General features: G+C 42.2%; 9 protein-coding genes, 3 long non-coding RNA genes and 2 pseudogenes across 27 annotated transcripts; 5 read left to right on the forward strand and 9 right to left on the reverse strand.

The window, feature by feature from the left end:
* Positions 1-4,866: 4,866 nt before the first annotated feature.
* On the reverse strand, positions 4,867-5,512 carry LOC140614395 (ubiquitin-ribosomal protein eL40 fusion protein-like). The gene is made up of 2 exons (XM_072793643.1): positions 5,372-5,512; positions 4,867-5,085 (listed from the first exon to the last, which is right to left on the reverse strand). The coding sequence occupies exons 1-2, from the start codon at positions 5,510-5,512 to the stop codon at positions 4,867-4,869; spliced, it is 360 nt and encodes a 119-aa protein (XP_072649744.1).
* A 1,859-nt stretch (positions 5,513-7,371) lies between these two features.
* CCR4 (C-C motif chemokine receptor 4) lies at positions 7,372-12,331 on the forward strand. The gene is made up of 2 exons (XM_072793494.1): positions 7,372-7,519; positions 9,821-12,331. The coding sequence occupies exon 2, from the start codon at positions 9,868-9,870 to the stop codon at positions 10,948-10,950; it is 1,083 nt and encodes a 360-aa protein (XP_072649595.1). The 5' UTR covers positions 7,372-7,519; positions 9,821-9,867; the 3' UTR covers positions 10,951-12,331.
* A 5,567-nt stretch (positions 12,332-17,898) lies between these two features.
* On the reverse strand, positions 17,899-19,039 carry LOC140614512 (E3 ubiquitin-protein ligase RNF138-like; annotated as a pseudogene).
* An 11,217-nt stretch (positions 19,040-30,256) lies between these two features.
* Positions 30,257-35,170, reverse strand: LOC140614300 (uncharacterized). 4 transcript variants are annotated; one of them, XR_012015205.1, is made up of 4 exons: positions 34,099-35,170; positions 33,144-33,282; positions 30,960-32,140; positions 30,257-30,476 (listed from the first exon to the last, which is right to left on the reverse strand). It is a non-coding gene; the product is annotated as an uncharacterized lncRNA (long non-coding RNA). The 4 variants fall into 4 exon arrangements; XR_012015206.1 differs by lacking the exon at positions 30,257-30,476 and having other exon boundaries at positions 30,649-32,140; positions 34,099-34,405; positions 34,755-35,170; XR_012015207.1 differs by lacking the exon at positions 30,257-30,476 and having other exon boundaries at positions 30,716-32,140; positions 34,755-35,170.
* Positions 35,171-42,623: 7,453 nt separating this feature from the next.
* GLB1 (galactosidase beta 1) lies at positions 42,624-124,555 on the reverse strand. The gene is made up of 16 exons (XM_072793495.1): positions 124,425-124,555; positions 102,443-102,612; positions 100,815-100,965; positions 100,195-100,255; positions 98,124-98,218; positions 91,442-91,622; positions 88,771-88,829; positions 87,387-87,508; positions 87,265-87,305; positions 82,574-82,686; positions 68,961-69,035; positions 66,685-66,774; positions 63,290-63,403; positions 61,833-61,964; positions 60,433-60,687; positions 42,624-43,189 (listed from the first exon to the last, which is right to left on the reverse strand). Exons 1-16 carry the CDS (start codon positions 124,500-124,502, stop codon positions 42,920-42,922), a joined length of 2,007 nt encoding a protein of 668 aa, XP_072649596.1. The 5' UTR covers positions 124,503-124,555; the 3' UTR covers positions 42,624-42,919.
* LOC140614304 (uncharacterized) lies at positions 52,983-67,636 on the forward strand. The gene is made up of 3 exons (XR_012015208.1): positions 52,983-53,730; positions 61,527-61,645; positions 67,342-67,636. It is a non-coding gene; the product is annotated as an uncharacterized lncRNA (long non-coding RNA).
* On the reverse strand, positions 120,618-124,546 carry TMPPE (transmembrane protein with metallophosphoesterase domain). 3 transcript variants are annotated; one of them, XM_072793496.1, is made up of 2 exons: positions 124,425-124,546; positions 120,618-122,322 (listed from the first exon to the last, which is right to left on the reverse strand). In XM_072793496.1, the coding sequence occupies exon 2, from the start codon at positions 122,211-122,213 to the stop codon at positions 120,870-120,872; it is 1,344 nt and encodes a 447-aa protein (XP_072649597.1). In that variant the 5' UTR covers positions 122,214-122,322; positions 124,425-124,546; the 3' UTR covers positions 120,618-120,869. The 3 variants fall into 3 exon arrangements, with proteins under 3 accessions (XP_072649597.1, XP_072649598.1, XP_072649599.1); XM_072793497.1 differs by lacking the exon at positions 124,425-124,546 and adding an exon at positions 124,221-124,255; XM_072793498.1 differs by lacking the exon at positions 124,425-124,546 and adding an exon at positions 123,550-123,775.
* Positions 124,556-133,829: 9,274 nt separating the features above from the next.
* On the forward strand, positions 133,830-158,588 carry CRTAP (cartilage associated protein). The gene is made up of 7 exons (XM_072793499.1): positions 133,830-134,376; positions 136,624-136,773; positions 138,509-138,680; positions 143,423-143,551; positions 147,872-148,017; positions 149,377-149,460; positions 157,841-158,588. The coding sequence occupies exons 1-7, from the start codon at positions 133,855-133,857 to the stop codon at positions 157,892-157,894; spliced, it is 1,257 nt and encodes a 418-aa protein (XP_072649600.1). The 5' UTR covers positions 133,830-133,854; the 3' UTR covers positions 157,895-158,588.
* On the reverse strand, positions 158,179-215,976 carry SUSD5 (sushi domain containing 5). The gene is made up of 5 exons (XM_072793644.1): positions 215,886-215,976; positions 208,451-208,628; positions 204,864-204,982; positions 187,457-187,645; positions 158,179-168,792 (listed from the first exon to the last, which is right to left on the reverse strand). Exons 1-5 carry the CDS (start codon positions 215,974-215,976, stop codon positions 167,486-167,488), a joined length of 1,884 nt encoding a protein of 627 aa, XP_072649745.1. The 3' UTR covers positions 158,179-167,485.
* Positions 215,977-216,320: 344 nt separating this feature from the next.
* LOC140614309 (uncharacterized) lies at positions 216,321-223,228 on the forward strand. 2 transcript variants are annotated; one of them, XR_012015210.1, is made up of 3 exons: positions 216,321-216,574; positions 219,206-219,274; positions 219,695-223,228. It is a non-coding gene; the product is annotated as an uncharacterized lncRNA (long non-coding RNA). The 2 variants fall into 2 exon arrangements; XR_012015209.1 differs by lacking the exon at positions 216,321-216,574 and having other exon boundaries at positions 218,693-219,274.
* LOC140614306 (dynactin subunit 2 pseudogene) lies at positions 222,857-250,160 on the reverse strand (annotated as a pseudogene).
* Positions 237,432-246,647, reverse strand: LOC140614308 (aminoacyl tRNA synthase complex-interacting multifunctional protein 2-like). 2 transcript variants are annotated; one of them, XM_072793500.1, is made up of 2 exons: positions 246,506-246,647; positions 237,432-238,278 (listed from the first exon to the last, which is right to left on the reverse strand). In XM_072793500.1, exons 1-2 carry the CDS (start codon positions 246,506-246,508, stop codon positions 237,601-237,603), a joined length of 681 nt encoding a protein of 226 aa, XP_072649601.1. In that variant the 5' UTR covers positions 246,509-246,647; the 3' UTR covers positions 237,432-237,600. The 2 variants fall into 2 exon arrangements, with proteins under 2 accessions (XP_072649601.1, XP_072649602.1); XM_072793501.1 differs by having other exon boundaries at positions 237,432-238,184; positions 246,506-246,640.
* Positions 250,161-250,361: 201 nt separating the features above from the next.
* FBXL2 (F-box and leucine rich repeat protein 2) lies at positions 250,362-358,808 on the forward strand. Of its 6 annotated transcripts, XM_072793506.1 has the most exons (18): positions 250,362-250,512; positions 274,156-274,217; positions 274,357-274,450; positions 284,973-285,046; positions 317,391-317,445; positions 317,942-318,016; positions 321,041-321,088; positions 322,273-322,367; positions 329,526-329,594; positions 329,695-329,790; positions 330,011-330,137; positions 330,270-330,344; positions 332,059-332,189; positions 333,687-333,747; positions 334,515-334,559; positions 335,108-335,164; positions 356,976-357,188; positions 357,857-358,808. In XM_072793506.1, exons 1-18 carry the CDS (start codon positions 250,510-250,512, stop codon positions 357,962-357,964), a joined length of 1,488 nt encoding a protein of 495 aa, XP_072649607.1. In that variant the 5' UTR covers positions 250,362-250,509; the 3' UTR covers positions 357,965-358,808. The 6 variants fall into 6 exon arrangements, with proteins under 6 accessions (XP_072649607.1, XP_072649608.1, XP_072649609.1 ...); XM_072793507.1 differs by lacking the exon at positions 321,041-321,088; XM_072793508.1 differs by lacking the exons at positions 274,357-274,450; positions 284,973-285,046.
* A 15-nt stretch (positions 358,809-358,823) lies between these two features.
* UBP1 (upstream binding protein 1) lies at positions 358,824-411,472 on the reverse strand. Of its 4 annotated transcripts, none has more exons than XM_072793502.1 (16): positions 411,240-411,468; positions 397,191-397,342; positions 387,687-387,763; positions 381,856-381,961; positions 381,074-381,180; positions 379,381-379,533; positions 379,169-379,279; positions 378,627-378,734; positions 373,424-373,527; positions 371,460-371,514; positions 371,082-371,175; positions 368,194-368,284; positions 367,318-367,433; positions 365,312-365,454; positions 364,535-364,586; positions 358,824-361,874 (listed from the first exon to the last, which is right to left on the reverse strand). In XM_072793502.1, the coding sequence occupies exons 1-16, from the start codon at positions 411,350-411,352 to the stop codon at positions 361,837-361,839; spliced, it is 1,620 nt and encodes a 539-aa protein (XP_072649603.1). In that variant the 5' UTR covers positions 411,353-411,468; the 3' UTR covers positions 358,824-361,836. The 4 variants fall into 4 exon arrangements, with proteins under 4 accessions (XP_072649603.1, XP_072649605.1, XP_072649604.1 ...); XM_072793504.1 differs by lacking the exon at positions 411,240-411,468 and adding an exon at positions 409,991-410,155; XM_072793503.1 differs by lacking the exon at positions 378,627-378,734.
* Positions 411,473-433,047: the final 21,575 nt, after the last annotated feature.

Here is a 433,047-nt window from a genome sequence, read left to right on the forward strand (position 1 = left end):
TCTGCTATGTTTTCTTCTATGAATTTTATAATTTTAGCTTTTTTTTATAAAAAAAGATTTTATTTATTTATTCATGAGAGACACAGAGAGAGAAAGGCAAAGATACAGGCAGAGAGAGAAGCAGGCTCCATGCAGGGAGCCTGATGGGGGACTCGATCCCAGGACTCCAGGATCATGCCCTGAGCCAAATGCAGATGCTCAACTGCTGAGCCACCCAGGCGTCCCTATATTTAGGTCCTTAATCTATTTTGAGTTAATTTTTGAATATGGTGAAGGTAAAGATCCAGTTTTAATCTTCTGCAGGAGGATATCCAGTTTTCTCTAACACCATGTATTGAAAAGACTTGTCCTTTCTTTATTGAATGACCTTGGCACCCTTTTTGAAAATAATTTGACCATGTATGTAAGGATTTATTTTTCGGTTGTCTGTTCTAGTTCATTGCTTTATATGTTTGTCTTTATGCCAGTCATACTGTTTTGATTACTGTAACTTTCTAGTAAGTTTTAAAATCAGGAAGCGTGAAACCTCCACCTTTGTTCTTTTTCAAGATTGTTTGGCTGTGGGGTGCTTGGGTAGCTCAGTCGGTTAAGGGTTTGCTGTTGGATCAGGTCATGGTCCCATGGAGCCCTGCACCAGGCTCCTGGCTCAGTGGGGCGTCTGCTTCTCCCTCTGCTACTCCCTCTGCTTGTGTTCTCTCACTCTCTCTTTGTGAAATAAATAAATAAAATCTTAAAAAAAAAAGACTATTTGGCCATTTCAGGGACCCTTACATTCCATATGAATTTTAGGATGGATTTTTAAAAATAATATTAATTATCTATCTATCTATCTATCTATCTATCATCTATCTAATTAGGGGGGCAGAGGGAGAGTCAGAATCTTAAGCAGGCTTCACACCCAGACAGGGCCTGATGCAGGGCTCAATCTTACAACCCTGAGATCATGACCTGAGCTGAAATCAAGAGTCGGACACTTAACTAATTGAGCCACCCAGGTGCCCCAGGTTGGATTTTTTTTTTTTCTATTTCTGTAAAATACACTTTTGGAGTTTTGATAGGGATAGCATTAACTTTGTAGACTGACTTGGGTGTTCAACATCTTATTATTAAGTCTTTCAAGCCACAAACATGGGATGGCTTTCCATTTATTTATGTCTTCTTTAATTACTTTCAGCAACATTTTATAGCTTTTAGAATATAAGTCTGGCCTGCTAGATTGTTTATTCCCAGTATTTTATTCTTCTTGATGTTAATGTTAATGTTGTTTTTTTTTTTTTTTAATTTTTACTTATTTATGATAGTCACACACACAGAGAGAGAGAGAGAGGCGCAGAGACATAGGCAGAGGGAGAAGCAGGCTCCATGCACCAGGAGCCCGATATGGGATTCGATCCCGGGTCTCCAGGATCGCGCCCTGGGCCAAAAGCAGGCGCCAAACCACTGCGCCACCCAGGGATCCCTAATGTTAATGTTGTAAATGGAATTGTTTTCTTAATTTTTTTAGACTGTTCATTGTTAGTATATAGAAATGCAGCTGATTTTTGTGTATTGATTTTGTACCCTGCAACTTTGTTGAATTCATTATATCTTTTATTTAAAAATCTTGTCTTTTTCTATGAACTCTGATAGAACTGATGCTGGCGGTCATTCTAGTCACAGTCCTGATTTTAAAAGGAATGGCTTTTGCTATTTACAATTAAATGGGTCTTTTTGGGAGATTTTCTTTGCAGTTACCTTTATTGACTTAGATGTTCCCTTCTGTTCTTAATGTCGTATGGTGTGTTTTTTTCCAAATCGTGAATATCATTCTACTTATTCAATGCTCTTTCTGTGTCAGTGGATTTTCTCATTTATTTTGTTAATATGGTGATTTGCATTATAATAGTTTCCTTTTTTTTAAATTTTTATTTATTTATGATAGTCACAGAGAGAGAGAGAGAGAGGCAGAGACACAGGCAGAGGGAGAAGCAGGCTCCATGCACCGCGAGCCTGATGTGGGATTCGATCCCGGGTCTCCAGGATCACGCCCCGGGCCAAAGGCAGGCGCCAAACCACTGCGCCACCCAGGGATCCCTATAATAGGTTCTATAATATCAAACCAACTTTGCATTTCTGAAATGGACTTAATTTGGTCATTATGTACTTTTTCAATTTTAGTGTTTGGTTTACTAGTATTTTATATAGGATAGTTGCATCAACATACTTATGAGTGAACTTGAATAATTTAATTTTTTTCATACAGTTTGGTTATACTAACTTCATAAAATGAGTTCAGGAGTATTCCTTTTTTTGTAAGTCTGGGGAAAAATGCATGAGATTAGAATTATATGTACATTGCATGTTTCGTAGAATTTTCCTGTAAATTTATCTATCCTGACTATTTTTTTTACTTTGTTTTTATGCAAGGCATTTAAAGTAATGATTCAATTTTTAAAAAGATTATAATTTAAAAAATAAAAAGATTAGAAGTCAGATTTTGTATTCATTCATTCATTCATTCATTCAGGAGAGACCCAGAGAGAGAGAGAGAGAGAGGCAGAGACACGGGCAGAGGGAGAAGCAAGTTCCATGCAAGGAGCCCGATGTGGGGCTCAATCCCAGTCCCTGGGACCACGCCCTGAGATGCTCACCACTGAGCCACCCAGGATTCCCTTTCTATCTCTTTAAAAATCAATTTGTGATTGAATTGTCTGTAATTTCCTATTTCTTTACCAAAGTTCTGTGTATTCAGTCCTCCCCTGTAAAATGGCTTACGTACAGTCTTGATCTAGCTTGAGGCCCTGGCTAGAGGCCAATCAGTTACCCTTTTTGACCAGTCACTTCCTTATCAGCATCTCTGCTCTGGGGAACTGTCCACCAGCCCGAATCACCCTGGGACCAGATACCAGACAGCTAGGGCCAATTCCTTTGCACAATCTCAAATTATCCAAATTAGCCTATTAACAGAGAACCCATGAAAAGAAACTAACCTCACCCTGCTTGTCAAACATAAGCTGCCCCCTTGAGTCCCACCTTGCTGTCACTCTGTCCCTGGGTACAGTACCCTGTGTGGCCCTGCTTGGTAGCCTTCTCTCATTTTATTTTATTTATTTTTTAAAAGATTATATTTATTTATTCATCACACACACACACACACACACACACACACAGAGGCAGAGACATAGGCAGAGGGAGCAGGCACATGCAGGGAGCCTGATGTGGGACTTAATCCCTCAACCCCAGGATCACACCCTGAGCCAAAGGCTCAACCGCTGAGCCACCCAGGCATCCCGCCTTCTGTCATTTCAAATGTAACAGGTCTGACGCCAAATCTTTGATGCTTTTTTTACTTAAAGATTTTATTTGAGAGAGCATGAGCAGGGTGGGGGGCAGAGGGAGAGGGCGAAGCCGACTTCCCACTGAGCAGGGAGCTCACGGTGGGGGAGGGGGGCTCCATCCCAGGACCCTGAGACTGTGACCAGAGCTGAAGGCAGATGCTTAACCGACTGAACCACCCAGGCGCCTCCTAATCTTTGATGCTTTACTACCACTGCTCTGCAGCTGAGCTCCCATGGAGCTCCTCCCGAGGCCTTGGGAGTGGCTTCCAGTGTCAAATAGGCTGGTTCCTGGGGATTGGTATGTTCCGCGTGGCCTGGGGTATATACTTAATGTTTTTGGTGTTGAGATAAGGTTTGGTGCACTAGAGGGCGCTGTAGTCTTACATTAGTGCTTCCTTCCCCTGGGATGCTGATGCCACCCAGCACCTTGCCTTGGGGGAGGACTTGTTGGTCTGCTCCTCTCTGGTCAGGTTTGACGTTCTTAGCCCAGTGAAAGATGGTCTATGAACATGTCAAGAGTGTATGCATTAGCCCCAACTGTGTCTGGCCATGATGCCTTGAGTACACCCTGTCCCCTCTCTGGGTTCCTATTTCCCTGCTTATGACATAGACATTACCAACAATGTGATCCTTTTGGGGGGAGGTAAGAGTACTATTTAATTTTGAAGCCCCTATTGGAGGGAAAATCTACTTAGCGTTTTTCCAGGACAGTAACATTATGACTTGGTAAACCTGAAACTCACTTTTTCCAGGGTGATCACCTTTGCTTCGGAAACATGAAACCTGCTCTTCGCCTTAGCCCTAACTCGGAGATGAAGCGTGGCCCACTGAGTCAGAATCCAAATACCTCCCGGATTCCTCATTGTAGCTACAGGCCACATGCCAGGCTCAGCTCTTTCATGAGAGAAAGCTATTACTGTGCATTTTATCTATGCCCCTAATTTCCATGGCTGGTGCTACAGTGGAGCGCCTATGTCGGGCACCATGCCAACTGCTTGAGCTCGCCAGTCCTCTCAACAGTCCTCATGCAGTATCACCCCTTTTACAGATGAGAAGACTGAGGTTCACATAGCCATGAGGTGGTGGCACTGGGATCCAAAGCCAGATGGAGCAGGCCTCCAAGCCAGTGCTCTCAACCAACACAGACACTGGGACTCATGAGCTCCCTCCCTTGGACCTGGGATGCTTCCCATGAGGCCAGGTTCAGTCAGGGGAGCATTTACTGCCTTTCAAAGAGGTGTCTCCAGACCCACAATGACCAATGACAACACACAATCATCTGGACCTCTGGCTAGCACATGCTCTAGAACTAACACCCAAACACTCCTCCCCCAAGGCCAGGTCCGTGGAGGCTTAGGCGATGTGTTCAGATGGGCTTGCCCAGGGCTCTCATGGCTTTCCCACTGTGCCTCCAGCTCTCTACCTTGTCCTTCAAGGCCTGGGATTTCATGATAGAAGCTTACTCTGGCTCTACATTTCTAAAACTAGGGGGATATTTTTTTAATTGCTCCAGTCAATGAAAGGGAAACTTTACTGAAACCCCAGGGCCTTAGGGCTTAGGCAGGAGGCCACCCTGCTGGCGAAGGACCTTCTTGGGGCACAGGCTGTTGGTGTGGCTGCACTGCTTGTGGCAGGTGGCAGGGTGGGGGTGCAGGCGAGCATTGTGGTGGATCATCCTGTCACCCTTGTATTTCCGGGCCAGCTTACTGAGGGGAGGCTTGATGGTGTTGCCCCGCAGGGGAAGTACCAAGTGCAGGGCGGACTCTTTCTGGATGTTTTAGAGAGTGGCCATTTGCTTGCAAAAATCCAACACTGCTGGTCAGGCGGGATGCCGTCCTTGTCTTGGATTTTGGCTTTGACATTCTTTTTTTTTTTTTTTTTTTTTAAGATTTTATTTATTTATTCATGATAGTCACACAGAGAGAGACAGAGAGGCAGAGACACAGGCAGAGGGAGAAGCAGGCTCCATGCACCGGGAGCCCGATGTGGGATTCGATCCCGGGTCTCCAGGATCACGCCCCGGGCCAAAGGCAGGCGCCAAACCGCTGCGCCACCCAGGGATCCCTGGCTTTGACATTCTTGATGGTGCTGCTGGGCTCAACCTCAAGGACAATGGTCTTGTCCATCAGGGTCTTCAGGAAGATCTGCTTCTCTGTGTCTGCTGCAAGGCTGCCTCCGCCAAAGCACTTGGCCATCGTGTTGAAGAGAAAAGAGGGCAGCGGAACCTAAAAATATGCTTATTCTGTAAATTACCCTGTGTAATGGGCATAGTTTAACTGGTCAAATAGGGACTTTTTTATCCTTTTTTTTTTTTTTAAGATTTTTTTATTCATGAGAGACACACAGAGAGAGAGGCAGAGACACAGGCAGAGGGAGAAGCAGGCTCCATGCAGGGAGCCTGACATAGGACTCGATCCCAGGTCTCCAGGATCACGCCCCGGGCTGAAGGCGGCTCTAAACCCCTGAGCCACCCGGGCTGCCTGGGACTTTTTTATTCTACATCTACTTCCAGAGTTCACAATGATAATTGGCATTGGAAAGTCCCCAAGAAGTGCTGCAGTGTAGAGCTGTGTTTAGCCTGAACCCAAGCCCAGAGATCCCTGTACTAATTTGACCACAGAGCTTCATCTCTTTGTTTCAGGGTATCTGTGAATTTGGTCCCACAGTCATCCGCTGGGGATTGTTGCCCTAGCTCAGGTCCCTCAGCCTCAGCTCTGTTGACATCCTGGGCAGGAGAACTCTGTTGTGGAGGGCTATCTTCTGCCTTGTAGGATTTTAGCAGCATTCCTGGCCTTTTCCCATTAGAAGTCAGAAGCAGCTCTTCCCAACCCCAGACGAAGTGTCTCCAGATAGGCCCACGTGCGGGGGGGCCTAAGAACCCCTGGAACCCAACGCTCTACCTCATGCACGCTTGGTAAAGGCAGTATTGCCCTCAAAGAGGTGAACAAAAAACCCCCACTCTTTTTATGTATAACGCACTCATATACACGTATTACATCATAAACCATAGATACATGGTTTGTTTGTGGTGTTAACATTTCATGGGGAGGTGATTAAGAAAAAGTAACTGAGGAGACTCCTTGGGGAGAGGTAATAATGAACAAAGAAACGGTGATAAACATGGATCTGGCTCAATTTTTAAGTTCTTATTCATGCAACTTCCTTAGGAAAAATGACATTCCGTGGCTCTTTTAAGCCAAACCGAAGAGCTAAGCCACTGCAGACACGTAAAGGGAAAACATCTGGAACCTGCAGAAGCTGAGGCTGTGATAGACAAAGACTTAGGGCTGCTGTCAGCCCATTGGCTGTGACTGCCATGCCACCCTGGAGGGACTTGGCCAAGATCACCGGCAGTGGAAGCGCACTGGTTTGTAGGTAGAGGGGCGTGGGGACAGGTCTTCCTGTTGCAAGGGGGCTTGAAGCTATATTGCCGGATGCCATGTTACACGAGCTTGACGACACGCCTGAATGTGGGGGGCTCAAGCTCTCCAGTTCCTGGACACACACATGCGCAAACATGTTTCTCTCTTCTGGTGACTCTTGCATGTGTCTGGCCTCTCTGCTGACTTCCTTGGGTGCCCCCTGTTGGAGGATACCGCACATCATGGGTGCCTGGGGACAGGCAAATCACAAACAGCCCACTGATCCAGAGGGTACAGATTGTTTCTCCTGCATATAGCCGGCCAAAGGCAATTTTTTAAATTAAAAATCCACCAAATAGGGGCACCTGGGTGGCTCAGCGGTTGAGCGTCTGCCTTTGGCTCAGGGCGTGATCCAGGGGTCCTGAGATCCAGTGCTTGCTTCTCCCTCTGCCTATGACTCTGCCTCTCTCTGTGTCTCTCATGAATAAATAAATAAGATCTTAAAAAATAAAAATAAAAATCACAAATAAACATTTAAAAATTAAGAAATTTCTCTTTCAAAAGAAAACTTACTTCATTTCCCTCTTTAATCTCGCAGAGAGCAAACCTTCCTAGCTTTCAGTTTTGGGAAATGAGTGGCTCTTAGTCACTCATTTTCTGCTTCTTACTTCTATCAAAAAAACCCTCTTGAACTCAGCATAGATGGGTGAGGGACAGAGCTGGTGCTCACAGGAAGCCACGCGCCCTACAAAGGCACCTGCCGTTCTTAGCGCTGTGCTTCTCGAGCAAGCCTGGCACTGGCTCACGGATCCTCCTCAGAACCACTGTCAGGAGAGCGAGGTAAGTGGGGATGGGGCCACTTGCAGGGCCTCGGGCCATACACTGCTTTCTCAGTGGCTGTGTGGACTTCGGAAGAAGCTGAAAATTGCCCAGGGGCTCAACTAGTGCCAACACTCAGGCATCTCGGACACCCTGGGGCTCCCAGCTGGCTCTGACCTTGGCACCCACACGCCGTCTACTTGCACTCGCACCTTGGGGCCCTCATGGGACAGGTGTTCGCAGCCGCAGGGCTCTCTCCCTGCACACGTCGGACCCAAGTCCACATGCTCGGAATACACAGATACTTTTTATCAAACATACACACTTTTTTCTGCTTCTTGCTTCTGTGGAGATTCCCAGGTCAAGAAACACCAGGCAGATAAGGCTGATGGAATGATTCCTGAGATTTACCAGTTGTGTTTACCATTTTTGTTTTCCTGATAATTTCCTAACTCCTCAGCCTCTTCTATTCCATAAGCTTTCGCTGGTCAAACAGTGTAGGGAGACTGGGATTGTTACCTATTTAACTAGAACTAATATTCATTTGATGACATTTTTTGAGAGACCCAGCGATGCCCCGGGTCTTCAGCATCTGCAGGGGTAAACCAAAATCTCTCTCTTGAGAAACCAGACTGAGTTTGAGTGTTTGGGGGTATGGTGATGAGGGTGGGAGGTAGGGGGTAGATGGGAATTACCGATCACTGTGGAAAGAGCTGTAATAATGAGTACGGGGTGCCATTGAAAAGGAAGCAAGAGGAGGTAGCCCTGAGTCAGAAAGTACCTCCGGCCCCGCATCGCTCTGATTCACATGTGAACATGTGTGTGACTTTAAGAAGGTTTTAATGTCTTCACCTGCCAATTTAGGTAGGAAATGAGGGTGCTTGGGAGAAGGGTTACATTTCTGGCCATGATGTGCCTTTTCAAGATCCGTTGGGCTAATTTCCACTGTGATGGGATTCAGTGCATGGGACTATTTTTGCATGCAGTTTTTTTTTTTTTTTTTGCATGCAGTTTTGATAAAAAGACCCAAAAGTTCCCTCAAATTACCATCTGAGTACTGTGAAATTATCTAAGACCTGCCACCTTCAGAAAGGCCTGGAAAACACACTTGCTGCATTTGTATCAGACTAGCCCAGAAGCAGCTAGCCACCAGGCCTGGAAGGCCAGGCATGTTCCTGCCTAAGATGGTGTTCTAGAATGAACACGGGACTTAGTGTGTGCCAGAGACAACTTGCACCAACCCAAGACTGCTGAGATGAGGGAATTTTGTGAGGCAGTTAGTAGCTGGAATTTTGCCACGGTGGAAGTATTTGTACCACAGAAACCAGCAAACACCATAAATCAGAGTGCCTCACCTCACCTCCCCACACTGATTTCCCAGTGCATCACTGGGACTTGGGGCCCAAAGAAGAAGTTCTGCATATAGCCTTGTGGCCTCATTTAACTTCTCTGAACTTTTTATGACTCATCTACACTCTGGTCCAATATGCTTGCTTGACTTAGAGCCCTTGAATTTTTATTGGGAGGCTGGTAGGGGCCAGGAGCATGGGAGAGGATTAAATGCACAATACCAGGGAACATGCTTTGAAGTCCATGTGTCAAACTTGCAGGAGGGATTAGAATTTTTTTTTTAAAGATTTTATTTAATCATGAGAGACAGAGAGAGGCAGAGACACAGGCAGAGGGAGAAGCGGGTTCCTTGCGGGGAGCCCGAAGTGGGACTCATCCCAGGACCCTGGGATCATGCCCTGGGCCGAAGGCAGATGCTCAACCGCTGAGCCACCTAGCTGTCCTTGAATTTTTATATAAAGGCCGGTGACCAACCATTTAGCCTAGTGGTTAATGAAGCAACTACTGAATTTTTGGAGTTATAATCTGAAGGGGAACCATGAGTAGAGTTTTAATCTTTTTGTTTTGTTTTACTTTGCCTTAATGTCACAAAGGCAGCTCTGAGTACAGGACTGTTGGGAATCTCAAGTGGCCTGCAAATGATTCTGTTACCCAGACTATTGCTTAGAAACGCATCCTTGAAAACACCTCTTTGAGAAGGAGTTTGTACTGTCCCCACTTACAGAAGAGAGATCTGAAGCTCCCCTAGGAGGGGTAGGAAAGGGGCAGAGCTGGTACTTGGAATCTGCTAACTCCAAAGGGCAGAGTTCTACTGTTTGGCTGCACTGCCCTGCGGGGAATGGAGCCCTTGAACTTGGGAAGGTGGGGAAGGGCGGGTGATGGTCCAGGTAAGAAGCAGCTGTGCTCTGTATTCAGCACCATTTCGATTAGTTTTGTTCTTATGGAAATCTTGTTTGCTCTTCCCCTCACAAGCTTCTGCTTGGGCTCAGACCTGCGTGGAGGAGCCTGTAGATTTGAAAATGAATCCCACAGATATAGCAGACACCACCTTGGATGAAAGCATCTATAATAATTACTATCTCTACGAAAACATCCCTAAGCCTTGCACCAAAGAAGGCATCAAGGCATTTGGGGAGCTCTTCCTGCCCCCTCTCTACTCCTTGGTCTTCCTGTTTGGTCTCCTTGGAAACTCTGTGGTGGTTGTGGTCCTGTTCAAGTACAAGAGGCTCAAATCCATGACTGACGTGTACCTGCTCAACCTTGCCATCTCGGACCTGCTCTTCGTGCTCTCTCTCCCCTTCTGGGGCTACTATGCTGCAGACCAGTGGGTTTTTGGACTAGGTCTCTGCAAGATTATTTCCTGGATGTACCTGGTGGGCTTTTACAGTGGCATCTTCTTCATCATGCTCATGAGCATCGACAGATACCTGGCAATTGTGCATGCAGTGTTCTCCCTGAGGGCGAGGACCTTGACGTATGGGGTCATCACTAGCTTGGCCACGTGGTCTGTGGCTGTCCTGGCCTCTCTTCCAGGCCTTTTATTCAGCACCTGTTATACCGAGCGCAACCATACCTACTGCAAAACCAAGTACTCCCGCAACTCTACAAGGTGGAAGGTGCTGAGCTCCCTGGAGATCAACATTCTGGGATTGGTGATTCCCTTGGGCACCATGCTGTTCTGCTACTCCATGATCATCAGGACACTGCAGCACTGCAAAAATGAGAAGAAGAGCAAAGCAGTGAGGATGGTCTTTGCCGTGGTGGCCCTCTTTCTCGGGTTCTGGGCGCCTTACAATGTGGTGCTCTTCCTGGAGACTCTGGTGGAACTGGAGGTCCTTCAGGACTGCACCTTTGAAAGGCACCTGGACTACGCTATTCAGGCCACAGAGACCCTGGCTTTCGTTCACTGCTGCCTTAATCCCGTCATCTACTTTTTCCTCGGGGAGAAATTCCGCAAGTATCTCGTGCAGCTCTTCAAAACCTGCAGGGGCCCTTTCATGCTCTGCCAATACTGTAGGCTCCTCCAAATGTACTCCCCCGACACTCCCAGCTCGTCCTACACGCAGTCCACCGGGGATCACGATCTTCACGATGCTCTGTAAAGAATGAAGAGACAAACGATAGAGCTCAGTTTCCCAAATTAAGAGCTTAAAATTGTATTATAGTAAGAATTCCCGAGCAAGTGGCAGGAAGAAGCCTTACATCTACTGTAGACCACGGGCTTCTCCCCCGGCCGTCAGCTTTTCCTCTTGCCACCTGTGAGTTCAGCGCAGCAGGAGCTCAGCTGGACTGTGGCATCCCTCTTCTTCCCGGACTTGCCTGCAGGGATGAGTAAACAAAGAATTCTGAGCAGCATTTCAATGAGGTTATACCTAATACTGTAAGGGAAGGATCATTTGTTCCCTCCTGAGCTGATGGAGTTCTCCAGGAGGAACTGTCGAAGATTGACTGGTGGAATCAATTGCTATTTCTTGCTGTGAGAAATGGGCCCTTTAATCAACTTCTAGCTTTTGTGGAACAATATAAAAGATTTCGACATGCCGTCCTAGGGTTTTTCTAATAATATACCTGAAACATGATATATTGTCTAAAGCCAGATGTACGCAGAAACAAGTAGTGAAGTAATGAACCTGATCTTGATTCTTTTATTTTAAGGTTTTATTTGTTAATGGAAACCAAAATTTGATGCTGATTACAAGTATAAGGAGGTGAAGGCATTAGCGTGGTCTGATTTCCAAACATGAAACAAACATAAGGCATTAAAAAAATTCCAACACATTGGTGGAAATTCAAACACACTTTCATATGCTTGTGAGCATATTTTGTTTTAATGATAACAGATGAATATTCAAATTTCACAAATAGTATAGGTGCAGATACATTTACTTAAGGTCTTTTACCTGTGTACAAACAGAACCTTCAAAACTAAAAATAACAAGGCCTAATAAAGGATGACAATGCTTCCTTAATAAGTTTGAAATGGCTGCCATCAAGTGAGGCGAGAATCAACAATTAAAGGTTTACTGATGTGGCGTGAACAGGACCGTCACAAAATTATGAAGTTGTGAACAAGGTTATCGCCTCTTTTAAAATATTGTTCTCCTTTTTAACTTTTAGATGACTCAAAATTTCAGTCAGTCATATCTTACAAGTCATTTTAATCATGTAATTGTTTGACACCTTTAAAATAAATCTCTGTTCTTACAGCCTTAATTAATCAGAATTAAGTAAAGACTTTAATCAAGTTGGGAGAGACCTATAATCCCTCCCAAGACAAAAACCTATCTTGCAAACTATTAACTGAGTTATCTGTTTCAAATGCTTCTGTAAGTGTACATATTATTACATGTTCTCCATCTATAAAGGGTGCATTTCCAGAAAGTTGGTTTTCAGAGAAGTGATTTTAAAATGGTAGATTAATGTTGCCTTTATAGACAAAAGTAAAATAAACTTGTATATAGTGCCTTGGAGCCTTTTTCCTGATCCTGTTTGTGTTGCTTTTCTTGCTGGGTCCAGGGATCCGAGCTGATGGGGATGCGGTGCGCTGGGAAGAAACAGAGGGCTCTGGGTAGAGCCACCATGGCCATGGCCACATAGGAGAGGAGGGCAGAGCCACCTGCAGTAGCGCCTGCAAATCTTCGCTCTGCACTCCCATGTGAGCTGGAACACATCACTTTCGGCCTCAGTTTACTCTCATCTGGAAAGCCGAATATATTGCAGAGTGATTGAAAGAAAGGTGATTATTCCCTGGTAAAGCTTGTAATGGTGTTCATTTTATCACAGCCACAGGGAAATTTTAGGGCACCGACAGACCTGCCGCTAGGGTTTCCCTGTCATTTGGTTCCTCCACGCACACAATGGTAAACAAGGTGGGGTACGGTCTGGGCGCTGCTCTCCCTCCTCCTGAGGGTGGGATCATCTGTGGCCTCAGGTCACTCAGGCCTCCCCTTGCTCCAAAGCTGGGGAGGATTCCTTTAGGATGGGGGTTTGGAAGCTTCAGTGACACTCAAACATGACGCTCTCAGAACTCTGAAAATATCTTCCCGTTCAGCAACAGACACATGAAACACAAGCCAGCGTGATTTCTACACAGAGGTAGTAATACAAAGGTGAGTTTAACTCTACGTTCTCAGACACTCTGCACCCTTCTGGGGAGCACAGACTGGGTGCAATTTGTTTAAGGACAACAGACATGGTGGTTGCACAACACTGTGAATGTACTGTCACTGGATTGCACATTTTTATTTTTATTTAAAGATTTTATTTATTCATTTATGAGAGACAGAAAGAGAGAGAGGCAGAGACACAGGCAGAGGGAGAAGCAGGCTCCATGCAGGGAGCCCGATGCAGGACTTGATCCCGGGACTCCAGGATCATGTCCTGGGCTGAAGTTGGCGCTAAACCGCTGAGCCACTGCGGCTGCCCTTTATTTTTAAAAGATTTTATTTATTTATTCACGAGAGACACAGAAAGAGAGGCAGAGACATAGGCAGAGGGAGAAGTAGGCTCGCTGTGGGGATCCCAATACAGGACTCAATCCCAGGACCCTGTGATCATGACCTGAGCCAAAGGCGGACACTCAACCACTGAGCCATCCAGGTGCCCCTAAATTGCACATTTTTAAAAGATTACTTTTCTATTATGTGAATTTTACCTCAACAAGAGCGATAAGCAATAACCCTCTCAGGATCTGTCCCCTAGTAGGCACTAGAATAAATACATACCATTTTCTTCCTGTGAGAAGAAAAAATACACGGTGTTGGCAAAAGGTCTTCAGACCTTTGGGGAGCCTTTCCTTGAGAAACTCCTAACAGTTTGGAACATCTGTTCCAATTGCATCTGGATGTAATTAGTTTCAACTTGTTGAACATCTATTTTGTGCTAAGCACAGTGCTAGTTTATGGAGAGACTAACAGGATAAAGGAGAAAACTGCACTTGTGGAATTTATAATCTGATAAAGGGAAAACACCAGCACAAGATCAGGTCTCATGCCAGCAGGACAGATTTGACAACAGAGTAACAAACACAATGCTTTGAGACTTTAGAGGAAGGAGCAATGGATTTAATTTCCAATTTCATCATACAATTAGCTTTTGAAGTACACCCATAAAAGGACCATGGTTTTGATGAACAGAAGGGAGGAAGGACATTCTAGCCCAATGGAAAGGCAGGTGGTGTTAAGAGCATACTGTGTGATCAGGGAGTGGTGAGTGGTCCGGGTAGTTAGAATATGGGGGGTAGGGGTGGAGGGGTAGCAGCAAAGCAGGGAAAGATGAGACCAAAGGGAAATTAAAGACCTAAGGAGCAGCAGTTTTGAGGCTGCCTCCTGGGGGAGGAGCAAGATGGCGGAAGAGTAGGGTCTCCAAATCACCTGTCTCCACCAAATTACCTAGAGGCTGCCTCCTGCGCTAGGCTTGAGAAGTATAGTGGATTCTAGGGTGTGTTGTCCACACCCCCTGTTCAGGACTCAAGTGCTCACAGCTACCAGGAGCATTGACGGTCAACAGCTCTCAGCCAGTCTCCTTTGAGGACTGTCCTCACTGGGGCAGTTCATATCGAGTGTCTGGATAATGAAGAAGTATAAACACTGGCCCTCTTGCCTTCATTCGGGACCACTCTGACAGGCCGGTCCAATTCTGGAGCTCTCTGGAGCTCTCCATAAGATTAGCTGGGGCCTCTGTTGCAGCTACATTGCAATGCAATTTTTCCTGTTGACTAGTCTTGCTTCCTTCATGTTCTCAGAGGTTCTCTTGTTCCCAAGAGGACTCCCCATTAAATCCCCTGTCTGTTAGTCACAGAGTCACAGAGTCTGTTTTTAGGAACCCCAGTCTAAAACGATGATCATATAGGGGCATGTGAGCCCTTAATATAAGTGGAAATTGACCTCCCAGGTGTGGGGAAATGAGAAGGCATGATCTCTGCATCGGGATGTCCTTCCATCATTGCCCTTTGGCCATCAACCCCATCTGATCCTTGGTTCCTATGTTTCCATTTGTCACTTGCACCCTCGCTCCCGTAATTTGCCTGCCTCACTCCTAGAGGCATCTCCCTCTTCACTAGATGGTCATGGACCGTCTCTACCCTTGGTTGTACTACAGCCACCTGACCCGTCAGTGACTTCTGGTTCAAATGAACCAGATACAAGCTCCACCCAGTTTTGTGGTCACAATACTTTCCTCCTTAAAAGCTTATAATGGCTCCAAATTCCCCTTTCAGAAAAGCAGAAATCCACCAAAGGATTCATATATTGAAACTCAATTCAGCTTCATTGTAAAGTAGATAAGGTTGGGTTTACCCTAAGAAACTGAGGTTCTGGGGAAACAGTATTGTAATCATGCAGTAGACTAACTCCACCAACAGTAACCACCACCTAACTGCCTAGCAAAATGCCTAGCACAGGGTAATTGTTCAATTATTTTCTAGTGAATGAGTGAATTCCCTTATCTCTTCGTTAAGCCCAGTATAGATACTGGCAATTCAAGTTTCTATTTCACTACGCAAAGTTCAGCAGCCCTCTCTCCAAAATCCCCACTATGTTTCTAATAAAACTTTGGGTGACAGAGTTCAAGATTGATTGAATTGCCTCCTACTTCCAGAAATCAGTGGGTGTTCTTTGGGTCAAAGATTACTTCATTGAGACTTTTGCTATGAGCATAGTAGCAGAAGTCTGCATTTTCACCTTTTCTAGGACCTATACAATAACAGCAAGAAGAAGGAATTAAAAAAACCCCAAACTCCATTTTTAAAAATTCTTTTTAAGTAGGTTCCACACCCAGTGTGGGGCTCGAACTTGCCACCCTGAGATCAAGAATCACATGTCCTACCGACTGTGCCAGCAAGGTGCCCCACAAACTCTATGTTCAATCAAACTTGGAGAGAGAGAGACTTTTCAGACTTCAAAATATATGTAACGGCTACTAAAAGCGGCCACTACGAGGCAAGAATTATGTGGAGAAGGTGAAGAGAAGAACAGTCAGAGGGGCTGTGCCACAGACTTTAGAGAGCCTGCGAACACACATGTCCTGAGGGAGGGGCACATCATGAGGAGCAGGAGCTGAATACAAACATGCTTCCCAGTTCAGAGCTAGTCACTAAGAAAAGTAATACTGACTATAATCAGGATGGTATAGAAAGGTAGGAATATAATAATTTATTACCATCATTAAATATATCTGTCTCAGCTCAAAATGCTTCCTAGGGCACTCCAAGGTATTCCAGCTAAAAACGGAAGAGAAGAAAGGTGCTATCACTTCTACAAAACGTCACACTGAATATACTTGCTCCATGCTTAAGAGAAAGAAATCAGTGGTGTAAAGATTGGAAAAGACAAAATACCTAATGCCCTTCAAAACTGAATGTCATCAAAAACAAGGAAAGTCTAAGAAACTGTTACAGCTAAGGGGAGCCTAAAGAGAGAAGACAACTAAATGAATTAGTTCTGGAACAGAAATGGACATTAGCTAAAAACTAAGGAAATCTGAATAAGGTATGCGCATTAGTTAATAATAATGTACCCATATTGGGTCATTAAGCATAAAGTATCCTGCGGGGAAATTGCATGTGGGGTATATGGGAGGTCTCTGTACTTTCTTCACAATTTTTTGTAAACTTAAAACTGTTCTAAGATATAAAGTTTATTTTTTAAATTGGAAAAGAAAAGACAAAGTATCTCTAGTTGTAATGATAGTATTAAATAACTGGAAAGCTCAAGAGAATCATCAGAAAAATATGAGTAACAAGATAATTAGGTGAGTTAATAGGGGAAAGCGCTAATACATAAAACTTAATTGTATTTATATTTGCAAATAACCACTAGTTAGAAGATGTGATGGAAAAACAGACCTGCATTTTGAAAGAGATTAGAAAAAAAATCCTAATTAAGATACATATTATGTATCTGAAATATATAGGAAATAAATATATGAAAAAAAACCCTGCTTACAACACTGAACACCAAAATGATCTAGATGAAAAGGCTTAGATGCTCTTCTGCAAGAAGACTCAAAACATCAGATCTTCCTAAGTTAAGTGGTTAAGTTCAATGTTATTCTTCAAGACATATCAATGATTCTGTTTAAACTACATACCTTGATTTAAAATTTCCTGTGAAAAAATAAAATAAAATAAAATTTCCTGTGAAAATAAACAAAAAAAGAATATTCCGAACAGAAGAGCAATAAGGATATTGATACTATAAATTACTGTGTATATTAAATTAGTTAGTTAATTAAAATAGTATGGCAATGTGGAGTGGGACAGAATAGGAAATCTGGTATTAAAAAAAAAAAAAAAGGAAATCTGGTATTAGATCAAAACATATATGGGAACTTAGCACATTAAAGATGGTATTTTAAATTAAATGGGGATACAATAAATTTCTTATTTAAGGAGACAGGCAAATGGACTGTCATTTGAGAAAAAAAATTAAGCATGATTCTTTCATCACACACATGGTTAAACCTCAAAAAGATATTTAAATGTAAAAATTGGAACAAAAAAAGTTCTAATAAGAAAAACAGGAGAATTTCTTCATAATTTTCGCATAGGCAAGGCCTTTCTCAAAATTCAGAAGGCTTAAAGAAAAGATTAATAAATTCAACTATGTGAATATAAAAATATGCATAACACAAACATCACCAAAAAAGAAATCAGAAGACAAACAACAAACTGGGGAAAGTGTTTTCCCTAATAAGTAAGTGGCACATGCATGTTTATGGTACTTTTCTCAGTACTTTTGTATATGGTTGAAGTATTTAATGATAAAAAAATTAATTAATTAACTTGTGTCCATGCTATGGAATATGATGCTATTAAAAAGAATGCTTTCCAGCTAGATACTTACTATCATGCAGAAATGTTCATGATGTATTAACAGCACTTTATTTTATTTTTTAGACTGAATTGCTTTTATTAATAGACACAATGAATTACTGAAACAGTGATTTTATGTGGTTTTCCTCTTTTTTTTTTGGTTTTCCTCTTAAAGACAGTACTTACAGGTACGAAGATGCAGAGATGTCTATAACCTTCAGATGTCTACTTGAAAAGTTCAATATTGACTCTCCTCATCTGATGATTCACAAATTCTCCATAATCAGACTGATGTCTTTGATTTAGATGACTAATGAAATTTTAAACAAAAATTTTTAAAAATATTTATTTATTTATTTGAGAGAGAGAGTGGGAGCAGGGGTGGAAGGGTGGAGAGGGACAAGCAGATTCCTCGCTGACACAGAGGCAGCGACCCTGAGATCATGACCTGAGCTGAAATCAAGAGCTGGAAGCTTAACCAACTGAGACACCCAGGTGCCCCAACTCAGGAAATTTGTAGTAATCTGGCTAGAATCTCCCCCAGGAAGAGACACACAAAGAGGACACATCACAGGAACTATCTGAAACAGATGATAATAGTTACAATGATCCAAGTAAACGCTGTCTGGTAAGGTGTGATTCTTGACACAAGGGACACTTAAAGGTGGGATGCCCAGAAGAACTTGTATTCTTGGGGCGCCTGGGTGGCTCAGTCAGTTAAGTGTCCCACCCTCGATCTTGGCTCAGGTCTTGATCTCAGGGTCATGAGTTCAAGCCCTGAACTGGGCTTCACATGATGCCTGCTTAAAAAACAAAACAAAACAAACTCATTAGGGGTGGCTGCTTGGCTGACTCAGTCATTTGAGCATGCAACTCGATGTCAGGAGTCAGGAGTTCAAGGCCCAATGTTGAGCATGGAGCTTTTTTAAAACATTTTTTTGGGGGGCATGGAGCTTAATAAAAAAAGAAGAGCTTGTATTCTCTTGATAAGTTTTTGTGTTATCAGATGTAGATCTCTCACTTTTATTACTGTTCCCTACTGAATCTTGAGAGATCTGAAATTTTGGAATGCTAGAGGAAACATCAAATTCATCTTATAAGATTTGTAATGATGTATCATGTGATAGAATTTAATCTGTTTTGCAAAGCATCTGCAGCCACCAGAAAACTTCCTCTTGATAATTTCAAGGTCTAAGGCCAGTTCAGGACTCTCTCTCTTCTAGTCACATTTCTATGACAGAGGGGATGATGTATTCTGTTTTCTCTTATTGCAGTCAGGAAACATTTTCTACAGAAAACATGCCGACAAGCCAGGTCCAGTAGAAATCAGTAGAATCATCTTTGGTGTGGGATGTGGCCATGGAGAGCTCCTCAGCCATAGTGGTGGGGGTGTTGGAGGGAATCAAGGCAATGGTAGCACTAGATGCTCTACTCGAACTATTAACTGCATTTAGAAAACCTGGGCAGATAAACCTCAAACTTAATTCCTAAAATGTTAGTCATTACAGAGTTCTTTTTTCCAGATTTATCGAGCTATTATTGATGTTAGCTATTTCATAGAATGAAGAATTATGTTTTATACATTCCAGGCTTCTTTATTTCTTTAAACAAACATGGATTCCTTTCATAATCTGCCAAAAACAATAGAAATATTTCCATCTTAGAAAAAAGAAGATCGGGATCCCTGGGTGGCGCAGCGGTTTGGCGCCTGCCTTTGGCCCAGGGCGCGATCCTGGAGACCCGGGATCGAATCCCACGTCGGGCTCCCAGTGCATGGAGCCTGCTTCTCCCTCTGCCTGTGTCTCTGCCTCTCTCTCTCTCTCTCTCTCTGTGACTATCATAAATAAATAAAAAAATTTAAAAAAAAAAGAAAAAAGAAGATCTTTGTGATTATGGAAAGCTGACTAATGAACCAAAGAGAGATACCCTAAAAAGGGGGTCTCACAGGTGAGGTGTGCAGGTGGATGCTCATCCTGATATGACGCCCACCTACAGAGATGTCAGTGAGTTGAAGAAGATGCTGACGTCAGTCCCAGGGATGTAGCAGAGTTCATGGTGTGAGATATGTACAAGATAGCATTAGGAGCCTGCAGAATGTTAGCTTTTTTTGATCACACAGGAAGTAAATGAAACTATAATTGGAGCCCAACTAGGCAAGAAAAACATCTGTCATTACGCACTGTACAGCCTCCTATCCATAGTTATCTCGGTTAGAGGGATTCCTCCTAATTTTGATGACATCACCATGAAAACATCATATGCAAACAAAGTGAGCAGTGGTTCAGGTGATGCATTTTGTGGTCCAGCTGCGCTCCTCTTGGGAGAATAACTGAGGAGGAATTAGAGAAGGTTTGTGCAGTAGACAAAGAGTGAGTTTATGAGGGAACAGGTTCAAACTGCCCTGAAAACTTCTTGAGGGTCACAGAATTGCTGAGTCATTCACTGGGAAGACTTCTAATTAAGGTGCAGCAAAGTTCATTGTTTGCGGGTCTTCCTGTTTTCCAAAACTTACTGAGATGACAGATAACATGTAATAAGAGAAATTTGTTTTAAAGATTTTATTTATTTATTCATGAGAGATACAGAGAGAGAGAGGCAGAGACACAGGCAGAGGGAGGAGCAGGCTCCATGCAGGGAGCCCGATGTGGGACTTGATCCTGGGACTCCAGGATTATGCCCTGGGCTGAAGGCAGGCGCCCAGCTGCTGAACCACCCATGGATTCCCAATAAGAGAAATTTAAAAGATTGTTTTGTACAAAAGCCATTTTGGAAAGTAGATTGACAATTCTTTATAAAATTGAACGTATACCTACTCTGTGATCCAAGGATTCTACACTCAGGTATCAACTCAAGTAAAATGAAAACACCAGTCTATTAAGAGACTTATTCAAGAATGTTTATAACATCATGGTTAGTGGTGAAAGACTAAATGCCTTCTCCTTTGTAAGATCAAGAACAAGAACATCTGTTCTTGCCCCTTCCATTCATATTGTACAAGAGGTTCTTGGTAGAAAAAAAAAGGCAAGAAAAAGAAATAGAATGAATTTGGATTGGAAAGGAAGAAGTAAATCTATGTCTATAAGATGACATAATCTAAGGAATCCATAAAAAAGTATTAGAACAAATAAGTTCAGCAGATTATAGGATACACCATCAATATACAAAAATCAATTACATTCTGATACACTGATGATGAATAATTCAAACATGAAATTAGAAAACAATTCCATGTACAAGGACATAGATAAATTTGACAAAAAGAAAGTACAAGATACATGCATTGAAAGCTAGAAAACACTGTGGAAATAAATTAGAGAAGCCCTAAATTGATGGAAAGACATTCTGTGCTCATTGATTAGAAGATTTGGAATTTTAAAGATCTTTCAAAAATGTCAATGCTTTCTAAATTGATTTCTAGATTCAGTAAAATCCCTATCACAACCCAAGCTGGCTTTAAAAAAATTTTTTTTTGGTAGAAATTGACAAGCTGATTCGGCATAGCAATGAAGGGGATCCAGAAGTGCTAAACTGGCTTTGAAAGAAAATAAAGTTGGAACACTCACACTTCTCAATTTCAAAACTTACTAACAGGCTACAGCTACTGTGGTTAAGACAATGTAGTATAGCATAAGGATAGACATATAGATCAAGGGATTAGAGTTGAGAGTTGAGAAATAAACCATCATGTTTATGGTTCATTGATTGTTTGACATGGGTGTCAAGATAATTCAGTGGGGGGAAAGAATGGTTTCTTTCAACAACTGGTGTTGGCACAACCAGATATCCACTTCCAAAAGAATGAAGTTGGACCACTACCCCAGCTCCATACACAAAAAGTTAAAATAGACTCCAGATCAAAATGTAAGAGCTAAAACTGTAAAGTTTTAGAAGAAAACAAAGTTATAAATCTTCATGACCTCAGGTTAGGCAAATTTATAGAGACAAAAAGTCAATGAGTGGTTACCTAAGGCCAGGAGAAGAGGGAGATGGGGAGTGACCACTAATGGGTATGGATTTCTTTTTGGGGTGATGAAAAGCTTCAAAGTATAGATTGTAGAGATGGCTGCACAACTCTGTGAATATATTAAACATCATTGAATTGTGCATTTTGAATGATCTATTCATGCAACGGTATACCACCCAATAATGTAAATGAAAGAATAAGTCATTTACAGCATTGATATGCCTCAGAAACATTATGTTAAGCAAAAGAAGCCAAGCACAAAAAGACACATATTAAATGATTCTACATATATGAACAGGCAAAACTCATCTATGGAGAAAAAATTACAACAGTTGCCTTTGACATGTAGTAGAGTATCAGTTGTGAAAAGAGTACAGAATAAACTGGTGGTGAAGATTTCCTATATCTTATTGGGTACTGCTGACCTGGGTAAATACATTTATCAAGATTTATTGTACTATATACACTTTAAAATATGCATATTTTATGGCATGCAAATTATACATCAATTAAAAAATATTTTAAAATTATAGGATTAAGTGTCTGGAAGAACTGGGAAATGAAAGCAAAGTGGCAAGCAAAGCTGATACCTCAAGTCTGCTGGATCCTGGGACCTAAAGTTGGCAGTAGCTGCCAGAGTTCTGATCCTACAGAGTAACTCTGCTCCATACGATGGTGGGGAGGGTTTGAAGGCAGAGGCTATATTAGGGCAGGGCTACCTCACTTCTGAAAGAAGGTGGAAGAACTGCTGATTGGCAGCTGTAGGCCTTGTAACCTGGATGATAAATGCAAACGCACAACTAAGATTTGAATTTAAGCCCCAACCGATGATTCAAAGTGTGATAACCCCAGAACTGTAAGATTGGAGATTCAAACCACCAACATAAGACCTAGTTGTAGGGGGATCCCTGGGTGGCGCAGCAGTTTAGCGCCTGCCTTTGGCCCAGGGCGCGATCCTGGAGACCCGGGATCGAATCCCACGTCAGGCTCCCGGTGCATGGAGCCTGCTTCTGCCTCTGCCTGTGTCTCTGCCTCTCTCTCTCTCTGTGACTATCATAAATAAATTAAAAAAAAAAAAAAGACCTAGTTGTAGGCTGTAAATCTAACCTACTAACTGGTAGGAGTCTTAAGCTGAATTCTCTAGGAGTAGAGTCTTAGACAGGGGTTCCAGAGAAAGCAATTTACTAGGGGCATCTCTGTGGGGAAGGGAAGAAGGGAATATTATATGGAAGCCAAAGAAGGTAAGCAAGGATGTGTTCTGTAGTAGGGTTCTCCAGAGAACTAGAACCAATAGGAGAGGGACACCTGGGTGGCTCAGTGGTTGAGCATCTGCCTTCAGCACAGGGCATGATCCTGGGGTCCTGGGATTGAGTCCCACATCAAGTTTCCTGCATGGAGCCTGCTGCTCTCTCTGCCTGTGTCTCTGCCTCTCTCTCTCTGTGTCTCTCATGAATAAATAAATAAAATCATTAAAAAAAAAAAAGACCAATAAGAGATCTATCATCTATCTATCTATCTATCTATCTATCTATCTATCTATCCATCACCTATCTAGAGACTTTTCTAAGGAATTGGTTCATGTGTTTATGGAGGCTGACAAGACCCAAAGTCTGCAGGGTGAGAGCTGGAGACCTGGAAAAACTGAAGGTATAGTTCCAGGCAGAAGGCCTGCCAGGCTTGAAACTCAGGAAGAGCCAATGTTTCAGCTTGAGTCCAAAGGAAAAAAAAAAAAAAAAATCAATGGCTTATTTTGAAGGCACTCAGGCAGAAGGAATTTTGACTCTTTTATTCATGGGATGGTCAGCATTTTTGTTCTGTTTGGGTCTCCAACTGGTTGGATGAGACTCACCCATACTAGGGAGGACAATCTGCTTTTCCCAACCTAGAGATTCAAATTTTTTTTGTTTTGTTTTGTTGTTGTTGATGTTGTATAAAATTTAATTGAGGTGAGTTTTAGAGATTCAAATGTTGATCTCATCCAGATATCTTCACCAGAATGTTGATCAAATGCCTGGACACTCCATAGCCTAGTCAAGGTGACACATAAAATTAACCATCACAAGCTCCCTGCATTGGCTTGTTCCTAGAGGGCCCCTCAGACACAAATTGTGCCACAGAATTAATCCCACTTTGAGGCAAAGGGTCTGGTCTTTTGTGTCCCCATGTTAGTGAGGCATCTTCCTAATTAAGCCAAGAGTAGCTCTCTCGGGAAGGGAGCATCTAATGCTCATAGCAGATGGGGGGGGGCGTTGCACACTGGCAGGCAAAGGCTTCTGGGGGGGCACCAACAACATCCTGTACAGAGGTAACCTCAAAATTCCTATATAGGGATGGAGGAGCACAGAGAGACAGGCAGAAACAAATCTTTATAACAACCTAATGGGATCCCTGGGTGGCACAGCGGTTTGGTGCCTGCCTTTGGCCCAGGGCGCGATCCTGGAGACCTGGGATCGAATCCCACATTGGGCTCCCGGTGCATGGAGCCTGCTTCTCCCTCTGCCTGTGTCTCTGCCTCTCTCTCTCTCTGTGACTATCATAAAAAAAAAAAAAAAAAAAAAAAAAAAACCTATTTCCCGGTGAAAATGAGCATGCAAACCAAAATTCCATAGTCCAAGGAAAAAATATAATTCTAAAACAATGAACAAGATCAATAATCAAAACAAGAGTTCACTTGAGATGAACTCAGTATAATAGAATGGTATAGAAAATGCTTCTAAATAAATATGCTGATTTATATTTTTGAGGAAGTAATAACACCTACTAAAATAACAAAAGATTCTAAAACATTTACTGACACCAGGAAGGGCTGATCCTACCAGAAGTGTTAAAAGAGATACACATGGGTGTCAACAGTAAACTTCCTTTTAGAACTGAACTTCATTTCTATTTTGAGACCCCAGTTCTCCCAAAGCTGAAGACATAATCTTAGTCAATTCAGTGTCCCACCTACCCCTTCTTTCTTCAATGGCATGTGGCATCACAAGTTTGGGAAAGGTCCTCTGCTCTTCATTATCTTTTGGTGTCACTACCTGCAGCGGTGCACTTCATCCTGTCTGAGCCTCAAATATCAATCCATGAAGTGACTTGCTGAGCTGACCTGCCCTTGCATCCAGGACTTCTGCAGCCTATTTATCAGACCCTTTGACACTCTTCTTGTAACACAGGAAATATTCCACTTTCTCCTGCTTTACTCTGAGGCCTCCGGAGGCTTCGTGAGCCTGCCTAGACCTTCACTACTTCATGCTGCTCCAGCTGGCATGGGCAACTTTCTATTGCTCTCCACTCCATATCTGGCTCATGGGAACCCTTGGAGGTGATCTTGGTCCATGTGCAGATACTCATGCTGCCTCCACACCTGCACCCTGAGGGGAAGCTCAGGGATCTTGCTTCTTCCCCAAGCTGGGCTGTGGGAATGATGGCCTAAAAAGCCCCATTTGCTTAGATATCAAAGCCTTGGTGGGGATTGTATCACTCTGCCTAACCCCAACGGCTTGGGCGTCGGAGGTGGCAGTGCTAGGACTCTTCTCAGGACTCTGGGATCCTCACACAAATCTGACTGTTTTGATTTTCTTATGACTCTTTTCCTACTCTCTGTCAGCCCATCGAAGCCACTTGCCTCTGGGGCCTTTTCCAAAGAAGTTGGACCTGGGAGGGCAAAGGTGGGCATGTGTCATTTCAGGAATACAGACAGGACATGCTTATTTTAAAAATTATTAGAAATTCAGAGGTGGGAGTAAACAAAGAAGAGGAGAGAAGATAAAAGGATGGGCAAGCAATATGGATGGTGGGAGAATGTCCTATGAAGATTGAAATATCCAGGGGCACCTAGCTGGCTCCGTCGGAAGAGCATACAACTCTTGATCTCAAGGTTGTGAGTTCAAGCTTCACATTGGGTGTAGTGATTACTTAAAAAATAAGACCTTTAAAAAAACCCTGGAATATCTAATATTCAAAACTACTGAGCTTATGCTGTTGCAGTATAGACCGCCCCTTGCCCCCAATCTCTTCAAAGCTTCTATAAAGTTCTAAAGATAAAAAGGCCCGATGTGGGTGAGGTTTTTGTGAAACTCAAGGGACTCAGCTCCACATTTGAGTCAAGATACTGCAAAAGGGTGTGTGGGATGGTGAGATCGTTCACGAACTGAACTAATTCAGTAGAAGCAGAGGCAGAATGTCTAGCCAGAGGAAATTATGAGAAAATCAGCCCTCCAAGGGTTCACAGAAACTTGGGAAGGTTTTAAAGACAGATCTTATCTAAATTTTTCAAGAGAAGGACACCTGCCCTCACATCTGTGCTAGATATGCTGGAAGGAAAGCTGGAGCCATGTAGACACCCTCTTAATCTGTGGACAGAGTCATGGCCTCACTCTTTCACCCATGAAGTATTGATTGAGAACCTACAAGGGGCTAGATGTGCTGGACTGGGTACCAATGATACAAGAATGAAACCACATGGAACTTGCGTGAGGCTCTCTTAGCAGTAAACAAACATGTACACTATTATGGGCTACCTGCCATAGAGAGGGATGTAACTGGAGAAAGAATTAGCAGCCCCTGCACAAACCAGCTGCAGGAGAACCTAGCTCTGGGAGGACATGTGGGAGCTTCCTATCTACCCTGGGCATTTCCCCTTCAGGGCTCACAGAATGTTTTGCCAGCGTGGTACTAATCTGGAAGTCTGCACTTCTGACACTGTGTCCTGGATATTTATTCACAAGTCCTTTGCCTAATTAAACATGGGAAGTTTCTCGTCTTTGTTGGTTATTGTGATCATCATGAACTACTGCTTTGTGAGCACAGGGCTACCCTGCAGAAGCTCCATGATGACCACGTTCTGACACCAGGAGAGTACAGGTGAAGTATTAGGAACAGTATCGCCAAAACAGGAAATTGCCCATCATCTCAAAAACCTTTGGGGGAGATCACCGTCTTAGTGTCCAGAGTTAAGACCAAGAACAACAGGCTCTTTTTGGAGAGGGGCCTCAGTCCCAAAGAGACCGTGAGATTCTTGGCACATTTAGTGTGGAGATGCAGGGGTTTTCAGGGATTTTCTCCAAGTGGGAGTTGAAAAGAACAATTTTCCCCCACCATTTTCCATATTAACAGCAATCAAAATAAAATAAATGTTATAAGTTTCAGGAGTTAGGGAAGGAAATAAGCTCATCTATTGTAGATTCCTACAACAGAGGAATTCATGGGCTTCTGACACAGAAGGAATTTTTTTTAAAAAGATTTTATTTATTTATTCATGAGAGACAGAGAGAGAGAGAGAGAGAGAGGCCGAGACACAGGCAGAGGGAGAAACAGGTTCCATGCAGGGAGCCCGAAGTGGGACTCGATCCCGGGTCTCCAGGATCACGACCCGGGCGGAAGGCGGCGCTAAACCGCTGAGCTACCGGGCTGCCCACAAAAGGAGTTTTGTAACAAAAATTCCTGCAAAAAGTTTAGCTTTCTACTTCCCTTTTTTTTTAATGGGTGAACAAACCCAAGGCAAAATACTCTTGGAGACATCTCAGCAGAGAGAAGCAGCTCTGACCAGTGGAGGCCTTGCTTGTCCCACCAGAAGAAAAGGGAGAAGGCAGGGGAGAGGAGGGCAGGGAGGTTGGGCCTGAGCCCTGGCTTTTTCTGTGCTGTTGACTGGCTGTGTGACTTTGAGTCTGCATTTCCACTCTCTGGACTCAAAGTTTTTGGCCTTCGTGATACAGATTGAAATGTGGTTATTTGGGATGTCTGGGTGGCTCAGTTGGTTAAGCGTCTGCCTTCAGCTCATGTCATGATCCCAGGATGGGGAACCTGCTTCTCCTCCTCCCTTGGCTGTTGCCCCTGCTTGTGTTTTCTGACTCTCTCTTTCTCTGTCAAGTAAATTAATACAAAATCTTTTAAAAAAATTTCTTTTTAAATAATAAAATGTGGTTATTTATTTTTTTAAAGATTTTATTTATTTATTCATGAGAGACACAGAAAGAGAGAGGCAGAGACACAGGCAGAGGGAGAAGCAGGCTCCCCACGGGGAGCCCAATGCAGGACTCAATCCTGGGACCCTGGGATCATGCCCTGAGCCGAAGGCAGATGCTCAACCGCTGAACCCCCCAGGTGTTCCTAAAATGTGGTTATTTTATTTTGTAGTTCCCGAAGTTCTATTTAGTTCTTTTACAAATCTGTGATGTTTCATCATAGTTTCCTGTCCTACCAACATTGTTTATTGGTCTTTAAATATCATAGTTATTTTAAAATATATCTCATAATTTCAATATCTGAATCCTGTATGGACCTGTTTCTGCTGGTTCGAGTTTATATTGCTTTGTTTTTGTGTGTGTATTTGATTATATTTGACTGCTCTTTGACCCTGAAAATTACTTGGGGGATGGCCTAAGATGTGGGATGAAGGTGCCCTTATTCCAAAGATGATTTTGAGTTTGCTTCTGCCAGACACAAAGGGGGATTATCAGTATTGCACAGGACTTCGGCTCATAGCCCAATGTTTATTGGATAACCTCAGTGATGCAAGTTTAGACCCCAGATCTGCACAAGGGCTGGCCTGTGCTCACAACCTCAGGGAGAGGTTGGATTGGTTACTCCTGTCTTGCTCCAATCAAGGCGCTTGTCCCTACATCCCCTAGGACTCAGATAAGGGAAGATGATTTCCATTTGTTCCACTCATACTCTAAAGATCAGAGCCAGCCAGTGTAATGTGGGTCTGGCTCCTATGGGACCTCCCAGGCTTGAAGACCTCTGGGCCTCACGAAGCCACCCAAGACAGTTTCCAGTTTCTCCGTCGGCTTACTTTGGATCGCCAAATGCAAAAATGTCTCTGGATGATTTATTTATCTCTTTCTTACCATCCCATCAGCTTTTCAGGGCTCTATGATAAAAGACTGTTCACTTCTCTTTCTATATTTTATTTTATGCATACATGTTTAAGATTGGCATATCTCCTTGATGAAGAGTAATTTAATCATTTTTATGGTGACTTTCTGTTCTTAAAGATGCTTTCAGAATTAAAGTCTGGTTTTTGTTGTTGTTGTTTGTGGGGGGGCTGTCACTGCACTTTGGCAACTTTGAGAGGAATGCTCTGGCTGATGGCTGCTTTGTCAGCCTGGGTCCCAGCGTGAAAACAATGGGGAACTGAGAACCCTCCCCCCAACTAATTGACAAAGGATGTGTAGCAAGAATGAGAAATGATCTTGTTTTAAACTACCAGGATTTGGGTGTCGTTTGTTATGTAATATAACTTAGCCTATATTGACGGATACAGAAATATTCAGCTAATGCCTCAAAAATGTTATCCTCATTACACAATCATATGAGACACTTCACATCAGGTTCCCTGATACCTCTGCTGCACGCCATATGTTCTCAACATCATCCATCCCTATCACTCACATGTCTGGGATTGGCCTTGTTCTCTCGTGGCTCTGGCTATCTGGAAATACGGGCAACTCCACCCAGGACACTCTCTCCACCCTTCAGGCAGCCAAATCTCATCCTTCTGGTCTCAGTTTAGAGACCTGTAGCAGGGGCAGATGATGTCTGCCCAAAGCTCCATCGGGGACTGGTGTACCCACTCTCTAGCTTCTGCAAGCACTGGTTGCAACCTCACAGATGCTTTTCCCTCGTTCTTGGCTATTATTCATGAGTCCCCTAGAGCACAGCTAGTTCCTCTCCCCCATGACAGCCTGCAGCCAGTGGCTGGCTGACATGACATTGGATAATAAGTTTGGACCCCCTGACTCAGGGTGAGACCAACTTGGTGGTACAATGAATATGTGTGTTTCTCTGGAATTAGCAGCCTAAGCTGGCTTGCTGACCAACCTCAGACATAGGAGTGAGCCCATGCAACATCAGCAGAGCCTGGCCCAGATCGGAAGTACCCAGCAGGATTGTGAATTAAGGAAATAGTTGTTTTCTGCTGAAGTTAGTCTCTTGGCTTATCTTTTATTTCCCTGCCCATGTTTTCCCCTCACTCCCTCTCTCCTCAGAGCATCCTCTCTATAAACTGCAGGCACTGAAGCCCTTGTCTTGGGTCTTGCAGTATGACAGTGTCCCTGACTGCCTGCCTCTGCGCTGTGAACCCCTCCTGAGCGGCTCTACCCCTGTACTGTTCCGGTCGTGGTGCCTGTTTCAAGCATTCAATCCAGCATGCATTGGGTCAGTCTGTTTACTCACCTCTCCTACTAACTATATATATATATTTTAAAGATTTTATTTATTTATTCATGAGAGACACAGAGAGACAGAGAGGCAGAGACACAGGCAGAAGGAGAAGCAGGCTCCTTGCGGGGAGCCCGATGCGGGACTCGATCCCAGGTCCCAGGATCACACCCTGGGCCAAAGGCGGTGTTAAACCACTGAGCTGCCCGGGCTGCCCTCTCCTACTAACTGTAAACCTCATGAAGGCCTTGTTTTATTATTATTGCTATTAATAGTAATCTATGTTGTTAAAAGAAGATTGAGAGGGACAGTGGCTCTCACTGGGTGGCTCAGTGGTTGAGCGTCTGCCTTCACCTCAGATCGTGATCCTGGGGCCCTGGGATCGAGTCCCACACTGGGCTCCCCAGAGGGAGTCTGCTTCTCCCTCTGCTTGTGTCTCTGCCTCTCTCTGTGTCTCTCATGAATAAATAAATAATCTTAAAAAAAAAGATTGAGAGAGCGGGCAGTAAAGCAGTTACCATTTTATCCTCAACTCCGCGTATTCATTAGGTGCTCACTGATAGTTGAATGAATGAATGGAATGGCTGTTCTGGATTGAGCAAAGTGTTGCAGAGCACATTGGAGATTAGTAACATTCCTTTAGAGAGTGGACCTTGGAGACTTTTCTGGTGCAGAGACTAAGGACTTCAGTGATAGAATTTCTGAAAAGAAGAAGGAGTAAATTCAGTGTAGAAAAACATGGGAGCAGAAAATGGCAGAATTTTGTTACCAGGAGAAACAGGGACATTTGAGACTAAGATGATGTCGAAAGGTCCTACTCAGTGAGGAGGGGCTCAAAGTCTGGTTCACTACCACTGTGTGATGTGCACATTCTGCATATGCTATCTGTTACCACACAGGCACCAAGCACACTGAGCTTTTTAAAAAAATATACTTTATTTATAATTATTTGAGAGAGAGTGCACTTGTGTGAGCTGGTGGGGAAGGGGCAGAAGGAGAGGGAGAAGCATACTCCCCACTGAGCAGGGAGCCCGCCATGGGACTCTATCCCAGGACCCCGGGATCATGACTTGAGCCGAAGACAGATGCTTAACCTACTGAGCCACCCAGGTGCCCCTACCCTGAGCTTTTACACCAGGGTGGAGGAGGTGGTTATTCTCAAAAGCATGGCTCTGTTTGAATACCTGAGATGGGAGGGTCCTTCCTAGCTGGTAAGAGGTAAAATTCTGATGTGCAGAGTGGAAAAAATCAGATTGTCATCTCAGTTTCCTTTCTCCATCCTCCACTTCCGTCCTCCTGAACAATCAGAATTCCGTCTTCCACTGGGAGGTTTCTGTAGAGTTTGTAACAAGACTGACTTGAATCTGTAAACCTTAGGACAGGGTCTGGAAGATGGGTGTGTTCCAATAAACACCTGTCTATTACCAGCCGATCAGAAATCACAGAATCTTTTACTGGAAAGACAAAGCCAGTCCTGAACCCAACTATCTCTCATCTGGTTTTCTCCCTCTAGATCCTTAGTGCTGCAAAAATCCCATCTAGTGAAAAGATTTGGTGTGTCTCTTCTAGGCCATCTTGATTTCAGAGTACAAAACCATGAAAGATTCGTCAAGGTTGCTGAGGGCTCTGAGAGCAGCCTGGCCACCTGTGGTCCACTACAATGATCTCCTCAGTGTGCTTGCTTGAGTGCTTTACTGTCTTTGTTCTTTGCAAATGCATGTGCTAGTGTTTACTGAGGATGGCAGAGTGTGGACAGATGAGACCTGTCACCAACAAATAAAGTTCCGAGGTGTTTATCATCTCAAGGGCTCCAGCTGACGTCAGTGAGCAGCTTCTCTGGGCAGGTCCCCTCAGCCAGTGTCAACTCCAGGGAGTGCTCCCTCCAAAGAACCAGAGAAGCGACAGTCGCCATGAGAAGTGATAGTGGCCATCTGACTCTTCAGCTCCAACCCATGGCACGTCTCTCTGCTCACCTCTTTCAGAGAAACCTGCTGCTCATGGAACCTTTTGGCTCAGTTCCTGGGGGGATTTGCTGAGTGTGTCAAAGAATTAAGACCAGGCTCTATTGAGGAGGGAGGCCTGGCATGGAGAATTCCTCGATTCCTGACCTGTGTCCACCGGGATCCCATACGTGTGGGCCATCCTGCTTTCCACAAACACGTGCATGATGGTGGGTCATTGACCAAACCCTGAGGCCACAGCTCATACCTGGCCTCGTGGCAGCCCAGCAGCCTAGCTGAAGTAGTGTTCTGTGTTTTGAGTGTTCTCAAAGGGAATACAAAACTGTCTTCTTAAAAAAAAAACCAAAAAAAAAAAAACCAAAAAACTGTCTTCTTGCAGCCTGATCAAGCAAGGCGACCTGTCTCTGGAGAAAGAGTGGGGGGATGTGTAGGTCAGAGACTTGAATTTTAGTTTCAGTCCCCATAACTTGGGGCAAATGACAAGATTTCTTACTTCTCACTCTTCCTAAACTACAAATTGGGCTGCATATCACCTGGTTTATTTCTTCAAAAGGTTCTTTTAAAGATCCAGTGAGATACCGTATGCAAAATCAAACATTAAAATCTGTTATTCTTGTTGTTGTTTTATTACTATTATTAAAGTGCCATCAGAGTTTAGGGCAGGAGCCTAGAAAGGTCAGAGGATAACAGATATGCAGACAGTAAATTCAGGACACTGCCATCCGGGTGGCTCTAATTCGAGGGCTCTAATCCCTGCATCTCTCTCTAATCCAAACTCTAGTCGGACTGGAGAGTTGCACAGCATCGGTTTCTGGGATTCTTCATAATCTCTCCAGACTCTGGATCTCCACAGGTGCTGCTTCCCTTCTGGAAGCACCTTCCCCTGTCTTCATTTCTACCCCTTCTCCTCCTCTTACTCCCCACCTGGCTCAACTCCAGGAAGCCAGCAACCCACACTCTACATCCAGTCTATGAATAGATCCAGGTATCATGGCACTCCAGTCTTGTCCTGGCCATTACCCCCGGCACAATGTCACACTGCCCACTTACACATGTCTGTGCTCCCCGAGAGGCAAGGACATGTCCTGCTCAGTAGCACGGAGTTTGGAGTAAGTACTGAATAAACCCTGATTGCGTAAACGAAAAAAAAAAAAAAAAAAAAAAAAAGCCCGCTCTAAAGGTTAAAGCTGAGGAGCACCTGAAATAATCAGACCCCAAACCCTTGGATGCCAAAGGCCACAGAAAAGAGGACAGATGTGCCGTAGCAGCCTGAGCACACTGGGAAAAAGCTTCCATTGCTTGGTAAGAATTAAAGCAAAGTAGAAGTACATTGGCCACAGGGCACTTCTTGCTCAATCTAAATCATAAGAGGTGACCAAAGATAATAAAGGGGAAAACCAGACTGACCTTTAAGGGCAGTGCCCATCATCTCGCAGCAGCATCACTATGGCTGGTGTCTGCTTTACATAGTGGGTTTCTAGTCTGTGTTCAGAGTCACAATGTCACTTTGGTTAATACCTCATGGGACCACCAGAGGCCAGGTAACCTGCCAGAGAGAGGAATTCAATTCATTAAACACAGGGTAAATGTAGTTCCTGTGGACCAAGCACACTGCTCTGCCAGTGGGGGCTTGGGTGAAGGGTGAATAGGACTCAGCTCACACTCTGGGGGTTCTTAGATGTTTAGTGGAATGGACAGAAATGCACAAAGCTGGCTGTGCTACAACCCAGCACCGTATGTACTTGTGAGAGGGGTTTTTGTTTTGTTTTAATGGCCACACATTCATTGTCCTTCCTCCTATGGAGTGGTGGGATCTCTGTGCCCTCCCCTTGAATCTGGGTGTGCAGCAGAGCGCAGTGGAATGGTGTGACTCCCGAGTCTGGGTCTTATAGGGCCATGCAGCTTCCGCCTGGTTCTGCTGGAAAGCTTCCTCACCGGACACACCCTCTCAGAACCTGGCCGCCACCCTGAAGAAGCCAGAGCCACATGAGAAGGGCACACGTCGTTGCTTTAGTGATAGTCCCAACTGAGCTCAGACTTTGAGTCATCCCAGCCTAAATGCCAGATGTGAAGGAAGGAAACTCCAGATGATTCCAGTAGCCAGCAGAGGCCTCACCTATCACAGAGCAAAGACGGGCCAACTTACTGCCTCTGTCCAGATTCTTGATCCACAGAATCACATGCGTCACAAAATAGTCATTCTGTGCCACATAAAGAAACTTAATTGAAGTGCCTAATACACAATAACAGACCACAAGCAAAACAGTACACACGATGACAGGTGCCCTTTGGGCTAGGAATTCAATATATTTCCACTAGAAAGCTCCCCTCCCCCCTTCTTCTTCCGTATAGGTTTTATTACCACAGAGCTGGAGCAGGGGTTGAGTCCTTCTTCAGTCTTGGAAGCTTTCGTATGGTGACTAGGACATTACGCAGTGCCTCTTGCTTCTTTCCTGGTGTGGATGTGAGTCTGGACCTTTTCTTGATGACCTTGAGGGCCCACTTGTCCTTGAATGGCCCCACAGTGAGTTGCTCGTAGAGGGCAAAGCTGAACCCCTGCTGAATCATGTCCTGCACGAACTTGGGGTGCTCAGCGAGGAGCTGTGGGCCGCTGTGCCTCAGCTTGCTCACATTCTTGGCCATCTTGTGGCCCTTGTTGAGACCCGTGGCTGTGGGGTGGCACAGGGCTGTGGCCGCTACCTTTCAGTGGCTACTGTGGCTGAGGGGCCCTGCCTAGGTTTTGAGATTGGGAGTCTTTTCCGTGGGGGGACCGCCCTCCAGGCACTGTCCCACCCCTCCCCCCTCACTGCCATGTTAATGCTGGGGTGTCCTGACAGATGACACCCCTTTGCTTTCTGTGGGACCTCCTCTCCTGCCGCCAGTCTGTGTCCATGTTTTATGCTAGAGTGTCACCTTCCCCTTGGCATCCTTTGGCCAAGCACAGCGCCTGGTCAGGAGAACTAGGTTGAAAGGGCTCCAGGGGAAGGGTGGTGTGTCCCGGAGGGCCTCTCTTCTCACCTTGTCCTTCCGGCTTCCCGATGCTGGCTTCCCAGCTTCTGTGGAGGGCCGGCAGAGGAGAGGATCCAGCTGCCCTCCAGGAAGCCCCTACGACGTGGCAAGTGCCGTCTGAGGTGCTTCTACGATTCTTGCACTGGATTTAAAACCTCTGAGGTGGGGACTGGCACTTAGGATGTGGGGAAATTGAGGCCTCTAAGGGAACGGGTTGTCTGAGGCCACGCGGGTCGTACGTGACGCGGTGGGAACAGGAACCGGTGTCCCGTTTCAGCTGGGGACGCAGTGCTTGTCCTTGGGAATCTGGAGGACTGAGGCTCGTGGGTGGCTCCCGCACAAGCGGGGAACCCCGGGGGATGGAGGCAGAGTGCCTGTCTGAGGGGTCTGCGCCTGTCTGAGGGGTCCGCGCCTGTCTGAGGGGGTCTGCGTCTGTCTGAGGGGTCCGCGCCTGTCTGAGGGGTCTGCGCCTGTCTGAGGGGTCCGCGCCTGTCTGAGGGGGTCCGCGCCTGTCTGAGGGGGTCCGCGCCTGTCTGAGGGGGTCCGCGCCTGTCTGAGGGGGTGTGCGCCTGTCTGAGGGGTGTGCGCCTGTCTGAGGGGTCCGCGCCTGTCTGAGGGGGTCCGCGCCTGTCTGAGGGGGTCCGCGCCTGTCTGAGGGGGTCCGCGCCTGTCTGAGGGGGTCCGCGCCTGTCTGAGGGGTCCGCGCCTGTCTGAGGGGGTCCGCGCCTGTCTGAGGGGTCCGCGCCTGTCTGAGGGGTCCGCGCCTGTCTGAGGGGGTCTGCGCCTGTCTGAGGGGTCCGCGCCTGTCTGAGGGGTCCGCGCCTGTCTGAGGGGGTCCGCGCCTGTCTGAGGGGGTCCGCGCCTGTCTGAGGGGTCCGCGCCTGTCTGAGGGGGTCTGCGCCTGTCTGAGGGGGTCCGCGCCTGTCTGAGGGGGTCCGTGCCTGTCTGAGGGGTCCGCGCCTGTCTGAGGGGTCCGCGCCTGTCTGAGGGGGTCCGCGCCTGTCTGAGGGGTCCGCGCCTGTCTGAGGGGGTCCGCGCCTGTCTGAGGGGGTCTGCGCCTGTCTGAGGGGGTCCGCGCCTGTCTGAGGGGTCCGCGCCTGTCTGAGGGGTCCGCGCCTGTCTGAGGGGGTCCGCGCCTGTCTGAGGGGTCCGCGCCTGTCTGAGGGGGTCCGCGCCTGTCTGAGGGGTCCGCGCCTGTCTGAGGGGTCCGCGCCTGTCTGAGGGGGTCTGCGCCTGTCTGAGGGGTCTGCGCCTGTCTGAGGGGGTCTGTGCCTGTCTGAGGGGTCCGCGCCTGTCTGAGGGGGTCCGCGCCTGTCTGAGGGGTCCGCGCCTGTCTGAGGGGGTCCGCGCCTGTCTGAGGGGTCTGCGCCTGTCTGAGGGGTCCGCGCCTGTCTGAGGGGGTCCGCGCCTGTCTGAGGGGGTCCGCGCCTGTCTGAGGGGGTCTGCGCCTGTCTGAGGGGGTGTGCGCCTGTCTGAGGGGTGTGCGCCTGTCTGAGGGGTCCGCGCCTGTCTGAGGGGGTCCGCGCCTGTCTGAGGGGGTCCGCGCCTGTCTGAGGGGGTCCGCGCCTGTCTGAGGGGTCCGCGCCTGTCTGAGGGGGTCCGCGCCTGTCTGAGGGGTCCGCGCCTGTCTGAGGGGTCCGCGCCTGTCTGAGGGGGTCTGCGCCTGTCTGAGGGGTCCGCGCCTGTCTGAGGGGTCCGCGCCTGTCTGAGGGGGTCCGCGCCTGTCTGAGGGGGTCCGCGCCTGTCTGAGGGGTCCGCGCCTGTCTGAGGGGGTCTGCGCCTGTCTGAGGGGGTCCGCGCCTGTCTGAGGGGGTCCGTGCCTGTCTGAGGGGTCCGCGCCTGTCTGAGGGGTCCGCGCCTGTCTGAGGGGGTCCGCGCCTGTCTGAGGGGTCCGCGCCTGTCTGAGGGGGTCCGCGCCTGTCTGAGGGGGTCTGCGCCTGTCTGAGGGGGTCCGCGCCTGTCTGAGGGGTCCGCGCCTGTCTGAGGGGTCCGCGCCTGTCTGAGGGGGTCCGCGCCTGTCTGAGGGGTCCGCGCCTGTCTGAGGGGGTCCGCGCCTGTCTGAGGGGTCCGCGCCTGTCTGAGGGGTCCGCGCCTGTCTGAGGGGGTCTGCGCCTGTCTGAGGGGGTCCGCGCCTGTCTGAGGGGGTCTGTGCCTGTCTGAGGGGTCCGCGCCTGTCTGAGGGGTCCGCGCCTGTCTGAGGGGGTCCGCGCCTGTCTGAGGGGTCCGCGCCTGTCTGAGGGGTCTGCGCCTGTCTGAGGGGGTCCGCGCCTGTCTGAGGGGTCTGCGCCTGTCTGAGGGGGTCTGCGCCTGTCTGAGGGGGTCCGCGCCTGTCTGAGGGGTCCGCGCCTGTCTGAGGGGTCCGAGCCTGTCTGAGGGGGTCCGAGCCTGTCTGAGGGGGTCCGCGCCTGTCTGAGGGGTCTGCGCCTGTCTGAGGGGGTCCGCGCCTGTCTGAGGGGTCTGCGCCTGTCTGAGGGGGTCTGCGCCTGTCTGAGGGGGTCCGCGCCTGTCTGAGGGGGTCCGCGCCTGTCTGAGGGGTCCGCGCCTGTCTGAGGGGTCTGCGCCTGTCTGAGGGGGTCCGCGCCTGTCTGAGGGGTCCGCGCCTGTCTGAGGGGGTCCGCGCCTGTCTGAGGGGTCCGCGCCTGTCTGAGGGGGTCCGCGCCTGTCTGAGGGGGTCTGCGCCTGTCTGAGGGGTCCGCGCCTGTCTGAGGGGGTCCGCGCCTGTCTGAGGGGTCCGCGCCTGTCTGAGGGGTCCGCGCCTGTCTGAGGGGGTCTGCGCCTGTCTGAGGGGGTCCGCGCCTGTCTGAGGGGGTCTGTGCCTGTCTGAGGGGTCCGCGCCTGTCTGAGGGGTCCGCGCCTGTCTGAGGGGGTCTGCGCCTGTCTGAGGGGGTCCGCGCCTGTCTGAGGGGTCCGCGCCTGTCTGAGGGGTCCGCGCCTGTCTGAGGGGGTCCGAGCCTGTCTGAGGGGTCCGAGCCTGTCTGAGGGGGTCCGCGCCTGTCTGAGGGGTCCGCGCCTGTCTGAGGGGTCCGCGCCTGTCTGAGGGGGTCCGCGCCTGTCTGAGGGGTCCGCGCCTGTCTGAGGGGTCCGCGCCTGTCTGAGGGGGTCCGCGCCTGTCTGAGGGGGTCCGCGCCTGTCTGAGGGGGTCTGTGCCTGTCTGAGGGGTCCGCGCCTGTCTGAGGGGTCCGCGCCTGTCTGAGGGGGTCTGCGCCTGTCTGAGGGGGTCCGCGCCTGTCTGAGGGGTCCGCGCCTGTCTGAGGGGTCCGCGCCTGTCTGAGGGGGTCCGCGCCTGTCTGAGGGGTCCGCGCCTGTCTGAGGGGTCCGCGCCTGTCTGAGGGGGTCTGTGCCTGTCTGAGGGGGTCTGCGCCTGTCTGAGGGGGTCCGCGCCTGTCTGAGGGGTCCGCGCCTGTCTGAGGGGTCCGAGCCTGTCTGAGGGGGTCCGAGCCTGTCTGAGGGGGTCCGCGCCTGTCTGAGGGGTCCGCGCCTGTCTGAGGGGTCCGCGCCTGTCTGAGGGGGTCTGTGCCTGTCTGAGGGGTGTGCGCCTGTCTGAGGGGTCCGCGCCTGTCTGAGGGGGTCCGCGCCTGTCTGAGGGGTCCGTTCCGAGTCTGCACGGGCGTCCACGCGGCCGCTGTGTGTCCAGTTAACGAACAGCATCGCCGGAGGCGGGAGGGCGAGGGGCGAGCCGGGAGGAAAAGCTCGGCGAGCCTGGGCTCAGCAGGGCTCCGCCCGGGCCGCCCCCTCCCGACGTCTGGACCCGGACTGGACTTTCCTCGCGGCCCACGAGCTCGGGTTCGCGTCAGGCATCCACTGTGCCACGGGCCAGACCGCGTCCCTCCCGGTGACTAAGAGAGGGATTTCAGAAAATGACTTCTTTCCTCCCGAGGCAAGAGCAAAGACCACACGAGGCCATTTCCTATTTGTGTCATCTGACGGAGGCTACATTGCTCGGTGGGGAAACAATGAAAAAACCCAAGCTCAGATGAGCACTCAACAATCTCACTCTGAATAAACTGAGCCTGCTGAGAAGCGGAGGCTGCCGAGTCGACGGAGACCGAAGGAGACACGTGAAGGGGGCGGGGGCGGGGGCGGGGGGCGGGGGCCGAGGGCCGGGGCGGGGGGCGGGGGGCGAGGGCGAGGGCGGGGGCGGGGGGCGAGGGCGGGGGCGGGCAGCTCCGGGCCCGCCCCCCGCGCCTCGCTGGCCTCGAGGAGGCGCCCTGCAGTCGCCCGGCGGCTTCCGGGAAAGCTCTGCGCGCGGGACCCCGGGACTCCCACGGGGAAGTGGGAACACGGGAGCGCACGGAGAATGGCACGTGGAGTCCACAGCACCAGTGCTCGTGGCGGCCCCACCCGGGAAGCGACTCCGGTGCTCAGCGGCCGACGAACGGGCAGACGTCCCGGCCCCTGAGCGCGGGCGGGACGGGCGCCCCTCGAGCCCTCGCCGCCACGTGCGAGAAGGCAGGCCCCGAAGGCTGCGCGCTGCCGTCGCCGGCACAGGAAACCCCGGACGGGGCGGGCCGGAGGCGCAGCAAACGCAGCCGGTGCCTGGGGCGGCAGTGGGAGCGCAGGCTTCCCGCGCGACAGACCTGTGTGCGGTGCGGTGGCCCCAGCTGGACCGCGGCAACGGCTGCACAGCTGCAGACATTTAGTGAAACACATCACACCATACCTTCATATGGGCAAATTTTATGGTATGTAAATGGCTCCTCCATAAAGCTGTCTACTTAGTTTTTAAAAGGTTTTATTTATTTATTTATGAGAGAGAGAGAGAGAGAGAATGAGCATGAGCAGGGTGAGGGGCAGAGGGAGAGGGAGGCTCCCGGCTGAGCAGAGAGCCTGATGCGGGGCTTGATCCTGGGACCCTGGAATTGACCTGAGGTGAAGACAGATGCTTAACCTACTAAGCCACCTGGGTGCCACTATTTACCTATTTACGATTTTATTTATTTGAGGGAGGGAGGGAGAGAGAGAGAGAGAATGTGTGCACAAGGGTAGGGGGAGGGTCAGAGGGAGAAGCTGATTTCCCACCGAGTGGGGAGTTGGATGCATGGCTTGATCCCTGGATCCCTACATCATGACCTGAGTTGAAGTCAGATGCTTAACAGATTGAGCCACCCAGGCACCCCTGATAGAGCTATTTACTTTTTTCTTTTTTTAAAGATTTTATTTATTTGAGAGAGAGTGTGAGCACAAGTGGGGGGAGGGAAAGAGGGAGAGGGAGAAGTAGATTCCCTGCTGAGCAGGGAGCCCAATGTGAGGCTTGGTCCCAGGACCCTGGGATCATGACCTGAGCTGAAATCAAGAGTCAGATGTCTTTTTTTTTTTTTAATATTTTATTTATTTATTCATTAGAGACACACACCGAGAGAGGCAGAGACACAGGCAGAGGGAGAAGCAGGCTCCATGCAGGGAGCCCAGTGTGGGACTCGATCCCAGGACCCAGGATCATGCCGTGGGCCAAAGGCAGATGCTCAACCACTGAGCCACCCAGACGTCCCTCAAGAGTCAGACACTTAACCAACTGAGCTACCCAGGCACCCCCATACGTTTTTTTTTTTTAAAGATTTGTATTTCTTTGAGAGAGAGAAAGAGGGAGCACATACAAGTGTGAGCAGGGGGAGAGGCAGGGGGTGGAGGAAGAGGGAAAATTTCAACCACTCCCTGCTGAGTGCTGAGCGTAACATGAGGCTTGATCCCAGGACCCTGGGATCATGACCTGAGCTGAAACCAAGAGTCTGTTGCTTAACTGACTGAGCCATCCCGCTGCTCCAAGGTGCAATGGCATCACAGCTGGCACCTGCGTGGCTCAGTCAGTTGAGTGTCTGCCTTTGGCTCAGGTCTGATCCCAGGGCCTGGGATCTATCCCTATATCAGACTCCCTGCTCAGCAGAGAGTCTGCTTCTCCCTCTCCTTCTGCTCCTCCCACCCCCCACTTGTACTCAGGCTCTCTCTCTCTCAAATAAATAAAATCTTTTTTTTTATTAAGATTTTGTTTATTTATTCATGAGAGACATGGAGAGAAAGAGGCAGAGACACAGGCAGAGGGAGAAGCAGGCCCCACGCAGGGAGTCGGACGTGGGACTCGATCATCCGAGGTCTCTAGAACCACCCCTGGGCTGAAGGCAGTGCTAAACCGCTGAGCCACCAGGGCTGCCCTCAAATAAATAAAATCTTAAAAAAAAAAAAAAAAAAAGAATGGTATCATAGGTGAAATGTATGCCTCTCTGAGGTGGTCTGGAGAGCTGGATGGGACATGGAATCCAGGGTGGTACAATCTACGTTATCAAGAGCTGGTTTTCCAGAACACAACACCTTGGACAAGGGATGTCAGGGTGCTGTAGAAGGGATTCCCTCACACTGACCAAACACTCGCTTTGGATGGAGACAGACTCGACTGGAATCCAACCCCGCCTCTCATGAAATTTTCAATATTTTCATCTGTCAGATGGACTTGCTGCTGCCTGAGTGTGGTTCTGAAGATGGGGATAGAATGGAAGAACACATTCTCGCAAGGAAACCCCACTTCACCACCCTTGTCTTCTGGAGCCTTGACAGGCTGTGTCTGGGACAGTGGAGGCAATTGCCAACCCACATGATGTTTTATTAGGAACGATCTCACATTTCTTTCCAGAGCTTATAGCTGGGCACAGTCCTGGAGTATCATTTTATAAGTTGTTAGTAACTAGCAATGAAAGGAGGAGTAAAGTAATGAGAACATGAGTCCACGCAGACCCTCCTTCGCCCTGCGATATGCCTTAAACATCAAGTGCAGAACATCTAGACAAAAATGCTATGGAAAATGGTCCTAAATAAAGTTCTGGTCTCAGTTTGTCTCAACCCCGGGCGGCCTCCTACAGCTGGCTCAGTCAGCCAGAGCTTTGGTACTCCCTGGTGAGTCTCACATGTTTGTTATCAGTCTCAATGAGACAGGGAAAACAACTAGCATGAAAATATGTTGTAGATTAGTATCAAAAATCTTTCCTTTCTTCCTCCTTTAAAAACATTTACATCTTTTCTGTAAAGGATTTAAAACATGGGTGAGCAAAAAAGAAAAAGCAAACTCTCGAATGCTTACCACCCAGATACAATCAAGGAACACTTTGGTGTGTGTTGTTTCAGTCCTTTCCCGTGGGAACATAAGCATATATTGGTATTATGTGTGCAGTGTGTGCCTGGACGCCTGCACCAGACTACGTGGCTTCAAATCCTGTCTCCGCCATTTACAGCTGTGTGGCTGGGTAAATCAGGGAAGATGATGATGCATTTCCTCAGTTCTTGTGAGGGACCAGTAAATCAAACATATACTATGCTCAGAACCGGGCATGGTATCAGACAAGAGCTCAACAAATGAGAGCTACTGCCCCATGGCAGGACATGCATAGTCTGCAGTCACACGTCCTTATATATCCATGTATGTACCCTCACTCACGTGTAGGGGTGTCTACCAACATTCGTTCACACCTACGTTGTGTGGATAGGTGCAGTTCTTATGTCTAAACACAGAAAGCAGGACCGCATTTAAGTAATCTGCTTTTTTCACACAGCATATCATGAAAATATGACATATCTACATCATCAGTTTAGTGGCCACATAGTTGTCCCCCTGTGCAGAGGTGCCAGACTATGTACAGCCTCCAGGCTGGTCATTTAGGTTTTTGCATAATGGCTTTGAGTTGTATTTATGGGCCACCTAGTAGACATCACAGAAACACAAAAGGAAGTCAAATGAGGATCAGAGAAGTAGTAGTCCACTAGATCAAACCAAGACGATTTTCCATTCCTTTGAACCGCAGTTAGTGAAGTGGCTTATTCGACCCACTCAAGTCTAGTTATGATTTAAATCAGAGCCTATAATTTAATATCTGCTCAACATGCAAAACAGTATCATCATTTGAATACAAATTTTATTTAACAGAAAGACAACATGATTCCTCCAAAATAAAAATCAGGAACACCTTCAAAGCTTCCATTCCAAACTGTGTGCCACTGCCCTCATCATGCATTCATGGTGGCCCCTGCCAGTGGAGGCTTGGGCACTACCAGGCTGCCTGGAAACCTCAGGAGAAAATGCACACTCTAAATCTATTTTCCAGTTGAACTTTCCAGTGAGTGTTGGCATTACACAGGGGGATAGGTGAGGTACGTGCAAGGCTGAAACTCCAACGGGTCACAGTGTTTCATCATCAGACATAGTCCAGTCTCAAGTCTCGATGGGACAGGTCTGGAGGGGGATGACCAGGGGTTGGAGGGGCACCGATAACCGGCCTGTCCACAAACTCCACGGTGCACACTTCTGGGCCACTGTCACCACAGGGCGCGTGCTCCAGTTCCAGCACCATGATGGTGTTTGGGGTTGATGTCACCAGGATGTGCCGTGGCACAAACAAAGTCATCTGGGGGCCCCGTGCTGGCCAATATCGACCGAGGTTAAAGCCATTAATCCACACCTGACCCTGAGAGAGAGGGAGAGAGAAAACCATCAATCCCAGCTGTACTGACAGTCCTGAGGAGTCTGATGCACGGGGCAGGAGAGGCAGGAAATGCCCTCATCAAGGCACTCTCTGGCCACAGACCAGGCCTGACACCCAGGCTCCCACCAGTGTTGGTTCCTCTACCCTGCTGAGATGACTGGCCAAGTTGGGCAGGGGCTGGAAGGCAGAAAAAAACAAAAAGTTGCCCCAAATCCCTGTTCCTGCCTCAGGAGAATATATGTTCAGTTCTTCTGACTGGTCAATATTGTACAGTACTGGACGGCACTGTGGCAGTTTCACCAGGTTTCTGAATGCTGTCCTGGGTCCCGGGGGCCTGCTGCCCCCATATGCCAGCCCTTCACTGACTTCACACAGAGGAGAACTGCAGAGCTGTCCCCCAAGATGGTGAGCTTTCCTCCTTCGCTCCCCTTCCCAGAGGCAAGTTTTAACCATGTTGTCTGCATGCACGGGATGAGCACATGCCCATCTGCAGCAGCTTGGGAACATGGGTTCCAGGAGCCACTGTCAAACATGGTGGGAAGGCCATGCTTGCTACCAGGAGCAGACATGATCCTACATACTTCCAAGGCCATTTCTGCAAGTAGGAACTCCCTCCCTCATAAAACTGAGAGCTAAGAAACCCCTAAAGAATAGGGTCCCCGTTTGGGTTTGTCTACACAGCTTTCACTACACGGGCTAGGGTTTGCTCACAGGCAGGACTTAACAGTTGGATGAACAAGTTGCATATTCTATTACAAAGTGTGTGGGGAGGGATCACACATGAGAAAGACAGAAAATATGAATATATGGAGATGAAGGAAGGAAGGAAGGAATAGAGGTGAAGGAGGGAGAAGTAAAGAGACTGCTATCCACAGTGGCCTGAATATACTGGGGCTGCCCTGGAGGTGCAGCCATGGTGTCACCTGCTGAGCCCTGACATCACCGTCCCTCGGCATCCTTCATGATACAGCTGCAGTCACTCACCTAGAGTGACTCAGTTGCTCACCTTGAGTATTTTTCAGCCTCCAGATGTCCCTTTTAGTGTCACTCCCTTTGAATGTCCTCCCTGGGTTCAAATCTTAGTCCTGCTACTTCCTGGCTACCAGACCTCAGACAGGTCCCACCCACGCTGGGGACTGGGGCCAGGAGAAGGGGGCAGTGCTGTCCAGTGGGCCGCATAGTGGCTGGATCCGGCCAGGGCCCAGGGAGTAGCAGTGCTCCTCACATTAACATAAAAAAGATCTTGGCACTCAGAGGCCTAGAAAAGGAGGCCAGTGATTGAAAACCATCTGTCTGTTGAATTAAGTCATTTAGAGAAAGGATGACAGTTTCACGATTCTCAGAACTATTTTACTCTTGTTTTTACCGCGGGATATGCTATCTCAATCCTTCCTACAAGGCATCGGCAATGACAGCCTTATCAGGTTTTTATCAGCTGAAGATCTGCCGGCACCTTGTTTTTGCAGCCGAAGAGAAGAGCAGCACTTTACTTTCGAGGCCCAGGGGGAGATGAGTTCAAAGGGGGAGCAGTGGGGGGGGCTCTGAGCAGCGCACACGAGGGGTGGCCTGTGCACACATGCTTTCCCAAATGTCTTGACCAAAGCCAAGCCAACTCCCAACCCAAAGACCCAAAGACGAGGGAGATGATGTGGAGGACTGATCCCTTCTCTTGCTTAAAATTCCCTCTTTTGAGTAGCTAAGGGACTGTCCCTCACATCCCTTGTGCCAAACTGGAAAGCTCGGAACCATTTCCCTGAATCCCCTTTGCCAGAGGGTTTGGGGTTAAAGTTGGTCAAAAGAGGACCCTGCCTGAGATTGGGCATGTGGAAGGGAAGCTGAGGCCATTGCTCCTGGAGGGTTGTCTCAGACACATGGCTGATGGAACCAGGGGCATCTGAGCCTATCCTCGGTCCTCCGTGTCTGGTTCATCTTCCTAAATGCTGCCTTGCAGACATGCTGCCTCACCAGGCAATAGTGCCAAAGCCCTCCTTGTGAGCTCCCCAAAGTACCACTCTGGCAGCTAGACTTGCTTCTGAGAGCCCCCGGGCCAGCTTGACCAACATGGCAAGGCTGCTTAGTGATATAACTCTGGGATGGGGGAAAACTAGAGGGGGTGTGCAAGGTGAGATGCCCACATACTGGAGAACTATCTGGGTGGGCGAGGAGGCAGAGTTCATACAGGAGCAGAAGGCCCTCAGTAGGCCACAGGTGATCATTTGGGGTAGAAAAGAATAACTAGAGTAGGAGGTGCTGTGTCCGGAATTAAGGAAGCAGTTAGGAGAAAAATCCTATCCACCTTGATCAGCAATGAGGAGTGACGGTCTGGGGTCATGCCTGCCTGTCACAGTGCAGCCTGTGGAGATATGAGTATTCCCTAGTAGGAGTGAGACCTCACACAAATGTGCGATGAGCTACAAAAGTAGAAGTTGGAGAGAAGCTAGGGACTCAAAGGTAGACCACCTTGCTGCTGGGCAGAGCCTCGGTTCTAGAGTTTATCAAAGAAGTGTGGGGACCTGTGAGGAGGCTGCAGGAGTCTGAGACAGCATTGATCATGACTTTCTCTAGAAGACTAATAAAGCTATTAGATTTCTCTAATAGAGCTGTCAGGGCAGAGAGAATCGGAGACACTGTAGTCTGACAGTGTGGCCTTGGTTAATTCTAGAAAGCTATGAACTTCTTCAGGACAAAAATGTCTCTCCACTCCCAGCTCCTAACAGAATGGGCCTTAAGTGAAGTTTAAGGTGGCTTGGTTGCCCTTCCAGGACCGGAGAAAAGCATTTGTAAAGAACCTCCAAGGAATCTTGAAAGAATAGGTTACAGGCCCACAGCTCTGAAGCACTGCAGTTCAATAGAGCTTTTTGCAATGATGGAATGTTCCACATAGCCCAACGTGGCAGCTGTGTGCACATGGCAGTGGCTACCAAGGGCATGACATGTGGCTAATGTGAAGAGGAACTGAATTTTCACTTTTCATCAATTTATATTTAAACATCAACAGCCACGTGTGGCTAGCACAGCTGTGGAACGGCGAGGTACCTGGCATTTCATTGTCAGACCACAACATCTCTGCTGCAAAATGAAAATCAGACGATTTTTGTGCGATCTTGCCTCCGACCTCCTCCCCAGACCCCTGTGCCTACTTCCTTCCCATCCCGTCTGCGCTACCGTCCCCCTTGCCCACTCAGATCCCCACGGAACTCCTCCCTGTCACCTGGATGCATCACCTTCTCCCTCCTGCAGTAACTGTTCCCAGATCCCAAGCCTTCTGATCACAGAGATCTCAACCCCACCGTCACTTACTTCCTCAGGGAACAGGAGCCATGGTCATCCTCCTCAATCCTGTGCCTTTCTGTACAGGTCACACACTATCCCCTCAGGATCTTTTTTTCCTCCTACTTATTGTCATTGTTTGACATTTGTATCATTTGTTTGATTATTAGCTTATCTGCTCTTTCCAGCATAGAGTCTATGAAGGGAAAACTTTGTCCATCTTGTTCGCAATGAGACTCCCAGCACTCAGAAGAGTGATACTCAGTATATAATCTAATGGCACCTATTAGGGAAGACTGGCTGATAATTAATTCTGCCTGGGAAGAGATTCAAGGAAGGGGTGACTTGAAGTCCTACTGAAAGAATATTCCACGCTCTTCTGCTCCCACCTTAAGAACCTTAAGAATTTTAGAGAATCCTGTTCACTGGAAGAAAAATAAAATATTTGCATTCCTCCTTGATTAGCACTGTGATTTTTTAGTTGTAAAAAATTACTTTAAAAGAATCATGTTTAAAAAGATTCTATTAGGGATCCCTGGGTGGCGCAGCGGTTTGGCGCCTGCCTTTGGCCCAGGGCGCAGTCCTGGATATCCGGGATCGAATCCCATGTCAGGCTCCCGGTGCGTGGAGCCTGCTTCTCCCTCTGCCTGTGTCTCTGCCTCTCTCTCTCTCACTGTGTGCCTATCATAAATAAATAAAAGTTAAAAAAAAAAAAAAAGATTCTATTAACGGGGATCCCTGGGTGGCTCAGTGGTTTGGCGTCTGCCTTCAGCAGGGGGTGGGGGTGGGGGGGGGTGGGGGGGGTGGGAAGACACCTGATCCTGGAGTCCCGGGATCGAGTCCTGCATCGGGCTCCCTGCAGGGAGCCTGCTTCTCCCTCTGCCTGTGTCTCTGCCTCTCTCTCTCTCTCTCTCTCTCTCTGTGTCTCTCATAAATAAATAAAATCTTAAAAAAATTATATTAAAAATATACTCACTCTGATTATTGTTTCTATTTAAAAAGTTATGTTAAAGTTATTGGGGGTAGGAGGAGAGTGTGCACATGTTAGTAAATGTGATATAAAAGTAGACTCACTCTCAATACAGAGAGCCCCACTGGGGCCAAACATTTCTAGGGTGAATACCAATGGCTTCTGGGGCTTCCTGGGGCTGTCCCAATTAAAATAGTTCTATGACAAAGTCTGACTTTCTCTGACCATGGCTTGACCCCTGGTGGAGTCCCCACTCTGCTATTATCACCAAGGTGATAATAGATCCAATAAATGTTAGGTTCCTGGAAATGTGTGACCTGCTTCTTTGTTAATCAGACAAATGTGTGTCTGTCTGTTTTAAAAGTTCTCTAAACACAATTCTCTCCTAAGAACTTAAAGCAAAAATTTCAATGCTGTTTTAAAGTCACAGTTTAAAATTTTTCAAATTTGCTCCAGTGTTCCTTCAAAAACAACAAACTCTGATTGAATGCTGACTTTGTCAAACTCTGAAAGAAGTCAAAGACAATTTGAGGACTTAAAGTGGAACAGACCAAGGTCCATTTCTCAAGGTTAAAAGGCTCCCATTACACACGATAAATGAGTAATTGAGATGTTAATTTGGGAGAAAGAAAAGAAAAAGAATTTTTTTAAAAAAAGGTAAAATAGGGAAGGGCTTGCTTAGATAAGATGATTAAAGAGATCTCACCACACTGCACTGCACAGAGAAAAAATTAATTCTCCCCTTGTTTTAGATCCAAAAGGGTCTACAGCTGATGTAAACCACCCTCCCTGCTTCCTCCTTGGTCTTGGAGTAATAAATAACTGTATGATCTCTCTGTATCTTATGACAGATCCAACTAGAATTAAAGCAATGAAAACATAAAACATTAGCATAAAAGATGAATCACTTCTTCCTTTTTTCAAATCCCACACATAAATTCCTTTCCTTCTGAGGCCCCAAAGTTCTAGCCCTGCTTGACCTTTTTAGGAGCACCTCATTTAACAGTGGGCATCATGCAGTCTCATGTATCTGGAACAAAGCTAAGAAATGGTGAGCAAAACCTGATTCCAGGCAGCCTTATATGTGTTACAAAATAACATGTGCTAAAAATTGCAAAGAGAACCACCCCCTTCAACTCAGAGCTTCTTTATACCTAATTTGTTTGTTACTAAAGTTTGTCACTAAATTTTTGTTACTAAATTCTTAAAACATTTTAAAATTTTATTTATTTATTTTTAAAGTAAGCTCTCTGCCCAATCTGGCGCTTGAACTCATGACCTCAAGATCAAGAGTTGCATGCTCTATAGACTGAGCCAGCCAGGCACCCTACCCTGTTTTGGTGCTAAATTAATATATATTGGTGGAAAGAAGTTTGATGATCTAGTTTCCAAGCTTATGGGACTTATGACTAGGAAACAATGAATTAGATGGAAATAGAATTTGTAGGAGGTAAAAATAACCATAAATTGAATTAGGCCAAAAAAAGTTTAAAAAGCAAATCAGATTCAGAATGAAAGCAGGGTCAGCTGTGCTAAGACTTGTGGCAGTTTGCAGAAATGGCTACAGTTCTCTGCAGCTCCCCCTGTCAAGAGACAGAATCTGTTCCTCTATCCCCTGAACCTGGCTGGTCTAGTGACTTGCTCTGGCCAAACAACATGGGAGAAGTGACTTGTGATTTCCGACTTGGGCCCTAAGAAGCCTCGCATGCTGGCATTCTTCCTTTGAACACTGCCAGGTGCCATATGAACGAGTCTGGGACAGCTTGCTGGATGATGAGAGAGACATGGCCCGATCTCCTCTGTCACCTCAGTGGACAGATAGCTAACATCCAGGAACGCAGCCTCCGTGCTGACCAGAAGGGCATGCCCAGCTGAGACCAGCAGCAGAATGGCCCTGTTTGCCAATACCTGCAGTGATGAGCTGAATGAATGGCTGTGACTTTAAACCACTAAGGTGTGATGGTTTGTTATACAGCAAAAGCTAACTGATACATATCAAGGTGCATTAGCATGCTACTTTTCAGTAAAGGAAATGATGTTTATAAACCCAATTTAAAAACCATAGAGTCATTTTCCAGTATTCAGTTCCTCTTTTACTAATCAGTCACCAGATCCTGTCAGTGCTGCCTAGTGGTGTGTGTGCCCCTCTCAGGGTGGTTGTAAATGACTCAGTAGGAGGACACACGTGAGCACCCAGCACAGTGACATGCAGTAAACTCTCAATAAATGCAGCTGCTGGTGTTATTTCTCAAGGAGGAGCCCTTCCCGCCACCCCCATTGCTACACCAAAGTCCTAGCTTCATTCCTTTTCCAGGGGCCATGTCTCCAGCAGAAGAACAGATGTCAGGGCTAATGAGGAGGAAGAGGTCTGTTTTAGATGGAGCGAGTTGGAGATGCCTGTGAGAGTGCCAACGGCAGGCCCACACTGGTGGTTGGATGTGGGTCTCTGGGTCTCAAAAGTGCTTAGTTGGAGCTGGGAATTTGGTTGCTGGTACATCCATGAGGATCACATCCCCTGGAAGTGTGAGAAGGGAGTGCAGGATCAAGTCCTAGGACTGCAGCATAGAAGCTGACAGAGAAGCCTGGAAAGGAAACCCTGGAGGAATTTCACACAGAAGTTAGAAGAGTTTCCAGGAAGGGAGTGGTTACTCACGTCAGATGTTACTTGTCAAGATGTTAAGTAAGACGAGGCTTGAGAAATGGCTGGGGGACATATCAACATGTGGGTGCTGGTGGTGTTGGTGAGAACAGCTTTGGAGGAGCGTGGGAGCAGAAGGTAGTTCCTCCCCCATGGCAATCCACTCGGAGTTAGTCCTACCGGCTGAGTCCTTTCCCAACAGCTCCAAACCTGGGACAGGTACCTCACCTCTGCATTCCCATTACAAGCACTGAATATATATGCTCTTTTTTTTTTTTTTTTTTTTTTTTTAAAGATTGTATGTAGGGGATCCCTGGGTGGCTCAGTAGTTTAGTGCTGCCTTCAGCCCAGGGCATGATCCTGGAGACCCAGGATCGAGTCCCACATGGGGCTGCCTGCATGGAGCCTGCTTCTCCCTCTGCCTGTGTCTCTGCCTCTCTCTGTGTGTCGCTCATGAATAAATAAATAAAATCATAAAAAAATAAATATTGTATGTATGTATGTATTTAGAGGGAGCGTGAGCAGAGGGAGGGGCAGAGGGAGAGAGAGAATCTCAAGTAGACTCTGCACTGAGTGTGGGGCTCATTCTTACAACCCTGAGATCATAACCTGAGCCAAAATCAAGAGTCCAATGCTTAACTGAATGAGCCATCCCAGTGCCCCTGAATACATACTTTTAACTTGCATTGCAGCCCACCTCCCAATTTGTACAGGCTTCTATGTATAGACTCAAGACCCACAGGTCGTCTATAGGATGGCCATTAGGTCTGGCAACATAGAGGAAATTATTCCACTGCACTGAATGTAGCTTTACTTATTTATTTATTTTTGCTAAGTGCCAGACTTGATGGCCATTTCCTTTTCGATGATTAGAAAGTACTTGAGGCTGAACATGTCTAAAACAGAGCTTCTGATCCCCACCAGCACCCCGCCTGCCCTGCTCCAGCCTTCCTACCTCAGACACTCACCCCTCCCATTACATGTAGCCTCAAACTCTGGGGTCCTCCTTGATTGCTTTCTCTGGAACACCTTACAGGATGTTCAGCAAACTTTGCCTTTTCTTTTTGTTTTCTTTCTTTTCTTTTCTTTCTTTCTTTTAAGATTTTATTTATTTGAGAAACAGTGAGAGAGATAGAAGGAACAGGGGGAGAGGCAGAGGGAAAGGGAAAAGCAGACTCCCGGCTGAGCAGGGAACCTGGTGTGGGGCTTGATCCCACTGGGATCATAACCTGAGATGAAGGCAGATGCTTAACTAATTGAGTCACCCAGGCACCCTGCCTTTCCCCCCCCGCCCCCCCCCCCCCAGTTTGAATCTTGCACTTCACTTCATTAGTACCCAAGCAGTTTCTTTTTTTTTTTTTTTTCCCAAGCAGTTTCTTCTAGGATTGCTACAATAGCTTCCCACCAGGAATTCCTGAATCAAGTCTTGCCCTCCTATAATCCATTCCCACTGAGAAGTGAGCTTTTTTTTTTTTTTTTTAAAGATTTTATTTATTTATTCATGAGAAACACACAGAGAGAGAGAGGCAAAGACACAGGCAGAGGGAGAAGCAGGCTCCATGCAGGGAGCCCGACATGGGACTCGATCCCCGGTCTCCAGGATCATGGCCTGGGTTGAAGACGCCACTAAACCGCTGAGCCACCCAGGCTGCCCGAGAAGTGAGCTTTTAAAGTCAGCTCTTTCATTGCTTACTAGCCACCATTGGAGTGAGAAGCCAAATTCACCAGCCCTGACTTGGCCATCCCTTTCGCTAGCCCCTCTTCTCCCACACTCCCCCCATCACACATGGGATTTTTCTCTTTGTGGGCCTTTGCACTTGCTGCTCCCTGGCTCTGGAACAAGAGTTCTTCCTCTAGCTCCTCACATGGGTGACTGAGCACCATACTTCAGTTCTCAATGGTCACTTTCTCCTAGAGGCACCCTTGACCACTCCTTAGGTGATGGTTTCAAAATATGGCCATTCTTAACACTTCTCCCTTCAAAGGGCAGAATCTAATTCCTATCCCCAAAACAGGGACTGGACTCAATGACTCTCTTTTAACTAACTGAATGTGATGAATACTATGTGAGTTTCAAGGCTAGGTTATAAAAAAGGGTGATTTCTGCCTCTTTCTCTTTCCTGGATGGCTCTGTCTGGGAAAGCCAGTCGCCGCCATGTCATGAGGACACTCAAGCAACCTATGGAGAGGCCTGTGTAGAGAAGAACTAAGGCCTCCAGGCAACAGCCAGCACCAACCTGGCAGCCATGGGAGTGAGGCACCTTGGAAGTGGGTCTTCCTGAGCTAGTCAAGCCTTCAGACGCTGTAACCCTGTCTGACAGCTTGACTAGAACTTCACGAGAGAGCCTGCTCCAAAACCACCAGGCCAAGCTGGTCCCAAATCCCTGATCCACAGAAACTGTGAACTTAATAAGTGCTTATCATAGTTTTAAGCCACTAAATTTTAGGGTAAAATTTGTTACACAGCAATCGGTAACTATTATACCATATACCATAGCAACATCTTCACCTCTGTACCTTACTTCACATCACATCATCACATTTAATTTCTTCCTACTTGTTACCAATATCTGAAATTATAGCATTCAATTTTTTATTTTGATTGATTGATTTATTATTTTTTTTAATTTTTAAATAAATGCTCAACCACTGAGCCACCCAGGCGTCCCGTGAATTTATTTTTAATTCAAATTATAGCATTTAATTATGAAGTCTTTCCCCGTAGCAATGCCCATGCCTATCCTGCTCACATGGTGAATGAAACCACCTTTCCAATTGTACTTTCTACCACTCCCTTCCTGACTCCTTCTGGGATGTTATCTATGACACCAAGCGATTCTCTGGATACCAGCTGCAGGTCCAACAATTCAATTATGACATCATCTACCTAGAGCTGGGATCAGATCCCATAAGACTGCCCTTACTTCAGATGCCAGTTGCAAGTCTGGGGCACCTATACTTCTGAACTACCAGCTACAACTTGGGGGTTCCTGTAACCACCTCCTTGGGTTCAATAATTTGCTAGAATGGTACACAGAACTCAGGAAAGCATTTTACTTACATTTACCCTCTTCAGGTGTACCTTCCATCACCTGAATTTGTTCACTCACCCAGAAGTTCTAGAGTTTTTACAAAGCTCCATCTCCAGCCCCCACTCCCTACCCCAAGAAGTCAGAAGTTAGGGGGTGGAGCTGAAGAGTTGCAATCCTTTAACTACTTGGTGTTTCTGGTGACCAGGCCCCACTGGCACTAGAAAGAACAAATGATGAGGGTGCTGGAAATTTCAAAAGCAAGACACAGAAATAATTTTAATTTATGAAGGGATTTCTGCCAGCCCTTTGTTAGAAATTCTTTTCTTTCATGATTTTTTTTACATCTTGAAAGAAGGAATTTTTTTTCCTTTAAAAAATAAAATTACTTTTAGTCAGTATTCTATTTTGCTTCTTAGCTTTCAAAGAATAATTCTGGTTGAGGAGAGTGGGACATTACTCCAGCCCTCTCCTCATCATGCTCTGTTATGCACCCAACCCTACCACGAGTGGCCAACACATGCGGGAAGGCAGTGGATATTGATACGAGACTTATGTGCACCATATGGAAGAGAGATAAAGAACACAAATCCACTGCATTGGCAGAACATTTAAGGTATGGCACACATGACACAGCTAGAACTCCGCCTATCTGAGGGAGCTTGTGGGCAGATAAGAGTTCTGTGCAGACAAAATGCTGGCCTGTGTCTCTTGGAAAGAGCAAAATTTATGCCTGACCACTTCCCACTGAAATCCCAGTTTGATGGTTGGGCATTTAACCAGAAAGCCACATCCTAATCAGAAGTGATTTCCTTAATCTCATGAATCACCCTTATCAGTGACTTTGTTCACTAAATCAAGGCAGTCTCTATCAAACTGAAGAGCACCAGCGCAGAGGCTGGCACAGGGCCACGGAGGAGGGTGCAGGAGGGTCAGTGTGTCCAGAGGCAGGGTCTTAGGAATGGCTCCAGCTTCAGATGTCATTCTGTCCAACCCTACCCCTATCCCTCCACCTGCCAAAGTGCTCATTCTCCCAAAAGTCAGAACTCAGTGCTCTGTGGAGGATGAGTTCTCTTCGTTCCACATCTGCTGATTATTCAGAACCTCAGGAGCTGGCCTAGGTCTGTCCTCATTAACAGGGACCACAGTTGACCAGAAAATAATAGAAAACAGTATGCACTGTTTTATGTGTATGTCCTCTGACCTTCGGACCCATGCAACCCAGGTCTACAAATCCCGTGGATAGGCCCTCTTGTCTGCTTTATTGAGAAATACTTCACACACCATACAATTCACTCAAGTGTACAATTCAGTGGCTGTGAGAACACTATGGAGCTTTGCAACCATTACTGCAGTCAATTTTAGAATATCTTCATCACTCCAAACAGAAACCCTGCAGCCTTTAGTATTCATTCCCTATCCTCCCTCCCAACCTGCTCCTTTCCCTACTCTAGGCAACCACTGATTTTTCTGTGTCTATAGATTTGACTATTCTGGACATTTCATATAAATGGAATCTTCCACATGTTTGGTTTGTGATTGGTTCCTTTCATTTAACACACTTTCCAGGTTCATCCAGTTGTAACATATATAACTACTTCATTTCTTTTTACTGCCAAATAACTTTCCTTTACTATATATTAATAAACATTTTGTTTATTCATTCATCAGTGGATGGACATTTGAGCTTTTCCACCTTCTCGTTGATTTTGGATAATTTTGGATAATGTTGCTGTGAACATCTGTGTACTAGTTTTTGAGTGGACATGTGCATTAGATGGGCTTTTGGGGTTCTAAGCCTTCTGACATATTTGTAAATGGCGCATGTCTATGGACCTTCCAAACATGAAGGTGTAGAACACCCATCAAATTGACAAAATTGGTGCAGAGCCCCCGTCTGCACAAGTTCCTCATCGGCCTTGCAGGTCCTGCACCTTGCTGCCTGCCCTTCCACGTGGGCCTGCAAATTGGGCAGATGTGGGGCTCAGGGAGCGGTTCCACCACCTACTTCTGCTCCTCATGCAAGGTCCTTACATCTCTTGACCTGCTCACCTGCAAACTAGAAGTAATAACAGGACATCCCACTCCACCTGCTCTTTTGGTAATTACAGAGGTAGTGTCCTAAAGTGTTGAGCACAACGCCTGGGTCAGGCACTCTTGGGTGTGACACCTTTATGACCCTGGCCAAGGTGAAACCCCTCAGACTTCCAAAGATGTCTCATGCTTTTCCATTTCTGCACCTTTGCATCTATCATTCTTCCACTTGAGATTCCCTCCCTGAAAAACTCCCTCTGACTCTGGGGAAGGGCTGTCCACCTGTCAGGTCTGCTTCACTTGAGCCACCCCACTCTTTCATCAGGTTGTCTTTCTGCTTTGCATCTCCTGAAAGTTCTTTCTCTGAAAGCACTAAACTGATGCCGCCTGGTGAACAATGGCTTTCATCTGCCTTGGCCCTGTATCCACAGCCCCTTGCAAAGCCTCTCATCACCAACAGGGCTGCCTGAGGGCCTATACTCCTCCTACTTGCTTTTTTCCTGGGGTGGGGGTGGGGGGTTGCTCAGCAACACAGCCACCTGTGCACCCTTCCACCCGAGAGAATTTACAGAGCAACCAGGTCCTGGGAGGTGAGCAGGATGGTGAATAAGCTGAGCACTTTTAACAAATGCCCTTTCTGAAGCTGGGTGGGTGAAACCGTGGTGCCAGCCTAAGTGTGATGAGCTCGGGTGGGGCACTCAGGTGGGCGGGGATGGTTCTTTCCTGGACTAGAGTCTAGGAAGGTTTCTTAGAGGAGTTAATGCTGGTCTTGGCAGGTGAATATGTGTTGGGTAGTGTGAGAGAGTGAAAAAAGCATGAACAAAGGACACATGTGACCCAGCAGGATACCAAGAGGAACAAGGAGACAAGGAAACCTGGGAAAAAGGAGGGAGCAAGGGAAGAAGAACAAGCCTGCTGGCTAAAGTGCAAAGATCCAGAGAGGGTCTGACTTTGCTTCTGGGTCTCAGAGCACCCAGACGTCACTTCTTGGTGGGAACCTGGAAGGTGATAGAAAAGACTGAAAGGCTGCTAAAATGCAGGATCCGGGCCTGGAGGAAGAAGGTGTGGAGAGGATTCAGAGCTCTGACTTCCTCCTCTGGCCACTGGGCAGGAAGTGAGGGTACAGGCAGAGATAAGTCTGACAGGAAGCTGAGGGAACAAAGGAGTTACACTTGATAGCAGTCAAGGAGGGTGAGTGGGTGGGGAAGGAGGCTGGTGGCTTGGCTTAGGGGAGAGATGAAGGTTAGAAAGACCAGCTGGGGAAGGGGGTAGAGAGACCAAAGACTGCTAGGCCCATTGGGGGCCTCCAGGGCTGGAGAGTGCGGGGATCAGGGGCCCTGATGAGCACTCTAGAGAGCCCCCCACCTCCTGCAGTGCTCAGCCACTGGTGAAGGAGCACAGACCAATGGTGGACCCACTCAAAATAGAGAATGAAGGACGCCTGGGTGGCTTAGTGGTTAAGTGTCTGCCTTCAGCTCAGGGCATGATCCTGGGGTCCAGGGATCAAGTCCCACATCGGGCTCCCTACATGGAGCCTGCTTCTCCCTCTGCCTATGTCTCTGACTCTCTCTCTCTCTCTCTCTTTCTCTTTCTCTCTCTCTCTCTGTGTCTCTCATGAATAAATAAATAAAATCTTAAAAAAAATTAAAGGATGAAGAAGGAGACAGAGTGGAAGGTCAAGGGGGCCGGTTCTTTTTAAAAAAGAACAGGGATGATCTCTAGGCTGGATAGGGAAGAGTGGTGGCCTTAAGGGTAGAGAGTTTCAGGTCATCAGTAAGATCCAAGAACAAGCTGGGGAGGCATGAGAGTTTGGGGGATAGAAACACATAGCAAGAGACAGGATATCACAGCTCAAGATTCTGGAGGTATGTTCACCAAGATATACCATATGCTCGGTCATGAAACAAGTTTCAATAAATTTAAGAAGACTGTGGAATTGTGGTGACACAATTGAATTTTGGAACATTTCCAACACCCCAAAAAGAAACCTACTACTTGCAGTTATTCTCCATTCCTACCATCAGCCCCAGACAACCATGAAGCTACTTTTTGTCTCTACAGATTTGTCTTTACTGAACATTTGATATAAATAGAATCCTACAACATATGGTCTTTTATGCCTGGCTTCTTTTACTTAGTGTGTTTTTTCAGATTCATCCACACTGTAGCTTGTATCAGTAGTCTGTTCCTTTTTACTGTGGAACACTATTCCTTTGTATGGATATACCACCTTTTCTTTACCCATTCATCAGTTGATGGACATTTGAATTATATCCAGTTTGGGGTTATTATTATGCTCTGAATATTTGCATAGACGTCTTTAGGTAGATAAAGGTAGATTTCTCTTGGGTATACACCCAAAAGTGGAACTCCTAGTCCTATGGTAATTCTGTTTAACCTTTGAAAAAACCTCCAAAACCATGTTCCAAAGTGTTTGTGCCATTTTACATTCCCACAAGTGATGTAGGAGAGTTCTCATTTCTCCGTATCCTTGCCAACATTTGTTATTGTTCATCTTTTATTATTATAGCCATTCTAGTGGGCGTGAAGTAGTATTTCATTGAAGGTTCTGATTTATACTTTTCTGACAATTAATAATGTTGAGAGCATTATGCATCTTTTCAGGTACTTAGCCATGTGTATATCTCCTTTGGTGAAATTTGAACATTTTTTGATTGGGTTGTTTACCTTCCTATTATTGAGCTGTAAGAATTCTTGATGTATTCTAGAAACAAATTCTTTGCTAGACATATGATTTGAAAATATTTTCTCCCAGTCTGTGGCTTGAGTTTTCTTTTTCTTAATGATTTCTTTTGAAGAGCAAACATTTTTAATTTTGATGAAATCCAATTTATCACTTTTTCCTTAAGGATCATGCTTTAGGTGTCAATGTAACAAGTCTTTGCCTAATCAAAGGTCATTCAGGTTTTCTTCCTTTTAGAAAAGTTTTATAGAAGAATTAAATTAGAAATCAGTAAAAGTAAGATATGCTGAAAAAACCCTCACAAATATATGGAAATTAAATAACAATTATCTATGAGTTTTTTTTTTTTTTTTGAGAGAGAGTAAACACAAAAGTGGAGGGAGAGAGGGAGAGAGAGAATCTTAAGTAGGCTCCATGATCAGCACAGGACATGGGGCTCAATTCTAGGACCCTGAGATCATGACATGAGCCAAAGTCAAGATTCAGATGCTTAACTGACTGAACCACCCAGGCACCCCCAAAAGGGCACTTCTTAAGCAAATGTGTGCATCTTTTATCCTCTACTCTTCCAGCTATTTACCTGCTTTTCTCCTCTTCTTCAGAGTCAAAATTCTCAAAATGAATGTTTATATTCAGGTATTCAAATTTATGTTCACAAGTTTGTTTCTTTACCTTATACTCCTTGGGAGTATATAGTACAGCCTATGGATGCTTTGCTCCACTGGCATATACTTCCTGAGGGTCCCAGTGAGCTCCTTGTTACGAAATCCAGTAGAAGAGCTTCTGTCTTTCTCACATTCATCCCCTCAGCAGTACAAATGTCGGTTTTCCTTCTCACTCTCTGCCCACCATGTTTGTACCCCTTTTCTTTTTTTTCTGTATCCTTTCTCTTCAGAGGATCTCCTCCAACCCATGTCTTCAGTGACCATCCATACACAGATGATCTTATACATATATTCCCAGCTCAGATCCATCCTCTGGCTTCTCCCTCCACAGATATCACAGCCCTCTTCCAATATCTTCTCTCAGCTATTCTCAAAGGCCTCTCAAACTCAATCTATCCAAATCCAACTCACAATCTCCCCCCTCCTAGCACATGTCTTTTTCTGACATTTCTTCTTTCAATAAATGGTACCATCTTCTCAGCCACCAAGCTGGAATGTAAGAGTCATCCAGGATATGTCCTTCTCTTTAAATCCTGATATCCAATCCATCATTACAACTCACTGATTTAACTTCACACATCTCTTAGATAGTTGATATTATCTCCATCTTGTCTACCACCATCCTAGTCTCACACTGAGACTATGGTCCAGCTGCCTAGATAGCTTCCCAAAATCCACAGGTACTCTCACCCAACCCTATTCTGCACCCTGGTATCAGAGAAGCTTGTCCCATCACAATCACATCATGGCACTCTCCCGCTTCAAAGGCTCTCAACACAAAGACAAAACTTTAATGTAGTTTAATTGGCCTAGTCCAATCTCATCTCTACCAACTTTCTAGTCTCTTCTCTGAACCACACTCCACACCTAAACCCTATGTTTGGGTCCTTTACCAGTTCCTCATGCTCCTCATTCCCCCTCTAACCACATGGCCTTTGCACATGCTATCTTCTTTGCTTGGAACATGTTTCCCTTCCCCTTTTGCCATGTTAATTCCTTTTTTTTTTGTTAATTCTTTCTTATCCTTCATATCTTTGTCAAGCATGACTCTCACAGGGAAGGCTTCCCTGATCTCCCTGACAAGGTCAAATGCCCCAATTATTATCAACTCCTGTATTTCTTCTTAGCACGTATTGCAGCTGCAGTCTTGTCATTTAATTTGGGTGATTGTATGATATGGGTCTGTCTCCCCAACTAGTGTGTAAGTTCCATGAGGGCAAGTCCCATAGCTGGTTTGGTTCATCGTTGTATCCTTAGCACCCAGCACAAAGCTTGGGTACATAGTGGCCACTGAAAAATACTTGTTGAATGAATAACTGAGTCATGGTAAGGTCACCCTGGATGAAAATAGGACTGAAGTGAAGAAGACAACGGTGAAGGAAGACATGTGAACACCTTCAAAGAATAAAGGGAGGGAGGTGACCAGGCTGTAAAATGGCCAAGGAAGAGCTGAAGATCATGGAGACAGTGGTGGATGCCCCCAGGGTGCAGGGCTGTATGAAGGTGGGGTGTTGTGGAGTGTAGGGGGAGGCATGGACAAAAGAAAAATAAGTTCTCCCAGTGATTCATCCCTTTGCTTGGACCAAATTTTCTTCAAGATAAAGAGAAAGTGTCCCTCATAATCAGTGTCCAAAGGAGCTATGGTTTTTCTTAAAGGAAGGAGGAAAGTCATCATTTTCTCAAGGAAGTTGTCAGTCAGTGAAAATGGGGCAGATGCTATACATTCAAGCTGGCCATTGCATTCCTGAAGATCTGCCATGGTTCCACTACTGAGGAATGGGTAAACTAACACAGAAAGCCCCCACTCCCAAACTGTTACACAACATCTCATTAGCAGTTCTTTTTTATTCTTTATCAGAAGCTAAAAGCAGATGTTTGAGGCCTGAATTAAAACACTTTCCATGAAGACACGTACCTTGGTCCATCCAGGAAACTGGATAAAGGTGTCCTGGGGCAAGTCTGGGATCCCACTGGGAATAGAGAAGTTCCCCATATAAAAGGCCGGGAGCGTGTAGTTAGACGAGCGGTGGGCAAAGGTTTTATCATGGCGGCCATTGTTAGGGCCATGCCAGCCTCCCAGGTGGCTGCGTACTGCATCCTCAGTGTTCAACGGGAAGATCATCCAGTTTGTGAGGATACTGGACCCAAGGGTCAGGTTAGAAATAAGGCCCTGTAAAGGAGAAACTGAGCAATGAGCTAGGGTGGGAAGTAAAAGGCTTCAAGTGTCTTTGTGTCCCTACGCTGAATTCTTGAGAAGAGCAAACCAGGACATGAAACACCAAGAGTAAATGAGACTCAAATTGTGTGTGTACAATTTGAGTCTCATTTTTGAGCCTGAGGCCAGAGCTTTTGACCCCATGCCCCCAATCTTCAGTGTTCGGTTCAGAGTCATTGCTGGATGGAAGGAATGAGTGGATTCAGGAATACAGAAGAACATTTAGCCACTGTAGGAAGGGCTGGGGGGACAGACTCTGCCCCTTCATATAACCAGGAGCATGGCCATTCCATTGGAGTGTGATTGCCCTGCCTCTGAGTGGCACCAAGAGGGTCAGGAAATAACCCCACACATGGGTTTTGTCCTAGAGAGGGGGGTACCATCAATCTTTCCATGTGGGGGCCTTCTCTCCTCTAGGTGGTGAGCTACATGGGAGAAGCCTGTACCTCAACATCTTTCCATGCCTCAAAGTGCCTTGCAGAGCATCTTGCAGAGTATGACCTTACCAAACATTTGCTGAATAATGCTCTAAAAATGTTTTCCTCAGGCAAACATTTGGGCTGGGGCTAGACACCTGGACACAGGGTAACCAGAAGGGGTAAGAGAGACCGTGTACCAAGCGAAAAGCCTATTATTCAAGACTTCGTCCTGGATTGTCCACATCCAGAAAACAGAGCCAATCAAATACTAAGCTGGCTTTGTCAGCAACAGGGTACCTTTTGAAAGCTAGGTGGGTCTTTAAAGCAAGGGAGAAACAGGGTGCAGTAGCTTCCTCCTTCTGTTTCTTTCTACAGGGTGACTGAACCTGAACACAAGAGAAGGGTTCTCTTTGCAAAGCACAACTTTCTCATCACCTGCAGAGGAAAACAGGTCTTCAAAATAGCCCAACTTTGAAGTTGCAAAACAAATCACAGTAGGTTTACCCGCCAAACTTGGCAAAGTGTGCATGCTTTTAAAAATCGCTTCTATGTGAACAGGGCTGGAGGAGAAGAATGTATATATGAGAGTTTTTAAATGGGTTTGCAGAAACTTCCTTAGGTGGCACAGGCACGGCCCCATCAACCTTTGAACCTCACTCCTGACAGTGGGGCTGGTCCTACCTTAAAATCATTGATATATCTGCCATAGTTCACACGTCCCATGTTCTCCACCAGCAGGTCCAGAGTGGCTCCAGCCTTCCCGGTTATGTTCAGAGTGATGACATTACTTCGCTCCATGACTCCCTGGGGCACCTGTGGGGTTAGAGACCAGTGGGAATTAACTGGTGTGAGAAATGCAGCAGAACCCAGCTCCCTCAGCTGTCACACTCATTTTGCTGTCTTGAAGTGTCACTGGACTCCAGAGGCAATGCTCTGAAAGCCCCTTTGCCCAAATCACCAGCCAGGTGATCAAGTTCCTCTAAACACTGCTTCCTAAGCAGGCGACTCACCAGCTACGGCTCAGAACAAGGGAAGATCTAGGCTGGCTTCCTCTGCTTTGGGATGTTTTGCTGCACATCCATTTTTAATAGGAAAGGAATGGAGAAAATTCAAGGAAGGGATTCGATTCCTATCACAGGACCTGCTTTGTATTCTTACAGCACAAAAGGCAGTCATAAAAGGTGGCTTCTAAGCAACGTGGAGAAATGAGACAAAATCAGATAGATGAGATAAAATCAGAGAGTTAGGTGGAGTAGTCTCACCTCAAAATACCTGATAATGGTGCATTAACCATGTAAATTGTATAATAGAGTGAGAAAAAAGCCAGTTTTTTTTTTTTTTTTTTTTTTTTTAGCAGCAACATATTCCTAACTTTTTGAAAGGGGAAGGTTTTGTTTTGTTTCTTTCTTTAAAAAAAAAAAAGTTACATTGACTACAATTCAGTAAGATGATCCCTAAAATGGAATTCAAAAAAACAACTGCTAACACTATACACACGGGCAATATACATATAATGTCCTAGAAACTTGCTCCCACTGAAATGAAAGCCTTTGATCACAATAGAATGGAAATATTTTAATTTAAAATTTCCTGAACAAATTTCTGCAGTTAGAAAAATCTCTTCCTGTGTTTTTTCACATGATTATTTCAGTGGAAGGGATGGAAACCCTCCAGTGTACCTTTGCTGTGTTGGGAGATAAAGGTCTTTGTATATTGTAGCTATAATTATAATTCTCTAGAAGAGAATTTCTCATGCAGGATGAAGGCATAGGGTTAAAGGGATCCCTGCTCCAGCATGTACCACACAGACCCTGTCCTTAAAGAGCAAAGGCCACATGGCTGATGTTCTGTGACCAGGCGGAGAGGATGGCATGGACTAGGGAGACTAGGAAGGTTTAGGAGAAGAGAGGGTACTTGAGTGTACCCCTCCGGGTTCAGATGGGCGAGGGGGTGTGTTCCAGGTGGAGGGAGCATGGGTGAGGCCACATCAGCCAGCAAGGACCACAGCTGAAGGACACCAAGAGGAGCAGAGCCTGAGTTTGGAAAGGTAGTCAATAGCTTTGAATGCCACATTACCAAGCGCAGACCACACATTGCCCCACTGGGGCAGACAGGCACAGCTCAGTGACAATTCTTACCCCATCCACAGAGACATAGGCGCGGTCGTGGACTCCACTGAGGGGTGAAGACAGGGGTGTGGGGTCACTGCAGTCTTGAGGAAGTGTTGTTCGGTACATCACAAAACCGAAATACTGGTGAGAAAAAGATGTAAGAAAAACACATCACTCTTTGAAAGATAGCTTGGTTGCCTCGAATCTGTGTGAAAGCGGTGTTTCTAAACTCATAAAGAAAATGTTTCCTCAGCCTCTCACAAAAATTCAGTCTGAAAAAAGGGAACTGGCTTAAATTTTTGTATCATACTCTATCAGAGTAGTAAGAGCAAGGAACCTAGAAGAACACTGTATCAGCATCCCTTCCCTACGTGAGGAAACTGGACCTTGGAACATGTTAAATGATTTGCCCAGAATCACTCAGGTGGCTCCTATCATACATATCAGAAGGTCATGTTACCTCAAACATACAACACAACACAACAAAAAAAGACAAACATGGGCACTGGTTGGCTCAGGGGGTAGAGTGACTCTTGATCTCAGGTTCATGAAGTCAAGCCCCACACTGGGTGTGAAGATTACTTAAAAATAAAATCTTAAAAAAAAAAAAAAAAAGACAAACAACAACAAAGCCAAGAATGTTTGGTAAGACATTTTCCAGGTTCTTGGGCTAAATGTGCTTTCACATACAAAACAAGAGTCAATCAGAAACTGTTTAACGTGGAGGGCTGGGGGGTGGTGGGGACAGATATAGTGAGAGGTGGGGGTGTGACCTGTTGCTAAGTCAGAAAACAGTGGTATAGATACTGGTATCCCTGGTCTGAAAGGAAGGCCCCAGACTATCAGCCCCAGCAGCAACAGCACCCATGGCCTCAGCTGGTGATGTTCCCATTGTGGATACTAGCCAGGGTGAGTTGGATCAGACCTTGCCATACAAGAGCATCCAACAGACATCTGGCATGTTGGACAGAGAAAATGTTTCTCATATCTAGGGCCCAGAAAGCAAGGGAGTGCATCTCAGCAAATGCAAAGGTGATTTGGAGGAACTGAAACACACACACACACACACACACACACACACACACCAAATACGCCAACCCATGTTCCTGTATTGCAGGAAAGGGCTGAACTCAATAAATGTCACTGGGGTCACCACCCAAGGCTTCATACACAAGGGCGCCTCCCCTCCCAGATTTCCCAAATCTCCATCTCTTGTTTTTTTTTTTTTTCTTTTCCAAGTAATCAAAGTGGTAAGTCCCAACTCAGAGGCTGAGGGACACACTGTGAAGGGCTTCCTAGAGGGGAGTGGAAGCTGCAGACCTCCCCAAGAAGGTAGCTGAGGCTGTGAGGTGCGGGGTGGGGCGGGGAGAGGTGGGGCAGCTGCTGCAGAGGAACCCTACTCCCTGAGCCTTGCCCTTCATGGATTTCGCTGGAAATAAACATTCAGTGGTCTTGCCCCAGACTGAAACAGCCAGGGCCCAGGGAGGCCCCCAGTCCTAGAGCACTGCCATGGCCAGAGGTCACAAAGCAGAAGGGTCTGGCAAAGAACAATGAGTAACCTGGGACTTTACTTCCTAGGTTCCAACTGTCCCAGGGACCATGCCTTGTCCGTGGTGCTCCGCTGCTAGGTGGAGAAGGTGGTTGCATTTTCTAGATGAAGATACGGATACATAGCTGGTGTTGGCTGGAACTAGAGCAGGAATTCTACCCAGCGTTAATGAAAGGGGGGGTTTAATTACTCATTTTATTGACCACAGAGTTGTTGGAATAAACCAGAGTTGTTGGAATAAACCAGAGTTGTTAGAATAAAGTCACAAGTGTAAGCAGTCACCGGGGGCAAAATACACTAAACTAAGATTAGAGATGTTATTGTTTTATCACCTTATTGTTCAGACACCTTCCAGAAGGGGATCTCCACAGAGGATCAGTGAAGGGGGTCCAGATAAGTTTCTATTTCAAAAAATGGAGCTGAATTCCCAACTAAGGGTTCAAACTTAACCTCACAACAAAGGGACAAACTGACCTCATGGGCACCCTGGCACAGAGCTCTGAGAAGGACACATTGCCTTTGGCACGTTCATGCCAAAAACATGTTACTGCATCTAATCAGTGAGGGGCAGTCTACAAACAACTGACCCAAACTCCTCAGAAATGTCCACACCATGAGAAAGAGAGAGAGTAAAAATAAGACTTAGTAACAGTCACAAATGAAAGAAGACCAGACATTCTAAGTAGTTGCAATGTGTGATCATGAATTGGAAACTGGATTGAAAAATAGTTAGCTATAAAAGGACATTATTGGATACTTGACTAGAGAATGCATATTAATGTTAAAGTCCTTAAGTATGATCCTGTATTGTGACTATGAGACAGTGTCCTTTATCTCAAAAGATATATTCTGTTATATTTAGGGATGAAGTGTCAGGACATTGACAACAAAGTTGAATGGTTAAAAACAAGGCGATTGACTGCAAACATACACACAGAGGCAACTGCTAACACTTAGTGAATCCAGGTGAAAGCTGTGTGAGTGCAAATTATACTTTTCTTGCAACATTTTTAGATTTGAAAATTTCTGAAATAGAAAGTTGGGGAAAAAATTTTAAATAAATGCCTGGTTGGTTCAGTTGCTAGGACATGTGACTCCTGATCTCAGGGTCATGAGTTTTGGCCCCATGCTGGACATGGAGGCTACTTAAAAAAATAAAAAATAAAATAAATATGAGGCAGTGCCTGGGTTAACCACATGCACACATGCATACACACTGACACACACACGTGCTCTGCTCTCTGTTCTCTTCAACAGCAGGAAAGAGAACCTAATCTATTAAGAATACAGTTCCTATACCTTGGAGCTAACAAGAACAAATAATTTGACTTTTGCATATTAAAACAGTGGTTTTCCTCTAGTAATAAAGATTAACTATATTAGAAATGCACCCAGTTTATAGCTTGCACTACAGAATTACGTTGAATCAGGTTGGGTTACTACCTATTTGAGTGATAAGAAACAGGGAGGTGGGGAGATAGGAAAGATCAACTCACCATGCCATACTTTTTTTTTTTTTTTTAAGATTTTATTTATTTATTCATGACAGACACAGAGAGAGAGGCAGAGACATAGGTAGAGGGAGAAGCAGGTTCCCTGCAGGGAGCCCAATGTGGGACTGGATCCCAGGACCCAGGGATCACACTCTGAGCTAAAGGCAGACACTCAACCACTGAGCCACCCAGGCACCCCCCACTACACCATAGTTAAAGCTGAAGAGAGCCTGGGAATCTGTGGTGATTTCCCCTAGGGTCTGATTTATCTGCCTATGGTTCTGGTCCATGCACTCAGAACTGGCTCTGCGAGGCAGTGCAGAAAGCACATTTTTTTAAGTAGAGAAAGCAAGGGTGAAGCATCACCTTTGAAGGCCTACCTGTTTCACCTGGATAAACGTCAAGGGATAAAGGCTGTTTATGGGCCCAGGCGGACACAGAACATTCAGGGCCTCCTCCACCGTCTTTAACTGAAAAGAAACCAAAACATCATTCACTCGCTGTCACCCCTCCCTGGTAACCACAGTGGAGGGTAATGCCATTTGCAAATTATCAAAGCTATCAGTGGATTTGCCCAAATCCTTGACTAGACCTAATGGTTCAGATTCCACTCTTGCTGCCCCTACCCCAGGCACCCTCAATCATGCCTATCCATGAGTCAGGGGACACTTGATGAAAAGTAGCTGATGGTAATCGGAAGGTTTCAAGCATACCTATTTGCAAATACAACCTCCTTTGTATAAAAGGCCTTTAAAATGAATGAAAACCAAGGCTCAGAGGCTGCTCCCTTTGTAAGACCTTCCCCAGCATCCCCAAGGTAAGCAACCATGACTGTGCCTTCCTCTGAACTGATCTGGGATCTATTTACTATGTCTGCATCCATGACTAGTTGATTACCTTTACGTGCTTGCCAGACTGTCCGCTCCTTAAGGGCAGGGTCTGTAGGGTGCAGTGTCACCCAATACCCAGTCCATAGCAGAGACTCAATAAATGCTTAGTATATTCAGTCCAAATGACGGTGTATTCTTGTACTTCAGGATGCTTATTCTGATGCAGTAGCAAGAATGCTAACAGCTTCCAATCACTGAGTGCCTACCAAATGCCAGGTCAAAGCACACCTTGCTGAACCTTCGAGCCACCCAAGGAGGCTGCCCTCGTCCCCATGTTAGGGATGAGGAGACAGGTTTTCAGAGAGACTCACTGGAGCAATGGCAGAGTCAAGATTTGCAGTGAGGTTTGGCTCCGAACCCAGGACTTCCTGTGACATGATCCTGGTCAGTAATTTTTATAAATACTTCTCGGGGTTACCTGACCTTGCTGATGTGTGGCATCAAGGAAAGCAAAATCTTAAGCATAATTCTATCAATTTGGCTATTCAATGGATGTTTTTCTACCTGGACAGCTGAAGAAATTCAACTCATGGTACAAGGTTTAATCCTATAAAACCATGTCTGACATAAATTCAGTTATATGCTAATTTGCTACCTTAAATTGTATACATTTAGCTAATAATGAAAAGCTATTTCTGCTCACACAATTTTCCTTCATGGTAAACAGAATGTATTTTTGGTACTAAGCTCAGTTTTGTTTTCTTTCTCTCTCTCATTTTTTTTTTTGCTGTATTAAATATTTGCAGTTATTTTCTGTTGCATAAAAATAAATGTCTCTCAGCTCTAAAACCAACCAACCTTTTCCTTAAGTAGCAGCAGCAATGAAAAAGTAGAAGGTGCTCCCCCTTCTGAAGTGTGATTAAAGTCTGATTAAACTAAATAAAGATTCCTATCAGGCAGACAGACCACAGTCTTTGTAGAATGTAACACACGTATCTGACACTAGGTGGAAAATGTTACAAGAGCTCAACCAACCATAATATCAAAGGGCTTCAGGAACGGAAAAATTATACAATCATGTTTGGCATTTGGTTTAAAGATAAAAACTTACGCTATTTTAGAATATCAAGATTCTTAAGAAATATGTAACTGCTCGTGTTTTTTTTTTTTTTTTTTTTTTCTTGTGAGTTAACAGATGTAGGAGTTAGGGATTATAAAAGGGGAAATCCTGAAGACAAAGATGGTCAAAACAAATTTATTTTGGCTTACGTCACTCTCAACTATGAAATGAAATCTCCCTTTTCTCTTTCCTAGAATAAAATGTCTCTAATTCCTATTTATGATTAATTTTTAGCTTTTCCCCTCAATGTCCCATTTGCCATATAAACCACAGAGCACAAAAATTAGAATATGATTTTGAGATGGAGGGGAATATACTATCTATGAAAATGCCCGTGGTTTTGAGGACCCCCCCAAAAAAGTAAATTACAGGAAAGAGTCTTACCAGCCATAACAAGGTGCTATGTTTTTCCACAAAGGCTCCTGAAACTGCTTTGGATGACTGGTAATTAAACCAAAATTACCCGAATGCTCTAAGAATGCCCACCTACCCCTGCTCATGCCCCTGGGTGCTTGCCCTGACAACCTGAACACATAGCTGCTCACCTCTCACATACCCATTTCCCCAGAAACATCACCCACCCCGTCAGTCTCACAGAAAACGGATTCACAGAAAAACAGAACCAATTCCCCAGCGTAACACTTTCACTCACAACTGCTAACTTCCACTTCCCCACTCTCAACACCTTGTTTATTTGCTCTCTTACCTTCTTCAGAGCAACTTTTCCATATGCAAACTTGGGTGTAGACGGAGGGATAAAACCTTCTGGTACTTTTTCAAACTATAAACCGGAGTGGAAAAAAGAGAAGATAAAAAGCTGTTAAACCCTCAGAAATACTATATGCAATTCATTTTTCAAAAGGAAACTCAAAGACTCAAACAATGGTGCCAGTGATTTTTGGAAAGGCAAAGAAACAAGAGACTTTCTCCACAACAGGGTCTGGTAAAATTTTTACTTCTAAGTATATGCCTGTGTATTTATGTTTGCATTTTAAGCTCCAGGAATCATTTAAATAATTATAGAATAAAAGATTGCAAGACAGCAAAAACGAGAAGAATGAGGTGTTGGCAGAAAGCTGGAATGGGGGAGAAAAGGAAGAAGGCCCACAGCAAGGCAGAGTCTGAAGGGAGGGAGCTATAGTAGTAGGCAAAAGTGTTGCTTGCAGGTTAAATCTTATTGGTAGAGTCAAGTCTTGTATCAGTGTTAAACCTCCTGTGGTTACATAGAGCATATTTCTACCTATTCTTATAAAACACACACTGAAGTATTTAGGGGTAAAGGGTCATGACATATGCAACCCTCCAGTAATTTAAAAATCCAACGGGGTGATGAGGGGCAAATGATGAAGCACACGGGGTGTAATGTTGACACGGGTGAATCTGTGTGGGATACTCATGCTTTTTTTAGGACTTTTATTCTTAAACTCTTTTATAAGTTTGAAATCCTTTTTTTTAAAAAAAGATTTTACTTATTTATTTTTATTTATTTCAAAGATGACTTTTTAAAAAGATTTTACTTATTTATTCATGAGAGACAGAGAGAGAGAGAGAGAGAGAGAGAGAGAGAGAGGCAGAGACACAGGCAGAGAGAGAAGCAGGCTCCATGCAGGGAGCCTGATGTGGGACTTGATCCCAGGACTCCAGGATCAGGCCCTGGGCTGAAGGCGGTGCTAAACCGCTGAGCCACCCAGACTGCCCAATTTTACTTATTTATTCATGAGAGTCACAGAGAGAGGCAGAGACATAGGCAGAGGGAGGAGCAGGCTCCCTGTGGGGAACCCAATGCAGGACTTGATCTCAGGACCCTGGGATCATGACCTGAGACGAAGGCAGATGTTGAACCATTGAGCCACCCAGGAACCCCAGTTTGAAATTATTCTTAAATAAAAAACTGAAATAGAAATAAAACCTTGTTAAATGTTGAATATGAACACACACACATATTTACATTAGAGTCAGAAGATGTAAGTGCCAGGTCTTAAAAGTCTGTGTCCATCTCCAAGTAGGTTGTATTATGATCTCTCAGGATACTTGCATTTCTTTCCTCCTCCCTTCTTTTCTATCTCCCTTTCTCTTTTCCTTCCTTTTGGTTTCTCTTTTAAAAGTAATTTAAGAAGGAAGATAACAGACTGATATAATGAAAAGCAATAGTCTCCTGACTCAGTATTCTCTTAGTTCTATTCTTCAAAGGAAACCATTCTTTTAATTGTTCCATTTTTGTATCTTTTGATCTCTAAATAATATACTTATCTTCTATTTTTTATCTGATCTATTTAAAACATTATCATCTATTTCTTTAATATGTGAGAATTTAGCTCCATTGTAGTATTCTGGATATCCCCTCTTTCTTGCCAACATGGTTTTATATCGGCATTTTCAGTTTCTCCACTGGTTACCTTTATAGCTTGAAATAATATACCTTTGTTTCTTAGTTCCATCAATTAAGATTATCCTTTGTATTCATATAGTTTAAGGTAAGGCTATTTGCATCCTTCCCTGAGCTCTCTTTCCCTACTCCCACTCTCAGATCATTAGCTATACTTTTACATTGTCAAGGTTAAAACAGTCTGTCCTGTACCCATACACTTCCCTTCACCTGTATATTGACTTTAGATTCAAAATCAGTCAATAGTGCTTATGCTCACATGATTATACTTATATAAACATTACTCTCTGCAAAGTAGTATATACCACGATGGCATGTTCTGTCTTGCTTAGCTTTTTGTGTTCTTCTCCTTCCCCTGGGCTTTCTAACTGCCTTTTTTTTTTTCCTGTTTGCCTTTAGGTTAACACCTATAGGTTGTTCCGAATTTCCAAAGATTGTATTGAGTATCTCCAAACACCCTTTCCCTCCATAGGAAATTCCCTCTTGGAACTCTCAAGTCTTCTTGCTCCAAGGAACTGACTCTCCTCGAGGCTTGATATTCTGGGACTTCATTATTCTCCTGGTTTTAGCTTCTGTTTCTAGAATCTTATAACCACCTCATTTCACTGGAGCAATCACAAATAACTTATGAAGAACTAGTGTCTGGAAAGAAAAGTTTTTGAAACTTTGAATGTCTGAAAATGGCACATTTAGCTGATAATTTGGATGGCTATAGAATTCTATGTTGAAAATCATCTTTCCTCAGAAGGAACAATATGTCCTCCTTGTATCATCCAGTATGACACACACCAAGTTTATTGTTGTTTTTTCAAAGGTGACTGGCTTTTTCTCTCTAGAAGCTTGTAAGTGCTTTCTTCTGTTTTAAATTTTTCCAAGGATGTGTTTGGACATGCATGTTTTTACGTTTATTATTCTGGGCAACTCAAATATCCTTTTCTGTTTTGGAAAAAAATTCTTTGATATTTTCTTTTTCTCCATCTTTTTCCCTTAAAAGTAAATGAGACATCCTAGATTGTCCTGCTATATCTCTCACCTTTTCTCTATTTCCATTTCTGTCATCTGGTTCTAATTTCTAGGAGATTATTATTTACTTTGGGGAACTCTGTTTTGTTCCTTAATGGCTCCTTTTTCAAAGCATTCCATTTTTATATTGTAGAAAAAACATATTTTTTTCTTAAAGATTTATTTATTCATGAGAGACACACACACACACAGAGAGAGAGAGAGAGAGAGAGAGGCAGAGACACAGGCAGAGGGAGAAGCAGGCTCCATGCACGGAGCCTGATGTGGGACTTGATCCTGGGACTCCAGGATCAGGCCCTGGGCGGAAGGCAGGTGCTAAACCTCTGAGCCACCCAGGGATCCCCTCAAAAAACATCTTTTCAAATGTCTCTTAAAGTTATAAATTTGAGAGAGTGTGCTTTGCTTTGCTTAAGATCTTTCATTTCTGTCCCTGAATTCCCTGTTGTATTTTGGTTATTTTTCGTTTATTTCATTTTTGTCTTCCTTTTTCCCCTTTACAGGTTTTATGGATGTCCTCAAACATCTGACCACCTTTGGCTGTCCATTTATATTTAATGGTAATGCAAAAGACATACCAGCATTTGATAACCATCCTCTTTATGCCAGTCCTGCTCTGTGTACAGGCACAAGGCTTGTCCAGTGGGGAACCTTGTTTTGGGGTGATTTGGGAAGAAGTAACACAAAATATGTAGGGTCTCTTCCTTCAGGCTGTACACTTTTTTTTAAATTCTGATTTTCTGACTGTTGAAAAGATGTTTCCCTGATAGACAGTATATTTGTAAGAGGAGTGGTAGAGCGGAGGACCTGATGGGAATATGTAGTTTCATTAGCCTTCCCGTTTTCAGCTTGGTTTCATTCTGTCTCTTGTCACACATACATTTCCAGGACCCTGGCTGTCTGGGGTTCTTTAAGGGCAATCTACACTCTGTTACCTATTTCTATAACTCCCTTTCACACTCACTGGGGACCCAGAGTTCTCATGCTACTTCCTCAATCAGCCATGTTGAACAGGGAGTCCTTTATATTTCTAATATTCTATGAATTGATATTTCTGTAAAATTTTTAAAAGAGTACATTAAAATGATCTTCATGATTCATACTAAAGTGAATGTGAGGCCAAAGAGTTATTCCTGCTGATCTCAGACAGTTATAATGTGAGTTCTCTTCCAGCTTTGCCTTCAGTCCTAGAACACATTCATTCTCCTTTGGCAGTTTACCCACCTCTTCCTCCTCCATCTCACCTTCTGGTCAAGAAAAGCAGAAAACACAAATCCACAGAGGGGACCTGAGAGTCATCTGATTTGTTTCTGAGGTTCCCTATTCACCTGCACATAGCAGTGACCATATCGAACTCCGAAAGTCAAAGTGGATTCCAGTGTAACTAGCGCCTCAATGTTGTCTGACACATTGGAAGAAAAAGTCACTGCACAAACATTCTTCTTTAACCTTCATTCACCTAACATTGATGAAGTGCTTCTCTGCCTGTGTTGTCATCTCCTTTGCTACTCCCATAGGCCCTCAAAGCCAGTATTATATTTCCTTTTCAGAGGTGAGACTGAGAGAAACTTGCTCAAGATTATCACGAGAGTGAAGGAGTGAGCTGGGTTCCTCTCAGTGTACTGTTGTCTCTACAGCTTCATCTGACCTTTATCATATCATACAACAATAGTACAATAGAAAGTGTCTTCTAGGGGTGCCTGGGTGGCTCAGTCAGTTAAGTGTTTGCCTTCAGCTCGAGTCATGGTCTCAGGATCCTGGGATCAAGCCCTGCATCAGGCTACCTGCTTAGGCAGGAGCCTGCTCCTCCGTCTCCCTCTGCCCCTCCCTGTACTTGTGCTCTGTCTCTGTCTCTTTCTCTCAAATAAATAAAATCTTTTTTAAAAAGTCCTCTATTAATTAAACATAATTTCAAAGACAAAAACATCCCACAAATCCTTTTCTCTTCCAGTTTTCCTCCTGGACCCTCCCCTTATGCACATATACCATGTTAGGTTGGAGATAGTTTTGTAATTTGCTACTGCTACTTACCAAAAGTACTTCTGGTGTGACCAAATATCAACACTAATTTTATTTATTGCTTATTGTATTCAAATGGACATGACTATCCTTTCAATATTAGGAGTTAAATCATTTCTAATTTTTGATATTATGAATAATGTTGCAACGAACAACTTTATGTCTCTAGCATTACTTGCTTTAAAAAAAATCTTTTTAATAAAGCCCCAAGTGAAGAGTTACTAGGTCAAATGATAGGAGCATTTTATATGAGTCTTAATGTAGTATACACCAGGGGGCACTTGGGTGGCTCAGTCAGTTAAGCATCTGCCTTTGACTCAGGTCATGATCTCGGGGCTGGGATTGAGCCCCGCATCAGGGTCCCTGCTTAGGGGGGAGCCTGCTCTTCCCTCTCCCTCTGCCCCTCCTCCTGGCTCGTGTTCTCTGTCTCTTAAATAAAGAAAATCTTAAAAAAAAATAGCATATACCAAGGTTTCTACCAAATGTCTCTACTTGTTTATGCCTTCCACCCAACTGTCTGTTTGGATCTTGATTTTTTTAAGTCAGTGGTATGAGCTCATCATAATAATGGTAATAGGTCTCCATCTGTCTGTTCCAATCTTTGGTCTTTTCTTTTTAAATAAGTTTAGTGATTTTTTTCATTGGTTATCTTAGAGTAAAATCCTAATCTTCCATCCAACTAATTCAATGTTTCAGAAAATAGGTGAATATTTCAAAACACTGTATCTCAGAACATCTATTTCTCCATAATTTGTGCTTTAATCATAGCTTTCAAACCAATCTAAATATTGCTCCTTATCTTGTTTATTTAGCTGGACAAATTTAACACAGGAAGCTGCTCTTTTCCCAATCTCATCCAATAGATTCAATGGTGACCAACCTTTCTTTCCCCAAGATCTCTAATGTTTTCATTCATTCTCTTAACAAATTCTTATTAAGAAAGTACTTTGTGTCAGGTCCAATGTTTGGTACTGGGGATATAAACAGCTCTTAGTCCAGATCACGAGAAATGTGTGTGTAACAAATAGTATCAACACACTACTGGAAATAGAGTGTTAAAGATTTCCACACTGTAAGGCAGTGGAAGAAAACAAAATGTGACTAACTCTGCAGAGAGATAGATCAAAGACAACTCCCCCAGAGAAAGTAACTGAGGTATGTTCTCATGTTCCAGATGGATTACGGCAGAGGGAACATTACATGCAGCGGCCAGGAGGTATCAACAGTGCTGTCCCATTCATGGAATTTTATGTACCTTCATTTTAAGGCCAGAGAGTAGCATATAGGAAAGGGAGAATTGAAAAAAAAATGAGGTTTGAGGGAAATAGGAGACCAGGTCATGGAAGGCATCCTGATCAGACAGATGGGCATTTTAGAGAATTCACTCTGGAAGACAGACTAGAAAAGCCAACTATGCAGGGAAGGAAAAGACTAGTGCAACAAGAGTGCAGGCAATGTTTTAAAGTCTTACGTTTGTTACATTATATTCACTTTTTCCTCTTTAATTACCAGACATGAAACACTGTTTCCTCAAGCACCATGGATCAGCAAGAGACCACTTGCCTTTACTAACTGAGCTAATGTAATTCTATCCATAAACTAAGGACAATCAATTGGCCAGTGTAGTCTGGTCTTTGGTCAAGTTTCAAACTTCATTAAGCCTTTCTTTTAAGATTTATTTTATTTTTATTTATTTATTTGTTTGTTTGTTTATTTAGTGTGTGAGTGTAAATGTGAGTTGTGGGGATGGAGAGAAGGAGAGAGAATCTCAAGCAGGTTCCACAGTGAGAACGGAACACAATGTGGGGCTGGATCTCACCACAATCAGAGCTGAAATCAAGAGTCCAATGCTTAACCAAATGAGGCACCACCTTCCTTAAGCTTTGTAGTACTAAAGGTCACTGTGGCCATATTCACATCTCTAGTGCCCACCCAGCTCCAATGCCCCCCTCAGGAAATCCTAAGATTCACTCCAATTATCACAGTCCTCAACATACAACTTGGTTAATTTCTATAAAATGACCCATCTCCAAAAAGCCAGCTGGGCTTTTTATCCTTTTTTTTTTTTTTTAAAGATTTTATTTATTTATTCATGAGAGACACACAGAAAAGAGGCAGAGACATAGGCAGAGGGAGAAGCAGGCTCCCTGTGGGGAACCTGATGCAGGACTCGATCCCAGGACCCTGGGATCATGACCTGAGCCAAAGGCAGATGTTTAACCACTGAGCCACCCAGGTGCCCCAGAACTTTTTATCTTTGATAGAATTCCTGTGAAGAACTATAAAATACTCCTAAAAAACGGGTCTTAAATTCACTTGAAAGAATATAAAAATAAACTCACCACTGCCCCTCTCAGGAATTGGTAGGGAGGAGTAGGGTGCTGTCCTACAGTCTTATGGTTCATCCTCGAGGTCAAAGTGTTAACCATGCCTGGTTCAGTTTTACCCACACCAAAGAGAATATTTTAGAAAATGCAAATGTCATGAGCTTTGTCATGCTTTAAAGAATCACATGCAAAGGGCCACCTGCAGCCTTCATCACTGAGCACAGGTCTGTGTAGCTTAATGGGAAACTGTTATCCCTGGGAGCCCATGTCAGTGAAAGATATTGTCCACTGACACCCAACTTACTCTTGAAACAGATTAAAAAAGAGAGCCATTCCAACTTTTTAAGTTTTTGGTAAATAAAGAGGCAGGAAGGGGATCCCTGGGTGGCGCAGCGGTTTGGCGCCTGCCTTTGGCCCAGGGTGCGATCCTGGAGACCCAGGATCGAATCCCACGTCGGGCTCCCGGTGCATGGAGCCTGCTTCTCCCTCTGACTATGTCTCTGCCTCTCTCTCTCTCTATCTCTGTGTGACTATCATAAATAAATAAAAATTTAAAGAGGCAGGAAGAGCTATTTATGGGGCGTTTATGATCCCATTCCTTTCCTCAATGCAAGCAAATATTTCGAAAATTTTATTTACTTATTTATTTGAGAAAGAGAGTGAGCAAGCAGGGGGAAGGGCAGAGGGAGAAGCAGACTTTCTGCTGAACAGGAAGCCTGACAAAGGGCTCGATCCCAGGACCCTGAGATCATGACCTGACCTGAAGGCAGATGCTTAACTAACTGAGTCACCCAAGCACTGTGAAGCAAATTTTTTTAAGCAAATATTTTGAATATCATTTAATAAACCACATAACTGAACATCTACAAAGTCTCATAAGAAAGAGCCCACTTTTAAAGTTGTTCATTTCTCTCTCTCTCTCAAACCTAAAATACCAAAAAAGAGAAGGGAACATTTCTCAAGACTATTTCTGTTATGGGTTCATTTTATTGTGCTCATTGGTTAAACACTTGGGATCCCCTGGGTTTGTCTTTGCTTGGCTCGCTGCCCTTCTCACTCAGCTCTCCATGGGCAATCTGAGCCTTCCCTGGATTCCAGCCTCCACTTCCACTGATGACTTATCCTAATGAATTTTTCCTAGAGTTTCTCCCTCTTAAGTGAGGTGCTTGTTGGATAGATACCTTCATCCAGATGTTACCAAAGGCATCTGAAGCTGAATAAATCCAGAACAGAAGTTACTTCCCCTCTCCCTTCCCAGCCTGTGGCTTCTCTGTAATCCTCTATCTTGGCCACTGACCATAACACCCATCCAGTTACCCATCCTAGGCTGTAACCTGGACAAATCCACAACTCTTCATAGTTCCTCACATCCACAGGTAGTCAGTTGCTGAATTCTACTGATTTACTTCCTAAAGACTCTTCAAATCTCTGACTTCCTCTCCATTCCCTCCTGCCCCTGCCATCATTTCATTCCTTGGTTACAGCAGCAGCCTCCTAGCTCATGTTCTGCATCCAGAAATGTCCCAAGGGAGAGTCCTACCAGTGCATTCACATGGTCACAGATAAAATCTGCAGAAGTAATATAATAATTTAACCACAACAGGCTAACACCCTTGTCTCCTTCTGCTCCAGCTTCTCTGTATCACATAGCCCTCTTATGTCAGGAGACTTTGGAGCAGCTATAGGCATTCTTGGAATTCAACCAAAGGAGAGCTGGGGTGATTTATTTAATTTGGGTGTAGAATATATCTACATATTTCATTGTTATTTCTATGGATAGGTAAATTATTGGTAACAGATTATGCCTAATATCCAACATACTGACTCACTTGTATATCACTTGATGGTGCTCTGAGGCACCCAGTCTCAGAAGTATGGGGGTTCTTGAGGAGACACAAGGTTTCAAATGTATGTGGCCAGAATCTGTCTGTAGAAATTTCTTCTGAATACTGCAGCTCATGTATGAAGGAACTGGAGAGGGACTGCCCCAATTTTTATAACAATTCTAACCATTTTATAGCATTATCAGTAACAAACTGGGAAATTTTCTGTTTTCTAAACTTTTAATACATACTAAAAAACAAAGTTCAATCAGCCACACCAAAGAGAAAGATTTCTGTTCTCTTTAGAGAAAAAGATTACAAATATAACAGAGACAAAAAACAGCATTGAGCCAAAAGAATGCAAAAAAAGAGGGACAGCGGATATATTTCAGTTAATAAAGCCAAAATATGCTTTAAGCTTTGTGATGTTCATGATTACTTTAATCTTTAAAAATTTTAAATTTGCAATTTTTTTTTTTACCTCATTTAAATACACACCTGGGGGTGCCTGGCTGGCCCACCAGGGGAACATGTGACTCTTTTTTTTTTTTATAAATTTTTATTTATTTATGATAGTCACAGAGAGAGAGAGAGAGGCAGAGACACAGGCAGAGGGAGAAGCAGGCTCCATGCACCGGGAGCCTGATGTGGGATCCGATCCCGGGTCTCCAGGATCGCGCCCTGGGCCAAAGGCAGGCGCCAAACCGCTGCGCCACCCAGGGATCCCAACATGTGACTCTTGATCTTGGGGTTGTGAGACTAAGCCTCACACTGGGTGTAGAGATTACTAAAAACAATAAATACATATTCATTTTTGTTGCCTTATCCAACACCCTTTCTGAAATACATATCTGAATACATCACTTTCCTCACGTGGCTTAACAGGGCATATGGAATAGTATTAATGTTCTTGGTGAATGTTCTCTTAAGGTGAGACTATAACAGTGATTATTTTCATTGGAAAGAGATCAGGGAGCAAAACAGGCCCTGGGGACAGTTAAAGGTCTCTGGTAATCTAAGAGATGAATAAAACTAAATCCCTACCTCAGTCCCAACAGCAAAAACAGCAATTCTATGTACATCAATATTTCAGTGTAAAATATGAAATCACAACATTTTAGGCACTCCACAGGAATTTATTGACACTACTAGACTAGGGAAGCAGCCATGAAGGAGAAAAGTGATACATTTGACTACGTAGATTCAGGATTGTTTTTTACAGAAAAAAACAATGAAGAAACTCCTAAAACTGTTAAAAATGCCACAATAATAGAACTCTTGCAAATTACAGAGAAGACAAATAGGCAAACAGAAATTGTGAAAGACTCGGCATAAGTAGTTCATAGAAAAAGGAACATGAATGGACAATTTATACATGATAAAGTGTACAACTCTAGTACTCATCACTAAAGAAATGCAGTGCTTTCTTTTAAAATGATTCTTTATACCTATCAAATGGCAAGGTCAAAAAGTCTGATAATTCACAGTATCAGTAAAAGTGTGGGGAAAAGACTCAACCAATACAATTTCACTGAAGGGCCATTTGGTAACATCTATCAGAATGTCAGAGGTAAGCAACATTGACCAACTAGTTCCATTTCAAGAAAGTTTTCTACACCTATCCTTGAACTGCTCCAATCCTGTCTCACCTAAATGGTTGCAAAAGCCTTTTAATTGGTTTTCCTGTTCTATCCTTGTCTCCCAGAGTCTAGTCTCAACAGCAGGCTGAGTAATCCTTAACAGCTCTGTTCAACTCTACAGTGGATCTCCATTTCACTCAGTCAAAGCCAAAGTCTTCAATGGCCCATAAGGCCCTATGGGATCAGTTCCCCATTATCTCTCTGGCCTCATCTCCTACCACTTTCCCCTTTGCTTAGTAGGCTCCAGCCACACTTGCATCCTTATTATTTCTTTAAAATGCCATGCACATGCCCACCTTTCCACTGGTGACCTTCTGTTTGAATGCTCTTGCCCTGGATGTCCCATATGGCTGTCCTACCACCTTAAACTCTTCATTCCAGCTTCACCTTCTCAAGGAGGCCTTATATGTACCAAGCAGCTAAAACCATACCTGGCATATAGAAAGAACTTGCTAAATATTTATGGAATTACCCACGAATAAATAATGTGGTTCAAGTCAAATAGTTGGAAACAATTATAACAACACCTTGTAGAGATTTTTAAAGAAAGAATTGAAGTGCATGAACTCTAAACCTAAGAGAACTAAACTACATGACATTAATAACTTATGAATAAAAAAATAACATATGAATCAAGAGGGATGTAACTAGGGTTAATGTGAGATAAAGTTTTGTGTGGTTGTATTGATTAATTTTTAAATTATTATAAGTTAAAAAGGAATGTTAAAGTTTTTTGAGAGCTGGGCATAAAGGTGAGCATACTGTATGAACCCGTTTATATAAGCCAAAAAAACAAGCAAAACTAACTTATGGTGACAGAGGTCAGAATAGTGGTTACCTCTGGGGATAGAAGGTTCATGACTACAAAGGAACATGAGCATGGCTTCTGGGATGCTATATGTTGGTTGCAGGGGTGTTTTTACTTTGTATGAATTTACTGAGTAGGGTACTTCTGAGTTGTGCTTTTGGGGGGTACATATTTTATACTTTAGTAGGCAACTCCTAAAAGAACAGAAATAAAATGAATAACCTGTAAACTGGGAGGAGGATGCAGAGGGGACAGGGAGAGAAAAATAAGAAAAAAAAAAAAGACTCAGAATGTAATCAAGGGAAGACAAAATGGAAAAGGTGGACAAATAGATTATTATAAAATAAGATAGCTCAAATTAATTGATGTGTATATCAAGAATCATTATGAATGAGAATGAATGAATGCACCAGTTAGAAAATAAAAATGCTCAAACTAGATTTTTCAAAGATTGTTATATCTTGTTAACAAGGGATATGTTAAAATAAAAGATATTGAAAGATGGAAATTAAGGTATCGTAAAACATACACCAGGTAAATATTAACCAAAATAATGCAAGATAAGCTTTATTAGTATCAGACAAAAAAGACTTTAAGATAAAAAAACATTATTAGAGATACAGGGTTACCACATAATGACACTAAATCAATGACACTGAAGAATTTAATCCTCAGTTTGCATACCTAATAACAGGTCTCCAAACTGACACAACTAGGGGTGCCTGGGTGGCTCAGTCAGTTAGGTGTCTGCCTTTGGCTCAGGTTATATCTCCAGGTCCTGGGATCAAGCCCCGTGCTGGGCTCCCTACTCGGCGGACAGTCCCTCTGCTACCCCACCTGCTTATGTTCTCTCATTCTCTTTCTCTCAAATAAATAAAATCTTTTAAAAAAAACAACAGACACAACTATAGAGAAATATATAAACATGATTCTTTCGATAAATGACAGAATAAACTGACAAAAAGCCAGGAAGGTTATCAAAGATATCAACAGTACAAGTATCAACAGAATGAATAAGCTCAATCTAAGTATCACGTACATAGATTACAGCCAACAATTATAAAACACACAGCCTTTTCAAGAACGCACAGAACATTCATTCATTTTGATATATGCCAGGCTCGAGGACTGGGTTTGACACCTTTCAAGGGACTGGTATCATACAAAGCACATTCTCTACCCAGAAGGCAAATATGTTAGAGACCAGCAAACTAAAAAAATACTTAGGTTTAATAATCACTACTTTGTGCTACTTCAGAACATCTCTAGGCCAAAGAGATATCCAAATAGGTATTACTAGAAGCAAACTATAATAAATATATCAACGCTTAGGAGATGGAGTTATAGAGGTACTTAAATGCATAACCTTAACTAGTTACATTACGGAAGAAGAAAGGCTGGGTTACAAAGCTAAGTTTCAGATAAAGGAAGGAAACACCAAAGATAGGAACAGAGACCTTTGAAGCAGAACAAACATACAAGAGAGAACTTGGGAGTCATCACTAGAAATTAGATGAAACACATAGTAAATTTAAATGAAATGGACAACTGAGATGAAATGGACAAAATCTATGAGTAGTTATGTAGTGATCATATTTTTCAGTATTCTTAAAATATTTCATAATTTAACACTTGGGCTTAAATTGAGACTAAGGCATACTTAAAACAAAAAAATATCCATACCATTTATAGGCAGAAAAATCTTTGTTTTCTAACTTCAAAACTCAGGTGACTGAGCAGAAAAATTGTGGGTTGTTTTTTTTTCTTCACCCACAGCAGAGACAGGAAACCCCACCTGGTGCTGTAGATGCCTCAAAAGGTCACATTAGTAGGACTGAGCATTCTGCTTCCAGGCCAAAAGGAAACAGCAATTACTCGCCCCAAATAAAAAAATGAAATATTGCTGACAGCTCACCTTTGCACCATGGTTCTCAAAAGCCCATGGATTTTCTCTCCTACATACTTTAGCTATGTATGTGGACATGCATTTTCTTACCTTTATTAGAAATAATTGTAATGGCTACCACTTGCTGCACAATACATGTGCCAGTCTATACTGGATGCCTTATGGATATATTCTTCTTGATCCTTAAAATGCAATGAGGTGCTATGGTTCCAGTTTTACAATGAATAGACTAGTGGCTTTATCAGTGACGGCCAAGATTCAAGGCCAGGCCATCTGATGCCTCCCTTCAGTATGTCCTTTTAAACACCAAGGAGTCACTGACAGAGCACAACAGGTCCAAAGCAGGCTCTGTCCAAGACCAGCCCACTGCAGCCCATACCAAGCACCCACCTTCCGAATAACTTCTCGCAGAGCAAAATACTTCTCAGTGAGGTCCCCTGCCTCGCTCAGTGGGGCATCATAGTCGTAACTGGTGGGCTGTGCTTGGTAGGGCATGTTGGCCCCTAGAAGACAAAAACATGCCACGAGTGACTCCCGAAGGTCTTCCCCTGGGACAAGTTCTTTGGGATTTTCGGGCTTAGGGTTGTGGAGGGAGAAAATAAAAGACACATTAAGAAGCAATTGTCAGATGACACCAGAGGTGGCCCCGAGGAGTCAAGGTTTAGAGAGATGAGTTTCTTCCTGCAGGTGGCCCTCGCCAAGCACCTGACAGTCCATAAGGCACTGTCTCCACCCATTCGCTCAGCAAGAGCTCTTAGCTGGGACCCCAGCAGATATCACCACCACTGAACCAGCAGGGAAGCTGAAGCTCCCATGAAATCAGCTGTGTCTCACAACCAGTAGTGGCAGGGCTTCTGGTATGACCCATACCTCTGCCCAATAACCCCAAAGTCTGTGATCATTTTCATGTCCTCGGACCAAGGATCAGCAGAACACAACTGAGGAGTTATGGGAACACACAAAGCAGGAGATGGCTGCAGACACAGACTAAGGTCTCTGTAAGGTCTGCAGAATCAAGGGTGCTGTGGTGTCCTCTCGCATCCCTTCAGGAGCAAGTCATGCCCTCACCCCCCAGCTGCTGGGAGGGTTAACTGCTGATCCCTCTGCTTACAGAGCCTCTGCAGGGTGGCCTTGCCAAGGTTATGCCCTCCAGGGATAGCCCATATCCAATAACTGGCCAAGGGGTGCTCAAAAACCCAGTCCCTGGCTGTCCCAGCTACAGAGCTCTCTCTAGAACCAGCTGGGCCACCTTCAGAGCTGCCTCATTCCTCAACTTCTTCCTCTGCCTAGGGCTGTCTCCAACACTCTTTAAAGGTGCTGCTCCTGGGACTGGCCCCCATAAGCTTCCTGCTGGGTAATCTCAGTCTGTTTCCCAGGGAATGAAATCCACAACAGAGACTGATAAATAATGCCAGAAAAGACTTGAAAAGTAGATGACTTGACAATTATTGTTCAAGGGGCACAGTCTAGAGCAGAGGCCCCTTCCCCTGTCACAGATGACATTCACAGGTAGGAGACTGGGTGCAACAGCGGGCAGTGATCCTATGCTACTACTTAGAAAAGTCATCCATGCAACATGGAGAGTTTGTGCAGATTCCTAAGCCCCACGCCACCCAAGATTCTGAGCTGGCAGCTCTGTGGTGGGACCCGAGACTCTGCATTTCTAACGGGCTCCCAGGTAATGCTGGTGCTGCCCTCTGTGGACCAGCAAGGCTCTGCGCCAGCCATTTCTCTTGTACTCTAGAGAGCGTTTTACAATGCAAGGGGATGAGAATAAAGTTGCTTTAGGATTCTCTTATATCCAATCTAACTCTTAAGTATAATGAGGCACAAAATCTGATAGTTCACCTGTGATGTAGTAACAAGTTCCTTCGACTGATGGCCCAGGCCACCAATGGTAGAGCCACCTTGGGTGATCCCACTGGTGGTAGAGCTGATAGAGGAGTAAGGCTGCAGATCAGTTCATCCACCCTTCTCTGTTTCATTAGTTCTCTGCACAAATCCTACATTTCTGAAAGACCCGTACCACTCAAGCAGTTGAACTGACCCATTCCTATCACCTTTACCTTCTTGTTTACTAACAGGATGCAGCATCCTGCTAGCAGGTCCACCTGCCAGTGGGGGCACATACATTAAAGCACATCCTTTGCTGTGAAATGCAAAGAAAAATAAAACCACATCCCTTGTAGCAAAGAGCTCACCTCTTTTGTGGCCCTTTGTCTAGCTCTAATGTGGCAGTCATCTTGCCTCCCTCACCCCCCTTCCCATTTATATGCATGGTGCCACACTGGCTGCCTGCACTCTGGGGGTAGGTGCAGCCTCACTTCCCTGAGCTGAGCGCAATCAGCGGTTACCAAGTTGAACTGAACAATGGAACTCCCAGAAACAAAATCATAGGCCGAGGGAAGCCGGGCAGGGAAGCTGGCTGGTGGGTTAAAGGATGGACTGAGAAATAAAGAAGCCTTTGCTCCACTTCTACCAGCAGAATCTTTCCCTGGGCATCCTCAGACCAGCACGGGGGAGTATCATAGAGAAACAGGATGCTAACTGAGGCATCTAACACGTAGAGTGTGAGGTGGGAAGGCCAAAGACATGGTGAGGCTTACCATTCCTCAACTCTGCACATCGTGGTAGGAGAAGTCTAGGGTGGCCTGGATCCCTCCAGGAGGCCTCAAAGACTGGGATGCACACAGGCAGAGTGTGGTGTGCAAGACTGCATGAGCAGATACATCTACCATGGGCAGGCTGGGCAGGGAGCTCCCTGTCAGCGTTTTTTTGTTTTGTTTTGTTTTTTGTCTCATTGCTCTCCTCTTGGATCTGGCCCAAGGAGCAGCTGCTAAGAAGCACAGACTGGCCCTCCCCCATCTCCCCAAAGAGACCAAGCACTAGGGCAGGTCAGAGAGGCCCACAGGCACAGGAAGGGCCGGGGCAGGGGGCTTCAGGATGCAAGAGGTGATCCAAGGGCAGTGACCAGCCTTTCCAAGGCCCACGTTCCAGGCCAGCCCTGTCCCCTGCCAACTGAAAGGGAAATGTGGACTTTTTTGTTCTCTGCTTTTCTTATCTGTAAAATAGATCCATAATCTCTGGCACAGATGAGACTGCTATGAGGACGAAATGGGAAAACAGGCAGAAACGAGACTTTTACTGTTTATGGCACGGTCAGGAGCAAGGCAACGGACTAAGGACAACTGCCATTTTGAGTGCTTGTTTTTACATATCTAAATTTTTAAAAAGAAGAATGTTTTGTTTTAAGTAAAATTATGCAAGATAAAAAATTATATCATGAACTGTAAAGTTTCCCCCCGAAATGAGTCTTTATTCCTGGATCAGATGCTTGGCACAATTTCATGAATGGAAGGTAGGTAGAATCCTTATCTACAGAATGAAAAGAGCATCACAAAGTCTTAACTGTTTTTAATGAGAAGATGGACACACAGACATGATCTAAAACTTCAGAGAGCAGCCCTGACATACTATGATCTTTCAAGAAGCGACATTTGAGTTTTGCAATATCTCATTTCTTGGCTCTAATAATAGTGATAATATCAGTAATGCTTGTACCAAAGTCTTCTCCTCACCCATCCCATTCTGCACAAAAGAGAGCAGTTCATTAGAAGCTGGTAGTTTCCAATGACAGATCCTAGGAGACTCAGGCCCAAATTAAGTTCCCAAAACTCAGCATTGAGAACTGTCCTCAACGACTCAGAGAGAAAAATGTGGAGAGGGTGAGCAATGAGCCTGAGGAAAAAAACTAATATAGCACGATTGTCTGCAAAAATCAAGGGTCAGGAAGAGAATTTTGTCATAATTTTTCTTATTAAAAAAATAAAAAGAGAAAGGCCATATAGGAATTGAAAATGGTACAGTCATTTTGGGAAATACCACAGCAGTTCCTCAAATGCTAAACATAGGATTAGTTATACCATATGATCCAGCAATTTTGTTCTTAGGTATATACCCAAAAGAACTCAAATGAAGATTCAAATGATACTTATATGTTAGTGTTCATAGCAACATTATTTATAAGGGCCAAAAAGTGGAAGCAACTCAAATGTCCAGCAATTGACAAATGGATAAGAAAAATGTTATATATCCACACAATAGAATATTATTCATCAGTTAAAAAAAAAAAAAAAGTACTGACACATCCTATAGCGTGGATGGACCCAGAAAAGATTACACTAAATGACAGAAGCCAATCACAAAAGATCACATATAGTATGATTCTGTTTATAGGAAATGTCCAGAATAGGCAAATCCATAAAGACAGAGAATACAAACTAGTGGTTGCTAAGGGCTGGGAGGAGGGAAAGTGGGCAGTTTGTCTGGTAAGGGGTTTCTTTCTTTTTTTAAAAAAAATTTTATTTATTTATTCATGAGACACACACACACACACACAGGCAGAGACACAGGCGGAGGGAGAAACAGACTCCATGCAGGAAGCCTGACATGAGACTCTATCCCTGGCTGAAGGCAGTGCTAAACCGTTGAGCCACCCCAGCTGCCCCTGGTAAGGTCTTTCTTTTTGGGGTAGTGAAAATGCTCTGGAATTGGATGTTGGTAATGGTTGCACAACTTTGTGACCACTAAACCGTACACTTTAAAATTATGATTTTTGTAGTATGTGAATTATATCTCAACAAAACAAAATGTTAAAAAAAAAAGATCACAGCAGAATACATGAACAAGTAAGCTATCGCCAGAGACTATGGGACCTGCCCAGCTACCTGGTTTAAAACAATAAGGTTTCTGGGGTGCCTGGCTGGCTCAGTCAGAAGAGCGTGTGACTCTTGATCTTAGGGTTGTGAATTTAAGCCCCCCACTGGAGGTAGAGAGTACTAAAAAAAATTAAGCAAACCTTAAAAAAAATTTTTAAAAATTATGTTTCTAAGTGTACAAGTTATGTTCCTTAAAAAATCTTTTTTATGATATAAAAAATTATATGGGCAGTTTTTATAATACTAGGAAATTTAGGAGTAAACAAAAATAGAAAATAAAAATTGTCTATAGGTACTCTGTACCCCCAAGTCAAGCACCAGAAACATGCTAGCATATGCTTTCACATGTTAAATTGTTCTTACCATTCCAATAGGCAAAATTGGTCCCACCTATGAACATGTACCTACAAGGAAACAAGAGAACATATTTCACTGTGAGCCCACAGCTGTGGAGGGTACCCTCTGTTCTAGCAATTAGCACTCACAAGTTCACATTTGCCCCATGGGCAAGTATATCATGGAGGGAGGAAGCCACCACTTCAGTCCTCACTGTTGAGTGTGGCTGGCCCCAATGATCCAACCAGCCGGTATAGAATTCAGAATTCACCTAAAAAAGAGGAAAGGACATGGAGCTCAGGATGGATTTATGACCTTCCGAAGCTGCCACTTCCCTGTAACCATCACCTTACCAACTCTACTGAAGGAAGGATAGGTGGAGAGCGGAGTATCTGTACATTTACTGCCTAACCCAAAGCTGGAGGACCAATGAGAGATTCTAGTAACAGCACTGCCCAGAATCACTTTTTAGGCACCAACAATACAGGTATTCCTGAAAAGCTGTACCTGCCACAAAATTTTGTTAGCCAAATCCTACTTTAAATAAGGCAGGGAAGTTTGTTGGGCAAAAGAATTGGGTGGCAAAATATTTTAATGAAATGATCAGGTCTAAGTTCACCCTTTGTGTCAATCCAGATTTTCAGATCTCAGATTGGCTTAAAGTGAGGTGGACTGTCCAAGTACTCAGCAAAGCAGGCCTCAAGTACTTCATGTTTCTCTTGAGCATTATGTTGCCACAACCTTCATCGAGAGAAGGAAGAAGAAATCTGGACATGTTCTGGGGCCTTCTTGTCTCAGGGTCTCAAAAATAGCTCCATCCAGAGTCTGTGAATGCAGGTTCTGCACTGCCATCCAAGAAGAAAAGGCATGGACCTCAGCCCTCAAACTGTGCCAAGAAACAACAGGAGCAAGTATAGAGAAGGGAAGAACAGAGAGCAAAGGGCTGAATGACTATACAGATCTTCCTGGACTTTGTCATCATCTCCTCCTTCGGGCTGCCTGTCCAGCATGCCAGAGAGCCTGTGCTCACCTGGCTGCCTGTCAGAAATGCAGAACCTCAGGCCCCACCTTGGGCCTCGTAGGTCATAGTCTGCATTTTACCAAGATTCCCGTGGGATTCATAAGTGCAATAAAGATGGATAAGCTCTGTCACAAGGAGCTCTCAAGAAACACAGTGCTGAGCTCAGATCCTGGCACTGCTACTCACCAGCTGTGCCACCCTGGGTCAGTGACACATTCTCTGAGCCTTGGCGAAAATGGAGTCAATGATACTACCTGTGAGAGTTACCATCAAGACCAAAGGGGATGAAGCATGCAAGAGCACAGCCTGATTCATGGCAGGACTGTCACATTTGTCCCCATCTGTTCCACTCCAGCACAGGGCCGCAGTTTCCAGTAAGAGCATGGCTGTGTACAGAGGGCAATGCGCCCGCAATCCCATCAGCTGCTGACCCCACGGCTAGAAAAAGTAAGGACCTACCCCCTTAGTGCAAACAACCACACCTCAACCCACACTTCACCCCCAATTCTCACCAATGGTCCTTTGGGCTCACTCTTTCTCTGGATTTGGAAAGCAGCAGTGATGTTGGCACCTGGAAATTATGAGAGTGAGAAGAAAGGTCAGTCATGGGAATGATAAGAAGTAGAAGGAGTTCATAGATCTTCAGCCTGAAGCCCCACCTTCCTCCACATGCCCGTGGGGACACCTCTGAGCCAGCTGTCGGCTGCACCCTGGCCAGCCATCTGACGATGCATGGGGGCCATGGAGCACTGCTTCCTCCCTGAGCCATCTTCCTGGCCTCTCCTGACTGCACTGCCTCTCAGATCATGTCATAGGCTTGGCTCCACCAAGTTTCCCCACGGCCTGGACATGTGTTTTGTGTTCTCTTTTCACATGGACATTGGAGCTAGATGTTCCCTATAGGACGGGTTTGCTTTGAAGACACTTCTTTGCAGCCTGGGCCGCACCACATGCACAATACTGCCCAGTAATTAACAAAGCAAAGGGAAGGACATGGTCTAATGGTGTTGACACCTCAATAACAGCATATACTCTGATTTTGAATTTGTACATCATGAGCCATTCCAGGCTATGTGCCCTTTTTAAATAGTCATCAGGACGCCTGTGTGTGGGCTTGCTCCTGGTATCTTCTTTCTCCCCCTTCCCTTTCTAAAGGGGATGAACCTCTCCTCTCCTTCAGTGACAGAGCAACCATGGGTAGCGTTTCTCTGACCAGGGCAGGAGAGACCCTGGCCCCAAGCTTCACGATCCACTTCCCACAACAGGTACCCAGAGTGGAAATGATAGCAGCCAAGACCCCAAATAACCCCTTGCTCTCTGTAAGCCCAGATTTCAAGAGAGAACATGCTCATCAGGAGTGGAATCTCATTTATTTCATGGCTGTAAATGTCTCACTATTAAGCATCAGGTGGCATTCAGATCTCTCACCTCTGTTCTCATGGGCTTCCTCCCGTGACCTGACCCTGGGCACTGCCTCCCTCCCACATACATGAATGAAGCTGCCATGAGCCCCACCTGCCTCGAGTACATGGGCCTTCTAGAGCTCTATCCTTCAAGCCAGTGCTGTAGCCACTGTGCAATCACCCCACACTCACATAGTGCTGACAACAAACTCAGAATAACCTTCACAATGTTTCTCCCAACCAAAAAATACTGTGCTTCTTCATCACTGTGATGGGAAGCGTGCCAAAGCAGGAGGAAACCAGCATGCCACTTCCTTTGCTGCTCTTTGTAGACAAGTTATTTCATCACCTAATGCTCTCAGCAATGCACTATGTTTCTAGAAACACTCCATTCACTTAAATCCAGTTCTCTTCTTTTTTGCCAATGTAGAGGAATCTCTTTAAAAATGCAACTTCATGGGGTACCTGGGTAGCTCAGTTGGCTAAGCGTCTGCCTTTGGCTCAGGTCATGATTCCAGGGCCTGGGATCGAGTCCCACATTGGGCTCCCTGCTCTGCGGGGAGCCTGCTTCTCCCTCTCCCGCTCCCTCTCCTGCTCCCCTTGCTTGTGCTCGCTCGCTCTCTGGCAAATAAATGAATAAAATCCTTAAAAAACATAAATAAAAATGCAACTTCAGTTCTAGGTACATCCTCCTCAAGAAAAAGCCACTATTGGGTGTGCAATGTGGGTGGAGTGTCTCATACCTCAGCCAGGAAGGCATTGGGGTCTTTATGCTACTTGAAGAGTTAACATTTATTTTGAAATAATTTCAAACTTATAGAAGAGTTGTGAGAATAGGACAAAGAACTCATGCTCCTAAAAACCAAGATTCCCAAATTGTTAATATTATGCTATATTTGCTTTATCAGGTTCTCTCTCTGAATACACTTATTTTTTTCTGAACCATTTATGAGTAAGTTGCAGACATGATGACCCCTAAATATTCCAGTGCACATTCCCTATGTTTAAACAAACACAATTATATATTAAAAAAAAAAAACAGGAAATTAACATGGATACAATCCTATTACATAATCTACAGAATTGATTTAAAAAATTCTATTGTCCCAATAATGTCCTTCATAGCATGGAAAGGTAGAAAGCAAGCAAAAAAGTCCAATCTAGGATCCTTTACAGGAGCACATGCTGCCTGTAGGCATCATGTCCTTTATGAAAGCTGCTCTCAAAACATTTGTTACAGCTGGGAGCTTCCTGGCCATGCTGTCCACCCCCAGAACTTGTATGTGTGGAGCCTCTGCAGCATACACAGCACTAACCAGTCAGGGAAGACAACTTATGTGGCACCTACCAAACCACCTGCAGGCCGTCACGGTTCACAGTGTTGAGTTCCACAGAAAGAGAACGGAAGTGTAGGGAAGTTCCCTGCACTCCAGGACGGACAGGTCCACACTACCCGGCCAGCAGGTGACCTGAGGTGACAGCCCTGAAAGGCAACTGCTTCAGGCAGAGCTCCTGGCACCAGCCCTAGGAGACAGGGCTCCAGGCGAGCTCACCAGCGCTAAGAATGGAGCTCTTGCCTTAAAGGGTAGATCAGCTTAAATAAAATCACCTGTGCAGTGGAAGAGCACTTTATTCATGATTCCACTTTGTTACTTGGTAAAGTTTGAGAAATCTTGTTCAATTTACCCCCTTAAAACCCAGCTGCCCAGAGCGATTGACGGAGTTACCTGCCCATGTCTGCATGGCCTGAGTGGGGTTTTCTGTGATCACAAACACCAACCTGGTCCAAAGTCCACTGTGGCATAGAGGCCCTGCAGAGCCCCGCACTGCAGAAACTTTTCATTTGCCCCATCAGTGGTGAACAGAAGTACATCATTGCCCAGGTGGTGGTGGAAGAGCTTCTGCAGGAAACGCAGGTAGTCATAATCGCAGGTAAAGTAGCTGCCATATTCATTTTCAACCTGCAAATTAAAAAAGAGACAGGGAGATCAGGAGGGCCCAATATACTCATTCTCATGCAAGCTTTTGTTTGCAGACAATACCTGAGCATCTGTGGGACAAGGCCCAAAGATTGCCAAAAATATTTCCTACACTTGATCCTCAAGGCTCATTTTTCAAAGAGCAACTCAGCATAAAAATTTACTTTCTACTACTTCCCGCTCCACCAAAGTAGGAAAATCAAAACCCACCATGTCACCTTTGGGTTGCAATCTGTACTGAATCATAGATACTTTAAATGTCATGTAAATAAGAACTTCCCATGGTAAGATATTAGAAAATGGGGGGAAATGCAAAGAAAATAGGAAAATCGTGTGTTAATTCTATTACCCAGAAATAAGTGCTGTAAGCATTCTGGCTTAGTCTTTTTTTTTTTTTTTTAAGATTTTACTTATTTATTTGAGAGAGAGAGAGAGAGAGAGAATGAGAGAGAGCATGAGAAGGAGAAGCAGACTCCCCCTCCCCTGCCCGGGGAAGGAGCCAGATCCCAGGGCCCAATCCCAGGACCCTGAGATCATGACCTGAGCCAAAGGCAGACACTTAACCCACTGACCCACCCAGGTGCCCTCTGGCTTAGTCTTCCAGATTTACACACATACATACATTCTAAAGTCATTGTTCTCTGTTCTCAAAACTGGTATCATATTACTTGCACCAGGTATAGCATTAGTTTTGCACCTTGACACATTATGCAAAATGTCCACGGGAACAACGAGGGCAAATGCTGGATAAAGATTTACCATCATTTACTGATCTACTGTCAAACAGGGCGTTTCTCCTTTTGTACTTGATCACCAGTGTTCAGTCTGTGTTCAATAGCATCAGTGGTTTTCAACCAGGGGTTATTTTTCCCCCCAGGGAACATATGACAATGTCTGCGGATATTTTTGGTTGTCACAACCCCGGGCGGGGAGGGTGGGGAGGGTGTGCTGCTGGCACCCTAGTGGGTAGAGGGGCCAAGGGATGCTTCTAAACATCCTATTTGTCAGCCTCCACAACAAAGAATTATGGCAAAAGTCCTGAGGGTGGGAGACTGCTCTGAGGCATGCATTCTTGATGGGGGAGGACAGCAGGCCCAAGGAAGTGAAAATTGATTCTCTCTATTTTTTAAAGATTTTATTTATTTCTTCATTTGAGACACAAAGAGAGGCAGACACAGGCAGAGGGAGAAGCAGGCTCCATGCAGGGAGCCCAATGCGGGACTCAGTCCCAGGACCCCGGGATCACAACCCGAGCCAAAGGCAGACGCTCAACCGCTGAGACACCCAGGTGCCACAAAATGGATTCTTACAGGAGAAAAGAATAGCTTACTCTTTTTTATCTGTAAAGCAGAGACATACAGTAGGTGGGAGGTATCAAAATTTCGTGGGAAGACAGAAGAAAATGTCTAAAGAGGCTCTTTAGGGGTAACAATGAAATAGAGGTTAAGGAACATTCCTCTAATGCAACAAAACAAGGGACCTTCAACTCTACCTAATACATCAAGGAATCTCAGAGGTATAACATTGAGAGAAGGAAGCACTGCATTGAGAAATACAGCCAATGTTTCCCCCCATAGAAAATTCACAATAGTCACAACCAAACTATAAAGTCTGGGTACATTTACAGGTAGTAAAAATATAAACAAAATCAAGAAACTAACGGCCACAAAGGTCAGGACAGTGGGAAGAAGTCATGAAGGACACCTGGGAAACTTCCTGGGTTCTGGTCACATGCTATTTCCTATCTCACTTGGATGGTGGTCACGTGGGTGTTGTTATCCTAATGCATCATTATACTACACCTTTGTGTTATACTTCACAATCTTACAAAAATGAAAAAAAAAAAAAAAAAGCCCGGCCATAAAACTTCAACCTGCACATAATGCAAAATAAATTTTTCTGATCCTGGGGATCCAAAGTCATTAAACATAAGCACAAGAAATCATGAGCCACCCGCCCCCACGATCCCCACCCCCACCAAAAGAGGCACCTGGCCTGATGGTGACTGGGGGAGATGAGTGAGGAAGCTTCCCTGGAGGGGCTGCTCAAGGTAGCTCTAGAAGGAAAGGAAATGATTCAGGGAAGAGGACAGGCAGAGAGGACTCCTGCAACAGGTGGCCTGTTTCTCCTAAATGGCCAGTAGCTTTGTGTGGCCTGTGGACAGTCGGGGAACAGGCATGGGGCAGTGAAAGATGGAGATGAGCTAACTGCCACCATCATTCTCTGCATAGTACTGCTGCCCAAATAGTTTAATGAATGATGGTTTTCCCGGAGAGAGGGGATCCCTTTGATAATACTTTCATGTTACAGGTTCAAGAAGCAAAACAGACGGTAGCGAGTATGCCCAGCACCAAGAGCTTCACTGGGCATGAAACCACCTTGAAAAAGGAGCAGACTTTCTTACACTCACACAGAGCACAAAACTTCCCTGGAGCAACTGCTCCTGACACTTTGATTGGTCCCACAGGGGTCGCTGTGGGAATGATTGGAAGCAATGCTAAGAAAAGCTTTGCAAATACCGGCAAGATACTTTCCTCCTCATTTTCTTTTTTTCCCTTCTTTTCATAAGATCTACTTAAATGGCCATGTGTTCCTTTGTCATTTGGCCATCCAGAAGTTCAGAGCTAGTTCCAGGGCCAGTTCTAGCAAGTAGGTGGGCCTGGAGCCTCTGATCCTTGTGTTCCTTTCTGCCTACCACCACATCCCAACCCAAAGCTCATTTAGGGTCACTGATTTTTTTTGAGTTAACTACCCATTATCAGGATTATTATTACTACCCATTATCATGATTGTACCTTAAAATATACAGGCTTGCAATAAATGCATAAACACAATTGGGCTAGGTTTTTAGAAAAAAAGGTCCACATTTGCACGGCAGCTCAGAGCTGTGGTCACGGGCACAGGCTTCGGAAGCCCAACTGTCCACATGCAAGTGCCAGCTCTGCATTTCTCAACCATGGGGCTCCACCTATGAAACAGCTCCATCTGTGGGAGGCCCATGAGCTGCCCTCATTGGGCTGTTATGAGGATTAACTGAGTCAACCTGTGAATCCCTGGCACCCAGTAAGTGCCCCAAAAGCTAGCAACTCAGAGCACACTCACATTCTATGTTCAAGTCAGTTAGAGAGAAACAGAGGTGGTGCATAGACAGGGAAGGTGAGAGGAACAACACACAGATGAGAGCTTGGAGGACTCACAGACAAAGGCATAGTGAGATTCAGAGGAATGCTTGATTTTTCTAGAGTAAGGGGGGTCAGTCAACCTTTTCAGTAAAGGACCACAGAGTAAATATTTTAAGCTTTGTGGCCACATGTCTCTCTGCACTGCTGAACTCTGCTACTGATGTGCAAAAGCAGCCACAGATCACACATGAACGGCTGGACATGGCTAGGTGCCAACATCCCTTTATTTACAAAAACAGGCCGTTGGGGCACCTGGGTGGCTCAGTGGTTGAGCATCTACCTTCAGCTCACGGTGTGATCCTGGCATCCCCACAGGGAGCCTGCTTCTCCCTCTACGTCTCTGCCTCTCTCTGTGTGTCTCTCATGAACAAACAAATAAAATATTTAAAACAAAAAACAAAAAAACAGGCCGTCATGGGTCCTTGTTATAGAGTCACCATGCCATCCTGTAAGCTCCTTAATGAAGCAACAAGGCACTGTGGACTTTTAAAGTTGGTGATCTCACACAACATCAGGTAGAAGCAGGGCTGTTACCTCATGACAAATACCCTATAAATTGGATGAAGCAAAGTTGTGGGTGAAAGGTCCCCTCTTCTAATTATTGTCACCTTGGATATTAATAGGCATTTGTGGCTTTCCTTATTTTAGGTGTGGTCTTGGTAAAAATGGAGATAAATATCCACATAGGCAAAACAGCTTAGGTGGTGCTGGTTTAGCTAATCCTTCCAGAAGAGAAGACTTGCATATATGGCTGAATCACGGTCCAGGCTGGGCTCTCTGCACCTCTAAGATAGCAATCTCATTGGTACCCTGCCTGTGGACACATGGGCAGAGTCTCTTCAAACTCTCCAGGCACCCAGACAGAGCACCAACACTGTGAACAGAGTAAAGCCATCACTTAAATGAAGTGATGACAGAGACAGAAAGCTCTGCATACCAAAATATTGTCTACCAACACCAACTCTCTAACCTATCGGATTCTATTCCATCCCAGAACTGCTTGGTAAGCGTGTGAGGCATACCCATGTGTGGCGTGACCTTGTGGCTGCCAGACACACATATGGGGAGCAGAAGAGAAGGGAGACATCTGTGGTCAGAGGTGAAAGCAAACAGACTGCCCTAAGTACCTCACAAACGGAGGCACCAACAGAGGTTCTGAGAGTCACATGGATGCCAAGTACGCCAACTGGGAAGGCTTCCAGACAGAGTGCCTAAGTGGACTGCAACTTAAATGCCAAGAGGCCACCATGAATTTGGTGTACAGTACAAAGAATTTTTAATGATATGAAAAAATGCTTATGACATAAGACTAAAGTAAGAGAAATCAGATAAGGGATGCCTGGGTGGCTCAGTGGTTGAGCACCTTTGGGTCAGGGTGTGATCCCGGGGTTCTGGGATCAAATCCTGTATTGGGCTCCATGCAGGGAGGCTGCTTCTCTCTGCCTATGTCTCTGCCTCTGTCTATTGTGAATAAATAAATAAAATCTTTAAAAAAAAAGAAAAATCAGACAAGAAACTAGTCACGCAGTTTAAACTGACTCTATAAAAATAAATTTTTAAGGGGATTCCCGGGTGGCTCAGCAGTTTCGCGCCTGCCTTTGGCCCAGGGCACGATCCTGGAGTCCCAGGATCAGGTCCCGTGTCGGACTCCTGGCATGGAGCCTGCTTCTCCCTCTGCCTGTGTCTGCCTCTCTCTCTCTTTCTCTGCCTGTGTCTGCCTCTCTCTATATATATATCTATCTATCATAAACAAATAAAAATAAATCTTAAAAAAAAAAGAAATTTTTTAAAGTCATGGAAAAGAATTCAAAGAAATCTCTCCAAAATATAAAGAGCTTTGCTTCTGGCTCCTGACATTTAAGTGACAATTATGGTTTTTCTGTTTTCTTATATTTTTTTGTACTTCCCATACTTACTTGTTTATTTAGGAATCAAGGGGCAAATGGGCAAGCAGCTGGAGGTCTGAGAGGTGGAGGAGGAGAGGGAGGAGGAGGCTGAGTCCCCTGGGAGGACCCACAGTCAAGTTTAGGTCAGCCTAGGCTGTCAAGGATGCATACAAGAAACGCCCCCATTGCAGCCAACTTTGTACTCCTCTGTGGAGTTCATATCTGATTATACCTTTTGTGGCATTTCAAAAACCAAAAGGTAAGAAAAGTTGTGACCAAAATTAAAAGGGAGTTGGAAAGAAGCAGAGACTAAAAAATGAGAAAGACTAAAGAAAAGCTGAGGTTAAGAGAAAGGAAGAAGACCCAGTCATGCAAAGACACAGTCAAGTGGCAGCCTTGAAATCTTCGTACAGAAAAATGGGCTCCTCTGAGCTTAGCCAGTACAGATTCAAGACAGGTGGAGGAGCATTCAGCGCTACCTGGACATCCCTCAGGAGCAGCAACCTGGCCTCTCTTCCCCGTGCAGTGTCGGAATGGTCACTCTGGCCAGGACTGCCTTCTCCTTGCTTCATTCAACCTACAACTGCAGAGCAAGAAAGTGCCCATGCTCCCTTTCCACAGTGACCATGCTTATGACTGTCCATAACAGTGTTCATAAGAAGGAAATCTTGCCCACGCTTCTGTAGGGACTGCCACACTGCCACCCTTTGTTGTTTCAGGATGCAGCCAGTTTTACATGTATTCCTTGGCAAATGACTAGTGAGCATCATTTAATGTTTTACCTATGTAATTCGGCAAACACCACAAATTGTTGCATGTCAAGTGTCCCAATTTTTCATGTGGAAAATACTTGGCACATGATATACCCCACAATATACCAGTCTTTGCAGAGCAAAGAACAGATGGAAGAAGGAGAGTGGGGGCAGGAAGCAGGAGAGGAACCATCGTGGCCCCAATTCACCACATCCTCTTTCCTTCCTAGCATGAACTTACAGCCTAACCAGTGCAGACACCAAAGCATTTCAATCTGTTCTGCATCCCTGCAGCCAGAGACAACATGGTACTAGAGAAAGAAGACACAGGCCACAGGATCAGTGGACCTACAGTGCCATCCTGATTCTGCCATCTGCAGCTGGGTGTCCTTGGCCAAGTCACTCAACCTCTTTGAAGTTCTTCTTTTAAAAGAGACGGTGGTTGGAATAATTGAATAGCACCAATAGGGCAGTCAGCACATTCTGGTATACAGCAGGCATTCAAATGATAATGCCTCCCCAAAATGCAACTTAAATAAAATCACCAGCTGTGGCATTGCCTCGTAAAGAAACAGACTTATAAAGCTCATATCTGCATCACTCTTGGATATACTGAGGATGGATGAAAGCCTTCCCCTACCACCTGCTCATGTCTGAGGTTACCTGCATGGTTATAATCGGCCCTCCGTTCTGATAGAGGAGAGGCTTCATCTTGGGCAGGAGGACTCCCAACCATTTGTCCACAGCTGCAAGGTAATCTGCAAAACAAGACAGGTTTAACTCCATTCCACATCCTTCTGTACAAACAGACACAAGGCTGCCCTGGAGCTGGCAGCTGAGACCAGGATATGCTGGATTCAGCAACTACCTGAAATGCGGTAGCTGCATGCACTACAATCTGATAGAATTGTCCTGCAAAGAGCCATCTCCTCAATGAGCTCTCAGCGGACAAAGCAGTATGCACGCTATCTGTTCCCGCTACTATACACCAAGCCTGGAGCGCAGAAGGCATCCAGCCCATGTTTGTTGAATGAAGAAAAGAGTGCCTGAATGGTGTGTCTTTCTGTCATAGAAGGATGGGTTGTTTTTCCTTTTTATTTTATTTTATTAATTAATTAATTTATATTTAAATTCAATTTAGCTAACATATAGTGTATTATTAGTTTCAGAGGTAGAATTCAGTGAGTCATCAGTTGCATATAATACCTGGTGCTCATTATATCACATGCCCTCCTTAATGCCCATCACTAGTTACCCCATCCCATCATGCACTTCCACTTCAGCAATCCAGTTTGTTTCCTAGAATTAAGTTTTGTGGTTTGTCTCCCTCTCTGTTTTCATCTTATTTTTCCTTTCCTCCCCCTATGTTCATGTGTTTTGTTTCTTAAATTCCACATATGAGTTAAATCATGGGGTATTTGTCTTTCTCTGACTGACTTATTTCGCTTAGCCTAACACCCTCTGGTTCCATCCACATCATTGCAAATGGCAAGATTTCATCCTTTTTGATGAAAAGGATCAGTGTGTGTGTGTGTGTGTGTGTGTGTGTGTGTGTGTATACCACCTCTTCTTTATCCATTCATCTGTTGATGGACATCGGGGCTCTTTCCATAGTTTGGTATTGCAAACATAGCTGCTATAAACACTGGGGTGCATGTGCCCCTTTGGATCACTGTTTCTCTAAAGAAGACATGCAAATGGCTAATGGACACATGAAAAGATGTTCAACATCACTCGGCATCAGGAAAATATATGCCTAAACCACAATGAGATACCACTTCATACCAGTCAGAGTGGCTAAAATTAACCACTCAGGAAACAACAGATGATGGTGAGGATGTGGAGAAAGGGGAACCCTCCTACACTGTTGATGGGAATGCAAGCTGATGCCACCACTCAAGAACAGCATGAGGTTCCTCAAAAAGTTAAAAATAGAACTACCCTACGACCTAGCAATTGCACTACTAGGTATTTTTCCTTTTTATTTTTTTCTTTTTAAAATTAAGTTCTAATATATTATATATTTACATTGACAAATTATATATCTACATTGAAGTACATATTTTGTAAAGTTGCCATAAGAATGAAATGAGATAACACATGTGGAAACTTAATAATGTATTAAGAGTGGAAAACAGGAGGGTCATATCCTAAGAAGGAAGTATATGTAGAGCATAGTACACTAGCCATTTGCACAATAAATTTAATCAATGTTAGCTGCTCCTATGACCATGTCCAACACTAGCATCACCAAGAGAAACTGAAGTCTTCTGAAGACAGAAATGCAGCTAAATGAGATCTCTGATCAATCAGGGTTTATAGCCAAAATAACTTCCAGTTGTTTAAAAGGACAAGAAAAAGACATAATTTACAGATAACTCTGTAAAAGCAGACAAATGAATTGCCATTTTGATTAGCTAGATGCTATCACCAGCCATGTAATTTATTGAGAAAGTAGGAAGAGAAAGCATTAAAGTCAGTTGGTAAACCACAAACAGGGCCCAATGCCAGTTCAAAGGTACTGGTTTATCAGCAAGATCTGGTCAAATAGTTCAAGGGAGCCTTATTTCCTACATATTGAGTGTTTGCAGTGGACAGTGATTAATACTCACAGTTCCAGTAAGCTTTCAGAGGTGTTTGTACAGAAGCACCCCAGCATTCAAAATACCTGATGCTTCTGAATAAAATGTCAAAAGACATTATAAATTCTCTCAAGACATCTGTAACAACTTACCTGGATCAGAAGAACGGAGAATAATAGATTCTTTTAATAATAGCCAAGCAGGTAATCCTCCCTACAATGGGGGTGGTGGGCGAAAAGAAGAAGACAGGAGTCATTATAAGGTCTCAGGGTGGGGGTGGGGGAAAGGACTTACTCTCAGCAGTGAGGAAAAAGGAGGAAAGCTTCATGGAGGAGGGGTATTCGAACTGGGCTTTCTGGTTTATAACTTTCAAGGAGATAAGAAATTATAACACACTGAAAGTCAGATGACTTCACATGAATGCAATGTTTGAAGAATCAGAGCCTTTACAAAGATCATTCCAATTAACTTCACAACTACCCCATGAGGCAGACAGCCCATACCATGAACTGCTTTTTACAACGGGGAAAGTGAGCTATGTGAGTGAGCACAGAGAGAAGGACACAGGCCTTCTGACCCTCACCGGTTCCTCTCTGCTGAGGCACGTCCTAGGGTAAAGGTCACCTGTGCAGGCTACAGTCACAGGCTCAGTGTTATCTGGAATTAGAGACTTATTTAAACTGCTCTAGCTTACTGTCCCCCAGATCCCTGCCCATCAGCCCACCCCTGTCAGGGGCACCAGCCAGGTAGAGCCTGGCCCAGCCATACTCACCATGTCCCACTCTGCACAGATATAGGGTCCCGGCCTCAGGATGACCAGCAGTCCCAGCTCATGGGCCAGCTTAATAAAATATTCCACATCCTGCTCCCCAGAAAACTGGTACTGTCCCGGCTGGGGTTCGTGAAAGTTCCAGGGCACGTACCTGCCAAGACACACACAGTCCCTTCTTAGAAATAAGTAAAAAATCCAGATGTCCTGTGTGAATTTCTGAACTGGCAGAAGTGTCAACCCTCACACGGCTCCCTCTGGCAGGCCTCTGGGAAGCAGGCCTTGTCTCGAGTTTTCTCAGTGGTTATGAAAGTGAACCAAACTTGGTGGGGGACACTTTCAAGTTTACGACCCACCAAGAATGCCTATTCCTATTTAATGACTTAAAAAACCCACAGAATCACACAAACATGAATTACTACTACGTAAAGGTTATGTGTGCCTGTGGAAGGTCCAGGAAAATGAAAATATCTATGCTAAGGCAATAAGAGGGATACTTATTTTTTGGAAAATGTTTTTTTAAGAATAATTTTAAAAACTCCTAACCCCTGTGTCTTCCTGCAAAAGATTTTGTCAGGAGGTAAAGCAACAAAACACTTTTAACAGTTCTCCTGGCTGCCTTTAGCAGAGGCCAAAAATTGAAATAGGAAGCCACCCAGTGTGCCATCACAAAGGTCTCTTGGGTGACCCCACAGCTTTGGGGCTCTCTGGGACAGGCAGCCTCTGTTCAAACACAGGTGGGTCCTGGGTGCCCTTGGAATCTTCCTCTGCCTTCTCATCCCTTATCTTGAAGAGGCTATCAGCAATCCTCATCAGTAGTGCAAAAAACAGAGCAGCCAGCCACCCCAACTTTCCCCCCGCCCCAATTAGTCACCTCACAACAGCAGGAGAGATGAGGCAAGATAGTTATTGAGGTCATTCTGAAACTCCAGGCTAGAGTTACCCCACAGAACCACAAAGAGAAACTGGGTTTCGGGAATCTACCAAACGGGGCACATGCCCCCAAGAGCTGGGAGATGCCATGGCTGCCTACAAACTTTCAAATTCTAGAAAGACCTCTGGCCAAACACAGGCACTCGGGGAAATTTCAGCTTCACCAGCTGTAAACAGGAATGAAGAAACAGCATCCTTCGTGTAAAATGCCCTGTACACAGTAAATGCTCAATCACCAGTATTCCCCTTTGCCTTTTAAAAATGTATTTATTTATTTATTTGGATTATTTATTTATTTATTCATTCATTCATTCATTCATTCATGAGAGAGAGAGAGAGAGGCAGAGACACAGGCAGAGGGAGAAGCAGGCTCCTCGTGGGGAGCCTAATGCAGGACTCAATCCCGGGACCCTAGGCTCACGACCTGAGCTGAAGGCAGGTGCTCTACCACTGCGCCACCCGGTGTCCCTCTGCTTTGCCTTTTTAAGCTGATATTCATTTTATGATTTCCAGTGACAAAGTTCATGATCGGAAGATGGGCCAGCGGAACTCATGCCAAGCCCCTCCCAGAGCACCAGGTTACGCTGTGTCCCGCCCTGAGGAATGAGACAGCGAGCTGCACTGAGGGATCCAGCTGCTCTCTCTCTCCAGGTATGGGTGTCTAGGCCCAGGTGAGAGCCCAGCGCCCTCTTACTTACGTCTGGATGGCATTCAGCCCAGCCATCTTCATCTTCAGCAGCCGGTCCTTCCAGTAGAAGCGGGGCACGCGGGAATAGTGAATGCTTCCCGAAATGTAGCGGAAGGGCTGGCCGTCCTTCAGGAAGCGGTTGTGGCTGTAGTCAATTGTGAATGTCCTCTGGGAAGCATTCTGCAGAGCAAGGATGGGACCACATGAGAACTCCATCTTCTGCATTTCAGAAGCAGACTTCCTGACTAGGGCAAGTGGTTCCCTGCCTATTTCATTTGTGGAATATGCAGATGGAGTTAATGCCTGGCTTCAGGGCTATAAAACAAACCATGGCTTGGTCACTGGCTAATGCACTCAGACAACAGAAATCATTGGGGAGGACCATGTGCAGCAGGATTCCAAAGGGTTTGCATTCCAGAGGCCAGCACTAATCTGACCATGGGCAGCTGAGACACAGAACTTCTATTCCCAAAGAGAAAACCCTCCTTGAGGTGACTCCTTCCTTGGTACAGCAAAGCCCAGTGTGTTGGGAATAGAATATATACATACACACCCTCCCTCCCTGGCTGTGACTTGCTGGAGCATGGGATGTACCTCAATAGTAATGTCACTGGGCTGAAAGCAACCGATGAGAAGTCTGAAGTCCTGGCTGGCGCTCTAAATCCCGCAGTGACTAGGCACATACCTTCTCTAACCCTGTGTCTCTGCTTCCATAAAATGCAGGATGTCAGACTAAATGAACTTTAAGGCAGAACTTTAAGGCTGCATCCCAATTTGTGAATCACGAACCTCATTTAGGTGATGACTGGCACTTAAAAAGTTTTTTGATCAGCACTTTTTTACTATTTATTTTTGCTTATTTATTTTTGAAGATTTTATTTATTTACTCATGAGACACACAGAGAGAGAGGCAGATACACAGGCAGAGGGAGAAGCGGGCTCCATGCGGGGAGCTCAATGCAGGACCTGATCCCAGGACCCCAGGATCACGAGCTGGAGGCAGACGCTCAACTGCTGAGCCACCGAAATGCCCAGATCAGCACTTTCTTAAATGAAAGAGAATAGAAAATATCAGGGTCTTTTATTGTACACAGTAAAGACAAGTATTGATTAGTGAAACTTTTATATACATATATAAAATTGCATTTGATGTATGTCTCCCTGGGCTGCAATGAAAGGTATATTTCTAGCAAAATCAAAAAATCTAGACAAATCAAATTTCGAGAAACACTAGGGATCAGTTCAGAAGCTAAAATGCTAGGTTTTGAAAGGGAAGCCGATGGTTAGGTAGAATGGAACACTGCCCTCTAGTGCCAACAGGACCACAGCCTCAAAAAAAACCGATTAATTGCTGTCCTCCATTGTTGGTAAGATTCCTTGTGCAGCTTTACGCTTTTTTAAAAAAAGCTTTTTTCATAGCAGCACCACAGTCCATCACAGCTTTGGAGGCTTCCCTTGAAGCCATATCTGGAAGCAACTGTAAGATCATGAGTCCTAGATCACACTTGCCCTGAAATCCAATTAGGGAATTAAAGCACTGTGATGGAAAGTTCGACAACATAGAGTAGATTGCTCAGGGGAAAATGGAAAGCTTTACTGCATGTGAGCTCATCTCAATAAAGCTAATCAGAAAGCAAACAAGCAAGCAAGAATCATTTCCAAAAAAAGGCCAGAGTGTCAATCTAATATCACTTTGTTGTTCTAGTAAACAAGGCTTTAACTGCAATTCAAAGGCAAGAAACTCCTGAAGAAGCTCACAAAACATATAAAAGTTACTAATATCAGATAGCCCACTTGTCTAGAGGAGGGGGCACAGAGAAGCTGATGATGTTGCTGAGAAATGATCTTCGCAGACAATGGACTCTGGCCTTCATTCCACTCAGCAGAGCACCATACCTACATTCAAACAACCCCAGAATCCAGCCCAAATATCTCCCTACCGTCAAATATTACCAACCACCTACTATGTGCTGAATAATATTAGAGGGAGCCACACAGATGTGGCCACAGCCTACATGAAGCTTCCATATAGCTTGGAACAGACCAGGTGTCAACATCGTGAGGCCCAGATGGTAAAGTGAGGATAAGATCATCATGTTGCACACCTTTACGTAGTATTAGCTATCAATTATACCTCCATAAAGCTGGGGTCAGAGTTAGAGTGGAATGCTGCAGTGTGTAATAGGTGGCATGTAACCCGGGAGTAGGGCGTGAGGACAAATTTCCCAGAGGGAGGAACTCTGGCTCTCAACTTTGGCCACACATCAGAATCACTTGTGCAAACTTCTAAAAATAGCAAAGTCAGGCCTCACCCCCAGACATACAGATTTTAATTGATCTTGGGTGGAGGCATCAGCATTTCTTAAAACTGCCCAGAGGATGATGTAATGTACAGCCAGGGTTGGGAACTACTGGTTCCAGCTAAGCCCTAGGATGAGGAGGAGTTAGGCAAGAGGAAGGACACAGGCAGAGGAGACAGTGTGTGGGAAGCAGAGAAGGAACCCTGGAACCTCAGTACAGACAGTGCATGGCAGGGAGCTGAAGTGAAGATGGGCAGGGACCAGGCCAAATGAGTCCCGATGTCTACATTCATGGGCCTGGGCCAAGAGCCATGGGCCATGGAGAGCAACTCAGAAGACCACGTGAAAACATGTGTTTTTAAATGTTTGGCACTCTCGCCTTTTCCTGAAGTGGCAAAAAGGAAGGTGAGGCATGGACCATGGTGGCGGCAGTGAGGTGGGCAGTGGACAAGGAGGTGGAACCTACAGGACCAGGGGGTAGTTAGATGTAGGACACAGGTGCTAACCTCAACAAGCTCCCACTGGCCTCGCTGGAAAAATTGGGGGCATTTAAAAAAAAGAAAGAGGCTTAAAAGAAGTATCACCTAGGAGAAAATAAAGACTATGTGGATATTAACACCTGTGAGTTACACATACGTGATTCCTCTGCTCACTGTCAGCCTCTTAAAAACGGAACAGGCAGACATTATGTTCTTCATGTTGTGATTCAAAAGGAAGTACAGCCCCACCTAGAAGCAGTCCCCATTACCGAACAGGAACCTCAACTGAACCTTAACTACTGACAGCACAATGAAGCAAAATATGCCAAATTCAAAACGTGGGACATTCTAGAAGTCCAATGATAGAGTTGTTTCAAGAGATTGATGGCATTAAAATCAAACAAAATAAAGAGTATTGTCATAAAACAAAAGAGAACTTAAATGGTATATGACCTAATGCAACATGGGAACCTGGTTTGGATGCTGATTCTAATGAACTGCAAAAAACCCCAATGTTGAGACAGGGAAAATCTGAAAACAGAACAGGTATTATGTGGAATTAAAAGAATTACTGTTCATTCTGTTGGGTAAAACAATGGCATGGGGATTACACAAAAGAAGAAAAAAGTTCTCATCAGTTAAAGATACATACATGGCAATTTTTTAAAAAGATTTTATTTATTCATGAAAGACACAGAGAGGCAGAGATACAGGCAGAGGGAGAAGCAGGCTCCTTGTAGGGAGCCCCATCGGGGACTCGATCCCAGGATCACGACCTGAGCCAAAGGTAGACACTCAACCACTGAACCACCCAGGTGCCCCACATACATGGCTATTTATGGGTGGAATGACACAATCTCTGAGGTTACTACAGATGAAAAAGAAAAAGAGCAGACAAAAGAACAGAGGGCACATAAAGCAAAGGTGATCATTGTGGAAGCTGGGTATTCTCTCTTTGTTTGCTTGTGTGTTTGTTTTAATTGTAACACTGGTTAAACCAAATTGCACTTCAAAATAAAGCCTTTTTTTTTTTTTGGTTATAAGAAAAATATGTTCATGAAAAGAGTTGTAACAAATGTCTACAGCAGCTTTGTTCATAATTGCCTAAAACTGGAAGCAAGCAAATGTCAACAAGAGAAAGGATATGCAAACTTTGGCATGTTCATATAATGGAATACTTCTCAGCAATGAAACAGAACTACTCGTGCTGCCAATAATATGGAGAAATCTCAGAAAAATCATACTGAGTGAAAGAAGCCCTACACAAAAGGTCCATACTGTATGAGCCCATTTATATGAAGTTCTAGAACAGGCAAATCTAATCTATGGTGGGAAAAAAAAATCAGAGTAGTTGTTGCCTTTGGGAGGGGGAGGCAGAGATTGCTTGGTAAGGAACATAAGGGAACTTCCTAGGGTAATGGTAATCTAGGTGAATAAGAGTTTCGATTATACAAATATGTACATTTCTCAATTCTCATCAAATGGTACCCTTGAGATGTATAAATTTCATTTATGTAATATTTATCTTAAAAGGGGAAAAAGGGCTGTAAACAAATATTCACCTCTAATTAATGATATAGGACATGCTGAAATACTTGGAGGGGAAAGTACACTAATGCTTGCAACTTACTTTGGAATACATCCAAAAAACAAGATGAATTGATGGATGGATGGATGGATGGATGGATAGAGGGATAGATAGTAATATGCTAATGGTAGAATATGGATGGTGAGCATAAAATTCTTTCAACTCTATGTGTGAAAATTTTTCCTAATAAAATGTGGACACAAAAAAGTGGCGGGGGGGATTGGGGAAAGGTGTTCAAAGGTACAAACTTCCAGTTAAAAGATAAATAAGCACTAAAGATGAAATGTACACCATGGTGACTATAGTTAGCATTGCTACGTGATATACTGGAAAGTTGATAAGAAGGGTAAATCCTAGGGGTGCCTGGGTGGCTCAGTTGGCTGAGCATCCAACACTTGGTTTTGGCTTAGGTCTGATCTCAGGTCCAGGGATTGAGCCCTGAGTAAGGCTCGGCGCTCAGCACTGCTCCTTCCCCCCTTTCATATTTATTTAAATTTTCTAAAATATTTTATTTATTTATTCATGAGACACACAGAAAGAGGCAGAGACACAGGGAGAGGGAGAAGCGGGCTCCCTGCAGGGACCCTGACGCGCGGGACTCAATTCCCAGACTGGGATCAGGCCCTGAGCCGAAGGCAGATGCTCAACCACTGAGCCACCCAGGTGTCTCTATTTACTTATTTAAGAGAGAGAGAGAGAGAGAGAGAGAGAGAGAGCGCACATGTGCACGAGCAGGGGGAGAAGGAGAAGCAGACTCTCTGCTGAGCAGGGAGCCCGATGCAGGGCTCAATCTCAGGATCCTGAGATCATGAACTGAGCTGAAAGCAGCCCCTTAACTGACTGAGCCACCCAGGCACCCCTCATATATAAATAAAATTTTTAAAAAATGAAAAAAAAGAAGGTAAATTCTATAAGTTCTTATTGCAAAGAGAAAATTTTTTTCCTTTCTTCTTCTTTCCTTTCTTTCCTTTCCATTGTATCTATATGAGAAGATTGACTTTAGCTGAACATACTGTGGTGACCATTTCACAATATATGCAAATCAAAACATCATGCCATACACCTTAAATTCATACAATGATGAGAGTCATTTATCAGTAAAACTGGAAAAATAAATATAAATAAATAAAATTAAAAGGTGACTGATGAGGAGCATCTGGGTGGTGCAGTTGGTTGAGCAACAGACTCTTGATTTTGGCTCAGGTCATGATCTCAGGGTCATGAGACTGAGCCCTGCATCAGGCTCAGTGGGGAGTCTGCTTAAGATTCTCTCCCTCTCCCTCTGTTCCTTCCCCTGCTTGTGTGAGCACTCCCTCTCTAAAAATAAATAAATAAATCTTTTTTAAAAAGTGGACTGATGAAATAAATTATGGTCTCTATAGTAAGGGCAGTGTACATGAATGTATGTATACACACATGATGAAGTATTATGCAGCTTCTGAGACCAATGAGCTGCTCTTGTCCTTGCAGAAAGATCTTCAATACATAACGAGGAAAAAGAGAAGGCTGAGAAGTGTTTTTAAGGCATACCTCTGTGAGCTGCAGCCCTTGTGGACAGTCGTGTGTGAGCTCAGTATACTCTGTGCTGACAGCATCTTAGCTCAGACCCACACCTTGGGACTTTGCGCCTTTCTGTCCCTCTACAGGAGCCTGCTGACCCAGGGATCCAGGAGTGCTGGGGTGCCCATGCCCATGAGGGTGGATAATTGCATCTTTCCAGCAGACAATGCAGGAGATGTTCTGCGGACCTTCCAGGAGATCCTGGCAGAATTTTGGCCCTGCTGCCAGAGCAAGAACCATGATACATCCTTCTACAGACTTCTGCTTCTTTCCACCTGTCCCTTGTGCCTGCATTCTTAGATCACTTCTCAGATCCCTTGCACTCAAGCCCTTGTTTCATGTTTTGCTTCTAAAAGAACCCAAATAAAGACAATGGGTATCAGCAGATCCTCAGGATGTGAGCCTATACATGAATTTCTCATGTCTATCAAACAACAACAAGAACCCTATAATTGGTGTTAAGTGGGTGGTGACACTCTGCATTATGCAAATATGAATTCTAAGGTCCCTCCTGTGCTGGACTGGGAGGAGGTACAGGCAGAAGGGGATGAGTTGGCATCTGCATTAGCTCTACCCCTGGAATGGGGTGGGGTGGTAGTAGGTACTGGTAATTATAAGGATTGTGAGGCTGGCTGATCTTTAAAAATATTTTATTTATTAATTCATGAGAAACACAGAGAGAGAGGCAGAGACACAGGCAGAGGGAGAAGCAGGCTCCCTGCGAGGAGCCCAATGCAGGACTTGATCCCAGGACTCAAAGATCATGACTTGAGCCAAAGGCAGATGCTCAACCACTGAGCCACCCAGGTGCCCAGAGGTTGGCTGATTTTCATTAACAGCTTTGGAAGCTTGGAAGAAAGATTGCCTGATGTGCTCAAGTCAGCCATCCACTCCAGGCATTCTGTGATGCCAGAGGCTTTATGGCCATATCTAAAGAGATTATGTCAGCAGCTATGTCTCCCAGCTGCAGGCATCAGGGAGCTGCCTGATGTAAGGCTCAGTACTGGGCACACTGGGAGAGGACCCTGAGGGGCAGAAGGTAAGGCTGGATGGAGGGAAGTGTACTGACAATCTCCCGTGACCTGTGAGTTACCATCTTGATAAAGGTACCTTAACCTAGTTCCTAAGCTGTTGGAACCAGACATGATATTGGCCTACAGGAAACGAGGTGGAGATGCCAGGATGGGCTTCGCATCCTGTGGAACGTGTGAGATGTTTCAAAGAGATGGGAACACAAAAATGGTGACCAAACAACCCACCATCTGATGATATTCCCCAGCACAGGCCAGAGAACACTCCCTTCAGGAAGGAATGAACTGCTGAGGAGGGCTGTGGCATCCTTGAGAAGCCCAGTGAGGCTGTCCTCCATAGGCAAGGGATGACAGAAAATGCTGCTGTGGCACTGAGGATGACAAGACTCTGGGAGGGACCATATAATTCCCACAACGACCAGCTAGGCCAGAGGGCAACCGGGGTGTGTTGACCAGTGGTGATCTCAGGAAAAGGCTCATAAACCACAGCATTTCCAGTGGGTGGGATGATTGGGTAACCAGCAAGGGAGCTGCCTGATGTGTCCTAACAAGGAAAAAAAATCAAGAACTCATAAGCAAAAGGCTGATGCCAGCCGCTGCAATGGAAAATTGTGATTCCTTCTTCCAGTTCCCAGCTCTGGGGCAGCTTCCAACAGACGGCCAAGTGACTGAAGGGAGAGCTGGAAGGATCCCTTGAGGAAGAACCCTGTGATGCCACTCCAGTACATACAATGAATATTCCCCTAATGCTCCCCCAACAGGACTTGGGTACCTGCATCCTCGGAAAATGCTTAGACCTTCTGGGGATGGTTGGATATCCCTAAGCTGATATACCAGGGTATTTCAAAATGTGATGGCATTTACCACTCTTTAGGAGACTGGGAAGAAAGGGAGCCATGGCCCAGTCCTTCTACATAGGTCCAACAAGTCAGAGGGCCTATCCTATGGTGATTTCCCTGGCCCTGAGTGCAAATTGGGATGATTTTACCTATCAGCTCCCAGAACCCACACCCACACCATAAGTCAGAGGCATTATGGAGGGAAGAGAGCGAAGTGAAAACCATCGAAGTGCCCACTCCCCACCTCAACCCAAGATAAATCTGAAGCAAGACCACAATTCCTCCTGAAATGGCAGATCCTAGTATCCCCTCTACAAAGACTCACACAACATTCTCATCTTATCCTCATTCATTTAGCACATGTAAGTCCCTGCAAATAGCAGACAGATCATGGTGGACGATGGTGGACTACTAACTGAACCAAGCAGAAGCCCAAGTGGTACCTGCTGTGTGGGTGTAGTATTTCCGGTGCAGTCAGTGTGGCCTCTGGCATTTGGTCTGTGGCTAATGTTCTATTCTTTACAAAACCATCAGTAAAAAGGACCAAAAGCAGTTTGTTTGTAAATGGGCAGGATAGCAGTACACATTCCCTTCTTGTCCCAGGGCCCCCTTAACTGCCCCATCCTCTCCCATGAGAGACCGTGATCATCAGCACATCCCATGGGCTGTCACGGGATCTAATACATAAACAACATCATGGGATTTGGACATAGGGAGCAGTGATAAGTCTCTGAAATGGAAGCTTGGAAAAGCAGCACAGAGTGGTAGGGACAGCTGCAGAAGCAGCACCAGCTAAGAGAGAGCTTCCAAGTATGGCTGTCATGGCTAAGGTAAATGGAAAATCTGCTTCATACATCCAAATGGATCCCCCCCTTAACATTTAGGAATCTGAGAGGATGCAGCCTAAAAGAGTCAGCCTCCTGGCTGACAGAAGTAAGAAGTAAGGCAATGGAGAAACGTAGGGGGGAGAAGAGAGAAGCTGCCCTCAGAGCTTATTCCCACAAATACAAAAAACAAATCTGTGAGCAGATTCTACCTCTTCTGAATTAATTGGCACAGAAACAGAATACTGAAGAGCCACAGTTTTATTTCACATGTGCAGGATTGCGGTAGCATCAGTGTTTACAATGCATGAGGTCACAGAAAATTTATAAAAGAAAAAGCAATTGCAAGCAAGGCCAAGCATATGCCTTCCCAGGACCCCTGTGTACATATGCATATGATACTGGAGAAAAAAGACAGCAGTACAAACAAAATATCCTTGAACCAATTACACATCAGAGACCTAATACTATCCAATATAACATTTTTAAAGTTACGCATTCTATTTAGATGGTTCCAGTGGTATATAAGCATATCTTTAAAGTAAAAAACAAAACAAAAAAACCCCCCAAAAAACCAACTAAACATGATACCAATATTTCTGTCACCAGGTAAGGTGAACATTCCCCAGCTTTCCTAATATTCAGGACTAAAGATAATTTTATTTGCATTACTTTATGCACATTCCTCAACTACAACAAAGAAAAGCAGCTCAGTGACATTATGAGTTATGGGTCCTGTTGACCATGTAAAGACAATATACATCTTCAAGCTCTTCGGTATGACTCTGATAAAGCACCTATTCAGTGGATCTGTATCTCCAGCACCCTTTTGCCCTTTCACTCACCCCAGAGACCCAAGAGCCTGGAGAATTCCTGACATGAGCTGCTCAGCTCCAGAGTGGCAGAGACCCAACCCTTCTAGGCTGCTGGTGCTCCAGGGTTGAGGGACAAGGGATTAAGGAGAGCGGAGAAGATAGGGATGGAAGGGTGTTTATACATATGGACTTCCCAGATCCCTCAGCTCACAGAACATAAAGACAGAGGACTATTTCAGATGACTGTACGACAAACTTCAATTGTGCTAGAGCTAAGAGCCTTCAAACATCCAGTGTCATGGAAACACGAGGCATAGACAGCCGGAAGAGGCAAAACATCCACAGTGATTGCTGACAATCAATATGGATCTGGAGGAATTTGTGGATGACCTGCTATGGCTTAGGCATTCTATTCTTATCAGTTTTATTATTTATTTATGCCTGTCTTGTTCTAAAAAGACTTCTCTCCAGCATTCCAAAAGATGGTGGATGAAGAACATAAATTACAAGGGAAGAAGAAGGAAAGTGGCCAAATGGAGGAAACATGAACACAGCTTGGGACCAGCTCCCAATCTTCCAAGACTCGCAGGCAGTTACAGTTACAATTCTGCTTCCTCAGAGAAAGGGTAAGTACATAGTCTTAAAAAAAAACATGAGATAAGTTTTAAAATTATAAAATAATTCTTAAAAATTAAAATCAGCCCTAAGTTGCCACACAGAAAAGAATCATTTCAAGTGAATTTGAAATAGTATTTTGACAGTGTTTAGCCTGAGGATAAAAATACATCTTAAACCACATTCAGGTAAAACAAATGAACAAACAAAACTGCATCCAGTAGAGTTAATCCTGATATAATATGTTACTGCTATTTTGAATCCATAATATATATAAGTAGGATAAAGTAAATAAGTAATAACTGGTTGTTAGGAACCAAAATTTTCAGTGTAAAACAAACAAACACAAAACCAGAGAAAGTTAAGTAAAAACCTTTAATCAGGGTTCTGTGGGAAATCTCTGTACCCTCTATTCAATTTTGCTGTGAAACTAAAACTTCTCTAAAAAAATAGTCTGTTTTTTTTTTTAAAGTTCATGATTTGCCATTTAAATCGGAAATACTAGTATAACTTATAATTTTTTTCTTTCTAAAAAAATTATTTCCTAGCAATAGCCACTAAAACAACTTAGAAATGACACTAGCTGGTAGCACTTGGCTCCTCTAGCACTTAAATTATGGTCTCTAAATATTTCCCACTAAAGGGAAACCAGAGCTCCTTCAAGAAACTACTTAGCCCGTCTGGGGCACAATATGTACAAAATAAGCCAAAAACTATCAAAAACTACTATGGTCACAACAAAATGACACAGAAGCAATTTGGTTCCAACTGGCCAAAGGTGGGAGATTTTGAGCATTAAAAGGTTTATCACTTCAATGGACTGAAACACAGCAGATCTATGAAAAGAGCCAAGTTCATGATACTCCCTTCCACCCCAAGTAAGAGATTACTGGTCATCCTTGGAGTTTGCTGGGACATCAACTCTTTATTCTGACAACTGATGAATAAAGGGGAAGAGTCTAGAATCTGTCTTGCCTTTGATATAGCCCTTTTCAGAGTAACCAATTGATGAGGATAGAGTTTTTTTTGTAGAACAAACAGTTTGTAAATGCAGAAGAAACGATCACATTAAAAATCACCATTTTGGGGGCTGATGGCAGGATTATATTTCTGAGTATTCCAAAACTCCTTCCGAATTCAGAACAGAGGTAAAAGAAGTTTCCATTGTCTCTTGAATACATAAAAGCTAAGTAACCAACTATTCCTAGAAAGCCTTTTTAGTACTCTGGCCCACCATATTCTGTATTAAATGTACCAAACTGTAAAAAAAAAAAAAAAAAAAAAAAAAAAAAAAATCATGATTTTTGGAATCCCTAATGGAATAGTGACTTTAGGCAATAATCATCAATGACTACTGAAACATTAGGTGAAAAGATGATGAGGAAGTTTCTAGGGAAGGACCAAGCTGACAACACTGGACCTGTGGGTCAGTCTTAGATCATTTAAAGCAATGAAGTCTTCTTGCCCAAAAAAGAAAAAACATTGAACCTAAATCCATCCAGCCTCTAGTTGTAACTTTCCTAGATCTCTAGATTTATTAGTTCACAGACCATATGAGGGATAGTACGATACAGTAAACAGCACCACAATTCCAAAATGTAGGAAATACTAAGATGTAATATCCAGATAACTTGAACAAATAAATGACATAAAAGGGGAGAATGCTATATAGACTTACAGAGATTTAAGAAGTATATCACATATAGTATATGGCCTTGTTATTAGATCCTGATTCAAACAAAAGAACTGTAAAGAGACATAATTCCTCAAGAAACCAAAGAACAAACTAAACCCAAAGCTAGCAGAAAGAAAGAAATAGTAAAAATCAGAGCAGAGATGAGTGAAAGACAGAACAAACAAACAACCCCCCCCCCAAAAAAAAAAAAAACAAGAAAAAAAAATCAGTGAAACTGGGCACCTGGAAGGCTCAGTGGTTGAGCGTCTGCCTTTGGCTCAGGTCATGATCCTGGGGTCCTGGGATTGAGTCCCACATCAGGCTCCTGCAGGGAGCCTGCTTCTCCCTCTGCCTGTGTCTCTGGCCCTCTCTGCGTGTCTCTCACGAATAAATAAAAAATCTTAAAAAAAAAATCAGTGAGACTGAGAGTTTTTTTTTTTTAAGATCAACAAAATGGACAAATCTTTAGCTAGATTAACTAAGAAAGAGAGAAGACTCAAATAACTAAAATCAGAAATAAAAGAGGAGCTATTACAGCTGATGCCACAGAAATAAACAAGATTATAAAATATTAGTATGAACAACTGTATACCAACAAATTGGGTAATCTAGAACCTATGAAAAAATTCCTAGAAACATACAACCTACCAGGACTGAATCATGAAGAAATGGAAAATCTGAGATCAGTAACTAGAAAGAAAATTCAATCAGTAACTGAAAATCACAAAGAAAAACCCAGGACCAGATGGCTTTGCTAGAGAATTCTATCAAACATTTTAAAAAAATTTTTATTTATTTATGATAATCACACACACAGAGAGAGAGAGAGAGGCAGAGACACAGGCAGAGGGAGAAGCAGGCTCCATGCACTGGGAGCCCGATGTGGGATTCAATCCCGGGTCTCCAGGATTGCGCCCTGGGCCAAAGGCAGGCGCTAAACCGCTGCGCCACCCAGGGATCCCTCTATCAAACACTTAAAGAAGAATTAACACCAATTTTCTTGAAACTCTTCCAAAAAATCAAAGAGGAGAAACACTTGCTCATTCTATGAGGCTAACATTGCCTTAACACCTGAGCAAGACAAGATGTAACAAGAAAACTACAGACCAATATTTCTGATGAATATTGATGCAAATATCCTCAACAAAGTACCACCAAACTGAATTCAATGACACATTAAAGGGATTGTACACCATGACCAAGTGAGATTTATTTCTGTAATGCAAGGATGGTTCCACATATGAAAATCAATCACTGCAATACACCATGTCAACAGAATAAAGGGCGAAAACCACATGATCATCTTAATTGAAGCAGAAACAAGATGTTGTATTAACAAGATTCAACACCATTTCAACGACCAAAACACTCAACAAACTAGGAATAGAAGGAAATCACCTCAACATGATAAAGGCCATATATGAAAATCCACAGCTAATATTATACTCCGTGATGAAAGACCACAAGATTTTTTCTCTATGATCAGAAACAAGGCAAGAATGCCTGCTCTTGGGGATCCCTGGGTGGCTCAGCAGTTTGGCGCCTGCCTTTGGCCCAGGGTGTGATCCTAGAGTCCTGGGATTGAGTCCCACGTCCGGCTCCCTGCGTGGAGCCTGCTTCTCCCTCTGCCTGTGTCTCTGCCTCTCTCTATGTCTATCATGAATAAATAAATAAAAATCTTAAAAAAAAAAGATATCTATTCTACCCAATGAGATCTACAGATTCAATGCAATCTCTATTAAGATTCCACCATGTTTTTTTGCAGAAATAGAAAAATTCATCTTAAAATTCTTTTTTTTTTTTAATTTATTTATGACAGTCACACACAGAGAGAGAGAGAGAGAGAGAGAGAGAGGCAGAGACACAGGCAGAAGGAGAAGCAGGCTCCATGCACCGGGAGCCCGACGTGGGATTCGATCCCGGGTCTCCAGGATCGCGCCCTGGGCCAAAGGCAGGCGCCAAACCGCTGCGCCACCCAGGGATCCCTCATCTTAAAATTCTTATGGAATTTCAAGGAATCCCAAGTAGCCAAAACAATTTTGAAAAAGAACAAAGTTGGAAGACTCGTACTTCCTGATTCCAAAAAATATTACAAAGCTACAGTAATATACAGTAAAAGAGTGTGGTACTGGCATAAAAACAGACAAATACGAGTGCCTGGGTGGCTCAGTTAGTTAAGCATCTGCCTTTGGCTCAGGTCATAATCCCAGGGTCCTGGGATCAAATTTGATGTCAGGCTCCCTGCTCAGCAGGAGTCTGCTTCTCCTTCTGCCCTTCTCCTCACTTGTACTCTCTCTCTCTCTCAAATAAATAAATAAATAAATAAATAAAAATCTTTAAAATAAAAAAACAGACAAAGAGACCAAAAGAGTAGAGAGGCCAGAGATAAACCCTCACATATGTACTCAAATGGTCTTCAACAAGGACTCTCAGGCAATTCAACAGGGAATGGACAGACTCCTCAAGAAATAATGCTAGGAACACTGGATATCCACATGCAGCCTTAAAAAGGAAGTCTTGTCACATATTAAAATGTGGATGAACACTGAGGATGTTACAGTAAGCAAAATATGCCAGTCACAAAAAGACAAATAATGCTTGATTCCACTTATACAAGGCACCTGGAACAGTCAGACTCATAAAAACGGAAAGAATGGTGGTTGCCAGCTGAGTGGGGAAAAGGAGCTATTGTTTAATGGCTGGGGTTTCTGATTTGCAAGATGAATAAACCCTGGAGATCTGGTTCATGATGATTTAAATATACTTAACACTATTGAACTGCTCATCTAAAAATCATTAAGATGATCAATTTTACACTACATGTTTATCACAATAAAAAAAGACAATTGACATAATCAGGAAAAAACGAAACATGAATTCTCTACACAGTTAATTTCATTTAATCCTGCACTCAGACACAACTACTTAACCCTGAGGCAGTGGAAAAACTACAGAATTATTATATTGAGAGGTAGAAGACATGGCTTCCAGCCCCAGATCTCCTAATTGGGTATTAAATGATGTTAAAGAATTACTATTACCTTTATTAGGTACAGTGACATTATGGATGTACTTTTTAAAAACGTATTTTTTTTTATTTGAGAGAGAGAAGTTATGTTTTCCTTTTTTTCTAAAAGATTTTATTTATCTACCTATTTATTTGAGAGAGAGAGAGAGCGAGCGAGCATGTGCACACCACAGGGAAAGGCAGGGGGAGAAGGAGAAAGAATCTCACTCAGACTCCCTGCTGTGCATAGAGCCCAATGTGGGGCTTGATCTCACGACCCTGAGAACACAACCTGAGCTAAAATCAAGAACTAGATGCTCAACTGACTGAGCCACTCGGGTGCCTCTGAAGTTATGTTTTCTAAGATTTGCTTTAACATATTCTAGCCAAAAAAGAAAGAGTACTAGGCAGTGGTACATGAGAAAGTACAGCAAAATAGTCATAATTATTGAAGCGGCGTGATGAGTACCTGGGGATTCAGTATGCTATTCTCTCTGCTTTGTGAGCATGTTCATATTTACACAATAAAAAGTTTAAAACAAAATAAGGGGAGAAAAGGATGACATAGCATTAACATATTGAGATTTTATAACAATAGTATATTTCACATCCTATTGCTAATTTTTAAAAAGCACTATATTTCAACTTGCAGTAACCAAATTAAAAAAAAAAGAGAAGAAACTAAAAGGAAATTGAAAGAATTTTCAAGCTTCAAGCTTCAAGCTTCAAGTAAATGTTCCTCACCAACTCGTCCAGCCATAAGCAAACAAAACAAGGTTAAGTGAATGAGGAACAGGGAAAGAGGTGCAAAGAGTGCCATGGAGGGTGGCCCACCAGGACCACATCTGCACAATAATGGAGGAATTTCTGTGGGGAACAGTTCCATTACATCACAGGATACAATGGATGAGAAGGTGCTGCTGAGCATTCCTGAGACGCACGCACAAGATGGGCCTGTCTCATTTCTGGGAGTAGAAAGACATCAGTCAAGCAAAGACTTCGGAAGAGGGATGAAAGGTACGCAAGATTGCACTTGAGATGGCACTTGAGAAAGAAGAGACAAAGATGAAATATAAAAAATAAGGATGGAAGTGAATTTCACAAAGCTCAGAACGCTGATGTAAAAGATCTGAAATTCAGAGAGCAGTGAGATAAGTGGCATAGGAGGCAAGTCAACCACCACCAGCTGCGTCTAAGGGTGGAAGACAAATGGCATCAATTGACGTAGTCTGGTGAAATCCAGACAAAAGAGAACTGGAAAGTTAACTGGAATGATCCCCCCAAAAATGGGGTCAGGTTACAAGGAAGGGAGAGGGGTTGGAAGGGCAGTCATCCTGAGGCTGTAAGGGGTGGCCAGCCTAGGAGGGCGCCATGGAGAAGGCAGTGGGGACATGGGAGCTGGGTGGGGAGAAGTGCTTCACCTCTCCTGGAATCCCACTATCTGCAAAATATATGAAAAGAAAGGCCAGGGACCCTTCCTCAGCTCTGAATAAGTTGTTCTCCAAACTTACTCCTGGCTGCAAAGACGATTAAACACAAGGGGATAGAAAGTAGAGAAGCCACTGACATCTCAACTCAAAGACACATTTTAAATTTGCCTGGAAGTCTTGCTGTCCATACCTCGACTGCCTTGCAAACAAGAAAGGTGGTCTCCAGGGTCCCCTAGGACTCTGTCATACATCAGGAAGTCAGGGAGGAAAATGAAGACTTCCTCTGGCCAGGCCCAAGAGCATGCACAAGACCCCAGCATGCCCAGGCCAAGGAAGGCAAGCCCTCAGCAGTTGCTGCTTTGACCCATCACTGGACCCTGGCCACAGGCAGCACGCTACCCACATTCTCCCAGTTTGGCCCCCCCATAAATTCTCTGAGCACCCGTGCCTAACACAGTTCCTTAGCACACCTCATGTGATGTTTAAATATGAACACCATCCAGTGCTTCCTGTGTGACTGTGCCCCACGTACCTGACTTACACTGTGTCTTCATACCATCCCCGTGAAATAGTCATGAGGTAGATATCATTATCATTATAGGGTGAGGGAAACCGAGGCTCAGTGAGGTCGTCTGCAGACTTCTACCTGACTAATGAACAGCAGGGTGAGCTTCTCCAGGCAGAGTGGTGTTTGTGTTCCCTGCTGGAGAAAGCCGCTGGATCACAAAGAAGTCAACGCTGAGCCGAGGTCCCCGGGTTTCTCAGTGAGGCCTCTTCTGACAGGAGACCTTACTGATTGCTAACCTGAGGGTCGAAGGGTCTCTTGCCTCTGGCACAAGAGGCTTGGCCAACAGGGTGAGGTCACTCCAGAGGGCCCAGAACCCAGCAGCATGGCACTATGGTTCTATGGCCAGAGCCCCGGGACAACTCTGATGGGGTCAGGATGGGGTGAGGGATGGATAGGTGGCCGTAGAAGTGGAAGTTACCCAGCAGGGAAGACCGTCCCAGCATTCCAGGGCCCAGGGGGAGGGAAGGTCTCAAGACCTTGCTGGAGCACAAAGCCCCACCACCCCATGCACCCTCAACTTCCCCTGATAGAAAACGAACCTCAGTTTCTCACAAAACATAGACCCAAACCTGGGGGGTGGGGTGGGCTCCACTTTCTCAACTCTTCCAATGTTACAGACATCCTACACGGGAACTAGCCAGCCCCCTTCCAGGCCCTGGCCCCTGTAGTCACAGGCAAAGTGAAATCAGCCTCAAGCAAACCCCTCCAAGAGACAGACCATCAAGGTCTAGACCCTTGTTCATTCTCTTTGCACAGTTCAGTGCATCTGAGTCCTGCCCTCACTCGTCACAGATACTGCTCCTTAAGCACTGAACAGTGGAGAGGGAGGCAGAAGACCCAGCTTTTGGCCAAGAGTCTCTTATATACCCTGTCATGTTGCCAGTGCCCTATGTTCCTCTGCCTCAGTTTTCTTGCCTGCCTGTAAAGCAGCCTGTCCCTAACTACCTCGCCCAAGGGTTGTATAAAAGGAGACAAGTGAGACAAGCCCCCCTGAATTCCTAAGCAGCAGCACCATCACCAACACCTACCACTGTGCTCAGAGTTTCTTTCTGCCCCATCCCCGATCCCAAAGGCTCAGGAGCACAGGCAGTAAAATAGCATCACTGATGGCCTGGAACAGCCTGAGCCCTGTGTCCCCATGGGTTTGGCTAATGCCCTCAATAAAGGTGACTCTGACACAACCAAGAGGGAAAAGAAAACATTCTTCCCCAGCAGCTGGAGGGGCCTCCCTCTTGCCTGCTCTAGATCACCTAGCAACACTGCCCCTTCCCTAGAAAGCTATGGATCAGTGATCCTAGAGACTGCCTAAGTCCTAAAGAGGGTTTAAAAATGTCAGTGTTCCCCTGTGTTCTGATTTCTAGTGGCATCCCTTTTAGGCAAGCCCATGTTTCAGTCCAGCCTCATGAGCTCTGTGGAGGAGGAGGGCTTACTGCACATAATCTGGAAAACAGATGCTCATTCTTACATGGGTGGCTTTAGTGGCCCCACAGATACATACGAGGAAGTAACTGGCCATCTACAGAGTAAACCAGCCTGAACTTGCCAGGCAGCCCCAGCACATATCACTGTTCAAGCCAGGCCAAGCAGGTATTGGCAGGGCTGGGCAGGAGAGGCTGGAGGGGGTAAAGCAGGCAACCCGCTCTAAAGAGGGATGGATAGCGAAGGCAAGGGCACTGAAGAGGCAGCCAAGGTAGGCAAGGTCAGGTTCAAGGAGCCCGCTGCAGGATGAGCTCGGTGATCTCTGCCCTGCTACCCAATCTCATGGGTATTCCATAGTAGGCTGTGCCTGGGCTGACATACACAAATGTAGTCTGGGCCACTTGGTAGAGGCCAGCAAAGAAGGGGTTCAAGAGATAGGCTGCCACGTTCAAGGGGAAGATTTGCCCAGCATGTGTGTGCCCAGAAAGAATCAGGTTAATGTCTGGCCGGGCCTGCAGGGCTCTCTTGGCAGCCAGGGGCTGGTGCGCTAGCAAGATGGTGGTGTGGTGTGGGCTGCAGCCTCCCAGGGCCTTGACGAGGTCCATGCCATGGCCGTAGTAGTGCAGGATGTCTGCCTCAATATCGTCCACCCCGGCCAAGCAGATCCAGTCATCGCCCTCACCACCCCCGGGTTGGGCCCCTGTGGCTGAAATCTTCACATTCTCATTGTGCAGTGGCCTGACGTTCAGGGATTCCAGCAGCGCAAACCAGTTGCTGACATCTGACGTGTAGTACTCGTGATTCCCCGTGACGAAATAGGTGCCGAGGCGGGAGTGCAGCTGGCCCAAAGGAGCCACGGCCGTACGGAGGACAGAGGCTTCGGAATCACAGAGGTCACCCACGATCACCGTGACGTCTGGTTCCAGCCTATTCACCATCCTCACGAACATTTCCATCTTGGTCCTGCCCACCGTGGGGCCCAAGTGAATGTCTGAGAGAAGCGTGATCTTGAGGCCATCCATGGAGGCGGGCAGCTGATGGATGGGCACCCGCACGGTTTTCACAGCCGGGGGCCGGGCAGCGTTCAGGAGCCCAGCCACGCTGAGCACAGTGGTCACTGCCACTGCCAGGGCCGGCCTGACTGCCAGCCTCCTTGTCTTGTCGAGGCTGCCCACGACCCTACCGCTGCGCCAGGCCAACAGCTGGTAGGCCTGCTCCATGCCGCTGAGGGTACAGAGGAAGAAGACCATGATGACGTATGCCCCGAGGCAGGAGTAGGCTGCCAAGGAAAAGAGATATGGCTCCTCGGCCACTAAAAAGAGCATGGTGAAGAAACTGGAATGGGCCAGGGCCAGAAATGCCATGACAGCCATCTTCCAAAGCTGAAAACAGGCGGACTCTGCGGCTGGGGAGTGGCTGAGGTTGCTGACCGCGCTACGCCAGATGTAGAGGGAGCCAATGAGCATGAGTGAGTTGGCAAACAGGGCGAGCTGCAGGCGGAACAGCCACCGCCAGGCCCCGAGCTCAAGGCTCCCGGCCAGATAGGAGCGGGACACGATCATGGACACGAAGACGGTGCCGGCAGCCAGGGCAGCCTTTGCACCCAGAGACAGCTGCCTGAAGATCGCCATTTTCTCGGCTCCTAAGAGGGTCCCCTGCCAGTTCTGTGCGGGCGGGCTCTGGAAGGTGACTTCCTTAGAAAGGACAGAGGCCAAAGACAGGTTTCCAGGTCAGCTCCGCCTGCAACCAGGAACCGGCATCAGCTTTGTGGGATATTACAGCTTTTCTGTCCCCATTCAAAATCTGAAGGCCACTCACATCTTCCCAACCCACCCTGAATCCAGGCCACTCAAGTAACAGTTGGCTGCTACACTTTAGTATTAAAACACAGACACAGTGGACTGTAACATGGTGGGCAGTTCTCATTTTCTTACAGTTTTCTGAGAGTTTAAAAGTTTTTCCACAAACCATATGAGCTTTTTTTATATAATAAGAAAAACATTATTTCATGTTAGCGGTTCTCGAAGTGTGATCTGGGGAGACCCTTGCAGGAGGTTCATTTACTCAAAATTATGTTCATAATTATACTAAGCTATAACTGCCCTTTGCATTCTCATTCAGTCACGAGTGTGTAGTAGAGTTTTCCAGAGGCTCCATGACATGTGATGTGGCAAGACTGAATGTGCCGGGCAATCATCTATCATGGCAGGTGTGAAAGAGGTTTGTAAAAATGTAAAACAGTGCCACTCTTCCTCCCTGAAGTTTGAAGAAAAATACTGTTATTTTTCAAAAAACATAGTTTGTTACATATAATGATTTATTATTTCTTAAGTAAACTAACAAATATCTAAAATCTTTCTGTTTTAATTTCCAGGACAGTTGGTCTGAGAACCGCTGTTCTACATACATGTAAAGGAGAAAATAATGGAAAGCCAGGCTGCTGGTATCTTTCTGAAGCTCCAGGCCCAGCAAGGACACCTAGACACTGACATAAGAATTCCTGGGTTGAAACTGGCCTTCCTGTGTAGGCTCTGGGGGCGCACGCACACATGCACATGCATACACACACACACACACACACACACACACACACACACTGAATGATGCTGCACAATCATTTTCCAGGGGGCCACCCTTCCCACCCGCTCCTCATCCATAAACCCTGACCTCTCCCCTCCCACAACCCTCTCAGATATTGGTTAAGATCTGTCACCCCCTGTCTCCCCATTTTCTCTTCTCCTGGGGAAATGTTTCCTGGAACACTTCCCCAACTGCACCCTGGCCAGGGGTTCTCGCAGCTGGGTAGCTCTCACGCCAGGACTCCCGCAGGCCTTCTACAGACCCACACAGTGAGCAGGAAAACCACACACCAGGTAGGCAGAAGTTACCAAACACTCAATTTGAGGTGATTTTTCCTCAAGAACCCCAAATCAAACTATTTTCAGCAGCTACTTTTCAATTACTTACAATTTTCAACCTTCATTTTAGATAAATGCATGACTCTTCTGTGCTGAGGCACGTCATTGAAACCTTTTATCAAGGGATGCAATCTACAAGCGAACAGGCCCAATCCCCGCTCCTTCTACTGAGCACCCGGCCCAGCGCCAGCCCACCCAAACTCTGGGGCAACCGCGGTTGGTTAGCTGACGTGCAGAGGGGCAGGGCCCCCCGCCGCCCCAGGTCCCTCGGCTGCGACGCGGCCCTCCCCAGGCAGCGGTCTGCAGCTGCCCCCGCCCCCGCCCCCGCCCCCGCCCCCGCCCGGGCCGCAGCTCCCACTGCTTGACTGAGGCCGTCTTCCGCCCCGCGCCCCCGACCTGCCTGCGCCCCCGCGGGCTGCCACCTGCAGCCCGCCTCTTGCCCACCCTTGGCCTGCACCGCCCGACCCCGAGGATCGGGAGCACCAAGGCGGCCGGGAGCGGCGAGGAGAGGACGAGACGTCAGAGCAGAGAACCCCTTGGACGAGATCCCTCCGACGTCCCCTCGCGGGCCGCCCGGTCCCCGCGCTCTCCCCCCCCGCCCCCGAGCGCTCCGCCCCGCCCGACCGCGCCACCGCCCCGAGGCCCCGCCCGGCCCTGCGCTCCCCGCAGGCCCCTCCGGGAGACCGCAAAGCGGGAAAGGCCTGGCGCACCGCGGCTCACCCGGCCTCGCTCCGACCGGGAAGTGGGTCCCGCCCGCCCCGCCCCGCCCCGCCCCCGACGGCAGGGCCCGTCCGCCGCCTGCGCTTCCCCGCTGCCCGCCGCCCGCCCGCCGGCTACCCGGGCGCCCCGGGTCCGGCCCCGCCCTGCAGCCCCGCCGGCCGCCGCCCCCGGCAGCGCTGCCCTCCGCGGGCCCCGGGGACTCACCCGCAGGCCGCGCGCAGAGCCCAGCAGCAGCGGCAGCAGCAGCGCCCAGAGCACGCGAACCGCCGCGGGCCGCGCCATCGCCGTCGCCACGTCCCTCCCGGCTGCGCGGTCGGCGAGCGGGCCTGCCCGAGCCCCGGCACCCGGGGAGGCCCCGCGGCCTGGCCCCGCCCCGTCCGTCCCGTCCGCCCCGCCCCGCCCCGCCCCGCCCCGCCCCGCCCCGCCCCGCGGAGCCTCCGGGAGGGCCGGGGGGGCCCGGGAGGCGGCGCTGGGCGAGCTCCGGGGCCCCGGCAGCCGCGTGACTCCCGGCGCGGGTTCTCTGGGTTTTGCTGGCGGGCGCCGCGGGCCGGGCAGTCGGGCAGGGCAGGGCAGGGCAGTCCGAGGCCCGACTGCCCGCAGCCCGATAGCGCGCCCCGGGGCTGGGCCGCCCTGAGAGACCGGGAGGGGACGCGGAGAGCGGAGGAGGTGGACGGCCAGCCCTGCCTCGGCTGTTCCCAAACCTGCACCCGGGGGTCCGCAAAGCGCGGCCACTGGGCCGACTGTAGAGCTGGTGCTTCTCAGAAATTAAAGTTCCAGGGCATCATCCCAGAAACTCTCAACCAGAAACTCTAGGAGGGCTCCAGAAATCTGTGTTTTTACAGATTTTCCAGGTTATTCCAGTGCGTGCTGAAATTTGAGAACCACCGTGCAGGTGACTGATTCCTTTAGAGGTAAGGAAGGTTCAACTGCGACAAAATCAATTTAGAATACCAACCCGTGGGGCAGCCCCAGTGGCCCAGCGGTTTAGCGCTGCCTGAGGCCCGGGGTGTGATCCTGGAGTCCTGGGATAGAGACCCACGTCGGGCTCCCTGCCTGGAGTCTGCCTCTCTCTCTGTGTCTTTCAGGAATAAATAAATAAAATCTTAAAAAAAAAAAAAAAAAAACTCAAAGCACCCAGGTTTGCAGAGGTTTTACTTTGACTTCATGGTTGGATTTTGAGAGAGAAGAGAAGCGACATCTCCCACCTTTCAATTTTGCACTTGAGTCTCAGCATCTTTACAATGCAGGGAATCTGTCAAATGGGTGTGAAGTAGTATTACATCTTTTTACACTTGGGAAGAAAAAGCCTTTGCAGCCTCAGTTAACCTTTTGGAACGCCTGGGAGGCTCAGCGGTTGAGTGTCCGCCTTCACCTCAGGGCCTGATCCCATGATCTGAGATGGAGTCCCACATCGGGCTCCCTGCATGGAACCTGCTTCTCCCTCTGCCTGTCTCTGCCTGTCTCTGTGTGTCTCTCATGAATAAATAAATAAATATATATATATTTTTAAAGAACCTTTTCCTGATTGGTTCCTCAGGAACTCTGAAAAATCCCACTTCCCTTCACTGACACTATAAGAGTTTCAGCTTTAATGGAAACTGAGTTTTAGAGGGAAATCGCTTTCATTTTTTTTCCAGTTTATTTATTTAAAGTTTTTATTTTAATTTCAGTTGGCCAACATACAGTGTTATATTAGATTCAGGTGTACAATATAGTGATTCAACTCATCACTACAAGTGAGTTCCTAATCTCCATCACCGCTCTGGTAACCATCAGATCTCTAGAATTAAGAGTCGGTTTCTTGCTTTGTCTTTCTTATTTTCCCCCTTCACTTGTCTTTTTTTTGTTTATTTGTTTCTTAAATTCCACATATGAGTGAAATCATGATTTGTCTTTCTCTGACCTATTTTGCTTAGGATTATACTTTCTATCTCCATCCATGTCATTGCAAATGGCAAGATTTCATTATTATGGCTGAATAATATTCCATTAGATAGATAGATAGATAGATAGATACATACACACATACATACATAGCTACCACATCTTTATCCATTTATCAATCGATAGACTCGGGCTATTTCCATATCTTGGTTATTGTAAATAATGCTGCTATAAACATAGGGATGCATGTATCCCTTTGAATTAGTGTTCTTGTATTCTTGAGTAAATACCCAGTAGTAGTATTTGCTGGATCATAAGATACTTCTATTTATGTGTATGTGTGTGTGTATACATCATATATTTAATTTTTTCCAGCTTTATTAGTTATAATTGACAGCACTAAATTCATTTGTTTTAAATATTTTATTTTGTTAAATCCTTATTTTGAAAAATAAAATGTAACGTTAAATTATGATATTAACACATTCTCTCCCAGACCAAACTTTAGTTAGGATCCTCCTTTTTTTTTTTTTTTTTTTTTTTAGTTAGGCTCCTCCTATCCTTGCCTGACCTGCATTGCCTGATCTTAGCAAAGAATCCTGCTAAATCAGTTTAGGGAAGATTACCTGACTCTTGACATCTGATCAAGTTCCTCATTCCTTGCCTTTGACTTCTTAGTCCTTGACCTGCCCTTAGCAAGAATTTTCTGATATCCCCTGTTGTAAGTTTCTTCTTCCCACAAACCCCTCACCTCACTCTGGTGGTCAACTATAAATCCCCAGCTGTCTTTGCTCTACTTAGAATTGAAACCTAAAAAAAAAAAAAAAAAAAAGAAGAAGAATTGAAACCTATCTCTCTCCCCTATTACAACATCTTTTTTTTTTTTTTTTTAACTTATTTATGAAAGGGGAAGGGGCAGAGGGAGTAGCAGTCTCCCCACTGAGCAGGGAGCCTGATCCATGGGATTGATCCTGGGACCCCTGAGATCATGAGTGAGCCAAAGGCAGGCAGACTCTTTTTTTCTTTTTTTTTTAAGATTTTTTTATTTATTAGAGACACACAGAGAGGCAGAGACACAGGCAGAGGGAGAAGCAGGTTCCATGCAGGGAGCCTGATGCGGAACTCGATCCCAGGAGCCCAGGACCAGGCCGAAGGCAGACGCTCAACCTCTGAACCACCCAGGTATCACAATGCTGGCAGACTCTTAACCAACTGAGCCACTCAGGTGCCCCCTCCCATTACAACATCTTGAAGGGAGTCTTCCTTACCATCTTAACAGGTGTCAGAATAATTTTTTCTTTAACATTATTTTGCACAACTTTTGGATCCTTAAAAAACCTTAATCTGGTTTTTAAACACTGGGAGAAATGACTATAAAAGTCAAGAATAGTGGTTACTTATGGGGATGAGAAGCTGAGATAGAGACCCAACTCATGCAGGGATTTTTGGGGGTTTAGGAGGCAAGAGAGTTTTGTTTTTTGAACTGGAGGGCAGTTACAAGGGTTTTATCCATAATATAAATCATTATTTTTTTGTGTCACTTTCTGTATCTTTTTAAAATAAGTTAAAAACTTATATTTTACTTTTAAAAAGTGTTTCAGAAAAACCTTTTCTATTGTGTAACAAAATAGCTAAAGTTCCATTTGTTCACTCCTTTCTCTTTTCCCACTGGGCATTTCCTTGAGAAACTGAGAAATAATCACTGGCTTTCCCTTCTCAAGTTCTTCTCATGCCTAAAGCACCAACTGCTTCTCATTGTATCATGGAGTCCTTTTCAAATTCTGCAACCCTGGTCCAATACTGAGAGCAAGGCCTTTGGAAGTGGGCCCCTTTGAATTAAAATTCCAGCTATGCCTCTTAATATCTGTGTGACTGTGAGCAGGTTACTTACCTTCTCTCGACCCTTGTCCCTTCATTGGTAAAATAGGGATAATAATATCAGACTCAATGGGTAATTGGGGAAGTTAGCAGAGGTGATGACTACAAGACATTTGGCACCTATAGAATGTTAGTAGGACAATTGATGAAGTCAGAATTAGGCTTGTACGTTAATTTCTTGAGTTTGATAAGAGTACAAAATCTGAAGATTAATTAAATAATAGTTTTATATAAATCTATTGATTTTGATACACTGTGGTTATATAAGAGTGTCTTTGTTTTTTGTAACCAAGAGGTCATCACCTTTGCAACTCTCAAACAGTTCAGAAAAAAATGCATATATACATACATGCAGAACAATAAAGCAGATATGGTAAAATACCGACATTTGGGGAATCAAACAAGGAATCCTTTGTACTGTTTTTTCAACTTTTTTCTAAGTCTGAGTTATTGCAAAATGAAGTTCCAAAAAATTTTTAAGGCCTTAGCACACACACAAAAAGTCCTTAGCACAGGGGCACCTGGGTGGCTCAGTGGTTGAGTGTCTGCCTTTGGCTCAGGTCATGATCTCAGGGCTCTGGGATGGAGTCTGGCATCAGACTCCCTGCTTAGTGGGGAACCTGCTTCTCCCTCTCCCTTTACCCCTCTCCCTGCTTGTGCTCTCTTTCCCTCAAAGAAATAAATAAAAATAAAATCTATTAAAGAAAAAAAGATGTGAATTTTGTATGTCTATTTTTATATCCTTTCCTAGTTATTTATTTTTATTATATTTCTACTGTAGGATTAGTCCTTGAAACATGGAGAAAAGCACTGATAACCAGAGACAAAACTGATCCTTCACCAAAGGTCTTTTGAGAAGCACAGAGGCCTCATCGATAGCCTAAGAACAATGAAGGAGAGAGAGATGTGTGGCCCAATAACACAGATAAAAACCCTGTTTTTCTATGCTAACAGGGATTTTCCCACAAAGGCATCAATCTCAACCACTTTGACCAGGTTGGTTAGTTCCCCTTATGGTCCTAGCGAAGGTTCACTATTCAGCAAATTTCAAGTCCCAATGTCAGTTCTGACCTGTATTTCAGTGTAAAAATTTAACTTTACTTTTCTAGTATTTAGAAAATTCTATTAAAACAATTGTAATATAGGGTCACCTGAATGGCTCAGTCATTAAGCGTCTGCCTTGGGCTCAGATTATGATCCCGGGGTCCTGGGATGGAGCACCACATTAGGCTCCCTGCTCATCGGGGAGCCTGCTTCTCCTGCTCCCTCTGCTGTTCCACCCACTTGTGCTCTCTGGTTCTCTCTCTGTGTCAGATAAATAAATAAAATCTTAAAAAAAATTAATTGTAATTTGAGATAGGGTTTATATGAAATGATATATGTTAAAGACAAGGAAAAAACAAAGCCTCCACTAAAAAGACATGACACTTAAAAACAATGCATGATCTCAGACCAAGGGGGGAAAATAGATAAAAAAGACATTTTGGGGACAATTAAAGAAAGTTAAATATAGACTATGGGTTAAAAAATAGTGTTGTATCAGGGCACCTGGGTGGCTCAGTGGGTTAAATGTCTGCCTTCAGCTTAGGTCATGATCCCAGGATCCTGGGATGGAGCCCTGCATCAGATTCCCTGCTTCTCTCTCTCCTTTTGCCCCCCACCCCACTTGTGCTCCCTTTATTTCTCTCTCTCAAATAAATAAAATCTTTAAAAAATAATATTGTATCAATATTAAAAACTCTAATCTTTATAATGATACTGTGGCTATGTTCTTAGAAAATACACTGAAACATTTAGGGGTAAGTGGTAATAATAATATGTATCTAGGGCAGCCCAGGTGGCGCAGCGGTTTAGCGCCTCCTTCAGCCCGGCGTGATCCTGGAGACCCCGGATCAAGTCCCACATCGGGCTCCCTGCATGGAGCCTGCTTCTCCCTTTGCCTGTGCCTCTGCCTCTCTCTCTCTCTCTCTGTGTCTCTCATGAATAAATAAATAAAATCTTAAAAAAATAATATGTATCTATTTATATATATAATTATATACTAAACATAGTGTACACACATATTACATGTCTATGATGAGACAGCCAATTATGGAGCAAATAAGGCAAAATGTTAACTACTGATTAATTAGGTATAGGGCATCCAAGAATTCTTATGTCAAAATACAAAGTTACTAAAAAAAAAAAAAAAAAAAAAAAAAAAAAGGGGCATCTGAGTGGCTCAGTGGTTGAACCTCTGCCTTTGGCTCAAGGTGTGATCCCAGAGTCCTGGGAAAATACACTGAAACATTTAGGGGTAAGTGGTAATAATAATATGTATCTAGGGCAGCCCAGGTGGCTCAGCGGTTTAGCGCCGCCTTCAGCCCGGGGCGTGATCCTGGAGACCCCGGATCAAGTCCCACATGGGGCTCCCCACAGGGAGCCTGCTTCTCCCTCTGCCTATGTCTCCGCCTCTCTCTCTCTCTCTGTCTCTTATGAACAAATAAAATCTAAAAATAATAACAATTAAAAATATATATTAAAAAATGAAGTCTCCAGCCTACAGACATGGATAGTTAGTTCTGCTGAGTAGCAAATCCTTATCTTTCTCACAAGGACATGACATGCAAAGTCTTGAGACTTGTATTCCGGGGTTAGGTTGTGCAACCAACTGATGGGTATGGTCATGAAACAATAAAAAGGTAAAATTGTGAAATAATTGGCCAACAGTTTGTCCACAGTTCTAACAAAAGTCAGCAACTGTGTATCAGGACCTGGATCACACCATGTGGCAGTCATAAATGTGAGGATGTCCTTGTCCTCATGTCCTCAAAATCCCTTCCAGGAGCCTGAGATGTCTTGAAACATAAAATGTCCCAAGTGAGACCTGACTTAGGGGAAAACATTGATGAATTTGTTTCAAACACTCTATTCTATCTTCTTTCTGTTGCCTTACTGTCCAGAGCATCTGTTTCTCAGGATGTCTCCGCTGCACTTTGTGAGGTTGCTCCTTTCTCTCTCATATTTGGGCCTGTTGTTTCTCCTTCACCAGGGCCTGTAGAGTTAGCTCACCTTCTTTGTCTGTAGCCGTGGCTCACCTCTCCAAAAGATCAGTTGTTTGCTAGTTCAGTTGAAGGTTGCAACCAGCTATGGTCAGAATGGCTATGTGTTTTAAGGCCCGTGTTGGTCCAAAAGTGTCTTATATTTTATATAATTGCTAGAGCTGTCTGCATTTAATCAGGAGAGTTTATGTAATCTGGATTTCCAGTTTCTCTTCAAAGATCAGATCTCACAAGACCAGGCCCTCAGCCCCTTCAGGGTAACAGTAGTCAGCAGAAGGCCATCCTTTAGCCAGGGTTGGTCCCTCTAGTAGGTGACAATCTCCATCCATCTGGCCCACTTCATTTTGAACATAAGTAAATATCCCCGTGATATTTTTCATTTTGAGACTCCTAGGTCAGAGTATCAGTGGTAATGTGATCACAATACGTATAATTGCTGTATCAGAGCCATCTGAGTGATACCACAGATTTTTTTTTATTTTTATTTATTTATGATAGTCACAGAGAGAGAGAGAGAGAGGCAGAAACATAGGCAGAGGGAGAAGCAGTCTCCATGCACCGGGAGCCCGACGTGGGATTCAATCCCGGGTCTCCAGGATCGCACCCTGGGCCAAAGGCAGGCGCTAAACCGCTGCGCCACCCAGGGATCCCGATACCACAGATTCACTAATCACCTGTCTCCTGAGCCTTGGGCCGCTTGCTCCAGTCTAGATCAGTGCTATAGACTGAATGCCTGTGCCACCCCTAAAGTCATATGTTGGAAGCTAATCCACGTGATAGTATTTGATGGTCTTTGGGGTTTTTTACATAATTAGATCATGAGAATAGGGCTCTCATGAATGAGATTAGTGTCCTTATAGAAGAGACTTCAGAGAGCTCATACCATGCGAGGACACAGTGAGAAGACTGTGAATTCATGAACCAGAAAATAGTCTCTCACCAGAACTGAATCTGCTAGAACCTTAGTCTTGGATTTCTCAGCCCCTAGAACTATGAGAAATAAATTTCTGTGTTTATAAGCCACCCATTCTGTGGCATTCTGTGATAACAGAACAGTTTAAGATGGTTACCCAGCCCTCTTTGGGGCCCACATGGGACTCCATCCCTGTCATCATTCCAGTTCTAAGGGGAGGGTCATTGAAGGCTTACTTTTCTGGCTTCTCCCGACTTTGAGTTCCCTGAGGAAAAAGTTGATAATGATCCCTTTACTGCCTTCATAGTTTTTCTTTTTTTCCAGAAGGTCATACAGTTGGAAGGTCATACAGTTGGATGGAGAAGCCTCTTCATATTGGCTTCTTTCACTTAGTAAAATGCATTTATATTTCCTCCATGTCTGTTTGTGGCACAATAGCTCATTTCTTGTTAATGCTAAATAATGTTCCATTGCCTTGATAAATTACAGTTTCTTAATCCATTCACCTATTGAAGGACATCTTGTTTGCTTCCAAGTCTTGGTGGTTATGAATAAAGCTGCTGTCAACATTTGTGTGTAGGTCTTTGTGTGGACATAAATTTTCCACTCATTTCAGTAAATTCTAACAAATGCCATTAACTGCTGGATGGTGTGGTAATAGTATGTTTAGTCTGGTAAGAAACTGCCAAACTGTCTTCCATAGCGGCTGGACCATTTTGCATTCTTACCAGCAATGAATGAGAGTTCTTGCGGCTCCACATCCTTGTCAGCATTTTGTATTTTGTATTTTGGCCATTCTAATAGTTGTGTAGAGGCTCGCATTATTATTTTGGCCTGTATTATTGAAAAATGTCAATGGCAAAACGAGAAAAGTTGAAGAAAAGAAAAGCTAAAAGATTAGAGACCACTAAACTGCGAAGAGAGATACATTAATTACATGATCTTGAAAACGTGCATAAAAGACGTTATTAGGACAGTTGGCAAAACTGGAATAGGGAATATAGATTAAGTATTGGGAAATTTCCTAGATTTGATCATTGTCTTGTTTTTATGACCTACAAACTGAAAGATTAAGAATCAGGTGGGTTTAACGTATGCCACCTGCTCTCAAGTATATAGGTAAATATAAAGGAAATATGGCATAATACTAGCAATTTGTGAATGTGGGTCATGTGTACATAGGAGTTGTTTGTACTATCTTTGCAACTTTTCTGCAAATTATTTTATTTAAAAAATAAAAAAAGTTTAAAGAATTAGAAAAATAATAGTTCTGCCTTTAACATTGCATCCATATCTTTTGATGTGCACAGACGAGTTTCTCGGTCATATTTGGAAGAGTGGAATCCCAGACTCAAGGTGTGTGCATCTTCCTCTTGATCAGCTAAATAGTTTACAGAGTGCCCTGACACGCACATTTTTACTTTTTTCCTTCTCTCTCCCTAAAATGTCAGGTCCTTGGCAGTGTTACAGTTGTAGGCCTTGGGTCCTCAGCATCAGCCTCCCCCAGAATGCTAGTTAGCAGTGCAAGTCCTCAGACCCTCACCCCAGACTCGCGGAGTGAAACGCTCGGAGAGCGCGGCCTAGAGGTCTGCGTTTCCACGGGTCCTCTAGGGGATGGGAAAGTCAAAGCTGCGCTGTGATCCGCTCGGGCCGCTCGTGGCTTGCAGCCCGCCAGCTCCCCACCAGCGCGCCGCGGAGCCCGGGAGCCCGGGAGCCCGGGCGAGGCGGGGCAGAGCGCAGGGGCGGCGCGCACCCGGGGCAACCTCCTCGCGCCCGCAGCTTCGCCCCGACGGCCGCTGGGTGCGGAAGGGCGGCAGCGCGGGGCGGGCCGAGGCCGCTGTCCCCGCCTCCCGAGCCTGGCGCTCGCCGCGTCGCGCCGTCCTCCGCCTTCCTCCCTTCCTCTCGGCCGCGGGGCGCGATGGAGAGGGCGCGCGGGGCGGCGGGCGCGCTGCTGGTGCTGCTGTGCGCGGGCTGTGTGCCGCGCGGCGGGCGCGCCCAGTACGAGCGCTACAGCTTCCGCAGCTTCCCGCGGGACGAGCTGATGCCGCTCGAGTCGGCCTACCGCCACGCGCTGGACCAGTACGGCGGCGAGCGCTGGGCGGAGAGCGTGGGCTACCTGGAGATCAGCCTGCGGCTGCACCGCCTGCTCCGCGACAGCGAGGCCTTCTGCCACCGCAACTGCAGCGCGGTGCCCCCGGCCCCGGCCCCGGCCCCGGCCCCGGCCGAGCCCCAGCCCGAGCCCCAGCCCGAGCCCGAGCCCGCCGGCCTCGCCCGCTACCCCGAGCTGCGCCTCTTCCGGGGCCTGCTGCGCCGCGCGCACTGCCTCAAGCGCTGCAAGCAGGGCCTGCCCGCCTTCCGCCAGTCGCAGCCCAGCCGTGAAGTGCTGGCCGACTTCCAGCGCCGCGAGCCCTACAAGTTCCTGCAGTTCGCCTACTTCAAGGCAAGTCGGCCCGCCCCGCCCCGGCCCCGCCCCGGCCCCGCCCCCGCCCCGCCCCGGACCGGGCCCCGCCCCCAGGACCGGGCCCGCCCTCCGGGCCTGCGCCCCCGCCCCCTCCGTCCGGGGCGGCCTCGCACCGCCAGTCCCCATCCTGCCTGCCCCCAACTAGCCTTGTCAAAGACGCCTCCAAATCCTGTCCCCCCTCCTTCATCTTAAATAGGGATGAAAGTACTTTTATTCTGGGACAGAGAGGACGTTCGCGGAACTCCCAGGCACCCAACAAGGCCTGCTACGTTTTACCTGTTACTTGAAGCCAGACTCCTTAAAACTCCTTTTTCTCAAGGAAGTGGCGACTTTCAGTAGTAAGACGGGAAGAGGACCAGAGTTGCCGGCTAGCTCCGTCTAAGAGAAGGGGCCCGAGGCCGGGCCAGGGCGGGGCTCCTGGGAGCACACCCCCTGCCTGGAAGGGCCGGGCCGGGCACCGGGACTCCTCGGGGTTGGCGCTCTCCGCTCTCTCCTCTAGGATTTGACACGATTGTCTCTCTCCTTCCTTGTGGCTGCTTAAATTCTGTGACTGCTGGCTAAAAATAGCACAAATTGCAGTTCTTCATCCTTGGAGTCCTTTCTCCTGGGACCCGCAAGTTTTAAGAATGGGCTGAATTCCCTGTTAGTGGATGAAGTGACTTTAACTTGGCGGGTCTTCACCACGTCGTGCCAAGAAAGCCCTCTCAAAGTCCATTTTCTGTTTTATAACGATTTAAAAGGAATATACTGCATTTAGTTTAATGACTACAAAAATAGATTCATAAAAAAAAATTCATAGTATATTCCTGACTCTGGAGGTAGAAGTAGTTTTGTTTTTAAGCGTTTCTTTGAGTCTTGGGGCTGCAGGATCTGTGTTTCATATTTCTGAAACAGAGCCACCTCATGTTGCATTCATAAGAGCAATAAAATAGCACAAACCTCTAAGTAGGTGAAAAGCTGAGTTATTCCTGTGCTTACATTTTTATATAAAGTGTTGGCTTTGTGAATGTTTGTCCTGGCAATAAAAAAAAAATCTTAAAATAGAACCAGGGGATAAAATTAATAAGCTTTAGGACATTGAAAAAATGATGGCTGGCTCATAAAAGCACTATATTTTAGGCAAAAGAATGACTCATTTAATTTGTTGTGTAGCTTTTTGAGTCATATAATTAAGGGGGAAATGTTTTATTTTTAAAACTGGAGAATAGTAGAAGCTGATTTCTTTTATCTACAGATGAATTTGAAACAAGTGATATGGGGGGAGGGCAAGAGTATTTTCCTTTAATGCGACTAGAAGGTGAAGGTTTTCTCCTTCATTATGGTGTCTTCAAAGTTTAGGATGGTCACAGCTATTCTTCAAAACCTTTTATAGGTCTCATAACAATCACTTAAGTCAGTAAAACACCGTCTGTCTTGGTATTTTGAGATCTCTTAAAGGACAGGAAAGGTTAAGGATTTTTATTAGCAAGCCAGAATCTTCTCTTAGTTAGTCCAACTGAAAGTCACTGAAGAAGTGATCTTAGGTGATCTTAGGTGGTGTTACTGTATGTTTTTTTTTTTTTTTCCGATATTTCGATGTTTACATTTTCTCTTCCGATATTTCGATGTTTACATTTTCTTTTCTTTTTTAAAAAACACTTTATTTATTTATTCACAATAGCCACACAGAGAGAGGCAGAGACCTAGGCAGAGGGAGAAGCAGAGTCCTTGTGAGGAGCCAGATGCGGAACTTGATCCCTGGACCTGGGATCACACCCTGAGCCGAGCTCAGATGCTCAACCACTGAGCCACTCAGGCATCTGAAAGGTGGTTATTTACAAAGACTAGTTATGGTGGGTGTGACTCCCTACCCCTGGGCCAGAAAGAGCATGGAAGAGGACAGTTCCAGGAAACAGGAAGGAGGGAGACCTCACGAGGAGCTGTGACCGTTAGTCAAGGGGGCACTAGCAGCCCAAGGTGGCTGAAGGAAGGGAGGCAGAAGACTATGTAACCCAACTTTACCCCCTTGCTTCCCTTCAGGCTCCCACTGGGGCTTCTTACTTGTGAACCCCATCGGAAGCTGGAGAGCAACAGAGTGCAAGTCTTGATGGGCCATGGAAGTCACTGAGCCCTCAGCTGGAAGCACTGTGTTGAAATACAGGTTTATTTGAAGGACTGAGCATTCTTGTTTAGCAAAAATCGCAGCTCATCCTCCATTGAGTAGATCTCTTTCTTTGTTGTACTCAGACGAATAATCTTCCTAAAGCCATTGCTGCCGCTCATACCTTTCTACTGAAGCATCCTGATGACGAAATGATGAAGAGAAATATGGCGTATTACAAGAGCTTGCCTGATGCTGAGGACTACATTAAGGACCTGGAAACCAAGTCATACGAGGTACATCTGGGTTTTTACATAGCAGGTATTTGCAGTGTGAGTGGCTGAGAAAGCGGGTCTTGATGAACAGCTCTTGTCATCTTAGGCCAGTCTGGGAAGAGGTGAGGGGGCCTCACAGCTGAGCCAGAGACTTCACCTGCTTTTTGGTTCTTGGCCCTGTGCCTCAGCACCCACTCTGCTGTGTCTGATCCCTGATCCTCCAGCCCTCCATAGATAGAGGCTCTGGAATCAATCACCAGTTTCTGGTGAGGAGCAGTTTTGGGAGGTGGGATCCCTTGGGTGGACAGGTGGGTGTGCGAGGAAACACGGTGCTCCAACAGCCCTGTTCAGATTTTCAGCCCTGTTCTCTATTTCACGCCTAGCACCAGTCTCTGTGGTCACTAGTGCCTACAAAAGCTAACAGGTGTGTAGTGTGCGTGAGGGGTGTGTCACTTCCCCGCCAGACCCTCTTCTGTGATAATTTGGCTTTCTGTCCTTCCAAAAGTTGTTGCAATGTCTTGTCTGTTGCTTGTTCCTTTTCTGTTCTCCTGTGAAAAGGATTTCTGCCTTTTTACCTTTTTCACTGAGGTTTTCACTGGCTTGGGAAGCGGAGCTGAGAGCCCAAGGTCAGTGTGCTGTGCCTAACTGCATGTGGCTAGCCCATTCTCTCCCTCCTTGGAGTCCTGCTGGCTGTGGTGGGGCTGCCCTTCCACGTGCCCACGGGTTCCTTCTCCATGTGTGGTTTTCTTCCAGCTGCCTGCAGTGGCTGCTCGTTTACCCAGCCTCTAGGCCAGTAGTTCAGTTAGCTGCTTTCCTTATTTCCAGGGGCTGCCACCTGCTCAGGAATTTTAGGGAGATCACCCTCTTTACCTGACCCCTGAAGCCTGGTGAAAAGTTCAGGTCTGAGGGGTGGTCCTTAGACACCCTCATTTTGGAGCAACTGAAAAAACAACTCCAAATGGAATGTGCCATATTATGTGCCATATTTCCAGTCCTGCCCTGGACCTTCCATGTTTTCAGGGTCGCGCGTGTACCCAAGATCTCTGCTTATTTCTTGTGACACCAAGCAGCTTCCTCAGCCTTAGTTATTTCTCTCTCTGATCCTGTCAACAATTAGCAGAAATTCTCTGAAGTTTCTACCACCTGGCACATGGCCACCCTCCCCAGGTAACTAGTACTGATGCACAGCATGCCTATTTTATACTTAACCGTTGGGGAAAGAGTATCTGCCACCTGCTCTCAAGCGTCTATCTTTTCTCTGCTTCAATTTTAAAAATCAGCTTTATTGAGGTGTAACTTATTTAAAATTTATCTACCAATTTTAAGTGTATAATTTAATGAGTTTGGTCAAGGCATGCAATTGTGTAACTTCCACCATAATAACAATATAGAATATTTATATCTCACCTAAAATGTTCCCTTAGGCCCCTTTCCAGTCAAGCCTGTGTCCCAAGCACTGACCTCTGGCAGCTACTTCCCTGGTTTCTGGCACTATGGTTTTTGTTTTTTCTTGATTTGAGTTTAATTTTATTATCAAGCATCTCCTACTTTTTGAATTAAATAAGAAGCGTACCATTGTACATAGGATAGAAAAAGCTAGATGTGTCAGTTTCCCGCTTGGTTTCATATTTAATGAAGTGTCAGTATGGTTTTCTTGGAACTAATGAGAGTGGAACTGCATGATGGTCTGGCTCTTTTTGGTTGGACGGCCTGCCTGCTCATGTGTGAGCTTCACCCGCTTCTCCGTGCTTTCCAGAGCCTGTTCATCCGAGCAGTGCGAGCCTACAATGGTGAGAACTGGAGGACGTCTGTCACTGACATGGAGCTGGCCCTTCCCGATTTCTTCAAAGCCTTTTACGAGTGTCTCGCAGCCTGCGAGGGCTCCAGGGAGATCAAGGACTTCAAGGACTTCTACCTTTCCATCGCAGGTTGGTGGCATGTTGTGTTCTACGCATACATGGGACAGCTGCCCTGGGGCACCTGCATGCCTTCCCAGTGGCTTGGGTGACCTCCCAGGAACTTTTGAGCTTCAGTGTGAGTGGCTGGCTGGGTAGGTAATACGTACCCTTGACTCAGTAGGGCCTTCTGGCAAAATACCTGAGTACCATGTTCAAGCACAGGCCTGGAAGGGGGATCTACCAGATCAGCCCTGCTCGGTTATAGGCTTTTGGAAAAATAAAAATGGGTTGAAGAGCAACCCATGTTCAAGAGAACATGACTCATGTTCTATAAATCGTTACTGGTTTCGCCACCCTGAAGGGTGCAGTCCAGTGGTGTGTAGTACTTGTACATTGGTGTACAGCCATCACCACCATTCATCTCCACCACTCATCACTGCATCTTCCCCAACAGACATTCTGTACCCACTGAACACCAGCTCCCCATTCTTCCCGCAGCCCCTGACAACCACCACTCAACTTTCCATCTCTGTGAATTGGATTATTCCAGGTACCTTGGATAAGTAGAATCCTATAGTATTTGTCCTCTTGTGACTGACTTTTTCACTTAGCATGACGTCCTCAAGCCTCACAAATGTTGTAGCAAATTGATTGTCCCTTAAATCTCTTTTCATCCATAGAATTAGATCTGTTTTTTCCCCTGGCTATTGAAAAAATTGGATCATTTGCACTGTAGAGATTCCTATAGTCTGGATTTTGCTGATTGTATCCCTTCGTCCTCTGTTCTCTGTGTTTCTTATAACTTGGTAGCTGAATGTAGAGGCTTGATCAAGCTCAGGTTTGATTTTCTTTCTTTGTGGAGGTTGGGGCACAGGACTACTTCCTAGTTGGTGCTCAGTTCTGGTGTCAAGAGGCACAGGATGTCTGGTCATCTCTTTCTCTGTAATGTCGGCAGCTGCTGGTGCTAATGCTGGACCTCACATGGCCCCTGTTAGCCAGTGTTCTGCTGCTGAGAGGTCCTTCCTTCTAGCATCCCTTCTTGCCTATGTCAGGAAGTACTCCTTACACTCAGACTAAAGGAGGGGTACATAAAGGGTGCTTAGCTGGAGCTGAAGTGTTTTGACTATAGATAAAAGGCAGTTATTAGAAAAGGTAACATTTATTATGCTCTAACTAGATGCCAGGCCCTGTCCTATGCTTTTTATGGGTATTATCTCAATTTTACCATCCTGTGAGAAAGGTACTAGCTTTCTCCCCATTTTACAGCTTGGAAAGTTGAAGCTTAGAGAGCTTAAGTACTATGCTGATAGTCCTCAGGGGGAAGGGCCGGGATTTGAAACCGGGCAGTCTTGACCGTAGGCTCTTCCCTCTCACCTCCAGTGAAATAGTCTCTCCTCATGGATTACATTGGACTTAATCTCATCTTTTCTTTTCTTTTCTTTTCTTTTCTTTTCTTTTCTTTTCTTTTCTTTTCTTTTCTTTTCTTTTCAAATAGGTAACATATATGCACATAGTGAAAGACACAAAAGGATATTCTGTAAAAAATAAGTCAAGGTCCTGACTTGAAGATAGATGGTACACATACATGAAGATACCTCAAGATGGATTCATTTATAGAAATGTGGGTGAAGTTGAACCCCCAGGGGGCAAAATGGTACCCTGGGGCTACTAGTAGCTGAATTATTATCTTTTCTAGGCTGAAGGGGAGGAAGGAGTTGCAGGCAGTTAGAAGGAAGTCTTACTTCTATCCACATCTCTTTTACCCATTCCACTCACCCCAAAGATAACCATTTTTATTAGCTTCTGGCTTATATACCTCTAAAAGTTTTTTTTTTTGACATAAAATAAGCAAAGATCACTTTATCTTTGATATGCTTAAGATATGTATCTATAGCTGTATTTTTATATGTAGATAGATAATTTAGGAATCTATTTAATTTAAAATTTTTATTTTAAAATAATTTTTTATTTTAATTTTTTAAAAAAGATTTTATTTATTTATTCATGAAAGACACACAGAGAGAGGCAGAGACACAGGCAGAGGAAGAAGCAGGCTCCATGCAGGGATTCAATCCCAGGACCCTGGGATCATGACCTGAGCCAAAGATGATGCTCAACCACTGAGTCACCCAAGTGCCCCTTAATTTTTAATTTTTAAATAATTCCAAATGTATAGAGAGGCAGCAAGAGTAGTATAAAACTCTTATAAACTCATTACCCAGATTCACCAATTTTTCACACTGATTGTGCCACATTTACATTATCATTCTCTCTGTAACTGTGTGTATGATTATTATTTTTATTTCAAAACCACTTGAGAGTATGTTGCATACATCATGACCCTTTACCCCATAATAGTTCAGTATATTTCCTAAGAATAATAATATTTTGTATAATAACTGTAACTATAATAGTTATTAAATTAAGCAACTTAATATTGATGTAATACTTTTATCCAGTCTATAGTTTATATTCTAGTTTTGCCAATTATTCCAATAATGTCCTCTAGCAACTTTTTCTTTCTTAGTACAGTCCAGTCCAATACCACGTTTCCTATTTATTTGTCATTTTTCTTTAGTGTTCTTTAATCTCGAACAGTTCCTTGGCCTTTGTTTTTATGCCATTGATTTTTTTTTATGCCATTGATATTTTTTTAGAATATAGGCCTGTCACTTTCTAGAATATTCCTCAATTTGGGTTTTTATTACATTCAGGTTGTGCATCTTTGGCTGGAACACTACAGAAGTATGCTTCTCAGGGTATCCAGATGTGCATGGTGTCTGTTTGCCCCTTACCAGTGATGTTAATTTTTAGGCATTTGGTTAAGGTAATTTCCAGTTTCTAGCTTCTCTGCAATACTGTTTTTCCTTTTGATATTAATAAATAATTTGTGAAGAGATACTTGAAGACTAGGACAATTTGCTGTTCATCAAACTCTATCTCCACTCCTTCCCATACTACCACACACATATTGATTTAGCATATATTGAAGATTCTTGCCTGATTTTTTTTCCCTATAAAGGTGTGTGTGTGTGTGTATATATATATATATATATATATATATATATATATATAAAATATGTATTTATATAGTAAGACATAATATATGTCTATTTTTTCTGTATTTTTATGTTTGTTTCTTTCCTAGTAAATAGGTACCATACTTTATACACTGTTCTGTCTCTTGCTTTTTCCACTTAGCCATATATCCTAACTAGCACATAGAGATAGTCATTCTTTTTTATTGCTACTGAGTATTCCACTGAGGGGTGGGGAAAATGATGCAGCGCAGTTTATTCAACTCTTGGACATTTGGTTGGTGCCAGTCTTTTGCTATTACATGTAATACTGCAATCAGAAACTTTAGGCTTTTTTTTTTTTTTTTTAACTCAGTGGGGAGGTATGTTTTCAAAGTGGGATTGATATATAACATAAGTGGGATTGATTGTTCAAAGAGTAAATGTCTCTGTAAATTATTTAGTATTTTATTTTATTTAAGATTTTATTTATTTATTCTTGAGAGACAGAGAGAGAGGCAGAGACACAAGCAGAGGGAGAAGCAGGCTCCATGCTGGGAGCCTGACATGGACTCGATCCTGGGTCCCCAGGATCACACCCTGGGCCAAAGGTGGCACTAAACCGCTGAGCCACCTGGACTGCCCTATTTAGTATTTTAAATTACCATTTTGTATTCCTAGCAAAAATGTGTGAGAGTGCCTGTCCTCTACAGTTTTGCTGACAAAATGTATACCATCGTCTTGGAGCCTTTTGCTGTGAGCTGCATGAAGGGAGAAAAGGCAGGGGGCCAAGGATCATATGGGAGGATTTTAGGGACCAATCCCCAAAGTGGTAGAAGTAGCATTCATCTGTTGTTGCAGTCCACGTTTCATTGGCACAAATAGTTATATGGCGTCAGCCCCACTGCAAGGGAGGCTGGGAACTGAATGAAGCCTTTGACATCTTTCTCTATTTTGATATTTAGGCCTACCTATTCTCTTTTCAAGGTTGTACAGATTCTATTGTTTGTATGTACCATAATTGATTAATCAATATCCTGTTGATGGGCATTTAGGCTATTTCCAACTCTGTTTGGTGTTGCAAACAGTGCTCATGTGTGCCTGTGTCTAGAGAAAATTTCCTAGAAGTGCCAGAGGATATGTGCATTTTAACGTTTGATGCATTTTGCCAAATTGCTATCTAAAAAAAGTGTTCCTGTTTTGCTTCTTCCAACAGAATATGAGAGTATAAGTTTCACCATTTTCTTCTTAACACTGACTGTTATCAAATTTTAAAAATTTTGCTGATTTAAGTGGCAGGTGGTAGCTACACTTGTGGTGAGCATGGCATAACATATATACTCATGGAATCACTATGTTTTACACCTGAAACTAATGCAACGTGTGTGTCAAGCTACTTCAACAAAACAGGTTTTTTTTGTCTTTTTTTTTTTTTTTTTTTGCCAACTTAGCAGTTTAACATATTTTAAGTGGGATTGTGTTTCTTAATCACAAATGAGGTTTAACATCTTTTCACAATGTTTATTAGCCATTTTTACTGTTTCTTTTCTTTGTCCATCTTTATAATGGGTGTCTGTCTTTTTCTTACTGAATTTCAGTAACTTTGTATATTAAGGATTTTAGTCCTTTTATCATAAGAGTTGCAATATTTTACCTTTATCATCTTTGCCTTTTACCTGGATCATTGAGGGGGGCAGTAGTAGTATAAGAAACTAATCAATGCACTGCTCTGAAAATTTGTGTGTATTGTTTCAGATCATTATGTAGAAGTCCTGGAATGCAAAATACAGTGTGAAAAGAACCTCACCCCAGTTATAGGAGGCTATCCAGTGGAGAAATTCGTGGCTACCATGTATCATTATTTGCAGTTTGCTTATTATAAATGTAAGTAATTATCTTCTACAACATCTTGGGCAAGATCCTTAATCCTCGTAAGGCTCAGCTTCCCATCTGTAAAAAATAGGGATAATAACTCTTACCTCTGGTTGTTGAGAGAATCTGTCAAGGTTGTTTTGATAGCCCTCGTGCTGTGCTTTGCACAAAAAGGCAGCAAGGCCTGGTGATTCAGGGCACGAACCCTGGAGCCGGACTGCCTGGGTTTAAATTTCATCTTCATCACTTACTAACTGCTCCGTGCCTCAGTTTCCTCATCTGTAAATTAGACATAATTGTACTAACCTCATGAAATTGTCATGAGGATGAAGTGAGTTGATATGTGGGGAATGCTTAGGGTATTCATACCCCAGTACATGGCATTATCTCCTCCCTATCATTAGCCTTACCATCCAGACTGAGTTTTATTCCATTTGGTCCTCCTTGGACCTGAAATTCGAGTTAATGGATCAGAACATTCCAAGGAGTCAAAGGGAAACAAATGTTAAGAGAGAAAGTCATTCAGAGTTCAGACTTCAGAGTATATCTCTTTGCCTTTTCCTTCTCTTCCTATAAGTGACATTGCCAAGTGCCACTCGTCTGAGTGGCAGGTGCCTCAGTGCAGTGGTGAGTGCAGGAGGATCCTTCCCACTCAGGAGTGGGTGGTCCTGGGGATTCAGGGATGTGTAGTTGGGAGTGACTGGTTGACCTTGGCACCCACAGCCCTCCTTCCCCACTGTGGCTGTTTTGTTATGTGTTGAGTCCAACCTCTTACAATAGCCACCTGCCTTTTCCTCTCACCTCCCCTCTTCAGGATACACTGAAAGATTTGCCTGCTGAAGGTTAAAGAAGGGACAAAAAAGAAAAAATATTTTTTCTTCTCTATGTATATATTTTTATTTATTTAAAAAATTTTATTTATTTATTCAGTCATGAGAGACTGAGAGAGGCAGAGACATAGGCAGAGGGAGAAGCAGGCTCACCATGGGGAGTCTGATGTGGGACTTGATCCAAGGACCCTGAGATCTTGACCTGAGCCAAAGGCAGACACTCAACCACTGAGCCCCCCAGGGGCCCCTATATATATAATTTTAAATTTTGCTAATCAGGATTGTTTCTGAGAAGGCTCTGTAGCAGTCACTTACACCAGAGCTTAATGAGTGAAGGAACTTGCCTCTTTCAGCAGTGAATCTGTTATTGCAACAGTCTGAACCTCACCTAAGGATGCAATGAGATATCCTGCAATGAGATCAACAGGAGGGAGAGGTGTGTCTTCAACAGATGTCCTTCCTCTTGCACAGAGGGCAGGGGTGAATTTTTGTTTGCCACTGTAATCCTGGCACCAACTCTTAGGTAAAAGATTATTGAGCATAGAAGACAAGAAGCCTTCTCCTCCTCCAACTCCTCCTCCTCCTACTTCTTCTTTTTTTTTTTTTTGAGACAGAGAGGGAGTGAGCTGGGAGCTGGGTAGAGGGGCAGAGGAAGAGAGATACTCCCAAGCAGGCTCCATGCTGAGGCTCCTCTTCCTGTAAGTGACATTGCCAAGTGCCACTTGTTAATAAGCATGGAGCCTGACAGGGGGCTCAATCCTATCACCCCAAGATCATAACCTGAGCTAAAATCAAGAGTCAGATCCCCAGCGACTGAGCCACCTAGGTGCCCCAAGTCTTATTCTATACAATCTAGGAACACCCTTTCACATGAGACACACTAAGCTCATAGAGGGTCCCCAGCAAGTATTGATTTGGCTGCATTCTAGTGTCAAGGGGACAGGTCTCACTAGCAGTGTTTTTGCTTTTGAAGAGCCCTCCTTTTTATTTTTTACGTATGTATGTATGTATGTATTTTTATTGGAGTTCAATTTGCAAACATATACCATAACACCCAGTGCTCATCCCATCAAGTGCCCCCCTCAGTGCCCATCACCCAGTCACCCCCACCCCCCCGCCCACCTCCCTTTCTACCACCCCTTGTTTGTTTCCCAGAGTTAGGAGTCTCTCATGTTCTGTCTCCCTCTCTGATATTTCCCACTCATTTTCTCTCCTTTCCCCTTTATTCCCTTTCACTATTTTTTATATTCCTCAAATGAATGAGAACATATAATGTTTGTCCTTCTCCGACTGACTTATTTCACTCAGCATAATACCCTCCAGTTCCATCCCTGTCGAAGCAAATGATGGGTATTTGTCCTTTCTAATGGCTGAGGAATATTCCATTGTATACACAGACCACATCTTCTTTATCCATTCATCTTTCGATGGACACCAAGGCTCCTTCCACGGTTTGGCTGTTGTGGACATTGCTGCTAGAAACATCGGGGTGCAGGTGTCCCGGCGTTTCACTGCATCTGTATCTTTGGGGTAAATCCCCAGCAGTGCAATTGCTGGGTCGTAGAGCCCTCTTTTTTAGTATTAGTGATTGATTAGTGCTTTCTTTCAAAAAGACTTGTAGTACAAGCTTGTTACAGCAAACATTTCAGAGATATACAGAGAAACATCCAAAGCAAACCACCCATTTGCATCCCTCCCTTCCCCCAAATCCCAGTATTAACTATTTGCTTACATTCAGCCACACTTGGAAGAACCCTGTTTTAATGAGAATTACGGAAATTATGTACATTTAACAAACTTAATTCTGGAAATTCAAAAGTATACATTAGAGAGATGGTATAATAAATTGTAGTATGCCCAAACCGAACTTCAACTTTTATCAACACTTTGCCAATCTTGGATTCACATTTTAGAAGTTTTCTGTTGGGGCACCTGGGTGACTTAGTTGGTTAAGCATCTGCTTTTGGCTCAGGTCATGATCCCAGGGTCTTGGGATTGGGCTCCCTTCGGGGCTCCCTACTCGGTGAGGAGCCGGCTTCTCCCTTTTCCTCTGCCTTTCCACACCTCTCGCTTGTGCTCTGTTTCCTGCTCTCTCCACCTCCCTCTTTCAAATAAATAAAATCTCTAAGAAAAATTAAGTTTTCTGTGGATGAAAACATAAGCTAGTGTTGTTGTTGTTTTGAGTAAGCGGGTGTTTTTATCTCATTTTCACGAAAACCTGTGTTGGCACCTTCCTGAGCTAGGCCCCGTGTTGGACTCTGAAACTTGGGGAAGAATCCGTCAGGTGTTCTAGCCTTCTGAACTGCTTCTGTGTGCTCAAAGCCAGAACACTGGGAGTTTAGAGGTGTTTCAGATACTTCCAGGCTCTGGCAGCTTACTGGTCCTTGGAATCCTCACATACTCTGAAAATCGCCCTGCATATGGAGACTGTGGCAATGACTTAACACCAGTAGACCAAAACCTCTAGCTCTGCTGCCTGCTTCGCAGAAAATCTTTGCTTTCTGGGTTTTTAGGTAAACAGTATGAGTAATATTTACTTCTTGAAATTAGCTTCCTGCAAGTTGGGCCTGTTGTGAACTCTGTCTAGATTATCTACCACACTGAATTTTTTGAGGGCGAGGGCAGATGTTATTTATACTTGAACCCCAGCCTCATTGGCCTTGAAATAAGTACTTCCCCCTGCCTTGTAGACCTTGTGAATAACATGTGTCCTTAAGTGCTCGTTTTAAGATTGTGGTTACAGCAGACACCCACTGGGTGGCACAATGTATTCATGCCCACATTTTGGTCACCCTGGCCAACCAGACCTTTAGCAAAGGTAGTGGTTTGTAAATTGGAGTGTCCTATGCCAGCATATATACAGGGGCTTGTGGTTTATCACCTCTTTCCCCTTGCCCACTCCACCCCCAAAACAAATCCCAACCCCTGCAGATCCCCTATGCTGGAAGTGCCGCCATAGATGGGGCAACTCTAAGGAAGGATGCTACAAGTGGGAACCCCAGTTTCCAGGAGATGGCAACACCAAGTGACTTCAGATTTCTTCCAGCCCAGAAGGCCCACCATCTTTTAGGTCTTCTAGGTTTAGTTAGCTTTAGGCAGGCTGCCTGGATCTGGGGATTGTGGTGTCATCCAGGGGGGACCCAGGACATCCTCCCTACCTCCTTACCTCCCTACCTCCCTCAGCCCCAGGACAGTCCAGGCCTTGAGACCCAGTCTTCCCAGCTCAGGTCAGCGGAGCCTCAAGTAGAATATAGCAGACAATTCTGCAAAGGCATCTGCCCAATGAGGAACTTCTATGTTTCAAAACTGCTCCCGGGCTGCCGTGGAGACCCAGCCTGTGACCGGCTCACCCAGGCAGGCTTCTGGTGCATCACAGGCTTTCCCAACCAGGGGTGTGGAGAAGAGGCTTGCCCATGGATATTTCCTTTAGGAAGCTGTGTTGGCGATGGGAATTTCAGGGCACGGTTTGCTGATTCCTGTTCTCTTTTCTCCCCGGCCTCAGTGAACGACCTGAAGAACGCAGCCCCCTGTGCGGTCAGCTACCTGCTCTTTGACCACAATGACAAGGTCATGCAGCAGAACCTGGTGTATTACCAGTACCACAGGGACAAGTGGAGCCTCTCGGACGAGCATTTCCAGCCCAGACCAGTAGGTGCCTGGGCGCTGGGCATCATGTTTGTGGGCCTCCTCTTCATTCTCACTTTCAGGGGACTGTTTGGAATGCATGAAAGGAAATCCTTTTTTCTTTTCTGGGTTTTTGTTGTTTTTTGTTTTGTTTTTGTCTTTTAATATTTTACTGCTCTGTTCTGATTCCCAAATCAGTAAAAACTGCAAATTTCAAACATTACAAAAATGTTTTGCTAACAAAGTGAAATTCCTTCGAAATCCCAAACCTTTTCTTTACCCCTTGCCTTATAGCTATGTATTTGCTCATATATACAGCATGTATTTATTTATCTATATATCAGCATGTACAGAAACAGGGTCATACTTTACCTGCTGTTGTGCACCTTGTCCTCTCAACAATTCATCATGAACGTTTTTCATGTCACACTCATACACCTGCTTGTTTTTTAACACTCCAAGGTAGATTCGTTTATGGATGGGCCATCAGTTAATTCACTTGATGGACAAGCTCAGCTTTTCATGTGTTGTCACAGAATTCAGGGATTATGTATTACTTTTTTTTTTTTTTTTAAGATTTTATTTATCTATTCATGAGAGATACAGAGAGGCAGAGACAAAGGCAGAGGGAGAAGCAGGCTCCACGCAGAGAGCCCAACATGGTACTCGATCCCGGGACTCCAGGATCACGCCCTGGGCCAAAGGCAGGGGCTAAACCGCTGAGCCACCCAGGGATCCCTATGTATTACTTTTAAAAGACCTTTTCTAATTAGTCTTTGCCCTTAACTTGTATTTTCTTTCTATTTTTTTTTTTAAGATTTTATTTATTTATTCATGAGAGATACAGAGAGAGGCAGAGACATAGGCAGAGGGAGAAGCAGTCTCCCTGCAGGGAGCCTGATGCAGGACTCGATCCTAGGACCCTGGGATCATGACCTGAGCCAAAGGCAGATGCTCAGTCACTGAGCCACCCAGGCGTCCCTTAACTTGTATTTTCATTGGGATTTTTTATATGCTGCCCTAGTTTGCCATATATAGGTTTTCCTTCATACCTCATTCCCCTGCCAACACACACACACAATCTCTCTCTCTCTCTCTCTCTCTCTCTCTCCCTCTCTGTCTCTTTGTGTCTCACTCTTTCACTCACTTGGGGCTGGCCACTCTTTTTTAATTGAGATATGATCCACAGAGAGTAAAATTCATGCCTTTAAAATGTACAATTTATTGTTTCCAGTAGATTGACAGAGTTGTACAATCATGACCACCATCCAATTTTAAACATTTGCATCACCCCCTAAAGAAATCCATACCCTGTTTCCCCCTCCTCCCAGTTCTGACATCAAAGGGTTGGTCATAGAAACTGTTCTGTTTTTGTCTGAACAGGAAGCAGTTCAGTTCTTTAACGTGACTACACTCCAGAAAGAGTTGTATGACTTTGCTAAGGAAAATATAATGGATGATGATGAGGTAAGTTTTCATGTTTAGCACACGTCTGGCTAAGAGAAAATATTACTCACATCTTTGCAGAAATCACCTGAAGGCCAAGTCATCCCTGAAACAGAAGGGGACTTTGAGAAATACGGTTTCTGTAGGCATTTTAAGAAAAATCAGAGCACTGGCAGGGGGACACAGCTTTCTTTTTTTTTTTTTAATAATAAATTTATTTTTTATTGGTGTTCAATTTGCCAACATACAGAATAACACCCAGTGCTCATCCTGTCAAGTGCCCCCCCTCAGTGCCCGTCACCCATTCACCCCCACCCCCCGCCCTCCTCCCCTTCCACCACCCCTAGTTCGTTTCCCAGAGTTAGGAGTCTTTATGTTCTGCCTCCCTTTCTGATATTTCCTACCCATTTCTTCTCCCTTCCCTTCTATTCCCTTTCACTATTATTTATATTCCCCAAATGAATGAGACCATATAATGCTTGTCCTTCTCCGATTGACTTATTTCACTCAGCATAATACCCTCCAGTTCCATCCACGTTGAAGCAAATGGTGGGTATTTGTCATTTCTAATGGCTGAGTAATATTCCATTGTATACATAGACCACATCTTCTTTATCCATTCATCTTTCGATGGACACCGAGGCTCCTTCCACAGTTTGGCTATTGTGGCCATTGCTGCTAGAAACATCGGGGTGCAGGTGTCCCGGCGTTTCATTGCATCTGTATCTTTGGGGTAAATCCCCAACAGTGCAATTGCTGGGTCATAGGGCAGGTCTATTTTTAACTCTTTGAGGAACCTCCACACAGTTTTTCCAGAGTGGCTGCACCAGTTCACATTCCCACCAACAGTGTAAGAGGGTTCCCTTTTCTCCGCATCCTCTCCAACATTTGTGGTTTCCTGCTTTGTTAATTTTCCCCATTCTCACTGGTGTGAGGTGGGATCTCATTGTGGTTTGGATTTGTATTTCCCTGATGGCAAGTGATGCAGAGCATTTTCTCATGTGCTTGTGGGCCATGTCTATGTCTTCCTCTGTGAGATTTCTCTTCATGTCTTTTGCCCATTTCATGATTGGATTGTTTGTTTCTTTGGTGTTGAGTTTAATAAGTTCCTTATAGATCTTGGAAACTAGCCCTTTATCTGATACGTCATTTGCAAATATCTTCTCCCATTCTGTAGGTTGTCTTTTCGTTTTGTTGACTGTATCCTTTGCTGTGCAGAAGCTTCTTATCTTGATGAAGTCCCAATAGTTCATTTTTGCTTTTGTTTCTTTTGCCTTCGTGGATGTATCTTGCAAGAAGTTACTGTGGCCGAGTTCAAAAAGGGTGTTGCCTGTGTTCTCCTCTAGGATTTTGATGGAATCTTGTCTCACATTTAGATCTTTCATCCATTTTGAGTTTATCTTTGTGTATGGTGAAAGAGAGTGGTCTAGTTTCATTCTTCTGCACGTGGATGTCCAATTTTCCCAGCACCATCTATTGAAGAGACTGTCTTCCTTCCAGTGGATAGTCTTTCCTCCTTTATCGAATATTAGTTGACCATAAAGTTGAGGGTCCACTTCTGGGTTCTCTATTCTGTTCCATTGATCTATGTGTCTGTTTTTGTGCCAGTTCCACACTGTCTTGATGACCACAGCTTTGTAGTACAGCCTGAAATCTGGCATTGTGATGCCCCCAGATATGGTTTTCTTTTTTAAAATTCCCCTGGCTATTCGGGGTCTTTTCTGATTCCACACAAATCTTAAAATAATTTGTTCTAACTCTCTGAAGAAAGTCCATGGTATTTTGATAGGGATTGCATTAAACGGGGACACAGCTTTCTAGGAAACCCAGGTCATTAGCACCACATTTCCTGACAATATAGAGGAACCCATCATAGAAGTCATCCAGTGATCATTTTTTAACTTTATAAAGTCATAATGGATTTTCAATGACTCAGTGCCCTGAAAACACTTGGAAAGCCTCATTCATCCCAGGTTTTCTGGGATATTATTATCAATCTCTTTTTTTCTTTTTCTTTTTGTAAATTCGGTCCTTGCTCAGTCATTTTATCATTGTTTGAGATTGCTTGAAATTCCTGATTCCTACTCAGCTGTCTCTCTTTTTTTTTTTTTAAGTTTTTATTTAAGTAATCTCTACAGCCAGTGTGGGGCTTGATCTCATGACCCTGAGTCCAGTCACATGCTCCTCTTACTGAGCCAGCCGGGCTCCCCTCAGCTGATTCCTTTTCTGACAAAGACTCCACTGCTGTTGGAGCAGTCATTTTGGGGTGGGGCAGCCTAGTCACAGGATAGTCCTTCTTACGGGTAGTATTTAGAGAGATGTGTTTGAAACAAACCAGAACCTGCTTCCTAAGGCAGCTAGGGACTTGCCAGCTTTTAGAGCTTGTTCTGACCTGACCCCTTACTTCATAGATGAAGGGCCTGGGGGACAGGAAAGTTCTATGAGCTGCTAGACCAGACTTAGAGGCCCTGAGACTCCAGGTTTTCTCTTTCACTGCCCTGCTTTTTGGTGAAGGACTTCTAAATAAGATATTATCTTGGAAAAAAAAAAAGATATTATCTTGGAATTTGTTTTCCATGCTCAAATCTGCATGGGGTGGACTCATCACTAGCATGTGCTAAATTTCCCAGGGCTTTGGTTTTCTGCCTATAAAATGGAACTAATAATGTTGACCTCACTGGGTTGGGGAAATGAAGTACCATGTTGCATGTGGAAGTGCTTTATAGACTAAGAAGGGGTCATTGTGCTCATGAGTCTTAGGTTGTGTTAAGAAGCAGAGCCTGAGATAAAGTCACAAGGATGCTGCAAAGGAAGGAGTGCTGGCTACATACAAGTTTGGCTGCTCTCATTTGGAAAGTAGAGAAAAATGTATTTAAAAAAAGGAAGAGTTGAGTTCCTAATAATCCAGAGCAAGCCACTATTGCTATTTTGGTATACATACTTCCAATGTTTCCTGTACATCTTCCAAAATGTATTCATAATAAACCCATCTGTAATAGATACCATGGCTATTCCACTTAATATGGTAATATGAGAAAGTACCCTTGTTATGTTTTTCTAGAACAGATTTATTGAAATATTATTCACACACCATAAATTCTCCTTTTTAAAGTACACAATATAGTGGATTTTAGTATACTCACAAGTTGTGCATCCATCACTTCTAATTTTAGGGCATTTTTATCACCCCCAAAAGAAATTGCAAACCTGTTAGTAGTCATTCCCCATTCCTTCTTCTCTGCCAACCTCTCCCTCACTTCTGTCCCCACCCCCTGGCAACTACTAATCTACTTTCTGTCTCTGGATTTGTCTGTTCTGGGCATTTCATATAAGTGGAATCTTATGCTAAGTGGTTTTCTATGACTAGCTTCTTTCACTGAGCATAATGTTTCCAGGTTCAACTATGTTGTAATATATGTTATGTTACATGTAAAATTCCCTTTTATTGCTGAATAATATTCCACTGTACATATATATCACATTTTGTTTACCTGCTCCTCTGTTGATGGACATTTGTACTGGGTTATTTCCACTTTTTTGACTACTTTGAATAATGATGCTATATGAACATTTGTGTACATGTTTTTGTTTGGACAGAAGTTTTTAATTCTCTTAAATACCAAGAGAGTATATATGTGGAAATGGTCATACAATAGCTCTGCAGTTAACTTTTTGGGGAATTCCAGACTGTTTTCCAAACTGGCTGCACCATTTTGCATTCCCACAGTGATGTATGAAATTTCCAACTTGCCATATCTTTGTCTGCACTCATTGGTGTTTGTCTTTTTTATTTTAGCCATTCTAGTAGATGTGAAGTAGTATTTCATTGCAGTTTTGATTTTCATTTCCCTAATGACCAATGATGTCGAGTATTTTTTCATATGTTTAATAGCCATTTGTATATCATCTTTGGAGAGATGTCTAGTCTATTCAAATTCTTTATCCAGTTTTTTAAATTGGGTTTCTTGTCTTTATTGTTGAAGTGTAAGAGTTCCTTATGTATTCTGGTTATAAGTCCTCTGGCAGATATATGAATTGCAAATGTTTTCTTGCAATCTGTGGGTTGTCTTTTCATTTTCTTAATGGTGTCTTGAAGCATAGGAGTTTTAAATTTTGATGAGATCCAATGTATCTTTTTTTTTCTTTTTTGTTTGTGTTTTTGGTATCAATATCTAAGAAACTATCACTTACTCCAAGATCATGAAAATTTACTCCTACTTTTTAAGATTTCTATAATTTTAAGACTTTTTTTAAAAAGATTTTTTTTTTTGTTTGAGAGGGAGAGTGCACAAGCAAGGGAAAGGTAGAAGGAGAGAGAAGCAGACTCCCTGCTGAGCAAAGAGCGTGATGTAGGGCTCCATCCCAGGATCCTGGCATCATGACCTGAGCCAAAGGTAGATGCTTAACCAGCTGAGCCACCCAGGTGCCCCAATTTTAAGACTTTAGATCTACAATCTATTTTGACTTAATTTTACATATGATGTGAGGTAGAGGTTCAGTTTCATTCTTTTATATATTGATATCCAATTTCCCAGCACCATTTGTTGAAAAGATTTTCTTTTCCATTGAATTGTCTTGGCACTCTGTAGGAAATCAATTGACCATAAATGCGAGGGTTCATATCTAGACACTGAATTCTAACCCATTGATCCAGATTTCTATCCTGACGCCAGTACCACACTGTCTTGAATACTGTAGCTTTGTACTACATCTTGAAATTGAAAGTGCGAGTCTTCTAACTTCATTCTTCTTCTAGATTATTTTGGCTATTCTGGATCCCTTGCATTTCCATATAAACAATAGGATCAGTTTGCCAATTTCTACAAAAGGCTGCTGGGTTTTTTTATAGGAATTGTGCTAAATCTGAAGATCCTTTAGATAGTATTGACATCTTAACAGTATTAAGTCTTCTGATCCATTAACATGGGATATCTTTCTATTTCTTTAGGTTTTCTGTAATTTCCTTCAATAATGTTTTCTTAAATTTCATTATTCTTGATGCTGTTGCAAATGGAATTTTTTCATTTTTATTATTCAATTGTTCATTGCTAGAATATAGAAATACAATGGATTCTGTATATTGATATTGTAATTCTGCAAATTTGTTGAACTTGTTTATTCTAACAGTTGTTTGGGTATATGTGTATGTGTGTGTGAGTATGTGTGTCTATTGCTTAGGAGTTTCTATATGCAAGATCATGTTATTTATGAATAGAGGTGATTTTACTTCTCTTCCAATCTGGATGACATTTTTTTTTTCTAATTGCCCTGACTAAAACCTCCAGTAAAATGTCAAATAGAAATAGATAGACATTCTTGTTTTGTTCCCAATCTTGTTCAATTTTGTGTTAGCATTAAGAGTGATGCTAGCTGTGGAGTTTTTTTGTAGATGACCTTCGTCAAGTTGAGAAAGTTCCCCTTCTATTCCTAGTTTGTCAAATATTTTTATCATGAAGTGGTGTTGAATTTTGTCATTTGCTTTCTTCTGCATCTATTGAGAAGATTGTGTAGTTTTTGTTAACCTTGTTTGTTAATGTTTATTATAAAAATTATTTTTTAATGATTCCATGGTAGGGATCTTTTAAAGTAAAGTTTTTTGTTTTTATAGGTTTTTAGGTTGTTTCCAATTTTTTGCTTTCACAAATAACATCACTGTGACTAAATTGGTTACCTTTTTTCTGGTCATTTCCTTAGAATAAATTCCCATGGGTGGAATTCCTGGGTCTAAGACTATCAACATTTTTTTAAAAGATTTTATTTATTTATTGATGAGATACAGAGAGAGAGAGAGAGAGAGAGAAAGAGAGAGAGAGAGGCAGAGACGCAGGAGGAGGGAGAAACAGGCTCCATGCAGGGAGCCCGATATGGGACTCAATCCCGGATCTCCAGGATCACTCCCCAGGCCGAAGACGGCACTAAACCGCTGAGGGACCCAGGCTGCCCAAACTATCAACATTTTGAAGGCTTTTGATGTACAAAGACAATATGTTTAGAAAAAATCATAGATATTATTACAAGAGAACTTTTACTTATTTGGTAAGGCTTTGTCATGTCACAGATGAGGAAATAAATTCAGAAAGGTAGAGTGACTTGCTCAAAGTTAGCTAGTTAGTAATTATCCATTGAACACAGGCTTATTCTTGGCTTTTGTATTCTTGGACTTGACACTGTCAAGATAAAAAAAGGAGCCTGTTGGAAGTCGTGGAAGTAGTTAACTTATTAATCAAAGCTCTAAAATTGTGAAAGAATTAATCCATCTCTAAAGAACAAGCTATTTTCTTTCCTATATAATATCAAATTATGGCAAGTAATTATTTGAAACAAAGTATAATCAATATAATAAAGTTCTTAGTTTAATCTTTAAAATTTCCAAAGGACAAAATACTACATTGAAACAAAACAATATGATTTAGCTACTGAAGTTAGGGGCATTCTCCATCATTATCTTTCTGGGGTTGCAATGTGTTCTTAGAGCTCCTGAAAGTTTGCACAGTGATTAAAAATTTTGCAGATGGGATCCCTGGGTGGCGCAGCGGTTTGGCTCCTGCCTTTGGCCCAGGGCGCGATCCTGGAGACCCGGGATCGAATCCCACATCAGGCTCCCAGTGCATGGAGCCTGCTTCTCCCTCTGCCTATGTCTCTGCCTCTCTCTCTCTGTGACTATCATAAATAAATAAAAAATTTAAAAAAAAATAAAATAAAAAATAAGTAAAATGGAAAACCTTTAAAAAAAATTTTGCAGATGCTTATTATGATTTCAGAAACTTATGAAACAGACTGAAATAGATGCTTCAAGTTTTAGGTTCTGATGGTTTTCTTAGGGAAGGTCTGAAAAAATAGATTTAATTTGCAGGATTGATTTATTGAGGGAGTGCTGTCAGGTAGGACAGAAGTGAGGTTCAAGGGAAGGAGCCATGAATATATATGGTCTCAGCTGGAGTCAAGCTTAGCCTGATCCCATGGGACCTCTGGAGCATGAATTGTACCACAGAGCTCTGTGTGCATTTTGTAGGCAGCCTATCATTCTCTCCTTGGTTGTTGGCAGCCTAGAGAAGTTGGTGTGTAAACTTCCTGGTGGGGCTGCTCCTTTTGGTTAAGGTCAATTGTCCACAGAAGGGGCAGCTATCAGCCATCAGCAATTAACACCCCCAGCATCTGGGGGTAGATCTGAGAAGGTAGATCTGAGCTAGGCTGTCAGTGCCTCCACTATAACAGGCCACAGAGGGGATTATGTTTCTTTCCTCTGTATCACCTTGGGTACCTATTAGTGTGCTAAGAGCAAACAATACCATCATCCATGTCACAGCAGCCACATAGTAGGAAACAGTAACTCTGGGAACAGCTGTCATGGCCATACGTATAATCCCTTTACTGTATTTTCCTTTTGGAGTCCCGAAAGCAAGTGAAGAACATTGTTTTTTCAATCAGTAATCTTCCACTTACATAATCTCAGGGATGACATGATAGAATTATTTGATGAAAATAATAAGCCACCCCCTCTTTACATCTCATGTACTTGGGAGATTTCCCAACTATTCTCAGATGCTGAGATTTTATAACAGGAAGCATGTTAAAATATCAAAAAGAGCAAATAGACTCTTGGACTGTGATGGCGACCTCTGTGAAGGAAGCCAAGCTTTAGCAGGGGGCTGATTACTATCAGTGGGGCTGACCCTCATGGGAGTGTGACTTGGCCTCCTTGGTGATTCACTGATTTTTGGCAGTAAAGAGAATGGGTGTCATCAGGTGGGCCCAGCTGTGTTGTGAGAGAAAAGTCAATACAAAGAAGGAAATCAGAAAGTGTGTTGAATTATTTCAGGTTGAGGCTTAAGTCTGATTGCAGAAGGAGGGAGCAGGTGGGCTCCGGGTCCTGACAGTGGGCAAGTGGGTCCCACTCTACCCAAGAAAATGTCTTGTAAAGGGAGTACCTGCTTGAGCCACACTAGCACTATGCACATATACTATCAATCATTCTTCCTTTCACAGATTTCCCACGTTCTGCGTGCTAGGTCCTCAGGAAGAAAAGCAGCTTAGGTCTTGGTCCTTGAAAATCTCATGGTCTACTGATCAAGGCAGAAAGGGAACAGATAGAGTGTTCTTGTGGAATAACTGCTAAGGGGTGGGCGATGCCAGAAAAGGGGGCACTAAAAAGGTCTTTCAGAGGGTGGCTGGATTGCCCCCTTCCCTCAGGCCATCTGTGGGGGTTCCTGAGCACTTGACTCCATATTCACATGGAGTGGAAACCAGGTCCCTCCCAGGGGTGAGTCAGGTCCTCTGGGCCCAAGCGCAGTGGGGGGCAGCCCATTCAGGCAGTTGGCAGTGGCGCCTTAGAGATAGTCTCTGCTTACTAGCACTCTCAAAGTCAGCCCACTTAACAGAAGTGTCCTGTTGTCTCTTACAGGGAGAGGTTCTGGAATATGTGGATGATCTCTTGGAGCTGGAGGAGACTGGCTAGTCCACAGCAAAGATGTGTCCCTTGATGTTCAGGAGACCCAGATTGTTCGTCTTCCTTTCCCCAGCACCCCACGTGGTTGATACCTCAAAGCATTCTATTTACTCTGTGAAGTGAAAGAGAAGCCTCATCTCTTACTACATCCAATAAGGGGTGAGCCTGCCTTCTCCATGACTACACCTGCCTCCCCATGGTCTTCCCATGTTCACACCTGCCTTCTCCTCATTCACACCTGCCTTTCTCACCATTTTGGCTGGAAGGACAGATTTCCATTTTTCCCCCCAGAAAATCACTATCATTTTTTTAATAAGAAAAATACTCCTAAAATTAGCTCTTCCAGATTTTAGACCCCATTATCCCCATGCCCTGATCCAAGAAAAACTGTGGAAAACAAAGGCCAAACTTCTCCACACCTTACGACAGCCTATATGTGGTCTGACCTGCACCATTTCTGGCACCCACTGAAAGACCTCTGTCTTTCAAGTGTCTGTCTTACCCCTCCAAGTTGGGTAGATAGTGCAGACTACAGAAATATGGATTTTTGCCCAGCACTTCTACATCTCCAAAGTCTTAAAATGGTTGGTCGGTCCCCCTTGGGGACAATTGTCAGTTACAAGTCTCAGAGTTGGGAATGGAAGAAAGCAGAGGGAGTCTAGTTTCATTCATTTTTCAATAAATATTTATTGAGTACCTACTACTCACTGGAAATACCACACAGAATGACAGAAAAAAAAAAAAAAAACCCTTCCTCTGGAGCCTACATCCTATAAGGAGAGACAGACAACAAATAAATAAGAATAAATATATACAAACTATCAATAGTAATAATTGCTATGGAGAAAAATAAAGCAGGGAAGTGAGTATGGAAGCCTGAAGAGGAGCCTACAGTTTTAAATAGGATGGTCAGGGAAGACTTCACTGAGAAGGTGATATCAAAGTAGAGACTTTAGGGATGCAAATCTCAGGGAAAAGCATTCCAGGCAGAGGGAACCGCATAAGCAATGCTATACAGTGAGAACATGCTCAGTGTGGTGAGGGAATAGCAAAGAGGCCATGGAGATGAGTGGGCAAGGGGAAGAATGGAAGGAGATAAGGCTAGTGCAGTGTACGTACATGGGGTGGGAGAGAGAGCAGATGGCTTAGGCCGTGTAAGGGCTTTGGCTCCTTCTCTGAGTGAAATGGGAGCCTTTGGAAGGTTTGGGCAGAGGAATGCCTTGATTGACTGGATTCTTCCAGTTGCCATATTGTGAGCAAGGGCAGAGCAGGGATAGCAGGCAAAGGAAGTGTTGGCTTGAACCTGAGCCATCACAATGGAGATGGTGAGAAGTGGCCAAATGGTAGGCTTGTTTTGAAAGCAGAGCTAGTAGGATTTGGTGACAATTGGGTGTGGAGCATAAGAGAAAGGGGTTAATGGTGACCTCAAGGTTTTTGGCCAGAGTAGCTGGAAGGATGGAGTTGCCATTTTTTTTATTTTTTTATTTTTTTATTTTTTTATTTTTTTGGAGTTGCCATTTACTGAGTGTAGGGAAGTTGGTTGCGGGTGGTAGGTATTTGGTGTCAAGCAGGCTCCCTGAGGCCGGGATGGGAGGTTCAGGCTGCAAATAAAATTTGAGAGTATTCTCAGATCAAGTCTTCAACAGAGCCTGAAACAGGGATCCAAGTGTGGTTTATTGTGAGGGCACATTCAGAAGAAATCTGTGAAGGCCTCCATTAGTCAGCTAGTGATTGTCTGTCCCTTGGGGGGCAGGGGTGGACCTTGGAAGGCAAGTAGCTCGATAATTGAGGGCAGTTCTCCGGCAAAAGGACAGAAGGACTGTGGACCACTGGCAGGGGATAGACACAGTGAGGGACTGGGATGGGGATGTGGGTCTCAGTTCTGTGAAGGGGTCTGGGAGGGAATTCTACGTCATGTCTCTCCCCATCCCCTGCTGGATCATCAGCATGTACATTGTGTGTAAAGCCATGAGTCTGGATGGGGTCATGTAGATGGAATGTGTATTTTAAGAAGCAAGAGAAGAGGGTCAAGGTCAGAGCTCTGGGGCTCTCTGGGAAATGAGAAACCTACCAAAGAGACTAGAAGGAGCCACCGTTGAGGTTGGAGAAAACCCAGGAAAGTGGTGTTTTGGAATGTGAGTTCTCTTTTTTCAACCTTGTTCCCTCCTCCAATAAGCCACTTGGTCTGGGGAAGGAGGCTGAGGGGACTAGGACAGCCTTTGGGAGACAGGACTTCTCTTACAGGAGCCTTTGGGAGACAGGACTTCTCTTACATTCTCTTAAAGGAATGAAGGGAGATAGAATTTGGGGGTCATTAATATGATGGTGAGTAATTGGGGGTGGCAAACTCATATATTTTTGGTTTCCCAGGCTTCTTCCCCCTCCTCCCACTGCCCCATCTCACCAGTCTAAGCTCTGGGAATGCCCTTCTATTCCTGGGAACACCCTTCTGTTCCTCCTTCTGCACCATTCTGCTCCCCATCCCTTTCTCTTTAGAGCACCTCCTCTTTTACCTGCACAAGAATCCTCCTGTCATGTTCTCCTTCTGGGGCACTGACAATAAGCTACTACTGTCTTGCCCTACCTACGGAGCTTACTCTCTGGGTAGGCCATATGGCCAAGGCGTCAGTGTGATTGGCATTGTGGTGGCCACACTTGTGTCCACAGCAGCCCCCAGTCAGGGCATGACTCAGATCCTACTGGCTTCCACCCATGGTCATGGGATCCTCCTCCTTCCCTTGCCCTGCTCTCCGCTCCACCAGCAGGGAGGAGGGTCATAGGGCAGGTCTCTACAGTAGAGAGGAACCCAGTGAGTGGCCACCCTGGCCCAGATGCCCAAGTCCATGGAGATGGTACACCTGGCAGCCATTTAACTCAGCAGGGAGCTCCTGGCTACAGCTGTCCCTCCCGGTTGTGTGAGAACAGCCAAGGACACCAACATGGGACCAGGCTGGGTTGGGTAGTCTGATCCCCTCCAATTCTTTGTGCCCTGCAGACCTTCCATTTGGTCCTCTTCCTTGAGCCTGGGCTGAGCTCTTTGTGGATGATGTTGCTCCACACATGATTGAGTGGTGGTGGTGGTAGAAGGGGTCCTTATTTACTCACTGAACTTGACGCCTCTTTACAGGGGTGGCAGGGTGGTTGAAAAGCACCTCCGCCCCGATCCTGGCAATGCCCCTGAGGAAGAAGCCCTGGGAGCAGTATGGTCAACATTGTCAGCACTTTGCTTGGATTGGAAGCTATGGGACTGGGTTACTAATCTTTTTATTCCAAAGGAAACCAAACCAATCTTTAAAAAAAAAAAAAAAAGGTGGGCCAATTCCTCCAAACCTACCATGAAACCCAGTATGCAGACCACATTCAACAACCTCAACCCAGCACCTCCCTGAGTGTGTTTCTTGGAAGAGCCTAGAAGATTCCTGGATTGAGACTTCATGGGTTCAGCATTAGTTGGGCCTGTCTTTTGAAAAACAACAACAAAAAAATCCCCCACATTTTTAAGCTTTGCAGAAGTTTCCAGACCTAGCCTTAGGTGTCCTTCGACTCATTTCCATAGAGGGCAGCAGGGAGGTGACCCCCCACGGGGATGAGGCCATCTGTCCAGTCATCTTGCCATGTGGGTAGCCCAGGGAGGTGGCATCCTCTGGGAAGGGCTGCCCACCATGACCCCAGGAATGTTCAGTGTCTACACTAACTGGAGCGCTGAGGGAGGCCTGTATAGACACAGGTTTAAAAGAGACTAATTGAAATGTCTCTCATACCATATTCAACGATGTACCTTGACCTCTGAGCTTCGAGCCACTCTAATGATGGCCCTAACCTGTTATGCCCACCCCTGGGACCCAGGAGAGCTGCTGGGCATGCTGGCCACGAAGGCTGCCTTAGGAAATGAGGCTTTTAGGAGTTCTTACTCAGGGAATTTTAGGAGAACAAACATTTTATTGAACCAAACTCGGTGGCAAACAGAAATGATCTGTTAGATTGTCAATGGGGAAGGGTTTATTATGACTGCTGGTGGAATAAACAGTGGCTGGTTTCTGCCAACATTTATGGAAATAATGTTTTTAAGTTTTAAATGTGAGCTGTAAACCTAAGCTACTTCAGGGTTGTTGTTGTTGTTTTTTTTTTTTTAATTCAATACTGAAACTGTGGGGGGAAAGGTGGGTTGGTGCCAGAAAAAACATTCTCATTTAATAGTGTTTGCACATGGAACTGCTACCCAGTTTGTAGCGAGGCCCTGAGAAAAACCCACAACTAATCCTTCATCACAGCTGTCTGCGCTCTTGATCATCTGCCATCCTCCGAACAGCGACTTCTTTTTTCTGGTGACTGCAGGCTTGAATGACCTAGTGTGGAGAGTTTAAGCTATATACAAGGGGGGCGGGGGCGAGAAAGGAACCTCAAATAAGCCTCAGCCAAAGGTTTTGTGCATAGGACTTCCTGTGCCGGCAGCCAGGGGCAGGGCTGTTCCCCACCCTGTCCCTGCAGTGTCTCCCCGAGACGGAGGACATCGCAACAGCCAGCTTTGCCTTGTCTGACCCACTCCTGTCCCTGCACCGAGTCAGGAGCACTGTGGTTTTTTCCACACTTGGGTGCTTCTCCCTCCACCTCCAGGCCAGGTGTGGGAGCAGTTGACCCCCAGCACCAATCACTGCCCCCCAGGGGCCTCTCCCCAAATATCTGGCTTTGGTGGCTTGCTGAATGAACGTGTTGGCTTACTATTCTCTTGGAGCCAATGCAGTAGGATGCTGGTGGCCCACTTTATAAGAAAAGAATAAGAAGGAAATAAGCAATTTGGCCAAGAGGTACAGGATCACTTGGTTTTGAGGAGGCCAGACTATAAACACTGTTGCCAATGTCTCTCTGCCCTCCCCTCCCTCGGCCAGGGCAGTATGTAATCTCACTCTTACAGGAAATAAGAACTTGGAAAGTTATTGAAAACAAAGATTTTTTTTTTTTAAAGAAAATCACATTAAACGTTTTATTTTGCTTATTTTCTACTGTTTTGTCTACTGGGTGAACCTGAGCCACACCCAGTCATTTGAGGATGCCGTTGTAAGGAGCTCTGTTTTCTCAGGTCCCTGAGATTTCTAACAGCTGTCCAGCAAAGCAGAACCCTTATTCTGAGGACTCTGGGATCTTCCTCAGCAGAGGGGGATCCTTGCTAGCCTCACGGGCTGAGCACCTTTTCAGGAGATAGGGGCTCATTCCTCTTCCCAGGAATGTTCTCTTTTAGAGGAGATCTGGGATTCCACTTGGAAAAACATTTGGGATCCAGGGCTTACTTTTGATCTAAAGAGCTGGTTGGTCCCTTGCTGCCAACATCTGAGAAGTGATCAAACAAGGACCAAAACACCATCAAGGATGACCGCTAACAGCTTCCGTGCTCTGTGCATGTCACTGAAGGGCCAGAAAGGAGACAAAGAGCAGAGGAAGCAGGTGCAAGGAGTGAGGGAGCAGTGAGGGCAGGGAGGCGTGGAGAGTTCAAACAGCAGCCGTGTGAGGACAGGTAGGGGACACGGGCATGGTGTTGGAACTGGCCCAAGAATCCCCAGGATGCAGTGGAGAAGCATGGCATGAGGAGGCGTGGAGATGCAGGGGATCAGAGCTTTCGAAGCCTGGTGTGGGCATGAAATGCTCTGAATTGGGGTGTGAGGGAGACCAGCCTTAGCCTGATCCCATGGGAACTCAGGAGCACAGATTCTACCCAGAACTGTCCCACCCGGAGGCAGGGAGGCAGGCCTCGGGTATGCCCATGCCAGTCGTAGCTCCAGGCTGCCCTGGGGGGTACAGGTGGCTCTTACTCCTGGGTGAGGAACTCCCATGGGGCTGAAGGCTATCCTCTGGATGAGAAGGCATTTTTGAGCATTTTAGCAGCCACCATGCAGGGTAGCTGGAGGATGGGTTCACGTGCAGAGTGAAGGGGATCTGGGTGGGGCACAACTGTGTCCATGACATTGGGTAACGGGGGAGGCATGGACGGCCTCCTGGTGGTCACAGAAGTATAAGGGGACATCAGGCAGATGGGATCAGTGCTGATGTTCTCTGAGCTTGATTGCTCCATTTGTCTCTCCAGATTTCTTTTTCAGCCTGTCCTGGGCCCCAGGGGCTTGGCCCTTATGGTCGACACTGTCTGGGCTCCTTATCCTTTGGTTTTGGGGTTGCCACTGGGATGTGCTGGCAAGAGATCGCAGGGAGGACCCTGCTTCCTTCAGGCTACACTTGGATGGTGGCTGTGTTCTGCTTGAGGCCAGAGGTTTTTGTCGTGAAGCTCTCTTTCCGGTCCCCTAAGAGCCCTGCACCCCTCACTGTTTCTGTTAACCGTGCCCACACTTTTATGACTAGTCTCTACATCTCTCTTGAATCATCCCTCTGAGTGTCTGATCAGGAGGAGGATAATCAGCCCTGGGCTCTACCTCTTGCACGTCCCTGGCACACCCAGCACCCAGCACTCTATTAAAAGCAGAGTCTGAGTCAGCAGGTCTGGGAGGGGCCTGGGATTCTGCATTCCTAGCAAGCTGCCAAGTCCTGCCTGTGCCCCTGGCCCAGGAGCCACACTGACAATTGAACCTGGGCCTTTTGTCAGAGTGAAGCGTATGGTCTTTGGTTGAGGGGAGGAAGAAGGAGGGAGGCAGGAGGAGGGGCAGGAGCTCCGCAGACATCCCTGAAATCCTGCTGCAAGAGTGAACAGGGCTGAGACTCCGAGAGGGTGGTCTTGGAGCAAATATGAACGCACAATTTTTGAGATTACTAGAGAAACTTTTTTTTTTTTAAACCATCATGATGTAACCCAGATACAAGATACATTTAGCAACTGTTTGGGGAAATAATTATTTATTTTAAAGATCTCAGAAGCTTTGTGTTAATGGACCACACGACCCTCAATTTTCATTAACATTAAACGTTTACCAGTCTCAAGACACGCATAATGACATATAATTTAGGTTTACAATGTTTTAATCATTCCCCTTCCATATGCATTTTTAGATCCTATAACATTAATTTAGATGGAAGCAAACCAATAAAAACTTAAAAACTGATGTGTTGGGTTTGTTTTCATGTAGTTCATATCTATGAAATAATACATGTATTAATGCATCTGTAATAAATTTATTAATACATTTGTATTATCATTACCTATTTTTGTATTGGTATTAAGTCAGTGTTCTTGGATTATTACATAATAATAGTCGAGTAACACAATCCCAATGTTGAGATGGAGGTTATTTTATATAGTTAAAGATAGAAAAGTTATCTTGTAATAGATTAGAAAAGAATCTAATTTATAAATATATAGTCTCTGGCACTTATTCTGTAGTGTTTTGCTTTGGCTACATGCAGAAAGTGTTTCAGTCTTATTCTAGATTTCATCTGACCCACAGATATTCCATCTGGTAGCTTCAGGCCTTCATTTTACCCCATAATGGGAGTAGGGTCTTTGATTTTGCTGCACTGCCTTTATAGCTACTAAGCCTATGATTTTTCCAAAGCTTGTACCAAGAAGAGGTGGCAGGGTGGAAAACGTGTTGTGCGAATTCCTTTTTCCTTAGGTAAAACACCATTACCAGTTTTTCAGTTGTGAAGATCAGGATCTCTCTCATGCCCCATAAAACCACTTTAGACACTTTGTGTCTTAAAATCAATGTACGGGCTTCATCACTTTTTACCACTGAAGACTACTTCGAAGAAGATGACTCATATTATAAAAATAATCATGTGTTTCATTTCTGTGCCAATGCATATGAGGCCAGTGGAGATGGCACTTCGGCAGCTTCCGGTGCTGCCACAGGTGCGTGTAGCGATGCCTGACTTGGTGCAAGGCAAGCCACAGGTGTTACTCATCATCTTCTGTGCCTCTAGGGCCTCCGCTGGTTCAAAGCTCACAGTTTATATTACATTTATATTATAAAGTGTGCTTTGGAATCACCTGGAGGACTCCTTAAAACACGGATGGCTCAGCCCTGCCCCCAGGACTTCTGCTTCATGGTGAGTTGATTGCTGGTCTGAGGACCATGCTCTGAGAACCACGGCTGTAAACAGTGCATGCTGAGCCATCATAAGAGGATCCAGATGCTATGAGATGGGTTGCTCAGTAGTCAGGAGGAGTCCATCCTGAATTCATGCTGTTTCCATGGAGCTCCCAGTTGCCACAAGAGTACAGAAGAGGTCAGCACATAGCATTTCATATTCCTTTTTAATTCCTCTGCTTTCTCATTGAATAGGTGCCCATACTTGATATCCCAGTCCTTGGCCCTCCTACAACTTTATTTTCCTCCCATGTCATTCCCTCTTACTTGGGTTCAAAAAAATGATTAATCATGAAAGAGGAAACCAAGTACTGAGTTTTGTTAGTTTAACAAAAAAATTCTATGACATTGTTAGGCACAGACTGGTCAAGGACAAGTAGCCCACTGCTTCTAAAAGAAAATGCTGCTTACTGGTACAAAACTAACCATGTTTTAAATTTATTTTTTAAAAGATTTATTTATTCATTTGGGAGAGAGAGTGAGCGAGCATGTGCTTATTTATTCTTTTGAGAGGAAGAGAGATAATAATCCTTAAGCAGACCCGCTGCCGAACATGGAACCCGATGTGATATGGGGCTCGATCCCAGGACCCTGAGACCATGACTTGAGCCGAAATCAAGAGTCAGATGCTCAACTGACTGAGACACTTAGACACCCCCAAAACTAACCGCATGTTTTTAGAAAAACAATAGTCTGTCCTACAAAATGGAGGGAACAAAGATGGATATGTCCTGCTACTCCTCACCTCCCCCCCCCCAACAAAACATCAGTCCTAAATTCTTTCCAATTTATTTTTTTTCCCCTCCAATTTTAACTATTAAAAAGAAACCTCAAGGGTCACTGGGTGGCTCAGTCAATTGAACGTCTGCCTTTGGCTTAGGTCATGATCTCAGGGTCCTGGGATTGAGTCCCATGTCGGGCTCTCTGCTCAGTGGGGAGCCTGCTTCTCCCTCTCCCTCTCCCTCTCCCTCTCTCAAAAAAATAAATAAATAAATAAAATCTTTAAAAAAATAAAAAGGAAATAAAAAGAAATTCCAAAGCTTCTAGATTATGCCCTGGTTCTTGGTTCATTTGCCCTTACAACATCACAACATTAAAAGGAAATAACCCCTTATTTTGCTGTGTCCCACCCCCAACAATTAAATATCTACATCCTAAATAACACTGCTCTCAAATGCTCAGTTTATCACACTTTTTCTAAAAATTTCAGGTCGTGGAGTCATTCTTTTTTTTTTTTTTTTCTTAAAACAAGGAAAAGAAGATGAAGTGAGAGGTGAGTTTTGAACTCACACTGGAATGAGGGCCTGAGCACAGGTCTGGGATTAGCACAATACAGTCCAGAGCAGTTGGTTAAGGAGATATTGATGTGTGTGATGATGCCACCAAAGCCTTCTTATCCTACTGGGTGCCTCCAGAGACACTTCTTGGCCTATAGAACAAAGACCTGAGAAAAATAAAGACAAGCCCTACTCCACCTGTTTCATGCTCTAGTGAATTATCAGTGTTTATCAATGAGACATGGCACAGTTTATTTCCTCCTAAGTGGCTTTGGGAGAGCCTGCTCTGAAGGTGGCTAGACCTTCTCCATTTCAATCTGCTGGTGGTAGTGCCGAGCCTGCCGCTGGCCAATGTTCAGCTTGTACACAGAGCTCTTGTGCTGGCACTTACGGTGGCCCCACACTGCCCCCACACCTGCCAGGAGCAGCAGCAGACACAGGACGGTGACAATGGCAGCAATGACAGGGCCTCTGCTGAGGCTGGGACACCTATCCCCTATACATGGTTCCACAGTTGGAAGAAGCTCCTCATTTGCACCTGGGCCAGGGCTTTCCTGTCCCAAGAAGTCCTCAGACAGCAGGTATGGGAAACTATCCTGGACCTCAGGAGCAACGGTTTCCACTGGAGTTTGCGTGGCCGCCATGACAGTTGAGGGAATGTGATTCAGCATCTGCTGGACAGCAGTTGTTACTGTCTCCAGGGTAGCGCTGGTGAGTTCATAGGGTAGGGTGGCCATAGGAGACTTCTCTGTGGCAAACCTCCAAGCCACGGTTGACTGGTACTTGGTCAAGTCATCATCTCCCTTGCTGGGACTCTCAGTCTCAGATACATTTTTTGGTCTGAGAGCCAAAGCTTCCATATCTAGTGTTTGAGATGGAAGAACTGAACTACGGGTCATGTCCTCACTTGGTGTGAAGGTGGTATTCCTGGGCTTCTTAACTTCTACAGGAATGGGCTGATTAGTAGAAGTAACTAGAACCATTTCTTCCACCCCTACTGACCCATCTCCCTTATCCCCATCTTCTTCCTCTTCCTCTTCTTCTGCCTCTATCTTCCTCCAAGCCCCATCGGTCACAGGGTAGCCATCTAACCAGGACTCATCACTGCTGCTCACCATTGGGTCCCCTCTCCTGCTGGCAGTCCTGCCCACCAATGGCCCCGTGTGACCATCAGTGCTGCTATAGATCACCTTGGCTTCAGGTCCACTTGGAGCCAGTGTTAGGCTACTGTGGTTATCTCTAGCTGGAAACTGCTTTTTGGTGCCATCATTCATCTCCTTCTCCTGCTCAGGCTTGTGGAAGTTCTCAGGAGGAAACCAGAGCAAGTATTTCTGGTTTAGTTGGGATCCTGACACATCTGTGGGGACACTGCTTCCTGCGATGGACAAGCCTGTAGTTGGCACAAAGGCTGTATCCTGGGCTATGTTTTTTCTCCCCACAGAAATGGAGACCAGATGGTCCTGTTTTGGAGCGTCCTCAGATGCGTCTCCTGGACCTTTGTCCTCCTCTGCCTTTGTCTGGGAGTCCTCCGTGAGCTCTCTGAATGACACAGATCGGTCATCAGGGAAATTATCTTCATAGTCAATATGTGCCTCAGCCACATCTGGAAGGAGAGAAGGAAAAACCTCATTAGGTCCGAGGTCACAGAGCCAGCAGGGTAGAATATAAGAAAAGGAAATAAAGAGCATCAGGACTGGAAAAGATGACATAAAGCTGTCATTTATAGAAGATATGACTGTATCACAGACAAACCCAAAGAATAAAAACTGTTACAATTAATATATGGGTTTCTCAAGGACACTGGATCTTTCATCGATGTAAAATATCAACTGTATTTCTATATACCAGCAATACACAGATATAAAAATTTTAAAAGACACCATTTGCCATAGCGTTAAAAAAAGTCAAACACCTAGGAATAAAGCTTACAAAAGATATGCAAGATTTGAACATGGAATGATACAAAATACTGCCAAGCAAAATTAAAGACCTCACTAAATGAAGGGATACACATGGTCATGTAATGGAAGGCTCACAACTGTTAAGCTGTCAACAGCTGTCAACTCTGTACAAACTGACCTACACAGATTTAAAACAACCTTAATAAAAATCTAAGGCATTGACAAACTGATGCTAAAATTTATGGAAATGCAAAGAACCAAGAAGATTTCTTGAAATCTAAAAAATTTCAAGATTTATTCTAAAACCGAGTTACTTTTAAGACTGTGGTAATGACACAAGGATACATAATTGGATTACATTAACTTTAGGAACTTCTGTTTATCAAAAGCTACCATAAAGAGAGTTAAAATGCAAGCCACAGACTTGAAGATGTTTGTGACACAATCTCCAAAGGCTCTATATCCAGAATTTATAAAGAACTCCTACAAATCAATACTAAATAAGCAGACAAGCCATCGAAAAGTTGGCAAGATACTTGAAATTGGCACATCACAAAAAAGACATCTAAGCGGTCATTAAACAGGAGTATAGGTACTCAACATCCTTAGTAATAGAGAAATGCTAACTACAGCCATAAAAACATGTCATGCCATCATACCACAATGGCTAAAATTAAGCCATTAATTAGTGTTAACTGATGTTATCAGTTAACTGATGACAAGACCTAATGTTAACTGATGATATCTAGTATTTGGGCACCAAAGGACATGCACAGAATGTTCATAATAATCAAAACCTGGAAATGATTCAAATGTTCGTTAACTGCAGAACTGACATAAATCACAGCATATTTGTATAAGGAAAACCTGTACATTAATGAAAATGAACCACTCATTGCTTCTGACAAGGATAGCAACACATCTCACAGCCATAATGTTGAGCAAAAGAAGCCAGACATAAAAGAACACACTTTGTGTGATTCTATTTACATAAAGCGCAAAACTAGGCAAAGCTAATCTATGATGTTAAAGGTCAGGTTGGTGGATAGAGAGAAGGGGTAATGACTAAGTCTGGGGACAAGCAGAGCTTTGGAGATCCTGCCAACATTCTACTTGACCTGTGTGGTGGCCAATTTCTTTGTTTCTTAAATGATAATTAATTGATCTATTCCCTTATGATGTATATGTATGTCACGTTTATTTTTTTTTTAATTTTTATTTATTTATGATAGTCACAGAGAGAGAGAGAGAGAGGCAGAGACACAGGCAGAGGGAGAAGCAGGCTCCATGCACCGGGAGCCTGATGTGGGATTCGATCCCGGGTCTCCAGGATCGCGCCCTGGGCCAAAGGCAGGCGCCAAACCGCTGCGCCATCCAGGGATCCCCTGTATGTCACGTTTAATTAAAAATGCATCTTTTAGGGGTTCCTGGGTGGCTCAGTCGGTTAAGCCTCTGCCTTTGGCTCAGGTCATGATCCCAAGGTCCTAGGATCAAGCCCTACCTTGGGTTCCCTGATCAGCAGAGAGCCTGGTTCTCCCTCTCCCTCTGCTACCCCCCGCCCCCCCCCCCCCCCCGCTTGTGCTAGCTCCCTCTCTGTCCTTGTCAAAAAAAAAAAAAAGAAAAGAAAAAAGTATCTTTTGAAACAGATTTGCTCTTTGTAAGATAGCTTGAGACTATGCTGTGAAATGTCCTAAATCCTGCTGAGTGAGAATAAACAAAGAGCCCCACAGTTAGGACACCAAAATTTAAAGACAGTAGGTCAGGAAGGCTCAAGGAGCTGTGTTCTGGGAAAAGAGCAGTCCCACTGGGATTTCCCCATTCTCAATGGATGGAAGTCATACTTAATTATTAAAATAGAAAGCCTCCCTAGGGCTTTGATATAAGAAATAAGAAATATATGTTTAGTCTTTGCCTCTGGTTCCTGGTACAGAGCTCCTAAAACCATTGGAATTTCCTAAGCACTAGGAGTGATAAGAATATCTTTTGTTATTCGTAACAAACTCCTTTCAGCCTTACCTGAATTTATGCTAATCATGTGACCCCCTAGACAGCATCCAGATGGTTGGCTGCCAGAGGAACTAATCAATTGATCAGCCCCAGACTCTGACCTCGGAGGAGGGAGAAGGAGGTTGGAGGGAGAGTCAATCACCAAAGGCCACGGTTGAATCAATCGTGCCTCAATAACAAAATCTCCATAAACCCCCTAAACTACAGGGTTCAAAGAGCTTCTAGGTTGATGAATGCATCCATGTGCTGGGAGAGGAGCTCACCCCAATTTCATGGGACAGTTGCTCTTGTACTTGGGATCCTTCCAGACTTGCCCTTTATATCTCTATATCCAATTGTTCATCTGTACTCTTCATAATATCCTCTATAATAAATTGGTAAATGTAAGTTAAGTGCTCTCCTGAGTTCTGTGAGTCTTTCTAGCAAATTACTGAGTCTGAGAGGATGGTTGTGAGAGTCCCCAATTTAGAGCTAGTTGATCAGAATTATAGGAGGCTCAGGATGTAGAACTGGGGTCTGAAGTGGGGGCAGTCTGTGGGGCTGAGTGCTTAATCTATGGGGTCTGCACTAACTGAGTAGTTACTGTTAGCATTGAATTAAATGACAGGACACCCAGCTGGTGTCCAGAGATGGAGAATTGGCTGTTGGTGTGAGAAGTGTTCTGTGGGAAGAAATAGATCTTAGCAGTCTTTTCCCATTTCTCTTTGCAACTTGAAAAGCATAAATGCAAGGAGCTCCAGAACTAAGGTCTAGATGGAATGTGGAGAGGGCATGTGGTACATTCCTGGGCTCTGAAACTGGATTAGTGGGCATTTGGCTTATTTCTTACAAGACTCCAGATTTTGCTTCCTTAATGACTTGAGAGTTACAAATACATTTAAAAGTTCTTTCTGACCTGTTCCTAATATTTAAGCCCATTCACTTTACTTGTGTCTTCAGTCAAAAATGCAAAACGGCAGATAACAAACGGACATCTCTGATAAATGTAAAATGCATGTCATATTTTACACTTCGAAAATGATAGCCAAGGGGCACCTGGCTGGCTCAGTCAATAGAGCATGTGACTCTTGATCTCACGGTTGTGAGTTTGAGCCTCACGTTGGGTGTAGAGGTTACCTAAAAATTAAAACTTAGGGATGCTTGGGTGGCTCAGTGGTTGAGCGTTTGCCTTCGGCTCAGGGCGTGATCCTGGAGTCTGGGATTGAGTCCCACATCGGGCTTCCTGCGGGGAGTCTGCTTCTCCCTCTGCCTATGTCTCTGCCTCTCTCTGTGTGTCTCTCATGAATAAACAAATAAAACCTTAAAAAAAATTAAATCTTAAAAAAAAAAGAAAGAAGGAAAAAGATAGCCTAGTGATTATTTCAGGAGACCCTTCCACCCCCTATGATGTCCCGTTCACAATCCCTAGACAGAAACCACATCGGTGGGGACCATTCTTAGGAGCATTACAGAATTCCGACACAGGCCCCTAGGGTTTGGGCAGGCTGGCCCACTCACTTTTGTGTCGTAATGCCTCATTCTCTGTTGCACTGCCATTCCAAGTAGTGCAGTCACCTACTCCACCACTCCACGGGCTTCACGGAGTGCACTGACTATTTATCTGACACTGCAAGGGCTCTGAGTCACTGTGGAACGGGACACGCAGTTCCTGCCCTCATGGAGCATAGGGGGCAGAATTCCAAGGTCTTGAGACTTTCCAGGTTTCATGGCAAAGCTTTTGTATGCACACATTCTCACCCATCCTGCCGGATAAAGACTGGGTTTTGCATTTAAGTACCATCTTTTCTTAAAAACACAACAAAATGAAACAAAAGCCACTAGCTAGGACAAAATGTTTCTCTAAAATTTACCCAAACAAGTCATATGGGATCCAGCTGGACATTTAAGAAAGCCATGACTTAAATCTCTGACCTCCCTGCAGTTCTACTGTTGGCTTGAACGTGTATGTATGTACTGACTGCCGTGGAAAGGTGATCACAAAAACCACAATTCTCCATCTTTCCTGCATAAAGGCCTTCTGCAATGTGATTGTGTAGCTCTTCCCTTCGAGAAGGGTGCCTCTTTTTCCAGCTCTCAGATTGGGACTGGCCTATACTTGCTTTGGCCCAGAGTACAGTGAAAACCTTGCATGTGCACTCTCACTCGCTCTCTCTTTCTCTGCACCCTGCCAGCTGCCAGCAGAACAAGCCTGGGATAGCCTACTGAGGGATAAGAGGCCATGTGGAGGAGAGGCAAACTGTCCCAACTGAACCCATGCTAAACCAGCCAGCTCCCGTCAGCCTGGGAGCTGACCACATTCATCCGAGTGAGCCCAGCCAAGGCCAGAAGGACGAGCTGGCTAAGCCCAACCCAAACTGCTTACACGAAAGCTGCACCCAAATAAATGAGGGTTGTTTAAGCCATTCCGTTTCGGGGGGTAGTTCATTATACAGAAAAACCGAATACACTAGCCATGAGCTGGCTCAAGGACAGGGACCCCTGGAGCAGAACAGCAGCCAGCCCGTAATGAGTATTCTTGTAGGTATTCTTGAGTGAGTGAAAGATTAACTGGCCCTGGGAGAAACAGGGAGGAACATCTACTCAGACCTTAGGAATCTCGGGATCCCTGCCTCACAACTGCTCAGAGCTAAGATCTAGTTCAGGGGCACAGTGCCCAAAACACAAGGGGACTTTGGGCTCATTTCCGATTTCTGAGGAATTAATTACATATATTCATAGACTCTTATAACACCTCTGAGAGATGCCACCATTGAAGCAATACTTGAATACAGACATATACACGGGAGTGTGACACACACACACACACACACACACATCTTGCACTCACAGATGAGCCAGCCAGTCCGCAGCCCAGCCTATGAGAACACCTATTCTCCTCCCAGCCTCCCCTTGGTATCCCTGCCCTGACTGCAGTAAGAGAATGCCCTAGGAAAACTCCCTCCCCACTGCTAGCAGATTCATCTTCATGAGGCAGGGAAGTGAGCCCTCTCCACCAAAAGTTAGTCCTAATGCAAAGAAACTCAGCATAGCACACAGCTGACAGGTCATTTTTTGCCTCAAATCTGCTGTACCCAACTTGTTTTTTATTTTTTTTAATAGAATGTATTTTATGGCATTGCGGAAAAAATTAATATGTTTGTAAAACAATATACATATGCCAGTTGTCTCCCAGAGGTTCTGCTGTTGGGGATGAATACGCCTGTGTTCTCAGCTAGAACACAGCCCCCTTTCATGATGGGGAAAGGCAGGAAGCAGGTCTCTCCAAGACCATTTCTCCTCAAGAAGCTTTCCCCCACTTGAAATCACAGCCTATTACCTCATGCACGATCTGCAATGGAGGGCCTCTTACCACACATTATTTTACTAGGGAGTATTTCTTTGTTGCTTCATTGCAGCCCTAAGACACCAAACTGTTGAGAGCCCACAAATGGTTCTGTTTCATTCCATGGAAGTTCTTATCATTTCTGGTTAAATTCTGGCACTGCATTTATTTTCTGTCTTTCATCAGCTGTTGCTCACTGACCATTGTGTGTAAGGGCTAAAGGAACCAATATTTGCAGAGTTTTGCCAGAGTGGCAGCTGGCAGAGGCCAGCGTGAAGGCAGGTAGTAGGGTGGGAGTGTTCTCTCATGGTTCTCACGGCCATCTCCTTACAGCCCCAGCAGAGGCCAAGACTGATGTGGCCCATGGGTAAGCAGAACTCAACCCAAACAGGCAGCAGCTAAAAAGTATGAGTGAGGGATTCTCAAAATCTTCCAGTACCTCAGAGTATTTTTTTCTTTCTTTTTTTTCTTTGAAAGATTTTATTTATTTATTCATGAGAGACACACAGAGAGAGGCCGGGACATAGGCAGAGGGAGAAGCCCAATGCAGAACTCGATTTCAGGACCCCAGGATCAGGACCTGAGCTGAAGGCACACAACCACTGAGCCACCCAAGTGTGCCCAGTGTATTTCTTCTACCTCATTGCTCACACTCCACTTAAGTATATCACCAGGGGCATAAACAAAGATTACTTTTTTACTAGGGTGGATTATATGCCAGGCTTTAAAATATTCAAGTGGCCCAGCTGAAACAGCATCACATATTTTCTCTTCCCTATACCTTTCAAAATGAGGAAACACCACAACACATTTTTTAAAGTATGTGTGTGGGTGTGTGCATGCACGCCATACACACACATACAACTGGGCTTGATGAATATGAATTTTTTTAAATGCAGAAACTGTATTAAACATCAGGAAAAGTTTTTACAAATAACCACCATGCATGGTAAAGGACATAATATTTTGCAACAAGTTTCAAAATCTCGTTATCAGAGGAGAAACAGAAGATTCTGGAGCAGAGTAGAGAAGGGCAGATTAGAGACGGGTAGCCGTCCTCACCCTCCAAAAACTGTACTGAAGAGTCAGCAAATCTCAGGCAGAAGCCAAGCAGATGGCGAGAAACAGACCAGTAACCAGCAGGGCTGATGGTTCTTGATGGAATCCAAAACGCTGGGACTTCTTCACCTTGTGCAGGTGAAATAAATCTCAACATAGGGCATTTAACCTTTCTGAAGACAAAGCAGAGCCCAGATATTTTAAAGCAAACAGAAAAACAAAAGTAAAACTACATATGCCTTCAGCTGAGTCATCCCCTTCTAGCGACCATTCCCTCTTCTGGATGAAAGGAAGATGCATGTAAAAGGCAAAGAACCTAACTTAGAAGAAAGAATTTACAGAACAGGGGCACCTGGTTGCTCAGTTGTTGAGTGTTTGCCTTCAGCTCAAGTCATGATCCTAGGGTTCTGGGATCGAGCGTCACATCACGCTCCCCACTGAGGAGCCTGTTTTTCCCTCTGCCTATGTCTCTGCCTCTCTATCTCTCTCATGAATGGATGAATAAAACTTTAAAAAATAATAAAAAATAAAAAAGATTTTATTTGAGAGAGTGTGTGAGCATGAGCAGGGGGAAGAAGGGAAGGGGAGGGGCAGAAGGAGAGGGAGAAGCAGACTCACCACTGAGCCCAAAGTGAGGCTCAATCCCAGGACCCCAAGATCATGATCTGAGCCAAAGGCAGACACCAAACTGAGCCACCTAGGTGTCCCAAGAGATATACTTTAAATAGAACCATATAGGGAGGTGAAAGTAAAAGTAATGAAAAATATATACTATGGAAAGACAAACCAGCAAAGAAGACTTTAAGCCAAAAAAGCAATACTAGAGATAAGGAAGGTCATTTCATAAAGATAAATGTTTCAATTACCAGGAAGATATTAACTTTTAAATATGTACTTAACAGAGCTTCAGAATACATGAACCTAAAAATATGTGAACTAAAAAAACCCCCACATAAATCCATGATCATAGTATCCTAAATCATAGATCATAAATACCTCTATCACTAACAATAAGAGCAAGCAGACAAACAGCTAAGAATATATATCTGGAAAACATGCTTAACTAATAAATGTGGTCTACTTGAAATATATAGATTACATCCATTCTTTTCAAATAAACATAGAATACTTTTACAAAGTTGAACATAAATACAATGTCAACAAACTTTAAAGGATTAAGTTCTCTAGCCATAGTGAAATTAGACAAAAAATTACTAGAAAATGCCTGTATTGCATAGATATTAAACAAAATATTTATAAATAACTCATGGGTCAAAGGAGAAATTACAATGGAAATTAAAAAATATTCTAACTGAATGATAATGAAAAGTGACATACCTAAACTTGTAGGAAGTAGCAAACACTGTGCTAACAGGGGAAGTTATAGTTTTATATCTATGTTAAAAAAGAAAAGACTAAATATCACATTGATTTCAGAAAGCCGGGTAAGGAAGAATAAGTTAAACACAAAGAAAGTAAAGGAAGGAGGGCCCCCTAGATGGCTCAGTCAGTTAAGCCCCAATTCTTGATCTCATTTCAGGTCTTAATCTCAGGGTTGTGAGTTCAAATCCTGTGCTGGGCTCCACACCAGGCATGGAGCCTACTCAAATAAGTAAGTAAGTAAGTAAGTAAGTAAATAAATAAATAAATAAATAAATGGAGATTATAAAAGAACAGATATTAATAAAATAAAAACCAAACATGCAATAAAGGATCAATGTAGCCAAAATCTCGTTCTTGGAAAAGAACTACTGATTGATAGATCAAAACATTGATAAGACCCTAGCAAGACTACTTCAGAAACATTTAGAGAGGACACAAATGAAAACATCAGGAATAAAGAGAAGCATCCCCAAAGATCTTTCAGATATTTGGAGAGATTATAACAAATTTATGCCCCCCCAAATTCTTTTTTTAAGTTTATTTTATTTTTTTAAGTTTATTTACTTTCTTTTAGTAATATCTATACCCAACATGGAGGTCAAATTCATGACCCTGAGATCAAGAGTCACATGCTCCTCTGATGGAGCCAGCCAGGTGGCCCAAATAAAAAATTCTGATGAAATAGATAAAATCCTAGAAGAAGCTCATCAGAAATGCCACAAGAATAGAAACATTTTATATGCCATTAACTATTCATGAAATTGAATCTCACTACACACAGAAAACTAGGCACAGGTGACTTTGTCAGTGAATTCTATCAAATATTCAGGAATATAATTCCAATCTTACACAAACTCTTCCCAGAGAGCAGAAAAAGAGGAAATGCTTCCCAACTTATTTTATACATCTGCTGTAACCATGGTACCAAACCCTGGCAAGGACATGACAAGAAAGTAGTTTTGCAGACCATTCTCACTAAACATAGATGCAAAAATCATAAATAAAATATTGACAAATAGAAACTAGTAATATATTTGTATTGATAGGCTGAATAATTAAGCATTATATTAAAAGGATAATATATCACATCAAGTTAGGTTTATCCCAGGAATTCATGATTTGTTTATTTATTTATTAAATTAGTGTAATTAATAATAGCCCTAAACCTGAGACAACAAAAATGTTCATCAACAGTAGCATGGAATATTCCACAGCAAGGAAGAAGAATGAACTACAGCTTCATGGAACAACATGGGTGTGTCTCACAGACATAATGTTGGACAAAGGATGCCATACATAAGAGTACATCCTTCAGGCTTCCACTGAATAAAGTTTAAATAGGGAAAACATAGCTTATGGTCATGAAGTCTGGATATTCTTAGGAAAGCAATGACTGGAAGGTAACACTAGGAGTGTTTTCCATATAAATCAACAATATTACACGTTGTTAGGTTGTCACTCAACATAAATACAGTAGGCATTCATTCTTCTTAAGATGCTGGTACTTTGAAATATTTGAGAAAACATTGTTTGATGTTACGCATGTGTCACTTACATTAAGCTGTAAACCAGTTGCTGCTGACATTCCAACTAAGAATTCATAGTCCAGGAGTGTACAGTTAGCATTCTCATTGGGAAACTCACCCTCTAGATGTGCCTACTGTAAGTACCTCTATTATCTGTGTCTTGCTCAAAATCACAGGTAGCCTAATTAGTGCCCTGGATATCTGAAACGGCTATTGGCAAAATTAGTGGCCTAGTAACTATGATGGTACATATTAGAAATGGGCTCTCATTGGTAAAATGGAAGGTATTTATGAATGGGGATTGGCTAGGGATATTTGGGAGACACTTCTCATCCTAACATGGACAGGGTAACTCCAATGTATACCTTGATGGTGCTTGAGACTTAAACCTTAAATGATCTTGTTTGGGAATCATGTGTTATGCACGGGAATGACGGCAGCAGCATGCATCCATGCACTGGGTACAACCACCCTACTCTTACAGCACAGCATGTCAAGCCCCTCCCAGCCCATGAACCCTGAGAACAAGGAACTCTGCCTTTGCATACCCTGCACACATCATGCTGCCTGGCACCTAGCAGACACTCTCTAAACATTTGCTGAGTGTACAAATGAGTCAGTGACAAGGTGAATTAGTGAATGGTAGGAGCCCATTCTGAGAAAGCTTGACTCGGTCTGGAAGTCCATCAAGCAGGGCATTATTTGATTAGTGACAGTAGCAGAGAATAGGGAAGGAGCTCCTAGTTCCAGCACTGGGCATAATCAATGTCTGCTGCATTCCTTTTCTTATATAATCTACCCCATGAGCTTAATTAAATATATCATGAGGTCAACAAGCACATAGAATATGGGCAGTACCCAAGCCATGTCTTCTCCCCTCACCCCACTCCTCTCCTTGTCTCGCAGGAATCACAAGTCTCATGTAGAATGTTAGAGCTAAGGATTTGGGAAAGGTCAGTCCACTGTGGCTGTGGGTAGACCTCCCTTGACTGGACCCTTATGATCAGTGTGACAGTATGAGGTGTGTGTATGTGTGTGTGTGTATGTGTGTGTGTGTGTGTGTAGGTTCTGCCTTCAGAGTCCCCTGAGCCTAGAGCATCTCTGGGCAGCCTGAGGCCTCAGACCAAGTGCTTCCTGTCTCCCCAGGTTCTCAGGCCAATATCCCAACTCAGAAACAGGTTTTCACCATGTCACAGTTTTCCCAAACCTGTGAAATAGGGACAAGAACACCAACTGTTTACCAATAGTCTACCCCTGGAACATTATCCCACGCCTGTTTTTCTTCTCATGAGTTAAGAGTAAAGTTTGTTATTCATTGAATTTCAACCCCACATTAAGTTCTGCCCACAAGCTCAAAATGCCCAGCTCTGTGCCTGCTAAGGTGCTGGTTCTCTCACCTCCCCTCTGCTTTCCTGTGTCCACACCCTCCTTAATCATCCAGCCCTCCTTCTTGGCTTCTCCCCTCTCCCACGCTCTCTCTGAGATCTGTGCTAACACAACACGGGGCCTTCTGATGAAACCAACAAGTCCAGAAAATGTAAACTTCATGGGGAAAAAATCAGGTCATCCCCGGGTGTTTATTTTTCACTGTTACTTCAGGAAAACGGAAGAGCACAGATGGAGAGGACTCCAGTAAAAGGAGGAGGCTTGCCACTTTCCATCTCCTTCCACATTGTTGCATTTCCAGAAGTCCACACATACCTTTTCCCTCTAGTCTTGGCTACATAGTCTTTAAAAATAGTAATTCTGAAAAAGACAACCAGAGGAGCCAGAAATAACCACTGGTTCAATGAACCTCTGAACAAATATGGCAATACTGACAAGGAAATTCTAAATCACTTGCAGTTCTCATGCTTTATTCTGTGAAGGAAGTTCAATCCAAAACACGAAGACAAACAGAAATTGATGTTAACTTAAGAAAACAAAGAGAGGGCTTTAGAAGTGAGATAAAAGAGCAAAGGAACACTGAGAGAACAACTAGTTCATGGGGGTCTTGCACTGCCCCATTGCTTTGCTCTCCTTGGGCTTCACAGGCCCCTGGAGGAAGCACACAGAAGAAACAGATGTTGGAACGAGACAGCAAAAGTGCCTGCTTTTATATTCTGGCCCTGCTGCCTCTTGGCTCTGTGACACAGGTGAGTTACTGAACTTCTCTCTACCTCTGTTTTCCTATCTACAATTTAAAGCTAGGCATTTCTGCCCTCAGCTTGGTGCAGATTAAAGGAGACAGTATGTGTCAAACACCTCTCATGGAAATGTTCTCTATTTTGGTTGTGGTGGTGGTTTCATGGTTGTTTAAACCTGTGACAACTCAGAGATTTTTGTAGTTGCAAGGGGCACTTCACTGTACGCAAAGTAGACCTCAATCAAGTTGTTGAAGAAAGTAGACAAAAGCAACAAAAAAAATTGCTCTCAGGACAGAGATGGCATGGAGCAAGTGTTTGGTTTTCTGACAGCTCAGTGCCTAACTTGTTTCTACAGCTGTGTCAGGCCGGGGAAGGGAAGAAGAGAAGCTGTCTATTTGTTGTCAGACTCAGAGGTAGGAGGGTGGGGGCTGGTAGGGTGAGGTCAAACTGGGTATCACTCACTTTCCTGACATTATAGACCAGAAAGTATAAATAGAACCCACGGAGCGTGGGGTGGAAAGTCTTAAAGTCTTTCCGAGCCTATCTCAACACTTGGCGGATGCCCTTTGTCAGGGCAAGTTTTAAAGGAGAGACAAGGGCCAAATCACAGAGGAAGTCTACGAGTCTTTCATTTCCTGGGTCATCTGCCCTATGTTCCTCTGCAGCAGCTGTTCTCTCCCAAGCCAACCACAAAGATGGGATGAACAGCTGTGCCTGGCACTGCGGCAGAGGCCACTGACCGCTGAGTGCTGACATCAGGAGCACGCACAGGTGGTGAAGGCAGCGTGTGGCCAGGGCAGTGAGTGTGCCCAGGGAGCCAGAGGCTCCTTGGGAAAGCCACAAGGGAGGCTCCATGGGTACCATCACTGGGGGCACATGGCCAGGAGTGGCCTCTTGGAGGGCTGGGAGGTCGAGACTGTTTGTAGAATACAGGTGACCAGAGAGAAAACATAGTCTTGAAGATGGACATGGGACTCGGCATACTAACAAGCTCAAAGGAAAGCAAACCTAGCATGTTAGTCTGCTGCATACATACTTAGGGAGCAAAGCTTCCAGATTTTTCTGTAATTAGGGCAACAACCAATTATAGCTAGATACTGAGAACATTAGAGAGGTATGACAGATATTTTCTGCTGCCTAGTGGGAAGAGAAACCAAAATGTGTGGTTTTGGGCAATAGAATGGAGGGCTGAATGGCTGGATCCAGACCTGGTCTCTAGAAACCAAAGCTAGAGAGATACAACATGCAGAGGGAAAATATGGAAGTCAAATAAGTCCTCACCCATTTAAGTTAATGGTCAAGGACAAACTCACTGTACTTAGGGGAGAGAGCTTGCTACCACCACTTGAGGCTGGATCTTAACTGCAGTGAACACACAAGCTAGGCAGCATGTGAGCCAGGCACCTTCCTGCATCACCCAACTCCACCCACCCAGGTGTACATGCCCCTAGGGTTCATTCACTCATTCATTCATTAGAGAGAGAGAGGGAGAAAACCCATACATGAGCAGAAGGGAGGGGCAGAGGGAGAAGCACACTCCCTGCTGAGCAAAGAGCCAGACTCAGGGCTCAATCCCAGGACCCTGAGATCATGACCTGAAGCCAAAGGGAGATGCCTAACTGATTGAGCCACCCAGGCACCCCAAGGGTTCATTCTTGCTCATCATTACAACTTTTAAATTTCAGCAAGCTCATCCAGGCCAGTCCCTAACTTACTAATGGATTAAAAAACAACTGCTGCTCTCCAGAATTGGTCTACTAAAGAACTGTGTTCTCCACTGGAGTAGTGGGTGCTGTTTATGTCCTCTCTGTGTCCCCTTTCCCAGGCCATTGCACCCCTCCCCCAGCTGCTGTAAGCATTGGCAGCCAATGGTGCCAATGGTGTCTGCTATCCCCTTCTCGGGAGAGGTGCCTTTGGTAGAATGGGAGCCTCACTTGGGTGCCACATGCACACCCTGCCACTTAAGCCCCACTAACCAATGACAGATGCATATGGAGGAACTCAGGGCTGGCCTCTTTGCTTCCAAGTGGGACCCACCCTGTGGCACAATTCATGAGATCAGGCAAAGGGAGAATGCCACTGAGGTCACAGCCTATCCTCCCCTCACCTATTCTGTTTCCCTATCTGCTTCTTCCCTCAATAAACCACATCTGAATACCATCTGAATAAGCTCTGCTTCTAGAGAATCTGACCGAATATGTTCAGCCAATCTTCAAATATCTATACAATGCCAACTTTGAATAGGATAGTCCTCATAGTAGTCTTGACACCTCTAAGCCTCCAGAATCTCAGATACCAAACTCATCAGATCCCGGAGTTCTTTTAAGTCTTAACTTCCAAGGAACCCATGCCTTGAGGCTCTCTGGGCCTGCAGAGGTCAAGAGGGGAAATTAGGGACAGGGACCCTGTCATGACCTCAGCAGAGGAGCTCCTGAGGCAAGATGTAGGGGCAGGTTCTACCAGGGGGTTTGGAGTGGGCACCAGTAGCTCACAAGGAAATGAAAAAATATTGTGCAGTAAGGGTAGGGAAGTCCCACATCCTGAGGGCCTGAGGGAAGGAGGGTGAGTAGCCAGGCCCCAGTACAGAGAGTCAAGCAATCCCTGGAGGAGTAAGGCAGCTGTGACTCCAGCTTCTGGTCTCCAGAACCTGTGACATCTGCTGGCAAAGACCAACTTCTCACTCAAGGAACAGAGAGTTATAAGTCAGAGAGTGCCTTTGGTTACTTGTTGTAATAGGCACTAGAGTCAACAACCGACAAGGAAGCAGGGAGGGAGACAGAGTCATGCACAGAGCCCCTTAGATCCCATCAACGAGGGGGCCTGAATGCCCTCCTAGACCAGAATGAAGGTAAAAGGGAAAGAATAACACTCCTTGAGCCCATTCATGTCACAGGTCCCATCCTACATGAGGCACCTGCAGGAAGCCCACAGTGGAATTCGTGAAACTAGTATCCATGGTTTCATATGAGCCAAGTAAGACTCAGGGAAGTCAAGAAAATAGTTCATTTTCCCTTCTTTTCTGAAGCCTTCCCATTGTTGCTTTACATAGACTGAAGTCTCTCCCACCTTCAGATAACAAGAGCAAGCAAGCAAACAAAACGAAGCCACACAATCTCTGTGGTCCCCTGATCCTCTTCCAGCTGCGTCCTATGTCTCTGCCTAGTCTTCTTCATGAGCCCCAGAGATTTGAGAATGAATTGTCTGCTCCCCACCCTCTTCCTCGTTTCAACACATTCCTCTACTCACAGCACTCCACTCCCCATGTTCACACTGAAAATACAAGGCCACCAGAACCTTCGCATGCTGTGAAGCCAAGGCAGATGTCTGCAGCCTTTCATATGATTGAGCATTCCCACCAACTGGAAATGCACGCTTCCTTTAAAATTTCACCTTGCTTCCGGGAACCCTGGGTGGCGCAGCGGTTTGGCGCCTGCCTTTGGCCCAGGGCGCGATCCTGGAGACCCGGGATCGAATCCCACGTCGGGCTCCCGGTGCATGGAGCCTGCTTCTCCCTCTGCCTGTGTCTCTGCCTCTCTCTCTCTCTCTCTGTGACTATCATAAATAAATAAAAATTTAAAATTTCACCTTGCTTCCCAGCCATTCCTTCCACTGCATCATCTACTGCTTCTGTCTCCTTTGAGGCACCTGGTTTATAGAGTTGCCATTGGTGTTTGGGGCAGTTTTGCTCCAGTTTGTACACATAGCACCTGGGTCCTGCCATAGAAAGGCATGTGGAGTGGCCAATCAGCCCCAAGGAAGAGCTGTTATCCAAACCCACCTGGGGCCAGCTCCAAACCCTTCTGTGGCCCACTCTCCCAAGATGACTCTTCTCCAATGGAAGCAGTTCCCTCATCACAAAAGTGGATGTTCACTATAAAAATAAATGTGCAGGGACACTTGGGTGGCTGAGTGGTTGAGCATCTGCCTTTGGCTCAGGGTGTGACCTGGGGTCCCAGGATCTAGTCCCACATCAGGCTCCCTTCAGGCTCTCCCTCTGCCTGTGTCTCTCTGCCTCTCTCTGTGTGTCTGCTATGAATAAATAAATAAGATCTTTTAATAAAATGTGCAAAAGGGAATAAAATCCCAGGTGAAGACAGTCTTGTAACACATACACACTCCTTATAATGACACAGCTAGTTTAAATGTTTAATCTACAGGGCATCGAATACGGTAACCGTTTGTATACTCAGCCAAGTCCAGAAACCAGAATTCCTGTCCAAGAGCTGAAAGCTCTAACAGCTCTGCCTTTCCCTGAGAAAATAAACACCATTGCAGACACACAAAACCTGCATTTAGTTCTCATTAGACTGGGGCCTGTAAACAGCCCATTTGGCTGGTGGGCGTGGCTCCTGAGATGGCCAGGCTTGAAGTTCACCAGAAATAAAGCCAGCTCGTTATCAATCTCAGGGTGGGCATGGGTCTGTTTTGAGGTGACATACTTAACAAACAGCAAGCTCGGGTCTTATGCCTGATTTCCCCCTGCAGGTGAGTGATCAGTATTGGCAAGGAGCTCCTGCCTGCCACAAAACAACAGCGATGTTATAATGATGAGGAAAAGTGCTAGAAGATTGCTCAATAAATACTTCTAGCACTTGTCCACTTGTAACTTTTGTTGTTAGTCTGCAACAAGACACGTAGATACACTGAGAGGATGTTTTTAGAAGTTTTCACAATAATTTGGTGGGGAATTTTATGTTTATTTAATTTAACAAAACTAGTATTTGTATTTGAAATATCTTTATTTTAGCTTTTTAAATAAGATTTTATTTATTTATTTATTTATTTATTTATTTATTTATTTATTTATTTGAGAGAGAGAAAGAGACCATGTGTGAGAGAGACAGAGAGAGAGAGCATGAGCCCAGGGAGGGGCAGAGGAAGAAGCAGACTCCCGCTGAGTAGGGAGCCTGATTTGGGGCTCCATCCCAGGGGATGCGGGGCTTGATCCCAGGACCTTGGGATCATGACCTGAGTAAAAGGCAGATGCTTGACTAACTGAGCCACCCAGGCGCCCTGAGGGAGAGAGTCTTAAGGAGACTCCTCATTGGGAGTGGAACCCAAGTCAGGGCTCCATCTCAAGACCTGAAGGTCATGATCTGAGCTAAAACCAAGAGTCAGGTGTTTAACCGACTAAGCCACACAGATACCCCTATTTTAGCTTTATATTAATTGATTTTTACTGTATTTTGCTAAAGTATCAGTCTGCTAATACTAGAAAACAACTTTTAATGGTCCACAGAGAGTTTGAGAAGTAGTGAAATAAACAATTAAAAAAAAACCCTATTCATTAAAAGATCCTCCAAGAGGAGAAAGATAAGCCACAGAATGAGAGAAAATATTTGCAACATATTATGAAAGTTTATGTAAAAAGAAATCCTACATTATGTAAATAACTTGAATCATTTAGAAAAATGGGCAGAAGACTTGGATAGACATTTTACAGAGGAAATGCAAGTGCCTGTTTAACATGTGGCAAGTGCTCAACCAGACAAATGAGTATTACAACTAAGTCAACAAAGGATAGTCACCAGATTGGCAAAAAGGTACCAGTCTCCCAATTCCGAAGGCTGGTGAGGATGCTGAACAACAAGAACTCTCAGGCAAGAGAGTAAAGTGGTTGGAACACTTTAGAAAACTCTCTAGCAGAATCTGCTCATGCTGAAGACACACCTACCCCACAGGCAGTGAATCCACTCCCAGGAACCAGCAGAAAGATGTTCACATGTGAACTCAACGACTTGGATGAGAACAATCATGGCAGTGTAGCTTGTGATGACCACCAAATGAAAACAAGCCAAACGTCCACCAGCATGTTGGAGAAATAAATGGTGCTGTATTCACATTTAGTAAATAGCAGTGAAGACAACAAACCGCAGCTTAGGTGACGACATGAATAAGTTTCTCAGACAAGACAGCACCCTACTCTTGTCATGGTTCCCCTGTGGGATCTGCAGGACGTTCCAGGGACTGACTGTCCAATAAATTCACTCACACTGTGGTGCTGGAGTCATTGCCCTCCATGGAGCCAACCTCTGCTTGGTCCCCAGATATCACGGGGGTGGTGGTCAGGAAGTGGTCTCTGAAGGAGTCTTGGGGTAAGAGCAGCCCTGTGAGGTCAGGGAACAATTCAGAGTCTGGCATGAAGCCATAAGCCCACGTCAGGAATGGGGAGGCCAGGTCAGGCTGTGGCTGAGGACAGTGATTTCTGCTACTGGGAAAATCCCCAAGAGACTGGGCTGAGGTAGGATGAAGAAGCCTGTGACTTCCAGGTATGACAATAATGGAGTGAGGACATCTAGGGGAAGAAGATCAGGTTTCTGATGCTCAATGCTCACCTGGAGTCTTTTTAGTCTCAACTAAATATCTAGGTTCACGTGACTGGCAGGAGCTGTAGGCCAGGAACAAGAGCAAGGCATCAGGGCAGCAACAGGCAGCTCTGGTCAGCAGAGCCAGGCCACACAGCAGTCTTAGAGTCTTCTCCTTGCCTCAGGGGCCAGGGAGCAGGACTTACTCGTGTTGTTGTGGGCACACCCTGGTTTCCAAGCCTGGTCCCACCCCCACCCCCCACCCCCAGAGCCAAAAGCTCCTGTCACATACCATAGCGAAGCCAGTGAGGTCCCTGCAAGGGTTATGCCCTGTGACAAGATTCACCATACAGGGAAGCCCAGATTGCATCCCATGTTCATGACCAGTCCTCCTGGCCCTGTCTACCAATCTGGGGTCATTTTTTACCACAGGCATTATTTCGTGGTACCACATCTTGATCAGATTTCTAACTTATTTAGAAAGTTAACCTCAAGTCAAGTGGAGATGTTGCCAGGTCCAGAACTCAGGGGAAAGGTCTAAAAGCCTCTTTCAAAGGGATCCCTGTGGAGAAGAGCCCACCCCAACCCATCCAGCACACAGTGTGTGGGCACCAGGCCGAGCCCGGCGGGCAGCTTACCTTTCCCGCAGGCCTGCACCAGGCCGTACCACTCCCCACAGCTGTTGCACAGCAGGGTGAAGGCGGTTTCGTGGTGGCCCGTGACCTGGCCCGGGGCGCACACATACAGCAGCTCGTCTCCCATCTCCAGGCCTGTGCGGCCCTGCAGGATGGTGTGTGGGAACGAAGGTGGGTCTCCACACGGCTTATCTGAGGAAAAGGAGTCACAGTGAGCTTTCCCAAACTATGGAGGAACTTTTGCAGCCTGGGAGAAAATAAGGTTAAAAGCAATTCTCCCCTCCCTGGGTCCTGCCTATACCCTGAGCTGGGATCACAGGGGCTATTTCCTCTTCACTCTGGCATCCCCAGAGCCTGGACAAATGCCCGGCACAAAGGAGGCACTCAGAAAGATACTGGCTGAATGAATACATGTGCTACAAAGTGCTACAACTTTGTATTTTGAAATTGCCGGGCAACATTAGCCTCTAATGTCTCCTTGAAAGGAAGACCCAGAAACATATGCCTAGCAACAAGCTCCTTTTTGTCTTACTTACCTAAGTGAACAGGTACTCTGTCAAAAAGCTAAATGTGGGACACCTTGGTGGTTCAGCGGTTGAACATCTGCCTTCAGCTCAGGTCATGATCCCGGGTCCTGGGATCAAGTCCCGCATCAGGCTCCTTGCAGGAAGCCTGCTTCTCCCTCTGCCTGTGTCTCTGCCTCTTTCTCTGTTTCTTTCATGAATAGATAAATAAAATCTTTAAACATATTTTTTAAAAAGCTAAAATGCTACAGATTGTAAAGTGCAGCAAAAGGTGCCTCGCCCTTCCCCCCCACACCCCCCCGGCCACAATTCTGACAGTGACACTGTTACCAGTTTGGTCTATACAAGTAAATACAGATATAGGTATAGACAGACACTAACATACATGCACAGTTAGGTAGGCATAGACAGGTATGAATATGACATGATCTTATTTATGTTAAAAACCACATACACAGGTATTACTGATACCTGCTTTTTAAAAAACCTAGTTTTTAGAGCAGTTCATAGCACAATTGAGTAGAAAGTACAGAGAGTTCCTATACATCCCCTGTCCCCATACATGCACAGTCTGTCCAATTAGCAACATTTCACACCACATTGGCACCTCTGTCACAATCTTCAAACCTACATTGACACCTCATTATCACCCCAAGTCTGCAGTTTACATTTGGGCTCCCTCTGTGGGTGAGTGCCATGCTTAGATGTGAAGATGGAGAAGAGCCTGTGCCTAATCCCTGGAACCTCTGTCAATGCTTTGCCCTCACGCTGGCCCCAAGAGTCACTTTTGGGGCCCAGGTTTCCTTTTAGCGCCCCTGTTCTTTTATTTATTTATTTATTTATTTATTTATTTATTTATTTATTCATTCATGAAAGTCACACAGAGGAGGCAGAGACACAGGCAAAGGGAGAAGCAGGCTCCCTGTAGGGATCCTGATGCGGGACTCGATTCCAGGACCCGGGAACATGACCGGAGCTGAAGGCAGATGCTCAACCACTGAGCCACCCAGATGTCCTGTTAAGTTCTAGTTCTCCTATGAGAATGTTTTTTACTGGTACATATTTTTATTTATTTGCTGGAAATGAGCCTTTTAGGAATGAATGTAGACTGGTTTGTATTAAGACTAAATAAATAAATAAATAAATAGTAAACTTGCAAATTGCTTACGAAAGACCCAAGACTTCAGTCAGCAAGGGAGCCCCTAAGGTGAGGGGGGAGGGAATCCAAGCTTTCCTGCTTCTGCATTGATTAGGAGCCCTGGGGTGTAGTTCATGTGAGACCCTTGGATTCAGAGCTCTGTGGGGCTGACCCTAACACAGAGCCCAGGCATGCGGAGTAACACTCTCACTGGTATTAGCTGGGGGAAGAGGTTAATGGTCACAGAGCTAGGGCCTGAGCCAAAGGTCAGACTTGCGCCTCAAGGTGGGCAGTGGACGCTCCGGCTGTGGCCTGAAGCGCCTCCCTACTGCATCCTCTCAGGTAGTGACCTAAATGTATACCATTTAAAGTATACATATCTTAGTGGGAAAGCTTCAAATGTCCCACCATTAAGTTCGACGCTAGCTGCAGGTTTCTGGTAGATGTTCTTTACACAGTTAAAGAACTCTGGGGTCTTCTGTTCCTAGTTTGCTAAGTTTGATCATGAACGAACATTGTTTTTTTTTCAAATGTTTTTCTGCATCTATCAATATGATCACATGCTTTTTCTTCTTTAGCCTATTGATGCCATGGGTTATATTCATTAATTTTTGAATATCTGGGCTAAATCCCACTCAGTTCTGATGTATAATTCTTTTTCATGTATTACTATTTTCAAATTGCTAATGTTTTATTGAGGATTTTTACATTTATATTTATTAGATATTGGTCTGTAGTTTTATTTGTAGTGACTTGTCTCATTTTGGTATGAGGGTAATGCTGGCCTCACAGAATGTGTTAGGGAGTATTCCCTCTGCTTCTAACTTCTAGAAGAGATTGTCTTAACAACTGGTATAATTTCTTCCTTAAATGTTTGGTAGAATCTCTAGTGAACTCATCTGGGTTTGGTGTTTGGCAAGGTTATTAATTATTGATTTAATTTCTTTCCTTACACACTGGGCTAAAAACTAGAAGTCTGTTTCCCCCCAATGTTCTAGAGCTTTTTCTACATTAGTACCATTTTTTACAAAAATTTTTATTTATTTATGATAGTCACACAGAGAGAGAGAGGCAGAGACACAGGCAGAGGGAGAAGCAGGCTCCATGCCAGGAGCCCGATGTGGGATTCGATCCCGGGTCTCCAGGATCACGCCCTGGGCCAAAGGCAGGCGCCAAACCGCTGCGCCACACAGGGATCCCTAGTACCATTTTTTGAAAGGCTATTCCATAGCACATTATTTAGTCATTACGTAGACATTTTGCTGATTCTAAGGTTTCACTATGATAAACAATTCTACAAAATGAACGGCTCTGTGTACATTTTGGTACATACTTTATTAAGATAAACTCCTAGAAGTGGAATTGCTGCATTAAAGTGATGTGGTGATGCTTTTTATTTTATTTTTTAAATAAAGGAGATAGTTTTTATTTTGAATTTCCTCTTCTAGTTTTATGTTGGAAAGGAAAGCTTTTAGTCCGTATGCAGTCAAATCACCTAAGAAGCATATCACTTAAGCAAGAAAAGATGAAGACAGAAGACAGAACTTGTGTTTTAAGCCACCCTGAGTGGCCTGTCAGCTTGTAATTTTGGTAGCACTTTCTCAACGAGAGTCATTGCTATGCATGTTCTTTAAGAGAACAAGAGATTTGGAATGAAAATGGTGTGGTTGCCTTTTAAGGATGCTGGCACAGAGTGCTGCATTTTAACCCAAACTGTCTTGGCTGTGTTGCCCAGGAGATCAAGTGTTTGTTTCATCTATGGGGCAAGTAGGGCCAGGCAGCCATCTGAAAGTTGCCACAAATCCAGGGGTCCCCCCGCTGAGCAGAGACTCATCATCACTCAGTCTGAGCAGGGCATCCTGAAAAGAATGGACCAACTCCTCAGTCAAGCAAGGCTGGCCTGAGTTTCAGCTAGCACCTAGGGGCAACGGCCTCCATCTCTCTCTCCATCTTCCTTGGCTGGCTAGGACTCGTGCTGGACACCCCAATTTCTGTCCTCTTACCAGGACCTAATTCTAGGAAACTGGAGGCTCTTCATCAAACATTCACTATCAAAGGACCAGTAAATACTATCAGTCTCACACAGCTCTATCTGTAGGACACAATACCAACTCCTTGCAATGAAAATCCAGGAGCAGAGTAACTGTTCTCAGAGAGCATAAAGGGGAACTTCAGGCCAAATTCACATCCTACCAGATTCATGGGATCTTCTCCCTCGGAGTTAATTTCTAGAATGGTACAGGCTAGAATCTAGCTTGGGAAAACCACAATCATACTCCTGAGAGTCTGCGTACACAGACCATATAGTTCTGAATTTCCCACAAATGTTCAAGACAGGAAACACGCTGCTTCTTAGGTGGTGTGATTTCAGAAACTCTAGGACAACAGTTGTATGTGTTAACACAACCAAGTGCATGCCAAAAGCACCACTTATGTCCAGGCCCAACTTGAATTAATTCCTTTCATTAACCTTCCCATCTTAAACCTCACAAGGGAGCTCTGAAAAAAAGCTGGCTATATACCTAGATCCTATTCTCTTTAGAATAGGATGTAAGTTTAGAAACTTACATTTGGGCAGCCTTTACTGCTACTTCTCAATTATTCTGCAGCTAGGAACTGTGGTTTGGGAATTTCTCAGAACCTAAAGCTGGGTTTCAGCCATTTGAACATAAAGAGCAATTTCTATTATTTTCCCTTCAAAGAAAAGAGATTTTATAAAAGATCTTGTCTATAAAATAGTATTGATAAACAACTCATTTGCCAACCACAGCTTCTGATAACCAGTTTCCACAGGATTTAGAACTCATATAAAAGTTGATGCTTTTCTTTTGAAAAATCTTAAACTTATAGCCTCTCACAATTTGCAAAACCAAGATGCAGAAATCCTGACACAAATGCTTGACCTTGCTTCCTTCCTTTTGGTGTTTTCTAAGCTATGTGAAGAAGCTGTCTTTAGTGTCCACCTGCCCAGCTCCCTACAACCCTACTCACCCCATATACAATTGGCACTGCCCTCTCTCTTCTGTCCAACTTTATTGTTAGTTCCCAGGCTTTCCATATCAGTGTTCCTCAAACTTGAACATGATCAGAATTACCCAAAGGCTTGTAACACATACACACCCCTTCTCACAGAGACTGCTGTGTTTTTGAGTTTCTAACTCAGTAGTTGGTCATGGTTAGGGCCCAAGAATTTGCATTTATAACAAGTTCCCAGGTGATGTTAACACTACTTGTCCAGGGACCATTCTTGGAGAACTAGTGCTCTAGATAAAAACCTACCCTCAAAAACAGGCAAAACTGATATATGGTGATGGGAATCAGAACAGAGATTGCTTTGGCTCTGCTGGAATAAGGAGGGGCAGTGAATCTTTGGAAATAGGCTCCAGGGAACTTTATGGGGTGAAGGAAATGTTCTGTATCTTGACTTGGTGTTGATTACACAGGTGTAGACATTTGTCAAAACTTATCAATCATAAGGTCTGTGCATTTTGTTGGTATAAATCATACTCCACAAAATAAGTTAATTTAAACAATATCTCCCCTTCAGAAAAACTGCAACTTATTCAGCATGAAGTATAAATGAGTAAAAATTATTCACAACCTCTCCCAAGGGGAACTGAATTTGACAAGGACCGGTGCCTTAGGGGAGTGGTTTCTAACTTGCAGACTTTCTAAGCGGGGAGTACTGCAAGTGTGTGGGCAAGTTTATATGCAGTTAAATTCTATATCAATCGATACATTTAAATCAATTACTGTCACATGGAATCTATGTGATATCAGTTCCTGAGTTTCCCCTGGTAGAAAATAATTTTTAAATGTTCTAGAATAAAATGAGATTTGTGATATCCAGCATTTGCTTTAAAATATCTCAATAGAAAAAAATCTCAGTGGGGAAAAACACTGGAGAAAATAGATAAAGTCAAATTGGCAAAATATTGACCTTGAAGCTGTGTGGCAGCCAGATAAGGATTTGTGATACTATTCTTGCTACTTTTGTGGTTGTTTGGAAATTTTCATGGTTAAAGTTTTAAAATTATCCATATAGGTATTTCTTACATAAGCCAGAAAACTTGAAAAACTCACAGGGAAAAGAATACCACAGGAAAAATAAAAATTCTCCTTGAATTTCACCAATGATAACCATTGTTAATATGGGTTTTGTTTTCAGTTTTGCGCACACATGGTATTTTGCCACGTGATGATATAACTGTTTTCTTTTGTAGCTTTTAATTTAACATAATATTATGATATTTTTCCCCATCAACAAATATTTGTACTATTTATTGTTGTTATTTTTAGAAAGGAAGAGCGAGGATCTTAATCAGGCTCCGTGCCCAGCACAGAGCCGACACAGAGCTCCATTTCACAGCCCTAAGATCATGACCTGAGCTGAAATCAAGAGTTAGACATTTAACCGACTAAGCCACCACCCAGGCACCCCAAATATTTGTATTACTTGAATTTACTTGTAAATGACTATATATTATTCCATTTGTATGGACTTAACCATATGGACTCTCCTATTAGATATTAACATTGTTTCCAATTTCCCTTACTAAGTAATGAACACCTTAGTAACATACTTTTGTACTTACCCATGATAATTTCCTTAGAATAAAATACTCAAAATAGAATTGATGGGTGAAAGGGCATATGTATTTTTGAAGCTTCTGATAGGTTGTGCCAAGTTGAATATGAGTGTTTTAACAGTCTATACCCTTCAGTGGTATATAAACTTGCCCATTTCTTCTCAGTACACCGGGGACTACCATCTTTGTAAACTTTGACAATTTTATGAACCAAAAAGTGATTTCTTATACTAACATGCATATCTTTGAATTGGTAAAAAGAGTTGAATATTTATTGACCATTGTATTTCTTAAAAGTATTTCTCTATTATGGTCTTTACCTTATCAATCTACAGGAGATTTCCATATATCAGTACAAGAGTGAATTGCTTAGCTTCCCAAATTCCTAACCAATCACAGTACTATCAATCTACCCAACCTTCTCCCACTGACTGGAAGTCTCACCACCTCACTACAGACTTATACTTAGGCACACTGGGTCTGTTTTGGTGCTTCCAGCCTTTCATATTGACATGTTTATCTATTTGTGTTTCTCTACAGTGCCAAATGATTTTATTTATTATAGCTTTAAAATGTGTTTTGATATCAAATATGTTTGATATCATTCCTCCTGAGTTGAGGAATGGCAAGAAGTTAGTAAAACTGAAGTATAAAGTACAAGGTAGGCAGGCAGGGATGAGTTTATGGAAGGCCTTTGTGAACCAGGAAGTCTGGAATTTGTCCAGTGGAGAAGGGGGTACAATTAAAAACAGGAAATAACACAATCCCCTTGGCACCTTACAAGGAGCACTGCTGCAGGGTAGAGAACGGATTGAGGAAATATCCTGGAAACTGAAGAGCCAGTCAGGAGGCCATTTGAGATATCCAGGAGAGTAGGGCAGGAACTGAAGTGAGGCACAGATGGCAAGACCCAGATGGATCTGGGAGACGCTGAGAAGGAAAGTTTTTGCAGAATTTACCACTGAAAAGTTCTGGGAGTAAAGGAGAGGATGGGGTGAGTGTGTGTGTGGGGGGGCGGGGTGGTAAGCAGGATAAGGGGGATGAGCACAGGGCAGGACCAGTGGAGTTTGAAGTTCTAAGAGAAGCACCCATAAGCAGTTGCATGTATGGAATCTGGGGCTTAGTGGAGAGGTCTAGGCTTAAGAGAATGATCTGGGATTAATGAGCATTTAGATGAGAATTGAAGCTACTGAAATGTTGAGTAAGTAGAGATGAGGCCCAGGTGAGAACCCAGGAGGTGAGCAGAGAATGAAGAGTTTACCAGGGTTACCACTCAGCCAGACAGATACAAAGAAAACCCAAAGGAAGTCAAGGGAAAACATGCTTCAAGGAGCAAGGCATGGTCAGGTACTTAAGGCTGCAGAAAGAGCAAGCAAAATGCAGGCTGAGACGCAGCCTCTACAGTCATCCACAGGGAAGCTACCAGTACCCTTGGTGAGAACGGTGTCACTTCCGTGATAGGACAGAAGCCAGGAAGCAGTGGGCAGAGTGATGGGAAGTGAGATCATGAAGACGATGAACATAGAGGAATTTAGGGCCATGAAGGAGAGGAGAAAGATGGGATGGTACCTAAAGGGATATGGAGGAGCTGCTCAATGAGAATATGAATTATTTTCTAAACAGTTTCAAACTGTTTCATTTGCTCTGACAGCTTAAAGTAATTCCCTCTCTTTTGACATGTTGACATTTTTTGTCTTTCTTGGTCATTCTTTCCTGCTTGCTTATTCCCCCAGCTGACCAGTGGTGTGCTGGTAAATTCTAGCAACAGGCTCGTGGCTGGGGGATGGTTCTGTTGAAGGAAGGGGGAGGAGACTGTTGTTGTGTAGGCAGTTGACCATGTCTGATGCGGCACAAGGTCTTAGCAGACAAGGTCTTAGTGCAATTTCTGACACACAGTTCTCAATAAATTATAACTATAAAAAGAGCCTGAAATAATTAAAGATGGGCAGAGAAACTGATGTATGAGGATGTTCAATCATGGTATAATAAATAATACTGAAATGAAAACCAGAGAACTACCAAAATGTCTAATGAAAGGAAAATGTCTAATTTATGGTGTGTTCATATAATGCATTGTCATAACAGCCATTAAAAAGTCATCCTTTGGGGCATATGCAGTGTCATGGGAAGATGTATATTAATGAGTGAAAAACAAACAAACACAGACCTATATATTGTCCAGAAAATCCCAATTTGGTGAACTAAATAAAAATGCAGGGTAACCAGGGCTGATGCTTAAGTACTTATCTCAGGGTAGACTGATTATAAATGATGTGAATTTTCTTTAGACTTTCTATGACAGTGACCACCTATTCATGTTTATAATTAGAGAATATATTAAAAATGCACATGGACCTAGTGACACCCATTTCCTATGGTTTTTAACAGAATTAAATGACCTCATGTCTTGCCTAGTTCCACTACATGCCTGGAACTTACTGGGGACATAAATAAAAATGAGTTCCAGGGGTGACTGGGTGGCTCAGTCAAGCATCTCCCTTCAGCTCAGATTATGATCCTGGGATCCTGGGATCAAGCCCCACATCAGGCTCCCTGCTCAGCAGGGAGTCTGCCTCTCCTGTTCCATCTGCCTCTCCCCCCACTCATGCTCTTTATTGCTGTGGGACCCAAGGAATTTAACAAAAACCCCCTACCCCTGGACAAGCAGAGCAGGACTAACTCCATTTTGTTCTGCACCAGCCACCTCCTGTATCACCCCCACATGACCTGCTTATTGCTCAAGGCACTCCCCCACCTTAGTCAAGCCACTGAGCACACCCTTACTGGAAACCCGCTCATATAGGAATGGGGAACCCCTAACCGCCAAAGAATAAGTGGGAAATATCAGAAAGGGAGACAGAACATGAAAGACTCCTAACTCTGGGAAACGAACTAGGGGTGGTGGAAGGGGAGGTGGGCGGGGGGTAGGGGTGACTGGGTGATGGGCACTGAGGTGGGCACTTGACGGGATGAGCACTGGGTGTTATTCTATATGCTGGCAAATTGAACACCAATAAAAAATAAATTTATAAAAAATAAAATAAGAATAACAATAGTACTTCCTGCGGGGTTGTTATGTTAGAGTGAACTCAGGTAACACAGTGGGTGTTAAATGGGTGTTAGCTCTTAATATTCTCTTCCTGAGGTCAAAATTTGGAGGCATATGCCAAGTCCTGATTAGAGTTGCAACCTCAGGCTAAATGGTGGAGATGGATGTATCAGGCTAGACTGGCTCTTGGGACCTGCTGCACAGAGGAGCTTGGAAGAACAGGGATAGGAGTATGCTTGGGTAAGAGCTCCTGTATGCACCTCCTAGGAGCTGTGTGACCAAAGACAATGGCCAAATCTCTCTGTTCTTCAGTTGCATCACCTGAATAAATAGAATAATACCCTCCCTACAGTACTGCTTTGAGAATTAAGTGAGATACTATATGCAGGACGCTCTGGAAGAAAGAATTTTGGAATTCTAAAGCTATTCAGTATTTTTTCTTGTTCTCTTTTTTGTTTTATTAAGTATTATTTACATAAATAAAACTTGCCAATGGGCACCTGGGTAGCTCAGTGGTTGAGTGTCTGCCTTTGGCTTAGGGTGTGAGCCCGGGTTCCTGGGATCAAGGCCCCCCGCGGGAAGCCTGCTTCTTCCTCTGCCTGTGTCTCTGCCTCTGTGTGTCTCTCATGAATAAATAAAATCTTTAAAAAAAATAAAATAAAACTTGGCAATTCTAAGTGTACAGCTTAATAATTTTTGGTAAATGTATACAACTGTGTAAGCACCACCACAATTAAGGTATAGGATAGCTCTCCCAAACATTTCCTCCTTACTCCTGGCCTTGGACACCCTCTGAAACCCCAAACCAAGCAACCACTGTTCTATATTCTTTCACTGGTAGTTTTGCCTTTTCTAGAATTTCATTCAAATGGAATAATATAGTATATAACATTTTATGTTTGGCTTTTTAGGTTAGCTTAATGTTAGTCATCCATGTTTTACCTGTCCTAATATTTCATTCTTTTCATCGCCAACTAATAACCCATGATATGGATACACCATAATTTTTTTATCCATTCCCCAGTTGATGGACATTTGGGTTGCTTCCGGTTTTTGGCTTTTATGATAAAGCTGCTAGGCATATTTGTATACTCATTTTCTGTGTGGTCATGTTTCTCTTGGGTCAATAGCTCAGCATGGAATTGCTTGGCTATATGGCATATGCATATTAAATTTTGCTCAGTGTTTCCAAAAGAAATTATGGGTTCCTTTATTGGAAATAGTGTGACATCAAGGTGAAGAAACCATGCACTATCACACTGTACTGTTAGAGTTTGTGTGCAGCTAGCTACAAGACAGTCACGGCTTGTACTTGCTAGGTTTTACTCTGTGCCAGGCTCTGGGATAAGTGATGTACTTGCTTGGCCTATTCTGTCCTCTTGACATCTCTATGTCATGAGTTCTTATATTATTCCCAAGGCAGTTAAATGATTGAGCCAAGATTTGAACCCAGGGATCTGGGTACAGTCTAACCACTGTGCACCACCATGCTCAATGTGCTGTCTCCCTTGAATACAAAATGGTTTAGCTTTGTGCTCAATTAACTTTCTTGTCATAAACAGAGGGCTCAGAGCACTTTGTACAGTTTGAAGGTTCCCGATCTCCTGTTGGACTGCATACTAGCAGCCAAAACAATCTTCAGAAATTTTTGCTCCCAGCTGAAAACCTTGCAATGGTTTCCCATTTCCCCTTAAAACTCAGCCCAATGTTCTTACCCTTGCATAGCCAGCTCTTTTCCCCACCTCTCTAGCCCTGACCTCTGTCACTTGAACAATATAGGTACACTGTTCCTCAAACACACTAAGTGCTTTCCTGCACAAAGTATATATATATTTTTTTAACAACATAGATTAGGTCACACTATACGTATTCTGAGACCTGTGTAATATGTATTGGAAGATTTTCCATGTCAGAGGTCTCACTCCATTCTATCTGCTATTTCTTCCTTCCCTTCTCCCTCTCCCACCTACTTTTCCCCTTCCTTCCTCCTCTCTCTCTCTTGTGATAGATCACTCAGTACAGTAGTGTTGAAAGTAGATAGTGAAAACATCTCTTCCCCTAGATCAGCACTTTCCACTGCTGCAAGGCGATCACATTCACAATTTGGGTATAAGAGGTAGTTCAGGCAGTTCTGACTCTGCTCCAAGGCCTGTGTGGCCCCCCAGCTACCCACCCCCTCCTTGGCACAGCTGTGTCAAACCAGTCCCTCCTAAGTGTGAAGTCATGCATGAGTGCTGCTCCTTCCATTAAACACTTTTTTCTACAAGCGCCAGGCTGGCTCGGTCTGTGGAGTGTACAACTCTCTATCTTGGGGCTGTAAGTTTAAGCCCCACATCAGGTATAGATATTACTTAAAAATAATTTTTAAAGTATTTTTTAAAATTTAAAAACCGAAACATTTTTACCTGTAAAGTACACCTGAAACTCTTAGCCTCTACCAACAGAGGGGAATGCTCATGTGTGCCTTATTGAAGGGAAGTGTTAAGAGGAAAAGTCCAAATGTGTGTAAGTTGATGAGTTACCCAAAAGTCACACTTGGAGAGCTAGGTGTGTGGATTTGAGTCCCCACATCTGGGAAGGCAGGCCTTTAAATGATCTTACTATTGAGTAAACCAAGGCAGGGCAGGCCTTGATGCACAAAGGGAGGTGCCCAGGAGAAAGAAGAAAGCAGCTCTGCAACCACATTGCATGTGAATCAGAAATCCTGGTGGCTTTGATTACAGGTTCCCAAGGAGGGAATGTACTTGAGTCAAAACTCTCCATCACAGTCAATGGGATCCTGGCTGCACTGAGGGGCAGCCCAGGCCCACCTCCCCTGAGCCAACCCGGTAGCCCTGCATGTTCCCTTGGGCACACAGGATCCTCGCCCTGCCCCGAAGTTTCTCTCCGCTCTTCCTCACTAATGAAAGATGAGACATGAAGGGCAGGGAATCTACATTATTCATCCTTTTCAAGCATAAACAGAAGTGCAACTGGAAATCAGAGACCCCAACCAAACATTAGACAGAGATCTGGTTCCAGGAGGAGGGCTGCCCACCTACTGCTGCTCCTCAATGCCATGCTGGCTGCCTGGGCAGCATCTGCCCCTGTGGAAGGCCAAAGAAGTTGCTAGTTCCTGTGTATACTGGGTGACAGAGCAGAAAACTTGGGCTTTGGAGTAAGAAAGACCTGCATTCGAATCACTGCTAACTATGGCTTAGGTGGTTTGTCACTGTGTAGGCCTGTACAAGCTGCTGGAGGATTGAGAGACGTATTATAAACCCTTCTGATGATATCCTATAAGTGTTCATGTAGCCTTTGCTCCCCTTGGAGTACACCTTGCTCTAGGTTCTCTTTCTCCAGAACTTTCTCCAGGACACTCTGGGAGAGCTAATGACAGATGGTCACTAAGTGACTCTGACTGGTCTAGAGGCTGCTGTGGAACAGTGCACAGTTAAGTGCCTCCAAGAACCCCTAGTGCAAAGTTGCCACTGGAGTGCTCAGCTCTGGGAGCTCACGTGTGTGTCTGTGAGGCAAGACTTTGGGCTCCTCCTCACAATGCATATAGGCACAGTCTCCCTACATGCACCAATGGGTTCTGAGTGCAGCTGCAGCTCTTCTGAGTAGCAAGGAAGCAGAGAAGTCTGTCAGATTGCTGGTGCCTATAGCCCCAGGTCACAAAGATCACAGTTATCTACCCCAGGGGTTAAGAACCCACTGGCACAATTTCTCTGGCTGCCCAGACACCTACCATCCCTGGGAACTGGCATCAGGACTGTTCTAGCCTAAGTTTTTGGAATGGAAGACCTCAGTCTTGGGAAAGCAAGACCTGATGCTGTCTAGGTCTGGAGATGTGCGTGGCAGAGGAGGGGGCATCACTGCTTACCTGCTGTGGGGACCTCAGTCCTGCCCTGCTGCTACTTGGGCCCCCAGGGGTGTACTGAACCCAATTCACTCCCTGAAGCACTAGTACAATGGCTCTCCCAGAGCTAGTCTCCCTGGAACCACTGGGACCTATGCTTCAAGCTGTTGCCCCACCTGTTCTCTCTGTCTGCAATGTCTTCTCTTCCCTTCCCTAACTGTTATCCCTTCAAAATAGACTCCTTTCAATTCTACCTCAACGGTCCCCACCTCAGGAATCTCCCTAATTACCCTCCTTCCTTTGTGTCATGGGAACACATTCATTTTTCACTTATTCATATATATCATCATCAATTCCTTGAGGGTGGTCATGGGTCCTTCCTCTCTCCCTCTCTCAAGCACCCACAAGTCTTTTTGCTCTCAAAAAGGTGAGCATCCGGCTCTCTAGTTGATGACACAAAGAAGGAATAATTCCTTTTCCGTTTTTAGGGAAATACAGGCAACAGTAAAGTATGCAGGGGAAGTGGCACTCAGGTGAGGTGGGCTGGTGGGAAGCGCAGTCAGGCCCAAGGAGGAACAGAAGCATACTTGACATGGAGCCTTGGGGGTGCCACAGGGAGAAGGCAAGAGGAGACTCCAGACCCCATGCAGTTGACCCCACAGACAAGCCACCAAGAGAAGCAAAGCCAGAGAACACAAGTGGAGGCAACTTATTTCATCAGCATCTAGTTGGTTAAAAATAACTTCACTTATTAGTTTAAGTGAGATCACCACAGGGCTGGAAATTCACTGTCAGTGAAACAAAAATACTGGAAGGAAAATGAGAAAAGTCTACATTCGTGATGAGCTTTATTTCAAAAGAGAAACACAGGAAGGAAGCTGCCTGGATATTCCACAGGCTCTGTTTTCCTTCTGGGCTCTTTACGAGGCACAAGCCTGCCATTTTTGGAGTTAACACGCTACATTCTTCCCATCTTGCCAAAGAGAAGCAGCAGTACAGAGTTCAGGCGACCTGAGGAGATGATCCTGCACAGGCACGCACGCTGAGCCACACTTCACCTACACCTTCCTTCAGCACACAGATGTCCCTTGTTGACGGTGCTGTCAACAAAGGCTCCACTGAGGAAAAGCAACGCTCCTCTGAGGTGGGCGGAGGGCTGTATGGGAGTGGTTTACAAGCTCTTTCCAAAGGATGAAAGGCAGCACTGAACAGGGACTGACTCTCTCTGAGTGACTTTGGGGAATCCATCTTGCTTTTCCAGAATGTTCGAGAGAGAACAGCCCTCCAACCCAAATCTCCTCTCGATATGCATACCTGAGTCCTCTTCATGGCTCATCTGAAGCCTCCTCATAAATCAGGCCTGTAGGACCAAGATTCCAGTCTTCCCCATATGAACTCATCCCCATTGAGGTGGAGGTGAGGGGAGGCCACTGGAGGCTCACACAAGCTGCTCTTGGAGGCAGGGCTCTGGAGCACTTTGACTCTAATGAGCCACACATGGTGGCACTGCTCCTCATATAGGTGAGCAGCTGTCATGAACTGGCTTCCCATGTTGGTTCCCACGATTCAGACTGTTTTTGTTTTTCCTATTGTTGTTTTTGGAGCAGTACATAGACCGTTCTTTGTTGGAAGTTTTTCATTTTTACATAATTTCAAAATTTCAGAAAGGTTGTGAGAATAAGGATTTCCCATAAAACCATTTATCCAGATTCACCAATGTGTTTTCATTTTGCCCATTTGCTTTATCACTCATCTCTCTCTCTCTCTCTCTCTCGATAGATGGATAATATAGATATCTATTTATACAGAGACAAATATGTATACACCTATATCTATACCTGTAATTCTTTTCTGAACCATTCGATAGTGAGTTGTAGATACAATGTCTCCTCATCCCTAAAACCTTGGTACACATTTCCAAGAACAAAGATAATTTCTTATAGGCCTGTAGTACAGTTATTACACTATTATCTAATTCATAATCCACATTCAGATTTTATCAACTATTGCTATTTTTTTTCTGGTTGGGGATACAATCCCCAATCATGAATCATATTTTGTATTTTATTATCAAGTCTTTTTGGTCTATTTTAATCTAGAAGAGTCACTTTGCCTTTCTCATCCTAGATATTTTTTAAAGCCATTTTGTAGAATGTTTCTCAAATTGAGTTTGGCTCATATTTCCCCCTGAGTAGATTCAAGTTATGCATTTTTGGCAGAAGTACCACTGAATTGAAGTTGAGTTTCTCTGAGTGCAGTATATCAGAAGGCACATTATATAAGTTTTGCAAAAACTCAATTTTGGAGTTGCTATCATGGCTTTGAGCTTGGTGCCCTATAGAATATGAATAAATGTTTCCAACCTCTGGCTTCATGCACTATAATTGAGGGCAAAAGGGGCACACACTTGTGTGGACATAACCTGTCTCAAGGCCTGTGAGGTGAAAAGCCCAGGCTATCTTGTTGGATGATGATAAACATATAGCTCGGTGACCCTCGGCACCCTGGCCAATAGCCACCAACTCCCAGAAGCAAGGCCACCTAGACAGCAGCTGCCTATAGACTCTGTAATGAGTCCAGCCAAGACCAGCAGAAAAACACAAACTGCTGATCCAAAAAAAGTGAACTAAATAAACAGTTGTTTTAAGCCACTATGTTACATATGTTACATGGCGAAAGCTAACTGATACCTCTTGTTTATCAGGGAAAATGAAGACTCAGAAACCCCACATATTCATTGAAATCACTGAAGAAATAAGATCATGTTCTTTTCCCTCTGGCTCTGTCCTTTCTCTCTCAGGTCTGAATTTTGCCTATGTCTGGGACTCAAAGGATCATTTTAATTAACTTACGTGGTTTTAGAAAACAAACCATGGATATTATTCTCCCAAAGCCTTACAGAGCAAGGCCACATCATTCAGTAGCTTGACAGGGTAGATACCAGGAGACTTTCTCAACACACTCTTCCATAGCAATGAGAAAATGAAGCCTTTCTGGAGGAAAACGCCACAGGAACAGAGAAGCCTGTCACTGATAAGCATCTAACAAGCACCAGCCAAGGCCTTGGGCTTCACCAGACTCCCTCATTTCCCAACTCTTCTGACCTCTTCCCCAGAGATTAGGATTGGATGCCTCTAGGATACAGCCTGAGGGTATTTCTTACAAGTTCATTTGGTATTTCTCATCATCAGAGAGGTTTGGGAAACTCTACATTAAAAAGTAGTTTTCAAACTGGGCTATGTGTTAAGATCACTAATGAGCTTTAAAAAACCCTAATGCAAAAACAAACAAACAAACAAACAAACAAACAAAAACCTAATGCCCAGAACATTTATATCTGAATCTTTAGGACTGGCACCCAGGAATCAGTATTTCTTAAAACTTCCCAGAAGAGACCAGTATACAGCCAAGGAGTACTTATGCTGATTTCTAGGCCTGAAGAGTAAGTAGCTGGCTTTCTTTCCATTTGTATGGACATTCCCTTTCAACAGCATGTGTTTCTGATGAGGACGGTATACTGATTTCAATGCATATGAAATGCTGACCTGGAGACTCCTTTATGGCTTTCTTCTTGCCACTGGGCTGATTTACCAGAGGGAAGCTGAATTCCCCTTCCTAGGAGAAGTTTCTTAAATCCTGTAAGTTTCCTTTTGGGGAAAAATGATTTTTTCCCCCTTGTTAATGTGCCACCCACCATGAAGAAAGACTGCAGGACAGGCTGTATCAGCAACTGTAGGAGATGCTGTCAAGGGTTTGCCCCATATTGCCTAGATACCTTTGCCATTTCCATGCACAGGGGTTCCTGGTAGGTGTCTGTGCATCTTTGTTGGAGGGTGGCACTCAGGCTACTGGAATCCTTTGCCAGCACACATAAACCAGAAGTGCCTGGGAATATACATCTCCCTGACATTGGCCCCTAATCAATGACTAACAGTGCAGTGGTGTAAATACCCCTGCTCTCTCACCTCTGGACAGAAAAACTGGTGGCCTACACTGTCTCCAAAGATCTCCTGTAGGACTGAGCCAAGATTTGTCCTCACTGTCACTGTGGACTTCGTTTAGAACTGCACCACCTCACCGTCACTGTGGACTTTGCTTAGTACTGCACCACCACTCAGTCTGCTTCCTTTCTCTGCCCACTACCCCACTGCCCTATTGGCTTTTCTTTGGAAGATCTCCTCATTCCAAGGTCTGTCTCTGGGGAATGCAACCTAAGACGGGGCCACCATGCGCAACCTCCAGAACCTTTGCAAAGGCTCTGGCACTAACCTTCATCCTTAATACAAAGTGCATTGTATGTGCCACCGGGAACTGGGTTGCCTTCAATTCTCACATCAACGGCTCTCGTGATTTGCTGTTCATCACTCTCCTTGCTACACACGGTTGTCCTGAAACAGACAAAGAAAACACTGTGCTAGGAGGACCAATGGAAGATAGGAAAGAACAGTTCTTTTCTGCTGTCAGTTCTGAGTCAGCAGAGATTTTCCTGAGTTAGGATCTTTGGCTGAAAGCATCCATAGGGAAGTACTCTCCCCAAACAGAGCCCTATAATCAGGAAGACACAGATGATGCTTCAGTTGAGGCCACACATATCAGTTCAAGAGGTAGAAGCAGTGCATTGTTGACCTTTTCCAGTGTGTGTTTATTTCACAAAATGCTGCTCTTCTTATCAGTTCCTTTCTTCTTGCAGGGGTCTATTTTTTTCTGTTCTTTTTAATATTTGTAAAAAGATTTTACTTATTTATTTATTCATGAGACACAGAGATAGTGGCAGAGACATAGGCAGAGGGAGAAGCAGGCTCCTTGCGGAGAACCTGATGCAGGACTCGATCCCAGGACCCTGGGATCATGACCTGAGCAGAATGGCAGATGCTCAACTGCTGAGCCACCCAGGCGCCCCATGTTCTTTTTTATATTTCTGAAAATGGATCATTACTTAGTTCAGAAACCTTTAGCCTTTTCTCTTTTCTATCACCAGCACCTAAATGTCTGTCTTACATTTCCCTCTAGGTTCAGCTTTAGCAGCATCTTATGAGTTTGAGTATGTTATAGTTTTAATGTCATTCAGTTCTACATCCGTGCTACTTAACAAACCATAACTTATGTTTGTCCCATAACTTATTTAGGGCTATCTTTGGCAAACTGCAAGTAGTAGGATTTTTTTTAAATTATTGTTTTCTAAAGGGAGCATCTTATTTATTTTAATCTAATTTAACCATAGCTCTTTGAATTAAAATCCGCCGTCTTTCTATTAGTTCTGCACATCCTTTCTTTCTCTCTTGTCTTTCCCCTCTTTTGATTGTTTGAATTCTTTTTTTTTTCTTTTTTGGCATTCTCTTTTTCATATTGGTCTGGAAGTTATATATTCTCTTACTATTCTTTTAGTGGTTATGACTTATTAATATTTAATATTACTTTTACCCTCTTCAACAGTACAACTTAAAAATACTTAAAATACTATGTATTAACATACTTAAAATGCATTTTTAAAAATATTTTTAAAAGATTAGATCCATCCATTATCCTCTTAATTTTAGTTATTATATGTTTCACTTCTAGAGTTTCCATACAGTTTTTTCATAGTTTCAGTCTTTGGCCAAAATTCTCCTTATTGTCTTCTGTATCTTTGAACATTTGAAAAAGTTAAAGTCTGCCAATGCTGATATTTAGAGTTTCTATCTGCTATCTTTATTCTGGTTGTCTTATTTCCCTGTGTTATTGGTTATTTTGTATTGTGTGACAAATCCTCTCTTTTCTAAAAGTTTTTTTGTGGAAATAAATTGCCTAGGATAATATTATCCTCTTCTAGAGAGTATTTTAATAATCAGTTCTGAAGCTATCTGGAACACAGGAGCTCCAGTATCATCTCAATCCACATTCATGGGTCCTGAGGATTTTAAGCTATGCTACAGCTCCTATGAGGGCCTATATACTTCTAGTTTACTCTCACTCCTGGGCTATAGCCCTGTAACGTCCCAGCCCAAAGCAAAGGACTCTGCAGGCCGTGTGTAGGTTTTGCCTACACAAAACCTGAATTCAAATCTCTGTCCTAGTCCTATTAGGCTATCTATATTGCTTCTGTTTTTTCAGTCATTCTTTAGGGAATCGCAAAAGCTTCTAGAAGGCAAGTGGCTCCCAATTCTGTATTTACACTCTAGGCCTCCATCCTTCTCTGGATTTTTGTGTACACTCAACATAAATTCATAGACATATAGATCAGATCTACTATATGTTTACTATGCCATCAATTGCAAGATGTACCATTCATATAATAATTGATTTTCACTGTGGAGGGGGGATGGCTGTGTAAGAAAGACCCACAATGAAATGTATATAGTGATGATCAGATACTTCTTGGTTCCAGAAATATTAAAATAGTTTTATTTTTAATATGTTGTGTGGTAAATATATCAAATAAGGATGTTTGCTACAATGAATATCATCTCAGCAATGTAGACATCTACTAATATGTCCTAACACTTTACAGCAAACCCAGAGAGGGTGGGCCTTTCTGAAGACCTGAGAGACAGAAGCCTGGCCCCAAGCTGACTCTTCCAAATTCCTGAATACCCTGGTTACCTGATGCAATTATAATAACAGAGTTATGAGAAGTATCCACGTTTGACTACACTGTGTGCATAGGACTATTTTGTCCGTTCAGGAACCTGGTCGTAAAATGTCAGGCAGAGAGGGTCATGGTTCCAGAGTCACTGAAAATCTTCAGATGTAGCCTGGTTGTCTTCTTTATTCAGCTGCTGCTTCACATGTGGCAACACTGGAGATGGAAGTAAGCCTGGTTGTGTGTGTTTTCTATGGCCATTGGCCAGTCCATCTTCAGGGTTATTATCAGCCAAAGTGGTTGGAGCCCATTTTGCTCTTTCACATTCCTGTGGCATGAAGGAGACAGTGGAATGGCTCCTGCCTTTTCTGAGTATGACTAAAGAAACAGCAGAACTAATGGGTAGTTTTCTCCCAGCTGGCCAAGAATCACTTCTCTACAAGAATTCCTTAGGTCAGGAACTCAGGGCGCAGTGTGTATGGCTGGTCTCTACTCTCTGATGTCTAGGGCCTGAGTTGGGAAGACTCATAGGCTGGTGAGAACTCAACATCTGGGGGCGAGAATCATGTACAGGCACCTTCACTCACATTTCTAGCAGCTAATGCTGGCTATGCCCTGGGATGCCGGTGGGGGCTATTGGTAGGGACACCCTTGCAGGGCAACTCCCCATGGCCTGAGCTTCCTCATGCCATGGCCTGCTCAGGATAGACAGATGTCTTACATGATATCTCAAAAGTAAGTGTCCCAGAAATCTGGGCATGGATTTTTCCAATCTAACCCCAGAAGATACATGGTATCAGGCCTGCTGTGTTCTACTGGCCAAGGCAATAGGAAGCTATCCCTAATTCACAGAGAGAGGATACAGACCCCACCTTTCAATGGGAGTAATGTGAAAGAATCTGTGGCCATACCATTCTCCTAGTCATATGGATGTAGCTGAATATCCACAGAGAAAAAAGAGATAAAGAATATGTACTAGCTGAGGTGGGGGAAGAGAGAGAAACTCACTTTCAGCTTTATATGTATCTGCATTATTTGAAAATTTTTTACAAGCATGTATTATTTTTGTAACTTAAAAAGGAAATTCAAAATAACAAAGGGGAGAAAAACTGTGACAGAACTCCACAAAAATGTTTTTATTTGAGAACTCAAAACACGAATGTGCTGGAAGCCACTGCCTATTGCACTCTGCTGATGCTGGCACCTCAATAATACAATTACTGAGCTCCCTTAGGAGCCCTGGTGGGGTCGCAGGGGCAAATGGGAAGAAGAACTTTCCCCAGCACACCTGACTTACCCCAGGGTGCCATCCGCCAACCAGCCCGTTGTGCACACTGCAAAGGCACAATCCTGGACCACCCTCCGCAGCTCTTCCGCAGACACCAGGTGAGCTCCCCTGCTCCTGCAGGAAAGCCGAGCCACCTCCAGTTCTAGGCCATGAGAGCCATTCTGAGACTCCAGCACAAACAGCTTCCCTGTGTGGGGACAAGCATGAACACAGGCTTACTCCAGGGGCCATGGGAATTTAACCTCACTGTCTGGTGGCAGATACCTGTCAGAACAGGAGTTTCCCGCTTGCCTGAAGATCTGAGCTCAGCACATACCCCACTGCACTCATCCCTGGGACTAGAGGATGACAATAACTTTGGTGTTTTAATCTGTGTTTTGCTCCTGCCTTCTTTTTAAAAAAAATTTACCATCTGCCCTGGCATGTTTATCTGGATAAGCCCTTCAAATCTTCCTTTCTCAAAGCTATTTTACAAGCATCATGTGGTAAGGCTCAGTGTCCTAGGCTCCCCTGAGTTGGGTCAGTTGGTGTCTGGGGCACTGACTTACGTCTCAGCTCTCCCTTCTTCTGCCTGCCTCAGCCCTAGAGTGACCCCACACATAGCTCTCCTCCATTCCCTTCTCTCTGTCCTATTGTCTCAGGACGTTATCAGGCCCTTCCCACAATGAGTTCATTTGTGCCTGCTGCCATTTCTCCTGGATGGGGCGAGATAGTGAGGCCATGTCGGGTGCACCGTGGCTTCCTGCAGTACATCAATATATGGGCATGTAGCGGGCCTCAAAAAATGTGTGACAGATGAGTGGAATGGGAACATGAATTCAGGCAGCAGTGGAAGCTGAGGCTGAAAGCAAAAGAAAGCTTTAGGTAAGAAAATCACAGTGGAGGAGGGGAGCACCGTGGTCCCTAGCAGCCTCCTGTAGAGATGAAGTAATGCCTTAGATAACCTGACCAAGTTTAAGGTAAAAGCAGGGGAGAAAAAAACCCAGTCAGAATGAGATACTTCATTTCTGTCCAGTAGCAAAATTATCATAATATAATAATTTAATTAGAATCATGTCAACTGCTATCAACTGCAAAATACTTCAACTGTTTATTAACTGCAAAATAGCTATAAGAAATATAACAATTCCTCAGCCTCGCAACCAAAGTTACAAGAAAAACACAAAAATGTTCCACAACGAACAGCTCTGTAGGTGAATGGTCCTCCCTTAGACTTGGTGCCAATGTTCAGTACACAACCTGAACAATAGTACTTGATGGCCTTGCCTGGAGAAGCGTATGCCCCAAGACACTTTTGTATTAATAGCATTGGCCTATCTGGAAAAAATATATTATGAAATTTAACTAAGGTATTGACGGCCAAGCTCCTGAGCAAGAGGGATAAAAATGAAAGCCCAAGGCTTAAGAGGTAGGGAATGTGATAGACCTCTCCTGCCCCCTCCACCACCACTGCATGCACACATAAACACACAAAGCTTGGACCCTGAAGGGTTAAACTCTCAGAATAAGCAAGAACAAGGATAAACAATATTCCCTCCCCTCATTCACAAGGGATTGTTGGAAGAGTTATCTTGGTGCTAGGAACCCAAGTGTTAATCCTCATTGGGAATGGCAGTCCTAACAAAAACTGGCCTCAAAAATACTGTAAGCCATGAATTTAGCTTAAAGCGGCTTGAGATTGACATTTATCTAAGACACCTGGTAGGAACAAACATAAATCTTGTCTGGAGAAAAAAACAATCTTCATCTTACGCTTCAGGAGATCCCACGCAAATATTTTTTCAAAGGCGATGACGGGGTGGCTCAGTCAGTTAAGCCTCTGCCTTTGGCTCAGGTCATGATACCGAGGTCCTGGGATCGAGCCTGTGTCAGGTTCCCTGCTCAGCAGGGAATTGGCTTCTCCCTCTCCCTCTACATCTCCTCCCTGCTTGTGCTCTTTCTGTCTCAAATAATTTTTTTTAGAAAAAGGATCTGAATAGACATCTTTAAAGAAATGGCCAATGAGCACATGAAAAGATGTTCAACATTATTACCCAACAGAAAAATGTAAATCAAAACCACAATGGGATATTACTTCATATCCACTAGGATGGCTACCATCAAAAAGACATATTTTGACATAAGTGATGGGAAGGATGTGGAGAAAATGGAACCCTCAAACACAGCTGGTAGAAATGTAAAAGAATGTAGCTGCCTTGGAAAACCATTTAGCAGTTTCTCAGTTAATAGCAGTTTCTCATAGAGTTATTATATGACCCAGCAATCACACTCTTAGGTGAATACCCAAGAGAACTGAAAATATATGTTTATATAAAAACTTCTGTATGAATATTCATAGCAGCATTTGTTTGTAATAAATAACTTAAGTTCATAATTGTAAAATTGTGTTTATAATGGTCAAAAAGTAGAATCCACCCAATGACCATCAACTGATGAATGGGTCAACAAAGTATGATATGAATATTCATACAGTGGAATGTTATTTGGCAGTGAAATGAAATGAAGTGCGGATACATGCTGCAAATGGATAAAAACATTATGCTAAGTGAAAGAAGCCAGTCTCAAAAGCCCACACACTGTATGATTCCATTTACATGAAATGTCCAAAACAGGAAAATTCATAGAGACAGAATGTAGTTGTCGAGGGCTTGTGGGGTTGAGGAGAAACAAGGAGTAAATGCTAACGGGCATAGGGTTTATTTTGGGGCAAAAAGATGTTCTAAAATTGTACATAGTGATTCATAACTCTGTGAGTATGCTAAAGACCAATGAATCACACACTTTAAATAGGCGAATTGTACGGCGTATGAATCATATTTCAATAAAGCTGTTATTAAAAAAGGCATAACTAGAGAAGGACAGGTTCTGTTATGATGATAGTTATTTCATGAGTAATATAAAAAAAATTTAAACACTTAAATAAACAACTCTAGACTGTAAGAAGGCAATATTAACAAAACTATAGGGAGAATTGGAAAAAATCCACAGTGCTGATAATAATTTCAAGCACTATCCTTCTCAGTAATTGATAAAACAGAAAAAAATAGGAAAGAATATAGAGGATTTAAGCAACAAAATTAACACACTTGACATAAGGACCAATGCACAGTATTTGCAAACTATAGAATACATATTCATTTTTTAAAAGATTTATTTATTTATTTATGCTAGACATAGAGAGAGAGAGAGAGGCAGAGACACAGGAGGAGGGAGCAGGCTCCATTCCAGGAGCTTGATGTGGGACTCGATCCCGGGACTCCAGGATCGCGCCCTGGGCCAAAGGCAGGCGCTAAACCGCTGAGCCACCCAGGGATCCCCTACATATTCATTTTAAACACACACAGGACATTTGTAAAATTCATCAAATACAAGACAAATCAAAAAAACATTTGAAGACTCAAATCATACAAAGCATATTTTTAAGCCACAATGCAACTTAAAATCACTTGATTTATTTATCAAATACTTATACAGTGTTTACCCATAGGCCAGGTATTATTTAAATTGCTTTACAAATAATATTCATTAAATCAGTTCTTATAACAACTCTACGATGTAGGTTATCCCTATAAGTTATCCCTATGTTATAGTTAAGATTTAGTATTAGTGATTTGTCTAAGATCACACAGCTGGGATATAAAACCAGGCACTGATCCTAACCACTGTATAATGCTGCTCTCAACAGCAAAGTAATAATTAGGAAAAGCCCCTTGTGCATGGAAATTACAAAATATACTTCTAAATAAAGCATGGGTTCAAAGAAGAAACCACAATTGAAATAAAACATTTTTATGTGAATGACAAAAGCTGGTAGAGAAACTAAATTAGTATTTAAGGGACATTTATAGCCTCAAATGCTCATATTACAAAAGAAGAATGGTTGATAATCAATGATCTAATTTTCTATCTTAAAAACACAGAAAGAAGAACATAAAATTAAGGCTTCTAAAGAAGTAGAAGGAAGGAAATAACAAAGATAGAATAGAAATTAATGAAATGGATAACAGATATACAATAGAGAAAATAAAGCCAAAGTTGCTTCTTTCTAAAGAATGATAAAGTTGATAAATACCTAGCAAAATTGATCAAGACAAAAAGAGAGAAAATACAAATTACCAATATCAAGAATGAAAAGGGACATCACTACAGACCCCATGGACACTGAAAAGATAACAGATTTTATGTTACATCTGCCAGTACCTATGACAACTTAGATGAAATGGACGAACTTCATAAAAAGCAAACTTAGCAAAACCGACCCAAAATAAATATGAAAATCTGAATATCTCTTTATCTACTGAAGAAATTATATTCATCATTTAAAATCTACCCAAGAGAAAAACTTCAAACACATATGACCTCATTACCAAACACTAAACGAAACAAAGCAAAACAGCTCACCTTGCAGTAACCTTTTCAGAGAAACAGTTGAGACGGTCTCCTCCTATCCCTCCCCCTGCCCTCTCTCTCTAAAATAAATAAACAAATCTTAAAAAAGAAAGAAGAAATGATCACAATCCTGATGTCAATATCTGAGAAGAATATTATAATAAACGAAAATTATAGGCCAATATGTCTCATGGACACAGTCAGTAACCCATAATCCTAAATCTGTTTCCTTCACTCCAGGCTCAGTTCTAGGTCATCTCTTCTCACCGTGAAACCTTTCCCTAGGATTCTAGACATGCATAAGGTTTCAAAGACTATACTTAGTCTTGTGATTGCTCACATTTTTCTCTTCAGTCCAGACCCTTTGCATTCACCCCATCCACCTCTATACCTCTGCCATCTCTCATCCACACAACTAAAATGGCATCCTATATGGTCTCTCTACATCTAGTCTTGCCCAGGTCCCATCCATTCTCCCTACATCACAATCAGGGTGATCTTTTCAAAATGCAAATATTATCAGTCACTCTATAACCAGAAATCATCCAACGGTTTCCTTCTCTTTTCTGGATTAAAACAAAACTTTTGTCTATGAGGACCCACCTCATTGCACCCACCCTAATTTCTCTAGCATAATTTCAAACCATTTCCACGTCAGACTCTTGGCTCCAGCCACTCTGTCTCTTATCATATGGCTCATTTTCCTTGCTCACAGTTTTTTTGTATATGCTATTCTCTACACAGACACTCACTTTTCCTCCTCAGATCCTCCTAACCAAATCAAAATTTCCTAGCATATGCTCTCATAGTACCTCTGTCCTTTAATCTCATCATCTATCAAAATTGCAACTTCACGTTTCATTCATGTAACGATTTGCCTACTGACTCTCTAACCTATTGGATTTTAAGCTCCCTGTTGGCAAGAACTTATTTCTCCTCACCATTCTATCCCCAATAGCAAGGCCTGCACCTAGCTTACAATAAATGCTCAATAAATTATCTGTTGAATTAACAAATCCTTTCCTGTAACACAGTTAATCTGCATTCAGTTAATGTGAACATTTTTGTTTCAAAAGTATTTTAAAGATACAGTAGAAAAAATACAGTAGATCTCCTTTACATACGAGATGCATATCTTATTAACCAAACATAAGCTAAATGTTCTTCATTTGAATTTATCTCATTGACTTATTTTTTAATAGGTCCATAGAGTTTTTAATAACTCCAAGTCTCTCTTCAAACATCTATAACACATCACAGTTTAGCGGAACATTTCTTCTTCTTCCTTCCATCACTGTAGAATGTAGGTAACTAAATATGGAAAGTGATGGTAGTTAAACATATATTTGGAAAAGAAAAGAATCCTTTCATACTATAGGTTCTAATTCTTCAATGGCTCTATTATACAACTTGGAACTTAGCAAATGGAGTTTCTTGAAAGCAAGTGTACCCATAATTGGGGAACGGGAGAGAAGGAAAGAAAGGAGAAAGGAGAAATGGAGGCATTTCTGGCAAGGGGCAATAAGAAAACAAGCTCTGGTGCCACTGTTACTCTTTCCTTCTCCAGTGATATTTCTGCCTCCATTTTTCTATGACCCGCATCAAGCCAGATAGGTGCAAAATATTGATCCATATCCATTTGGCATTCCATTTAAGCGGTTACAGTAGGGTAAAACTCGAAAGCCTCATGGATTGCAGAGATATATCTTTAAAAGGAATTAAGTTGGTACAATACTATTCATTGTTCAAAAGTTAATACTAGCTCCAATTTATTCTACTTGTATTCTTTAAATCAGCTCAATTTTCATGATTCAATGTCAGGCAAAAAAAAATACTACAGTAAAATATGAACAGCAGATTAACTGCTAATAGGTATGGGATTTCATTTCGGAGATAGAAATTTTCAGGAGTTAGATTGTGGTGATGGCTGAACAACATAATGAATATACTAAAATACTAAAACCACTGAATTGTAAATTTTTAAATGGCAAATTTTATGAATCACATCTCAATTAAGATATGAACAGTTATCACAAGGAGCCTTCAAAGTTAAGAATGTTTTCTTTTCTAACACTCTGAAGATATTTATCCTTAATTAGGAGCAAAGAGTTTTTCAAGCGGCATTTAGGATAAAAAGCACCAAAAACTCTAAGATAGTACCTGGAAGTTTTTGTCTTACTTTCCCCCTTTCCCTAACCAACATGCTTCTTTTTGTGGAGTCTTCTGATTTCATCTGACATTACTTACTAAAAATCAATGATACTTAAAAATATACAAAGCATCCCAAATCAGGTGAGGGTTTTTCTCCTTCATCAATTTAGTTTGTCCTAAGCTTGGATTTTCTAGAAACTGCTCACGGATGTGAGAACTGCTGGTTTCTTTTCTTTCAGATCCTTCTCCACTAAGTCAACGGGGTTTTGTTGAATACAGCTGAATTGGCTTTTTGAAACTTAGCGGATACAAGGCTCTGCTTCTGCCAACGTAAGGGACGTACTGAAAGCTGAATTCAGGTTCAAGAAACAAAAGACGCACAAAAAAGCAGGTCAATTCTCATCACCTGGAATCATCTGTTTCTTATCTCCTTCTCCAGCCTTTTGCCTTACACTCTCACTAGAGTGGTTCCAGCCACTCTATCGTTTATCCCATTTTCCCTGCCACTCCCAGGGCCTTTGCACATGCTCTTTCCTCCCCACAAGACACTGCTCTCCCCTTTGCCTCGTTGACTTCCACTCCTCTTTCAGATATTTTTGGCCCGAGCCAGACCCCCGAGGCAGTCGTCTCTGCCTTGCCGCCAGGAGTACGCTCAATACACGTGGAGAGTGGCGTCTGCAGAGGAGGTTCTGGGCCACCCCGGACGTGACTTGACCGTGAAGACCTTTCGCGAGGACCGCGGGGAGCCAGCGGCGGGCTGCTCCGGGGCTCGGGGGACGCGCTCAGGGGCCGGCGGAGACGCGGTGGGTCGGGCGAGGGCCGGGCTAGCCGCCGGGGGCCCCCGCGGGCGCCGCCGTCCCTACCCGCAGCCCGCGCGCCAGCCCCGGCCCCCGCGCACACTCACCGTCCGCCCGCACCGGGCCGCGCGGCAGAGCGAGCAGGAGCAGCGCCGCCGCCCACAGCTGGGCGCGGGGTCCGCGGCTCCCGGCAGCCATGGTCGCGGCGCGGGCTCGGGCTCGGGCTCGGGCTCGGGCTCGGGCTCGGGCGGCGGGCGCGGCTCCCCGGCCGCAGCCCTGGGCGGTGCGCCCTAGCCGTGCGCCCTGCGCTCTGCCCCGCCGGACCGAGCCGCGCGCGCCGCTCCCGAGGCCGGGCGCCTGGAGCCGCCTGGAGCCGCCTGGAGCCGCCCGGGGGCCCCGAGCTCGCGGGGGTCTCGTTCGCGGCGCCGGGGAGGCGGCTGGACGCGGCTCCGCCCTCGCGCCGGGCACCTGGAGGCCTCGGGGCGCCGCCGGGGCGGAGGGGGGCGCTCGGGGGGCGGGCAGGGGAGGGGAGAGCGAGCAGAGCCGCCGCCGGAGCCGCCGCCGGAGCCCCCGCCGGCCCAGGGAGGACAGTTCCCAGCCGAGGCCTCCCGTCCGCTGCCTCCTGACCGTGCAGTTGGCGTCCTCCCACGGGGAGGAACGCGGTTGAGAACCGGAGGACTCTAACTTGCCGACCTCACTCGACGAGTGCGACGCGCGGCCCACCCAACTCCGAGAGGTGTGGCCCGAGAGTCCCGGGGAAGGGGCATCTGCAGGAGCTTCCGTCGCGACCCCCCAGGTACGCGCGTGGTTCCCGACACCCGCAGCGCCGACGTGGGCTTGTCGCCGTTTCAGACCTCCCCAGTCAGGCTCCCTGGACCTGGAGACCGCCTGAAATTCGGATTCTGTCGGTCTGGGCTGGGAATCCACCTCCTAAAGTGTCCCACTGAATCCTGCCGCAGGAGCCCCTGCTCTGAATCGGTTCCTTTTCTCAGCTCACCTCACCCCTGCCCGGTCCGTAGCAGTGGCGTAGTTCAGGAGGGAAGGTGCGTGTGCAGTCTTCACTGCTGGAGGCATAAAGATCAGTATCATAACTGGGGTGCTGGTAACATCGTACAGGTTTGTTTGTTTGTGTGTTTGTTTGTTTTATAAGAAATGGGGCTTTTATTGTTCCTGAGGGTTTTGTTTGCTTTTTTTTTTTTAATAATTATTTTTTACTGGTGTTCAATTTGCCAACATACAGAATAACACCCAGTGCTCATACCGTCAAGTGCCCCCCTCAGTGCCCATCACCCAGTCACCCCCACCCTCCGCCCTCCTCCCCCTCCATCACCCCTAGTTGTTTCCCAGAGTTAGGAGTCTTCATGTTCTGTCTCCGTTTCTGATATTTCCCACACATTTCTTCTCCCTTCCCTTCTATTCCCTTTCACTATTATTTATATTCCCCAAATGAATGAGAACATATAACGTTTGTCCTTCTCCGACTGACTTACTTCACTCAGCATAATACCCTCCAGCTCCATCCACGTTGAAGCAAATGGTGGGTATTTGTCGTTTCTAATGGCTGAGGAATATTCCATTGTATACATAGACCACATCTTCTTTATCCATTTCATCTTTCGATGGACACCGAGGCTCCTTCCACAGTTTGGCTATCGTGGACATTGCTGCTAGAAACATCGGGGTGCAGGTGTCTCGGCGTTTCATTGCATCTGAATCATCGGGGTAAATCCCCAACAGTGCAATTGCTGGGTCGTAGGGCAGGTCTATTTTTAACTCTTTGAGGAACCTCCACACAGTTTTCCAGAGTGGCTACATCATACAGTTTATAAGCCCCTTCCACCTTCACATACTGGTCAGCAGATCCGTAGTGAGTGCCTGACCCTGTGGGGGGCTGCCACAAACAGGCTCAAACTTAAGACACATACTTAAGGAAGAAGAACAAGTGATTGATGCTAAAATAAAAGGAACAAACACTTGTCCCCAAGACAATGAACTAGGACACAGACAGGAAAAGACTACCTACTTTCTTTTTTAAGGTAAAAGCTGGAATTTGAACCCACATCCGATATACTATAGGTCTCATTTTTCAGCTTATAAAGTTTTTGAAGTGTACTGAAAAGATATCTCCTTTCCTTGTTCCAAATGTCAATGACAAGGCTATAGCCTTGGAATTATTATTCCAAAGTGATTAATCCCTTTGTGAATTAAAACTTTGCTTTTAGGGGCATCTGGGTGGTCATTCCGTTAAGTATCAGACTTCTGATTTCAGTTTGGGTCATGATCTCAGGGTTGTGAGATTGAGCCCTGCCTTGGGCTCTGTGTTGAGCATAATCTGCTTAAGATTCCCTCTCTCTCTCTCTCTCTCTCTCTCTCTCTCTCACACACACACACACACACACACACACACACACAGTCTCCCTCTGCCCCATCCTACCCATACCTTAAAACAAACAAACCGCTTTACTTTTAAAATACAAATACTCTGGGGCATTAAAGTGCAGTGAGGCATGACAACCATTCACATGTAAGTGTAAATTAATTTTCTTATCTACTTCTCTTCTAACAGCTAGCTGGCAGCCTAGGGAGTGAGACTTCACATGTCTGGGTTGGAGGGGACCTTTTAAAGTCTGATTATTGCTGAGAAGGAAGGGGAGGGGCAGGAGGCACCTGCAGGATCTACTGACTCACTCCCTCACAGTCTGTGCCACTGTATTTAAAATATAGCCAATTGACTATTACTGTCTAATCCTAATGACATTTAATTTTTTTTAATTTTTATTTATTTATGATAGTCACACAGAGACAGAGAGGCAGAGACATAGGCAGAGGGAGAAGCAGGCTCCATGCACCGGGAGCCCGACGTGGGATTCGATCCCGGGTCTCCAGGATCGCGCCCTGGGCCAAAGGCAGGCACTAAACCGCTGTGCCACCCAGGGTTCCCCCTAATGACATTTTAAAGTTTGTCTTTCTTCGTATCTGTCTTGGCCTGTCCTAATTAGAGATGGCATGCTCTAAAGGTTTGGGACAGCCGATTTAGAAAACTGCTTGGCACTTTCATATAAAGTTAAACCTACATCTCTCCTATGATAGAGGATTCCACTTCTACATGTATATCCAAAAGAAATAAAACTCACCTCCAAAACAAGATTTGTATGCAAATTTCATAGCAGCTTTAGTCACAATAGTTAAAATTGGAAGCAACCCAAACATCATCCACAGAACAGAAACACAAACTGTGTCATAGTCACACAATGGAATGCTATTTAGCAATCAAAGGAATGAACTACTGATACACTCAATAATGTGGTTGCCGAGTGAAAGAAGCCTTATACAAAAGAGTTTATACTTTATGATTCCATTCATATGAAGCTCCACAGGGGCAAAACTAATCTGTGGTGACAGTAAATACTATGCTTACCTTTGACAGGGCAGAAACACAAAGGAACTTCTGACGTAATGGGAATGTTCTATGTTTTGATGAGAATGGTGATCACATGTGAGTATACATTCGTTAGACCCCACTGAACTTATGCTTCAAATCTGTGCATTCCTTTGAATGTTATTTATGCCTTAATAAATAGCAAATACTTCAGAATTTGCCCTAAAGAATAAATTGGCTTAATAGAAGAAAGCTCAATAAAAAGACCACATATAGAGATGTGGGCAGGGTTGAGAGAACCAATAAGAAACAGTAAAGGTCTTGGGACTGTCAACAGTAGGAAGCCATCACAACTTGAGGTCTGAAGGTAGGAGGGAAGGTGAGGTGTTACCAAAACTCAGCAAGAGCCACAGACAGGAAAGAAGTTTCCTGAAAGGAATGTTAGTTATACATAAAGGAACAAAAATCGCTGCTGCTTATCCAGTAGGAAGGGAATGGGGAAGAAATACCCTAACATCTTTTCCTTTGACTCCTCAGATTCCTCCTTATGCCTCCTATTGGCTGAGCCATTTGATAGCTGCAAGGCAAAGGAGCACAGGTGCCAGAGTCCTTAGAGATCATCCCCTCAAGGTACAGAGTTGGTCAGAGAAGGGCAGGAAATGGAGCTGGAAAGACCATTGGAAAACAACCACATAGTCCATCTATTCTTTCTTTCACATGATGAAGAGAATTCAAAACAAAACGGGGGAAACATAAAGTCCTATCAGGTTCTGTATGTTGATTCAATCATATTCTCACTTGGAGCTTAACTGTAATACTAACCACCATCAGTGGTTATTTTCACATGAGTGCTATTTCACACAAAAGGCAAAGGGAAGAAGTAAGTAACAATAAAACATGCATGCTAGAGGCCCATTTCCATAACTGGTCATGAGGCCTTATTCGATAATCATGGCAATGTTCCCCCTTCCATTCTATGAGCATCTTGACCTACATGACGTTTTTTTTTTTTTTTTAACTGGTGGGAAACTTTAACTCATACTAAGAATCTATCTTTTTTAGTTTGCCATGGTTTCTTGCTGATTATTGTCACTGGACATGGGCGTCCCCTGGGATCTGGACATTGTCATCCATACCTTATTATGTAGCAGCTACCCAATTTTCCTTGGTAATCAGGATCAATCACCAGCCAGTACGGTGACCTTCTCTGTTTGCTGGAGAGCAATCTTTGCTTCCAAGTTACTAGCATATGGCTGTGTATTTACTGGTGAAAGTAGGTCTCCTTTGCCCTTTGCCCACCCAAACCTTTCAGTTCACCAATCTAAAGATTGTGGGGATGGTATCCAAAACTTTGGGAGGTGGGTTATTAGGTAAAATGGAAAGGAGGTCATTCCCACTTCTGCTCCTTGGTTTTTAGGCAGTGGATTCTGTCTATAAGAGAAATGACACCATGTATTGGCTGCTGGTTTAAGACACATCTGTATGCTGGGTAAATGCCCTAAGCTCTCAAAGTGTTGTCACCAGGTGTGACCTCACCTATCAAGCCACCTGCTTCTGGGTAATAAGGCATGCAGTAAAACTCTACTGCCCTACTGCCTTTGCTGCAAAATCAGTTTCTTGGTTCCAGATGATGTAATGCATGATTCTATGGCAATTGATGAAACATTCTATGAGTCCATGGTAGTCATGCTAGTAGAAGCAAAGAAGGCAAGGAAGGTAATATATCTAGAATAAGGATCTATTACAATGAGAACAAATAACTGTGACTGTGAAAAAAGGATCCAATACAAATAACCTTTCCCCACATACCCAACAGGAGGGGTCTACTAGGAAATGATGCTGTATGGGGACTCTTGGTGGCTTCTGCTGTTGGCACATTGGACACTCAGCAGTGGTGGTAATCAGATCAAATCTAAGAAGATGTTTGTATTATTCCACTATTGCATGGCCTCCATCTCTGCTGCCATCATCCCTACATATCTGCTTCCATTATAGAAGTACAGATGTGGCTGGAGAAGAGGTACCTGACAACTAGAGTGTGGGTCCCATTCTCCAAGTGTCCACCTGATTATTAAGGGCATCCTCTCCACTGAATGCCTCTGGGGGGCATGGGCTGCATATATCACAGGCTTCTAATTCCAAGAGGTCCGTGCTGATAACATTGTTATCAGTCTTCCAGTCTTGAACTTTTCAAGTCTCTGACCAATTATTTTAGGCATTATCCATAGATCTGTGCAGATTCATGAACAAGGCCATGAAAACCAAAGTTCTATCCATTGGGAGAATTTCCTTTTGCTACTTTTTTCTTCATTGTGGTAAAATATACTTAACACAAAACCTATCACTTTAATCATTATTGTAAGTATAATCTGTGACATTTGGTACATTCATGTTGTTGTACAACCATCACCGCCATTCATCTCCAGAAATTTTTCAGCATCCCTAACAGAAGCTTTGTACCCATTAAACAATAAATCCCATTTCTTCAGCCTCCCAGCCCCTGGTAACCACTGTTCTACTTCTAGTCTCTCCAAATGAACCATTTACTCGGCTAATAACTACCAAACAGGTACGAAAGCCTGTGTTGGTTTATTCTAGTAATGACAACATTCCAAGAAGAACAGGTATCAACACTTGTTTATCTTGAAGATGAGCCACTAATATTTTCCAAACTCTTCTGGCTTTTGCTCTGGCAAATGGGAAACACTGAATGACCAGACATACTGGTTCATACCTGTTGTTTACAGCTGTTGTCCCAGTATCCCATCCAATTTCATATTTGACCCAGATTTCTCATTTTCTGAAGAAATATTTTTTTTTGTTCTGAAGAAATATTATTAATAGTAGAATTAACATTAAGTCAGAATGGTAGTCCTCGATCCTGTACTTCTTCTGGTTTGTGAATGTTCTCATCTAATAGTGTGTGAGATGCATGTGTAGTTCTCACTTGAAAAATGATTAAACATGAAAGCTATCTAGTGAACTATCTCATTTTCCCTGATCTTCTCCTAATGCCATGTAACCAACTTCTCACTTTTAAGGACAGTATGCAAACCAATCAATTATATAATCAAGTATGCTCAGTCCCAAGTGGCTTGGGACAACTCACTCCTTAGAGCCTGTGATTATGATAGGAAAAGTATTCAAACCTCCTGTCAGCCACTTAATTAGGTGATTTTCAGTGACCTGAGATGCATGAGGCCACCAGTCAGAAGGTCAGTAGGAAAAGTGAGACATGATAGGTTAGATTTATGTGAAATATGTGCACAAAATAGGGACTGGATAATTTGAACCTGGAGCAGTTAGTGTATACTTTGAATGCTCTTACTACTTAGAATGATCATTTATTGTACAGTGTAAATCTAGTTATTAGTTATTAGTTATTTTTAGTAACTATTTTGCAGTAAATCCTTTTGGTAACAATGAATTAAGAAAGGAAATGCATATTTAGTGAAAAATCAAGTACTGTATTTCCATTTATCAAGGCAGTTAGTAACGAACATGTTAAGTCGCCCAACATATTTGTCAGTATTTACCACTCATCATGGACCCGAGGAATATCTCTGACAACATGAAAATCAGAATATGTGAATCTACTAAAGAGGCATCAGCAATCATTCTAAAAGTTTGAGGGCAGCATTTAACATGTATAATATCCATTTACATATCATTCCATGAAACATGATTTTTCAATTCAAATGACTTTTAAATTAATTTCATTTTATTTCAAGTTTTCTTGTGCACGTACATTGATTCCATCAATGGTTAAATAATGCCAGCTTCACACAGTGTTATCAGGTACTTTAAGTAGAAAATCAGTCTACTCCAATTTTTTTTTATCAACTGTATACATGAAATCAATATAAACTTTTTGGAGGCTCATTCTGTCAAAGGAAAAACATTTGACATTATTTAAAGGCTATAATTTTTATTTTTTTCTAGTGATTATATACAAATTCTGGTGATAAAAATATCTACACTAAATTAAGAAACCTCTGGATGTTTCTAGAATTCTTGAATACATTATGATGCCTGTATGATCCATAATTTCACACAAGCTATGATATCCTATAGGCCTGAAAAACTTGCTCGGATTATTTATTTATTCACTATTGAATATATTTGACATATATATTTGTATATATGTAATTTGTATAAATTTAAGATGTACAAAATGTCATTTTGATACATTTATACATTGTAATATTATTGCCTTTGTATTCAATCACATTCCATAATTATGGCACAATATTGTTGTCTATATTATTTATAAAGTGCATTAGATCACTGTGGCTTATTCACTACTTGTTGCAAGTTTATACCCTTAAACAACATCAGTCTTATCTCCATCCCTAACTTGTATTATCTTATTATCTATTTGATGTTTCTTCCCTCTGTCGGATTTCTTCTTTTGGATTTCCTACATTTAACATTCTGGGTCTCCTGGATTCATTATCTAATTTTCTTGTTTTTTCCCTCTGGGGTTATGAGGATGGTCAAACACATGACACCCAACACTAGACAGATTAGACTGACAGCAGTTTAGTAGTCACTTATACTCACAGGGTAGGGAAGAAGGACACTGCATGCCATTTAGGGCCACATAGGGGTTGGCACGGGAACAGAGTGAGCAAGTAGGGGCTAAGTGACATAGGCTTTATTTATTTATTTATTTATTTATTTATTTATTTATTTTTTAATTTATTTTTTATTGGTGTTCAATTTACTAACATACAGAATAACCCCCAGTGCCCGTGACATAGGCTTTAAATAACAAGAATGTCAGGTGACCTCTGGTTCCTCTGGGAGGATGTGATTGTCCTGTTTGAATAATTTCCTCAGGCTGGTGGAGACCTGGAGCCTGCTACTCAGTGAAAAGCAGAAACTATGACTGGTCCCCGTGAGAAGGAGGGTTGTTTGGCTAGGGGACTTTATCCTAGGAATCACAATGAGAAGAAGAAATTGAGGTTAGCCATGTGAGGGCCTCCTGATTTTACCAGATGTCATGACCTAGGAGAGATAATTTAAGTGCTGGGTTTCATATCCTTGTTTGTTAAATGGGGATAATCATACCAATGCCTTATGGTTCTCACTATGATTAAATGAGATGTCCTATCACACTGTAAATGCAGCAAAGTAATTGGCTAAGCAATAGGTCTATAATTCTTCCTCTTCATTACCTGGGAGACACAAGGAAAGAAAGAAAGTGAGCCACTTAAATAGCTTTATAAACATTTAATGACAGACCTCCTAGCAAACAAATTGATGGTGTTGCTAGTGGGAGAGTCTTATCCTTGGAATGCTTTTAGAAGGATATACCCGGTTGTCTAGGATTGCCTATGTTAAACAAACTTATAATCTATGGATTCCTGGGGCATGTGTGCCTGGAGATATCATGTAAGTTATGGGACCATCTAAATAGAAAACAGAGTTGTCGGGGATCCCTGGGTGGCTCAGCGGTTTAGCGCCTGCCTTTGGCCCAGGGTGCGATCCTGGAGTCCGGGGATGGAGTTCCACATCGGGCTTCTGGCATGGAACCTGCTTCTCCCTCCTCCTGTGTCTCTGCCTCTCTCTCTCTCTATGTCTATCATAAATAAATAAATAAATCTTTAAAAAAAAAAACAGAGTTGTGTCATGACTTAGATGGGTCCTTGCGTGTAGGTGTCATAGCACACATCCCTTGATAACCTCATCTGTTGGAAGGTGGACAATGCAGGATCACTTTGTACCTGACGAAAACCTGTAAGATGATAGAGGCCTAAAGAAATGAGAAATAAGAACAAAAAACTCGGAAAAGATAGAAACAATGCGGGGAAAAGAAAACTTCAACACAATAACCTTACTGCTCTCGTGGAGATTATACAGCGTTAAAAAAATGTTGAACGGGCATTGTACCCTGTTGAAAAGAAGGCCACAGGCCCCAAATGGCATCACTTAAGTCACCAAATCTGCACTTAATACCTAATTGCAGTTTCAACTTCCTCCAAAATGTAGTCTCAATTGGTCAATCAGGAATTTTCTGATCAGCATCTATGAGGAATCTATCACGGGCACTCTCTCCATCCCCTCAAAAGAAGATGAGGTAATCCACCTTAGAAGACCCATTGTCTTTCCCCTAAGGAAAGGTGACCTAGCCTGAAACAATCCTTTCTTTTCTTTTGCTATTAACTTCTTGCCCCATCCTTCTTCCTATAATAACCTTCCATTTTGTACAACTCCTGAGAGTTCCTCAATGGGGTAAGATGCTGCCTATCTAGTTCATGAATCATTTATGAATCATTTAATAAAGCCAATTAGATCTTTATGCATTTACTTGGCTAGATTTTCTTTTTAGCAACCCCTCCCCTTCAAAAGGAATATTTAGAGGAAAAAAAAAAGATTTCTTAGGAATTAAAGTTTAAGATCAGAAATGGAAAACTCAATAGATGGGTTTGAAGATTAAACTGAGAAATCTCCCAATAACTATAGTGAAAAGACAGAGATAGTAAATATGGGAGAAAAATAACCCCCAGAATGCTCTTCCCCTGCACTCCCTTCATCTTTCTACATGCCCCCTTGAGGCACACCAAATACCTATTCCGCAAGTAATAAACTTAACACATGTTCATTTAACAAAGGCAAGTTTCTGTGAAAAGTCCAAAGTCCACCCAAAGGTTTCGAAAATTTCTGAGACCTGGGTTTTGAATTCCTGCCCCCACTTCTGGTTCTACTGTGACTGCCCTTTTATTTCCACCTAGTATCGACTCAAATGTGGACTTCATGTTGGTATACCTTTTTCTTTACATTTACCAAAACTATTCACTTAAGGCTTTACCTACCAGTCTTTGATCAAAAGATTTAGAAAAGTGAAAGTGTATTTTTGTGTAAATGCAAACAACTTAAAATGGAGTATTAGACTTCCCTATTCTTTTTTTTCCCCCTGAAATCCACTTTTATTCATATAAAAAAAATTCCCAAAGGATAGAGAAAGCATGTGACCCCCTATTTCCCAGAGCTCAAAGTCTCTGCCAGTGTTCCCTGGGGAAGTGAGGGAGAGCTCCCACTCTGGGGCAGGGGTCTTATGGGGGTAAAAGCCTTGTGGCCCGTAGTGGCCAAGTGCCTTCCTCAGGACCAAAGACAGGAAGGAAGGCCTGGGGACTCCTGCCCCCAGGAGGGTGAAGGGAGGGAGTTAGTGTGGGGTGTTTGCCCCAGTTTAAAAAAATCGAATTTCTAAAGATAAAAAGTTTAAAAAAAAAAACAAAAACCATTAGTGTCTTAGCTTCCTGCCCTCCCAGCACTCATCCTGTGGCCACCTCTTGCTCAGAGCTTTTTTTTTTTTTGAGATTAAACAGGCAGGTTTTTATTATCAAATGTAACAATTCTACGAAAACTCAGTGGTATTGTGGTAAAGTATTACTTCCTATCTTAAAGTCTTTCAGAGCTTTGGGCAGACAGCATCTTAAAGCATCTGGTATAAACAACTCTTTTTCTGATCTTAAGTGCCAGTTGTCACCAATCTTCACGCAAAATGGTTTTCTGGTGTTTTTTTCCTACTGCAGTTAAAGGGCTATTGCTGGTCAGATGAAGAGGGAACGTTTGGCTCTCCATTCAAGATGTTAAAGTAATGCAAAGTAAATAAAAATAGCAGCCACATAAATCTGCAGGGCATTGCATCCAAACACTAAGGACAGCAGGAGGAACTTAAGAAACGCATGTACATTTAATCAAATCATATTTTCCTCTTTGGAGTTACGCGAGGCAGCAGGACTAGCTAGCCAGTGTCTAATATTGCACTTTTGTAGCTAAACATATAGTGCTAAACACTGACAGCATCAATAGCTGCTCTAACCGCTTCAGTGTTTACCTCTCAGTCCAGCATGCTGACTATAATCCTATGCTTTTAAAAGTTTTAATTATTTGATAGTTAAGGCATTAGAGAGAAAGGTTTAAGGCTCTAAATATATACAAGCATTCACTTCAGTTAGTATATTGCTTTCTAGAATACACTGTTCAAATAGTCTGATTTTACAATATTAAAAATGGGATTTCTCTTATTAAAGTCCAAATCATCAGTAATGGGAAAAGTACAATATAAAATAATACTTACGGGATCCCTGGGTGGCGCAGCGGTTTAGTGCCTGTCTTTGGCCCAGGGCGCGATCCTGGAGACCCGGGATCGAATCCCACATCGGGCTCCCGGTGCATGGAGCCTGCTCCTCCCTCTGCCTGTGTCTCTGACTCTCTCTCTCTCTCTCTCTCTCTGTGTGACTATCGTAAATAAAAAAAAAAAAAAAAAAAAAAAAAATTAAAATAATACTTACGAAGCCACAATGTTCCTTACAGTTTAAACTAGAAATGAGGGATCCCTGGGTGGCTCATTGGTTTGGCGCTTGCCTTTGGCCCAGGGCGTGATCCTGGAGTCCGGGGATTGAATCCCACGTCGGGCCCCCTGCATGGAGCCTGCTTCTCCCTCTGCCTGTGTCTCTGCCTCTCTGTGTGTCTCTCATGAATAACTAAATAAAAATATTAAAAAAAAATAAACTAGAAATGACCAACTACACATAGCTGCCTCATTTTTGTTTTCGCATTTTGGCCCCTAGTTCATTCTTATTTACAAACTGGTACATGCTGAAGAAAAAGATGCAACTTTTAAGCTATGAATGTTTGGTGGTGGGTGTGCAAGATCTTCTGATTTATCCCAAAGTGTGTTAAAAGTCAAGTTTCATTGGCTTAACTGCAAAACATCATGAGGGCCAAGGCAGTGGGAAAATATTCATTTTATTTCTTAAGTTTTTGACTTAAAGATACCAAGACCTTATTCTTGAATGACTTATTTTATTTTAAAGATTTTATTTATTTATTCATGACAGACACACAGAGAGAGAGAGGCAGAGACACAGGCACAGGGACAAGCAGGCTCCATGCAGGGAGCCTGACGTGGGACTCCATCCCAGGTCTCCAGGATCACACCCGGGCCAAAGGTGGCGCTAAACTACTGGGCCACCGGGGCTGCCCTCTTGAATTCAAGACTTAGTAAGAGGGCACACTTGTGCAGAAGACCGAGAGATGGAGAACGAACAATGGAAACACACAAAGGAAGATTCCACGACAGAGTTCCTAATGGAGATGGTAGACACTAATATTTTTTGTCCAAGACTTAAAACTTAGGAAACATGCATGATGCCATGTTAGCTGGAAGTAATGGCATCCACCTGATTTCAAATTCACATTTTAAATGCCTGTCTGCAACCAGCAAGGAGCCAGGCATGCTGCTTGCTACAAGGATTTGGCTTTACTGGCTCAAATTTTTTACTCTACCCAAAGATAGGGCAAAAGCCCACTGTCCAATCATGTTTGCTGAAAATACTGCAGTCTGAGTGTAGACAAACTTCCTCTGACGTTGCTAGAAGTTGTCATATCTGACAGTTTCAGGATCACCACACATCTTTCAAACACTTCTTTTCTGAGGATGGTCTAACTGCTGGGGCCCTTAAATACAAACCCATTCTTTGGGTAGAGTCCTGGCCTGGTCATTTGTGTGTACAAGTCCATCACTGGCTGCATACTGGTAACCTTGAAGAAGTTAAGAATTTCCTTAACTCCAGTATTGTAGGCCAGGCCCTGCATTCTGACCACTGTGCCAGGCTGTGGAGGGACACCGCTAAGATTAGCAGCTGTAGGGAAGTAGCCAAGACTAGTGGGCAAACCTGGGGAGCTGGGATAGCACGCAGTGTAGTTCATGAATAGCTGGGTGCCCGCTGGGGAGTACACGGTGGAGGGCTGTAGCGCCCAAAGATTCAAAAGCACGGAGGGCTGATAAATGGCAGCTTCCATAGGAATGACTGCTGCAGGAGCTGGAAATGTGGAGGAGGGAGGAAACAGGCATGGTAACTTACATGGCGGTGGGGATAGCCATTTCGATTTAAAGCGCCCCCCTTTAATACAAAGTTCATCTCAGCTGAACACTGAAAGACTTCAACATATCTGTCCTTCATGGTTTTTTTAATGACACTTCTGTGCAGCCATAAATGCTCTGTCTGCAAACTTCATCTGGATAAAGGCATCTCCTGATGGGCGGCCCTGGTGATTCAATACCACGTGCACCCCATGCGTTCAAATACCCGTAGAAAACTCCCCAGGACGTCCAGGATGTCCTCAATGGTGGCCACATAGGGAAGGCCACAAAGGCATATACAGTCTCTTAACATTCGTAGGGGGCACGAATTGCTTAGGTAATATTGGAATAACGGTGGGGGGGGGGGTTGGAAGTGGAATAAGAGGGGCCAAAGAGAATCGGTTCAGCACTTGCTGGACTTTAGCTGCTGTGCTCCTGAAGAGTTCAATGTATCTTTTACCCAACAAGTCTTATGCTTCCTCAATGCATTCTGTGTATATTCTTCACAGGCAAAGAGGACAAAGGCACCCCCTGTTGGCCTACCATCTGGATAGGTAACAAAGAGGATGTCTTCCTTCCCCCCAGTGATGGGGCAGTGCTGTCCGAAGAAGGCCACCACGTCATCTGCCGTGGCCGTAAACAGGAGCCCCGCATGCAAACAATGACTTGATTTTCCTTGGAGAGAAACTGGGCTACCTCATTAGATGTACCACCAGCAATTTTTTTTTAAAGATTTTATTTATTTATTCATGAGAGACCCAGAGAGAGAGAGGCAGAGACACAGGCAGAGGGAGAAGCAGGCTCCATGCAGGAAGCCTGACGTGGGACTCGACCCCAGGACTCCAGCAGCATGCCCTGGGCCAAAGGCAGGCACCAAACCGCTGATCCACCCAGGGATCCACTACCACCAGCAATTTTTTTTCCATGTTATCCATGTTTATTATTTATTTATTTATATAAATTTATTTTTTATTGGTGTTCAATTTGCCAACATATAGAATAACACCCAGTGCTCATCCCAGCAAGTGCCCCCCTCAGTGCCCATCACCCAGTCACCTCCACCCCCCGCCCACCTCCCCTTCCATCACCCCTAGTTCGTTTCCCAGAGTTAGGAGTCTCTCATTTTCTGTAACCCTCCCTGATATTTCCCACTCATTTTTTTCTCCTTTCCCCTTTATTCCCTTTCACTATTTTTTATATTCCCCAAATGAATGAGACCATATAATGTTTGTCCTTCTCTGATTGACTCATTTCACTCAACATAATACCCTCCAGTTCCATCCACGTCAAAGCAAATGGTGGGTATTTGTTGTTTCTAATGGCTGAGTAATATTCCTACCACCAGCAATTTAAAGAAAATCTTCACCTGTTGCTTTGTAAACTTCAATGTACCGGGTCCCCATGTGATATTTGTGCCTCTGTAATGCTAGGTCCCTGTGTTCCTCACTTACAAACCTCACCAGAGCTTCTCTGTTCCTTTGACCCTGGGCATTCAAAGTGCTGCACCTCCCTTGGCAATATTGAGTCCTTTGAAGAATCTTGCAATATCTTGATCTGAAGACTGCTACGGTAGACCTCGCGCCCAGACTATGGTGTTGTTATCAATAAATTCCATCTTGCTGCAAGTGCCACTTTATACTTTGTAATTTACTCTCTCTGGATCTGAAAACATGTGATTATAAGGCTCTGAAATCATTGCTAAAATTATATTCCCCAAATCTTCAACCTGAAAGGCTCCATACCAGGAGACCAAACTATTCTTCTCAAAGTTTAAACACTCTGTCATTGCTGCAACATCCAGTTTATCAAAGTCAGGTGAGCCAGGGCAACACTTCTTGAATTCTTTTTGAAGGTCAAAAAAGGAATAGAAGCATTCAGGCAATAATACATTCTTCTTGGAAGCCTCAGGATGCAGGATTTGCCGGACATGAAGCTGTCCATCAGTACAGAGACAGAAGGAGGTTCCAACCCCAATATTCAGTTTGTTGCTTACTGACTGGTTAAACTGTCAGAGGGCTTGGTCCAGCTGCGGGGAGGAGGACAGACTTTCTGCATTGATCTTGGTCTCATCTTTATAGTCCTCCATCAGCTCCAACTGATCCGGTCTGACTAGTACTTTGTGCAACTGTCCCACCTACTTTTTGGCCAGATCCACGACTTTCCATAAGAGCAAGATCAGCTCTTTCTCATCCAAGCCCAGCTTGGCCCCGGTCGCCCCAGCAGTGATCCCAAAAAGCACCACCAAGTAATCCGGAGATGCCTTGACGATAGGTGGGGAGGGGGAGAAGGAGTTTGGGAGACGGTGAGGTGGTCCTATTGGTCACTCTGCCATCTTCTGTGGTCACCTTGTTTTGTTCTTCTTTCTCCCCCCCCCCCCCCGGTCTCCTCAACTCTCTCCTACCCCCAAACCCATCCCCTTTTCAGATTCCCTCCTCCCCTAGTTTCCTACCATTACATACACACACACTACTCATAAACATTCTGTGGTCATTAAATTTGTATTTAAGAAATGGAGTGAGCTTAGGCCCTCCCTGAGAGTCTCATTGTTTCTATTCAAAATATTTTGCTTTGGTTCATTTCAGATTCATGCATTAAAAAAAAAATGCCTGGCTATGCTCAAATCCCTAGATAATCCATAGACTAGTCTATACTGTCTATACTGTCCAACTTGTTATCTAATGGTTGTAGGGGAAGTTGTTTTTCTGTTTAAAAATCTGACCAAGTACTCTAATGGCCTACATCATTCAACAGGATCTCTTGGAATAACCACTAAAGATTTTAAAATTTAATTAGCTTACCGGCGTCATTTATATCTTGTTATGTCCAGGTTTCTCCTGGGCAGATAGAGTCAGAAGGCCAAATATTGATCATAGTTTTCTTAACAGTGAAGTAATGAGTAATGATTGTCCTAAATAAACTTAGTGTATCCCTTTGGTACTGGAAATTCATTTCTCAATGTTATACGTGCACTAAGAAGTAATTGCCTTTTATTGATCACCTATGATAACCAAGCATTGTAATGCATGTGTTATCTCTAATCCTTATAAGAACTCTATAGTCAGGTTGCAAATGAGAACATATTCGCTTTTTTCTATGTAGGTTATGCAAATTACCCAAGGTCATACAGCTAGCTTGTCAAAACTGTATATTTGATTCTCAAATCTCTACTCTTACCTTTTATAAACCCTGTAAGCATTTCTTCTTATTAAATTAGGATTATGTTCTAGAAAGTCAGACTCTAATGTAGACAGTCTAATGACAACAGTCTAATGTTGTCCAGATGTGAGAAGGAAACCATAAGTAACCTCATGAACACCTTGTAACTGTAACAGCTTAGGTCACTGTGCTGTAATTATGTATTGATGGGTCTATCCCTTTCTCTGGAGAATAAGTTTCCAGGGGGTCTTACCATCCTCTTTATCACCAGTGTCTAGTACGGCCCCAATTCCATGCCTGCCACATAAAGGTGCTCAATAAACGTCTGGTAAAAGAATGAGTGAGGTACTTTCCATGGTATTGGGGACACTCCGTTTCCCATGGTCCACCTGGATGAACACCTGCTCATCTTTCTTGATTCATTACCAGCAACACCGCCTTTGTGAAGTCCACTTTGTAACTTAGTCCAGTCTTTCCATTGATGACTCTCTCCTTTGTGCTTCCACTGTAGCCTGAACAGTTGTCTCTTAGTAATTATGGCTCTTTAATGCAACAATTATTTGGCAGATCTCTCTCTCCAGTCTGAGGACTAGTCTATGCCTTTTCTGTGTTGTTATCTCTGCTGCCTTGAGAAGTACCGGGTTCATAGTAGTTTCTCAGGTTCATAGTAGTTTCTCAATCTATGTTTGATGATGTTATGTGTGTGATGTTAATCATAAACAGCAATCTGTTGTTAACTCATCAAAGGATCCCAAGAAGAGAGCACGGCAAGTGTTACGGGAATGCTCTCAGTATAATAAGGAACTTGCCAGGGGATTACATGGGTCTCTTCTTAGCATCTTCTCTTTAGGGCAATGACCATGGCCTTTTATGTCTCCCTATCTCTGGTAGCTAATACAGTGCCTAGCACAGTAGGCATTTAATTAACCTTTGAAGAATGGAAGGATGAATGAATGAGCTTCAAAAGCAATAGATACCAGCAAATGTAAAATTTCAAGTGTGATGGATCTGAAGCAGTCTCACAAATCATCTACCACCAGCCTGAAGCCACATAATAAAAAAATCACTGCACAATGTAGCATTTACATGCAGGCTGCCTTTAGGGCTATGGAGGTTGTGGGCTGGTCCTGAATAAACACAGGCTGCACTGAAGAGCCATTGTGGGCACTAGTAGTTCTTTCAAGTGCCTCTGGGGTCTGAAGTTGATTTGTAGCTGAAGCCAAGTCCCTGCCAAGCCCCTCTTTTTTTTTCTTTCTTTCTTTTTTTTTTTTTTTGCAATTGAATTATTAACTAAAAGAAAATCATCCAGAGTAGCTGTTAGCAGTGGGCTACTGGTGCTAGAGAATTTTTATTTTGTTTACTCAGAGTGTTTGCACCTAATCTAATGAAAGGTAGGAATGAACCTGCAGAAAGCAATTCAGAAGCCTTGGCCCCAGAGGAAGGCAGGCTTTGGACTTGACAGGAAGGCCATTCGGGGCAGCCAAGGATTGGGGCTGCAGTACTACCCCTTAGAATAAGGCTTACTTCTGGGGACATGTCACAAGTTACTGCTGTGCTGGCTTGTCATGGGCCGCTGGTGGGGGGCGGGGGGCTGTGCTCCAGTCTCCCAAATATCTCCAAAAGTCCCTGGTTTGAGTCCTGCAGTTTTCATGGAACACTTTGATCCTTGTTGAAATACAGATGCTACTGAGAGGGACGACTTTGGAGTCAGCAGAACTGAGTTTAAATTTGACTTTTGCAACTTAATATCCATCATGGAGACATAACTTTGCATCTCTGGTCTCAGTTTCTTTACCTATAAAATGGAGGTGATAATGCTACCTCACATTTAGGGTTTTTGAAATTGGAATTACTTGATAAATCACAAATCTTTCTACACATAAAATGACTACCCATAATAATTTCTACATGCATGGTACCTTAGCATATTGCCTTGCTCTGTAAACTACTTAAGGGCAAAGGCTGTGTCTTCCTTTACATCTGCAGCTTCCAGCTCAGTACATGGCACAGAATAGGTGCCCAATAAAAGGTAGGTGAATTGAGCAAGGACAACTTGTGGCAACAGGAAGGATAAGTACATTCCAGTCTTTTACCGTGTCTAATGTCAAGATCCTTACTTCCTTTAAGATAACAGAGGAACTGCTGAACTACATCCTTTTGCTCTGGGAAAACAGAGTACATCCTACTCAATTTCCAGTGCAACTCTCAGCCATTAAACAAGATGACTACTAATCTGGGAATTGTTCATTCCTAGATCTCCTTTAGATAATAGAGTCCTGTTGTACCCATTAATATAAATGTCATTGTCAAGCTATGCACCCAAATCTTTAATTCCAGAAGAATGGTCATCATATACATGAAACATGGTGACAAGACAGGGAAAATCTGGCCTAATGGTGTGACATGTTAAATATCTCTAGTCTTAGACCATATGTTGATTTTGGCTTTTTACCGAAGTTTAGCAAAGGCATACATATTTTAACACTACCTTCAAGAAATAGCATTGATAGAAGGGCCCAAGATGCCTGGCCATCAGAAAACTAGATCCCCCTCATAGACTGTCATCAAACCTATTGTTAGGTTAATTATTCTGTTGCTCACCATTTGTTGCTCTATAAGCCCCAATAATGGAGAGGTGCCTGCTAAGCAGAATTCCATTATTTTATTTGGGTCCAATACCTCTTTCCTTATACATAGTTGTTCTTTGTGTTTAGAATGCTTCCTGTTGGGCAGCCCCGGTGGTGCAGTGGTTTAGCGCCGCCTGCAGCCCGGGGTGTGATCCTGGAGACCCAGGATCGAGTCCCATGTTGGGCTCCCTGCATGGAACCTGCTTCTCCCTCTGCCTGGGTCTCTGCCTCTCTCTCTCTCTCTCTCTCTGTGTCTCTCATAAATGAAATGAAATGAAATGAAATGAAATGAAATGAAATGAAATGAAATGAAATGAAATGAAATAAATAAAATAAAATAAAATAAAATAAAAAAAAAATAAAAATAAAAATAAAAGAATGCTTCTTGTTGGCCAAGCTGGGGGCTCTACCTCCACACTTCCAAAAGTTGTCAAGCTTGGGACCAAATGTGGGCCCTGATGGAAAGAGTCTGCATAGGGTTGTTTTGGTCCTATCATACAAGGCTATCTGGTAAGGCAAAGATACTTCAAAAGGAAGACAGAGGTTTCTGTGAACATCCAAAGACTGAGAAAAGAGCTGTAAGAGATCCCAAAACAGATACATCCACAGGGACATGGGAACCCAAATAGGTGGAAACTTAATGCCAAGCAAAGCTGTGCATTTCTTTAAGTGTCTAGTGCCAATTTCTTAAAAAAACAAACCTGTATTTGTAAATGTAAGTGGTGGTGGGACTTTACTTTAAAGTGGAAAATACAGAAGACCAGCTAGACGGACAACTTCCAGGAGAAGCCAAGGGACTTAAAGTACACAGAATTAAAGTGGAAAATAAGCCATGGACCCACTGGGAGTTGAGGGACAGGGATGAATATCTTCCTTAAATAATGTTCAAAGGAATAGTGGGAGGTAAAAATAAACATGTGCGTTCATCACAATCCACCTATTACCTTTGTTCAAAATACCAACTCATCTACTTTAAATATTTTTTATTCATTCTGGAGCTTCAGTTTACTGTCTAAAGATATGTATCAAGCTTTGTGCAAATATTTTCTTTCTAATATGTATTGGAACATAAAGCCACTCATTGCTGAGTTAATCAGCAATAATTAGGTTAAGTCATCCATAAATAACAGTATAGACTTTTTTTTTTTAAAGTAGGCTCCATGCCCAATGCGGGGCTTGAACTCACAACTTTGAAATCAAGAGTCACATGCTCTACTGACCGAGCCCGCCAGGCACCACTACAGGAAAATACACAAGACAATTTTCCAGGCACTTAGCTAGAATTGACTTGGACCCAGACAGATAGTCAGCAAAAGGAGGCAGATTAATTTTGTATTTCTCTTTTGTTTACTACAGTGGATAGCAGAGAAACAAAAGGGTTCTGCCACTTGGAAATACTGTGACTGTGAGCAATATGCTTAGCTTTGTTCATCCATTCACTCATTCATTCACTTATTCAATAAACAAGTGATGGGGAAACAAGAAGTCAAGAAGCAGTCTCAAGGGACCTGTGAGTTGGAGAAAGTTGATAGCCAAAGTCTAGGGATGAAGCTGGATTGGGATCAAGAGAGGGTAGCCAGAGCCCATAGGAGATGCTATATAGGCATATAGCCCCACCAGACATTGAATTAATGTCTGATTAAACCCTGCAGAAAAACATCCCTGCCCTGAGAAGACTTGCATAATCTGCATTGTGGATTGCTAGTCACATCCTGTTTACTTTCTATGCCATCATAAAAGGGTGGCCAACCTTGCCTTAATTTATTAAAAAGGGTAGGAATAGTCTTGGAAGAATAATTAAAAGCCCACTGTTTTTTCATTATATTGACAGCATATTTTCTTGTCTACTGACTTTTAATAGGGCCCTGCAAATAGTCTGTGTATGAGTAAATGAAAAAATAAAAGAATTGTTCTGTAGCTATTTGGACTTGGTTTTTAAGGAACTTCATTCATCTGAAAAATTAAAAAAAAAAAAAACTTTCAACTTCAGCTTCCAGGTCCCATAAAAATGCACAATGTGTGCCTACAGAAGCCAAAGAGAAAAATGGATGGAAAGAATACCTCCATATTCAGAGGAAGATTCTGTTCTCAGTGAACAGATTATATGGCTTGACTGGCTGGTGATATTGACCAAATTACTGAGAAAAAATGGAGGAATAGGATCTTCTGAAATGCTACAGAGTAAAAGTTACTATAAACACAGTGTGTTAGGGGTGCCTTGGCTGGCTCAATTGTTGGAGCATGCACCAATTTTTTTCCTATATTTAAGGTCTATTTATTATTTATTTTTACAAGTCCTTCTGTTTTTTTCCAGCTTAATATACATGGATATAAAAAGCTATTGATTTCATGCTGCCTCCCACCCCAACCGGAGTGGGGTACAGGAAGTTGTGAGCTCAGAGCAGCCTCCTGACGCCAAGGTGGTTTCCTCTTTACCTCGGACTTAACTCTGCGCTCTAATCAGTCATCCTCTTGCTGATTTCTTTTCAGTTTAAGAAAATCTATGAGTTTGTGAGCATCCTCCCCAGTAGACAGGTCTACAAAGTCCTTGGGAAGTCGGTAACTCAGATGGGGACTGGGTTGAACTGTCACTTCACTTCACTTCACTTCACTTCACATTTATTTATTTATTTATTTATTTATTTATTTATTTATTTATTTATTCGATGCCTTTATTGATTCTAGGCAACTGGCCCAGACAGACCGATTTTAGTACAAGTTCCTTTACCCACAATACACGTGAAACAGCACCATTCTCGAAGTCAACCTTTTACAGTTATTAAACTTCACTTAAGGAGCTTGAGGGCAGTGTTGAAAGGGGCCAGGTTCTCACATGCCCTCATCCACTTCTGCACATTGGCTGGCACTGTCACGTTGCAGCCTCCCGTCTGCTGGAGCACAGACCATAACACAACATCTGCCACAGTGAGTTCATTCCCAACAAGCCAGGGGCTCTTCCCAAGAGCAGAGTTCATGGGGCAGAACACAGCAGCTTTTTCTTTACTGCTTCCCTCTTCCAGCTGAAAGATAGCTATATCTACCCAGCTATCTATGAGGGTCAAATTTACAGCATTCTGCTTCTGGCCAAACAGAGAGAACAAAAAACGTGCAATATTCCCTTCTCCTTCGATGGGACACATTGTTTGGACACTGAACTTCATCTGAGTCTTCGGCACATTTTTCCAAATCAGAGTAAAACCCAGCTGATATTCGTGACGGGGCTGGTTTTTAGTCTGCTCGCCAAAGCACTTGAGGAGGTTTTCTGGCACGCTCTTGACTGCAGAGTGTGTGTGCGCCTCATTCCCTCCATTCCAGGGCTTCAGACCTCTGCCTGGTGTGGCTCCGTCCTTTGTCCCCTTTGCCAAACCCTCTTCAAGGGAGGACAGTAAGAGGACTGGGTCAGCTGAGTCACTCCTCCCAGCAGGGTGGATGGAGAAGGGGGTGCTGATTAAGATACACTCCCCCTGAGAAGGGGAAGGGGGAGTGTGAGACATCCCTTCCATGTTCAAGTGAAAATAAATCATGTACCCTGCAGCCCTTTCCCCTTTGCTTTCTTCTGGCTTGGGCAAAGGGCATCACAGGTAAATGTGAAGTCATTCAGTATCACCTCCTATCTGCTCTTTCCTTCCCCATTCTCTGCCCCACTCCCACTCCCAAGCTTCCGAGCATGGGGCTGGGACATGCACTGAGTGTTGCACTTTTATTCACTGCAGGAACTGTGGGGAGGCCTGGGGCCTGCAGATGATCTACAAGTCAGTGAAGCTGCCGGCGCTCAAAGTCCGCAGCATGCTTCTAGAGACACCCCAAGGGAGAGTCCAGGCCAAGAAGTGGTCCCGTGTGCCCTTCCCCGTGCCTGACGTCGACTACCTGCAGCACTGTGCCCAGAACCTGGCGGACCTCTCCCTGGACTGAGCACCTCGTCACTGCAGTGCCCACCTCAGGCTGCAGGGGGCGGGACAATCCACAACAGCCACCACCTTGGGGGGGGGGCGGGGCCAAGTCCCTCCTGCCTGAGTCACCAGTTGGGGCACCATGCTGACCAGCCACAGAGGAAACCGGGGCGTCCAGGCTGGCTCAGACTGTCATGCTGCGGAAGCACCTTGAGGGCCACAGCTTAGCCCCGGAGCTCCCCTCATACCACAGACATTCAAAGACACTAGATGGAGGTGGGGGGTGGGGGGTATTGGGAGGGAAACTGAGGCAGGATGCTGGCCACACTCTACTAGCAACTACCAAATTTCCCTTGACCCCTTGACATTCCTTCCTTAATAAGGCCAATTCTGTTTTTTTTTTTTTTTTTTTTTTTCAGAGTACAACAGCATTTAATGGTCAGAAACAGTTGTACAGTAGTACATCCAGCCACAGGAGCTGTGCTGGAGGACAGGACCCAGTCCTTCCCCACCCCAGGCAAAGCAGTACTGGACAGGAGCTGCCCTGTGGCTGGGCCCACGTCCCCAGGGCCTGAGGGGAGACCACCATCTAAAGTCCCCCAGCTACCACTCTGTATTCGTCGGAGGAGGGGTGTAAACCCCACATGCAAGAAGAACCCCTTGACCCCAGTGTCAAATGGGATGGGGGTGCGAGAGTTATAATGAAGGGGGAGCCCTATGTAAGCTGTTAACAGAGTTCAAAGGGGCAGGGATTACCCCTGTTCTCCATCTCCTAAAGGTGCTCACTTTCCCAGCTGCTTCATCCGCTCATCAATGTTGGCAAAATTCCCCTCAATTGTGGACAGGTTCTCACGCATGGTTGTCTGCACTTGGGTCAGGAGGGCGGTGTTGTCCTTGAGGGAGCTAGCAATCATCTGCTGTGTGGTATCCAAGTGTGTCAGGAGCTGACCGAACTGCATGGCTTGCTCATGCAGCTGCTTGATGGTGACAAGTCTCTGCACCAGCTCAGGCAGGGTGGAGGCGATGGGGCTCTAGCGCGGTATGGTTTCATAGAGCTGGTGCACCTTGCTTTGTGTATCTGCATCCTCTACAGAAGCTTTATGCTTGGCAATCTCGTTCACCTTGCCCAGGACACTCTGTAGCCGAGCCTCCACTTGGTCCAGAACTGCGAGGTCCAGGGCGTTCACCTTTGCTTGCAACAGTTCTACAGTCTCCATAAGACAGGCTCCCTGTAGACCTGCTGAAAGGGGATTCTGAGCGTCCTGATCACAGCGTACAGTGGCTTCCAGCTCTGTCAGGCGCTTCTCAAGTTCTGCAACTTTGGCAGCTTGAGAGAACTTGTCCTGTTCAGGCCGAGAATGTAGTTCGTAAGTGACAAGGTTACTATCTACGGGAGTCCCACCGGTGGTCTTTCCCCCTGAACCAGTTCCTTTGCTGTTTTTTGTTGCTTCCAGCTGCAGCAGCAGGCGCTTAGCCAGAGCTCCATCAGGGTCAGTAAGGTTGATAGCTGCATCTGGTCCCAGCAGCTTCTCCAGGTGGGAAGCAACCAGCTGCTGCTTCAAGGCTGCCAGCTGCTTAGCCAAAACCACTGGGGTCAGCTTCTCTTCAGTGGCTGACTCCTTCACCGATGTCTTGATTTTCTCAACTTCAGTTGTCAGCTCTTGGACCTCATGCAGTAGTCGCTGGTACTTTTGCTGGGGTGTCTCCTTCACTCCTAGACCCTCTCCAAGTATCTCATATTCTCCAGATTCATATCCTGTTCTCTTGGTTTTTCCAATACGATCTGAGAAATCAAGTCCCTTTGTCCCCACTCTCTTGTCTTTGAACTTGTCATAGGCAGCATTGGGATTGACAATGATGTGCTCCACACTTGTGCTCGTCAGCTCCTCCGCATCAAACTCTGCTTGATCATCTTCAGGTAGGTCGCTGGTTTCATAAACATCTGGCTCGTTCCTGGCAATGCCGGGAAGGTCGGCGTATTTGGGGTCTGCCATGGCGGCGGCGAGGCGGGGTTGGGGGACCGGGGCCTCGGTGGAGCCGGGGCCGGTGTTCGGGTAGGGGAGAGGCTGGGTCCGAGTCCCGGGCTAAGGCGGCGGCAAAAGCCCAATTCTGTTTTTTGAGGTTCCTCATAAATTGAAAATAGTGGAAAATTGGTAGAGAGAAGGTATGGTGGGGCGCCTGGGTGGCTCAGCGGTTGAGTGTGTGCATTGGGATCAGATCATGATCCCGGGGTCCTGGCATTGAGTCCCACATCGGGCTCCTGCAGGGAGCCTGCTTCTCCTTCTACCTATGTATTTGCCTCTCTCTGTGTGTCTCTCATGAATAAATAAAATCTTTAAAAAATGATTTGGTCTCATGATTGTAAATTCAACCCCCACAATGGGTGTAGAGATTACTTTTAAAAAATTAACACACTATGCTAAAAATAATCCCAAATGCCAAAGAAGTTGTCTGGCAAAGTGACACTCTCTTACCTAAAGGTTTTCTGTTCTTACTCCAAAATGCCTTTTTAACCAATATAACACTCATGTTTCAAATGTTTGATTATGCAACTCAAAACAAATTCATTCACATAATAAGAAAATCAAAATGTTATATAAAATCCAAAGTACCCTTGGGCTACTAACCATATAAAAAAGCAAACCCTTACCCTAACCCTACCTACCCATCATTCTGAGTTTGGTGGTATTATTCAAAAAAGAATGAGGAAGAACTGTATGTTCTAATATAGGAGCCCAAGACATAATTGTTGAGAAAACAAACCTGATTGCACATTACGATATCATTCATGTAAAAAACTGAAATACATTCTAGACAATATTAATAATACCTATGCCTATTTATTTGGGGTGATGTTAACATTGATTGTTTGGTTAAGGTTATTAGAAGTGAAAATTCCCTTAAATATTTCCTGTTTATGTCTCAGAGATAGAGACAAAAATAGATATCAGAGGCATAAATATAGATAGGTAGGTATGTTATAGATAAAGAACTTCTGGTAATGGTGAAATAAATTAGATAAGTCTCTTTCTGAAAATAGGGACAATTTAAAAATTTGCATAAAATTTGGTAATGTCTACTTAAAGGCATCAAATGGCTAATAATAGCAAATAATTAAATTGAATAAATAAACTGAGAAGGGACAACTCTTTCTTACCAACACCACCTTAACCAAATGATCAATGTTAATATCACCCCAAATAAGACTTCCAGACATGTGTACTCTCTTGTGCCATGCACTGAGGAGGAATAGCCTCTGTTATATTCTTCCCCCAAATCTGTGGCCTTAATCTAATCATAAGAAAGTATCAAACACAAATCAAGGAATGTTCTGAAAAACACCTGATCAGTACCCTTCAAAAGGTATTAAGGTCATAAGGGGCACCTGAGTGGCTTAGTTGTTTGGGTGACCAACTCTTGGTTTTGGCTCAGGTCATGATCTCCACGTCAGGAGGTCCAGCCCCACCTAAGGCTCTGCACTTAGCAGGGAGTCTGCTTCCCCTGCTATCCCTGCCTCCCTCTCATCCCACCCCACTCCCCATAGGTACTTGCACTCACGCAAGTCTTTCCCTCTGAAATAAAATCTGAAAGACTAGAGAGGACTGAGGAACTGACACTGACAATGCAGAACAACTAAATTCAATGTCAGTTCCTGGATTTGATGCTGGAACAGAAAAAAGACATTAATGGAAAACTGGTGAAATCTGAATAAAGTTGCAATTCAGTTAATAGTATGGTAGAGGTAATAATTTCTTAGTTTTGATAATTGCACCATGGTTATGTAAGATGGCAGCATTATTAAAGGGAAAGATAACAACTCTGTCCTATCTTTGCAACCCTTCAATAAGTCTAAAAATCATTCCAAAATAAAACATTTCTTAAATCATTATGCAATATGAATAGTCAGCTGTGAGAAAAAAACTAAAAAAGATTTTGAATATACAACACATATTTTCAAAATATGAAAATGCAAACACAAATCTGTTGGAATTTGTAAAAATCCAAATAGATGGGTTGAATAAAAGATTGGACGTGGCCAGAGAGTAATTAGAGAACTAAACATCAAACTGAGAATATCTCTTGGCACACAGCACAATAAGATAAAAGGTAGAAAATAGAATGGGAGAAAGACAAATCATTTATAGACTCCTATGGAGACTAGACTGAGAAGTCCCACTATGTGTGTAATAGGAATCCCAGAAAGAGATGATGGAGAGTGACATCTGAACTGTGTTGGAATAGGAGTTTCTATTATCTTCCCCCAAAGAACATAAATTTGGCTATCAGCCACAGATGAGAGTGCCTCTATGGATGTCCAGGAGTCCAGCACTGCTGGAGAAAAAAAAAAAGTTAATGCATTGAAGAGGTAAGAGGAACAGCTTCACTTTACCTGTATCATTCACACCTCCCCCAAGGTGGCACAGCTCAGTGCCAAGAGAAACCTGCTCAGCAGGTGATTTCTCCCATGGCACAGAGTGAGAACATGTGAGTGAGCACTTGGCTTTCTCAGCTTATGGGAGGCTGCTAAAGAGATCCATTCCTTTCTTGCTCCTTCCGGAATGCAGAGGTATGCTCCACAACTTGGTGAGGTGGGGAACAAGGAAGGGCTAGCAGAACAGCAGCCAGGGCACTCCACAGCATCAAAGAGACACAGATCCTCCTGGCTGCTTTGTGGACTCCACTAGGAAGCCTCCCCACAAATTGCTGGGGATGACTTGCTTGTGGATCCCCCCAACTGGCCTGTGGGTATCCTCCCTTTCCCCTACCCCCATCTCCATGTACCTCCCCCCTCCACACCATCACCCCATGGCTATCTCTCTATGTGCACCCCTGAGGGCAGTGAGCATAAGCCTTTTGCAAATGGCTAGTGAGCATGTGCAGAAAGCCAGCCAAATCATTTTTGCATTCTGTGATGAAAGCTTGATTATCATTAGTGATTTATTACTTTGCTGGAATTGATGTGCTAATATTAATATTGAGGATTTTCACATCAATGTGTGTGAGATTGCCTTCTGTTTAGTTGTTATTATTTTGCTGTCTATCCATGTCTAATTTTTGTGACAAGATTATTCCAAAGTCACAAAATTAGTTTTCATGTTTTCTGCACTCTGGAATCTTTCATGTAAGAGCATTTTTCTGTTCCCTAAAGTTTTTACAAAACTTGTTTGCAACATTGTTTGATACATTTGGGAAGTTTCCCAGAGCTTTCCATTTCTCATGTGATTAGTTGTCTTTTTATGTTTTCTATAGTTCCTTTACTTTTTTTTTTGACATACTATTTATTTTTGAAATTTACAACTTTATAGAAAAATGACTATTTTCATCTGAGGTTTCAAATTTATTGGTGCAAAATTATTCTTAGTATTATGTATTGTTTTTCCCATACAATGTCCTTAATGTTTTTACATGTACCTTCTCCCTTTTTGACTTGATCAGTATTATCAGGAGTTATCTGTTTTACTAATCTTCTCAAAAACCACATTCTGGTTCTATTCAACTCTATTTATCTCACTGTGATAAATTTCTGCTTTTATAGTTTTTTTTTTCAAATTAATAGGCATTTTTTAGAGCTGATTTAGATTTACAGAAAAATTAAGGGTCGCCTGGGCGGCTCAGTCAGCTAAGCATCTGACTCGATTTCAGCTCAGGCCATGATCTCAGGGTTGTGGGTTCGAGCCCCATATCTGGCTCTAAGCTGGGCATGGAGTCTGCTTGGGATCCTCTCTCCCTTTCCTTCTACCCCCGTCACCCCTCTCCCTCTCGAAAGAAAGAAAGAAAGAAAGAAAGAAAGAAAGAAAGAAAGAAAGAAGAAAGAAAGAAAGAAAGAAAGAAAGAAAGAAAAAAAGAAAGAAAAAGTTGAACAGATAGTACAGAGTTTGCATATATCCTGTCTGCCCCCACCCGACTCCATGCTATCCCCTCAGTTTCCATTATTAACATCCTGTGTTACTGTGGTACATTTGTTATGCCTGGTGACCCAATACATTATTAGCTAAAGTCTGTAGTTTACATTAGAGTTCAGTCTTTTGTTTTTTGTTTTTTTTTTAAAGTAGGCTCCATGCCCAGTGTGGAGCCCAATGCAAGGCTTGAACTCACAACCCTGAGATGAAGACCTGAGCTGAGATCAAGAGTCCCATGCTTAATGGACTGAGCCACCCAGGTGCCCCAAGCCTTTTTTTTTTAATGGATGTAGAGTTGACACACAATGTTACATTAGTTTCAGGTGTGCAATATAGAGATTGGACACGTCTGTGCTATTCTTGCCACAAGTGTGGCTACCATCTCTCGTCATACAATGCTATTACAGTGTCTGTTGATGGAGAAATGGATAAGCACAAAGTGGTATATCCATTCAGTGGAATGTTACTTGGCCATAAAAAGGAATGAAGTACTGATACATGGTACAACTTGGATGAATCTTGAAAATGTACCAAATTGAAGAAGCTAGTCACAAAAACCCATTTACATATAAATACATTCATACTTTTAGGCTAGGAAAATCTATATACATCACACAATGGAGCATTATTTGGTCTTTAAAAAGAAGGAAATCTTTGAGTACCTGGGTGGCTTAGTCAGCTGAGGCATCCAACTCTTGATTTCATCTCAGAGTCATGAAATTGAGTCTTGTGTTGGGCTCAGTATGTAGTCTGCTTGGGATTGTCTCCCTCTGCCCCTTCCCCCATTCATGCTCTCTGTCTCTGCCTCTACATAAATAAATAAGTAGATCTTAACAAATAAAAAATAAATAAAAAGAAGGAAATCTTGCCATTTATGAAAATGTGGATTAACCTGGAGGGCACTGTGCTAATAAAAAGAAACCAGATGCAGAAAAACAAATACTGTATGATCTCACTTGTATGTGGAATACATAAATACTCAAACATATAAAGGCAGAAAGTAGAATGATGGTTAGCAGGGGCTGGGGTAGAGGGAAATAGACAGATATTGGTCAAGGGGTACAAGGTTTCAGTTTCTCAAGATGAATAAGTTATGGAGATCTAATGTACAACAATGTGATTATAGTTAACAGTAATATATACTTAAAATTTGCTAAGAGGGAAGATCTTAAGTGTTCTCAACATACACATACACACACACAGAAAAGAAAATGGTAGCTATGTGAGGTGATGCATATGTTAATTTACTTGAGTGTGATGATTCCTTCACAGTGTATACATGTACCAAATCTTAAAGTTGTACATCTTAAATATATTTTATGTTTACACAATACAATACATCAATAAAGTACAAGCAAAAAGTAAAGGGGATTCAAAGGGAAAAGTTCAGGACCAAAAGAGATATTTCATATTGACACAAAGATAAATTAACCAAGAATATATTAGAGTTAAGAATGTGTACAAGCCAACAAGAGAGCTTAAAAAATCTTTTTTTGAGATACATTCACATACCATGCATTTCACTAATTTAAACTGTACAAGTAAATGGTTTTTAGTATAATCACAGATGTGTGCAACTATCACCACTTTTTTAGAACATTTTCATCACTTCAAAATGAAACCTCATACCCTTTGGGTATCATCTTTTTTTTTTTAAGATTTTATTTATTTATTCATGAGACACACACACACACACACACACACACAGAGGCAAAGACACAGGCAGAGGGAGGAGAGCAGGCTCCACAAAGGGAACCTGACGTGGGACTCGATCCTGGGTCTCCAGGATAATGCCCTGGACTGAAGGCAGCGCTAAACCACTGAGCCACCAGGGCTGCCCTGGGTATCATCTTTGTACCGTGCACATTCCTCCTCTAGTTCTAAACAACAAACATACTCACCATCTCTATAGATTCTCTCCCTCTCCGTAGGGCTTTCTGGTGTTGATTGTTGAAGGTTGCAATTGTCCATTTCCAAACTACTTTTGCAAAGATTGTAATCCTTGTCCTGTATGCTCACTGAAGCTTCTGTTCTGTTATCTCAACAGTCAGCTAGGGAACAGAATATATTTCCTTAAATGCCTGGAAACAAAATGAAAAAAGAAACAAACAAACCCTTGGTCTTTACATACTGGCTCTGGGCTAGTGTACTCCTTCAATCCTAAGCCAAGCTGACTACAACTCTACCTTAACCTTCACTTCCTACTTAAGTGGCACCCAAAGATCAGCCAGAGATGAAAGGTCCTTTCAGGCCTTTTCTGAGTATGTGTCTGCCCCCAGGGAATGCACATTGCATTCCAGATCCTCAGTGTACATGGTAGTCCTTCACTGCTCTTGTTCCTTTAAGAATCTTCCTCCTCAGCCTCCTCATACCCTGCTTTTGGGCCTGTCTGCTATTTGCCTCATCCTTAATTCCTTGCCCTAGGCAGCAATGGATAGCATATATCTTTAATGCTTCCATCAGGTGCCACTCAGAAAGCCACTCTAACCTGAGGCAGGCAAAATAAAGTTCAGTCTCTGCTATGGTTCCTCAAGGAGCCACTAGACAAGTCAAATGCATGACTACAGTTTTTGAGAATAAGGCCCATATTGCTTTCCCTGGTGCCAATACATTGTGCCAGGGATGGGCCATTGTCCACAAGGCTGCTGTTGATTTGGGGAATAAAGGATGGTAGGCAGGTAAGCAAAAACCACACAATGTCTCCTACCAAAACTCAGTTGCATCTTTCCTCATTAAGCACTCACTGGTTGACACAGGTATTTGACTAGGTTCCAGAGTTCTAAAAAAGTTGATTGTGTCTGTTTATGCTAGCAGAATTCTTGCTGGGAAGACCAGTTTTGCAAGGGACCCATTCTTGGAGCTCTCTATTCTATTAATTCCATGTCACTTCTCTTGCAAGCATTTTGGAAAACAGTTTGGCACTATGTGGTAAATCTAAAGATACAAACCAGGAATTCTATTGCTTGTTATTTACCACAGATCAGTGATTCTCAACTGGGGCAATTTTGCTTCTCCAGTAACATATAGAAATGCCCGGAGACATTTTTGGTTTTCACAACTGAAGCCATGCCAACTAGCAGCTGGTGGGTAAAGTAATGGATGCTGCTAAGCACCCTACAAAATATAAAATACTTCCCCCTTGCCCTGTTCCCTCACCACCTACAACAAAATTTTCTGTCCCTAAATATCAAAATTTCCATGAAACCCTCATCCAGAGAAATGAGTACTCACATGCACAAGAAGAATGCTCACAACTGCATTGTTTTATAATGATGCAAACAACCCAAATGCCCATCAGCAGTGGAATGGATATATTCTTGTGTATACATTCAATGGAATACTTTATAAAAATGAAAAATTAATGAATTATAAAAATTATATTAAAAAGAGCAAAAGTGGTTTTTTTTTTTTTTTTTTTTTTTTTTTTTATAATTTTTTTTTTTTATTTATTTGTGATAGTCACAGAGAGAGAGAGAGAGAATGAGGCAGAGACACAGGCAGAGGGAGAAGCAGGCTCCATGCACCGGGAGCCCGACGTGGGATTCGATCCCGGGTCTCCAGGATCACGCCCTGGGCCAAAGGCAGGCGCCAAACCGCTGCGCCACCCAGGGATCCCCGCAAAAGTGGTTTTAATAATTATCAACGTAGTGGTCACTTGGAAAAGGGGGGGTTAATATTGGGAAAGGACCCATGAATTCTTCAGGGTTTTTGGCAATGTTCTATTTCTTGAACTAGGTAGTATTTACTACATAGGTGTTCACTTTTTAAAAACTGTACATTTATATTTTACTATTTACATGTGTATTTCATATTAAAATAGATAAAACTTGTCAGTAGCTTTTCTTCTATCACACTCATGCTTTGACATTTTTTTTTAAAGATTTTATTTATGTATTTGACACAGAGAGAGAGAGCACAAACAGGTGGAGTGGCAGGCAGAGGGAGAGGGAGAAGCAGGCTCCTCACAGAGCAGGGAGCCCGATGTGGGGCTCAACCCCAGGACCTGGGATCATGACCTGAGCTGAAGGCAGACACCTAACTGATTGAGCCACCAGTCGCCCAACAGGTTACATATTCTTATATTTGTGTCTTCAGATTGACCATCCAGGCTGAGAACATATGTTCTTTTATTCAATCAATCATCAGTATTGAACATCCCACTATAACCAGGAACTGTTCTAAACAGTAGGAACGCAGAGAGGGAACAAGAGAGATAACTTGCATTCCAGGGTGAAGAGGCAGGCGGTAATTAATATATCAAAAAATTGTAAAAGATAATTTCAAGAGGTATTAGGCATTTGAAAACAGGACAGTTATAAGAGAAGTTATAAAGACTGTGGTGAGAAAGAGTAACTGGGGTGAGATATTTCAAATTGAATGATCAGTAGGAAGGCCACATCTGAGGAGATAAGTGGCCTATTTCAAGTGAAGAAATGGGCAGTATGAAGTTCCGGAAGAAAGGCATTCTAAAAAAAGGAAGCAGTTGTTGTGGAGGCTCTTAAGTAGGAAAGTGTTCAACATGTATGAGGAACCTCAGGAAATACAGCATGGTTAGTGTGTAGGATGAGGGAAGAAAGGTGGGAGATGAAGTCAGTGCGGCAGACAAGACCTCTGTCGGGGGGGGGGGGGGGGGCCTGGGTCTTTTTCCTAAGTGCCATAAGAAGCCACTGAAATACTGCTGCTGTGTAGTCTATAGGAGAGAAGACAGGTGGCATGGAGACTAACTTGGGCAAGAGATAATGGTGACTGTGAGGTGGAGACGGTGACAAAAGGATAGAGACTCAAGGATGATTCCTAGGTTTTTGTCCTGAACAGGCAAGGAGAAAGTGGGAACGTTTGCTGCGATGAGGAAAACTGGAGAGTGAGGATGACATTTAAATCAAAATGGGATTTGATTTTAGGGAGCCTGGGTTGCTCAGTCGTTGAAGGTCTGCCTTCGGCTTAGGCTGTGGTCCCGGGGGCTCGAGGTCGAGTCCTGCATCGGGGTCCCCGCAGGGAGCCTGCTTCTCCCTCTGCCCATGTCACTGTTTCTTTCTGTGTCTCTCATAAATAAGTAAATAACATCTCAAAAAAAATCAAAAGTCTTATTTGGGCTACGTTACGTTTGAGATACCTGTTAGACATTCAAAGGGAGATGTCAGAGTGGCTGTGGGACAAGTCTCTGCAGGTGCAACGGGCTGGGTTTGAGCACATTTAAGTTCCCTTCAGCCATATTAAACCCACCCAACTCCTTGCCAACTGATTCAACCAACTGGAACACACACACACACACACACACACGCTGCTCTTCCGTGCACTGGCAGGCAGGATAATTTTTTATTGTAAGGCCATAAAAGCGCGTGTGGCTTGCTTCCGCTAATACAATGTACTGTGACACAGACTTCGCTGAGAGACGCTAAATTATAAGCTGTGGTTACCTGTGCTGGGATTTCGTGTGGCCTTATTCTTCTTGATTCTTGCTATGGTTGGTTTGAAACCTCTTTAACGACCCTGTATTACCTATGTAGATCCACAAAGGCCCCTCTTTCGGCTGAGCGGCGCGTGGCTGGGTCCCCCGCAGGTGCGCGACGTCGAGGTGCAGCGTGAGGTGACGAAGGTCCGCAGGCCGCGGGCGCGAGGAGCAGGCCCCGCCCGGCAGCCGGCCCGGGGAGGGGGGGGGGGGCGGGGCGCCGGGGGCGGCGGCGCGCGGGGGGCGGCGGCGCGCGGGGGGCGGGGCGCGGGGGGCGGCGGCGCGGGGGGCGGCCCCGGCGGCACCGCCCTGGCGTCACGTGCTCGCCGCCGCCAATGGCCGGCTCCGAGCCCACCTTGGGAACGGGGCGGGGCGCCCCGCTGGCGTCACCAGGACAACGGGCGTAGCCGGCGCCGTGTGACTCGGGGCTGTGGGCGCGCGGGCGGCTCTACGGCCATGGTGAGTCGGGGGCCCGCGCGGGTCGGGTCGGGTCGGGCCGGGCCGCGCCGCCCCGCCCCGCCCTGCCCCGCCCGGCCCCGCCCGGCCCCGCCCGGCCGAGCCCCGCAGGCCGCTGCTGGGTGGCGGCTGGCGGCCCCGGGGTCGCGGAGAGGCCGGGCCGCGGCCTGCGGGGCTGCGGGCTGCGGGCTGCGGGCTGCGGGCTGCGGGGCGGGGCGGGCCCGGGGGTGGTGGGAGCCCCGCGGGACCCCGAGCCCGCGACGCGGGTCGTCCGCCGTGAGGCTCTGGGCCTCGGCCGGGACCCCGCTGGGGCCGCCGGGCGGCGTGACGCCAGCCAGGGAAGCCGCCCGGGGAGGGTGTGGTGTTTCCTATTTGTTTTTTAAAGGGCTCCGTGAGTTTTACCTATTCCTGTGGACACTCTTGCCGTCTGTGTACTGTCTTGTTGCTACGTAATTACGTATAAATGACATAATACATAATATGTATTTCTTTAAAATTCATCGTACCGACAGGGGACATTTAAATATGCAATTGTGCATTTTCCCTCTTTAGAAAGGGGGCTTTAAGCTGGAGGTGTTGACCTGTGCGCGACCCCTCAGGGCGTGACGAGTAACCGGCCGTGGTTACTCGCCTTCCATCGCGACTTCCACTCCGTAAACTCGGGAGCGACGAGGCGTCCCTCCCGCCCCTTTGAGCCCGTAAGGAGAACCTGCCTGGAAGCCTCAGCTGAGGGAGGAGGTGTGGGCTTGCCCGGACGGATGCGGGCAGGGGTTAACCAGAGGGCTTGCCCGAGGCCTGCAGGGGTGCAGAGGGAGAGCGGCGCGGGGCTCCGTCCTGGGCACACACCTCTGTGTGACCCGGGCTTGGCGAGGGCAGGAAGGACCTGCCTGGGTTCACGAGGCAGTTCGAACCATCAGTAGTTGTATCTACAGGGCTAGTGGGGGTGCTGGTAAGCTGGCAGGCAGGGGGCTGCCCCGTGCCGCTTGGCCGGCGGGAAAAACCGAGCACTGGGAGCCCTGACGGACTCTAACAACCAGGGAGAGGCAGGTAAGAGACAGGGTGGCCGGCTGGTCTGTATCTGTCATTGGCTCTGAAAAAACAGCTGCCAGATGCGTGGCCTTTTGACAGTAGGGGGAAGAAAACATTACCCACAAATAACAGAAGTGTGGTCTTTATCTCGTGTGTGTTACTTTTTAATTCTGAATGCCTTTTCAGTGACAAATTAGTGGAACCAGCAAGAGTTTCAGAAAATGAATTTTACAAAAGTCTGAGTGTCGTGAATATGGCAATGCCTTTTATATGTTATATGTGAAAGAAGCTCTGACAATTACAGCAAGGAGAAAGGAAGAATTCTTGGGAATTAAATTTTCACAGCTCTCTGAAATCCTCCTGTTGCCCATTTTCCTTTTCTTCTCCCCTTCCATCCTGACCATCCTGACCCATGGTCCATCTTGATTCACTTTGGGCATTTTAGAGTTTTATTTAGTTTAAAAGCATTCTGCTATGCTTGTGTACTGGTAGGTGCTTTGCTAAACTTAGAAACTTTTTTTGCATTTTGTCTAGTTTTAAGCATTAAGGATTTCACTCATGGAAGGGTTTGATTTTATGATGAGCTGATGGCTGGGCTCCAAAGGTGGGGGGAATGGTTGATATGGGAGGGGCAGTGAGGAAGCTGCCTGTGTAAATCCCCAGAACTGTATTTGAGATTGCAACATTACCATTCATTAAATGCTTGAATCTAAACATACAGCTTTAGCAGTTGATATGAATGACTTTGCACATGGATTTGGAACTCTGCTTAACTATTTCTCAATGAAAATTTCTTCAATTAAGCCACTTGTTTCTATTGCTTCTAAAATGACAGCCGGCATTTATTATGTACATTCTGAGATGTATTATGTACATTCCAAGCACCTTTTGTGTCTTATTTAACCATCACAACAACCCTATGAGGAAGATGCCATTTCCCCATTTTAGAGATGAGAAAATTGAGGCACAGAAGGGTAGAATAACTTGCCCAGGTCACCCCAGTTGATAAATTAAGCAAGATTTCAAAACCACGCAGATTGTCTCAAAACCTGCTTACGCTGGATTATACTCTAATGTATAGTGTATCAGTATATGTTCTCCAATATATATGCCAGGTATATATTAGGAAATTTGTTCTCTTGGATTTTAGTATTTTTGAGCACTTATGAATACTTGTATTTTACTTTTATTCCTGGCACTGAGCTAGATGCTACAGAACAGAGTAGGCATGCCTAGCTTTCTCTCCTACCATTTTTCACAAAGATGAAACGAAGAGGAATTAATGAAGACAGATTATTGGATTGGGGCTCACATTCATGGCTGTGATAGCATTGAAAGTTTCTCCTGTCCTTTCACTTTGCATTTAGGAATTGACACATGCTTTTTGTCAATCACAAATAGTGCTTTACATAAAGCCATTTAGACTTGGAGGATGAATATATTTTAAAAAATAAAATTATATTTTCTAAGATTTTTCCTAGTAGTAATTTTTACATATATTTTAGTTGCATATTCTAAAATTGTTTCAAAAAGACAGCAATTGGATTCATATGGTTAAAAATATACATTAGGGGGATCCCTGGGTGGCGCATTGGTTTGGCGCCTGCCTTTGGCCCAGGGCGTGATCCCGGAGACCCAGGATCGAATCCCACATTGGGCTCCCGGTGCATGGAGCCTGCTTCTCCCTCTGCCTGTGTCTCTGCCTCCCTCTCTCTCTGTAACTATCATAAATAAAAAAAAAAAAAAAAAAAAAAAAGAAAAAAAATATACATTAGGATACCTGGTGTCATGTTTTTGCTATTGCCTAATACTTTAGCTTGTGAGGCAGTTTTTTTCCCCCTTGAAAAGAAAACAGTGTGTCATTACTGTTTTCCCACTTGAATTCATTCACTTGGACTTTGCTCTTATTTTGACACTTCTCTTTCTGCGTTTATCCCTGGTTAGGACTTCTCAGAGGTGTTGGGAAGCACAAGGTGGGGGAAAACTTTAAAATAAAATATACCCAAGATTTACAGACAGTTTTGGTCTCTTTGCCATCCCATGGTATAGTAAGAGAGCTAATATGCTTATATAACGAGATCTATGTTAATAGATAATGAAAAGAATGCATTTTCCTTCTATTACCAATATCGGTCTCCCTCTGGTTTGCACTGGGGTGGGGATGGAGCATAATTTGTAGTAACTGTAACAGTAACTTTTTCATAGAGCCCTTCTACAGTGTCCAGTTTTAGGCTGATTATTTTACATTTATCTCATTTAATACTTTCACATACCTCTGAGAGTGACATTATTATACCCATTCAGCAGGTCTAGATTGATGAGGTAATCTGTCCAGGGTCACATAGTGAGTGGCAGAGCCAGGATTTGAACTCAAGCAGTCTGTCTCTAAAGTCTGGCATCTTAGCCATCATTATATTACGGCTTCTTTCCAAACTAAAGATTGTTCCCAGTGCTTGGCATGAATGTACTTTGCCAAGATTAAGAGTCTCAGTGTTTTATCAGCTGAGCCAGTAAGCTTTTTTATTTTATAACAGACTCTCTGTTATGATGTTGTTTAATGACATCCTGCAGGATTTACTTGGCTTCCTCCCCCATCTCCTTAACTGTGCAGACAGCCAAAGCTCAGATATGGCCAGCCGTGCTACACTTTCACCTTTGCCTTCCCTGCCTCACGTTATGTGTCACCTCTACCCTGTGTGGGGTCTGCTCCTCCCACCTCCAGCACTGGGGTGGCTATGAAAGGGATCTAAAAGCGTAATAGGGCAGTTGTTGGGAAAGTTTTTGTGGAGTCAGAATCGAGGTTCAAATCCGGCTTTTTGAGTTCTCAGTGCTGCCCCTATAATTGTCTAATTGTCTTTCCATTAAATTTTCTTTCTTTCTTTCTTCTTTCTTTCTTTCTTTCTTTCTTTCTTTCTTTCTTTCTTTCTTTCTTTCTTTCTCTTCTTTCTCTTCTTTCTCTTCTTTCTTTCTTTCTTTTTCTTTCTTTTCCTTCCTTCCTTCCTTCCTTCCTTCCTTCCTTCCTTCCTTCCTTCCTTCCTTCCTTCCAGATTTATTTATTAATGAAAGAGACAGAGGCAGAGATACAGTCAGAGGGAGAAGCAGGCTCTCTGTGGGAGCCTGATGCTGGACTTGATCCTGGATCCCAGGATCATACCCTGAGCCAAAGGCAGGCTTAACCACTGACTTACCCAGGCTTCCCTCCACTAAATTTTCTGTCCTATGATTTTTCTATCCAGCAAATATTTATTGTGTGCTACTATGTGCTAGTCACTATTGTGGGCAGTGGGTATCCAGCAATGACACAGGCAAGGCTCTGTCGTCATGGAGCTTACATTGTGGTGACAGGAAGACATAATAAACATACAGATATGGTTGTGAAAGTGCTTTGGAGAAAAGTAAAGCTGAGTGAGAGAGAAAAGAAGTTCTAGGGCAGGATGGGAGAGTGAATGAGAGGAGGAAGCAGTTACTTTTTATATAGAGTGGCAGGGAAAGTCTCTCTGATATGACATTTGAGAAGAGGCTATTTCAGGAGAGGACCCAAATGCAAAGGTCCAGAAGCAAGATCATGCCTAGTGTGTTGGAGGAACAGCAAGGAAACCAGTGTAGTTGGAGTGTAGTAAGACGGGTGCATAGTAGGAGGTAAGATCAAAGTAGGCCAAATCACAAAGGATTTATAAGCCATTTAAAAGACTTTGTCTTTCCCTTTGTGGGAGGGGGAAGTGATTAGCAGGGTTTAAGAAGAAGAATGACATAATAAGACTTTTAAAAAGACCATTCTATCTTTTCTGTGGAAAATGCATTTAGGCTAAGAGTGAGGGGAGAGAGGACAGGAGGATTCCAGGTAAGACATTATTGCAGTAATCCATAGGATTAGTTGATCGATTCATTGTGGAATAGAAAAGGAAATCAAGGATGGTTTCCATGATTTGAGCCTGATTTGATAGGAAGGAGTTGTCATCTACTGTGATGAAGACTAGGGGAGGGAGCACCTGAATGGCTCAGTTGGATAAAGTGTCTGCCTTTGGCTCAGGTCATGATCCCAAGGATCTTAGTTAGGATTGGGCTCCCAGCTCAGTAGGGAGTCTGCTTCTCCCTCTCCCTGCTGCTTATGCAATCTCTCTCTCTCAAATAAAAATTAAAAAAAAAAAAAAAAAAAAAAAAAGACCAGAGGAGCAGTAAGTTTAGCATACAGATAAAGCAGGAGTTAGTTTTGAATTTGATAAATTTGTGATGCTCATTAGACATGTAAAAATCTAAAGACACAATTAGGCTTTCAGAAACTGTGGTAGTGTATATTTTAGAAACAAACTTCATTGTATCTTGAAGTATTAGATTTAAAGGAGATTTCTGAGTTTCTCTAGCACAATTTCTTCAGTTTACAAACGAGAAATACCAAGAGGATAAATGACTTGTACAAATAGCGTTTTTACTACCTGTTGTGCAGTACAAAGAACCCTAGACTTGGAGTCAGGAAATATAAGTATAAATTACACTTTTTATGTTTTTTTTTAATTCTAAACCTTGTACAAGTTATTTATCTGCTTTAAGTCTGTTTTCTATCATCAAAAAGGATAAGAAAGACTCCCACTTTCTGTGAGAATGTTGAAAGTTGCAAAAGTTAGTTGTTGTTTCCACTGTTATCAAAGAGAAAAGCGGAGAAACTACAAAATGTTAGTTCTCTAAAACTAGAGAACCAAAGGCACAAAGCAGTCTAAATGAAATAAATTCCAGAACATAATGAGCATTCCCAGAAAAAAGGAGACAGATAGATACTTCAATCCGTGGTGGGACAGCAGGAGGAAGAAGAATCTGCTATAGACCAGGAAAGAGAAACCAGCCAAACTTTTATTGACTACATGTGGGCTGGCATGACTATTTGGAATTTTGAAGAGTCCCAGCCACAGAATAAAGCTGCACCCACCTGCCACCTCTTTCCCATGGGCCTTCACTGAGTTTAAGGATAGAGTATGCTGGAGACTGGGGTCAGGGAAAGAGAGCTAAGAATGATCCTGAGGTGGGTGGAGTCTGCTAAAGGCTAGAGGCAGGGCGGGATAGTTAACAAAAATCTCTCTGAGGCTCTAGGGGCTTTTACCAAGTATAAAGTAGGGCTACCAAGGCTGAGGGCGTGGCAGGAGAGCTGGTGAATGTCCCTCCATGGCTCCAGGTTTTCATTGAGGACAAGGCAACAGCCTTTCAGAAGGTGGAGTCAGAGCAGCAGAGGAGAGAGATCTTAAGGCACAAGCAGTGGAGGGTTCTAGTATACTGGGGAGCAAAAATAGTTCCCTAGCTGGCAGCAAGAATGCAAAATAAAGAAAAATCTCTTGAGTTCAGAAAGCAAGCAGCTAAGAGAGCTGTTAAGTTTCCCCACTATTCAGATCCTGACTTCTCCTGAAGGTTCTGATCTTACCCTAAAATGATTTTAACCCAATCTTGAACTGAATCTAATAAATGCTAAAACAAACCTCAAACTCATCTCAACCATAGATTAAAAGGGTTCAATCCCCTTTACCTCCCCATCTGTACCCTAAGCAAACTAATTAAAGAAGGAACTGCCCTTTGTGAAGGTAAATTACTGTTTTTTTTTTTTAATTCAAGTATTGATATATAGCATTGTTAGTTCCAGGTGTATAACATAATGATTCAGAAACACTGACTATATATGTATATGTATATATGAGAAATGACCACAATAGGCGTAGTTAATATCTATTGCCATACAAGTTATACATTTTCTTTTTGTGATCAGAACTTTTAAGATCTATTCTGTTAACAACTTTTAAATATATGCAGTACAGTATTACTATAGTCACTGTGTTACATCCCACGACTTATTTTCTAACTGAAAATAAGTACCTTTTGACCCCTTTCACCTACTTTGCCCACCCCCACACCCACACCCCCAGTAACCATAAGCTGTTCACTATATCTGTGAGCTCAGGTGTTTGGGTTTTTTTAAATTTCACATATACATGAGATCATAGGATATTTGTTTTTCTCTATGTGACTTATTTCACTTAGTGTAAATAGCAGGATTTATACCCTCTAGATTCATGTTGTTACAAATGGCAAGACTCCCTTTTATGGCTTTCATCATAAATATACCATAATTTCTTTATCCATTCATCCATTAGATTTTTCCATATCTTGGCTATTATAAGTAATGCTGCAGTGAACATAGGAGTGCAGCTATCTTTTCAAGTTATGTTTTTGTTTTCTTCAGATAAATGTAGAATCTGCATCATAGGGTAGTTCTATTTTGAAGAACCTCCATATTGTTTTCTATAGTGGCTGCACCAGTTTGCATTCTCACCAACAGCATACAAGGTTCCCTTTTCTCCACATCTTTGCCAACAATTGTTACTCTTTGTTTTTTTTTTTTGTTTTGTATTTTTGTGTGTGTGTGTTTTTGTGTTTTTTTTTTGTTTTTTTGTTTTTTTGATAATAGCCATTCTGACAGGTGTGAGGTGATCTCATCATGATTTTGACTTGTATTTTCCTGATGATTACTAATGTTGATTACCTTTTCATGTACATGTTGGCCATCTATGTGTCTTCTTTGGAAAAATGTTTATTTAGATCTTCTGCCCACTTTTTTAAGTTAGATTTTTTGTTATTGAGTTGTATGGGTTTATTGTATTTTTAAAGATATTAACCTATAATCAGATAGATGATTTGCAAATATTTTCTACCCTATAGTAGGTTCATTTTAGTGATGATTTCCTTTGGTGTGCAGCAGCTTTTTTTTTTTTTTTTTTTTTTTTTGTAGTTTGATATAGTTCCACTGTTTATTTTTGCATTTGTTGCTTTTGTTTTTGGTGTCAAACCCAACAAATTGTCTCCAAGCTATCGTCAGGGAGCTTACTGCCTGTTTTGTAGGAGTGTTATGGTTTCAGGTCTTACATTCAAGTCTTTAATCCATTTTCAGTTAATTTTTGTGACTGGTGTAAAATAATGGTCCAGTTTCATTCTTTTGAACATGGCTGTGCAGTTTTACCAACATCACCTATTGAAGAGACTGTCCTATCCTCATTGTATATTCTCTGCTCCTTTGTCATGGATTAATTGATCAGATATGTGTGAGTTTATTTCTAAGCTCCCTAGTCTGTCCTATTGATCTATGTGTTTGTTTTTGTGCCAGTACCATAGTGTTTTGATTACTTTATCTGTAGCATAGTTTGAAAGCTGGGATTGTAATATCTGCAGTTTTGTTCTTCTTTCTCAAGATTACTTTGGCTCTTTGGACCCTTTCACTTCTGTCTTAACAGTTTTCAGAATATAGGTCTTTAACCTCCTTGGTAAATGTATTCCTAGGTATTTTATTATCTTTGATGTAGTTGTAAATGGGATTTTTTTTCTTCTCCTTTTGCTAGTTGTTATTAGTAATATAGAAACACAACTGATTTCTGGATTGATTTTGTATCCTTTACCAGATTGAAACTTTATTGAATTCATTTATTCTAATGGTGTTTTGGTGGAATCTTTAGGGTTTTCTATGTATAGTACAATGTCATCTGCAAATAGGGACAGTTTTACTTCTTTTTTTCCAATTCGGATGTCTTTTATTTTTTGTCTCCAGTACTACGTTGAATAAAAGCGGTGAAAGTTGACTTTGTTGTCTTGTTTCTGATCTTAAAGGAAAAGCTTTCAGCTTTTCACTATTGAGTAAGATATTAGCTCTGGGTGTGTCATATATGATCTTTGTTATGTTTGTGTTCCCTCTAAACTTACTTTGTTGAGAGTTTTTATCATGAATTGATGTTGAATTTTGTCACATGCTTTTCCTGCATCTATTGAGATGATCATATGACTTTATGCTTTATTTTGTTAGTATGGTGTTTCACATTGATTTGCAGATATTGAACCATCCTTGAATCTCTGGAATAAACTCCACTTGATTATGGTATATGATCCTTGTGGTGTATTTTTAAATTCAGTTTGCAGATATTTTGTTGAAGACTATTATATCTGTGTTCATCAGAACATTATATCAAATTTCATCATACTTTTTTGTTGTGTTTTTGGTATCAGTGTAGAATGGCTTTGTAGAATGAATTGGCTTTGTAGAATGAATTAAGAAGCATTCCTTCCTCTGATGCTTTTTGAAATAGTTTGAAAAAAATAAGTAATAACTATTATTTAAGTATTTGGTAGGAAAAAAAAAAGTATTTGGTAGAATTCACCTGGGAAGCCATCTGGTCCTGGGCTTTGGTTTGTTGGAGGTTTTTTGATTATTGATTCAATTTCATTACTGGTAATTATTCTGTTCATATTTTTTATTTCTTCCTGATTTAGTCTCGAAAGTTTGTATATTTCTAGAAATTTATTCATTTTTTATAAGTTTTCAAGTTTGTTGACATGTAACTTTTTATAGTTTCTCACAGTCTTCTCTCATAGTTCTTCGTAGTTGTGAGGTGTGGGTTGTAACTTTTCTTCTTTCATTTTTGATGTAGTTTACTGGTTCCTCTTTCTCATTGATATGTCTGATTAAAGGTTTATCGAACTTATCTTTTCAAAGAATCAGCTCTGAGTTTCCTTGATTTTTTTTCTATTTTTAAAAATCTGTTTCATTTATTTCTGTTCCGATCTTTATTATTTCCTTCTTTCTACTAACTTTGGGCTATGTTCTTTTTCTAGTTTCTTTAGGTATAAGGTTAGATTTTTTGGAGATTTTTCTTGTTTCTTCAGGCAGGCCTATATCACTATAAGAGCTTTCTTCTTAATAACTGCTTTTGTTGCATCTCTAAGGTTTTTTTTTTTTTTTTTTTTATCTCTAAGGTTTTGAACCACTGATATCTATCTTTTGTTTGTCTTTATATATATATTTTTTATTTCCTCTTTGATTCATTTTTGACCTAGTGATTGTTTGGTAGTATGTTGCTTAGCCTCCAAGTATTTGCATTTTTTCCTTTTTTTTTTCTTTTCTAGTTTCATACCACTGTGACTGGAAAGGATGCTTGACATGATTTTATTTAAAAACATTTTTTAAGATTTTATTTATTTATTCATGAGAGAGGCAGAGACATAGGCAGAGGGAGAAGCAGATTCTTCTCAGGGAGCCCGATGAGGGACTCAATCCCCGGACCCCAGGATCACACCCTGAACAAAAGGCAGACACTCAACCACTGAGCCACCAGGCAACCCTGGCATGTAGTTTTTTTTTTTTTTTAAGTTTTTATTTATTCATGAGAGATACACACAGAGAGAGAGAGAGAGGAACAGACACAGGCAGAGGGAGAAGCAGGCTCCATGCAGGGAGCCTGATGTGGGACTTGATCCCGGGTCTCCAGGATCACACCCTGGGCTGAAGGTGGCACTAAACCACTGAGCCACCTGGGCTGCCCTGGCATGTAGTTTTTTTTTTTTAATAATAAATTTATTTTTTATTGGTGTTCAATTTGCCAACATACAGAATAACACCCAGTGCTCATCCCGTCAAGTGCCCCCCTCAGTGCCCATCACCCATTCACCCCCTCCCCCCCGCCCTCTTCCCCTTCCACCACCCCTAGTTCGTTTCCCAGAGTTAGGAGTCTTCATGTTCTATCTCCCTTTCTGATATTTCCTACCCATTTCTTCTCCCTTCCCTTCTATTCCCTTTCACTATTTTTTATAGTCCCCAAATGAATGAGACCATATAATGTTTGTCCTTCTCCGATTGACTTATTTCACTCAGCATAATACCCTTCAGTTCCATCCACGTTGAAGCAAATGGTGGGTATTTGTCATTTCTAATGGCTGAGTAATATTCCATTGCATACATAAACCACATCTTCTTTATCCATTCATCTTTCGATGGACATCGAGGCTCCTTAGTTTTTAATAGTAGTCTCATATTTCTTTGTATTTCCGTGGTATCAGTTGCAACATCTTTCATTTCTGATTTTATTTGCATCCTTTTTTTTTCCCTTGAGTGTGACTAAAATATCTCCCAACAAACATAAGTCCAGGACCAGATGGCTTCATTGGTGAATTCTATCTGATATTAAATAATTAATATCAATCCTTCTTACGTTCTGCTAAAAAATAGAAGAGAGAACATTTCTAAACTCATTTTACAAAGCCAGAGTTACCCTGATACCAAAACCAGACAAGGACATCACAAGAAAATTACAAGCTGGCATGCCTGGGGTGGCTCAGTGGTTGAGCATCTGCCTTTGGCTCAGGTCATGATCCCAAGGTCCTGGGATCGAGTTCTGCATCAGGCTCACTACAGGGAGCCTGCTTCTCCCTCTGCCTATGTCTCTGCCTCTCTCTGTGTCTCTCATGAATAAATAAATAAAATCTTTAAAAAAAAGAAAATTACAAGCCAAAATCCCTGGTGAACATTTAGGCATTATTTATTTTTTCAAAGAAATAACTCTTAGTTTCATCGAACTTTGTAAATAAATGTTCTTTACACACAGTGTCTGACATGAGATAATAAATTTTGAAGTATGCATAGAAACAAATTTTTACATGTGATAAAAGAAACAGAGTCAGTGATGGTCTAGATGTTGAACATGGTGAACAGAAGATATTAATTAGCAGGAAGATGGAAAACTATAAAAAGAACCAGTTTAGAATGCTAGAAATGAAAAATATATCAGAAATTAAGTATTCATTCGATGGGCTTAACAATAGACTGAACACCAAACCCAAGCCAGATGAATATAAAGAAGTCTAAACTTAGGCAAGTCATAGTCAAATTGCTGGAAATCAAAGATTTTTATAAAGGAGGTAGAAAAGAAAAATAAAGTAAAGAAAGTTTGTCTATAGCAGACCTATACAATAAGAAACATTAAAAGAAGTATTTTGGTGCTGAAGGGAAGTGATAATAAAAGTAACTCAGATCTGAAGGAAGAAATGAATTATACTAGGAAAATTAGAGGATTAAAATATAAGATCAAAAGATTATGGCTGTGTAAAGCAAAAAAATAACAATGTATTATCGGATACTTAGTATAGGAAGTAGAATATATGACTATGAATGCAAAACAAAAAGAAATTAAGTTTGTGATAAGTTAAAGATGCACTCTGTAATCACTAGAGCAAATGTTAAAAAAGAATACAAATAGCCACAGCTATAAGGTCATTAAAGGAAATTGAATAATATTGCTTTATCAAAAATAAGTTATAAAAGCAGGAACAAAGAAAGAATAGACAGGACAAATGGTAGATAATATCAAGATGGTAGACAAAATGAATCATATCAAGAATTACATTTAAATATAAGTAGGAAAAAATATAAGTAGAGCATACACTCCAGTTAAAAGTTAGCAATTGTCAAACTGTATAAAATAGCATGGCCCAACTATGTGCTGTCTATAAAAAACACTTTAAATATAAAGGCACACCAAGTGTCCATCAATAGATGAATGGATAAAAAAGATGTGATATGTATCTTACATAGTGGAATATTATTCAGCCATAAGAAGAGTGAAATCTTGCCATTTGCAGCAACATGGATGGAATTAGAGAGTATTATGCTAAGCAAAATAAGGCTTATTTTGCCTTATTTTAAGATAAATACCACAGATGTTTTAAAGATAAATACCACATGATGATTTTACTCAAGTGGAATTTAAGAAACAAATGAACAAAGGAGAAAAGAGAGACAAGCAAGAAACAGACTCTTTAAAAAAAAAAAAAGATTTTGTTTATTTGAGAGTGAGAAAGCATAATGAGGGGGAGGGGCAGAGGGAGAGGGACAAACAGACTCCCCACAGAGCAGGGAACCTGACATAGGGCTCAGTCCTAAAACCCTGAGTTCATGATGAGCAGGAAGTCAGATGCTTAACTGACTGAGCCACCCAGGCACCCTAAGAAACAGACTCTTAACTATAGAAAACAAAACGATGGTTACCAGAGGGAAGATAGATGGGGGCTGAGTGAAATAGGTGATGGGAATTCAAGAGTACACTTTACATGATGAGCACTAAGTAATGTATGGAATTATTGAACCACTAAGTTGTACAGCTGAAACTAATACAGAAACACTGGAACTAAAATATTAAACAATAAGGATGTGATATATGTATATGTATGAATATGTGTGTGTATTTGTAACTACAGTATATATAATTACATTAAAGTTAACTACACTTATTGTGGTAAGCTTTTGTAAGTAATTGCCAAATCACTACATTTTACACCTGAAACTAATATTTGTTTAAAAGACAAGAATACTTTTTCTTTAAGAGTTATTTTTAGGGGGCAGCCCTGGTGGCTCAGCGGTTTAGCGCCGCCTGCAGCCCAGGGCGTGATCCTGGAGACCCAGGATCGAGACCCACATCGGGCTTCCTGCATGATGCCTGCTTCTCCCTCCGCCTGTGTGTCTGCCTCTCTCTCTCTCTCTGAATAAATTAAAAAAATAAAAATAAAAAAAAAAAGAGTTATTTTTAGGGATGCCTGGGTGGCTCCGTGGTTGTGTGTGCCTGTGTCTCAGGTAGTGATCCCGGGGTCCTGGGATCAAGTCCCGCATTGGACTCACAGCAGGGAGCCTGCTTCTCTCTGACCTCTGTGTGTGTGTGTGTGTGTGTGTGTGTGTCTCTCATGAATGCGTAAATAAATTCTTAAAAAAAAAAAAAGACTTTTTTTAAATTGAATGCTATGACTCTTAAATATTACTGAGAAGGGTCAAAGATGGCAGTAGGACCCTAGGCTTGTCTTGTCCCATGAACCCAGCTAGGTAACTATCAAATTGTCCTAAATACCCCAGAAATTGGCCCGAAGACTGACAGAACAAACTCCACAACTAAAAGAAGAGAAGAGGCCATGCCACATCAAAGAAAATAGGAAGTACAGATACATGGTTTAAGGGAGAAGTGGATCACAGGTACTGTGGAGGGCAGGGAGCTGTGGTCTTAGAGAAGGATAAGAAAGAGAGGAACATACAGGGGAATGCACAAGGAGAACATTTCCCCAAGGGCACTGGCCTGGAAAATGAGAGCAGCTGAATTTAGTGAGTTCTTGCAACCAACAGGGTTTAAAGCCTGGAGTTTTAAAGGTCAGTGGGCTTGCCTGGAATAAGCAGTGTGGGCACTGCCTTGCTCCAGGAGAGAAGGCAGGCAAACAACCTGGAGACAGACAGTGTGGAAATAGTGATCTGAAGAACACCTGGGGTACACAGAGGGGAGATTATTCACTTATCTTAGAGAATGTTCCTGGGAGGCAACATTCACAGAGATTCCTCTCCAGAAACAGGGGAGCTGGCTGGCATCATTTCCCTCCCCGCACCTCATAAACATAGAGCATGAACAGGGTCACCAGCAGTGCCATCACTGGCTGACTAACTTACTTACACCAAGCCCCATCCCCACCCTCAACCCCAGAACCCCGGCAGGACTACCCTTCTCATTCAAGCTTGCCTCAATCCCAGCATGGCAGATCCCTCCCCCAGAAGACCAGTACAAACCCCTACCCATACCACATCTCCACCAGAGAGTTCTGCATGGCTTCAGTTGAAGTAGAAGTAGCATCAGGTCTCATTTAACAAGCAGACCAGAGCACACCTAGTTAAAGCTTACCACATTCAGGCCAGGGACCAAACACTGCCTAGAGCAGGCAAGGAGAGCCTCTGCAGACAACTGGCCTGAAGGACAGAGCAGCCAAAACACAACAGCAGATACTTGCTGAAGTGCCAGGCCCTGAACAGTATATGACCTCTTCTTTGTAAAGCCATTACTTTCAGGAGAGGATAAAATGGACTTTTCCAACAGAAGAAGGCAGAGATTTATACGAAATGCCACGATGGGAGGGATTTATCCTAAAGGAAAGAAAAAGATAAGGCATCTGCCAGAGAAATCAGCAAAACTGATATAAATAACATGCCTGATGGAGAATTTAAAGCAACAATCATAAGGATACTCACTGGGCTTAAGGAAGGAATAGAAGACATTAGTTAGACCTTATGGAAACTACAGAGATAAAAGAGTTAACAAAGAATTCAAGATAAAGAATGCAATAAATGAGATTGGGAACAGGTTTGATGCAATCAACAGCAGCCTGGAAGAAGCAAGAGGAATGAACTAGTGACCTAGAGAACACAATAATGGAAAGTAATGAAGCTGAACAAAAGAGAGAAAGAATTATGCAAAACAAGAATAGAGAACTTAGTGACTCCATCAAATGTGTTAACAGTCATACTATAGGAGTCCCAGAACTGGCCCATTCAGTGAAGCATGTGACTTTTTTTTTTTTTTTTGTATTTTAAAGATTTTATTTACTTTTTGACAGAGAGAGAGTGAGCACACAAGCAGAAGGAGCAGCAGACAGAGGAAGAAAGAAGCAGGCTCCCATGGAGCAGGGAGCCTGATGCAGGGCTCGAACCCAGGACCTTGGGATCATGACCTGAGCCAAAGGCAGTTGCTTAACTGAGTGAACCACCCAGGAGCCCCAAGCATGTGACTCTTGATCTCAGGGTTGTGAGTTTGAGACCCATGTTGGGTGTAGAGATTACTCAAAAAAAAAAAAAAAAAAAAAAGTCCCAGAAGAAGAAAGAAAAAAGAGCAGAAAATTTATGTCAAGAAATAGCAGAAAACTTCCCTAATCTGAGGAAGGAAACAGACATCCAGATCCAGAAGTAAGGAGAACACCCATCAAAATCAACAAGCATTAGTGCCTTAGTTTTGACCAAGACCTATTGTAATTAAATTTTCAATATACAGTGATAAAAGAAAATGTTAAAAGCATTAAGAGAAATGTCCTTAATCCACAAGGGAAAACCCATAAGGCTAGCTAGAGATTTCTCAACAGAAACTTGGCAAGCCAGAAGGGAGTGAGTGGCATGATATATTCAAAGTGCTGAATGGGAAGAACCTACAGCCAAGAATACTCTGTCCAGCATGGCTATCTTTCAGAATAAAAGGAGAGATAAAGAGTTTCTTAAACGAAAACTAAAGGAGTTCATGACCAATAAATCAGCCCTGCAAGAAATATTAAAGGGGACTCTTTGAGTGAAAAGGAGAGACCGGAAGTAACAAAGACAGGAAAGGATCAGAGAAAATCTCTAGAAACAACAACAAAACAAGTAATAAAATGGCAATAAATATATATCTATCAATAATTACTTTGAATATAAATGGACTAAATGCTTCAATCAAAAGATATAGGGTGTCTGAATAGATACAAAAAAAAACAAACAACTAAGACTTATCTATATGCTACCTACAAGAGACTCATTATAAACCTAAAGATACCTGCAGATTGAAAGTGAGAGGGTGGAGAGAAATATTTATCATATACATGAATGTCAAAAGAAAGGCAGAGTAGCAATACTTACATCAGTCTATATATAGAGAGACCTTTTTTTTTTCCTGTATTTATCCTGTTTTGGGTGTCTCTTTTGGTTATGTGATTAAAGCATTGGCAGTTTCAATTTTTTTGGAAAACTGGTCATTACTTTCAGTTTTATTATTTTTCTGGTCTCTATTTTATTTCTGATTTTTCTTTGTTCCCTTTGTCTACTAAAATTCAGCTAAGTTTCTTCTTTTTCTGGGTTCTTGTGTAATTTTATTTGAACCTTTTTGCTTAATACAAGAATTTGTAGCAAAATTTCACTCTAACATCTGCCTTTGCTGCATCCCATTGGTTTTGAAATATTGTGTTTTTCTTTTGAAACATATTTTGATTTGCCATTTGATTTCTTATTTGGCCTATTTATGTAGTAGTGTGTTGTTTAATATTTACATATTAAATATTTAGTATTTACACTGTATTTTCCAGCTTTATTTTATTGTACTATAGTTTGTTTATTGTTCTATAGTTTTGTACCATTGTGGTTGGAAAATATACTTGTATGGTTTCACTTTTCTTAAATTTGTAATAGTTGTTATATCTCTTTTTATGTAATTTAACAAGGGGATTCTTCTATGTGTACTTGAAGAAAATGTATATATATATATTTTTTTTGGATGGAATTTTTTATATATATATATTTTAGAGCCATGTATTCTGAAGTATGCTTCAAGTAAAAAATATTCTTACTGAAAAAAATAACTTTAACTGAGGGTACTCATTTAAAATAAAGCATATCAGAGGGGAGGGGAGTGGGGGCAATGGGTGAAATAATTGAAGGGGATTAAGAGTACATTTGTCATGAACACTGAGTAATGATATATAGAATTAGTGGGCAGCCACCATGGCGCAGCAGTTTAGTGCCGCCTGCAGCCTAAGATCCTGGAGACCGGGGATTGAGTCTCATGTCAGGCTCCTGCATGGAGCCTGCTTCTCCCTCTGTCTGTGTCTCTGCCTCTCTCTCTCTCTGTGTCTCTTGTGAATAAATAAATAAATAATATTTAAAAAAATGAATTGGTTAAATCAGGGGCTCCTGGGTGGCTCAGTCAGTTAAGTGTCCAACTTTTGATTTTGGCTCAGGTCATGATCTCAAGGTCATGAGATTGAGCCCCATGTTGGGCTCTATGCTGGGCATGGAACCTGCTTAAGATTCTTTCTCTCCCTCCCTCTGTCCCCACTCACTCACTGTCTAAAAAAAAAAAAAAGGAATTGTTGAATCACTATATTGTACACCTGAAACTAATATAACACTATAAATATACTGGAATTAAAATTAAAAAATAAGGGACACCTGGATTAAGCTCAGCGATTAAGCTCTGCTTTTGGCTCAGGGCATGATCCTAGAGTTCAGGGATCAAGTCCCACATTGGGCTACCTGAGGTGAGTCTGCTTCTCCCTCTGCCTATGTCTCTGCCTCTCTCTTTCTGTGTGTCTCTCATGAATAAATAAAATCTTTTTTAAAAATTTAAAAATAACAAAAAATGAAAAAATGTCAGGTAGATAGAACACTAAGAAATACTGTTTGGTTGCTTTAAAGAGCTATGTAACACATCTTTCACAACAAATATAGAAAATTTGAATCTATAGTGATAATCTAGAAGATTTTTGTATACTCAGGAATGTTATATATTATTGTTTTGTTTTGTTTTTAGATTTATTTATTTTTTAGAGAGAGAGAGAGAGAGTAGAGGGGTGGAGGGGCAGAGAAAGAGAAACCAAGCAGACTCTGTACTCAGCATGGTGCAAAACACAGGGCTTAATCTCATGAGCCTGAGATCATGACCTAAGCCGAAACCAGGAGTCACGCACTTAACTGTGCCAATTAGGTGCCCCTGTGGTCACTGGTATTGTAATAGCATTGTATGGTGACAGATGGTAGCTACACTTGTGATGAGCAAAGCATAGCATATAGATAAGTTGAATCACTTTGTTGTACACTTAAAACTACTGTAACATTGTGTGTCAACTATACTCAAAAATGTTTTTAAAAATAAAAAATGGAAACCACATTTGAAAATATAAGTATGTACACACACATATAAACGCAAAGATTATAAGTAAAAGGATAAAAAAGATGCAAAATTAGAAGAAAGCTGGTGTTGCCATGTTAATATCAGTCAAAGTAGATTTTGGAAAAAGGATAATTTCTAGAAAGTAAGACATTTCATAATGCTGTAAGGGTTAATTCATTGAAAATAAATAACAATCTTAAATGTTTATGTACCTAACTACAAAGCTTCAAAATATATGAAACAAAACTAGACCAAAGGGAGAAAGAAACAAATGTACAATCAGTAGTTTTAAATAGCAACACCTCTTACTAATTGAATTTTTGGGTAAAAAAATAATCAGTAAGGATATAAAAGATGTGTACATCACTACCAACTAACTTGACCTAATTGAAATTCATCTAATGATATACTTCAGTATACAAGAATAGCAAAATGGCAGAAGTAAGTCCTTATTAGTAATCACTTTAAATGTAAAACTGTTAAGCTTACCAAGTTAATACAGACTGGCAGAATGGATTAAAACCCCCAAAACCCATGATCCAATTATGTGCTATCTATAAGAGACCTCTGATAGACTAAAGATAAATAGGCTGAAAGTAAAAAGATAGGAAAAGATTTTTTATGCAAATACTACCGATATCATACAAAATATACTTCTGAGTTAAAACAATAAACAAAGATGGTCATTATATTTTGATAAATGGCCAATTTTTGAAGAAGTTATAATAATTATAAACATACATGCACCAAACAACAGAGCCCCAAAATATGTACAGCAAACTGACAGAATTAAAAAGGAAACAGTTCAATAATAGATATTTCACAATCATCATCATAACTATTATTTGTTGAGTACTCACTATTTGCCAAGACTGCTATAGGCATTTTACATATTCGAATTCATTTAACTCACAGCAACCCTTGTGGCAGGGTTATCTATTATTCCCATTTTACAAAAGAGGAAATCATGGCATAGGAAAATTAAATGACGTATCCAAGGTGACAGAGAAGTACATAGCAGAACCTGGATGATAGATGCAGTAAACTAAATTTGGTTCTTAGGGGCTTTCTATTCAAACCTCCCACTGAAAGAAGGGATTTTTTTCTTAACATTCCTGGTTCTGTCATCTCTATAGGAGCACTGTAGATGGAGCATCATCACTTTAAAGAGTAAAACATTCTAGTATAGGCTATTCTGATTGCTATCCAGTTCTTCCTTATGTTGAGTTGCAATCTTGTAATTTTGATTTACTGATCTTTATAACGGAAAATAAGCCTATCCTTCTGACAGCTATTGAGGTATGTGAAGATTGTCATGGTGTCATTCACCACCACCCTCAATACCGTACTTTCAGTAACATGGCAGTTAGCAGTTCAATAAGGAAACAGAAGACTTGAACAACAGTATAAACCAAATAGACCTACTGGAGATGTATAGAACACTCCACTGAACAATAGCAGAATTCATATTCTTCTCAAATGCCCATGGAACCTATTGCTGTTCCTCTGGAACCTGTCCTGTTTTCCAGGGTAGACCTTATGTTAGGCCACAAAAAATAGTTTAATAAATTTCAAAAGATTGACCTCACATAAAGTATCTTCTCTTATCACAATAGAATGAAGCCAGAGATTGAAAAAACAAACAGAAAGAAAACTGGAAATTTTACAAATACTTGGAAATTAAATGGCACACTCTTAAATAACCAGTGGGTGAAAGAAGAATTAAAAAGGATATCAGAAAATAATTTGAGGCGGGACGCCCGGGTGGCTCAGGATGTGATCCCGGAGTACGGGATCAAGTCCCACATTGAACTCCTGCATGGAACCTGCTTCTCCCTCTGTCTGTGTCTCTGCCTCTGTCTCTTATGAATAAATAAATAAAATCTTAAAAAAAAAAGGAAAATAATTTGAGGCAAATGGCATTGAAAACACAACATATCAAAACTCATGGGATGCAGTGAAAGCAGCGATCAGAGGGAAGTTTATTGTAAATGCCTACAGTAAAAAGAAGAAAGATCTGAGGCACCTGTGTGGCTCAGTCGATTAAGCGTCTGCCTTTGGCTTGGATCAAGATCTCAGGGCCCCATGTCAGGCTTCCTGATTAGCAGGGAGTCTGCTTCTTCCTCTCTTGCCTGTTCCTACAACTAATGCTCTCTTGTTCTTTCTCTCAAATAAAATCTTGAGGAAAAAATCCCTCAAATCAATAACCTAACCTTACATTTCAAGGAACTAGAAAAAGGTAAATTATCTAATGAACACAGTGCTAAGTGGAGTTTGGAATACAACAGACACTTAAAAAATGTTAGTATCTCACTGTTAAAAGGTAGAGGAAGGTCAGTAATACATCCTCCAGATTGAGAAGGCACTTTAACACTGAAAAATGAAGCAATCTACTCCATACCATTAATACAGAGTTTTATTCAGTCATTTGTTGACAGGGTATTGGGCTAGCAGGTAGATGGAGGATCCAGGGTACTACACCACATTCTCCACCCAACTTGGACCTTGACCCACACTTTTATAGTACAAGGGGTATGGTGGTGTGGTCACAAGGTAGTTATCTAAAGTGATACCATCTGGTACTAGAGGATCTGTACTAGATACCTTAAGTGGTACCACCTGTGTGCCCGAGCGGGCTGTCTACTAGTTTTCTAAGGTAGCACCATCTCTACACCAGAGGGGAGAACAAGATGGAGGGCCAAAGATGAAGCCAGTTTTGTCAGCAATCACACTACTAAACGTAATCATTGAAAGTACTTTAAAAATGAATGTAGGATACTTTTTACAGCATTCTTTCCATTTCTGCAGTTTGCTTTGATGGGTTAGGATATATCTGGGTTTTTTAACCTGTTTTTAAAATTGAGGTATTACAGGGACACCTGACTGGCTCAGTTGGTGGAGCGACTCTTGATCTTAAAGTTATGAGTTCCAGACCCATATCAAGTGTAGCGATTACTTAAAAATAAAATCTAGAAATAGATAGAGGTATTACACATATCCTGTGATTTCATCCACTTAAAATGTACAATCCAGTGTGTTTTAGTATATTCTCCAAGTTGTGTCTTCATCACATCTAATTCAAGAACATTTTTATAACTCTAAAAAGAAACTCCATACCCATCTGCTATCATCTAGTCTTAGGTGACCACTAATCTATGTTCTCTCTTGATGGATTTGCCTTTTCTGGATGTTTAATGTAAATGGAATCATACAATATGTGGCCTTTTATATGTGTCTTTTATATAGTGTAATACTTTCAAGGCCATTTCTGTTATATCCATTTCCATTCCTTTTTATTGCTGAATTTTCCAAAGTATGAATATACCACATTTTGATTATCCATTCATCAGCTGGTGAACATTTGGATTGTGTCCACTTTTTTGGCCATTAGGAGTGATAGTGTTGTGAACATTCATGTGCAAGTTTTTGTTTGGACACTTTTTTTTATTTCTCTTAGATACTACCTATGGTTGGAATTGCTAATTTATATGGTAGCTCTATGTTTAACTACTAGACTGTTACCAAAGTGGTTGCATCATTTTAATCTCCAGTATATGAGGATTCCAATTTCTCCACAGTGTCGCCATTATTATCTTTTTATTTTAGCCATCTGTGTGGCTGTGGAATATCTCATTGTGATTTTGATTTGCCCTTTCCTAATGACTAATTATGTTGAGCTTATTTTTATGTGCTTATTGGCTGTTTGCGTATCATCTTTGCAGAAATGTCTACTCAGATCTCATGCTCATTTTTTAACTGGTTTATTTTTCTGTTTGTTGAATTGTGAGAGTTCTTTATGTATTCTGGATATAATTCTCTTATCAGATATGCAATTTGCAGATATTTTTTCCTATTTTATGGATTTTCCTTTCACTTTCTTGATGATGTCCTATGAAGCACAAAGGTTTTTAATTTTAATGAAACCAATTCATTTTTTCTTTGGTTACTTGTACTTTTGGTGTCAGCTCCAAAACCATTACACAATCCAAGATCACCAAGGTTTATGGTTATGTTTTCTTTTAAAGGGTATAGTTTTAACTCATATTTTTTTTAGATCTTTGATCATATTGAGTTAATTTTTTAATGTAATGAGAGGTAAGGATACAGCTTTATTGTTTTGCATGTAGACATCCAGTTGTCCTGACACCGTTTGTTGAAATACTATTTTCCCCCCATTGAATTATCTTAGTGCTTGCCCAAAATTGATTGCTTATAAATATAAGGGTAATTTCTAGACTATTCTATTCCATTGATCTATATTTCTATCCTATGCTAGTATCATAATGTTTCAATTACTGTAACTTACTGTTTTGAAGTCAGGAAGTATGAGTCCTCCAACTTTGTTTTTCTTGTCAAGATTATTTTGGTTCTTTGGAGACCCTTGCATTTCCATATGAGTTTTAGGATCAACTCTTAAATTAAAAATAAAAGACACCTGGGATTTTGATGGAGATTTCCACTAAATCTGTGGATTAGTGTGAGAAATGTTGCTAACTTAATACTCTTAAATCTTCAAATTTGTGGACATGAGATGCGTTTCAATTTGTTTTCTTTAGTTTCTTTCAAAATTTTTTTTGTGTGAGTTCTCAATATATGTCTTACATTTCTTTAAATTTATTCCTAAATATTTTATTCTTTTTCTGTTGTAAATAAGATTTTTTAAAAAGATTTATTTATTTATCTTAGGGAGACAGAGAATGAAAATAGGGGGAGAGACAGGGGGAGAGGGAAAGAGAGAATCTCCAAGCAGACTTCCTGCTGACACAGAGCTCGATCCCAGGACCCCAAGATCATGACCTGAACTGAAATCAAGAGTCGGTTTTTCAAGTGGCTGAGCCACTCAAGTGCCCCATGAATGAGATTGTTTTAATTTTATTTTCAGGTTGTTCATTGCTAACGTACAGAAATACAATTTATTTTCATATAAATTTATTGCATATTTGTATATTATGTCACTGAATTCTTTGATACTTCTAATGGTTTTTTATGGATTTCTTGAGAATTTTCTGTATACAGGATCAAGTTATCTGTGAATAGAAGCAGTTTACTTCTTCCTTTCCAATCAGGATGCCATTTATTTTTCTGGCCTAATAGCCTTAACTAGAACTTCTAATACACTGTAGCATAGAAATTGATGTGTTGCATTTTTATGAAAGGGTGATGGGGTATGAACTCTTTTTATATCCATTAAATCCACCACTTCAATATTGTGGTGGCTTAATGAAATTAGTATCATATATGTAGGACAGTAATTGGGGGTGTTATGATCATGTAACTTTTTTTTTTTTTTTAGTTGAGGAACACTTTAACAATGTCCTTGTTTTTTTTCTTTTAGGTTTTCTCAAATAATGATGAAGGCCTTATTAACAAAAAGTTACCCAAAGAACTTCTCTTAAGGTAAATGTAGATAAACTCTATTGAATTCAGATTTGATTCAGTCATCATGTTCCAAGACAATCTTCTTTCTCACTATGAGTCCATAGCATAGAAAAACAGACAGAATTAGCCTAACTGACTTTTTGTTTTTGTTTTATAGAATGCTGTTCAGCTTGTTGTTAAATTTTACTTGGTCTAATCCAGAATGTACTAAGTATGTACATAGCATTGGTCTGGATTCTTTTTGTAATGTGGTAAGTATTGTAATAATCTACAGTAGGTGCCATTGTTTTGGTATCAGTAGATATTCTCAATGTAGTCAATAACAGGATATTGAGCTCCTGAAGTCCCAGACATTTAGATGTTTTCTGATAAATCACTTTTAAAATAAGTACAGTTATATGTTCTTACTGAGAAGTTGAAATGCTCAGTCTAAATATTGATATATTTTTATCCATTTTGTGAGAATTATCTGCTCAGTGGCAGTGAGTACTATAAAACATGATTTTTGTCCTGTGTTTCTGGCATCACTGAATATACAGTAAATAGTATCTTGCTTGTCATTTTACCAAATAAACCTATCAACCAATGTTTGTTGATCCTGAGACACTACAGTTTCTTCTAGTACTCTGCAATCATCAGAGAAATCCAATTTTAGTTTTGGATGTTAGATTTTAATTATTTACAAGTAATTTAATACATGTATACATGGCAATCTTTGCGTGGCATTTCCCAAACTCTTCTCATATCACTGATAATTCTGCAAAACCAAACAAAATACAAGTTTTGTGATCAAATAATGATGGGAAGCACTGGGATAATGAAACCAATTTCTTTACTGCATGACTTCTCAGGACCTCGATAGGCTAGTTTGCATGATGATACTCCCAGATGGATAGTTGTGACAATTCAAACTTACTGACCATGGAACCCTTTTAATATTCCATATTAATTAATATTCCATATTAATTCCACATTCTATGGAAAAAGTTTTGGGAAATGGCTGACATACAGTAAGTAATTGACCAGATGACTCCATTCCCTTAGCTTCTTTGTGGTAGTGATCACATTTGAGGGGCTTCAGAGGTGTCCCATTAGTCATCAGGTATTGTTTGATATTGTTGCCATAAACTAATTTTACTCAGTTAATTAAAAAGAAAATTATGTCATGACAGGATCGTATGAAAAATACAGCAACCATATTTCAGTAAAACAAATACTTATTTGGATAAGAGAGAATATTCTTTGGCCTTTTAGATCCTTTTAAAGTTAAGAAAGTGGTAACAAGAAAGGAATACTATGTTTTTCATATAAACCTAGGAGGTCTTGATCAAGCATAGAGAGCAGTTAGAACCCACATGGCTGGGTTAGGATGGGCAGTCTGTTACTGCACAATTGGAGGGGATGCCATCCACAACAGATGACAAAGTGCGCGGTATTCTCTGGAGTCGTGCAGTGGTTCATTCTTGGTCGGAACATTTGATGTCTCTACAATAGACATCAAGCTGTAACATGAACATGTCATTCTTACTCTGGAGGATCTACCATTATTAGTCATTCAGCACTGGGGTGTAATTAAACTCCACTCTTCCCATAAATAATACTGCTATCTGCGACTCAGAGCTACTAACTTAATATTGTCCCCTTTTGTAGGGTTAGCTTTGACACTGTTCTCAGCCTTGGAACAGTTTCTGTCTGCTGACAAAAAAGGGGGGAGGCGTTATATCACTTTTTGTGCTAGTGTGATTTCTGAACTGCTATTTTAGAAATTTTAGTTCTTTTAAGGATTCATGATAGACCCAGCTGTGTGAATCCTGCAGTTACAGGTTTTGAATCATACCACAAGGCTCATACATAGATCAATTTTCAAAAAGAATTGCCATTTGAGACCAAATGTTCAAAATATGTCTATTCATAGGTTTGCATTCCCACTTCTCTTATTTTGGAGTTTGTGAGCGGAATTTAAATTTTAAAGTACTGCTGCTACAGGTCTTCTTTGACTTGTGAGCCTCAGAATTAACTCCAGCTGCCCATGGTATTTTAATGTTTGTTTGCCTTTAAATCATCTCTGCCATTTTACTCTCATACTTTATGTTTTCAATAATAGTAGCTCTGCCCTTTGCTTTTGCTTTCTGAGCAAAATTTTGAAGAAGGGTTTGAGCCAAAGTAGCCATCTTTATCATCCTTCATGGAGCTTAAGTCTTGATTATTTTGCTTTGTGTCTGTCCTACGTTTACGTTTTTACTTCACACTATAGACTTCTCTGTGACAGTGCAAACTTTCTGTTCCTGTTGTATTCCTCCTATTTACCTTCTGTCTTACTTCATCAGTAGAGTTGAATTATTTGACTTAATGATAATCTTATTTACTTGCAGCCAGGTCATCTTGTCTCTGCCTTTTTTTTTTTTTTTTTTTTTTTTACTACAACTGTTACCAGGGACCCTCTTAAATTCTCTGCTAGGTCCCGTTACTGATTACATCAAGCAAAGCCTCAGCTTCCCCTTTGGAACTATTAATGAGCACAACCTGGAATTGTGTGTTTCTTTTCATCTCTTCATATCACTTTGAATCCACTCAGAAAAATCTCTGGTTTTTCATCTGATCATCTTATTTCTAGTTTTAGGACTACCCAATATTGTTTACAGTTTCTTTCTTTTTCTTTCCTTTTTTTTTTAGATTTTTATTTTATATATTTATTTATTTATGATAGACAGAGAGAGAGAGAGGCCGAGACACAGGAGGAGGGAGAAGCAGGCTCCATGCCAGGAGCCCGATGCGGGACTCGATCCCGGGACTCCAAGATCATGCCCTGGGCCAAAGGCAGGCGCTAAACTGCTGAGCCACCCAGGGATCCCCTGTTTACAGTTTCCATCTACCATCCCACTTTTAGTTTGTTGCTTAATAAGTTTTCACAATTTTGCTTTTTCTACATATCTTTCTTTCATAAATTAAGGGTACTCCAGTTCTCTTTAGCCTTTATGTTCACACAATTCAATAGCTTGTAATTTTACTCTCCCTAGGGAGTCAGTTATGTAATGCTTATAACAATCAAAATCTTTACTTTGTTGAAATCTATATATCTGTTAGTGAGTTGGGTTGTCCTTATATATCCTCATTGTTATTGTATTACTTTTGGGGCCAGAGTTGTTTGAGATTTCAGCTCCCCCGTTTACCACTTGTGTGACCCTAAAGTGATTTACCTCTATAAAATGGAGATAGTGATGGTTCTTACTGACCGGGGTTATGCTGGCTGTTAGAGTGCATGGCACTTAATGAATGCTAAATAAATGTTAGCTTCTATTGTCATTAATGAAGATCATTTTGGGACACCTGAATTACTTATTAAATGCTACTTGACAATGTAGTCAATTTTAATGCAAACAACTGATAAAAGCAAGCTGTCCTGATAGAGATCTCAGCATATACTAGTACTAACAATCTCAGTAAAGAACCTGGTTAATAAGTTAATGTAACCCAGTGCTTGATTTCATCGCTCTGGTCTAATTCAGTCTCACTGGAAATTGTGCACTACCAAATGTTATTTAACTGACAACTTTTAGGGCTTAGGCAGGCTAATAATGGAGCTGTGATGACAACTGATGATTATATCATATTATAAAAAATGTAGTTCCTTACAAAGACCCATTCCTTTTTAAAAAAAAATAAATCTTAGGTGAACTGAGTATTGGCCTAAAACTCAGACTGTAAATTTTATTTATTTTAAAGATTTTATTTATTTTTTCATGAGAGACACAGAGAAAAGGAGGCAGAGACACAGGCAGAGGGAGAAGCAGGCTCCCTGCAGGGAGCCCGATGTGGGACTTGATCCCGGGACTCCAGGATCACACCCTGGGCGGAAGGCAGACGGTCAACTGCTGAGCCACCCAGGTGACCCAAGACTGTAAATTTTGATATTAACTTTTTGACCTTAGGTTTTATTTCTATCATGGTTGTCTTCAGATGTTGAGGATGTAATGAAGACACATGTAAACTACCTCATAAGGGATAGGGAGTGCTGCATGTAGTAAGTATTTTAAAACATTCAGAGAGGACAAAGCTCTTGTTGGTAATAAATAATAATGAAAGAAACCTCTTATTAGACACATTTATAAAACCTTAAATCATCATTATTTGGGTCATTCTCTCTCCATGTAAAATTTATGTGGATACATGATGGAATTAAGTATTAATAGTATTTGTTGGCTTGGTGAAGGGAAGGTTTGATTGCCCTCAACAGGAAAGCTGAGCCTAATAATTTGGGCAAATGAAATCAACTATACAGTTACATATATTTGTCAGTTTCACTAGTTTGCTAGGGAAAATTATGAAATGACTAGTGCAAAAATTTTCAAATTTTCCTTCTCTTAAAATCATAAACCAATTCCATGAGTGAAAATAATTGTGTGTGTGTGTGTTTTTAGAACAGAGGGAGGGGCACAGGGAGAGGGAGAGAGAGAATCTTTTCTTTTTTTTAAGATTTTATTTATTTATTCATGAGAGACACACAGAGAGAGAGAGAGAGAGAGAGAGAGAGAGAGAGGCAGGCAGAGACATAGGCAGAGGGAGAAGCAGGCTCCATGCAGGGAGGCCAAAGTGGAACTCCATCCCGGGACTTGATTCCGGGACTTGATCCCAGGATTCCAGGATCATGCCCTGGGCGGAAGGCAGGCGCATAACTGCTAAGCCACTCGGGGATCCCCAATAATTGTGGTTTTTGTTGCAATCATTAAGTTACAGCCCAGTGCTTATGTGTAATTGTGGGACCTTGGGGAGCCATGCAGTGAAGGGCTCCTTCCTGTTTGGTGTAGCATTGAGTGGGTGTTCTTACCTGCTGGTTGGTTTCAGCATTCCATGGATTTTTTCAAGGACTGGTGCGTCTACCTCCTGCTGTCTGTGATGCCTTATGTGTATTCCAAGGCAGCCTAGTAGGTAAGATGCTCTTTTGGGGGATACATACTGCAAAGTCAAGTTAAAGCATCTGTGCAGATTTTTCTTTCTTGTTAAAGAATTTTTTTGTTTGTTCATCTTTATCATTTTTTCTTGTCTTGCATGAGGCAGTACACCGCTGAATTATTGTGTGTAGAAATCAGATGCAGAAGCTTAAAGGCCTTTTCATTACCTCTGTATACTATTATGTACTATTTTAGGGTTGGCATCTAAGTCCAAATCATGGCAGAAGTAAATTTTCCTTTGCCTGGGTTGGGGTAATGCTTATACATTAAAAGTCTAACGATGCCTTTGGATTTGCTGTTGGTTTTATTTTCTTCTTGTTTTTAATACTCTATCTTCTGTATTTTTTTCTTCATCCAATTAGCCAAATAGTGTCCCAATTTAATAATCTTTACAAGAGGGCAATTTGGGGTTTTAATGATTAAAACTCATATTTTATTCACTGAGATTATTAAAATTTTCTATTTTGTTATTTCTTTATCTTATCTTTATCTTACTGATTCTGCCTCTTTCCCGCCTCAAACCTTTCCTATTACCTTTAGTGTAAAGTGCATTTAAATTGTTATGACCTAAATTATTCTCCCAGAAATATATACTTATTAACTCTTATTCTGTCCCATTTCTCATTCTTTTCCAACTTCCTTGTTAATTCTGGCAGTTCTGAATTAGTTCCAGTCTCTGAAAGTGTCGTTCTCTAATTTGCTCTCTCCTGGGTTCATTCTACTTCTTGAAAATGTCTTTTTTGCTTTACCCCACTTTCACTTAGTTCAGCCTAAGGCTTTCCCCAAGTTCAAGGCTATGTTTTCTCCCTCCTGAGTATGCCTATAGATTTTGTAAGCATTTTGTAACTTCTGGTGTTTGACCTGGATTTTATGTACCATAACACAGTAAATCTAACTTTTAAAATGATTTATATATGCATTTGACATAGCATTACATTAGTTTTAGGTATATGGTAAAATGAATCGATATTTGTATATATTGTGAAATGAACATCACAATAGGTCTAGTTAACATCCATCACCATACATAGTTACAAAATTTTTTCTTGTGATAACAATTTTTAAGATCTACTTGCTTAGCAATTTTCAAATATGCAATGCAGTATTATTAACTATAGTCACCATGCTGTATGTTACATCCCCATGACTTTATAACAGGAGTTTGTAGCTTTTGACCTCACTCACTAATTTTGCCCACCTGTTTGCCTCCCACCTCTGGCAACCACAAATCTATTCTCTATATCTATGAGCTCAGTTTTTGTTTTGGATTCCACATATAAGTGAGATCATACAGTATGTCTTTCTCTGTGTGACTTCATTTACCATGATGCCCTCTGAGTCATACATGTTATTGCAAATGGCAAGATTTCCCTTTTTTTATGGCTGAATAATACTGCCCTATGTATATACACCACATTTTCTTTATCCATTCTTTATAACAACTCAGGTTGCTTCCATATCTTGGCTATTATAAGTAAAACTGTAGTAAACATGGGGTGCATATATCTTTTCAAGTCATTTTCATTTTCTTCAGATCAATACCCAGAAGTGAAATTGCTGGATCATATGGTAGTTCTATTTTTAATTTTTTGAGGAACCTCCACACTGTTTTCCACAGTGGCTTCACCACTTTACATTCCCACCAACAGTGTACAGGGGTTCCTTGTTCTCCACATCCTCACCAACACCAACACTCACATATCATTTCTTGTCTTTTTGATACAAACCATTCTGACAGATGTGAGGTGATATTTCATTGTGTTTTGTATCTGTATTTCCATGATGGTTAGAGATGTGAGCACCTTCTCATGTACATGTTAGCTGTATGTATGTCTTGGGAAAAATGTCTATTTAGATCATCTGCCCATTTTTTTAATTGGATTGTTTGGATCAATTTTGTGTTTTGTTTTTGCTATTGAGTTGAATAAGTTCTTTTTATATTTTTGATATTAACTTTTTCACATATATAATTTACAAATATCTTCTACCATTCAGTAGATTGCCTTTCATTGTGTTGTTTCCTTTGCTATGCAGAAGCTTTTTAGTTTGATGTAGTCCTACTCGGTTTTTTTGTGCCTTTTTTGCTTATTTTTGCTGTTGATGTCAAATCCAAAAAATCATTGTTAAGACCATTGTCAGGAAGCCTCTTGACTGTATTTTTTTTTCCTAGGAGTTTTTACGGTTTCAAGTCTTACATTCACATCTTTAATCCATTTTCATTGTTTTTGTTTGTGGTATAAATAGTGGTCCAATTTCATTCTTTAAATGTGGCTTTCCAGTTTTCCCAGCACTACTTATTGAAGAGACGGTTGTTTCTACATTGTATATTCTTGGCTCCTTTGTTGTAAATTAATTGACCATGTATGCATGGGTATATTTGGGCTATCTAGTCTGTTCCATTGATCATGTGTCTGTTTTTATGCTGATGCCATACTGTTCTGATTACCATATCTTTGTAATATAATTTGAATTCTACTGAGTTCCTTATATTCTCAGTACAACCTTTGTACTGAGCTTAATGTTTTCTGACAGGTTCTTTGTTCCAATTTATAAGTTTTTTTTTCTCATTCTTTAAGGCATAGTTTGATGAACCAAGCACCTTTTATAAAGTCAAATATGTCAGTCTTTTCTTTCTGGCTAGAGTTTTTTTCCCAAGACATACATACAGCCAACATGTACATGAGAAGGTGCTCACATCTCTAACCATCATGGAAATACAGATACAAAACACAATGAAATATCACCTCACATCTGTCAGAATGGTTTGTATCAAAAAGACAAGAAATGATATGTGAGTGTTGGTGTTGGTGAGGATGTGGAGAACAAGGAACCCCTGTACACTGTTGGTGGGAATGTAAAGTGGTGAAGCCACTGTGGAAAACAGTGTGGAGGTTCCTCAAAAAATTAAAAATAGAACTACCATATGATCCAGCAATTTCACTTCTGGGTATTGATCTGAAGAAAATGAAAATGACTTGAAAAGATATATGCACCCCATGTTTACTACAGTTTTACTTATAATAGCCAAGATATGGAAGCAACCTGAGTTGTTATAAAGAATGGATAAAGAAAATGTGGTGTATATACATAGGGCAGTATTATTCAGCCATAAAAAAAGGGAAATCTTGCCATTTGCAATAACATGTATGACTTACCTTGAGGACAGATATATTCATGTGTATTTTCTTCTAAAAGTTTAAAAATTTTGTTTTTGATATTTCAGTTTCTAATCACTCTGGTGTGGGTCTTTATTTATGAGATAGAATCATTTTTATTTTCTTTTCCTTGTGGATTATCAATTTTTTTCAGAATCATTTGTTAAATGGTCCTTCCTTTACTCAGAAGAATGTCATTACCCCATCATATATTCTGCTCTTTAATAGATATATAGTCTTTATTCTCTTCCATTCATTAATTTTCTTTGTGCCAGTACACACAGAAGACATCTGTATTTTTGAGTAACTAGGGCCTTTAAATTTATTTCTCATTGTTTTTATCTGATTTTGGAATTAATTTAAGTGTGTAGAATTGAGTTGTGGAGTATTCAAGTCTTTTCCAGCTCTCTGAAATAGCCTGTGTGTTTTGGTTTAATTGTTCTTTTAAAGTTTGATAGAACTAAAATTCTAAAATTGTCTGAGTCTGCAATTTTCTCTGTGGGAAAGTTTTTAACTAATTTGATATGAGTAGGATTCTTCAAGCTTTCTATTTTTTCTTGAGTCACTTTGGTAATTTCATTTCTCTAGGAATTTGTCCATTTTGTCTGGGTTTTAAAATTTGTTGTCTTGGTAGTTTTTTTTTTTTTTCTTAAAGGATATTCTACCCCACTGTGTCTTATTTTATTTATTTATTATTCAAATATTAACATATATTAGTGCTATATTAGTTTCAGGTATACAATATAATTCGACAATCCTATATGTTTCTCTGTGCTCATCAAGATAAGTGTACTCTTCATTTCCTTTGTTTTACCCATGACCCCACTTCCCTCCTCTCTGGCAACCACCAGTTTTTTCTCTGTATTTGAGTCTGGTTTTTTGTTTGTCTCTTTTTTCTTTGTCCTTTTATTTCTTAAATTATACATGTGAGTGAAATCATAAATTTGTCTTTCTCTGACTTACTTCACTTAGTATTTTACCCTCTCTGTCCATCCATATTGTTATAACTAGCATTCCTTTTTATGGTTGAATAATATTCCAGTGTGTGTGTGTGTGTGTGTGTGTGTACACACATACACACACTGTGTTGTCTTTATCCATTCATCTATCAATGGATACTTAGGTTACTTACATACCTTGGCTATTGTAAATAATGCTGCAGTAAACATAGGAGTGTGTATATGTTTTCAAGTTAGTGTTTTTTTTTTTTTTTTTAGATTTTATTTATTTATTCATGAGAGACACAGAGAGAGAAGCAGAGACATAGGCAGAGGGAGAAGCAGGCTCCATGCAGGGAGCCCGATGTGGGACTCCATCCTGGAACTCCAGGACCACGCCCTGAGCTGAAGGCAAACACTCAACCACTGAGCCACCCAGACATCCCTCAAGTTAGTGTTTTAATTTTCTTTAAGTCAATACCCAGTAGTGGAATTACTGGATCATATGGCAATTCTATTTTTAATTTTTTGAGGAACCACCATAACGTTTTCCACAGTGTCTGCACCAGTCTGCATTCCCAGCTATAGTGCATTGAGGGTTCATTTTTCTCTGCATCCTCACCAACATTTGTTGTTTGTGTTTTTTATTTTAGCCAGTTTTGATGGTTTTATTTTTATTTTTTAACTCTGAAGTATGTGCTGTCATGTACTTATTTTCATTTGAAATATCATTAATTTATGTTTAAGCGCTCACCCCATTTTTTAAAATCAATTTTACTGAAAGTTTACCTATTTTGTCAGTGCTTTTAAAGAACACCTTTTGGTTCTTCTTATTATTATTTGGTTCTTATTATAGTTGTTACTATTATTATTTTGGCTTTAAAATAAGTTTATTTTCTCACAGTTCTGGAGGCTAGAAGTGCAAGAACAGGGTGTCAGCATGGTTGGTTTCTTCAAAGACATCTTTCCTTGGCTTCGTAGATGGCCCTCTTTTCCCTGTGTCCTCACATGATCTTCCTTCTATAGCTGTCTGTGTTTTAATCCCTTATTATGAGGAGATAAGTCATACTGGATTAGAGCCCGCTCTAATGACTTCATTTTACTTTAATTATATCTTTAAATATCTTGTCTCCATATGCAGTCACTCTGAGGCACTTGGGTTTAAGACTTTAATATTTGAATTTTGGGAGTATCTGGTTCAATTCATAGCCGTGCACATTAGCATATGTGTATGTATTTGTAAACGTGTACTTATCTGTACACATATATGTATTGGGTGGGTATGCTTGTGTGTGTATATGAATGTATATGTGAACATGTGCCTGTGTGTATGTATGTGTCTTGTGTGGGTGGGTATATGAGTGTATATGTGTGTGAGAATATTCCAAGCAGAGGAAACAGCACTTGAAAAAATTATACTGTATTTGGGGAATCTTGCACAATTTAGTTTCCTTCTACTCTTGGCCCATGTGTATATTTATTTGCACTTAGTTGGAAGTGCATGGAATATAATCATTTTCCTCTGAGCTTTCCTCTACCTAACATTTTATGATTACCCTCCCCTATCAGCACATAATCTTCATAATTACCACTTCAGTGGCTGCTTAATATTCCATAGAGTGCATAAGGAATGATTTACTTAACCTTTTTATTGCTTTTTTTATAACTGTAGATAAAGTTCAAATAACCACTTTACATTTTTTCTTCTTTTGTTAAACTGTTTCATGACAGCTTCCTGAAGTGGAATTACTGATCAAAGAAAGAGAACATTTTATAGCTTATGACAAAACCATTGCTTTCCAAAGGTTGTAACAAATTTTCTTATTGAAATATACTTGACATATTACATTGTGTTAGTTTAAAATATACAACACGTTTGATTTGGTAGTTTATATATTGCAGTGTGATTGTCATTATAGCTTTAGCTAGTACCTCTATCACATAATGTAATTATCAGTTCTTTTTTGTGGTGGGAATAATTAAGATCTGGTCTCTTAGCAGGTTTGATTTTATACCACAATATTGTTGCTTATTATCATTATAGATCTCCAGGACTCATTTATCTACTAGTTACAAATTTGTACCCTGAAACAACCTCTTTTATTCCCCTACCTCTTACCCCTGGTAATTATTTTACTCTTTGTTTTTATGAGTTCAATAAGTGATATCATATGATATTTGTCTTTTTCTGTCTGACTTATCTCAGCATAATGTCCTCAGCATCCATCCATGCTGTTGCAAATGGCAGGATTTCCTTCTTTTTCATGGGTAACTAATACACATACACATACATATACACACACACACACCATCTTCTTTATCCATCCATCAGTTGATGGTCAATCAGGTTGTTTCCATATCTTGGCTGTTGTGAATAATGCTGCAATAAACATGGGAGTACATGTATCTCTTCAGTATCCTGTTTTCATTTTCTTTCGTTATATGCCCAGAGCTGGAATTCCTAGATCATATGGCAGTTCTATTCCTAATTTTTTCGGGAGCCTCCATGTCATATCCCATCCAAATCACAACCGTTTCTCCCTTCTCCAGAAGTAACCACTATTTTGACTTTTATAGTTATTATTGTATTTCATTTTTAGATTTATTATCCAAATGTACATCCCTAGACATTATATAGTTTGTTGTCTTGCCTACTAAAAATTAAAAATCTTTTTAAGTCTGATAATTAACAGGTCCCCTGTTCATCTCTTTCTGTTCCATACATATGCTGTTAAAAGAATTTGGGTTATTTGACTTTCAGAAGTTCCCACAGTCAGAGTTTGCTAACTGCATCCTCATGGTACAATTTCAGCATGTTTCCTTTATCAACTATATTTATTGGAAATTGATAGCTGGCTCCAGAGGCTTGATCAGACTCAGGTTCTCCCTTTGGTAAGATTTTTATGTGATATTCTTTCATCAGGGGTCACAAAATGTCTGGTTTTCTTTTTTAATGGGGGATGTTAACATCTATTGATGCTTATTGCTTAGATCATTTGACATATTGGAGCTGCAAATTGATATTCTGATTCTTTTTTCATTTATTTGTTAGCATACTTCTATAAAGAGCTATTTATCTTCATTTCTACTTGATTATAAAGTATTACAGTTTACATTAGAAAGTAGGATAAATGCCTCATTCTTTCTGTTTATTTGCCAGCTTTTGGAAGTGAGGTATGGGAAGGCATGACATTTGGAAAACAAAATATTTGCATAGTTTCAAATAATCTTCCACAGAAATCTTTATTTTTTTAAAGATTTTTAAATTTATTTATTCATGAGAAACAGAGAGAGAGAGAGGCAGAGACACAGGTAGAGGGAGAAGCAGGCTTCATGCAGGGAGCCCAATGCGGGACGCAATCCTGCGACCCCAGGATCATGCCCTGGGCCGAAGGCAGATGCTCAACCACTGAGCCACCCAGACATCCCAAAAATCTATTAATTAAGGGAAAAATAGTAATTTTATAATGAGGCAATCTGGTAGACATCATTTTAATCAAATAATCACAATTAATATCACCAATAACAGGACAAATGGACACCATGTGCCTCCTGATGTGATGAACAAGAGGACCACAATATTATTTCTGTGGCATTCCTGACAGAAATTAATAACTTGAATCTAATTGTGAGGAAATATTGGACACACAGAGGGAAATCCGATAAAGTAACTGGCTTATATGCTTCAAAAATATCAAAATAAAAAAAAAGATAAAGAAAGGTTGAGTGTTCTAGATTCAAAGAGACTAAGGAAAAAAGACAGCTAACTGTAATATGTGGTCCTGTGGCCAGAAGAAAAATGTTTTTCTTTTGTTTTAAAGGCCATTAATGGCATAGTTGGCACATTTTGAATAAGATCTATAGACTAAATGATAGTACTCTGTTACTGTCCTTATTTTGATAACTGTACTGTGTCTTTGAACAAGAATGTCCTTGTTATTAGGAGATACTTGAGTATTTAGAGGCAAATGAGTATCATGTCTGAAGCTTACTCTCAAATATTTCAGAGACAATTACATATATGTATGTATATATGATATTTGTTAAAAGATAGGCTGAGGTATATTAAAAGTTGTAAGAGTTTATCTGAGCAAGATTCTGTTGGATTGGGGTGGGGGAGTGCTGAACCAGGAGTAGCTGAGAGTGCTCTACCAGTCAGAGCCAGGGGAAAGGCTTTCATAGAGAAGGTGGGAAAGCAAAGACAAGAAGTGATCTAGTTGGATATATCTTAAAACCTCATTTGCCCTTTGTGATTGGTTGTCCTTAGTGTTCTGATTTTGTAATTTTGGGGCATTTAAAAGCTTAGATTTTAGTTGCTTAAGTAGGCAGCCAAAGCATCAGAGTCAGTCTAATAGCCTCCCTGTTTAATTAATGTAACATATTTTATAACATTATATATATTTTCTCCATATACATATATGTATATGTGTGTGTTTGTGTGTGTGTGTATATATATATGTATATGTATATGTGTATGTAGAAAAAGAATGAGAAACTTTCCTGTAAGTTTGAAACTTTCAAACTTCTATAAGTTTGCAACTTTCATATAAGTCTGAAATTACTTAAAAATTAGTTGGTTTCTTACCATCTTCTGAAGGGGACTTAGATTTTTTTACAAGTATTATAAATGTATTAATTTAAACCTGTTTAATGGTTTTCAACTCATTGCTATTATTACTTTTATTGAAATTCAAATGATCTTATCTTTGACTCCTCAGTCCTTTTACATGACCCTAGTAGTTTTGATAGTTGCCTTCTTGACAAATATATAGATGTATTAGATTTATCTCATATATTCCCTGCCCTAGACCTGGAATCAGCCATTTTTTGAAGAAGCATTGGTTTCTTTTTGTGGGAAAGGATATTTCAGGACCACAGTCTGGTTACTAGAGGTATATCTAGGCCTTTTCAATATAGTGAACATATATAGAGAGATGAGAAACTCATGATTTCATACTGATATATCTGATGCAAATTCAGGATTTTAAGTTATCACTTCATCAGTCTGAACATCTGTATCTCCTTTCTTTCATACTAATAATCCTGGTTCTGACATAGGAGATTATAGAATTAGAATATTCCTATATTTGCTCATTTGCTTTATTCACAACACAGGCACTATAGCCTCAGAATAACAATACTAATATAGTTTTTATCAGGGTAATTACTGAAAACGTGACTTTTTTGCATATGTTCTCTCTTTCTCCTCACTCCTGCTTTCAAATGACTGTACTAAATCTACATTGTCAGGTGTATACCCATCATATATTGTACCCCCTCCTTTTAAACTCTCATTTGAGCTTATGAATAATGCTCACACTAGTCTCTATTTGATGTCTATGTAGTCATTTTGTTGTCTGCTGCTTGTTCTCCAGAAGATTCATTCTTTAGGAAGAGTTCATGGGAACAGTATTCTCTAAGGTCTTGTATGTGGATACCAGTTTGTGCCCTTTATACTCGAAAACCAGTCTTGCTGGATATAAACGTCATTCTTTACATTTTCTTTTCCTGATTATCTTAAATGTTATTTCATTTGCTTCTACCATAAAGCTTTGTATATATATATAGTTGGAAAAGGGAAGAATATTTTATTTATTTTTAAAGATTTTATTTATTTATTCATGAGAGACACAGAGAGAGAAAGAGGCAGAAACACAGACAGAAGAAGAAGCAGGCTCCATGCAGGAAGCCTGATGTGGGACTCAATCCCAGGACCCCGGGATCACGCCCTGAGCCAAAGCAGATGCTCAACCACTATCACCCAGGTACTCCCCCATTATTATTATTATTAAACACTGAGGGCCTGGCATTGAAAGCCAAAATGACTCTAAGTACAGTTCATCCCACTGCCTTTATTTGTGCTAAGGAACCACCAATTTTACCTACCATTTCTTTTGCACCATCAATGGAAGTATTAATACAGAAAAGGTAAATAATATCTTTGTATTGAGAATACTTTTGACCTGTGGAATCCTTAAAGGAGTCTGAGATGATTGTCATGAGTCTCTGAACACTGAACATACTTTGAGGGGTGCTGTCTTTTTTTTTTTTTTTCCCTGTTAAAATTCTTTCTTTTTCCTTTTTGGTAAAAAATTGAGGTATAAAGACATACAATATCCTAGTAATTTCAGGTATACATCATGGTAATTCAGTATTTTTATACTTTAGGAATTGATCCCCCACTATAAGTCTAGTTACCATCTGTCCAAAGTTGTTATGATAATTTTTACATTTGTAAAGTTATTACAATTAATTGCATTTCGCTTATGAATTGCTGAATATCTCTTTGTGCCTAATTTGGCATCTATATATTTTCTTTAGTGAATTGTCTGTTCAAAATATCTTGTGCATTTTAAATTAGGTTGTGGGGCACTTAGGTGGCTCAATAAGTTGAGCATCTGACTCTTGGTTTTGGCTCAGGTCATGATCTCAGGGTCATGATCTCAGGATTGTGAGATTGAGTTCCACATCTGGCTCCACACTGAGCACAGAGTCAGCTTGGGATTCTCTCTTTCCCTCTCCCTCTCCCTCTTCTTCTCTCTTCTCCTGGCTGGCACAGACTGCTCTCTCTTTCTCTAAAATAAATAAATAAGTTAGATTGTTTGTTTCTTAAGTTTTGAAAATTTTCATATATGTTAGGGATACTAATCCTTTATCAGATATATGTTTTGCAATATTCTCTCCCAGTCTGTGGTTGATCTTTTCATTTTCTTAACAGTGTTGTTTTGTTCATGTAGTTTTGTTTTAAATATTTTTTTTGTATTGCTTTTGCTACGTAGTTGTTGTTTTTGAGGATTTGTAACAATTCAAAAGCTATATCCCTACCATCTTCCCAGAATCCCCCATATATTATTTAGAAGTTTCTTAATTTCCAAATATATAATAATTTTAACTTTACCCTTTTTTATTTACATCATACTAGATTTCTTTATGGTTAGAGAACATGGTCTGTATTTTTCAACATTTGTTTTATGTGTGCATTAAAAGAATATGTGCTTTGTCAGATGTTAGAATGTCATATAGGTGGATTAGCTTAAGATTGTTTTAAGTGGTCTAACCTTTGTTGATTTTTGCCTCCTTGACCTGTCAGTAACAAAGAGAAATATGTCAAAATGTACAATTGTAATGGTTATTTGTATAATTCTCCATGTAGTTCTGTCAGTTTGTTGCTTTACATCTTTTGAGGCAGTATTATTACACAGAGATGCATTTTTAAATTGTTGCATTCTCATGGTGAAGTAAATATTTTATTGTTATATAGCTGTTATCTCCATTCACATTTATATTTTTTATCTTGACATTTGTCTTGTCTAATAATAATAGCATGACTGTGCTTTGTTTTGGTTAACATTTATCTGCTGTATATTTTTAAATCCTTTTGAAAAATTTTTATGTTACACCATTTTAGGGGAAAAGTACTGATGACGCATAATATTAATGACACATGGTAATCTATAGTAAAATTTAGATAATTGCTTGGAGGAGCATGCTGGGAAATTCCTGTGTGCAAGTGACACATATCATGGCCTCACATTTAGCTTGATAATAATCCAACCACATAGCCCCACCTGACTGCTGTAAAAGAAGCAGACTCAGCTAGCTGTTCTCCAAAATCCACATAGCCCTATTCTTCCTGGGCACATAATTAGGCATGTATGCCCAGGAAAAGAGAAAAACATGACATTTTGTGAGCAGCTAGCTACTTATGCCATAGTCTGCCTTTCTGGTTACCAGATTACCATATTGGTGATCTTTATTTCCACACAGAACACACTTCATCCCCAAGAGATGAACCAATCCCATCCATTCACTGCATCCAGCTCCAAGTGTAGGATCTCTGGCTAATATACAGTCCTCTCCATCATATCTGCATGTGTTGCTTCATGATTTTGTTACCTTTTTCCAACTACTGCCCCTCTCCTTGTTCAGGATCAGGGACAGGGTGACTGCAATAAACAAAATTTGAGAAGTGGAGGATTGCAAGACACAGTAGTTACTGTTCTATAGCAACGATGGGATTCTGCTAGGCCAGCATTAAGAAGTCCCCCTTGTGCTGGCAGTAGGGGAAGTTCCTACTCTGTTTTCTGTGAAGAATTCTCTTGCCACTGGTTTTGGTGACCTTAACTCCAACCTCTGGAAGGTTTTCCTCTTCCATAACTCTCCCGAAGTGGGATATCTTGGGGTCTCTTCCTATCTCACAGTCATTTCTTACCTGTGCAGCTTTGGACACCTGAGGATGAGTTTATAATTGGGATATTTTAGGCCAAGATCTTGGATGGACTTGACAGAATTTAAGAAGTCGCTAGTCTTCTGATTTGATTCTAGTTAGTTCGCTGTGCCTGTAACCCACCCACAGATATTTCCTAGACTACAGCCTCAGGACTCCTGTATTTTACTTTTTGCCTCTATGCTTCTCTTTCTCAGTGGTATCTGCAACAATAATAGGCTTGGAAAGAAAGGAAGAAACTTTAGTCTTTGTTACAGGGCTTAGCTAATATATTTAACAGAGAATTTCAAGTAATCTCTTGTAGCTCAAGGTACTTTCAAATTTTGGAAAGTAATATTTAGACATAATTGGCTTTTTCAACAGTCCAAGGCCTTCAGTTTCTGTGCTCTCTCTCTCCTTTTTTCTGCTTGCAAGCTAACCAGTTTTATCCTGAGTAGCTTACTTTCTTGTAATGCCTTGCTAAATACAGCAATGATAAGCCATTAGTCACTAACCTTTTGGCACTTTCTAGCCTCTTCTCTAGGTTAGATCTACATACTGTGTCTGCCCTCCACATTATCACAGGCAATAATATCACAGTTACCAGCTCTGTTCCTGTGCTGTCAGCCATTAAGCAGATCTCACATATTTTAGACTTTTGTTCTGGAAGCACCCCACTTCAAGGTGTCTTTTTTAAATTTTTATTTATTTTTATATTTTTTTATTGGAGTTTGATTTGCCAACATATAGCATAACACCCAGTGCTTATCCCGTCAAGTGCCCCCCTCCGTGTCTGTCAGCCATTCACCCCATCCCCCCACCCACCTCCCCTTCCACTACCCCTTGTTCGTTTCCCAGAGTTAGGAGTCTCTCATGTTCTGTCACCCTCTCTGATATTTCCCACTCATTTTCTCTCCTTTCCCCTTTATTCCCTTTCACTATTTTTTATATTCCTCAAATGAATGTGTCTCTTTCTTTATTAGTGTAGAATAAGCTAATGTGGCATATGAATCCAATAATCACCCAATGTCTAAAACACAATAGAAGTTTACTTACTGTTCATCTAATAATATTGGGAATGGTATGTTGAGTCATCAAGGAAGCCCTGCTCTCTACAGTTATTAAAAACTTGTTTGAAGGAAGTGCTGCTATTTTCAACCATGGTTTCCCTCCAGCTAGCCCCCTTCCCATGGCTAGCTCTTAGTTATGTGGCTACTTGTTCCTGCAAGGGAAGCTAAGAAATGAAATATAGGTGTGTACCTGGGAAACAATTGTCACTGTCCTATAAAATTTAACATTGGCATTGACCCAGCACTACAACTTTTGAGTATACCCTAAGGAAGTCTTGCAAACATAAACCAGGTGACATGTATAAAAGCGTTCAGGGGTGCCTGGGTGGCTCAGGTGGTTGAGCATCCAACTCTTGATTTTGGCTTGGGTCATGATCTCAGAGTCATGAGATTGAGCCCCACATCAGGCTCCACTCTCAGCATGAAGTCTGATCATCCCTCTCCTTCCCCTTCTTCCTCTCCCCCTACTCATGCTCTCTCCTTCTCTCTCTCTCAAATAAATAAAAATCTTAAAATGTTCATAGCACTATTTGTAATAGCATAAATACTAGAAACAACCAAATATTCACTGGAATATGGAATATTATTAATGTAAATGATAAAATGTGCTAAAATGTATAATGTGAAATATAAACATGATGAAATATATGAAAATCTCACAATGGCACAGATAAATCTTAGTGTTATGATGCTAGTGGGAAAAAAGCTAGTTTCTTTTTTTTTTTTTTTAAAGCTAGTTTCAAAAGACTACAACATGTACTATTTTTTTTAAGATTCAAAATCAAAAGCTAAAAAAAACAAAATCAAAAGCTGCATTTTAGGAATGTATACATTGCAGTAAAACTCTGAAGGGAACAAAAAGCAGAAATTATGAACATACTTATTGGTTGAGAGGGAGAGAAAAGAAATAAGGAGGAATATAAAGTAGATGCTGTGATTCTGGTAATGTTCTAGTTTTTAAGTTTCAGTGGTGAATCATATACTTTAATTATTAGGGACTACAGAGTGTCATATATTCTTTTGTATGTATCAAAATATTCCTAATAAATAAAAAGATTTGTAATAAGTTTGACAGATATGAAGAAAAGCTACATTTTATTCTTTTCTTGACTTGTCTCCTGATTAGTTTTTATTCATGTGCCTAACCACTTTGTTAACTGCATCTCCCCTTGGCTGTCTCTTAGGGTTAGGTATCTCTGATCTTTATAAATATTTTGTTTCTCACTTCTTATTCAGAGCTATTCCCATTTGTTGTGTTCCAACCTTTTTGAGTCACCACTTTGCTAAGTTTACTGTTAATTTCTCAAATTACTTTTGTTAAAATTCAGAGTTACTTTCTTCATCTTTTATTGTAATTTGATTCAATCTTAATAATACATTCTACCAGGATTTTCTTTCCAGTGTTGACTTTGCAAATCTCCCTTCTCCAGCTCTATGATGCAATGCTCTAACCTTCGAAAATTTTACCTTTTTTATCATTCAGTTGACTTATATTTTAAAAGTCAGATATTTCTCTTAGAAACTCATTTATGGATTCTTTAAGGTCACTAGCATTATGGCAGAAGTAGATTTATCATTGGTTAAGTGTCTTGCATTTTCATGAAGTCACTGATCTTTGATTATACTCTTCCTGTTAAAATGTTTTTTAAAATGGGAAGATTGGTGAGATAGATAATGGGGATTAAATAGTGTACTTACCATAGTGAGCACTAAGTAATGTATAGAATTGTTGAGTCACTATATTGTACACCTGAAACTAACATAACAATGTATGTTAAATATACTGGAATTAAAATTAAGAATAAAATTTTTAAAAATTAAAATTAAATAAAATCTTTTAAAAAATAACTTTAGTTAAAAGCTGACTAACTTCTTTTTTTGTGGGTTTTTTTTTAAGATTTTATTTATTTATCCATGAAAGACACAGAGAGAGAGGGTATGTTCTATTTTAGTTACTATTTAATGCTCAATATTTATGATGAAATCTTTATTCATCATATAGTAATTGAATAATTGAAATTTAACCATAAAAGTTATTTTCTTTATCAGAAAATGTAATGATTGCAAATATTAACAACTTAGTTTTAACTTCCCTTGAAAATATGGAGGGTCAAAAAGAGACTACATTTATGTGAAACTAGTTTTGCTATTATGGAGTAATTTTCTTGTTGTCGTCTTTTCTTTGTTATATTTTAAATTAAAAAGCCTAATAACTTTAGCAAGGACAATAAAAAAGATAAATAAAGAAAATGATAAATCTGCTGTTAATATGCTTCAGCTCTCATACTTTGAGGTAAAAAGTGTAAATAGTGTCTATGCTTTTGGAAACATTTCTGAAGTGGTTAACTGTTTTAGAGCTTTTTTTTTTTCTCTCTCTCTCTCTTAGATAATATCACTAAACCAATGCTCTGAAACCTCAAATGTCTAATATTTGAACATAATGGTTTTCTGTTCACTCATCTGCCTTAGTATATGAGAACAGGATTAGTGGTCTTTAGAAAAAGATTTTTCTTCTATATCCACACTTCAGAGACTATTCATTTACATAAAAAATGAAACCCATATTTTCAACTTTGGAGGCATTATTCTAAGGTAGTTCTTTGAAGAATATACAGAGGGCTTGGCATCACTTTTTGTTATCCTAGTTGTCTAAGGGTATGAAGGAGGTGTATAAATATAGAAATGCCAAAAGTCAGATTCTGGGTCTTACTACCACTCTCCATCCACAGCAATTCTTAACAGAATAGCTGACATTCATGTGATAATTTAAAGTTCCCCACACTTTGCTAAGGGACTGTTAAGGTTCTGCTTCTGTTGATATTTTTTTTCATCCAATTTTTAAAAATTGTTCTCAATGTACATCAGCCATTCAGTCTAAGACTTATTAATGATTATTATTGGGGGGGGGGAAGAACTGAGTATATGTGTAGCAATTTCATAATCATCACATGATACTCAAAATAATCTTTATAAGTAGAAGGAACAGTTTTAATAAAAAATCTTAGGCACAGAGGTTGAGTGAGTTAATCAAGATTCCACAGTTGTTTAAAAACATGAGACTTGGGGGCGCCTAGGTGGTCCAGATGGTTGGGCATCTGCCTTTGGCTTGAGTCATGATTTTCAGGTCCTAGAATTGAGTCCCACATTGGGCTCCCAGCTCAGCAGCGAGTCTGCTTCCTGCTCTTCCTCTGCCTCTCCCCCTGCTTGTGTTCTCTCTCTGTGTGTGTCTCTCTCTCAAATGAATAAATAAAGAGATCTTAAAAAACAAAACATGAGATTTGGAGTTTAAAGGGTCTGTGTGGATCTGAGACTTCAAGGCTTTTAACTTCAAATTTCATATTCTTCCTTCTATACCTTATTGTTTCCCAGTCAACAAAAATTGTCTCCAGAATATGTTAGTCTTATAATCTATAAAATAGACAGACAAAAAAATCTTCACACATCTTCATATATCTGACTATACAAGATAAGGCATATACTTTTTATTCTTTTCAGCAGAGCACAAACTTCCAGTTTAACAGATTATTCATCACTATAGGGCATGTGTCTAATAAAAAGTTAACTAGCTAATGTACCTAATTTTCTTTGCTATAGTAATGGAAATGAAGAGTAGCTGACATTCTACTCCTAGAGCATTCTGTATACCATGCTGTTATTTGTTATCAAAGCAAAGGAACATCCTGTAACCTTGTAATTGAGCTAGTTAAGAACACAAGGAGAAACAGTGGTTATAATAAAATTTAAAAATCAAATACATAGTTCAAGATAGAAATAATCTTAGTGTACTAATAACTGGCAGTGGTTAGCAAATCAGCTATCAGATTGTCTATAATAACTAATGCCCAGGATTTTAATGCCACCAGGGAACGGAGATGAGGCCTCAAATGTACCTAGAGAGGAATTTAGAGACTGTGGAAAGGTTCCCTGCACCATGTAAGATGCAAAAGACCTTGCTTCTGCTTAGGGTTCTGGGGGAAAAGGTTTTTCTTGGGAAATCTAATTTCCTGTGTGGAGGATTCAAAATTCAAACTTAGAAATTAATATTAAATTGATGGTGGAAAGATGAAACCTTTGAGAACTTGACAGAATCAAATGTTAAACAATTTCATTAGGGACATTTCACAAACCAAGATGCATGAGTTTTCCACACATCAATAATCAGATGAAAATTAGGTCGTGGTCAAATATTATAAGTTACCTAAGGAAATGAATGACTGTAAGGTAGAGTAAATGGATTAAACAGTCATTAGATCAAGCTGAAAAAGAAACTAGGAAACTGGAAAATAGAGATGGGAAATTCAACATAGTTTAACATAGAAAGAGAAATATAGAAAAGATTAAGGAACCCAAAAGGTGGGATTAGATGATTCAGCATATGTGTAAAGGAAGTTATAGACAATATAACAATAGACAATATAGAGAAAATATGGAAGGGGTGATATTTGTAGCAATAGTGCTGAAAATGTTTGAGAATGGAAGAAAGATATAAATCCTCAAATTGAAGTAGTGCAGTGGGCCTTGAACAGGATCAATAAAGATAAATTTGTACCTAGGCAAATGAAACAACAGAACTTCAGAGACAAATGTCTTAAGTAAATCAGCAAGATGAGTAAAATTACTCATCTTGCAAAAAATTAAAAGGATTGGCAGTTAAATTGACAGTAGATCTCTCTCTCATCAGCAACAATAGAAGCAAAGAGTAGAAAAATATTTCTCATGTGCCAATAGAAATGTAAACCTAGAATTCTTTACTTACCTAAATTATCATTCTAAAAAGTAAAGCCTTCGTAAAATAGTGTAGCCACTGTAGAAAACAGTTTGTAGCAGTTTTTCAAAAAATTAGGATTACCACATGACCCAGACATTCCACTCCTAGATATATACCCAAAAGAATTGGAAACTCAAATACTTATACATGAATATTCATAGTGTCATTATTTACAAAAGCCAAAATGTGGAAACAACACAATGTTCCATTGATGATGAATGAATAAACAAATTGTCGTATACACATACAATAGGGTATTATTCAGCCATAAAAAAGAAAGAAGTACTGATATATTCTACAACTTGGATAAGCTTCAAAAACATTTTGCTAAGAAATGAAGCCACACCTAAAAGACCACATATTATATGTTTTCATTTATATGAAGTATCCAAAATAGATAAATCCACAGAGATAGAAAGTGGGTTGGTAGTTGCCAGAGGCTAAGAGGAAGTGGGGAATAGAGAATGGCTGCTTAATGACATGGTGTTTTCTTCTGGGGTAATGAAAATATTTTGAAATTAGATGAAGGTAGTGGTGTGCAAATTGTGCATGAACTGAATGTCACTGAATTGTATGCTTTAAAGTGGTTTTGTTTTGTGAACCTTACCTCAATTTTTAAGGTCACAGTTAAAAACTTCCAACTTTTAGAACACACCTGTCTGAAGGATAAAATCTAATAAGTTTGATTTCAGAAAGGATGTGTGAGAAACAAACTGGTAAACAAAATGCAACCATGTGGGTAAATATTATTTAGTATTGACTCTAGAAAAAGAAAATATTGATAATAACTAACATGGAAGATTTCATGGAAGCAATGACAGCAAGAACAGTTGTCGATGGTTTCAGTTGGATGATGGGAAGATAGTGATCAGAATTAAAGTGATTTAAAATTTTGAGGGAGACATGTTGATTAACTTATAGAGACTTATGCATTTGTTTAGGAAGGACACAAAAGACTTTTGCTCTGATGGTAATCACAAGAAAAATTACACACAAAATTTAAAAGTCATACTTTCTATAGGGCAAGCAAAGAACAGTGGACAAAGGGAGGTCTGAAGGAACTGAATTTCTCAGAGAGACAAACCCTTTTAGTGAGCAGAACCACAGCAGCTTCTATACCCACTGGTGCTTCGTTGTGTACAGATAGGCCTGCTTTATACACAAGGCTAAATTAGCCATGCTTTGGAGACTCAAATGCAAGGACAAATAATTTGGTCTAGCAGTTCTTCCCTGTTAGTTCCTCTCCACTCCTCCCTGGACCTTCCAAGTTTTGCCAAGAAGGAAGGGATAGAGAAGAGACTTGTAAGCAGGGAGATATTGTCCAGACCATCATTCTTGCAATGATGGGATTCAGAATATTTGCCAGACTGAAATCCAAAGGCAAACCAGAGCTAACTGAAATTGCAGTTTAACCCCTTCTAGATCATACACTGATAAGATTTTTTTTTAATATTATGTATGGCTCAGGAAACTGGAGATTGAGCCAAACACAAATGAAATTTAATTTTAGCTGTGACCCAACTTGAACTCAACTCAAGAAGGATTTTGAATGATCAGATCGAGGAAATGGCTTGCACTTTCTGGGAAATAAGTCAAAATGATAGGACAGTCTTTACTATTTTAGCCACAATGTCTGGAATACAGCCTAAAATTATGAGACATACAAGTAAGCAAAAAAATGTGACCCATGAACAAGAGAAAATAGTCCATGTAAGCAGACTTTTAGATGACCCAGTTATGCAAATTAGTATATTAGGACTTTAAAACAACTATTACAGGGTTATCTGGGTGGTTCAATTAGTTAAGCATCTGCCTTTGGCTCAGGTCATGATCCCAGGGTCTTTGGATGAGTCCTGTATCAGCCCCCTCCTCAATAAGGAGCTTGCTTCTCCCTCTGCCCCTCCCTCCTGCTTGTAGATCTCTCTCTTTCTCATTCTCTCTCTCTCTCTCTCCCTCCCTCTCTCCTCTCTCTCTTTCATAAATAAATAAAATCTTTTACAAAATAAAGCAGCTATTACAAAACATTAAAGATCATTGATGTATCTTAACAGGAAAGGGAAACAAAAGCAAAATAAACTCTTGGGACGATACCAAAATAAAAAGCCTTTGCACAGCAAAGGAAACCAACAAAATGAAAAAAACAACCTACCAAATAGGATAATATATATGGAAATGATATTGATAAGGGGCTAATATATAAAGAACTCCTACAACTCAATACTCAAAACCCAAATAATCTGATTTAAAAATGGGTGAAGACCTGAATAGATATTTCTTTAAAGAAGACATACAAATGACTAACAGATACATGAAAAAATGCTCAATGTCTTTAGTCATCAGGAAAATACAAGTCAAAAGCACAATGGGATACCACCTTACAACTGTCAAAATGGCTATTATCAAAAAGACAAGAAGTAACAAGTATTGGCAATGATGTGGAGAAAAGAGAATCATATACTGTGGCTGTGGTATAAATTAGTACAATCACTGTGGAAAACAATATGGAGTTTCCTCAAAATATTAAAAATGGAAATATGTAATTTAGTAATTCCACTACTGTGTATTTACCTTAAGAAAATGCTAATTTGAAAATATATATGTACCTCTATGTTCATTGCATCATTATTTACAATGGGCAAGTTATGGAAGCAGCCTAGGTACTCATTGATAAATGAATGGATAAAGATGTTTGTAGGTGTACACACACTGGAAAGTTACTCAGCCATAAAAAACAATGAGATCTAGCCATGTATGATGCTGTGGATGGACCTAGAAGGTATTATGCTAAGTGAAGTAAGTCAAAGACAAATATCATATCATTTCACTAATATGGGGATCTGTGAAACAAATGAGCAAACAAAAATAGAAACAGAATCATAAGTACAGAAGGGCGCCTGGGTGGCACAGTCAGTTAAGTGCCTGGCTTTTGGTTTTGGCTCAGATCGTGATGTCTGGGGTCCTGAGATCAAGCCCTGTGTTAGGTTCCACACTCTGCACGGAGTCTGCTAGGGATTCTCTCTCTGCCTCTGCCACTCCCCACTCCATTCTCTCGAACTCTTTCTCTCTCAAATAAATAAAACTTAAAAAAAGAATCATAAGTGCAGAAAACAAGCTGGTAGTTGCCAGAGGGAAGGAAGTTGGAGGGGTGGGTGTAACAGATGAAGGGAATTAAGAAGTACAAACTCTCAGTTACAAGTCATGGAGATGAAAAGTACAGTGTAAGGAATATAGTCAATAATACTGTAATAATGCACTGAGCATAACATATAGAATTGTTGAATCATTATGCTGTACACCTAAATACTGGATTATATTGTATGTCAACCATACATTAATGATTTTTTTTGAATTTTTTAATCATAAAAAATATGTTGAAGAATATACAGAAAAAAAAGATGGCTATAATGAGTGAAAAGGTGGGTTATCTCAGGAGATGCAGAAATTCTAAAAAAAGAAATAGAATTTCTAGAACTGAAAAATACAGTACTAAAACTTTTTTAAAAAATTGGTTATGCTTTTCAGCAAATTAGGCACTGCAAAAGATAGGATCAATGAACTTTCAAGGTAGGTTAATAGAAGTTATCCAAAGTGACACAAAGAAAGAAAAGAGCAAAATAATATCAAATGTAATAACACACATGTAATTGGAGGTCCAGAGAAAGAATGGGGCATAAAAAAGCTTAAAGAAACAGCCTCAAATTTGCCAAATCTGAGGACGGTCTCCAGATTCAGGAAGTTTAGTGAATGCCAAATGAATAAATACAATGGAAAATAGCACCTAAGTACTCTATGGTTAAATTACTGAAAACTGAAGATAAAGAGAAATCTGATATGATATGATATCATAAATATGATAAATATATATATGAAGATAAAGAAAAATATGAAGATAGATATATTTATATATATATAAAATTCATATTATATAAAATTCATATTATATAGAAGTCAATGAAATTCATATTATTGATATATATATATGGCAATAATATGAATTTCATTGACTTCTTGTAAGAAATAATTAAAAACAAAGACCATGGAATGGCATCTTTAAAGTACAGAAAGAGGGATCCCTGGGTGGCGCAGCGGTTTGGCGCCTGCCTTTGGCCCAGGGCGCGATCCTGGAGACCCGGGATCGAATCCCACGTCGGGCTCCCGGTGCATGGAGCCTGCTTCTCCCTCTGCCTGTGTCTCTGCCTCTCTCTCTCTCTCTGTGTGACTATCATAAATAAATAAAAATTAAAAAAAAAAAAGTACAGAAAGAAAAAAAGCCTCAAAATTATATATCCAGTAAAATTATCTTTATCTTTTTTTTTTGTATTTTTTTATTGAAGTTCAATTTGCCAACATATAGCATAACACCCAGTGCTCATCCTGTCAAGTGCCCCCCTCCATGTCCGTCACCCAGTCACCCCAACACCCCGCCCACCTCCCTTTCCACCACCCCTTGTTGGTTTCCCATAGTTAGGAGTCTCTCATGTTCTGTCTCCCTTTCTGATATTTCCCACTCATTTTTTCTCCTTTCCCCTTTATTCCCTTTCACTATTTTTTATATTCCCCAAATGAATGAGACCATATAATCTTTGTCCTTCTCTGATTGACTTATTTCACTCAGCATAATACCCTCCAGTTCCATCCACGTCGAAGCAAATGGTGGGTATTTGTCGTTTCTAATAGCTGAGGAATATTCCATTGTATACACAGACCACATCTTCTTTATCCATTCATCTTTCGATGGACACCGAGGCTCCTTCCACAGTTTGGCTATTGTGGTCATTGCTGCTAGAAACATCGGGGTGCAGGTGTCCCGGCGTTTCACTGCATCTGTATCTTTGGGGTAAATCCCCAGCAGTGCAATTGCTGGGTCTAGGGCAGGTCTATTTTTAACTCTTTGAGGAACCTCCACACAGTTTTCCAGAGTGGCTTCACCAGTTCACATTCCCACCAACAGTGCAAGACGGTTCCCCTTTCTCCGCATCCTCTCCAACATGGTTGTTTCCTGCCTTGTTAATTTTCCCCATTCTCACTGGTGTGAGGTGGTATCTCATTGTGGTTTTGATTTGTATTTCCCTGATGACAGGTGATGCAGAGCATTTTCTCATGTGCTTGTTGGCCATGTCTATGTCTTCCTCTGTGAGATTTCTGTTCATGTCTTTTGCCCATTTCATGATTGGATTGTTTGTTTCTATGGTGTTGAGTTTAAAAAGTTCTTTATAGATCTTGGATACTAGCCCTTTATCTGATACATCATTTGCAGATATCTTCTCCCATTCTATAGGCTGTCTTTAAGTTTTGTCGACTGTTTCTTTTGCTGTGCATAAGCTTTTTATCTTGAATAAGTCCCAATAATTCATTTTTGCTTTTGTTTCCCTTGCCTTCATAGATGTATCTTGCAAGAAGTTGCTGTGGCCAAGTTCAAAAAGGGTGTTGCCTGTGTTCTCCTCTAGGATTTTGATGGATTCTTGTCTCACATTTAGATCTTTCAACCATTTTGAGTTTATCTTTTGTATGGTGTAAGAGAATGGTCTAGTTTCATTCTTCTGCACGGGGCTGTCCACTTTTCCCAGCACCATTTATTGAAGAGACTGTCCTTTTTCCAGTGGATAGTCTTTCCTGCTTTGTCAAATATTAGCTGACCATAGAATTGAGGGCCCCATATCTGGATTCTCTCTTCTGTTCCATTGATCTATCTGTTTTTGTACCAGTACCACACTGTCTTGATCACAGCTTTGTAGTACAACCTGAAATCCGGTATTGTGATAACCCTGACTCTGGTTTTCTTTTTCAGTATTCCCCTGGCTATTCGGGGTCTTTTCTGATTCCACACAAATATGAAGATGATTTGTTCCAATTCTGCGAAGAAAGTCCATGGTATTTTGATAGGGATTGCATTAAATGTGTAAATTGCCCTGGGTAGCATTGACATTTTCACAATATTAATTCTTCCAATCCATGAGCATGGAATGTTTTTCCATTTCTTTGTGTCTTCCTCAATTTCTTTCAGAAGTGTTCTGTAGTTTTTAGGGTATAGATCCTTTACCTCTTTGGTTAGGTTTATTCCTAGGGATCTTATGCTTTTGGGTGTAATTGTAAATGGGATTAACTCCTTAATTTCTCTTTCTTCAGTCTCATTGTTAGTGTATAGAAATGCCACTGATTTCTGGGCATTGATTTTGTATCCTGCCACACTGCCTAATTGCTGTATGAGTTCTAGCAATCTTGGGGTGGAGTCTTTTGGGTTTTCTATGTACAGTATCATGTCATCTGCAAAGAGGGAGAGTTTGACTTCTTCTTTGCCAACTTGAATGTCTTTCATTTCTTTTTTGTTGCCTGATTTTTGAGGCCAGGACTTCTAGTACTATGTTGAATAGCAGTGGTGAAAGTGGACATCCCTGTCGTGTTCCTGATCTTAGGGGAAGGGCTCCCAGTGTTTCCCCATTGAGAATGATATTTGCTGTGGGCTTTTCATAAATGGCTTTTAAGATGCTGAGGAATGTTCCCTCTATCCCTACACTCTGGAGAGTTTTGATCAGGAATGGATGCTGTATTTTGTCAGATGCTTTCTCTGCATCTATTGAGAGGATCATATGGTTCTTGCTTTTTCTCTTGTTGATATGATCTATCACATTGATTGCTTAATGAGTGTTGAACCAGCCTTGCATCCCAGGAATAAATCCCACTTGGTCATGGTGAATAATCTTCTTAATGTACTGTTCGATGCTATTGGCTAGTATCTCGTTTAGAATTTTTGCACCTGTGTTCTTCAGGGCTATTGGTCAAAAATTCTCCTTTTTGGTGGGGTCTTTGTCTGGTTTTGGAATTAAGGTGATGCCGGCCTCATAGAATGAGTTTGGAAGTATTCCATCCTTTTCTGTCTTTCAGAACAGCTTTAGTAGAATAGGTATTGTTTTTTCTTTAAACGTTTGATAGAATTCCCCTGGGAAGCCATCTGGTCCTGGACTTTTGTGTCTTGGGAGGTTTTTGTTGACTGCTTCAATTTCCTCCCTGGTTATTGGCCTGTTCAGGCTTTCTATTTCTTCCTGTTCCAGTTTTGGTAGTTTGTGGTTTTCCAGAAATGTGTTCATTTCTTCTAGATTGCCTAATTTAATGGCACATAGCTGCTCATAATATGTTTTTAAAATCATTTGTATTTCCTTGGTATTGGTTGTGATCTCTCCTTTTTCATTCATGATTTTATTAATTAGGGTCTTTTCTCTTTTGTTTTTAATAAGGCTGGCTAATGGTTTGTCTATCTTACTAATTCTTTCAAAGAACCAACTCCTGGTTTTGTTGATCTGTTCTACAGTTCCCTTGGTCTCTATTTCATTGAGTTCTGCTCGAATCTTTACTAACTCTCTTCTTCTGCTGGGTGTAGGTTTCATTTGCTGTTCTTTCTCCAGTTCATTTAGGTGTAAGGTTAGCTTGTGTATTTGAGTTTTTTTCCAATTTTTTGTGGGATGCTTGTATTGTGATGTATTTCCCTCTCAGGACTGCTTTTGCTGTATCCCAAAGATTTTGAATGGTTGTATCTTCATTCTCATTGGTTTCTATGAATCTTTTTAATTCTTCTCTAATTTCCTGGTTGACCCTTTCATCTTTTAGCAGGATGCTCTTTAACCTCCACGTGTTTGAATTTCTTCCAAATTTCCTCTTGTGATGGAGTTCAAATTTCAAAGCATTATGGTCTGAAAATATTCAGGGGACGATCCCAATCTTTTGGTATCCGTTAAGACCTGATTTGTGACCCAGTATGTGGTCTATTCTGGAGAAAGTTCCATGTGCACTTGAGAAGAATGTGTATTCGGTTGCGTCTAGATGTAAAGTTCTGTAAATATGACCTGAAGCCAAGAGTCGGATGCTTAACCAACTGCACCACCCATAGACCCTACAAAATTATCTTTAAAAAAAAAAAAAAGTGTTTTCTGGTAAAATCCATCTGGTCCAGTGTATCATTTAAAGCTCTTGTTTCTTTGGAGATGTGCTTAGAAGATTGGTCATTTGCAGAAAGCGCCGTGTTGACGTCTCCCAGTATTATCTAAGTATGTCTTTACTTTGGTTATTAATTGATTGATATACTTGGCAGCTCCCACATTAGGAGCATAAATATTCATGATTATTACATCCTCTCATTGGATAGATCCTTTAAGTATGATAGAGTGTCCCTCTTCATCTCTTACTACAGTCTTTGGGATAAACTTTAATTTATCTGATATGAGGATGGCTACTCGTGCTTTCTTTTGAGGACCATTTGAATGCTAAATGGTTCTCCGACCTTTCATTTTCAGGCTGTAGGTGTCCTTAGGTCTAAAATGAGTCTCTTGTAGACAGCAAATAGATGGGTCCTGCTTTTTTATCCAGTCTGAAACCCTGCGTCTTTGATGGGACCATTAAACCCATTCACATTCAGAGTTACTATTGAAAGATATGAATTTACTATCATCATAATACCTATTCAGTCCCTGTTTTTGTGGCTTATTTCTTTGGGCTTCCTATTTCTTTTACAGAGTCCCCCCTTAATATTTCTTGAAGAGCTGGTTTGGTAGTCAAATGTTCTTTCAGTTTCTGCCTATCTTGGAAGCTCTTTATCTCTCCTTCTATTCTGAATGAGAGCCTTGCTGGATAGAGTATTCTTGGCTGCATGTTCTTCTCATTAGGACCCTGAATATATCCTGCCAGCCCTTTCTGGCCTGCCAGGTCTCTGCTGTTAATCTAATATTTCTCCCCATATAAGTTAAGGATCTCTTGTCTCTTGCTGCTTTAAGGATTTTCTCTTTATCCTTGGAATTTGCAGGTTTCACTATTAAATGTCTAGGTGTTAAACAGTTTTTATTGATTTTAGGGGGGCGGGAATCTCTCTATCTCCTGGATCTGAATGCTTGTTTCCCTCCCCAAGTTAGGGAGGTTCTCAGCTATGATTTATTCAAATATGCTTTCTGGCCCTCTGTCCCTTTCAGCGCCCTCTGGAACCCCAATTAAATGTAGATTTTTCCTTCTGAGGCTGTCACTTATTTCCCTTAACCTTTCCTCGTGGTCTTTTAATTATTGTTTTCCTCTTTTTTCCTCAGCTTCCTTCCTTGCCATCAACCTGTCTTCTATGTCACTCAGTCTTTCTTCTACCTCATTAACCCTTGTCATTAGGACCTCCAGTTTGGATTGCATCTCATTTAATTTTTAATTTCTAATTTCGGCCTGATTAGATCTAAATTCTTTTTTTTTTTTTTTTTTTAGATCTAAATTCTGCAGTCACAAAGTCTCTTGAATCCCTTATGTATTTTTCCTGAGCCACCAGTACCTTTATAATTGTGCTTCTGAATTGGTTTTCTGACACTGAATTGTAATCCAAATTCTGTAACTCTGTGGCAGAGAGTAGTGTTCCTGACTCTTTCCTTTGTGGTGAGTTCTTTCTATTCATTTTTCTCAGTGCAGAGTGGCTAAAAACGAGTTGTACTGGAAAACAGAAGAAAAAAAGAAAACAAGGAGGGGTATCCTCTGGTTCTATATACTGTAAATCCCTCAACTTCCCCTGGAGTTTTCCAGAGCTGGTTGGTCAAGAACTTGCTCTTCCCCTGTCCTTCCAGGTGGTCTTCTGGGGGAGGAGCCTGCTGTGCTGATTCTCAGGTGTGTGCACCTGGGGGACCTGCCCTGCCCCCTGCCAGGTGCACGGCTCAATGGGAGCTGTTTATCCTGTGAGGCCCCTGTTCCCTAATGGCCCTACTCCATCCCAGGCACAGGGTGACACCAGGAGGGACAACAACACTGGCCGCGGCCAGCTCTCCAGCTCTTGAGTCAGCTCCCGCAGTAACTACCACAGTCTCCCAATCCGCACTGGCCTGCGGGTGGGGGGGCGCTGACCTGCATAGCTTGGGGGCACCTGGCCACAGGAGAGTCCTCGCTGTCCTGTGCCCTCCCCGCCTCCACCTGTCTGGGGGGAACGCAGGATCCTAGGCTGTGTCCCCCGGCACCCTGGGATCCCGGGTCTGTGCTGCTGGAATTGCGCTCCCGGGCTACGGCTCCCAAAGGTAGCAGGGTGCAGCCCCTCTTTATCTTTTTTTAAAAAATATTTATTTTAGAGAGAGAGAGTGTGAGGGGTGGGAGCAGAGAGAGAGAGAGTCCTATGCAGACTCTGTGCTGACCATGGGGCATGACATGGGGCTTGATCTCACAGCCCTGAGATCACAACCTGACCTGAAGCCAAGAGTCAGATGCTTAACCAACTGCACCACCCACACACCCTACAAAATTATCTTTTAAAAAAAAAAAAAAAAAGCGTTTTCTGGTAAATAAAAACTGACATCCCCATTACTATAGAAATGCTAACGCGAGTTCTTAAGGCCGTAGGTTGCTGAAAATCATGTACAGGAAAGAATGAAGAACACATAAATGGTAAGTATGTAGGTAAATATAGAATACCTTTTACCTGTTAAAAATTATCTAAAAGATAATTGTTTTAAGCAAAAAGCATAACACTATATTGTTTGGTTTATAATATATGTCAAAAATATATGACAACATAAACACAGAAGAAAAAAAGATTAAATGAGAGTATACTGTGATTGTGCCTATGGAGGGATAATATTAATTGAAGCTACACTGAAATAGATATGTGCTGTATTCATAGCAACCACCAAAGACATAAAGATCATTTTAGCTATTTTAAAGAATTCTTAAAAGGAGAGTAAAGGAACAAGGAGCAGTTGGGGAAAATGGACAGCAAATGGCAGGATGGTAGATTTAAGCTATATCCATGATTAAGTGTTAAATGACCTTAACACTCCTGTTTAAAGACAAGCCATGTTAAACTGGAGTTTTAAAAATAACAAGAGACACAATTTGATTGAAAGTAAAAGTTGGGAACATTAAAAGCTGTTGCGACTATGTTAGCGTTGACAAAGCAGACCTTAAGGCAAGATGTATGTTAGACACAAAGACATTTCTTCACAATAAAAGGTCAGTTGGACAATAGGAATCTTAAGTTTTGATGAGCCTAATAAAATAAGTTGAAAATATATAAAGCAAAACTAAAGGGAAAAATAGACAAATCCATAATTATATGTAGAGCTTTAACATACCCCTGATAGACTCACAGTAACTGATAGACTAATCAGACAAAAAAATTAGGATATAGGAGATTTGAACCACACTTAACCAACTAGACATATAATAGAACACTACATTCAGTAACTTTAGAACACACATTCTTCTGAAATGCACATGAAACATTTATCAAAATAGATTATATGTTGGGACACCTGGGTGGCTCAGCAGTTGAGCATCTGCCTTTAGCTCAGGGCCTGTGATCCTGGAGTGCTGCGATCAAGTCCCACATTGGGCTCCCTGCATGGAGCCTGCCTCTCCCTCTGCCTGTGTCTCTGCCTTTCTTTCTCTGTGTGTGTGTGTCTCTCATGAATAAATAAATAAAATCTTTTTTAAAAAAATAGATTATATGTTGAGCCATAAAGTAAATTCAACGAATTTCAGAGAACTGAAACTAGCTAAGAATATGTTGTCTTACCACAGTAGAACTAAACTTGAAATCAATAACAACAAAATATTAAGCTACAAATTTCTTTAAAAAATATTTTATTCATTTATTCATGAGAGACATAGGCAGAGAGAGAGAAGCAGGCTCCTCACAGGGAGTCCCATATGGGACTCGATCATGCCCTGAGCCGAAGGCAGACACTCAACCACTGAGCCACCTAGGTGTCTCAAGCTACAAATTTCTAAATCTGTGGATCAAGATGTTATCACAATGGAAATCATAAAGTATTTCAAGCTAAATAATGAAAGTATGACATATAAAAATTTGTGGGATGATGTGTAGGGGAAAATGCTTTAAATGCATGCATTAGAAAAGAAGGGATGAATGTGATCAAAAGTTCCAGCTCAAGTAACTGAAAAAACACAGCAAATTCAAAGAAACTATAATGAAGGAATTGATGAAGAGCATATATTAATGAACTAGAGAAATCAAAAAAGATAATTTTTATTACTTGAATTGATAACTCTCTAGCTTGACTGATAAAGGAAAAAAACAGAAAAAGAAATTATCACAAAAAAGGGACATTTCTAATTTTTAGAAGTAGTATGGACATAATTATGGAATGCATTTAACAACCGTTTGAAATCAGATTAAATGGGAAAATTCCTTGAAAAACACAGCTTTTAAAAACTGTAAGAAATTAAAAATCTGGAGTTATCTGTTACTACTCTTGACATTATCCAAAAGAGATTACTGGATTTATCTGTAAATAGAATTTATAAATAAAATTTTCCTGCAGAAAACAAGCCCAGAAAGCTTTTCTTGGAGTTTTTCCAAACATTTATAGAAAGATACAATACCAGTCTTACAGACTCTTTCAAAGTATAGAGACAGTTTTATGAGGTCAACATAACCCTAATACCAAACTGAATGAGGATGTTAGAAGAAAGGAAAATTACAGGCCAATATTAGTCATGACTATAGATGTAAAAATCCTTAACAAAACTAGTAAGCCAAATCCAGCAATATATGAAAAGCTGAATAATTATAACCAGTGGGTTTATTTTAGAAATACAGGATTTATTTGTATGTTTGAAAATCAGTGTAATTAAGCACAATAATCTGAGTTTCCACTTTTGGAAACTAGAGAAAGAGGATCAATTGAAGCCTAAAGTAAGCAAAAGAAAGGACCTAACAAAAAATGGAGCAGAAATCAACAAAATTGATAAACCTCTGGCCAGATTAACCAAGAATGAAAGAGAGAAGATACAAATTAGTACTATCAGAAATGGAGGAGGGATCATCACTACTGATTTCATGAATATTAAAAGGATAATAAAGGGATATTATGAACTGTATGTCCATAAATTTGGTCACTTAAATGAAATGGACCATTTCTTCAAAAGACAAAAACTACTAACTCTCACACAAGGAGTAATAGATAAACTGAATGGATATATACCTATTAAATTCATTACATCAATTATTAATAACCTTCCCAAATAGAAAGCACCAGACCCAGATGGTTACATTGGTGCATTCTACAAACATTTAGGAAATAAATGATACTAATTATTTTTTAAAAAATGATTTTATTTGAGAGAGAAAGAGAGCACAAGTAGGTGGAGGAGCAGAAGGAGAGGGACAAGCATACTCCCTGCTGAATAGACAGCCTGATGCAGGACTTGATCCCAGGACCCTGAGATCATGACCTGAGTTGAAGTCATATGCTTACCCAACTGAGCCACCCAAGTACCCTGAAATGATACCAATTCTTTATGTCATCCAAAAGATAAAAGCAGAAGACTTCCTAACTCATTCTGTGAAGACAGCTTTATCTTCATACCAAAACCAGATAAAGACAATATAGAAAGGAAAAACTACAGAACAATATATCTTGTAAACATAGATGCAAAATCTTCAACAATATATTAGCAAACCAAATTTAACAATATATGAAAAGAATAATACACACAACCAAGTGGGATTTATTTCAGGTATGCAAGGATGCTTCATTCCAAAATTAATGTAATCCATCACATCAGTTGTTTAAAGAAGAAGAAATTATAGGGTCATCAGTAGATGCAGAAAAAGCATTTGACAAATTCTAATGTCCACCATAACAGAAACCTTCATCAAACCAAGAATAGAGGAGAACTTCTCAACTTGATCAAGAATATCTACAAAAAAATAGTCCACCTGGCTGGCTCAAGCATGAGACTCTTGATCTTGAATTCATGAGTTCAAGCCCCATGTTGGGCCTAGAGCTTACTTTAAAAAAATAGAAAATAAATATCTATAAAAACTCTTCAGCTAACACTATACTTAGTGATGAGAAACTCGATTCTTTTTTCCCAAGATCAGAAATAAGAATGACTACTCTTACCACTCCTATTCCTCATAGTACCAGAAGTCCTAGCTAATCCAATTAAATAAGAAAAGGAAAGCAAAGGTATACATTGGGAAGGAAGAAATAAAACTGGTTATGTTTGTAGATGAAATGATTGTTTCTGGAGAAAATAAAAAAAAAGTGACAAAATATTTCTGTATTTAACAAGTAATTACAGCAAGTTTGTAGAATATAAGGTTAATATGTAAAAAAGGTCCTTGCTTTCCTAAGTGCCATTAGTGAACAACTAGATATTGAAGTGAAAAGCAATTACCATTTACATTAGCATAAAAAGTGAAATACTTAGGTATAAATTTAGCATAATTTGTACAGGATCTATATGATGGAAACTCCTAAACTCCAATGAAAAAATCAAAATCTAAATAAATGGAGACATGCTATACATTACTGGATAGAAGGACTCAGTGTTGGGTATTATGCTGAGTGAAGTCAGTCAGAGAAGGACAGACATTATGTGGTCTCATTCATTTGGGGAATATAAAAAATAGTAAAAGGGAATAAAAGGGAAAGTAGAGAAAATGAGTGGGAAATATCAGTGAGGGTGACAGAACATGAGAGACACCTAACTCTGGGAAACATACAAGGGGCGGTGAAAGGGAGGTGGGCGGGGGGATGGGGTGACTGGGTGATGGGCCCTGAGGGGCACTTGATGGGATGAGCACTGGGTGTTATGCTATATGTTGGCAAATTGAACTCCAATAAAAATATACAAAAAAAAAAAAAAAAGGACTCAGTGTCATTAAAATACTCATTTTTCCCAAGTTGATCTGTAGAATCAACACAATCCCAATCAAAATACCACCAAGTTATTTTGTGGATATCAAAAGCTCATTCTAAAGTCAGAAGACTCAGAAAAGCCAGTTCAGTACTAAAGATCAAAACTGGAGGAGTGACACTACTTACCTTAATGCCACAATAATCATGTCAATGTGTTGTTGGTGAAAGAAAAGACAAATAGAAAATAGTTAAACACCATAAAGATCCCAGAAATAGAACCACACAAAGTGAACTGATCTTTGACAAAGGAGCAGAAGCAATTTAAATTTTTATTTATTTATTTTAGAGAACGAGCAAGCATGTATGAGCAGCAAGCATACAGAGGGGCAGAGGGAGAGAGAATCTCAAGCAGACTCCCCCTGAGCATGGAACCTGACATGGGGCTTGATTCCATGACACTGAGACTATGACCTGGGCCGAATCAAGAGTCAGATGCTTAACTGAGCCACCGAGGCACCCCAGAAAAAAAAAGAAATTTAACGGAGAGAGTATCTTTTTCAACAAATGGTGTTGGAATAATTGGACATCTAATGCAAAAGCAGAATGTAAACACAGACCTTACACCTTTCACAAAAGTCAACTCAAAATGGATCATAGACTTGTATGGCAAATACAAAACTATAAAACTTCTGGAAAAAAAATAAAATAAAACTTCCGGAAGAAGCATAGGAGAAAATGAGAAAATGTAGGTAGCCTTGGGCTTGGCAATGAAGTTTTAGATACAATAAAGCATGACCCATCAAAGAGAAAATTGATAAGTTGGACTTTATTAAAATCAAAAACTTCTGTAAAAAAGACTGTTAAGGGAATGAAAAGACAAAACACAGACTTGGAGAAAATATTTGCCAAAGTCATATATATATATATGTTAAAAGACTGATGTTCAAAATACACAAGAAAACAAACCAATTTAAAAATGGGTAAAATATTTAGATACCTCACCAAAGAAGAAGTATTTATGTTCTTAAGGATTTGAAAACTAAGAAATGAGATATCACTGTACACCTATTTAGAATGGCTAAAATTTAAAAATCTAGCAATACCAAACATTGACAAGATTCAGAGCAACAGGAACTCTCATTCATTGCTGGTGGAGATTCAAAATGGTATAGGCACTTTGGAAGACAGTTTGGCGGCTTCTTACAAAGCTAAACACAAGGTTACATGATCTATCAATTCCACCCCTAGGTATTTTTCTAACTGAGTAGAAATGTATCCACACAAAAACTTGCAAACAAATGATTACAGCAGAATTATTCATAATCATCCAAAACTGAAAACAAGTAAGATAGCCTAAAGTAGATGAATGGATAAACTGGTACATCAGTTTCAATATTGTTCAGTATTATACAGGAATAAAAAATAGTGAGCTATCTTGCCACTAAAAGACATAGAAGAACCTTAAATGCATATTGCTAAGTGAAGGTACTAATCTGAACAGGCACATACTATATGATTCCAATTAGGACATGCTGAAAAAGGCAAAACTGTGGAAACATTAAAAAGACCAGTGGTTAACTGGGCTTCATCTGAAGGAGGGAAGGGATGAACAGGTGAGTCAGGTAATTTTTAGGCTGATGAACTATCCTATATAATGTAATGTTGGACACATGTCATCATCCATCTGTCAAAACCCATAGAATTAATTGTACAGTACAAAGAGTGAACTTTAACCTAAACAGCAGACTTTAGTTAATAATGTATCAGTATCAATTTTAACCAATGTGCCACACTAATGCAAAATGTTAATAATAGGGGAAACTATGTGTGTCAAGTTCAGGGGTAATATATGGGAATTCCATATGTTCTTACTTTTAATAAATTCTTAGGAGAGAAGTGAATGTTAGATGTTTAAGTCAAGCATGACAAAACAGACCTTTTACAGGGTATAACAAAAAAAACCTTAAAGGTTGAAAAGGTAGGGGGAAAATCCCTATAGTGAATATCATGATTGTTGATTAAAAAGTGACAGCTTTCTCTCTGAAATAACAATGAGAAAAAGCTGTCTTTCATTATCATTAGTACACTAGAGAAGATCATAGCCACTTCAATAAGGCAAGAAAAAGAAATTAAAAGTATTGTAAAGGAAGAAAATCAAATGAATTGTTTCTGTATGTAGACAATCATTAGAATTGGGGCATCTGGGTGGCTCAGTTGGTTAATTGTCTGCCTTTGGCTCAAGTCATGATCCTAGGGTCCTGAGATCAAGCCTCATGTTGGGCTCCCTGCTCAGTGGAGAGCCTGATTCTCACTCTCCCTCTGTTCCTCCCCCTTGCTTATGCTTGTGCTCTCTTCCTTTCTCTCTCTCTCTCTTTCTCTCAAATAAAGTACTAAAAAAAAGAAAATCTTTAGGATTTAGTAATGAATTTGGAAAGGCTACTGGATATAAGCTAAATATGTGGAAATTAACTATGATGTATATTAACAATTAGAAAAAGATATTGAAGGGGTACCTGGCTGATTCAGTTGGTAGAGCATGTGACTCTTAATCTTGGGGTCATGAGCTCAAGCCCCACTTTGGGCATAGAGATTACTTAAAAAAAAAAAAAAACAGAAAATGACATTTTAAAATTCCTTTTTAATAGTAACACTTTAAATAACTGTGGTTTGTGGAATCTAAAGATGAGCAGAGTAGCTATATGGAAAACTGCAAAAATTACTATGAGAAATTAAAGACATCCTAAGTAAATAATGGAATATATCATGTTTCTGGATTGGAAGACTATATTGTGAAGATTTCAATTCTCCCCGAAGTTTCTATAAATGCAGTGTAATCTCAGTAAAAATTTCATAAAGTTCTTGTGAAAATTGACATGCTGATTCTAAAATGTAAGTGGAAATTCTAAGAACCAAGAATAGCCAAGGTAATCTTGAAGAAGAACAAAATTGAAGGACTTATATTACCAGACATCAAGACTTATAAAGCTTCATAATTAAAACAGTCTCGTGGCATAAAGGTAGAAAACAGACCAGTAGACTAGAATACAAAGTCTAGAAGCACATCCACTCCAGTATACCCCTGTATATATTTCTTTATAACCAATTTGTACACTGCAGTGCTTTCCTAATGAAGGGTGAAGTTATCACATTTGAGGTAGGAAGCAATTTCCAAGAAAAGAAAGAAAGAAAAAAAAAAAAAAAGAAGATGCTTTGGAAAGGCCAGGACTCTAACTCTTCTAGTTATCTCTGTTTCTATTGCCAGTGTCCCACGCTCTGTCACCTAAGGCATTTATTTTATCCACTGAAACATGATTCAGGAATTTGGCTTAGGATGCAGTTTGGCAGTTTGGAGTTCTATCATACCTATTTAACTTGTGCAAATACAACTACATATATCCATGGGGTGATAGGAAGAGGGAAAATAATGTAAACACCAAAGGCAATCTACTTTTTCATTCAGTAACCATAAAATTTGGTAGTAACCATGAAATGAAAAATGTAAACTTGTGTTCCAGCTGTTGGTTCTCATGTGTATCTGGATGTGTGAGCATTTTGCTTCAGTTAGTGTGATCCTTGCATTCAAAGATAGGTGATTTCCATACGGCATGCTCACTAAGCACAATTACTTCATCTGCTCTTCAGTTGAAGAAATAGCATTTAGTCCAATCCTGAGGGAAGAACATCTGTGTTAAACTTTCTGAGGCTGTATATGATAGTAGTCATAGGCTTGGGCTCTCAAGCCAGCCTACCTGGGCAAATCCCAGCTCTGCTCTTCCTATCTGTGTGGACTGGGCAAGTTACTTAATCTTTCTGTGCTCCATGTCATTCTCCAAAAAACAGAGATAATATTAGCATCTTATAACAGTGTTGAGATAATTAAATGACTAACAAACTGTGGCTAGCACATAGTAAATACATAATCAAAGTTAGCTATTCTTATCAATATCAGTGCAATTGTTCTTACTAAGAGGTGATAGAATGTGGTCTCCAAGGTAGTACAGTCTTAAGAGATTCTCAAGGAAAACTTACCTAACTCCTTTTTCACCTAGGTTTGTAGGTTTTAGAACCCAACCCTTGCATGAAATACTCTACCATATGCATTTCTCTATCTGGTCCTTGGTCTTTTAGAGAGCTAGTGATGAGTTGTGGCTCATTGTGGAATGGTCATATGGTATAGAACATGGATGTTAGGGAAGAAAGGCCTATGGGTGGGCAAGATGTATTTCCATAGAGGCAATGTAGGTGTTTGCAGACACCCTGAAATATGTTTAGCATATACTTTAGTGCATATTTTCAGCCACCAGCATTTTCCTATATGCATAGTTCCACTGAGTCTTTTAAGATCAACACAGCCCTTATGCTTCCATCGTTTGCTTTTCACCAGAAAATTATTGGAGCCTATATTATAGAGTGGTATCTGTAGCGTCCCTAGTCCTGTGGTGCTACTTGTGTATACATTATTGTAGGTTACAATGCTCTGGTGTTTTATGAATCTGTTATCCTTCCCTAAGCCCATGGATTTTTCAACTCACCACTGATTGTTACCTTTGAAGTACTTTGAAGAACTTTATAGGTAGCTGTTTGCTATCTTACCTTCTCCCCCTTCTACACACAGACACAAACTCTCATTTATCTCCCAGGACTATATGGATTCAGATCCTATATTGTCCCTCACCTTATCCTCACTCACCTTTTTTCTCACAGAAAAGCTGTTCTTTATTTGCAGCTATTACTACACAGCACTGAGACACATGGCAGCTATTTGCCACTGTGCTATCATCAGCAACTCATCTCCACTGCTGGTGTTGGGACCTCACTCAGACCCATGCTGACAGCTTCCTCTAGGAGCACTGCTGATGTCAACTAGGTTTTTGTTTACTTCTCTGCTTTTCTTTTTCCTCATCTTTCCCATCTTCTGTGGTTCTTGGCTTCAATTCAATTATAACTGGTCACTATAGAACTTACCAATGAATGGGCTCCATCTTTCTGCCCTGTGAACAAATACATCAAAACCAAATGGGTTTTATCATTGAGTCCTCCTTGGCTGTGTTACATGAGGCTCAGGCATCTGAGCCTGTTTGGTACATCTACTACCAGAAGAGGGGGTTTGTACTGTGTGTTAGGGACATGAGAATTAGAAGGATTTAGCTTTCCTGAGGCTTAGTGTGTAGGAGATTAGACAGTTGGTTTTTGAATAGGACAAGTTACGATCTGCTATCTCATGTCCAGGTCTTAGAACAAGGGACTTAAAAGTTTAATGGGTTTTGTTTTAAGGGGATTTTTGTAGTGTGTCTAAAACAGCTTTGGAATATGTGAATATTTAATATTTCACAGTAGTGATGTAAAAATTATAATGAGCTTGTATATTGCAAACTGAAGAATCTTGAAAAAATTTGTGATATATGCAGATGGCATATTAGATTTTATCTTTCAAGTTGTAAATATCCTAAAATGTTAATATCGTCTCATTTTTTTGTTTTTCCCCTTTCTTCCTAGAATATTTTCCTTCTTGGATATAGTAACTTTGTGCCGATGTGCACAGATTTCCAAGGTAGAGTATTAACCAGATTTTTGTCAATCAATATTGAGTTTTATTATAATGAGAATGAGTTTTAGTTCAAACAGGCAGTTACCTTTATTTTTTTAATTTAATTTTTTTAAGAGAGTGTGCACACACGCTTATGCATAAATGGGGAGGGGCAGCAGGACACAAGGAGAGAGAGAGAATTTTAAGTAGACTCCATGTCTAGTGCAGAGCCAGTGCAGGGCTCAATCCCATGACCCCAAGATCATAATCTGAGCCAAAATCAAGAGTTGGATGCTTAACCGACTGAGCCACTGAAGTGCCACAAGCAGTGAACTTTAAATATCATCTTTTATATTTAACCTAACATGGAGTTACTATAATTCTATATTTGATAGTTCACTTAATGTATATCAAGAATAAAAGTTGGGAAATACAAAGGTTGAATCAGGAGTTCCATTAACAGTCTAACTTAGTGTGTCCGTTTCACCCCCACCTCTCCTCCTGTACCTCCCCACTCCAGGCCTGGAACATCTTAGCCCTGGATGGAAGCAACTGGCAAAGAATAGACCTTTTTAACTTTCAAACAGATGTAGAGGTAAGTTAGCTTTATTTTAGACAAAAGACTTTTTTAAAAAGATCAGTAAAATGGTCACTCTTTCTTGCCTTTTTCTTTTGCTGCATTTAGATTTAATATGAAGGTGTCAAGGTGTAATAGAGAAGAAAAAAACCTGGAAGGTATCTGTGTACATCAAGACCAAAATTCTGCTCGTATTTTGCTTTGGCTCCATATCAGTGACAGACTACTTTTCCTCCTTGTTCATGTTTATAGCCCTAGTATTACTGCTCAGCTTTTTATTGCCCCATACCTGCATCATTAGGTATGTTCAGTGCTTAAATCTTAGGAGACTCCTGACAAATATTTATTGATCTGAAAGATCCACTGAGAATTCTAATTCAGCATCAAGAATAGAGAAATGGCAGAAGTGTGGTCCAGGAGTAAAGCTGAAGATTTGAGATATCACTCCAGCTCAACCACCTAAGCCATATAATCTCTCAGTGCTTCAGTTTTATTATCTATAAAATAAAGAAGCAAAATAATCCTTAAAGCCTTTTATAATTCCAGGATTCTCATGTATTTATCTGGGAATATGTGAATATCTCCATGTAAGAGTGGTAGGCCTGACCAAGTGAGAAAAGTTTATTTTAAGACAACTTGTAGATTAAATACCAATTTATAACCAAAAAGAAAGAAGGAAGTAATCTTCATTGCACTTAATAATTATCTAGATACTGTTTTAGGGGTGTGGAGGTTCTGAAGTTTATCAACCCAATATTAGGAAAACCTTACTCATTTCTAATTTAGCCAACTCAGTTACAGTCATGGAGCTGTATTTTAATTCAGTTTCTCACATAGCATTTTCATCATGTGTTTTTGCTGAAATGTATGTTTTGTGTCTTTTTTTAATGGATCAAGAAATCATCATGCTTAACATTGAGATGAGCCCAAACAGTTCCCTGCAAGTTACTTCACCTGGTGTTACCTAGGAGAACTAAGGGTCCATTGTGGAGGCCCTTCCGTCCTTCTATGGGTTACTAGCTGGAGAGTCTCTGATCAGTCTCACGGCAGTGGAGCAGAGCAGCTGCAGCAGTGGGGTAGAGCACAAGTTTTCACTCTGGGACTCCTCCTGTGCTGTGGTGCTCTGAGTTTGGAAGGGTCACCCCCAGCCTGGGAAGATACTCTCAGTTCCTGTTTTGGACTATGGTCCCTGGATTAGGAGTTCTTTGATGTTCTATCCAGGCTTACTAGCAATGATTGCAACAAGGTCCTACTGAAACATGCTGATGTGTGACTCCTCTTCATAGAGCTTTGCTCATTGTGTTTACTTAGTGATGTTGACAAGCACATTAAATTCCAAAAATTGTAGTCATTTCTGCTCACCAAAGGAGAGTCATTGTTTTTTTAAAATTTTTGCAAATTATCTTTTCTCTTTTGTGGTTCTTACTGTCCCCTCAGTTTTCTTTCATGATTTTTCCAAACTGTACAATTTTTTGGAAGGCATATCGAAACTTTCCAATTCAGATTTTAAAGAATACTAGTTCAAGTAAACAGCACAACCTTGTACGGAATCTCAGCTGACAGCGGACAGTGTAGAAATACTTAAGAGCACTTCCACTAAAGGAGACACTAGTGTACAGGTCACCAGTTGTGTAAAGAATTACATGTGAGAACTTAAAATAGCTGGCACCATGTTAGTCTAGTCTAGTCTAAGACTAGTTAGTTGCCCTTTTGGGCTGACTACTTGAATCCAGATTGGATTATGAACCAAGTGTTGGAACCCCTATATTCTCTAAATAGGACCCATTGGATAGTCACCTATGGAATAATTTGAGCATCTCAAATTATTTCTTCAGGATGAAAATGATGATTTATGGATATGCTGAGAGAAGAGAGAATATACCAAGGTTCAGGATTAATATACTAACAGTATTTACTACGTGCCTAGCACTGTTTAAGCAACTTATATATAATCAATTAATCTTCTCAAAAACACCATATTGAAGAAACTGTGGCATAAAAAATTTGAATAGCTTACCCAAGGTCATTCATCTAATAAGAGGAGACAGTTGGTACCCTGAATAAAATGGGTTATGTGACTGTTTCAGAGAAAAGGTAGAATAAAGCATCCAGATGACAAGTGTGCATTTTGCTTTTCCTTGAGAATGATTCTTCCCAGGGTATTATTTCCCTGATGTTTAAGCATTTACCAGGCCTTTAAAAGTTGGACGTTTTTTGTGTCTTTATGGTTACTAAAGATCCCACCCAGCCAAAAATTAGAAATAACCAAGTAACATATTAATCTAAAAGTTTTAACTCCAAAAGTCCCTCCATTTAGGCCTTATTTTTTTCTAAAGCCCTTTATTTCCAAATCCCCATCTACAACATATTATCTAAATGGATAATTGACTTAAACTTTGCATTTGGAGATGGTTTGCCCGTTTTTCCTCTTAGCTGGAAACAGTGGAGCAGAAAATACTGAATGTAATTTTTTTAAATCTCAGTACAAAAACTTTTACTCCAAAGAAAGAATAGAAAGCTTATATAAATGTGACTGACTTGAAATGGAGAAAAATATGTTGTGTCCTCCATTTGTAGACATTGCTATGGAGACCTTTTTGTTGTTTTATTCTGTACTTAAATATTTATCTTGGACTTCCAAGTCATAGTCTTTTTTTCTCCCTAATGACAAAAATGTCTTAACTTAGTAATACTCAAGAAAGCACAAATAAAGCTGCTATCAATATCAGAGTGTAGATTTTCATCTTAAGATGTTAGCCAGGTAATGATATGTGTGAGCCCTGTTCCTGTGATCCTGTGGTTTGATGTGTCCTACTGTATTTTTAGTGCTTGCAGTTCAGTGCCAAGATTGCTGTTTTATAAAGTGGGGATAATAGTGTTTTTTTAAAGACCAGCATGGCCCTTTTTCATATTTCCTCCCTTGTGGAGATAGTAGTTGTGCAGCCTTTGAATCAAATAAACCTGTTAGAACCTTAACTCTACTACTTACTAAGTGTAACCTTGGCAATTTAACCATTTAATTTCTTTATTTGCAAAATGAAGGTATGGATCCAGTCTGTATTAGTCAGGATTCTCCAGAGAAACAATAGGGTATGTATATATACAAATACGTAGATTAATTATAAGGAATTGGGTCATGTGATTGTGGAGGCCAAGAAGTCCCAAGATATGCATTCAGGAAGAGGAGACCCAGGAGAGCTGATGTGTAGCTCCAATCTGACCTGTGAACCAGCCAATGGGGTAAATTCCAATCTGAAAGTTAATAGGTTCCAGACCTAAGAAGAGCTGATGTTTCGGTCCCAGTCCAGAGACCAGAAAAGACCAGTGTCTCAGCTCAAGCAGTCAAGTAGGGGGGAGTTCCCTCTTACTCAACTTTTTTTACTCTATTAAGTCTTTAATTGATTGGATGAGTCCCACCCACACTAGGGAGGGCAATCTAGTTTATCCTGTCTACTGATTCAAATGCTAATCTTATCCAGAAATACTCTCACAGATTCAAAAGTTTGTGAACCCTGTGGCCCAGTCAAATTGACACATAAGATTAATGATCAAAAGTTCATGTCAATTTAGCACCCATACATATTTAATCTCAAATAAAGACAATAACAAGATCATAATTCGACCTAATGTGATACAAGTATCCAATATACAACCACACACACAAAAAGAAGAGCTAAAGTCCTTGAGTGATGTTCAGAAGGTGTTAAAAATCGTGCCTGAAAAAGTGAAAGTACTTAATCAATGTTCATTTTTTTCCTTTAATGTATTTGCCAGTATCCAGCCAACGTTCCTATTTCAAAGCAAATGTGTTTAAGTAGGGGATTGCTAAGGAGGTTGAGGAGGAGCGTTTATGACACATTTTCAAACTTTTAGAGTGGTAATGTTTAGCTAAAAGGGAGTTTCTTTTCTTTCTTTTTTTGAGCAATATTGTTTTAGATTGCTGCTACAGCCAGTGTTCCCACAGCTGACCTCAGAAAACCTTGTAATTGGTGAAGTAGCTCTGAGCCCTGGGTAGAAGAGGCCTAACTCCAGGATTGAAACTTCCAAATTATAGTGCACTAGAGTTTTTTTAATACCTAATGCCTAAATAGAAAACATTTTTCGGTGCTTGCAGCTCTTTTATATACTAGGAACAGAGTGGGATATTGGAAGAATGTTCCAAAATAGCTTCTTTTAACCTGGAAAAATATATTCAGTTTCTAAATTTCAGGTTAGTATGCTGTTAGATAAGCAGCATGGAAAATAAGATTTTTTCCTAACTTTTTTAATTTAAGGGTCGAGTGGTGGAAAATATCTCAAAGCGATGTGGTGGATTCCTGAGGAAGCTCAGCTTGCGAGGCTGCATTGGTGTTGGAGATTCCTCCTTGAAGTAAGTTGAATCCACAGTGACTCACTTTGTCATAGCAGCTTTGTAGCTGACTTGTCATCAGCAAAAATAAACCAAGATATTACGTGCTTTTCTTCTGTTAAATTCTCTCTATCGTAATTTACATAGAGAAGTGACAGAACCATGACTTGGGAGTCAGTAGGCCTGGGTTAGGGATACAACTTTAGGACAAATTATTTCACCTCTCCACTTCTACAAAGTGAAGGTAGCTATAGTTCCTGCATGAAACAACACATATGAAGTGCCTGGTGCATAATAATGGTTTACTCCTCTGTTTCCTTCTCCACTTTTCTGATCTTCCTAGTTTCGTTCTCATAAGAGTGACTGTCTTTTTATATATTATATGACTTAACAAAATAATTCTTCCAAAAACTTCCTTAGCACACCTGGAATTTTGCTTACTCATACTGGTATGAAATTATCCATTTGTATCCTATCCAAACAAATGCTTGCCCACCTCTTCTTACTGGATAGCCATTATTTATTGGAAATGTTATTAATACACTGCTAAGGATATGTGCTTTTCTAGAGACAAGACATAATTAAAACCTTTATATTCTCATCCTTGTGGCCTCTACTATTTCTTGAGGTTGTCTAAATTAGAACACACAGTGCCCCCCTAGAACCCTGGGACAGACTTTGTCTCTTGCAGACCTAAGCATCGCCACTGTGTATATCAATTGCAACTGCCAGTAGAAATGTGCAATACATAGTGATTACAGATAGTGGAATTTGTAATTGAAACATCTGCTATACCATTGCCAAGAAAATGATTCATAACATATTTTAAGGATCAAAACACTCCTTATAAATGTTATGGAACAAAGTTTTTTTTTTTTTAATCAAGAAATTCAGATCATCAGACTAAATTTTATGCTACTTCAAAAGCTTTGTAAACTGATGGAATAGATTGATTCTATTTTAATACAAAGCTTAAATATATCAAATAGATCCTAAGATAACTTATAAAAGAGAACATAAGTTTAATAGTGGTTCCGTTAAAAAAATAGTGGTTCCATTAAAAACTAAAAAACTAAAATGTGAAGATATGGATTGTCAATGAGGAATATCAAAGAAATATATTCTTATCTTGGCAATTAGAATAAAGCCATATGTACTAGCAAAACTATCCTGAGGCTAAGAATGTTAGTGGTTTACTGTAATTTTTATAGTAGAAATCTATGTTAATATCTTACACACTTTTTTTAGAGAGAGAGAGAACGCATGCATGTGAGAAAGCAGGGGAGGAGCGGGGAGGAGCGGGGAGGAGGGAGAGAAAGAGAGAATCTTCAGCAGGCTCCACCCTCAGCAGTGTGGAGTCTGATGTGGGGCTCAGTCTCAGAACCCTGAAATCATGACCTGAGCCAAAATCAGAAGACCTACACTAAACGACTGAGCCACCCAGGTGCCTTATTATCTTATACATTTTTAATATGTGAGATCAGATTACTGTGAGAAATAATGATAAGCATAATTCTAGTATATGACTCAGAAGGAATTTCGTTATCCTTCCAGTTGTTTATTGTAATCACCTAAAGCCAGCCTCTACTCTGCCCCACTTGTATATTGTTGTTTTGGTTGGAGGGAGGCTATTCATTTGCAAATATTTATTGAGTACACCAGGTACTGATCTAGGGAATGGAGATACAGTAGTAATCAAAATAGATTAAAATCCCAGTACTAGGGGCACCTGGGTGGTGCAGTGGTTGAGCGGCTGCCTTTGGCTCAGGTCATGATCCCAGGGACCTGAGATCGAGTTCCCCATCAGGTTCTCTGTAGGGAGCCTACTTCCCCCTCCGCCTATGTCTCTGCCTCTCTTTGTGTGTCTCTCATGAATAAAGAAATAAAATCTTTTTTTTAAATTTTTTATTTATTTATGATAGTCACACAGAGAGAGAGAGAGGCAGAGACATAGGCAGAGGGAGAAGCAGGCTCCATGGATCGAGAGCCCAACGTGGGATTCGATCCCGGGTCTCCAGGATCGTGCCCTGGGCCAAAGGCAGGTGCTAAACCGCTGCGCCACCCAGGGATCCCCAAGAAATAAAATCTTAAAAAAAAAAAAAATCCCAGTACTAATGGATCTTATATGTATCTTCTCTGTAACTCTTGCTGTATCATTATATATGAAGTCCTATGGATTGTTAACAGCTTTATTGAGATCTAATTGAGATACAATAAACTATGCATTTAAAGTGTACAATCTGATAATCAAGATAATGAACTTAGACCTGTAAAAGCTTCCTCATGTGCCTTTATAATCCCTTCTTCCTACCCTGTCCCTGCCCCATTGCTAGGCAACCATTGATCTCCTTCTGTCATTATTGGTTAGTTTAAATTTTTAAAAACCTATATATAATTATACACACACACATACACACACACACACACACACTGTACTCCTTTTTGCCTGGCCTCTTTCACTTTGTATAATTGTTTTGAGATCCATCCATGTTGTTGTGTGTATCAATAGTTCGTTCTTTTTTTTTCTTAAGATTTTATTTATGCATGAGAGACAGAGAGAGAGAGAGAGAGACAGAGCGAGAAGCAGGCTCCATGCCAGAGCCCGATGTGGGACTCGATCTCGGGACTCTGGGACCATGACCTGAACCAAAGGCAGACAGACGCTCAACCACTGAGCTACTGAGGTGTCCCCTAGTTCATTTTTTTTTATTGCTGAATCCATTTTATGGTTATACTACAAAATTATTCATTTCTCCTTTGGATTCTTGCCAGTTTGCAGCCACTAAATATAAAAGTGCTATGAACATTTGTGTACAAGATTTTGTATGTCATACGTTTTCATTTCTCTTGGGCAAATACCTAGGAGTGGAAAGACTAGGGATCCCTGGGTGGCGCAGAGGTTTAGCGCCTGCCTTTGGCCCAGGGCGTGATCCTTGAGATCCGGGATCGAATCCCATGTCGGGCTCCCGGTGCATGGAGCCTGCTTCTCCCTCTGCCTGTGTCTCTGCCTCTCTCTCTCTCTCTCTCTCTCTCTCTCTCTCTGTGACTATCATAAATAAATAAAAAATTTAAAAAAAAAGGAGTGGAATGACTAGGTGTATGTTTAATTTTTAAAATTTTTCAAGCTTTTACCAAAAAGGATTGTATCACTATATATTCCCACCAGAAGTTTATGGTACTTCTAGTTCTTCCACATCCTTGTCAACACTTGGTAGGTCAGTCTTTTTTATTTTAGCTTTTCTAATAGATACGTGTAGTAGTATCTCATTGGGGTTTTAATTTGTGTTTCTAATGATTAATGCTGTTGAGTATCTTTTTATGTACTTTCGCTATCCACATCTTTTCTTTGCTGAAATGTCTGTTCAATTGTGGGGGAGTTGCCTGTTTTTTTATTAGATTGGTTTTTATCTTACCATTGAATTTTGAGAGTGAGATTCTGCATACGGGTCCTTAATCAGACTTATGTTTTGTAAATGTTTTCTTGCAGTCTGTGGCTCATCCTTTTATTCTCTTAACTGTCTTTTGAAGAGAAGTTTTTCATTTTAATGAAGTGCTTTTAGTGATGTGTAAGATCATGCTTTTGGTGATGTGTGAGATCTTTGACTAACATATAGAGTCATAATGATTTTCTCCTGTGTTTCTAGAAGTTTTGTAGTTTAGATTTATGATCCATTTTGAGTTGATTTTTATATATGGTATGAGGTATAGATTGAAATTCATTTTTTGCATATGATGTATGATTGTTCTAGCACTGTATGTTGAAATAACCACTCTTTCTCCACTGAATTGCTTTTGCGTCTTTGATGAAAATCAGTTGTCCAAATAATTGTGGAACTGTTTTTGTACTCTCTATATTTTTCATTGCTCTATTTGTCTGTCTTTATACCTAACCACATTGTCTTAAGTGCAGCTTTATAAGTTTTGAAATCAATTAGTATAAGTCCTCCAACTTCATTCTTCTTTCCAAAGTTGTTATGGCTATTCTAGATCCATTGCATTTCTTTTTTTTTTAATTTTTAAAAGATTTTATTTATTTATTTAACAGAGCAAGAGAGCACAGTAGGGGGAGCAGCAGAGGGAGAGGGAGAAGCAGGCTTCCCGCTGAGCAGGGAGCCCTCATGCAGGGCTCGATCTCAGAATCCTGGGATTGTGACCTGAGCTGAAGGCAGAAGCTTTAACCAGTTGAGCCACCCAGGCACCCCAGGCATTTTCAGATAAATTATAGAATCAGCTTGTCAATTTCTACAAAAATCTTGCTAGGATCTTGATTTAGGATGATATTGAATCCATAGATCAATTTAGGGAGAATTGACAACAATATCAAGTCTTCCAACTCATGAACATAGTATATCTCTCCATATATTTTGATGTGTTAAAATTTCTCTCAGTATATTTTACAATTATTAGTAGTATAATTGTACACCTCTTTTGTCATATTTATCCCTAAATGTTATGAAATGTTATTATAAGTGATATTTTATATTTCAATTTTTGATTGTTCATTGTTAGTAAACAGAAATACTATTAATTTTTGTACATTGATCTTTTATCCTCCAACCTTGATAGACTTGGTTTTAGTAGCTTTTTTTTATTACTTTGGATTTTCAGCATAATCATGTCACCTATAAGTAAAAATAGCTTTTCTTCTTTCTTTTCAATTAGTGCCTTTTCTTATTCTTAACTTATTGCACTGACTAGAATCTCTACTACAGTGTTGAATAGAAATGGTTAAATAGAAATGGTGAATAGACATCCTAGCCAGTTCTTAGGCTTAAGGGGAAAGCATCCAAATATGATGTTAGCTATAGATTTTTGTTGTTGTTGATAAGCATCAAATTGGGGAAATTTTCTTGTATTTCTAGTTTGTGGAGAGTTGTTTGTTCGTTTTTTTTTTTTTTTAATTGAGAATGAGTGTTAGATACTGTCAAAGGCTTTTTTTTTTTTTTTTTTAAGATCTTATTTATTTATTCGTGAGAGACAGAAAGGCAGAGACATAGGAAGAAGGAGAAACAGGTTCCTTCAGGGAGCCTGATGCAGGACTTGATTCCTGGACCCGGGATCATGCCCTGAGCCAAAGGTGGAAGCTCAACTGCTGAGCCACCCAGGCATCCTTGTTAATGCTTTTCCTGCATCTTTTCTTTTGGATGATTGTATGTTTTTTTTTTTTTTTAATTTAGTTAGCATGCTGAATTACACTGGTTGATTTTTGAATGTTAAACCTGCCTTCTATCCCTTGGATAAACAAAGTTTATTGGATTTATAAGTTTATAGCTTTCATAAACTTTGGAAAAATTTTGGCCATTACTTCTTCAGATATCCTACCCCACCCCTGCCCAATCTCCTGTTCCTTGAGAACTCCCAGTCACTTGTATATTTGATTACTTGAAGCTATCCCACAGCTCATGCTCTGTTCTTTTTTTTTCCCCTTTCTTTCCATGTTTTGTTTTGGATAGTTTCTATTGCCATGTCTTCAAATTCACCAATCTTTTCTACCATAATGTCTAATCTGCTATGACTCCCATCCAGAAAATATTTATTTTAGCCATTTTCTGAAAGTTTAATTTGGGTCTCTAAAAATAGCCCTGATGTCTCTACATAACACATTTAGTAAACATAATGTTTAATCTTTATGTAGCTCCATAGAACTCTATTCTATAGAACATAGTTATAATAACATATAATATCTTTGTCTACTATTTCTAATATATGTATCAGTTTTGGGTCAACTTTGATTGATTTTTCTTAGGCAATCAAGAAGGAGAAAAAGGAGAAAAAAGAAAAAGAAGGATGTATTTTCCTTCTTTGAATGCATGCCAGTTTTTTTGCTCAGCGCCAGACATTGTGAATTTTATTTTGAGTGCAGAATATTTTTTGTATTCCTATAAATATTCTTGAATTTTATTCTGGACATAGTTATTTGGACATACTTCCTTTAAGATCTTTTTTCTTTTTTTAAGTTGTTAAGTTGGACCAAAGGCATGTTTAGTTGAGGACTAATTGTACACCTGTATACTTTTCAGTGCTCTACCCAGTGCCCCACAAATTAAGACATTTTTCACTATTGGCTTATGGGAATTGACACTTTTGTCTCTGGGTGAGCTCTGGCTGTTGTTCCTTCTGTGCTTTTTGATGATTCTTTCCCTGGCTTTGGATAGTTACCCAGGATGCATGCTCTGATTAGTACTCTACTGAATTCTTGAGGGAAACCCTCTGAATTTCTCTGTGCCCCCAATACTCTTCTCTGATAACTCTAATCACCTTGGTCAGATTTTGGCTCCATATCTTCAACTCAGGGATTCCACAAGGCTCCAGGTTAGTTCCATAGCACCAAACCAGAGCTCAAGGAGCAGAGAAGAGTGACATCTGGTTTGAAGCCAGGTTTTGGAGACATTTGGGTACTGCATGGAAGAATCAGGACTCAACACTATAAATACATTGAAACAGTATTTCAGGAAAATGTGGATGACTTGCCAGTCCTTATTGAATATGTTAAGGAATAAGTAGTGAATAAGAGATATTTAATTTTCCACTTTTGGCCTTTCTACCAACCCACAAATCATTGAGGAAGTTGCCCTTCATGACTCAGTATCCTCACCACTAAGTGGATGATTCTTCATACCAATCAACTACTGATCCTGTCAATGGCCAAAGATAATTTCTTCAGGAAGACCCTTGAATAACCAAATGACAGCATGGCACAGTATAAAAAAGATTCAGTCCCTTTGCTTCCAACTGATTTTTCTATAGAGAAGAAAGAACAAGGAGCCATGCCTCCATTCTCAGATGTTCACCAAGGTGTGGGTTGAAGGAGAATTATGACTGATATGTAGTCAGTCTTGGGCTTTGCTTCTCAAAGTATAGTTCCCAAAGTAGCAGCACTGGCATCACTTGGGAATTTCTTAGAAATGAGACCATCAGTTTGTCAAGGTATACCATTAGAATCTGCACTGTGACAAAAACCCCAGGTGTTTCATGTCACATTAAAACTTGAGGAGCACCAGTACCTTAGTCAACAATAACATATTGTACACTTTAAATTTGTTGGGAGTGAATCTCATGTTAAGTCTTCTTTCCACAGTAAAATAAAATTTAAAAGTTTGAGCTCTGTTCTAAATGTGAATGGTGACACATGCCCTCTAGTGGCTGACTGCAAGTTTTTAAATGTTTTTTTCTTTTTAGGACCTTTGCACAGAACTGCCGAAACATTGAACATTTAAACCTCAATGGGTGCACCAAAATCACTGACAGGTAAGGAATGAGAATTAGTTTGGTAACTAATTGGCCACAGGAAGAGTGAGGGGAGAGAAACATGGTTGAAAATACCTTTAGTGTGTCTGCTCTTTTCCAGCACGTGTTATAGCCTTAGCAGATTCTGTTCCAAGCTGAAACATCTAGATCTGACCTCCTGTGTGTCCATTACAAACAGCTCCTTAAAGGGGATCAGGTAAGAGTACCTGTTGTCAGATGAAGCACTTAAGCCTATGAGTATCCTGGTGTGTCTAAAAACCGTTCTAATGATCCCATTGGAATAAGAAATAGGTGACTCAGGTCACAGAGGTTTTCTCTCCCCTTAATTTTTTTTTTTATTTACCAAACTCAAACTTGATAATACACTACCTGTAGGATAGATTGCACATGTATGGTCTTGTTTCTTATTCTTTCAGTGAGGGCTGCCGAAACCTGGAGTACCTGAATCTCTCTTGGTGTGACCAAATCACAAAGGATGGCATTGAGGCACTGGTGCGAGGTTGTCGAGGCCTAAAAGCTCTACTCCTAAGGGGCTGCACACAGGTACCGAGGGGTCTATTGAGGTGTGTTTATCTAACAGGAGGTGTGGGCACTTCATTAGAGAACTTGCTGTTGCATTTTTTTTTGATTCTTCACTATTCCCTCACCTGGTTCCATCCCTCTCTGTCCACTCAGTTAGAAGATGAAGCTCTGAAACACATTCAGAATTACTGCCATGAACTTGTGAGCCTCAACTTACAGTCCTGCTCAGTAAGTAACGTGCTTTACCTGGGAGCATCCTCCTGTCCCAAGCTCCCTGAGTCTGCTGTAGGCCCTCTTTGAAGTACCCAGGCAGGTGGGATGGTCGCCACACCCTTTTTTTTCTTATTCTGTGTCCTCATATGATCTGTTAGTTTGCCACAAGATGAAAGAATAACAGTCTAAACACAATGGCCAATACAAAGCCACTAACATTTTCCTCTAAAAATAATATAGATTGACATTGCGATTTATTTTAAGATATCAGGAATACTGTGAACTAGTCAGTAACCTGAACAAATTCATGGTAAGTTCTTAATGTCTTTTTTTTTTTAACTTATAAACTGGGGATAATGACACCTCTCATATCTCAGTGGATAAAATGAAATGATAGATGTGAAAATGCTTTGAAAAATAAAGCAAGAGCAAGATGCAATTTTCATTTTGGCATTAGCATGTGAAAAACACTTGTTCCATCCTCACGGCCATTGTCAGTGTTGATTCTTGAAGAGCGCTTACTACATTCTCCTGGGTTTCTCAAGGGGAGCATAAATTTTGAGAAATATAAAAGAAATTCCTTGCAGTTGGTATTCAGTAAATGAATCATTTAAGTCTTTAGAATCCTTGATGGTGGGAGATAGAACAGAAACTGTCTTCTGGACAAATAATGACTTTATGGGCACTGTGCAATATTAGGATCTTGCATTACATGTAGGAGGGAACTGGCAGATGGCTTAAAGTAGAATATAAGTGTGCAAGCCAGGGATGCCTGGGTAGCTCAGTCAGTTAAGCATCCAACTCTTTGTTTTGGCTCAGGTTGTGATGTTATGGGTCGTGATCTCACAGGTTGTAAGATTGGGCCTTCTGCAGGTCTGCTTTAAGATTCTCCCCCTCTAACCCTCCTTCCTCACACTCTCTCTCTGTCTTTAAAATGGATAAATAAATCTTTAAAAAAAAATAAATATGCAAGTTATTTATCAATAATTTAGTGATTTATTTCATATGCTATTTTCTAAAACATTTGAGGAAATATTTATAAATATATACATATGTGGTTTATATGGTAGATACTTAAAACATTAATCTGTAGAAATTCAACCAAAAATTATTATATCACTTAACTAGGCAAATCTTTTTTTGTTTGTTTTGTTTTGTTTCTTAACTTTTTTTTTTTTAACTAGGCAAATCTTATGAGCTCTTTATTTAATCTGGTCTTTAACATAAGTTTATGAATTCTTCCTGAAAAAAAAAAAATCAAATGAATGCTGGAGAGGGGAATGGAATTTTTAAATTTCATTCTTGGGAGGCACCTGGGTTGCTCAGTTGATTGAGCATCTGACTCTTGATTTCAGTTTAGGTCATGATCTTGGGCTCTTGAGATTGAATCCCATGTTCAGCTCCACATTCAGTAGAGTCTGCTTGAAGATTCTCTTTCACCCTTCCCTTTGCCTGTCCCCCTGCTTGCGCACACATACACTCTCTCTAAAATAAAGAAATCTTTTTAAAAAATGTCATTCTCTATTGGTAATGCTAGAATATTTTAAAGCTGTACAGAGGTAACCAATACATGTCAACTCTGTACTTCATTTTATTTTATTTAAACTGTTAGGATAAAATGCTAGTATTTGGCAACTTAACAGATCAGCAGTAGATTCCATTTTTTGCTGCTCTCATTTCAGTATTGTTGGTGCCTTCTGATGTTCTTTCCTATTTTGGCTTTCCCTAGCGCATTACAGATGAAGGTGTGGTGCAGATATGCAGGGGCTGCCATCGGCTTCAGGCCCTCTGCCTTTCTGGCTGCAGTAACCTCACAGACGCCTCTCTCACAGCCCTGGCTTTGAACTGCCCGAGACTTCAGTGAGTGCACCATGCTTTTGCTTTGTAGCTCAGAGCTTGGCAGGACTGACCAGGAAGTCTTCCTGCAGGAAGGGAAAGGTTTGCCAGCAGGTGGATAGGTAGTGATGGAGGTGGCAGTGGGATTGTGTTATTGCTGGCTTTTGCTAGATGGGTTGGGGTGGAACAATATGTAATCCAGGTTATTTACGGGTATACAGGAGGGTACCAAACTGTCCACCATCAGGGAACCTGAACTGTAATTTCTTGGTGGACTTTACACATGTGCCCACTTGATTTGCTTCATCCTGTTATAACTTTGACATCAGAGTGATCTGATAGTGTCAGAATGACAACCTTACATCCAAATGTCACCAGATTCTCCCCTACACCAGATGCTAAATGGACAGAAGGGGGTAGGGGATCACAGTAACCTTATTTATCACCTTCCCCAGGAGAAAGAAGTTCTGTTGTAACAAATAAATATTGATTTTCTCCAGTAATATTATGAATATTAAAACTTTAATAATGGCAACAAAGTAATAATCATAATTAACATCAGTTGAACTCATTTATATTCCAGGCTCTGTGTTGGGCACTTTTATAAGCATTATCTCAGTTAATCCTGACCACATCTATAGGAGATATGCACTATTATTCTCACTTGTTTTGCAGAGGAGAGATTGGGACTCAAAGAAAATCACATAATGTATCTTGGGCCATATGATGAGTAGGAAGTAAAAGTAGTGTTTGAGACTTAACCCCTGTACAAGAGGCTGAAAAAAGATACTTATTAAAAAAAAAAGATACTTATTTTGTTGTTTACTCATCAGTGAAACTGATCCATTTCTCATGCTTACACCAGTTTTATATCTTTTAAGGATTGTCTCTTGGTGTCTTTTGCCCATTTTTCTTACTATTGCATTAGGGACAATTCTAGACAATTTTGATATTTCTGAATTGTAGAAGGAATATGGGTGATCAAAACTGGTCAGAAATGTGGTTAAAATTACTGCTACAAGGGCATATTTAACTTTAAAATGTTATTTATTACTCCATCCCCATTAAGCATGGGCATTGAGAATTAACTCATGTTTTTCACTTGCTGCAAATTTTTAAAGTTTCTATTAGGGTAACTGGGAATTTCACTAAATGCAGTTTATATATCAAGATAACTTTGTTGAGTAAAAGTTCATTTTAATTGTGTTTAAAAAACAAATATTGGAGTAATATTTAAAAGCAATAGCAGCAGCAATGTCCTGATATTATGGTAAGATTCCTGGGTTCACTATCTGAATTTGAGCTGGAACCTTGGGACTTAAGGCAGGCCACATTTCTCCCTAAGCCTGCTTCCCCTCATCTATCCAGTGGGACAGTATTTGCATTTACCAGTCCTCAGGGCTGTTCCAGAAGCAAACATGTGTCAGAGAGCAGAATAAACTCAATTGTGTGCATCTTAAAATATGTGTTTCTATTGTTAATCAGTCACTACCTTTTCCTCCCATGCACCCTATATCCCAGGATTTTGGAGGCTGCCCGATGTTCCCATTTGACTGATGCAGGCTTTACACTTTTAGCTCGGGTAAGCCAGAGGTTTCAAAAAACAGAACCAAACTATAATTTACCTCCCCCATTTCAAAATAACTTGCTGTGGTTTGGAATGTGCAAAAATGTGTGTACCTTCAGAAAGGACAGATATGAAGTAGAGTGCTCAGGGTACATTTTCACATTTTCCCCAAAAAGGGAAAGTGGTCCTCTAGGGGGTTCTGGAGCAGGTCTAGAGCACTCTCACTTGGTCAGGTGGGACCACAATGAGAGAAACTTCTTCCCTGGCAGGACATGCCCTTCCTCATACAAACCCTGATGCAGCCTGTCAGTAGCTTCCCCTAACTGAATTGTGCTGTGCCTCTGCTCCTTCCACATCACCCTTTAGACACTAACCATCATGGGGGTCTCTCTGGCCTGTTGCTGGGAACCCATGGGGATGGTGATATACTCTTCCTCCTACCCTAACCCTCACCTGTCCACACTGTGCTTGAGCACTCTACCCCATGCCTTCCCAAGCCTATTCTATGGCTAAATTTAGAGGAGGATACCCATGAGCCACTGGGAAGGTGGAAGGCCCTACCTTTCCAGATGAGAAAAGGAAATGAAGCCCAGGGTGGCCACATTCCCATTTTCAAAGTGAATGTGATTCAAAAGGCACCTTCTCAGAAGTGCTGGCTCACTGGGTCACACTCCTTAATGGAAGAGAACAAGGATTCGGGGCCAGTACTCAGATAGGGCAAGTCACCAGTGTTGCCCTGACCACTGACCACATGGTGGGGGATGTCTTACGGACTTTTCCAGAATTGCCATGACCTGGAGAAGATGGATCTTGAAGAATGCATCCTGGTAAGTACCCACCTGACAAGCCCTGCAGGGCTGCCCCTCAGTCCTGAGAGACAAACAGGCACAGCCAGAGACCCCAGCTGGCTGTTGTCTGAACCCTCCTCACCCCAGTGTGTGGGTTAGGAATTGGGAACCCATGAGGGCCATGGCAGTGGGATGCATGAACTTTGGGCTATTCTTAGCCACCAGAGCTACAGTTGAGAAGTCAGGGTGGCTCCATTTTTTGCCAAACATTAAAAAAATATGTATTTCACAGAATTGAAGGGAGAAATAGGTTTGCAAGTACAGTGATGAGGTGACTACAGAGGAGAATCCTGGGTGACTCCCTCTTTGTCCTCTGTCCTTGGGTCACCAGAGGAGAGACTAAAACACAGCTTTGTGTCTATAGAAATTGAAATTGTTGGTGAAGAGAGGAGCTCCCAGCCTGAGTGTACTTGAGATGAGTTTTTAATTCTGTTTTACACCTTTTGATTCTCATGTTCAGGAGAAACCAAAATTAGGTATTAAGTTCTGGTGTGGAAGCCACACTGACACAGCATGTTTCTCTCCAGATAACCGACAGCACACTCATCCAGCTCTCCGTTCACTGTCCTAAACTGCAAGCCTTGGTGAGTCTGAGTTTTTGGTGACATTATTCACCTTTTAGAGATGAAAGAACTCTCCCACCACAGCAAGAATCTGTTTGGTTTTCCTTTCTGTAAAGGTATCATCATTCTTGGTTTCAAAGGTCTGCTAGTTGGGCTAATTTGGGAGGTAGGTTATCTAAATGTTACTGCTTTCATTTTAGGATGTGAACCTGTTGTAGAAACCCATGTCCTTACCACTCCATTCATGTTCATTATCTCAGGGAGAGTGAAACTTAGCATGTTACAATGATAAAATCGAGACAAAAGATTGAGGCCATCCTTGTGTCATATTTCATTCCATACCTGCTTATATCTATCTATGGGGGAAGAAGAATTAAAATATATTAAAAGCTCCTGGGGTGCCTGGGTGGCTCGGTGGGTTAAGCATCTCCTCAGTTCATGACCCAGGGTCCTGAGATCGAGACCTACATTAGGCTCCCTGCTCAGTGTGGAGCCTGGAGGAAGGATGGAATCCCCACCCTTTGGGCAAGCCCACATGAACTGTGCTACTATGCCCACTAGATATATTGTCTCATTTTATTCCATCCACAGCCCTGTGATGTACGACTCTGGACATCTCCATTTTATCAGTGAAGACCCTGAGGCTCAGAGCAATTAAACTTGCCCAAAATCACACAATGGTTTGGAGGCCCCAGGTTTTTTGGCCTCCATGGGCTCTGGTCTTTCTGCTGCCCTGAGACACACAACAGACTTTTTCTTAAGCTGGCTTTCTCTGTTGTCTTGAATCTTGCTCTCTCTGTGGGAGCCAGAATTTTATAACACCATTAAAGCTCCATTTGGCTTTGGGGTACTGACCCCACCAATTTTCCTAATTTGTACATTTCCTCTGGATACTTTCTGTCTTAGGCACAAGTACAACTGGGCCCTGGACAGCTCTGGGACATTTTTTTGTTAAGAGTTTGGAGTCAGATTTCAGAGATTAGTCAGGAACCTACCTGTATCCAAACTCTCTGACTAGGAGCACCTGGGTGTTTGCTTGGTTGAGCATTGGACAGTTTGTTTTTGCTGAGGTCATGGTCTCATGGGTTGTGGGATCAAGCCCTGAGGTGGTCTCCACACTCAGCAGGGAGTCTGTTTGGGGTTTCTGTCCCTCTGCCCCTCCCCACAACTTGCGTATGTGCCTGCTCACTCTTTCTTCTCTCAATAAATAAATAAATAAATAAATAAATAAAAGAAAAGACTTGTTTTAAAAAATAAATCTTCAAACTCTCTGACTAAATTGTTTCCCTCTACTATTTTGTAGTACTGTCTTTACTCCCAAATTAGTTCAGATACAGTTTTATAATTGACAGAACCTGTACTGAAGATACTCTCCCTTTATCCTCACCACCCTTTGCCCCTTGACCCCCAACCTTTCAGAGATGGGAAATTTAGGAGCCCTGGTACTTTATTATTCCCTTTAACCCCTCCTCTCTGCTGCTCAAAGGCTCTCTCTGCCCTACCCTGAGATAGCCTAGACTCAGACTCCCAGCTCTTCATCAGCATTTACAAGAAATCTTGAATCCGGATGGAGGGGCCCCAGGAGGAGTTGCACTGAGCCAACAGGGCCTCCCACTAGCTCTCTGCCTCCTGCCCTGCTGCTATCTCCTCAGTAGTGCAGGCTCCACTGGTAACTTGTCAGGGAACATCTAACAATATAGGGTGTTTTCCCAAGCAGGGATACTGGTGACTGAAAATCTTCTCCATCATGTCCCTTGTACTTATACAAGCTACTTCTAGAAACAGAACTTAGAATGAAAGATAAGTATAATAAAGCCAAAATGCCAAGAGCCCAAAATAAAAACCAGAAAGAATTATTAGCAGAAAAAACAGGGAAACAATGACAGTTGGAATCTAAACTTAGCTTTGAAGATGTCTAAGAGCCAAGACAAAAAGGAAATGAGCCAGATTACATCTATTCCACCCCCATCTCATTACTATCACCTCCAGACTCTCACAAGCCAGGCACTATTCTCGGCACTGGGGAATAAAAAGACAGTTCAATAGGAGAGGCCAACTTTATCCTCATTCTGAAATTTCAGAGAAGTGGTCTGGATCCTTGTTTCGGGGGTACTGTACTCCAGGAGCACTAGGCACTCTAATGATGGACAGTAATAGCAATGCTTCTCAACCCTCAGGTCAAGCTGAGGGCAGGTTAGAGTGCAGGTTTTGTTGTAAGTACATGTCTACTGCAGCAGGTCTGACAGAGCAGATGTGCAGTAGCTTGCATATGATGGCAGCTCTTGGAGGATGTAGGATGGCAGGCCATGAGTGTGTCAGGTGATGCCTGCACATCTCTCCTCTATAGGCCTCATGCTGAGCCAGGCGGCAGCCCAGGAGCAGCCCATTCCCCATCACAAGGCAGCTCACCTTATTATGGGAGGCTCAGAGAGTATTGCCTCTGACAGAGCCACAAACAGGCTACTCTGGGGTTCCCAGCAGGGACTCCTACCCCAGCCTACAGAGATCAGAAGAGGCAACTATAGTTGGGGGAAGGACTCTGTAGATTCAGAATTGCAAAGTATGGCTTTTATATTTTACTAGAGATCTGCAAGCATATAGGAATGAGGGAAGTGACCACCAGGCCAAAGCCAGGTGATCACTGCACCTCAGTTCCCAACACTGCAGTTTCCGAGGTTGTCCTTCAGACAAGAGGCAATTGTGTACACACACTGCCCTGTCTAGGAGTCACTCGGTGATCCCCAAGGGAAGTGAGGCCTTGTACACACACTTTAACAAAATGCAGATGGCTATTTGAAAAGGAAAACTAATCATGTTTATTTGAAAAGTCATTAGATATTTTCAAACAAGGGGAATTCCAGATTCAAAAGAACACAGAGTAGGACCTGGAAGGATCTATAGTGTCATGAAATTTGATAAGAGGATGTTAAGGATCCTTTCTCATACACTAGTTTTTAACTTGTAGGATGTGTCATCAGCAAGTTCTGTTGATTTTGAAACTTGCTTTGTTTTCTGATTTCCTTTTCAATATCAGAGACAGTTTTGGGGAGCTTTTAAAAATCTTATTATGCAACTCATTTGTCCTAGAAGCTATCCAAGAAGAATTTTAGGAATTTATTATATTAAAGAATAAGGAATATAGCCAAAAAGGAAGTCCCCATTACTGTCTTCAATGCTATAGAGTTTTATCTTTCATCCTGATTTATCGAAGCTCAGTGATGTTGCATAGGAGGCCAAGGCCATCAGGTGTCTAGTGAGTCACTGTCCTTTCAGAATGACAAGTATACAAGTTACTCAACTGGTGGAAAGCTGCTCTTGATGATATGAAACAATCTTGTTATCAAACCACTACTCAACTGGGACACAAGAGGGAAAATAGGGGTAACAAGACTTGGTAACATTTAGATGACTGTTTCATCCATTTTAAAATGAGACATTGAACACTTTGGAAAATAACAACGTGAAATAGAATGTGTGTTGTTTATGTCTCAGTGTCACACCCCACGGTCTGACCAGCATCTCTTGTCTTTCCCAGTCACTCTTTGTGTCACCCAGCTGCAACCAAAATTGAATCTAAATGGGTCCCTTTAAGCCTACCATCTTATCATTGTCAATTCCCATTTGATGTCCCTTTCTCCTCCCCACTCAGCCTAAATTGTGTGGTCAATTTTTTTTTTTTAAGATAGATTTACTTATTTATTTATTTATTTATTTATTTATTTATTTATTTATTTATGATAGACATAGAGAGAGAGAGAGTGGCAGAGACAAAGGAGGAGGGAGAAGCAGGCTCCATGCCGGGAGCCCAACATGGGACTCGATCCCAGGACTCCAGGATCGTGCCCTGGGCCAAAGGCAGGCACTAAACTGCTGAGCCACCCAGGGATCCCCTGTGTGGTCAATTATTAACTCATTTCCTTGATCCTCAAGATTCACCTTCTTTTTTTTTTTTTTTTTAATGAGCTAGATTTTTAAAATTTATTTATTTATTCATGATAGACATAGAGAGAGAGGCAGGAGACACAGGCAGAGGAAAAGCAGGCTCCATGCAGGGAGCCCGACATGGGACTCAATCCTGGGACTCCAGGATCGCGCCCTGGGCCAAAGGCAGGCACCAAACCACTGAGCCACCCAGGGATCCCCAAGATTCACCGTCTTCACTTAGCTGTCATTCTGTTTAACTCTCAGCTGCTGAGCCAGTCTTGAAGCGGTAGCAAGAGTACGGTAGAGAAGGGCTTACAAGCCTTTTTTATGGAGAAAACAGCACATATTCTTAGATTGACAGAAGCCATGTCTGGGTTTCAGAGTGAGGAAGGAGAGGAGATGAGGCTGAATGGGAAGCAGGACCAGAGCGTCATGGCCCCCACTAAAGAGGGTAGACCTGTTCCAATCAACTGTCTCTGTGAGGCCTACCAGGCTGACAGTGAGAAGCTGAGATAGGGGCTCACAGTCTGAAGGCCAGTGTTCTGTGGCATACCTAAAAGTAACCTGGCCCATATTTTGCTCCCAAACTGGAGACCCTGGTTTATTCATTTCTTCTAATTGTCTCAAGTTAGAATGTTGAGATTCACCAAACTCATTAGACCATTCCTAAAACTTTATAAGTAGAACAACTCCATGCACACATGGAAACCCACAAATCCTGAACAAGGTATTGGGACTTAAACCTCATATCCAGTTCAGAGTAGCCTCCTATGGCTCAGACTTTTCTTATCCTCACTAACATTTTATCCTCTGATTTGAGTGCAAATTTATAATTACTGTATCTTCTGGAAGACTTGACATTTTTATCATTATTAAATGTTATTGATTGATTAAAATCTTATCATTGATTAAATCTTTGTCCTGAAGTCTACTTTATCTGATATTAAGATCATTCTTTTTATGCTTATTTTTGCAGGACATATCATTTTCTTTCAATTAATCTATGTTTTTGTATATAAAGGCTGTCTTGCTTTTATCCAGTCTGATAAATTCTCTTTTAATCAAAATGTTTAGACATTTATATTTAGTGTAATATTGATGCAGTTGGGTATTTTCTCCCTTTTGCTTTCTATTCTCTGCTCCTCCTTTCCCATCTTCTTTTTGGGTTAACTAAATATTTGTTTTAATTGCATTTTAAATTGTCTGTTGGCTTTTTAGTCATATCTCTAGCCTTGATTTTTTTTAGTAGTTGCACTATTAGCCAAGGAAGCTTTCCTCAGTAGTAATTTTAGAGGTAGTCTAGGATTGTGATTTAGACTATCAATTCCCGGAAGACAGAGTCAGGATCTTTCCTCTTTCTTCTACCAACAGCATCTTGCACAAGGCTTAGCCAGGAGAAGCCACTTCCAATCCTCTTTTGGAACAAAGTAGGATGTGAACAAGCCAGCCCAAATCTGAGCGAGTCAGGCACAGAAACTGTTATGTGAGTAATGATCCCTACAACTGTGGTGCTCAGGTCCCAAGGAGTGCAGCCCTTTTCTGGAGACTGCCAGCAGTTCCCTGGCCATGCTAGGATCTTACATGAGAAGCTGCTTTTTTGGCTGAAGGAGCAGGTGAGGAGTTTCTGCAATCAGGAATCCTAAACTCCCCAAGTTCTCCTTACCTATGGTATCAAGCAACCTTGTCAAGGCAGCCTGACCAGCTCCTTCAGTTTCACATCACCAAACTCAGAGAGAAAAGGGGGAGGAAAAGAGTTCTTATTGTTGGAACAGATCTCAGGGGAAGATTCTGGGCCCTGGGGAAGAGGAGAATATCCAGATTTCTCAGGTCATGGCCTATCCTAATTTTAACAGACAAGTGGCTTGAATTTTTTAATTTCTTATTAACATTTCAGTTCAAATTCCATTAAGTCCCTGGGTTTTGGTAGGGAGCAATGCCCAAGATGTGGGATATACACACATACACACGCACTCACACAAACATACTTCTGAATCATAGGACACTCCCTAGCAGCCTAGTAGAAGTGGAAGAAAAGGGGTGAGAACAAACAAGTCTGAGTACTATCATGTCATCCTCCTATATCTGCTGTAAGCGAACTTCCTTAGCTTAAAAAATAGCAATAAGTCCTTCCCTGTCAATAATCACTCTAAATGTAAATGGATTAAATTCCCCAATCAAAAGACATTGAGGTGCTAAATGGATAAAAAACCATGACCCAACTATATGACTAGATCTAAAACAATCTAACTTTACACTTCTAGAGCTATAAAGGAAAAAACAAACCAAGCCCAAAGTTAACAGAAAGGAATAAATAACAAAAATTAAAGCAGATATAAATTTTAAAATAGAAAATAGAGGAGTGTCTGGGTGGCTCAGTTGGTTAAGCGTCTGCCTTCAGCTCAGGCCATGATCTCAGGGTCCTGGGATGGAGCCCCGAGTCAGGCTCCCTGCTCAGCAGGGAGTCTGCTTCTCTCTCTGCCCCTCCAGCAGCTCATGCTCTCCTCCCTCTCTCAAATAAATAAATAAAATATTTTTAAAAAGAAGACAATGCCATCTTTAACATATATATACCAAATAACAGAGTTGCAAATTATGTGAAGCAAAAACTGTTAGAACCGGAAAATCCACAGTAATAGTTGGACACATTAGTATTCTACTCTCAACAATTGATGGAACAACCAGACAGAAAATCAGCAAGTATATAAAACTTAAAACCACTATGAGAATGCAGCCACACTAGAAAACAACACCCCAAGGGAAATTTTTTAACAGTTAAACTAAATGAAAAAAGCTAGAACATATCAAAATAGGGCACTTGGGTGGCTCAGGAGGTTAAGCATCTACCTTCAGCTCAGGTCATGATCCCAGGGCCCTGGGATTGAGTCCCACATTGGGCTCCCTGCTCAGCAGGGAGCCTGCTTCGCCCTCTGCCACCTGCTCTCCTTGCTTATGCTCTCTCTATATATCAAATAAATAAAATTAATTAATTAATTAATTGAAATCTTTTTAAAAAATTAAAATATGTTGGATGCAGTAAAGCAGTGCTAAAAGGGAAATTTGTGGCATTAAATGATTACATAAAAATAAGGAATGTCTTGGGGTGTCTTTTTGGCTCAGTCAGTAAAGCACCTGAGTTCAAGCTTAATGAGCACTCATGATGGGTGTAGACAGTACTTAAATAAAATAAATAAACTTTAAAACAAATAAGGAAAGTCTCAATAATCTTAAACTCTGACCTAGATGAAACCAGAAAAAAGCAAAATAAGGAAAAGAAAGAATAAACTAAAAATAATAGTAGAAATCAATAAATAAAAAGTAAAAAACAATAGAAAAAAGTCAGCAAAACAAAAAGCTGGTTCTTTGAAACAGACCTCTAGCAAGACTGATGAAGAGATGATATTACCACACAATGAGAATGAAACAGAAGTGCTATGGTCTGTATGTGTCCCCCCCAAATTCATATGTTGAATCTTACCCCCCAACAGGGATGGTCTTAGGATCTTGGGGAGGTGATTAGGCTAAGAGCTCATTCACGGATGAGCTAAATGCTCTTCTAAAAGAGCCTCCAGATGGATCCCTCACTGCGTCCACCACTTGAGGAGTATACAGCCAGAAGACACTGGCTGTGAACTGGGAAGGGGCTTGTCTCCAGCCACCACATCAGATCTGCCTGCACTGTCATCGGAGATTTCCTGTCTCCAAACTGTGAGGGAGAAATTTCTGGGGTTTATACGCCTGTCTGTAGCATTTTGTTACAGCAGCACAAACAGACTGAGACCCGGGCCATCACTACAGGCCCTGAAGACCTTACAGGATGATGAGGGAGTATTAGAAACACCTCCACAGAAATCAGTTTGACCACTTCCCCTAGTACATTGAAAAGGCAAAGCAAGACAGTTCATTCATTTTAAGAGGTCATTTCAATAGCCTTGTAGGTACTAAAGTAATTGAATTCATAATTTTTAAACTGTCAAAAAAGAAATATCCCAGTCCAGATGATCTCACTGAAGAATCCTACCAAACACTGAAGTCAATTCTAAAGAGTTTCTTCCAGAAAATAAATGACAGAATAGTTCACAACCCATTTCGAGGCCAGTAATACCTGATATAAAAGCCAGGCAATAGGGGCACCTGGGTGGCGCAGGCGGTTAAGTATCCGACTCTTGGTTTCCGCTCAGGTCCTGATCTCAGGGTCATGAGATCAACCCCCCTGTTGGGCTCCACACTCAGCAGAGTCTGCCTAAGATTGTCTCTTTCTCTCCCTCTGCACCCCCATTCCGTGTTTGCTTTCTCTCTCTCTAAAATAAATAAATCTTAAAAAAAAAAAAAAAACAGGCAATAGTAGTACCAAGAGACAAAACTATAGACTAGTATCCCTCATAAACATAGAAGTAAATGCCCTTAAAATATTAGCAAATAGAATTCAGCAATATAAAAAATAATTACCCTGAGCATGCAGGGTTTTTTTCCAGGGACACAAGTCTAGTTTAATATTTGAAAATGGATCAGTATAATCCACCATGTTAACGGGCTGGGTAGAAGAAAAATTAGTGATCACAGCAATTAATGCAAAAAAAAAAAAAAGCATTTGATAAAATTCAGAAGAAAAAAATTAAAGCTTTTTTTTTTTTTTTTTAAGATTTAATTTATTTACTTAGAGAGAATGAAGCAGGCTCCATGCTGGGAGCCCGACATGGGACTCAATCCTGGGTCTCCAGGATCACACCCAGGGCTGAAGGTGGCGCTAAACTGCTGAGCCACCTGGGCTGCCCAAAGCTTTTTAAGTGCCAAAAATACAAGAGAAAAATCCCACTCATCTAAAATCTCCCAGTTACCCTGTTTCCCAACCTGCACCGTCAGGGATAGTGTCTGTGGCTAATGTCTCTTTCTTCTGGAGAAATTCTATGTGAGATTGAGAGATTTTCTCCCCTACTCTCCCTCCTTCTAGCAAAAGACACCTGCTGTTTTGCATTTAAAAGTAGTTACACAGGGGGATCCCTGGGTGACGCAGCGGTTTGGCGCCTGCCTTTGGCCCAGGGCACGATCCTGGAGACCCGGGATCGGATCCCACGTCGGGCTCCCGGTGCATGGAGCCTCTCCCTCTGCCTCTCTCTCTCTCTCTCTCTCTCTCTCTCTCTGTGACTATCATAAATAAATAAAAATTAAAAAAAAAAAAAGTAGTTACACAGGGATCCCTGGGTGGCTCAGCAGTTTAGTGCCTGCCTTGGGCCCAGAGCATGATCCTGGGGTCCTGGGATCAAGTTCTGCATCAGGCTCCCTGCATGGAGCCTGCTTTTCCCTCTGCCTGTCTCTGCCTCTCTCTCTGTGTCTATCATGAATGAATAAATAAAATATAAAAAATAGATAAATAGTAGTAGTAGTAGTAATGGTAGTTACACTTCTTGCTCTGCATATTCACCCCTACCACCCCTGGCTGCTACTGCTTTCTCAGGAATGATAGGATAAGCTGTTCACTTGCAGAATATGACACTCCCAATTAGCCTGTGAATAGATAATGCCTATCAGTGGTAAACTTGTTTTTCTAGAATATTCCTTCCTCTTAACACACCTACCATAAACAGTCTTAAATCTGCAGGATACTGTGGGTGGACGAGATAAGGCAGGGCAGGGGGAGAGGCTTATTAAGGCTACCCTGAGCTTACTATAATGGGCACATCCCAACTTCTTTGAACCTCAGTTTCCTCATCTGTAAAGTGGAGAGCTCTGCAGGGATGCTCTGAAGCATAAAGGAAATAATGTATAAACAGTGAGTGGCCTAACCCAGATGGCTTTGACCGTTGGCCCATTATTAGCATAAACTAAAAGGCCCCTCTGCTGAGTAAACTGTGTTGGCAGATTTTCCATTGACCCTGGGGAACATGTCAAGAGCCCCTCTGATTATCCTTAAATTAAACCAGTTTTTAAATTATATAAATACTTGGCACGCCTGGGTGTCTCAATCAGTTAAATGTCTGCCTTCTGCTCAAGTCATGGTCCTGGGGTCCTGGGATGGGGCCACAGGCTCTCTGCTTGGTGGGGAGCTTGCTTCTACCTCATCGTCTCCCTCTGCCTGCTGCTCTGCCTGCTTATGCTCTCTCTCTCTGTCATATAAATAATACATAAAATCTTTAAAAATAAAATTTAAATTATATAAATACATGCATATGCCAGTATAGAAGCTTTTAAATTAATATGAGAGCATCTATCCCTTTGGTCCCAGATGCAACCATTAACTTTTTGATTCCTCAGTTCCCCTGTATTAAAACAACAAAGTTGTTATATCTTATATATCTTATATCATCTTGAACTTCTTCTAATCTGCATGGTGTATATGTGTGCCTATCCATATATGTGTATATGTAAATAATACGTATACATACACACTTTGTTTCTGGTTGTACTTTATTAGAAATAATCAAATTCTATTTCTTTTTAAAATTTTTTAGTTAATTTCTTTTCAAATTCTATTTTTTAAAAAGATCTATTTATTTGAGAGAGTGAGAAAGAGAGAGGGAGGGAACTGCAGAGGGAGAGGGAGCGAGATTCCCAGGCAGATTCCATACTGAGCACAGAGCCTGACATGGACTGGATCTCACAACCCTGAGATCATGACCTTAGCTGAAACCAACAGCTGGACACCCAACCAACTGTGCCACCCAGGTGCCCCTAATTCTATTTCTTGATTTAAACAGCTTCCTGGGGATCCCTGGGTGGCGCAGCGGTTTGGCGCCTGCCTTTGGCCCAGGGCGCGATCCTGGAGATCCAGGATCGAATCCCACGTCAGGCTCCCGGTGCATGGAGCCTGCTTCTCCCTCTGCCTGTGTCTCTGCCTCTCTCTCTCTCACTGTGTGCCTATCATGAATAAATAAAAATTAAAAAATAAAAAAAATAAAAAAAAATAAACAGCTTCCTGAAAAGCTTTCTGGCTTTATCCATAAATCAGTTCTAAAGCTAAAAGCAAGTGAACAGGAGTAATCGATCATATAAATACTGTTTCACATAGATCATATGGCATGTTTGGATTCAGGAGAAAGGAAGTATTTCCCATGTTGCTCAAAGAAGAGCTCAAAGAGGAAGTGTTCAAGCATCAAGGTCCGACAGAATTTCTCTCATTCTATGTTCCCTTCCCTCTAATTTGTACTCAGCTGCCTATTTCTTGTATCCAGTATCAGTCTTTCTTGACTTTTTTTTTCACTTTGCAAAAATACCTCACACCACAAGTAAGTGGATACTTACTTGTCTCCTCCACCAGAACTCATCACGTCCAAACTGGCAGGCATTTCCTTGCCTTAAAGATTACAGTAGTCTTCTATTTGCTCGACTGTATATCCTCATTTACATCCTGAATAATCTGGCAGTCGGGATGACTTATCTTTTTTTCTTTTTTAAAAAATTAATTATTTTTAAGTAACTTCTACACCCAATGTGGGGCTCAAATTCATGACCAAGGGTCACATGCTCTTCTCACTGAGCCAGCCAGGCACTCCAGGGTGGTTAATCTTTTCAATTTTAATTTTTTACTAAAAACATACATGCAAGAAAGAGCACTCAGTATAGGTGTATATATCAATGCATTTGCATAAGTTGAATGATGAAGAATCAACATTACTGGACTCCAGACAGCCCTTCTGTTGCTCCCTTCTGGTCACTAATACCTCCCCCCCAACCACCTACCACCAAGGGGAGTGACTTCCACCCCAACCCTAGATTAGTTTTGCCCTTGTTTTGTACTTTATTATCTAACTGTATGATGTAAACTGTATGATGGAATTCCATTCCATATGAATGGAATTATCATATCTACTCTTCTGTGTCTGGATTCTTCACTATTATATTTGTGAAATATATCCATATTCTTGCATATAAGTGAACAATGTTCATTCTCATCATTGTGTAGAATGGGCACACTATGGTTTAATTATCCTTGCTAGTATTGATCATTTAAGTAGTTTCCAGTTTGAGGGTATTAGAACCAGTATTATTCTGTCTTATGGTGAACACATATATGCATTCCAGTCAGAAATATCCAAATCCTTCTGCAATGCAGGAGAGTTCCAGTTGCTCCACATCCTCACCAATGACAGATTTTCCATCTTTTTCATTTTAGCCATTCTGGTGGGTATGTAAAAATACATGATGGTCTCTTTGAAAAATAAATTATCACATTCTCCTTAAAACTTTTCCAAAAAACCTTAGAATCAAAGTAAAACTTCTTTACATGGCCTGCACAGCTGTGATCTGGCTCCCAGCTCTACAATTCCATTCATCTAGATACTTCTTTCTTCCCATGTGCAGTACTTGCCATTCTTCTGCTGCCTGCAGTGTCACACACAACACACTCTTCACACACTTCTTCCTTCTTGGCTCCTAGTCCCTCAATTATCAATTGATAGGATAGGTTGTGCTTACTGCCCTCAGTTAGGGACAGGTGGGCAGCAGGGTGCTGGAAGAAAAGTCAACTGTTGGATATTAGATTACAGTGTGGACTAAAACACTAATATTGTAGATTATTCGCTATTCTGGTGATCAAGGAATGGAATCAAAGCCCACTCCTGTCTTAGCATGGCAACCAGTAAGCTGCTGTGTCATTTTTATTAAATTATTATTAATTTGTTCATTTATCATTAAAGACACTTTTAACATTAAAAAAAATATTGCAGGGGAAATTTCAGTTTACTCCATTCAGTGCAGTTTGATAGCCCACTTCTCCACTTGAGGGGAGGCCAGTGCAATGACTTCTGATGAATTATCAATTATCAATTATCAATTTAGTGTTCTTTTCCTCAGGTCACCTCCTACTGCCATGTGTTCTCAGAGCACTTACTTTAGCTTCTGTTTAATAGTGATGCTATTTCTAGACCCTCGTCTCCACCGGTGCAGAGAAGTGTGTTTTTACTTACCATTGCAACATAGGGCCTGACACAGAGTGAGAGCTCATATGTTTGAAGTAACAAATGAATAATGAGACTTTGATGTACAACTTTTTGCCTCTGAACTTTTATCGTGGGGTGAGTATTATATTTTATATGCATTTGGAGAAAACATCAGGTCTTGAAAAGACTGATATGAAGAACTTAAAATACGGAGATACCATTTGTGGGGCACCTGGGTGGCTCATTTGAATGTCCAGCTCTTGGTTTTAGCTCAGATGGTGATCTCAGGGTCCTGAGATCCCTCAGGGGATTGAGTGCTGTATCGGGCCCTGCACTGATAGTGGAGTCTGCTTGGGATTCTCTTCTTCTTCCACTGCCCCTCCCCCAACTTGTGTGCACTTTCTCACTCTAAAATAAATAAATCTTTTTAAAAATGCCATTTGGCTATATAATATTAATCTGAATTTGTTACATTCTGCAATCTTTACTGTTTATACCCAAGAGAAGCCAGTAATGTCAGATCACATTGTTCAAGGTCTATTTAATTATAACCATCAAAAGTGTTCACTATGCCTCTGAGTCAAGGCTCTTTGCACAATTTCTAAATGACATGGGCATCAGAAGTCATTGCACTGGCCTCCCCTCAAGTGGAGAAGTGGGCTATCAAACTGCACTGAATGGAGTAAACTGAAATTTCCCCTGCAATATTTTTTTAATGTTAAAAGTGTCTTTAATGATAAATGAACAAATTAATAATAATTTAATAAAAATGACACAGCAGCTTACTGGTTGCCATGCTAAGACAGGAGTGGGCTTTGATTCCATTCCTTGATCACCAGAATAGCGAATAATCTACAATATTAGTGTTTTAGTCCACACTGTAATCTAATATCCAACAGTTGACTTTTCTTCCAGCACCCTGCTGCCCACCTGTCCCTAACTGAGGGCAGTAAGCACAACCTATTATTCTTTTGCTCATTACTGAACTGAATTCTTAGAGCACCTGCCTCTGGGGCATGGAGAACCCTGCTTATTAGGCAGACCACCCAGGATTCCACAGGAAAGTCATCAGTCTGAGTGCTTGATCTGCCCAGGTGTCTGTTAAGACCCATTTAACTCTGTCTTGATGGGCACTTCCACACATTGACTCCTTCATTCCCAAGCTTTGTGAGCACTAAAGTTTGAATTTTCCAGAATTACTGCTACTCAGAGAGTCCTGGGTACCACCAGTTGGTTTTTTTTTTTTAATTCATTTTTTTAAAAGGTTTTATTTATTTGAGACAGAGCACAAGCTGGGAGGAGAGGCAGAAGGAGAGGGAGAGGTAGACTCCCTGCTGAGCGGGGAGCCCAACACTGGGCTCGATCCCGGGACTCTGGGATCAAGACCCAAGCTGAAGGCAGATGCTTAACCCACTGAGCCACCCAGGTGCCCTCTCTTTCTTTTTTCAATGGAGGTATACTTGAGAAAAATACATGTATCAGGTGTACAAAATGATTTGATATTTGTATATATGCCAAAATGATCAACATGAATGAGTTTAGTTAACCACTGTCATACTGTTGACAATTTTTTTTCCTTAGGATGAGAACTTTTAAGATTTTCTCTCATTATATCCCTGTGACTTATTATTTAACGATTGGAAATTTTTCCATTTTAACTCCCTTCACCCTTTACATCTACCCACTCCCACCCCACCTCTGACAACTACCACTTTTTTTTAATGTTTTTTAAAAAATATTTTATTTATTTATTTGAATGAGGGAGAGAGACTGAGATAGCGGAGAGAGCAGAAGCAGAGAAGGAGAAGCAGGCTCCCCACTGAGCAGGAAGCCCCATGTGGGACTCACTCCATCCCAGGACCTTGGGATCATGACCTGAGCCAAAGGCAGATGCTCGACCAGTTGAGCCACCCAGGTGCCCCTTTTTTTATGTTTCAAGTTTTTATTTAAATTCAGTTAGTTGGGGCACCTGGATGGCTCCCTGCTCAGCAGGGGGCGTCCTTCTTCTCTCTCTCTGCCTGCCACTCCCCTGCTTGTGCTGTCAGATGAATGAATAAAATCTAAAAAAAGTAAAATAAAAATAAATAAATTCTAGTTAGTTAACATACAGTGTAATATTGATTTCAGGATGTATTCTCTGTATGAACTTGGTTGCTTGTTTTTTTTAATTCCACATATAAGTGACAACATATGGTATCTTTCTGTGTCTGATTTACTTCACTTAGCATAATACCCTCAAGGTCCATTGATATTGTCACAAATGGCAAGATTTCATTATTTTTTTATGGCAGGATAATATTCCACTCTGGGTATGGGTGTGTGTATTTGTGTGTGTGTGTGTGTGTATCCATGTTTTCACTACCCATTTATTCACTGGTGGACACGTAGATTGTTTCCCTGTCTTGGCTATTATGAATAATGCAGCAATGAACATGGGAGTTCAGATACGTTTTCAAATTAATGTTTTCATTTTTTCCAGATAAATACCCAGAAGTGGAAGTGCTGGATTATGGTAGTTCTGTTTTTAATTTTTTGAGGAACCTCCATATTGTTTTCCATGGTGGCTGCACCAATTTACATTCCCATCAGTGGTGCACAGGGGTTCCTTTTTCTCCATGTCTTTGACATCAGTCATTTCTTTCCTTTTTGATAATAACCATTCTGGTAGGTGTGAGGTGGTATCTATCTCATTGTGGTTTTGATTTGCATTTCCCTGATGATTAATGATGTTGAGCATCTTTCCATGTGTCTGTTGGCCATCTGGATGTCTTATTTGGAAAAATGTCTACTTGGGCCCTTTGGCCACTTTTTAATCAGACTTTTTTTTTTTTTTTTGCTACTAAGTTGTACATGTTATTTATATATTTTAGATATTAGCCCCTTATCAGATATATGTTTTGCAAATATTTTCTCCCATTCTTGCCTTTTCATTTGGTGAGTGGTTTCCTTTGCTTTTAGTTTGATGTAGTCCCATTTATTTTTACCTTTGTTGCCTTTGCTTTTGGTATTCATTCCAAAAAAATTATTACCAAAACCAATGGCAATGAGCTTATTGCCTATGTTTTCTTCTAGGAGTTTTATGGTCTTAGTTCTTCCATTAAGTCTTTAATTCAAGTTAATTTTGTATATCCTATAAGATAGGAGTCCACTTTCATTCTTTTGCATGTGGCTCTCATTTTCCCAGCACTACTGGAGTGTCTTTTCACCACTGCATATTCTTGGCTCCTTTGTCATAAATTAATTGATGAATTATGTGTGGCTTATTTTTGGGCTCTTCTGTTCCATTGATCTGTGTGTCTATTTTTAATGCCAATACTGTACTATTTTTATTACTATACCATTATTTGTAATATGGGTTGAAACCAGGGAGTGTAATGAATTTCAGCTTTGTTCTTTCTCAAGATTGCTCTGGCTAATAAAGGTCTTTTTTTATAGTTCCATACAAATTTTAGGATTGTTCTATATTTTTTTGAAAATATTTCAACTGGAATTTTGATAAAGATCGCTTGAATCTGTAGATTGCTTTGAGTAGTATGGACATTCTTTACAATTTGAATTTTTCTGATCTGTGAACACAAAGTATCTTTCCATTTGTGTCATTAAATGTCTTTCATCAATATCTTATAGTTTTCAGAGTACAGGTCTTTTATACCTCCTTGGTTAAATTTGTTTCTAGACTTTTCTTTTTGATGCAATTGTAAAGGAGATTGTTTTCTTAATTTCTCTCTCTCTCTCTCTTTATTTTTTTAGAGAGAGAGCAAATATGAGTAGGGATAGGGGCAGAGGGAGGGAGTGAGGGGGAATCTCAAGAAAACTCCCCACTGAGCAGGGAGCCCAACATAGGGCTCGTTCCTGAAACCATGATCTGAGCTGAAATCAACAGTTGGATGCTTAACTGACTGAGCCGCCAAGGTGCCTCTTACTTTGTCTTTCTGATAGCTCATTATTAGTGTATAACAATGAAACTGGTTTCTGGGCAGCCCCGGTGGTGCAGCGGTTTAGCGCCGCCTGCAGCCCAGGGTGTGATCCTGGGGACCCTGGATCGAGTCCCACATCGGGCTCTCTGTATCATGCCTGCTTCTCCCTCTGCCTGTGTGTCTCTCTCTCTCTGACTCTATGAATAAATAAATAAAATCTTTAAAAAAAAATGAAACTGGTTTCTGTGTGTTAATTTTGTATCCTGAGACTTCACTGAATTTTTTTTTATTAGTTCTAATGGTTTTTTGGTGGAGTATTTAGGGTTTTCTATATCTAACACATCATCTGCAAATAGTCACAGTTTTACTTCTTTCTAATTTGTATGTCTTTATTTCTTTTTTTGCCTAATCCCTCTGGCTAGGATTTCTAATACCATGTTGAATAAATATGGCAAGAGTGGGCATCCTTATCTTGTTTCAGACCTTAAAGGAGAATTTTCAGCTTTTCACCATTGAGTATAATGTTAGCTGTGAACTTGAGCTTGTCTTATACAGTCTTTATTATGTTGAGGTATGTCCCTTCTTTACCCACTTTGTTGATGTGTTGGGGTTTTTTTTAATCATAAATGGTTGTTGAATTTTGTCAGATTCTGTTAGTGCATCTATTTAGATGATCATGTGATTTCTATCCTTCATTTTGCTTCTGTGCTGTATGATTGATTGATTGATTGATTTGAAATGCTGAACCATCTTTGCATCCCTGAAATAAAAATTCCACTTGACTGTGGTGTAGGATTCTTTTGATGTACTGTTGAATTCAGTTTGGTAATATTTTGTTGAGAGTTTTTGCACCTGCGTTTATCAGAGATGTTGGTCTGTAATTTTCTTTTCTTGTAGTGTCTTGGTCTAGTCTTAGTATCAGGATAATGCTTGCCGTGCAAGATGAGTTTGGAAATATTCCTTTCTGTTTTTTTAAAGAGTTTGAGGACAGTTGGCATTAATTCTTCTTTAAGTATTTGGTAGAATTCATAAATGAAGCCATCTGGTCCTCGACTTCTCTTCATTGGGAAGTTTTTGATTACAGATTCAATCTCCTTACCAGTAATCAGTATGCTCAGATTTTCTGTTTCTTCATGATTCAGTTTTGTTTGGTCTTTGTTTCTAGGAACTTATCTGTTTCTTCTACCTTGTCCAATTTATTGGCCTTCATTGTTCTTAGTAGTCTCTTAACGATCCATCGTATTTCTGTGGTATCAGTTGTTAACATCTCTTTTTTCATTTCTGATTTTATGTACTTGAGCCCTCTCTTTTTTCTTCTAACTAAAGGTTTGTCAATTTTGCTTATCTTTTCAAAGAAACAGATCTTAAGTCCATTGATCTTTTCTATTGTCTTTTTAGTCTCTTTCATTCATGTCCTCTCTGATCTTTATTTCCTTCCTTCTACTAATTTTGGGCTTTGTCATCTATCTTTAGTTCCTTAAGGTGTGAAGTTAGGTGGTTTGACTTTTCTCATTCCTTGAAGTAGGCCCTTGTTGTTATGAACTATTGCCTTAGAACTGCTTTTGCTGCATCCCATAAATTTTGGTATATTACATTTCCATTTTCTTTTGTCTCAAGATATTTAAATTTCTCTTTTGATTTCTTCTTTGACTCATTCAGTGGTAGTTCAGTAACATGTTAAATATCCATGTATTTGTGAATTTTCCACTTTTCTTCTTGTAATTATTTCTACTTTCATAGTATTTTGGTCAGAAAAAAATGTTTGATATGATTTTACACTTCTTAAATGTATTAAGATTTCTTATGTATTCTAAGATATGATTTGTTTTGGAGAACATTCCATGTGCACTTGAGAAGAATGTGTATTTTGCTTTTGTATAGAATCTTCTGTATATATCTGTGGAGTCCATCTGTTCCAATATGCTATGTACAGCTTATGCTTCCTTACTGATTTTGTCTGGATGTTCTATCTATATCATTAAGTAAGTGTAAGTGGGTATTAAAGCCCTCTACCATTATTGTATTGCTAATTACTTACTTTAGGTCTGTTAATATATGCTTTATATATTTAGGTGCTCCTATGTTGGGTTATAAATATTTACCAATGTTTATACGCTTGTTGGATTGACCCCTTTATCATTATGTAACGTCCTTTGTTATTATAGTCTGTTTTAAAATATATTTTGTCTGATGTGACGACTATGGCTACCTCCAACTTTCTTTAGGTTTTTCTTTGCATGGGCTTTTTCCATCCCTTCACTTTCAATCTGTGTGATCCTTACACCTAAAGTGAGTCTCTTATAGGTAACATATAATGAGTCCTTTTTTTTAATTCACTGAGCACTTTTTTTTTTTTTTAAGATTTTATTTATTTGAGAAAGGAAGAGCAAGAGATAGTGAGAGAGAGCACAAGCAGGGAGGAGAAACAGGCTCCCCACTGAACAGGGAGCCCAAGGTAGGGTTCTATCCCAGGACCCTGGGGTCATGACCTGAGCCAAAGGCAGATGCTTAATTGACTGAAGCACCCAGGAGCCCCAGCTCTATGTCTTTTGATTGGAGAATTTAGTCCATTTTACATTTAAAGTAATTATGGATAGTTATGTACTTACTGCCATTATGTTCGTTGTTTTCCGGCTGTTTTGTAGTTCCTTTCTGTTCCTTTATTCTCTTCCTTTGTAGTTTAATGACTTTTAGTCTTAGACTTAGATTCTTTTATTTTTATCTTTCATATATCTACTATAGATTTTTACTTTGTGGTTACCATGAGGCTTACATATAAATATTTGTCACAGTCTATTTTATGATAATAGCTTAAGTTTGAATACATTCTTTTTTTTTTTTAATTTTATTTATTTATGATAGGCACAAAGTGAGAGAGAGAGAGAGAGGCAGAGACATAGGCAGAGGGAGAAGCAGGCTCCATGCACTGGGAGCCCGACGTGGGACTCGATCCTGGGTCTCCAGGATCGCCCTGGGCCAAAGGCAGGCGCTAAACTGCTGCGCCACCCAGGGATCCCAGTTTGAATACATTCTAAAGCTCTGTATTTTTACTCTTCCCTCCCTCCTCCGTTTTTGATGTTACATCTTTTTATCTTGTGTATCCCTTGTTTGTAGTTTGGGGTTTTGTTGTTGTTATTATTTTTTTTACTACTTTTGGCTTCCAGTCTTCATACTGGATATGATTAATCCATTACACTTTTACGATATATTTACCTTAACCAGTAAGATTTATGCTTGCACAAGTTTTATTAATTAGTGCCCTGTCTTTTCATCTTGACAGAGTCCCTTTAATATTTTTTGTAAAGCTGGTTTAGCAAAATGATTAACATCTTTAGCTTTAACTTGTCTGGAAAACCCTATATCCAGTTCTGAATGATAATATTGCTAGTTAGAGTATTCTTGGTTGTAAGTAGTTTTTCCTTCAGTACTATGAATGTATCACGTCACTCCCTTCTGTCCTGAGGTTTCTGTGGAAAAATCTGCTGATAGTCTAATGGGGGTTCCCTTGTACAGAAGTTGTTTTTGTCTTGCTGACTTCAAGATTCTCTAACTTTTATATGAATCTTAGTCCACTTGATGTTGTCCCATAAATCCCTTATGCTATCTCCACTTTTTTTCATCTATTATAGCTATAGAATAGGGTATTTATGGGACAAGGTGAGTCCAGGATCCCCTCAGAGCCAGGTTGATCCAAGAGCATCCCTGAATGGCAGGCCCCAAAGACTGGGGCACCAGAAGCATATAAAAGCTCCCCTCCAAGAGATCCTGGTGCCCTCCGAGGTCTCCAGTGAGGATAGTCCGCCCTTTGCTGTGTTTAATTAGAAGTCTGCCCCTCAGGCTGCAGCTATGATGATAAGCTATTAGGCCTCTTTTACAGAGTCAATTGCTGGGCCTGTTGTCTCTTGCTGTGCCCTGGGAATACTGGACATTTAACCACTCTCTCTGTTGGTTATGGTCCTGTGAGGCCCACCAGCTTAAGTCCCATCTCCTGGCCCCCAGAGCCAGGAGATATAGAGGTGTCCTCTAGCAGCAGCTGCAAAAGCCTATACATATATATTTTTAATTTTATTTATGAGAGAGAGAGAGAGAGAGAGAGGCAGAGACACAGGCAGAGGGAGAAGCAGGCTCCATGCACCGGGAGCCTGACGTGGGATTCGATCCCGGGTCTCCAGGATCGCGCCCTGGGCCAAAGGCCGGCGCCAAACCGCTGCGCCACCCAGGGGTCCCCTATATATTTTTTAAAAAGCATCCTCCAGTTGGAGCAAGATAGGAGTGTAAAGATGAATGCCCCCTAGCCCCCATACCTAGAGTACCCCAGCATGCCCCTAAATGTGTCAAATCAGATACCTGACCCTCAGGCTAGTGCTCTGAGACAAGTAAATGGGCCTCTTCCACACAAAGTCCAGGCACCCCTCAATGGGCCACTTCCATGCGGGCCCTGAGATGGGTGAGTCCAAGTGTGTGAGCCCTTTAAGAGCTGTTTCTGGGATCCCTAGTCTTGTGGGTGTCATGGTTTACATCCATTGGTTTTCAAAGCTAGATGTTTTAAGGGTCTCTCAAATACAGATCTTAAGGGCCAGGATGCCCAATGTGGGGTTTAAGGCCTTTGCTACTCAGGGAGAAACTCCAGGTTTTGAGTTCCCTCCCTCCCAGCTGTGGGTCTCTGCATTGGGAGTGGGACTTATGGCAAGATTGTGTCCCAACGTCTCCTACCTACCATGACATGGGCCTTCTCTCATTCAATGTGGAGTCAGCCAGTTTTTAGGTTTTTGGGGTTTTTGTTTTTTTGTTTTTTTTTTTAGAGTAGGCTGTCCTTTATGTAGCTGTAGAATCAGGGTGTTTATGGAAGGTTCAGGATCCTCTCATGTTGTCCTCTTCAACTGTATTGTGACCTGCAATATGATTTCCATTTTTACGTAATTGTAAAAATGAGAGAAGTCAGTCACCAAGAGCTGCAGCAAACCCATGGCTAGAGCACCCCAAGGTTTGGTGTTTAATCCTCCTGTGGTCAGCAGTTACTGTAGGACTCTGCTCCGCCCAGCATGTGCGCTTCTCACAGGCCTGGAGCCTGGGAGAGAGCAGGTCTCACAGATATCCACGCATGTCTCCCTGTTCCAGAGTCTGTCCCACTGTGAGCTCATCACTGATGATGGGATCCTGCACCTGAGCAACAGCACCTGCGGTCACGAGAGGCTGCGGGTACTGGAACTGGACAACTGTCTCCTCATCACCGACGTGGCCCTGGAGCACCTGGAGAACTGCCGCGGCCTGGAGCGCCTGGAGCTGTACGACTGCCAGCAGGTTACCCGCGCAGGCATCAAGCGCATGCGGGTAAGCGGGCACGGGGCTCCACTTCCTGCAGTTTTTAAGCCATGAATACATCAAGAATCCAGCTTCCACATTTTCTCTTAAGCCTATAGTGATACAAACTGACGCTATGCAAGTGTCTTATTCCAGATTTCCTTATTAGGTCTCCCTCCTGGCAGATTCAACTTCCAGAATGGGTGTGGGGCAGAGGTGCCACAGTCTGGGGATCAGAACTCTTGTAAGGAAATCCGGGACATAGTCATCACCAGTGGGAAGGAGACCACAGTCCTGGTTAACTTCCAGAGAAGAGGCCTTAAGCAGAGGGTTTTCTCCCCCCAGGCAGTTCCCCTAGTCTCCTTGAGTGTGCTTTAGGTTGAGGCAGCTTTGCATTCATGTCCCAGAGCTGGCCCAGGGGCTGTGGCTGTGAGGATTCCGCTCAGGGCGCAGGACTAGTGACTGCCCCTGGGCAGATACTCTGTTCACCTCTCTTCAGAAGGTGTTGCTTTAGGGGATATGTATGTCAACAGGGGCAGCTCTGGCCTACACTAGAAATGCTATATGAACTCTGCCTGAGCATCAAGTAGAGTGGATTCTACATGGAGAACTGTAGGCCTGTCTGGGATTGTCCCTCTAATCCTCAGCGTAGCCTCTTGATGACTACTCGGCACTCCTCATCTGTCTTCTGCTTCCAGGCTCAGCTCCCTCACGTCAAAGTCCACGCCTATTTTGCTCCTGTCACTCCTCCGACCGCAGTGGGAGGAAGTGGCCAGCGACTTTGTAGGTGCTGTGTCATCCTCTGACGACAGCTGCCTGAGCCCAAGGCACAATGAGGTGTTTCTTCCTCCAGAGAAGACCCAAGTCTTCCCCACCTGCTCCACCTTCACCCAAATCTCTTGGTTCTCCACTGGGAAAGACATTTACAGGTAAAAGACTTCAGTAACTGGTGATAGTTTTCACCTTTAGTCTACCACGATGCAATCAAATCAAAGCCTTGTGTCTGTCAGCACATGGCAAGAGTGGTCTCAGTGCCGCCTGGAACATGCAAGAGACCTGAATCTAAGAGGTGGGTGCCTTCTTAGGTACAGAAGTTCTGCTGTTGGCTTTGTCAGCATTCCTCAATAGACCATCAGTGTTAGCACAAATCAAGCAGAAAAAATAAGCTGTTGATTTTTTCTACCTGATACTTAAGCCAGTGGCCTACTTTAATTCACATTGATTTCATTTTGATTAGCAGGACTTTTTCCACTTGATGAAACAGCAAAACTTTCTCAAAGTGACCTGTACTGCAAATTCGTGATGCCTGAGAGTTTTATATGTAGACTTAGGTGGGAGGCAAGTTAGTAGATTTCCATGAGACACCAAAGAAATGAGGACTCAGAATTGGGTGGAGCAGGGTCTTCACCTTTCTGTTTCTGTCAGCTTGTCATCTACACTTTTGGGGACCAGAAACTAAACAAACACAACTCAGAGGCTGTGTTGCCTGACTGGAAATAAGCTGTGGCGTGCGCTACAGCAGAGTGCATTTTTGTTGTAGGAGAAAAGCTAATCATGTCATCTCTCACAAAATTTGGGGGACCTTAAGGAAATAGAATTAAGGCTTAAGTTATCTATAATATATATAATCAATTAAAAATAATGAATGGATGCATGTAGAATGGGTGTGATTTTTTTCCAAGTTTATTTTAAAATCTTAGAAATCAAGTTACACCAGAACTATTCAAAAATTGTACACACTTAAAACTCAGATCAGTAAAGTGTTGGCACCTTTTAGACTCATAAAAATGAATAAACCATTGCAATGCTTAAGTCAGAGGGTTTTATTGCTATAATCTTAATGGCAGACAAATCTGAGCAAAACCATTTTCCAAATTCAGACCTTCTTAGTATTATCTAAAATCGGATAAGCTCTGGTTTCCATTCTGTGCTGTTCACATGTGTAGTATTTATTAAGATTAGGAACCCATCACCACTCTCACATTGTGAACTTCAGTGTTCATGGCAGCTGACCCTTCCTAACAACCAGCACAGAGCTCACGGGGAGCTGGAGTGGAACAAGCCGAGACGGTTATTTTCCCACAACTGCAGGGCTTCCTTTACACGGGCCGTTTAGGAGCATTCAGGTTACAATGGAAGAGAAGGCAGGTGCACACACGACCCCTGTTAATTTAACAAGACTATCAGAATGAGCATCCAGGCCCTGATGGAGTCAGGGCCGGACGATGTCCTCCAGTATTGCCCGGTCTAGCATGTGTGCTTTTATACCACAGCGACAATTTTGATATACGTTGACACCACTCTGCGTGGGGGCGTGACTGATGTAGGAAGCTATTTAAATAAAAAGCATAAAACACACACTTGCTTCAGTAAATTATAGTCTCTCTTAAAAATTTCTATGACCAGGGCTTTCTATACCATCTCTTTTGAGCCAGGACACAACCATATCAGAGTTACTGGACTCCCTCCTCAATGACCTTTGACTTCATTAGAAGAAGGGAACAGCACAGATGAGGTTTCTCAAATGAGAAAAGCAAGGCGGCTTCCTCTGTAGGCATGGAATAGTTCATGGAATAATCTGTCCTCAGCTGCATCAGCTTTGAGAAAACAAACCAAAAAGAATGCAACACATAGGCCTCACCTCTTAAAACATGTAGACTTGGGTGTGCTCAGCACACACGCATGGAACCCCCTCAATTCTAGGGCTTGAGGTGACACCATCAGGAACTGGGATTTTAAATGAGACACGAGTTTGCAAAACAATCGGAAAACATTTATTATACTGAAATGTATACATCCTACTATTAAAAAAAATAGCAAATTTGCTGGTGCCATAATTTAACCTGCTTTGCTGGGACAGACTAATGTTCAATGCTGCTTGGTATAATTTCAAGTTCAATGAGCTTTTAAGTGTTCTTGACCCCACTTCTAAAACCTGATGAGGAATTCAAAATAGCACACAGCATTAAATGACATTTATTGTTCCATATATGTTGAGACTCAAAAAGGAATGCTAAACAGACAAGCAAAACTCTAAAACAAGAGATATGCTCACTTCTTTTCCAAATGATTGGTACAGAAGAGGTGTTCATATGAAAGCAAAGGGAGATGGCAGAAAGAAAAGTTCCCCCGCTTCAGGGTCTACAGAATTACAGATCTTTTCAGACTGAAGATGAAAATGTATGAGACCAGGCTCCTCTGTATCCAATAACCCCCTCTACAAATAAAACACAAAATGTCAAAGCTTTTTCCCATCGAAGTAGTTTGTCTTCTGGGAGAGATTTCAAAGCCCAAATTACTCATTCCTATTCCTGCCTGAGCAAAGATAAGAATCAAGGAACACATTCAGAACCAAGACAGCTGGTCAATGGTCAGAGATGCTACAGTCAGAGTGGAACTGAAGTTTAAAAAACCGGTCTCCTATACCACAGGCCTCAGAGATGCTTGCTGGGGCGTGTGGGGAAGGCTTGGGGCCGGGAGAAGCGACAGAGGAAAACAGCAAAAGCCGTGGACTCCCTTTGAGAAGTGCACTGGCAGACAAGCATTTGGTTTTGTGGAAGAGGCACCTTTTTATGGAAAAGAAGCTATTATGTTGTATATTAAAAAGCCTCTTAATCACCAAAATGTTTACCCATGATTGTACTAAAGCTCAGTATTTCAGAAGTGTGGTGAAATTTTACGGTACAATTTAGTGTTTCATTTATGACATCTCGTTTGCCATGAATAATTTCTACTTGTTGGTAACTCAAAGACCCCTTTCACAGCAAGTCAGAAACTACCATACTTTCCCCCCTACCTAGGTCACCGGTTTCCACTGTCTGGGGAAGGGCTTTAAAAAACATTTCAGAACAGGACAGTGCAGGGTGGGGAGGACAGAGAAAGGGAGGAATACCACATGAGTTTAAAAAGCAATGGGGCTTCAAAAATGAAAACCAGAAACAAAATGCTAAAAATGGAAGCAGAAGCAAAAGGTTTTTCAATAAATCTTGACAAAGCAAAAACACAAAAGTCTTTGTACCTATTAGGATTTACACTGATCCTCTCACCAAGGTACTCTTGATAATGCAGTTTGCTTCAAGCCCGCCTTCCTGGCTTGGATCTTCCCCGCTCTGGCACGAGCCCGTCACACACACCCTTAGACATGATTTGTTCCGAGAAGGTGCCAGGCCTCTTACCTGACCACTGATCATGGTATGGGCACATCACATCTGCAGACAGATTCTGTGCTGAGTCCACGACACCACTGTTCCCACCCCCACCCTGGGTCAGCATAAGGTTCAGGCAATAAGAGCCAAACTGGCACAGAAGGTAAATGCCCACAGTACGTTTTTACATTCATTTCCAAACCGCATACAGTGTAAAAAGACAGCAAAGGCTGCTTCTAGGAACTGTATCTACTGGCCTCTGCCAGGGAAGCAGGCAGCGCTGCCTGCATGTGGCCCCCAGAGCTGCACGCATGTTGTCCCAACGTGCTCACTCTCACGAGGATGCTTGGCTGTGGCAGTGACAGTGAGGAGATTCGCCTCTCATACAGCTCATTAGAAAGGTCATCTTGTGTTTTCAATATGAAACATTTCATACGGTAAAATCCAATCCCAAGACTTCTTGGATTCAGTCTTCACACACTTTTAAGCGTGACTTTATTTGGTACTGAATATAGTTCAGACTAAGTAAGACATCACTTCAAAACTATGTGGATACCATCGCCATTCTCAGCTGCAGGAAAAGGAAAGAGATGTTACACACAATTCTTTCAGTCAGGCTTAAGACAATCAAGGCTATTAAACTGAAAACTGCCAGAAAGCTACAGTTTCCCTTCCCAACTCAAGTTCCCTTTAAATAATTCTAGAGAAAAAAAGCATGTACAACACAGTCCCTGTTGAGATATTTTACTTTCTGATGTCAGGCCCATATGCCCATCAGCACCCTGCACCCATGCTCCCTGTCACCTCTGGGGGGTACGGGACTCAAGACAAGTGGCCAAAATGATGTGAGCAGGGGGCGGGGAGCTGGGGACAGAGCAGTGAGGACGCCGTGCAGCCCACGGGACAGCCACCTCCACACAACACAAACTGAGTGCTTCCGTCCACCTTTTCTGGAAATAATTTTGTAGCTCCTCAGAGGCAGATCTGAAACATTTTGAAAATATCACTACTTTTGTCTGATGGCCCAGTGTTAATCGGAATGGCTAGGAACAGTACAGGCATTCATCAAGAAACAAAAGAAATTTTTTCACGAGGACAGGAGCCTGAAAAACAGTGTACTGAGATTGTAGGGGATGTCCTGTGATGTCTGACATCAGCAACACAACCATACAATTACAGGATGAATTTCCTTGTTTACATCATTTGAGTTTTGCAGAGTAAAAGCTGTACTGCTGTGACAACAAAACACTGAGGAGCACTACGCCAAAGATGCTGTGGCAGTGAAAGATGAAGTGAACAGCTCGGAAAAGCAACCCTGCAGATAATGAGATGGCAACCTCGAGGCACCCGGCACAAGCAAAGCCGTAACATGGGTGCTATTTTACACTGCTCCCTTCAAGAATGACATCTAGGAAAAGGGGACACAGGACTTGCTCTTCAAAGTACAGCTTTCGTGTAAGATTAGATTCAGATCTTAACCCACCAGACTTTTAAAGTCTCTTCTCATATAATAATTTTGCATTTAAAAATCCTTCCATGGGATCCCTGGGTGGCGCAGAGGTTTGGCGCCTGCCTTTGGCCCAGGGCGTGATCCTGGAGACCCGGGATCGAATCCCACATCGGGCTCCCGGTGCATGGAGCCTGCTTCTCCCTCTGCCTGTGTCTCTGCGCCTCTCTCTCTCTCTGTGACTATCATAAATAAATAAAAATTTAAAAAAAAAAAAAATTAAAAATCCTTCCATTGGTGGCTTAGTGAAGCGTCTGCCTTTAGCTCAGGTCATGATCCCAGTGTACTGGGATCAAGTCCTACATCAGGGTCCCAGCTCATCGAGGAGTCTGCTTCCCTCTCTTCCTCTACCCTTCTCCCTTGCTTGTGCTCTCACCCACTTTCTCATTCTAATAAATAAGTGGCTAAAAAAATAAGCCCTTTAAAAAAAAAAATCCCTCCATTAACCCTCCAGCTGGAACCTCCTTCCATATTCTTTCCCTAAATGATTTCCACAGCTTGGAGCTACTGCACCTTAAGTCCAGGCCTTTCCCACCAGCTGCAGATGGGGACAATTCCCTGCCAACTTGACCTTTCCAAGCACACCTAAAATGGAACTGTTGACTGCTCCCCCACAACCATTCCTGCCTCTCTTCTGCAAATACCATCTGCCCAGCTGCTCTTACAAGAGTCACCACCACCTCCCAACTGTGGAGCCCAGCAGGGCCCTGCCCATAAATGTGTCATACCCAGGTGACCTCTCCTGCCTCCAGCTTTCCCCCATTCTCACAGAGTTGTAAGACTGAAAGAAAAACCTAATCACATCACTCCTTGGTTTAAACAACTTCACTGACTTCCCAATGTATTTCTTTTCTTTTCTTTTTTTTTTTTAAAGATTGTATTTATTTATTCATGAGAGAGACAGAAAGGCAGAGACATAGGCCGAGGGAGAAGCAGGCTCCCTGCAGGGAGCCCGATGTAGGGCTCCATGGCAGGACCCTGGGATCATGACCTGAGCCGAAGGCAGACACTCAACCACTGAGCCACCCAGGCGTCCCAACCCAGGGCATTTCAAATAAAATCTAAACTACCATTGTGCCTGGGTCCTGCACACCAGACCATACCTCTCACTGTGACTCCATCTTGCTCCGTGTGCCCTTCACACCACCACATGGCAGTGACACAGACTTCGCTTGGCTCTGCACAGCAGCCCAGCTCTTTCCTTCGCACCCTTGGAGTGTTCCCCAAGTGGGTGGCTCCCCTCATTCTCCGGGTCTCAGCATTATTGACACCTCCTCTGAGGCCTTACCATCCACACCACATCCCTCTACCCAACCTCCCCCTTATACACAAGCACCTCCACTTTCCCACTCCTTCATGGCACTTAAAAGATTTTTAATTATATGCATCTGGTGGTCAATTCTGCTCTGCTTTCCCCACGAGGAGTTTCATGGAGTTCTGTTCCAGACCTTTCTAGCACCAAAAGCTGTCTGACACAAGGTGCCCAGTGAAATGGTGGCTGAATTGAGTTTCCCCCTCAATAATCTAAGACTGATTCCACTTCCTTATTTGCTAGTTAGTTTTTCTATTACAACCACTAGAAATATTCTCAATCCATTTTTCAAACTCTTCTTAAAACAATAAAGCCAGCATTTTCAAAAGTAAACACACAGGATGACTGTTGATTACAGGCACACACTTTCATGATTCCAGCATTTCAAGACACATGCAGTCATGCAAAGTACCTTTTACTGTGAAGAATAAAAAACAACTCTCATCTTGAAAGTTCTGAACCATCTAGAAGGATAAAGCAAATAACACAATTAAGATCCAACTTTTTTTCTGAGCTGATCAGAAAACAGTTGAATTAGCAACCACAGGAAAATGTCATCATCTACATACTGTTGCACAAGTACAGAACTCCAAGGTCAAAACAGTCTGGTAAAAGCAGCGTGAGGTAGTACACATTTCCACCTGCTGTGCTGGCAGGGCCATGTGCTGACCAGGCTTGCCCGTGCCTGGTCTGAGGCAGTGCAACAGCACACCCTTCCCACCCAGCCCCCAGCCTACCAGGTCCCCTCCAGGCTCTGTGAATAACGACTCAACACAAAGCCTTGACGTGAGCGCTCCTCTACTGTTACTTGCTTGTCGCTGAGCACTGGGGGAACAATAACCTTAACACTTTCCTAAATCAGTCATCGAACAGTGCACAAAAGGAAAATACACCCAAACACCTCCCTCCATAAAATGGGCCAAAGCCCTGCTAAGCCCAAAGTTCCTGGGTGAGTTCTAAGGGAGGGTGGAGAGCAGAGGGGCTGAGCCACAGAGCTGGGTTTATAGTCCTTGTATCACTAAGATATCCAAAACTCTTGGTTACAGATTATTAAGTTTGATCCCAGCTCTTTAAAACTGATTCTCAAGAGCACAAGAGATCACAGAATTTTCGCACAGTCCTTTAACAACAGAGAGAAAGTAAATGCCAGTGTGGTAGGGACAAGAGATGGCACGCCAGTTTACGTTACCTGATCGCTAACGAGAATGTGAATACCAGTGGGCCCCTGTCTGTAGACCTGGTTAATCTGGTGGAAAGGAATATTAAACACCATTGCAAGTTTTCGAGCAACTTCTGAAGCAACCATTTCTTCCAAGTAGATTGCATGATAAACTGAAATAAAACATGAGAATAGAATTTTAGCAGTAGTCTTTGATCTGTGTTCCACAAGTTGCAGCACAGTGCACCTAGGGGCCGGTGTTTCTGGAACATTTAACTTAATAGCAGGTGTCATCTGTTGCATCCACAGTGAGCACAGCTCTTTATAGGTCCTGCTCAGTGACAGACTCGAGCCAGCCAGCGACAGATCATCAGTGCTAGAACCTGGCTTCCCCAAACAAGAGTGGTCTCTTGAGTGCTTAGAGTGATGGAAACCTCTGCTGAGTACACATCATGAGAAGCTTAGAATGAGGAACTACAATTACGGTGAGCCACAGAGCTGCTCTAGTGTGGAGTCCCCAAACTACAGCTTGTGTGAGCCAAACCCTAGCCTCACTCGTTCCTTTTTTTTTTTTTTTTAATTTTATTCATTTATTCATGAGAGAGAGAGAGAGAGGGAGCGAGGGAGAGAGAGAGGGACACAGGCAGAGGGAGAAGCAGGTTCCATGCAGGGAGCCCGTTGTGGGACTCGATCCCAGGACTCCAGGATCATGCCCTGGGCCAGAGGCAGGAGCTAAACCACTGAGCCACCCAGGGATCCCTCACTCATTCCTTTGGAGCAGAATCTTATCAGAACATGGCCACACCCATCACTATATAGTCTTGGTGCTTCTGGCAGCACAAAGGCAGAGCTGGTGGGAAAGAGCCCCTACGGGGCCATAAAGTCAAGGCATTTCCTACTTGGCCTTTTTACGGAAGTTTGTGGAAACCCTTGATCTAGGGCTGTTGGTCAACATTTCCTACACTCCTCCTCAAACACCTTCTGAGGCCCATCAGGCCTGACCCTGATCGCATAGATATGATATATGACATTTTGATGACACACGGAGAGCTCCTTTAGGATTTTATCATTTCAGACTAAGCCTCTGTATCCTCGGTCTTAAGATTCACAGCTTTTAAAGTCAAAATGAAAAAAAATTAAAAAAAATAAAAAATAAAGTCAAAATGACACCACATGGAAAAGCTCACAAGAGTGATGCTTTCCCTGGGATTTATCAAACACAAAGTGATTCTGAACAGAGCTTTCCCCAAAATTAGGGTAAATGACTGTTTCTGTTAATTCCTTAACACATCTCTCTGGAAAGTTCTGAGTGTGTTGCCCTTATTTTGTTTCCGAATATGGGAAGAAGGAGTGATTGTTTTCCTTTTTCAGGGCCATATTTAGAGGACAGAAGGACCAGGGCCTGTCTCTGCCCTAACCCAGCACTCTATTACAGAATAAGGAGAGTCCATAGGCCGAGCAGCCCTCCCAACCTACAGACGGATAGGCATGGAGTGTGCGTGTGGTGCCCCCGGGATGTGGTGCCCTCCGCACACTGCTCCCAGGGCTGGCCAGCTGCCTGTCAAGACAAGGCTGCACACTCAGTGCGGTTATACGCACCAATCTCTGCACATGTGGTATTTTAAGTTTGTGCCCCCAGTCTGTAAAATGGAAAACAAAACAAAACAAAACAAAACAAAAACCCTCCTGCTTTCCTGGCACACAGCAATCTTATATTCATCATTTCAGTAATTTTGAGATGTAAGTGGGGAATTAAAGCCAGCAAAAGTCCCAAAAAGCATTCAGGCTAGTCTTCCACCTTGTTAGCTATATCTGGCACGAAGGGCCACGGACAAAGGAGATTCAGTGTGGTGGGGGAAGCGAGAAAGGCAGTAGATCCCTCTCCCCCGACGTCTTGGCCCAGCCCCATGGACCCTCAGGCCACCCTCAACACTGGCCATACTCCCACCCGAGCCACTCAGCAGTCCCCATGCGGTGACAGCCCTTCCGAGCCTGGCTCCCGGCCTCCCTGCTGCTGCCTCTGAGTCAGTACCCACCGTAGGGTGTCCCACTGCCACTGTCACCTCCACTGCCTGCAGGCTGCTGCCCTTGCAGTGGTGAGCTGCTCGGCTGCTCCTGGCAGACATAGATGGTTAAGCGGGGCCTGACCGACCTGCAATCAGAAGACACCACATGGGAGCCGAGGGGAGAACACAGCCCCACGGTAGGTACAGATGACAACTATAGGACTCTAAGCTCTATTTCCTTAAAAGAACTTTACAGTATTATTTCATTACACAAAATAATTGACTAATAAAAATATAAAAACACACACCTCACACCAACTATCACAGGTGGTCTAATCTGATGATCCAGACTCTAAACCATTGAGAGGGTCTGTCAGATGCTGGTAAATTTAAGTTTCAAGATTAAGTCAGCAATTTAAAGTTAGTAAGATTCAATTTTAATGGAATTCTCACACCACAAGTCTAGAAATAGCAATGATAATAAATGGATCTTAAAAGCCAGAAAAGTTTACAATTCCATCATTTTCATTCACAATTAGAAGTTTACATTTTTAACAACTGTTTAGTAGTAGTCACATGACCTTGAAAAACCAGAGATTTGTATCGCTCACCTAAATGAGGAGTTTGTTTTCTTGGCAACAAACCCAGTCGTCTTCAAGAAATCAGTACTGCCCATGTGCATTCCTAGTCTTACAGTCTACCTCTGCCCTCATCAGTGCCTGCATCATATCTGGGCCTGCCCTGAAGGTGCACACAAAACAGTCTTCTTGTGAGCACAATGCCGCCATGCCCCAAGTGCACAGGCGCACGCCAACCTAGCACGGTTACACATTCTGCCCCAATTCCCCACACAAAGGTACAACCTAATTTCGAGCAAATGGTTCCTTTTAAAACACAGTATTTTACCTTGACTTCAGTGAATTATAGAGCCGAATCCCATCGGCTGCACCACAAATTTGTACTAAATCTTCCTTTGTCAGTTTTAATAAGTCGGCACCTGGAGAACAGTAGAAAGAGATTCTTCTCAAAGAGATGGAAAAAGAACAAGCAGAACTGGCTGCTTTACAGCATCTGTCTTCACACAGTGAACCGTCCCTCAAAACCATCACGGTCTCCCATATGTACGCTCATACACGCAAACACAAGAGCACCCACAGAGCCTCCCCCCACCCCCATGCTGGCACTCCCATGTTATGTACTGAGGAGGAGCTCAGAAGCCCAGAGGAAGGTCAATCAGAATGGCGAGCGGGGCCTACTGGACTGCCTGTTCCCAATACATGACTTCACCTGGTCTTGGCTGGCTGGTGGTCGTGTGGGTAAACATAAATCTGACCCCAGACATTTAACCTTGAGATCACAATAATAATGTTTTATTTTACAAAAAGAGGATATGGAAGTCTAGAGTTTTGGGGACTCGCCCAAGTTGGTAGCAGAGCTGGGACCAGGCCTCTTTACACTTCAACATGTAAATGTTCTGCAACATAACTCTGTCACAGCAGCCAGTTTTAATATGAAAGGGAAAGCATGACACAGAACTGCATATCACCTTAAGACTGCCCCCACAAATCGCTGCTAAGTGTAAGCGCTTGGTAACTAGGATGTGCTTTAAAATACAACAGAAAAGCAGGAGAGGGAACGGTAGAGAGCAAGACTGACCAAAGGCTGGGGTTGGATACATGAAGTTCATCCCACTTTCCTACTTTTTATGCTTCATTGTGTCCATAATCTCCTCTTTCCCTTCATTAACACTCATGATGTGGTTTACTGGTACAGTTCAAGTACCCTCTGGGATTAAGACAGGACTTCCATGTAATAAATACCCACTTAGGTATGTAACAAGATAATGGAGTTATCTTTCTATTTTTGATTGAAGGCTTGCAGGGGAGAACCTACTGACTTCCTAGCTTGTAAAAGAAAAGACCAGGAAAGCCCACCACCATCAAGCAGACACTCAAGGTGTCGGTTTTCAGAGCTGGGGAAGCGAAGACTGGCTACCTCCCCCAGGGCCCAGAGCTGTGGCCAGAGATGTGTGTGTGCATCTCCTTGACCTGCACACAGCCTTTTGTGAAGGTGAGTGCCTAGAGGTTCAGGGCGGCAGCCTCCCTGTCCCCCCTCCCCATTCTACTGCTGGGAGCTCCTGCAAGAGAGAAATGCAAGAGGCCAGCTCCACATTTTCCAGACAGAAACACACACTCATCTAACAGGACCTCCCTCAGCTCCCACCGCCAGAGCTCTTCATAGCTCTGCTCTTCCCGTGTCTTTCCTGTGAGGGTTGAACATGCATCTTGCCTACACACTGAAATTTTTAGATTTTCAATTTTCCAGATAAAGATACAATCATATATAAATGTGGCTACAAGCTAGCAACACTTTTATCCAGTACTTTAATTTTGAAGAGACAAAGAGCTACACAGGGAATGACTACTCATTGCACAACGTCACAATAAATGGCTGACAGAATAGGAAACTGTGTCCTTTGTGAAATCAAACTTTCCCCTAGGTCAGGTGTGTGCACATAGTTCTGTCCTCTTCAAAGGCTCACACTCCATTTCCCTGGCCCCACAGCACTGCGGGCCAGGCAAGCTCACTACCAGTTTACTGTGGCCTGGCAATTCTCAGGGGGTGTTTAGCCAGGCTGTGTTAGGCAAAGGGTCCTACAGCCAAATATACTTGGGAAATGCTGCTTCTGTCCCACATGGTATTTCTATCTCTGTCCCTCTCAACAGGTTTCTTACAGCACCACTGCAAGCACCTTGCTTGGTCCCTTTTAAAATTCCATCAACAGGGACACTAGGGTGGCTCAGTCAATTAAGCATCTGATGCCTGGTTTCAACTTGATCTCATGGGTTGTGAGATCAAGCCCCCGAGTCAGGCTCCACACTTGGCAGGAGTCTGCTTGGATATTCTTTCTCTCTGCTCCTTCCCCAACTCTTTCTCTTATATAAGTAAATAAAATCTTTTTTAAAAATTCCACATACTCCCTTAGCTAACTCAGCAAGAAAAACCTTAAGTATACAAACACTATACCTGAGTAGATTCATAGCACATACTCCACCAGCAATAAAACAGAACTATTGATAAACATTATCACTCGGATGGACTCAAGGGCATTATGTTGAGGGGGAAAAAGCCAACCTCAAAAGGTCACATACTATGTAATTCCATATATCTGACATTCTCAAAATGACAAAATCCAAGAGACAGAACACAGATTAATGATTGCCAGGGAGTAGGTATGGTGGGGGAGGAGCAGGGTAGTATAAAGGTGGTGATGGCATCCTTGTGGTGATGGCATAATTCTGTATCTTAACTTTGGTGGTGGTGATACAAATCCATACATGTGATAAAATGACACAGAACTATATACACACTTTGCACCAACGTCTATTTCCCAGTTTTGATACGATACTACAATTATATGAGAAACTGAGAGAAGGGTACACAAAACATCTCTGTGCTATCTTTGCAACATACGGTAAAGCAAAAAATTACTTTACAATAAAATGAATAAAATGAGACAGATTGCATAGAACTATATATACCTGTACAAAAATGAAGGTACATTAAATTGGTGAATCAGTGGATCGTACTGACATCAGTTTCCTGGTGTAAGAGGGACACATGATGTTACCACCAGGTGAAACTGGAGAACAGGTACATAGGACTTCCTGCTAAGTGTTTTGACAACCTCTTATGAATCCATAATTACTTCAATTTTTTTAAAAATTAAGGTTAATAAAAGTTCAGAAACAAGTACAAAACACACATGTACACAAACACGAACACAAACATACCTGAAAAATTGGAAAACAGTCTTGTGTATGAAGAGAATCTGTTTTTGAGCAGCCATTGTTGTGTTTCCTGGATCGTGGCTGAAGGCTGAAGTTGCTATTAACAAAGAAAAAATGAACAGAAACACAAGAAACTATTCAAACTTACAAAAACAAAAACAAAAAAACCCCCCAAAAAACCAAATCCCAAGTGGCTGGCATGTTATGAAGAACAATATTCACACAAAACACAGAAATCCTCCAAGTTTAAAGTAAAAAAAACACCCAAGAGGAAGACAGGTGTGACTACTCAGGGACCCAACAATGCCTTGGATCTCTGTAAGAGCCTTACAAATGCAGGCCCCTCAGAGCTTCAGGCAGCTTCAGGGAGAACATACTTACTTCACTGCAGGCCTGTGAAACTCCATCTCCCTGATGATTTGGGGAAGAAGAATTGCTGGGGAGAATGGAGGGAAGGAAAAGAGAATTATTTCATATATACATCTATATGTATACATATACACACATATTTAAATCAAGATTTAAAAGCTATCAAACTGGGTAAATTTAACATAGTATCGGAGGACAGAGAGTATAAATTTGTGATTTAAGAATGCTGGCACCCCTGGTCAGGGAGTGAGGACAAAGAAAATGACTGTTTGATTTGTGACTCCTCCTTCTCCAGCAGGTATAGTAAGAATTGCAAGTTTTAATTGCAATTAAAAAAGAATTCCAATTATCTCCAGGGGTGCCAGGAAAATGAAGGATACTCATTCATTTTAGTAAGGAAAAATACAAGAATCAGGATAAACAGTTAACAGTAAATTGCCACATACACACACACTTTAAGAAAATAAGGAGCTCTTAAAAAAAAGAAAGAAAGAAAGAAAATAAGGAGCTCTAACAAAGGGTCCTAAGTAAAAATGGAAAGTGAGATCCCTTTAAATAATACATGTACCCATGATAAAAGAGGGGGAAATCCAGGGCAACAAAAGGAACAAAGGGTGCCACCCCCCTTGAGTTTTTAAGGTAACTCCATGGGGGAGCATGGCACTTCCTGGTCCTGGGCTCAGACTCCTTTCTTAGCACCTGTACTTCAATGACTTAAGTTATGATCTGACCAGTGATTGTCCTTCCTGACCCTCTGGGACAGGAGGGTGTGTGTCACTCGTGGAGCACAGCTCCCAGACAGTGCGGGCCCACAGCCCGCTTCTGGGGTCATAAGCGTCGCCTGAGACATCCCAGCCTGTGCTGTGAGACTAGTGGCGCCCCCAGAGGGCACGTGCCAGGGCCTGGTCTCCCGGACCAGAGTCCAAGCACCTGCTCCTCCTCGTAAAGTACCAACATCTACCAGATGAACTGCCTACCATCTCTTCATCTCCACAGGGAAAAGCAGGTTTTTGTTTTTCTTATCAGACTGTTACAGACTGAATTCCTGTGTGCCCTCCAAATGCGCATGCTGACCAACCTTGTCCCCCCTGACCTGACAGCGTGACTGAGGCGGGGCCGCTGGGAGGTGGGGTGTCCACTCCACCGTGTGAGGACCCAGGAGGCATCTGCAACCCAGGGGGCCCTCACCAGAACCTACCCTGACCTCACATGTCCAGTTCCACAACAGCAAGAAGCAAGTTTCTGTTGCTCTACAGCTCCAGTCACAGCCGCCAGGGCTGACCAAGACAGGATGCTAAGTGTAAGAAAGAGAAGCCTTCCTTCCCAGCTGGAAACTTCCTGACTGCAGGGAACTTCTGAGGTGACCTGCTTGGGCCGTTCAGAAAAGCCCCAGGAAGGCCCCCGCTCCCGGCACCGCGCGGCCCCCACAGGACCCCGGCCCCCACCCGGAGCCCCTGGGCTACACAGATGCCAATCAGAGCCGCAGAACAAAAGAGAACAAGTCCACCATCACCATTTCTCAAACCACAGCACTTTCAGAAACTGAAAGCCTTTCCTTTAAATTTAAAGACTTACCTAAATCAATCAATCATGTGTTGTGGGGGTTGTGGGGCAGAAAACGGCTCTCGCGTTCGACGTATGCACCATATCAAACAACCTGAACACATCCACATCACAGTGCACTGTACAACTCACTGCCCTTTTCCACCCACAGACTCCACTCATGTTTTCTCTCACAAAGGATATATCTTAAAAACACCTCCTTTTCTACAATTTCCACAGCTGTGAATGTGTGAGGCACAAAGGGCTAAGAGCAAAATGGCTGGCGGGCAAAGAAAAGTCTTCTCCTTTCACACTGAGGAGGCTAGCTCCCATGACTGGAAACCTCAGCAAAGGAGATGCTGGAAGCTGAGCACAAGAACAGCATAGGAGCCTGGCATGGCCAGGCCTGGGGGAGCGGCAGCACGAAGCGGTACCTGTCGGGGACGCTGCAAGTGCCCTGCTGTGGGGACGTGAAGGCGGGCGCTGTGGAAGGGCTGCTATTCACGTAGGCTGTGGGGGTATCGGGCCATGGAGAACACTGAGGGCAGAAACAAAAACAAATTAATGAGATGGTTTTAGAAGTGTATAGAAGAAATATTTTTCTAAGTCACTCTCTAGTCTGGCCAAATGTGAGGTTATCAAACACAAGACACCTGACAATCAAGCAACCTCACAGAAACATAGCAAATTTACTTCTGTGCGCCTTTACCTGCCACCTGCATCTACACACTGATTAGCCTCAGGGAGACCTGAAGTGATAAGAACAGCAAAAATGTATGCAGGCATTTTTAATGTACACGTCTGCACCACTGGCTTTCAAGAACTTTCACTCTCCTCTTTATGAGTTCTGTAGCAGGCACCTATCAAGGTTTAGAACAGCAGAGGCAGGAATGGGTTCACAGGTGACATGAGACCAACAGTGACCAGGATGGGGGCTCTGTCCCATTAGCTCGCCTTTGTCCTCTCACCCAAGGAGCAGCCTCACCAGTACCCAACTGATTCGTCGATTCCTCTAAAATTAATAATCCCTAAGCAAAGTGAGGCAGGCCTGGTATCAACATACAACAACATGTATCGTGCTGCTCATGTCTTTCCACCCATCTGCACAGGTTTATTATTTACAGTTTCTCAAAGGGCATGGTGAGCTAGGGTGTTTTTAACTTCAGGTACCATTTCGACCAAATGTAGAACAAAGATACAAAGACGCATTGACTATTATCATCAGGAGACGTGAAGAAGCTAGAGTCAAAAGCATGCTGAGCGGGCTGAGCAGGCCAGGGCAACCACGTACAAGCCTTTCAACCTGAGCTACACACAGTGTGAGTCCACCTCCCTCACGTTCCATCTAGAGTGAGTCTGTGAGGATGGCCCCAGTTCCAAGGCACCCTTCAGAAATCACTCTTCTCCCATTTTATACAAAAAAGTTGTCATACCTCACCAGGGACAGGGGAGAGAAGACTCCCCAAACCACGCAAAAGACCGTTCAAAGATACTAGGATAAACAAAAATATATATGACCTCCAAACATTTCTGTGTGTCTTCAAACTTCCTGCCTTCAAAAACTTCAGGAGACCTGCTGTCAGCTGACAGACTGAAATGATCTACCAGTTCATACAAAAATAGGTCACTGGGATCTTGTGCAGATGACTCAAAAGGAATTCCAAGACCTGAATGACACTGCTCAACGAAAAATAAGCACATCTAAACAAGTTTCTCTTACCTACAAAAACATCTAGAATTTGAGTGCATACTACTACCCTCATTCTTGATACATTTCCAATAACATTTCTACTTTTAACAACTATTTGTCAAAATGTATATGATTTGCTGTTTTGATAAACTGGTACCACAATAAGTAGTTTTCAATTTATTGGGACACCTGCCTGGCTGGCTCAGTCAGCAGAGCATGTGATGCTTGATCTTGATCTTGGGATGAGTTTAAGCCCCATGTTGATTATAGAGTTTACTTTAAAAAAAAAAAAAAAAAAAAATCTCAACTGACTTATGAGCCTTATGGTCAGAGGAAATTTTAAATTTCAATTTCTGTAAGTTTGTCATAAAGAAGTAACTAGGGTGATCATTTAAAGATTTTCAAGCAGGGGCACCTGGGTGGCTCAGTTAGTTTTGCATCTGACTTTTGATTTCGCCTCAGGTCATGATTTCAGGGTTGTGAGATTGAACCCCATGCTGGGCTCTGCACTCAGCAGTCTGCTTCTTTCCCTCCCCTCTCTCCCTCTACCCTCCCACCCCTTCCCCCACTTGCTTGCCCATGCATTATCTCTCAAATAAATAAATAAATAAATAAATAAATAAATCTTTTTTTTTTTAAGTTTTTTTTTTTGGCATAAAAGTATGTCATACTGGGATGAAATTATTTATAGGCAGTGGAAAAGAAAATGGTCTTCTTGGGGATCCCTGGGTGGCTCAGCGGTTTAGCACCTGCCTTCAGCCCAGGGCGTGATCCTGGAGTCCCGGGATCGAGTCCCACATCGGGCTCCCCGCATGGAGCCTGCTTCTCCCTCTGCCTGTGTGTCTGCCTCTCTCTCTCTGTGTCTCTCATGAATAAATAAATTTAAAAAATCTTTAAAAAAAAAAAAAGAAAAGAAAATGGTCTTCTTTGCAACTGTTTACATTCATGATGAAAAGTTTCATGTCAACCTCAAAATATGTAAGGGAGTATATACTTTTTCAAAATTATTTTGAGTATAGAAGGGTCTAGACCCCAGTGTGAACGAGCTAAGAAACTGTGAAGCACTGTGAGGGCAGAAACTAGTCTCCTCGATGGTTACAGGTGCTTACAACATGTCTGACATCCAACAGAAGTATGGACAGAAGGAAAATAAAATAGAAATCCCAAGCTCTTCCCATTCTTTACAACCACCCATTATGTGCCCCCTTAAAAATGGGAAAAGTGACTACAGAGTTGTTTCAACTACCAACTTTCTTAAAGAGCAATCTACTCTAGCTGGATAGCACTGGTGAACTCACTGCACACATACCAATTTCACTAGAAAGGATCTTTCAGTTGTACTTCCTCCTTTTAAACTAGGGCCTTGTTTCTCTCTTCATCTTACAAAACAGTACCTCCTTGGCTTGTGCGGTCTGAGGAACCCAACTGGTAGATCTAATAGCTTTCTGGGTGTCACATGTTCATCATCATCTCCACTGGCTGGAAGATTATTTCCTTACTACACCACCCCCCCCCCCGGAAACAAAATACTACAACGCAGCCTAACTTGCACATCTGAGTGAGGTAAACCTTATAACATCAGGCCCCCTCCACATCTGCTCTGTTAACACTACCAGCTATCTGAGGAAACGAAGCCATCAAAAGGCTTCAAGTTAACACGGCACAGTAATATGGCAGAGCCACCAAATGTACAGAACCTCCATATACACACCTATTTCACTTGCACACATCGAGATTCCTTTAACAGTAGAAAAGCACAGCTGCTAACATCTGACATCTAAAACTTGTCCAATAAATAGGAGGCCCTACTCACTGAACACCAAACTGGTCCTCCTGGGAGGCCTCAGCTCCTAGGGAATAATGGGTGGCAGGTTCTAAAATGGCCTCCCTACCCATGTCTCACAGGTTCCTCTTCCAGTCTCCACCCAGGAGGGCAAGGACAGATTGAAGAAGACTTTCACAATGTTTCTACTACTCTGTCATGCCTCCCAGCCTCCCTGTCTTCAATGTGAGCAATGCTACACTGTGCTGAGTCTGTAATTTGTGATGGCTCCAGCAACAGCTGGCTTGGACTTTTGTGGGCACCGTTCTGCTGCATGTAAACAAAATCCCTCCCCCTTAAGATTGGAAAATGCCAACCCACCCTAGACCGTAGACAATAGCGGCCCCCTTGTGAGCCAGTAAAATACAGCTCGGAGACAGAGGCTGGCAGATGCCTTAAGGGGTTTGTCAGGTAGCAGCTCTTCGGAACCAACAGCAGGGCCTCCATGCAGTTGGGACCATTTCATAGCACCTTTTAACAGGTGAACCTCACCTCCCATCCTAAAGAAAGCCACTGTCACTATCCAAGAGCTGTGAGCAACGCTGGCCTTTCTTTGTAGACACTTACAGAAATAGAGGAAATGCTATGGACTTTTTTAAGGTATTAATCTGTACCTTGTTTTCAGACAGGTTTCAAAAAGGAGCTTTAACCACCCCCTAGAAGTATCTTACCAAACCAAACACAGCCCAGGGCAGTAAGCAACACGCTCCAGGAAGATGTGAAATCCCAGGCCAGTGAACTGCTGACGTTTTGCATACTTTAGGCTTGAGTTAAGAATCATTAATGATTTACCAACAATTCTACCATCTCCAGATAAGCTCTGGATTATAACAGATTTCTTTAATTTATGAATTATCAGAACCCATTCCTTTTAATTAAATAGTTTCTAACAAGAGAGGAAAACTGATTTGAGTTACCAGGATCTCCCAGAAAAGTTTACCAAGAGCCATTTGTGAGTCTTCAGCTGGGAAACGAGAAGATTAAAAACATAAAACTGGAGGGGGCATTCCCGGGAAGGAGCAGTTGTTCCACACAACCAGAGAGCTCAGTTAAAGAAAATGCATCCTGTGTGCTGCCCATCCATCCAGATGACTAAATGTGCATGGTTCTTGCCTATTTTCATGCAGTGCTTTGATTTGGAAAGGAGGTTCCTGTGATAGTGCCGGTGACTTGCAGAACCTCCAGAGAATCACACAGATGTGTAAGAGTGAAAATCCCCTGTCTGGCACCTTGATAGCATAAGCACTGCCATGATGGAGAGAGTGGCCATTGATATATATGATGATGGTTTAAAATAAATTTAAATAATTTAAAAAATTATAGAATGCTCTGTGTTTACATTTATTGTGGGGACATGGTGATCTAAGATTAAAGGACAGAATAAACCTTCCTAGACTGTTCAATGAAGAACTGGGTCATAAAATAAGGATCTGCTGCACTGAAGCTGACGAAGCCAAAACCCTTGACTGCATGTTCGGAGGACCAGGTCTGAGGGTAGTGAGGTGCGCTAGACTGGCCTGAAGCGTTAGATCATACTGCAGGAACCAAGAGGAAACACTGATGCGAAGGTTTCTACCAGTGCTGCCAAACAGGCTTTTAAAAGCACAGACACACACTCTTATACTACATGCAGGGAATTGTGACACAAAGTATTGAATGTTAATGTCAAGCTCGCTGCCATCATTTCTCTAAATATCCATGAAATTTTCTTAATCAGTTATACACATGAGAAAGCAAAACTTTTCTTTAATTACACAAAAATGATAACTATTTTACTAAAGAAAGTATTTTTATTAATTTCAGTGCTCTTGAAGGAAGTGTGTGTGCCAAGGAAAGAGAGGAAGGGAGGGAGAAGGGGAAGGAGACGGGGAGGGAACACATTTCTGGGTGTCGTTTATCCCTCCAAAACCACCCAATATGGTCAACTTTGTTTTAAAGTGTTAGATTTAGGAAATTTTCCTCAGTGAGGAACAAACAGAAAGCAGGAAGTCTAAACAAAAGCAAATTAAATCAAGACAAGGACATCAAAAACAAATTTGGCTTTACTTTTCTGTGGAAGTCGATCCTATATCTAACACTGCACAAGGTTTCTTGCACAATGAAAAGAGAAGCAGAAGTCCCTTACACTGCCTCGCTTTGCCAGAGAATCACCGTAGTCTGCTGGCAAAGTCCGCTTGCTGGACTTTTTCTGCTCATGTTCAACTGCATCTTCAATTATAGGCTCAAGCCTCATCTGGACAAACACCAAAGATTGGGATCAATGTCTTTTCATTATACAAAGAAAGATCTAATACCCTGTTTTATGTCTCTGCAGTCCAATTAAACAAACGTATGACTAGCAGGATTCAAAGTTAAAGAAAATGCAAAACCCCAGCAGTGAAAAAAAGTCAGACATTCTAGGTCCCGACTTCATCTCTCGCCAACTTCAAGGTTTTGAAGGTCTGTTTCTGAGACCTGATTGGGATTTCAGCATCTTCATTCAACCCCACCCAGGAAACTTAATCTATTAAAACCCCCAAATTTAAGTAAAATCCTTTCCCCACAAATTTCACCAAGAACATTCTACCACCCCACCTTCCCGACCCCGCTACAGCGCAACTCCTCCTTAGAGAGTGCTGATATGCAAACCGCTCTCCTCCTCGGATACCAAACGCTACTGTGCGCTACCTCTGTAAGGATGGTGGTGTCATAGGACGGCTGATACTTTTCCTTCTCGTGAGCCGTTCTCTTCTCCATCTTCTCTCGGTCGGTTTTTTGTTTCCTATCCGCACCTTTAGGCTTGAAAACAAAGCAGATGATTTCATCCACTGGGCTGAAGATGGACAACTTCCAAGCAAAACTGGGCTTCAGTAACTAAAAGCCTTGTTTCTATGGCTCACCTTAAACACTTTGATTTGGCAGCTAGCTGAGTGTAGATGATCCGTGTATTCTCCATTTTCATTCTGCTTAAAGGTATCAACTTGAATCCTGAAAGGCACTCCCTTCTCACCACCATGCTTCCTTGGGGTAAACTCTGTGCTGATGCAGTGTACCTGAAAAACAACTCAAGCTGAAAGGGGACCCAACGGACCGTCCGCTGAGTCTCCTACTTTGCTCCTTCTCAGATGTCCTGCCACTGCCATAAATTCAAGATCCTTTCAAACTCCTGCATATTAGCCAGATGGCTGACATGAATTTTTTCCGTACGGCTTTCACAAATCCAACTGGGCCTTTCTGACCATTCTAGCAATGAGCTCTCCCCCAGTCCAGTGCCTCTCCTCGTCTAATGCAGGACTTGTTTGGATCATAGGTACATCTCCTAACCTCCACTCCGGACTGAATGATGCTCTCAGATCCGGACTCCCTGGCTCAGTCCACAGCATCCAACACCTCACTGCTGAGAGCTTCTGTTGTCTGCCCTCTTCTGTCACCACCTGGACTCTAGCCAGCCCAGCAGCTTACTGCTGTGTCTACACACACCAGCTGTGAGACCGCCTGGAGCAGGGCCACAATTCACCCTGCTTGGATCAATCCAAACTCTTCTGTCAACCTTCAAAGTTCACTGAGGACAACGCTCATTTCCCACCACTTCTGCCCCTCTCCCAATCCCAGCATGATGTCAACTAATGTGTACCATGCCCTAGTGATTATTGGTAGTATTTGGTAAACCACAAGAAACACAAAATACTACAGATACTTAAAAAAACAAATATTCTTTACAGTTCACACAAATCAGACTTATGCTGATTAACAATTAAGCAATTTCCCTTTCTACATAAAGATTACCTTTTCGTATACAAGGTATAAAAACTACTACTGATTGCATTTTACATACATTGTTTTTTTTTAAAAATTCATCTCTTAGAGATACAAACTGAGTATTTATAGGTGAAATTAAATGCCTGGGAGTCGCTTTAAAGTATTCCATCAATAACTAAAACAAGGGAAACTACTACTAACTGCTGAAGCCAGATGATGGGTACCCTGAGGATTCATCATTATTATTCTTTTACTTTTGTGGGGCTTGAAATTTTCAATATTAGAATGTCTTTAAATTATACTAGAGAGAAAATCTTGAAACTGTACACTTTTCTCAATCCCACCCTTTTATTCTATTTTTTTAAGTAAACTCTACACCCAATGTGGAGTTTGAACTTACGACCCAGAGATCAGATTCGTACATCCTACAGACTGAGCCAGCCAGGTACCCCACTCCCATTCTATTTTAAACAGCAGCTTTTAAGTTCAAGAGAAATGTATCTTATGAACAATAAAAGTTTTGATTACTGTCACTATCAATGGTAAAAGTAACATTTGAATAATGCTTTACATGCCAGACTGTCTTTATATATGTGTATATATATATATATATATATATATATATATATATTCTACAAATGAGTCAGTAGATTAAGTCCAATTTAACAGCATATACATATGTAAGTTTAAAAGTGTGTAAAATAGAAAACATTACAAAAGAGCTTACAAACAAGCACTTAAAGAAGATACATTCATGTGTCAAGAATTCAATCTCATCTATGGCCTTCTAAATGCCTCAGCTAGCATGCTTCTAATAACATAAAAACTCCAAACCTGAATGAAAGCAGACGTGCGCTTTGCAGGGTCCCACAGAAATTCAACCGCATTTAACTGGCTTGGATTAGTCCTTGTGTCAATTATTCCCACAGACATTGGGATATCTGTATTTTAAAAAAAGTTACATAGAAACTCATTCACTACGGGTAACTAAAAAGCTTACAACTTACTATAATTATGTTCAAATGAAGCTATTACAGCTCTACACAGAACCTTTCCCTTCAATGCTTTCCCTGTCAACGGCTCAATAGGTGCTAACACTGAAACCCACCTAATGCCTATCAGACTTTCTCCCAGGATGGCTGGTGGTTTCTTTTCTTTTCTTTAAGATTTTATTTATTTATTCATGAGAGACGCACAGAGAGAGAAGCAGAGACACAGGCAGAGGGAGCAGCAGGCTCCTTGAGGGGAGCCTGATGCGAGACTTGATCCCAGGACCCTGAGATCACACCCTGCGCCAAAGGCAGATGCTCAACCACGAGCCACCCAGGCATCCCTTTCACCATGGTTTCTATCTCATTTTATTCAACATATGATGGATGGAGCCAACTGAGAATTAAATAAATGATTTTAAACCCCAAATTCTTGGTTTAGGTTCTTTTAGCACTAAAAGCCCACTTCATTTCTAAACCATAGAACAACTCAAGGCACACAGGATCTGCTAACATCAAAACTCTCTCCACCCAATTATACATGGTGCAGGTATACATGGCGCCTTCCCTACCCACCAGGCACACCTAAACAACTGCCTTCATCTCTCTTTTGACAGCCACTCGTACCTAAATCAAGAAGTCTGTCTCCTGGACGATTCCACTTCCAGCCTTCAAGCTGCTGATGCTCCGTATATTGTAGCCGTCTGTCATGGAATACAACTCTTATGATGCTCTATGGAACAAGTAGGGAAAATGAGTACTTTTAAACTGTTCCAGCTAACATGCAGAAGCATTTTCACTTGTTATGTATTAACCTCTAACAGAGGAGCATACCAAAAAAACAAAAAACAAAAAAAAAAACCTGCTTTAAACAACTTTCTATTATTTTTTTTTTTAAATTTATTTATTCATGATAGACACACACACAGAAAGAGAGAGAGAGAGAGAGAGGCAGAGACACAGGCAGAGGGAGAAGCAGGCTCCATGCCTGGAGCCTGACATGGGACTCGATCCCGGGACTCCAGGATCATTCCCTGGGCCAAAGGCAGGTGCTAAACCACTGAGCCACCCAGGGATCCCCCTTTAAACACTTTCTAAGTGAACTGCTTTCTTGGAATAATATCTGGATTATGAGTATAATTATTTGGTGCAAGATTTGTAACTTGGAAATAAAAGGTGCAAATAAAATGGTTACTTAGGGAAAATTTCTATTTAAAATCTGATAGTGCAATTCAAAGTTAAGGTACATGCCCATAAAATCAGTGAGCAAGAACTCCATTTCTATGAAGAAAACATCAGATGCACACAGGAATTACTAAAATGAAAGGGCAGTATAAACAGAAACAAAGAAACCAAGGTACAATGGTAAAACTGTTCATTTAAAATAATAGTTGAGGGCAGCCCTGGTGGTGCAGCAGTTTGGTGCCGCCTGCAGCCCAGGGTGTGATCCTGGAGACCTGGGATCAAGTCCTACATCGGGCTCCCTTGTGTGGAGCCTGCTTCTCCCTCTGCCTGTGTCTCTACCTCTCTCTGTGTGTCTCTCCTGAATAAATAAAATCTTTATAAAAATAAAATAAAATCAATCAATAAAATAAAATAAAATAAATAAAATAAAAGTTGATAACTGAACTTCTTTAAAGATAGTCAAGGATGAGTACTAATATATAGAAATGCTGAATCATTATATTGTACCTGAAACCAATAACATGGCATGTTAACTATATTTTAATGAAATGAAAAAACAAAAGGATTGTCAAGGAACAGGTAGGGGAATCTGAAAAAAAAAAAAAAAAAGAAGAAGAAGAAGAACATATATATGCAAAAGTCATCTCTACAATTTCACTTGCAAGAGGTTATCTGAGGTAAGCAAGGGAAAGGAAAAAAAAAAAAAAAACCTCACAGGTAAACTTTATCCAAACAGGATGGTTTGTTCCCAGGGAAGACTTTACTCCACAAACTCTAGGCCAGCTCTCTGTTCTCCACCCATCCCTCTTTCGCCTCCCACAGGTTTGGGGTGCCAACTATTGTTCCATTCCAGGAACAGGAAAACAGGTCATCCAAATGCCTTCAGATACCACGTTTGCACTAATTCATGATTGTGACACATTTATATAGATAACTTTCTCATGATGCAATAAGATAATCGTATTTCTAACAGATGCTCTGGTATAAATAGGAAATAATTTGTTAGCAATACATACAAATACTATTTTAGTGTGCCTGCCTTCCCTATCCACCAAGTACTGTCCAAAACATAGTAGATAAGTATTTTGAAGCAAACTATTTAAAATTAGCTATATCTTAATTTGAAATATAGTTGACCCTTGACAGGATGGAGATTAGGAGTGTTGAATTCCCACACAGTCAAAAATCCATGTATAACTTTTGATCCCCCCAAAACTTAACTACTTAACAGCTTACTGTTGACTAGATACTTTAGTGATAACATCAACAATTGAAGAACATATATTTAGTATGTTATATATTATATGCCATATTCTTACAATAAAGCTAGAGAAAAGGAAATGGTTACTAAGAAAATCATAAAATACATTTACAGTACTATACCTTATTTATTGAAAAAAATCTGCCTGTAAATGGAACCATATCATTCAAACCTGTGTTGTTCAAGGGTCAACTGCAGTTTAAAGAGAGGCCAAGTCAGTCATCAGGACCAAAGTAGAAATCTACAGAGGCACAGTTGCTGCTCTGATTCATGTCTATCTGCCTTCCCCCACCTGCACCCACGTGTACAGGGCCTGCCCAGGCAGTCCACCAACACCCATGTCATGCTGCCACCCACTGGCAGCAAAAACCTCACAGGGAAGGTACACAGGCTGGCAGTGGCCCCTGGGTCACACTCACCAACACACTGAACTCAGAATAAAGTGCAGCACTGAAATGTCATGATTTTGATTCTTCCATATTTAGTAAGACCCAGACTGAATCCACAAGTTCAGATGGAAACAGTATGAGAATGTGGGTATCATTTGAGAGCTTTACTAAACCCCGTTCTAGATCAGACTAAGATAGTACAGTAAGGAATATGAAAGGAGAACCATACTTAAGAAGTGGCAATATATATAAGAAATCTTCTTAAATGCAATTTGAAGAGAAAAAAAAAAGTCATTAACTCAGACACCTAAACAACCAGCAACAGCTAAAGGGCCCTACCAATATGACGAATAGAATAAGCACCTCACTGAGTACAGTAAGCATGTTCAGCGAGTTCCAAAGCATCGCTGACACTCCAGCATTTGCTCCCCAGACTCCCCCACAGTAGCAGAGTCAAAGATCATGGGGCCAGGAATTAGGTAACAGACTGCTATGGAATATTTTGGGGATCTTCTTGGTAAAAAAGGATGTAATTTTTAAGAAATTCACCCTGCAGTCTTTGGCTGTAGCAGACTGTAGCTCTGAATCCTGGACCAGCTCTCAAGACTTAATTGGATGTGTTCTGGCACAGCCACCAAGTACCAGAAAAGGGGCTTTATCAAGTGGAAGATAAAACCAATTTAAGACCTTTTAAAAATTAACCTTTCCAATCCGGAGCTCTTTAAGGAAACTGATGTTTCCAAAGACAAATCCTGGTTTAATGTCAACAAAATATCCACTCTGTGCTTATAGGTGGATGGTTTCTCTACTGTCAACAGTTCACTATCTCATGATGCAGACTCATTTTTGCTGTAATTTCTTAACTTGCATTAATTTTGTATATTAAGTGTTTTTAATGTATTTTAATTTAGAACTAAGTCCAAGGAAGCTGAACTTAAAAAGCAGTCATGCAACAACTTAATTAATCCTTGGAATTACCATTCCAAGTTACTCTGACAGATATTTTTAGCTAGCTTACCAAAAGTATTTTAAACATTAAGTCTCCTCTAGTAGATGAGTTATTTCTAAATTTACCACCTATTTTACAGGGAAAAGCCAGCTTATCTTCACTGCTTCCAAAGGGACTTTCTCTAGTGCTTTGACTGAAACCTAAATTTGGAATTTGATCCACATGCCAAAGTTTGTTTTATTTTGCTCAGAATGCTGAACAGCTATGAATGATGAAATGATGAGCTTAGTTAAAATTACTGTTTAAAAGAGAAAATAAAATTATGAGTTAGTAAATTCTATAGTCTAGCAAGGAGAGAAGGAAGGAAGGGAGAGAGAGAAAAAAAGAAAAAAGCAAGCGCAAGCGGAAAGAGATACAACAAGCATGGCAAACTGACGATTCTTGTGGAAGTTGGTGGGAGAACTTTCATGTGCATCAATGATAGACATGTAGAGTTTATCATAAACGACCACATGATAGACACATATGGATGCATCATACCATTCTACTTCTGGGTTATGTTTGAATTTTAGCATAGAAGTAGTTTCTCAGTAGTGTTCTAACATTTTTGGATCCAGTTTTAAGGGTATCAATATGGGGCACATAATGTCTTACTCCAATTTATAGAGAAATCTACAATTTAAACAATTTTTCTATACTTCTATACTGATTTAAAAAAGAACAAAACCACATCTAACAGTCACCGAATACAACTTTCACAGAAACAGAAGGGTTCACCCACATCTTCAAAATATGTATATTGGTTGAATTTTATTTTTTACTTTATATAAGGATTTTATTTATTTGATAGAGAGCGAGCGCACGTGTGCACACACACAAGCAGGGGGTACAGCAGGCAGAGGGAGAGGGAGAAGCAGGCTCCTGGCTGAGCAGGGAGCCCAATGCAGGATTCGATCCCTAGACCCTGGGATCGTGATCTGAGGGGAAGGCAGAAGCCCAACCACTGAACCACCCAGGAATCTCTATTGGTTAGACATTAAGTGGGTGTGACACAATTGGCAGATCTGCCTAAAGGGGTGTCGGGGTGCCCAATGGCCTGACAATAAGCTTCCTACACACTGGAAAATGAGAGCTGTTAAGTCTGGCCCTTGACTAGACCGTAGCTATCTGCCCAGCAGGAAACAGCGAATCCAAGTAGGGTCTGCTCACTCTGAACGATGATGGCTTTTTAAAACGGTAAGCTCAGTCAGTATTCACTACAGGTCAGAATGCCAATGGAGAGAATGAAAAAATAAAATCATCTGACTCACCCTCCAGGGAAATGACCAAATCCATCAATTGAGCACAGACACAACAGACTCAAAGAACAAATGGCAAATGTGAGAATGGGCAAATAATCTCTCCCCCTCTGTTCTGGGTAAGATGCGAGTCCCAGGAGTCAGAAGGAGAAGTCTGGGAGCTCACTCCAAGTTGGCAAGACACTAATCGGTGGGGAGCAAGCCCCTATCTTTCCCTCAACCTCTCACAGGATTGGGAGGCTTCCTGCCCCCAGGAGTAGGAGGAACACTAAAACATCCCAAAGACTCTCAGGCCTCTGGGTGCTGGGCACCTGGCTTTCCCAGACACACCAAATTTGTTAGCCTTATATTAGTATCCACTCCCCTGTGAAGGCTGCCTTTCCTGTACTCACCCTCTAAAAAGGCAGATCCACAGAGGGGAGTCTTTCCAATGGAATGCCTCTCCATACTGAGGGCCCAGCAGTGCCCAGGCCCCTACATGCCTCTCTGTAGGAAGAGGGAAGCATCAAGAGAACTCATGTCTGCTTTTCTCTTGCTAACACTTAGACAAACTAAAGTTCTGCCTTCTTCCACTTAAGCTTATTCTAGAAGTCTTGCCTTGTAATACTATGGAATTTATAATACACCGTGGTGAGTGACAAGTAGAGGCTAGAGGACCCACCCTGCATGACACTGGAGGGGGCAGAAATGGTTCTGATGATATAGTCTAAAAGCGGTGGGCCACACCTTCTATACTTGGAATGACTGCCTTCATTCAAATACATCAATAGAGTGAACAGAGTTTGATTTTTACTTAGAGAAATTTTAAGAGGTAAAATAAAAGGGTTTTGAAGAGTTTCATATGAACACTTACATTACCCCCCACATATCTTTTAAAGAAAACCTTAAGCCTTTGTTGTGGTGGTAGGTTTTTTTCCCCCCATAGCCACAACTACAGTACCTTAGTTTCCAAAGGGCTTTCACATTTACTTCACCCACTAACTGCTATCATTTGTTTTACAGATAAGTAAACAAAATATAGCTCAAAAAGTTAGGAGTTTCAGAGATGCCTGGGTGGCTCAGCAGTTGAGCGTCTGCCTTTGGCTCAGGGTGTGATCCCGTTCCCGGGATTGAGTCCCACAACAGGCTCCTTGCGAGGAGCCTACTTCTCCCTCTGCCTGTGTTCTGCCTCTCTTTCTCTCTCTGTGTCTCTCATGAATAAATAAAATCTTTAAAAAAAATAAAAGTTAGGAGTTTCAATACAGCTATTACTTCTTAAAGTGAAATTAAATAATTTGTAAATAACTCTTGTGCAAAAAAAACCCCAAAACTTTTACAGCAAAACTGTTTTTTAAGCATTGCAGTATCTGTTAGGAATTATGATGGATCATCCTTACCTTTACCAATTTTCCAGTGATCTCAGGCATATCTCCCATTTTCCGATTATCCAGCATCCGAATTTCATAAGACTGACCTATTTTAAAGAAATTATTTGATGGTAAAGAAATTGTGTATCATTAACAATCCATATAAAGAACATCACGCTTTTTTTTTTTTTTTAACATCACTCTGTTTAACATAAAAATTCAATAGTCTCCCAGGGCACGTGGGTGGCTGGCTCAGTACGTTAAGTGATTAGGTTAGTCAGGTTAACTGTTGATTTTGGCTCAGGTCATGACAACCTCAGGGTCATGGGATGGAGCCTTGTGTTGGGCTCCATGCTCAGTTCAGGGTCTGCTTAGGATTCTCTCACTCTCCCCCTTTGCTCTTCCCCACCACTTGCATGTATGCACACATGCATGCTCTCTCTCAAATAATAAAATCTTTGAAAGAAAAAATTCAACTGTCTCTCAACTAGAGAAGTAAATTCAGATTGATCTTTCTCTTCCCTGCAAATACCACCATCCTTTCCTTCTTGCACAATCACAGAAGACTGAGGAGTTTCTCTGGCATTACTTTCATTTGCTATACTCCCACACTTTTTTTTTTTTTTTTTTAGAGAGAGAGATTTTTTTTTTTTCTTAAGATTTTATCTATTTATACATGAGAGACACACAGAGAAAGGCAGAGACACAGGAAGAGGGAGGAGAAGCAGGCTCCATGCAGGGAGCCTGACGCGGGACTCCATCCTGGGACTCAGGAATCATACCCTGAGCCAAAGGCATCAACCGCTGAGCCAGATGCTCAACCGCTGAGCCACCCAAGCGCCCCCACACTAAATTTTTATTATGCATACATGCATAACCCAAGAACAAATCTTGATCAGTGTTATTGAGATAAAACTTACATACAATAAAACTCATCCCTTTAAAGTATATGATTAACTAGTTTTTAGTATATTCAGAATTGTGTAACCATCACCACTACCAATTTTAGAGGATTTCATGGCCCCAAAAGGAAAATTCTACCTTAGCAATCACTCCCCATCCTCATCCATTCCAGCCCCTGGCAACCATTCATCAATCTACTTTCTTTGTCTAGCAACTTGCCTACTTCGCACATTTGATACAAATGTAACCACACAACATGTGATTAACTGGCTTCTTTAACTAAAACATATTTTTAAGGTTCTCCCATGTTGTAGCAGGTATTACCACAGGCAGATCTCCTTTTGTTGGGTTCTGCTTTATCACACTTTGCAGATATTGTGAGTTTTATAAGTGAAGGCTTATATGTGACAATCCCACATCAAATGAGTCTAACGGGGCCTTTCTTCCAAAAGCATCTGCTCACTTTGTGTCTCTATGTCACATTTTGTGATTCTCACAAGATTTCGAACTTTTTCATCATTATTAAGGTGAACTGTGAACAGTCATTATAACCCAGTTTTTAGCAATGAAGTATTTTTTAACTAAAGTATATACATGTTTTCTTAGACATTAATGCTACAACAGACTACAGGATGCTGTCACAGTAACTTTTATATGCACTGGGACACCAAAAAACTCACTCACTTTACTGCAGTATTTACTGTGGTGGTCTAAAACAGAACCTGCAGCATCTACAAGCTATGTCTATACTTCATTCCTTTTTTGTTGCAAATATTATTTCACTGCACAAACATATTACAACTTGTTCATCCATTCATCAGCTGATGGACATCTGGATTGTTTCTCCTTGGCTACCATGAGTAGTGATATTATGAACACTGTGTACCACATTTTGTGTGAGCGAAGACCAAATTTTAATCCTAGAGCCTTCTTCCTTGTGACCAATGAGCCCAACTCACATTCTCTCAGTGTTCATTTAGTGTCCATAAGAAAACACAAACAGATATTCACACACAAGCTATATAATTAGGAAAATATGCTGCTGCCAAAAGTTAAGAAGGTACTCCAAACCACAAAAATGATTTCTGCCATAAGTAATAAAAATAATAATAAAAATGACAGTATAACTTGATATGGAGAAAATCAAAAGTAATTAAAGGTGTGCTTCTAGCACCAAATGAAGTTGAGGATCTTTATGATCCATCCATACTCCAGTGGGGTTTACAGACGGTAAATATACAAACGGTACTAGGTCATATGGCCACAAAATACAACCAAACCACTCCAAAGCTGGTGAAGGAAAACCATTATTTAGAGTATGTTACTAAGGAAGAGTCCTTAAGTCATTCAACAAAATGAGAGAGATTATCACTAAATAATACTATGCCAAAAGATATTTTTAAAAAGTTAAATTTGCAGCATACTTAACAATGGATCTAAACTCAGAAAATAAATTTTAAAGTATATGAATAAGTATTTTTTAAAATTAAATACTATATTCTTTGACTCGTGGATTCCTGCTAGTCAACACAAACAGGAAAAATGGAAGAGGGGGAATATCTGCAACTCATATTAGACACAAAAGGCTAATCTTCCTAATCCATAAAGAACTTCTACAAAATCACAAACTAATGTCCAACATCCCTACAAGAAATAAAATGAACAAATGACACGAATGCGTGGTTCACAAAAGGAAATGCCAACAACTCTTAAACATATTAAAGGACATCTAATCTCCATCAGAGAAATGCAAATTAAAATCATACTGAAATCAATTTTCACTTATCAGGTTAGCATAACTCCCTCAGTCTGAAACAGTCACTCAAATACAACAGTAGGAGTGGAGACTGTAAGAAATTGTCACTGGAGATTATTTTGAAGGAAGAGCCTAAGCATCTGCTGGTGTATCAGATGTGCAATTTGAGGGGGGGGGGGGCGGGGGAGAATTGAAGGTTATTCCAAATTTTGGCCACAGAAGGTCCTGAACATAATGAAGACCACCAGGAGTAGACCTGGAGAGAAAATCAAGAGCACAACTGAATACATTAAGTCTGAGATATCTACTAGCCATCCAAATTGATAATCAAGTTGATGTACAAATCTGAAGTGAAGAGGAAAAAAATGTCGATTGGAGAGATTAACAGAGGACTTTTCAGGTACAGCTGTTAGATATGGCTACTTAAAGACACAATCATGTAAAGAGTGAGTGCAGAAAAAAGAGAAGAGGGTCAAGAGACTTCTCTGGGATAGACAGTAACTCAAAGAAGTGCAGCCAGGGGGATGGGAAGTGGAAGAGATGTACAGCAACCTGCCCCTGGGGGTGGGGGAGGGGAAGGGGACGACGACGACGACAACTCGTCCCACCAGCATTATCTTATGATTCTCAAAATCTCTAAATTCTCAGGATTGAAAAAAAATCAAACAAAGGACGAAATCTCAATGTTCCTATCTTCCTTTGTATTATGTTTTCTAGTCAACCTAACAAGGATACTTCTGTGCTCAATATAAAATTCAATCTGTTTCCACAAACACATCTTAGGATTTGTTGCTCCTGTATTAAAGCACCTATAAAGCATTAAAGCTCCTATATTAGATTTTTATTCTTCTCAAATCAAGGTAAGTTTTGTTTGTTTTTAAAAAAGGCTCTCTGGGGTGTCTGGGTGGCTCAGTCGGTTAAGCATCTGCCTTTGGCTCAGGTCACGATCTCAGGATCCTGGGACTGAGCACCCCCCCCCCCCCATGTGGCTCCCTGCTCAGTGCAGAGTCTGCTTCTGCCTCTCCCTCTGCCCCTTCCTATACTGTGTGTGTGCAAAAAATGATATAAAAAATAAAAGATTATAACAACATACTTTCCAACAAACCTGCAAACTTCCTGAGTTGTTACACAGGTATGGAGTCCAAGTTGGGTTCTAGCCATTTGTAAAAACTGCTTATCCAACAGCAACAAGAAACTAACACAGCGACCAAGGTCTAAATAGTTGGTCTTCCAGCACAGAAACCATTCAAGCTACTTAGTTATAAATGACAGTAACAGCAGCAAGGCTCATGTTGTACTTTCTATGTGCTGCCTGGCTTGTAAGTGCATTATACACATTAATTCAACTTAATTCTCAACTACCTTATGTGGGGAGTATTAAATTAAGAAATTTGCCTAGGCTAGCAAGTGACGGAATGGGATCCACTCAAAAGCAGCCCCATTCCTGAGACCGCAGATAGCCACTACTCACCATGGCCCTTTCCACCTCATACCCCATCACATGTAGAAAAGACACAGGATACATTTAAATCACTACTCATTGTACCCAGGTGAAACACTTAAAGAAACCAAAAGATATGTGAAGAATGTGCTTAAGGACATCCAATGCGCAACAGGGGTATTTATAGCCTAGGCAGTGCTATTTAATCAGCAACCATGTATGACAGCATCTACCGGGCCTTACTACAGACACACTAAGTTTAAGTTCTCTTTTAAATTTCATCCTTGAGTGACAAGACCATCATATTCACCACAACCACACTTAAGCACACAATTCACCCATCACGTGAACAAGTTTACTAGAATAAATTTAATAAAATATTAACTGTATAATAGTTTTCTTACACAAAGACTGTCATAACACATGATTAGAATTGTCTTAGGTGTTTATAAATGGTTCTAATTCAGTGGCTGCCTGAGGCAAGCAGAAATTGATAACTGGGAGACGAGGAAAGAAGACTTTATTTATTCATACCTTTCAAAGTCTGAACCATGTATATAATCCTCCATTTAAACTGTCAAGTTTTAAATGGTGACAATTAACTAAAAACTTAGAAAACACTGGGAACTACTCCAGTAAAGAGATTTGGTAGTTAAGAAAACTAGATGTGGAATCAGAACACTCTGGGTTTAAATCTTTATCTATAAAAAGTGTGGTATGGTCAATAATCTAAGTTAAGTTAACTGCATGGATAATTAATCCCTCCAAAGTTATCATATAATCATAAAATGGGGTAACTGTGCTTTCATTAACCATCATTTCCAACTTTCCTTCATGTACTAAAATGAATGCAGATAAACTCACAAGTAAGTTAAAAAAGAGTAAGAATTCATGCTGACAATGACACCTCCAAAGCCCTGTCTAATCCCTTCTTATAGGGTGTGTCCTTTTTAAATACACAAGGCAATACTGCCATGTTAAGTCATTTTCTTTGGTGGAGATGAAGAGTTCATCTAGAACTAAAATGAACTACAGTTCATTCATGTGCTAGAATAAATGCAAGAAAATGGATTCATAAGCCTTAAAAGTGAGTGACAATTGGATTCCTAAAAACATAGGCAGTAAATTTTGTCAATACTTAGTCCAACCATCAATACTAAAATGGTGTCACAGAGGTATACTTCACAAGAAGTTGACATGACATGATGTCACTCCAGCTGAAAAAATATTCATAGGGTTTTGCTGTAATTCCTGGATAAAATTAATCAAATCTCATTATTTTCCATACTTAACCCGATTCTCTTTATATTATGCACTACAGGAAACGTTTCTAGTTTCTTTTTTTTTTTTTTTTTCGTTTCTAGTTTCTAATCAAAACTGCATATGCATTCCTGAGAATGTTCCCTTTGAAAAGGGAGCCCTATCACCTGAAGACACCATGCTGAATGAGCCTGGATCTGTTTGCTTCTGCAGCTTAAAAGAGGTGGGATGAAAGACACTCAACCCACATCTCACCCAGGCCAAATCTTGCCTGGCTCTAGAGAGAGCTATGGAACCACTCCTTACTGAAAAGAATTTTAGTGGATTCATGAAAAATCATGGGTCCAGAACCTTTGTCAAAGTGAAAAATGCTAGGAGCCACATCTGTGAAAGAATGACATTGTAATACATATATTTGATACTCCTGTACTATAATAAAGGTTTGGGGATCCCTGGGTGGCTCAGCTATTTAGCGCCTGCCTTCGGCCCAGGGCATGGTCCTGGAGACCCAGGATCGAGTCCTGCATCGGGCTCCCTAAATGAAGCCTGCTTCTCCCTCTGCCTGTGTCTCTGCCTCTCTCTCGATCTGTGTCTCCCATGAATAAATAAATAAAATCTTACTATATATATATATATATATATATATATATATATATATATACACATATATACACACACACACACACACACATAATAAAGGTTTTACAGTTCCTTTTTAAAAGGTATATAAAAGGGATGCCTAGGTTGCTCAGCGGTTAGGCATCTGCCTTTGGCTCAGGGAGTGATCCTGGAGTCCTGGGATTGAGTCCCACATCGGGCTCCCTGCGTGGAGCCTGTTTCTCCTTCTGCCTGTGTCTCTCTGTCTCTCATGAATAAATAAATAAAATCTTTTTAAAAATAAATAAATAAAAATAAAAGGTATATAAAATAATTCCTTTTAATTACTCCAATGTGTTTTTAAAGGTTATTCAAATAGGCTTTTCTAACAATTTATTTTAGAGAAAGAGAACGTATGCAGCACAAGTGAGGATATACACACGCCCGAGCAAGGGAAGGGGTAGAATGGGGGAGAGAGAGAAGCAGACTCCTTGCCAAGTGGGGAGCCCAACTTGGGGCCTGATCTCATAACCTGAGACCAAGACATGAGCCAGAATCATGAGTTGGATGGATGCTTAACCAACTGAGCCACCCAGGCACCTCAATATTCATACATTTTTAAAAAATATTTCTACATTTGCAGTTCACTTTTCCACTTTTTTCTTAAAAGACAAAGAAATTAAAAGATAAACTAACACAATTCTACAACCATGAAAAGATTCATCATTAATACTGCAATGACCAGAGTCAAGTGCAAGAAAATCACCTGCACTTTTACTAATTACAGTCAATTTCGAGTATCATCTGGGAGGGGAATACAAGGGAGCTTGCTGGCGTGCTAGAAATACTGGACATAGTAGTTTCGAGGGAATAATATACGTAAAAATTCACTGCACTACACACTTAAGACTTGCGCACACTACTATATGCATCAATAATTTTTTGTCAAATCTAAGCTTGACCAAGCTCAGTATGAACTGAGCAAGTTAATCAACTGCTGTCAGCTATTTTATAAATCTGTAAGATGGATTTTTTTTTTAAATAAGCCTGAACTCATGACCCCCAAGATCAAGAGTCACATGTTTTATCTCAGGGGCACCTGTGTAGTCAGTTGTTAAGCATTCAACTCTTGATTTTGGCTCAGGTCATGATCTCAGGGTCATGAGATCAGCCCCCTGTAGGGCTTTGTGCTAGATGTGGAGCCTGCTTAGGATTCTCTCCTCCTCTCCTTCTCCCCCAACCTTGCATGCATGCATGCTCGCTCGCGCTCTCTCTCTCTCTCTCTCTCTCTCTCTCTCTCCCTCTCTCGGAAAAAGAAGAAAAAAAAAAAAAAGTCACATGTTCTACCAACTGAACCTCCCAGGTACCCCTGAACTTCTCCTAGAGTTACTGTGGAAACTATATAACACATGTATAGTACTTAGTGTGTGTATGTGTGTGTGTGTGTGTGTATATATATATATATATATATATATATATATATATATATTTATTTCATACATAAGCACTAAGCAAATGTCAGTCTAATACATCATTACTACAGATGGTAGACTGCAACTTTTACCAACATTAGATATCTCTTTCCAGTTTAATAACAGTGATAAATTATGGGTATTTCCCCAGGCCAAAGGACAGATATCTCCAACACGTTCCTTTAAACAGGGTGTGTGTGTGTGTGTGTGTGTGCATTCATTTATCCCATGGTATGCATGTAACAGAACTTCCCCAAGTAAGAGAAATGCAAGTTATTTCCTTGTCATTAGAAATTATGCTACAGTGAATATCCATGCCCCTACACTGTTTCTTCAGATATTTTAAAATCTAAAACAAGTCTTGGCCTACAAACTTCAGGTTCTTTCAAATAGGACACAGAACGCCTACCCAAACAATGTTGACAAGGTTAGGGTATTGTATAGGTGCTATGGTAGAATAACCTGAAGTAAAACCTCATAGATTTGAATTTTTTTTTAAGATTTTATTTATTTATTCATGAGAGACACAGAGAGAGAGAAAGAGAGAGAGAGAGGCAGAGGGAGAAGCAGGCTCCATGCAGGGAGCCCAAAGAGGAACTCAATCCTGGGACTCGAGGATCATGCCCTGGGCCGAAGGCAAGCGCTAAACTGCTGAGCCACCCGGGCTGCCTAGATTTGAAATTTATATATTAAATGAAAAGCTATAATAAGTTATCCTTCCACATTTCAGAAAACTAATCACAAGTCTAAAATCCATAGCTCTTTCCAAAAGTTCAAGGAATTAAAGATCTATTTAACAGAAGAATAATCACAATACGCTCTTAAGTGAACAGATGTTAATTCCAATTCTGTTGAAATAAAGTAGATATACACATAGGAAAATACACCTAAAACAAAAAATTAGTTATCGTGTGGGGATGCAACCGTAGTCAATTTCCAGCTTTACCTCTTGGCATATCTCCCAATCTTTCTACATTGAGAGAATGTACTATAAGAATAAAAATTCAGATTATTTTAAAATATAAGGGTGCAATATGCTTTCACTATGTGTGTCCAACAAATTTATAGCTATGTAACAAAGTATTTCTAATTTGGTCAGTCACATTGGCCTATGCCCAAACTGCTAAGAGCACCTCAAAAAAAAAATCTCTTCTCATTTCCAACAGTAAATTCTCCATCTCTATTTTCCACACTGCCAGCTCTCATTTTCATATTGCCAAAACATCCTATTCTCATAAAGTACAGAAAAAATCTAGACATATGTAGACATAAAGTGTAGACAAAACCTAACACAGTTTATTTTAGCCACAACTGTCTTGATGCAGCTTGTCTATTTTCAGCACAAACCTGCTTCAGCCTGAGACCCAAGTTCCTTGCTAACTGGATTTTTGATTCATTCTCAAGTTCCATATTAAAACCAATCTTCCTAAAAATAACTGACATCCTTTCTTACTTGCTTCTCCTTTGGATTTTGTCTGAGAAACCCTGTAAGAAATCTTGTTTCACCGAAGCACCTGGGTGTCTCATTCTAACAAGTGGCTGCCTTCAGCTCAAGCCCCTGCTTGATCAGGCTCCCTGCTTGGTGGGGAGCCTGCTCCTCCCCTTCCTCATCTTGTGTATGTGTGCACACACTCTCTTTCTCTCTCTCTCAAATAAATAAAATATTTAGGAAAAAAAAAATCTTGTTCCATGGACCCTCTTCATGCAAATCAGTTTCCATAAACTATTACTTTGTTGATCAACAGTAAATGCTTATTAAGTTTTGTTAACTAAAGTGGCCAAATTTAAGAAAAATAACCTAATTTCAAATTATTACCCGTAAACTAAGCTGCCAAAATGCTTCAGCTACGTCTCAATTCTTACATCAAAACATGACACAGCTGGGACACCTGGGTGGCTCAGTGATTGAGCATCTGCCTTCAGCTCAGGGCGTGATCTCGGAGCCCCGGGATCCAGTCCCACATTTGGTTCGGGGGGGGGGGGGGGGGGGGGGGTGGAGCCGGTTCCTCCCTCTCCCTATGTCTCTGCTTCTCTTATCTCTCATGAATAAATAAATAAAATCTTAAAAAAAAACAAAAAAAAACACATGATACAGCCATACTCACCTTGGTTCAAGTAAGTGAGTGTCTCATCATGCAATTTTACTGCTGGCGAGGTTGCAGCACACATCACATACTGAAAGGGTGGGTGTTTAGTCTCACCATCCAATGGAAGGCTGGAATCTTCCTGCTTAAAAATGGGCAATGCCAAGACATCGCTGAAAGGCAAAAGAATCAACACTGACCTTACTTTGAGTTTAAAATATTTAAAAGCATATAAAAACACATAAGTGTAGTTTCTTTTAAAACTTAAGCTCGGGGTGCCTGGCTGTCTCAAGTCAGTGGAGTGTGCAACTCTTGAACTCGAGATTGTGAGTTCGAGCCCCATGTTGGATGTAAAGATTATAAGCATTAAATAAATAAATAAATAAATAAATAAATAAATAAATAATAAATAAATAAGAATTTAAGCTCAAAAACATCATGGAGAATAAAAGAACTATTAATGTTTTCTAGTTCCCCTAAAGATAGTATTAATAACCCATACCTCTAGTGTGACTATGGGAAAAAAGGACGGAGCAGCTACGATGAGGCAGATAAAGAAGTATTTAATACTTAATAAAGTCCATGCTACTGATTAAGCAAAAGATCTAATATATATATACCTTAAAAAAAGAGCAAGTCAAGAGTGCATAGCTACCTGTTTTGAAAGGTGGTCACATTGGTACCATAAAGTCAAAAAGAAGCATTTGATTAAAATGGTACTTTACAAAAAGTGCCCTGCAAAGCCTGGCAAATGCAGAGAGCATAAAGCTTCTTGCTTTAGTCTAAAACAATGGCTTCTTCTGAGCAGCAAACAGTAGCAGTAGAAACAGCTGCTATTTTTTTAACCCCGAGAATAACTTGGGGCACGGACTGGGAGGACGGATGGTGGGGGGAGATCTTCTGGGGCATTGTCTATATTCTCTGTTAACCCAAACATACATGGATGTGTTTATTTTGTTTTGTAACAAAAACAACTGAGAATATAATTTACATTCCAGAAAAATTCACCCTTTTAAAGTGTATAATTCAATGGGTTTGGGTATATGAACAAAGTTGTGCAGTTACCACAACTATCTAATCTAAGAAGATTCTCATCACCTCAAACAGAACTCTCATACCCATTAGCAATCATTCCTCAGCCCTATCCCCTGACCCTACCCCAGTCCTGGCAGTGATCTACTTTGTCTCTATGCATTTGCCTATTCTGAACATGTAAAGCAAATAGAATCACCTGGCCTTTTGAGACTGGCTTCTTTTACCTAATAAGTTTTCAAGGTCCACTCCTGTTGTAACATGTATCAGCACTTCATTATTCCTTTTTGGAGGTGAATGATATTCCCTTATGTATGCACACATTGCATTCTGATTATCCACTGTGGGACATCTGGGTTATCTCCATTTTTTAGCTATCATAAATAATGCTGCTATGAACACTTGCTTATTTTTTGTGTAGACATGTGTTTAATTTCCTTGGATATAAACCTAGGAGTAGAACTGCTAGGTTATATGGTTACTCTATTTAACTTTTTGAGGAATTGCCAAATGGCTTTCCAAAAGCAGCTATACCTTTTTACTTTCCCATGTATGAGTTTATGGGTATGTTTTTTTATTTTAAGATTTTATTCATGAAAGACAGAGAGAGAGGCAGAGACACAGGCAGAGGGAGAAGCAGGTTCCATGCAGGGAGCCTGACACGGGACTCGATCCCGGGTCCCCAGGATCAGGCCCTGGGCTGAAGGTGGCGCTAAACCACTGAACCACCGGGGCTGCCCTCGATATTTGTTTTTGAGATAAATCACTGGCCTTACATCTGTGTCCTGATAATGTTTCTATGTTCATTCCTCAATAAAAAGTAAAATAAAAAAAAATTAAAAAAAAGTAAAATAATAACAAAGTATCCAAATGAGGGGTGCCTAGGTGGCTCAGGTGATTAAGCAACTGACTCTTGATTTTGGCTCAGGTCATCTCAGCAGAGACTGAACCTTATGTCAGCGGGGAGTCTGCTCCACATTTTCTCTCCCTGCCACCGCCCCCTCCCCATGCTTGCTCACTTGATCGTTCTAAAATAAATAAATAAATAAATAAATAAATAAATAAATAAATAAATAAATCTTTAAAAAAATATATCCAGGGATGCCTGGGTGGCTCAGCAGTTTAGCGTCTGCCTTTGGCTGGTGTCGAGATCCTGGGGTCCTGTGATCGAGTCCCACATCAGGCTCCCTGCAGGGAATCTGCTTCTCCCTCTGCCTCTGTTTGTCTCTCTCATTCTGTGTCTCTCATGAATAAATAAATAAAATCCTTAAAAATAAATATATATATCCAGTGGCACTTGGGTGGCTCAGTTAGTTAAGCATCTGCCTTCGGCTCAGGTCATGATCCTGGGGTGTGGGATTGAGCTCCATATCAGGCTCTCTGCCCAGCGGGGAGGGAGCCTCCTTCTCCCTCTCCCCACCCCCTACTTATGCTCTTTCTTGCTCTAATAAATAAATAAAATCTTTTAAAATAATAATAAATAAATCTAAATGAATAACTACTATATCAACATGAAGACCAAGGGTTTGTCTGAATTACTTATTTTCCTTTTTTATTTCTACAAAGCCATTATTAACTAAGATATTTGGCTAGCCCATTTGAATTAATCAATTTAAAACAAAATGTTGAAATGAATGAGATGAGAGAGAAAGCATGCGTTGCATTCCCTCCTCCCTGAATATACTCTATTAAAGCACCGGACTGATTATTCAGATTAATGACCCACTAGTTCTCTTTATACTTGGAAACTCAAACACTACTAAAACAAACAAGTATAAACACACAGTTAGTGACGGTGCCCAACCCTCCTCTAGAGCTCTTCTCAGCACTACAACCTAGAGGTCACCTAGGTGGCATATGTATAAAACCTTGTGACAGATATAGAAACTTCTTAGGTGACTTTATTTTTTATTTTTTCTTAGGTGACTTTAAAATGGTAGTTTAAGCAGTGCCTAGTGGCTCAGTTAGTTAAGCATCTGCCTTTGGGCTCAGGTCATGATCTCAGGGTCCTGGGATCAAGCCCCTCATCAGGCTCCCCACTGAGTGAGGAGTCTACTTCTCCCTCTTCCTCTGCTTGTGCTCTCTCCCTCCCCTCCACATAAATAAAATCTTAAAAATAATATAAAATAAAATGGTACTTTAAGACTTAGAACAGCTCTCTTCATGAAAAACAGTCAAAATGGTTTCACAGTAGATGAAAACATATATATTCTTATGTCATATATATGTAAGCATTTAAAGGACAAGAAAAAGAGGTGTCTGACTGGCTCTGTCAGTAGAGCATGCAACTCTTGATCTCTGGGTTGTTAAGTCTGAGCCCCAAGTCAGGTGTAGAGATTACTTAAAAATAAGATCTTAAAAAAAAAAAAAAAAAAGATCATTGCTATTGAAATTCCAATTACTTTTGTACTTCACGAGAAAATACATTCCAATCAACACAGCAGTCAGTGACCCTCCTCAAACAGAAGCCAGATCAGTTCATTCCTCTGAACTCCCCCTCCGCTCACCTTCTCTTAGGATCCCTTCCAGGCCCCACTCACTCTGTTGTTCTTCCCACTACTTGCCCTCACTGCCCTTGTCCCCCACATCAGCCTCCCATCCTGCATTTTTCAAGGCATCTGCCCTGGCACTGGGTTTTTAACTCTATTCTTCTGACGTCCATCTTGTTCACTTCATTTAAATGTCACCTTCTCAGAGACAGCATGACAAATGCAGTCCTCTCATCCATGTTCCCAATTCCCTTGTGCTGCTCTATCTACCCACAAAGCTCATAACCTCCCCACAGCACACAGGACTTAAGTTTGTATCACCCCAGAAATATATAACCAATGCCCCAAATTTATTTCACTTCACTGACTTACCCCAGCATTTATCACAAAGGGTCTCAAATGCCTGCTGAACCAATAAACCAACTGCAGCACTAATAATCAATTATTGCTAAAATGAAAAACCAGGTGTCTAGGTAATTTAAGATCATCATTTCTGCTGGGCTGAACCTGAAGAAAGTTCTAGTATTCAGTTGTTTTTGTAATACCATATCCCCGACAGGTAGAGCTCCCAGGGATCTGACAAGCAAATGAAAAGCTTCTCAAGGCTTCAAATTATTACAAGTAATTTTGAAATGCCAGTACCCAAAAATAACCAGGCACACAAAGACAAACAAGACTCTGGGAGCAAGAACCAACAGCAAAAACAACAGATGGCATACTCCCAGTTCCAGATCTGTCTGTTGGTATTCAGTTCTTTTCTGCCTCTGTTGCAGAGGGTTCAATGTCTGAAACTACATAACAAGACTTCTTGCCAGCTGGAGGCTAGCTAAATTGTACAAGGGAAGAGCTGGTGGGAAATTAAAAGGGAGTAGGAAAAGACAGAAGCAGGAAACTGCAGATTGCAGCTACAGGAAATTTCTGGGCAGCAGCAGCCATGCCTCCAGCAGCTAGCCCAGGGGCAACCAGGTAACAAGCCTCCTCACCCCTCAAATCCTTCTAGCACTTTTGCATTCAAATACTTCATCAAATCTTTCTCCACTTGAAAGATCTAAACGGTTTCTATTTTCCTAATTGGATACAGACTGATACCCTCAAAAAATTCAGATGCTAGATTAGGACTCATACTATAAAATTATGCTTATTAACTTTATAAAGAAATAAAAGACTAGCCCAAAAAGATCTGTAAGGAAGAGGAAATTTTAAGGGCCAACAAAGCTGAGAAGAAACAAACAGAACTTTTAGAACTGGAAAATAAAATTGTTAAAATTAAGAACTTAGCTTTAATAGTAGCTCAGACAGAAATGCAGAGTAGAGTAAATAAGGAGACTGGAATATACGTAAAAAAGAAGTTATTCAAAAGGCAGCAGAGAGGGAAATGATGGAAAATGCAAAAGAGAAAGGACAAAGTGAGAAGATTTTACATGGAATTGAAACCCCAGAAGAGGGAAAAATATTGTGGAGGCAATATTTTTATTGAGTTAAAGGCTGAGCAAGTTCCAGAAGTGATAAAGCATACCAATCCATTGGTTCATGAAGCCAAATAACCAAAACAGGATAAATATAAGATATCCACACCTAAATTCATCAAGAAAAACATCTCAGCCAGTACAGTCTGTGGAAGGAAGTACCAAGAAAGGGACTCAATGAATGAAAAGCAGGCTTGGGGAGAAACTGGCCAGAATTCCAAAGAGGAGTCCTGGGGTCCTCCAGTACTGGGGGTGGGGAGCAGTGGATGAGGCCACTATGGGAACAACAGGGCACAGCCACTGAAGGATATACTTGAATGCTGAGGCTGTGAATTTCAGGCAAGAGCCATTCAATGCTTTTCTAGACCACATTCAGCTGCTTAGGTGGGTTAAGGTAGGTGAAGGGTCACATTTAATCAGGGTTACAGTTTTGCTAAAAGAAAAAAGATGAGAGAGGAATAGAGCAAGAGGGGGCAAGAGAGACCAGGATATATGCAAGGAAACAATACAGCTATTGACCATGGAAATTAAAACTGGCTGAAGATTAAAAAAAAAAAAAAAAAAAAAAATGTGTTCAAGAGGGTGATGGAGCACCTGGGTGGCTCAGTTAAGTGTCTGACTCTTGATTTTAGCTCAGGTCAAGATCTCAGGGTGGGGAGATGGAGCCCTGAATCAGGCTCTGCAATCAAGTGGGGAGTCTGCTTCTTTCCCTCTGCCCCTCCCCCAGCTCATTCTCTCTCTCTCTCAAATAAATAAATAAATAAATAAATAAATAAATAATCTTTAAAAAAGAAATAAAAGCAAAACAGGGGCCAAATGACAGGAGAAAGAAGGGACTGTGGAAGTGAGCTCAAAGGGTAGAAGGTGGTAGTTAACTCTGAATTTGAGATTATATATGTGGCTCCATGATTGGAAATGTCAAGGTCTAACATATGACCACAGGACTGAATAGCTGAAGATAACACTACTGTAAAAAAGATACAAGGAACAGAAATGTCAGGCTACCGAAGGCCCGTTTAAATATCTTCTGAAATCACCAAGAATCAAGTAGTAGTGTCAGATGGTGACAATGGACCAGGACCTAAAATTTTTAAAATAATGAGGTCTGATCCAGAAATCACTAAGATGACTGCAATAACCGGGCGACTGATTGGCTATTTGGTAATATGAAATTCAAAGTTGTGGGGGAGGGGTCTTACAAGGAAGGAGCAAGGGAGCATAGCTTGAAAGTGTCAGTGAGAAGTAAGAAGGATCCTTCCCTACCGTTCTGGGCAGTGGCAGGCCTGTGGAAATAAACTACCACTGCTTGCCAGGGCTTCAGGGGAAAGGTATATGCTGAGAGGACTGCCAGCTTTCCAAAAGAACAAGGTGAAGACATCATTATGAGACAAAGTTGCCTGTGTCAGTTTCTTCAGCCTGTCACAACCGGGGTGGCTTCAAACAACAGAAAATGCACTGCCTCTCAGCTCTGAAGGCCAGAAGTCTGAAATACCAGTGCTGGCAGAGCTGGTTCCCTTCAAGGGCTGTGTGCACGTTCTGCCCCGGGTCTCTCTCCCAGCTTTTGGTGAAGTGAGCTGCCTTCCACAGCTTGCAGACACAGCCCTCCAATCACATGGCCAGCTTCCCACCTCCCCACTCCCCTCCATGTGTCTTGACTTAAGTCTTCCCCCTGTGCCTGAATGTCCTCTTTTTATAAAGACATCAGTGCCTATTCTCATTATATCATTTTAACTCATAACCTCTATAAAGACCTTATTTCCAAATAAGGTCACATTCTGAGGTGCTGAAGGTTAGGACTTCCAATATATTCTTTTTGGGGGACACAATTCAATCTATGTAATGCAGACTGAGGATTCCAGAGGGCAAGGTGAAAGCGGGTTAGGAATTGGTAAGAAAGGGGAGATGGCGAAGAACTGAGAAGGTGCAGGGCACCTGGGTGGCTCAGTTGGTTAAGCATCTGCCTTCCGCTCAGATCATGATCCCTGGGTCCTGGGACAGAGCCCCAAATGAGGCTCCCTGCTCAGTGGGGAGTCTGATTCTCCCTCTCCCTCTGCCCCTATCCCCACATTCCCATTCTTTCTCTCCACTCTCTCAAATAAGTAAAACCTAAAAAAAAAAAAAAAAAAAAAAAAAAAAAAAACCTATAAAGATGAGAATATCACTAGCAACTTCATGCAAATACGTTTGAATATATGGATAGATGAACAATTTCCTGGAAAGATAACTTATCAAAACTTTCAAGACACACGGGCACCCTGGCTAGCTCAGTTGGTGGAGCATGTGACGCTTGATCTTGGGGTTGTATATTCTTCGAGCCCTGAGCTAGGTGTAGAGATAATTTTTAAAAAGTTAAAACTTAAAAAAAAAAAAAAAAAAAAAACACACCTTCAAGACACAAAAATCATTTTAAAATAATCTTACAAAGACTGATATTGTGGTTAAAAATTTTCCCCCAAAGAAAATTCCTACCCTAGAATGGTTTTACAGGCAAGTTCTATCAAACTTTCAAAGGCAGTTTTGCAGAAAGTCTTCAACAGAAAAGAAAGAGAAGAAATACTTTCTAATTCATTTTATGAGCCTACTGTAATTTTGAAGTCAAAACTAGCTATGAACAGAACTAAAAAAGAAAATGAAAAGTTTGTTTAAACCACAAACATAGAGGTAAAAATCCCAAATTAAGTATTAACAAACCAAATCCAAGAATATAATGACAAAGCATGATCTAGTTGAGCATTCCCCAGGAACACAAGGACAGAATACAGAATCTGGAAACACAACACCACATTTCTGGACAATTGATTTAGAACAGAATGGCATTGTGAAGAGGTTCGAGTAAAAAGTCTTGTCAAGCAGGGAAAAGTGCAACTGGCCTCCTACTTCATACCATACCAAAAACAAAAGAAAAAAACTATTCCAGATAGATTGTTAACTTAGATATGAGATTAAAGTAACTAATCTTCAGAAAAGATTGTAAGAATATCTTATATCCTCACAGGAAGGAAAGGGTATAAGTGAAAAGATTATTCTATTTGACCACATCAAACTCAAGAACATTCAAAAGCCACCTGAGAGAACAGAAAGGCAAGTCATGGAGGTGAGGTGTTTATGACTTCTGTATATAACCAAAGGCTAGCATCCAGGACATAGGAGGAACTACAACAACAAATAAAAGAAAAAAGAAAACAACAGAACTGAACAAAGAAAAAGGTGTTGCCTTCAAATCCTACAAGACTTAGACAAATATATAGCCTTTAAATGCATCTATTAGAAAACACTAAAAATTAAGGAGGAAAAAGCATCAACCAACGAAGTTGGAAAATAACAAGAGCAAGCAAAGAAAACGAAGAAAATAACCACAAAAGTAAAAGAGAAAACACAACAGAAAAGAAAAAGCCAACATTTGGCTTCTTGTAAAGCATTGAAAATGACCTCTCAAAGAGGTCACAAAAGAAAGAAAAGACACAAGTCATACAAAAGAAGGGAATAATCACAAATACTGTAGAGATCTTTTTAAAAAAATATCTAAAAACTTAGAGCAATTTTTTATGAAAATTAAAATTACCACAACCAACTAACAATCATAAATTCAGAATATTCCTATGTCCATTAAATCAATTACAGGGGCAAATATCTACTTGTGCAAAAAAAAAGTCGCCAAATCCAGGCTAGATTCCAAGTGAGCTTTACAAAATTTGGACAAATAGGTAAGTCTCATCTCATTAAAAAACACTTAGGGGAACCTGACTGTAGAGCACACAACTCTTGAATGCAGAGTTAGGAGTTCAAGCCCCATGTTGGGCACAGAGCCTACATACATACGTACATAAATACATAAATAAAGCTTTCAGCCCATAGAAAGAGAAAGTATTCAACTCACTTGAAACTGATACAGCCTTGACGTTTAAAAAAGTAAGTAATAGGTTTGCAAGAAAAGAAAATTGAGGACCAGTCTCATTTAGGAACAAAGGTAACCTATTTACGAAACTCTGGGAACATTCTCTAAAGTCAGTAAGACTAAAAACTCAAGTGTTTAGTGGTTCTAAATAACACTGCTGTGAAGCCCTAGCTGACATACTAAGGCAAGAAAATGAAATGTAAAGGTCATCAGGAAGAAACAAATCTACCATTATTTTAAAAAGTTGTATAACTAGAAAGTCTAAGATCCTACAAATTATTAGAACTATGAAGTTCAGCAAAGTCCTGGAGGAAAAAAAAAATGATACAAGATAAAGAGAAAATATATACATAGCCTTCTTGGCTGATTTTCCTCCTATCCAGAAAGATCTTGCTCTATTATCTTGAGAAGACCTCTCAATTATTAATCGGTAGGCAGCCAAAGAGCACAATGGAAAGAAGTAGAAGCCATACCCCAGCTCTGGAGTTTCAAATCCTACTAGCTCCAGCATTTGTTGAGTGACACTCTGGCAGGCTACTTAACTTCTCTGAGCTCTAATAATGGGTTTGCTTTAATTTAGAGGGAAACATTTTAAGTATTTAAACTGTAGGCATACATTAAACCAGAGATTCTCAAAAGTATGATCTGTGGAATCCTGAGGAAACAGACTCAGGAGGCTTGAGAGGTCAAACCTATTTTCAGAATACTAACACATTATTTGCTTTTCATTTTGATGACATTTGCATGCAACCAAAGGTGATTAAAACTGCTGGTGCCTTAGCATGAACCAAGAGAGTGGCACCAAATGGTAGCAAAATCAAGGCACTGGTAGTCACTGCATAAAAATTAATTTTAGTATATGTTGGCTCTTGGGTATGTGTAATGTATTTCTGAGGCACACCAAAGTGCAATGGTTGTCTCAAGGAAAGCTTTTACGCCACCATTTATTTGATCTGCAGGCCGACTGAGCAGTTTCTCTCACAGAATATCATTTTAACTTGAAAGAAAAACTAACAAACTATGATTATTCAGATCTGGGTATAGGGCAGAAATTTCCTCAAAAATGAACAAAGTGAGCCTATCATTTCCCAGAAAAGAACTGTGACAGTTAGTTAGGTTCTAATAGGATGCCTGGAGGCCAGCACAGAGGAAGTCTCAGCCAACCAAGAGGAAGTCAGAGGTTTGTCCTGGCAGCACTCCAAAATAAAAACCACAAGAAACCGGATCAAACCAGACAGGCCCAAGATGGCTGACAAAGTAGGCCAAGGTTCACATTATTCCTTCATTATACTACATTAGCATTCTAAATCTCCTCCCTACCAGTGCCAGGACAAGAAACCCCTGACCAAATATGGGAGAGAAGGCTTGGCTTCCAAGAAATCCCTGCCTCAAGTAGTAAATATTCCAACCTCTTGTTAACAGCTGTTAAGACAGAAACCCAGGGGCACTTGGGTGGCTCAGTTGGTTAAGCATCCAACTCTTGATCTCAGCTCAGGTCTTAAGCTTAGGCTTGTGAGTTCAAGCCCGGTGTTGGGCTCCATGCTGGGTGTGGACAGAAACCCAGATCTAGTGGGTGCCACTCTCCCTGGAGCCTGCCAGCATTCCCAATCTTGAGAGCATACTTCTGCTTCAACAAACTTTCCTACTTGTACTGCTGTGTTGTGTCTGTCCTTGAAGTCTTTCTCCTGATGAGATCAAGAGCCTCCAGTGACATCTTTTGGACAAGCTGGGTCAAGAGCCTCACGACCCAAGGTCTCCCCAGTCTACTTGACAACAAGACCAATGCCCTCTGTAAGGTAACAAAAACAATTTTTTTAAAATTTTTATTTATTTATGATAGTCACAGAGAGAGAGAGAGAGAGAGAGAGAGGCAGAGACATAGGCAGAGGGAGAAGCAGGCTCCATGCACCGGGAGCCCGATGTGGGATTCGATCCCGGATCGCGCCCTGGGCCAAAGGCAGGCGCCAAACCGCTGCGCCACCCAGGGATCCCCAGGTAACAAAAATTTTATGTGTAATCTAAAGTGGTCACATTATTTCCTAAGTCTTTAAAATTAAATTGCTACAGATTATACATTTCATGTGAATAGTAAGATGGGAAAAAAATTAACAAGGGCCCAAAAGACCCTCTTAAGAGTTTTATTTTTTTTTAATTTTTATTTATTTATGATAGTCACACACAGAGAAAGAGAGAGAGAGAGAGAGAGAGAGGCAGAGACACAGGCAGAGGGAGAAGCAGGCTCCATGCAGGAAGCCCGACGTGGAACGTGGGACTTGATCGCGAGTCTCCAGGATCACACCCCGGGCCGAAGGCGGCGATAAACCGCTGCGCCACCTGCGCTGCCCGACCTGCCTCATTTCAAACAGAATCTGCAGCAGCTCATATCTCACATACAAATGTGATACAAAATAATAGTGAAAGGGAATATAAGGGAAGGGAGAAGAAATGTGTGGGAAATATCAGAAAGGGAGACAGAACGTAAAGACTGCTAACTCTGGGAAACGAACTAGGGGTGGTAGAAGGGGAGGAGGGCGGGGGGTGGGAGTGAATGGGTGACGGGCACTGGGGGTTATTCTGTATGTTAGTAAATTGAACACCAATAAAAAATAAATTAAAAAAAATAAAATAAAAAAAAATAAATTAAAAAAAATTAAAAAAAAAAAAAAAAAAACAAATGTGATACAGCAATACACACAGAAGAGGGGAGGGACGAAAAGGGGTGGGGAGGAGAGAAAGACAGAGACAGAGACAGAGAAAATGAAAAAGCCAAGAGCACAAAGAGGACGCGAGGAAGCAACGATAATATCAGAAATTTGCCACCACATACCCCAATACCATCAGCCAGCATTGTTTAATGCAAATAGATTTTTTTCTAAGGTAGGCTCTGTGCCTAACACGGGGCTTAAACTCACGACCCTGAGATCAAGAGCTGCATGCTCTAGCGACAGAGGCAGCCAGGTGCCCTAATGCAGTTTTTTAAATTAAGAAAGAAACCATCTTTCTTACAAGCCATCTTCCCCCAAATCTGAGGAAATGATTTCTTTAGAAGTCCTTAAAAATAGATGGTTTAAGCCATCCAGGGAGCAAATATAGTAAGCATATTTCACTTTGGACTCAAAAAAAAAAAAAAAAGTTTACTTTGTAGGCACCTTTTCATTTAAGTCACTTTTCCAATAATTTCAAATTTAGCACCTCAGTTTACTTCTTGAACTTAAGAGAGAACAAATCAAAGAGAAAGATAAGCATCAATAGCCTTACTTCCCATTTGATACCAGATGAAAAGCCACTACTGCCTGCCCATGCAGAAAATAGATATTAGGCACTCCTAGGATCCAGCCTTCTCAGGGCTCCATGCCCAGGCCGGGGCAGTTCAATCCAAGGAGGCCGGCAACAGCCTAAAGCATTCTTCAGACTTAGTCCATGTCAAGTCCAATTTGGTACTGCCCAAGTTTGAATTTCACATAAGGGCCCTGATTTTGCAAGAGGCAAGTACTCTCATCAGCTCCTCAGTTTTGAGGATCCAATTCAATATTTAAAAAACAAACAAAAACTCCTTATAAACTGCTAATTGCCTTCAAAAATACCTGAAATTTTAGATTAAATGACACACCATGTAAGCAATAACCCGAAACATTCAATGGAAAGTTTCCCCATGACAAGTGTTGTAAAAGACCCATAATCATTAAGATGTCAAACATTATTTTAAGAACAAGGTCAGAGAAAGGTTAAAATCATGATTTTCTTTTCTTTTCACAGAATAAACCAAAGACAAAAGTTCATTAGCTGGCTGAGTCACTTAAATAAAACTCTAGGAAAAGTAAAAGCTCAAAATAACCGTAATAAGCGAAGTTCTTGGCAGCAAACTTTCATTTTACCATAACTGAGAAGTGCGAAGCAACCTTTGAGTTGAAAATACTCAATTCCCTTCGTGCGCCTTACCTGGTCTCAAGGAGCAGCACAGCACTTCAGGCCTGTTTTACCTAGGGAATCACGGTTTCTAGTGCTATGTGGGGTGACCCTATGACGTTCAATAGATCAACTTCTTCAACTGAGACAGTTGTTCTAGAAAATAAGACAGCTCGTCCGAAGCCCTCAAGCTGCACAACTGCGGAGATCAAGTGCCAAGTTCAGGGAGAGGAGCGCATACCTTATCAGGGCCAGAGTCTGGTGACCTCCACACACTTCCACACTCTAAGAAACACCTCGTCCTTTCTTTGAGTTCTTGATTGCCCCTGGCTTTCCCTGCAAGCTATACAAGCTGAGTCTGCCGGGTGCAGCCCCCACTACCCAGGCCTGCCCTGACCCTGAAGTTCTCTTCAGGACAGGTATGCTCCAGCCTCCCTCAGAGCTGCAGTGAAATGTATGTAAGCTACTGGGAGACCGGACAGCACTTCAAAGACATCAGGCATCATTTAAAGAACAGTCAGAAAAATCTCAACAGAAAGCTGCCAAACCATGGAACTGTACACTTTAATAAAGATGAACTTATAGTGCATTAGCTGTATTTCAATAACGCTGCTAAAAATAAAAACAAAGAACCACCGAACTGATAGAAGTTAAGCACACAAAACACAACACGGCATTCTCTAGGATAAAGGCCAGAGACTAAGCTCCGATCTGTTTCAACCTTCAAAATTAAACAAAATGAATGGCTGCTGGTACAGGCAGCCGGGACCAAACAAACTAGTGTTTGTTGTGCAATCGCTGCATCTTAAAGCCCTTTTCCAAAAGGAAAACGAAATGGCCCAGGAGGATGGTCCCCAAAATGAAAACCTTTACTTTGAAACAATCCAAAAACATCAATCTCTAAGGTGCGTTTATTCCCCTGCGTCTACTTTCACTTATGAAAGAATCACTACTGTAACAGCAAGTGATGAAAATCTGCCACCAGCAAAGACTACAACGTAGAAGAGAATAGGAACTGATAACCGAAACCTTGGCGAGTGCTTGCCCAGCACCAGCTCCACGGCGCCGCGCCCCGCACTCCAGCTCCGAGCAGCCAGCCGACCGCCTGCAAGGAAAGGAAGCCCCTTCCCCCGGCAGCCGGCCCGCTCCACCGCCGGCACAAGCCCTGAGGTGCAGGTCCCGGGGCCGCCCTCGCACGCCCGCCACCCGGCTGGGCAGAGGCCACGCGGCCCGGACCCCGCGGCGGGAAGTCGTGCAGGCCTTTCCCACCGAGGCCGAGTACCTCATGCTGTAGGCGCCGGCGCCCAGCTCCTGCCCGATGCCCGAGAGGCTGGCGTCGAAGTCGTGCACCAGCCCGGACTCGATCACCTCGTCCATCTTGAGGACCCAGGCCATCTTCCGGCCTCGCCGCCGCCCGGCGCGGCCTCCGCGAGCAGGCGATGGGGCCGAAGCTCCGCGGGCGCGCCCTGGGGGAGGGCGCGGGTGAAGCGTCGGGCGGCGCGGCGGATGGTCACCACGGGCGGCCCGGGCGGCGGCCGGGACCAGAGCGACCGGGGCCCCGCACGCAGGGCACGGCGAGCCCGGCGAGCAGCTGCAGCGGGAGCGGCCGGGCCGCCGGCAGCGCCTCCCTCCCGCGGGCGCCGGCCCCGCGCCTCATGCCGCCGCCGCCGCCGCCCACCCCCTGCGCCGCTAGCGCTGCAGCCGCTGCCGCCCGCCCCGCCCCGGAGCCCCCGGCCGCATCCTCCCCGGCTCTGCGATGGGGCGGGAGCTCGGCCCGCCCGTCACCCGACCCCTGGTCTCGACCCCGGCCCCCGGCCCGCCCGCCCCGCCGCCCCGGCCAACCCCGCCGCCGCCGCTCCGCCGGCCGGGACGCTGGCTCCTATATGGCTGCGGCCCGAGCTCTCTCCCGCTTCCGCCTCCTCCGGCCCCGCCCCGGCCCCGCCCCCACCCGCGCGGTCGGCCCTCGCCCCGCCCCGCCCCGCCCGGCTCCGCTTTGGGAGCACGCCTGGCGCTGCACCCCCGAGCGTCCCCGCCGAGCAGCGCGCCCCGCCCCCGCGGCTCCCGCAGCCCCCGCCCCCCCGCCAGCTCCGCAGGCCAGCCCCGGAAGAGGCGGGGCCCGCGGGCCGTCCAGTTCCGCCCACCCAGAGAGGCGGACTGATTGACAGCCCAACTGGACAACAATGGCGAGGGCTTGGTCGAGGCTCCCGCGAGTCTCTGTGCCTCTGTACCGAACAGCCAATCGAAACGTCCTTCCTCTTGGGCGGTCTCGATAACGGAATTGGCTGCCGGAAGAAAGAGTTCATTGGCCCGCGCCGGAGGAAGCCCCCTACACCTCTCCGGGAGGTCCCTGGCTGCTCTGTGGTCTTTCCGGGCAGTCTCTGGATTCTGCCCAGACTACTTCGGAGAGAGCGGGGTTGGGGCGGGATAGGTGCCTGGGGACTGGAAAGCCTATTGGGTAGAAAGCCCTGATTGACGTGCATGTCAGCCAATCAGCGCTCCTAAAGAGGGCTCCGGAAGTCTCCCAGTTGCAGATTGCAGTGAACACGATGGCAAGCCCGAGTTGACCTCGTGCGTCCGTCGCAGTAGTAGCTCGCATTCGGGTTATTGTTGTCGCTCGTGGTTCTGGAGGTTCGCTGGGCTTAGCCGGGTGACCCTCGTTCCGGGTCCCCCCCTGTGGGCGGAGTGGCAGGGCTGGGCTAACGTCATCCTTCGGGCTTCCCCGCTCACGTGGCGGGGCTGGGGCCTCGGCGGGGTGGGGCCGCTGCAGCGCACTGGCCTCTGCGTGCCCCTGACGTCCGCTCGGCGTGGCCGCTGCCTCTAAAGCCAGCGCCTCACACGACGGGAAGTGGAAATCGTCAGTGTCTTAATGGCAAAGATTCTTTGCTTGACCACACCCCCTAGGCCCGTCTGTGCCCGGGATTGTAAAGCCGCCCTAGCAAGAACCCTGTCCGTCCTTATCTCAGGCCCCCTGGCCCCCGCCGCCCCCCGGTGACGTCTGATCACCCTGGGGGCCTTTAGAGAGTCCTGTTAGGTCGTTCCTGCCAGAACCACCCGGCCTTCCCTCCTGGTAATGCCTTCATAGCAACTTTATATCCGCTCCCCCCAACCTGCTCCTGGCCCCAAACCCTCACTTAGCCAGGCTGTATCTGGAGTTGAGCCTAATCTCCACTGCAAAACTCTGTCGGTGTGGTCCTTAATACCTATTGGGACGGTCCTGAGTAAAGTCTGCCTTAACCATTTTTAACAACTGAATATTTTTTCTCTTAACACTGAAGGCCTGGGAGCGGAAACTGATACACTCTTTATTCTGTACTGTATTAGTGTAGCCGCCATAGAATCATACTGATGGGAAGAGAGCTAAATAATTTGGGGGGCCAGGTTTTAAAACAACCGAAATCCATCCTCTGGCCACAAAGGTTGTATACCCTTTTCCACATGCAGTAGACACTCACCTCCTCCCCAGCCCCCTGCAAAGTTCTCATCCCGTTACAACATCGAGGTTCAGGATTTTGTGAGGTCCTGGAACAGATGAGGCTCTTTGGATGGTCCTTGGGTGTGCATTAAGTGGCCCCTCTGTATGAAGATCTGTGAGTTAAAAAGACAAGTGACCTACCCCAACCACTACCTCATACTTCACACGCCATCATGGGAGAGGCACAGGAAACTTACTCTGTAGACATTTTTCTTCAAAGGGGAACAGAAGGCACACAGCAGTCACTAGAGCATTGACATTCTGAAATCCAATTCGGTAAATGTTGACAGTTCCTTGCTTAGAACTTCATCGTACTTTCTGGCAATACCCAGTGGTTCTTGTCTCCATCCACTGGACTCTTGATTCTGCCCTCTGGGTTATCCTTCCAGTGCCTTAAAAACTAGCCTATATTTACAACTCAGTAGTTATCTGAGCCGTTTCCCAACCATTGTTGTGCAGGGGTCTGAAGTACTCTCTTCAGGGGGTATTCGAGTTGTCCTTTTCAGGCCAAACTGATACAATTCACTTCTAAGCTTCATGGGTTTTCTGTGAATCAATTTATAATCTGCTCTAGGGATCCCTGGGTGGTGCAGTGGTTTGGCGCCTGCCTTTGACTCAGGGTGCGATCCTGGAGACCCGGGATCGAGTCCCACGTCGGGCTCCCGGTGCATGGAGCCTGCTTCTCCCTCGGCCTATGTCTCTGCGCCTCTCTCTCTCTCTCTCTCTCTCTCTCTGTGTGACTATCATAAATAAATAAAAATTTAAAGAATATATCTTATAATCTGCTCCAATGAACAAAAAACGTTACTAACACCTATCTGGGGGGCAGCTTGGCTGCGTTGTTCTGGCTCCAATTTCTCGTAAGGTTACAGTCAAGATATCAGCTGGAGCTGCAGTTATCTGAGGGCTTAACCGCGGCAGGAGGATCTATTTTCTAGCTCACTTGGACGACTGTTGGCAGAAGCCTCAATGCCTGCATGTCCTCAAAACATGAATCTGGCACCTCTCTCCTCACAGTAAATAAACCAAGATAGAGAAAGGAAGCTACACCACCTTTTATGACCTGTTCTCCAAAGTCATACATTATCCTTTCCTCTTTATTGCTATTCCACAGAAGCAAGTCACTCCAGCTAGCCTCCATTCAAGAAGATAATTTGTCTCTTATCTTTTGAAGGATGAATATCAAAGAACTTGACAGATTTTTATTCACAACAGTAATATTCATTATTATACTTAATAGGTTTTGAAGGCACTAAACACAAGTCAGAAAAAGAAACTAGAGATATAAAAGTGGGAAAAGGAGGTGAAAGTTGTCACTACTTATAGATTATATGTTCATATAAATGAAGATCTCATGGAAAACAAGTAAAAATTTAATAACAGTGACATAGAGCATGAATATTCATAGATCAATAGTTTTATAAAAGGTTTGAGAATATAATGAAAGCAAAGGATCAATTTGTAACAGGATTTAAGAAGATAAAAATGCCTCAAAACTAATAGGAAGTGTCAAGAACTATATAAGTAAAATTTTTAAATTCTCAAAATGAACATAAAAAAAACACTGAACATAAATACTACATCGAGTATTATAATGGTTGTTCCGCTTAACCTAAGTAGTAAATTTAATGTGATTCCAATAAAAATACTAACAGAATTTTTTTAATTGGACAAAATGATTCTAAGACTAACATGGAAAAGTAAATGAGCAAAAATAGTCAAAAGTTTTTTAAGTTTAGTTATTAAAACATTATAAAACCTAAATATTTAAAACCAGTATGCATTGATGAATGAATGAACAAAGGAAGAGAATGAAAAATCCAGGAACGGATCAATATGCATATGGAAATTTATTATGCAATAAATAATTGTGTCATTGAGTAAATTTGAGTCTCAAATCAGTGAAAGAAAATGGACTATTCAGGGATCCCTGGGTGGCGCAGCGGTTTGCCGCCTGCCTTTGGCCCAGGGTGCGATCCTGGAGACCCAGAATCGAATCCCACGTCGGGCTCCCGGTGCATGGAGCCTGCTTCTCCCTCTGCCTGTGTCTCTGCCTCTCTCTCTCTCTCTCTCATGAATAAATAAATAAAATCTTTATTAAAAAAAAAAAGAAAATGGACTATTCAATAACTGGTTTGGGGATCAACTTTAAGGACCTGAAAAAGCTTATACCAGAATAAATTCCAAATGGCTCAAATTTCTTTTTCTTTAAAAATGTTCAAAAACAAAATTATGGGATCTCTGGGTCGCGCAGCGGTTTAGCGCCTGCCTTTGGCCCAGGGCGCGATCCTGGAGACCCGGGATCGAATCCCACGTCGGGCTCCGGGTTCATGGAGCCTGCTTCTCCCTCTGCCCATGTCTCTGCCTCTCTCTCTCTCTCTCTCTCTCTCTCTCTCTCTCTGTGACTATCATAAATAAAAAAAAAATTATAAAACACTAGAAGAAAACATGAGAAAAAGAAAAAGAAAACGTGGGAGAATAACTTTAGAAACTCAGGAAAAGGCATTTGTAACTATGATACAAAATCCAGAAATTTTAAGAGATTGACGCACTTGACAACATATTTCTTAATAGTAAAGAAACATAGTAAACAAAAATATTTCTCTATAGTAAACCACCATAAGCAAAATCAAAAGAACAGGGAAAAAAAACCATTTAGGACTTAGATCATGAAAAAAGCTGTGTTTCCCTAACACATTTAAAGTTCCTGGCTTACCTGGGTGGCTCAGTCAGTTAAGTATCTGCCTTCAGTTCAGGTCATAATCCCACAGTCCTGGGATGGAGCCCCAAGTCTGGCTCCCAGGTCTGTAGGGAGTCTGCTTCTCCCTCTCCCTCTGCTCATGTTCTCTGTCTCTCAAATAAATAAATAAGTCTTAAAAAAAAAAAGTTCCTGCAAATAAATCAAAGTATGGTGAAAATTGAAAATGGCATTCATACTCCAAAGAATATGCAAGTTGGAATACATGCGTTTGAGATACATGCACAGAGAAACTTTCATTGAAGAGAGCAACTAAGAGCTGCCTCCTGCAACACAATCTAAAACCTGGTCACTCGAATTTTATATTGCCAGTAATGGGCAAAGATTAGCAGCATCTGAAGAACACAGTTCTTGCTGTTTTGCAAAATTGTGAAAGCAGCTGATCAGCTCTCAACAGAAAGGCTGCTATAGCCATGGTCAATGATCCCATACCTACCATTTTCTCCCAATTAAATGTGACCCTGGGGATCAGCCTAAGGAACAACTGCTCTCCTTACACAGGTTTTATCCACTCAATACTTAGTAACAGCTAATGAACAGGAAGATACAGCTGGGAAACAGGAAGAACAAGCTCTTGATGGAGCAAATCAAGTCTTTTAGAAGTGTTCACATTTGACTGCTGGGAATGAAAAGACCTACCTGCTTGGACTTCTGCACAGCAATTAGTTTTTCCTTAAGAAAAATCAGTGATAGGGGAGCCCGGGTGGCTCAGCAGTTTAGCGCCGCCTTTGGCCCAGGTCATGATCCTGGAGACCCGGGTTCAAGTCCCACGTCACGCTCCCTGCATGGAGCCTGCTTGTGTCTCTGCCTCTCTCTCTCTCATGAATAAATAAATAAAATCTTTAAAAAAAAGAAAAAAAAAGAAAAATCAGTGATAAATGATAAAATTTTCAAATGCTAAGAAGTAGCACACTTTCTGCGTGATGGCTCTTGGCTGCTTAACTATTTCAAAATATGTATCCTTTCAGATTCTTTTTTTTTTTTAAAGAGTTTATTTATTTATTCATGAGAGACAGACAGAGGCAGAGACACAGGTAGAGGGAGAAGCAGGCTCCCTGTGAGGAGCCTGATTTGGGACTTGATCCCGAGACTCAATGATCATGACCTGAGCTGAAGGCAGACGCTCAACCAGTGGGCCACCCAGGCGCCCTTTTCAGATTCTGTCTTTGTTAAGATGTTCATGGGTGCCAGCGTCTGAATGCTTGTGTCTCTTCAAAATTCAGACGTTGAAATCTACCCCCTCCCCAAGGTATTGGAGGAGGTGGGGCCTTTGGGAGGGGCTATGCCCCCAAGAATGGGATTAGTGCTCTTATAAAGAAAGCTCTCCCACTCCCTCTCTGCCATGTGAGGATATAGTGTGAAGTCTGCACCCTGGAAGAAGACCCACCTGATCATGTTGGCACCCAGATCTCAGACTTCTGGCCTCCAGAGCCATGAAAAACAAATTGCTATTGTTTATAAGCCACCAGTCTGCTGTTGTTACAGCAAGCAGCCTGAAAAGACTAAGACAGCAGAGTACTAGGGATGCCTCCGAGGCATGTTGAAGTTTTGGGAAAGCCAGTGCTAAGTATCCAGTGAGCCAGAAGGTCAATTAACTTTTTGACATTCAAAATGTCGTGATCTAAAACAACACCCATTTATTTATTTAAAGATTTTATTTATTTATTCATGAGAGAGAGAGAGAGAGAGAGAGAGAAGGAGGCTCTCTGCAGGAGCCTGATGTGGGACTGGATCCCAGACCCTGGGATCAGGCCCTGAGTCAAAGGCAGATGCTCAACTGCTGAGCCACCCAGGCTTCCTTTAGTTCTTGATTCCGTGTATCAGAACTTTTGCTGGGCTCAGTTGTGCAGTTCTTCTGAGCCCAGCTAGGCTTCCTCATGCATCCGTAGCCAGCGATGGTTCTGCTGATCTTGGCTGGCTTTCTCACATGTCTGGGGTTTCCCCAGGACATCTGAGTTTGCTTGAGTCACACTACATGGTCTCCACACTCCTGCAGACTAGCCCTGCCTTGTTCTCATGGTGGTTGGATGGGTTCTGAGAGACAACAGGAAACCCTAATCCAGCACTGGAATGCCATCACCTCTGCTGAAATCTCTGACCAAAGCAAGTCACAAAACTAGTCCAGCCCCAAGGGGTGGAGAAACAGACTCCATCTCTTGGTGAAAGGAGGCACAAAATCACAAAAATTATTTGGTGTAAATGCTCAAAAGGAGCAAAGATGCTTTTTGTCTGGTGGTTCTTAAAATGCTTCACCATTATAAAATGCATATTTTTCAGATTTTCTCTTTGAGAGAAATGGGAGATGGAATGGAAAATTGTGGCCATTCTTGTAAACAGCACATACAGTCAGGCAGCAAGATCTTTGAAAAGCTTCAAGTCAACTGGACTTAACACTAGCAAAATTTGTCCCTGAAACAGTTAACAAATAGGCTCAGTCTGAGGTTGGTGGATAACAACACCATTAGGTGGGATTTGATAAATTCTCTTTGCTTTTAAAATGAGAATATTACCTTCCTGGCTCTGTGTGCATGGGGAGAATGCCCTGCATTCAGATTTTGAGAACTGGAATGGTGTCCAAAAGAATGTGAACATCGTATAAACTATGTGACCACAAATATAGGCCATGTACTCTTTTGAATATAGATAGGAGTTCTGCAGCTAAATTGCCTGGATTCAAATTCTATCTCTGCCAATTAGGAGTGTGTGATCTAGGACATTACCTCAGTTTCCCCATCTATAAATGGAGATAATAGTTTATCTCCCTCTTGGAGTTGTGAGGATTAAATAAGTTAATATGTTGTCTAGCTTAGAACTTGTCCTGGTTCAGAGTAAGCATCATGTGTTTGCTATTGTGTGTAACCTCTGACCCACCTCATCAACAAGAAGGAGTGGACTACCAGGTCCTGGATAAGCAGGCAGCTCAAGGACAGACATTTCATGTGCCAGTGCCCTTGCTGTCATCATTCATGGTGTTTTTGACAGTGTCATAAAATCCGACAAAGGACAAAATGTTACTTGACCATATGCAAATGTGGACAGTCTCCAGCTTATAGTCATTTACCAATACTCTGAGCCACTTGGGAGTTTTTTAGATATTTCACTCAGCAATAACTGAGACAAGTTTGACCCTGGAGAACTGTAGACCAGAAAATTCAAGTATGCTTCCAAATGCCCTTTATCTTGAAAACAGAACAGGTAAATTTTTTTCTCCTAAGCACATTTAATATAAAATTATGCTTCTCGGAGCCCTGGGTAGCTCAGCCAGTTGGGCATCTGCCTTTGGCTCAGGTCTTGATCCTGGGGTCCTGGGATCAAGCCCCTGTTGTCGGGCTCCTTGCTCAGCGGGGAGTCTGCTTCTCTCTCCCCCTCTCTTCATCGCCCCCTCCTCGCCTGTGTTCTCTCTCTTGTTCGCTCAGTCTGTCTCTCTCAAATAAATAAAATCTTTAAGAAATAAAAATAAAGTGCTTCTCCAAGAAACGTAATTCATTTCAACTATGTTTTTGTAAACGTACAGAAAAGCTAAAAGAACAAAAGCGATCAGCTATATATTCTTTAGTCATATATTTCACTCTTGCTAATTTCTCTACTTCTGTTCATTTGTCTATTTGTTTAATCATGTGACTAAGTTGCAGCTTTCCTGATAACCCATGCCTAAATTCTTCACAATGTATTTTTTTAAGATTTTATTATTTGAGCAAGAGAGAGAGAGAATATCGCCAGCAGGCAGAAGGAGGGGCAGAGGGAGAAGCAAAAGCAGACTTCCCACTGAGCAAGGAGCCCGATGTGGGGCCCGATGCGAGGCCCGATGCAGGGCTGGACCCCACGACCCTGAAATCAGGGCCTGAGCCGAAATCAAGAGTCACACACTTAACCCACTGAGACACACAGGCACCCTATTTACAATGTATTCTAAGAGAACAGAAACAATCCAGCATGATTCTAATGTCATTATTACATCAAGAAATTTAATGATTCGACTAAAGAAATTCAGTAACATTATATAATGATCATTTCATTTCCAAATCTCTCCATTTGTCCCTAAATTGTTTATTACAGCTTTTTTTCAAATCCAAGATTCAACCAACTGTGAGGCCCAGGGTGAGGGGGAGCCACTGATGGGGCCCTGGGAGCTGGACCCCTGTTGGGGCCGTGGAGCAGAGTACCCGGCCCGCCTGCATCAGGCTGTCCTGCAAATGAGGAGTGCATGTTGGTTTTATGAAGCCACGTGCTCTGGAGGATGTTTGCTAAAGCAGTCACGTCCGGGCACCACCGCAGCCTGACTGGGTGCCTGAGCTCCCCAGCGCACTCCAACCAGCCACCGGGTGGATTACAGCAGCCAAAAGTAGTATCTCACAGTTCTGGAGGTCGCATGTCCAAAATCAACTTCACTGGACTAAAGTGGAGCTGCCAGCAGGCTGCATTCCTTTTGGAGGATCTAGGGAAGAACCTTGCCTCGCCTTCTCCAGCCTCTGGAGGCAGCTCGCGTTCCTGGGTTCCCACACTGCGGGACCCCTGCTTCCCCGGCAGCCTCCTCCTCACCTGACCCCCGCCTCCCCTTTCACTTAGAAGGACGCTGTGATGACATTGGGCCCACCTGGCTAACCCAGGCTAAACTTCCCATCGCAAGGCCCTTAAATTAACAACACCTGAAAGTTCCTTTTGCCACGGAGGGTAAGATGTCCACAGTCCCGGGACTAAGGACCAGACTGTTTGGGAGCCCTTCTGCTGCCAGCACAATCCACCTCCTCACCTCTGCGCCACACCCTTCTCACGGAGGGCTTCCCTGGCCAGTCTTTGTAAGATTCTATCATATCCTCATCTTTTAAAATCCTCCTTCCTTGATTTTTTGTCCTTAGTCCTTGTCATTATCTCAGGTATGCTACATTTTTCTTATTTATCTTTTCTCTTTGACTAGAATGTAAGTTCCATGAGGAAAGAGATTTTGTCTGCTTCTTTCAGTAGGATATTCCCAGTGCCTAGAACGGTGTCTGACATTTGAATGGGCATCCAAGTGATGTGGGAAGCAGGGGCAAAAGAAAAATTAAACTTCCATACTACTTAGAACCCATTGGAAGTCCTTGAAATAAGCAGAGTGACCTTCCTTTAGGGACTCAGCTGCCTTAATGTTAATACTTTGCTAACGGCAAAAGGCAACAGATCCCCAGGATCCTGTAAGTCTACTTCAACATATAAAAATTCATTTGGAAACTTCCTTTATCTCTACCCTCCCCGAGATACATGTTGGCGATCATCCCCCAAGCACATGGCCTACCGATATACATCTGAAGGGTCTCATGACTCAGGTTTTGTTACACAGTAGTAAGTGACCTTTTCCTAACAATAGCTAGCCCCCTCAAGGTCCTGGAAACCTTGTTTCCAAAATACCTGGGGGGTTATGCTGTTCCTGACCCCCTCCCAACTGGAAAGTATATAATGGGCCACTCTTCATGACCCCAGTGCAGCTCTTTCTGCCCTCATGCTTTAATAAAAGCGCCTTTTTTGCACCAAAGATGTCTCAAGAATTCTTTCTTGGCTTTTGGCTCCATACCCCAACATCTTTCCTACATCACAAGTACTTGTTGAATAAGTGATTTTTAAAAAAAGATGTATTTATATTTGAGAGAGAGCGAGAGAGAGAGAGAGAGGATCTCAAGCAGACTCCTGTTAAGCACAGACCCTGATGTGGTGGCTGGATCCCAGGACCCTGAGACGGTGACGTGAAATGAAACCAAGAGTCAGATGCTTAACCAACTGAGTCACCCAAGTGAGCCAATAAATGAATTTTTAAAGATTTTATTTATTTATTCATGAGAGACACATAGAAAGAAGCAGAGACATAGGCAGAGGGAGAAGCAGGCTCCCTGCAGGGAGCCCAATGTGGGTCTCAATCCCAGGACCCTGGGATCAGGACCTGAGCCAAAGGCAGATAGATGCTTGCCCGAACGAGCTGCCTAGGTGCTCCAGCACTTTTTAAAATAGAATTGAATTACATTTCTGTTGTAGTATTTATTGCTCAAACAATACATTTGGTAACTTGAATCAGGCTACTTGTTATTTCACCATGATACAGTGTACCTTTTGTTGCCAGAAGCTGTGTGATCTTGGTGATGTAGTCCTGGAATTCCCAGTATTGTAGTTAATAAATTTGTTACTAGATTTCCTATGAGAATGTGTCATGAAAAGAAATAGCTGCTAACTGGAAAGCATTCAAAGTGGAGTCCATAAATTGCTTAACAATTGCTAAAGTAAAAGGACTATACAACATAAATAACATCAGTGTTGTTTACCACAAAACACCTCTCCATCAGTGCTTCTCACACATGAACGTGCATATGAGTCACAAATCATATGAGTCACCTGGAGAGTTTGTTACAAATGCAGTAGGTCTGAATGATGTTCATGATTGATCCACAGAATAGCAACATGTCATATGATATTAAAAACAGAAAAAGTAAGAAGTTTTCTCTTGCAGAAAACATGTTGTAAGCTTAGGTCTGGGAAGCCTGGGTGGCTCAGCAGTTGAGCTTCTGCTTTTGGCCCAGGTCGTGATCCTGGGGTCCTGGGATTGAGTCCCACATTGGGCTCCCTGCATGGAGCCTGCTTCTCCCTCTGCCTGTGCCTCTGCCTCTCTCTGTCTCTCATGAGTAAATAAATAAAATCTTTAAAAAGAGAGGGAGAGAGAGCTAAAAATAAAAAAATAAATAAAAGCTTAGATCTGGAGACCTAGAAAAATGGGAATCAATCTGCCCCAATTACCCACGGATCATTGATGTGCTAAGGGGTTTTCTGAACTGAAATACCACTTTCCTTTGCCAAAGAGCATGCTCCAAAGACTGGTGTTTGTCATATAAAAACGCTGGTTTAAATGTGGAGGTAGGAGAAAAGGTACACTGGGCCAAGGAAGCAGTGGGAAAGACTGGAAAACTTTTTTTTTTTTTTTTTTTTGTAGAGGTAAGACTTTCATGAAACAAACATTAAATTTCCACAAATGAAATCATATGTCACATCACAAATCCTCTTTCTTCTCTCTTCCTCAGATGAATCCCCTACCTTCACATCCCAGTTTGCAATCTGGAATGTATTCTTTGTTTTCCCCAAATTTTAAAATCCTATGTTATGCACACATTCTTTCCCTTTTCTTTCTTTCTTTCTCTTTCTTTTCTTTCTTTCTTTCTTTCTTTCTTTCTTTCTTTCTTTCTTTCTTTCTTTCTTTCTTTCTTTCTTTCTTTCTTCCTTTCCTTTCTTTCTTTCTTAATTTTATTCATGAGAGACACAGAGAGAGAGCGAGGCAGAGATGTAGGCAGAGGGAGGAGCAGGCTCCATGCAGGGAGCCTGATGTGGGACTTGATCCTGGGTCTCCAGGATCACGCCCTGGACTGAAGGCGGCGCCAAACCACTGAGCCACCAGGGCTGCCTTTCTTTTCTTTCTTTCTTTCTTTCTTTCTTTCTTTCTTTCTTTCTTTCTTTCTTTCTTTCTTTCTTCTTTCTTTCTTTCCTTTTTCTTTCTTTCTTTCTTTCTTTCTTTCTTTCTTTCTTTTCTTTCTTTCTTTCTTTCTTTTTCTTTCTTTCTTTCTTTCTTTCTTTCTTTTTCTTTCTTTCTCTTCTTTCTTCTTTTCCTTTTTTTTTGTTACTGTTTTTGTCACCATGAACAGTACACATCTGGAAGTGCTCGTGTAATTTATGTATTTTTAAAGAAAATCAAAGTGGTAAACGTACATATCTGAAAACAGCCACTAATGCTGCTGAGTTTATAACAAAATTCAGTCCCCTGCCCCAGTCTCCCTTCTCAGGAGATTGGTACTTTCCAAAGCAGCCACTTCCAAACTTCATCAATTTCTTTCCGTACTCGTTTCTAGGTAGTATCTACTTTTTACAATGGCAGATGATGATTCAATGATCTGTATGCCTCCTGCCGCATCAAAGTTGTCACAGTTCTTTGATTAAGTCAACTTCCATATCATTATGTCTAAATATTATTGACAGATAAAGACATAATATATTGTGATACACACTTTGCTTTCTATGTGCTTGTCAGGTTACCCACATTAATTCCTTCCCCAAATCTGAGAAAATCCCTTCAATATATGCACTCATCAGATGAGTCCTCTTCTTTTGTCCCCCTCTTTCTTTCTGTTCTCCCCCTTTGGAGACGTTCCACCGGGAGCCTGCTATCCCTGCATTCCAGTCAGGGCTGGCTACCCCTCCTTCAGGCTGTTGAATGGTGTCTTCAAGAGACTTCTCTTCACCATCCAGGTTTGAAGACAGGCAAGCAAAGGGAGGCAGGACAATTGGAAAAGGTGATGTAATCAGAATTATTAGTGTCTGTGAGACGGGAGAGCTGGAGCTCCTGCTGCCACACCTAGCACACTTTGGGTTATTAGGCATCTCCAAGACAAATGTTTGTGTTATCATTTTATCAGTGCTTCCAGTATGATAAAGGATATGGAAATTGGATCCTCTTCTTAACTACTATGACTATTATTTTTACTTATTTTGATTATTTCCCTAGGTTAGATATGTGCATTTTTAGAAACTCAGTGTTTTTTATGTCCCAGTTATTCAATATATATAAACAGCAGTTTTAAAATGCCATAGTTTTTTGTTTGTTTTTTATTTTATTTATTTATTTTTTTTAAAGATTTTATTTATTTATTCATAGACACAGAGAGAGAGGCAGAGACACAGGCAGAGGGAGAAGCAGGCTCTATGCAGGGAGCCCGATGTGGGACTTGATTCCAGGTCTCCAGGATCACACCCCAGGCTTCAGGCAGCACCAAACCACTGTGCCACCAGGGCTGCCCTTTTTTTTTTTTTTTTTTTTTTAGATCTTAAAGGGTGCCAATAGTCACAAAGTTGGGGTAGAACCTTACAAATGTTCATGTACAATAACTAGAGCACTTCTAGCACAGGGATTGAATTTTCTATCTCTGGCCTCAGATTATCTTGGTTTGAAACTTAGTTGCAAGCTTATGAGCTACAAGACCTTGGGCAAATCAATTAATTTCTCCATGTCTCAGTGTCTTCTGTCAATTGAGGATGATGATAATACCCAACTCATAGGATTGGAATGAAGAGTTAACAGATCTCATGTGCTGAGCACAAAACCTCACAAGAGGTTTTGTCTTGACTCACAAGAAAGAACAATCAGTATACAGTATTTATTATGTATTTTCATATATATATTTATATATTTTCAAATATATATATATCTTTTCAAACTAAAATGTAAAACACCAGTAAAATTCTGAATGTGAAAATGCTCACAATGACTTATTGTTTTTAAGAGATTTGGATATTCTAAAGATTCCCTGAACTAATTCTTTTGTGTATTCATTTATAAAACAAATAGTAAGACTTCCTATAATATGGGATGCCTGGGTGGCTCAGCGGTTGAGCATCTGCCTTTGGCTCAAGGCATGATCCCAGTTTGGGGATTGAGTCCCACATTGGGCTCCCTATGGGGAGTCTGCTTCTCCCTCTACGTCTCTGGTTCTCTCTGTGTCTCTCAGGAATAAAAAAATAAAAATAAATAAATAAATAAATAAATAAATAAATAAATAAATAAATAAATAAATAAAATGTTAAAAAAGAGAGACTTGCTATAATAGTATTGCTATGTTCCAATTATTGTGAACAGTGCTAGAAATGCATAAATGGTTTTTAAAAAAGACTGTGTAGCATTATCATAGGCAAGAGGCAGAAGTAACCCACTGTCCATTGACAGATGAATGGATGAAGAAACGTGGTATATTCATACAATGGAATATTATTCAGCCTTCATAAAGAAGGAAACCTTGTTGCATGCTACCAAATAGATGAACCTCGAGGACCTTATGTTAAGTGAATAAGCCAGGCACAAAAGGACAATACTCTATGATTCCCACTCTTATGAAGTATGTAAAATGATCAGAATCACAGAAGTAGAAAGTGGGGAGGTGGATGCCAAGGGCTGGTGGTGGGGGAGTTAGTCTTTGATGGGTACAGAATTTCAGTCTTGCAAGATGAAGTTCTAGAGATCTGTCATACAGCAATGTGACTATACTGAACGTTACTGAAATTACACTTAAGAGGTTACGAGGGTCCATTTTGCTGTGATGCTGACTACTAGCACCTCGCCCACAGCTTTCCTCACCTTTCCGAGAGAAGTAGAGCCACAGTGTGGTTCAGGGAACAGATTATGCCGTGAGACTGCTCATGTAAAAATCACTATTTCCACCACTTGGGCGAGTTACTTAATCCTTCAAAGCTTCACTTCCTCATCTCCAGAATAGCGGGAATAATAGCACCCATCACATGAGATGGCTGTGGGGTCTCCATGAAATCCTGCCTGATTATTAGGCATAGTCTGACCTCCTGCAAGTGATGGCCTTCGGTGCTCTAGTCTTCGACGGTGGCAGTGGTCTGACTTCACTGCTCATCTCCTTCCGTGTATCTAGATGGAGCGCACATTTTCAGACCTCCTGCTCTGTTCTAATATAGACTCCATATGTATACATAGACAGCATCTACCTGACCTTCGTGTGTGACCTTCACAGCAATCAGGTGGTGAACAGAGTTCTAATCACTGTTATATTGTGACCTCATTTGAATGATCATGAAGTCATTTTTTATTCTAGTTGTGGTAAAATACACAACATAGTGTTTATCATCTTTGTCATTTAAAAATGTACCGTTCAAAAAATAAGTAAAATAAAAATAAAAACATGAAGTTCAGTTATGTTAAGTACATTCACACCATTGTGCAGCCATCACCACTGTCCACCTCTTTTCATCACCCCAGTGACTGTTCCCACTAAACAATCACACCTTATTCCCCCTTCCTCTAGCCCCTGGCACCCACCATCCTATTTTCTGTCTCTATGAATTTAACTACTCTGGGCACTTCATAAGTGGAATCCTGTGATATTTGAATGACTATTAAGTTTTCAATACTGGCCAACCAACACCAAGGCCATTCTTCTGGGTCTCCTCGGTCAACCGCGCTGTTAGTGGTCTGGAGGGAACCTCACTGTGTGGAAATTCTCTGCCCTCAGGAGCCAGATAATCAGTTCCTCAAAATAAAAATTACTGTCTCTTTTATAAGAGCAACCTTGGAGGGACTAACTTTGTATTGGACAGACACTTCAGAATGGAGTAAGTTGGTTTGGATTATGTTGGGGGGTCAATGGTTTATGTTGAATGGTTGGTATGTGAGCCCATATATATTAAAAGATGGGAAAATAATCAAATTAGTCATCTAGAAGTGAGTTCTGGATTGTTCACCTTTCTCTTCAACATTGGTGTAAAAAAACCTGACTTGGTTTTTTGCTTTTTTTATCCCTGACTCATTGTTTTTAAACTGGGCTATGTCACTAGAGCAGTTGTCCACAGCAACTCCTTGGCTTTAGTGCAAGGTCTCTCGATTTGGGCATCGTTGACATCTGCGGCAGGACACCTGTTTGTTGTGGGGGTCAATCCTGTGTACCATAGGATATTTGTTTGGCAGGCAAGCATCATTGACCTATACCCAGGTGTCAGTGGCCCTCCCTGCCAAGTTATGACAACCAAAGTATCTCCAGATATTGCCAAATGTCCTCCAGTGGGCAAAATCACCAAGTTGAGAAACACGGCTTTAGGAGGATGGAGAAGAAAAGGCTCATTTCTTGCTTATGTCAAAATACTCTAACTCTGATCCTAAGTTTCTACTCTGATAAACTTAGATAAAAACTAATATAAATTTGGCTGGAGACTAAAATCTACAAACTGATTATTAAGTAATTTTTTACTCACTTCCAACAAAGTAACTGATTTATACTTTCTTAAGGGGAAAAAATACTGCCTTGGCAGTCTGACACTACCAATAGTTGAAGAATCCTCGGAGACCAGGGCTGCACACAGTGCATGTCCTTCAGGATGGTGGTTTACTAGGAGCACCTCTGGGCACTTTTCTACAGTGAGTCATTGAGTCATGGGCCAGCACATCTTGTACCAACCGCATTTCTGAAAGCACATTAATGTGTTTCTCTCATTATCAGATCCACAACTATAAGTTTCCAGCAGACAAAAAAAAAAAAAGTTTCCAGCAGACAGACTGAAGGGGTGTCAGATGCACAGCAGGTGCTAAAATATTTAATAGCTATATAGAGGTAATCAGAATCAGATTCATAAGACCAATCTGTAAAAAATTGTAGCCTATACAGACACCTCACTTCTGAAGTTTTCAGAGCATGTAAAATTTCAATGTTTGTGATGTTAATTTTAATCACGTTATTCTTCTGCATAAGTCTTGGGTGAACTCTAATTCAATTAGGTTTTATCTTAGAATACATACCTAACGATATCTAATACTCCATCTGGGGTCCTTCCTCCACTGGTATCCCTTGTTCCAGCCAAATTAGACTAAATTGTATAATGGTGGCCAGCTGGGGGCACCCAAGTGATTTGTTCAGTTTGGAGAGCTAACTCAATATTTTAACGTAATAAGGAAAGAATAAAACTTTTGAAATAAAACTACTGAAAGAAGTCATACCCAAGATTTCTTGATTATTTTTTTGTTTTAAAAGTAAGCTCTTGCTGGGGCACCTGGATGGCTCAGTCGGTAGAGCATGAAGACCCTTGATCTCAGAGGTGTGAGTTCAAGCCCCATGTTGGGTGTGGAGATTACTTAAAAAAAAATAAAATCTTAAAAAAATAGTAGAGCTCCCTTTTTTTTAAAGAGATTTTTTTTTAAGTTTACTTAAGCAATATCTATTGCTTACAATAGAGATAGGTAAATTTTTATTTTTTATTGAAATTCCAGTTAGTTAACATATACTGTTATATTGGTTTCAGGTGTATAATATACACCTGATTAAACCCTTCCACACATCACCCGGTGCTCATCACAGCAAGTGGCCTCTTTAATCTGCATCACCTATTTCACCAAACTCCTCACTGACCTCCCCTCTGGTAACAATGAGTTTGTTCTCTATAATTAAATTTCTCTCTCTCTCTCTCTCTCTCACTTTTTTTCCCTTTGTTTGTTTTGTTTCTTGAATTCCACATATGAGTGAAATCACATGGTATTTCTCTTTTCTGACTTATTTCACGTAGCATTATACTTTCTAGCTCCATCCATGTGGCTGCAAATGGCAAGATTTCATTCTTTTTTATGGCTAAATAATATTCCATTGTATATGTATGACACCTTTTCTTCATTCATCAATTGATGGATACTTGGACTGCTTCCATAATGTGGCTATTGTAAACAGTGCTGTTGTACATGGGATGCATGTATTCCTTTGAATTAGTGTTTTTGTATTCTCTGGGTAAACACCCAGTAGTGCAAATATCTTCTCCCATTCTGTATGTTGTCTTTTAGTTTTGGTGATTGTTTCCTTTGCTGTGCAGATTTTTATTTTGATGTGGTCCCAATAGTTTATTTTTGCTTTTGTTTCCATTGCCTCAGGAGACATATCTAGAAAGATGTTGCTATAGTCAATGTTAAGTTTATTATTATTATTATTATTATTATTATTATTATTTATTCATTAGAAAGAGAGCATGAGAGGGGGTAGGCAGAGGGAAAGGGAGAAGCAGGCTCTCCACTGAACAGGGAGGCCCACATGGGCTCAATAACAGGACCCCAGGATCATGACCTGAGCCAAAGCCTGTGAACCACCCAGGAGGTCCACATTTAGGTCTTTAAGCCAGTTTGAATTTATTTTTGTATATGGTATAAGGAAGTGGTCTAGTTTCTCTAAACCATTTGTTGAAGAGACTCTTTCCCATTGGATATTCTTTCCTGCTTTGTTGAAAGTTAATTGACCGTATAATTATGGGTTTATTTCTGGACTTTCCATTCAGCTCTATTGATCTATGTGACTATTTTTGTGCCAGTACCACACTGTTTTGATCACTATAGCTTTGTAATATTACTTGAAGTCTGGAATAGTGATGCCTCCAGGTTTGCTTTTCTTCTTCAAGATTGCTTTGTCTATTTAGGGTCTTTTGTAAAGGTTCTATATACATTTTAGGATTGTTTGTTCTAGCTCTGGAAAAATGTTAATTGGCATTTTGATAGGGATTGCATTAAACATGTAGATTGCTTTAAAAATGTTTGTTCTTCTAATCCACGAGTATGGAATGTCTTTCCATTTCTTTGTGCCATCTTCAATTTCTTTCATAAGTCTTCTATAGTTTTCAGAGTATGTATCTTTTACCTCTTTGGCTAGGTTTATTCCTAAGTATCTTATCATTTTTGGTGCAATTGTAAATAGGATTGTTTTCTTAATTTCTTTTTCTGCTGCTTCATTATTGGTGGATAGAAATGCACAGATTTCTGTACATGATTTTGCATCCTGTGACATTACTGAATTTGTTTATCAGTTGTAGCAGTTTTGGGGTGGAGTCTTTTAGGTTCTCTATATATAGTATGTCATCTGCAAATGGTGAAAGTTTTACTTTTTCCTTACTGATTTGTATTCTTTTGATTTCTTTTTGTTGTCTGAGTGCCATGGCTAGGACTTCCAGTACTATGTTGAATAAAAGTGGTGAGAGGGGACATCCCTTGTTCCTGACCTTTAGGGGAAAAGAGTTTTTCCCCAGAGGATGATGTTAGCTGTGGGTTTTTCATAGATGGCCTTTATTATGTTGAGTTATGTTCCCTCTAAACTCACTTTGTTGAGTTACTGTGAATGTTGTACTTTGTCAAATGCTTTTTCTGCATCTATTGAACTGACTTGTGGTTCTTATCCTTTTTCTTATTGATGTATCATGTTGACTGATTTGCGAATATTGGACCATGCTTGCAAATTAGGAATAAATCCTATTTGATAATGGTGAATGATTCTTCATTTTTAAAGTAGGCTCCATGCCCAACATGGGGCCTCAACTCATAGCCCTGAGATCAAGAGCTGCATGCTCTGCTAAGCCAGGCAGGCACCTCATGTGGCAAACGATTTTTTAAATGTATTGCTGAATTCAGTTTCCTACATTTTGTTGAGAATTTTTGTATTTATGTTCATCAGGGATATTGGCCTGTAGTTCTTTTTAGTGGTGTCTTTATTCAGTTTTGGTATCAGGGTAATACTGGCCCCATAGAATAAATTTGGAAGTTTTCCTTCCTTTTTTTTTTTTTTTCTTCTCAGAATAGGTGAGAATACATATTAATTCTTCTTTAAATGTTTGGTAGAATTCACCTGTGAAGCCATCTGGATCTGGACTTTTGTTTGTTGGGAGATTTTTGATTACTGAATCTGTTTCTTTGCTGATTATCGGTCTGTTCAAGTTTTGTACTTCTTCCTGCTTCAGTTTTGGTACATTTGTTTCTACTAGGAATTTATCCAATTCTTCTATGTTGTCAATTTGTTGGCATATAGTTTTTCATAGTATTCTCTTATGACTGTATTTCTGTAGTGTTGGTTACTTCTCATTTGTGATTCTATTGAATCCTTTCTCTACTTTTCTTGATAAGTCTGGGTAGAGGTTTATCAATTTTATTGATTTGTTTTTCAAGGAACCAGCTCTTGATTTCATTGAACTGTTCTATTTTTCTAGTTTTATAGAATTTATTTCTGCTGTATAGAGATGGATAACTTTTGGGGCACCTGGTTCCCTTGGTTAGTGGAGCATGCAACTTTTTTTTAAGATTTTGTTTACTCATGTGAGACACAGCGAGGCAGACACAGGCAGAGGGAGCAGGCTCCATGCAGGGAGCCTGATGTGGGACTCAATCCCCAGACTTGACTTGAAGGCAGACAGACGCTCAACCACTGAGCCACCCAGGTGTCTCCAAGCATGTGATGCTTGATCTCAGGGTTGTGAGTTTGAGCCACATGGTGGGTATTGAGAAGACTTAAAAATAAAGTCTTAAAAAAGAGAGATGGGTAACTCTTTAACTCTTGGCTTTTTATTTTTATTTTTATTTTTTTTAATTTTTATTTTTATTTATTTATGATAGTCACAGAGAGAGAGAGAGAGAGGCAGAGACACAGGCAGAGGGAGAAGCAGGCTCCATGCACCGGGAGCCCGATGTGGGATTCGATCCCGGGTCTCCAGGATCGCGCCCTGGGCCAAAGGCAGGCGCCAAACCGCTGCGCCACCCAGGGATCCCAACTCTTGGCTTTTTAAAGCTTAATTCTTTCTTTTGCTTAGCTGTAAAACTGTACTTAATTGCAATGAAATAAACCTAAACACAAGAAGCAAAGATGTCAAAGATTAAGTTTATAAAAATGTGTTCTTGTATGCATGACCAATCCTCATTTTTATTTCTGTAAATGCTATTCTAAATTAATAATTATAAGATACACTTGAATTTACAAACAGATATGGCTTGATAAGATTCCAGCCTTTTATTGTGAGACATACTTGGTGAAAAGTCGTTTTGACCCAAAATTTGTAAGAGAAAATATGAAGGAATACAGTAAATTTATTCCAAATTTGAAACCTCAGGTTCAAATCACATCTTACTTGAAAATGGCAGAAGCTTATTTAAGATTTTGAAAACCTCCAAGAAACAAACATGGCTTATAATCTGGAGTTATGTCCTTTTAATTAGCTCTGAGCAATGCAGTAAATGAATGATACTGATGTTTAGAGAGAAAAGTGGAAAGAAAAAATTTAACCAGGAACTTTTCACCAGTTCTTTTTTTTTTTTAATAATATTTTATTTTTATTTATTCATGAGAGACACACACAGAGAGAGGCAGAGACACAGGCAGAGGGAGAAGCAGGCTCCATGCAGGGAGCCTGATGCGGGACTTGACCCTAGGACCCCAGGATCACGCCCTGAACCGAAGGCAGACGCTCAACTGCTGAGCCATCCAGGCGTCCCTCACCAGTTCTTAATAGCTGAAACCTAAATATGTTTCTGGAATGAACAAATGTGAGTAGTCTATAATA

This window comes from Canis lupus, chromosome 22 (assembly GCF_048164855.1).
Source record: "Canis lupus baileyi chromosome 22, mCanLup2.hap1, whole genome shotgun sequence".
NCBI lineage: Eukaryota > Metazoa > Chordata > Mammalia > Carnivora > Canidae > Canis > Canis lupus.

Bases quoted from the DNA above. Each gene is read 5' to 3' on its own strand.
- LOC140614395 (XM_072793643.1), bottom strand. From the start codon at position 5,512: ATGGCCAAGTGCTTTGGCGGAGGCAGCCTTGCAGCAGACACAGAGAAG. The intron at 5,086-5,371 runs GTGGCGCAGCGG...TAAAACATCCAG, and splicing joins TCAAAGCCAGGGATCCCTGG to AAAGAGTCCGCCCTGCACTT.
- CCR4 (XM_072793494.1), top strand. From the start codon at position 9,868: ATGAATCCCACAGATATAGCAGACACCACCTTGGATGAAAGCATCTAT.
- TMPPE (XM_072793496.1), bottom strand. From the start codon at position 122,213: ATGGCGATCTTCAGGCAGCTGTCTCTGGGTGCAAAGGCTGCCCTGGCT.
- GLB1 (XM_072793495.1), bottom strand. From the start codon at position 124,502: ATGGCGCGGCCCGCGGCGGTTCGCGTGCTCTGGGCGCTGCTGCTGCCG. The intron at 102,613-124,424 runs GTGAGTCCCCGG...CTTGCTCTGCAG, and splicing joins GCTCTGCGCGCGGCCTGCGG to AATGCTTCCCAGAGGACATT. The intron at 66,775-68,960 runs GTAAGAGAGCAA...GTTTCTTTTCAG, and splicing joins GAAAAGTTGCTCTGAAGAAG to TTAAAGACGGTGGAGGAGGC.
- CRTAP (XM_072793499.1), top strand. From the start codon at position 133,855: ATGGAGAGGGCGCGCGGGGCGGCGGGCGCGCTGCTGGTGCTGCTGTGC. The intron at 138,681-143,422 runs GTTGGTGGCATG...GTATTGTTTCAG, and splicing joins CTTCTACCTTTCCATCGCAG to ATCATTATGTAGAAGTCCTG. The intron at 148,018-149,376 runs GTAGGTGCCTGG...TTGTCTGAACAG, and splicing joins AGCATTTCCAGCCCAGACCA to GAAGCAGTTCAGTTCTTTAA.
- SUSD5 (XM_072793644.1), bottom strand. From the start codon at position 215,976: ATGGCTGCCGGGAGCCGCGGACCCCGCGCCCAGCTGTGGGCGGCGGCG. The intron at 204,983-208,450 runs GTAAGTCAGGTG...TGTCTGTTTCAG, and splicing joins TTGGCGGATGGCACCCTGGG to GACAACCGTGTGTAGCAAGG. The intron at 168,793-187,456 runs GTAAGCTGCCCG...CTCTCCTTCCAG, and splicing joins GGTGCAGGCCTGCGGGAAAG to ATGTGGCTGAGGCACATATT.
- FBXL2 (XM_072793506.1), top strand. The intron at 285,047-317,390 runs GTTGTAACAAAT...CTTTCTTCCTAG, and splicing joins AAAACCATTGCTTTCCAAAG to AATATTTTCCTTCTTGGATA. The intron at 334,560-335,107 runs GTAAGTACCCAC...GTTTCTCTCCAG, and splicing joins ATCTTGAAGAATGCATCCTG to ATAACCGACAGCACACTCAT.
- UBP1 (XM_072793502.1), bottom strand. From the start codon at position 411,352: ATGGCCTGGGTCCTCAAGATGGACGAGGTGATCGAGTCCGGGCTGGTG. The intron at 381,962-387,686 runs GTAAGGATGATC...CTTGTTCCATAG, and splicing joins TCACTGGAAAATTGGTAAAG to AGCATCATAAGAGTTGTATT. The intron at 365,455-367,317 runs GTGGGTACTGAC...GTTTTATTTCAG, and splicing joins TGGCAGTGGGACACCCTACG to TTTATCATGCAATCTACTTG.